This window comes from Giraffa tippelskirchi, chromosome 5 (assembly GCF_054371585.1).
Source record: "Giraffa tippelskirchi isolate mGirTip1 chromosome 5, T2T-mGirTip1v1.2.pri, whole genome shotgun sequence".
NCBI lineage: Eukaryota > Metazoa > Chordata > Mammalia > Artiodactyla > Giraffidae > Giraffa > Giraffa tippelskirchi.
Window position 1 is genome coordinate 93,590,948 of NC_137279.1, and position 535,081 is coordinate 94,126,028.

The window sequence follows — 535,081 nt, forward strand, 5'->3', positions numbered from 1 at the left end:
TTTTCTGCATTTGAATATCAATTGCATTATTGTTATGAATTTCTGAGAACACAAAATGCTATTATTGAAATGTTTTTAAACTTTAAAAGCTGTAATTAAAGACCAAACCTGGTGATGGTTGCACAACGCTGAAAATTTACTGAAAATAATTCAATTGTAGAAGTAAAATGGACAGATTCTGTGATATGCAAACTGAAGCTGCTTAAAAAGACTAATGAAGAGTACCAAAGTTAATCATTGTTGGAAGTTTCAGGTGCTGAGAAGTGCTGAGGTGAAAGAAAGCCCACAGGAGAGAGAGCAAACCAACGGATCTACAGGACAGAAACTAAACTGGAAGCTTCTAGAGACTTCCTTGGAATTTGAAAGAGGGTGATTCTCGGTTAGAGTCACTATTGGTGGTTATCTCCATGATTACAACAAGTTCACCATTTTTGGCTGTGGATACTTTCATCCCGCTTCAATTCTGTTTACAGACAGGATCAGGTCAAGTAAATTATTCAAATGTCTAAGTATTTGTTGGTGGTCCACCTGTAACAAGGGCAAGATGAATGTATTTTTCCAGCTTTGACATTCTGTACTTCTAGAAAAGAGGAAAGAACATGGTTTTAGGAGTTATTCATTCAAAATACATGTATTGAATTTATTGGCCTTCGACTATGTTCCAGACACCTTCCTGGACACCAGATTAATGCATTAGAACCTAGAGTCAGGATACCTGATTCCATCTGATAGTTGTGCATCTTTGTGAAATAATCTACACATCTGAGCCAAAATTTTGTCTTGTTTAAACCAGGAGGCATAATAATAGGCATTGTCCCGTAGAATTTATTGTGCTGATTGAAAAAAATCACCTGCGATAAGTGAAAGCATTTCATAAGCAGAGTATTATACAGATATTAATAATTACTGTGGATTGAATTAAAGATTTATTGTTGTCAGTCAATCAGTTGTGTCCGACTCTTTGCGACCCCATGGACCACAGCATTCTGGCTTCCCTGTCCTTCACTATCTCCCAGAGTTTGCTCAAATTCATATCCATTGAGTCGATGATGCCATCCAACCATATTATCCTCTGTCACCCCCTTTTCCTCATGCTCTCAAATCTTTCCTAGCATCAGGGTCTTTAACAATGAGTCAGCTCTTCCCATCAGGTGGCCAAAGTATTGGAGCTTCAGCTTCATAATCAGTTCTTCCAATGAATATTCAGGATTGATTTCCTTTAGGATTGACTGGTTTGATCTCCTTGTAGTCCAAGGGACTCTCAAGAGTCGTCTCCAACGCCACCATTTGAAAGCATCAGTACTTCAGTGCTCATCCTTCTTTATGGTCCAACTCTCATATCCATACATGACTACTGGAAAAACCATAGCTTTGACTATATGGATCTTTGTCAGCAAAGTAATGTCTCTGCTTTTTAATATGCTGTCTAGGTTTGTCATATCTTTTCTTCCAAGCAGCAAGAGTCTTTTAATTTCATGACTGCAGTCACTGCCCACAGTAAATTTGGAGCCCAAGAAAATAAATTCTGTCACTGTTTCCATTTTTTCCACCTATTTTCCATGAAGTGATGGGACTGGATGCCTTGATTTTAGTTTCTTGAATGTTGACTTTTGAGTCAGCCTTTTCACTTTCCTATTCCACCTTCATCAAGAGGCTCCTTATCCACAGCAGGCCTGCCACGCTTGCCCCAGTAAAGGCAATTCCAACCTCCAAAAAAAAACCTTTTTGGCTCTTCCCTTTCTGCCGTTAGGATAGTGTCATCTGCATTCCTGCTGCTGCTGCTGCTGCTGCTAAGTTGCTTCAGTCGTGTCCGACTCTGTGCGACCCCATAGACAGCAGCCACCAGGCTCCCCCGTCCCTGGGATTCTCCAGGCAAGAACACTGGAGTGGGTTGCCATTTCCTTCTCCAATGCATGAAAGTTAAAGTGAAGTCACTCAGACGCGTCTGACTCTTAGTGACCCCATGGAATGCAGCCTACCAGGCTCCTCTGGCCATGGGATTCTCCAGGCAAGAGTACTGGAGTGGGTTGCCAGTGCCTTCTCCGCTGCATATCTGAGGTTATTGATATTTCACCTGGCAATCTTGATTGCAGCTTGTGCTTCATTCAGCCTGGCATTTAGCATGATGTACTCTGCATATAAGTTAAATAAGCAGGATGACAATATACAGCCTTGATGTACTGCTTTCCCAATTGTGAACCAGTCTGTTGTTCCTTGTTTGGTTCTAACTGTTGCTTCTTGACCTGCATACAGGTTTCTCAGGAGACAGGTAAGGTGGTCTGGTATTCTTTAACAATTTTCCAGTTTGCTGTGATCCAGACAGTCAAAGGCTTTGGTGTAATCAATGAAGCAGAAGTAGATGTTTTTCTGAAATTCTCTTACTTTTTGCTTTATTCAGGAAACTGTACTATTTGTAACCCAGGATTTCTTTCTGAAATTTCATGAATTCTCCATTTTCTTGGGTCCCCTATACCAGGTGTATCGCGGCGAGAAGGACTGTCAACTTAAACCATTGAACCTTAATACCCAGTTTTGTTTTGAGTAGGATTACTCCGTGGACAGAGAGAGACAGGTACTGCCTTTAAACTTTTTTGCCCACAACGGAAGAACCAGCCTTTTGGCTTCATTGTGCCCTAAAATAGAATGGCGTCTGAGATTGGCGCATGCTCTTTGACACACTGACGCGGCGTACCGCGACCTGGGGGCGAGCACGTAAGTCGCTGCCGTTGACTGACTTCCGGTGATACCGAAGCTGAGTTTCCGCGGGATCCGGCTGGCTGGTGAGGGTACTGGGTCGAGTGCGGTGGGGCGGGAACAGGCAGCTTGGAGCTGTACGTCCGGACGAAGGATGTTCAGGCTGAGGCGGTTTGGTCTAGGGCTGGTGCGGGTTGCTTGACAGAGGTAGGGAAGTGAAAGTGTCTGTCCGGGAGTGGAGACTTGGGCCAGCGTTCCGCGTCGAGGTGAAAAGCGCAGTTAGGACTCCTTTGTGAAATCTTTTCTCTGAAGGGGTCCGCTCCACGGTTGCTTCCGGATTTGCCTTCATTCATGCTGTTGGTTTGATTGCAGTTCCCAGAGACTGGGCAGAGCCTCTGTTGTATTTGATGTTCCTGAGCTGATCCCTGCACGCTACTGACTTTGAATAGTAGCTGTATTTCTTTTTTTCATCCCCTCTCCCCACCCCCCTTTTTTTGGTTCTCAGTAATTTATCTGAAATGTAAGACTTGCCTGAACTAATGCCACTACCCTAATTCTCCGTCAGCATTCCCTCATCAGAGGAATCTTTACTTGTTTATTGAAGTTTAATTATCAAGTTACGGACAAAAGTTGGTTTGGCCTGTGCTGGGGAATCTCTCCTAGTGTCCTGGAAAATCTGAATTAAAGTGGTTTAAAACTAACTTTATAGTTCAAACTCTTAGAAAGTACTTTATGTTGCCGTCCTCTAGTGCGGGTTTTCACCTGGTGTCTGGTAGATGGGCGTTCGGGCCTTACTTGAACATTATTAGTGAAGAAGAACTCAATGTTATCAATCACAAGGCAGTGTATTCTATTCTTGGACCTAGCTCAAAAACCTGAGAATAAAGTTTTTTTGGATAGAAAGGTGCAGTTAGTTTCCATATAATGCTCTTGGTCCAGCCTGCATTGAATATGCACAGAATGGGGAGTTCACACACTCATTCATTCTGGGAACAGTTATTGAGTGTCTGCAATAGGGCAGATATTGCTGGGTACTAGTAGAACTCCTTGAAAGAATCTTTTCCCTCAAAAAGCACATTGTGGGGAGGGTAATAGGAGAGAGACAAGAAGTAATCATAAAAGTGGTAAGTACAAAAAAAAGAGGTTTGCAAATAGTTTATATAAGAACAAACGAGAAGATACCTCCACTTTAGGATAGTGTTGCCATTAAAATGTGATAATTTGAATTGAAGCCAAGAGTCCAGAATTTTCAGAGAACAGTTAGTTTTTGATTAAAAAAAAAGTATATTACTGTTTAATTTTGTAGATGCAACTTTTGTTTTCAGTACAGAATTTCTGTTAGTATAGTTTCACTGTTTTACGTATTGACACTTTGTTTTTGGATTATTTCTGTTAATGGAAATACCTGTGTATGTAAGCAACAATTGCAAACATTTACTGATCTAATAAATTACTGTCTAATTTCATAGATGCAACTTTTATTTCATTGTATAGCAAATAAACAGATTCAAATTAAATAATTCATGCAGGGTCACAAGACTAGAGAGAAGCCTACTTGGGAAGTAAATGCTGGTAGTTTGACTCCACAGTTTACTCTCAGCATCATGCTGTTCTCCCGCCCTGATGGTAATAGCAATAACTAACACTTATTAATTGCTTACTATTTAATTCTTAGAACAACTCCATAAGTTTAGAAAAATTATTATTTTTTACAGTTGAGGAAACCAAAGTTTGGAAAGGTCACTCAGGAACTCACTAATCAGTAATAGAATTAGGATTTGAATTCTGCCTTTCTAACCTGTCTCTCACTTTCCACCTAATGGGAGATTGTGCATTTGGTGTAATATATAGTGTTCGTGATTGAACATGAATAAGTGAAAATATATTTGAGGAAATGTTATTACCTTTAATTAATAAGAAGGTGATAAGAACTTGCCTTTATCCTTTCAGGATGGAACAAGTGGGACCTGGAAGATGTTGCCCTGTAAGAAAAGAAGAACTATGTTGACAGAGTCCCCACAACATCAGGGCAACCAGGAGGAAGATGACTTAGACCTTCAGTCAGCTGTTAAACCAGAATCTGACCAAGTTAAAGACCTGGGGTCAGTGTCCCTGTCCTGGAGTCCAAGTCATGGCAGAGCCGCTGACCTTGAAGTGCAGGATGCAGGAATTCAGCTTGGTATGGAGGACCCGTCTTTGAGCTCTAGGATGCTCTCTGAGGACACAAATGTAACAGTTCTGGAAGCTGTGGATGTGGCCATCTCTCAGGAAATCACCCTGGCTTCCTTGGAGTCTTCCCAGCCTGTAAATACACACATTGGTAAAGGAAAACTCCAGGCCACTAGCTCAAGGAGAGGGAAGAAAATTACACTCAGACCTGGGCCAGTTACTCAAGAAGACAGAGGTGATCATCCTATCACACAGGAGCCTTTTTCAGAAGAGCCTAGTGAGGAAGTCAAGGAAGAAGGAGGTAAGACATGGAAGATCTTGGGCTTACATCTACCTTTTTAGTACCAGCTTGTCATTGCCTTTGCACTTGTCATTGCACTCTCTGCAGTGCCTTTACAAAATAGCATTTCCGAAAGGGGATGCCAGTTGGGTTTGGAATTGGAGCTGTGGTGCTTGTAAGTGTCAGGACTGAGTGGTATGATTATGAATGGGTAGAAACTTTCTTTTTCCCTCCCATTGCCTTGATCATCTTCCGTATTCTTTTCTTTCCTTTCTCTTACCTTTTCATTATTTTTGGAGGGATTAACTGTGTATGTCCTTTTGTGATTTGGTGGCTATTTATGGAGTGGACCTTGAGAGACTACTACCTCTGTCATTTGGTTAGGCTCTCCAGAGATGTCATAACCCTTAGGACTTGAAGGATGGCTGTGGTTTGATAGAGTGATGGCATGGAGTATTTTAGGCCATGAAGAGTCGGGCAGAGGCAGAAGCAGAAGAGGTATGAGTGATCACTTGAGTGGTAGATTGTATTTGGATTGTGAAGGGCTTTTTTTTTTTTTTTTTTAATTTTGGCTGCACTGGGTCTTTGTTTCTGCAAGCGGGCTTTCTCTACATGCAGTGAGAGGGGCTACTCTTCGTTGTGGTGCAAGAACTTCTCATTGCTGTGGCTTCTCTTGTTGCTGAACATGGGCTCTAGGTAAACAGGCTTTAGTAGTTGTGCTGCATGGGGCTTAGTTACCCTGTGGCATGTGGGATTTTCCTGGACCAAGGATCAAACCCATGTCCCCTGCATTGGCAGGTGGATTCTTAACCAAAGGACCACCAGGGAAGTCCCAGAAGGCTTTGCTGTTCATGCTTTGAACTTTTCCTGAAGGTTATAGCCAGTTAGTAAAGAAAAGAAGCAGAAGGCATAGTTCTGTTCTCAGAAAGCTCTTTTAGTCTAGATGGGAAGACAAGACACGAGCACATAATTCATTTGGAACAGCTTAAGACAATATGGGATTAAGTGCTAGTGTGGCACAAGTAATTAGGATTTTTAAAATTGGAACTTAGTGGATTGATAAGATTTGATAGGTTGGGGTGAAGGAGTGGAAGTAGAATAGCATTTTCTACAAATACATGGAAGTGTTGTGTTTGTGAGGAAGGAAAGCAGAGTTTCAGATAGAAATGATAGATCCAGATTACTACACACAGCCATGCTGTTATGCCATTGAGACCTTATAAAGTACTGCTGTAGGATGTTGGCAGTAAGGATAGAGAAGAAAAGTATATCTTAGAGATGTTGTTATTTAGTTGCTAAGTTGTGTTCAACTCTTAGCGACCCTATGGACTATAGCCTGCCAGGCTGCTTTGTCCATGGGATTTCCCAGGCAGGAATACTGGAGTGGGTTGCCATTTTCTTCTCCAGGGGATCTTCCTGGCCTAGGGAGCAAACCTGCGTCTTTTGCATCGGCAGGGGATTTCTTTACCAGGGAAGCACGGAGACATTACAAAGGAAGAATTAATATTTCTGGAGACTGACACCATGTAAGATATCTGGGTTGGGGCATGGTGAAGCATGCTTTCCTGGGAAAGGTATTTGAAAGGTTTAATGAGTTTAGCTTTAAATATGTGGAGTGTGAGATGACTTTGGAGCCATCATGGAAGAATGGAAAACTGAGATTAAAGTTTGGTAAGAGGTATGATTAGAAAAGTTTTAATTGTTGTTTTTCTTCATAGAAAGGAACATGGAAGAAGATGATAGAGAAAGGAAATCTGGAGAAGTATGAGTAGTGAAAGTCAAGGAGGGTAGAGAGTTTTAAAAACAGATACTTCATTTAAAATTTAGTGACAAAGGAGGTATAATGATGCATGAGAAAATACTACATTTTAAAAATTTTATGAACCCGAGTCTGCTGCATTGGCAGGCCAATTCTTTACCACTCAGCCACCAGGGAAGTCTAAGAAAATACTTCATTTGAGGGTTGATGATTTTTAAGAGTAGATTTAGGAGTTTTGGGAAAAGGAAATTGAATGATGGCATTAATGAGGGAAGGATGAAAGCCCCAGTGATAATTTGTGCAGTGGAGTGAATTGGAAATAGCTAGAGAGGGCAGCAGAACTGTTGAATTTTTTCCTTGGCTTGGTTGTATTTGTGACCTGAAGACAGGAAGAAATGGAGGAAGATGCGGGATTAAAATGCTAGAGAAGGAATGTAAAATTAAGCAGGAATTTAAAGTCTCTGACCTGTTGAAGAGTGGAGGTTAGAGTTTTTATTTTTTAGTATAACAACGTGGCCAACTGCTGAGTACTCATGACCCAGAATTGACAGTTGTTAAGATTTTGTTGCATTTTCTTTTAATATTTATTTATTTCACTGTGTTGGGTCTTAGTTGTGGCTTGTGGGGTATTTTTTGCATTATGTGGGATATTTCGTTGCGGTGTGTGGACTCTGCAGCTTTGTCATGAGGTCTCAGTAGTTGTGGCACGCAGGCTCAGATGCTCTGTGGCGAGTGGGAGTCTTAGTTCCCCTAAGAGGGATCAAGCTTGCATCTCCTGCATTGCAAGGCAGATTCTTAACCGCTGGACCCACCAGGGAAATCTCTATAGAGCTGTCTTTAATGGTAAGTTTATAAATGTTCAAATGTAGGTAAAATAAATATTTTTTAGAGTTTATCTGTAATACTGTTAATACTACTCCTCATTAAGCTGGGTCGGAATTCCCTGGTAGCTCAAATGGTAAAGAATCTGCCTGCAATGTGGGAGACCTGAGTTCAATCCCTGGATCAGGAACATCCTTGGAGAAGGGCATGTCTACCCACTCCAGTATTCTTGCCTGGAGAATTCTATGGACAGAGGAGCCTGGAGGGCTATAGTCCATGGGGTCCCAAAGAGTCAGACACAACTGAGTGACTTTTACTACCATTACTACTTCATTAAGCTGGGTAAATGAAAGTTGATTCTCCCACCTTATATCAATTAGCTGTATATACAAGTAATACCAATAAAAGAAGTACGTTATGACTCCTTTCTCCCCCCAAGTAACTTTTTTTTTGCCAAATAGACATGTCACATGAAAAGCAGGAAGAAAAAAGGAATATTGTAAATTCACATATGTATGTGCATTTTGGAAAATATTGCAAAATTGAAAGAAGAAAATAATCACCCATAATTTTACTACTCAAAGTAATTACTGTTATAATTTAGTGCATATTCTTTTTGTTGTTTTGCTTTATTTAACATTTTGGTTTTTTGGTTATCAAAATGTGGGGAAAAAAGCAGAAAAACATCTAGGCTATTTGGAAGTATCAGCATTGTGTTACAATTGATATAATTTGAAGTTGTTAGGCTGGCAGTTAGCCATGCTCTGTAATAAGGCTTTTCTTTCTCTGTCTCTTATCCTTCTTGACTTCTCTTTCTAAGGTCTTTGTTGTCTAGCATATAGAGAGAGGAAAGGAAGAGTGGGATCCTGAGGAGTTCTGTGAGAAGGGAGTTAAATAGAGAAGCACTGTGATGGGATCAGGGAGACAAGTATTGCAGGGAAAAGGAACTTTTTCTCTGTGTAGAGTATGGTGCAGCTGATAAACTGTAGGGGCAGTTTTGGAGTCGTTCCAGATGTTTGAGGTGGAAAAAGTATTATTGGAAGCTCTATTTACCAAACTGAACTTTTGCATTTTGGTTAGATGTAAAGGTTATGCTGTGTTTGTTTTAAAAAATCATTTATGTCAGTTCAGTTTTAAAATGTTAGACATTAATTCTTAAAATTATTAAAGACAGTTGATTAATGAGAAAGCTCTGCTGTGTTACTGATTGAAATTCCTCCCTCTTACAAGACATTTGCCTGAGAGAAACTTTTGATTTGTTGGATTTAGGATTCAACTACTTGTTGTACAGTCCCTGTTAAAGCCACAGTTTTTAACCTTTTTGACACTGTGAAGTAATCACGGACTCCAGAAGTAAAGGAAATAAGATTAACAGTAAATAGAATTAAGGATTGAGTCAGTTGAAAGTAAAGGCTTTTTTTGTCTTTGTTGGAGGGAAGTGTCCTCCCATTTAAAATCTTGTTTATATCAGTTGAATGTCCCAATGCTGATGGGATAGCAGTCTAAATAAGTACTATCTATTTTGAATGGAGTTCAGTATTAATAACAAATAACTTGATCTTTTTTTGAAAAAAAATTTTTTTGACTATGTAATACACAAACATGGCAAAAAGTTCTGAAATACAGAAAGTACACAGGGAAAAGTTAGGCACGCTTCCACTTTGTCCTCTTGTTTTTCAAGTTATCTTCTCAGAAGCAATCTCAGTTTGACAATGCCTTGTGTATATTCTACAGATCTGTGCACGCACAATCCTGTATGTAGTCTTTTCCCTATGAAACTGGATTTTAATGTTTGCTTTTGATATTGCATGAATGTTTCTTTGTCTTTTTAATGTCCCTCATGAAAAAAGGGAAGAAAGGTAGCACTTATTAAGAGTTGAATGAGGAGGGAATTCTCTGGCTGTTCAGTGGTTAGAACTCAGTGCTCTCACTGCCAGGTCTCCGAGTTCCATTGCTGATTGGGGAAGTAAGATCCCACAAGCTGTGAGGCTTGACCAAAAAAACCAAAAAGAGCTGAGGTGAGGAAGGGAAAAAGTTGTGTAATGAACTGTGTAACCATGTGTTTACAATGTTATGGTGATTTTTACTCTAATGCTCTGTAAGATTGCTTTACAGAGTCAGAAAGTTTAGGACATTTTATATATGTATATCATTTATAGTTGATATATAATCATTGGTATATATTAGATATATATAAGATATATATAGCTGATACATGTGTCATTTATAGTTGATTAAATGTGGTATTAATGATCATCTATATAAACTGTCCCTTTGTTATCAGAAGGACACTCCCTGTCCTACAATTATGAATAAGATTTTTTCATGGGGAAAAATGCATAGTTCAAAAAATATATTAGAACTAGAAAGACCTTAGCAGTTACTTAGTTTAGTTCCTTGACATTAAGGATGAATAAATAGGATCTGAGCTTTGATTTCAGTATTTTTCTTAGGACACTGTCTTTAAGAGAGGAATGCCTGTGTAGTAAATGCATCATTATTGAAGTAATCTAACTAAAAAGGACTTTATAACAAGATGCTGATTTCTACGACAGAGTATAATTGAGAATGGACAAAATGTTGAGCAGTATTTGTAACTCTTCCAGGAAAATCTCAAATGCATTCTGGAGGGGAGATGCCTTCTTTGCCATCAGACAGCCACTCTGCAAAGCCTGCAGCCCCGCCTAGGAAATCATCTCAGCCAGATGTCTGTGCCTCTCCTCAAGAAAAGCCACTCAGGACTCTAGCTCACCAAGCTGAGGAAGAGACAGAGGATGGTGGACTCTTTATTCCAATGGGTAGGCTTTCTTTTCTTTTCTTCTAATTAAAAAGCCCCCCTCTGTATTGAAGTGTAATAGGCAGAAAACTGCACATATTCCAAGATATCCAAGTTCACCGAATTTTCAGAGGTTGAATACACCCATGTAACCAGCAACCAGATCAAGAAATAGAGTGTTACCAGTACCCAGAAGTCCTTCCTTTCAGTTATCACTGACACCTCACGCATGAGTAACCTTATCTTGACTTCAAGCAGCATAGATTAGTTCCCCTGTTTTGTACATTATATGAATGGAATCTTATGAATGTATCTTTTTTGACTGCCTTTTCCACTCAACATTATGTTTAAATGAAATTGGTCCACATTGTTGCATATGCTTGCATTTTCATTGCTGTATAGTATTCCATTGTTAGAATATTCTACATTTTCTTCATTCATTCAACTCTTCAAAAACTTTTTTTCTTTCTTTCTTTATGGTTGCACTAGGTCTTTGCTGATGTTCAGGCTTTCTCTAGTTTTGGTCAGAGGGGGCTACTCTTTGTTGTGGGCTTCTCATTGTGGTGGCTTTTTCTTGTGGCGGAGCACAGGCTCTCGGTGTGTGGGCTTAGTTGCTCCACCACACATGGAATCTTCCCAGACCAGGGATCCAACCTGTGTACCTGGCATTGGCAGGCAGATTCCTATCCACTGTACCACCAGGAAAGCCCCCTGTTCATTCAACTCTTAATGAGCATTTGAATAATTTCTAGTTGTAGGCTACTCTGATTGGTGCTGCTGTGAACATTGTACTAGAAATCTTTTGGTGAACATTGGTGCCTAATATTTGTTGGGTGGAACTACTAGGTCATAGGATTAGGCCTCCTTCAAGTTTTTTTGAAATACATTTTTATTGTGAAATATACACAGACAAATGAATAAAGACTTCTTTATTTAGCTTAACAAACATTTTTTTTTTTTAACTAGTTTATTTTCTGTTTTTTAACTTTGCAATATTGTATTTGTTTTGCCATACATTGACATGAATCCACCATGGGTATACATGTTTTCCCCTTCCAGAACCCCCCTTCCACCTCCCTCCCAACAAACAGTTTTAAAGTGAACACTTCTGATTTCTTTTTCTTGTTACAAATAATAGACCTCCATTGCTGTGTAAGTTAGAAGTTATAATAGTGGATGTCCATGTCTTGTTTCTGAACTTGGGCGAAGGTGTTCAGTATTCCTATTTATGTGTAATGATAGTGATAAGCTTTTTATGGATATATTATTGTATCAGATTACAGAAAAATTTTCCTGGTTTTCTGAGCATTTTATCCCATATTGAATTGTGTTAAATGCTCCTTAAAAATCTCTATTAAGATGATCATATGGATTTTCTCCTTTATTCTTTTTTTTATTTTTGTTGTTGTTTTTGTAGCTGGTCTACACAGCATGCAGAATCTTATTTCCCTGACCAGGGATCAGACGCGTTCTCCCTGCAATGGGACCGCAGAGTCTTAACCACTGGACTGCTAGGGAATTCCCTCCCTTATTCTGTTAATGTGGAGAGTTACATAGATTCTTTTAAAATGTTTATTGAGGTTTATTGAGATGTAATTTTCTTTTTTTAACTAGAAATTTATTTTTAATTTTTTAAATTTTTGGCTGTGCTGGGTCTTCTTTGCCGCTTTCGGGCTTTCTTTTTGTTGAGGCATGAGGGCTTCTCGTTTTGGTGGCTTCTCTTTTGCTGTGGAGCACAGACTCTAGGCACTTGAGCTTCAGTAGTTGTGGTCGGCAGGCTCTAGAGCATGGGCTCAGTAGTTGTGGTACAAAGGCGTAGTTGCTTCATTGCATGTGGAATCTTCCCAGACCAGGATTGAACCCATATCCCCCACACTGACAAGTGGATTCTTAACCACTGGACCACTAGGGAAGTCTGAAATAAGATTTTAATACAATAAATTTTTTTCAGTGAGTTTTGAGAAATGTATATATTTGTGTAACTACCACTACAGCCAGTATATGGAACATTTCTCTCACTCCAAAAGTTCCTCCATTCCCCTTTGCAGTCCTTCATTCTTCGCGTTTGGGAACCACTGATCTCAATTTTTTTCTTATAATCTTGTGTTTTCTACAATGTTATACATTGGAGAAAGAAATGGCAATCCACTCCAGTATTCATACCTGGAAAATCCCATAGAGAGATGAGCCTGGTGGGCTACAGTCTATGGGGTCACAAAGAGTTGACATGACTGAAGTGACTTAGCACACACAATGTTATGTATAGATGTTATACAGTATGTATGGAACCTTTTGCATCTGGTATCTTTTTGAATTTTTATTGAAGTATAGTTGATTTATAGTATTGAGTGCATCTGGTATCTTTCACTTTGTGTAATGCTTTTGAGGTTAATTCATGTTTGTTTTTCTTCATTGCTGAGTAGTATTCTATTGCATAGATGTACCACAGTTTGTTTATCTGTTCACCAGTTGATGGACATTTTGGTTCTTTCTCGTTTTTTACTTGTTATGATTAAAGCTACTATAAGCCTTCACATACAGTTCTTTGATAGAAATAAGTTTTTGTTTTTTTTGGGGAAATGACTGTGAGTGGCTTTGCTGGGTCTTACAGTAAGTATATGTTCAACTTTATATGAACCTGCTAAATTGTTTTCCAGAGTAGCTGTACCATTTTACATTCCCAAAAGGAATGTGTGGGATTTACAGTTGGTCCACATCCTTGTGAGCAGTTAACAGACTTTTTAATTCTCTCTCTTCTACTGGGTGTATTTCTTTACGGTTTAACTTGCATTTTCCCAATGAATAATGATACAAAGCATATTTTCATGTATTTATTGGCCATTTGTAGATACTTTCTGGTGAAATGGTTGTTCATTATTCTGTTGTTTGCCAGTATTCCATTTGTAATTACTACATATTTTGCACAAGATACTTTGAAACTGCATATATTCTTATTTCTTCTCAAACTTAACCCCCCCTAGTTTTAGCCTCTATTGGTTGATCGCCTGCAACAGTTACTGTGTTGTTCTAAAGGTGATTTTTATTTCTGTCATTCCTTGTACATTTAATAATTGGAATTTTTCTGTAAAGAAGAACAGTCTCTTCTCCCTCATTTATTTATTCAGTTTTTATATGAGTGTGGACTCATGGATATTTGTTTCATTATTTGAATTACAGTGCCATTTATCATTATTTATTTTGCCTGAATTGATAAAGAGTGTTAGCCATGGGGAACTACTTCAGGTTTTACTTTTATGGCTTATGCTTTCATATCATGTCAAGGAACATTTGCCTAATCCAAGGCTACAAAGGCTTCTTTCTTGTTTTCTTCTAGACATTGTAGTTTTACACATTACATTTAGGTATATATGATCCATTTTGAGTTAATTTTTATATAATGTGTGAGGTTTATTTGAGATTATTTTTTTGCCTATGGATGTCCAATTGTTTCAGTGCTATTTGTTGAAAAGATTTCTTTCCCCATTAAATTACTTCTGCATCTATGTGAAAAAGTCATTTGGCAATTTTGTGTGGGTCTTTCCTGGACTCTCTGTTCTATTCTGTTGATCTATGTATTAATATTTAAGCTTTCACCAATATCACACAGTTTTGAAATCAGGTAGTCCTAAGTCTTTTCAACTTTTTTTTTTTTTAAATACATTAGGCTATTCTAGGTATTTTGCATTTCCATATAAATTTTAGAATTGACTTGTCATTTTCTTCAAAAGTATTTTCTAGTCTATTGATTGATAATGAATCTGTGAATCCATTTGGGAAAATTGCCATTTTTTTGGCCATACTGTGGGGCATGCGGGATCTTAGTTCCCCGACCAGGGATTGAACCTATGCCCTCTGCATTGGGAGCAGAGTCTTAATCACTGGACCGCTAGGAAGTGCTAGGAAAGTTGCCATCCTAACAATACTGAGTCGACTAATCCATGAATAAGATATTGCTGTAGTGAGAGTGAGCATCTTTTCCTATGTTCCTGATCTCTTATAGGAAATGCACTCAGTTTTCACCACTAAGCTGTGGGACGCTGGTCTATAGCTATGGTTTATCAGACTGAGGAAGTTCTCTACTATTCCTGGTTGCAGACAGTTTTTATCATGACTTGATTTTGGATTTTGTGAAAAGTTTTTTCTACATCTCTTGAGATTACCTTTTGTTTTAGTCTGTTGATATGAATTATCTTGATTGATTTTCAAATTTCAAAGCATTTTTGCATTGCAGGGAGAAATCAACTCTTGATCATGATATAGGTTTTTTTTTTCAATTGCAGGATTTGATTTGCTAATATTTTGTTAAGGATTTATGTGTCTAGTCTGTAGTTTTTTTGTAATGTCTTTGTTTTTGGTATTAGGGTAATGCTGACCTCATACAATGAGTTAGAAAGTGTTCTTTCCTCTTCTGTGTGTTTTTTTGTTTTTTTCCGAAGAGTTTGTGAATTGGTTTTATTTCTTCTTTAAATGTTTTATTGAATGCACCAATGAAGCCATCTGGGCCAGGAGTTTTCTTTGTAGGATGTTTTAAACTATGAATTCAGTTTCTTTAACAGATAAAGGGCTATTTAATTACATATTTGTTCTTGAATGAGCTTTGACAGTTAGTGTCTTTCAAGGTATTTGTTCCATCTAAGTTGTTGAATTTATTGGTATAAAGTTTTTAATAATATTTCTTTGTCATCTTTATTTTGTTTAAGGTTTATTTATTTCTTTATTTTTTGGCAGTGCTGGGTCTTCGTTGCTGCTTTCGAGTTTTCTGTAGTTGCAGTGAGCAGAGGCTACTCTAGTTGTGGTGCTTGGGCTTCTCACTGCAGTGGCTTCTCTTGTTGCAGAACATGGGCTCTAGGCAGGTGCATGGACTTCAGTAGTTGCAGCATGTGGGCTCAGTTGTTGCAGCTTATAGGCTCCAGAGCATGGGCTCAGTCGCTGTGGCTCATGGGCTTGTTGCTGAGGCATGTGGGATCTTCCTGGACCAGGGATCAAATTTGTGTCCCCTGCATTGGCAGGCACATGCTTAACTACTTTTGTCATCTTTTTAATGTCTGCAGGATCTATAATGATATCTGTTCTTTTATTCCTGATGCTGTTCATTTATATCTTTCTCTTAATCACTCTAGCTAGAAGTTTTTCAAAGAACAAGGCTTTGGTTTCATTAGTTTCTCTACTTTTTTGTTTTCTATTTCACTGGTTTTTGCTATTGTCTACTATTTTATTCTGTTTCCTTGTTTTGGGTTAAATTTGGTCTTTTTCGAGTTTCTTAAAGTGGGAGCTTATTTGAAAGGTCACTGATTTGAAACTTTTCTAATAATACTACAGGATGTATCAGTTTTCCTTTTAAACAACAGAAACTTATTTTCTCACAGTTCTGGAGCCTTGGAAGTCCAGTATTAGGTGCTGGTAAATTCAGTTTTCATGAGAACTGTCTTCTTGTAGACAGCTGCCTTCTCATTATAACTTCACACGACCTTTTCCTTGGTGCATGTGTGTGAGAGAAGGAGTGAGCTTTCTGATATCACTTCTTATAAGGACACTAATCCTGTGGGATCAGAGATTCACCTTGTGGACTCATTTAACTTTAATTACTTCCTTAGAGGACCCATTTCCAAATATAGCCATACTGGGGGTAAGGCTTTCAGAGTATGAATTTTGAGGGGACACACACATTCAAATTTTCTGTACAGGATTGGATTTCTGCACAGGAATGGAGACAGGGAAGCCTCGCGTGCTGCAGTCCATGAGATCACAAAGAGTTGGACACGACCGAGCGACTGAACTGAACTGAACTGGAGTCCTGTTCAGTGTTGTTTTAGAACCTGATTTTTTTAATGTAATTTTTACAGTGATAAGAGTACCATAAGCCTTATAATAGTAAGTCAAAAATCCACTGGAACTTTTTAGAAGTGTGTTCTTTCATTTCCAAATATTTGAAGACTTTCCAGTTATTTTTTTTGTTACTGATTTCAAATTTAATTCCCTTGAGTTCACATCACACTTTGTATGATTTCAGTACTTTTATATTTACTGAGGTTAATTTTGTGGCCCCAATATAATCTTTATAGGTAGCTCTTCCCTGTGTCGGAGAAGGCAATGGCACCCCACTCCAGTACTCTTGCCTGGAAAATCCCATGGATGGCGGAGCCTGGTAGGCTACAGTCCATGGGGTCGCTAAGAGTCGGACACGACTGAGAAACTTCACTTTCACTTTTCCCTTTCATGCACTGAGGAGGGAAATGGCAACCCACTCCAGTATTCTTGCCTGGAGAATCCCAGGGACGATGGAGCCTGGTGGGCTGCCGTCTATGGGGTCGCACAGAGTCGGACACGACTGAAGCGACTTAGCAGCAGCAGCAGCAGCAGCAGACCTTATAAAATGAATTGGGAAATTTTTCATCAGTATGTATTCTCTGGAAGAGTTTGTGGAAGACTGGTGTTTATTTCTTTCTTAAATGTTTTGTAAGAATTAACCAAGAAAGCTAGCTAGGCCTGGAGTTTTGTCAAAAGGCTTTTAAGTTTTGGATTAAATTCTTTAATAATTACAGTGTTATTTAGATTTCCTGTTTCTTTTTGTTTCAGTTTTGCTACGTTGTGTTTTTCAAGGAATTTGTACAGTTTTCTCTGAATTGTCAAATATGTTGATACAAAGTTGTTTGTAATACTCATTTTGGAATGTCTTTAAGATTTTTAATGAGGTCATCTTTTTATTTCTAATTTTAGTGAGGTCCTCTTTTTGTGTCTTATTTTTTTGTTGATAAGTTTGGCTAGTGGTTTATCAGTCTGTTTAAAGAACCAACATTTTTGCTTTCTTTTTAACTTTTTATTTTATATTGGAGTATAGTTGATTAACAGTGTTAATTCAGGTGTACAACAAACTGATTCAGTTATACATGTACAAGTATCTGTTCTTTTTCAAATTCTTTTCCCATTGAGGTTTTTATGTAATATTGAGCAGAGTTCCTTATGCTGTATAGTAGGTCCTTGCTGGTTATCTTTTTTTTTTGGTCACACTGTGTAGCAGGTGGGATCTTTGTACCCTGACCAGGGATTGAACCTTTCCCCCCTGTAGTGGAAGTGTGGAGTCTTAACTGCTGGACCACCAAGGAAGACCCTACCCATTAAAAAAACTTTTTTATTTACTTACTTGACTGCACCAGGTCTTAGTTGTGGCATGTGGAATCTTTTTTTTTTCCAAGTTTTAATTTTATATTGGAACATAGCAAGTTAACAGTGTTGTAGTAGTTTCAGGTGGACAGCAAAGGAACTCAGCCATACATACACATATATCCATTCTCCTGTGCCATCTTTGATCTTTGTTGCAGCATGCAGGATCTTTTAGTGTGGCATGTGGGATCTAGTTCCCTGACCAGGGATCGAACCAGGGCCCCCTGCATGGGGAGTGCAAGGTCTTAGTCACTGAACTACCAGGGAAGTCCCCATCCATTTAAAATATAGCAATGTGCACATGTCAGTCCCTAACTATACCTCCCCTCCACCTTTCCCCACTGGTAACCATAAGTTCATGTTCATTTGTATCATTTTGTTTCGTTTTGTTTTAATTGCACATACAAGCAATGTCAAAAGATACTTGTCCTTCTTTATTTGGTTTGCTTCACTCAGTATGACACTCTCTAGTTCCATCCTTATTGCTGCAAATGGCATTATTTCATTCTTTGTAGTGGGTAATATTCTATTGTATGTATGTTCCACATCTTCCTTATTCATTTGTCTGTTGATGGACATTTAGGTTGCTTCCATGTCTTGCCTTTGGAAACAGTGCTGCAATGGAAACTGGGGTGCATGAATCCTTTTGGACCATGTTTTTCTCTGTATATATGCCCAAGAGTGGGATCGCAGATTCTTAACTACTGAGAGAAGTCCAATTTTGTCTTCTTTCTTTCTTTATTTTTAATAAATTTATTTATTTTAGTTGGGGGCTAATTACTTTACAATATTGTAGTGGTTTTTGCCATACATTGACATGAATCAGCCATGGGTTTACATGTGTTCCCCATCCTGAACCCCCCTCCCACCTCCCTCCCCATCCCATCCCTCTGGGTCATCCCATTGCCCCAGCCCTGAGCATTTGTCTCATGCATTGAACCTGGAATGGTGTTCTGTTTCACATATGATAATATACGTGTTTCAATGCTATTGTCCCAGAACGTCCCACCCTCACCTTCTCCCTCAGAGTCCATAAGACTGTTCTATGCATCTGTGTCTCTTATTCTGTCTCGCATATAGGGTTATCGTTACCATCTTTCAAATTCCATATATATGCATTAGTACTGTATTGGTGTTTTTCTTTCTGGCTTACTTCACTCTGTATAATGGGCTCCAGTTTCATCCATCTCAATAGAACCGATTCAAATGTATTTTTTTTTAATGGCTGAGTAATATTCCGTTGTGTATATGTACCATAGCTTCCTTATCCATTCGTCTGCTGATGGACATCTAGGTTGCTTCTGTGTCCTGGCTATTGTAAACAGTGCTGCGATGAACATTGGGATACATTGGTCTCTTTCAATTCTGGTTTCCTCGGTGTGTATGCCCAGCAGTGGGATTGCTGGGTCATATGGCAGTTCTATTTCCAGTTTTTTGAGGAATCTCCACACTGTTCTCCATAGTGGCTGTACTAGTTTGCATTCCCACCAACAGTGTAAGAGGGTTCCCTTTTCTCCACACCCTCTCCAGCATTTATTGCTTGTAGACTTTTGGATAGCAGCCATTCTGACTGGTGTGAAATGGTACCTCATTGTGGTTTTGATTTGCATTTCTCTAATAATGAGTGATGTTGAGCATCTTTTCATGTGTTTGTTAGCCATCTGTATGTCTTCTTTGGAGAAATGTCTGTTTAGTTCTTTGGCCCATTTTTTGATTGGGTCGTTTATTTTTCTGGAATTCAGCTGCAGGAGTTGCTTGTATATTTTTGAGATTAATTGTTTGTTGCTTTGTTTGCTATTCTTTTATTTTTCTTTCATATTTTGCTCTATAGATTAACAGTATACAGTCTTTGAAGTTACTATAGTCTATCTTAAATTAGAACTTGTACCATGTCAAAAAATGTAAGAATTTTACAACAATTTTATTCCATATATCTGTTTCTGCCTTTTGTGTCGATACTGTATTTTACTTCTTCATTTGTTTTAAACCCCGTGATACTCATTTTTTCTTTTTCACTGAAGATTTATCTCTATATTTATTTTTGGTTGTGCTGGGTCTTCGTTGCTGCGTGGGCTTTTCTCTAGTCCTGGCGAGTGGGGACTACTCTCTAGTTACAGCGTGTACGTTTCTCAGTGTGGTGGCTTGTTGCAGAGCGTGGACTCTAGGGTCCTCAGCCTTCAGTAGTTGCAGCCTGTGGGCTCAGTAGTTGCACTCCCGGGCTCTAGTGCACAGGCTCAATAGTTGTGGCGCATGGGTTTAGTTACTCCGAGACATGTGGGATAGTCCTGGACCAGGGATTGAACTTGTATCTCCTGCATTGGCAGTTGGATTCTCTACCACTGAGTCACCAGGGAAGCTTCTGAACACTAGTGGGTTTTCACTTTTTATCTCTTTAAGATTGTAGAGTTAACTTGAATCTGAGATTTGATCCTAGGGGCGGCAGAGCCTGGTGGGCTGCCGTCTGTGGGGTCGCACAGAGTCGGACACTACTGAAGTGACTTAGCAGCAGCAGCGGTTAAAAAAATCCTTGTCAATATTTTAAAAATATCATTTCTGTCCTCCTTTTCTTCTGGTATTCCAGTTATACATATGTTAGATTTTTTTCACCATGTCCTGTATATATTTGTTTTTCTCTATATTCTTTTCTTTTTTCCTTCATGCATCAGTTTCTGGTGTTCTGTAGTCTAGTTCACTAATTCTTTGTTTTGCTGTGTCTACTTCATTTAATTTTTCATGCCAATTTAACACTATGGATTCTGAGTTTCTGGTGAAATTCTCCATCTTTTCCTTTATTTTCTTGAATGTATTAATCATAATTATTTAAAAATCCCTTTTCCTGTTTCTGACTCACCCATAGTACTTTCTTGTTTTTACTGTCGCCTATCACCCTCCTCCACCCCCTGGTGTTTTGGCCTTTTGGTTCTGTTTTTCCTATGCTGTAACTTTCAGTTGGATAGTGGACAATGTGGTGAAAAATTCTAGAGGCTTTGGTGTTGTTATCTTCCTCCAGAGAGGATTATGTTTTCTTCAAGCAGGCAGATAATTTTGGAGGTGAATAAAATTCAACCTAGTGTTTGTTTTATGCTATATTAAGACTTCTTTGTTTCAACTTTCTACTTATTTCTAGATGGTGGCCTGTATTTCTAGTGGGTGGCTCTTCTGGGGTTTCATCACTTAGTCTAGCAAGAATGCTGGTTTCAGCTTGGATGCTCCTTATGTGCTTCTGTTCTCTGAAGGATGACAACTACTTAAATCATGCCTGTAGGGGTTGTTATCCAGTGCCTTCAGACTGTTGTATATATTTTATTCTGCTTTAATGTGATTTTATAGTTTTATATAATTCCACAGTTGTTTTTGGCAGGAAGGTTTCATCTGATAAAAAATACATTGTTGTGGCCAGAATCAGAGTCCTGGGTGTGTGACAGGATCATATCCCAGAGCAGCTTTGGTGATTCAGATATTACAGAACCCAGCCATATTTTTATTGACATCATCCAATTTACAGTGCAAATTTACTTTCAATTTATTGTTTACCTCATTAAATCTGCTCCTTAGCGAATACCTTGTTTTTTAGCCACATCCCACCTTTTTCATAAAAGGAAAAATTAGATTTTCTTCTTTATTCTAGTCTGATTTTTATAGAGCAGCTTCCTTTAAAAATTTTTTTAATTTCAGTTTTTTAAAATTCCTAGAGTTAGTGGTATCCCAGTATTTTAAAAGTAAAATAAAAGTTAGTTCTAAAACAGAGTAAGAAGTAATTGAATTATCTGTTCTTTCTTGGATTGTCTGTGCAGTGTATTGGAATGTATTAAATTTTCCTTATAGACCCACACTGCTTGTTAAACTCAGCCTTAAAACCAGAAATCAGAGAAGTATGTGTGATGTGATTTTGGAGGATGTAGTTAATTGGGATGGTCTTACCCAACAGTCATCACTTTGATTCTTGTAAGATATCTGTTCTAAATGGGAGTTATGGTTAACTCCAATGCTTTTTCCATTAAAAAAATATTTTCTGTAGTAAATTTTATTATTTCCATTTTAATCCTGTGATAACTTTTCTTCTCAGTTCTTTTAATTTGTTTTTTTACTTGTCTTTATTGTATTTTTATTGGGGTTAATAAATGTTTTTCAGTGTGTATTTTAAAGCAGTAGTTCTCAAAATGTGGTCTGAAAACCAATGCTAGTTGAGAACTGTTTGTTACTGGTTTGAAACAAATAATTCATGGAAACTGAGAGTAAAACTTTAAAAATTTGACATTTGTAACATTGTAAAAATTGTAACATTTGACAGTATGGCTATTTTCTTACTTTATAAAAGTGTGAGTCTACAGTGGATTCGCCACAGAATTTGAGAAGCACTGTTTTAAAGCATAATTTGTTTACTCATCAGCTGTCTAGATATAATTTTGTAAATTTTCAGCTGCTTCCATTGTAAATTTTCTTTTTTTTGTCTTTTATGAATTTTGGTTACATTTTATAGGTTAAATTTTGTAACGAAGATTTTTAGTTATTAGGTTACTTTTTAGCTAATAACATACTTTATTATTTCTAGTATAATAGTAATAGTTTTAACTTGTGTCTTTCAAACTTTTTTCTCCTGAGTTAGTTTTGCAATTGACAGTGTTACTAACAACTTGATAGGTTATAAATATGAAACTGAATCAAATCTTTCTCAGGTGTCAGAAATCCTTTTGGGACTACTGGGTCTTTGTTTAAGTGCTGGTGAAATGAGGAGGGAAAGGTGGGATTACAGAAACCAGGAACTGGCTAGATTGGTCTGCATGAGAAAGGATGCAAGAGGGAAGGGAAGAGCAAAGAGGAGATTTAAGAGTGGTGAGGAGAGAGGAGTTTTGAAGTTTATGAAGAAAAGAGGTAAATGAGGTGAGAAGAAAGACTTTGGGAAAAGATATGAATACAAAGGTTTTAGAAAGTTTTGTTGTGTATTATGCTACGTGATTCCCCTTTTGCTGCTTTCTCAAATGACCATCAGTAAAGAGCTTTATCACTTTATCACTTCTGATGCAGTCTAGAGTTTTATATTTCTTTTGCATCTATTACTGTGTTGGGATGTACCTCAGAATAGTCCATTTTAGTTTGTTACACAAATGTAAGGTGTGTGTGTTTGAATTCTACCTTTTGTTTCTTAAAAGTCATTATCAATTTTTTTCTATATTATTAAAAATTCTTTGTAGTCATTTTTAACTTGTTGTCCACTCCACCCCACCCCCCAGGCTCACATAAAAGGGACTGAACCCAGTGTTTGGGAGATGTTCTAACTGACCTTCATGCCAAGGCAGCAACAAAAGCCTCTTGAAAGATGAGGGGGAGGTGGGTGGCATGCATGCATGAATGAAGTCCATTCTGTCCATTCAACAGATAGTTACTTTTAATGGCTCAGTTACAGTCCAGTATATGGTTGTACCACTTCACTTAACTGTTCTTTTTTCATATTGCTGGTGCACACAAAAGTGTTACCTGCCTTTTCAGTAAAGAATGAATGAAAAAAAAAAAAGAATGAATGTTGGTTACTGTCAACCCACACGCCACTGTAGCTGCAGCACCCTCCTCACCCAAAGGGTGAGGGGGATTCAGGGTAGAGAGAAAAGGATGCTGGCTCTAGATAGTTAAGATGCATAGGTAATAACTCCAGTGAACCCACAACTCTTACATCTTCCCTTACATAGAAAAGCACTAAAATCATTAACTTGAGATGTCATTTTTTGCAGTTAGCAGTAATCTTTTGATGTTCAACTACGTATCTTTTTTTTTTTCAGCAAAAACTTCTATATATCCTGGCTTCTCCTTTACCTCTATGGTGCAGCTCCTCAGCACCATCTGAGAGGCTGTCTTCTAGCCTATAGTCCTCAGTAAGGATAATAAACATAACTTGCAACTTTCAGGTTGTGCATTTTTCTTCAGTTGGTATTTAGGTGTTTTTCATGTTTTTGCATAAGTAATTGATGTTGAAATAAATCACTTGATTAGTCTTTACATGTGTTGTTGTTCAGTTGCTCAGTTGTGTCCGACTCTTTGCGACCCTAGGGACTCCAGCATGCCAGGCTTCCCTGTCCTTCACCATCTCCCAGAGTTTGCTCAATAATTACATATGTAGTTATTTCCTTAAGAATAATTATTGGATTGAAAGTTGTGAGTATATATAAAATTCTTCATATATATTCATAAGTGAAAAAGCAGTTGTTTGAAGTTACCAATTTTCACAGAATACATATTGCCAGAGTGCAGCTTGCAGGTCATAAAACCTTTTTAAACCAAGAAGATTGTCTTGATGTTAATCTTCTCTAATCCCTTGTTTTCATTTGGTAGTAGACCAAAAAGTTTCAGAGAGATGAGGACCTCATTTTGGTGTTGTGTAATAATCTACCTCAAGATTTTCGAGAATTCTCCAAGCCAGTCTTCAACAGTATGTGAACCAAGGACTTCAAGGTGTTCAGGCTGGATTTGGAAAAGGCAGAGGAACCAGAGATCAAATTGCCAACATCCGTTGTATCATAAAAAAGCACGAGAGTTCTAGAAAAACATTTACTTCTGCTTTATTGACTACGCCAAAGCCTTTGACTGTATGGATAACAACAAACTGTGGAAAATTCTTCAAGAGATGGGAATACCAGACTACTTTACCTGCCTCCTGAGAAATTTGTATGCATGTCAAGAAGCAACAGTTCAAACTTGACACAGAATAATGGACTGGTTTCAAATGGGGAAAGGAATACGTCAGGACTAAATATTGTCACCCTGCTTATTTAACTTCTATGCAGAGTACATCATGTGAAATGCTGGGCTGGATGAAGCACAAGCTGGAATCAAGATTGCTGGGAGAAATATCAGTAAGCTCAAATATGCAGATGACACATCCTTATGGCAGAAAGCAAAGAAGAACTAAAGAGCCTCTTGATGAAAGTGAAAGAGGAGAGTGAAAAAGTTGGCTTAAAACTCAACATTCAAAAAATGAAGATCATGGCATCTGGCCCCATTACTTCATCATGGCAAATAGATGGGGAAACATGGAAACAGTGACAGATTTTATTTTCTTGGGCTCCTAAATCACTGCAGATAGTGACTGCAGCCATGAAATTAAAAGTTGCTTTCTCCTTGGAAGAAAAGCTATGACCAACCTAGACAGCATATTAAAAAGCAGAGACATTGCTTTGCCAACAAAGGTCTGTCTAGTCAAAGCTATGGTTTTTCCAGTGGTCATGTATGGATGTGAGAGTTGGACCATAAAGAAAGCTGAGTGCTGAAGAATTGATGCTTTCAAATGGTGGTGTTGGAGAAGACTCTTGAGAGTCCCTTGGACTGCAAAGAGATCAAACCAGTCAACCCTGAAGAAAGTCAGTCCTGAATTGGAAGGGCTGATGCTGAAGCTGAAACTCCAATACTTTGGCCTCCTGATGCAAAGAACTGACTCATTGGAAAAGACCCTGATGCTGGGAAAGATTGAAGGCAGGAGGAGAAGGGGTTGACAGAGGATAAGATGGTTAGAGTCCATCACGACTCGATGGACATGAGTTGGAGCAAGCTCCGGGAGTTGGTGATGGACAGGAAAGCCTGGCGTGCTGCAGTCCATGGGGTCGCAAAGAGTTGTGCACGACTGAGCGACTGAACTAAATAATCAAGAAGCTTTTCCTTTTATCTGGTTATATATGTGCTCCTTTCTTATAGAATAGAGGTACTTCATCCCCTCCCCTCTTATTAATATGATTCAGAGTGGATGTTTTTATTGGTTTACTCCTTGTTTTTCTCTTTTCTAAACTCAGTAATATAATAATAATAATGATAACTTATGTTTATATAATATTTCATGGGTTATAAGGCACTTTGATTGATATTATTTCACTTAATCTGCATGGCATCACTGGTGGGAAGATATCTGTCTTTTACAGAAGAAAAAAATTAAGAGTCTGTTGCCAAGGTAACCCAGTTAAGTTGTAGATCTGAGACATAAGCCCTTGATTTCTGATGTATTATCTGGGCATTATAGAGTAATAATTAAGACAGTTCTAGAGCTAAAGTGCTGGCCTCAGAATGTGGCTTTGTCATTATTAGCTCTTGGGAAAGTTTCTTAATCGTTCTGCCTCAGTTTCTTCCTCTGTACAGTGGGAAAAAGAACGGTCCCTACCTCATATGGTTGTCATGAGGAATAAGTGAAGTAATGTGTATAAGGTGTGTAGAAGAATGCCTGACCTAATAGGAATATTCAGTGAATGCTGGGTGTTACTACTGTGTTATTACCACATCTGCCATTCTCACCACTGTTCCATCATAGCCTTCGCTGATTTCCAGGACCAGACAGCTGGCAGGTGGTTTTTCTTTCACTGTTGACTTTTTGGGTTGTGTTCTGGGAGCAGTTGCTTTGGTATTCTGGTGATGTTCTTGGTTTATTTGCAGAAGAACATGACAGTGAAGAAAATGAGAAGAGGCGAAAAAAGAAAAAGGGTACCAAGAGGAAAAGAGATGGAAGGGATCAAGAAGAAAGGACTTTGTCTTGTGACCTGAAGCTGGATGACGTGCTTGACCGCACCTTAGAGGACGGCGCCAAGCAGCACAACCTGACAGCAGTCAACGTGCGAAACATCCTTCATGTGCGTAAGGCTGGGGCAGTTGTGTAATGGGAATACAGCTCTTTCACAGGAAGCAAATAGAAATAATTAGGAAACTTTGCAGTCTTGGTATATAAATTACTAATATTATGAGTTCCTGGTGGTAAAATATTCTACATTTCAAGGTAGCTTTCTCTTTGCATTTGGCACAAGTTTGAAATGTTAACACACGTGAAAGAACTTAATTGGGAAGATAAACTGTTAGTCAGCTTCCTTCCACTGATTTGATTGTTTCTTGTTTAGCAGATTCGAAGATAATGGGAGATGATCATGTTCAAGGTGTATTTACTCTTGTGGGTGGATATGTCTGAAAAGATGCCCAGTTAACAGTTTTCAGTACTTTGTACATAAGCAAATTCTCTTCTTTGCTATGTAGAAGTACAACTATTTATAAGACTGCTGTTGTTTATTACTGTTTCTCTTAAGCAGATGGTTAACTGGAGAATTTTTTTTTATGTGCACCATTCCTGTTAGTATCAACTAATGAGGTTGAGCCATTTGCTTACTACATTGTTGGCAGCTGTGTGTTTCTCTCCACAACGTGCTTCTTTGCTTTCAGTTGCCTTGCTTTACCCTAATCTGAAGCCATTTGAGTATCTAGCCCTCATTTATCTTCTGCATACATCTAGCAGAATTACATAGAGATGAGTATTATCTGGATAATACATCTTTGTTTCATAAAGTGAAATTTCCTTTCTCCAGGAAGTAATCACAAATGAACATGTGGTAGCTATGATGAAAGCAGCCATCAGTGAGACGGAAGATATGCCAATGTTTGTGAGTTGTTCTTGTTCTTTCAATGTCATGAGACAGAGCTATCTGTAAACTGGCAAAGTATAGGAACGAGGTCATTTGGAAGTTTGTAAATAATGTAAGTTAGGGACAAACTCAGTCACTCTGTGATGTTTATTGACTATTTTCTTCTCATTTTCCTTCTTAGGAGCCCAAAATGACACGCTCTAAACTGAAGGAAGTGGTGGAAAAAGGAGTGGTGGGTGTTCTGTTTTTTCTTTGTTGTATATTTAGTTTTGTTATTATCTAATTCCAGGTTATTTGTAGGGAAAAAAACTGTAGGAAAGATTTATTATGATCTAGGTTTTCCTCCTTAAAGAAATAGTTGTAAAAGGCAAATAGACATGTGGAGATGGAATATATGAAATTATTATCATAGTTTATTTTTATTTTAGTTGCTTTTTTGGAAGTGCTAGGTAGATAACTTTTGGAACGTTTGAAAGCAATGAGCAAGGACAGTTTTTCTATTCATGTCATGAGATATGTGGCAAGGTGATTAAGGTAGTATATTTCAAATTGTGTTTCAGGGAACAGTTTCATCACGATCACCCTAGTATGGCTCCCTCACGAGTACTTACTGAAAAATGCACATTTTGGGGCTTACCTCAGACTGAGGAATTGGGAACCATGGGTAGGGGCTGGGAATATGCATTGTTGAATACTAAGGTATGAGAGCCACTTGAAGACTTTTGAAGCATTCTGGTACAGTAAAGCAAGCTCTTTGATGCTAGGGACTATATTTTCTTCTGCTTAACAAGCACATGTCCAGCTTGTGCTGACCTTTTGTGACAAGGCAGGAGATAGTCCTGAGGGAGTCCATTCTATCTCTGATAGTAAGGAAGATTTGCCTCCTGGACCCAAAATACGTATAGTTTTTGTCTGTTTGTCTGGTTCTGTTCCTTGCAGCCCTGTAGAGGAAATATCTGCTCCTCTTTCATATGACCTTTCCTCTAGTTGAAGAATACTAGTATATCTTCTCGTAATATTCTTTTCTTGCTAAATGTCCTCCAACTTAAAAAAAAAATTTTTTTTTGGTCAAGTTGCACAGCACATAGGATCTTAGTTGCCTAACCAGGGATCGAACCTGAGGCCTCAGCATCGGAAGGTGGATTCTTAACCACTGGACCACAAAGGGAAGTCCCATACACTGGCTTTATTTAACAGTCACATAATATATATCTATATCTATATCTATACCTATATATCTATATATAGATATCTGTCTAATTGACTAACTCGGGTTGCATAAAGTGAAATTTCATCTTCAGGAAGGTAATTACAAATGAACATGTGGTAGCTGTGATGAAAGCAGCCATCAGTGATACAGAAGTTATATGAAGTCTGCCTGACATAGAATATAATTAACATTAATTCCATATTTGACTTGGAAAAAAAAAACAACCCAAGGAGATCCAAATCAGGCTCTAGATTGTATTTACCAACCATGTATATAGTTGCATAGAAGGTGGACATTCCAAGACTGTAATTTATATAGGGAGCAAGGTTTAGAGTCCATTTCTCTTGCCTTTTAATGCTTAATAGACTGACTCCTTCCTGATGGATTTGACAGTAGGGAAATCTTTTGGTTTAAAAACAAACGTGAGACAAACTATGGACCTGAATCACATTACTCCCTTTACTCTATATTGGGCCTGGCTACACAGAGCTAGATGAATAGCTACAGCATAGCAGGGTTGAGAAGATAGAGAGGACCTAAGGATTCTTGTAGAGACAAAACCTAATGACCTATTGGAGTTTGTTCGTGATGATTTTGTTTGGGTCACAATTAGATGGTCAAGAAATTATACCCTTCAATTATATGCTCTAATGGCATTTTGTCAGGAGTATATAAGAGATTTTAAAAGATTCTTTAAAACTCTCCCCCCCCAACTCTATTCTTTAAAAAAGAAAAAGTTAAAAGAATTTTAGAGTGAATCTAGATTCCATCTAGACTTAACAATTGTAAAATTTTGCCATATTTGCTATATGTGTATATATATATCTATTTTTTTCCCTGTACTGTTTTGAAAAGAAGCTATGTACAAATTGATACTTCACCCCTAAATCCTTCCCTAAGAACTTTCCATGGCTGGCTTTTTGGAGGCATACTTACAGTGCTGCTGCTAAGTCGCTTCAGTCGTGTCCGACTCTGTGCGACCCCACAGACGGCAGCCCACTAGGCTCCGCTGTCCCTGGGATTCTCTAGGCAGGAATACTGGAGTGGGTTGCCATTTCCTTCTCCAGTGCATGAAAGGGAAAAGTGAAAGTGAAGTTGCTCAGTCGTGTCTGACTCTTAGCGACCCCATGGGCTGTAGCCTACCAGCCTCCTCCGTCCATGGGATTTTCCAGGCAAGAGTACTGGAGTGGGGTGCCATTGCCTTCTCCCATACTTACAGTAGCTTTATGTAATTGATTAAGAAAAATTACAATTTATGTGATAGATTATTAATTGATGCAAATGGCTGCTATTGCCTATAATATCTTAGATTTGTGTACTGTGGTTGTTTACAAATAGTTTTCACATTTATTGTTCTATGTGAACCCAAGCTGTAATATAAAGTAGGCAAGACAGACACTTTGTCCATTTATGGGTAATACAGATTATTATTAGGTTTATGGCAGAAATGCTAATGGTGGGAAAAGATTTGTCTCTCCTTTTCTTCTGCCAAGCTCTGACAAATATTTGAGAGTGTAGATCAGGACCCCTACATCACTGTAGTTATGTGTTAGTCCCATGGCTCCTTGTGATGGTAGAGAAGTAAAAATGAAAAACAGTCTATTTTAGTTAGGAGAACTTACCTATTTATATTCTTTGTTGGTAGGTAATTCCAACATGGAATATTTCACCAATTAAGAAGGCCAATGAAATTAAGGTAAATTTGGAAGAGGTAATTCTATTCTTCTCAAGAAAGACTTCATCAGTCTCAAAACCCTTTTATTTGTTAACTTTTTTGGGACCTATATATTTAGTTGAATTTTAGCTTTGGTTTTTTCCATTCTATTACTCTTAGGTTTGACTTTCATGCTAGAAATTAAGAATTGTTTTTTTAATTTATTTATTTATTATTTTATTTTTGGCTGTGCTGGTTCTGTGCTGCGAGGGCTTTTCTCTAGTTGCAGAGAGCGAGGGCTAGTCTCCGGTTGTGGTGCACAGGCTTCTCATTGCAGTGGCTTCTCTCGTTCAGGAGCCTAGGTTCTAGAGCTCAGGCTCAATAGTTGTGGCGCACAGGCCTCGTTGCGCTGCAGGGTGTGGGATCTTCCTGGCTCAGAGATCGAATCTGTGTCTCCTGCATTGGCAGGGGGATTCTTTACCCCTGAGCCACAAGGGAAGCTCCTAGAAATTTTTTTTAACTCTTGACCCTTATTGCTTGCTTTAGATACTTATGCTCTTAGGATTTCCTTTTACCTGCTCTGCTTTCTTCCCTTTACTTTCCAAGTACATATGATTCATATTTTCTAATCAATTTATTTGTTTCTATAATTATACTTATGTAGCCTCCTCAGTTTGTGGATATCCACCTTGAAGATGATGATTCCTCAGATGAAGAGTACCAGCCAGATGATGAAGAAGAAGATGAGACTGCTGAAGAGGTCAGTGGTTACCTGTGTGAGTGTTAGTAGGTAATATAGAAAATTTTTGGCTCCACAAGGCAGACTGTACTTTGCTTTCTGAGTAATATCACTTGTTCTATACAGAGGGTTGAAACATAGTACTTTTTTCAACTCCTTTCTTTACATAAATCTAAGACTATGACTCCTTTTCATGTTCCCTTGATTTTTTTCATGTCTTGTATTATGAAATATAATACACATGTAATGTGTAGAACTGTGCATAGGATAAAACAAAACTATACAGCTTGAATAACTATAAGTCATTAAATGTAATGTTGCCAGACACCTCTTACCACAATCACTTCTCTTCCCCTACAGATAACCGCTATCTTGACTTTTTGGTAGTTGCTTCCTTGCTTGACCTGGGTTCGATCCCTGGGTTGGGAAGATCCCCTGGAGAAGAGAAAGACTACCCACTCCAGTATTCTGGCCTGGAGAATTCCATGGACTATACAGTCCATGGGGTCACAGAGTCAGACACGACTGAGCGACTTTCACTTCATTTCCTTGCTTACCTTTATAGTTATATCACCTAAATGTACAGCTCTACACACTAGGTTCAGTTTTTTATTGTTTCTGAAACTTATGTAAATGGAACCATTAGTGTATATATTCTTTTGTGTGGCCTTTTTAAAATTTAGTTCAACACAAGTCATTTGAGATTTTATGTTTGCTTGTGGCTGTAGTTTTTTCATTTTCATTATAGCTATGTAACAAGTCTATTTTTTAATGTGTTTTTTGACTTGTTTGTTAAAGGATTTTAAATCAGTGCCTTACAGTTTTACAGAGGTTATGACACTGGTGACTATAGTGATCTGATTTCTGTTCCTACTTCAGAAAATTAAGCTTCTATTTAAATTTTATTCTTTTACTCTGACTAATTCAGTGATTGATATTTTGTGATTCATTCTATTGAGATACTTCAGACTCAATAGAATGAGGTAGGGGCATAAATGTGAAAGTGAAGTGGATTTGTTTTGTAGAGTTTATTGGAAAGTGATGTGGAAAGCACTGCTTCATCTCCACGTGGGGCAAAGAAATCCCGATTGAGGCAGTCTTCTGAGATGACTGAAACAGATGAGGAGAGTGGCATATTATCAGAGGTAAATCCATACTATGCTAATAAGATAAATCAGAAATACTGTATAAGTAGATTATTTAATTGTATAAATAGATAGTTTATCCAGGTGATTCTGAGCTGTCATCTTTTACCAAACATGATTCGAGATCAGTAACCATGCCATTATCTTCCTTGTATTTGTGACTAGTTATAACTGAATTTCCAAGTGCCTTAAGTCAGTGAAGGGTTAAGAGAAAACTGGAACTCAGTGACAGGGAGAGAGATTTTTGAGTTTTTGTCAAGGGTCCAAATATGAGTGACTGGCAGGGTTTCTTTTCTTCTACCCTTTTCTTTTTTGTATATGTTTTCTAATATTCTAAAGCCATTTTATTTTATTTCCCATTTTCAGTAACCTAAGTAGCATCTGTTGGCTTCATTGGAAATAGGATGAAACCTATTAGATTAATGTACTTGACAATGTCTTTGTTTTTTTTTTACCTCTATCTGGCTGGGAAGAGAAAAATCACTAGCATGTGAAAGATGTGCTTCTCTCTTCCTGCTTCTTTTTTTTCTCCCACTTTTCCTCCCCTCCCACCTTTCATTTTTTAACATAGTTGTCTCTTTTAATTAGGCTGAGAAAGTCACTGCACCTGCCATCAGGCACATCAGTGCTGAGGTAGTGCCCATGGGGCCTCCACCTCCACCAAAGCCCAAACAGACCAGGGATAGTACTTTCATGGAGAAGTTGCACGCAGTAGATGAGGAGCTGGCTTCCAGTCCGGTCTGCATGGATTCTTTCCAGGTGAACGTAACTCTAAATTGCTGAGAAAGCAAATGGAGTAATTAGTTGTTGCTCAAATTGGGAAGGGAGAACGGAAGATATTACATTCTGATATAATAAGTTCGTGTCATGAAATTGTAGGTCTTTGGTAGTATTTGGTTTGTACCATTTTATTGTAAGTGAGAATTAAGTGAGAATGGCAGTTCGTAAGAAAGGAATAAAAGTATGTGACAGAGCATTTTTTAAAAAAACTATCTGTCTGCACTGTATCTTCGTTGTGGCATGTGGAATCTTTAGATGCAGCCTGCGAACTCTTCGTTGAGGCATGTGGGATCTAGTTCCCTGACCAGGGATTAAACCTGGCCTCTGGCATTGGGAGTGTGGAGTCTTAGCCACTAGATAACCAAAGAAGTCCCACAGAGAGAATTTTTGAATGTGGAACATAGAAACAGCCTTCAGCCAGATTCCTCAAAACTAATTACCACAGTTGCTTTAAAACATCTTCTTCTTTCTCTTTGTACACATATTTTTTTTCCTGAGTCACTTTGGAGTGTGCTGCAGTTATGATGCTCCTTTACCCCTAAATACCTTAGTGTATATTTCCTAAAAATGAGGACATTTGATTATGAAAATGAGGACATTTGATTATGAAAATAAGGATGTATAATATTATATATAAAATCTATTAAAATCCTTATTTGGATTTTACCAATTGTCCCAATAGTTTTTTGTATAAAGCCAAAGAAGAACAATTTTTTTGTGATCCAGGATCCAGTTTAGGATTCTATGTTGTATTTAATTGTCTTGTCTCTTAGACACTTTTAATTGGGAACAGTTTCTCAGTCTTTCTTTGTCTTTCATAACCTTGACATTTTTGAACCTTATGAAGCAATTATTTAACAGACTATTCCTCCATTTTGACTTTTCTAATAGTTCCTCATAATTTGATTCAGGTGATGTACTTTTGGCACAAATATCCCAGAAGTGATGTGTCCTTTTCAGTGCATCGTATCAGGAGGCACATGACTTCTGTCATGTTAAATTTGATCATATGGTTAAGGTGGTGTCTGCTTTTTTTCCCCTTGCTGTAAAAATGTTATTTTTCCATTTTAAAATCAATTAATATGTATCTTTTTTTTGAGGTAAAACATCTTTTCACCCACTTATTTTAGCATCCATTGCTTATTCTTTTCACCCACTTATTTTAGCATCCATTGCGTATTCTTGATTGAAATAATCATTACTATGGTTATTGTCAAATGGTGACTTTCTAAATACCATCATTAGCTAGTTCTATTTTTTGATAAATTTAAGCATGAATTTTATTTATTTATAAAACTTTATTTTATATTGGAGTATAGCCAGTTAACAATGTTGTGATAGCTTCAGGTGCCCTAGGTAGTTCTTTTTAATGTTTAGGTTTTCCTCAGTAGTCTTGCCAGTCAATGAAAAATATGTCTGTCTTAAAATTTAAAAACAGAATATTGAATAAAACAGCTCTGAAAGGACCATTTAATTTCTAAAATTTTTAAAAAAATTTTTGGCTGAGTTGAGTGGCATGCAGGATCTTAGTTCCCCAACCAGGGATTAAACCTGTGCACCCTGCCGTGAAAGTGCAGGGTTTTATAACCACTGGACTTCCAGGGAGGTCCCAAGGGTCACCGTGCTTTGGAGTGAATGAGTAATAGTGTTGGGATATAATAGTTTTTATGTAATCATTTATTCATACACATACTGAATGACTGAAGGTGGGGAATAACAGTGTACAAGACAGAAAAGGTCTTTCCTCTTGGACCTTATCGTCTGTTGGAGAGAGATAAACCATAAATGCATAAATTATGTCAGAGATGGGTAAGAAATGAACTAAATAAAAGCAAGGAAATAAGATAGTGCCTATTGTAGTGCTGTACAAGGATGATCAAAAAAGTCCTCCTTGAGGGCACATTTGAGCTGAGATCTGAATAAGCAGGAGGCAAGCATCTAAAAGATCTGGGAACATTTAAAAAAGCTTTTTTGTGATATTTTCCAATTTAATGTTAAAAATGTCCCTTTGGCTAACACGTGGGAAATGAACTATAGGAGAGCAAGAGAGGAAACAGAAATCTGTTGGGATATTATTGCTGTAGTCTAGGGAGAACTTCCTAAATTGATCTACAAATTCAGTACAACCACTTTCCAAATGCGAGCTGCTTATTTTGCAGAAATTGACAAGCTAATCCTAAAATTCACATGGAAATGCAAGGGACCCAGAATAGCCAAAACAGTCTTGAAAAAGAAAATAGTTGGAAGTCTGTACTTGGTGATTTCAAAACTTATTACAAAGTTACTGTAATCAAGACAGTCTTGTACTGGCATAAGAATAGACATATAGACCAGTGGAACAGAATTGAGAGTGCAAAAGTTAACTCTTAGGGCTTCCCTGGTAGTCTAGTGGTTAAGAGTGCACCTGCCATTGCAGGGAACACAGGTTCAGTCCCTGGTCTGGGAAGATTCCACACACTGCAGGGCAGCTAAGCCTGTGCACCATAGCTACTGAAGCCCGCATGCTCTAGAGTCCACTTGCGGCAACTAATGAAACCCTCATGCCTTCGATCCTGTCCTCCACAAAAAGAGAAGCCCACACACCACAACTGGAGAGTAGCCCCCGATTACCACAGCTAGAGAAAGCCCTTGTACAGCAGTTAAGACCCAATGCAGACAAAAATAAAGGAAAAATTTTTAAAAAATTAAAAAAAAAACCCTCTTAATTTGTGGTCAGTTAATCTTTTAGGACTTCCCTGGTGGCTCAAACAGTAAAGAGTCTGCCTGCAGCGCGGAAGACCTGGGTTCGATCCCTGGGTCAGGAAGATCCCCTGGAGAAGGACATGGCAACCCATTCCAGTATTCAAGCTTGGAAAATCCCATGGACAGAGGAGCCTGGGGGGCTACAGTCCATGGGGTTGCAAAGAGGCTGACACGACTGAGCGACTTCACTTTGAACTTTTTAATCTATAACAAGTGTGCCAAGACCAATTAATGGGGAAAGAATAGTCTTTCAACAAATGGTGCTACAATAACTGGAAATAAGTTCATTTCTGTGGGTTTTTTTGGGGGGGGGGGTTTTTTTTTTTTTTTTTAGATTCCACATATGAGTAATATCATATGTTACTTGTCTTTCTCCACCTGACTTGATTTACTTAGTATGTCCATCCATGTTGTTGCAAATGGCATTATTTCATTCTTTTTAAAAATATACTCTGAGTATCTTTTAAAGTATATATATATATATTTGTTTGGCTGCATCGGGTCTCGGTTGCAGGACATAGGATCTTTGTTGCATCATGCGGGATCTTTCGTTGTGGCACGTGGACTCTTTAGTTGTGGCATGTAGGCTCAGCAGTGTGGGGTGTGAGCTAAGTTGCTCCACTGGGATCTTAGTTCCCAGACCAGGGATAGAACTTGATTCTCCTGCGTTGTAAGGCAGATTTTTAACTACTGGACCACCAAGGAAACCCCCATTACTTCATTCTTTTTTTTCTAATGTTTTATTTTTTTAAATTTTTTGGCTGCACCATGCAGCATATGGAATCTTAGTTCCCCAGCCAGGGATTGAACCTGTGTCCCCTGCAGAAGAAGCCTGGAGTCTTAACCACTGGACCACCAGGGAAGTCCCCATTATTATTATTTTTTAATGACTGAGTAACATTCTTTTGCATATATGTACCACATCTTCTTTATCCATTCATTTGTCAGTGGACATTTAGGTTGCTTCCCTGTCTTGGCTGTTGTAAACAGTGCTGCAGTGAACAGGGGGGTGCATATATCCTTTTGAATCTTATTTACAAAACAGAATCAGACTCAGTCTTAATAACAAACTAATGGTTACCAGAGGGAAGAATAGGGGAGAGGGCTAGATTGGAAGTTTGGGATTGACATGTACAGACTGCTATATTTAAAACAGGTGACTAACAGGGACCTACTGTATAGCAACAGGGAACTCTGCTTGGTATTCTGTAATAACCTAAATGAGAAAAGAATTTGGAAAAACAATAGAAAATAAACAAAAAACAATTGGTGCTGCAACAACTGAAAATTCGTATGTGAAAGTATGAAGTTTGATTTTACCTCAAACCATACTCAAAATAGATAACTCACCTAAATTTTAAGAGCTGAAACTATGAAACTATTATAAGAAAACAATAAATTTTTGTGACCTTTGATTAGACCTTTGATTACAATACTGTAATAAGTAATGAACTCTTATAACTCAACAATAAAAAGACAACCCAATTAAACAATGGGGAAAAATATGAATAGACATTTCTCTATTCCTTTTTTCTCAATAAAAAAGAATGAAGTACTGATACATGCTACAGGATGGATTAACTTTGAAAACATGCTAAATGAAAGCAGCCAGAGACAAAAGGCTGCATATTGTATGATTCCTTTTGTATAAAATTTCCATCATAAGCAAATTCATAGTGTCAGAAAGATTAGTGATTATTAGAGACTGGGATCAGGGAAGAATGGGGGGCATTTGCTAGGAAAAATGGAGTTTCTCCTGGGGGTGATGGAAATGTTTTAGAATTAGATAGTGGTGGTGCTCACTCAAGTGTAAAACTTACACAATTATGCACTTTAAAAGAGTGAGTTTTATGGTATGTAAATTTTTTCTTAATGTAAGGACAATGACATCAAGTTTTTTGTTCGTTTTTTTGTTGGTGGTGGTGCTGAAATTTTGGTTTTAAAGCTGATGTCATTATAAGATACAGGGATATATTATACAACATGAGGAATATAGCCAGTATTTTATAATAACTATAAATGGAGTATAACCTTTAAAAAAGAGAGATTGGTACTACCACCACCAACAAAAAACAACAAGAAAAAATAAACAATTGATGTCATTGTCCTTGATGTTTCTCAAAGAATGATAAACCCAAATGATTTAGAGAAGGGACCCTGTGGTTTAAGCTAAGAAGAGATGCACACAGGATATGATGAAGTTGGGAGAAACTGAAAGCATTAGGCATCCAGTGATAGATTTTTGTTTTCTTTTCCATTGTCTAGCCCATGGATGACAGTCTCATTGCTTTCCGAACTCGCTCTAAGATGCCACTGAAAGATGTTCCCTTGGGGCAGCTAGAGGCAGAGCTCCGAGCTCCAGACATCACCCCAGACATGTATGACCCCAATACAGCAGATGATGAGGACTGGAAGATGTGGCTGGGAGGTTTGATGAATGATGATGTGGGGAATGAAGGTAACTGCTTTTGTTTGCATTTACTATCCTCTCTGTCCATGGTCTCTATGGTAAAATTTTTGTTAGTTAAAATCTTAAGGAAAGGGATGTTTTCAGTTGATTTAATTTTGTATTTAACAATATACTCTAAATAGGTAGTTAAATCCCCCCTCCCTTTTTTCTGTTAAAGAGTCTTTTGGGGAATCTTTTGATTGCTAAGATTCTGCTGCTGAAACATAAATGTACATACAATTTTATATACGATTGTATGAGAGGGCATCGTTTTACTCAAAGACTATCGTGTTAGTTAAGGTTCTTCCTGATGCAAGTGAAAGAATCCTAACTCTCAGCTTGCTGAAGGGCAAATGAAACCAGACTTTGGAAAGGGCAGAAAAACCTGCAGTGGAATTGAGGCACTGTTTAGGCCCGCTTTCTCTCTCCACAGCTGTTATCTCTACTTCTTTTTGTCAGCCAACTGTATTCTTAAACCTTTTTTTCTACAAGGCTGGAAATATGATCATAAGCACACCATTCACTTCTTGCTTTGTTCCCACATCAGAGGAAATCTCCCCTACAGGCTCCAGTTCGAAAAGTCCAGAGGAGCAACTCTGATTGGTTTGGTTTGATCACATACCCACTCTCTTGGTGTTGAATGGCTTTGATAGGAAGACTGTTTAAGTATGGAGGCCTGTGATTGGCAGCACCTCATAAACAATGTTGTTGGAATAAGCAGTTACTCAAAAGAAGTGATGGTGTTTCCAGAAGTAGGGAAGGAGAATTGATCAGACAAGCAACGTTGACTACAGTCATACGTGGTGTAAGAATCCTTGCTGCAATCCTTATTGTTTTAGAATATAAGTAAAAGTTCTCTCTTTAAAACAGTGAAATAAAGATTGTTAAAATTGTTTTTGGTGATTTTTTTTTTTAAGTGTACTGTAGTGAAAATCAGGTATCACTCATCATTTTGTGCAGTGTTTTTGTAAATATAGAGGAAATGAGAGATTGCCTTAGTTTGTAGTGCTTTCCAGATGATTCCTTACCCCTTTGAGAATGTGCTGAAAGTTATGCAGCCACTCCCTGGAAAAATGTCCACATCTACATACATTAAGCTTTTTTATGTCACTTTTTTGGGGGAGATTTATAATTTTCTTGAAGTTTATTTATTGACACTTCCTTTTTCTATCAACCCATCTCGAAGTCCAAGGCTCACAAGGCTCAAAAACCTCTGCAGAAAGGAATGAACAGGGACGAAGATAATTCTATCCATTTTATAAAAGTCTCAGAAATTCATTGTGTTACTTTGTGTTTCAGAATCCATGTGTTATACTGCTAGAATTAGAATCCAGTTTAGTTTTCTAGGAACATGTCTCGAAGTCTCAGGGGGCGTGAAAGCATTTTTTAAATGCGTATGATACTTCATAAGCAAGCTCTGCATTTTATCCTTAGACCTAAGCTAAGACAAAATATCGATAGTGATTATGTCTTGTGGGTTTATTAGTTCAGCAGCTTTGGTGCCTTGATTGTTCACACCTTGGTTGAAAGAGCTGAGATACTGGCTATTGAGGAGGAAACGCCAGACTGGGTTGGCTGTCAGGATTTTGGGAACTTGGACAGTGTTTCTCATAGTTAGTGTCTAGAATTTGAATGAGAATCAGAGTGTGTAAGGATGTTTGTGTTGGATGGTGTTAAGATGCAAATTCCATTCCAGTGCCTTGCCTTGTACCTACTGAATCAGAATCTCTAATGGGTATCGTCTAGGGATCTAATTCTTGTGTATCCTAAAGGTTGGAAATTACTGGCATGGAAGGAATAGGAGAGTATGATAAGGGTCAATTGAGGAAATGGAATAATGGTTAGTGGGGAGGGTGGAAATCTTTTCTTTAAAACAGAATTGTTTTGTTTCCTTAGTATGATCCATTTAAAAGAATATGAAGCCAGTGACTAGGGTAGATTTAGAAACCACATCTACCAGCTGAATTTAGTGAGTGCTGGTAAGTAGGAAATAATGCTAGATATAGATCATAGTACCAAACTTCAGCCATATGCTGTTTATTTTTGTAGTATTACGTGGTTATTTTCATATGTTCCTAGTACCATCTGGTCTTCATATTATTAAGAGTCTCATTTGCAAAAAGTAATTTAAGAGGTCTACTAAAGGAGTGGGTACACCAAATTGAGATCATCTGGGTAGATGCTGACATTGGGTGTTAATATCAGTCAACAAAGTAATTAGACCCAGAGGGTAGGTTCCACAATCAAGGTACTAAAAGCCAAGCAAAACTCAGAAGAAACCTTCCCAAATGATTTTTCAGCATGTTTACCCAATAAATTCTCTGAGAATATCTGCTGGCCCACTCATATGATACAGGCAGAAGCCTTCTTTGTAGATCTTGCACCTAAACAGATGGGGTTTCAAACATGTGTACAGTATCCATTTGGTATAGGTTTTCTCCAGAACTTATATTATTCAGCAACATTTGTAAAGAATCTGCTTTAGAGCAGATTACATAGAGGCTTACATAGAAAGTACTGTAGAGATTAGGAAGACAGGATTCCATCCTAAGGATTTAAAACATTTTTATTGGGGAGATTACCTATAGATGGGTGAAAAATACTTCACATTTAAATAACTATATACAAACAATGCAGATTTATATATTGTAAACAGAATAAATGTTGAATAAAGAATACCAAGTTAGCTAATACAACATTGTAAGTTAATTATACTCCAATAAAAATTTTAAAAAAAGATTATCAGGTTAGATTGGGCTTTATCAGTACAGATTTTTCAGTGATGGTGTATCAAAGATGTGTGTGTATATATTTTTATTTTTAATGAAAGATACTCATTTCTTGTGAAAAATCAAAACATGGAAGGGCACAAAGTGAAAAGGAAGAGTTCTGTTCTTCAGTCTTTGTTAAGTCTTTCTAACTATTTTCTGTGTATCTAGTCAAGCACATATTTATCTTATTTTCCATGAAAGGCATCATACTATACATGTTATCCTGCATCTGCAACTTGCTTCTTTCACTTAATATAATTTAGAGATCTTTCTATTGTAATGTATACAGATATCCCTCTTCTGTTTAATGGCTGTACAGTGGTAAGGTGTTTTTGTTTTAATTCAGTTCCTCAGTTGCACTAGCTACATTTCAAGTTCTCAGTTGCCTCACGTGATTACTGTTGTACAATGCATATGTATTAGAACATTTCCAGCCTTGCATAAAGTTCTGTTAGATGATGCTCATCTAAAGTTGTCTTGGGAAAAACTTCACCTTAATATAACAATTCTTTATTTTATTAACTCCTTCACCATTTTTATTTGGCAGTCTGTAGGGAAAGAGCAAATTAGCCAAGATGGTGGTGGTCAGGCTCTCTTGCCCCACACCCTCTTGCTCTTGCCCCACGTTTTGTAAATATATGGTTATGTAACAGCTGAGATCACTTAAAGCACTGCGCGTCATGAGGTACCTTCTTGGCCATGGGCCACTTTTGTTCTGTAAACACATAAAAGCTGCCCCTGAAAAGCCCTTGAGGCTACATTATGGCTGTGTGTCAGCTGAAAAGCCCTTGAGGCTGCATTATGGCTGTGTGTCAGCTGTGTCAACCACGAGAGAATACAGTGTGTCTGCTGCTTCAGCTGCTGTGCCAGCCTGGAGAGAATAAACAGTCTGCAGTTACTATGACTCTTTGAGTTTTCTTCCAGCTTCCCTGCTTGCGCCTTGTCTACCCTGGGTTCAGAGAACAGTGTGCACAGTGAGGAACAGCAAGACAATTGGCATAGTTGACAGGATACCCAGGTAGAGGAGCCTGAGGCTCCAATGGATGGAGGAAGCCAGTGGCCACCACATAGCATGTGTTACCAGGTGGCCGCAGTTTCCTTGATGTGGGCCCTGATGGAAGACTGGGAAGCGGTGGGTCGTTTACCAGATAGCATTGAAAAGGCATTACAAGTGGTGAGTTCCCATTTGCCTGACAAGGTGGCATGGACTGCCGCTGGCACCGTGGGGTGGATTTTCTTAACTGCCTTGAAGGCTAATATAGATAGTGCCCTCTGTGATGCCATGCAAGTGTGCCAGTTGCAGAGACACGAAGAGTTGGAACCTTGCATATGTATGCTGAAACAGAAGATGCATGGCCTTAAGGAGGAACCCAGTGCCTCGGATGATGAGGTAATGAGGGATGATGATGATGAACATCGTGAGACCTTTGGTCCCCACTTGGCAGCGAGGCCCTATTTAGAGCAGAAAGTGAAACATGAGCAGCCTATGGCCTAGGGGGAGCATCCTCAAGGGGCCCCCAGTGTGACTGAGTTCACCACGTATTGCCCATGTACTCAGGTGGAGTTGGTCGACTTAGGTAAGCAGTTTCAGCAAAAGCAAGGAGAACTGTTGGCAGCATAGCTTTTGTGACTCTGGGACACAGGAGTGTTTGGTATCCTTTGTTCCGGGGACAAAATAGAACAGTTGGCATGTATAACCACTCATCCCTCATTGAGACAAAGGTTGCAGAACACTAGGCTACTCATGCAGGGGGTGCCTAACCAAACACATACCCTGATGGAGTGGATTAATGCTGCCATCCACACCATGTGGATGAATGCAGGAGAACTCCCAGACACTAGCTATGGAGGCAACTGCAACTGGAGCAGCTGTTAACCAGGTGTGAGAAGCACCCAGAGCAAGAGATACAGTTACATGAACTCATGATGTGAGCTGTGATCCTGAAGATACAGATTCGTGATTGAGCTGTGAATGCCACAAAAATCCCCTCTTTGGAGGGGTGGGCCTGCCTTCTGTGGGAGGATTTTGTGAGTCCTTACTGAGAGAAGTAGAGGGAGAGCGTGCAAGACACCATTTTGAAAGTGTGAAGAGCCTGAAAGGGGCCCTAGCTGGCAGGGGCCGCTTTTGGGTTACACAGATGCAAATGTGGGCTGATTTGTGTGAAGGTATACTGTAATGGCTGTGTCCTGTCTTTAGATCTAGCTGTGTCCTCTCTTGCAGATTTAGAACAGTGTACTGTGAAGGCTGTGTCCTAGATTTAGAACAGGGTACTGTGAAGGATGTGTGCTATGATGTGTTACTAACTTCTGACTCTCTTGCAGATTTAGAAGTGTGAAAGCATTTGGAAGGAATCATGTGGGTGGGCTGTGAATGCTGCAGAAATCCCTCTTTGAACGGGTGGGCCTGGTGCCTGTGGGTGGTTTTGCGGTCCTTAGTAAAAAGCCCTGCAGGGGTGGAATTGCCCCTGTCGAGGCTTTCCTGCAATCTCACAAGGGCAGACGGTGGGCTGGCCATGGAAGATAAAGGCACTCCACATGCAGTGAGTGGCTCTTCTAGCCCCATGAGGGCAAGGACTGCAACATGAGTTCCAGGTGATACCGGGCATTGGGTTTTGCTCTGCATTGGGGATGTAACTGTTTGTTGTAGCATCTACAGCTGTTGTAGAATGTGGGTTCAAGGGTCTGTGTTAACTCACCAAGGGAGTATCGTGGAAGATGGAGTGCACATGGATTGTGAGGCGAGAGACCCTGAAGGAGTGGAATGTAAGGAAAGAGCAGATTAGTCAAGATGCTGATGGTCAGGCTTTCTTGCCCCACAGCCTCTCACTCTTGTCCCATGTTTTGTAAACACACAATTAGGTAGCAGCTGAGATCATTTATAGCACTGCGTATGTATGTCAGATGTACCCACTTGGCCATGGGCCACTTTTGTTCTGTAAACATATGAAAGCTCCACCTGAAAAGCCTTTGAGGCTGCGTTATGGCCAGCCTGGAGAGAAGACACACGTCTGCAGTTCCTATGACTCCTTGAGTTTTCTTCCAGCTTCCCCACTTGTGCCTTGCCAACAGTGTGTGAACAGTGAGACAATCTAAAAGACATGATCGCATCAACATTAGAGAAAATTATGAAGGAGAAAAATGTCCCTATTTCTGTATTCTTATATAACAAATGTGTAGTATTTTTTGTGTATTTTTAGTTATTTCTGAGTCTTATTGTAGGGATATAATTTTTTCATGCTTATGAGTATTATATGAGTAGTGTACTTTTGTCATGTATATAATGCTTAAATTCTGCATGTATATTCTATCTTATACTAAGCCATCTTAATTATAGTCATTCCTTAATTATTGGGAATTAGGGTTATTTTTTTTCTTTTACTGTCAATGCCTCTGTATAAAGAATTTTGCAAAAATATTATTTTAATGAAATGCACTACTTTAAGTGGGTTTACTGAGATAAATTACATGTTCACTTTTTTGACTTTGGCTGCATTTTGAGAAATTTAAGTCTTGTTTGGAGGAAGGAAGGAACTTAGCTTAGTGGGGAGAATAGGTGAGATGAGTCAACTGTAGGAAATGATCTATACACAGGCATTGAGGAAAAAAAGAATAAGTAGTTTAAAAACTTCAGAATAGGGAGTTCCCTGGGGGTCTGCTGGTTAGGATTCTGCTTTCACTGCCAAGGGCCTGGGTTCAATTCCTGGTCAGGGAACTAAGATCCTGCAAGCCACATGGTATGGCCAAAAAATAAATAAAAAAAAAACTTCAGAATAAATGTGCTTTATTGGAATAGATTTCCTGTGGTGCTGAACATCTTAAATATTCTTTAGAGATATGAGTTTACAGTTGAATAAGTGTCTGAAACTTTTTTTTCCTAGATGAAGCAGATGATGATGATGATCCAGAATATAATTTCCTGGAAGACCTCGATGAACCAGACACAGAGGATTTCCGCACTGACCGGGCAGTAAGAATCACCAGTGAGTCTGTGTGTGTTATGAGTCCTGCTCTTGACTCCTCCACATCTAGCTTTGTTTACTTTGCAGAGTTTTGAGGGTAAAGCAGCCCACTCAAGACATTTAACCTTCCTCTACCTATTTATTTCTATTATTCTTTACATTTACATCTATATTCAGGAATCCTATCAACATCCCACAGTCATGTATTGAGTCCAGTATTTGGCAACGATTGTACCAAAATGAGTAATACATGGCCTCTGCCTGTAGGATGTCAGCTTAGTAGGGGGATACAGACAGAAACAGTTACAGTACAAAGTGATAGGTGCTATAATAATAGCTTGTATGTTGGTGGCCTAAAAGAGGGTATAGTGTCCTATGTATACTATCTATGGCTTAGGGAATGACTCACAAAATGATTCACCTTAGTTTAGAAGGAGCAATAAGAAGGTTTTGGTGAATGGGAGCAGAGAGGGATTTTGTAAATAGAAGAATGTTTGCAGACCATGAAATTATGAAACAGCAATACGTGTGTTTTGAAAATAGTAAGTTGTTTGATTTAGTTATCTGAGTTGTGGTAGAAAGTAAAGCAATGTTCAGTTCATGGAGAAACTTAGATTTGATTTTTAATCTATCAAAAAAGAAAGCTCAAAAAGTTTTAAGCAGGAAATCAATAGGAACTGATTTGGATTTTAGAAATATTATTTTGATTTAATGCCAGTTTAATGTATTGATTTTGGTGGGTAAAGAGAGCAAGATTGGAGGCATAGGAAACAATAACTTGGCTTGAGTCATTTTTTATTTTTATTTTTTATTTTTTTTTTGAGTCATTTTTTAAAAAACATTATTCCATTGCTAGTTTGCCAATAATGGATAACATGTTTCAGGAACTGTTGATTTGTATTGAGTGTGTGCAAGTCCCTGTACTTGGATAATATACACCATGTGGTGAAGGTAAAATGTTGGCTCTTGACAAGGTTATGAAGAAAGATTTATCAGTATCCAAAAGTTTTATTATGTACCTAAATAATGTAGGTACATTTCAAATGCTGACTCATTTGAAAAGACCCTGATGCTGGGAAAGATTGAGGGCAGGAGGAGAAGGGGATGACAGAGGATGAGATGGTTGGATGAGATCACTGACTCAACGGACACGGGTTTGGGTGGACTCAGGGAGTTGGTGATGGACAGGGAGGCCTGGCGTGCTGCGGTTCGTGGGGTCACAAAGAGTCAGACACAACTGAGCGACTGAACTGAACTAAAATGATGTAGGTCTTTGTGCAGAGAATTATGTAAGCACAATCCTTTAGATGTTCTGTTTTGTTGCTTTAGTTCATCTTTCATATTGTTTTTGAGATTAGAGTGCCATTTTCTTTATGAAGGTCTTCCATTTATTTTGGTAAGTTATGACAGTTAAGGTTAGAGGAAGCATTAAAAGGAAAGCACCAAGAATCAAAGAGAAAGTGTAGACAAAAAAGGCTAGAGGATTTAGATTTTGAGAAAACTGTGAAGGATTGTCTAGGAAAGTATGAGAAAAACCAAGAAAGTCTGCATTTCAGAAACCAAGGGAAGAGTCAAGAAGGAGTGACTGGAATACAGTGTCATGTGCTAGTGGTTATGAAACATTATTTGCTTGAAGCAGAAAACTAGGAGATTGCATTTCAGTTTAGTTCTCATCCTGGAATACATTTGCCTTCCCCTTTTGTTTGTCTGTCACTTTCTTCAGTTGACCTTGAAGAACTTGGGGGCTAAGGATGCTAAACCAATGTGCAGTGAAAAATCTGACTGGAAGTTTTGACTGTCCCTAAACTTAACTACTAGTAGCCTACTGTTGAAGGCTTAGCAATAAAGTAAATAGTTGATTAACATGTATTTTGTATGTAATGTGTTTTATGTGCTATATTCTTAAAGTAAGCTAAAGAAAAGAAAATGTTATTAAGAAAATCATAAGGAAGACAAAATACATTTTTATACTACTGTTTTATCCATACTTCCAAATGTAAGTTTGTGTTAATCTGTTTACAAGATGAATCATCTGTCAGTATCTACATTAATATTATCTCATATGACACAGAATACTATAGACATACATGTCACAAGCACTGGATATGAAAAATTAAAAGGTAATGTGAAAAATTCATGTTTATTTACTGGTATAAGGACTCATGTATTGATAATGAAGAAGCAACACTGACGGCTTGATAGCCTAGTGTAACTGATAGAATTGCTTCACAGTACTCTTGCCTAAAAATAAATGAATTGTTACAGAAATTTTATGTCATACAGTATTACAGTCATTAAAAAATTAAGATGATGGCATCAAGTCCCATCACTTTATGGCACACAGAAGGGAGAAAAGTGGAAGCAGTGACAGACTTTATTTTCTTGGGCTCCAAAATCACTGCGGACAGTGTCTGTAGCTATGAAGTTAAAAGATGTTTGCTCCTTGAAAGCTATGACAAACCTAGACAGCATATTAAAATGCAGAGATATCGCTTTGCCGACAAAGATCCATACAGTTAAAGCTAATGAAGAAGCAGCAATATGATGGTTTGATGTCGTGTAATTGATAAAATTGCTTCACAATACCCTGGCTATACACTGATGAAAGAATTGTTACAAAATTTTTATGGCATACAATATTACAGTCATTAAAAAAACTCGAGATCCTGCCATCCACTCCCATCACTTCATGGCAAATAGAAGGAGAAAAAGTGGAAGCAGTAACATTTATTTTTTTGGGCTTCAAAATCACTGCAGATGGTGACTAGCCATGAAACTAAAAGACATTTGCCCCTTAGAAGACAAAGTATTAAAAAGCAGAGACATCACTTGGCTGACAAAGGTCCGTATAGTCAAAGCTCTGGTGTTTCCAGTATTCATGTACAGATGTCAGAGTTGGACCATAAAGAAGGCCAAGTGACGAAGAATTGATAATTTTGAACTGTTGGGACTGAATGGAGATCAAACCAGTCAATTCTAAAGGAAATCAACCCTGAATATTCTTTGGAAGGACTGATGCTGAAACTGAGGCTCCAGTACTTTGGCCACCTGCTGTGAAGAGCTGAGTCATTGGAAAAGACCCTGATACTGGGAAAGATTGAGGGCAGAAGGAGAAAGGAGCAGCAGAGAATGAGATGGTTAGATAACATTACTGACTCGGTGGATGTGAATTTGAGCGATCTCTTGGAGATAGTGGAGGACAGTGGACCCTGAGGTGGTGCAGTCCTTGGGGTCGCAAAGAGTTCGATACGACTTAGCATCTGAACAACAACATTACAGTCATATTCATGAACAGGATTGGAAACACTTAAATTTTTTATAATTGTGATAGACTGATACAGGGTTTCTCTAGTTACAAGAGAGAGGCATACTGTAAGGTAATGTAATTCTTTGAAAAAGTGTAATTATAAATCAGTAATTAACACATAGTTGAAAGTGAAAGTGTTAGTTGCTCAGTCATGTCCGACTCTTTGCAAGTCCATGGACTGTAGCCGGCCAGGCTCCTCTGTCCATGGAATTCTCCAGGCAAGAATACTGGAGTGGTGTTGCCATTTCCTCCTCCAGGGCATCTTCCCAACTCAGGGATTGAACCTGGGTCTCCTGCATTGCAGGCAGATTCTTTGTGAAGTTTGCTCAGCGTTCAGATGTTCTTTCGATAAATTTGTGGGGGAGAGAGTGGTCTCCCCGTCCTATTCCTCCGCCATCTTAGCCCTGCTGCAGGCAGATTCTTTACTGTCTGAGCAACCAGGGAATCCCTAACACATAGTTAATTTTATGTTCTATCACTCAGTCTTGCACAAGATTTTCTAATACTTGGGCAATGATAATGATGAGGACACAAAAACATCTCATACACTTCTTGCCATACAATTATTAAATTTTCACACAAAGGCAAACACATCCACCACAGATAAGTTTATTAACTGTATGCATGATGACTGTTTACTATTCATTAAGTCATAGTGGATCATCATAAAGGCCTTTATCCTCTTTGTCTTCACATTGAATCAGCTGAGGAGGAAGAGGAGAAAGAAAAGGGGTTGGTCTTGCTCTCCCATGGGTGGCAGAAGCAGAAGAGGTGGTGGAGGAGGAAGGGGAGGCCGAGAGTGTAACTTTATGGAAATACATTATAATTTCTGTCTGACTTTTTGCTTTTTCATTTCTCTAAAGATGTTTCTGTATGGTCCAATCCTTCTCCCCACCATATGCTTTGGTTTCAGAGTCTATATATCATGAAGACTTCATGTAAAAGAAATCAAAAAGAGTCTTGAATAATCAGAACTCTTCTGCCAGGTTGTCTAATATCAGTTTGTTTTCTGACATAGCTTCTCCTATGTCTTCTTGCTCATGGTCTGGCACTGGTCTGGAAGCGCTCATCTCCATCAAGTCACCTTCTGTTAATTCCTCTGGTGTGGTGTCTGTTAGCTCTTGAATTTCTCTAGGATCCAAAAGTTGAATCTTTACCCCCATGTTTTTTGGGCTATATTCACAATCTCTTTCATGATTTCCTTGATTGGCTCTGTTGTAAATCCTGTGAATTCATGCGTGACTTCTGAACACAGTTTTCTCCAGTGGGGATTTATTGTTTCAGGTTTGATGGCTTTTTTGGGGTTTTCTTTAACAGCGATGGCATCTTCAATAGTGTAATCCTTTCTCCAGACTTACACTCTCTTCATTGAGGACTCTTCTGTAGTATTGTTAATCCTTTCCATAGAGTATCATGTGTAATGAGGCTTAAAGATCCTGATGACTGCTGATCTGAAGGCTGAATTTAGAGACGTGTTCGGAGGTGAGTTGACCACTTAAGACACCTTCAGTGTTGAATTCATTGGGTTCTGGGTGGCCAGGGGCATTGTACAGTATCAAAAGAAGCTTAAAAAAAGAGGTATTTCCTGACTTTAGGGACAAAGCATCGATGAAACCAGTCTAGAGAAAGGGCCTCCTTTTTTTTATATCCAAAGACTGGTAGCTCCTGTTTATCTTTTTCTTTCAAGGCTCTGGGGGTGAGCAGCTTTATAGAGGACAGTCCTGGTCATAAACCTGACTCATTTTTCACAGAACAGTAGACTTAGCCTCTCCCGTCCTGCCTTAAATCCTGGTGTTTGCTTTTCTTTCTTAGGAGTTAACTTAACGAGTTAACGTCCTTTGTGGCTTTTTTTTTTTTTCCCTCTTCCAGGTTAGGGCATTTTCATCTGCATAAAAACCTGTTCAGGCAGGTATTCCTTCTCAGTGATTTTCTTAATGCCATCTGGGAACTTGCCTGCTGCCTCTGCATGAGCAGAGGCTGCTTCTCCTGTTATCTTGACAGTTTTTAAGCCAAACCTCTTTCTAAAATTACCAATCCATCCTTCGTTGGCATTAAATTCTCTAGCCTCAGATCCTTCACCTTCCTTTTGCTTTGAATTGTTATATAATGACTTTGCTTTTTCTCAAATCATAGTAGATAGGTATGCCTTTCTTATAGCAATCCTGCACTCACATAAAAGCTGCGTTTTCAATATGAGATAAAAAGGTATTTTCCAAAAAGCACAAGGTTTTTGTACCTGCTGGCATAGCTGCAGCTATGGCTTCATGAATTTCCTTTTCTTTTTTACAGTAGTCCTTATACTGGCTTCATTTATCTCGAAATGGTGGGAAATTGCAGCTGTAGACCACAGTCTCTGGTACATATCAGGCACTTGAGCGTTTTCTTGTAATGTCATGACTGTGTTTCTGCACTTCAGCTAGCAGCAGGTGGTAACTATGAAATTATTGCAGAAGTACAGTATGCTGCTGCTGCTAAGTCGCTTCAGTCATGTCCGACTCTGTGCGACCCCATAGACGGCAGCCCATCAGGCTCCACCGTCCCTGGGATTCTCCAGGCAAGAATACTGGAGTGGATTGCCATTTCCTTCTCCAGTGCATGAAAGGGAAAAGTGAAAGTGAAGTCGCTCACTCGTGTCCGGCTCTTCTCGACCCCATGGACTGCAGCCTACCAGGCTCCTCCGTCCATGGGATTTTCCAGGCAAGAGTACTGGAGTGGGGTGCCATTGCCTTCTCCGGAAGTACAGTATATGCCACAGTTAATTTTATGCAGTTATAATTTCATACTGAATCTTTATATTTGTATTTCTCTGAGTGGCACTTTGTGTGGCCTGCATTTGCATAAATTTTGATAAATTTTAACTTTTAGAGTAGATTTGTATATATTTTAATGATAGTTAATGATAAAGTAGACTAGTATCTACATATAGTTTATGCATTCATGACATACCTAACTTTCTCTTAAATGTTTTATATTCTAGACTGTGGTTTGTCTGAGAGTTTTTTCAAATTGTTGCACACCCCCTTTCATTTTTCCAATAAATTTATTGAAAAAACTTTGCATATAAGTGGACCCATGTAGTTCAATTCCATGTCATTTAAGAGTCAACTGTAATTTCTCAGTGAGATCCTCCTCATTGAGGATTGATTTTCTTGCTTTGTATTCCATATGATTTTATATGTCCTTTTTAATGCTTATCTCTCTCATAATTGCTTATTTATATCTTGTCTCCTCCGCCAGACTGTGAGTTTCTCATGATTTTTGTATTATTTATTGCCTTTGAGCAAGTGTTTTGCACAGTGCCGACAGTATTTGCCGAAGAGTAGACTTTTCTGGGATGCCTGAATGGAGGGTCCTCCTTTCTAGTCATAGTGTTCTGTGATCATAAGTAAAAACTGGGATAGAATTTTAATTTGGTTTCTACCCCTTGTTGTCTCACGTTATCACGTTTAATTACAGTCCTTTTAAGAGGACTTATCTTATGTGGATGATAAAAATTTAAAAATAAAGAAACTTAGAATCACAGAATCTGGAATGCTTCTGTGATTATGTATATTTTCCTCCCACTTAAGCATTTGTTCATAGCTTCTCTGATGTGACCTTTCAATCTGTTTGGGAACGTCTGGTGACAGGGAGTTCATCAATTCTGCAGATGGTGTGTCCTGCTCTTGAACACCTCCTCAATTAACATTTTCCGTACTAAACCTGAATCTTTTCTATTTCTCTGTTTTCCCTTTGTTCCTAAAAATTGTAACTTACTGCCAAGTGTGCATAGTGTAGTATGTTTCTTTCCCTACATTGTTTCTTTACTAAACATACCAAGTTTCTTCAGCTCTCCAAATGTCAGACTTCCCACACTTCAACACCCAAGTTACCTTCCTGTGGATATTAGCCTTTATTTTTAAGAAAATTTCTCCCACATTACATGTTTGTATGAAACTTTTCAAACATGTGGACACCCATATACCTGGGCTTCCCCGGTGGCTCAGCAGTAAAGAATCTATCTGCAGTGCAGGAGTTTCAGGAGATGGGGTTCAGTCCCTGGGTTGGGAAGATCCCCAGGAAGAGGACATGGCAACCCAGTATAGTATTCTTGCCTGGAGAATCTGATGGACAGAGGAGCCTGATGGGCTACAGTCCATAGGGTCGCAAAGAGTTGGACACAACTGAAGCGACTTAGCACACACACACGCACCCATGAGTGACTTCACTTTCACTTTTCACTTTTGTGCATTGGAGAAGGAAATGGCAACCCACTCCAGTGTTCTTGCCTGGAGAATCCCAGGGACGGCGGAGCCTGGTGGGCTGCTGTCTATGGGGTTGCACAGAGTCGGGCACAACTGAAGCGACTTAGCAGTAGCAGCAGCAGCTTCTGCAGTTAAGTTTTCGTATATTAACTTAATTATGCAGCTCTCCATCTATTTCTCTTAATCCTTGTTTGTTTTTTTTTAAGCATTTCATAGTGAGTTCTGGATATCTGAACATTTCAGCATGCATATCATTGATTAGAACCCAGTATTGTTTACAGATTTTCTTTTTAGGTAAATGTATACACACTGTAGTATAGAAATCTTTAGTGTACCATTCAGTGAGGTTTACCGTGCCTCTTTGTTAGGGGGATGTACTCAACCCCTAAGAAGATAGAGATTCATCACCCCAAAAAGTACCTACTTGTCCCCTCCAGATCAGCCCGCACATCATCCTCCCTGGTGAAACCACTGTTCTATTTTCTTGTATCATAGATTAGATTTGCCTCTTTTAAAACTTCATGTAAATGGAATCATAGTATGTGTTCTGTTATGTAAAGCATGTTTCACTCTGCATGATGTTTCTGAGATTCGTGAATATTGCTTGTATTACCTAATTTCCTTCCTTTTTATCGCTGAGTAGGATTCTAGTGTATAAATGTACCAATTTGTTTATTTGTCATCAATCCCCAGGTATTGATGGACACCTGGGTTCTTTCTAATTTCTGGCTATCTTGAATAAAGATAGCTCTGACCTTTCTTTAAAAGTTTTGTGGACAAATGTTTTGTATCTTTTGGGTCAGCTGTCTATGGGAGGAATCATTGGTCATAAAGTAGATGTATACTTAGTTTTCTGTGAAATTGCCGGACCTTTTTTCAAAGTGTCTTTCCTTGTACATTGTTTTTAGAGTTCCAGTCGCTGCACATCCTCACCAACATTTGGATTTTATTTTTTTAATGCCCTCTTGAAAAGGGCTTTTATAGTGATGATCACACTCTGCTGTGATTTGGTGATATGCTTGCCTTCTTGGTCACAAGCATTGTTTTGGAGCCATTGTGTCATATTGATCTTTTTGTGCACTTAAGAAACTGATTTTTCAAAATCCTAACTGTAAGACTTTAAATTTATCCCATTATATTTCATCCAATTAATTTGAGAAAATTAGAACTCTGAATCTGTCATCTGTTGGTCTGGTGATCCCTTTTAGCTTTATATTATTTGCAGATTTGATAAGTGTGTTTTCTGGGTGTTTTAGGTTGTGGATAGGATTACTGAATATTTCAGGCCCAACGATAGAGTCCTTTGACACGCTACTGGAGACTTCTCTCTTGATTCCATTCAGTAGGATAGGCCAACAGACTATGAATTTATCTCATTATAAAATCATCTAGCTTACGTTTTTGTTTGTTTTCTCACTAGATTTTAAGCTTCATGAGAGTAAGTTTCTGTCATCTGAGCATCTAGAACAGAGATTAAGACATTTAGTTGTTCAATAAATGTTTTTAAATGAATGAGTGAATGGTGGATATTAATACATATGAAGATTTTGTCAAAAGCCTTGCTGAAAAAATTTTCTTTGTTTTCTTGGAATTCCCTGTATTGCAAAATGAAATAAACATGTGGCAACGACATACTGTTTGGCTTTTTTGCAGAAAAGGAAGTGAATGAACTGATGGAAGAGCTGTTTGAAACTGTGAGTAATGATCTTTGAATGAGAACTCTGGATACTAAAGCTCTGGATTCTATACTAAAGAACTCTGGATTCTTCAGCAAGCACTGTCCTTTGCTCTCAGGGCCCCTCTCTCCAGAACGGTGGTCTGACCAACCCATTCTCCTTTTAGTCCACCCAAGAGAGAATATAATGACAGGAGAATTTGGTAACTAATAAACTTTGATTATCCATATCTTAGTAAAGTTTTCCTTAAGCTTTTAGATAGCCTCTTCAACTATCACATGGTACATCCTTAAAGATTGCAAACTAATTTTAGATTATTCTGAGCACAGATAATTCCCTTTCTCATATATTTCTCTCTTGGAAGATAATCTGATCATTTTGAGTTATCTGTGGTGTGTCTTTACCACTACAAGGTGACAGACTGAGAAACTTTTTCTGACATCAAGACTGTTCCATGTGCAGAACTGTGTGAGCCCAGAAGTGAGAGAGAGTCCAATGCAAGCTCTTTCTGTGTGCCAGCATTATTAAAGTCCTGTAAACTAGTCTTCATTTTCCCTTGTCACTGCTGAAGTGACTTTTACATTCCCATTCCCCAGGAAAATCCTTCTTTTCCTTTACCCTCAGTTTCAAGATGAGATGGGATTCTCCAACATGGAAGATGATGGCCCAGAAGAGGAGGAACGTGTAGCTGAGCCTCGGCCTAACTTTAACACCCCTCAAGCCTTACGGTAGGCTAACCAAAGACCTTGAGACCTAGAGTAGAGGAAAAGTGTATGTCTGAGAGGGAGTTTTGAGAAGTTTTGGTTAACAATTTCCCATCCCTGACTACCTGCTGTTACTGTTATAAGGATGCTGAGCCCCATTGGTGGTGCTGGGTGTGAAGTGAATAATTCTCCTTCTAATGGGGCAGTGCAGCTCTAGACCAAGCTGTATCTGTTTGGGAAGGGAGAAAAAGCAGTAGCTGGCATCCATAGAAGCTTCTCCAGGTGAGTGGTACTGGGGAGGTGTGTAGGACTCTGCATGGCCAGCCACAGAAGCTACCCCAAAGTGTAATATCCACTATGTCCCTTTTGTTCTTCTGTTTGCTGTTAACATCTAGTAAAAGTTAGTGAACCTTTGTTAGTCTCCAGGGCATTAATTGAGCAAACCATGAAGCACGTGCAGTAATGTCCTGGCGTCTCAAATATGTTTACTGTCCTCTTCACATGAATTAACACTTCTGTTGTCCCACCCAGAAAGTAGAGACTTTCATTTTTCCCCCTATATTTGTGATGAGTTTGCAGATTTCATCTGTACTTTATTGTTATCCATTCTGAGTAGCAGCATACTATCATTAGGTCCTGGCTAGATGTCAGGGTATGGTTTGTGCCGTTAATGGAACAAAGCAAAACTCAAGGACTCATAGCCTTTCATTAGTCCTGTGGTTTAACTAGAGAGCTCTGGATCCATCTGAAAGCTAGACCTTCAGGTAACACGCGATTTAGTGAAAAAGACAAGGTATACTAACCAATGCGTAAAAGTCAGAAGTATCAGCCATTATCCATTACATTAAATACCATAATATAACCACAAAAGAATTCTCAAGAGTTCCTTTTCCCCCCTAGGTTCGTTTAGTTATAATTGGCAAATAAGGTTGTAAAGCATTGAAAGTGCACAGTGTGATGATTTGATATACATATCATTTGCAGAAAGATTTCCCCAATGAAGTTAATTAATACTTCTGTCACCTTACATATTTACCTCTTTTTTTTGGAGAACATTTTCAAGATATCTTAGAGTCTATATTTTGACCCACTTCTCCCAACATTTCATAGAAAAAAATTCTAGTGTAGCAGAATAAAACCTGAGCACTTTTTATCACGGGATTTGATCAGTAAACATATTTCATTTCCACTAGTCACCTCTGTGTATGAACTTTTAAAATTTGAGAATTACATAACTACTTAGAAATTCTTATTCCAGTTCAGTTACCTTCTGATATTCAGTTGCTCTGCTTGGGCTGCTGCTGATTTTTTTCAGCTGGGAATGCAAACCTAGCTTAATATTTGACTAAATAAAATATCACATGGAAAGTACATTAACTGTGCTCCCCTTATTAAATGTCCATCCAAGTAATTCTTACTAAAATCAGGTGCAGGCTCTTTTTCATTATCTAGCTTTTTTCCTGCTTCTGTCCTTCTGTTCCTCTGCTAGTTATGCAGATAATCCAGAGTTTTCAGTTCTCAATAAAACTGTACGGAGGACAGTCTCATTCTTTAGATTTTCACCCTGTGCCTGCTCATACTTGCAGTAAATACTGTAAAAGGAAACATAATTTTTATCCTCAGAGGCTATTGAAAAAAAAAATTTATCATTTAGCTATTGCTACAATCTAGAGGATTTATTGAATTACAATAACCTGCTGGCCATAGCTGCTTGAGCAGGTTGTATCGTGGTTTCATAGAATAGAAGCTTGAGTGTTCTTCTGTCTCTCCCTCGGAACTAGCATTTGGATTCTTACTTCAGCCCCCAACAGAGTCTCTCTCTCTCAGGAGGTGGGGGTGAGAGGGTAGCGATAGAAAGCTTGGAGGAGGAATTTATTTAGAGGGCTAATGCTTGGTAGGGTAATGCTTGAACCACCTTCTCACTATTTATCTAAACTGCCAGGTGTTTTAGGGCTTCCCAGGTGGCACTAGGGGTAAAGAAACTGCCAGCCAGTGCAGGAGACGCAAGAAACGTGGGTTCAATCCATGTTTCAGGAAGAGCCCCTGGAGTTAGGAAATGGCAACCCACTCTAGTATTCTTGCCTGAGAAATCCCATGGATAGAGGAGCCTTGTGGGCTACAGTCTATAGGGTCACAAAGAGTCAGACAGGACTGAATTGACTTAGCATGCATGTAGGCACCATATATTTTAATTATGCCTTTTCTACTCCAAGCTAGAAAGTCTTTGAGTTTTTAAGAAAGAAGTCAAGGCAACCTGAATGGATAGGAGCTGGAGAACAGGAGAAACTGAACCTGAGGTGGGAGTAACAACAGCTAGATTAGAGAACAGATGTGCTTTGGGAAGATTCTATATCACTGTTAAGAATAAGGCCCAGATTAATGTAACTGTCAGTGTGATGCGAAAATCATAGGTTCCCATTAGTTCCTTGGCTGCTTTGTTATCCAGATATTACCTTATGTTTAGATTTTAGTTTAATTTCACCTTCATTAGTATATTACTTAGAGTACTGATTGTAGACGAATGGGTAGGGGACGATTCAGAACCATCTTATCTGAATCTACTTTGGGAGAAGATTTGGGTAGGCTAGGAGTTTGCATATTGGCTAAAATGAGACTTGAGGATTAGCAGTATATGGAAGTTGCTCAGACTGGCTTATTAGCCCATGGTAGGAAGGAACTGGATGTGTTTTGGACCCATGGAAATGTTCAAATCCAGTCATCTCCCTGTGGGGGGATAGGTTTGAGGAACCACTGGCCAACTTACTCAATGAGCAACATCGCACTGTGAAGGAGCTACTTGAACAGCTGAAGATGAAGAAATCTTCAGCCAAACAGCAGCAGGACGTAGAGAGGGTTAAGCCCCAGAGGGAGAAAGTTCATCAGACTCTGATTCTAGACCCAGTGCAGAGGAAGAGGCTCCAGCAGCAGATGCAGCAGGTAAGACTCTTCTTGGTAACGTTAATATTGGATCATCTTCATCTTTTGAGATGAAGCCAAAAAGTAGCAGCTTGTGAAAGTCAGAAATAGGTGTCTTGGTAACCATCGAAACCACAGGACCACAGCATCTTCACATCAGTCAGGGCCTTGAAAAGTCATCATGTTTGTGTCTTTATGGCTCAGATAAGAATGCATGTAAGAGGACTTCGCTGGTGGTCTAGTGGTTAAGACTCCAGGCTTCCAATTCAGGGGGCACAAATTCGATCTCTGGTTCGGAACTAAGATCCCGCATGCTGCACAGCATAGCCTAAAAAATAAATGAAAAAGAATGCTGTAAGATTTCCAAGAATCGTTAGTAATCCCTTCTGAATTGAACAGTGTTATGCCAGAGTAGTTTTTGTTCGTTCTAATCTCAGTTGCTCTGGTTTGAGGTTAAACTTCCTTTGATTCTGACATTTTGCTGAAGTAGAGCATATCTGAGAAAAAAATTCCTACTGAGATAACTGTGTTGTTCTCATTGTCTTTCTAGAAAGTGAAATGTGTTTGATGAAGTCTTGTGTTTGACATTGGTCTTCTGGGTTTCTGAGATGATAACATCATCACATGTCACACTGTATTATTTTCTTTCCCTTCCCAGCATGTTCAGCTCTTGACGCAAATTCACCTTCTCGCCAGTTCCAACCCCAGTCTCAGTTCGGAGGCCAGTACCACCAGGATATTTCTTGTAAGGTTTCAGATATCCCTAATCTAAAGAATTGTATATTCAGTTAGTTAGGAAGTCATTTCTCACAGATGTTGACTCATCATAAGCTACATTTATTCTTTTCTCCTGTTTGTATTGGTAGATATTCATACGGCTTCCTGTGTTTGCTGTAAAAACATAAGTTATTGCTTCCCATGAAAGGACAGAGAGTGTATTCAATTGTCTATAACTGTTCCTCTTACCTTTTTATTGGGTGCTCTTCCTTACCTGTAGATCCACCCATCTTAGGCTTTTGTACTTCTCTCCTTTTTATTGAATTCATTATTTATTAAGCTTGATATCAGTGTTTTACATATAAAATTAATTTTGCTTGTGGCATTCTGAAATATTTTGGAGGAAGGGCTCTTAATTTCAAATTTTTGGGAATTCCTTGGTGGTCCAGTGGTGTAGGATTTGTTGCTTTCACTCTTGGGGCTCAGGTTCATTCCCTTATTGGGGAGCTAAATAAGATCCCGTGAGCAGCAGGAAATGGCCAAAGAAAATTCACATCTTAAAACCTGAACTTTGGGGCAATAATAGCAATATTCTTTGCCTCTTGGGTAATTCTCTCTGGAGTCTGAGGTGTCTCATAGTCAGAACTTCCTTGGATAGTTAGCAGATTATGTTTCCCTCTTATTGTGTTCAGAGGATCATGAGTAATACTTTGTTCTAGGTGTTATTCAGAGAAACAAACAAACAATTATTATTATTATTTTTTTTGAGTAATGGCTCTCACTCTTGAGAATTTTAATTCCAGCTGGGGAGCTAGAACATACATCCAAAAGGCTGAGGAAGCCTGAGATAGAGAATAAAACAGGAACAAATTAATGTATCATAGATGCCTAAACATCTGAGGACTCAGCAGAAGAGCAGTCTTAATGAAAAAACATTAATTATGAAAGTCCTTATGATGACTTTTATCTGTTTTTATCCTGTTGTAGGAAAGACTGGTTTTCTCTCAGAGGCTAAGGGCTACTGATATTAATGGTCTGGAACTTAGATGTTCTTTGTGTTCTGTTTTCCCAGAAAGAGCTAGGAACCTTTGCTCAAAGCTCCATCGCCCTCCATCATCAGTTCAACCCCCAGTTTCAGACCTTGTTCCAACCGTGTAACCTGATGGGAGCCATGCAGCTTATTGAAGACTTCAGCACACATGTCAGCGTTGACTGGAGTCCTCGTAAAACTGTCAAGAAGACTGGTAGGGAACAGATGGGTCCACTTTAAGTTTTTACTTGCAGTGCAAGGTGGCTGTCTTACCCCACAGATCATTTCCTAGGTATAATTTCCTAGGGTTGGAGGAGACAGGGTATTTGTAATTTCTTCCTTCTCTGTTTTATCCTTCTTTTGTGTTCATTACCTAAATTCTAGAACTAGGTAATAATACTTGGGTTTAAGTAGAGCATGGAGTCAGTGAACAGGACAGGGATGTGGGAGGTAGAGATGTGGGACTCATTGCTAATAATTGAACTTAAATAGATATGAGGGTAAATATTAGGAGTCAGGTCAAGACAAACTGGTATCAAGATAAACATGGAAGTCAAGTGGTAAAGTCAGGTTGTGTTTATTAGGTTTTTACTCTCTTCTTCATTAAGATCATTTTATTTCCTATGATTATAGTTGTATCTCCAATTATGTTGATTTGGGAGTTAGGAACAAAGTAAAAATGTTGTACATTTGCCTGTTCAATATTTCAAAGAAATTTCCAGGTTTGATTTCTACCATTCATTGGTTTAGTATTTTTTAAGTAAATATTTGCCATTCCCTTAAATCAAATATTTGTTTCTGATTTATTCCTGGTTTAGCAAATTAGTTGTGGTTTGGTCTGGATTCAGATTTGTCTTTAGATTTGATTTTAAATCCCTGACTCTTATAATTCAATAGAATATAGTTGAATTTAAGGGCTTTATATGACAGACACAGACTACTTTTTTAGTTATATGTTGGTAATGAAAACTTAACACCAGACTACAGTTATAACTTGGGCTTTGAAGGTGGGTCTGTGGTAAAGAATCAGCCTGCCAGTGGAGATGCTGGTTCAGTCCCTGGGTCGAGAAGATCTCCTGGAGTGGGAAATGGCAACCCATTCCAGTATTGCATTGGAGAATCCCTTGATTAGAGGACCCTGGCAGGCTACAGTGATAGGATTGCAAAGAGTTGGACGCAACTGAGTGTGCATGCACAGTTATAAGTTACATGTATAGTGTCCTGTGTTTTTCTTCTGGGAATAAAAAATAACATTTCTATAAGCAGAAATATGCCTCTAGAGGTATTTATCTCTGGAAAGACAGAAATGCCTGGAATTGAGAGGCTTAGACAGCAATATAGAAATGAATGAGACTGAATTGTCTCATCCTCTTTATGGTTTTTTTGTTCCCAACCTCAGGAGGAATCTGGGAGAATTTAATGAAAGTTAAGTAAGAATCAAATAAAAATTTGGAATACCAGATTTGTGAGGGAGATTAAAGAAGTTGGAATCTTATCCTGGAAGAAAGCATTGTTGGAGCTCACTTTTCTTTCAAGGATTTAAAGGGGGAAGGAGTTAAAATTTTTTTGAGCATACACTATCTGCCAGGTATTACTTGGTACTTTATAAGTGTTTAGTGTGTTAAGTGTTCCACACAGGAAACAAAAAGACAATCAATTTTTAACTTTATGTTTTAGGTATATGTTAGGCCGAGAATGATTGTGGAGACTTTTGGGAAGGAGGGGGTATGTGTATGGAAGGGTATCATGTTAGGTAGGGTCATCTCTCTCTAAATGCCAAGATACATTCAGAAGCTTTTGTGAAGCCCTCTTTTGTTCTGGAGTTTCATTTATCATGAATTTTTTTCTTATAGCCTGTAAATTGCCCTGTTTGCCAAAGCAAGTGGCTTGGATCCTAGCCACAAGCAAGGTTTTCATGTATCCAGAGTTACTTCCAGTGTGTTCTCTGAAGGCCAAGAATCCCCAGGATAAGATTTTCTTCACCAAGGCGGAAGACAAGTAAGGATTTACTGGGTGGGGAGAAAAGCACAAAATATACCAAGAAGACCTGTATAATGAGGAATGGACACAAATGACACAGGGGAAAGCAGTGTAGAGGGACACAGGTCTGTAGCACGTGCCTGTCCCAGCAGTGCCAAATACAGCTCTTTTTAGGGGATGACAAACACGTTTTGGAAACATTTTAAGTTGTTTTTTGTCTTTTATAGTAAAAACTGCCCTCATAATCCTGCTAGTGGATAATTTTCAAGGAAAACATTTTTATCCATTATCCTGACAACCCTTACACAATTTTTCCTTCTGTATTTCTTATGTAACTATTGGCAATTTAAGTATAATTTTGTTTTGCTTTTTTTAAACTTAATATATTCTTGACCTTTTTTTTCTGCATTCCATGCTGTAGCATTGTCTTTATTTTTTTTGTCTTTGTATATTGTCCTTTCAGGCAGTGTAAATGGCCCTATCATAGTCCTTTTGTTTGCCACTTTTCCCTCCCTCTCTTGTTTAGCTGTTCTAAATGAGGCTTCACCAAGGATCTTTGTGCACAGTGCTTTTGAAACTCCTTGAGTTTTTATCTCTTTGGGTAAATTCTCAAGAGTGAGATTATTCGATAAGTTATAAACACTTTGCTGGCTCTTGATGTGTATTTCCCCACTGCCATCTGCAAATATGTACACAGGTAACTGTAATTGCGTATGTTATGTTGTGCGATAGTGTTGGTGTGGATTTAGTATGTCTAACATGGTTCCAATATTCGTTTTATATTTGTTTTATTAGGGCCATTCTCCTTCCCTCAAACTTTGTTTGTATTATTACTGTAAAGCACATCATGTTGTGACGTTTGTTAGTGATTTATGCTTGGTTTTCCCTCTTCTCACTTGATGGGAACTCCTCATTGAGTCTTTTTCTCATAGTCCTTCTTAGTACTTAGTAATTATCTGAAATTTTCTGTTGAGTTTCTATTAATGTGTACAAGATTTAGATGTAGAAGAAGTAGATTGCAGAATGTGGAGTTTGTCTGGGAGGCTTTTCAGCAGGATGGACTGTCAAGCAAGATTGAGTGTCACTGCCCCCTTCTCAGTTTGTTAGCTTTAGGCCTGAAGCACTTTGAAGGGACGGAGTTTCCCAAGCCTCTGATCAGCAAGTACCTTCTCACTTGCAAGACTGCCCACCAGCTGACAGTGAGAATCAAGAACCTCAACATGAACAGAGCTCCTGACAACATCATTAAAGTAAGTGCTTCCTGCATGCTCCATTGGGCACCTTGGCTGAGTGCAGCCATTCCTTTTCTTTTTCTCAGTCTCAGTGAATAGCCTTTTACCTAATGCTAGTCCCTCATAACTGCACACTAGCCCTCTTTCCTTTCCAAGGACATTTATCTATTATTTTACTATGGAGTACCATCTTCTTCCCCTGTTATGGATATTTCCGCTAAATATAAAATTGTTCAAATGTAAAAATACTTACCAAATTTATTTTCCTCTAGCTGTTCATTTTTTTTTCCCCACTCTAAACCTTCTTCACAGAGTAGGCAACAGTTCACTTATATCCTTCTTAATTCTTCATACTTAGATAAATATCTTTGATATAAATATATCAAAGTTAAAAAGTATACTTTAAAGTAGGGGTCCCCAGGCCACAGACTGATACTGGTCCATAGCCTGTTAGGAACTGGGCTGCACAGCAGGAGGTGAATGGCAGGCTAGAGAGCTAACTTCATCTGTATTTACAGCTGTTCTTCGTTGCTCACATACCACCTGAGCTCCACCTCCTGTCACATCAGCGGTGGTCATAGATTCTCAAAGGAGCACAAACCCCACTGTGAACTGCGGGCACAGGAGGATCTCGGTTGCCAGCTTCTCATGAGAATCATACTAAAACCATCCCACGGGTCCCCCGCCCCCATCCTGTGGAAAAATTGCCTTCCACAGAATTGGTTCCTGGTGCCAGAAAGGTTGGGGACCATTGCTCTAAAGAGTGAAATATCTCTGTGAATCGTGTCATGAAAAACAATCGTTTTTCTCCCTATTTCCTGCTAAGCAAGGTTTCTGCAGGGATGGTACATTTACCTCTATATCTAGGATCTAGGTAGCATGCTTAGAATTGCCACCACTTGATTTTTTGGATTTAGGCCTTCTCTGTTAAACTGAAACCATGAAAGATGAAGACAGTTCTCTCCACACACTCACTGCTTCACCTCAGTTACATTACAGTGTAAGTTGGATTTTTTCCCAGAGTTTATATTATAAGCAGTATGTAAAATACTCACAGCTGATCCATGTAGTGTATCATGATTACTTTGCTTTTCCTGCTGAATATTTTGTTTCTCTTGGAGTTAATGATGCATTTTTGGAGGGTGAATGGGACTTGGTTTTATGTATTTATTACCAGTTTAACATTAAAGTCTATTTAAGTTTTATAAATCTCTTTTCAGCGTGTTCAGGTACTTTAGGTTCTCTGCTGTCACCTTCATCTTCTTGAAGAAGTCCTTCCCAGAGTGCTCTGATCCTGCTCCACTCTACCCATGCTGCTGTCTTGGCTTGCTGCACTAATGTCTTCTCTGGCTTTTTCTTCACGATTTTCCTGGGGTTTCATTTCACCTCTTATTTGTGTTGGATCCTCTTCTTTCTTTGTTTAAAAATATTTTTATTTATTTTTTGGCTGTGCTGGTTCTCTGTTGCTTCACAGGTTTTTCTCTAGTTGTGCAGAGTTGGGGCTACCCTCCAGTTGTGGTGTGTGGGCTTCTCATTTCAGTGGCTTTTCTTGTTTTAGGTCACGAACTGCAGGCCATGCGGGCTTCAGTAGTTTTAGCATGTGGGCTCGGCAGTGTTGCTTGGCACTAGTTGCCCTGCGGCATGTGGAATATTCCAGGAGTAGGGATTGAACCTGTGTCCCCTGCACTGTCAGGTGGATTCTTAACCTCTGGACCACCAGGGAAGTTCAGATCCTCTTATTTCTGAATCCCACAATTTTTGGGCCTTGTTTTAGTGGAGTACATCCTATATTTGAGAAAAAAATTTTTAGATTTATATTGCTTGTGCTCATGGTGTATCATGACATGACATGACCAATGCAATTTCCTAGTTTTGCTATTGTGCTGTATACCTAGTTTTTATATATAACTATTGTTACTTTGTAACAAATGTACGTAAGACTTGTCTATGAAACTATAATTATTCAAAATTAAAAGTGTGAAATATGTCTGTGTTCTTTTCTCCCACTTCAGTTGGTTTAACATTCTAGGTTGAAAATCAATTTGGTCAGAACAATTTAAGGACTCCATTTTTTTCTAGTTTCTAGCACTGGCTCTTTTGAAAGTTGATGTTCTTTTGACTCTTGAACCTTTATATGGGATGTGTTTTTTTCTCTTCCTCTAGAAGTACATAGGATTTTTCATTTTTCTCCAGTGTTTTAAAATTCATGATAATACACCTTACTCTGTGTCTGGTTTTATGAATTATGCCAGGTACTTGATAAACTTTACTTTGGAAACTCATAGGTTGCGGTTTTGGGAAATGTACTTGAGTTTTGCATTGCTGGTTTCCTCCCCTTCTTTTGGTCTGTTGTCTCCTTTTGTGGTGCTCAGTGGTCAGATGTTAGACCTCCCAGGCTAGTCTTCTCATCTTGTCTTTCTTTTCTTCCATCACTCTGTCTTCTTGTTGTATTTTCTGGGATATTAGTTCATCTTTTTTTTTTCTAACCCTTCTGCGGAGGTGAGTTCTTTATTTCTTCTGTCATAATATCTAATAGCTTTTGTTGTTGTTGTTTATTGAATATTCTTTAATAGCCGGCGGCAGAGGCCTGTGGGAAAGCAGTAGAGGAAGGAGGCTAGAGTTTTCTCACGTGTACTTGGCCAACATTGTACACCTGTCCTTGGTATGCCTGACAGCCTCAGTTTAGAGAACGTCCTTTCCACCATGCTTCTGCCAGGGTAGAGTGAGAAGCTGTCTCCTGGGTACATCAAATAAGAGGGAGCATTCAGGGTCTCACTGCCCCTTCAGCAAATTTAAAACTTGTCTTCCTTATCTTGACCTGTTTTTTATTCTTCCACTTCTAGAGGTATCTGTTGCCTTATCCCTTTGCCTGTCTTTGACATCAGTTTAGTTGGCCCTTTCCTTTTCTCCACATGGTATTTGGCTTTCTTCATTGTCCTGTGTCACTTGCCACTCATCTGTCGGCTCTTTAGCTTTGAAGATTTTGTTACGTTTACCTTTTCTTTCATCTCTCCTTTCAGGCTTTTATCTCTAAAAATTTCCTATCTGTTGTTTTCCTGGGGTTTCAAGAGGGAGCAGAGACAAATGGATGTGTTTAATCTGCCTGCTTTTTGTTTGTTTGTTCTCTTTTATAATTGATTTTTCTGTGCTAGGTCTTTGTTGCTGTGTGAGCTTTGCTCTAGGTTGTGGTGAGTGGGGGCTACTCTAGTTGCTATACACAGGCTTCTCATTGCTGTGGCTTCTCTTGTGGAGCACAGGCTCTAGGGCATACAGGCTTCAGGACTTGCTGCTACTGGTCTCTAGAGCACAGGGTCAATAGTTGTGATTATGGGCTTAGTTGCCTTGAGGCATGTAGGATCTTAATTCCCTGAGCAGGGATTGAACCTAGTCCCCTGCACTGGAAGGTAGATCCTTCACCACTTGACCACCAGGGAAGTCCTTCATCATTGATTTGTAGTTGACTGTCTCTTCCACTATCTGTAAGCTCATTGAGAGCAGGGATTGCCTTCTTATTTGTATGCTTGGCTTGTAACACAGTGCCTAGTGCTTATTGTCAGGGTAAGCTCATTCCCCTCTTCGTTCACTCTTAAAACTGAGCTGTCTTAGTCTTTCTGTTCTTCTTTCCTTCCCTCCCAAAGTTCCTTGCAACATTATTTCCTTTAAAGGAAGCTTCCATGTGGTCAGGATACGGATTAATAAGGCACTGCCATTGCGGCTGCTGAGCAGGAGCAAATTTTTGATAAGATGACTCTAACCATCCGCTTCCTTTTCTCTGAGACCTAAACTTTTCGGTGACCAGAATAGAGCTAATCAGAAGATACTAAGTAATGATAAAATATTTATTAATTGGAGATTAGCTTAATTTGAAATACAGAACAGTCAGTGTATGCTATTTGTGTGTGTATTTCTCAGACCACTGCCCACCGCACTCCCCAACTTGACGAGAGCAGTTTCTAGAAGGAATGTGACTCTTGCTTTATTTCTTCACACTCAGTTTTATAAGAAGACCAAACAGCTGCCCATCTTAATGAAGTGCTGTGAAGAGATCCAGCCGCATCAATGGAAGCCGCCTGTAGAGAGGGAAGAACACCGGCTTCCGTTCTGGTTAAAGGTACAGCCCTCCTCCTCAAAGTGTGTCAGAAGCAGAAGGTCACTACAAGCCCGGCAGGAACTTCAAGGCCTGCTTTACACCTCTGCTGCTTTAGCTGTAGAACTAGGACTTAAGAAATCTTCAATCACCTTTCCTCACCTATTTCTCCACCTTCCTCCCTCCCTCCCCCACCAGTGATTCTCTAACCTTTTAAAGATAGTGGTTAACATGATAGTTTCTTAAAGGAAATTCAGGGAGTTTCTAGACTATAACATAGGGATGTAGTCTTCTTAGAAATATCTGCTATTCTGCACAAAAATGCTCCTTAAAAGATGTCTTAAGACTGTCCTGTAAAGGCACCTAATATCTAGAAAGCCCAATTATTTTTCCCTAATTCTAGCATGTGGTATATCTGAGTGTTCTTATTCCCATTAGGCCAGTCTGCCGTCCATCCAGGAGGAAATGCGGCACATAGCTGGTGGTGCCAGAGAGATAGGAAATGTGACTGGAACCACTGAGATCAACTCAGACCCAAGCCTAGGAAAAGGCAGCTCAGAACTGGAGAGTGAAACTCAGTATCCACTGCTACTGCCTAAGGGTGTAGTCCTGAAGCTGAAGCCAGTTGCCAACCGTTTTTCTAGGAAGGCTTGGAGACAGAAGCGGTCCTCAACCCTGAAACCCTTCTTTTTCGGACCCAGCCCCTGTCTCCAGCCTAGCTCCAGCTCTGGGAAGACACCAGCTAGGTCAGCTCACTCAGAAGCCCCTCCAAGCAAAATGGTGGTCCGGATTCCTCCCCTGATCCAGCCAGCCACGGTCTTACAGGCAGTGCCAGGTGGCCCTCCTCTGGGGGTCCCTGGGGGTGATAGTTTTGATTCTCCAGCAGCACTGCCAGCTACAGCTGCTGAGGCCAGGACCAGCTTCCCTCTGCCTGAGCCACAGACCCTGCTCTCCTCCACCCCTGTGCCCAAGCTAATGTTGCCCTCACTTGCTTCTTCTAAGTTTCGAAAGCCATGTGTGAAACGGAGAGCCTCCAAGAGAAAGGGACCCAAGGCCTCTCTCTGTCTGAAGCCTGCCCCTCTCATCCACCCTGCGCCTGTTTTCTTCACTGTTCCTGCCACGACCGTGAAGGTTGTGAGCCTTGGCAGTGGCTGCAACATGATGCAGCCTGTCAGTGCAGCTGTGGCCCAAAGTCCTCAGACCATTCCCATCACCACCCTGTTGGTTAACCCTACTTCCTTCCCCTGTTCGTTGAACCAGCCCCTTGTGGCCTCCTCCATCCCTCCCTTAATTGTCTCTGGCACCTCTGTGAATCTTTCTGTACCATCTACTCCTGAAGATAAAGCCCCAGTGAATGTGGACACTGGTTGTCCTTTGGCTGAGGGGAAAAATGCCTTGCAAGGCCTCGAACCCAAATTAGAACCTCAGGAACCCTCTCCTCTCTGTGCTGCTGTCTTCCCCAAAGAGGAGCACAGCCCAGGGCCTCCAGCTACAGACAGAGTGTGCCAGGAACAGTTGTCGGAGACCAGTGCCTATGGCTGGACTATTGTGAAAACAGAGGAGGGGAGACAGGCCCCTGAACCACTGCCTCAGGGCTTCCGAGAATCTCTAAACACTTGCTCTGAGGATTTAGAGGAAATGGTTAAGATGGAACCTAAAGACCCTGGGGAGGACACCTGTGGTGGATCCCTGGAGCAGGACAGCCATGATGAAATCAAAGAAGAACACTCTGTGGAGTTGGACACTGGCTTCCCAAGTGAGGAGTCAAGCGGGCCTAGAGAGGGGAAGAAACAAACAGGCCTACAACAGGAGGAGGAGAGGAGTCAAGCAGCTCAAACCCTTTCGGCTTCTCAAGAGCCTTCTGGTGAAGGAAACTCAGGAGATGTGAGCAAAGGGTCCCCAAGGGATGCTTCCTTCTCCACTGACCCTGAAATGGTGCTTAGCAGCCCCCTGGGGAAGCCCGAAGACTTATCCAGCGTTGATGGTCAGTCAGTGGGGACCCCAGCAGGACCAGAAACTGCAGGAGAGAAGGATGGGCCAGAGGAGGAGGAAGAAGAGGACTTTGACGACCTTACCCAGGATGAGGAAGACGAGATGTCATCAGCTTCTGAGGAATCTGTGCTCTCTGTCCCGGAACTCCAGGTGAGAGTTGGGCACTCTTCTCCAATATTTTGTGGATTCAGTAATAGATATAATTTATTGATAGGCCACCTGCTTGCTTTTTGCACTAGAGATAGTCGTAAAATCATTTTTGACTTTTGAATGTATTATGGAGCACAGTTAGGGAGTTGAGGTAAGAGGAGAGGGAAAGAGTTAAATGTTACGTATTATATTTGATTTAAACTCATTTAAACATTAAATTGAATCTCCTGAGCACAATTTAAATGACTAAAAAAAGAAAAAGGATTGTAAGTATGGGCGCTAGCAAAGGACAATTACCTTCAGGGGAGACCTTTCAAAACTCGTCTGCTCAGGGGCTCCCTGGTGGTCAAGTGGTTAGGGCTTGGTGCTTTCACTGCTTGGAACTGGGTTCAATTTCTGGTCAGGAAACTGTTGACTAAAAAATTAATCACAGCCTCAAAGTGGAGAGTTATTTTATTTGGTGGGAATGTTAAGGATTCTGAGCTTGGGAGGCAGCATCTCAGTTCTCTGAGAAAACTGCTCTGAGGAAGCAGGGGGAGGAGTCACGCTGTATACAGTTTTGCAACAAAGAGGGTAGGAAGTCTGAACATCAAAGATTATTGTTAAGTAGTAAGGAGAACCAGATATCAAATCAAGTTAAGGAATTTAGTGTTCTTCTATGTGTGGCAAGATGGAGCCTCTGGGCTCACTGAATTCATTCCTTTCATATGCACCTGAGCTATCTGGGGCCAAAGCCTGTTTCCTGTCACTTTAAAGCGTGGCAAGGATGATGGTTGGCTGCTCTTGCATGACACCTGCTCCCCTCTAGTTCCTCACCAGTCACTGGGTGGTGGCATCTTCTGGATCGTAGGCATTGTGTTCCCTTTTGAGAGGCCTCATTTACATTAGGAGGCCATGAATCACTGATAGCTGTGACATTTTTTATCCTCTGATATGGCAGGAAATATTTCATTTCACAGAACTAACGTCCCTCAAGCTGTACAGTGTGGCCAAAAAACAAAACCAAAAAACCCCAATCACCCCCTAAAATCCATCTGCTTCTCACCTTCCCTCACCTGTTGATTAGCCTCAGTTCCTTCTGAAAAACTCTGTGCAGTCAGCCCGTGGTGATCTATTACAGCCCTCATGCATACTCTTTGGGGGGTGGTTTGCAGGAAACAATGGAGAAACTGACTTGGCTTGCATCTGAAAGGCGCATGAGTCAGGAGGGTGAGTCTGAGGAAGAGAACTCCCAGGAAGAGAACTCTGAGCCTGAGGAAGAAGAGGAAGAAGAAGCAGAAGGAATGGAAAACCTGCAGAAGGAGGATGAAATGATGGACGAAGCCATCGGAGACCCTGCTGAGACGCCTCCTGCCACCTTTGCCTCCCCAAAGGCCGCTCCAGAAGTGGAGACCAGCAGGACCCCACCAGGTGAGTAGGACAAGCGTGAGTGGGGGCGGGTCTCAGGAGGCCTCATTGACTCAGGGAAATGTGCAGAGTGGCTAGTTTATAAAAAAGGTGCCAGTTCCCAGAAGAAACCCTCTGGATCCTGCTTGCCAGTCACCCTTCTCCCAAATAGATGTTTAACCTGCTGCCATTGCAGAGAAGAGATGCTCAGAAATTAAAATTTTGACTCTCCATCAGCTGCTAGATTTGTACTCTGTTTATGCAGGTTTTTATACTGGCTCTTAATTCACATGTCATGTATTAGGTCAAGAGCTATGATTATTTTAAAAAGTGCTGCTTGTTCCTCACCAGGACATAATCCCCGAGAGCCCAGCGTCAGACCACACTCACTCTTTAGACTTGTGTGTTCAGTATGCAGTAGCTAAGCAGCTCATTATCATCCCAGTTGATTCGGTCATGTTGTTGACTCTGCATAGAGCTGACTTGACAGGAAGAGACATACCTGTCGTAGCATTTTTCCAGCAGCTTTTCTCCAAAATTACTATGTAATGTTGATTAGGGTGGTTGATAGGGAGGGTGCATGTGATGAGTTGGGAAGAGCAGGGGTTGTAGGGACAGAGAAACAGTGTTTTCATGTGCATGCTAAGGAGAGAGCATCAAAGCTGCTGGGAAGGGCCGGAGTAATCATCGAGCTCGCAGCAAGCGGGGCAGCCGGGCCCGGGCCAGCAAGGACACCTCCAAGCTGCTGTTGCTGTTTGATGAGGACATCCTCGAGCGAGATCCACTCCGGGAGCAGAAGGATTTGGCCTTTGCTCAGGCTTATCTGACCAGGGTAGGCTTATACTGCTTCTTGTTCCTGCCAGCCCCTCTGTTTTTAAAATAAAGTCTGCCTTTCAGGCTGCACAGTAGCCTTCTATGCCTCTACCTTTGTTTTCCTGGAAATACCAAAAGAACTGTGTGAGTGAAACCACAAGGACACTGAGTTCAGTCTTCAGCCGATTTATTATTCCTGCCCAGCATACCACTCCTCTGTTGCCCCGAAACTGGGGAAAGGTGATTTCACCATCATCCCTGAGAGAGTAGACTAATAAGGACCTTACCTGGGCCCTTGGCTTCAGAGGAACAACATGTGGTACATTGACCAGAAAGTGGACCTCAGTGATCTTCAGAGTCATGAACCTGCCTGTTTTTCGCAGTGGTCCCTATCTCATTCTTTTGGTAACCACCTGATTCTTTATACCCCCAGCAAGTGGAGTTCTAGCAATAATAATCATGGGTTTTCTTGTTCCTGATATTTTACTAACATTCCTAATTTACGTATTATTTACTCTCAGATGATACCATGTTGAAATACATGTACCAAGCACTCCTTATCTATTTCAACATGGGGATGAAACCAGGAAGGAGAGGTCCAGGCTGTGAGCTACAGACAAGTTTACCTGATTTTGTGGGTAGCACTGTGGTCCCTGTAAAATAGAAAAATTTCCATTCCTCACTGTCAGAAAAAGAGCTCTGCCTTGCTCATGGCCCTGTGGCTTCCATTAATCATCAGATCTTAGGACCTGTCAGAGGAGTAGCCTCTGAAGGATAATCTGGAGCTCTTTAACAGTAACTCTTCCTCCTTCCTCTGTCCCATTGTTTCTTGGGGCCCAATGAAAGGGGATTGGATGATTGAAAGTCCTCTCATATAGGTCCGAGAAGCCCTGCAGCATATCCCTGGCAAGTATGAAGACTTCCTTCAGGTTATCTATGAGTTTGAGTCAAGCACTCAGAGGCAGACAGCTGTGGATCTCTACAAGAGCCTGCAAATTCTGCTCCAAGACTGGCCTCAGCTCTTGAAGGACTTTGCTGCTTTCCTGTTGCCTGAGCAAGCGCTGGCCTGTGGATTAGTAAGTAGAGAGAGGGGCAAAGACCACACACTAGGATCCCTGGGTCAGAGCAAGACTAGGCTTGGGTAGTGTTGATCAGAACTGTTCCAGACTCCTGGCTGTTTCCGTAGATAGCTTTCCCCTAGACCAGGGTCACAAGAGCCACCTCCTTTTCAAGGGATGGTCTCCCCAACTCCTTTCCATGTAGAGTGAAGGGTTTGACCTTTGTTGCCAGTGGAGACCTTAGGTACATCATAACCCTTTGCTCCTCACTGTTGCAAAACAGGCTTTCATTCAGCAAATATTTTTTGAGTACCTGCTGTTTCAGGCAGAGTTCTAGGTACTGGAAATGTAATAATTATAAAAGACTAAAATCCTTGCCTTCATGGAGCTTATATTCTCATGGGGAAAGTCAGGTGTTAAATAGTATATTGTAAATATATATGTTATAAAAGTGATAAAATATATAAACAGTAAAATATATTTAATGTTTTATAGTGATTATGTTGCAGTTTTATACACAGTGGTCTGGGAAGGCCACGGTGGTTACATAACATTTGAAATGGAGCATAAGTGTCTGAACTTGAGGGATATCCCAGTAATTCTGGGTTTCTTGTCATGATGGATAAACACAGGAATAATGGATATGATATTATTATATTATTCATATTGTTATTATATTAGCCCAATAGTCTTAAAGCAGTTAAATTGGTCATGGGATGATTATAAATAATTTTTTCTTTATCATTATGAGGACCAAATGAATATATATGTGAAAATACTATGTAAACTGGCATGTGTCTGATCTCACAATCTTTGAAAATGGTAAGCAACTTGAGATATATAACTCTTAAATCTTTCATTTACATCTTAGTTTTCTTGAGTTGGTAGACCCCAAGGTAGATAGATGCTAGGGTCTTAAAAAAAAAAAGATCTTACAGGGAATTCCCTGGCAGTCCAGTGTTTAGGGCTTTCACTGCTGGGGCCCAGGTTCAATCCCTGATTGGAGAACTAAGATCCACAAACCTTGTGGTGAGACCAAAAAAAAAAAGATCTCACTGTTGTAAACTAGAGCCTTGTCATCCCCTATGCCTCCAGCACATTTTTTCTTGGTTTTTATGTGTAGAGCTCTCTAGTTCTCAGCCTGCATAGATGACTCCTCTTTTGCCTTCTTTCCACTCTGGTAGTTTGAAGAGCAGCAGGCTTTTGAGAAGAGTCGCAAGTTTCTTCGGCAGCTGGAAATTTGCTTTGCAGAGAACCCCTCACACCACCAGAAGATCATCAAGGTCCTCCAGAGCTGTGCAGACTGCTTGCCCCAGGAGATCACTGAGGTATTCTGTCCTGTCCTGGTTCCCTTCCATTGTCATCTTGGCTTTTGGCCCTTCATTCTCCCTTCCCTAAACAATCATCTTGCTTCTGAGCAATGGACCTCCTGGAGGGGATGAAGATGGTAAGGCATTTTTAGGCTTACCTAAGGCATAAAACACTTGGGTGAGATGGTTAACCATCTGAAACCAGAGCCTGACTGCTTCTCACAGGCTCAAGAATGCTATAAATACCCTGTAAGGGAAGTTCAAGGAAGGAGGCGATGGTCTGGGTGCAGGGTTGGTTTCCCTCCTTGCTCTGCCTTGAGTTAGTGCCTGAGCTGGGGACCAGTAAGGAAGGGCTAGTGAGTAGTGAGTGTCTGGGAATCAGACCTGTTAATGCAGGCACATCTAACCAAGACATGGGAGCTCCCTAAATGGGCATTGATGGAGGAATGGATGAAGACCTATTTGAAGTGAAGTGAAAGTCACGTAGTCATGTCCCACTCTTTGTGGACACCCTGGACTATACAGTCCATGGAATTCAACAGACCAGAATACTGGAGTGGGTAGCCGTTCCCTTCTCCAGTTGATCTTCCTGACCCAGGAATTGAACTGGGGTCTCCTGCATTGCAGGCTGATTCTTTACCAGCTGAGCTACCAGGGAAGCCCAAAGACTTATATATACACAATGAAGTATTACTCAGTCATAAAAAAGAATGAAATATTGCCATTTCCAGTAATATGAATGGATCTAGAGATTATCATACTAAGTGAAGTATGATTTAATTCACTTGATAAGCATACTTATCATACTAAGTATAGAAAACATTTGGTTTATAATATAGAAAACCTATGGTTACCAAAGGGGAAAGGTTGGGTGCGGTGATAAATTAGGAGTTTGCAATTAACGTATTCACACTACTGTGTATAAAATAGGTAACCAACGGGGACCTACTGTATAGCACAGGAAACTATACTCAGTATTTTGTATTAGCCTGTAAGAGAAAAGAATCTGAAAAAGTATGTATATATGTGTGTGTGTTTGTGTACACACACATACTGAATCACTGTGCTGTACACCTGAAACACAATGTTGACAATGTTGTGAATCAACTATATATATCAGTTAAAAAGTAATAATTCAGGCATACCTCAGAGACATCGCAGGTTCAATTCCAGACCATCATAATACAGTAAATATTGCAGTAAAGTGAGTCACATGAATTTTTTGGTTACCCCGTGCATGTAAAAATTATGTGTACACTATGAAGTGAAGTGCGTGTGGGCTCAGTGAAGTATGTGTGTCTGACTCTTTGCGATCCCATGGACTGTAGCCCACCAGGCTCCTCTCTCCATGGAATTTTCCAGGCAAGAATACTGGAATGGGATGCCATTTCCTACTCCAAGGGGTCTTCCCAACCCAGGGATTGAACCCACATCTCTTGTGTCTCCTGCACTGGTAGGCAGATTCTTTACCCACAGTGCCACCAGGGAAGCCCAACCATAGTTTAGTAAGTATGCAGTAGCATTATGCTTTAAAAAATGTACATACGTTAATTTAAAAAATGCTAATCAGCATCCAAGTCTTTAGCAAGTTGTCATCTTTTTGTTGCTGGAGGGTCTTGCCTCAGTGTTGTTGGTGCTGACTGATCAGGTAGTGGTTGCTGAAGATTGGAGTGGATGTGGCAATTTTTTTTTCTTTCTTTCTTTAAAAAATATTTATTTGCCTGCACCAGGTCTTAGTTGTGGCATGCGGGATCTTTTGTTGCAGCATGTGGGATCTAGTTTCCTGACCACCAATCAAACCTGGACCCCTTGCGTTAGGACTATGGAGCCTAAGCCACTGGATGACCAGGGAAGTCCCCACAATTTCCTAAAACAATGAAGTTTGCCCCATTGATGGGCTCTTCCTTTCATGAATGATTTCTCTGTAGCATTTTACTTACAGTAAAACTTTCAGAATTGGAGTCAATCCTCTCAAACCTTGCTGTTGCCTTATCAACTAAGTTTATGTAATATTCTAAATCCTTTGTTGCCATTTCAACAATCTTCATAGCAGCAGCTTCACCAGGAGTAGATTCCATTTCAAGAAACCTCTTTTTGTTCATCTGCAAGAAGTAACTTCTTATCCGTTCAGGTCTTACGTGGGATTGCAGCAATTTAATCCCATCCTCATCCTCCACATGTGTTTTTAGTCCTCTTGCTGTTTCTGTCACATCTGCCGTTACTTCCTTCAAGGAAATCTTGAACCCCCTCAGAGTCATCTGTGAGTGTTGAAATCAACTTCTTCCAAACTCCTGTTAATGTTGATTATTTGGACCTCTTCCTATGAACCACAGATGTTCTTAATGGTATTTAGAATGGTGAATCTTTTCCAGGAGGTTTTCAGTTTTCTCTCCCCAGATCCATTGGAGGAATCACTGTCTGTGTCAGCTGTAACCTTATGAAATGTATTTCTGAAGTACTAAGACTTGAAATTAGAAATTACTCCTTGATCCATGGGCTGCATGATGGATATTTTGCTAGCAGGCACAAAAACAACATTAATCTCCTTGTACATCTCCATCAGAGCTCTTGGGTGACCAGATATATGGTCAGTGAGCAATAATGTTCTCAAAGGATTGTTTCTTGAGTAGTAGGTCTCAACAGTGGGCTTCAGATGTTCAGTAAACCCTGTTGTCCACAGATGTGCTGTCATCCAGGCTTTGTTGTTCCATTTAAATGAGCAGAGGCAGAGTAGATTCGGCATAGTTTGGAAAGACCGTAGGATTTTTGGAATGGTAAATGAGCATTAGTTTCAAGTTAAAGTCACCAGATGTATTAGCCCCTAATGAGAGAGTCAGCCTGTCCTTTGAAGCTTAGAAGTCAGACATGACTTTTCCTGTCTAGTTATGAAAGTCATAGATGGCATCTTCTTCCAATAAAAGTCTTTTTCTACACTGAAAATCTGTTGTTAGTGTAGCCATCTTTATTAATTATCTTAGATCTTCTGGATAACTTGCTGTAGCTTTTACATTAGCACTTGCTATTTCATCTTACACTTTCATGTTGTAGAGATGGCTTCTTTCTTTAAACTCTATGAACCACTTTTTCTAGCTTCAAAATTTGCTTCTGCAGGTTTCTTCACCTGTCTCAGACTTCATAAAACTGAGGAGAATTAGGGTTTGGGGGCTTCCCAGGTACCTCTGTGGTAAAGAATTCACCTGCCACGCATGAGAGTCACAGGCGACTCTGGTTCCACCTTTGTGTCAGGAAGGTCCCTTGGAGAAACAAATGGCAACCCACTCCTGTATTCTTGCCTGGGAAATTCCATGGACAGAGGAGCCTGGCGGGCTACAGTCAGTCCTTGGTGTTGCAAAGAGTCAGACATGGACTGAGCAACTAAACAACAACAAGGCCTTTTTCTGGAATAGGCTTTGACTTAATAGAGTGTTGTCACTGATTTGATCTTAGACCACAAAACTTTCTCCATATCAGCAAGAAAGCTGTTGCTCTCTTACCATTTGTATATTCATTGGAATAGCACTTTTAATTTCCTTCAAGAACTTTTCCTTCGTGTTCACGGCTGTTTGGCACAAGAGGCCTCCGTTTTTAATCTGCCTTCGCTTTAGGTGTGCCTTCCTCACTAAGCTTAATCATTTGTTGCTTTTGACTTAAAGTGAGAGGTGTGCATCTGTACCTTTCTCTTGAACACGTAGAGGCTTTGTAGGCCCTAAGTATTCAAGTGAAATTAGCCTAATTTCAGTATTGGTGTGTCTCAGGGAACAGGGAGGCCCAAGGAGAGGGAGATAGATGGTGGAACTGTCGGTCAGTGGAGTAATGAGAACACGTACAACTTTTAAGTACACTGTCTCTTTGGGTTGAGATGCGTGGTGCCCCCAAGCAATTGCAGTAGTAACATCAAATGTCACTGATCACAGATCGCCATTATAGACATAATAAACAATTTTGTAATATTGTGAGAATTACCAGAATGGGACACAGAGACAAGAAATGAACAGATGATGTTGGAAAATTGGTGCTGATAGACTTGCTTGACCCAGGGTTGCAATGAACCTTCAGTTTGTTAAAAAAAAACACCAAATGCTGTATCTGAGGTGCAATAAAGCAAAGACACTAAATCGGGGTATGCCTGTACTCCTGTGTAGGCAAGCAAGGAGGGAGAGGGAGTTTAGGAGTTCTTAATCAAAGAGCATCTTCTGTGTGTCTCCCAGTTGATAAGGAAAGTAGACCTCAGAAGTATATGGGATTGATTTGGAATGGTGGTCTGGAGAGGCTCTGGAGATTTCATCTTTCCTTCTGCAACTCTCCCCAGCTCAAGACACAGATGTGGCAGCTCCTCAAGGGCCATGACCACCTACAGGATGAGTTCTCCATCTTCTTTGACCATCTGCGCCCAGCAGCTAGCCGGATGGGTGACTTTGAAGAGATCAATTGGACTGAGGAGAAGGAGTATGAGGTATAGCCGTGAGGCTGCAGTGGGGGTGTGAAGGGGGAAGGTCATATGTAGGAGGGACGTCTACCCAGAGTCTTTGTTGAGTGGCACCAACTCCTCCCCAGTTTGATGGCTTTGAAGAAGTGGCACTGCCTGATGTGGAAGAGGAAGAGGAACCTCCCAAGATACCCACAGCCTCAAAGAACAAAAGAAAAAAAGAGATTGGGGTCCAAAATCACGATAAGGTACGCCAGGTTGTTGGGGATTATCCTGAATCAAGCCTTGCATTTTCTGTCTTAAGTGGTTCTCTGGCGTAAGGTGGTGCAAAGCCTCTATGATGTGAGGCAGCCATGGAGCAGGAACCACAGTTCAGGTCAGGCTGCTGTGCAGCATACCCTGAGCCCATGGGAAGAACAGTGCAGTGGCTGAAGAGGTCCTACCCATGATTAACTCATTAGAAGGATCTGTTTCTCTTACTCAGAGATACTTCTCTTGCCCTTGGGTCTTCTTCCTTTCTGTTCTTGTGAAAAAATAGAACCAGGATTCCTCATTTTAGTAATGACAACAACTGATACCTAGCCGTATTCCAAAGCATAATGTATCTCTTGTATTTTACGTGGATTATTCAGTTAATTCTCATAGTTACCCTGTGAAAAGATAGTTTTGTTTGCACTTTACAGAAGAGAAAACTGAAGTGCAAAGAGGGGCCATTCCCAGGGTCTCATATTAATCAGGGGCAGGTTGTTTGGCTCCAGAGCCCGCTTGTACTCATTGCTCTCTGCTCTCTTCAGGAAGTAGTTTTTTTAGTCCCTGTCCCTTTACTACATGTCTTGTACTCTTTCTTGGGGAAAACCACTTCTTAGTACCTGAATGACCTTGGGCAATTTATTTAATCTTTGTTTCAGTTTCTTCATTGTTAATGGGGGGTAATAATGGTACTTAGGTCTTGGGTTTATTGAACAGAGAGTATCATTGAGTGAGCCTTCCATATGTACAGAGCCCTCTCTCAAGGGGATTGGAAGAGAGGGGAGAGCTCCAGGCACAGGGAGACAGAAACAAAGGCAGACGAGTGAGTAGATCCCATCTCATGACGGAGCTCTCCAGTGACTTTGCCTCAGATTGTATTGCACTTAAATATTTCCTGAAACATCTGGGCAGTTGGGATCTGTCAGCCTATGGGTCATTTAAGGATTGTTACAGGGATGCATAGTAGGCTTTAATTGAGTTTGGCCATTCACCTCCCCAGGCAATGTGAAAAAATGGTATTTAATAAAAGAGAAAGGAAGTTGGGGAGAGGGTCAGGGGCGGACTTGTTCAGATGGCTCACAACTTGGCTCCCTCTTGGTACCAAAAATGTTTGACAGCTAACCAAGCCCAGGTGTCTCCTAGGAGGCTGAGTGGCCAGATGGGGCCAAGGACTGTGCCTGTTCCTGCCATGAGGGAGTTCCTGACTCCAAGATGAAGAAGAGCAAAAGGAGGAGTTGTAGCCACTGCAGCAGCAAGGTGAGGAGAGAACTGGTACCCAGGGGTATCAGACCTGCTGGGGCAAGCCCCAGGTTGCTCTGCTGTTTGTGGTATTGTTACCCCAGATCTGTGCATTATTGAATTCCTAAAAAGATTACACGTGAATAAATAATATGCTGTATACATACTCATTAGTGTGTGTATGCAGAATAAATATAATCTTTAAAAATATATGTAACAGATTTTGCTTTTTAAAGGGAATCTTTAAGGTAAAGTTTTGAAACAGGGAAAAATACCAACCAGTTCATATATTTCCCTCTTTTCTTTTTTAAATGAAACAAACGTGTGTGAGGAAAACAGCTGAAAGGTAATGCTGGTTCTCTAGGCTTGGTTGCCAGCAAAAATATAGTCCTTCGTTGGAGGAGGAGTGGTAGAATGCAGCACTCGATTTTGGGCCCTTTAAAATCCTTGGAGCAGGCATGCATGTTGCTTGACTTGCTGAGCATCATGGCAGGGCTTCTTCTGTGGTCAGCCCCCAAGACAAAAGAGGTCAGGAGACCCTTGACCCAGAAGGCCATCCCTGCAGGTCTGTGACAGCAAATCCTACAAGAGCAAGGAGCCCCATGAGTTGGTGGGCAGCAGCCCCCACGGAGAGGCCAGTCTTATGCCTGGTGCTAAGGAAGCCGGGCAGGGCAAGGACGTGATGGAGGAGGAAGCCCCAGAGGAGCGAGAAAGCATTGAGGCAACCCAGAGCAGGACTGGCAGGAGTACCAGGAAGGGAGAGATGCCTGTTGCAGGTGAGTGATCCGACTGCCAGCCCAACCTTTCTCCTTTTATTTCTGTCTCATTCTCACATACTTCACACAGGAACATCTTTGAGCCTGGATAATATTGGTCTTTTCAGGGATAGACTACCTACCACCTGTTTTACTAATAAACCAGTAGGAAACTCTTCTCCTGTCCAGCCTTAATTTTCTCTCCTGTGGCCTCAATCCTCTTGTAGAATTAAGAGTGCTTAACATCTGCATGATCCAGCATTTTCTTCTTGTTCCCATTCCTGAACCCCTTCTTCTTATCTGCAGATCCTCTTTGATCTGTATTCTAAAGACTCAGCCATTCTCAGCTTTGGCAGACGGACTTTGTATCTTTATATGAACAACTCTAGCCCCTACCCTCGCCTCACTCTTGTACATCAGAACTTTATCACAGTAGTTTGCCAGAGTGACCTCATGGTAATTTGTAGTCCTTAGATACAGTGTGACCCTTAGGTCCTTATTTTCCTCCTAAACAGGATTGGCAGTGGGGAGCACTTTGCCATCCCCTCAAGAAGTGACTTTTACAGACCAGCTCCTCCTTGATGGCCCGCCACCACCCTGCTCACCAGAGACTCCTCAGCTTCCCTCCACAGCTGGAACTGTGCTGTGCGCTGTCAGGAGTAACCAGGCTGGGCCTGCGGTTCTCTCCTGCCCCAGGGCATCCCCTAGACCTCAGTATGAGGGGGAGGGCCATAAGCCAGGAGCTGAGTTGGAACCATCCATGCTGGCCTGGGATGCTTCCGAAACTGAGAAATTGCCTGGAACTGTTGAACCCCCCGCTTCCTTCCTGAGTCCTGTTTCCTCAAGGACTGGAGACTTCGGGAGAAGACAGGTGCCTGGGAAACCAGACACACAAGAGAGCTGGCTGCCTCCCAGCAGAGCTGCGGTGACCACAGCAGACAGGGTGTCCCCTCTCCGTGGAGCTTCTTCAGCGGGAATTGACACCTCAAAGACTTCTCCTAAAGCCCCTAGAGGTTTGGCTAAAGACAGTGGAATACAGGGCAAGGGTCCAGCGGGGGAGCTGCAGATGAAGGCCACAGAAGCTACAGTATGTGCCAACAACAGCAAGGTCAGCTCCACTGGGGAAAAGGTGGTCCTGTGGACAAGGTAGGTGCGGACGGAGGATGTGTGTGTGTTTGGAAAGTGCGTGGAACACACCAGGTTACTGATTTAGATTAATCGCCATGTGTGGATTCCAGGGAAGCTGACCGGGTGATCCTGACCATGTGCCAGGAGCAAGGAGCACAGCCACAGACTTTCAGTGTCATCTCCCAGCAGCTGGGAAATAAGACCCCGACTGAGGTAAGCAGGGTGAGCCCTGCTAGAGCTTCAGGTGCTAGAGGAACCAAGGAAAGGGTCTGGCAAGAAGAAGGTGGGTTGGCCAACTAAGATATGACTGGGGATTGTAAAGTTCTGCCCTGAGTAAGACCTGGACTTGTCAGCATCGATAGTAGTGCCTCTAGAAGAGAAAGGGCATTTTTGAGGGAAAAGCCCCAGACTGCATTTTAGTTTTTAGAAGGAACTAAATTTAGAAGGAACTAATGTGACTTTGGGCAGTGTTTAGCCTCTTGACCTGAGTTTCCTTTAATCTGTAAGGAGGACTCAGCCCTCACAGCCTGTGTGCAACAAACCAGGTGGTTCATATTGCTGTATCATATAGCCTGCTTGAGTGAGTGCATGCCACGTCGTTTCAGTCGTATCCGACTCTTCATGACCCCATGGACTGTAGCCTACCAGGCTCCTCTGTCCGTGGGATTCTGCAGGCAATAAGTGGGTTCCCATCCCCTTCTCCAGGGATCTTCCTGACCCAGGGATCAAACCTGTGTCTCCTGCATTGGCAGGTGGGTTGTGGAAAAAAAACCACATTAACAGTGTTACTAACTTAAGGGTGAAGTCAACCCCTCACTCTCCTCCTAGGTTTCCCATCGTTTTCGAGAACTCATGCAGCTCTTCCACACAGCCTGTGAGGCCAGCTCTGAGGACGAGGACGACGCGACCAGTACCAGCAATACAGACCAGCTATCTGACCACGGGGACCTTCTGTCTGAGGAAGAGCTGGATGAGACCTGGAGTGCGAGGGTGTCATCTGAGGATTGAGCCCACCAGGCACCCTGGTGGTCAGGGAGAGGGTGGGGTGCTGCACTTCACTTTTACAACTCTTGAGTTCAGTACGCGGAGCTGGAGGAACGGGCCAGGGACAATGACAAAGGCAGGCTGGGGGTCGGACGGTCCTGCCACCCTGTGCATCTTTTACGAAGACCTTAGAAATAGCTATAAAGAGCACTGAGGGAGAGTGGGGCACAGTTCCTTTTCTGTGTTGTATTTTTTTCTGTCTGATGGTACATATTTATTGTTGTGTGATCTGATCACAGTGTTTCTAAATGTAATAAATGCGTGTGTTGGTGTAGCCAGTCCCAAGACGCTAAGCTCCTGCACCGAGCAGTTTTTATTATAAACTAGTCCTTTCCTTTTCTTGGAGCTTTAGTCCACGAGTCTGTCGCCACTCTCGTAGCACTGGGCCAGGCTGCGCAGCTCCTGCAGCGTCTCTTCTAGGTCATCCTGTTCCACTCCAGCGTCCATGAAGCTGGCCCAGCGCCGCAGGTCAAGTTTGGAGAGATCTTTGGCCAAATCTCCCAGGGCCCGGTTCAAGGAGGAAGAGGAGCAGAGGGCTCCGAGCACTGGGATGCTCTCCACCACTGCGGAGAGAGAGGATGGGAGCTGTTCTACCCTGGGGTCTGTTGCTCACACGGGGAAGTCTGGGCCTCTGGCAGACTTGACTGTATAGTAAACTGTACAGTGTCCTGTCCCCTTTGTATACCAGCAACCAGGGGAAGAACACTTCTCTCAGGAACCACAGAGTGAATAAAGGAGTGTTAACCTGGGAACTTCCCCAGTACCTTCATCCATGAAGGGATAATGTAAAAGTCTCTCATGCTTGAAAACCTCTGGGTTTTCTTCACCTGCTACATACCTGCCCCTGTTGGGGGACCATCCAGAACCAAACCGTGCTGGCTGAGGCTTGAGGAGAAGAGGTAGGGGTAAGGAGGGACCACCTTGCAGGGAGTCAGCAGCAGATGAGAAGAGCTGTGGGGGCGAGAGAACAGCTGCGTGAGAGAAAGTCAAGAGAGGTCTGAGGTCTGGGAGGAGAGGAGCAAGCATTCTACTGACCTCTTGACTCGAGGCTGCTGCTGCTGCAAATACTGGGCCAAGACTTCTTCCCCAGTGGTGCACGCATGAAGCGGGGAGGGCAGAGGTGTCCCAGGGGTGAGCTGACTGCCAGAACAAAGCCAAAACCACCTTTAATCTGTGGCAGCGTGAATTAGAAACTAGGACTTATGTTCTCAGGCCATCAGCTTGATCAGGATGCTCAGAGTCTGTTTTACTAATAAGTGGGGCAGAGGGAAGGTGAGCAGGGCAATGCCATTAGGCTGTCCGGAGGTATCAGGGAGAAAAGGATGTGAAACAGAAGTCTGACAAGGGCTCCTGAGGACCTCCAGTCCTTACCTGGTGTGGCATGCTCTGTCTAGACCCCTCAGCACCACTGACTGGGCAAAGCAGCATGTTCCCGAAGGGTCCCCACATGCAGACAGTGGGGTCCATGGGGTGGCCTCTCCAAGCTGCATCAGGGTATCAGGGAGGGACTGGCTTGGAACTAAGGGGAAGGGGATAGTTGCTCCTGCTGTCACCACCTAAAGGTAAGGAAGAATTCAAGTTATAGAGCCTTTCTCAGCTCTGACCCAGCTCCTCACAAAGCTTCATACCTTTTTCCCAGAGAAGTTCAGCATATCAGCCAGATGAACCATGGAAACTGGTGAGGAGCGTAGGCGATAAGGAACAGTGACTGTGTCCAGGGCTGTAGCCAGGATGGCACCACAGTGGAAGGGCAGAGCGGCCTGTAAAGAGGATATGAAGAAAAGCATTTGGCCTTAGGGTGTAGAAAAGAGGCTGTAATGGCAGAGAGGTCTGTGTGTTTTGGGACAGAGCAGGGGTGTGTTTGGCCCTGGGCTGGACAAGCATAGACAGTGTCATCTAAGAGGCCACATCAGAGCAGAGTTCAAGATGAGGCTTCAAAATAGATCCAGTAGCAGGTAAAGGCTGATTTGGGAGCGTGTGTGTGTGGTGCCCTTTCATTAGCTATAAGTCAGAACAAGAGCATCGAGTCTTACATCATACTGCAGGAGAGGGAAGCTGACGGGCGGCTCAGGTCGCAGCCCCAGGCTCCCACCCAAGGATAAGGGGCAGACCAGAGAGCTGTGAGCAGACAGGTGCACCAGACCGAAAGCTGTGTTTAACAGACGGTAGATGTTTTTCTGCAGCTCCTGGTGAAAGAAATGACAGCAGTTTGTTTTAACCAATGTTCTCGCTGGGCTGTCATTTCTTCATTTCTCCCTGTGGCTCTTCCCCCCACACCCCGGAAGAACTACTCACCCCAAGGCTGTACGGACCAGGGAGCAGGCCCCAGGTGATTATTCCCCGCCCTGAATACTCGTCTTGTAGCAACTCCGCAGCCTTGGTGCCCAGCCCAGAGAAGCCATCGTGCAGGTCACACAGAATCTGGAAGCCCTGGAGAGAGGTGAAAAGTGAAAGTGGGCAGGATGCGGGAGGTTTCTACCCTAGTGCCCGCTGTGCCCCTCAGCTACCTGCAGGTAGTCACACTCTTCCACATAGAAATGTAGCCTGTCCTCCAGCTCTTCCAGGTATTTGGGTTCCTTCAGGATGCTCTCCCCTTGGCCAAAAGCCTCCAGGCGGCCTGCTTCCCTGCCAAGCAAAACCACAGTCTGGGACTTACAGGACTCCCCCACTTCCATCTTTCTGCCTAAGATCTCTTGTTTTGGAAGAGGGCAGGGAAGATGCCCTCAAGAGCCTCATCCAACACTGGTGGGGACCCAAATTCTTGCCTTACAGCCTCTAGCTCCCCACCCCACCACCACGCCTCATACCCATCATGGTTGTACTTGTGAATCATACAGATGCTCCGGGGGTGGAGATGGACTCTGAGGAAGTCTGACCAGACTCTGATACTGCCCTCTGTGGGCATAACTGATTTTGGCATTCTAGCGTTGGTCAATGGTGGGGGACCTGAAGAAAAAGCAGAGGCAATGTGCCTTTCTCTGTGTTCCTGCACTGCCCAATTCCCCATTCTGCAGTCCCTGGAGAAGTCTCACCTTTGCCATTGGGAATCGATTTGACCCTCCAGGTACCATCACTACTCAGCACTCCCTGGGAGGGATGAGAAAATCTGCATTTAGGTCCAGGCAGTCTAGAGGCAAATACTGATTTATCCTCCCTTTTTTTTGCTAGCCACACCCTGTAACCTTCTTCCTGTTCTCGTAGTCACAGTCCTTTAGGAGGAAAAAAGTGCTTTTTCTTAAAATACCATTCTAGGGCACTGAAGGTGACCAAAATTCTCTGCCCCAGTGGAGGCACTCTGGTTGTAGCACTGGGCTTACAACTTCAGGACAGAGGTCCTCACCTCTGCACTCAGAAGGTCCGGGAGATAAGGGTTCTTGGGATAGAGTTCCTCTTTGTGTGTGGTGAGCTTCCCTTGCCTGAAAGAAAGTGGAAATTGATCATAGTGTCAGCTTCCTTGAGTTCTCCAGCTTCCTGTGCTCCTTCCCAACTCCTCTCCAAAATCACAAATACCATGCTATTGCAGCATCTAGCTGTTTGTCCCTGTAGAGTCCACCTTCTTGCTTTAGGGAGCTCAGACTACCTGTACAAAAATAATAGGCAGTGTTAGGTAAATCCCAGCTCCTCCCGTGCTGCAGCTAACCTTCCTCAGATCACCTGACAACCTGCTGTCACCCTCACTCCAGCACTTGGCCTTTCCAAGCTTTCTTGTAATATACATGGGCTAGAAAAAACCCTTGCCTAGGAAAATCTGGATTCCATCCTACATTTCCCAGCTTAGTCATTAGCTGTGGAACCTGGGCCAAGACCACAACCAGCGGTTCTAGGGGAGCGCCACAGCTGAGCATCACACTGTCCAGGGACAAGAAGCCCATTCCAGAGACAGCTCTTGAACGGAATAGTTTTCCTTTCTTGCGTCCCCTCAGGTGTCGGCATACTGTGGTTAGATCTCCCTATGGCTCCTCATCTCTAGTCCCACAGGCTAGTATAGTAGGAGTCAAGGATCTTGACGCGAACCGCTGCTAGAAACTCCACACGCAAAGGGGAACACTGGTAACTGGCTGACCCGGGCCACCACCTAACCCTTCAGATCCATGAGGATGAGTCTCGGCGTGTACGTCTCTTGGCCATGTAACGTCCGGCCGGTCCGGTACAGGACGTCGGGGCACAGTTCTCCCGGCGGCTCTTTGGCATTGGTCGGCCTGCACAACGCAGCATCCTGGGGAGGCACAGAGGAAGGACTGGACTCGGGCGGCGAGAGGAACAGGACAGAAGCAAGGACTTCTGGAGACCCGGAAAACTCAGCTGAGACAGCCCAAAGACCTTACCTGCTGGTTCCACCAGTGCGCTCCCACGAAACCCGCAAAATGTCCCAACTGCAAAGTAAGCACCTCCCGAGCCCCGCCCGCCATGCCGCGCGGCTCCGCTGAGTAGAACAGCTGCTCCCTGCCCACCGTTGCTCCTTGCGGATTGGCTCAGCGGGATATGGGTGGGGCCTCACCCCCGGCGTTCTATTGGTCCATAGACACATCCTTTCCCATAGGATAAAAGATTCGTTGGGCTTTGAGGACCCTGCTTATCATACCCCGCCTCTTCCTAGCGTGGACCAGTCCTGCTTACCAGTTGTCGTCCAGGGGCGGGGCCCCGCGGCGTTTGCCGGAAGTTGTACGCACGCGTGCTCAAGCGCCATGCTGAAGCGTTTTTGGTTCGGAGTTCTTTGCGTCTCATGTGCGGTCTCTGGCGTTGCTCACTGAAGATTCTCATACATACTCCTTGCGGCTCTTGCAGCTGTTGTTTCTTTTTTCATAGGATACTTAATGCTGGCTAATAGCGCCTCTGGCAAAAAATAAAACCTTGCCAGAAAATAGAGGACGGAATGGTAACCCACTGCAGTATTCTTGCCCCTGGGAAACCCCATGAAGAGAGGATCCTGGCGGGTTACAGTGCAAAGGGTCGCAAAGAGTGGGACATGATAGAGCACAGCGCAGGAATAGACGCTTACTTAAAGCCTCACATGCGTTTTCTTCTTGTGTCCAAAAGTCAGCCTTCCTGACTTCTGACCCTGCGGACTGTCTCGCTCTATTATCTGTCTGTCTGTCTATCTGTTATGTAAGTCAATCGGAGTACGTATTCTTTTGCGTCTGCCTTTTGCTCAGTATTGTTAAATTCTTCCCTGTTCTTGCATATACTTAGAGTAGTTCATTTTCATTGCTTCAGAATTCCATCTTATGATTATACCTCAAATGATTCACTGCGGATAATAGAGTTTGAAGTTGTTTGCAATTGGGGACTATTAGGTGCAACGGTTAACATTCTTGTGCATGTGGACATGCACACATTTCCGTTGCGTATATACCTAGGAGTGTAATTGTTGGGTCATGAGGATGGATATGTTTGGATATGGTAAATAATAAACGTCTCTAAATTTACCAGTTTACAGTTTCACCAGCAGTTTAGAGAGTTTTCAGGTGATGTTCCATAACCTTGCCAACATTAAAAAATTTTTGTCACTATCATTACTTTTCTTGATTATCGGTGAGATTGAGAGCATCTTTTTGTATGTTCATCACCTTTAGCATAGTCACTTTTGTGAGGTGTAGAGCATGTTCAAGTCTCTTGCTCATGTATCTTTTGGGTTGGCTCATCTGTTTGTAGGTTAAGTATTTGATTCTGAATACAAGACCTTTGTCAGCTATATGTGTATTTTCAATCTTCTCCCACTGAATTATATTAACTCTCCCACTATGTCAGTTTTTGTTTTCTTAGCCTATATTATTAATACATACTACTTTACATTTCCTGATGGATTGAAACTTCCACCATTACAAACTATCCCTCTTTTTCTCAAATAATGCTGTTTTACCTTAATACCTGTTTTGATAGTAATATAGATGAACCAGCTTTCTTTTGGTTAGTGTTTGCATGGTATAATTTTTTTTTCCACTTGTAACTTTAATTTGTATTTTGAAGACAGTATAGGCCAGAAGCAAACACCAAGATGGGAGTATACATATATGTGCTTTGTCAGGGAAATGCCCATGTGGGAACACCTCAGGGAACCAGAGGAGGCTGGGAGTCTCAGACCTTGACGAAGGTATGAACCTAATGAACAGTAGAGGGAAAGAAGTCTGCAGATTGTTTTTTTTTTTAACCCTATTGAGGGTTAAATGTAACCCTATATACATTAAATGATTTGAGGTGTCATTTATATCCATTTTAAGTGTTTGATTTTGTAAATACAGAGCTGTGCAGTTATTACCATAATTGTTTTAAATCATTTACATCATCCCCAAAAGATTCTTCCTGTGTTATTACAGGTAAACTCTGTTCCTACCCCTAACACCAGGCAACCACTAGTCTACTTTTGCCTTTACAGATTTGCCATTTCTGGATGTTTCATATAATTATACAAAGGTGGTCTTTTGTGTTTGGAGTCTCAGCGTAAGGTTTTTGAGTTCATATGTTGTAGCATGTGTTAGCATTTTGCTCATTTTTGGTAATCCATTTTTAAGTTGATGAATAGTTGGATTATTTTCACTTTTTAGCTATTATGAATAATGTTGCTATGAATAGTCTCATGCTGCTTGAACACAACTCTTGTGTGGACATATTTTCATTTCTTTAGGGTAAATACTTAGAGGTGAAATTGCTGGATCATGGGATAACTTCATGCTTAACACTTTTAGGAACTGCCAAACTGTTTTCCAAAGTTGTATTTCCATTTTATATTGGCACTTGAAATGTTAGAGGGTTTTTCTTTTCTTTTTTTTTCCTCCTGTGTGGTGCGGTTTGTGGGATCTTAGTTCCCCGACCAGGGATTGAACCTGGGCCTGCAGCAGTGAGAGCATGGAGTCCTAACCACTAGACTGTCAGGGAATTCCGATCAAGGGTTCCATTTTCTTCACATCCTTCCCACCACTTATTGTTGTTTCTTTGATTTGTAGCCATTCTAGTGGGTGTGAAGTAGTATTTATTTATTGTGCTTTTGATTTGCTCCTAAATCACTAGTGATGTTCAGCATCTTGTCATTATCTTGTCAGCTACTGATATGTCTTTAGCGAAATATCTATTCAAATTATTTATCTTCTTATTAATGAGGGAATTGTTTTTTATGTATTCTGGATCAAGTCCTTTATCAGACATATGATTTACAGATATTGGCTCCATCTATGGCTTGTCTTTACATTTTCCCAGTGAAAATAAGTTTTAAAAGCTTGATAAAATCCAATTTATCAAATTGGATTTGTATAGCTCACATCTTCATATGGAAGAAATATTTGCCTAACTTTTATATAGATCACAGCTTCATATAAAAGAAATATGTGCTTAATTCAAAGTCAAAGATTTCTTCATGTATTCTTTTAAATGTTTTATATTTTACTTTTTACGTAAGTCTATATTTTGGATGTCTGATGTGAGGTAACAGTCAAAATTCATTTTTTTGCATGTACATATCCAATTATGGCTTGATGTCTTTGTTGAAAATTAGTAGACCATAAATATAAGGGTTTGTTTCTGGACTCTCAATTTTGTTCCATTGTCTATCCTTATGCTAGTGCCTTTGACTGTGTGGATCACAATAAACTGTGGAAAATTCTGAAAGAGATGGGAATACCAGACCACCTGACCTGCCTCTTGAGAAACCAGTATGCAAGTCAGGAAGCAACAGTTAGAACCGGACATGGAACAACAGACTGGTTCCAAATAGGAAAAGGAGTCCGTCAAGGCTGTATATTGTCACCCTGCTTATTTAACTTCTATGCATAGTACATCATGAGAAATGCTGGGCTAGATGAAGCACAAGCTGGAATCAAGATTGCCAGGAGAAATATCAATAACCTCAGATATGCAGATGCCACCACCCTTATGGCAGATAGTGAAGAGGAACTACCGAGCTTCTTGATGAAAGTGAAAGAGGAGAGTGAAAAAGTTGGCTTAAAGCGTAACATTCAGAAAACTAAGATCATGGCATCTGGTCCCATCACTTCATGGCAAATAGATGGGGAAACAGTGGCAGACTCTTTTTCTGGGCTCCAAAATCACTGCAGATGGTGATTGCAGCCATGAAATTAAAAGACACTTGCTCCTTGGAAGGAAAGTTATAACCAACCTAGATAGCATATTAAAAAGCAGAGACATTACTTTGTCAACAAAGGTCTGTCTAGTCAAGGCTATGGTTTTTCCAGTGGTCATGTATGGTTGTGAGAGTTGGACTATAAAGAAAGCTGAGCACCGAAGAATTGATGCTTTTAAACTGTGTTGTTGGGAGAAGAGTCTTGAGAGTCCGTTGGACTGGAAGGAGATCCAACCAGTCCATCCTAAAAGAGATCAGCCCTGGGTGTTCATTGGAAGGACTGATGTTGAAGCTGAAACTCCAATACTTTGGCCACCTGATGCGAAGAGCTGACTCATTGGAAAAGACCCTGATGATGGGAAAGATTGAGGGTTGGAGGAGAAGTGGACGACAGAGGATGAGATGGTTGGATGGCATCACCGACTCAATGGACATGAGTTTGGTTAAACTCCGGGAGTTGGTGATAGACAGGGAGGCCTGGCGTGCTGCGGTTCATGGGGTCGCAAAGAGTCTCTCACGACTGAGTGACTGAACTGAACTGATGCTAGTGCCACTTCATCTAAATTACTATACTTTTTTTAAAATTTATTTGGCTTCATAGTTGTTCGTTGCAGCTTGTGGGCTTCTCTCTAGTTGTGGCGTGTGAGTAGTTGCTGCATGTGAGCTTAGGATGGCATGTGGGATCCTAGTTCCTCAGCCAGGCATCAAACTCGTGTCGTCTGCATTGGAAGGCAGAGTCTTAACTACTGGACCAGCAGGGACGTCCTTTAATTACTGTAGCTTTTTATTTTTAACTGGAGGATAATTGCTTTATGATGTTGTATATTACATTTTGAAAATAGGAAAAGTCCTCCTGCTTTGATTATTTAAAAAATCATTTTGGTTTTATTTCTGTATCAACTTTAGATTGGTTGTCAATTTTTGCAGAAAAGCCTACTGAAATTTTAATATTGATTGTATTGAATTTGTGGTTCAGTTGGGGGAGAATTAATATCTTAACACTACAGAGACTTGCAGTCTATGACCATGGACTGTCTTTTCATTAATTTAGATTTTTAAAAATTTCCTCAGTAATATTTTATAGTTTCTGGTGTATGTCTTACACTTCTTTTGTTAGGTTGCTAAGTACTTTATTTTCCTGTATTTTTAGAACAGAATTACTTTATTAATTTCATTTTTGGATTTTTCATTGCTAGTATAGAGAAATACAATTGGTTTTTGTATAGTAATCCTGTAGTATTGTGACTTTGTTGAACTTGATTTTAGTTCTAGTAGATCGTTAGTTCTAGGAGTATGTTACCTGAAAATAAAGATAGTTTTGCTTCTTACTTTTGATTCTGATTCAATCCACTTGAGTGATGAAGAAAAGCCCCAAGAGACCAGCTGTGCAGCAGGCTTAGCATGGAGACAGTAAAACTTGGGGCATGAGGATCAGGTCTGCAGTAGAAGTATCTTAAGAAGCAAAGGGGACTGGATAGGGTAGATGATGGAGTATTTGGAAAAAGATGAATTCGTATTTAACAAATTGCAAAAGTAATGAGGCAATTCTTCAGTAAGGCTTTTGTACATAAATGATAGTATACCATTCCACATTCGTTAAAGGGAATGAAGTGTATTGATTATGAGCTCAGCCTTCCAAAGATGAAAGCATTTCCCGGCCTCATGTGCAGTGAAGGATCAGGCTTGCAATCAGTCAGGTCCTGACCAGTAACCATCTGGTAAGGGTAAGCGTAGTGACATCTTGCTTTTTTTTGTGAGGGAAGTGACAGCCCTGGAGCTTTTAGGGGCTAGCTGCCATTGTCAGCGTAGGCTGCACTGTTGAGTGTTCTAGTAGCCCTGCTGACTTTATCACCGCAGCCCCTACCCCGGTGTGGTTAGGATGTTGTCAGTGGCTGCTGACCTTGTGATACTGGGGGTTCTGTGTGCTACATATTTCCTTTTCTTTTTCTTTATATATTTATGGCTGTGCTGGGTCTTCATTGCTGTGCACAGTCTTCTCTAGTTGCAGTGTGTGAGCTTCTGTTGCAGAGCAGGGGCTCTAGAGCGTGGGCCCAGTAGTTGTGATGCACAGGCTTAGTTGCCCCTCAGCATGTATAATCTACCTAGACCAGGTATGGAACCTGTGCCCTCTGCATTGGCAGGCAGATTCTTAACAACCACCGGACCACGAGGGAATTCCTTCCTTTTCTTTTTAAATTCCTTAGAGCAGGCATTGGATTTACAAGAAAAATTGACAATTTCCAAGATATGCAGAAACATCAAGGTACATTATTGTGTTAAAAAATTTTTTTTTAGAATTTTTTCTCTAGAATTTGGTTGCTTCTAGGGAGCTGAGAGGAAATGAGCCTGATATTCCATGCCATGAAATGTTTTTGTATGGTTTGAACTTTGTAACCCATTGTTGTTGTTCAGTTGCTATGTCATGCCCGACTTTTTGCGACCCCATGGGCTGCAACATGCCAGACTTCCCTGTCCTTCACTTTACCTCCCGGAGTTTGCTCAAACTCATGTTCACTGAGTCAGTGATGCTGTGTAATCATCTCATCCTCTGCCGCCCCCTTCTCCTCTTGGCCTTAATCTTCCCCAGGATTAGGGTCTTGGGCAAAAATACATAGTGAAGCCACTGAATGACATTAAGGGAACTGCATGGTGTGCTGTTTAGAAAGCTCACTGAGGCAGCCTGGTGAAAGATGGACTGGAGCGAGGAGCCAGGAGTAGTTAGGAGAAGAGAAACAAATCAGCAAATGATAATAGTAACTCAAACAAGAAGTGGTGGGGTTATGTAATAAGGATGGAGAGGAGGAAGTGAGTTTGAGCTATTGAAAGGTAAATCTCAAGGCTTGGGAGGTGTCTCAAGTCAGAGAAGGAGAACCATGTTATTCAGTAAAATGCTAAGTCGCTTCAGTCGTGTCCGACTCTGTGCGACCCCATAGACGGCAGCTCACCAGGCTCCGCCGTCCCTAGGATTCTCCAGGCAAGAACACTGGAGTGGGTTGCCATTTCTTTCTCCAGTGCATGAAAGGGAAAAGTGAAAGTGAAGTCGCTCAGTCGTGTCCGACTCTTAGCGACCCCATGGACTGTAGCCTACCAGGCTCCTCCGTCCATGGGATTTTCCAGGCAAGAGTACTGGAGTGGGGTGCCATTGCCTTCTCCAATTCAGTAAAAAGGATTTGTTAAATGGATTCAAGCTTTCCAGTTGTGGCAGCTGGTTAAGCAGTCTCTGTAAGGGTGCTGTCTGATGCTGTAACATCAGTCTAGCTAAACTGGGGGTTGGTCAGGGATGGCGTTTCATTTTTGATGGGGAATCCTTGAAGAGGTGGTTTAGGGTAGGGACAGGGACAGCTGGCTCTCTAGTGAAAAATGCTGATATACATTCAGACTCTATCAGAGTAATTTTTTAAATAAAGCATTAATTAAATCCAAGTTATAAATGGTAGCTACCTATCATTTAATGCGGACCCACTGTGTGTGAGGCACTTGACATATATGATTTAATTCTCACAAAATCTCTGAAAGTTTAGAATTATTATTACCTTTACATAGGGTGAAACAGAGATAAGGTAAAATTAGAGAAGGAAATAGGGTAAGATAGCTAATAAGTGGCTGTGCTAAGTCACTTCAGTCGTGTTCGACTCTGTGCGACCCCATGGACTGTAGCCTGCCAGGCTCCTGTCCATGGGATTCTCCAGGCAAGAATGCTGGAGGGGGTCGCCATTCTCTTCTCCAGGGGCTCTTCTCGACCCAGGGATCAAACTGGCGTGTCTTACATCTAACCTGTACTGGCAGGTGGCAAGGTTTAGTGGTAAACCTGCATTTACTAGCGCCACCTGGGAAAGCCCAGGAAGTGGGCATCACTCTGATTCTCTAACCAGCCACCTGGGCCTGGTGAGAGAATCAGACTCTTCGGAAATTGACGAGCGTCTCTGTTTTCTCAAATCTCAGAAAGGTGATAACAGATAATGCTCTTCTATTAATATATGGATTAAGATGTTAACTCATTACATACAGTGTATGCTGTATGGCAGTGGTCCCTAACCTTTTTGGCACCAGGGACCAGTTTCACAGAAGACAGTATTTTCCACGGTGGAAGAAGGGGAGGGAGGAAAGATTTGGGATGATTCAAGCACATTATAATTTATTGTGCACTTTATTGATTTTTGGCTGGGCCAGGTCTTTGTTGCTGTGCACGGGCTTTCTCTAGTTGTGGTCAGTGTGGGCTACGCTTCATTGGGGCGCGAGGGCTTCTCATTGCAGTGGCTTCTCCTGTTGCAGAGTACAGGCTCTAGGTGCTTCAGCTTCAGTAGTTGCGGCTCTTGGGCTCTAGAGTGCGGGCTCAGTAGTTGCGACATACGGGCTTAGTCGCCCAGTGGCATGTTGGATCCAGACAAGGGATTGAACCCGTGTCCCGCAAACTACAAGGCAGATTCTTAACCCCTGGACCACCAGGAAAGCCCTGTTGTGCACTTTATTTCTATTAGTATTACATCAGCTTCACCTCAGATCATCAGGCATTAGATCCTTACAGTTGGGGACCCCTGCTCTAGGGGTTTAGAATTTACTTCTTTCAGGAAGCTGTAGAAAGGGGCTGTACCATACAAAGCTGCCAGACTCAGCTGGAGTTTGAGGAAACTTCTCAGGGACCATGATAAGAGTAAACAGGAAGTGAATGGTGTGGGAGAGACAAGTCAAGCTGTGAGTCCCAATCTCATAAACTGAATAAAGACTGGAAAATTTCTGTAGAATTTAGTCTCTTCAGACCCTCAAAAAGCAGAATGCCAAAGAAGTTCAATTTGGCCAATTCCAAATAGGCTCTTTCCATCTTATAATACAACACTTTAAGAAACATACTTAATTTAATTTTTAAGGAAAAGCTACATGATTATTTAAAATGTGAAAACCACATCTAATAAACTGGTGTTAGTTTCAGGACATCTTGTTGCCATCACAGTCCCATTACAAGGAACCCACTACGACAAAGGCTGGGAGCTGACTGCAGTCCTGTTCGTTCCGCATGTGCAGGCGCCGGGCTGCTCTTCTTGTCTACTGTGGGGCTTCCCATCTGACTGGTCCATTAAAGAGACATCCATTGTCTTCCATGCACTTTGTGACCATGGCTTAGAGGTAGGCACAGAGCCGCTCCAGCAGCCCGGGATTCCTATTACTTAGGAACTGCAGCTCCTTCTTCCCTTCTTCTGTATGAGCTAAAATAGAATCAAACATAGATAATTGGCAGATTTCTCCTGCAGCATTGTTACTCAGCAAATTGTATAGTCAGAAGCTACATTATCCAAGTTACATTCTGATGTAATTAATACTCCCAAGACCTCACTTCTAGACCCTTTATTCTGCGCCCCCCACCCAAGTATTATTTTTTCTTTGCATAATTTTCTTTTCTGTCTGTTCCTCCAACCAGCATCTAACCCTCCCTCTGTTCCAAGACTATACTCTGGACTTGAAGGCCTCTTGAGAAAGGCCATTGTGCCTTACCATTGTGCCTCCTAACTCATGCTGCAATGACTTTATACACTCCCCCTTATTCTTCTAATAACCTATCCCAATTTGCAGCGAATTCTCTATTATCTAGTGATAGAACAACCTTTATTTTTCCTCCACCCTCTACCCTACACACCCCCAGAACTAACGGCAAGGGTAAAATGAGTAGCTGGAACACTTTCATACACAAATAATAGGACAGGTATAGCAACGATTTGGTTTGGTGCTGGAGTAACTTCTCACACGGTTTCAGTTATTCCGTGGGTGTCCCAGCATATAAGCCTCTCAATCCAGGTCTGCTGGATGCTGAGTGAGTGCAACAGAGTGTGGCAGCAGCCAAGCCCTGGAAACTCTGCCAGGGGCTGGGCTTGGTCCAGCCTCCTCTATTAGCAGGAGCACCTTATTTTAGAATAATACAAGAATTTAGGGAGTGATATAATGTTTCATATAAATTAAACTTTAACCACCCTCCAACCTCATACTTTATTTACCATCTAATCAGCCAAGAAGAGGTCAAGATAAAAGGGAAAAAAGATGAAAAACAAATTACAGGCTGCTCCTGAGGGAAGAAGAGATGAAGGGTCTTACTCAGTGGGGTTCTTCTGTGAGAGGAAAAAATTAAGCAACTGACCTTTCTCATGTTGAAGCCAATTGTTCTCCAAATAATACTGAATACAACCTTCAAATTCCTTTGGGTTATAGTTGGAAACCAGGATGGGAATAAAGGGATCCAGGGTATCAAATCCTTCCTGGAGAAGAAAAAGGATAAAGAAATAGTATTCGTTAAGTGACAAACTGGTGTTTATTTAAACGCTTTTGAAGGTAAGGGCTTTGCTTGTGTTCTGTTCTACCTGATTTCACATTCTCTGGGGCTGAGCATTATTGTTGTTCTACATGGCCACACACAGTATATTTCAAAAAGAGAGAATGCTTGAGACATGGGGGCGAGGGGGTGCCACTTATCTGAGAGTATACACGCATAAATATATACATCTTCAACTTTTTGCAGTTCTAACTTCAACAGTCAACAACAGTTTTGATGGTTCATATACTCCAAAACGGAGAAGGCAATGGCAATCCACTCCAGTACTCTTGCCTGGAAAATCCCATGGACAGAGGAGCCTGGTAGGCTGCAGTCCATGGGGTTGAGAAGGGTCGGACACGACTGAGCGACTTCACTTTCACTTTTCATTTTCATGCATTGGAGAAGGAAATGGCAACCCACTCCAGTGTTCTTGCCTGGAGAATCCCAGGGACGGGGGTGCCTGGTGGGCTGCCGTCTATGGGGTCGCACAGAGTTGGGCACGACTGAAGTGACTTAGCAGCAGTAGCAGCATACTCCAAAACAAAAACCAAACTGACAAGGATGGGGGAGAAAGATCCTGAATGGCATACAAACCAAAACAAATGAATCAAATTATATTTTAAAGTTCAAACATAACACTGAAGGGAGAAGGGAAGCTAACAGACTTGTGAATAGAGTATTTGAACTAAAGACTCTCGCTCCTGTCTCTTTGCAACCCTGTGGGCTATACAGTCCCTGGAATTCTCCAGGCCAGAATACTGGAGTGGGTAGCTTTTCCCTTCTCCAGGTGATCTTCCTACGATCAAACCTGTGTCTCCCCCATTGCAGGTGGATTCTTTACCAGCTGAGCCACAAGAGAAGCCCAGGAATACTGGAGTGGGTAGCCTATCCCTTCTTTAGCGGATCTTCCCGACCCAGGAATCAAACCGAGGTCTCCTGCATTGCAGGCGGATTCTTTACCAACTGAGCTATCAGGGGAACCCAAAGACCCTTAGGCTAAAGATAAAAACTGCTCTAAAACATAGTGAAACTAAATAAAAGGAAAAAAAAAAAAAATTGTGTTGTAATGTCTGACAAGGAATGTTTCCTTGCCAGTCAGGGCCAAGACCCAGGCTTGCTGAGAGCAGAGGCCCTCCCAGTCCCCAGGCTGATCTTAAGAGGAGGCTGCAGAAAGCTGGGCAGCCACCATCAAGAAGGCCCTGTCAGGGGCCAGAACTCCTTTGCCAGTGTAGATTCAAGTCGGGACTGTATAACTAAACCAGTTACACTTTTTTTTTTTAAAACAGGTTTTTTCCCCAAAAAATGCTTTGTAGTTGTGTGTGTAGCACTTTGCCCTGATATGTGTGCTGTACAATAAGAACCAAACCTAATATATTTTGGGGAAAAAAAAAACAAACCTACTTCTTACTTATAGAGAGGCAAGGGTTAGCAGTTCTGAAATTACTTTTACTGTAATCTAAGATTGAGCTAATATGTAAATACACTGTGAATGAGAGCCGAGTTCTTATTATTGGAGATGAAGTTTTCAAATATAGAAAGTGGGAAGGATATAACGAATGCTGTGATGCTAGCCTGGAATTAGAAGTATCAGACTTCTGGTTTTTTTAATACAGAGAAACAGACACAGATGTGTGTCCTTATGTATATAGAAACACATGTGTATACAGAACATATACACATGTATGAATGTATGTATATATGAATAGTGCATATATCTACCTACTGACTCTGTTAGAGGGCCTAGAAGAAGTGACACCCACATCCTAGTAGTAATAAGTATACCTAGCAATCAGGTCTTGGTTTCTAAATACCATTCTCCTCCAAAATGAACCAAAGTTCCTTGAAGAAATGGCTGATTTTAGCGGTGGGGCATGGAAAATACAAGATGAATCTGGAACATATTCTTGTGCCTAAGGTAAAGAAGTGCTTAGAAAAGATGGGGACAGAGGAGGAAAGGTATGGAGAAAAATGATGGCGACATGTTAAAGGGACATAGACGCCAGCTTCAAGGGTACCTACTGGCCAAGTCTGGGATAACTTAAGCACCAAAATTAATAATGATAGTCAAGGTTTGTGTGTGCATGTTCAGTCGTGTCTGACTCTGAGACTCCATGGACTGTAGCCTGCCAGGCATCTCTGTCCATGGAATTTCACAGGCAAAAATACTGGAGTGAGTTACCATTTTCTCCTCCAGGGGATCTTCCTGACCCAGGAATTGAACATATGTCTCTTGTGTCTCCTGCATTGGCATGCAGATTCTTTACCACTGTGCCACTTTTAGAATCCATTAAATAAGAATCCACATTCTTATGTGTAGCAACAAATATATAAATATATAATGTAGAAAGGAAAATTCTTAAATATAAGAGAGTCAACTGATACATTTAGTAGTAATGATGGAGCTAGAAAATATCCATCTTGTAATTGTCATGCGATTTAGGGCAGAATCACTAATGAAAACTAAAACTGCTAAGGGGAAGCTTGAGAAATAAAGTCTCAAAGTATATCTTCATGAGATATTTATTCATTATGAAAGGAAAAGAGTAACTTTGCTAAGGAGAACTCAAGTGGACAGCACCTTAACCAAGTGTTCAAAGTTTATACTGCCAGTAAGTGGAGAAATAAGCTTTACGTGCTTCCAGATATTATGCACTGAGAAGACACAATATAACTTCTAACATCCCATATACTCAAGAAAAACACAGACAAACCCATAAAATAACCCAACATAAGATAACTAGCATATACTCTTCAAAAACAGAGATATAAATAAGAAGGTTATAAAAGACTGAGGATCTGCAACAGATTAAAGGAGACTAAAGAGACATGACAGTAAGTGCAGTGCATTATCCAGGACTGTCTTTCCCTGTAAAGGATACTAGAAAACTGGCAAAATCGGAATATATTATATAGATAAGAGTCAATGCTAATTTTCTGATTTTGATAATTGGGATATGGTTATACATTAGAGTATTTTTCATTTTAGAAAATATGCATATAACGAGGGCTTCCCTGATAGCTTAGTTGGTAAAGAATCCACCTGCAATTCAGGAAACCCTAGTTCAATTCCTGGGTCAGGAAGATCTCCTGAAGAAAGGCTAGGCTACCCACTCCAGTATTCTGGCCTGGAGAATTCCATGGACTGCATAGTCCACGGGGTTACAAAGAGTTGGACACGACTGAGCGACTTTCACTTTCAAGAGATAAAAGAGGGCATCACATCTCAGGTTACTATCACATAATTCAGGAAAAAAGAAAAGATGGAGAGAGTAAAGCAAACATGGTAAAGTGTTAACATTTTAGAAATCTAGTTAACATGCAGAAGAATATGATTTTTCTCCAAGTCTGAAATTATGTCCAAATATATATATGTGTGTATCTTCAGACAGAATGACTAAGGTAAACAAACTTTCCAGTGATCAGACCTTTCCCAGCAACTCCTGGGGCAGATAGGCTTTCCGGGGCTTAAAGAGAGACCCGGTCTGGCTCACAGTCAACACAATGGCACCTCCTTGCTGAAAGAAAAGAGAAAAAGCTAAATTTCAGCAAGACAGAAAAATGCATTTTAATCATCTGCAGATTTTTTTTTTTTTTGGCCATACAGAACAGTTAAGTGGCAACTAAATTATTAATTTGCGATTTGACTCTGACAATAAATTGCTACATGATCTTAAATTTATCAAAATCTTCTCCAAAGTTGGTAAGATATAAAAACACCTTGAACAAATGCAGTAAAGTGAAATTAGGCCAATATTTAAAAAAAATGGTTTTGAATAAGTGTACTACAGTCAAGTGGAGAGATAAGAAGCCAAATTACAGGCATTTAATAAGATATAAGAACTTTCTGTCCATGTAATTAGAGACTGGTAAGTATTAGCAATGAAGCAATCAAACATCTTTAAAATGAAAATACATTTTTTTCTGAAATGTGTTAGGCATTGTATGTACTCACCCAATCATTTTTCACCATTTTCCTCAGGTTATAAATAAGGGCTAGTTCTTCCGGGGCAATCTGCATATTGGTCAACGTGTGAGAGGGAGGAGATAGGGAGAGAAGAAAACATTACTTGCTTTACCTGGATGCTCTCCTGAGATAGTTCCATTGACAACAACCAGAAAATCCTCAACTGGGATTTCTCTGGTGGTCCAGTGGTTAGGACTCCATGTTCTCACTGCCAAGGGTCCAAGTTCAATCCTTGATTAGGGAACTAAGATCTCACAAGACATGCAGCACGGCCAAAAAACAACAAACTACATAACCATGTACCTGGAGGTACAACTCTGGGATAAGCTACGTGGCCACTGGTCCTCAAACTGCCATGCTTCTGGAGATTAAAAACAGTGGAAAAAATAACCACTGCCCCAAACCACTTATCTCTGCTTAGAATAGGGAACATCATTTTGAAAAGAGAATACAAAAAATTGTGAAAAGGAAACACAGCTTTTGCTGTCATGCTCTTGGTGTTCAGTGGATGATAGAACATGGCATCACCTGTCCTTCTGATACTATTTTCACTATATGTCTTATTTCACATATTCCAAAAGCAAGACAACATACTGCCTGGTTTAAAAGGCTATGTCCCAGCCTACATATATAATGATTCCTGAAATCAGAGAAACCAAAATAGAGAAACGTAGTTTTCCTACCGGGCTTTTATCTTCTCTTTTCAGTGTGGTCCTTCCCCAGAGAGCATTGACTCCATCCACTGCCACCAGGAGGCGAAAAATACCCAGAGAACTTTGCCTCTTTAGCTCTTTAAGCACAATACCAACTGCATCTGTGGCATTCCTCACTCGCATTATGCCCTGTAGGGGAAGAGAGACAGTGGGTTGCAGTTCTACAAGAGGCTGTCTCTGGTTATGATAGAGTACACGTTCAGTCTTTTTTTTAATACCTGTTCAACTACTTCTGCCAGAGGACTGCCTTTCTCAGTGCTTTCTCGCTTATTCCAGACATACTTGTCTTGAACTTTTACCTAAAAATAAAACAAAGACCCAAAAAGTCCACTTATCGTGAGGATGAACCCAGCCCTAGCTAGGAAGGTAGGGTAGGAGGTTAAGGTTATTAGTAGTCAGCTTTAATCTATTTTTCAAGCTGAGTAACAGACCTCAGCAGGAAGTGAATGCTTTCTAGATCATTTCTGCCTGGAGCATAAAGAAACACAAGAAAAAACATAAGGGATTCTGATTAAAAAGGCCCAGGATGAAGCCTTGCTATCTGCATTTTTAACAAGCTCCTAGGTGATTCTGACTTATATCCAGAGTTGAAAACCCCTAGCCTAGAGACTGTGAACAAGAATCACTAGAAAATAACTATGAATCTGTTTCTGGTTCCTAAAAGATCTGGAAAAAATTATGTAGTTGAAATGTACGTTAGAGGATTTTAGGCTGTCACCTTGGAAAAGTCAATGAATCTATCTGGACTTCCTTTTGCTACACACCAGATGCAGACAGCTTACTGTTGCCTCTATTTCCCATGCATAAATGAGTTTCAGGGTATGAACTCACTGTGAATAAATATATGAAAGAAATAAAAAAATGGTATAGTTATCCCAACTACAATATTAGTTCTCCATAGTCTACTGGTACTTAGGGCACAAAGAAGATAAAATCTTAAGGACTGTCCAGCACCAAACTTCTGGGAGTCTAGTCACCTGACTCAAGAAACGCTCATTTGCAGTTTTGAAATTCTTCAGCCAGACTGAAGCCTCCATAGGTTGATCAAAGCGCTGTTTGTTGTAGGTGGACTGCAGAAGATCCCGGCAGTTTTTTACCCAAAGATGAGCTAATCAAAAGGCAAAAGAAAACAAATTAGGTAGGAACTGACTGTATTCAACTCAAAATACTCCATGCCTCTTTCTGTTATGGGAGATGACTTTAGATTCCCATATATATTTCTTAAAGCCTTCCTGCTTCAGAGGTTTACTTTTTGGTCTAATCCATCGTAAATATTATCACTATACACAATACACAAACAAATGGATTAAAGGTCACCTTAGCTTCTTGGCAGTTTTAGTTAGAATATGTCGATGCAAACAACACTGAACAAAACAAGGAGAGACAGGGACTTCCCTGATGGTCCAGTGGTTAAGAATCCACCTGCCAATGCAGAGGACATGGGTTTGACCCCTTGTCTGGCAAGATTCCACATGCCGCAGAGCAACTAAGCTCATCCTCTGTAACTACTGAGTCCACACACCGCAACAAGAGAGGCCACTGTAATGAGAAGCCCATGTACTGTAACGAAAAGTAGCCTCTGCTCACTGCAACTAGAGAAAGCCCACATACAGCAACAAAGACCCAGCGCAATCAAAAATAAATAAAATTATGTACTAAAGGAACAAAACAAGGAGGGATATGTATCAAGTGTGAGAGTTTAATTTTTAAAAGTCATGTTGACAACCCAGAATGCTGACAAGCAGTACCATGGCAGAGGCTCTATGGGTCTCAAAGTTGTTAGCTGATGGCATAAAGCTGTGGTGAACACAAAGGTGGGAGTTCATGCTCTTGGGCATTAGGCAACTACCAGAGGACTGTGTTACCCAGAGGACTGCTGGGCCAAAATACTTCATCCTTACTATCAAAAGGTTCCCGAACTAGCTCACATCAATCTGCCTCTGGAGCAGAGACCCTTCCCTTAGTTATCAGAGCCCCGCCAGAAAACTGAAGTCACAGTGCTACCACAGTAACAGAATAACTAACCCCAACATAGTGAGGGGAGGAAGTTCTTACCATCTGGAATATGCAGTATCAGCCAGTCTTGTTTTGCACAGAAATGAATAATATGGCAAAGACTGAGGGTTTTTCCTGTTCCCTTCTCGCCATCTAAAGCACTTGCTGTTAAAGAAAACACTACCAAAAGGGACACTTCCACTGTCAACAAATAAAGCATTTCTTCTTTTCCCACATTTGAGGGAGGAAAGCATTGGCTCAGACAGCCCAGGCAAGTAGGAAAGGATACAGAGAACGTATCGTACAGCTGGATGAGCCAAATTGGTGTTTTTTAGGTAATGCAGAAGCTCGAGGGCTGGTTTCCTTACCATCAGGCAAGCTTCATTGAATGTCTTCACCTAACAAGATGGGAAAAGAGGGAGGAAAGGGTGGGGCTGGAACTTCTAGCCAGTTCTTGGTAATATACACCGAGCCTAATACAGCAACCATAGAATCAAACTGCCTACTTTTCATTTATTCAGTTAAAGGATGTTGGTATTCAATTTGAAAATTTAACCATGTAATTTAGCTAAAAATTAAAACACATCATCCCACACCAGCATATACAGTCAGCTTTTCATTATTTCTGTAAATGAAGCATTAGTTAATTGAAATTTACAAATAATTCTGACGTCTCATAACATAACTATGCATACTACTTAAGGCTGATACAAATATCACAAGTGTGTAAGATGCTGAACAAGGTATCTGATACATGGTAATCATCAAATAAATGTTAATTCTTTAAAATTTATTTCTATCTAGTTCTTACTGTAACCACCTAGACTTTTCTCTGAACTATATATGTACCAGCTCAGGAGAACGCGTGACCAGTTGCCCCAGCTATGAGGCCATACTTGACAATACCAGCATATGGATATATCAGAGAACTAACACACAAAATTAATTCCTTTTTAAAAAAAATTAATCTCCTTTTTGCCACCAGGAATAGTTTGGTGGAAAAATTTGGGAAGCAGTGATATGTGTAAAAATGGTTTGCAAATAAAGTATTTAATAATGTGTACTGATAAAAATAAATATCTAACAAATACTACTCACAAGTATGTCAGATAAGGGTGAAAATAATGTTGATTTTTTGTTTTTTTTTAAATCCTAACCAAACAACTGGATTGGAAAAGGACTTTGACAGGTAAGTTCAAACTTAACAGAAAATGAAACCTTCAAAAACATGATACAGATATTAAAACAGAAATGCTGTTATTAGGCAATATGACAGTACTAAATACACAGACGATAGTGAGGGGGTTGGCTTTTTACATAAATGGAAGCTATGGAAAGAAAGTATGAGTAATTCCCTCCAAAGCACTGGTGGGTAAGCCATTCTGAAAGCAACCTGGAATAAACTTAGGCCCTCAGAACCATGTTAGAGATTGTACTATGAATGTCTTGGAACAGTTTAAAGTAATGATTTCTTCTAACTGTGTCCTATTTCCAAACAACAAAATTTTTGATGAGAGTCTATGGTTGAGAATTAGCTCCTTTACTGGCGTCTCATCTGATTTCTTGAAATAAAGCACACTGCAGAAATGACATCCTCTGGCTTCTAAACTAAATATCACCTGCATGGTCAAGTTTGATATTTCAATAAGAAGGAATAATTTCTGAGACTGAAAATAATTGAGCAGCAATTAGCCAAAGAACTAGTTTTGCCAATAAACCCTGCTTCCAGTTAACTGAATTCTTTCACTGGCTATTAAGGCAACCCAAGATCACATTCTTTGGTTGTGACGTTATGACTACAAAACTATATTTTCTGAAAACCCATGAGACTGAGAACAATGAGTGATGCATCAAATCCATATATTATTTCTGACTCATGAATACGTTTTTATTTTTCTACACATATTAACTATTTTCAGCATATTTTGCTAAAGCAAATATTAAATTAATTTTTAACAATTTTTGAAGGCTGTAGTTTCTAGAAATCTGTTGGGTAACACAAGAAAGAAGAATGGGGTATTATTTATTTGCTTAAGAATATTTTGCCTGGCTTCGAAAAGGATTTAAATTGGTTAACTTCAGATCTGCTTAAAGTAGTAATAGTAACAGCACTATTCACAAAAGATAATCAATAGCTGATTTATCTTTTTGAAGATTCAAATTAAATCTTTTAGTTTTCTACTCATTTAATTCTACACCTCTGCTATCAACACCTTGTGTTACAAGCTCCCTTCAAAACCCTCCTGTTTTAAGCACCTGCATTACAAAGCGAGGAGGCAGGCCATGGGGGAATACTGTCTTCAGATCTTGGACGGATATGTTGTAGTGCTGACCCACATGTTGCTCCCCATGCTTGGCCTAGGAAATAAAAATGCAAACAAGTATAATGGAGAGTGACAAAGACTTTGAAAAAGCGTCAAGGGCTTTCTAGACTCTACTGAGGAAACAGTTCTCATAGCTGGAAAAGATATTCTTTTATTTCTTATTGTAGACAAAAATGTTCATTGTTGTCCCCAAATCCACAGTGCATATATTGAACATAAAGCTTATATTGGCCTGAATGATGCAGCCAGTTGCTCAGCAACATAAACCCTAGATGTGGAGGGAGCGGAGACAATTCTTGCCATCTGGATTCTTGTGTGCTGTGTATAGAGATGCTCCAATCATGTGACAAGATCATCTGCATGCCACTGTTGCCATAGAAACCCCAGAGGAACTGGCAGATAAAGGGACTACAATTACAGGGAAAAGCTGAAAGGCACTTCAATGACTTCATTCACTTATCCTATTTCATTTTGTGCTTGTGAAAGTAGATGCACGCTAGAGACATAAATACAACACACCCTGCTGAGATGGTGTTTTGGGTAATGAGTTATTTTTTTCCCATTCCACATGTGCAGCATATGTTAAGATGGGGCAACTCAGAGGGCAAGGGTAGGGACAAAAAGGGAGAGAAAAACTATTGGTTCCCTTCACATTTAGGCACAGATCACACAACTAATTTCATTTATAAGAGGCAACAATAATACTGAGGAATGAGAAATAAGTGTTTAGCCTAATGGGACCTGAAGTAGAAAATGCAACCATATTGGTTACTAGGAAGACTGTGTTCTGGACCTGCCCTGCTATGTGATCCTGGGCATGTAAGTTGATTTCTTAGGATTCTCCAAACCAGGGTTGGTAAACTATGACTGGCTGTCCATTTTCATAAATAAAGTTCTACTGGAGCACAGCCATTTGTTTATGGCAGAGCTAAGTAGCTGTAACAGCGATCATTTTGGCTCGTATGTCTAAAATATTTATTATCTGGTCCCTGAAGGAAAAGTTTGCCAACCCATCATACAGTAAGATCAATAATAACTACTAAATGTAACCTCTAAGATATTGAGTATTTAAGTGTTTACTAGGTACCCACTCTATATACAACAAAACTGATAGCATGAAGTGAGTTCAATGGCAGGCATTACATCAGAACAGATACAGACTGACTGCCTGAGTTACGTTACTAGAGTATCAGACAGGAATGGGGAAGATGAAGGTTCCCGAATGCTGTCTCAGGTACATTGTCTGACTGTATGTAATCTTACCTTTCTTTGGTTTCAGTTTTCCTGATATATAGAACAATGGCAAACAAATTATAAGCCCTGAAAAAAATCCATATACACATTAGCAACTCACCGGATCGTTCTCAAGAGTGCGGGAAATAGCTCTGGGACTCTCAGTTGGAACCTGGTTATCCAGGTGAGCAACAAGGCACTGGGGTGCCTGGGTCCCTAAGTGCAAAAAACGTCCAGGGTCCAACTATAAAAGAAACCATTTTAATTTTAAATTATTAGGCTTTTTATGCTTGCTACAACACTGAGGTTTAAAGCCATATCTGCAACAGGGGAAAATATTACTAGAATGTATTTTAGTTTTATGTAAAATAGAACCTTGTTATTATTTATAATTCTCTAAGTCCAATCACATTATTCATACTCTGAATCTGTTCCAGCTGGTGTTGCTATGTCTGGGTGCTGTCCCATATGGAGACAATTCCATTAGAGACTGTTCAGGAGTATAGCTCAGCCATTAACAACTAGACTCAGGAAACTTCTTTAAATGCTCTTGCCCGAAGTGATGAATGGTGGCCAGTATTGTACAATTCCCAGCTGTCTAGTAATCCTAGTCACCTCAGTTATTAGGGGATTAGTGCAATGTTCCTATTTGTCAGGTATAATTACACTTCCTGCAACAATGTGCTGGCTAGCTCTGCCCTGAAATAAAGAATCTTTCATTAAGGACAAGTAATGAGGGAGTGCGTAAAGCATCCAGCTAAGTGAAAATAAACTGCTCTATAGGTAAGCTGGTGAACTGCACGTGGAAACCTCAAAACTGGGGGAAGGCTGGGGAAGAGGATGTGATTTCAGGAGATAAATCTAAAATAAAGCTAACTGGAGAACTCTTAAGCTGAGTTAGGATAACAGGCCTTGTTTATAAGTAAAGAGATACCAGTTACAAGAGAAAGATTAGAGTATGGATCCAGCAGAGTCAGGAGGACAGGGGTGTGAGAGATGGTTGTAGTTAAGGGAGTTGCTTGCTAAGTCAATAGGTAATATGAAAGCTGCCTGTATTTATATTCAGTCTCACTAAGCAGCTACATGAGTGCAAAAAAATGTATATTATTTTTATACTACCTCTTATAACACTTTTATCCATTTATAAGACCTTGAACTCCATAACAGCTTTTTAACTAGTTATCTTTGAATCTTTCACAGTCCAAAAGATTTGTCTTCCCAAACAGGTTTCACCTTCAGCTAATCAAAAAGTTGGGATGATTCTCTATTTATGTTAAAATAAGTCTCAAAGTCCTTAACATGATAATTAAGGCCACTGCTGTAAGTTCAACCTATCTTTCTAGTCCCACCCCTTTATAAAGTCTATACTCTAGCCAGCCAACTATGCTAAAACATGTTATTCACTTTTATGCCTTTATAATTCTCCCCATTCTACTTCAACTTCCCTCTCTCCCTATTTAAATCTTACTCATCCTTTAAGACTCATCTTAAATGTCATATCCTTTGTGAAGATTTGCCAGACACCTCCAGGCAAAAGCAATTATCTTTCCCTATTGATAGCACTTTCTTTGTATTGCATGCATTTTTACTCTGCCTGGAACTACATTCATGGTTTTCATTAACTGAGTACCTAAAAAATGCTAGGCAACACATATACACATTATTTTTGAGCCAAGAATCCTAGAAGATAGGTAGAGTATCACACTGTTTTATTATGAGGGAAATCATGGTTCAGGGAAGTTAGATAATTTTGCCTAAAGTTATTGAGTTGGTAGGTATTGAAACCAGAATCCAAATCCAAGTCTGTCTGACTCCAAAATCTTTATCTTTATCATGCTATCTAACATGTAAGTTTGTCTCCCGTTTTAGGCCACACACACTTGGAAGAGAAGGGATCAGGTATTGTTCATCTTTGTATCTACTTCTCCGAGTACCTAATGCACCACCAATTCTTCATGCTCGTGCCCTGGAATAAAAAATCTTTCTCAGAGACACGTGATAGGGGAGTACATAAAGCATCAAGCTAAGTTAGAGTAAACTGCACTACACTACAACTCGGTGAACTGCACATACAAACCTCTGAACCAGAATTTGCATACATTAATATTGAGTTAACCAAAAGGTTCGTTCAGGTTTTTCCATAACATCTTATGGAAATTTTTTGGCCAACCAAATATAAAGTAATAGGGTAAAGTAATACAGTTGCTGCAACTGTGAGGATGCAGAGACAGCAATGTTTATCACATATCTAGTTTATCACTCTAATCTCCCAGCCTCGTTTGCAGATAGATTGGGGTCACATTATTACTTCTGCTAGTAAGCTCTAAATGGAAATAATTTGGGTCACCTCTAGTAAGGCACCTAAGAATGGGTAAAAATCCCCTTTTTTCTTCTGCTGTGGCAAACTTAAATCGACAATGTGAGATCAGTTCACTTTCAGTTCAGATGCTCAGTCGTGTCCGACTCTTTGCTATCTCATTAATGTAGCCTGCCAGGCTCCTCTGTCCACAGCATTCTCCAGGCAAGCATATTGGAGTGAGTTGCCATTTCCTAATCTAGGGGATCTTCCTGACCCAGGGACTGAACCCAGGTCTCCCACATTGAGAACAGATTCTTTACCATCTGAGCCACCAGGGAAGCCCCCATATCTGCTTATAAACCAATTTTTATTTTTTGGCTGCAGCGCAGAACATGTGGAATCTTAGTTCCTGGACCAGGGATTGATCCTGTGCCTCCTGCAATGGAAGTTTGGAGCCCTAACCACTGGACAGCCAGGGAATTCCCTGCCTGTTAACCATTTAGGAAATACAGCAACAGCAAGAGCAAAACAAAGCACAGACACAAAACACACAAAAAACAATATCGTGTGCTGAGTTAAGCCAATGAGAATTCAAGGACTGTCACCTCAACACAGCATCTGAACAATGCACTTTACTACTGATAAAATTTTTTAAATTCTACTGCAGAGAAAACGGAGAAGGCAATGGCACCCCACTCCAGTACTCTTGCCTGGAAAATCCCATGGACGGAGGAGCCTGGTAGGCTGCAGTCCATGGGGTCGCTGAGAGTCGGACATGACTGAGCAACTTCACTTTCACTTTTCACTTTCATGCATTGGAGAAGGAAATGGCAACCCACTCCAATATTCTTGCCTGGAGAATCCCAGGGACAGGGGAGCCTGGTGGGTTTCCGTCTATGGGGTCGCACAGAGTCGGACACGACTGAAGCAACTTAGCAGCAGCAGCTGAGAAAACATGTCTCCAAATAAAGTTAGCATTCAAATGGAAAATTATATTCAAAGCCCACAAGGTGGTGCTATTTCTACAAGAAACCTATGACATTCTAGTTAAGTGTTTTCTTGCAGCAAATTAAAAGCTAACAAAATGGACTCCTTACTTCTTAGTGTAATACATGGCATCACCAGGCTAGTCTCTTGTTTTCAGGGGAAACAGCCATGTGTACAACTGCCTCTGCACTGTTCCAGAATGAAAATCATGCAGTTCTTGAAAGAACAGCATTCATGAGCCAATAAAGATTACTCTAAACCAATCTAAAAAGAGCATAAAATTTTCTCATTGACATTCTTCTGCAGTTTGGACTCAAGACTTTCTTGTCTGCTATTAAGGAAGAAGAAATTGTAGCCTTTTAATATAATTAGTTGGGGCCAGAGTCCATCCATTTGTTGATATTTCCTTTCATTTTCATTTTGTTTTATAAAAATGGGTTATTTTATGTATATAAGGTTGTCACAAATCTCTGGGAAAAAGATGACTCCCATAAGAGGAAGGATTCCTTTTTAAGGAAATCTAATCTGCAATTACGGAGAAGGCAATGGCACCCCACTCCAGTACTCTTGCCTGGGAAACCCCATGGACGGAGGAGCTTGGTAGGCTACAGCCCATGGGGTCGCGAAGAGTCAGACACGACTGAGCGACTTCACTTTCACTTTTCACTTTCATGCACTGGAGAAGGAAATGGCAACCCACTCCAGTATTCTTGCCTGGAGAATCCCAGGGACGAAGGAGCCTGGTGGGCTGCCGTCTATGGGGTCGCACAGAGTCGGATACGACTAAAGCGTCTTAGCAGTAGCAGCAATCTGCAATTAAATGATCAGATGGGAGTGACTAAGCCCTTCTGCTCAGTGCTCATCCTTCAGGATTCAGCTCTTTAGGATTTCCTCTGGATCCTACTTAATCCAGTTAGGTGCCTTCACCATACTATGACAAAATCATTTAATCATGATTCTGCTACTGGATTTTGAGGTCTGAAAGAAAAACATGGGCCATAAAATGCAATATAGCAGAGTGGTTAAGGTCATAGCCTTTTAAGTCAGACAGACCCACTATCTAGTCTGGGCTGGACAACTTCACACCATGTTACCTCAGGCAAGTTACTTAGCCTTTCTAATCCTCAATTTCTGCATCTGTGAAACAAAGATGTTATCTACCTTATGGGTTGATCATGAAGATTAACAAAATAAAGCACTTAGCACAGTGTCTGGCACATAATGAATGCCCAACAAACAGAAACCATTATTAGTGAAATGAGTCATCTTAGAATCCTGAGCATCTGCCTTATGGAATGTGCTGAAAAATTATTTGCTAATTAAATGAGAGAATGAAGTAAAGTAACAGAATTGTCTTTCTTACATGTGACTGTTATTTAATCAACTATCAGAAATTAGCAACTTATTTCTTTTTCAATACTTCATTAAGGGATGATAACTCAACTAGAGAATAATAAGTTAATAAAGATAACTGTGCTTAAGTTTATTTATCTACTAAAAAATGTTAATTCTCCTATGATAAGGTAAACTTCCAAGGACAACTATTCTACTAAGACCTGTTAATGGATTTTTAGGGTAGTTAGGAGTGAAGTGTATGGCAGAGAAAAGGAATTGTGAATTTTTTTTTTTGAGTGGTCAGTCAGCTCAAGTTCACCAGAGCATTTTATTCTGGATACAATCAATTTAAAAGGAAATCCACCTAAAGACAGGTTGCACAAAGCACTTAGGTCAGTTAGGACTCACCTTATGGACCCTGGAGACAAGCCTTGTCATTCCTTTCAGCATTATCCCTGTGCTTTAAAAAAAAAAAAGTGAAAAGGTAAGCCACAACTGGGAAAATCCTGCACAATGGGTTAGTATCTAGAATAAAGAATGTCTAGACATTGATTAAAAAATGAACAGAGGACACGAACAGACATTTCACAGAAAAGGGAATACAAATGGCTAGTAAATCCATGAAAAAAGTTTCACCCTGATGACAAATCAGGGAAATATAAATTAAAACCACGACAAAGAGATTTCCACAATCATTGTATTGAGAAAAATAAAGAAGACAACAGCAAATACTAAAGAGACTGTGGAGCATTGGGAACTTTCCTATACTGTCAATGGAATTATAAATACAAATATCTTAGAAAACAAATTTGAAATTATCTGTAAAGTTGAAAATGTACATAACAATGGCCCAGGTATTCTACTCTGTATTTTAGAAAAACACATATACAGGTACACTGAAAAATATGTATTACAATGTTTATAGTAGTAGAATATGAATAATCAAAAACTGTAAAAAGCACAAATGTCCACTGATACAAGAGTGTATAAACAGAGATACAGTCATACAATGGAATATCATACAAAAATAAACTGCAGTTACATGTATGGCATAGATGGATCTCAAAACTAATACTGAGGGCAAACTGTAATATATAACATGATATAATTCATATGAAACTCAAAAACATAAATCCTATTTGGGGAATACACATATATGTAGTAAAACTGAAAGAGAAAGAGCATGATAAACACATATTTAGAATAGTATTTACTCTTAGGGAAGAGATAAAGGGACAAGATTGGGGAAGGGCACACAAAGAAATTATAATGATCTACTTCAAATGATGGATAATGAATATACCCATTTGCTTTTTTATTTTTATGCCATAGTGTTATGTTTATTCATTTGTATGCTGGAAGTATTTAACAGAAAAACCTTAACCATGTGAAGTAAAAAACTGTTTAAAATACTTAAATGCAACTCTCAATATTCACTAGTAGATAACAAAGTTGCACGCATTTATTCAACAGCTACAGAGCACCTGTTATATGCCAGGGCCTGTGAATAAGATGGTGAACAAAGCTGTTATGGTCCCTGACCCAAAAGAGCTTATAGTACAGTTAAGAGATGACATAAACTCCTATGAGTTTTATTTCCTTTTAGTTTTCAAGTTTACTTTTCCTCTTTTAGAAATAGTTTATTTTCCATCAACCTCTTTCCATTTTAGCTTGTGGAAGAACAGCTTAAGACTAGTCAGTGGTCGTTCCTACATCTTCAGGGACCTGAGCAGCGGGAGCTGACAGTGGTCTTCAATGGCAGGCCCAGCATTCCAGGCTTCGGCAGGGAACTGCTGAACAGGCACCTGCACGCCTTCAAACCAGTCTGCCACATCAGGTAAAGCAGCCATGAACTTAGGAGCTGAAAGGGTCTATTCACCACAAAATCCCTCCTCGGTCACAGCCTTCTCAGCTGCCGCCTGCTCTTCTTTTTCAATCTCTTCAGGATCTCTGTAAAAGTAGAGATCAGGCATGACTTCCCATAGGTGTTCACAGGAGATGGTGCCATGCATGCGCAGACATTCCCCAGATGAGTATCCACCACATCAGACCCACCAAGTCAGCTTTCTTGTTGTATGGGATGACAATGTCCACTCTCCTTTCCTCTCTGCACAGAGTCTGTGTTACACAGAGCAATGGTGGGCAGGTGAACATAAGAGGTCTCTGTGAGCAGCTGTAACCACCAGAAATTTTGGGTCCTGGAAGGCTGCCCGGATGTGGTTAGTGAGGTTCCAGGAGAAGCGGCCAGCAATAGGAGTGGCTCCAGGAGCAGCAGCAAACTTCAGCACAGCTTCCTGGAGGATATGACACTCACATCGGTTGGACTTTCGATGGCAACAATGGCACGACCTGCCAACAGAAGTTCCTCCCAGGTTTTCAGATTTACGATGTAGACGCCATCGTTTTTCCTTTTGTAGACGTAGTGTTCCATTCGGAAGCCAAGCGTGGGTTCCAGCTGCAAGAAATTTAAGGACATCCTCCCACTTCATCTGCAGGACATAAAGGACTCTAGACATTGTGAAAGCTTTCCTTTAAATTAAAATGGGAATCCAGAACAATGCTGTATGGACCCTTGTCTGGGCAGTGTAGAAAAGTTAACTTTTTAGTAAAGATGCCAAAGCATGCCTTAATTCAGTCATTCCAAAACATGTGACGTGCTTCTACATGCCCACATCATACAGAACATTCACTGGTGAACAAGACTGGCATGGTCTCTACTGGCCTGCCTCCTGTTTACATGTGGGATTCCAGGCTCCCTTGCTGTGTTTCAAACCCAAAAGTTCTAGAGCAGCAGTTCACAAAATGAGTTTGGTGAAACTAGTCATAAAATGCATCAATGTTCTCTGGCCAAAGAAATTTGAGAATGATATATAGTTATTCATTTCTTGAATAATTACAATATATGTATATATTTGCATATTTAAAAGCTTTGGGGAAAATTATAGTAAAGAGGAGGTGCTTCTGTGGTGGTTCAGTGGTAAAGAACCTGCATGCTAATGCAGGAGATGTGGGTTGGATTCCTGGGTCAGAAAGGTCCCATGTAGAAGGAAATGGCAACCCACTCCAGTATTCTTGCCTGGAGAATCCCACAGACAGAGGAACCTGGTGAGCTACAGTCCATAGGGTTGCAAAGAGTTGGATATGACTCAGTGACTAAAACAAAACCAAAAAAAATAGCAAAGAGAATTTTTTTTCCCTAAGGTGCCCTGGGTCTTAATTGTGCTGTGCAGGCTTTCTCTGTTTGCAGCCCAAGGGGGTTCTCTTGATGCGGAGCACAAGAATGTGCGGGCTTGATAGTTGCAGCCTGTGGGCTTAGTTGCTCCAAGATCCTAATTCCTCGACCAAGGATTAAACCTGCATCCCCTGCATTTGAGGGTGGACTCTTAACCATTGGGTCACCAAGAAGTCCCCAAAATCATTTTAATCCAAATTTACTTGGTCTTAGAACCCTTGGAACTCCACAAAATACTATTAATTACATTCTCCTGGATGTGAGTGGAAGGGTTGCTGCTGTGGAATAAAGCATATGCCCAGGCCTGAAGATGAATTCTACTAGGCCACAGGCAGAGTTGAGGTACCCTCTGTTCCCCATTCTCCTTGGCTCTGCCTTCAATGCCACCACTGCTGCCCACCACCAGTGCCCACCACCACCACCACCACATATGCTACCTAATCCACATATGCAGGAAAGAACGAAAAGAGCAAGGCTGACATTGAGATCCTGCTTGCAGGGTTGCTCCTTAGCTGGTGTCTCTGAACTTTGATTTTGGGAGAGTTCCCATCACTCCCAGAATGGGTAAGAGTGACTCACTGTGCCTAAACTATTTACCCAAACAACGTGGTTTATGTTAAACACTTGCTTTCCTTCTGGAATGTGGAGTTTTAGTAACTGCTAGGCAGCAAATGATTACATGACCCGCCCCAATTAAAAACCCTGGGCACTGAGACTGCTGATAGTTTCCCTGGGTGGCAACATTTCATGTGTTGTCAACTTTTTGCTGAAGGAATCAAGTGTGTCTTACACGATTCAACTGGGAAAGGACTCCTGGAAATTTATACCTGGTTCTGCCCAATGTGCCTTTTTCCTGTACTGATTTTGCTCTGTATCTTTTTACTGTAATAAGTCATAGCTGTAAGTACAACTATATGCTGACCTCTGAGTCCTTCTAAGGAATCACAGAACCTGGGGGTACTTCTGGCAACTACCAACACAACAACCCAGTGCCCAAAACCACCCAGCATTGATTTCCACCTGATACAACCATCACCTCGCACCCAACACCACCATCTCTGACCAGCTCAATTTTCTTAACTTCAGTTCTCATTCCTTCCCTATTTCAATTACCTCAACTCCCGGCCTCCATCTATGACAACCAACCTCCATACCAATTCTAACCCTCCATGTCAGCTGATTTCCAACCCTAAGCACTCCACCCAACCTCAACTTTTCCAATTCCCAAACTACTTATGACCCAGTGTCACTCCAACAGTATCTAGCCGACTCAACCTTGCTCCCTGTATCTTCTCAATGCCCTGGTACCACCACTAATGTGAGACATCTGTGGGCTGCAGCTCTGCAGGGAGATCGGGTCCTAGCAAGAGTGGTGACATAATCCTGAGAGTAGTACTTTCTCCACGTATGCCTGTGGTCACTGAGGCCATTACTCTGGCTATGTTTTAGAAATTATGGGAAATGATGGTCAGGAAAATGTGACCAGCTTTCCATCTTGTACCCAGTCATCTTGTATCTTACCAGCCTCCATCCTTGAACTTGTCCAATCCATCCTTTCCACTGAAGTCTTGCTCTTAAAACCCTTCAATATTTTTCTACTGCTTTTAAAGGTAAACGACACACACACACACACACACACACACACACACACACACACACACACACACACACGGCTTATATAAGAATGAGAGAAGATATTTTAAGGAAAAAAGGAGGGTGAATCTCAAAAGTATAATCTCAAAGCAGGCAATCCAGACTAAACCACATTTTCCAAGTCCTATAAAATACTGGTAAGTAAAAACAAACAAACAAACAAAAATCAAATTGACAGGCCAAACGAAAACAGAAAGAAAACGTGTGCTCATTCTACATTCCAGTTCAGTTCAGTCATTCATTTGTGTCTGACTCTTTGCAACTCCATGGACTGCAGCACACCAGGCTTCCCTGTCCATCACCAACTCCCAGAGCTTGCTCAAACTCATGTCTATCGAGTCGGTGATGCCATCCAACCATCTCATCCTTGTCGTCCCCTTCTCCTCCTGCCTTCAATCTTCCCCAGCATCAGGGTCTCTTCCAATGAGTCAGTTCTTCACATCAGGTGGCCAAAGTACTGGAGCTTCAGCTTTAGCATCAGTCCTTTCAATGAATATTAAGGACTGATTTCCCTTAATATTGACTGGCTGGATCTCCTTGCAGTCCAAGGGACTCTCAAAAGTCTTCTCCAACATCACAGTTCAAAAGCATGAATTCTTCGGTGCTCAGCTTTTCTTTCTCACGTCCATACGTGACTACTGAAAAACCATAGCCTTGACTAGATGGAACTTTGTTGGCAAGGTAATGTCTCTGCTTTTTAATATGCTCTCTAGCTTGGTCACACCTTTTCTTCCAAGGAGCAAGTGTCTTTTAATTTCATGGCTGCAGTTACCATCTGCAGTGATTCTGGAGCTCAAGAAAATAAAGTCTCACTGTTTCCACTGTTTCCCCATCTATTTGCCATGAAATGATGGGGCCAGATGCCATGATCTTCGTTTTTTGAATGTTGAGTTTTAAGCCAACGATTTCATTCCCCTCTTTAACTTTTATCAACATGCTCTTTAGTTCCTCTTCGCTTTCTGCCATTAAGGGAGGTGTCATCTGTATATCTGAGGTTATTGATATTTCTCCTGGCAATCTTGATTTCAGCTTGTGCTTCATCCAGCCCAGCCTTTCACATGATGTACTGGCATACAAGTTAAATAAGCAGGGTGACAATATACAGCCTTAACATACTCCTTTCCCAATTTGGAACCAGCCCGTTGTTCCATGTCCTGTTCTAACTGTTGCTTCCTGACCTGAATAGAGGTTTCCCAGGAGGCAGGTCAAGTGGTCTGGTATTCCCATCTCTTTAAGAATATTCCACAGTTTGTTGTGATCCACACAGTCAAAGGCTTTAGTGTACTCAATGAAGAAGAAGTAGATGTTTTTCTGGAATTCTCTTGCTTTTTCTATTTGATCTCTGGTTCCTCTGCCTTTTCTAAATCCAGCTTGAACACCTGGAAATTCTCAGTTCATGTGTTGCTGAAGCCTGGCTTGGAGAATTTTGAGCATTACTTTGCTAGCAAGTGAGATGACCGCAATTGTGCGGTAGTTTGAACATCCTTTGACATTGTCCTTCTGTGAGACTGGAATGAAAAGACCTTTTCTAGTCCTGTGGCTACTGCTGAGTTTTCCAAATTTGCTGGCATATTGAGTGCAGCACTTTAACAGCTTTTAGGATTTGAAACAGCTCAGCTGGAATTCCATTACCTTCACTAGCTTTGTTCATAGTGATGCTTCCTAAGGCCCACTTGACTTCACACTCCAAGATGTCTGGCTCTAGTGATCACACCATCGTGATTATCTGGGTCATGAAGATCTTTTTTGTATAGTTCTTCTGTGTATTCTTGCCACCTCTTCTTAATATCTTCTGCTTCTGTTAGATCCATACCGTATCTGTCCTTTATTGTGCCCATCTTTGCATGAAATGTTCCCTTGGTATCTCTAATTTTCTTGAAGAGATCTCTCGTCTTTCCCATTCTATTGCTTTCCTCTATTTCTTTGCATTGATCACTTATTAAGGCTTTCTTATCTCTCCTTGCTATTCTTTGAAACTCTGCATTCAAATGGGTGTATCTTTCCTTTCCTCCTTTGCCTTTAGCTTCTCTTCTTTTCTCAGCTATTTGTAAGGCCTCCTCAGACAACCATTTTGCCTTTTTGCATTTCTTTTTCTTGGGGATGGTCTTGATCACTGCCTCCTATGCAATGTTACAAACTTCCGTCCATAGTTCTTTAGGCTGTCTATCAGATCTAATCCCTTGAATCTACATTCCAAGATCTATACACATCAGGGCACTTCAAAAAAAAAAGGCTCAAAGCCACTAATACTACTAAAAAATTGAGTAAAGATTTCTCCTTTCAGTTTTTTCATATCCTTTGAGTGCTGATTTGCAGAGCACAAGTTAATCACATTGTTACTGGAAGGCAGATAAAGGACCAGTTTCCTGGTGGTATAAGATGAAAAGAGTTATGGAGATGAATGGTGTGATGGCTGCACAATAATGTGAATGTTAAATAGCATGGAACTGTACACTTAAAAATGGTTATGATGAAAAATAAATGGTTATAATGGTAAATTTTATTTTATACACAATTTACCACAATAAAAAGTAGAAGAAAAAAAACCATAAGAAGACTGAAGGTTAAAATTAAAGATAAATAATTACTGCAAGTTTTCTAGGAAGTAAAGATGAAGGAAAAATTTCTCAATGATATCATTAAGATACGTCTCTAATATTGCCCCATTGCCCTCATTCTGAGACTCTACCCATTGTCTATTTCTACTGTTCTAAGGCAGAAGAGTCCTCCTTCCAATCCCAGTCATTCTTTGTTTTGAGTGTGGATAAAACAAAAAAATCCCAGAGATAAATAATTTCAGAGTCTTTAAACCACTTGGAGCTTTTTCAGGTATACTTGGAAGGAACATTTACTCACTACTGTATTGAAAGTTCTGTCACTCTTTTGATGAAACTTTTTGGATAGTGTTAGGACCCTCTTTAAAAAAAAGTATTCTCACATAGGCCAAATGTATACTGAAAATGAAATCAGAAAAAGCCTGTACCAAACTTACAAAGCTATCCCAAAGATTATGTACTAACACTTCAGTGGTCACAAAAATAATTTTTTAAATTAAGCATTTACCATTGAGACATTCGTAGATTCACATGCAGTTGAAAGAAGTAACACATTTTCCACATATCCTTGTGGCTCAGATGGTAAAGAATCTGCCTGCAATCCGGCAGACCCAGGTTCGATCCCTGGATCAGGAAGATCCCCTGGAGAAAGGAATGGCAACCCACTCCAATATTCTTGCCTGGGAAATACCATGGACAGAGGAGCCCTGCAGGCTACAGTCCAGGAGGTCCCAAAGAGTCAGACTGGACTGAGCATCTAACACAACAACAATGTATCCTTTACCCAGTTTCTTCCAATGGTAACATCTTGCAGAACTATGGTACAATATAGTACCAAGATAATGACATTAACACAGTCAAAACATAAAACATTTCCATCACTTTAAGGATCCCTCACGTAGCCCTTATATAGCCTCCCGCACTTCCCTTTCACAACTTTCCCATTCCTTAACCATGACAACAACTAATCTGTTCTGTTTCTATAATTTTTTCATTTTAAGAATGTTACATAAATGAAATCATACTATATGCAACCTTTGACTATCAGCTTTTTCTAGTCACCATAATTTTCTGGAGATTCATCTGGGCTGTGTGTTACATGTATCAATAGTTTCTTCTTCTTCTTTAAAAACTTTTTTTTGGCCATTCTACGCAGCTTGTGGGATCTTGTGCAGCATTTGGTATCTTAATTCCTTGACCAGGGATCAAACTCATGCCCCAATAGTTTGTTCTTTTAATCCTGAGTACTATTCCATGGTATGAATGCTTATTCATAAACTGTTTATTCATCCACTGAAGGTCCAGGTTTTGGCTATTATGAATAAAGTGCAATTCAACATTTGTTTACAGGTTTCTGCATAAAGAGAATCATAAATTCTTAAGGTTAAGGTGATCTACTTCATACAGAGCTCAATCAGAACTGAATTAATACTACAACAATCTTATCAGTTTTTCTTTTATTCCAGAAACAGGCACTGTATTAAGCAATTTATAGGCACTATCTGACAACACAATCCTATGAAGTAGATACTATTAAGTACACATGAAAACAGGGATGGATAGACTAACTTGCCTGCAGGTATATAGCCTAGAAGTGACAGTTCTAGCATTCAAATCCATGTGTGATTCTGCATTCTTTCCCATTAGCCACTGCATATACTGTATTGCCAATTATCAAGTGCCTGAACATTTCTACTGATGGGAAACTCACTAAGCAGCCCATATGGTTTTCAGCTTTTATGGAAAGTTCTTTCACAATCTGAGGTAAAATGTCTCCTTATAGCTTTCAATCCATTATCCCAGTCTTTCTATTTGGTTTTACAAGCCACCTTTCACACAATAAATTGAAGGTAGTTATGTTCCCTATTTTATCTTTTCCTGGGTAAATGTTTTCAGTTTCTCAAAGCAATCATCATACAAGTCCTTTATATTACTCACCAATACTCTTTGGCTATCACCTACTGTTTCTAGATTTTATATTTTCAAGAGTAACTACTTTTTTATTCTGTAACACCATTGTTTCATTGAGAACCCAGCTCACGAATATCATCAGTTCTTTCTTTTTTAAACAAATATTCCTAAGTCCTAGTGTTAGTCACTCAGTCGTGTCTGACTCTTTCTGACCCTAGGGACTGTAGCCTGCCAGGTTCCTCTATCCATGGGCTTTTCTAGGCAAGCATACTGGTGAGGGTTGCCATTTCCTTCTCCAGGGGATCTTCCTGACCCAGGGATCGAATCTGGGTCTCCTGCACTGCAGGCAGATTCCTTACCATCTGAGCTACCAGTGGTAATAAAACAAATATTATTATCTAGCAAAATCTCAGCAGCCTTTTTAATAGAAATTGTCAAGCTGATCTCAAAATTCATATGAAAATGCAATGAACTCAGAATAGCCTATAAAATCTTGAAAAAAAAAAAGAGTTGGAGGGCTTACATTCTTGATTTCAAAAGTTATGGTATGAGCATACACCTATAGATCTTATGTCTGACCTATATGCCTACAGATAAATGGAACAGAGTTGAGAATTCAGTAATAAACTCTTACACCACAGTCAGCTGATTTTTAACACGAGTGCCAAGAAAATCCAATGGGAGCAAGAACAGTCTTCAAGAAATGGTGGGACAGCAGAATATCCACATGTTAAAGAATGAAATTACGACTCCTACCTCACATCACATACAAAAATTAACTCAAAATAGATTACAGACCTAAATGGAAGTACTAAAACTATAAAACTCTTAGAAGAAAATACAGGAGTAAATCTCTGAGACTTTGGATTATGCAATGGTTTCTTAATGATGCCAAAAGCTCAAATAACAAACATAAAAATAGATACTTGGACTTCATCAAAATTAAAAATTTCTGCTTCAAAGGATACTGTCAAGACAGATAATTCCTCAGCAGTTCAGTGGTTAGGAATCAGTGCTTTCATAGCCAGAGCCAGGTTTGATCTCTGGTGGGGGAATCAGCAAAAAAAATCAGCCAAAAAAAGGAAAAGAAACAAACAAAACACAACAAAACAAAGAAAGTAAAAAACTCACAGAATACCAGAAAAGATTTGCAAATTATGTATCTGATAAATATATATCTGATTATATCCATATACAAACAACTGAGCAATAAAAAGAAAACATAACTCAAAAATGGTCCAAGAACTTAGAGATGTTTCTCCAAAGAAGATATACAATGACCATTAAGCACATGAAAGGACTCGCAACACCACTAGGAAAATGCAAATCAGAAACACAATGTGATACAGGACTTCCCTGGTCCAGTGGTTAAAAATCCACCTTGCAATGCAGGGAGCATGGGTTCTATCCCTGGTCAGGGCACTAAAATCCTACATGGCTCGGAGCACCTAAGCCTGTGCACCACTACTAGAGAGCCCATGTGCTACAACAAAAGATCCCACGTGACTAAGAACCAATGCAGCCACATAAATTTTGTTGTTGTTCAGTCGCTCAGTTGTGTCGGACTCTTTGCAAGCCCATGGACTGTAGCACACCAGGCTACCCTGTCCTTCACTATCTCCTGGAATTTGCTCAAATTCATGTCCCTTGAGGTGACGATGCCATGTAAACATATCATCCTCTGTTGCCCCCTTTCTCCTCCTGCCCTCAATCTTTCCTAGCATCAGAGTCTTTTCCAATAAGTCAGTTCTTCACATCAGGTGGCCAAAATATTGGAGCTTCAGCTTCAGCATCAGTCCTTCCAATGAATATCAGGGCTGATTTCCTTTAGAATTGACTGGTTTGATCTCCTTGCAGTTCAAGGGACTCTCAAGAGTCTTCTCCAGCACCACAGTTCAAAAGCATCAATTCTTCAGTGCTCAGCCTTCTTTATGGTCCAACTCTCATATCTGTACATGACTACTGGAGAAACAGTAGCTTTGACTGTATGGACCTTTGTTGACAAAGTAATGTCTGCTCTTTAATACAATGTCTAGGTTGTCACAGCTTTTCTTCCAAGGAGCAAACATCTTTTAATTTCAAATAAATTAATTAAAAAAACCCACAATGTGATACTACTTCACACTCACAAGGAGAGCTAAAATCAAAAAGAACAGACAATAACAAACATTGAGGAGGATGCAGAAAAACTGGAATCCTCATACATTGCTGCTAAGATTATAAAATGGCTCACTTTGGCAAACTGTTAGTCATTTCCTCAAAAGTTTTAACATGTATTTACCAAATGACCTAGCAGTCCTTCCCCTAGTTACATACCCAAGAGAAATGAAAATATTTGCACACAACCATTTGTGTGGAAATGCTCACAGTTGCATCATTCATAATAGCCAAAATCTAGAAACAATCCAAATGTCCATTAACTGATAAACAGATGTGGTGTAGTCATTCAATGGAACATTATTCAGTAAATAAAAAGAAATGAAGTTCTGATACATGTTACAACATGGATGAATCTTTAAACAAAAGGAATGAGGTCTGTCACAAAAGATCACATGTAGTATACTTCTAATATATGAAATGTTCACAATAGGCAAATCTACTGAGACAGAAAATTAGATTAGTGGTTGCCAGAGCTGGGAGAGGGGAGAATGGAGTCTGACTACTGGCAGGTACTTTTGGGGTAATAAAAATGTTCTAAAATTAGACAGTAGTAGTGTTTATGCAACTTTGTGAATATACTAAAAACCAACTGAACTGTACACTTTAAAGACACTGAGTTTAACTGTATATGAATTATAGTATGTCAACCTCAATAAAGCTGCTATTAAAAAATATTGTTTTAGCCATATTAAAATAAGCAAAAGCAGAAGCTAAGATGCAGTGATTACTATATGCCAGACAATGTACTAATATATATTATATGCTTTATGTTATTTTAGCATCACAGCAGCCTCTGAAGCATTTTATCAGTTGCTGCTGCTGAACAAACTACCCCAAAACCCGGTGGTTTAAAACAATAACTATTATCACTCAGAAGTCTACAGCTACAAGCTGGTTACTTCTCTTGCTCTGGACCAGATCTGGCTACCTTTGAAGTAGTTCCTCATACATCTGAGGTTGGTCTCAACTAGGATGACTGATTCTACTGTACAGTGTCTCTCACCTTCTTTGCAGAGTGGCCTGGACTTGTCACAGCAGTAGCAAAGGTCCAAGAGAACTAAAACACTTAAGATCCCTTCAAACCTGGCTCAGACCAGTAAAGACTATTGCATTCCATTGCAGACCATGATAGGCCAACTTGACCAGGGTTCAATCCCTGGGTTGGGGAGATCCCTCGGAGTAGGAAATGGCACCCACTCCCGTATTCTTGCCTGGAAAATTCCATGGGCAGAGGAGCCTGCCAGGTTACAGCTGATAGGACTGCAAAGAGTTGGACTCGACTGAGTGCACATGGACAGTTACGTAAGTTACAGGTATGGTGTCCTGTGTTTTTACAGTCCATGGGGCCGCAAAGAGTCGGACATGACTGAGCAACCGAGCACACGCATATAGTACAGCTTGGATTCAAATGGTAGGAAGGAGACTTTACCACTTTATGGGAGGATCTGTAAAATTAGACTATGGGGTCACAAAGAGTCTGACACAACTGAGTGACTTTCATTTTCACTTTTGCTGCAAAATTACAATTTTTCTGACAAGTGGAAACTACTGTACTGTTAAAAAATGGAGAAGCTTGGATCTAAACATGGTTATTGGAACTGAGAGTAAATATTTCTCATCACTATACCATTTTTCTTCCTAGGTAGCCTCAACACTTTATTTGTGCAACTATTTGTTGATTTTGACCTTAGTTAAGAATAACTGAATTATTAAAATTCAATTTTGTTTTGAAACTTTTTTGTCAATATTATCTATATTAATAAAACTTTTCCAAACTTCACAATTTTAATCATTTAGTTATAAAAGTTAATCAATGAGAACTAAAAGTTGTTCTGTTGTTGCTTAGTCACTAAGTCGCGTCTGACTGTTTTGTAACCCTGGACAGTAGTCCGCCAGGCTCCTCTGTCCATGGGATTTCCCAGGCAAGAAAACTGGAGTGGGTTGCCCTTTCTGTCTCCAGGGGATCTTCCTGACCCAGGGATCGAACCTGTGTCTCCTGCTTGGCAGGCAGATTCTTTACCTCTAAGCCACCTGGAAAGCCCAAAATTGTTTTGGTAAAATTCCAAACCAGAAATTATTGAATAGAGTTGCAGTTTTCATATCAGTTTCAGCATCAGATGAAATGTGACTTTATTTTGTATGCATAATATTAGAAATCTTGAGTCACACAGGTAGTTGCAAGGGGTAAACATTTGTAATAGTTTTTTAGTTTTTATTTTTAAAAACTTTGGGCCAAAAGAACAGCAAAGATAGTACAAAGAGTTTCCTTACACCCGTCATCCAACTTCTCCTAATGTTAACATCTTACATGCCCATAGCACAATTATTAAAATTAAGAAATTAATAGTTACAATACTATTAACTAAACCATGGACTTTATTTGGATTTTGAAAACTTTTTTGATAATGTACTCTTTCTGTTATAGGTTCCAATTTAGGATCCTACATATGGAGATCTGAATGTTTTTCTGAAATCTATCACCAACATATTACCTATCCTTTAAAAATTGTGTGAAAATTATAAATTTGAAAAATGTATCCTCAGCTATTTCATTCAAGTAACAACTTAATACGATACAATTATCTGAAGAGTTCTGTAGCATAGCCTAGATCACTGGTTCTCAATGTTGGCTGCACATTAGAATCACCTGAGTATAATTAAAACTCTGCTGCCCAGATTGTATCTCAGACCAATTAAACCACAATGTCTACTAGTGAGATTCAGATATAGGTATTTCATAGGTATTAGAGTTACCTCACTGATTCCAATGTGCAGCTAGGAGTGAGAACCACTGCATAGATGTCAATAGTTACGGGAATTTCAACCCACTTAAGAACAGGTAGTCTCTGGGTATGGTTATATAACCAATTAAGCATTAAGTACATATTTCTCCAAAAAGCCACTAGATTATCAAATGTCTTATATTAATGAAGATATTACATATATAAAATGGCATTATTTTGGTTTACCATTCAAGGAATTCTAACAAAAGATACATTAGTCCGTGATAACTTTTTCTCTATTGAAACTAGACTGATTTCCCAATGAATTTTCATTCATTTATTTATTATTTTTTGGCCATTATTTTTAGCATGCAGGATCTTAGTTCCCCGACCAGGGATGGGGATTCAATCCATGACCCCCGCATTAAGAATGTGGAGTCCCAACCTCTGGACCACTGGGGAAGTCCTAGGAACCTTTTTTTCTAAACCAGCAACTTTGCCCCCTATGAAACACCTGGCAATGTCTGGTAGGAGTTTTGTTGTCACAACTTGGGGGAGAGGTGCTACTGGCATCTAGTGAGTAGAGAGGCCAGGGTTTCTGTTAAACATTCTGCAGTGCACAGGAGAGGCTCCCACAACAAAGAATTATCCAGCCCCAAATTTCAGCAGTGCCAAGGTTGAGAGAGAGTGTTCTAAATCTTGAGTCCTATAGGAAAAATTTGGTTCTTGGAGATTATTCATTACAACATTGTTTCTGATATTGCAAGAATGGAAAGAGCCTAATTCAGCATATCCATACAATGGAATACTATGCAGCTGTTTAGAAACAAAACAATCCCAGAACCTCTCCCCATATTAATGAGGAAAAATCTCTAATATATAATAAGTGAAAAAAACAAAAACCAAAATGCAGAACAATGTATACAGTTCAGTTCAGTTGCTCAGTCGTGTCCGACTCTTTGCAACCCCATGAATCGCAGCATGCCAGGCCTCCCTGTCCATCACCAACTCCCGGAGTCTACCCAAACCCATGTCCATCGAGTCAGTGATGCCATCCAACCATCTCATCCTCTGTCGTCCCCTTCTCCTCCTGCCCCCAATCCTACCCAGCATTAGGGTCTTTTCCGATGAGTCAACTCTTTGCATGAGGTGGCCAAAGTATTGGAGTTTCAGCTTCAACATCAGTCCTTCCAATGAACATCTAGGACTGATCTCTTTAGGATGGACTGGCTGGATCTCCTTGCAGTCCAAGGGACTCTCAAGAGTCTTCTCCAACACCACAGTTCAAAAGCATCAATTCTGTGGCGCTCAGCTTTCTTCACCGTCCAACGCTCACATCCATACATGAACACTGGAAAAACCATAGCCTTGACTAGACGGACTTTTGTTGGCAAAGTAATGTCTCTGCTTTTAAATATGCTATCTAGGTTGGCCATAACCTTCCTTCCAAGGAGTAAGCGTCTTTTAATTTCATGGCTGCAATCACCATTAGCAGTGATTTTGGAGCCCCAAAAAATAAAGTCTGTCACTGTTTCCACTGTTTCCCCATCTATTTCCCATGAAGTGATGGGACCAGATGCCATGATCTTACTTTTCTGAACGTTGAGCTTTAAGCCAACTTTTTCACTCTCCTCTTTCACTTTCATCAAGAGGCTCTTTAGTTCTTCTTTACTTTCTGCCATAAGGGTGGTGTCATCTGCATATCTGAGGTTATCGATATTTCTCCCGGCAGTCTTGATTCCAGCTTGTGTTTCTTCCAGCCCAGCGTTTCTCATGATGTACTCTGCATAGAAGTTAAATAAGCAGGGTGACAATATACAGCCTTGACGTACTCCTTTTCCTATTTGGAACCAGTCTGTTGTTCCATGTCCAGTTCTAACTGTTGCTTCCTGACCTGCATACAGGTTTCTCAAGAGACAGGTCAGATGGTCTGGTATTCCCATTTCTTTCAGAATTTTCCACAGTTTATTGTGATCCACAAAGTCAAAGGAGCTACCCTGAGCCGGAGGCCGAGAGGAGCTACCCTGCGCCCGAGGCTGGGGGCAGTGGCCGAGAGGAGTTACCCCAGGTCCAATTAGCGGTGGCTGCGTGGGCACAGGAGGGCCGAGAGGAGTTACTCCACATTCAAGGTCAGGAGGGGCCGTCGTGAGTAGATACTCCTTGTCCAAGGTAAGGAGCAATGGCTGCACTTTGCTGGAGCAGCCGTGAAGAGATACCCCACGTCCAAGGTAAGAGAAACCCAAGTAAGATGGTAGGTGTTGTGAGAGGGCATCAGAGGGCAGACACACTGAAACTATAATCACAGAAAACTAGCTAATCTGATCACACGGACCACAGCCTTGTCTATCTCAATGAAACTAAGCCATGCTGTGTGGGGCCACCCAGGACAGATGGGTCATGGTGGAGAGGTCTGACAGAATGTAGTCCACTGGAGAAGGGCATGGCAAACCACTTCAGTATTCTTGCCTTGAGAACCCCATGAACAGTATGAAAAGGCAAAAAGATAGGACACTGGAAGATGAACTCCCCAGGTCGGTAGGTGCCCAATATGCTACTGGCGATCAGTGGAGAAATAATTCCAGAAAGAATGATGGGATGGAGCCAAAGCAAAAACAATACCCAGCTGTGGATGTGACTGGTGATAGAAGCAAAGTCCGATGCTGTAAAGAGCAATATTGCATAGGAACCTGGACTGTTAGGTCCATGAATCAAGGCAAATTGGAAGTGGTCAAACAGGAGATGGCAAGAGTGAACATCGACATTCTAGGAATCAGTGAACTAAGATGGACTAGAATGGGTGAATTTAACGCAGATGACCATTATATCTACTACTGTGGGCAGGAATCCCTTAGAAGAAATGGAGTAGGCATCATGGTCAACAAAAGAGTCTGAAATGCAGTACTTGGATGCAATCTCAAAAACGACAGAATGATCTCTGTTCGTTTCCAAGGCAAACCATTCAATATCATGGTAATCCAAGTCTATGCCCCGACCAGTAACACTGAAGAAGCTGAACTTGAACAGTTCTATGAAGACCTACAAGACCTTTTAGAACTGACACCCAAAAAAGATGTCCTTTTCATTATAGGGGACTGGAATGCAATGTATACAGCAAGTCATCATTTATGTAAAAAAGGGGATAATCTATCCAATTTGTTTGTAAAAAGGTAAATATTTTGAAGGACATACAAAAATTGATAATCCTGTTTGCCTTCAAGGAAAGGAAATGGGTTCTTGTGGGGGCAGGAAGAGAGAGAGTAGCGTCTTTTATACTTTTTGACCTCTGTACCATGTTGCTATCACCCAGGGAGAAAGCAAATTTTAAAAAATTAAATCAACAAACCCCTAATGAATCCTCTAAAGCTAACAAATAGCTTTTCTGTATGAATTATACTACTCTGTTTAGAAAAATCCTGCTGCATCCAATTGTGTTAGGCTGAGGTTAAAGATAATAAACAGTGGGGCCCCATCCCTAGGACACATCTAAATCTACCCTGGCAAGGTTTGGTAAACCCTCAGCTTTCTCACAAGGGTACTTTTCATGTAACATTCTTCACAGGAAAAATAACATTGTTTCAAGCTTGTAACAACATCTTTTTTTTTTTTCTTTACTCTGTGAGCCCAAGTTTCCTATCTGTAAAACAAGGGCAAGGACTATGGTAGTGTTTTCCACACATTTTTCCTTCCTTTGGTAATATAACATTTACCAAGCTAAGAGCAATTTAAAATACCAACATATAAAAAATATACAAGGGCTGTACTGGGAAAAACAGGAATAAGGAACATCTGCTTTGATGTTCACTTTCTTCCAGCTACTAAAGTACAGAGGAAAACATCAAGGGTTCAAAAAACAGAACAACCTAGAGCAACCACAATAGCAACAGCTAACATTTACTAAACATTTTCTGTAGATCAGGCACTGGTCTGAGTGCTTTATGTAAATTAATTCTGTATATTTTCAAAACAATTCTATGATGAAATATTATTATCTCCAACTTACAAAGATAGAGTGGCAAGTATGGCAGAATAGTTAAAAACATGGACTCAAGAATAACTTCTTAAAAAAAAAGAATCTAACTTCTAGGATTTGAAATGGGGCTCTCCTACTTAATAGTTTTGTGACCTTAAGCAAGTTACGTAAACTTTGTGTTGTCTGTTTCATTTCTAAAATGGAGAAAATGGTAGTATTTACATACAGGATTGTTAAAAGGATTAAACTACTTTAAAAAAATTGATTATTACTATGACTAGTTTCTACCCAAGTTTGCATAGCTACCAAGTAAAAGAGTTAGGCTTTGAACCCAGGCAATGGGGAGTGTACATTTCTACTTTGCTAAATGGCAATTACCTGAAACATGAGTTTAAAATCATGGTACCCAAACAAAAATTGCAGAGTTCTTTCCTTGGTAAATAGAAAATAATTTATGGACTATTATATATATATAGACACATACATATATATATTTTACTAATCATATAAGAGTTTGAAGCTCTATATTTTTATAGTATTTACCATAACTTGTCAAATGTAAAGTTAACCCTGATGATGCTCCAGTAGGTTTTATCTTTAAATGTTTGAAACTTTATTTTAAAAGTATACATCAGGATTTCCCTGGTGGTCCAGTGGTTGAGAATCTGCCTTGGAATGTGGGGAACTTGGATTCAATCCCTGGTTAGGGAACTAAGATCCCACACATCTTGGGGTAGCCTGCGAGCTGAAACTAGAGAGCCGGTGTGCCACAACTAAGACCAGACGAAGCCAAATAAATAAATATTTTTTAAAAAGTGTACACTGAAAAGCTTTTCTTGCTAATCTGCATTTCACTGTTCCCTGCTGCAACATCCCGGCAAGGAAGCATTATGAGATAAATGTTTAATTACTCCTATTCTAGTGGGGAAATCTGAGCGCAGCTAAGACTGCTGCTGTACAGCAATAGCATAGAGCCCAACTGTCTATTTACAGCTTGAGGACTGATGCCAGAAGCAGAGCAGTAGGAAACACTAGAAATCTAGGCGGTTTTGCTGAGTGCCTCTCACTGTGCTTAAAAAAAGTTTCAGTTAAATCTTACCCTCTTTTAAATTAAAGTACAAAACCACCATGCAAGGCAAAGTACTCTGGAGGTAGTCGTGATTTGGCCCCCTTTCTGTGTTTCCTATTGCTGATGTAACAAATTACCACAAACCTGGTAATAATAATAAAACAACATAAATTTGTCATTTAGAGTTGGTTTAGAAGTCCAAAATCAAAGTGTCAGCAGGACTGTGTTCTTTCTGGGTGCTCTAGTAGAGAATCTGTTTTCTTGACTTCTCTAGGTTTTAGAGGCTGCCCTTTCATCTTCAAAGCCTGCCTGCAGCTGCTGGTCCAGTCTATGTCCTACTGCATCACTTTGACACTGACTCTTTGGTCTTCCTCTTCCATCTTTCAAGAACTCTTATAATTGCAGTGGGGTTACCAGATAATTCAGGGTAATCTCCCTATTTTCAGGTTAGCTGATTAGTATCCTTGATTTTATTTTGCCATGTAGCATAACACATTTACTGCTTCCAGGGATTACGACACAGACATCTTTGGGGGAACTATTATTCTGTTTTCCATACTTTTCTTGGTTCAAATAATTCAAGGTTCTTTCATTCAATAAGGTCATTTTATTGAGCACTTAATATATTTTAGTCTCTGGTAGGCACCCGGGGCATACATAAAAGAATTGAATACTATCTTATGTGTCTATACTTAATGGGCAATTCATGAAGTGCAGTTACCAGAAGTTAGTTAAAGGCAGAGACTCTAAGTAACTCTCTTTATATACAATGCACCAGTGGTAGTGGAATTGTATTAGAACTGTTTTTTCTTTGTAGCATACGCAATCATGTTGCTAATTAGAAATTGACTGTGAAGGCAATGTGATATAGTGAAAAAAGTTACATTTTTAAGAGCCAGGCAAACTAAAGTCTAAAGACAGTTATCAGACTTTTTTGAGCCTCAGGCTTCTCATCTGTAAAATGGGAATAATATGATCTATTTCAAAGTGTTGTTTATTTTAAGGATTAAACAGGAATGCAATTTCCCCTGGCATAGTATTTCACAAATGTTAATTTTCTTTCCCTTCTAATATTTTTAGTATCTAAAATTCATTTCAACATTTCCATGACTTGCTTTACACTAAACTACCAAAGAATATAAAAGAAATGTTAGACATAGTCCCTGACAACAAATTTAAAATGCTTTTAGTAGAGTAACACACTTGCGTACATGGCACAATTAAAAAGATCATCGGCTCCTAAACAGCTCCATGAAAAAGCTGGGACTTAAGGTTAGGAAAAGCAAATGTAGAGTGAGGTAATTGAGGCCAATTTCCCTTTAAAAAAAAAAAAAAAAAAGCAAGCAAACAAAACCAGACTCACATATTGAAATATGTAAGGAGGAAATTTAGGAGTGTCTAACTTTAGAGCTTGAATGGCCTTTGAGATTAATCTAGTACAGTGATTTTCAAACTATTCCCAGATCCCTTAGAAGTCCACAGATGTGAAGAAAAAGGGAAACCTAAGTGGATCCCTTGCCTCATTTATTCTGCTTTGCCTACAAGGTGAAACAAAAGATTACTAGAAGAGAGCTTTGGAATTACCTGTGGCTTTTAAGAGTCCATAATTCTTTTGAACTCAATCAAGAAAAAGTTAACGTTCATGCAGAATTTTGAGACACAAGTATCAGTAACTATGGAAATCTGATAGACCTAGATTTGCAGTTTTATTAACGATTTGGAAGAATAGGACACAAACTACCAATTACATCCACAAACTTTATCAACATTACCGTGAACGATAACATAACACTCTGCACTTTCCCTGTACCTAGGAGTTAATTTAACTCTACACATATTATTTCATCGCACATCAACCCTGAAAGCAGATTAGGGGCTCACTAATTTTCCATGTTCAATTTTTCGTTTCTTGTTGATAAAGAACTAAGAAAAATAACTTTCTGAAGGACACACAAGACACGGCAGATGGAGTCCAGGCCTGAACTTGATATATATGGTATCTTTATTCTCTAACCAGGCTGCCTAATGAGGTTGAAAATATATCATCCATTCATCATCCATCCACGAGGAATGCGTAAAAATGCACAAAAAACATCATCGCATATAAACAGTAGTGTGAAATTCGAGAAATTTAAGCTAGGTTTAAAAAAAAAAAAGAAAGAAAAAGTCGACCATTGAGTGGGTTCTTTCCTGGGTCCTAGGTCCGCAACACAGAGCCCAAAGAGAAGCCCCCTAAGGAGGGTCGCCGGCCCTACTGGTCTCACTCCCTACCTCATGGAGGTTCGGAGTCCCGCTCTTTTCCCTCATGGGTACAACCCCCGTGCCGGTCCATTTTCTCACCGAGTCACAAACCAGCTCTCCCCGCCCGGCAAACGGCATACACTGTCAAACGCCGTCTCCACGCCGCGCGTCCCGCAGCGGAGAAGCAAGCTTGGGTCGTAAGGCAGGAAGCTGCTCAATGCGCAGCCGCCGCGGCCTCCAACCACCCGCCAGCGGAGGGGCGCTAGGCCGCCCCTCACCCGCTCGCCGCGGCCAGGGCGAGGCCAGACAAGGAGGCCGCGGCGCCGTGCGAGGTAAATAGCCACAGGCTTCTCTCCGTCACTCGCGGTAATTCGTGTCCTAACGGCAAGCTGTGCCCACTTCGCCTGTCGTTTTCTCCCCCGCTTCTGCAGCCAACGGGAATGGAACAGTCCCGCGGGGGGGATTGTGGGAGGCGCACGCGTGAGGGGTGGAGGGTATGTCGGGGGGGCCGCAGGAGGAGGAGGCCGCGGCGGCCGTGGCGGCGGTTGGTGGCAGTGGGGGCGGGGAAGGGGGGGAGGAGAGGAGAGGAGGTGGAGGAGGAGGCTTGGGCTCGCGCTGCTAAAGGTACGCGTGAGGGCCCGCGCCAGAGCTGGCTTGACAGGGGCCGAGGGGAAGGGGAGGACTGTGCCAGGAGGCGCCCCAGAGGGAGTGCGTACTGGCTGGCGGGCGCGCAAGGCGGCCGAAGGCGGTGGTTGGTGGGAGCAGCGAGCGACGAGCCCAGATACACTCTGGCGCGTGCGGGCGGGCGTGCGCGCTCCGCCGCCCGAGTCGGGTGAGGGGGGAGGACGAAGGGGGAAAACGCGAGGAGGGAGGAGTGGGAGGTGGGGGGGCACGAGGCGCCCTTCGCTCCCTCCCTCCCAAGGAGCTGCCGCCGCCGCCGCTCTGCCGCCGCCGCTCCCGCCGCCATTTTGGGTTCGCTTTGCGGAGGGGGAGAAGATCCCCGTCTCGGTTGCGGGACCCGCCTCCCCTCAGTTTCCCCCGCTTAGCCCCACGCCTTTCCCCTCTCCTCTCTCGCATTTCCGCCAGTCCGCTCACCCGCTGGCCGCCTCTTGACAAGCGGGAGGGATCCGCTGTGGACCAAGGGAAGCGGAGGAGCCTGGTGGCGGCCGCCCCCTCTTCCCCACTTCCCTGCACTCTCATCTCCCTCGGCCTCGGCCTCTGACACGGTGAGTAGAACCGTCTGGGGAGGCCTTTGGGCCTAAGTACTTCCTCAGCGACTCAGTCCTTGGCTTCCTGGGAGCTACTGTCATCTCCCGGACCTGGACCTCCGGGAGAGCGGTGGTAAGGATGGGGGAGGGGAGAGTAGGGAAGGGGATCCTGAGCTTACCGGGAAGTCCCTCCTGGCGGGGGTGAAGGGGTGTCCCTGACAGGCGGGCTCCTGCCTTGGGGGAGGGGGCGGGAAAGTAAGCGAGTGGAGGCGGAGTCGGCGGTGTCCCTGACAGGTTAGTTTGTGTCTTGTGGAGGAAGGATTGGAGCATCCCCCATAGTCCTGTTTGTTTCGTTTAAGGCATAAAAGTGGCAGGAGGGAAGATTTTCCGTGCGGTCAGATCTGTGGTGTCTCTGACATGCTGAACTGTATGTAGGGACGACAGAATGATCTCAGTTTCGCAAGTTTAATAAATGTTACTCGTTGCTTTGGGCATTGAAAGACATGTTTTTGGTCTAGAAGACAGATGGTCTGTTGGTGTATAGCGGCTGTGTTTGTGTGAGTATACAAGGAAGGAAAGTGTTCCGGAAGAGTTTGCTTGTATTTTTACAAGTGTAATGGAGTTCCCCTTATACTAGCTTATTTTTAAAATAAAGCTTGGGATGTTCCTTGCTGGTTGATGTGTTTGTGTATTTTAGGGTTTGGGATTGCCTTAATACTTGCTGGTAAAGAGAAGTCATGGCAGTATTTTGGAAATAGAGCATTGAAGTGGTGGGGTCAGGAATAGGAGAAACTTATCATAGTCAGCTATTCTTAAGAATAGTTTGTTGCTCAGAATAGAGTGAATTGTTCAGATGTGAAGGCCCCGAACATCTTTACTTGAACAATGTACTGTGAGCGTATAAAGAATGGATGGAGTTTTTGTTGACCTGAGCTTGTATTAACACTTCGTAATAGAATAAAGCTTTTATATTGTTCAGAATGCTCTTTCAGTTTGTTTATGATCATAAATAAATCTCTGTGGAAATGGTGGGATGACTGTTTCCTCCCATGTTACAAAATAGGAAATTGAGGCATAGACATCATTTTTTCAAGGTCGTATGTTAAATTAGTGACAGACTTGGGACTATAATAGGTACTTTTGACTCCTAGTCCAGTAGTATATTCATCATACCATGACATCTCAGGAGATATTTTTCAGGCAGATCTGAGTTTATTGGAAAGATAGGGGCATATTGAATGGTATTTGGTAGAGATCAGTTGTGTCAGAACATAGGTTGTCTTTGCCAGGTTGGCCTGTGAGAGATGGGTATTCCATGACGATATTACTTTTTGTTTATGGAGGAAGCAGAGCGTTTCTGACACTTGAGTTTGTGTATTTGAGGGAGGGATATTTAACTGGTAACTGAGAAGCAGGGTGGGGGCTGACAGCTTAACTTTAAGGGAGAAACAATCATCTTTCATTCATTCAACAAATATTTACTGAGTAACTACTCAATAAATGGTCCCTGCCTTGGGGTGAGAATAATCAAGGTGACCCTGTTGAAGCAGCTCGGGTACATTTGTCTTGACAGTGGTAGATACTGAGACAGTGATACATATTGAGTCGAGTGAGGCAGACAGGGCAGTGTGGAGTTGAAACTAGAAAACCTTCTTCAAAAGTATACTCAGTTTGGAGGGAATTTAGATCTTCCAGACATTTTACTGTGGAAGGATACAAGTGTATTTAAGCCTCTAATAGGGTGCCCAGTTTGTGGTAGAGTGTGCTGCCTTTTGCATTTTCTTTTGGCATTTCCCAGTAAACTGTTTTTGGGATCTGGAATTGTCAATATATGTGCCTGTGAATATTGGAACTTTTTGGCTGCGCTAAAGAAATTCTTCGAAAGACTAATTTTGTAGTAAGGATCCCCTCTCTGAACATGAGAGAAGAATACTTGAATTAAGGCAACTTAACTGTATTTCTCTGGCAAGTAGAGTGTTTTTGATTTGCTGGATTAGTGGTTCTTAGAAGTTTTTTGCGGGTCCACTTACGGTTCTGAGAATGTGATGAGAAAACCCTCACTGGAGAAAACGATGGGCATGAGTACAGTCACACAAATTATGCATACAATTTTCAGAAATGTTAATGAAGTAGAGCCAGTTTACATTTAAGTCTCATTTAAAAGTTTTTTTTTTTTTTTTAATAGTTTTGTTTGGAAGTGGAGATGTTGGTATGAGTTTAAGATGAAAGATTTTTTGATGGTGGGCATGCTGACAGTAAGGAGAACTTTAAAATCTTTTTTATTCTATTCATTTTATTTTCTATTCTTTGCAGATTGATTTCTGCAGTGTTAAAACATGATTCTAATTAGGTGATCAGAGAATGTGATATAACACAAATGTTTATAGATTTATTCTTCCTCATAATTATTCTTATTCTCAAACTCATCGCTTTCCAGTTTTGCATTGGGACTGAGGTGTTTTGAAGCTCATTTCTTGGAGTGTATCTTAGTTATAACAAATGTTATTGAGTTGTTTTTATGCAGGGGATACAAAGATGAATAATATATGGCCTTTGTCCTTGAAGCTATTCTAATTCAATTGAAGTTATGAATTGCATGTTAGTGGGAGCCTTTAAAAGGGCAAGGTGGAGGGAAGCATATTCCTAGAAGTTGAGATTTCATGATTTAATTGCCTGAGAGGTTTTGCTGTTAGTTTTAGGAAGTTACAAAGTCTTCACATTCTGTATGCAACTTTGCAGCTTAAAAAACGTGTTTTGGTATCATTTGATGTTTTGAGATGAAGGAACTCTGGCTTGAAAAGGATGCAAATGTTGGTGGCATTTCTTATCTTGTTTTGAATGTATTTCTTTAGTGGGTTTACATAAAAAGGTCTTAATGTCATTTTTGGATATGCATGTATCTAGAAAACACTTTGGGTTGATTTGAAAGACTACCCCTGAATCTAGTACTGAAAATTAAAAATAATTGCTGAATTTTTTAAAGAAAAGAAACTCAGAAAGGTGTTTTAATGGTACAGATTACAGGATTCAGTAAGATAATGGAAAGATCTTAAGAAAAATGGTCTGATTGTCTCTATTGTCATGTCCTCTGGGTAAGAAGTCATGTAAATTTGTGAAAAGTTTATTTTCTCTAATTTTTAACTTCGGTAGTAGGTTCCTACATTTTTAAAAAAATAACATGTCATTTATATGTGTGTGTGTGGTGTGTCTATATCTTTGCATATGGATAACATGTATTTAGTCTCCTCTGTGTATGAGATACTTCACAATTGAAAAAAACAACTATTGCAATAATTACAAAAAATACACAAGATCTTTAAGGATCAAGAACAGAGTGATTTTCATGTTCTGTTCTTGGGTTGTATTCTAAAATATGAAGCATAACTTCCCTATGTCTTGCTCAGTACTGTGTCTTTATAGTATTAGCAGTACCACTTGAGGTTTTATTCTAAGTCTTCCATGCCTTATGAATAAAGAATTTGGACACATTCAGTCCTGCCTAAAATAATCTGCCTGGACATGGTGGGAAAGTTTTACCATGTGTGTAGGTGGTGAATCTCCAATAATTTCATATTGTTTTTTCAGTTATGCATGTTGATTTGAGTCCCTTAAAGATAATATATTCCCTTATATTACCTTATATTGTAACCCACTGTGAGGTCTACTTTGTGCCAGCCTTTCCAGAAGCATGAGCTAGCTTAACCCTGGCTATCATAAGAGAGGGAAATGCAAGTAGTTTTTGTTTTAAGCTATATTGCTCATCTTTTTTTTTTCTTTCTTAATGTCTATCTTTAAACTACTTGTAATTTATTTGGTTTATATTCTTTCATTTGGAAAGGTTAGATTTTCATGCTTATGATTTGTTATGAGTTGATAACGGTCATTTCATACTTTAGAAATCACTTTCTTAGTGATTGTCTGATTGGGGGTGTTGATGGCAGTGTGATGTTGATACAACATAGTAGATTATGGCTTCAAGCAATAATGAAATTTAGCTAATAATCTTATTGCTATTTCAGACTTATATTTCCTTCATTGAACACCTAACTTTTTTTATGTTTGAAGAATATATAAAATTTTATTTTTAGCATTAATGGTTTTTGCTTTCCATAGTTTTTAATCATTTGCTCTCAGGCATTTGCAAGTTGATGACAAGAGTTTATATTTTTTTTCCATTTAATTTTGTTCCTTTTTTGAAGTGTGGAAAATTTCTAACCTAGAGAGCAATGAAATAAATAACATAAAGTTCTCATGTATTCAACATCCAGCTTCAAAAGTTATCCAAATCCAGTTATCACACTATATCCCTATCAACTAGCCTCTCTTCCTCCTCCCTTCCTTTGTTTATTTTGAAACAAATCTTTCAGATATTATATCATTTGATCCATAAATACAGTGTATACATTCTTTTCACTTTTAAATGGGGAATTATTTTCCCTTAGTTAGGTTTATATAATTTTTTAAATAAACTGTCTGATGATAGTTGGAACTAAACTTTTCATACTGAATACTTACAGTCTGTATTACCTGTCAGTAGGGATTCCTCTGCAACATAAGAAATGAACTGAATAGAACTTTACTTAATTGCCTTTAGATGTTTGCATTGTAAAATGCAGTTGGTTCCTGTGTTTCCTAGAAAAGTGTATCAGCTTTTTTTTTCAGACACACAGTGAGAAGTAATGTCTCTTAGTTTTTTCATTGGTTTTTTTAGTCATAGTGACAAGTTGCTAAAAACATTTTCTAGATCCTTTTAGTTCCTCTTATTTTCTAACTGGACCCAGTTATCACAAAGAAATCAGATGATACGGATGATGTTGAACAGGAGCTGAAATTGGTCTAAAATCAACATGCTTTTTAAAGAGAATGAAATACACCTTGTTTTGAGTTTTGAAATTCCTTTTGTGGACATTTGAAAATACATGTCATTGCTTAAACTGCTAAAAATAAACCATGCTACAGAGCATGAAGAGTAGAAATACAATAGAAAAAGAAGGTAAATATTCCTATTGAGTTGTGAAGAAGAAACAGAGAATAGAGATTTGAAGTGATTGCTAGTTAAGTATATAGGTGTATATCCTTTTTTTCCAGAAAAGGCTGACGGATGAATGTGAATTCCATCGTTAATGAAAGTTTGGTTAACTTATCTTCTAATTCTACAGTAAATAAATCATAAATCTTTGACTTAAGCTTCCTGTTTTACATTTTTTTTTCTATCTTTTCCACACTTGATACCAAACCACTCCTCTCATTCAGTTTTATTTGTCCTGAGATCACAAGTGGACACTGTGTCTAACTATAAAGTAGCTATATCATGGCTTCTTGGTGTAAATGACATTGAGAATGTGATGGAGACATTCCTTATGATAAGTTTCTTAAATGCAGCACTGATGAAAATGAAAGCCCTAGAGTTTAAGGACTAACATGTGAAGCCTAACAGGATTTAATGGAGAGAACTTAAAAGATTGTCTTTGAAAGAAAAACTGCCAATTCTGACATTTGAGAAAATGGGGAAGTGAATTAATCATGTATAATCATTGTTGGATGAACAGTGTTTTATATATATGTGTTATATATATATTTGAGGATACAAAGATAGGGAGATAAGAATCTCAAGTAGAGATTCTATGTATAAAATTGATAACTAAATGATAACACAGTTTGGAAAGTTAAAGTTTAGATGCAGAAGCATATAAAGATGTAGACGCAAGAAGAAAGGAGGAATCATTTTGAAACTGAAATTAGAGGTTTAAGTTAATTTTATTTTTCTGTGTGTGTTTAAGGGGAAAAAAACCCTCAAATGTAGAACAAGATCAGAGTTGAATTTTTTCTGAATAGTATTTTTTCTGTTCATTCATTCATTCTTCATTCAGCCAACTAACATTTTTTTCACTACTTCATTCCTATTTCTATGCTTAGGTGTTGGGAAAAAACTAGGAATTTTTTTTTTTTTTTTTGGTTTGGTTTTTCTTTGAAGAGAGTTGTGAATCTAGTAAGAGGAACATCATGTTAACAAACATATTATATGGTATAATGCATTTCTTTCTCCAGGTAGAGAGCGGAGCATGTTTAAGTCTGTGGGGAGAAAGGAAAGGCTAGGGATGGCTTCTGACCAGTGGGAAGAGACAGGTTTTAAAGGATAAATACGAGTTATTCAGCAGGGTACAGTGAGGGCATTCTAGATAAAGAAAGATCATCTGCAAGGATATGAAGTGAATATAACAGCAGAATGAGTTCAGGAGACTGTAATTTGAATCAGTATAGTACTTTCTACCATTCTCCTGTGATTTCCAGTGACTTCAGTACTATAGAAGGTTGGCCTTTGTGCTTAGAGATCATTAAAAAAAATAAAGATGAAACTATGTTCAATATACTCTATTTAGAGAAAATAGTGTACTGTTACAGTTCAAGGTAATCTTAACAAAGATTAAAATCAATAAAATGATTCTGTTTTAGTTAGAATTTTTTTTTATTGGAATATAATTGCTTTACAATGTTGTGTTCGTTTCTGTTAGACAGGAACATGAATCAGCCATATGTATACACATATCCCTTCCCTCTTGAACCTCCCTCCCACCTCCTCATCCCACCCCTCTGGGACATCAGAGAACACGAAGCCGAGTTCCCTGTGTTAAAAGGCAGCTTCCTGCTAGCTATCTGCTTTACACATGGTAGTGGATATGCTAATACTACTGTCTCAATTCGACACCCCTTCTTTCACGCTCTGTGTCCACAGTTCTCTTCTCCATGTCTGTGCCTCTATTCTTGCCCTGTCAATAGGTTCTTCAGTACCTGGTTTTCTAGATTCTGTGTATATATATTAATATACAATATTATATATTGTATATAACAATATATATGTATATTGTATATATATTGTAATATATATGTATATTGGTTTTTCTCTTTTTGACTTTACTCAGAAAATTTTTACTAGAATACACCCCATTCCTCCAGCATTTTAATCAAGCCTTGTCTATAATAGGTATCCCAGCCAAATAAAATAATAAATAATTGCTTTTCATAATAATGAACAAATCTGCCAGTCTCCACACTGGTATATTTCTCCTTCATTTGTTGAAAATCTCAAATAGTGATTAAGATTGTGGACTCTTAAAATCAGATTAAGCGATTTCCCTATGGTGCAGTGGTTCAGACTGTGCTTCTGCTGCAGGTGGCATGGGTTGGATCCCTGGTCAGGGAACTAAGGTGCTGCGGCCGTGTGGTGCTGACAAAAAACATGTTTGTAACTTTTCACAAAATAATTATGGTCTTTGGTTTCCTTGACTGTAAAATGATGATAATTGTTGTTTAGTCACTAAGTAGTGTCTGATTCTTTTTTGACCCCACAAACAGTAGCCCCCCAGGCTCCTCTGTCCAAGGGAGTTCCCAGGCAGAATACTGGAGTGGGTATTTCCTTCTCCGGGAGATCTTCCCATCCAGGGATTGAACCCACCTCTCCTGCAATGCGCTTAGATTCTTGACCCCTGAGCCACCAGGGATCCTCAAACTGGTAATAATACTTACTGCTAAAGGTTGTTGGAGGATTGTATGAGATAATGTGTGTAAATGCTTAGCATAATTTATTTCATGTAGCAGGTACAAAACACACATTTGGTGTTAATGTCTCTTCTTCATTTCCTGAAAAGAGAAATTTTTTGAGGAAAACAAATGACTTTCCTTATACATATTTTCTATAGGAGGTAAGAATATGAAAAATACATTTGTGAAAGTGTATATAAACAACTTACTTATATGTATACATATTTTTTTCCTATTTCTTGGATTATCTTATTTTCCTCACATGTGAACTCTACTTTTGTATTAATTTCAGGCTAGGCTTTTGTGTTTGGCTTTATTTATTTGGCTGCCTTGTATCTTAGTTGTGGCATGCGAAATGTTCGATCTTCATTGTGGCATGCAGGATCTTTAGTTGTGGCATGCGGGATCTGTTTTTTTTAGTTGCGGCATGCAGAATCTTTAGTTGCGGCGTGTGGGATCTATTAATAGTTCCCTGACCAGGGATAGAACCCAGGCCCGCTGCGTTGGGAGCATGGAGTCTTAACCACTGGACCACCAGGAAAGTCTCCTGCTTGGCTTCATCTTACTTTCTTTAAGGATTTGTTTCTGTAGTGAACAAGAATATATGTTATTGTGTGAATATTTTGGGGTGGAGAACATTAAGTCTTTGTACAGTGTTGGCTTTAGTTATGACAGTTCTCTTTTTAAAGCTGATCAGTATTTCCTTTTATTTTTTAGGAGCCCATTGTAGTCTTCTAAAGCAGAACCCATCTGTTTTATTAAACCATCTCATTTGATTGAGAAAAAAGACCAACATGTAGTCATTGAGTGATTATTATGTGCCAGGCACTAGGATTCAGTGACAAACAAATAAGGTTCTTGGGCATTTTTCTTTTCATTTTCCAGGACATAATCTTTCAGTATTGATGTAACATATTGCTACCATCATTTTACATGTGGTTCAAGCAAAACTTGTTCTTAAGGTATAATAGAGATTTCTGAAGAAATGTCTTGGGATGTGATATTTTATGCCAAAGCAAATCAATTCTAGGAAGAAATCTCTTTAACTTTTGAGGAATCTTTATTGTCTCCTATGTTTTATACAGGGAGTCTATTGGGCAGTTAGTTAAGTCCTCTGCTCAGAGTTAAATAAAAAACAGCTTTCTGCTTCCTGTGCCTTCCAACAGAAGGCATTCAACAAGTATTGATTGTATACATTTGGCCCTCTGTATCCGCTAGTTCTGCATCTGCAGTTTTAACCAATCACAGATCAGCAATATTTGGGGAAAAAGAAATTCCAGAAAGTTCCAAAAAGTAAACATGAATTCACCTCATGCCATCAGCTATTTATATAGTGATTATATTGTAGTATTTATAGCTATTTACATACTATTCACATTGTATTATGTATTGTAAGTAATCTAGAGATGGTTTAAAGTGTAGAGGAAGACATGCTTAGGTTATATGCAAATACTGTGCCATTTTATATAAGGGACTTGAATATCCCTTGGGTTTTGGTATCTGTGAGGGGTCTTGCAACCAGCCACCTGCAGTTACCAAGAGAGGACTAAACTTTATGCCAATACTGTATTAAGCCACCCATTCTAGTATCCTTGCCTGAAGAATCTGTGGATAGAGGAGCCTGGCTGTAGGGTTGCACAGAGTTGGACATGACTGAAGCAACTTAGCACATACTTAAGCCCAGGGGTTAAAGCAGTGAATGATAGTCAAAAATCACTGCCCTCATGGTGCTCACTTTCTAGTGAGTAGTAAGATAATTGTATAAGTAGATGTGATGTTATGGCATTTTGTGGTAAGTGTTGTAAGAGAAATGTAAACAAGGTAAGAGGGTGAATGTTAGGTAGTTTAGAAAAGTCCTTTGAGCTAATAGTGTTTGAACAGAAATCTGAATGATACGAAGGACCCCATGAATCTGTCTGAGGCATAAGTGCTGAGGCAGTAGTGTGTTTGGTGTGTTTAAGAAATAGGAACGAGATAGAACAGAGTGAACAATGTGGGGAAGAAGAATAAAAAATAAGGAGAAGAGGTAGCCAGGGCCTAGATAATGTAAGGACTTTTAAGACTTGACTAAGTGTTTAGGTTTTATTCTGGATTTGATTGGAAGCTGTTGAAAGGTTTTGAGTGGGGAGATGATTTGATCTAATATATACACTTTGAAAGGCAAGGGTGATGCAATAGAGTGGCAAGTTACATAGCAGTTACAGTATTTGAGTCAAGAGATGGTTTGGAGTTGAGCCTAAAGTGTGATCAAGAAGATGGGTTTAAGATGTATTTTGAAGATAGTAGTGATGATAACCTGTATTGGATGTGTGGTCTGAGTAAAAGAGTAAGTCAAGAATGACTCCAAAGATGGCCTTAACAGTTGGATGCCATTTACTGAGATGAGGAACACTGGCAGAAGCAAGTTACAGGAGTGCAGATATTAAGAGTTTGGTTTGGATATATTGACTTTGAGTTATCTATTAAATGTTTCCGGTGGAGATACATTGAGTAGGCAGTTGGATATATAAATCTTGAGGTTGGGGTAAGTGTAAATTTGGGAGTTGATCAGTGTAGAAATGCTTATTTATAGCCATGGGACTTCATGAGATTACCTGGATAGTGAGTGCAAATAGAAAAGAGATGTTCTTGGACTGAGTTGTGGCGTATTCTTGAAACTTAGTAAAATTGCCAGTAAAATTTGTAAATTTTGATAAAATTTAGTAAAATTTGATATTATAATTTTAGGAATAATACTTTCCTAACTAAAAACCTAGCAAGTAATAACTAGTCAAGACACAGAGACAAAAATAAAATGGTTGAGAAACAAATTGCCATTCTTTTACCTGTTAAATAGCTTTTTGTGTCGCAGAGCTCAGAATACTCATGTGAAATTAAGAGCAAGAGTGCCTATTTCTATTTGATTACTCTGAAAAGATGGCCAGAATGGTCATTAGATTCCTAGATGTCCGTTGTGAGAGGCACCATAAGGTTAAACAAACAAGTACAAGTTTATAAAGTAATGAAATGAGATATCAAAAGATGTTAAGCTACCTACTCATTAATATGATACCCCTTTCTAGCTTTGAAAATTTATGGAATTAGAGTGAGATCAAGAGGTCTCCTAATTTCTTATTTAACCTGTCATTGGGCATTGTTAGACCTTCCTTTTAAGAAGCTGGTTTTTCATCTGTGGACTTAGTCAACATCCTAGAATACATATATGTAACTATTAGGGGCTTAATACCATTTAGGTTGACTTACTGCATTTTGCAGGATTTTCTGGATGTGAGTAAGGATCTATTTAAATGTATTTGAGGTGTCAGAAATTGGAAGGAATAGAAATAACAGGTGATAAAAGTAATCACAGTCTATAGATTTTGTTGTTGATAATTTGAAAACCTATCAGAAATCCTCTTAGCTAATGCGTGAAACGTATTCTCTTGCTTGAGCATATGACTTCACACTTGCCAATCTACCTCTACCATTAGGAAAATGAAGGGCCCATCTGTTGAATTGGCACTATGCCTAAAAGGCTGCTAGTGTTGGACTTCGTCAGTTCAGGAAAAGGTATTAATTCCAAAACATTGAGGGGAAACTTTTCTAGTAACAACATATTCCCTAGGGTTTATTTGATTGCTTGTTGGCTGCTTTATAGAAAGCACCTGAGAATTAAGGCTCCATATCATGTATGATTTATTTTTCCTAAGTCAGAAACATCATTTGTATGTATTTGAGACCCAATTCTCTTCCATATAAATGGCATCCTTAAGAAACATTACCAAAAATTTCCAGATAGTTAGAAGCATTCTTATTAAGCAGAACTGAGATGTTTAAAAAAGTAGTATGATTTGGGATTCAGGTAAGCCTCAAAAAACATTTCTAGGTGAATCTGTTCCACACAAATCCGGAAACTATATTTACTGAGACTTAGAACTAGGTGATTTAAAGTGGCAACCTCCAAGTTTCATGGGCATCTATTTTGTACCTTACCTGAGAAGCTGGCCTTAAAAACAGAGGATCATAACTCTTGGTGGTGGTGGTGGTGGTGGTAGTGGTCATGGACCCCATTTAGAGCATAATGAAACCTTTCTAACCTTTCCCCAAAAGTGCACATATGCCCATAAGATTTTTGGCATGTAATTTGGGGGGAGGTTCTTGTGCAATTTTGATTGTAGGCCATTATACTTTGTTTCATAAGAATCTTAATTATGAATTGTTATGTAACAATAGTTGCATTCTTTGCCTGTTCTTCAATAGGGATTGCATTTAAAAAGGGAAATAAACACATATGGTATCATGGTTGGATGGTGGTTTAAGTAAATCTTTGCTGGACTGTCTGTTATCTGTCCACCTTCCTTTTCTCTTCACGATTTTAGTAATGCAATAATTTCTGGAGAATAACTAGTTAAAGCAACATACCAGTGTTAGAATGGCAGGCTGGCTTTAAGAAAAGTAAGTCTCCAAAATTGGTAAAATGGCAGCAAAATGATAATCATCTATCTGTGCCCTACCCTGGATGGCTTCCAGCTAGGTTTCCTAGCTATATCCCACACACTCTGAAATGCATGCAGTTTCTGAATCAAACCTGATCATGTGCCTTGGCAGGACATACTCTTTAGCACTGTTAGGATCCTGCCTACTTCTTTAGTTTTGTGTCTTATTGGGCCTCTTACCCTTGTGCTTCAGCTGTTTGGAACTGTCAGTCATTTCCACACACAATTCGTTTATATCTCCATGACTTTCATGTTCCTCCCAGTGCCTGGCTGCTTAGAGAACACCTACCCAACTTCTGAGACAAAGTTCAAGTTGATGCTGTGAAGCTTTACCTGGTCATCTCCCCTCTTTTGGTGAACAGTATGCACTCATTTCTCTTTGGCATATACCTAGGAGTGGAATTGCTGGGCCACAGGGTAAGCATATTTTTATCTTTAGTAAATACAGTCAAACAGTTTTCCAAGTTTTATTGTATGACTTTATAACTTTATTAGGGCGACATCTTCCCCAATTTTTAGTGTTGCCATTCTTTTTAATTTTACCCATTTTAGTGGGTAATAGTATTTCATTGGTATTGATTTGCATTTCACTGGTGAGGTTGAGCATCTTTTCACAGTGTGTTGGACACTGGGCATCCTCTTGTGAAGTCCTACTCTTAATATATATTCTGAATGCAATTCTTTTCTCAAATCTGTGCATTGCAGATATCATCCCATGTGTGGCTTCCCTTTTCACCCTCTTGCTGGTGTCTTTTGATGAACAAAAGTTTTTATTTTTCGTGAAGTCCAATTTGTTTTCTTTTTCTGATCTAGATTGAAGAACATATAGTTGCAGGTAGAAGGAAATGGAGAATTACTTAATAGGCATAAGGTTTAGTCAGTCGAGCAAGATGAATAAGCCCTAGAGATTTATTGTACAGATTGTACATATAGTCAACAATAGTGTACACTTAAAAATTTGGTAGATCTCATATTGTGTTCTTACCACAATAAGACAAAAGATAAAAGAGGTGTGTTCTAGGTGGTAGTCTTGAATGGAAACAAAAGGAGAGGATTGTATTAAGAAAATAGCACTTCAGGAATTGCCCTAAAGGTCCAGTGGTTAAGACTGTGCTTCCAATGCACGAGGTGTGGATTCAATCCCTGGTTGGAAACTAGGATCTCACATGCCTTGTGACGGAGCCAGTAAAGAAAATAGCTAGTCAGTATTAAGATAATAGAGTTAAAAAGTAACATGCAAAAGCTACTGGGTTAGATTTCTCGATTTTATGTATATATGAACAAGACTTGAGAGGTGTGTGCATGTGGTAGTGATGGTGGTGGTTTAGTCGCTAAGTCATGTCTGACTCTTGGCAACCCTTTGGACTGTAGCCTGCCAGGCTTCTCTGTCCATGGGTTTTTCCAGGCAAGAATACTGTATATAGTAGCTATGTATATTTCAGTATATTTCAGATTTTTTAAAGATATGTTTTTGTTGGATTTGTGCTTAATTGTAAAACTCTGTAATAGGTCAAGGAAAAAATATTTATAAGTAATTTTTTTCCCTGTTTACTTCCAAATCTTTTTCCCTAAAGGTAACCAGTGCTATCACTTGGTGTATAATCATCCATTCATATTTATTTCTGTGTGCATACAAATACATATGTTTTTTCTACCCTTTACGAATATGAGATCATGCTTGCCTTTTTACTTAAAAATAGCATATGTGGCTGTATATTTGTGTATATATATACTTAACTGTTTTTGTGTGTGGCACATCAAGGACTGCTATAATAGCCTTTCATTGGTGCTTTTGTTTTTCTATGATAGAAAATACTACTTTCCAAAATGATGGTGGTCACTAGTGTCCCTTTCCCACCTTGCCAGTATTAGTTGATAGTCTTAAATTTCAACCAAAGTAATGAGTGAAAAATATCTTATCTTAGTTCACATCTGCTTGACTACCAATGAGGTAGGTCATCTTTTGATGTCAATTGCCTATGCATATCTCCTGTATATCTTTTCTTTTGTTCTGGTTTATAGAAATAACTTTGTGTGTTAGAGATATTAATCCTTTTTCATATTTATTATATCTTCTCCCAATTTATTGTTTGTCTTTGATTTTATTTACATCTTATATTACAAGTATATAATGCTTTTATATAATCAAATCTGTCCGTATTTTCCTTTGTGGTTTCTAGTTTCCTCATTTGCTTTAAGGTTTCTCAACCATAGGCTACAGAAATAGTCACAGATATTCTTCAAGTGCTTTTATTTTTACATATAGCTCTTAAATGTATGAGGAAATTATTCTTGTGTTTAAAGTGAGGGATGGATCTTTGTTCTCTCCAAATGGATAGCTGATTAAGTCAACATGCAGCAAACGTATATCAAATAAATAAGCTTCTTGCCATATTGAAATGTTAACTCGAAAAGATTTTTTACAGGGACTTCCCTGGTGGTCCAGTGGCTAAGACTCCACACTCCCAATGCAGGGGCTCCAGATTCCATCACTGGTCAAGGAATTAGATCGCACAGGTCACAACTAAAGAGCCTACATGCTGCAGCAAAAATTGAAGCTCCTGTGCACTGCAGCTGAGACCAGTGCGACCAAACAGAAATGTTCTGTATGAGCGTATAAATATTGTTTTTTAAGTTTTTGCAGGATGGCCACTCGTGTATTCTGCTTTCATGCAAAGTAGAAAGGGAATCCCTTCCACAAGACCCTTTATTTTGATCTGCCAGAAAAATGTTAAATAGCTTTATTGAGGTATAATTTGTTGAGGTACTGTACAATTCACTAATTTGAAACATACAAATTGTGGGGTAATTAGCCCCCAACTAAAATAAATAAATTTATTAAAAAAAAAAAAAGAAACACACAATTCTGTGATTTTAGTATATTCACATAGTTCTACACCCATCTCCACTATCTATTTAAGAACATTCATCTTGGTACCCACTAGCAGTCACTTTCCAGTGCAGATATTTCCCTTTTACCCTAGCCCTAATTACTAGGGCTATCAGCCCACTAATCTACTTTCTTTCTGTATAGATTTGCTGTTTTTGGACATTTCATACAAAGGGAACGTTACAGTGTTTTCTGTTGCTGGCTTCCTTCATTTAACAGTGTTTTGAAAGTTCATCTGTGTTATAGCAGGTCTATCAGTACATCTGGCCTTCAGTATCCTTGGGTTTCACATCCTCACATTCAACTAACTGTGGATTGAAAATGGGTGGAAAAAATTCCATAAAGTTCCAAAAAGCAGAATTTGAATTTGCTGCATGCAACTATTTACACAGCATTCACGATATAGTTACAACTATTTATGTAGCATTTACTTTGTGTTAGGAATTAGAAGCAATTTAGAGGTGATTTAAATGCATGTAGGTTATATGAAAATACTTTGCCATTTTATATAAACGGCATCAGTACCTTTGGATTTTGGTATCTGTGGGGGTTTTGAAGCCAATCCCCTGCCTATACTGAGGGGTGACTGTATGCTGTTTTTTAGATGAATAACATTTCATTGTATGGATAATGTTGCTGTGAACATTTATGTACAAGTTTTTGTGTAGATAAATATTTTCATTTCTCTTGGGTACACACACACACACACACACACACACACACACACACACACACACGTACATACATATACACATACACCTAAGAGTGAAATTGCAAGGTTATGTGGTAACTCTGTTTAGCCTTTTGAGTAACTGCCAGACTGTTTTCCAAAGCAACTGCACCATTTTACATTCCGACTCCAATTTTTCCACAGAAAAGTTTTATGAAAAAAAAATGTAAGATATTTACGAAATAAATGGTGCCCTCTTGGAAGTGACTCTTGTTTAGTGTATAACCAAGTGGGTTGGCCCTGAATTGACAGCCTTTAATCCTGGTCAAAGTGTAATAATTCGTTAATGAGCAAATCTTTTTGATGTTAACTTGTACTTCCCTCCTGTTGCCATTCTAGAATTCCCTAGGGATAGAGATCACTGTCCCTGCACATTCCTTGCAATCATGGACCCATCCCTCCTTTCTTAAAAACAGAATAGAAGTTATATATATTTGATCTTTGTTAACTTTATTAGGGAGAACTAAAGTAAGCTTTGATTAGATTATCTTCCTGACAGGCAGTTGATAAGTACAATTTTTTCCTCAGGATTAGCTTTGGGAATTCTGTGCATATTTTACTTTTGTGGCTTACTAATTATAATTTATGTCTGCTATTTCACTTTCCTGTTCTAAGTTTCTGCAATAATTTGTTGGTATAATATAGTATTTCTTTGGTCATGAGAGACATTCTTTCCTCCCCGTTTAATGTTTCTGAAATTAGGAAATAACACAGCTGATAATTACATTTAATGTGGTGGTAGTTTATAAAAAATTTTCCTCTGGAAATGTGGTCATTGATTCGTGAAACCTCTTAGAATCAGTAGTATCTCGGAATTTAAGAAATATGTACAGTACATAAATATAAAAATAGCTAGATTTATTGCTGATTAGTACTGTTAGGAATTGTTGGTGATTGTCCCTAACTTTTAAATGAAGGGTTGTTCTGTAGTTGAGTAAAAAAGCTTAATTTGTCCAGCTTTGTAGTTTATGTTGTGTAAATCATTTAGGAACACAGTTCAAATTTTGTTGGTATCTTCATGAAGATATTTTAGCTCTTTGTGATTTCAGTGACTTATGTAACATTTGTGATTTAGTGGTTTAATGTAAAATATCTTAAACCAATTAGGACACTGCTTATGCCTTTACTGGTAATATATATAGTGCTTAATTTTAGTTGTTAAAACAGTGTGAGAAGATTGAATAATGTCTAAAGACAATTAAAATACCAATTCTTTAGTATTTTGATTTTCATTTTATCTATTCTCGGTATACATGATTAAAATATATAGTAATATGCACGTTTGCTTATTCAGTCACTAGGTATTTATTGAATATCTCTTATGGTCCAGGCACTTTACTAAGGATAAAGCAGTGATAAGGCAGATAGGATTCTTATTATTATGAAGCAAATGGTCTCATGTAGAATGTGGATATTAAGCATGTAGCTTATTAGTATAAGTTGCTACAGGACGTACAGTATGCTATATGACCCTGTAAAAGGAAGATCTCCTGGTCTAGGGGGTTAGGATGTGTCTGCCTGATGAACTGACCTTTAAGCTGAGATGGAAAGGATGAGTGGTAGTTGACCTAGAAGGGAGTGGAAGAGAGTTCTAGGCAGAGAGAACTATGTGTCCTTTTAGAGGGAGGAAGACAAAGACATTTGGAAAACTGAAAAGTTCTTAGAACACTTAGAACTGTTTCTATGTCATACATATATTACTGCTTTTGAGAAGTCTTATTTGCTCCTGCTCTGCTCACAGAAGAATGAGAAATGATGTGGCTAGAGTTAGGTAGAGGAAGGTAATAATAACAAAAAAGTAAACACTTTGTGTGTGCGTGTGAAGTACTTTTGTAAGTACTTCTCATGGACTAGTTCATTGAACCCCCCAAACAGTTTCTGTTCACAGATGAGACAACAAGGCATGGAGTGCCTTGCCCAAAACTAATCTACCAGCACCTGGGATCTGAGCCTGTGCATTCTGGATCCAGTTTGTGTCTTTAAATACTGTACCATACTGAAAATCTAAGTTATAAATTATGTTTAGGGTTAGGGACTTTTATATCCAAAGGTCAACATGAAAACTTCAAAGATTTTAAGCTGAGAAATGACATAATTAGATTATTTTTAGAAATCATCTTTCTGACTGTATCTTGGGGAAAAGACTGATGGAGAGCAAGTGAATATACAAAGAAGTTAGAAAGCCAGTATTATATTTTGGGTCAGAATTTTATTTTTTTGGACAAGTCAGTGGCAGTGGAATTAGAATTATATGTAATCAAAAATTATATGGTTTTCACAAGTTTTAGTTGTTAGATTGAGGAGTCAATGATGATCTCCACATTTCTGGTGGTACTGTGATTACTTAGCTAACATGATATATTCTAAGAAATATTACGGTCATCTATAAGAATTTTAAAGAGCATGAAACCCAAGACAAATTAAAATGCATAATAAACTATAAATTTGTAAAAGCCTCATATAGTTAATTTATATCTGGTTTTGAATGTTGAGATATAAAGTAATGATTACAATCTCTAACTATGTTTAGTAAAGACCACAGAGGAACAGGAAAATTTATTATAGATGAGTCAAGCAAGATTTTACTTATTTTAAGCTAAAAATCTGCAAACATTGTTTAGTATGCAGTGTGGTAATTTTAAATGTGTACATATCTAAAAAGGGAAAAAAATATTGTTTTTACATATTAAGAAAAGTTAATAAGATAAATTACTTTTCTTACCAAGTTAAAACAAAAACTTATAAAATGCCTTTTACTTTATATTCATATATTATCATAGTAGCTTCCCTGATGGCTCACTTCATAGAGTCTGCCTGTAATATAGGAGACTGAGGTTTGATCCCTGGGTCAGGAAGATCCCCTGGAGAAGGAAAGGGCAATCCACTCCAGTATTCTTGCCTGGGAAATCCCATGGACAGAGTAGCCTGGCTGGCTACAGTCCAAAGGGTCACAAGAGTTGGACATGACTTAGTGACTAAACCACTACCACTGTATATATTATCATGTACATATATTTTTATCTGTCTGCTTGATCTTTCTATGTAAAAGTTTCACAGGCATCTAAGATTTAAGATATTTATTACTGAACATTTGATCTCACGTTTCTCATCCTGGCAAACAGTTTATAGAATGTTAGCCCCATGAGGGCAGAATTTTTGTGGGTTTTTTGCAGCTCTATACAAGTTTTTGTTACATAATGAGCACTTAGTAAATATTTGTTGAAGGAGTGTCTAAATGGTATACCACCATAGAATTCTCTAGTTGCTCAAGTCTTCATATTTTCTTTCCCTCTCCTCCTCTTCCTCCTTACTGACAAGTCGTATCAGTTATACCTCTAAAATATCTCTTAATTCATCAATTTTTAAAAAATTTCCAGTGCTACTACCTTAATATGTCAATTTTATGACTGTTATTTCATAATCAACCCTTGCTGTCTTTCTAATTATTCTTCCATAGCAACCAGAGGCGTTTGCTTAAAATGTAAATTGTATCTTGTTACTCCCTACTCAGAGCCTTTCTTTGCATTCCATATCTTTCACACAGACTAAAAAGGCCTTCTGCAAGCTATTTTTACTTATCTTTCCATTTTCGTTTTGTACTGTTCTCCCTTTGGTTTACCTTTACAATATCAGGGAGTTTTTACACACACCATTCCCCTATTTTGGGATTATTTTCACCTCCATACTTTGCCTGGCTAATCCCTGCTCATACTGGGTCTCAGCTTATAGTTACATGTTTTTCTAAGATGTATTTCCCATCCTTCCAGGTTTCCTTGATATACTACCTCGCATAGTAGTACCTTCACATTTATTAGAAGTTAAATACATTTATGTGATTAGTCATTCATCTCTCTTCACCTCTAAAATTTAAGGTTCATGACACCAAGAACCATATTTGTATTACTTATGACTATCTACTGTAGATGTCACAATTCTCAAAACATGTTTAGAGACTCTGAAAATATTTATTGAATGGAGGAAGGATTTATTGAAGTTAAGAATGATGAATCCATAAAGGAAATGATAGAATGGTTAGAGAGGTAGTTGGAGAGCCAGTAGAACCTGTGATCATAACAGCCAGCTGAGAGTTTCAAATAGCAAATGTAGCAGAGAGGAGTGATAAGATCAGGACTAAACGTGATCTTTGAAGAAGGAAATGGCAGCCCACTCCAGTATTCCTGCCTGGAGAATTCTGTGGACAGAGGAGCCTGATGGGGCCACGGTCCATGCGGTTGCCAAGAGTCAGACACGACTAAATGACTTAACATTAAACATGATCTTTGGTAGGCAGTACAGCATAGTGTTTAAGATGAGCCAGACAGACCTAGACTCTACCTTTTAATGGCTATTAACAAAGAGTTGGATACAACTGAAGTGACTAAGCACACAAACAGGCACACCTGATTTTTAATCTCTAAAAAGAAAGTAATAATAGTAACTGCTTCATGGCTGATGGTGAGGCTTAAATGAAATAATCTATATAAAACTTTTAGCATAGCGCTTTGCACATATTAAGAGCTTGGTAAAATTTAGGTATTTTTATTATTTTTAAATTGCTAATGCTAAGCCCACTGTAAGGACTCAGTATTTGTAGTACTTAGAAAATATTTGTAGTACTTAGAAAATATATATAGCTGATCCTTGAACAAAATGGGGATTAGGGGCCTGCCCCTCCAAGTGGTCAAAAATTCCACATAGTCAGCTCTTTGTATATGCAGTTCTCCACATCTGTGGATTCAGCCAACTGTAAATCACATAGTACTGTAATATATACTATTGAAAAAAATTTTTAAGTAGACCTGTGCAGTTCAAACTCTTGTTCAAGGGTCACCTGTAATTAGTAATTTTCTAAAAACTTTGTTCACAGATAAAATGATCTGGGAGAAGGGACTTCATGCATATATTTAATCTTGTTTCCTCTTGAATTTGGGCTAGACTTTTTTGGATTTTTTCAATGGTGTGAAAATATAAACCCCAACGTTGCATATTAGATGAATGTTGAATTTACCTCTTTGAGCATGAATGAAGACATTCTAGCATTCTTAGTTCTGTGTTTCTCCTTGAAACTGTGTTTTAAATTGAATATATTATAGTAAGAACCAAAATAAATTGTGTAACAATATGGAATCCTTGCCCTGAGATGGAAAACCTAGGTTGTATAGATACGTCTTTCCAAAAGCTGAAAGAATATCATTCACAAAGAACATTGCTTTAAAAGTTCAAAAACAACATTCTGGCAGCTGTTGTAGGGACTGCTTTTCAAGCAGTTTACGTTTAGCAGATAAAAAGAATTCTTTGTTGTGAAGTATCTTCAGAACTTGGGTTTGTTTTTACTAGACACACTTAAATTTGGTATGTGGAGTTTGCCAGTCATGATTTTCCAGTCTTCCTAAATGGATTCACAAAATATGCCCTTAGGATTTTCTTTTTTTCCTCCTTGATGAAGTTAAGGAAACATAATATTTCTTTATTCTTGCATACATTTCTAGGGTAGTGGTCAGTATTTTCAAACTAAATTTCCATTTATTGATGTTCTGTAAATAATTTGTGTCACTTGGTTTCAGTTTTTTCTGTTTTTAAAATGAAGATAGTCATGTTCTCCAAACCCTTCTCTGGAATGTTTTGGAAATAAGTGCTGGTAAAAAATGCTTTGAGTTCTTTGGAAGAAATACAGAAATTCTACTTTATATTTGTACATGTACATTAAAACTTCTGGTATTGTTTCATGATGAAAATTTAAAAATGTTGGGAAATTTTAAAATGTGTATACTGTTGAGTAGTGAGCATAAAAGCAGTTGTTTTTGAATAAATTATTATTTGTTTTTAGTCCTAAAAGAATTTCTTTTTATAACTAACCAGTAAGATATTTGGCAGGCCCATCAGTTCACCATTAGTAACACGAAACCCTGGATTGGCATTAGAATTTAAGAAACAAGAAAGAAAAAGGAGGGAAAAGAATAGAAAAGGAACAAGTTGAAGCCAATAAGATGTAACCCACATAAGGCATGGAATTAATTGAAGTATTTATTTTACTACCTATGTGCCAGATATTGTTGTTGATGCTGGAATACTCCATTGAACTAAACTGACAAAAATCCATTTCCATGTGGACTTTACATTCCAATGGAAGGGTGTAGACAATAAATAAATATATTGTACACCAGATGGTGAGAAAAGCACAGGAGAAATAAAACAGGATAGAATGTGAGAAGAGGTGGGCTGGGTGTTTTCAATTTATAGGCAAAGACATAATAGAAATGACAGTGCAAATCATTCAGTGATCTGGGAAAAGGATGTTCTTGTCAGGTAGAATAAATGCAAAGACGCTGAGGTAGGAGTATCTTGTGTTTGAAAAATAGAAGTAGAATACTTGTGTCCCTATCTCCTTGGAATTAAGCAGGAAAACTGGTAGGAGAAAAGGGAGTAGAGGAAGAGAAGTAAAGGAGATTGTAGGACATTTAGACCATTGTGAGGACTTTAGCTTTTACTTAGAGTGAGATGGGAAGTCATTGAAAGGATTTTTGAGTGAAGTGACATGATATAATACAGCCTTTAAAGGGATTACCATGCTGTTGAAAAGGCATTGACTATGCCAAAGCCTTTGACTGTGTAGATCACAATAAACTGTGGAAAATTCTGAAAGAGATGGGAATACCAGACCATCTGACCTGTCTCTTGAGAAACCTGTATGCAGGTCAGGAAGCAACAGTTAGAACTGGACATGGAACAACAGACTGGTTCCAAATAGGAAAAGGAGTATGTCAAGGCTGTATATTGTCACCCTGCTTATTTAACTTCTATGCAGAGTACATCATGAGAAACGCTGGGCTGGAAGAAGCACAAGCTGGAATCAAGATTGCTGGGAGAAATATCAATAACCTCAGATATGCAGATGACACCACCCTCATGGCAGAAAGTGAAGAACTAAAGAGCCTCTTGATGAAAGTGAAAGAGGAGAGTGAAAAAGTTGGCTTAAAGCTCAACGTTCAGAAAACTAAGATCATGGCATCTGGTCCCATCACTCCATGGGAAATAGATGGGGAAACAGTGGAAACAGTGTCAGACTTTATTTTTTGGGGCTCCAAAATCACTGCTGATGGTGACTGCAGCCATGAAATTAAAAGACGCTTACTCCTTGGAAGGAAGGTTATGGCCAACCTAGATAGCATATTTAAAAGCAGAGACATTACTTTGCCAACAAAAGTCCGTCTAGTCAAGGCTATGGTTTTTCCAGTGTTCATGTATGGATGTGAGCGTTGGACAGTGAAGAAAGCTGAGCGCCACAGAATTGATGCTTTTGAACTGTGGTGTTGGAGAAGACTCTTGAGAGTCCCTTGGACTGCAAGGAGATCCAATCACTCCGTCCTAAAGGAGATCAGTCCTGCGTGTTTATTGGAAGGACTGATGTTGAAGCTGAAACTCCAATACTTTGGCCACCTCATGCAAAGAGTTGACTCATTGGAAAACACCCTAATGCTGGGTAGGATTGAGGGCAGGAGGAGAAGGGGACGACAGAGGATGAGATGGTTGGATGGCATCACTGACTCGATGGACATGGATTTGGGTAAACTCCGGGAGTTGGTGATGGACAGGGAGGCCTGGCTTGTTGCGGTTCATGGGGTCGCAAAGAGTCGAACACGACTGAGTGACTGAACTGAACTGAACTGAACTGAAAAGGCTCTAGAGAGATACAAAGGCTGAAGCAAGGAGCCAGTTAGGATGTTATTGAATAGTCCAGGTCAAATATTATCAGTTGGATCTGATAGGTAACTGTCGAATTAGTGAGAAATAGGTTCTGCATGTATTTTGACGGTGGTGGTGGTGGTGGTTTAGTCTCTAAGTCATGTCTGACTCTTGCAACCCCATGGACTGTAGCCTGCCAGGCTCCTCTGTCCATGGGGATTCTCCAGACAAGAATACTGAAGTGGATTGCCATTTCCTTCTCCAGGGATTTTGAAGGTAAAGTAGGCTTTTCTGACCAAGTGGACATATGGGGCATTTAAAAAAGGAAGGAATCACAGATGATTAAAATTTTTTGGTCTTAATATTTCTGGTTGGAATTGCATTTATTGAGATAAGTAAGCCTGTGAGAAGAACAGATTTGAGGGGCTCAGAAAAGGCAAATTGAGTTTGGATGTGTTAAGCTTGAAGTGCCTAATTATTAATTATGTAGTCAGCGTGTCAAGTAGCATTTAGATAATATGCATTTAGAGTTCCTGGAGGAGTCTCAGCTGTTCTCTATCTGGAGATAGAAATTTTTGAATCATCCATGTTATATGGAATTTAAATTCAAAAGACTAGGTTTCCCTGGTGCCTCAATGATAAAGAATCCCTCTACAACACAGGAGAAGCGGATTCAATCCCTGAGTCAGGAAGATCCCCTGGAGAAGGAAATGTCAACCCATTCCAGTATTCTTGCCTGGGAAATCCCATCGACAAGAGGAGCCTGGAGGGCTGCAGTCCATCAGATGGCAAAAGTCAGGCGTGACTTACTGACTAAACCACCGCCACCAAATTCAGTAGACTGAATCTGGTGATTTAGGAAGTGAATGTAAATAGAAAAGGAAAAGGCATACCCTGGGGCACTCCAGTGTTTAGAGTTAGGGGAGAAAAGGAAGAACTGGCAACAAAGACTCCTTAATCACACACTTTGATAATTCTGCATTAATGTATATGCCTGTTCACAGAAATTGTGGTAATTAAGACCAAAATGGATTCAGATCAGGTCAGGTCACATTTTGTCACTTAGAATATTATGAAAATACTTTTAATTTTTTCAGAGTTTTGAATTTCAGGATGTGAAAACACATCATTAACACAGATATTAAGAGGAGGTGGCAAGAATACACAGAAGAACTGTACAAAAAAGATCTTCACAACAGGGGTAATCACGATGGTGTGATCACTCACCTAGAGCCAGACATCCTGGAATGTGAAGTCCAGTGGGCCTTAGGAAGCATCACTACGAACAAAGCTAGTGGAGGTGATGGAATTCCAGTTGAGCTATTTCAAATCCTAAAAGATGATGCTGTGAAAGGCTTCTCTCAGTATGCCAGCAAATCTGGAAAACTTAGCAGTGGCCACAGGACTGGAAAAGGTCAGTTTTCATTCCAATCCCAAAGAAAGGCAATGCCAAAGAATGCTCGAACTACCGCACAATTGCACTCATCTCACATGCTAGTAAAGTAATGCTCACAATTCTCCAAGCCAGGCTTCAGCAGTACGTGAACCGTGAACTTCCAGATGTTCAAGCTGGTTTCAGAAAAGGCAGAGGAACCAGAGATCAATTGCCAACATTCGCTGGATCATCGAAAAAGCAAGAGAGTTCCAGAAAAACATCTATTTCTGCTTTATTGACTATACCAAAGCCTTTGACTGTGTGGATCACAAGAAACTGTGGAAAATTCTGAAAGAGATGGGAATACTAGACCATCTGACCTGTCTCTTGAGAAACCTGTATGCAGGTCAGGAAGCAACTGTTAGAACTGGACATGAACAACAGACTGGTTCCAAATAGGAAAAGGAGTACGTCAAGGCTGTGTATTGTCACCCTGCTTATTTAACTTCTATGCAGAGTACATCATGAGAAACCTGGGCTGGATGAAGCACAAGCTGGAATCAGATTGCTGGGAGAAATACCAATAACCTGAGATGTGCAGATGACACCACTCTTATGGCAGAAAGTGAGGAAGAGCTAAAGAGCCTCTTGATGAAAGTGAAAGAGGAGAGTGAAAAAGTTGGCTTAAAGCGTAACACTCAGAAAACTAAGATCATGGCATCTGGTCCCATCACTTCATGGCAAATAGATGGGGAAACAGTGACTGACTTTATTGTTTTGGGCTCCAAAATCACTGCACATGGGTACTGCTGCCATGGAATTAAAAGACGCTTACTCCTTGGAAGGAAAGTTATGAACAACCTAGACAGCATTTTGCCAAACAAAGGTCTGTCTCGTCAAGGCTATGGTTTTTCCAGTAGTCATGTATGAATGTGAGAGTTGGACTATAAGGAAAGCTGAGCACTGAAGAATTGATGCTTTTGAACTGTGGTGTTGGAGAAGACTCTTGAGAGTCCCTTGGACTGCAAGGAGATCCAACCAGTGCATCCTAAAGGAGATCAGTCCTGGGTGTTCATTGGAAGGACTGATGTTGAAGCTGAAACTCCAATACTTTGGCCACCTGATGTGAAGAGCTGACTCTTGAAAAGACCCTGATGCTGGGAAAGATTGAAGGCAGGAGGAGAAGGGGACGACAGAGGATGAGATGGTTGTATGGCATCACCGACTCAATGGAGATGAGTTTGAGTAGACTCCGGGAGTTGGTAATGGACAGGGAGGCCTGGCATGCTGTTATCCATGGGGTCGCAAAGAGTTGGACATGACTGAGCAACTGAACTGAACTGAACACATCATGGAAAAAATAGCACACAGCACTGAAGAGAAATGAACACAATTTGTTAGGGATAGTAAAGAAAACAAAAACAAAACAGAATTGACTAAATCATAGAGGTTGTGTTTTAGGAAGTAAGGATAGACAAGTTTGAATAGTTAGAGCCAGATTATGAAGAGCCTTGAATGCTATTGTGAAGTGTTAATATATGAAATGGTAGACAGCAAGAATTGTCATATGTAAATGACTTGAAAATTATTCTTTCAACTGTTTGTGTGAATGAATAGAATAGGAGCACACTTCAGTCAGTTGCCAGTATTTGTTGAGTAACTACTTAAAATGCTGCTAGTACTACTAATAAAATTGCTGGCACCTTCTATTGAGCCTTGCTATATTAGGCCAGTCATTGGCTATGCATTCTATTTACATTTCTTGTATGGGTTTTAAAAGTTATATCATATGATATTTGCTTTGAAAGTCCTACAATCTCATTGGAAAGAAAAGTCTTAAGGCACTTAGTTTAAACTATAAAATATTCTACTTCATGTGCTAAATTGCTTCAATCGTGTCCAACTCTTTGCAACCCTGTGGACTGTAGCCCGCCAGGCTCCTCTGTTCGTGGGATTTTCCAGGCAAGAATACTGGAATGGATTGCCATGCCCTCCTCCTGGGCATATTCCGAACCCTGGGATCTAGCCCAGGTCTCTTATGTTTCCTGCATTGGCAGGCAGGTTCTTTACCACTAGCGCCACTTGGGGAGCCCATTCTACCTCATAAATGGAACTTTCTAAGAGGTGTGAAGTGAAAGTCACTCACTCGTGTCTTGACTCCTTGTGACCCCATGAACTGTAGCCTGCTAGGCTCCTCTGTGATGGAATTCTGCAGGACAGAACACTGGAGTGGGTAGCTGTTCCCTTCTCCAGGGGATCTTCCCAACCCAGGGATTGAACCCAGGTCTCCCTCATTGCAGGTTGATTTTTTACTATCTGAGCCACCAGGGAAGCCCCTTCTAAGGGATAGGATGTTCTTTTTTCCCCAGATGCAAGTCTTGGATCATATATTCAGATATATGCTTGAAAGAAAAACTAGTTTGTCAGTCCTCAAGAATAGTGAATTACTTTGGTTTTATATTCAATAGTCATTAGATTATATAGTAATATGGTTTCTTGAGAATCTTTTTTTATGAAAAAGGGTTGCCTTGTGTAAGATTATTCAGATTCTCTGATAAGGTGTACCAGCTATTGTAAAACAGTAAATCTATATTCTGGGATTTTTGTTTTTTTGCATTCTGGTTTTAAAATATTTATGGATTTGGGAGATTGAATTGTGACAACTGACTATTTGCTATTGGGAAAACTTTTGAAAATATACTTCTGGTTTTTAGAATTTTGATAGCAATTGTTCTAAATAATTTATACAGTTACTTAATGTTTGTGTTTCTCACTAGTTATAATGCTTATAAATTTAGGAACTGGATTTGTTTTGTTCAATACTGTGATTTCCAGGGTGTTGCCCAGTGCCTGGCACATGACGGTTGTTTAGAAATATTTTTTAAGGAATGAATTTGTGAGTATATAGATTCAGAGTTGAATCATAAACCAGCATTAGAGATAATTCTAGCCCAAGAGTCTTAACCTGGAAAACCTACCACCTCTTAATAAATAAGATTGGAGTGCTGAAACTAGCCCAAAATATGATTCTTCACCTTGAATGAAACTGATTTTATTTAACTAAAATGTGAGAAATATATTCCTTTGAAACTGAGGAATGTTGAAATATATATTATTTTTATCTTAAACTGTGTTTGCTTGACTGTCAGTTGCAGAAGCTTGTTGGTTGAATTTTAACAGTGGTTCTTAAACATTGATTTGCACCATACCATTGCAGCTTGTTTATAATATCTGGAGAATAATAGATGTATTCTGAAATATAAATTTATTTGTAACTAAGGGAATTTAACCATTTTGAACTGCATTTTGATCCATTTAAACTGCGATTTTGGGTTCTTCATGATGTTCTTATCTCCTCTCTATACCCATTTCTTGTGTTAATCAATAATTGCCTCTGTTCTGATAAATTTTTGTTATGGTCTATCCTGCAGAGAAAGAGATGCTGGTTGCAAGTTTTGGAGAACCCTGTTTTTTATGGAACTCAATTCTATAAAATTTTCAAAAGATTCCTTGGCAATAACATACACTTGTGATGGACCCTAGGAATACTGCTATGTTAGGATTGGGTTCTGATTCCGAAGGATTTTCAAGAAAGAGTCCCTCTGCCATCAATACGGGCACATTGGTCAGCAAGAGAGAAGTAGAGGTAGAGAACAACACAAAAGAAGAAGACGACCTTTGCAAGTGGAATCGGGAAAGAAACATTGAAGCAGGGAAAGATGATGGTTTGACTGATGCACAGCAGCAGTTTTCAGTGAAAGAAACAAACTTTACAGAAGGAAATTTAAAATTGAAAATTGGCCTTCAGGCTAAGAGAACTAAAAAACCTCCGAAGAACTTGGAGAACTATGTATGTCGACCTGCCATAAAAACAACTATCAAGCACCCAAGGAAAGCACTTAGAAGTGGGAAGATGACAGATGAAAAGAGTGAACACTGTCCTTCCAAACGGGTAAGTAGAAGTCCTGACAATATATGATCATTAACGCTATTTGGACTAATACTAATTTTTATCGAACCTATGTACATATTTCAGGAATTTTTATTTTAATCTTTATGTTATTTCTAAATAGTCTATTTGGGGAGCCTCAAACAGATTTTGAGGCTTGTAAGAGATGCGGGTGGTAGTATAACTATGCATGTATTTGAATTTGTAAAATTGTGGCAAATATTTTAAATGGAGTATATCCAGATTGCTGCTCCTACATGGCCAAGTGGAAGGAATATTGAATTTTCAGTTAGAAAACCTAGAGTTGAATCTTGCCCTCATACTTACTAACAATATGATGATAGACAAATTATTAATAATAGAGAAGAAACTGACACTCAAAGATGTTAAATGATTATACCACCTACCTTTCAGGATGATTCTATTCCTGCTGACCTCAAGAATTTTCTAAAGGTGAATTCAAAAAGTTTTTTATCTAGATGTTTTTATTTGAAACAATGTTAGAGCTTGTTTTGCACAGCTGATTTTTAAAGGGCTTCAAGATGATTGTCTTTAATAATCTTTCTATAGTATTTTTTAAAATAGTGCTAATAATGAGGTTTTGTACTGAAAAGATTGCACCCACAATATGTACTTATTTTTAATGTTTAAATAGTTCATATCCTACTTATATTGTTTGTAGCAGAATATAGTTTTTGGTTCCTGAGGAAAGCTATCTGTATACTCACAAAATTGTTGGTAATGAGTAGGTGCTTATTCTTCCAACAGTTACTTTAACATAGGATGTTGACTATATTACTACCCTCTAAATTAGTTCTTCATAAATAATGGGAAAAGCATGAATTACAAAGTCAGAAGCAAATTCACATCCTGGCTTAATAACTGCACACAGGTTATTTGATTTATCTTACTGAGCTGTGTTTTTCTCATTTATAACATGGAACTGTTTACGCCTATATTAAGTGGATATATAAAGAATTAAATTTCGATAAACAAGACTTGGAAACAACCCAAGTGCCCATCAACAAAGAGTTGGCTTAAGAAGATGTGGTGTGTGTGTATATATGCATATATGTATATATATGGAATATTAGCCATAAAAAGAATGAAATATTGCCACTTACAGCAACATGGATAGACCTAGAGAATATTATAGTTAGTAAAGTAAGTCAGAGAAAGACAAATATTTTATGATATTACTTACAGGTAGAATCTAAAAATAATAGAAATGAATCTTTATAGAAAACAGAAACAGACTTACAGACAGAAAACAAATTTATGGTTATCAAAGGGGAGAAAGGGATGGAAAGACAAATTAGGAGTATGATCAACAATTGTACATGAAGTAGATATGCAGTATGGATTTACTGTATAGAGCAGGAAATTATGTTCAGTATGTTATGATAACCTATAATGAAATATAATCTGAAAAAAACGCTGAATCCCTTTGCTGTACACCTCAAATGAACACAATATTGTAAGTCAGCTTTACTTCAATTTTAAAAAATAATTAAATTTGTATATAGTATTTATTTAGTATGAGATAAATTCTTGGAAATGTTCTATTCTCCCTTTTTACAGCCTAAGCTATGGCTTTATAACCTGGGATCTCTGGAAAGGTTTGGTTTTTTATGGTTGCTCTCGTAATATGATAATCTGTGAAGAATTTTGTGTTCGTTTTGATGCATTTTTACATAGCTCTTAGCAGCTTTACTAAGGGTTTCATGACTCCAAAAAGACTGAGCATCAGTGGCTCGGGAGAGAAAGCTGGAGTGTTATGAGGCATGTTGGTAGTCTAAGAAAGCTTGTGGAGCGGAGGTGGGGACAGAGGGAGTTGTTTTATTTATTTTAAAGCAAGGCTTTACCAAAACAACCAGAACATTTCCCCCTGATTCTTCAAAAGTAGTTGGGTTTTTGTTAGTGCTGATTTTAAAGCAAATTTAGGCCTTAGATTTCTAGTAAAAACATAGAAATATAGATCATATATTTTATTTTTTAATATAAGTTTTCTTTCGGCAGTGTTCAGAGGGCAAAATAATTGCCCTGAGAAAAAATATTTTGCTAGAATGATTGCTGTTTATGTAAATGTTTTTATTTTTTCGGCTGTGCTGGCTCTTCGTTGCTGCTCACAGGCTTCTCATTGTGGTGGCTTCTCTTGTTGCACAGCTAGGGCTCCAGGGTGCACGGGCTTCAACAGTTGTGGCACCTGGGCTCAGTAGTTACGGCTCCTGGGCTTCTAGAGCACAGGCTCAGTAGTTGTGGCACATGGCCTTAGTTGCCCCATGGCATCTAGGATCTTCCGGGATCAGGGATCGAACTCTTTATGGCCTGCATTGACAGGTGGATTCTTTACCATTGACCACCAGAAAAGCCTAGTTTTATATAATGGCAAAATATAATGGTTCAGTTCCTTAAGTGAGATTTTCCGTTTCTCAAATTATGTGACATATTGTTAAATTTACAGTAGTTGACTCATGGACCCTATTATTTAGAGCAATCCAAATATGGCATTTATTTTTTAAAAATTTTTAATCCAAAATTTAGAAATTGTCACATTAATAACTAAAGTTTAAAGTTTAGTTCATTCCTTTGAGAAGTGTTAGATACTTTTCGTATCTTTTAGTTAAAGTTGTAGAAGTTATAGATTTTAAAGGGTCCTATTTTTTTAAATGTATTTTCCCCCAGTTTTATTGTGATAAGATTTGACATACAGCACAGTATACAGTTTAATATGTATCTGGTTTATTTTTAATTTTGAGATTTATCTTTCTGTATTACATTTTGGCAAAACTAAAAAATTTGGTAATGTTCAGTGTTGGCAAGAATATAGGGGAAATAAGCACTCTCATGCACTGTTGGTGGAAAGTGTATTGATACTGTACTTTTTAAGAGCAGTTTGCTTGTATCTGTGACAATTTAAAATGGACAATTCCTTGATTCCACAGTGTCACTTCTAAGAAACTATCTTATAGAATGCTTGCAAGTGTATAGCAAGATATATATGTAAAATATTTATTAGAAGTATAGATTCCTGATACCTTCTTATTGGTTTTGACTCAATATGTCTGGGTATTTTAAAAAATGTCTTTATTGAGGTATAATTCATGTATCATACCATCCACCCATTTAAACTGTACAGTTTGTGGTTTTGTTATTGACATATAACATTTTTAATTTTTAAAAGTTGTAAAATATGTTAATATAGAATTTGCCATTTTGGTCATTTTTAAGTGTAAATTCAGTGTCACTAATTCCATTCACAGTGTTGTGCAACCATCCTCACTATTTCTCCAAAACCATCTCATCATACCAAACAGAAACTCTGTAGCCATTAAAGAATAACTCTGTATTGTTACAGAGCCCCCCTCCCCTCAATCTCTGGTGATTTATAATCTGCTTCTGCCTCTATGAAATTGTCTATTCTAGATACCTCATATAAATGGAATCATGCAGTATTTGTCCTTTTGTCTCTGGCTTATTTCACTAGCATAATGTCTTCAAGTTCATCCGTTTGTAGCATGTACTAGAACTTCTTCATTTTTGTGGTTGAATAATATTCCATGTACATTTATGCCACATTTTGTTTAAAATTCATCATCTGTGGATACTTGGTTTGCTTCCACGTTTTGGCTATGGGAAAACATGATACAGTGTACACTGGTGTACAAACATCTGTTTGAATTCCTGTGTTCCATTTCTTTGGGTACTATACTTAGGAGTAGGATTGTTGGATCCTGTGATGTCTTTGAGGAACTGCCAAACTGTTTTCCATAGCAACTATACCATTTCATAGTCCCACCAGCAGTGCATGGGGGTTTCAGTTACTCCAAATCCTCATCAGTACTTGTTATTTTCTCTGTGTGTGTGTGTTCGTGTGTATGTATGTATATTTTAAATAATAGCCACTCTAAAGAGTATGAAGTTGTATCTCACTGTGGTTTTCCTTCCTTTTCCCTGATGACTAGTGATGTTGAGCATCTTTTCTTGAGCTTATTTGATTTGTATATCTTCTTTGGAGAAATGTCTGTTTAAATCTTTTGACTATCTTTGAATTGTGGATTTTTTGTTGTTGTTGCTGAGTTTTCAGGGTTCTAGATATATTCTGTATATGACTTGCTAATATTTTTTTCCTGTGTTGTGAGTTGTCTTTTTCACTATTTTGATAGTGTCCTCTGATGCACAACCGTTTTCAATTTTGATGAACTCTAATTCGGCTGTTTTTTCTTCTGTTGCCTGGGCTTTGGTGTCATAGCCAAGATATCTCTTCCAAATATAGCATCATAAGGATTTTCCCCTATGTTGTCTTCTAAAGGTTTTATAGTCCTGTCTCTTATGTTTTGGTCTTTGAGAGATTTTCAGTTACCCCTCTCACCCTGAACTTGCTCTCAACTGATTACTATAGCAAGGGATACTTTGGACATGGAAAACTGTTACAAATTTAATGTCTTAAGAGTATGGATACTGGACTAGCAGCTTTGATCAGTATTACACTCCTATGATTCAGACTTTAAAAGACAAAAAAGGAAACAAACATTGTTACCATCAATATGCTTCTCTCCCTTCTTTTTAGGCAATCATGTGATAACCCCCATATGACAACTAACTAAGCAGAACAACATTTCTTAATCAAAATGAAGAAAACTGTTCTGTATAATGAAGTTGTCTTACTTGGAAAATAAAAATAAAAAAACAAGTTGTTTGGAACCAAAATTGGTGCAAAGAAATTTCTAGGAGTTTCTATCTCCAACATCAGTGCCTTTGATAGCTCCCACAAATATATATATATGTATACAAGCAAATACATGTAATCCCACCCTCCTCATCTAAAAATATAAATGGTACCATACTGTACACACTTTTCTTCTTCATTCATTTTTCCACATATATAGCATATTAGTATATGGATTTTCCTGTACAAAAACTAAGAGAGCTTCTTTAGCCCTTTGAAATATGGTTAATAAGTGTTTTTTTTCCCAGTTTGTCATTTGTCTTTAGATCTTGCTTATTGTTTATTTTGCCATACAGAAATCTTCAGTTTTTTAAAGAATTTAATTAATACATCTTTCCTTTTATGGCTTTGAGAATTTGACATATCACTAAAAAGGCTTTCACTTCAAGTTGATTAAAGTTCTTATATTTTTTAATGTTTCATTTTTCGTTATTATTATTTTTGGCCGTGCCACAGAGCTTGCAGGACCTTAGTTTTCCAACCAGGGATCAGACCAGGATCCATAGCAGTGAATGCTTAAGTTGTAACCACTGAACCATTGGGGAATTCCCTAATGTTTCATTTTAAATATATAAATATTTGATCCATTTGAAGTTTACTATGATGTATAAGTTGTGGATCGAACTTTTATCTTTTTCCAAATAGCTGCAGGTTGTCCCAATACTTTAAGAATTTTTTTTAGTCCTCAGAATTGAGTCACTACCTTTATCGAACACTGAATTTCAGTGTGTACTTGGGTCTGGTCTGATTTCCCACTTCATGTCATTGTTCTCTATTTGCCAGCATGATAGTTTTAATTATTATGTTTTATATCTGGTAGGGCTAATCCTTCCTCATTATTCATGTTTTAGAGTGTTCCTTGCATTATTGCATATTAGCTTATAAACTTTATGTGATTTTAATAAAAATAGAATTTTTTTCTAGAACTTGTTCCAATTGATTACAAAGTTCATATTTTGTTCATTTTTATCTGTGGTTAAACTTGGAACCTATTTGGTAGATGAGTAGCTCGGCTGGTAAAGAATCAGCCAGCATTGCAGGAGACCCTGGTTCAATTCCTGGGTTGGGAAGATCCCCTGGAGAAGGGAAAAACTGCCCACTCTAGTATTCTGGAATTCTGGAGAATTCCATGGACTATATATATATTGTCCATGGAATCGCAAAGAGTCAGATACGACTGAGCAACTTCCACTTCACGTCAGTTTTTTGAGAAACTCTGAATTTGCTTTGCCAAGATTTAGGGTGTTCAGATGGGCTCCCGAGACCCTCCCCTCAGCAAAAGGCTGCCTGTGTGCAACTCATTCTGCTGGGGGTGGAGAGCTGGAGGGTGTACGCTAGACCTTGAACTGGCAAATAGACACCAGGGGTGGGGGCGGTTTAGTGTGCCAGAGTTTCCTCCCCAGCAACAACTGAATTTTTTGGTGGCTCAGGCAGTAAAGAATCTGCCTGCAATTCAGGAAACATGGGTTCGATACCTGAGTCGGGAAGATCCCCTGGAGAAGGAAATGGCAACCCACTCCAGTACTCTTGCCTGGAGAATCCCTTTGACAGAGGAGCCTGGTGGACTACAATCCATGGGGTCGCAGAGTCGCTGAGCAACACACACACACATACAGACACACACACACACACACAACACACACACTACACTTTTTTTTTTTGTACCTTTGGAGATTTTTCTTATTTCCTAAGAGGCCACAGTGCAACAACCATGGTATCTTATTGCTGGATTGAATTATTTTGTTGTAGTAAACGGATATTTATGGTATTTAGCCTGCCATATGGCTAGAGTGGAAATCACCTGATTGTTTTATAAGAAATATATTGATTATTAAATGCATAATAGATCTTTCTGTCTCCTTTTTGTTTATAGTGGAAAGAAATGTTTTCTTTTGAATTTCATATAAAAATTTGGGTTTGGCTGTCTTGTTACTTTATGTAGTGTCTGTGTCATTTCATAAGTTGTCAGAATAGTATAGTCATTCTTCTGTTGCAGTATTTTAGAAAGTGAAAGTTGAGGTGGAAGTCATAATATTTACTTATATTTATCACACACTAACTTAAAAGGAAAAGAGGCAATGGTACATTCCTTTTTAGTATTTAAACAAAATTCCAGCTTTGGGATTGTGCAGCATAGCTAGTTATATGTCATCTTAGTTTACATAGGATACTAAATTGAAACATACTCTTTTGTAACAAATGAAAAATAACTAAAATACTTATTTCCTGAAGCAAGTGATTAAAACTGAAACTTCTGTGAGAGAAAAGGGATTGGGGGGATATTTCATACCACTGTATACTGATTTTATATGTGTGTGTGCACACGTGCACTCGGTCATATCTGATTCTTTGTGACCTGATGGACTGTAGCCCACCACGCTCCTTTGTCCATGGGATTTTCCTGTTACCAGTACTGGAGTGGGTTGCCATTTCCTCCTCCAGGGGATCTTCCGAGCCAGGGATTGAACCCGAGTCTCCTGCATTGCAGGTGAATTCTTTACTGCTGAGCCACTGAGGAAGCCCGCATTATAAATTAGGTCAAATAAGATTGAGATTTGGTGTTAAGTTTTTGTTTTTGAATAGTTTATTTAATGTCATTATACCATAGTTGAGTGGATTGAGTGAGCAAAATGAATTACAAACAAAATTTGCAGCTGTAATTATAATTTCCCTGCCAAAAGATACTTTTTTGCTTGGAAAAGACACGACTATGCTGACTTACTATATTATTTAAGAAACACTACATTGTAGATGTAATTTTGAATTTCACTGATGTAATTTTTATGGAGATGTATTAAAACCCTCATTGAATCCAGGTATTCTAATTAGGGCCTGTTGGCCTAAGATTTTTATTAAATTATATAACTGATTAATGTAGTTTCTTTAGGAAGAAAATGTGCAGATAATAATGACAGTTATCTCTATTCTTGCTCTGTTCTTGGTTAATTTGCCTAGCAGTCTTTAAATTGTTTCACACAGATTCCAATTGTTTATTTATATATTTGGCTGTGCCGGTCTTAGTTGCAGCACACAGGATCATTAGTTGGGGCATGCAGGATCTGTAGTTGCAGCATGTGAACTCTTAATGGCGCGTATAGGATCTAGTTGCCTGACCAAGGTCCCCTGCATGGGGAACAGGGAGTCCTAGCCATTGGACCTCCAGAGAAATCCAGTAGTTTCTTTAAATTATGCCATATATTAGATTAGCTTGGTTTTGGATAAAATGTATATATTTTTAATCGATATACAATTCTAACACCATAAAACTTCCTCTTTTAAGATGTGTAGTTCAGTGGTTTTTAGTATATTCCCTTATATATTATCTACATGCAAAGGTGTGCAACCATCACCACTAATTTCAGAACATTTTCATTACCTTAAATATGTGTTTTAATTTGGCTGTTACATTTTAGAAAACTGATCACAGGGCTAATGTTTTTACTTTCTACTTCACAAAAGAGGGTCAAATTTTGTATCCCTTAATTTTGAGCGTAATCTCTAATGTAGGCTTATAGCAATGTTTTATTTATTCCTCCATAAAATATTTGATTGCCTGTCCTGTGCAGTAAATGAATAATTATGATATAGTGTGATAACTTACAACAAAGCTAGCGGAGGTGATGAAATTCCAGCTGAGCTATTGAAATCCTAAAAGATGATGCTGTTAAAGTGCTGCACTCAGTATGTCAGCAAATTTGGAAAACTCAGCAGTGGCCACAGGACTGGAAAAGATCAGTTTTCATTCCAATCCCAAAGAAGAGCAACACCAAAGAATGTTCAGACTACTGTACAGTTGCATTCACATCACATGCTAGTTAGGTTATGCTCAAAATCCTTGAAGCTAGGCTTCAGCAGTATGTGATTCAAGAACTTCCAGATGTACAAGCTGGGTTTAAAAAGACATAGGAACCAGAGATCAAATTGCCAACATTCATTGGATCATGAAGAAAGCAGAGGAACTCCAGAAACACATCTACTTCTGTTTTATTGACTATATTAAAGCCTTTGACTGTGTGTATCACAACAACCTGTGGAAAATTCTTAAAGAGATGAGATTATCAGACCACCTTACCTGTCTCCTGAGAAACCTGTATGTGAGGCAAGAAACAAAGTTAGAATCTTACATAGAACAGCTGACTGGTTCGAAATTGGGAAAGGAGTATGACAAGGTTGTGTATTGTACTCTGCTTACTTTTGTACAGAGTACATCATGCAAAATGCGGGGCTGGGTGAATCATAAGCTGGAGTCAAAATTGTCGGGAGAAATATCAGCAGCCTCAGATATGCAGATGATACCACTCTAATGGCAGAAACTGAAAGGAAGAAAGAGCCTCTTGATGAAGGTGAAAGAGGAGAGTGAAAAAACTGGCTTAAAACTCAACATTAAAAAAACTAAGATCATGGAATCCGGTCCCATCACTTCATGGCAAAAAGATGGGGAAAAAGTGGAAACTGTGACAGACTTTATTTTCTTGGGTTCCAGAATCACTGTTGACAGTGACTACAGTCATGAAATTAAAATATGCTTGCTCCTTGGAAGGAAAGCAATGACAAACTTGGACAGTATATTAAAAAGCAAAGACATCACTTTGCCATCAAAGGTCCACATACTGTAGTTTTTCCAGTAGTCATGTATGGATGTGAAAGTTGGACCATAAAGAAGGCTGAGTGCCAGAGAATTGATACTTTTGATCTGTGATGTTGAAAAAAACTCTTGAGAGTCCCTTGGACTGCAAGGAGATCCAATCAGTCAGTCCTGAAGGAAATCAGTCCTGAATATTCATTGGTAGGACTGATACTGAAGCTTCAAAGCTCTGGCCACAAAGTCTGCAAAAAGCCGACTCACTGGAAATGACCCTGATGTTGGGGAAGATTGAGGGCAAGAGAAGGGGGCAGTAGAAGGTGAGATGGTTAGATAGTATCACTGACTTAATGGACATGAAGTTGAGTAAACTCCTGTAGAGAGTGAAGTGTAAGGAAGCCTGGTATACCGCAGTCCATGGAGTCGCAAAGTGTCAGGCATAACTTAGTGACTGATCAACAGCAACAAGTGATAATTTCCATAATAGAAATACATATGAAGTGTTTATAGGACTGTTTGGAGAAGGTAGTGAGCAGGAGAGTATGCATGGAAAGCTTTACAGTGGAACTTATATTTAAAATTAGATGTTGACATTTTTGTTAGCATTTGCTAGACAAATTCTAATTTGAGGACAAAGTAAATAGTAAAGGACAAAGGTGAATTTAGCATGTCTCCTAGATGTTTGTGAATTGTGCTGTCAAAGAATTTGACAGCCCTTTAGTGTAGGTGGGCACTAAGAAAATAATAAAGAATGGAGGACAAGTGGGGAACTTAACAACTTTTTGTGCACTCAAAAGTTAAAATTGCTTTTTTGAAAAGTTTTTCTATTTGAGAAATTTAGGATTACTTGTAGTAAGAACCCTATCATTTGTAACTGTAATGTTAAGTCTTACCAAAGACATAGTACCTGAATTTTATTTTCTAAATCTGTTAATAGCTGACTACCTTGGTCTTCATGCATACTTAATAGCTTCAGTTGTGTCCAACTTTTTGCGACCCTATGGACTGTAGCCCACCAGGTTCCTTTGTCCATGGAATTCTCCAGGCAAGAATACTGGGATGGGTTGCCATGCCCTCCTCCAGGGCATCTTCCCGACCCAGGGATCAAACCTGTGTCTCATGTCTTCTGCATTGGCAGGCGGGTTCTTTACCATTAGCACCACTTGGTCTTCATGCAGGAGTGAAAGTCAAGCAGGAATAATAATATTGTGGCAGGTTTGTAGAATTTCTTGAGAACACAGAACTGCAACAGCAGATGGCATTAGAGATCAGGTTTAAGGATGCGTTGCAAGGATTTAACTGTTAAGGGGGGAAGGGAAATGAGGTGCAAGGATTTAGCTGTTAAGGGGGGAAGGGAAATGAGGTGAATTGGGGATTCAGAGTATAGCTGGCAAAGTTCAATATGACCCTTGGGCGTTGCTGGTCTGTTTAAAGGTATATCTGTAGTTTTTTAAAACCAACTATTTAAATAATCTAGCAATTAAAAATTCTCTTCCAAGAAGAAAAGGAAATTTTTGTTGTATATCTAATAACTCCTTCTCCCCCAACTAAAAAAAAGGTAGAAAAATATAAAGATGTCATACAGGATCTATTTAATAGCCTTGGCTTCTTTATTTTAACTAAGTATCATTTTGTACCAACAAGTGCCTAATATTAGATGTTAAGAGTGGTATATCTGACTGGGTAAAGATTTACCTGGGAAAAGGGGCAGTAGTTTGCGTATTAACTGTGGCTTCCTTGGATATAAATATGAGTCTTTCTTCAAACTGGATTTATGGTGTTCCTAAGGCTTTGGTTTCTCCAAAATCTATTTTCTAAAGAGGGCATACATATTAGTAAAAGAAGATAATGTCTCAAAGATGTCAGAAATAAGTAGTGTTAAAGTGAAATAGTGATGAGAGCCCACTTTTTAAACAGAATAGGTTCTGAACTATTAAATTTTATCTTTTTTTTCTCTTTATTTTTTAACAGTCAAGTTCTGGTCTACTATGTGTATTTTACCTTCATTTTTGGAAAACATTTCAAAGTTGATTTGCAAGTCAAGAACTTGTAATAAAGTTCTGCTCCTCTATTAGGAAGTTGAAATTTAGGAGGTGTGCAAAAGCATTTTGACAAAAATTCACAGATGATAAATATATACATTAGAATATTTTAACTGTTTTTAGCCAAGCTACATAGAATTACTAACATCTGAGTAGGTATGTGAAAGTAAAAAGACTATCCCAGAATTCAGTAGTAACTTTCACAATAAAAACGGGTGAAAGAAGATAGAACCTGAACCCCACCTTTTCATTTTTTGGCTTAATTGCTAAGTATGATTATCCTGTAGTTCCTTGTCTAGTCCTTGATTGCATGGGTAGGGAGCTACAGAAGACTGCTGAAGAAATCACAGATTCTGAAAATTAAAAGCCAAAGGCAGGGGAGCTTGTTAACTTTTCTTTTAAACTGTTTGTTAATTATGACTGTTAGGAAAGAAGTAGAAAATCTCCTAGGCATTCTTGGTGACATGTTTTTCTTCTCTTTCAGCCTTGAAGTAAATTGTCTAAGATAAAGATGAGAAATTAGAAAAGTAAGTTTAAGATTACTAAGTTCCTAAATAAAAAGAAAGAAAGTTTCAGTATACAATAGAGAGAAGAAGTAGGATGATGGAGTGGAAAGACTCAGCTCAGATGTCACCCAATTCTTTGAAATGTTACCTGAACCTTCCCAGGCAGAGTTAGTTACTCTAACTTCTGTGCTTCCATTGCATATATTTCTCTGTTTTTAACATAAATCACATTATATTGTAATTATTAATTTGTCTTTTTCTAGTGAATGCTCCTTAATTGTCAAGGTGACCTTTTTAGTTTTTGCATTTCATGATCAACACAGAACATGCTTTAAAAATAGTTCAATAAAATTATAGACTGTGGATTTACCTATAAGCATAAACCAAATACTGCCACCACCACCAAAAATACTGCCCTTAAAATACAGCTTGTGGATAAGAGAAGTTGTTGGCCTAGCCCTAAGATAGTGCTTATTCATGTAACTTTCATAAGTGAACTACTCATAAATATTTTCTCTTTCATTTACTTAAAGTATGTACATATTAAAACTTATTAAGTTCTGTTGTGATTAATACAGTCAATAGGTCATTAATTTTAGGAAGTTAGTATTATTGGTAGTAATGCTTGCAACTGTGGCTGTTTCATGAATTTCCTGGTAAGGCACAACTTTGGTAACTACTCTTCTAATAGGTCAAACAAAAACTTTCCTTTGTTTTGTCACGACAGAGAGGTGAGCTAAGTTGTCTATGTTATCTCCATTTAAAAACAACCCCCCTAAGAGGCTAAGTTCTTAAACTTAGCCTCTTAGTTTTAAGAAAATATTTTTAGTAGTCAAATACCTTTTGAATGCATCTGACATATCTTAGTGACTCACCCACTAAAAGGTGGTACCACATTGTTATCAACCAAGGGCTCTTGTGCCCAGGCAGCAAGTCAAACTCTGGCAGGGGATGTTAGCATCCGAGGAAGGATTTATTTGCAGGGCGCCAAGCAAGGAGAATGAGCAGCTCATGGAGCTTTCTTCTGATTGTTTGGTGCTAAGGTAACAGGGTGATGTTTCAGGAATGTCAACCATCTGGTTATAATCAGCCTGAGGTCTGTGTGCTTGTGCCCAGCATGTAGTCACCATCTTCCACCTGGGTAGGAGTCTTAGTTTCTACAGAACGCTCAAAGATATACACCAGATTGTTATTTATGTCCCTTGAGGAGAAACCTTGAGATCCCTGTGACACTACAGCCCTAATGGTTAACTGCTTGAGCCTACTGTTTGGAACTCCTTAAAGGCCTAGAAGCTTTTTTTTTTTTTTCCTACAAACAAGTAATGGGAACACAGAGGTGCTTTTGTACCCAGGAACGCTCCACAGGGTCCTGGTTGGTTTCAGTATCCTCTTTTCTTTGATACTTCTCAGTCCTGAGGGGAACAGGGGTAGGACAAGAAAGGAAATAAAGCTTTGGATAGAGAGGTTAGTCATAAACCCTATATGAAGTTGGTTTTAGGGAGAGTTTGTCTCTAGACGACCCCCAGGTGAGACTTTTATTCTTATGCTATCTGGTTTATGTTTACCCAGTGCTTTTTTTTTTTTTTACCAATTTTTTTGTGTGTAGGCTCCTTAGTTCTTATCAGTGAATTCAAGACTTGCTAAGTAGAAGATCATCATATTCTTGTTACTTGTAACTTGTGAGCTGAGTGCCATCTATGAGTGTAGTCTTTCTTACATCAACTTATGGGAAGGTTCAGAACACAAGTCCACACCATCCCAATGTTACTTTTCCATTGCCATGTTCTTGTTGTAAAGGTTATTCAAGCAGGAATACCTGATGGTATATAGGTATCTCCAGGTTCTCCTTTGAATGGAATTCTGTTTTCTTACCTTCATACTGGTTGTTTGCTTTGAAAGCTGCTTGAGCTAGAATTACTTTGTAGTAGAGAAGAGAATGGTTGGCATAGATCCCAGCTTCTCCAGGGCAGAGGCTATTATGCAAATTTCCCCAGATCTTCACATTTCAATAAAGCCTTCTTTTCTCCCTTTAACACACACAAAACAGACTGTTAAGGGGGCAGCCAAGATCTGCCCTAAGCCTTGAAGACAAAATAAGGTTGGTGCCACTCTTTTCCCAAAATACCATCAATTGTAGAAGCTCCCATCAATGCTCCCATAAATGGAAGGGAAAAGCAGATCCTTTCTATTGCACAGTGCAGCCTCTGCTGTAAATGTACCAAGAAGATTAAAACTACCATAATTAGTTTCCTCAGGCTCAGCTTCAGTTCTTGCTTTCATTTTGTAGTTGAAACTTCTCTAATCAGCGTTGCTTTTGGCTGATTGAGCAGTTTACTTTCTTTTAAAGTGTAGCATGTTAGGGATATCTGCTTGTCTGTATTGTGGTTTGTTTTAATAAAGTATATAATAAGATATGCTAAATGTGAAAAATGTTTCTCATTTGTTGATTTTGCTAATGGAAAAAGTCATTATTGAAACAAATTGATAAGAAGGCGTAACTAGCTTAGTCCCAGAGAATTAAGCCTAAATATCATGTTGACTCACTAATTCACATACTGCTTTTTATGGTTGTCTAGTCATATCTTTATTTCATTTTAATGACTGTATATCATGCCAGAGGTGTTTACATACAGACTGCTTCATAAGTACACGTTGCTAGTAAATTCTGAGGTACAGCTGCTTAGAAGTGAAGATTTTTGGATTACATCAGAATTAACAGCCCTATATGATGAGATAACAAACCTGGGGCTTTTATGGAACTTCATGAATAGGGACAAAAGGTTGACTACATGATGAAAAAAGACTTTTTTTTTCTCCTGACCTCACTTAGTGAGTCTAAACCACTGAAGGCATTGTTCAGAATTGTTCCTCTTTCCCAATTAGTTATATAGGGATTTATGGGGAAAAATCTTGAGAGAAAGTATAGATTAATTTATATGTGTGCTGTGGTAGTGATTTTACAATTCAGGAATAAACTGGGTATAAAGAATCTAAAGACTTCTTTTCCTCTGCTGTTAATACCTAGGACAGATTGGTGTGCTTAAGTTATATTCAATAGCAGGAAGAGCCTCTCCATATCATTATTAATATTCTTTTATTATAGTATTCTCTGAAGAAATTAAACTTCCTCTAGTAATATATGTTGGTTGACTCTTTAATGGGGGCGATATAGTGTAATAAAAATGAGCGGGTGCAGCCACCTAATTAATGGTTATATAATTTAAGAAAAACCCATAGTCTGCTTTTGAAAAGAAAAATTTGTGTGATTTTATATTAAAATACTTGATATAATTATCTGTATGTTAAATTTTCTTTAGTTTTCTTTTGAGACTTTTCCCCCAACCCCCATTCTCGGATGTTTTGGTTCTCTCTTTGATTGTATGTTACAAACTGAACCTTTGCACATTTATTGAAGATGTTTTCTGAATATTTTCATAAGTGGACGTAAGATTCTTCCCTTACAATTCTTATTTTTAACATGATTTTGGAGGTAATTTACATTCCATACAGTCACTTGGGAAAAACTGTCCATAAACATTTTTCTTTACCTTTTTTAGCAGTTGTCCTAGAGTTTGCAATATACATTTAGAACTAATTTAATTACCCTTGAAATAACACTGTTTGGCTTTACAAATACCTTGTAATAATAAAATAGCACAAATTCCTCCCTTCCTTTCCTTGTTTCTTGTATCCTTATGGTCATTCCTTTCATTGTAAATAAAGATACACATTCACATCATCATACATTATTGAATACATTGTTGCTATTATTATTTTAAATAAACTTATCTATTAGATAAAAATTAGAAGACTAAGGAATTCCCTGGCGGTCCTATGGTTAGGATTCTGCACTTCCACTGCAGGGAACACAGTCCCTGATGGGGGAACTAAAATTCCCCCACGCCTCTCAGTGCCGCTAAAAAAAAAAGAATAAGAAAAATAAAAGTTTTTATTGTACCTTCACTTCATCTCTAGTGGTCTTTTATTCTTTATATAGATTCAAGTTTCTGACCTATTAGCATTTTCCTTCTCTCTAAAGAACTTCTTTTAATTTGCAAGACATGTCTACTGAAAACAAATTCCCTCAAATTTCTGTCAGAGAAAGTCTTTGTTTCTTCTTCATTTTTAAAGAATAATTTCACAGGGTACAGAATTCTAGGTGTTTTTTTTTTTTTCCTTCTAACACTTTAAATGTTTTACTCCACTCTCTTCTTGCTTGCATGGTGTCTGAGGAGAAGTTGGATATAATTTTTATTTTTGCTCATTTGTAGTTAAGAGGGCAGTTTTTTATATTTTGTTTAGCCTGTACCTCCAGATTGTAAACTGAGACTTCTCTGGTGGTTCAGTGGGACTTCATTGGGACTTCTCTGGTGGGTCAGTGGTTAAGAAACCACCTTGCAGTAGAGGGGACACAGGATCAATCCCTGGTTGGGGAACTAAGATCGCACATGCTGCAGAGCAACTAGAGAGCCCACAAGCTTTGGAACCTGAGTGCCACAACTAGAGAATCTGTGCAAAGCAATGGAAGATCCTGCATGATAGAGTGAAGACCCTACATGCTGTAGCTAAGACCCGATGCAGACAAATATTTAAAACAAAAACCCCAAATACTTCTTTGTGCCCCCTCCCCTCTTATGTAGAACAGGATGGCTAGAATGGACTAGAGTTGGATACTTCCTCCCACCAGATCGATTAGGCTTTGATAAATCCCAGCAGGTTAAGCTCTGGTTAATAGTTTCTCCTGAGGACAGACCTTGTTAGAAACAGAATGGTCTGGCATATTTGAAAATGGTTCCTTTCCCCCTCTGCAGGAATTAAGAGGGAATTTTTCTCATTGTGCCAGCCTAGTGGAGATCCAGAAGATAAAACTCATAAAAGTTTGTGGGAATCACAATAATTGAGTTCTCCTGGAGTTTTCAATTCTCAAACTAGTCTACATTGAGCCTCCAGCAGTTTATCACTTTAGAGTTCAGGTTTCCCTAACCTAGGACTCACTCATTCCACCAGGGTCTCTGCTCTGGTAAATGATTCTCCATCAGTCACTTCAGTTTGGGAGCCTGTAGTTTACTCTGTGACCTCACTTCTATTATGGATATAATTGTTTATTCTTTCCATTTTAACTTTTCACGTGTTGTTGGGATAGAATGTTAACCTCCGTACTTCTCCATAAATCTTTTTTTTAAACCCTGTTCGATTTTTAAAAATATACATATTTATTTATTTAGGCTGCTCCAGGTCTTAGTTGTGGCATGTGGGATCTAGTTCCCTGACCAGGGATCAAACCTGGACCCCCTACATTAAGAGCACAGAGTCTTATCCACTGGACTACCAGGGAAAAGTGAAAGTCGCTCAGTTGTTTCTGATTCTTTGTGACCCCATGGACTATACAATCCACGGAATTCTTGAGGCCAGAATACTGGAGTGGGTAGCCGTTCTCTCCTCCAGGGGCTCTTCCCACCCCAAGGATTGAACCCAGATGCCACACATTGCAGGCAGATTCTTTACCAGCTAAGCCACAAGGGAAGCCCAAGAATACTGGAGTGGGTAGCCTAGCCCTTCTCCAGTGGATCTTCCCGACCCAGGAATCAAACCGGGATCTCCTGCATTGCAGGCAAATTCTTTACCAACTGAGCTATCAGGGAAGTCCCTCCATAACTCTTTGATCAACAAATATTGTAACAGGAGTGTGTATGCATGCATGCTCAGTTGATTGAGTCATGTCCAACGCTTTGTGACCCCATGGACTGTATCCCACCAGGGTCCTCTGTCCATGGGATGCTCCAGGCAAGACTACTGGAGTGGGTTACTGTGCCCTCCTCCAGGGGATCTTCCTGGCCTGGGCATTGAACCTCCAACTCCTGCATTGAAGGCAGATTCTTCACCCACTGAGCCACCTGGAAAGCCCAGAAGTGTGTATAATTGGTTTGTAAGAAGATGAGATTGTGAATTTCCATTTATATCTCAGCTTTCATTGCATGCAGAGTAGTTTCAAAATCTGCCATGTACTAGGATGATAGGAGGATCTTTCTGGCACATATCATGTAAAAACAAATATATTAACTCCTAAGGCACATTACTGTTTTAGTGGATTCCAGTAAACTACTTTGAATAAGTTTTCCTATGTTGATATTGTTATCTATAGAGTGTAACTTTAAAGCTTTCCTTTGTTCAGGTGCTCTTTTTTTTAACATGTAATAAGGCTATCCTTTGCTGTTTCATTAAGTACATGACAAGTTAATTTCAGAATCTCTTAGTATAGCAAGAATGATGAAAATAGCCTACTGTATTTCTGTTTACAGACTAGTTCTGTAACTGAAATTCTGTGCTGTAATTCTCTAAACACACAACTTGAGGATTTGAACAAAACATCCTATTCTTGGTTCCAAAATCTTAAGTTATGAGCACATAATCTTCACTATGTTTGTTTGTTGTAAGTACCAATTAAATAATAAACTATCTTTTCCTTTTTTTTACTTCCCCATGAAGTCCTCTGAACCACCAGAGAAGCCCCAGTTTTCCCCTGAACCACCAGAGAAGCCCCAGTTTATAGTCTATAGAATTCTGCATTCTGTACAAATTTTTTTTAATTGAGATTCTGTTGTTATGGTTTGTGAGTTGCAGATATCTTTCATTCAGTAATCAAAACAGAATTTTAATTTTATCATCCTGTGCTGTCAAGTATTTGTGTCTGATGTGTGAGATATAGAAGTAGCACATTTAATTATGTCATTAACATTTTCTGAGCGGAGTGAGATTTTAGGAACAAGTTTTTCAAGAAAATGTTTTCTCAAAAGGAACTGAGCAAATCTCAGAAATTTTTTGTCATCAACTTAGAGGTTATTGGCAATTTGTAGAAGCACTTCAGAAAGCTTATTCAAATATTGGGACTCATGAATCATCTCCATAAAGACTTTTTTTAAAAGGTTAATAAAAATATTTATTGGCTGCACTGGGTTTTCTTCACTGCAGCATGCAGGATTTTTTTTCTAGCTGAGGCATATGAGATAGTTCTTTGACCATTGATGGAACCCAGGCCCCTGCATTGGGAACACAAAGTCTTAGCCAACTGGACCACTGTTGAAATCCCCATAAAGACATTGTAAGGCTTTTTTTTTCTTTTAATGGAATGAGAATAACCCTTGTTTTAGATATTTAGTTCTCCCCTAACATTCTTTTTTATACTATTTACTATGTCCAGATTAAAGTTGGATTATAATGAATAAAGGTGATTTATTTTGGAGTTTCTCTCATGAAATTTTGAGCTAAATAGAAATTTTTCTTTTAATTAATTTTCACACAATGTAAAGAGTTCCCAAAGAGGAATTTTCTTGAAAGATTCAAGGATTGCTAAGAGTTAAATATTTCACTTAAAGGCTAGTATTAATATGTTTAATGTTGTTTAGCTTAGTGTACTAAAATTTTAGGAAGATTAGAATTATGACATAAATGCAATTCTTATTGTTCTCTTATATGATTATTTAAGTATTAATTCATGATCTTTTATTTACTTATTTATTGACTGCACCATGTGGCATGTGGGATCTTAGCTGCTGGGCCAAAGATCAGTCCCATGCCGCCTACAGTGCTGGAAGAGTGAAGTCTTAACCACTGGAACACCAGGGAAGTCCCCAAAATATCTTTTAAAAGATATTTTAAATTATTTTTATAATTTTTTTATGTCTCCCTGTTGGTAGGTTACCCTTTAATTAGATTCTGTGGATATATTTATAAAGGTCTCATTTATTTTTCTTAATTCTCTTGTACTTCTTGGCAGTCACTCATAATAATGGCAAAATATGAAATCCTTGATTTAAAAAACATATATACTTTGTTTTACTAGTGATTTTGAACATTTTTTTCTTGTTCTACTAATCAGTTCTCTTTGAATTGTCTGCCCACATATTTGCTTGAGTTTTATTTTGGGATATTGGAGGGCTTTTTTGTTTTGTTTTATTTTTTAAACTACATGAGTCTTTTCCTTTATATATATATCTTGTTATTAATACCTTTCTCCCAGAAAGATTCCCTCAAGATAGAGAAGAACTAAAAATTTACCTACAATTTATTCTAAGCCCATTCAAGGTGGGGAGTTGGGACTGGGATTCTTCAACTGGGATTCTGGAGCACCCTCAGTGATCCAGCTCTTAAGAAGGGCGCAGAATTGGAAATGAAAAGAACAAGAAAGTTATTGATCATGAAAAGCAACAGGAGGTAGACACAACTAACAGCAGGATTAAATTCTGCAGAAACTTCAAATAATATATTTGTTGGATAAAGAATATAAAATAAGTTTATTTGAAATTATTAAAGACTTAAGAATAAGCCTTTAAAAAATGACCAGGCAGATTTTCAAAAAGAAGCCAGTGTCATATATTTTCTAGATATGAAAAACTGTATTTTCTTGATAAAAAATGCATTCATTGACATTTAAAAACTCAATGAATAATATAAGCATCTAATTTTGACACAGCTATGGAGAGAATCGTAAACCAGAAAACAGCACTGAGAAAATACCACTGTGGGGTCCCGAGATGGCTCAGTGGTAAAGAATCTGCCTGCCAAACAGGGGACACAGATTCGATCCCTGGGTTGGAAAGATCCCGTAGAGAAGGAAATGGTAACCCAGTATTCTTACCTGGGAGATCCCATGTATAGAGGAGCCTGATGGACTCCAACTATGATTCATGGAGTCGCAAAGAGTCAGACACAACTTAGCAAGTAAACCACCACCACCAGTCACCTCATGAAAAGGATGAAGGGTGAAACAACTGTACACGAGCTTGGGAAACAGAGACGTGTAAAAACACCCAAGGAGACAAATAGAAGAAGAAAAATGTCAGTTGTATAAAAGTGAAATTAGAAGCATCACATGTAAAACAGTGGGAAAGGAAGAACAAAATGGAAATGAACAAGATTCAAAAGGTTGGGAGTGTGATATATATGAAAAAAAGAAGAAATACAATATATGCATAACTGATATCTTTAAAGAAGAAGGCAGACATTTTAAACTTTATCAGTAAAGCAAAGAACCTCTTTAAGCCAGGTGAAAGGATCAAATTACCTCCTGAGGATAAAATTCAAGATGTTCTCAAACATCAAAATCCAGAACCAAAGAACAGTGGGGCAAAAATGTCCTCAAACTGGACAGTTTCATCTATGCCAAAATGATAATGACAGACATTTTTGAACACCTCATTCTTCAGGAAATTTTAGAAAGCAACCTTCAGTCTTTTTTTGTTAGTCACAAAGGAATGTAACATGCTTAGTTGCTCAGTTGTGTCCAACTCTTTGCGACCCCATGGACTGTAGTCTGCCAGGCTCTTCTGTCCATGGGGATTCTCCAGGCAAGAATATTGCGGTGGGTTGCCATGCCCTCCTTCAGGGGATCTTCCCAACCCCGGGATTGAACCCAGGTCTCCCACATTGCAGACAAATTCTTTACCAGCTGAGTCACCAGGGAAGCACAAACAATGTGGAAATGAGAGAAAATGAAAGTCAGTTAAGTATATACTGATTTCTTCATTTAATATAGTAGGAGTCAGACAATGTCACTTGTTAAAACTGATACTGTAAAAAACTAGTGTAGTAAAAAAATTATGTATATATGTCTAATTGGATAGTGAGGCAGCAACAGGAAGAGAATGCTGATTTAATCACTGCTAATAGTGTCAGCAAATATTGAAGGCTAAATATTATAAGTTACTCTTTTATACTTTTCCGGAGCACAGGTATACATGTATCAGACTTTTTAGTGTAACAGAAAAATAAGCACATTATGTGCCATTTAAACAAAATGTCAGTCTATGAAAGGTCAAAGTAAAAAATACGTATAACTGATTCACTTTAGAGAAACCAACACAACATTGTAAATCAGCTGTACTCCTATAAAGAATTTTTTTAAAGTAACAGTATATGTGGTATGCTATTAGTCTATCAAGGTTGTCATAACAAAATATCACAGGCCAAGTAGTTTAAAATCATGAATTTATGTTATCATTTACTGTCTGTTAGTTTCTGATGAAGGCTTTTTTCCTGGCTTAAGGACAACCGATTTTTCACTGTGTCCTCCCATGGCCAAGTGCAGGTGTCTGCAACCTCCAGGCCACAGACCCGTTACCTCCTGTCTTGTTGGCAGCATTAGATTAGAGATAAAGTGCACAAAAAATAGAATGCGTTTGAATCGTCCAGAAACCATCCCCCCCCGCCCCGACTCCTGGTTCGTGGAAAAACTGTCTCCTTGAAATTGGTCCCTGGTGCCAGAACGGTTGGGGACCACTGGCCAAGTGCAACGAAAGAGATATCTGGGCTCTCTTGCTTATAAAAGGATATCATTTTTATTGGATTAGGGCCCCAATTTTATGACCTCATTTAACCTTAAGTAAAGGCCTCCTTAAAGTCCGTATCTCTAAGGTTCAGTCACATGAGCATCAGGACTTTGACATTTGAATTCCGGGTTATACAATTCAGTCTATAACAGATGGACATTCCCCAAAATGGAACGTGTGGTAAACTACCACAGATGTAAAAAATAATATCTTCTAATGACAATGCAGAAACTAGATTAGTAAAACCAGATAGTGAAAAATTTTATGGTGTTGAACCTACTAGATCACAGAATTTCAAGAAAATTAACAAAATAACTTTCTTAAATTTTTTATTTATTTTTATATTTTCATTGTATTTATTTATTTATGTTTTTGGCTGTGCTGAGTTTTCGTTGCTGCACAGGCTTTTCTCTACTTGGGGCAAGTGGGGGCTATTCAGTTGTAGTGTGCAGGCTTCTCATTGCGGTGGCTTCTTGTGTTGCTTTAGGGCGCCTGGGCTTCAGTGGTTTCAGCTCCTCGACTCTAGAGCACAGGCTCAGTAGTTGTGGCACATGGGCTTAGTTGCTTTGTGGCATGTGGAATCTTCCTGGACCAGGGATCAAACCCGTCTCCTGCTTTGTCAGGCAGATTCTTCAACACTGAGCGAACAAAATAACTTTATTTGCATGGAAAGCTGTAGTTAAAGGAGCAATACCTTTAAATATTAATTTAAAAGAAAATAATAAAAATAAATGGAATAAATCATCCCTCTCTATAATAGTTACCAAGTGAACAGAATCATCCTGAGAAAAGAAGACTGAGAAATCTGAAGGCATAACTGAACTAGTAGACTAAAAGGCAGTAACTATCCAAATGGTGGTTCCTTTGTGGGGGAATGAAACATATTTAGTAAGTCTAGCCCAGAAATAAAGAAAAATTAGGGAAAACTATATAAAATATGTAGTGGTAAAAGTCTTAAAAGTTACAGATACAGTAGAAGTTAAAAGAAAACTGTAAAAAATATGTCTGCTTAATTATATATTCAAGTAAATGTGAAAAGGAAAAGTGATCTTTGGAAAAAAAGATGTCTGAGTTCAGAAATCAGAACATTTTAACTGACCAATCACCATAAATATAATAGAGAAGACCCTCAAAAAGCTACTACCCTTGTTAAAAAATGTTGGTCTTAGATGACTTTGGTTTAATTCTATAAAATCTTTAGGAAAAGATAGTTTCAAAATTAAGTTAAACATTTCAGAGCATAAACAAGGGAGGAATGTGAGTATAAAATTAATCCTATAGATTCTCAAGGCTGGGAGCTGACTGTGGCTCAGATCATGAACTCCTTATTACAAAATTCAGACTTAAATTGAAGAAAGTAGGGAAAACCACTAGGCCATTCAGGTATGACCTAAATCATACTGTACGATTATACAGTGGAAGTAACAAATAGATACAAGGGATTAGGTCTGATAGACAAAGTGCCTGAAGAACTATGGATGGAGGTTTGTAACACTGTATAGGAGGCGGTGATCAAAACCAGCCCCAAGAAAAAGAAATGCAAAAAGGCAAAATGGTTGTCTGAGGAGGCCTTACAAATAGCTGAGAAAAGAAAAGAAGGGAAAGACAAAGGAGAAAAGGAATGATATACCCATCTGAATGCAGAGTTCTAAAGAATAACGAGAGATAAAGCCTTCCCGAGTGATCAATGCAAAGAAATAGAGGAAAACAATAGAATGGGGAAGACTGGAGATCTCTTCAAGAAAATTAGAAATACCAAGGGAACGTTTCTCGCAAGGATGCGCACAATAAAGGACAGAAACGGTAAGGACCTGACAGAAGCAGAAGATATTGCAAAGAGGTGGCAAGAATACATAGAAGAACTATACAAAAAAGATCTTAATGACCCAGATAACCATGATGGTGTGATCACTCAACTAGAGCCAGGCATCTTGGAATGCAAAGTCAAGTGGGCCTTAGGAAGCAACTCTGACCAAAGGTAGTGGAAGTGATGAAATTCTAGCTGAGCTATTTCAAAATAATCCTAAAAGCTGATGCTGCTAAATTGCTGCACTCAATATGCCAGCAAATTTGGAAAAACTCAGCAGTGGCCACAGAACTGGAAAAGGTCAGTTTTCATTCCAGGCCCAAAGAAGGGCAATGCCAAAGAACGTTCAAACTACCGCACAATTGAACTCCCTTCACATGCTAGCAAGGTTAATGCTCAAAATCCTTCAAGCTAGGCTTCAACAGTATGTGAACTGAGAACTTCCAGATGTATAAACTGGATTTAGAAAAGGCAGAGGAACCAGAGATCATATTACCAACATCCATTGGATCATAGAAAAAACAAGAGAATTCCAGAAAAGCATCTACTTTTGCTTCATTGACTACGCCAAAGCCTTTAACTGTGTGGATCACAACAAACTATGGAAAATTCTTAAAAGAGATAGGAATACCAGACCACCTTATTCTGTCTCCTGCGAAACCCATATGCAGGTCAAGAAGCAACAGTTCAGACCTTACATGGAACAACTGGTTTAATATCGCAGATCCTTTCCAATCCTAGTCTTTTGTCTTCTTTTATGCTCTGATTTTCTCCATAGCACATTTCACTATCTGATATTCTGGATGTTTTACCTTTTTATTACCTCTTGACATTCTCATGCATTAGAATGAAATTTTTGTATTGAAGGGAAGTTTTTTTTCGTTGCTGTTATTCCTAGCACTTAAACAGTAGGTACTTTAAAACTATTTGTTGAAAAAATGAATTTCTGATGAAGCAAGAGTTCAAGATTATAAAGTAAATAAAATCAGTAGTGTTTTTGAATACCATCAGTTTAGAGTTAAGAAATGTAACAAAAAATTTATTCACAGAAATAACATTGTTTATAAAATATTCAGAAATAAGCTTGACAGCAAGTGTTTCAGAGCAGTATGAATAAAATTATCGATATCTAGTAACACCAATAAGCTTGACTAAATAGTTGAATTTACTTTAATTATTGTGGAGCCAAAGTTAATGTTGAGATATCTTTTTTCCTATTTTAATATATAAAATTAATGCCACTTGGACTTTTTCAATATTTTATATGAACCTCAAGGTCATCTAGAAGTATACATATGCAGAAATAACCAGGAAGACTTATGAAAATGTTCGAAAAAGTAATGGTTTTGGCTGTACAATTCTGTGAATATACCAAAAACTTGAATTTGTGCTCAGAAAGGGTAAGTTTTATGTTATATGATATATCTCAATAATGTTATAAATAACCAAGGAATTCCTATAGGATTACAAAAGGCAAATATTTTTTTAAGTATTAAAACATATTGTAAAGTTGTAGTGTCAACATATTATTGTATTAATGGCTCAGGAATAAACGTGAAAGTGAAGTCACTCAGTTGTGTCCGACTCTTTGCGACCCCATGGCCTGTAGCCTACCAGGTTCCTCTGTCCATGGGTTTTTCCAGGTAAGAGTACTGGAGTGGGTTGCCATTTCCTTCTCCAGAATATAAATGTAAATGAAGCAAAATGGAGAGCTTAGACCCAAATGTAAATAAAAATATGTGATAAATGTATTTTAAGCCAGTGAATATGAAATGAGAAATGGAAAAACTGTTAGAACAATAGACAAAACCTTTTCAGGTAAAAGTTGTTTCCCTACCGTAGATTATGTTCTAAAAATCCAAAATAGATAAGTAATTTAAAAGTAAGAATGAAACCATAAAAACATTCATTGAAAATGTGGTGAAGATTGTCATCAATAGGAGGATGTGTGATCGTTTCAGTTACGCTATGAGAACCAAACTATAAAGCTAAAGAGACTATTTTATCCAGTACAGTGGTTAAGAGCTTTAGCTATGAAATCAGACTATGTTTAAAGCATATTTTAATCACTTAATGATTAAGTGACTTTGGTCAGGTGACCTAGTTTCTAAACTATATTCCCTTGTTTAAAAGTAAATAAATTTAATGAGGATAATTACATTAACCACATCATATAGTTGTTGTTTGGATCAAATGACAGATTATGTGTGGTAGTTAGTACAGTTTTTCATATGTTTTTGAATGCACTGAACTTCTTTTTAAGAAAAACAATAAGAAGTAGAAGGACAGCCAGTAAACTGAGAGAGAAATGTGCAACATCAGAGAAACATCGATTAGTTCAAGAATATTAAAGGCTCTTCTAAATGTGCTGTGCTTAGTTGCTCAGTCATGTCTGAATCTCTGTGACCCCAAGGACTGCAGCCCACCAGGCTCCTCTGTCCATGGGATTCTCCAGACAAGAATACTGGGTTTGGGTTGCCATTTCCTTCTCCAGCTCTTCTAAATAAGAAATGGTAAACTCCCCACTTTAGAAAAATGACATAGGTCAAGACCTTCAACAGCTATTACACTGCTGAAAAAATATACAAGGAGTACAAAATCACATAACAAAAAATGTCTGGTTCAGAATACCAGGCAGTAAGTGAAATGTAAATAGAAATGCCTCAAAAGTGTATCTTAAACAGGTTGTGAAATCTTAAACACTGATAATGGGAGTAAAAAATATTTTCTTTACATTCAGCATGTTGACATTTCACAAAAAAGAAAACTCACATGGCTTAACGTGAAAATATTACAAGCCATATAAGAATACAAACCAACAGTAGAAAAAAAAAGGAAAGAGTCAATAGATGAGTATAGACCTCACAATCAAAAAGCTGAACATAGTGAAACCATCTGAAAGATTTTGAAATGGTTTAAATGAGCAAAAAGATAACCATTTGATAAAAACAAGACAATAAGAAGTGGATTTGAAATGAACCAAATAGTAATTAATGTAATGACATTTGAAATGAAAACTCAGTGAGTTTATTGGAACAGTAAATGAGAGAATATTGTTTTCTGGAGATAGATATAACCAAATCACCCAATTGTCAAGGTTTGGGGAGATTAAGATTGACATGAATACTGTCAGTCTGATGTTTAATTTCAAAATTGTCAGAAGCAAGGTTGTCAGTTGTTACTGCTTCTGCCATAAAGAATATCGTAAGTCGTAAGATATTATCTTGGGTTACAGATGTAGTGTTTATATACTCTGAATTTTTATAATAAACTTTTTTTCCATTAAAAAAGTCTTGATACAGAGCTGTCCTATTTGTATAATTATTAATTGTATATATCTTTTGCTATGACAAACCTAGACAGCATATTAAAAAGCAGAGACATTACTTTGCTGACAAAGGTCCGTCTCGTCAAAGCTGTGGTTTTTCCAGTAGTCATGTATGGATGTGAGAGTTGGACCGTAAAGAAGGCTGAGCACCAAAGAATTGATGCTTTTGAACTGTGGTGTTGGAGAAGACTCTTGAGAGTCCCTGGGACTGCAAGGAGATCAAACCAGTCCATCCTAAAGGAAATCAGTCCTGAATATTCATTGAAGGGACTGATGCTGAAGCTGAAGCTCCCAGTACTTTGGCCACCTGATGTGAAGAGCAGACTCATTAGAATAGAGCCTGATGCTGGGAAAGATTGAAAGCAGGAGGAGAAGGGGACAACACAGGACGAAATGTTTGGATGACATCACCAGCTCAATGGACATGAGTTTGAGCAAGCTCTAGGAGATGGTGAAGGATAGGGAAGCCTGGTGTGCTGCAGTCTGGGGTTGCAAAGAGTCAGAGACGATTGAGCAACTGAACAGCAACAACAGATACACCCTTCAACCAAGCAATTCCACTTTTAGAAGATGATCTGAAGGAAATAATTGAATGAATAGGTAGAGATTTATATAATTAGATGTTCATCATCATACTACTTACAGTAACAAATAGGCAAGGGACTTTCCTCGTTGTCTAGTGGTTGAGAATATACTTGCCAATGCAGCAGACAAAGGTTCTATTCCTCATCTGGGAAGACTCCCCTATGCTGTGGAACAGCTAAGCCCTTGTGCCACAACTATTGAGCCAGTGTATAGCCTGCGAGCCACAACTGCTGAGCCTGAGCTCCTAGAGCCTGTGCTCCACAGCAAGAGAACGTACCTCAGTGAGAAGCCTGTGCACTGCAGTGAAGAGTAGCCCCCACGTACTGCAACTAGAGAGTACCCACATAAAGCAACGAAGACCCAGCGCAGCCATAAATAAATCTTTTTTGGGGGAAAAAAGTGTTAGAAGAATTTAAATTAAAAAATAAATAGCCGAAAATTGTTTTAAAAGTAGCCAGTGTGAGTTTGATTTTATTAATTTGGAACTGTTATGAAACCATTAAATTGATAGGCCAACTCTTATTTGCATAAAAAGGCATCTTCCTTGTATTGTTCCAGTGGAATATGAAACCACAATCATTTTTGGCCCCATTTTTAAGAAAGAATGTGCATGTTTTTATTTCAGTTTATCTATGAATGGTAGTATTTATACCTTCTCTTTTCTAATGAGCGTACTTTTATCTTTGTTTTCAAGTTGAAAAAAATTATATTCTGGAAATGATGTTTTGATACAGTGTCTTTTTCATTGGTAAATAATATACTCTTAATGATACCTCGTACCCTTAATTGTCATTTTAAGAGATTCTTAGAATTGTAAGAGAGGAATACCACCAGTACCAAATGTAGTTTTCAACATATTATTCTCTTTCACTCAGTTTATTCAGTGTCAGTATTTGGAAGAAAAAACTCTTTGAAACCAGATTATCTGTGTTTTCTGTTTTATTTTTATTTTTCCCTTCTTTAGCCATAGACCATTTACTAATAGTTACTGTGGAATACTAACTAGTTGAGGATGATTTTAGTTAATCTGAGACATTTATTTCTGACAAAGGTGAAAAACCAGATTTCAATATAGTCTTTTAGCAGTTTACAGGAACTGGATTTTTTTACTTTTCTTTTAGGCAGATTTTTTAAAATATCCTATTCAAGTGTAACATAAATATGAGTGTAACAACTCAGTGAATTTTCACAGTCAGCCACCCCTTGTAACCAATATTCAGTTTAACAAACAAAACTTTACCAGCACCCACCAAGATATTATGCTTCTTTCTCATTACTGCCCCACAGGAGGGGTAATCATTTACCTGACTTTTATTATCATAATTAGTTGTACCTCTTTGTGAACTTAATATTTAGTTTAAATAGAGTTATAGAGTACATAGTTTTATTCTTATTCTGTATCAGTCTTGTTTGTGAGCATGATCTATGCTATGGTACATAGTCAATAGTTTGTTCATAACAGATTTTTAAAGGTAAGTTATAACATTTTCAGATATAAATATATTTTAAAATACTTAATAAAGCCTTTTTTTAAGCCTTTAATTTTTAAGTTTTGAAAAGTAACTGTAAAAGTACAAAATGGGAATATTGTTTTTTTAATAAGATGGAAAGAAAATGTACTTCTTTAATTACAAGCTTAATATAATTCAGTTGTATATGAGGCTGTCAACAAAGCCAGTTTCCTTTTGGGCAAAGTTATGAGAGTCCAGTCCAAAACAAGAGATTGTTCTCTTAATTCTGAGTCAGTCAAATGTTGGTCATATTGTGTTTCTTCCCTCATAAATTAGTATTTTCATTACGTTTTAGTTTATTCTTCCATTTTTAACCAGATATGTACATATTAATATAGACGTATTCCTTTATCCCTGTTTTATACAGAAGATATTGTTATAACAACTGTTGAAATTGTTGCTTTTCCCTTTAACAATACATATTGTAGACCATTCCATACCAGTGTATTGATATTTCCTTTTTTTCCCCCCAGTTTTTGGACACTCCATTGTATAATATATTTTGAATTATTTAGCCAGTCCCCTGTAGGTGATTATTTAGACTTATTTTCAGATTTTGCTATTAAAATAGTGTTACGTTTTTAGCCTTTTGCAAACGTTAGATTTTTGCCAGTGTGTCTTGGGTGTGCCAGTGTGCCTTCTGACCTAAAAGTGGGCAGAGGAATTACTGCATGTGTGGTGCTTTTCTAGCTATTGCCAATTTCTATTTTTTAGGGATTATGCCATTTTACATACAGCACTTTTCCATATATGCATGGATTTGGTTTTGAGTTTTCTATCCTGGTCCATTGGATCTTTTGTCTTTTTGTGCACTATACTATTTTTGTGATAGAGGCTTTAAAAGTTAACATTTGATACAGTTATCACCTTCTTTTTAGATTTTGCTAGGTATTCTTGCTTATATATTTTTCCTAATGATTATTAATAACTTTTCTTATTCCTGAGAGACTTTTTGGTGTTTTCATTAGGATCATATTAAATCTATAAATTTGCTTAGGGAAAATTGTCATCTTTATGTCTTCCTATCCACACGCACAGTATGTCTTTACCTTTGTTCAAGTCTTTCATTTGTCAGTTATACCTCAATTCTAAAAAATCTTAGCTGAAACATGAAGAAAAAAATCTTTGTTGTCCAAAAGTAAAGCATACTGTTATGTGAAATGATAAATTCATTTGTAAAGTATATAGTGAGGATTCATGACTTTTATAGCAATTTATATTATGACTTAAAAGTTGCTTCCAACTCTAAGATTTTATATAAAAACACATTCTAAAGAAAATATGAATATATTGTCTTTTCTTCTCACATGAAGAGAGAACTCGACTGTTCATTCAAGATTATAATAAAGAATGTGTTAAAGGAGTGAAAGTTAAGTCAGAGATTGACCTGTATTGGTTTGACCTGAAATCATTTAAATCAATTAAAGAGATAGGCAGTGAACCATTGTTTTGAATGAGGACCATGGGATATTGTAGCTAACAGCATTTATCTTTTCAAAAACAGTAATTCATATGGTAATATATATTTAGTCCATCTAAAGTTAGGTGAAAGTAGACTGTTAATTTGCCTTTTTAAAATAATATAAAAAAATATCAGGGATATTTCTGGTAGTATATATGTTCATGTGGTTGAAAGTCAAGAAAGACTGCATCTTGATAGCCTCTGATATAGTAGTAGAGGAACTAACATACTGTGATATTAGTGTAACATTGGTTAGGTAGGGTTTTTTTTTTAAAAGCACTACGGTCTGTCTTATATCTGATATGTGATCATCTAGTTCTATTGTAATGCTAAACTAAATGGTATATAATGTTTACTCTCTCTGAAACCCTTTTCTTATTCAAATTTTAGGATCCTTCAAAGTTGTACAAGAAATCAGGTGATGTTGCAGCCATTGAATGCCAGTCTGAAGAAACCATCCATCTTCATTCACAGGGAGAAAACAATCCTTTGTCTAAGAAGCTTTCTCCAGTACACTCAGAAATGACAGATTACATTAATGCAACATCATCTTCTCTTGTTGGTAGCCGGGATCCTGATTTAAAGGACAGGACATTACTTAATGGAGGAACAAGCGTAACGGAAAAGTTGGCACAGCTGATTGCAACTTGTCCTCCCTCCAAGTCTTCCAAGACAAAACCGAAGAAGTTAGGGACTGGCACTACTGCAGGATTGGTTAGCAAGGATTTGATCAGGAAAGCAGGTGTTGGCTCTGTAGCTGGAATAATACATAAAGACTTAATAAAAAAACCAACTATCAGCTCAGCGGTTGGGTTGGTAACTAAAGATCCTGGGAAAAAGCCAGTGTTTAATGCAACAGTAGGACTGGTCAATAAGGACTCCATGAAAAAACTCGGAACCGGCACTACAGCGGTATTCATTAATAAAGACTTAGGCAAAAAGCCAGGGACTATCACTACAGTAGGACTGCTGAGCAAAGATACGGGAAAGAAGCTAGGAATTGGTATTGTTCCAGGTTTAGTGAATAAGGAACCTGGGAAGAAACTAGGACTTGGCACTGTGGTTGGACTAGTTAATAAAGACTTGGGAAAGAAATTGGGTTCAACTGTTGGCCTAGTGGCCAAGGACTGTGCAAAGAAGATTGTAGCAAATTCAACAATGGGATTAGTTAATAAGGACATTGGAAAGAAACTAGTTAGTTGTCCTATGACAGGATTGGTCAGTAAAGATGCCATAAACCTTAAAGCAGAAGCACTGCTCCCCACTCAGGAACCACTTAAGGCTTCTTGTAGTACAAACATCAATAGTCATGAAAGTCAGGAACTTTCTGAATCCCTGAAAGACAGTGCCACCAGCAAAACTTTTGAGAAGAATGTCACACGGCAGAGTAAAGAAAGCATATTGGAAAAGTTCTCAGTTCGAAAGGAAATCATTAATTTGGAAAAAGAAATGTTTAATGAAGGAACAAGTATTCAGCAAGACAGTTTCTCATCCAGTGAAAGGGGGTCTTATGAAACCTCAAAGCATGAAAAGCAACCTCCTGTATATTGCACTTCTCCAGACTTTCAAATGGGAGTTGCTTCTGATGCATCTACAGCAAAATCCCCTTTTAGTGCAGTAGGAGAAAGCAATCTCCCTTCCCCATCACCTACTGTATCTGTTAACCCTTTAACCAGAAGTCCCCCTGAAACTTCTTCACAGATAACTCCTAATCCGTTACTTTTAAGTCCTACCACAGAACTAATGGAAGAAATTTCTGAATCTGTTGGAAAGAACCAATTTACTTCTGAAAGTACTCATTTGAACATTGGTCATAGGTCTATGGGTCATAGCATGAATATTGAATGTAAAGGGATTGATAAAGAGCTAAATGATTCTAAAACTACACATATAGATATTTCAAGAATAAACTCTTCTCTGGGAAAAAAGCCAAGTTTGACTTCTGAATCCAGTATTCATACAATTACCCCTTCAGTTGTTAACTTCACTAGTTTATTTAGTAACAAGCCCTTTCTAAAACTTGGTGCGGTATCTGCATCTGACAAACACTGCCAAGTTGCTGAAAGCCTAAGCACTACTTTGCAGTCCAAACCCTTAAAAAAAAGGAAAGGAAGAAAACCTCGGTGGACTAAAGTGGTGGCAAGAAGCACATGCCGGTCTCCAAAAGGGCTAGAATTAGAAAGATCAGAGCTTTTTAAAAATGTTACATGTAGTTCACTATCAAATAGTAATTCCGAGCCAGCAAAGTTTATGAAAAACATTGGACCATCTTCATTTGTAGATCATGACTTCCTTAAACGCCGATTGCCAAAGTTGAGCAAATCTACAGCTCCTTCTCTTGCTCTCTTAACTGATAGCGAAAAACCATCTCATAAGTCTTTTGCTACTCACAAACTATCCTCCAGTATGTGTGTCTCTAGTGACCTTTTGTCTGATATTTATAAGCCCAAAAGAGGAAGACCTAAATCTAAGGAGATGCCTCAACTGGAGGGCCCACCTAAAAGGACTTTAAAAATTCCTGCTTCCAAAGTCTTTTCTTTGCAGTCTAAGGAAGAACAAGAACCCCCAATTTTACAGCCAGAAATTGAAATTCCTTCTTTCAAACAAAGTCTGTCTGTGTCTCCTTTTCCAAAAAAGAGAGGCAGACCCAAGAGGCAAATGAGGTCACCAGTCAAGATGAAGCCACCTGTACTATCGGTGGCTCCATTTGTTGCCACTGAAAGTCCAAGCAAGCTTGAATCTGAAAGTGACAACCATAGAAGTAGCAGTGATTTCTTTGAGAGTGAGGATCAACTTCAAGATCCAGATGATCTAGATGACAGTCATAGGCCAACTGTCTGTAGTATGAGTGACCTTGAGATGGAACCAGATAAAAAAATTACCAAGAGAAACAATGGACAATTAATGAAAACAATTATCCGAAAAATAAATAAAATGAAGACTTTAAAGAGAAAGAAACTGTTGAATCAAATTCTTTCAAGCTCTGTAGAATCAAGTAATAAAGGGAAAGTGCAATCCAAACTCCATAATACAGTGTCAAGTCTTGCCGCTACATTTGGCTCTAAATTGGGCCAACAGATAAATGTCAGCAAGAAAGGAACCATTTACATAGGAAAGAGGAGAGGTAGAAAACCAAAAACTGTCTTAAATGGCATTCTTTCTGGTAGCCCTACCAGCCTTGCTGTTCTTGAACAAACAGCTCAGCAGGCAGCTGGATCAGCATTAGGACAGATTCTTCCCCCTTTGCTGCCTTCATCTGCTAGTAGTTCTGAGATTCTTCCATCACCTATTTGCTCTCAGTCTTCTGGGACTAGTGGAGGTCAGAGCCCTGTAAGTAGTGATGCAGGCTTTGTTGAACCCAGTTCAGTGCCATATTTGCATTTACACTCCAGACAGGGCAGTATGATTCAGACTCTTGCAATGAAGAAGGCCTCAAAGGGGAGGAGGCGATTATCTCCTCCTACTTTGTTGCCAAATTCTCCTTCACACTTGAGTGAACTCACATCTCTGAAAGAAGCTACTCCTTCGCCTATTAGTGAGTCTCATAGTGATGAGACCATTCCCAGTGATAGTGGAATTGGAACAGATAATAACAGCACATCAGACCGGGCAGAGAAATTTTGTGGGCAAAAAAAGAGGAGGCATTCTTTTGAGCATGTTTCTCTGATTCCCCCTGAAACCTCTACAGTCCTAAGCAGTCTTAAAGAAAAACATAAACATAAATGTAAGCGCAGGAATCATGATTACCTCAGCTATGACAAGATGAAAAGGCAAAAACGAAAACGGAAAAAGAAATACCCCCAACTCCGAAATAGACAGGATCCAGACTTCATTGCAGATTTGGAGGAATTAATAAGTCGCCTAAGTGAAATTCGAATTACTCATCGAAGCCATCATTTTATTCCCCGAGACCTTCTGCCAACTATTTTTCGGATCAACTTTAATAGTTTCTATACACATCCTTCTTTCCCCTTAGACCCTTTGCACTACATTCGAAAACCTGACTTAAAAAAGAAGAGAGGGAGGCCCCCTAAGATGAGGGAGGCAATGGCTGAAATGCCTTTTATGCACAGCCTTAGTTTTCCTCTCTCTAGTACTGGATTCTATCCTTCTTATGGCATGCCTTACTCTCCCTCACCCCTTACAGCTGCTCCCATAGGATTAGGTTACTATGGAAGGTATCCCCCAACTCTTTATCCACCTCCTCCATCCCCTTCTTTCACCACTCCACTTCCACCTCCTTCCTATATGCATGCTGGTCATTTACTTCTCAATCCCACAAAATACCATAAAAAAAAGCATAAGTTACTTCGACAGGAGGCCTTTCTTACAACCAGCAGGACTCCCCTCCTTTCCATGAGTACTTACCCTAGCGTCCCTCCTGAGATGGCCTATGGTTGGATGGTCGAACACAAACACAGGCACCGTCACAAACACAGAGAACATCGTTCTTCTGAGCAACCGCAGGTTTCCATGGACACTGGCTCTTCCAGATCCGTCCTAGAATCTTTGAAGCGCTATCGATTTGGAAAGGACACTGTTGGAGAGCGATATAAACATAAGGAAAAGCACCGGTGTCATATGTCCTGCCCTCATCTCTCTCCTTCAAAAAGTTTAATAAACAGAGAAGAACAGTGGGCCCACCGAGAGCCTTCAGAATCTAGTCCATTGGCCTTGGGATTGCAGACACCTTTACAGATTGACTGTTCAGAAAGTTCTCCAAGTTTATCCCTTGGAGGATTCACTCCCAACTCTGATCCAGCCAGCAGTGATGAACACACAAACCTTTTCACAAGTGCAATAGGGAGCTGCAGAGTTTCAAACCCTAACTCCAGTGGCCGGAAGAAATTAACTGACAGCCCTGGACTGTTTTCTGCACAGGACACTTCACTAAATCGGCCTCACAGAAAGGAACCACTGCCTTCCAGCGAAAGGGCAGTACAGACCTTAACAGGTAAGAGGTTTGTTTTGTTGCTTGTTGCTTGTGTTAGAGAAATGGTGTATTTTGCCTACCGGTTGCCTGCTACATGTACATGAGCTTTGAATAGCTCTAATGTTTTTTGTTTTTGTTTTTATAAATGTATTTTGAAATGTTATCTTCCACCGTTTTATTTTCAGTAGATGTGAGAAGTAAGATAAGACATGTCTTTGAGTTAATTTTTAATTTTGAGAAGAGAGATCATTATCAAAACAAGATAATACTCAACTTTTGGAAATCAGGAAAAATTACTTTCTTATGCAAAAAGGCCATTACAGTTTCTTTAGGGAGATATGGCTTTACAGTGCTGTGGCTCTCTGTTAACAGCTTTGCAGGATTTTTAATATATACTAATTCAATTTATAAGTTTCTGTGTTATATGAAGAATATGTTAAGTCTGTATGTCTCATAATAAAAATCTAAGCATTCAAAACTATGAGTTTTCGGGAATTCCCTGGGATCCAGTGGTTAGGACTCTATACTTTCACTGCTGTGGACCCAGGTTCAATCCCTGGTTGGGGAACTAACAAGCTATGCGGTATGGCCGAAAACAAAATAATCAAGTTTGTAAAATTTAACTGAATATTTAGCAGGACTTTATTTTTCAGAGTACCTTTAGGTATCTTCATAAAAGCTGCTTTAGTTGAATAAAATGACATGAAGCAAATTTAGATAATGCATTTGTAATGTCTAAAAAGTGTCTTGAGAATTGAAAAGAATATAGAAAACAAGAAAAAGGAAGCACTGCCTGTCATGTATAAGATATCTCTAAGTCAGGAGTTCTTTATCAAAGATCTCAACTTTGCCAATTGATAAATTAACTCTAGAAGGTTCATGAAACCTCTGATGTTGTAAGTAAAATTATGTGTATGTGCTGCTGTGTGTGCTGTGCTTAGTTACTCAGTCATGTCTTACTCTTTGCAACCCCATGGACTGTAGCCCACCAGGCTCCTCTGTCTATGGATTCTCCAGGCAAGAATGCTGAAGTGGATAGCCATTCCCTTCTCCAGGGGATCTTCCCAGGCCAGGGATTGAATTCAGGTCTCCTGCATTGCCAGCTATTCTTTACCATCTGAGCCACCAGGGAAGCCCTATGTATATGTATCCTTGTGTGTATTTTTCTGGAGAAAATCCATACATTTGATCAGATTCTCCAGGTAAACTCTCTAAGCTTCAATATCTCTTCCTATGAAATGGAATTAGTAGGATTATTATTAGAGGCAGTAAGTGTGATTATAGTGTAATGATTTGCTCATAGTAAACACACAGATGTTAATTAATATTATTCCTCCAAAAGATTAAAAGCTTGTGCATTAGAGGAAATGATAAACCCCTCAAAGAGAAGAGTTTTTGTTCCTGATTTTAATTATTTGTGAACTTTTGAAAAATAGAAGCTATCTTGATAGAGAAGCTGAGTGTTCTTTAGTTTTTAATAGTGTAATAACAAGGAAAAGATCCTAAACTCTAGGTTCATTTAACATATTTTTTGATAAAAATTAATCAACAGCAGTTAATGAATATCTGCTGTCTGCCAGAGATTGTACTTTGTGGACCCTTGTAATGTAATAGGGAATAAGGCACACAGGTTCATTGTTCTCATTGAACTTAATATTGGAGGAGATAGGTAATAAACAATAAAAGCTACAAATTAAATGTCATAAAAATTGTGACAAGCAGTTTATAAATACACACACAGAGAGACATATATATATATATATATATATATAATTTTTTTTTTAAGAAAGTCCAGGGCTCTATGTAAGTATGAAATGGGGGCCTAACTCAGGAAGCCTTCCCTGAGAAAGTGACCCTAGACTATTACTTGAATGAAGGATGAACAGTAGTTATCTAGGTGAACAGAATTCCCCTTATTCATCTATTAGTTCATTCATTTATTTATTGAATTGCAAAACATCTAGCATTCTTCCAGTAACTTGTATATAGTCGAGAGTAAAGACTTGATACTTTGCCTCATTAACTTTCAGCTTGGTGAGAGAGGACAAACTGTAGAGTGGTAAGCACACAAATAATGGCATATTTAATTTAAAAAATGCTGTCAATTAATGTAACAGCATTAGAGTAAATAAAGGGAGAGGGGTACCTATTTTAGATGGAGTAATTAGTTATACCCCAGGGATGAAAATTTACTGTTAAGGGATATGAAACCACCAAGCTTCTCAAGCTGAGGATTGAGTGAAGAGCACATTTGAAGATCTTAAAATGTTAAGAAGCTTAGACATTAGAAAAAGTAGGGAAGAGGTCAGAAGGTTCCTTGTGGTAGGAGAGGGAATACAAAACAGAATTGTGAGAGTTGTGAAAGAAAGAAGCCAGAGAGTATGTTAAAGATTTTTATCTTATAAAACCCAAAGCAAAAAAACAAGTTTTGATTTTAAATTTTGCATTTTTAAAGATCATTCTAGCTCATGTGTGAGCATTGAATTGTAAATGTAAAAATAGTTATAGGGAAACCAATCAGAGGACAGTTGCAGTAGCAGACTCCTTCATGAATATTTGAGAGGTTCATGCATTGTCCTGATATAGAGTAGACTGGAAGAGGAGGGATTTTGGGAGAGCACAGGTTTGCTTTTTAATATTTATAAACCTTGAAATGCCTTTATAAAATTCAAATGGTGACGTTGAGTGGGCATTTGGGTATCTAGTTCTGGAGCTCAAGAGATGTTTGGGCTAGAGATAAGGGCATTTCATTATGAGGTTTTGAAAAACTTTGGTGATATTATTCACTAAAGATAAAAGGGTGTCTGGAAAAGATACAGTTAGGCACAGATTCTCAAAACCTATTAAACTTTGTAAGCAGAGCACCAAGAAAAGCAATAAATCTGGAAAATACCAGCAGCAGGTAAAAATATGTGTTAAATTGTTCAGTAAATAATGAAATACTATGGTAAACATAGGACTTTTAAGAAAGATGAAAGTAGCCTGATAGAAGCAGATATAAAGAAGGGTTAAAGCTGCTCAATGTAGTTAACATGTTAGTCACTCAGTCATGTCCAGCTATTTGTGACCACATGGATTGTAGCCCACCAGGCTCCTCTGTCCATGGAATTCTCCAGGCAGGAATACTGGTGTGGGTTGCTATGCCCTCCTCCAGGGGATCTTCCCAACCCAGGGATATAACCCAAGTCTTCCACATTGCAGACAGATTCTTGACGGTCTGAGCCACCAGGGAAGCCCAATGTATATCATAAATATAAATTGATGCCAGATATAGTTGGTTCTGGTTTATTGTCCTTATTTGTTTCTTTTGCATTAAGATTGGGGGAAACACACCATAAGCATTTGTAGGAATATCAATGAGCAGTTGTTCCCAAAAGGATGCATAGGCATTCTGAACAAAACTACATTGCTCAACGGTTTCCGGCATTTAGTTTGTGTTCATGTAGTCTTTGTTTAGCTGCTAATCTTGTGTTTCAAAACATTAATGTACTTTGAAAAATCATGTATGTACTCACACAACTTCTTTGTCATTCTGGAGCTGTTTCACCCTATAGAAACACTGAAACAAAACAGACTATGTATCTATGAATCCTCTTATCTGTTTATCTGCATGTCATCATGAGAGAAAGATTTCCCTACAGAGAATACAGAGTGAGAAAAAAAAGAGAGCCTTGGGTAGCTTTGAACAATTTCATTAAAGTAGTGGTTAAAAACCATCGACCTTTGGTTTGTGTATAACCCATTGTGGTGATTTCTATATATCTATATTTTTTTTTAATGCTGAAATTTTAAAATCTGGAGATTTCACATAACTGTTCAGAGTTCTACTTTTCTTTGAAAAGAAATTATAACATCTGACAACACTTAATCCATATTTCCTGGATGACATCAAGGTTGGGTCTCAATAATGGCAACCCCTCCCCACTTCCCAGGTCTTTAGTCGGGGCATGCAGTCTTCAATTTGCCTCAGTCTTCACAGTTTCCTGATGTGTGTTGTATCTAACCCAGTTCAACTATTTGAGTGGTTTATATGGCTCCAAGGAATATTAAAGCTGTGGCCCCTAATTTAAAAGTTGTGAGAAGAAACTTATAACAAGTGGGGAAATTGAGGTAAAGGTGAAGTGAAATGACAGGTTAGTTTGTTGAATATGTCAAGTATATCACCTTCATGGACAATGAAGTCACCCGAGAGGCCATTTATTGGGGTTAGAGTGGAAAGGATGGATCCACATCTGGCTTCCCACCTTAGGGACTGAGATAGCAGGGAAATCTAACATATGCAAAAATATCTGCTTAATGAATAAGAAGCTGTCTTATTTCCTTCCTTTAAAAAAATAAAAACATATTAAGACCTCTGTGAAGAGTGAAAAAGCTGTCTTAAAACTCAACATTCAGAAAAGTAAGATCATGTCATCTGGTCCCATCACTTCATGGCAAAATGAGGGGGAAACAATGGAAACAGTGAGAAACTATTATATTTTGGGGCTCCAAAATCACTACAGAAGGTGACTACAGCCATGAAACTAAAAAACACTTGCTACTTGGAAGAAAAGCTATGACCAACCTAGATAACATATTAAAAAGTAGAGACATTACTGTGCCAACAAAAGTCCATCTAGTCAAAGCTATGGTTTTTCCAGTGGTCATGTATGGATGTGAGAGTTGGACTATAAAGAAAGCTGAGCACCGAAGAATTGATGCTTTTGAACTGTGGTGTTGGAGAGGACTCTTGAGAGTCCCTTGGACTGCAAGGAGATCAAACCAGTCAATCCTAAAGGAAATCAGTCCTGAATGTTCATTGGAAGGACTGATGCTGAAGCTGAAGCTCCAATACTTTGGCCACCTGATGCAAAGAACTGACTCCTTGGAAAAGACCCTGATGCTGGGAAAGATTGGAGGCAAGAGAAGGGGGCGACAGAGGATGAGATGGTTGAATAGCACCACTGACTCGATGGACATTAGTTTGAGCAAGCTCTGGGAGTTGGTGATGGACAGGGAAGCCTGGCATGCTTCAGTTCATGTGGTCGCAAAGAGTCGGACATGACTGAGCAACTGAACTGAAGTTCCTGTTCTGATCAATTCTCTGTCACCAACTGGGTTTCCTCTAATTTAGATCAGTTCTGATACTCATCACCTTGAGTTAGAGAAGACCCTACAAGTTAAGAGCAAGGATTTTTTTTTTTAAGACTGCCCCCACTTAAGATGCCAGCTGCAAGTTTCAGTGTCGCCAATCCACCCACACTTCTGCCCAACCTGCTACAAGTTTAGGTCTTACCACAACCCTTCATTAAAAAAAAAAAACAAACCCTGAAATGGGTTATTTATTTTATTTTTGGCTACACTGGGTCTTCATTACTGCACGTGGGCTTTCTCTAGTTGCAGTGATTGGGGGCTGCTCTCTAGTCGCAGTATGCAGGCTTCTCATTGCAGGGGCTTCTCTTGTTGCAGCTCCCGGGCTATAGAGTGCTTAGGCTTCAGTGGTTGTGGCGCAGGGGCTTAGCTGCTCCATGGCATGTGGGATATGCCTGGATCTGGAATCAAACCTATGTCTCCTGCATTGGCAGACAGATTCTTAACCACTGGACCACCAGGAAAGTCCTAATCCCTCAGGTTTGATAATTTGGTGGAATGGCTCACAGAACTCACTAAAACCACTGTAATTACAGTTGCAGTTTTATTATAAAGGATACAGATCAGGAATTGAAGAGATGAATAGAGCAATAGCTGGTGTAGAGAAGGGGACACAGAGCTTCCATGCCCTCTTTCTGGAATACGGGTGTGTCATCCTCCCGGTAGATCACTATGTTCGCCAACCAAGAAGCTTCACAAGGCCTCTGGGTTGAGATTTTTAATTGGGGTTTCATTATATAGGCATGATTGATTAAATCACTGGCCATGTGTTTGCATTCAATCTCTAATCCACCTCCATCCTCTGTAGGTTGGGCTCACCCAAAGTTGCAGTTGTCTAATCTTTTGGTTGGTCTCTAATGACCGGCCGCCATTTTGAAGGAATCTTAGGGTTCGCCTTACATCACCTCTTAGACATAGCAAAGACACTACTGTCAGGAAATTCCAAGATTGTTTTGAAGTTGTGTGCCAGGAATCAGAGGCAGGGATCATGTGTATTCTTCATTCTAACATAAGTCTAATTTAAATTGTTTTGTTAATTGACCTGTACCTTGGAATCTCTCTTCTTCACAGTTACTCTTTAGTTAAGTGGGTAGAAATGTGTCTTGATTTACTAACAGGGTTTTTTGGTTTTTTTTCAGGAGGTTAAAAAAAGAATAGGAAATAATAGGGAAATGTGGGCAGTTAAAATTCTTACAGCTTTGACAGACATGAAATTCTTAACAGACATGAAAATTGGCTTACCTATTCACAGAAAACCAGCTGAGAAAAAGAGTTTTAGTTAAGGAAAATAATAAGGAAAAAGTGCTAAATTGTGCTGTATCTTCTAATTTGATCACTGAAAGTCAGAATTTGTTTTATTTAGGCAAAGCTTAAGAACTTGGTTTTTTAATCTTAACTATTATGATAGCTGTCCGTTTAGCAGTTATTTTGTGTCTATTGTTTGCCAGATACAAGGAATACAAACAAAAGGAATAAGATATAATTTCTGCCTTCAGAGAATTTATAGTTCATTGGAGTATAGGAACATGTATACAAATAGTAATTGATAACTCCTAAAATTGAGGTACTCACAGTGTATTTTAGGGAGTAGAGAAGAGAAGGACTTGCTTAAAAGGAGCCGGGAAAATATTTTGAGTTTATTGTGCAAAGAGTAAAGGGTAAAGACTATTTTTCATAGAGAAGTAAGCTTTGGAGGATTTTGGAGACATGATACTGTACTTAGGTAACTGTAAATAGTCTGATAGGGGACCAGGAAATGTGTTTGGAAAGATAGGTGGGGAAGAGATCATAGAGCCTCTTGTTTATGTAGGATGCCAAAGAGTTTGGAGTTTACCTTATGGAGTTTACCCTTATATTAAGGGTTTTAAAGTAGAATGATTTGCTAAGATCATATGGATAGCACTTTGATAGATGGATTAGAGAAAGACCAGGTACACCAGTTTGGATATTGTCTTAGTGAAATATTAGGGGGGCCTGAACCAAGATAGTGATAGAGAAAACAATATTCAGAAGAAATAGATTTTATTTTTATAATTTTGTTTGTTTATTATTGACTTGACTGGATCTTTGTTGCTGCACATGGGCTTTCTCTAGTGGTGAGCGAGAGCTACTATCTGGTTGTGGTATGCTGGCTTCTCATTGCAGTGGCTTCTCGTTGCGGAGCGTGGGCTCTAGAACACAGACTCTGTAGTTGTGCTGCATGAACTTAGTTGCCCTCACATGTGGAATACTCCCCAGCCAGGGATCAAATCCATGTCCCCTGCATTGGCAGGTGAATTTCCAACCACAGGACCACCAGGGAAGTCCAGAAATAGATTTTTAAAAGTCGTAAAGAAAAGAAAGAGGGAAGATTTTAGAATGTCTCTAAGATACCTCTCTCAGGCAGTTGGTTGAATGGTGATGTGATTAAAAGAAAATACTAGTTGTTCATTTATGTCCGACTCTGCAACCCCATGGACTGTAGCTGTCCAGGCTCTTCTGTCCATGGAATTCCCCAGGCAAGAATACTGGAGTGGGTAGCCATTCCCTTTTCCAGGGGATCTTCCAGACCCAGGGATCGAACCTGGGTTTCGTGCATTACAGGAAGATTCTTTACCATCTGAGCCACCAGGGAAGCCTAATTAAATAAAAGGTGGTATGCAAAAGGAGACTGGAGATGGAAAATCAATTTGAGTTTCATGCTGTTTAGTGGGATATATGAATCTGTAGCTCAAAAGAGGAATCAAACCTGAAGGTAAAGTTTTAGATCAGTGGTTGTTTAAGCAAAGAAATTAAGAGCAGGAATGATAACGTTTAGCGTGAACACACTGGGTTTCCTAAGGGAGTTTTGTACTCAGGAGTGTCAGATGCTGATCATTTAGATAAGGACTGAAAGTAGACAGTTTGCTTTAGCAGATTATCTTCTGTAATCTAAGAGCAATTTTCCATAGTGACAATTGTTAGATTTCTGGAGGTTAAGGAACGAATGGGAAATAATAGGGAAATGTGGACAGTTAAAATTCTTAGCTTTAAACATTGTAGCAATCCTGACTGGTTTATTATTTACTCTTTCCTTATAATTTTGTTTTCTGTGAAGGAAATAACTGCATCTTCTTGATCTGTAATTGTCTCTGTCAAATAGTTTTCCTTCTTAAAGAATAAAAATAGCATAACTAAACTGCATGTTATCTTAAATTGATCTTCTCAGTCTTCAGTTGGTAATTTTTCCATACATAACTTGGAGATAGATTCATTATACATAAATTGCTTTCCTGTTAAAATGTCCAAAAACTATTTACTCTACCACGTATTCCGAAATGGTCAGTTAGCTTTGGGACATTATTATCCTGAAACAGCTGTCCAGTGCCCAAAGCTGGAACAGTTTAAGCAACAAAATAATGACATTATGCAATTATAACCTAAGGAATAAGGTAATTGTTCATGAGTCCGTGCTGATATAAATGATTAAGTAAATAAATAGAAAGTGAAGGTGAATTTGCTCAGTTGTGTCGACTCTTTGCGACCCCGGGGACTGTAGCCCAACCAGGCTCCTCTGTCCATGGCAATTTTCCAAGCAAGAATACTGGAGTGGATCATCATTACAGAAGTATTCCAAATAATGTATGTAGACTATTCCCCTCAAGAAGGTGAAAATTAACTCCTGAATATGGACTGAACTTAGTGACTTAATTCCCAAGAACAGATTATGGAAAGGGAAAAGTAGTAACTTTACAGTGAAGATCCCTAGCACACAGCACTTTAAACCGAGTGAAAGTATAATTTCACCAATGATAAATCATGATGGTAACATGTATCCTCTGATATAATGTGATAGAAGGGAACTTCATTCCTGTGTTACTCTGTACAAAAACCCGTAATCCCAGGGTAAACATATGAAAACATCAAAGAATCAGGAGCAAGGCCAGGAGTGGAAGACTTTGTACAAAATACTTGGCCAGTATTCCTCAAGAGTATCAAAGACCTTTGAAAATGAAGGAAAGATTGAGGCAGCCGTCACAGATCAGAGAAAATTAAGGAAACTTGATAACTAAATACAGTGATATCCAGATTAAAATCTGGAACATGAAAATAACATGAGTGGAAAAATTATGCCAATGTCAATTTCATAGTTTTGACAAATATACCATAGTTAAGTAAAACGTTAACATTAAGGAGAGTTGAGTGTAAAAGACGTATGATAACTGACTTTGTAACTTTTCTGAAGCTTAAATTTATTCCAAAACAATCAGTTTAGTTTTTTTTTTTAAAGTACTGATTGTCAAATGAAACCAATCTCTAACTGATTAAGGAAAAAATAAAAAATACTCTTTACTATTTGTGTCGAGTAGATTTATCATAAGGGTTAGTTAAAATAAAACAGGTGTATTTGGTCATTTATGTTGAATAAACCAGGTCAGGGCACAGGCAGAAATGATAGATACACAGTCTGGAACAAGGCATTTAACCTTTCTCTCCTTGTTTTCATAGTAAGGAATCAAACTGATTTAATCACTTCAGCAGTTTTGAACTAAAAAAATCTCAGAAAGCTTTGAAAAGAAAACTAGTTATTTTATAAATGACAGCTTTTTAAAAAATTTTTATACTATTTCTATTAATACACTGTTATATATTAACAGTCTAAAATCAGCTTGATGCAAATTAACTTGTAGTAAAATTATACTCTTAAATGTGGCCAGGTTTCTGGTTTCACCCAGTTCTTGATAACTAATTCTGTTTATTTAAGTATCTTTGTTAAGTAGACATGAAATAGGACTGGTGAGGAAGAATTTCTGACTGGAGTGTCAGACACTATCAATGCGTTTCAGCATTTTCAATTCATAGCTAACTGCACGTGCTAGAACCTGCAACCTATTAAATTAAACCAATTAAAATTTTGTGAGTTCAAAAATGGGGAGAGTACCCGCATGAAGTATTCTACATTTACAGCTTAGAAATTATAGAATGAAAAATAATATTTCTATCTGTATAAACAGTTATCTTGTCCCCCAAGTATAAATTGGGCTAAATCTTCTTTTTGTTTGGAAAAAGATTATTCACTATGCTGCTGCTGCTGCTAAGTCGCTTCAATCGTGTCCGACTCTGTGCGACCCCATAGACGGCAGACCACCAGGCTCCGCCGTCCCTGGGATTCTCCAGGCAAGATCACTGGAGTGGGTTGCCGTTTCCTTCCCCAATGCATGAAAGTAAAAGTGAAAGTGAAGTCGCTCAGTCTTAGCGACCCTCTGGACTGCAGCCTACCAGGCTCCTCTGTCCATGAGATTTTCCAGGCTAGAGTACTGGAGTGGGTTGCCATTGCCTTCTTATTCACTATAGTAGAAGCATAATGGTTGAAGCACACTAATATTGAGTCTTATTTTCTTTTTAACTGAATGTGAGCATTGATCAGACTTTTCTGATTTCTGACAATTTCTCTAGGGTGATGTATAAGATACACTCATAAGTGAAGTGTGAACATGTGGAGATGAAATCAGAAAATTTATTGTGGTGGTTAGTACAGTTCTGGGAATTTCCAGAGGAATTCCATTTCAGTGAATTATCTGATTTGGACACTGAGAAATAACCTAATTGGAAGGAGAAAAACACGGACTTTTTAGCATAAAAATCGCCAGCACAGACTCTGAATCATTCTTACACTGCATTTAATTGGTGAGTCAGATGAAATGTATTGCTTTCAGTAAATAAATTTCCCACAATTGGAAACAGCTGTTTTTATTGTGGACCCAGTTCTTATCAGCATTCAGCTCATTCAGAAGAAGCTTCCGGGATTCTTACGATCTGTGAACCATAGCGAAGGATTCAGAACTTGAATCTGGAAACAAGAAGACTTGATCAGAGATTTCCACATAGTTGGTATTTTATGTTCATATTCTTCTCCTATGGTGTCCATTTTAGTTATAATGAGTTTTGATTCAGTCACCATTTAACGAACATTACCAATAGTCTTGACTTATAAATAATAAAAGTGGAGGAATTTCTTAAAATTTTGGGACATGCTTTAGTTTTGGTGGGAAGGAACAATTTAAATTTTAGAAATTACTTTTAAATGTATTTTAAAATAAATTTATAGTATCTATGAACTGATGACTGCACAGTGTCCGTCCAAGTCTAGTGTGGTTAAGCTATTTTTCCATAGTTTACCCAAAGATATGTATAGCATTAGAAACCTGAAACAGTTTGCTCATTCAAACCATTCCCTAGTTACTTTGGATTTTAGTGTTGAACTCTCAACAGAGTATAACCAAAACTCATACTATGTTGTTGTTAAAGTTTTAATAGTAGATTTAAACTAAAGAAATGCCTGTTTTATCCAACCAGCTGTCAGTTTCATTCACTGTGTTCTTTTGCTAGCTTACATTTGGAAGTTCCTTGTTTTTTAGCCTAGGACACTCAAGGCTTCAGCGAAGTAATTACGTTGAATCTTTATTCCAGTGTTTTGTGATGCCTTCCACCTCTCCTGCACACTGTTATTAGTAGGAATTTTTTCTATTTATGCAGATATCTTTGCCTGTATGACTCTGTCCTCACACCCAGGCATCTGTAAATGTAGTTATTTCTTTTTTATCTTAGATTTGTTTCAGTTTCTTCTCTGTAGACATCAGTCAAGATCTCTTGTGACCAATCAACTTGAGAACAGCTTCTTGGTTTCCACATGTTTTTGTGTATAATATAAAGATTTCCAGATTCTTAACCCCTTTTAAATGTAGGTATGTTCTTTTTTGCTTCATCAAGTTTCAACATTCTTATCCATGGTTTCACCTTATGACTTTGCTATAAAAGTACTATCTCTTCTCCCTTTTTGCCTAATTTGGCACAGATGTTTCCCCTAAACGTGTCTTTGTCTTTAAAAGTTCATCCAATAATGGTCAGATAAAAACCCAGAGATTCCACAGTCAAAACCACTTGCAAGTCTCCCTCACATTTCCAAGTTTTTTTTTTAATTAATTTCCTTATTATTATCCCAATTAATAGTATTGTCTCTCTTCAGTTTCCCTCCTTAGTAGTAGTCCACCTTCTTTTTTACATGAATGTCTCAACTGAAGGAAAAGAATTTACTTGTAGTTTTCACCTTACATTTATGTTAAATTTCAGTTTTATTTACATACTACTTTTGTGATTTATCTTTAATTTCTCTCTCCTTCATTTATATGTATAGAATTCCTAAATGTATTTCTGAAGCTGTTATCTGAGTGATGAGACACTCAGTAGGGTTTCTACCAAATAGTGAATTGAGGAATTCCCGTTAACATTCTCTGCTTACTTCTGAAGTAATGAGAAATGAGAACTCATTTCCAGGAGAATTCTCCGATATTTAGAATTGTATGTGTTCTCCGTGTGTATTCTTTGAGGAAGTATCAGATTTTCGTGAATTGGAATACAAACAGACCTCCTGTCTTGTGAGGAGTGGAGAGTCTTCACTTATCCCTCCAGGCAGATCTAAAATGACCACTGATGCTACGGCCATACCACCTTGAATGTGCCCAATCTCGTCTCATCATAAAATGACCACTGATGACACATGAACAAATATGCATCACAGGATGGAAGCAACAGAGCAATAACTTCTTTAAGAAATCAGCCATGATTTAGAAGAACCAAAGAGCCAAACAATAGAAGCAGAAAACTACTTTCTCCACTGGTACAGAGCTGAACAGAGAACCAAACACTTTCTGGTTCTGACTCATCCTTTGAGCACATCTTATTTTATTGATATAACCCCAAACCTGGAGAAGCTATGATGAAGAGTCAGTGAATTAGGAGATACACTTCAGAGGAGCTTTTTCCAACCTTACGATTACCTACCCACCCTGGAGTTACCTATCTTAATAGTACTTCTTAATTAGAGGTACTTATTTTACGAGTACTTCTCTATGTTTAAGATAGATGCTTGATATTCTCGAATAGTTCTGGTTCCTAATTGGATATAAGGCTCTGTCCCTCTTTAATTTTAATATTGAGTGGTTGTCTATGCATACAGTGACATTATTAAGTATTTAGAGTCTAATAGTTCTATGATAAACCTAAGGAGCCAATTAGTATAACATCTGTCAAAGCCTTCTGAATTTTTTGCATTATCTCATTTTGGAGCTCACAACAACCATGTCAGTTAAGAATGCTTTATTAAATGCACATTCCAGTATGTTTACTTGCCTTGTTTTTCAATTCATAGCAGTGCCAGAAGTCAAACTCAGGATACTGTGCTTCATAGTTCATGTACTTAACACTGCTACAACTCAACTCTGCATTGCATTCTGAAACATAAATATGTTGGTCTCTTGAAATGGGCATATTCATTCTCTGGGCATTGTCTTGTTCTCCCCTATCCACCCAATTGCATAATGGCACTTATAAAACAGTGTGTTTCTGGCAGTATTAGAGTACATGTTTTATGATTTCTGTTATTAGGCCAGTTTTAACATGCTTTTGAAAGTCTTTTAACAGGTTGTTATTTAGCTCTTTCATATAAATTTATATCATTTTCTAGTCTTAAACTTGATTGCTTTACATCATTAGTTAATGTTTTTTTCCCTTGGGTATCCGTACCTTCCTCTTCTTACTCCTCCTATAAGCAATGTTTTTAAGTGAAATAAAGGTCTAGATCAGCTGATTATCAAGCCCTAGAGATCTGTATCTTCAGGGATACAACTTTATTCCGCCTTAAATATGAAAAATTGTGAAGAACAGCTTTGCTCTGTATGAACAGGGAATTCAGACAGACTTTTTAAAATGAAAAATGAGGATCTTCCTGAATGAAGTTTTATTCCAGTTTCCTATTACATCCTAAGAATAGGCTGCTGGCCTCCATTACTTTCAGGAAATGAAAAATGGCTCCGAAGCTAAGTGAGCTAAGCCATCTCTCTCTCAATTGTTTCAGTTTCTCAGGAATTGCTGTACAAAGCTGCCAATAACGGTCTCCGGGGATCTGACCCCCATTCCACCTCCCACTGCCTCCTCTGCAGCTCCAGATGCCACCAAAAGAAGGAGCTTTGAAGAAAGTGCCTGTACCCTCTTTTACCCTGAGGTGGGTGAGGCCAGGCAGGGTGATTCTCAGGATATCCTGATGATCAAAGGTATAGTTGAAGCCTTCATCAAGACTTTCTTGAAGATGACCAAGAAATTTGGGAAACGTTGCCAAATAGCCTAGAAACTGAAGACGGAGCTCAAGAATGGATGGCTCAAATGCCACCTGAAGTGTAATACATGATAACATACAAGATCCTAAATAAGCTCCTTGAGGGCAGAAACTATTACACTGTTTTTACTCTCTCTCCCTCGCCCACCTCCACAATGTCTAGCATAGTGCCAAACATATAAACTATACTCAATAAATATAAGTTTATAACTGAGAGAGAAGACTTTATAAAAAATGCTCTCCAAGCCCTTCTTTCCCTAGTGCTTAATCTAAGATTGTTTGCCCATTCATCAGGAGAATGATGATAAAGAGAGTTCAGTGATGTCTCAAGCTTCTTGGCCACTGTTGTCTTCTGTCTTGGCTGTGTGTCTGAGTAGGAAATATTTATCTGTCCTGTCCAGTATAGGACTTTTTCAGTATTAATGCTTAAACTTATGTCTTCTCTGATGCCTGGGCTTTTACTTCTTAGATATTTTTTGTGATAGTTTAGCTCTTTAATGTAAATCTTATCTGAACCACACTCTAGGGGGATTTATTGTATTGTTGGTTTTTAAAAATCCCTTTGTATCTGTTTTTAAGATTCAACAATAAACAGTCTTGCTTCTTAATTATAGCCTACAGTAGTCATCACTGTGTTTCCAAAGTGGGATATTCTATCATAACATCAATTTCCCCCAGATGTAACTTGTTATTCTTGAATGGCAACACATAATCTTATATCTCACCAGAGCAATGCTAAAAAAGCCTGCTTGAAAGAATATTTATACTGATGTGATTTAAGACACTGAGTGATTAAAACAAAGTTCATGGTTTACTATTTTTCTTCCAGAAACAGAAATATTGGAAACTTAGCTCCATTGAGTTCTTCTGTCCCCAAGTTGTCTTGTTTGTCAGTCATTTAGTCATTTCAATAAAGAGCTAACTCTGATTTAGAAACAGATCTTTAAAAAATCTCATCTTCAGATATTTAATTTCTTGTACATTTTGAGCCTCCAGTTATGTGTAAGACTTTGTTTTTTCAAGTTAAAAGTGAACATTTCAGACTGCTACTAGTTTCTTGACAAACAGTTGGTCATTATGTATTCTCAACAGGTGGCTTTTTTACGGTATAAGAAGTCCAGTATCAAAACCAAGTATATTTTATTCAGGGAAATAATCCTTCCTGAATGACATACTTTCTCTTGAGTAAGAGTTTTGTAAATTATGCTGCATTTATTTGAAGTTTTGATAAGAGTATGAGACTTTTTTTTTTTTTAAGGAAATGGAGTTTCTTTATCTTCACAAACTTGTATGTGTATAACCAAGTAACCTTAAGTGTAAGCGATAAGGAGATTTAGTCTGTTGCATAGATAAATTAATCACAAATTCCTTCTGAATGATCTCTGTGGATTATATGGCATGTGTGGATTTGAGGTTCAGCTCTTTTAATTTTCATCTCTGATTCTATTAAGTAAAATGCTCAGGTTGGACCTGCTTTTCTCACATCAGTTGTTCCTAATTAATTGCATTGTAGTTTTGTCAGCTTATATGATGAATTTGAGTCAATAATCAGGAACAGAGTTGATCAGATTATTGATAGTGACTTTTATCAATAAATATCTTAATAATATGTTTGATAGTGGTAATACATAAAAACTAAATCATATATTTTTTCATCCTTCCACTATAACTAGTTTTTCCTCTGTTAATGTAACTTATGTATATGAGACCTGTGAAATTCTGTGTGCAACAGCCAGTGTGATTTCTCCTTCGAGTAATGTACTCTTACTGTAAGCTTGAAAGTCATATTATTACAGAGAATTGCAGTGGCAACAGCTAAAATATTACAGTTCTAACACAGAATGGTTTCACATTATTTCTGGACTTGGATTTTCCTATGATTTCTATCTTTTCCTGTCTCTCCAGGTTCCCAGCCAACCTCAGATAAGTCTTCCCAGCGACCATCAGAGAGCACAAACTGTAGCCCTACACGAAAGAGGTCTTCATCTGAGAGTACTTCTTCAACAGGTAAGTGCTATTGTTTTAACAGACTCTTAAGATAATTTCCCATCTGTTACTTGTGAACAGACTTGCAAAATATACATATACATATATGTATATATATATATATACACACATATATATATATATATTTCTTTTTTTTGGCCTCGCCTTGCTATGTAGCTTGAGAGATCTGTTTCCTGACCAGGCATTGAACCTCTAGCCAAATCCTAACTGCTAGACCACCAGGGAACTCCCTTACAATAGAGTTACACTATAGACTACAATTTAAATTGGCTTGCAGTATAATACTATAGAAAAAACAAGTAAATGGTCCTGCAATATGAGAATAATAATGTATATTGAAAAAATAGGGCTTCTCTGGTGGCTCAGATGGTAAAGAATCCGCCTGCAATGCAGGAGACCCAGGTTCAAACCCTTGGTCGGGAAGATCCCATTGAGAAGGGAATGGCTACCCAGTCCAGTATTCTTGCCTGAAGAGTCCCGTGAGAGGGAGCCTGTCTGGCTAGTCCATGGGACCACAAAGAGTCACATACAGCTGAGCGACTAAGCACCCACACATTGAAACAGTACAACAGTAGTCCCCTTTTATGACCAATTAAGCATACTCCATGAGGTATAGTGGTTTTATTTTTTTCTTCTAGTTTTATTGAGATATAATATACACTGTATAAGGTGTACAACCTAAGGATTTTACTTACTTACATCATGAAAATGTCACCACAATAAGTTTAGTGAACATCTATCATCTCATACAGATACAAAATAAGAGACACATTTTTTTCCTTGTGATGATAACTCTTAGGATTTACTCTCTTAACAACTTTAATATATAACATACAGCAGTGCTGATTTTACTTATGTTGTATATTGCATCCTTATTTAATTTGTCTTATAACTGAAAGTTTGTAGAGGTATAGTGATTTTGATGTAGTTTAGAAGGAATAATTCAGAATGAATAGTTAAAAAGATAGGCAGACACAAAAATACAGATTTTGAAAGTTGAATTGAGATAATGGGGTATGTAATATAATGGGGACTGTAGATTGGAGCTATCTAATAAAGACTTAGGTATATATAAAGTTGTTTAGTAAAGTGATAGTTTCCAGTATCATTTACACATCTTTGAGATTTGTAAAACAATTTGAGGTTGTAAGAAGAACCTCTGTTAATGTTTATTTCAAATCAACTGTTAAAAGTTGTCATTTATGTATTTTAATATATGTAACCTCTTCTTGGGGCTTCACTAGTGGCTCAGATGGTGAAGAATCTGCCTGTAATATGGGAGACCCGAGTTCCATCCCTGGGTTAGGAAGATCCCCTGGAGAAGGGCATAGCAACGCATTCCAGTATTCTTGACTGGAGAATTTCACAGAGGAGCCTGGCAGGCTATAGTCTGTGGGATCTCAAAGAGTTGGACATGACTGAGCAACTAACACTACACTAACCTCTTTGTACAGTATAACATATCTGTATACTTTATACAGTATACAGATTGTGCTCTCAGTTTTCTTCTTACTGATAGTATGTGTGTTTACCAAAAAAAAAAAAAATAGAGAATGATATATGTCTTCTACCTTTTTAGAGGATTGGAGAGTAGGAAATTGTGGAGTTTTTTTATTTTTTAAATTAATTCTTAAGTCAGAGCATTATTGCCTTACTATGTTGTGTTAGTTTCTGCTGTACAATGACATGAATCAACTATAAGTATACATATATCCCCTCTCTGTTGAGCTTCCCTCCTACACATCCCCCATCCCACCCCTTTAGGTCATCTTGAGCACCATGCTGAGCTCCCTGTGCTATACAGCAGCTTCCCACTATTTTACACATGATAGTATATATACTTTAATGCTACTGTCTCAGTTTGTCCCACTTTCTCTGTCATCTGCTCTGTCCATAAGTCCATTCTCTACATTTTGCATCTCTATTAGTAGGAAATCATTTTTAATTTATCAGTATTATCAGGCAAAATGGGGAGTGATAGTTTCATTCCCAGCAATGGGAGTAATATATGTAAAGGGGAGAGCAGTAAGTTTAAAAAATTAAGAAGCCAATGTGGTTGGAGTAAAGACAACAACTGAATATGAAGCTGGAAAGGTATGTGAGGACCAGTCATGTAGAGTCTTATTGATAACACTTAGAAGCCTTGAAAGTTTTAGCAAGGAAGTGACATATTATTTTTTAGCTTTCTGTCCATGTGGTTTTGCTTAGCAGGTCATTTGATGACGTGTGGTTGTGGTGCATGGTAGTGTCTGACTCTTTACGACCCTATGGACTGTAGCCTGCCGGGCTTTTCTGTCCATGGGACTCTCCAGGCAGGAATACTGGAGTGGGTTGCCATTTCCTTCTCCAGGGATCTTCCCAACCCAGGGACTGAACCTGTATCTCTTATGTCTCCTGCACTGGCAGACGGGCTCTTTACCATTAGCGCCAACATCAGTTCATCAGCATAAGGCCTCACTGTCAAATTGTATCAATATGGTATTTGTTTAATTTTTATTTGATGATTATCTTCACCATATTTGAAGTTTTTATTAGTACCATAGTGCCAAAGATACAGTGGAGTTGAAATAACAGTGATAGTTTTGTCTCTCATAGTACTTTGTGGTTTATACTACTTTGGGGAGACTTTTAAACTCTTTAACAATGAGTGACTACTTTTGATGGTATCAGCCTAGACCAGGGTTCAGCAAACCACAGCCTATGGACTAAATGTTGTCCAAGGCCTCTTTATTGTGCAGTCTTCAAGCTAAGAATTGATTTTACATTTTTAAGGGGTTTTTTTTTTTTTTTTTCTTAAAGGGAAAGAAAAAAGTATAGTAAATTGTGTGTGTCCTCAAAAGTCTAAAATATTTACTATCTTTTTAAAGAAGAGATTTGCCAACTCCCAAAGAAAAAAAATGAATTAGATTTCAATAAGAGCCACACCTATGAAGAAAATCACCAAAATGTTTTATTTTAGTAAATAATACTTATTTAGGGTTACTATATGTACAGAGCACTGGGGATACAAGCATGAATAAAATAGGGTTCCTGCTCTCAAGGATTCAGACATATTCACCAATTAAAAAGTGTTAAATTTTATAACAGGCCAGTATACAAAATGTTATGACTCACAGAGGTACTCAACTACTAACCACTGATGTACTGAAAATGTGACCTATATGCTCCTATAATTTGAATAGACGAGCTGGACAAGGACATGAAGTTGTGAAAGTAATAATGGATTTTATTAGATACGGTGTATTTTCTTATTTGACAGAATTGAGATTTTATTATAGATGCAATTGGGAGCTATCAAAGGATTTTGAACAAGGAAGATGAAAAGTATTTCATGTATTTTATCAACCAGGATAAGCTAGCTTTTGCAGTGCTAAAAAAAAAAAAAAAAAATCCCCAAATTTCAGTGACTTAAAACAACAATGACATTTTTTGTTCATGCTATATGACCATGATGGTTCTGCTCCATGTTATCTTCTCTCTAGCATCGAGTCTAATGGAGCAGCTTCTGTCTGTCTGGAATGTTACTTGTCTTATGAAAGAGAATGAAGGACCATAGTGATGCACTAACTAGCTCTTAAAAGTTCTGTCTAGAGGTAATATACATTACTTCTCACATTTCTGTGCCAAAGCAAGTCACATGGTTAAGTCTTATGTCAAAGAAGTATGGGAAGTATAATCCTACCAAGGGAGGAGCAAGCAGATATTTATGAATAATAATGTAGTGTGCCACATGTGCATTTTAGAAAAATGCATAACATTACAGTATGGAGAATGGACTGTTGCATGAGAAATGTGTAGAGACAGTAGATAATGGCTTTGCTGCTGCTGCTAAGTCGCTTCAGTCGTGTCTGACTCTGTGCAACCCCATAGACAGCAGCCCACCAGGCTCCCCCATCCCTGGGATTCTCCAGGCAAGAATACTGGAGTGGGTTGCCATTTCCTTCTCCAGTGCGTGAAAGGGAAAAGTGAAAGTGAAGTTGCTCAGTCGTGTCCAACTTCTAGCGACCCCATGGACTGTAGCCTACCAGGTTCCTCTGTCCTTGGGATTTTCCAGACAAGAGTACTGGAGTGGGGGTGCCATTGCCTTCTCCGGATAATGGCTTTAGGTTTGGATATATTAAATTTAACTGTCTTTGGGTTATTGAGATAGAGATGTTAGCCATTTGGAAGGTGTGGTTTATAGTTTATGATGCCTGTGGTAGAGATACGGATCTAGCAGTGTGTATATAAACTTGAATCTGGCAGTGAATGAGGTTGCCTAGAGAGAAAGTGTAATTTGAAAAGATGACAGAGTTGGAGATTTAAGATACGTTAGATTTGAGAAGAAAGTGAATGAAAAGATGTCAGTGAATGCCATAAAATTTTAAATAGTTTTTTTAATATAAAAAGTAAAGAGTACATGTTATAGAATCCTCTTAATGTCAGATGTCATACGAAAATCAAGAAAGATGTAGACAGAAAGTGTGAAGTGATTGGGGAAAAGATTTTTTGAAAAACAGGTGTAAAGTTAGAGCAGTTTGGAGGCTTTAGGTGAGGAAAGGAGACTATTAGAATTCAGGTTTCATTGAAATAAATTAGAGCTCTTTATTTCCACCAGTGTGGTAGATTAGATGTGCAGAGTAAACAATCTTCTTGATGCCTGAAACTAAGTAAAATGTGGAAAACATTTCTGAATACCTTGCTGAACTTTGAAATAAGTAAATAGAAAACCAGAAATGTCCAGAAAGCTTGATTCAACAAAAACAAATAGCATTTGAGGTCTTTGACACCTACGTGAGTCCTGGTGATACTGAGCCTGCTTGTTGGAACACATTCAGTTAATAATAGACAAAGGACGAAGCCTAGGACTCCAGCAGACAGAGATTTCCATCAGGTTTCCCTTCATGAATGTGTAACACCCTAATGGTGACTCCAGTGTAAGAGCAGATAGAAACAAATCTATCACAGAAGCTGGATCCTTATTTCAGTTTTAGCTTTGGGTGAAGCAGAAAAAAAGAGTTCCTGAACACAAGCTCACACTCACCTTCTGTGTCTCATGCAGATGAATATTGCCTGTGAGACAAAGAAAAAGATGAATAAAATTTTGTTGTAGATTGGTAGCGCCTCTAGTTGCCTTGCAGAGCCAAAAGCGAGTTTAATTTCTCTTCAGTGTAAAGCTGAGTTTCTTTTTTGATCAGGGTATCCTTGATCTTGGTTTACCTGGCATTCGCATTTACTCCAGCAACACAAGAATGCCAGCCTTTATCTTGCAATTGGAAGGCAGATGAATCAACCAGAACTATGTATATTCAGTTTCTCCAACTTAACATTTTAAAAAGGAAGACAGCAAAATGAAACACTTAACAGTGTATCATTACAGCATTTGGCATCAATCAGAAATTAATAGATATACCAAGAAGCAATAAAATATGACTAAATGGAATATGGAATAATAGTCAGTGGAACTGGCACAGAAATAGTTTGTGATGGAATTAACAGACAAGTACATTAAAATAGCTATCTTTGAGGATTTAAAGGAAAACATGAATATAGTGAATAGTGAAAATGGAAGCTATTTTTAAAATCCAAGGTTAACTTCTTTAGATGATAAATATCTGGGATGAAAATTTCACTGAATGGGAAAACAGCAGATTAGACACTCCAGAAGAAAAATTCTTTGAACTTGCAGCAATACTGTTAAAATCTATCTAAAATGAAGTGTAGGGACTTCCCTGGTTGTCCATTAGTTAAGAATACACCCTCCCAGTGCAGGGGACGGAGGTTGGATCCCTGGTCGAGGAACTAAGATTTCACATGCCTTGTGGCAACTAAGCCCACGCATTGCAATTAGAGAAAGCCCACATGCCATGACAAAGACCCAGCACAGCCAAAATTTTTTTAAAAATAATAGAAATGAAATGTAAATGTGGGGTAAGAAGACTGATAGAAAAGGAACACAGTTTTATTAACATGGTACAGTATCAGGAAGACCAACATACATAGGATCTGAGTCTTACAAGGAGGGAGTTGGGAATAAAAAACAGTTGAAAAATAATCTTCCATAATTAATTAATAGCTTAATGGACGTTGTAAACCCATAGGTCCATGAAGTTCCACAAATCCTAATCAGGAAGACAATGAAATGATATCTTTAAAATGCTGATTGGGGAAAAAAAAGCTATCACTTTAAAATTCTTGAACCAGAAAAATACCCTTCACAATGAAGACAAAATAAACATCAGAAAAACAAACTTAAAAGGATTTGTTGTCAGCAGGTTTACAGTACTAGAAGTGTTCTTCACACAGAAAAATCATGCTAGTTGGAAACATGGCTTTACCGAAGAATTGAAGCATTCCAGGAATTTTCAATAAGTAAATAGACAACATCCTTTTCTCATATTCTTTTGAAGTTCATGTGGAATTATACCAAGATATCATCATATTCTGGGCCATAAAACTTCTTAATAAACTTTAAAAGATTGAAATCATATAGAATATATTTTAAGAACACAGTGAAATTGAATTAGAATTCAGTAACACAAGATATCTTGGCATTCCCCCCAAAAAGTGAAAATTTAGCAACACACCTCTTTTTTAAAAAAATTATTTATTTATTTATGACTGTGCTGTATCTTTGTTGCTTCATGAGCTTTTTCTGTAGTTGCCCTAGCTGGGGCTACTCTCTCGTTGCAGTGCGCAGGTTTCTCATCGCTTCTCTTGTTGTGGAGAACGGGTTCTAGGAGCACAGGCTTCAGTAGTTGAGGTTCATGAGCTCAGTATTTGTGGTACATGGCTTAGTTACTCTGCATCTTGTGGGATCTTCCTGGACTGGGGATCAAACCCATGTCTCTTGCATTGTCAGGTGGATTATTTACCACTGAGCCACCAGGGAAGCCCAAAAACACACTTCTAAATACCCCATAAGTCAAAGAGGAAATCACAGATAAAGTTTTTTTTAATTTATTTAAATACTTCATTTGTTTGTTTGACTGTGATGGGTCTTTGTTGCTGCACAAAGGCTTTCTCTAGTTTTAGTGAGCAGGGACTACTCTTTATTGTGCTGCATGGGCTTCTCCTTGCGGGGACTTCTCCTGTTGTAGAGCACAGGCTGTAGGTGGGTAAGTTTCAGTAATTCGGCTCACAGGCTTAGTTACCCCTCGCCATGTGGAATCTTTCCAGATCAAGGATCAAACCTGTGTCTGCTGCATTCAGAGGCAGAATCTTATCCACTGTACCACCAGGGAAGTCCAGAAATACCTTTTAAATTGAATAAAAATGATAATACATAAAAATTTATGGGATATAGCTAAGTCTGTGTTCTTAGCTTTATAGAGTTACATTATAAAATAATAAAGGTCTATATCAGTAGCCCAAACTCTCACCTGTAGGAAGCTAAAGACAGTAGAGCAAGTTAAGCCCAAATTAGGTGGAAGAAAATTTGACAAATACAAGAGTAAAAATAAACAGCATAGAAAAATTACTGAAAGCTTATACTGGTTTACTGAAATAATTCTTTTTTAATTTATTTTTTTATTGAAGGATAATTGCTTTACAGAATTTTCTTGTTTTCTGTCAAACCTCAACATGAATCAGCCATAGGTATACATATATCCACTCCCTTTTGAACCTCCCTCCCATCTCCACATGCTGGCCTGTGAGAGAGGCTGTGGTGATGGCTTCACCACCCCCTACTCATGACTCAGCAGTATCGCCTTGCTTCCATGGCTGCTGGGCTTTCCTCCATAGGCATTTCTCACCATGATCTCCTCCCTCACATCCCCTCAACCTGTCTCTCCAGAGTCAACAGCAGCCCTCACCCTGGGATTGCTCCACAATCCCTAAACTCCAGCTCCCAGCCGCTGCGCTTTCCAGGGGACCTGCTTCCCTGTCCTGGGTATATATGGCTGCAGCAAGGACTGTCTGATTCTCATTCCACAGGTGTGAATGAGAACAGCCACAGATCAGCTGTTTCACTCCCAGCCTTAAATGTTTCTCCTCTGACTCAGACAATTGCCCTGATGTGGGGATCGGACCCCTGCTTCAGTTCCCCCACACGCCAAGGGCAGCTCCAGTCCTACTAACACTCCTGTTTTTCCCCCTAGTTCCTTCCTCCTACTGAGTTTTGCGTGGTTCTATATATTCTTTTCCTTTGGCCAGGTGCTCTTATAGCTGGTGTTTTGCATGCACTTCTGTGTCTGAAGGTGTATTCCTTATCTGAAAATTTTTTTAAAAAATGTGAACTCTAGCCAAAAGGATTAAGAAAAAAGAAACTGAATTAACAGTATCAAGAATGAAAGAAAGGATATCACTGCAATTGCTACATACCACAGGAGGATAATAAGGGACCATAATGAACAGTTTTTTGCCAATAAATTTGATAAAAAGAGAAAAACCATCTACAAACTCAAGAACAAATAGCCTAAATAGCCTCATATCTGTTTAATAAATTCAACCTATAGTTTAAAACCTTTCTACAATGAAAACTCAAAACCCAAATTGTTTTAATAATGAACATTCAAGGCAAAGAAGAATACTAATTATACAAAAACTATTCCAGAAAGTAGAAACATTTTCCCAACTCATTTTATGAGGCCATCGTTACCCTGATTCTGAAACCAAGCAACATACACATTACCAGAAAACTACAAACCAATATTGTTCCTATGCATGAATGCAAATTATACAAAATATAATCAAATTGAATCCAGTATGTTGAATGTTTAGCATACCATGTCCACGTGAGTTTATTCCAGAAATGCAAGATTGGATTAACATTAGAAAATCAATTATGAAATAAACAGTAAGTGAGAAAATCACAGTTGTCTAAGTACCTAAAGAGAAAACATTTGACAAAATCTGACATCCACTTAAAAAGAAGAGCACCAATTCTTTCACATATTAATCAAACTAACAAAAATTAAACACAAAGAAAAGCTATTAAAAGCAGCAAGGGAAAAGCAACAAGTAATATACAGGGGAAACCCCGTACAGTTAATAGCTGGTCTTTAACAGAAACTCTACAGGCCAGATGGGCATGGCAGGATATATTTAAAGTAATGAAAAGGAAAAATCTACAAGCAAGATTACTCTGTTCCAGCAAGGATCTCATTCAGAATTGATGGAGAAATCAAAAGCTTTACAGACAAACAAAAGTAAGGAGAATTTAGCACCACCAAACCAGCTGTACAACAAATGTTTCTCTAGGCAGGAAACACAAGAGAAGGAAAAGGCCTACAACAATTAAGAAAATGCCAATAGGGACATATATAGCAATAATTACTTTAAGAAGAAATCATAAACAGGTGAAAAGACAGCCGTAAGAATGGGAGAAAATAATTGTAAATTAAGCAACTCACATAGGATTAATCTCCAGAATACACAAGCAGCTCATGCAGCTCAACATCATGAAAACAACCCAATCAAAAAATGGACAGAAGACCTAAACAAACATTTCTCCAAAGAAGACATTCAGAAAACTAATAAACACATGAAAAAACACTCAACATCTTGCATTAGAGAAATGCAAATCAAAACTACAATGAGGTATCCCTTCATACCAGTCAGAATGGCTGGCCATCATCAAAAAATCTACAAATGATAAATGCTAGAGAGGATGTAGAGAAAAGGGAATCCTCTTGCACTGTTGGTGGAAATGTAAATTGATACAGACAATATGGAGAACACTGTGGAGATTTCTTACAAACTAGGAACAAAACTACCATATGACCCACTACTGGACATATACCCTGAGACAGTCATAATTGAAAAAGACACATATGCCCACAATGTCCATTTCAGCACTGTTTACAATAACCAGGATATGGAAGCAACCTAGATGCGCATCAAAAGATGAATGGATAAACAAGATGTGGTACATATATACAATGGAATATTACTCAGACATAAAAAGCAATGAATTTGAGTCAGTTCTAGTGAGGGGGATGAACCTAGAGCCTCTTATACACAATGAAGTCAGAGAAAAATAAATATCGTTTAATAATGCATATATTTATAGAATCTAGAAAAATGGTACTGATGAGCCTACTTGCAAGACAGGAGTAGAGACTTAGACGTTAAAGAACATACTTACGGACACAGGGGGAAGGAGAGAGTGGGAAAAATTGAAAAAGTATCACTGAAATGTATACAATACCATATGTAAAATAGATAGCTAATGGGAAGTTGCTGTATAGCATAGAGAGCTCATCCTGGTGCTCTGTGACAATCTAGTAAGGTGGGATGTGGCGGAAAGTAGGAGAGAGTTTTAAGAGGGAGGGGACATGTGTATACCTATGGCTGATTCATGTTGAAATGTGGCAGAAACCAACACAACATTGTATAGCAATTATTCTCCAATTAAAAATAAATTTTTAAAAATGCCCCCCAAAAAACCCCAATTCTTAGAAATAAACGGCATACAGGTAAGACAGGAAGAAGAAAAAAATTCTGTTTACAGATGATTTGATCCATAGGAAAATTTCTAAGAAGTCTGTCAGAAAAAAGCTACTGCACCTAGTAAATGAGTTTAAGAAAGATATATATGCTAAATATAAAATGTATTTCTGTATACCAGCAATGAATAATTAGTAATTGAAATGTAAGCAAAATACCATTTATAATTGTATTAAAAGTTATAAATATACAAGATCTATATGATAAAAAGTATGAAGCATTATTGACAATGGTTAAAAGGTTAAATAGATATTCTAGATTGATCATTTGTTTGGAGGAATCAGTATTGTTAAAATGTCACTTCTGTCAAAATTAATTGATAGATTTAATGGAATCTCAATCAGAATTCCAGCTGGCTTTTTAAAATATAAAGTTCCAAACTCTATAATTTAGATAGGTACATAAAATATCTTAAAGAGTAAAACATGTATGCTCTTTTTGAGAACAAAATTAGAAGACTTCTACTAACTGATACAAAGATGTACTATAAATTATTCAAGACTGTTTTTGGTGAAAGGATATATAGATCTTTCAATGCAACAGAATAGACACTAGAAAAATAGACATTCCCATAGATTTTTAAAATTGATTTTCTGTACATATACTGTATTTTTGTGGAGCAGGGATAATCTTGTACAAAATGGTGTTGGAAGTGCTAGATATACTTACGGAATAAAAAGATCATTGACCTTATACCATATGTAGAATTTAACTTGAAATAGAATATGTACCTGTATGTAGTTTCTCCAACTATAGAACTTTCAGAAGTACACTTAGTAGGAAATCTTTATGACCTTGGGATATTCAAAGATTTCTTAAGCAGGATAAAAAGCACAAACTGTTAAGGCAAAAAAAAAAAAAATTAGATAAATTGAGCTTCATCAACTTTTTAAACTTTTGCTCTTCTAAAGACATTAAGAAAATGAAAAAACACACAGAAGTAAAAAGAATTTCTAACTATGCATGATAATGGTGATCATTTTGCAGTATATACAAATACCAAATCATTATTACTGTTGTACATATGAAACTAATATATGTCCTATGCCAATTATATCTCAGTAAAATTTTTTAAATTAATTTATTTATTTCAGTTGGGGGCTAATTACTTTACAATATTGTAGTGGTTTTTGCCATACATTGACATGAATCAGCCTTGGGTTTACATGTGTTCCCCATCCTGAACCCCCCTCCCACCCTCCTCCCCATCCCATCCCTCTGGGTCATCCCATTGCCCCAGCCCTGAGCATTTGTCTCATGCATCGAACCTGGAATGGCATTCTGTTTCACATATGATAAATATACATGTTTTGATGCTATTCTCTCAGAACGTCTCACCCTCACCTTCTCCCTCAGAGTCCATAAGACTGTTCTATGCATCTGTGTCTCTTTTTCTGTCTCGCATATAGGGTTATCGTTACCATGTTTCAAATTCCATATATATGCATTAGTATACTGTATTGGTGTTTTTCTTTCTGGCTTACTTCACTCTGTATAATGGGCTCCAGTTTCATCCATCTCAATAGAACTGATTCAAATGTATTCTTTTTAATGGCCGAGTAATAGTCCCTTGTGTATATGTACCACAGCTTCCTTATCCATTTGTCTGATGATGGACATCTAGGTTGCTTCCATGTCCTGGCTATTATAAACAGTGCTGAGATGAACATTGGGGTACATGTATCTCTTTCAATTCTGGTTTCCTTGGTGTGTATGCCCAGCAGTGGGATTGCTGGGTTGTATGGCAGTTCTATTCCCAGTTTTTTAAGGAATCTCCACACTGTTCTCCATAGTGGCTGTCCTAGTTTGCATTCCTACCAACAGTTTAAGAGGGTTCCCTTTTCTCCACACCTTCTCCAGCATTTATTGCTTGTAGACTGTTGGAAAGCAGCCATTCTGGCTGGCATGAAATGGTACCTCATTGTGGTTTTGATTTGCATTTCTCTGATAATGAGTGATGTTGAGCATCTTTTCATGTGTTTGTTAGCCATCTGTATGCCTTCTTTGGAGAAATGTCTGTTTAGTTCTTTGGCCCATTTTTTGATTGGGTCATTTATTTTTCTGGAATTGAGCTGCAGGAGTTGCTTGTATATTTTTGAGATTAATTCTTTGTCCATTGCTTCATTTGCTATTATTTTCTCCCATTCTGAAGGCTGTCTTTTCACCTTGCTTATAGTTTCCTTTGTTGTGCAAAAGCTTTTAATTTTAATTAGGTCCCATTTGTTTATTTTTGCTTTTATTTCCAATATTCTGGGAGGTGGGTCATAGACGATCCTGCTATGGTTTATGTCAGAGAGTGTTTTGCCTATGTTTTCCTCTAGGAGTTTTATAGTTTCTGGTCTTACGTTTAGATCTTTAATGCATTTTGAGTTTATTTTTGTATATGGTATTAGAAAGTGTTCTGCTGCTGCTGCTGCTATGTCGCTTCAGTCGTGTCCAACTCTGTGAGACCCCACAGACGGCAGCCCACCACGCTCCGCCGTCCCTGGGATTCTCCAGGCAAGAATACTGGAGTGGGTTGCCATTTCCTTCTCCAGTGCATGAAAGGGAAAAGTGAAAGTGAAGTCGCTCAGTCGTGTCCAACTCTTAGCGACCCCATGGACTGTAGCCTACCAGGCTCCTCCGTCCATGGGATTTTCCAGGCAAGAGTACTGGAGTGGGGTGCCATTGCCTTCTCCAAGTAAGTGTTCTAGTTTCATTCTTTTACAAGTGGTTGACCAGTTTTCCCAGCACCACTTGTTAAAGAGATTGTCTTTTCCCCATTGTATATTCTTGCCTCCTTTGTCAAAGATAAGGTGTCCATAGGTGCGTGGATTTATCCCTGGGCTTTCTATTTTGTTCCATTGATCTATATTTCTGTCTTTGTGCCAGTACCATACTGTCTTGATGACTGTGGCTTTGTAGTAGAGCGTGAAGTCAGACAGGTTGATTCCTCCAGTTCCATTCTTCTTCCTCAAGATTGCTTTGGCTATTCAAGATTTTTTATATTTCCATACAAATTGTGAAATTATTTGTTCTAGTTCTGTGAAAAATACCGTTGGTATAGATCGCTTTGGGTAGTATACTCATTTTCACTATATTAATTCTTCCAATCCTTGAACACGGTATATTTCTCCATCTATTTGTGTCCTCTTTGATTTCTTTCATCAGTGTTTTATGGTTTTCTATATATATAAGTCCTTTGTTTCTTTAAGTAGATATATTCCTAAGTATTTTATTCTTCTTGTTACAATGGTGAATGGTATTGTTTCCTTAATTTCTCTTTCTGTTTTCTCAGTCTATAGGAATGCAAGGGATTTCTGTGTGTTAATTTTATATCCTGCAACTTTACTATAGTCATTGATTAGCTCTAGTAATTTTCTGGTAGAATCTTTAGGGTTTTTTATGTAGAGGATCATGTCATCTGCAAACAGGGAGAGTTTTACTTCTTTTCCTATCTGGATTCCTTTTATTTCTTTTTCTTCTCTGATTTATGTGGCTAAAACTTCCAAAACTATGTTGAATAGTAGTGGTGAGAGTGGGCACCCTTGCCTTGTTTCTGACATTAGGGGAAATGCTTTCAATTTTTCACCATTGAGGATAATGTTTGCTGTGGGTTTGTCGTATGTAGCTTTTATTATGTTAAGGTATGTTCCTTCTATTCCTGCTTTCTGGAGGGTTTTTATCATAAATGGATGTTGAATTTTGTCAAAGGCTTTTTCTACATCTATTGAGAGAATCATATGGTTTTCATCTTTCAATTTGTTAATGTGGTGTATTACATTGATTAATTTGCGGCTATTAAAGAAACTTTGCATTCCTGGGATAAAGCCCACTTGGTCATGATGTATGATCTTTTTAATATAATGTTGGATTCTGTTTGCTAGAATTTTATTAAGGATTTTTGCATCTATGTTCATCAGTGATATTGGCCTGTAGTTTTCTTTTTTTGTGGCATCTTTGTCTGGTTTTCGAATTAGGGTGATGGTGGCCTCATAGAATGAGTTTGGGAGTTTACCTTCTTCTGCAATTTTCTGGAAGAGTTTGAGTAGGATAGGTGTTAGCTCTTCTCTAAATTTTTGGTAGAATTCAGCTGTGAAGCCATCTGGTCCTGGGCTTTTGTTTGCTAGAAGATTTCTGATTACAGTTTCGATTTCTGTGCTTGTGATGGGTCTGTTAAGATCTTCTGTTTCTTCCTGGTTCAGTTTTGGAAAGTTATACTTTTCTAAGAATTTGTCCATTTCTTTCAAGTTGTCCATTTTATTGGCATATAGCTGCTGGTAGTAGTCTCTTATGATCATTTGTATTTCTGTGTAGTCTGTTGTGATCTCTCCATTTTCTTTTCTAATTTTGTTGATTTGATTCTTCTCCCTTTGTTTCTTGATGAATCTGGCTAATGGTTTGTCAATTTTTCTAGCATAACCTTAGAAGTCACCACATTCATGTTTCCATCAAATTCTTTTTGCTAGAAGCAACTCACTAAGGACAACCCATATTCATGGGAAGGGAATTAGATACTCTCACTTGGTATGAGAAGCATCAGAGGAGTTGTATACATGTTTTAACAGCCATGCAAGCAGTTTAGGGCAGGGAGATAAGAGTAGCTTGATCTTGAGATATTGTAGTAGTATGAAGAAAAGTAGATAGGGTCAAGAAATCAAACTAACAAAAGACAAAAGTTTATGGCTTGTGGGGAGAATAAATTAGATGATTTTGTCTGAACTTAGATCAGATGATTCTAGCCACATCACATGATTGATTCTCGGTATATATAATCTTGAATAGTTGTCTTTATGGTATCATTCACTGAGAAAAGTAATCAGGGGGATTACTTTGAAACTATGAGAATGAACATTTTCCCAGTGGGAAAGTAGGTCTAAAAGGTAAATGACAAATATTAAGGATTGAAGATCTCTATAGAGTTAATTCAATCACAAGTAATTGGAAGATAATCAAAGTATATTATCATAAAAACAGTGGAGGCAAGATTTTAAAGAATGGTAATATAAAATATAGCTGAAAGCAGGAAGCTTGCCCAAGCCTCTTAGATAGTCTCATCCACCAGAGAGAGGGCAGTCAGACGAAGCAAGAAGAACTGAATCTGGCAACCTCCAAAACAAAAACCACAGTTATAGAAAGTTAAAATGAAAAGGCAGAGAATTTTGTCCTAGATGAAGGACCATGATAAAACCCTAGAAAAACAACTAAATGAAGTGGAGATAGGCAACCTTCCAGAAAAGGAGTCAGAATAATGATAGTGGAGATGATCCAGGACCTCGGAGGGGAAAAAAGGAGAAGACATAAGAAATGTTTAACAAAGACCTAGAAGAACTATAGAACAAACAAACAGAGATGCACAATACACAGGAAGGAATCAGTAACAGAATAATTGAAGCCAAAGAACAAATAAGTGACCTGGAAGACAGAATGGTAGAAATCAGTGCCACAAAAAAGAATATAAGGAAAGGAATAAAGACAAATGAAGATAGCCCAAGAGACCTCTGGGACAAAATTAAGTTCATCAACATTTGTACTGTAGGGGTCCTTGAAGGAGAAGAGAGAGAGAAAGGACCCAAGAAAATATTTAAAGAGACCTAAATAGACATTTTTCCAAAGAAGACATACCCATGGCCAAGAGGCACATGGAAAGGTGCTCAACATTCCTAAATATTAGAGAAATGGAAATCAAAACTACACCAGTCAGAATGACCATCATCAAAAAATCTATAAACAAAAAATGCTGGAGAGAGTCTGGAGAGAAGGGAACCCACCTGTAATGTTGCCTGGAATGAAAATTGGTACAGCCACTGTGGAGAACGGTATGGAGGTTCCTTAAGAAACTAAAAATAGAGCTACATTGTGACCCTGGAATCCCACTTCTGGTCATATACCCAGAGAAAAACATTGTCCGAAAGGATACACACACTCCGCTGTTCATTGCAGCACTGTTTATAGTAGCCAAGACATGGAAGCAATCTAAATGTCCACCAACAGAGAAATGGATTAGGAAGATGTATATATATACAATGGAATATTATTAAACTATTACAGAGGATGAAATAATGTTGTTGCAGCAACATGGATGGACGTAGAGATTGTCATACAAAGTGAAGTTAAGTCAGAAGGAGAATTATCATATGACATTCCTTATATATGAAATCTTAAAAGAAATGATTGTAAGAAATGAACTTAACAGAACTCACAGACATAGAGAAGGAACTTACGGTTGATGGGCTTACAACTGGGGAAAGAGATAGTTTGGGAGTTTGGAATGGACACACACTGCTATATTTTAAATGGATGACCAGCAAGGACCTACTGTATAGCAAACAAGTGAGTGAGTGAGTGTTAGTTGCCTAGTCATGTCTAGCTCTTTGCAACCCCATGGACTTGCTTGCCAGGCTTCTCTGTCCATGGCATTCTCCAGGCAAGAATACTGGAGTGAGTTGCTATGTCTTTCTCCAGGGAATCTTCCCAACCCCAGGGATCAAACTTGGGTCTCCTGCATTACAAGCAGGTTCTTTACCATCTGAGCCACGAAGGAGGCCCATATAGCACATGAGACTCTGCTTAAAGTTATGTGGCTGTGTGGATAGGTGGGGAGTTTGGGGGGAAATGGATACATGTATATGTATGACTGAGTCTGTTTACCGTTTAGCTGAAACTGTCACAACATTGTTAATCAGCTGTACCCCAATAGAAAATAAAGTTTTTTAAAAAAGGAAAAATACAGCTAAAAGTTTGAAATTTTAAAAATACTGAATTTAAACGAGGGAAGATGTTGGTAATTTGAGAAAAATTTCCTTGTAGTCTGATGAGATTGTAATCTAGAGTGGCTAGAATTTATAAAGGAATAACTAAAATAGTATCACATTTTAAAGTCATATAGATTAGAAATACATTGATTGACTTTGAAGAAGTGTAACTGGTGATCACTTATAGTAAACTAGGCATCTTGGGAAGTGACCTATTATTTTTATAACATTGTGAAACTAATATAGCTTGCCAGAGGAAGTTGAAAATGTCCCACATTATTTATAGTCTTAAAAAGTTGCTATAGACACCAAACAAATACCACCAAATTGTTGGGTTCACTAAGGTAAGGTTTATCTAAGACTATTTGGTTTTTGTTTTTGCTTTTTATTGAAGTATATTTGATTTACAATATTGTATTAGTTTCAGACGTACAACAAAGTGATTCAGTTAATTTGGTAATCCCAAACTCCTAATTTATTCCTCCTCCCCACTTTGGTAACCATGAGCTTATTTTATAGGTAAGACGACTTGTTTTCAAATCTTACCATCAACATGTATTCTTTCTAAAATAGTTTATAGAGGTGTTTTTTTCATAATTTTAAACCTTTTCCCAAGAAGAGAATTTCTTTTATTCCTTTGCACTTTTAAAACATTGTCAGAAAAAGCACTGAACTACCTAGGTGGCGCTAATGGTAAATTTCGATGCATGAGACAAGGGCTCAGGGCCGGGGCAATGGGATGACCCAGAGGGATGTGATGGGGAGGGAGGTGGGTGGGGGGTCCAGGAAGGGGAACACATGTAGACCCATGGCTGATTCATGTCAATGTATGGCAAAAACTATTACAATATTGTAAAGTAATTAGCCCCCAACTAAAATAAATAAATTTATAAAATAAAAAAAAATAAAAAAAAAAAAAAAAAAAAAAAAGAATCCAGCTGCCAGTGCAAGAGGCGCAAGAGTCTCGGGTTCGATCCCTGGATCGAGAAGATCCTTTCGATGAGTTAATTGGCAACCCACTCCAGTATTCTTGCCTGGGAAATCCCATGGACAGAGGAGCCTGATGGGCTATAGTCCATGGGGTCGCAAAGAGTGTGGACACGACTGAGCACACACTGTTGTATTCTAGAAACATCATGTGTATTTAAAGTTTAGTTCTTTATTCAATAGTTAGCTGTCAGATCTCTTAACTGAACTTTTATTTTTAAAGAAATAAATTCTAGGGACTTCCTGGTGGTCCAGTGGTTAGGAATCCACCTTCCAATGCAGGGGACCAGGGTTCAATCCCTGGTCGGGGAACTAAGATCCCACATGCCATGGGATCTAACTAAACCTATGTACCACAACTAGCGAAATGCCTGAGCACCGCAGCAAAGACTCAGTGCAGGCAAAATAGTAGTAATAAAGAAAGAAACTCTTCTTTCTACTCCTTATCTCAGAGTAAGAATTGTTTTTTTACCTATGTATTATTAGGGAACCATGGGCCAACTCTGAGTTTACTGTGGTTATTGTAATGTACCTTATTCAGGAAACAACTTGCCCGTGAAAGACAAATGCATATGATATTATGATACTTAATCTTGCTGTGAATAATACGGTGGTATTCCTTATCTTTTATCTTCTATAAAGTTATTTGAGTAACTAGTTGTGTTCAGTTTTTATCACATGTGATTTGTTGTCTTATTTAGTGAATGGAGTTCCCTCTCGAAGTCCAAGATTGGTTTCTTCTGGGGATGACTCTGTGGATAGTCTGCTGCAACGAATGGTACAACATGAGGACCAAGAGCCCCTGGAGAAAAATATTGATGCTGTGATTGCATCTGCTTCTGTGCCACCTGCCTCCAGTCCAGTCCACAGCCTCAGCAAGGAGCGAACCCTAGGAAAACCAGACAGCCTTCTAGTGCCTGCAGTCCCCAGTGACTCTGGCAGTAGTAGCATCTCACTCCTTTCTGAAAAGTTGCCAAGCAGCCATTCCCCCCATCATATTAAGAGAAGTGTAGTGGAAGCTATGCAGCGCCAAGCTCGGAAAATGTGCAATTATGACAAAATCTTGGCCACCAAGAAAAACCTGGACCATGTCAATAAAATTTTAAAAGCCAAAAAACTTCAAAGACAGGCCAGGACAGGGAATAACTTTGTTAAACGCAGACCAGGTCGACCTCGGAAATGTCCTCTCCAGGCTGTGGTATCAATGCAAGCATTCCAAGCTGCCCAATTTGTTGGTTCAGAATTAAATGAAGGCGAAGAAGGAACAGCACTGCACCTCGGTCCTGATACAGTTACAGATGTTATTGAAGCTGTTGTTCAGAGTGTAAACCTGAATCCAGACCATAAAAAGGGATTGAAGAGGAAAAATTGGCTATTGGAAGAACAGACCAAGAAAAAGCAGAAGCCATTCCCAGAGGAAGAAGAAGAGGAGAATGCTAAAAGGTAATTCCTCATTTACCATTTCATTTGTGTAGAGGAAACTAGCTTATGTACAAATGTAACATATCTTTGCAGCTGAACTGTTCAGTTAATCTAATAACCTTTCACTACATAAGACCTGTTCTGTTCTAAGTGTTCTTACTTCTGGCTGTCAAAATTATGAATAATTAACAAAAAGGGGGAATGTAACAATCTAGCTAAGGCCCTCACTATACAGATGAGGAAATCAAGATCCAGAAAGATTGTGTTGTATAACTATGTGAGCAGAATTATTTTTACTCTCAGACTATCTTATCTCCTCTGTGCTCTAAACTTGTCATCCCTGTCATCAAATACATTTTTTAAGTCTTCGTGCATGTTAGATTGTTTTTTAATGGCTTCTTTTTTATATTTTTAGTTTTTCCCAAAAGATGTAGGGCAGAAAGTAAAAAATCACCCCTGGAAAGATCATTTAATCCTTTTGTTATATATCCAGATTCTTTCCCTGAAGATTATTTGATTTGTTTTTCGGTCTTGCCACGCAGTGTATGTTATCAAACCTGTGCCCCCTGCAGTGAAAGTGCAGAGTTTTAACCACCAGACCACTGTTTACAGAGGTTTTTTTGTAGCTCTCTATGCATACATCTATAAAAAATACTTTCTTATAGAGATTTAAATTTTTTTCCTGAGAGAATATGTAGTTATAAATAAATCTGTGAAACTAGAAGTGTACTGATTCAAGAGTTTAAATTATCTTCACATAATCTCATTTCTTCTCAAATCCTATTCTTTTCATGGATAAGACTATTAACAGTATATTTCGTATTTTTTGACTCTTGGTGTATTTACAAATATGTACATATACAAGGCTGTTGTTCTATGTAAATGGTAACTTTTTATATATCTTGAAGATCTTGTAATTTAGTATATATAGTATCATGTTACTGCATGCTAAGAATATATAATAGTTTAATTATTCTCCTTCAAAGGATTATATATTACTTTTTTACATACAGGTCTTAAATCAGTTGAAATTTACTCTTGTATAAGGTATGAGTTAGTGCTGTGTTTATTACCAGTTATTTCTCAAGATTGCATATAATAGGTATTATCTATAAGTTATATTCCCAATGGATTTTTGTAGTTTTTTTAATTAAATATTAAAAATATTTAGAACTGAATGAATACTGTGCTACATATTGAAACTTTGAGATGCATCAGAAGAGGTACCTAGAGGGATATTTATAGCCAGTAATGCTTATGTTATTTTCAAGAATGCTGAAGATTTATGAATGAAGCTATTACTGAACAAAACTGGTGTCTGATTGCCTTTACACAGTAAAGCCAAACTACTGACAGCAGATTGTGGTAAAGGAAAGTGCAGCATTTATTATAGGGTGCCAAGCAAGAAGTTCAGGACAACTAGTGCTTAAAAAGCCTGAACTCCCTGGTGGGATTTAGGAGAACATTTTTAAAGACAAGGAGAGGGAAGAGCATCCCAGGTATATGATCAGCTCATGCACACATCTCTGAATGGTTGATGGTGAGGTAACAGGGTGGTGTCACAGAGGTTACATTATCAGTCCTTAGATGCCAGGAGGTCTGTGGTGTTCAGGATCATCAAGTAGTTAATTTCTTTCATTTGATGATCATTTTACCATCTGTAAAACAACTTCAGGAAATGTGCATCAGATGTTATTTTCTATGTAAGTTTAGAGAAAACTAAAGCAGAGGATATAAGGGAGGAATCTGTCCTGGGAAAGCCCCACAAGCTCCTGCTTGGTTACAAAGAGTCCAATTAAGAAATCAGAAAAATGAGAATAATTCCCAAAATGTGATGGACAGAGATAAAACATATAGGTACAGTAGAGAGAATCATTGAAGACCAACATTAGTAATACTAATGGTAATAAAATATATAAACTTCTGGTAAGGTTGATCAATAAGGAAAGAAAAAGGGAATAATAAAGTTAGTAACTAAAAAGGAGTTAAACTATATATGAAAGACTAAAATATGACTACTGTAAGGACTTTATGCCTAGAAAATTATAAAACTCAGTTTTAGATATAGAATGGGTGAATGTATAGAAAGAACATTGGTAATAGTCCATGTTCTTTCCCAGTCATACACCACTTCCTTGCTAGTAGCTATAATCAGTCTCCTGATTTAAACCTTTTTTTATACCATTTAAGTATTCAGTGCTAGACAATACATTGATAGTTAGTTTATCCTTCCTGAACTTCACTGAAATGGAATTACATAGAATATATGCTTTTTTGCCACACATTTTTTGCTCAACATATAAATATAAAACCATCTCTGTCTTTGTATGTAGCTGTAGTTACCTCTTTGTTGTTGTTATGTGTTATCCATTGTTTGTGTATAATACAGGTTTTCTTTAAACTGTTAAAGTATAGATGATCCATCAATTTCTGCTGCACAGCAAAGTGACTCAGTTATACGTATATGTGTGTGTGTGTATATTCTTTCTCATTTTCTTTTCCATATTGTTTTATCAGAGGATATTGAATATAGTTCCCTGTGGTATCCAGTAGGACATTGTTATTTATCCATCCTACATATACTAGTTTGCATTTGCTAATCCCAGACTCCCAATCCTGCCCTTCTCCACCCCTCCTCCCTCTTGGCAACAGCAAATCTGTTCTCTATGTCTGTGGATCTTTCTATTCCATAGATAGGTTCATTTGTGTCATATTTTAGATTCCATGTATAAGTGATATCATATGGTATTTGTCTTTCTCTTTAATGACTTACTTCATTGAGTATGATAATCTCTAAATCCATCCATGTTGCTGCAAAATGTAGAGTTTTCTGTTTTACTGTTGGGTTATTTTCAGTTGACACTATTATCCAAAAATATTGCTCTTAACATTCCTCTAATTTTCACTGCTGGATAGGATACTAATTTCTCTAGGGTATATACCTAGGAGTGAAATAAAACACTTGATTTGCCCTAAGACTTAATTTTAAGCTATGGTTTATTGAGCCTGGGGCTTCTCTGGTTGCTCAGTGGTAAAGAATCTGCCTGCAAAGCAGGAGATGCAGGTAGCTCAGGTTCAGTCTTTGAGCTGAGAAGATCCACTGGAGAAGGAAATGGCAACCCGCTCCAAAATTCTTGACCGGGAAATCCCATGGACAGAGGCGCCTGGTGGGATACATCCGTGGGGTCACAAAGAGTCGGACACAGCTTAGTGACTAAACAACAGTGTTGAGCTAGCATGAAACTGAGTACAGAACTAGGTAAGAGAAACAAGATCCATGCATGCAAGCTTGCTCATATGACAGAGGTAACCGTACATATCAATAAAGAAAGAAAACAATATTCAATAAATGGTGCCCCAAAAGTTTTTATTTTTATTATTTATACTTTTTTATTGGAGTATAGTTGTTTGACAATGTTGTGTGCCCCCAAATTTTATATTGCATAAGAATGGGAATGAAATTGGATTCTGCCTCTTTTTTTTTAGTTAATTGTTTAATTTTGGCTGTGAGGGGTCTTTGTTGCTGCACGTGGGTTTTCTCTAGTTGCGATGAGCGGCAGCTACTCTCTAGTTGCAGTGTGCAGGCTTCTCATTCCATTGGCTTCTCTTGTTGCAGAGCACAGGCTCTAGGCCGTGCAAGCTTCAGTAGTTGCATTGTATGGACTCAGTAGTTGTAGCATGTGGGCTCTAGAGCTCGTGCTCAGTAGTTGTGCTGCATGGACTTAAGTTTTCCTGGGGCATGTGGAATCTTCCTGGGTCAGGGACTGAACCCATGTCCCCTGCATTGGCAGTCGGATTCAACCTTCTAATTTTAAAAGTTAATACAGAATGAGGAAAACTTCATGACCTTCTTTGTTTGAAAGGATTTCATAAACAAGATATCAAAAGCAGTAAGCATATAGGTAAACACTTATAATACTGTATTATATTAAAATTAAGAATTTGTTTATCGGACATCATCCACGTTAACATATAAATACTTTCTACAGACTTGGAGAGGAAATTTATAGCATATAATTTATAAGTTTTGGTATCCACAATATGTAACCAAAAGAGTGTTTCAAATCAACCCAGTATAATCTATCAATTACCTTTTATATAACTTAGAAAAACTCTTGCCCAGCTATTACCAGAAAGCATTTTTTGTAAAGGTGTAGCAAGATTTATTGTAATATGTAGAAACTGGAAATATCCCAGGTTAACAGGAAAAAGAATAAGTATATAGTAGTTTTTCATGCAATGGCCTATGATATGGTAATAAAAATTAATGAATTATAACTGAAATGTGATGATAATAAATGAGTCTTAGAAACAAGATTTTAAGTGAAACAAGACCCTAAAAATTATATACTAATTGATACTGTTTTTAAAAAGCAAAAAAACCCAGAAAAAATAAACAACATATTGTGTTACTGTAGATAAATATATCATAAAATCATATTTTATTTTATTTTTATTTTTTGGCCATGACATGCAGCTTGTATGATCTTAGTTTCTCCATCAAGGATTAAACCGAGACCAAGGAAGCCTCAGGGCCAAGTCATAACCACTGGACTGCCAGGGAATTCCCATAAAGCCATATTTTCAAATACCTTACCTGTCTTCTTTCTCTTTTCTTTCCTGATGAATTCAATCTTAAAGCCATTAAGTAAGTATCCATATGGGATGTGGAAACCGTGGTGATCCTGAGCTGAATGTTGGAGCCTTGATGATGTGAAGACTTGGGTTATGGGATGAGGGAAAGAGAATATCAACCCAACCTAAGTTGTCAAAGCCCTCATGGGATAAGAAGAACACTCTTGTAATGAGAGTGCCCAGTATGGGGGGTATTAGGGACCAGTAAGGTTAGGAGGTGTCCATCCTAGAACTCCTTAATAAGAATTTTAAAAATTCTATTAGTATGTATTTTCATTTCCATTATAAGCCCCCAAGGTGATTCTGATATATCTGGACTATAGATAGAACTTGAAGAAACATGGCGCTTGAAGAATTTAATATGTAGAATATATATAGACACATGTAAGCAGGAAAGCAGATAACATTTTTGAATGAAGGAAGAAGAAGCATAAGGTAAGATGAAAGAAGTAAAAATGAATCTGTCTGATAAGAAGAATAGGAAAACATAAATAATAAAATATGAAATTTGTCCATCTGTCTCATGACCAAGTAAGATTTCTCCCAGGTATACAAAACTTGTTCAACATTCAAAAATCAATTAATGTGATTCATTACATTAATGAGTAAAGAAGAAACATCACATGGTCATATCAATAAATGCAGAAAATTTTTTTACAAAAATCTAACGTGTTCTTGATTATAAACCTAGACATCTAGGAATAAAAAGAAACTACCTCAACCTAATAAAAGTTGTATGTAAAAAACCCAAAGCTGACAACTTCAGTGGTAAAAGACAGAGCTTTTCCACTGTTAGCAATAACTTGGAAAGGAAGTGAGGTGAAAGTCGCTCAGTCATGTCCAACTCTTTGCGACCGCATGGATTGTACAGTCCATGGAATTCTCCAGGCAAGAATAGTGGAGTGGGTAGCCTTTCCCTTCTCCAGGGGATCTTCGCAACCCAGGGGTCAAACCCAGGTCTCCTGCATTGCAGGAGGCTTCTTTACCAGCTGAGCAACAAGGGAAGCCCAAGAATACTAGAGTGGGTAGCCTATCCCTTCTCCAGCAGATCTTCTCAACCCAGGAATGGAACTGGGGTCTCCTGCATTGCAGGTGGATTCTTTACCAACTGAACTATGTGGGAAGCCCCCAAAGAAAGGAGGCCCACTTCAATTCAACATTGTGTTGAAATTCCTAACCAGAGCAGTTAGGCAAGAAAAGAAAAGTCAGCCTGTGCTTGGGGGTTAAAAGACTTAAGATATCAGTGCTACCCAAAGTGATCTACAGATTCAGTGCAGTCTCTGTCAAAATCCCGGTGATGTTTTGTGTGAAATGGAAAAATCCATCCTAAAATTCATGAGGAATCTCAAGGGAGTCCAAACAGCCATAACAATCTTAAAGAAAAGAACAATATTGGAGGACTCATACTTCTAGATATTTTTCTTTTTATTGTCCATTTTCATCATCTAGGACCTTTAACTCTGATGTTATATTTAAGTGATGAGAGCAGACATTTGTCTTACCCTTTATATTATGGAAACTGTGTTCAGCCTTGCACTATTAAGTGAGAAGCAAAAAGGAAATCTAGAAAATTCCCTGATGTGTCATTGCTTTGGTCCCAAGGGGCCCAGCCAGTCTATATGCTTATGTTTATTTTACAAATATAATTTCCAAGGATTTTAGTTTTGCTTAATGGGAGGATAGGTAGAAGTGTCTATTTCATCCTTGCCTCGAACTAACTGTATTCACCTTAATTTTTAAAGGTGTATTTGATTGATTTGAAATTCTCTTTTGACAGGCTCCACCCTTCCCCTCCTTTTAGCAATTATAGATGTTTTTTCATTGCCTTCTAGCTTGCATTATTTGAGACATGAAATCTGCATTCATTCTTATTTTTGTACTCCTGTATATAGATTGTGTATTTTTTCTCTTACTCCTTTATTTTCTTTGTCAATACTTTCAAACAAGTTTATTATGATATGCCATACTTGTTTTAGCTTATATTACTTACGGTTTGTTTAACTTCTTGGAACTTTGGGCTTTTTTAATCAAATTTAGAAAATTTTGGTCATCGCTCTTTTTTTTTTGAATTTTTTAATATTATAAATGTTACATTATTGTGTGTTTTTGTTCTTTTTTATAGGTTTGATTTTATTTTCGTAGTCAGTTAAATTACTTGTGGATAGGTTTGGATTCTTTTGAAGATAATTTTTAGGCTTTATTAGGACTGGCTTTTACTCCAGAGATATTTGTCATACAAAGATGGATAATGTTACCTTCTGGGATCTCTATTGATTGCCCACAGTGTTGGGCAGTGTCTTTCACTCTCACTAGTGGATTCTGAATATCTGTCATCATTTGTGAGCTCTGGAAATTGTTTGGATTGTAATATTCTGGTGGTTCTTTGTCCAGTCTTATGGAATTTCACCTTGCACATATACAAACCTAGTACTGATAGATAGTGAACTAAAGAAGACCCTTACACAGATTTCTAAAGTTGTTTTTCTCCTTTACTCTCTCCACTCCAGTACTCTGCCTCATGAATTCTGACTATGTCAACCCCTCCATAGTCTGATCTCTCTTTTCAGCTCATTAAGTTGGCCATTCTCTGCTTTGGGTCTATTCCCTCCACCTCAGTTGTTCTTATAAAGGCAGATTATCTCTTTCTATTTTTTTTTTTTTCCAATTTTCTCAGGAATCACAGTGCTGCAGTACAATGTCTGATAGTTGTTTCATAAACTTTCTCCAGGTTTATAGTAGTTTGCTGTGTTTCTATTAGTTTCTACCAGGAGGACAAATCTGGTATCTGTTACTCCTCCATGACCAGATGAGGAAGTCCCCACATCTCTTTTTTTTTAATTGCTGTGATGTTTTTTTAAATAGATAATCATTTGTAGGAAAAAAAAAAATTCACCATAAAATTATCTTTAAACTTCTCTTTCTAGCTTTACTGAAGCAGCAGTTGAGATTCCCAGTCCTCCTGAAACCCCAGCCAAACCTCCCGAACCTGAAAGTACCTTGCAGCCTGTGCTTTCTCTCATCCCAAGAGAAAAGAAGGCCCCACGTCCCCCAAAGAAGAAGTATCAGAAAGCAGGGCTGTATTCTGATGTTTACAAAACTACAGAGTAAGTAGTGGTACCTGTCAGCTGACATCCTTTGAAGATCTGTTATTCTTCCATGTTTTAAATAATACTTTGACTATCAAGGAAAATAAACCCAATACAAATGTAATATACACAAATACAAATCTCATCACCAGTACCTCAGTGTTCACTGTACTCATGATATGTTTTGGGGGGCTAATTATTTTCCCTGATCTTTTATCGTCTCTCTGCCTTTCTAGATTATATTTCTGTAGTTTGGATTCTAATGGTACCTTTTTTGTTAATTGAAAATAAGAAAGGGAGCACTGTACATGTATCTAAAAATAATCTTGATGATTTTCTACACTCATTCCTCATTTGATTCCTCACTTGTTAAATGCTTTCTATGTTCCAAACTATTTGCCAGAGGAGTAAAGTACTCCTTACTTTTAAGAATTTCATATTCCCTTGGGAAAGTACAGCTTAATAAGTCCTCTGATTGAGAATTTTTAAAAACCCAAAGAGCTATCAACTAACTATATCATTGAGTAAGAAGTGGTTCACAGGGGTATAGCAGGGTTTGGTTTTGGAGGTTCAACAGTAGTCTACAAGATGGAATAGGGCATTCCAGTTAGATAGAGTATCATGTACCAAGGCACATACTAGGATTCAGAAATTTTTCATATATTAGAACAATTCAGAAGTTCACTTTTTCTGAAATGTAGTGGTGTGGAAAGTAAGCATTGTGTGATAGGGACCACAAAACCATGGACTTTACTGACTCAAGATACTTATCCCACTAAGCTAAATGAAATTTAAAATGCTATATTTTAAAAAAGGAAGTGAAAAGTCCAGCTTTGTGTTTAAGATGATAACTCTGGCTACAGAGTGGAAAAATGAATTGAGGGAGTTACTAATGGTAGAAATTGACAATAATCATCAAAGGTCACGAGGTCTGAATTTAGTTAAGAAAGGAATGAAATTGAAAGAGGAACGCTTATGTTTTAGAGATACATCTGACTTGATGTGGTTAAAGTGATCAACATGTAAACCACAGCACTTCATTTTGCATTGAAATGACCTTTCATTAGTTTGTCATCGAGATAGATATCACATAAACTCTTTGAGTCCATTTCTATTGCTTGTGTTGTGAAAATGTTTTATTAGTTAAGCTTAGTTTCAGCAGCCAATGATAGGAAATCCTCATAAATAATCAAGACTTTTTAAAGATAAACATTTATTTTCCCTTAATTTATAAGAAGTTGTGAAGTACACAGTTCAGCGTTAACATGCTATCTTCACAGTATCTCGGGGACCTAGACTCCTTTTATTCTGTTCTTCCATTTTAGCATGAAGCTTGCGTTCCTATGGTTACATTTTGTTCCAGGATAACTATCATAAAGTCTTCATTGCAGAAAGTATAAAAGAGGGAAGGGGGTAAAAAACATGTGCCTTCTTTGTAAGGAAGCATTATGAACTGAATGTGTCTGCCTCAAATTTCATATATTGAAGCCCTAATCCCTAGTGTGGTGATATTTGGAGATGGGGGCTTTGGGAAGTAATCAGATCATGTGATCATCAGATCATCAGATCCTGAATGATATTAACACCCTTAGAAAGAGAGACACTGAGAGAGATGATTTCTTTCTCTACCATGTGAGAGTACAAGAAGAAAGCAGTTATCCGCAAGCCAGGGAGAAGGCTCTCACTTAGAACTGAACCCTGATCTTGGATTTCACATCCTCCAGAACAACGGAAATAACATTGTTATTTAGACCAGCAAGTCTGTTGGTAATTCGATATAGCAGCTAATCTAAGAAAGAAAACTTCAAAACCTCATAGCTTCTGACCAAAATATAGACATGTAACCACACTTCAGCCACAGGGAAGGCCGAGAAGTAATGGCCATTGTTTCAGATGACAGTGCAGAAAAAAAATTAGCATTCTGTCATTACAAATAAGAAAATGAAAATATATTTTGGGAAGATCTTACATAGTTATGATTTTAAAGCAGTGTTTTTGCTGAATAGAAAAGCAGATATGTGTGAAATTTTTTGCTAAAATTTAAGTGGTACTTTTTTACTAATGTGCTTTTCCTGGATTAAATTCTGAAAAATGGGAGATTAATAATAAAATCAGTCTGTGCCTCAAAAGACCAATATCATCAACTACATCAGTGTTTTAAAATGTCTTTAGTCGGGCAAAAGTCTTTCACTCTGGAAAGGACCTCGTTTATGTTAGAACTCGTTCTTCATCTCATAAAAATAAATAGTAAGAAAATGGTTTATTTTGTATTTTTTTAAAAAAACACTGATCGGATAATACATGTGTGCATTCTTAAAAGCTACAAAGTCAATATATTCTCATGGGATGGCTGTTTTTTGGTAGCAGTTGGCATCCGGTCCCATCGCTTCATGGCAGATAGATGGGGAAACAGTGGAAACATGGCTGACTTTCTTTTTCTGGGCTCCAAAATCACTGCAGATGGTGACTGCAGCCATGAAATTAAAAGACGCTTACTCCTTGGAAGGAAAGTTATGACCAACCTAGACAGCATATTAAAAAGCAGAGACATTACTTTTCCAGCAAAGGTCTGTCTAGTCAAGGCTATGGTTTTTCCAGTGATCATGTATGGATGTGAGAGTTGGACTATAAGGAAAGCTGAGCACCTAAGAATTGATGCTTTTGAACTGTGGTGTTGGAGAAGACTCTTGAGAGTCCCTTGGACTACAGGGAGATCCAACCAGTCCATCCTAAAGGAGATCAGTCTTGGGTGTTCATTGGAATGACTGATGTTGAAGCTGAAACTCCAATACTTTGGCCACCTGATGCGAAGAGCTGGCTTATTGGAAAAGACCCTGTTGCTGGAAAAGATTGAGGGCAGAAGGAGAAGGGGACGACGGAGGATGAGATGGCTGGATGGCATTATTGACTCGATGGCCATGGGTTTGGGTGGACTCAGGGAGTTGGTGATGGACAGGGAGGCCTGGCCTGCTGCAGTTCATGGGGTCGCAAAGAGTCAGACACGACTGAGCGACTGAACTGAACTGAACTGAGGGTGTATGTTGTTTGTTTAAAAAAAATAAACAATTATTTAGAACAGTTTTAGGGTCACAATAGAATTGTTGGAAAGTACAGAGATATTGCGTATACCCCCTATCCTTAGGCATGCACAGCATCCCCACAATGGACATCCTACACCACAGTGGTACCTTTATGACAGTCAGTGAACCTGTATTGACACAGTACCACTCAAAGTTTGTAATAGACATTTGGGTTCACTTGTGGTGTTGTACATTCTACAGGTTTTGGTAAATGTATAATGACAGGTATCTACCATTGTAGTAGCACAGAATAGTTTTGCTGCCCTAAAAGTCCTCCATGCTTGAAGAATTTGGTTTTTCTCGTCACAGAATGGTACAAGACAATTCCAAGTTTATTCTTTTTTGTATAAATCATTATAGGTTTTAAAAAGTTGTGAGGGGAGAGTGTGAGTCAAATAAAATTGAATCAAGATAAGACCACACTATCAGTATGGAAGATGAATTAGGTGAGGAAATATTAGAAGCAAGAAGACTATTAGGATGTAAGACGACTATTAGGATGTAAGAAGACTATTAGGATGTAAGAAGACTATTAGGAAGCAGATTATACTCTGTGGTTTTCCAGGATAGATCTAACGTGATAACAGTGGCTAGATGTTGGAAAAGGTGGAATCCTGAAATTTTTTGACATTAAAATTGAAATGAATTAAACGCTGATTGGTTGGTAGGGAGTAAAGGACTGGGGTAGAGTCAATGATGATCCCAGTGTTTCATTTTGTATTCCTGGGTGTGTGATGGTGTCATTAACTAATACACTGGATGAAAGTGGTACGGCCAGTATTCCTTGGATTAAGTGAGCCTCTATTACCATGAACATGACTATGTACATGTTCGCATATAGGCACCAAAAATGACTTTGCTTAAAGCAAGTCAAATTTATTTTATAGTCCCTGAGGTCAGAAGTCTGTATTGAATCTCTCTAGGCTAAAGTCAAGGTGTTAGCACAACTGTGTTCCTTTTAGGGGCTCTAGGGTAGAATTCTTTCTCTTCCCTTTCCAGAATCAAGAGGCTACTTGAATTCCTTGGCTTGAGGCCACTTCTGTCTTCAGAACCAGCAACAATGACAATTGAGGTTGAGTCCTCACATTGAATCGCTTCAACCTTGGTTCTGTTTTCACTTTTTTTTTTCCCCACTGACTCTGCCTCATTTATATTCCTCTTCCATTTATAAGGACCCTTGTGATTAAGTTGGGCTATCCAGATAATCCAGAATAATCTCCCTATCTCAACAGATTAGAAACCTTAATATATCTACATATTCCCAGCTTCTGGGAATTTTAATTTGAGGAAGAGGTTGTATATTTTTGTGCCTGCTATACACTTCTAGCTTATAGGATTTGGAATGGGATATGGGGTTTTCACTTCTTATTTTTTATATGTCTTTTATATATCTTGTAGTTGTGAAAGTGCTGTATTACTTTTGGAATTTAAGTTTTATCTAATAGAGATTTTAAAGAATACCAGATATACTTCAGGTGAATTGGAGCGTGAACTTTAGAGTGTACATTATGGTAAAATAGCATAATATTGAATATTAACACTACTTTGAAAGGGAGCTTTTGGTTCTTTTGTTGGGAGAGGTTTCTGCCTTTAGTTCAGTCACTGCCACGTAATGTTTTGGGCAGACTGCTTAGTTTCCCTGGGAATGGTAAAAATGAAGCTTGATATATAAAGTGAAGCTGTTGAACTACATAGTTCATATCTTAAGACTATCCTGACTCAAAAATTGTGACTTCTATGTTTTATAAAAATAAGAAACTCTCCTCATATGCTTTCTTTGATTTATAGGCTCCTTTTGAGTACTAAATCTGCTATAGGAAATAGGATAACTATAACTTTCAGGCTTACAGAACATTGCTTGTTTGCATGGGAATTAATATATGTGTAAAACATAGATGTATTTATTATATATTAATACTATAATATTATTTGTATTATGTGTATAATGCATAATGTTTACACTTAGCTGTCATTTCCTCAAAATAATATGTATCTTTGGAAATCAAATGAAAGCATGGTACCATTTTATATTTGATATATTATTTAAATTTTTAGAATGCTTTCATATTAAATCTGTGGGAAACAGCAAAGTAGATGGTTGCTATCTACTGTTTAAGAAACTGACACAGAAAAGTTAAAGAACTTAAGTTTATAAAATTTATCATCAAAATAATTATTGGGGTTTTTAATGCCTATAGGTTCCACCACTCTTATTTCACCAGTAAATCATGCTGCTTTTCAGAAACTGAGGTTCAAGGGGTACTGGATTAAAATTTCTTTGTTATAGATAATCTCATGGTTACAGTTGGATTAAATACCAGAATATGGTTCATTTCCCCCTGAAATTCTTTAGGAACATTCTAGGTCTAAATTCAGCTTAAATAGGCGTGCAGACTGGAGGAATGCAAACCTTATGCCATTCCTATTTAGTATCAATAGAAAGGTGTGCCTGCGTGCTTAGTTGTGTCTGACTTTTTTGCTACCTCATGGATTGTGGCCCACCAGGCTCCTCTGTCCATGAAATTTTCCAAGCAGCAGTACTGGAGTGGGTTGCCATTTCCTCCTCCAGGGGATCTTCCCGACCCAGGGATCAAACCTGTGTCTCCTGTATTGGCAGGCAAATACCCACTGAGACACCTGGGAAGCCGTGGAGTAGCAATAGGTTTGAATTTTTATTGTTAATTAATAAACTTTTTTAGAGCAGTTTTAGGCAAAATAGAGCGGAGAGTACAGAGATTCCCATATATCCCTAGCCCACATCCACACTCAACTTCCCTCACTTCAGCTAGACCTAATCCTTCATTTGACAGATGAGAAAACCGAAGCTAATAAAAGGTTAAATGACTTGCTGGAATCCCACAGATCATTTTTAACAAAACAAGGTAAAAATTTCAGTTTATCTGATTTTATCTTAATCACTAAGAAAGCAAAAATAATGGGTGTTTATTTATTGAGGTATAATTGAACCACAAAATTATATTGGCTTCAGCTGTACAACATGATTAGGTATTTGTGAATCTGCAAAATAATCACATAAGTCTAGTTAAACATCTGTCACCATTGTTGTTGTTCAGTCGCTCAGTCGTGTCCGACTCTTTTCAACCCCATGGACTGTAGCACACCAGGCGTCCCCATCCATCACCAACTCCCAGAGCTTGCTCAAACTCATGTCCATCAAGTTGGTGATGCCATCCAACCTCTCATCCTCTGTTGTTCCCTTCTCCTCTTGCCTTCAGTCTTTCCCAGCAACAGAGTCTTTTCTAATGAGTCAGTTCTTCACATCAGGTAGCCGAAGTATTGAATCTTCAGCTTCAGCAACTGTCCTTCCAATGAATATTTAGGACTGATTTATTTTGAGATTGACTGGTTTAATATCCTTGCAGACTGAGTAATAGTCCATTATTTATTTGTGTGTGTGTGTGTGTATATATATATATATATATCACATTCATCTCTCCAGAGACACTTATTATCTTCGCTATTGTAAATAACACCGTAGTGAACATGAAGGTACAGGTGATCTTTTCAAGATAGTTGTTTTTGCTTGCTCCGGATTAATACCCAGAAGTAGAATTGTTAGGTCATTCATTGGTAGTTCTAGTCTTAATTTTTTGAAGAACATCCGTACTGCTTTCCATAGTGGCTGTGCCAGTTTACATTCTTACCAGCAGTGCACAAGGATTCCCTTTTCTTCACATCCTCACCAACAATTGTTATTTCTTGTCTTTTGATAATAACCATCCTGAGAGTTTGAACGTGATAGCTCATTGTTGTTTCGATTCGCATTTCCCAGCTAGTGAACATACTTGAATGTACCTGTTGGCCTTCTGTATGTCTTCTTTGGAAAAATGTCTATTCAGATCATCTGCCCATTTTTAAATAAGATTGTTTGTTTATTTGTTTTTGCTCTTGAGTTGTATGCGTCCTTTACAAATTTTGTGTATTAACCCCTTATCAGATATAATTTGCAAATATTTTCTACCATAAAATAGTTTGCCTTTTAATCTTGCTTATGGTTTCCTGTGCTGTGCAGAAGCTTTTTAGTTTATCTTTGCATTTGAAGAAGCCTCTGCTTTGGGTATCAAATCCAAAAAAAAAAATCATAATCAGGAAATGTCCCAAGTAAAAGTTTTTAAAACAAAAGTGGCTTCATGTTGTAAAATTTTTAATTAACTATATTGTGGTTAAATATACATATCATAAAATTTACTATTTTAATCATTTTAAGTGCACCATTCACTACCATTAAGTACATTACCTTGTTATGCAAACATCACCACTATCCACCTGCAGAACTTTTTCATCATCTCAAACTGAATTGTTTTACTTCTAAAATATGAATACTAGTATGGTTTTCCAGATGGCTCAGTGGTAAAGAATCCGCCTGCCAGTGCAGGAGCCACAAGAGATGCAGGTTCAAGCACTCAGTCCAAAAGATTCTGTGGAGTACCTAAGTGTGATGATATATGCAAAATGACTGGCATACAGTAGAGACTCAAGAGTAAGTCTTAGCTGTTTCTTCTGCATCTCACTCTTCTGAACAGTTGTTTCATATCTCCTAGAGGATGTTTTCTATCCTCTTTTTTTTTAAGTAAACAGTTTTATTGAGATGTAATTCACATACACAGTTAACCTATTTCAATGGTACAAGTCATCAGTTTTTGGTATATTACATTATTAATGTTTTAAATTCAGAAATACTTACAAATTTGGCGTTTTAGCCATTCTTAAAGTTATATTTCAATGGCATTAATTCACAATGTTGTGTAACATAACCACTATTTCCAAAATTTTTTCATTACCCTAAATAGAAACTCTCTAATAGTTAAGCAAAAACTTGCACTCCTACTAAAACTCTCCTCAGCACATCATGTCTCTTGTACTTTCAGTCTCTATAATTTGCCTCATCTGGGTCCCCCATGTTAGTGGAAACATACATACACAATATTTGTGGTTTTGGGTCTGGATTATTTTGTTTAACATAATGTCTCTAACTTTCATTTATGTCATAGCATATATCAGAACTTCATTCCTTTTTATGACTGAGTAATACTCCATTGTACATACATACCACATTTTGTTTATTCGTATGTTGATGAGCACTTTGGTGTTTCTATCTTTTGGCTATCGTGAACAATGCTGCAGTGAATATTGGCATACGTTTATCTGTTCAGGTTCCTGTTTTCGGTCCTTCATGTATAAACTTAGGGGTAAAACTGCTAGATCATATGTGATTTTATATTTAGCTTTTTAAAGGACAACCAAACTTTTCCACAGTGGCTGCATTGCACCACTGAGTGTTCATCATACAGTTAATTTACTGATTTGCATTCTTTCTACTCTGTTAAATTGTTTTCACATATAAATTTTCCTCTTAGCACTGCTTTTACTGCACCACATAAGTTTTGTTTTGTCCTGTTTTTGTTTTCATCCATTTCAAAGTATTTTCCAATTTCCCTTTTGATTTCTTATTTGATCCAGTTGCTTACAAGTATGTTGTTTAGTTTCTCATGTAAGTGAATTTTTCAGTTTTATTTCATTTCTAGTTTCATTCCTTTGTGATCAGAAAAGATATTCTGTATGGTTTTAATAATTTTTGATTTATTGAGTTCTTTTGTAGCCTAACATGGTCTTCCGAAAGAATCTTCAGTGTGCACTTGAGAAAACTATGTAATCTTTTGTTGTTAGGTGGAATGTTGTTTCTGTTTCCGTTAGATCCTGTTGGTTTATAATGTTGTTCTAATATTTATTGGTCTTATATGTGGTTGTTCTAACATTTGTTGGAATTGGTAAGTTCTAAAATTTATTGAAATTTGCCAACTGTTATTGTACAAGTGTCCATTTCTCTCAAATTCTGACCATGTTTCCTTCATATATTTTGGATCCTTCGATGTTTGGTGGATTTTTTTATATATGTAATTGTTATAGCTTCATGGTTAATGGGCTCTCTTGTCAATATTTAATGTTCTTCATTGTCCTTTGTAACATTTTTTTAGCTTAAAGTCTCTCTTTTAGTTTTTGTTCCTATCTTTGGATCTAAAGTGAATCTCTTATATATAGCATGTATGTAGTTGGATCATGCTTTCTATTCATTTTGTTCCTCTGTACCTTTGATTGGAAAGTCTCATCTATTTACATTTAAAGTAGTTACTAATAAGGAAAGATTTATGCTTGTGATTTTATTTGTTTTCCATATGTCTTATAGCTTTTTGTCCCTCATTTCCTCCATTACTACCTTTTTTTGTACTTAGCTGATCTTGTAGTTACCTGTTTGATTCCCTTCTCAATCTGTTTTGTGTATATTCTATAGCTGTTTTGGGCTTCTCTGGTGGCTCAGATGATAAAGAATATGCCAACAATGCAGGTGACCCAGGTTCAGTCCCTGGGTTGAGAAGACTCCCTGGAGAAGGGAATGGCAACCCACGCCAGTATTCTTGCCTGGAGAATTCCATGGACAGAGGAGCCTGGTGAGTCCATGAGGTCCCAAAGAGTTGTACACAACTGAGCGACTAACACTTCACTTACCAGTATTTTGTCTTTGGTTACCATGGAGATTACATATGACTTCCTAAAGATATAAATCTGTAATTTGAAAATTGATACCAATTTAACTTCAGTCACATGCAAAAGTACTATTCGTATAAAGCTCTATGCCTCATTTTATATTATTGACATTACAGATTACATCTTTATTCATTTTGTGCCCTAAAACACATTTATAATTATTTTTTATGCATTTATCTTTTAAATCCTGTTTTTGATACTCTCTTTCTCTGCAGTCACCCATCATGATTAAACTATAAGAAGAGCCTCTAGCCTCTTTTGTCCTAGAAAAAAATCTTTTTTTTTTTTTTTTTTCCCCACCACAGCATGTAGTATCTTAGTTCCCCCACCAGGGATTGAACTTGTGCCCCCTGCATTGGAAGTGCAGAGTCTTAACCACTGCACCATCAGGGAAGTCCTCAGAGTCTGTTTTTTTTCTCTTTGGCTGCACTGGGTCTTCGTTGCTACGTGCGGACTTAGTCTAATTGCAGACTTTCTCTAGTCAGGGGCTGCTCTTTGTTGCAGTGCTCAGGCTTTGTTGCAGAGCATGGCTCTGGAGCACACAGGCTGTTGTGGTACACACAGTATAGTCTAGAGCACACAATAGTTGTGGCACACAGGCTGCGTTGTTTCCTGGGATATGGGATCTTTCCAGAGCAGAGATTGAACTTATGTCTCCTGCATTGGCAGGCAGTTTCTTAACCACTGTACCACCAGCGAAGTCCCCCAAAAGTCATTTTATGATAATAATAATAATAAATAAAGATTGTATTAACAGAGCTGATAAAGAACTCTCCACATGTGATTTAACAGAGCTGATAAAGAACTCTCCACATGTGATTTAGCTCCTAATGTAGTGTAAAACATATCAGATCATCACTGTTTAGTCTCAGGAATTATCATGATTTATGCAAGTTCAGTCTGCCACTTAGAAATGCAGAAGCATTGGAAAGGAGTCCGTAACCACATTTACACTCTGTTCTCTTTCTTACGGAAGCTTGTATGTGTTTATGTGCTCAGTCGTGTCCCAACTCTTTGCAATCCCATGGACTGAAGCCATCAGGCTCCTCTGTCCGTGGAATTTCCTAGGCAAGAATACTGGAGTGGGTTGCCATTTCCTCCTCTAGGGGTTCTTCCCACCCCAGGAGTCAACCTCGTATCTCCTGTATATCTTGTATTGGCAGATGGATTCTTTACCACTTGAGCCACCTGGTTATGTACAGATACGTTTGTGTTTGGTATTGAATAGGCAACAGCTGTTGTTCTAGCTCCCTCTAGTGATAATATATTCCTGATGGACTTTTAATAATGATTTACTATGCTCTAATAAACAATAAGATTTAAGATACTTCAAAAATTATATCCCATTCATACAATGGAATATTATGTAGCCTTAAAAAAAGAAGGAATTTTGACACCTCCTACAATATGGATGAATTTTAAAAGTATTATTTCAGGTGAAGAGCCAGTCACATTTGACTAATCTAGGTACCTGTCATTCCACTTACGACACGTACCTAGAGTAGTCAAATGCATGGAAACAGAATGGAGAATGTTGGTTACCAGGGGCTGGTGGCAGTTATTGTTCAATGGGTACATAGATTCAGTCTTACAAGATGGAGTGTTCTCTAGATAGATAACAATGATGGTTGTATAAAGTATAACTGTGAATGTACTTAATACCACTGAGCTACACACTTAAGATTTGTTAAAATGGGAAATTTTACATTATATATATTTTACCAGGAAAACTTTGCAGGAAATCCATTACCTCAACTTGTGAGATATTCCTCCAATCTGTTCTTTAGACTGGAAAATTATATAGCCTTCCCTTAGGAAATGTGTGTCTCAAGCTCTAAATGCCATCAGAATTCGTGGAAGAGAGAGGAAAACACAATTTTGTGATGGAAATTGGAAATTAACATGTCTTAAAGTGTAGAAATTACAAATTACATCATCATTGCTATAGCAGTGATAGTATTGTAAACTAGAAATTTGGAAAGTGAAATAATACTTTTTAAAAATACTTTTTAATACACATGTACTTATTTTCATCTCTGTAAAAACACAATATTAGTATTTTCCAACCTGAGCATATCTTAGCTGCTGCTGCATATCTTAGAAATTACCTAATTTACCTCCCTTAAGACCTAGATCAGTAAATCTGGCATGCAGTGATACTATCTTCCCAGGTTAATCTGTTGGGTTTTTTTTTCCCCCTACAATGGTTTTTGTTTATTTTGAAAATACTCAAATCTCTGGCAAAATTAACACCTGTGTGTCATGTATGGATGTGAGAGTTGGACTATAAAGAAAGCTGAGCACAGAAGAATTGATGCTTTTGAACTGTGGTGCTGGAGAAGACTCTTGAGAGTCCCTTGGACTGCAAGGAGATCCAACCAGTGCATCCTAAAGGAGATCAGTCCTGGGTGTTCATTGGAAGGACTGATGTTGAAGCTGAAACTTCAATATTTTGGCCACCTGATGCGAAGAGCTGGCTCATTGGAAAAGACCCTGATGCTGGGAAAGATTGAGGGCAGGAGGAGAAAGGGACGATAGAGGATGAGATGGCTGGATGACATCACCAACTCGATGGACATGGGTTTGGGTGGACTTGGAGTTGGTGATGGACAGGGAGGCCTGGCGTGCTGCGGTTCATGGGGTCGCAAAGAGTCAGACACAACTGAGTGACTGAACTGAACTGAACGCTACCCAAATTTATCAACATTTTGCCACATTTACTTTATGTCTCTCTATACACACATACACATTTTTGCAGGGAAAAAATTTTTGTCCTTTGAAAATTTTGGAAGTAAGTTGCAGACATTCAGCCCTAGGCATTTTAGCAATTAACCACTTCAACTAGGATACTTTCCTAACTGATCACAATACCATTATCATATCGTAGAAAATAAGCAATATATCAGTAATATCATTAATATACAAACCATATTTATATTTTCCCAGTTGTCCTAAAAGTCTTTTATTTCAGTTTATTTTGTTTTCTTTTAATCTAGAATACAGTTAACATTTGTTATATGAGATTGCTATGTCTATTATCTTATTCTAGAATGTTCCCCATCTTTTGTTTTTTATGTAGTTGATCCTTTTTGAGGAACTTAAACTTTTTATAGAATGTGGTACATTCCACAATTTTTAAATTATTTCTTCATAATTAGATTTAGGTTAAATCTTGGTGTGAATACTACATATGTGACATTCTTCTTTTTTTTTTTTTATGTAGATGATAATGTCTTTTTTTTTTTATATAAATTTATTTATTTTAGTTGGGGGCTAATTACTTTACAATATTGTAATAGTTTTTGCCATACATTGACATGAATCAGCCATGGGTTTACATGTGTTCCCCTTCCTGGACCCCCCACCCACCTCCCTCCCCATCCCATCCTTCTGGATCATCCCATTGCCCCGGCCCTGAGCCCTTGTCACATGCATCGAACATGGAATGGTGTTCTGTTTCACATATGATAATATACATGTTTCAATGCTATTCTCCCAGAACATCCCACCCTCACCTTCTCCCTCAGAGTCCATAAAATTGTTCCATGCATCTGTGTCTCTTATTCTGTCTCGCATATAGGGTTATCGTTACCATCTTTCAAATTCCATATATATGCATTAGTATACTGTATTGTTGTTTTTCTTTCTGGCTTACTTCACTCTGTATAATGGGCTCCAGTTTCATCCATCTCAGTAGAACCGATTCAAATGTATTTTTTTTAATGGCTGAGTAATATTCCATTGTGTATATGTACCACAGCTTCCTTATCCATTCGTCTGCTGATGGACATCTAGGTTGCTTCCATGTCCTGGCTATTGTAAACAGTGCTGCGATGAACATTGGGGTACACGTGTCTCTTTCAATTCTGGTTTCCTCGGTGTATATGCCCAGCAGTGGGATTGCTGGGTCATATGGCAGTTCTATTCCCAGTTTTTTAAGGAATCTCCACACTGTTCTCCATAGTGGCTGTACTAGTTTGCATTCCCACCAACAGTGTAAGAGGGTTCCCTTTTCTGCACACCCTCTCCAGCATTTATTGCTTGTAGACTTTTGGATAGCAGCCATTCTGACTGGTGTGAAATGATACCTCATTGTGGTTTTGATTTGCATTTCTCTAATAATGAGTGATGTTGAGCATCTTTTCATGTGTTTGTTAGCCATCTGTATGTCTTCTTTGGAGAAATGTCTGTTTAGTTCTTTGGCCCATTTTTTGATTGGGTCGTTTATTTTTCGGGAATTCAGCTGCAGAAGTTGCTTGTATATTTTTGATATTAATTGTTTGTCTCTTGCTTCATTTGCTATTATTTTCTCCCATTCTGAAGGCTGTCTTTTCACCTTGTTTATAGTTTCCTTTGTTGTGCAAAAGCTTTTAATTTTAATTAGGTCCCATTTGTTTATTTTTGCTTTTATTTCCAATATTCTGGGAGGTGGGTCATGGAGGATCCTGCTGTGATTTATGTCGGAGAGTGTTTTGCCTATGTTTTCCTCTAGGAGTTTTATTGTTTCTGGTCTTACGTTTAGATCTTTAATCCATTTTGAGTTTATTTTTGTGTACGGTGTTAGGAAGTGTTCTAGTTTCATTCTTTTACAAGTGGTTGACCAGTTTTCCCAGCACCACTTGTTAAAGAGATTGTCTTTTCTCCATTGTATATTCTTGCCTCCTTTGTCGAAGATAAGGTGTCCATATGTGCGTGGGTTTATCTCTGGGCTTTCTATTTTGTTCCATTGATCTATATTTCTGTCTTTGTGCCAGTACCATACTGTCTTGATGACTGTGGCTTTGTAGTAGAGCCTGAAGTCAGGCAGGTTGATTCCTCCAGTTCCATTCTTCTTCCTCAAGATTGCTTTGGCTATTCGAGGTTTCTTATATTTCCATACAAATTGTGAGATGATTTGTTCTAGTTCTGTGAAAAATACCATTGGTAGCTTGATAGGGATTGCATTGAATCTATAGATTGCTTTGGGTAGTATACTCATTTTCACTATATTAATTCTTCCAATCCATGAACACGGTATATTTCTCCATCTGTTTGTGTCCTCTTTGATTTCTTTCATCAGTGTTTTATAGTTTTCTATATATAAGTCTTTTGTTTCTTTAGGTAGATATATTCCTAAGTATTTTATTCTTTTTGATGCAATGGTGAATGGTATTGTTTCCTTAATTTCTCTTTCTGTTTTCTCAATATTGGAGTATAGGAATGCAAGGGATTTCTGTGTGTTAATTTTATATCCTGCAACTTTACTATATTCATTGATCAACTCTAGTAATTTTCTAGTAGAGTCTTTAGGGTTTTCTATGTAGAGGATCATGTCATCTGCAAACAGTGAGAGTTTTACTTCTTCTTTTCCTATCTGTATTCCTTTTATTTCTTTTTCAGCTCTGATTGCTATGGACAAAACTTCCAAAACTATGTTGAATAGTAGTGGTGAAAGTGGGCATCCTTGCCTTGTTCCTGACTTTAGGGGAAATGCTTTCAATTTTTCACCATTGAGGATAATGTTTGCTGTGGGTTTGTCATATATAGCTTTTATTATGTTGAGATATGTTCCTTCTATTCCTGCTTTCTGGAGAGTTTTAATCATAAATGGATGCTGAATTTTGTCAAAGGCTTTTTCTGCATCTATTGAGATAACTATATGGTTTTTTTCTTTCAATTTGTTAATGTGGTGTATTACATTGATTGATTTGCGGATGTTAAAGAAACCTTGCATTCCTGGGATAAAGCCCACTTGGTCATGATGTATGATCTTTTTAATATGATGTTGGATTCTGTTTGCTAGAGTTTTATTAAGGATTTTTGCATCTATGTTCATCAGTGATATTGGCCTGTAGTTTTCCTTTTTTGTGACATCTTTGTCTGGTTTTGGAATTAGGGTGATGGTGGCCTCATAGAATGAGTTTGGAAGTTTACCATCTTCTGCAATTTTCTGGAAGAGTTTGAGTAGGATAGGTGTTAGCTCTTCTCTAAATTTTTGGTAGAATTCCGCTGTGAAGCCGTCTGGTCCTGGGCTTTTGTTTGCTGGAAGATTTCTGATTACAGTTTCGATTTCCGTGCTTGTGATGGGTCTGTTAAGATCTTCTATTTCTTCATGGTTCAGTTTTGGAAAGTTATACTTTTCTAAGAATTTGTCCATTTCTTCCAAGTTGTCCATTTTATTGGCATATAGCTGTTGGTAGTAGTCTCTTATGATCCTTTGTATTTCTGTGGAGTCTGTTGTGATCTCTCCATTTTCATTTCTAATTTTGTTGATCTGATTCTTCTCCCTTTGTTTCTTGATGAGTCTGGCTAATGGCTTATCAACTTTGTTTATCTTCTCGAAAAACCAGCTTTTAGTTTTGTTGATTTTTGCTATGGTCTCTTTTGTTTCTTTTGCATTTATTTCTGCCCTAATTTTTAAGATTTCTTTCCTTCTACTGACCCTGGGGTTTTTCATTTCTTCCTTCTCTAGTTGCTTTAGGTGTAGAGTTAGTTGATTTATTTGATTTTTTTCTTGTTTCTTGAGGTACGCCTGTATTGCTATGAACCTTCCCCTTAGTATTGCTTTTACAGTGTCCCATAGGTTTTGGGTTGTTGTGTTTTCATTTTCATTCATTTCTATGCATAATTTTATTTCTTTTTTGATTTCTTCTGTGATTTGTTGGTTATTCAGAAGCGTGTTGTTTAGCCTCCATATGTTGGAACTTTTAATAGTTTTTTTCCTGTAATTGAGGTCTAATCTTACTGCATTGTGGTCAGAGAAGATGGCTGGGATGATTTCAAGTTTTTTGAATTTATCAAGGCTAGATTTATGGCCCAGGATGTGATCTATCCTGGAGAAAGTTCCATGTGCACTTGAGAAAAAGGTAAAATTGATTGTTTTGGGGTGGAAACTCCTGTAAATATCAATTAAATCTAATTTGTCTATTGTATCATTTAAAGTTTGTGTTTCCTTGTTAATTTTCTGTTTAGTTGATCTATCCATATGCGTGAGTGGAGTATTAAAGTCCCCCACTATTATTGTGTTATTGTTAATTTCCCCTTTCATACTTGTTAGTATTTGCCTTATATATTGTGGTGCTCCTATGTTGGGTGCGTATATATTTATGATTGTTACGTCGTCTTCTTGAATTGATCCTTTGATCTTTATGTAGTGTCCTTCTTTGTCCCTTTTCACATCCTTTATTTTAAAGTCTATTTTATCTGAAATGAGTATTGCGACTCCTGCTTTCTTTTGGTCTCCGTTTGCATGGAATATGTTTTTCCATACTTTCACTTTCAGCCTGTGTGTGTCTCTAGTTTTGAGGTGGGTCTCTTGTAGACAGCATATATAGGGGTCTTGTTTTTGTATCCATTCAGCAACCCTTTGTCTTTTGGTTGGGGCATTCAACCCATTTACATTTAAGGTAATTATTGATAAGTATGATCCCGTTGCCATTTACTTTGTTGTTTTGAGTTCGTGTTGAAACATCCTTTCTGTGTTTCCTGTTTAGAGAAGATCCTTTAGCATTTGCTGGAGAGCTGGTTTGGTGGTGCTGAATTCCCTCAGCTCTTGCTTGTCTGTAAAGCTTTTGAATTCTCCTTCATATCTGAATGAGATCCTTGCTGGGTACAGTAATCTGGGTTGTAGATTATTCTCTTTCATTACTTTAAGTATGTCCTTACTTGTTATTGCATCCACTTATTGTCCCACTGTTGGTGATGCCATATTGGATCATTTGGTTAAGGTGGTATCCACCAGATCTCTCCAACATAAAGATATATTTTTATTATTGTAAATTAGTAAGTAAACTGTGGGTGATATTTAAGGCTGTGGCTTGTTCTCTAGCAGTCTTTTTTTTTTTTTAATCTAATATTTTAGCATCCATTATGATCATTGTCTAAACTGATGAGTACATTTTTAGTTGCTAACTGGTAATTTTCTAACTGTCATTTCTTTAGCACTTATTAGCTGATACTTTTCTCTGAACATGAGCTTTGACTTTTTCTCCCCTTGTACTCTCTCTGTTTTTCTTCTCTTTTGAATATCATATGGACTCATAAAAATTTTAATATATTAATATCATAATCTGTTGCCATCGTTTTGTGGAGAAATGCTCAAATTTCCCATATTTTTTCAGGAAACACTGGCTGGATCTTGTTTCTTTTAAACATAACCTCATTTATCTTTGAGCATTTCCCTACTTTCTGTAACAGAAAGGTATTCACCCAGGTCCTTTTGTTTGTTTTGGTATTTGTTTTTTACTTCTTTGCTGTGTTTTTTTTTTTTTTTTTTTTCCAGATTTACCTTGTACTTTCCTTGCCTCAGATTCTGCATCAATTATTTGACTCAAGAAGTTCTGGTTTCTTTTAATGAGAATTATTATTTAGAAATCAAAATCTGGGTACTTGACATGCTGTTTGCTGCTAGGTTGTCATTGTTACTGAAGTGCAGCAATGCTTTTAGGCTTGTTCAGAACCATGAAATAAATAAATATGTATTATGTACACACATACATGTATTAATTTTTTATTACTGTGTAATAAATTGCTACAATCTTAGCAGCTCAGAACATTACCCATTTATTATCTCATAGATTCCCTGGAATTTCAGGAGTCTAGACATTTCTGCTCTGTCTCACAAAGGGAATCAAGATAGCAACCAAATCTTTGATCTCATCTGACACTTAAGATTCTTATCCAGGCTCTCTTTTATTTTATTGGAGTTGTGGGATTCAGTGGTGGTTTGCTTCTTTTAAGCTACTCATAAAGAGAGACAGAGTCTGCTTCTTCAAGTCTCTGAGTTCAAGGAAAGACTAAGCATTTATTGAGATATACTTCATTAACCATACAGTTCACCCATTTACAGCATCTGTTCAGTAACTTTTAGTATATCCACAGAGTTGTACATCCATCACCACAATCATTTTCAGGACAATTTTGTTATCCCAGAAAGAAACCCCACATTCCTTGTTGATTAACCCCTAATTTCCTCATTCCTCCTAGGTTTAGGCAACAACTATTCTTCGTGTCCCTATTATTGTTGTTCGGTCACTAAGTCATGTCCTACTCTTTGCAACCCCATCAGCTCAGCACGCCAGGCTTTTCTGACCTTCACTATCTCCCTGAGTTTGCTCAAACTCATGTCCATTGAGCTAGTGATGCCATCCAACTATCTCATCCTCTGCCATCCCCTTCTCCTCTTGCCCTCAATCTTTCCCAGCATCAGGGTCTTTTTCAGTGAGTCAGTTCTTCGCATCAGGTGGCCAAAGTATTGGAGCTTCAGCTTCAGCATCAGTCCTTCCAATGACTATTCAGGACTGATTTCCTTTAGGACTGACTGGTTTGATCTCCTTGTAGCCCACAGGACTCTCAAAAGTCTTCTCTAGTACCATAGTTGAAAAGCATCAGTTCTCTGGCGCTCAGCTTTCTTCATGGTCCAATTTGCACATCCATACATGATACTGGAAAAACCATAGCTTTGACTATACAGACCTTTGTTGGCAAAGTGATGTCTCTGCTTTTTTAATATTTGTCATAGCTATTCTTCCAGGGAGCAAGTGTCTTTTAATTTCGTGGCTACAGTCACAATCCACATTGATTTTGGAGCCCAAGAAATGAAATCTGACAGTTTCCAGTTTTCCCCATCTGTTTGCCATGAAGTGATAGGACCAGATGCCATGATCTTAGTTTTTTGAAGACTGAGTTTTAAGCCAACTTTTCACTCTCCTCATTTACCTTCATCGAGAAGCTCTTTAGTTCCTTTTCACTTTCTGTCATTATAGTGGTATCATCTACATATCTGAGAATATTGATATTTCTCTCGGAAATCTTGATTCCAGCTTGTGATTCATCCAGCCTGGCATTTTGCATGATGTACTCTGCATATAAGTTAAATAAGCAGTGTGACAATAGACAACCTTGATGTACTCCTTTCCCAATTTTGAACCAGTCCGTTGTTCCGTGTCCAGTTCTAACTTTTGTTTCTTGTCCTGCATATAGGTTTCTCAGGAGGCATGTAATGTGATCTGGTATTCCCATCTCATTAAGAATATTCCACAATTTGTTGTGAGCCACACAGTGAAAGGCTTTAGCATAGATTTTTTTGTCCCTATAGATTTGCCTGTTCTGGACATTTCATATATTGAGTCATGCTATGTGTGTTCCTTTGGGACAGTTTCACTTACCATATCATTTCCAAGGTTTACATATGCCTACCATATATCATTCCTTTTTTTCTTTTTTTTTTTTGTCTTTTTCTTTCCCCTTTTTTATATTTTGCCAAGTAATACTCAGTTGTGGATATACCATATACCACATTTTATTTATCCATTCATCATTGATAGACATTCGGGTTATCTCCACTTTCTGCCTATCATGATTAATCCTTCTGTGAACATTTTGTGTACATCCATATTGTCTTTCTTAATTTTATAGTATTTAAATATATAGATACATCATGATTTATCCAACAAGCCTCCTTTGGGAAGGGCATTGCAGTTGTTTCTAAGCTTTGTACCATAGATAATGCCTTATCCATAACCTTGGGCATACGTTAATAGATACGCTTGTGAGGGTAAATTCATAGAATTACTTAGTAAAATAGTAAGTAAATATATAATTTTGTAAACATTGCTAAATTATCCTTCTGTTATGGTTATTCCTTTTGCAGTCCTTTTAGAAATGTCAGAGAGTTCCAGTTTTCCCACAGACCTGATTATATTGTCAAATGTGTAAATTTTTACCAGTTTGATAGGTGTAAAACTCAACCAGGGAGTTTTAATTTCCATTTTCATCATAAGTGAAATTGTTGAGCATCTTTTCACATGTATACATACCATTTAATTTTCTTTTTTCTGTTAAGTGTCCATACTTTACCCCCATTTTTCTATCAGATTGTTAGTCTCCCCCCCCTTGTTTTTAAGTGTTCCTTATATATTAAGGAGATTTTCCATTTATAAATTGCGAATATTTTTTGTCAGTTTGTTAGTTTGTTATTTCTCTTTTGTACCTATTGACTTTATGTCTGTTTTTATCCCAGTAGCATACTGTGTTGAACACTGAAATACGATGCCTCTAAGTTTGGCTATTCTGGCTTCTTCCAACTGTTTGGCTAATTCTCAGTTCCTTGCTTTTTCCATGTGAATTTTAAGATTACCTTGTTGACTTTTGCAAAAAAGACAGCTGGAATTTTGACCAAAAAAAAATGTATAGATTAACTAGGGGAGGGTTATATCTTAGCAATATTAAGATTCTGATCCATGAACACAGGATGTCTTTCTAGTTATTCAATTCTTTTAAAATTTCTGTTAACAATGGTTTTCAGTATGTAAGTCTTGTACTTCTTTTGTTAAACATAGTCCTAAGCATTTTTATTCTTCAGTGTTACTGTAAATGGAATTTTAAAATCCATTTATGTATGTTTATTGCTCATATATAGAAATACACTTGATTTTTGTTTATTGATATTATATGGTGCAAGCCTCACTGAACTCAGTTAACAGTCCTAATAGCCTTTTTTTTTTAATCACAGTATTATCTTTATTACAATGATTTGAACTGAACTAGCAATATCTTCAAGATATGCCTGTATATTTTTTGTGAGATGCCTACTCATATCATTGCACATTTTTTAAAATTTATTTATTTTTTAATTGAAGGATAATTGCTTTACAGAATTTTGTCATTTTCTGTCAAACCTCAATGTGAATCAGCCATAGGTATACATACATCCCTTCCCTTTTGAAACTCCCTCCCATCTCCCTCCCCATCCTACCCCTCTAAGATGATACAGAGCCCCTGTTTGAGTTCCCTGAGCCATACAGCAAATTCCTGTTGGCTATCTATTTTACATATGGTAATGTAAGTTTCCATGTTACTCTTTCCATATATCTCACCCTCTTCTCCCCTCTCCCCATGTCCGTTAGTCTGTTCTCTATGTCTGTTTCTCCATTGCTGCCCTGTAAATAAATTCTTCAGTACCATTTTTCTAGATTCCATATATATGCATTAGAATATGATGTTTAACAGCCCTAATAGTCTTTTTATGGATTCTATAGTTTGACTCTGGACTTTGCATATGAAGATGACTTTTATTACGCGCTGTGCTCAGTCGCTCAGTTGTGCCCGACTTTGCAACCCCATGGACTGTAGCCCGCCAGGCTCTTCTGTCCATGGAATTCTCCAGGCAAGAGTGCTGGAATGAGTTGCCATGCCCTCCTCCAGGGGATCTTCCCAACCCGGGGATCAAACCCAGGTCTCCTGCATTGCAGGTGGATTCTTTACCAGCCAAGATACCGGGGAGGCCCAACTTTCTTCATACAAAGGTCCATTTTTTCATGTAGTCAAATTTTTGTTTTGTTTTTGTTTGTATTGTGCTTCTGGTTTTGGATCATTATTAGAAAGGCTTTCCCACATCAAGGTTTTAAACACAGTAAGAGATTCAGCCTTGTTTCTTTCTGCTGCTGCTGCTAAGTCACTTCAGTCGTGTCCGACTCTGTGCGACCCCATAGACGGCAGCCCATCAGGCTCCCCCGTCCCTGGGATTCTCCAGGCAAGAACACTGGAGTGGGTTGCCATTTCCTTCTCCAGTGCATGAAAGGGAAAAGTGAAAGTGAAGTCGCTCAGTTTCCTTCTAGTAATTGTTGAATTTCAATTTTCACATCTAATTCCCTGATTTATTCAGAATTTTTCTGGTATGCAGTATTAGGCTAGGCTATAATCATTGGCTATTCTGAAGAAAGTTAATCCTTACCAAGTAGTGTCCACTTTATACAAATCTCTGTACTAAGCACTTTACCTATATTAATCACTTTACCTCTTTTAATCTGTTCAACTACCTTGTGAAAGACCATATACAGTTATTGAAGAAGCTAAGCACCAAAGAGATTAAATAATTTTTCCAGTGTTACACAGCTAGTAAGTGGCATGTTGTTTCATTGCTCGGTCATGTCTGACTCTTTGCAATCTCATGGACTATAGCTCGCCTGTCTCCTCTGTCCATGGAATTTCCGAGGCAAGAATAGTGGAGTGGGTTGCCGTTTCCTTCTCCAGCAGATCCTCCCAACCCAGGGATTGAACCTGGGTCTCACTCACTATGACTTCCCTGGTGGCTCAGACGGTACAGTGTCTGCCTAGAATGCAGGAGACCCGGGTTCAATGCCTGGGTTGGGAAGATTTCCTGGAGAAGGAAATGGCAACCCACTCCAGTACTCCTGACTGGAAAATCCCATGGACAGAGGAGCCTGTAGGCTACAGTCCATGGGGTCACAAGGAGTCGGACACGACTGAGCGTCACTCGCTGCAGGCGGTCTCCTGCATTGCAGGCAGATTCTTTACCAGCGGAGCCACCAGTGAAGCCCCTGATGATGACCATTGTCACCATTTGGGTGTATATTCTCCTAGACCATTTTCTACCCAGGATGAGCCACCAGGGAAGCCCAGTAAGTGGCACAGGTAATATTTGTATGTGCACAGTAATTGGCTGCAACACTTAACACTTCTTGACACCTTACTCTGCCTCTAATATAAATAACTGTTTGGGTTTTTTTGTTTTTTTTTTTTTTTTTAGAAAATAGACTTGTTGAAACATTTCATTAATTTCTACTTTGGGTGGAATGTTTGCTATAAAGAAACATGTATATTTTACATTACATACTTTATAAGATAAAACATTAGGGCTGATAAAGTTTATGTAGTAATCTGAAAATATGTAATCTTAACTTAGTAAAGGACAAGGAAGCCTGGCATGCTGCAGTTCATGGAGTCACAGAGAGGTAGTACATGACTGAGCAAATGAACAATATTTAAGTGCATCTAAGTCATAGTCCTAAACTCTTACAGATTAAAATCAGAACAGTCTTTGCAAATATGTTCTACTATGTTTACCACTAGAACAGTAAAGACCTCCAGTACAAGTTTTTTTTACCTTTCAGTGTGATTTTTGCCCTATTTTTCCTGTGGTTATTTGGCACTAAAGAAAATTATTCCTTTTTTTTTTAATTGGAGGATAATTGCTTTGTCACAGCAGCATGGTAAGTATACATATATTCCCTCCTTCTTGAGCCTCCCACTCACCCATCCCCTCCCACCCCTCTAGGTCATCACAGAGCACCAAGCTGAGCTCCATGTGTTTACAGCAGGTTCCCACTAGTTATCTGTTTTATACATGATAGTGTGTATATGCCAGTGCTACTCTCTCGGTTCATCCCACTCTCTCCTTCCCCTGCTGTGTCCACAAGTCCTTTGTCTACATCTGTGTTTCTCTTCCTGCCCTACAAATAGAATAGGTTCATCAGTACCATTTTTCTAGATTCCACATATATGCATTAATATTCAATACTTATTTTTCTGACTTCACTCTGTATGACAGATTCTAGCTTCATTCATATCACTATTATTGACCAGTTTTGTTCTTTTTATGGCTGAGTCACATTCCATTGTATATATGTACCACAGCTTCTTTTATCTGTTCACCTGTCACTGGACATGTAGGTTCCTTCCATGTCCTAACTATTGCAAATATTGCTTCAGTGAACATTGGGGCACATGTGTGTTTTTGAATTACGATTTTCTCAGGGTATATGGGATTGCCAGGTCATATGATAGTTTTAGTCCTAGTTTCATGAAATTTATTCTTATTAAACATTAAGTTTTTGCTACCAAAGTAGATTAATTTATTGTAAAAATTGTTAATATTTCCCAAAGCATAACATATTTATTATTTATCTTATGCCTGGTGGGTGATAACCTAAAGAAGATTGCAAGATTTTACAAAAGCATTAATATGGTTCACCCATGTTCATCAGATGTTGATTTCTGACACATTTCTTTCTCTACCTCTCTCCCTGCCTCCTGTCTTTCCCTTTTATATACACAGAGACATATTTTTTCTCAATTTTTTGATAAAAAGTTACATTTTAACCAATGACTCAGAAATATTTCAGAATGTATAGCTCCTATGAACCAGGAAATTTTCTTCAAGATCTTAACATCACTATAATACTTTTATCTAATATATAGTTCATAATCAAATTTCACTAATTGTATCAATTACGTCCTTTATAACAGTTGTTTTCTGTTGTGATTCAGGCTCCAGTATATAATTATGAATAGCATTTACTTGCCATGTCTCTTTATTCTCCTTTAATTTGTAGTACTTCTCCAGCCTTTGTCTTTTATCATACTGACATTTTTTTTAAGAGTGCAGAGGAGTTGCTTCATAGTGGGTTCTTAAATTTGATGTTTCTTCTTGAATAGATTTAAGTTGTGTAATTTCGTCAGCAGTAGCACAAAAGCAGTGTTTCCTTCTCAGTGAATCAAATCAGGAATCACATGATATCATTGTGTAATTGATGATATTAAATAACTGATAGTTCACTGAGATATCAAGCAGATTATTTTATGATAACTTAGGGCAGAGTTTTCCCTACATAATGATAAGTAATATTTGAGGAGATGCTTTGAAAAAATTTAAATGTCTTATTCCTCATCAAACTTTCACCCAATAGTTTTAGCATCTATTATTGATTCTTCCCAGAATAAGTAATCACTTTGATATTACTGTAAAATGGTTATATTCTAAATCTATCATTTTGTACATCTATTAATTGGAATTCTTCTATAAGGAAGAGCATTCTCTTTAGTCTTATTTATTATCAATATGAACTCACAAATTCTTATTTAATGGATTATAATCCAGTACTGTTGTTACTCATTTTCTTGCTCAAATTGTCCCAGATTTGACCAGTGACACCCCATTCCAAGTTTGGTCCCATCGTTTTTACTAACACTTCCTTACTCTCTGGCACTCTTTCAAGAAACCAGATAAACAATGATGAGTGGGTAAGAGAAGAGAATATTTTGAATGGAGACATGAGAAAGCAAAGTTCTAATTTTAGATTCTAGGTGATGGACATAAGGATTTTTTTTTTTTTGGTACAATTATTTTCAACTCCATCTGTGTGTGGAAAGGCTTACCAAAAAAAAGTTGGCAGGGAATCAGAACTGGGAGGAACTATATCATGTGTCTTGTGTATTTGAGCAAATGAGTAATTACGCTGTTGATGCTATTGGAAACAGTGCTCTTTGAAGAAAGACGAGAACTATATAGAATGAGGAAAGATGAAGAATAGCCATGTGGCATTGGATTAGAATTATAATATAAATTTATATATTTCTAATTTCTAAATTTTACATACCAGTACTTGTTTATTGAGATATAGTTGACATAACATTATATTAGTTTCAGGTGTACACCATAATGATTTGTGTGTACAGTGTGAAATAATCAAAATAAGTCTAGTTATCATCTATAGTTATACCACACATAGTTACAGATTTTTTTTTCTTGTGATGAGAACATTTAAGATCCACTCTTAGCACAATTCAGATATGCAATACAGTATCATTAACTTTAGTCACCATACTACATCACATCCACAGGAATTATTTATTTTATATTTAGGAGTTTGTACCTTTTGCCCAACTTCACCATTTCATCCTTCCCCATCCTGCACTTCTGACAACCATCAGTCTGTTCTCTGTGTTTTTCTGTTGTTTATATTGGTCTTTTTTTTTTTTGATAGATTCCACGTGTAAGTGAGATCATGTGGTGTTTATCTTTGTCTTTCTGACGTATTTCATATAGTGTATTGCCCTCAGGGTGCATCTGTGTTGTCTCAATGACAGAATTTCCTTCTTTTTAATGACTAAGTAATACTCTGTTCATCTGTGTGTCTGTTTTTTGTGCCAGAACCATATGTTCTGGTTAATTTAGCTTTGTAATATAGTTTGAAATCAGGAAGTGTGATGCCTTCAGCTTTGTTCTTCTTTCTCAGAATTATTTTAGCTGTTCAGGGTCTTTTGTGGTTCCATACAAATCCTACAAATAGGATTGTTCTATGAAAAATGCCATTGGAATTTTTATTTTTATTGCATTGAATCTGTAGTATTTGGGTAGTTATGGATATTTTAACAATATTAGTTCTTCCAGTCCGTGAGCATGAATAGCTTCTCATTTATTTGTACTTTTTTTCTATTTCTTTCATCAGCATCTTATAGTTTTCAGCATACAGGTCTTTCACCTCCTTGGTTAAATTTATTCCTAGGTATTTTATTATTTTCAGTGCTACTACAAATACAATGCTTTTTTTAGTTTCTCTTTCTGATAGTTATTAATATATAGATGCACAGCTGATTGTTGAATTTTGATTTTACTAAATTTATCATTTCTGACTTTTTTTGATGGAGTCTTTGGGGTTTTCTACATATCATCTGCAAATAGAGACAGTTTTATTTCTTCCTTTTTATATTTAGATGGCTTTTATTTCTTTTTCTTGCCTAACTACTCTGACTATAACCTCAAGTGGTATGTTGAATGAAAATGGTGAGTGTGGGCATTTTTGTCTTGTTCCTGATCTTAGAGGAAAAGCTGTTTCATTCTTTCATAATTGAATATGATGCTAGTTGTGGACTTGTCGTCAGTGTTCTTTATTATGTTGAGGTACTTTCCTTTACACACTGTATTGAGTGTTTTTATCCTAAGTGGATGTTGAGCTTTTTCAAATGGTTTTTCTTCATCTGAAGAGATGATCATAGGCTTTTATCCTTTATCTAGTTGTTCTGGTATATCACATTAATTTTACAAATGTTAGACCATTGTTGCATCCCTGGAATAAATTCTACTTGATCATAAAATACAGTCCTTTTAATGTATTATTGGATTTAGTTTGTTAATGTTTCATTAAGGATAGTTGCATCACTTTTCATCAGAGTTATTAGCTTGTAATATTCTTTTCTTGTAGTGTTTTGGTATCAGGGTAATACTGACTTCATAAAATGTGTCGAGTAGTTCTTTCCTTCTCTTCTGTTTTTTGGAAGTGTTTCAGAAAGATTTGTATTAATTCTTCTATGTTGTTTGGTAGAATTCACCAGTGAAGCCAACTGTTTCTGTGTTTTTTGTTGCTGTTGTTAGGAGGATTTAACTGATTCAATCTCCTTACTAGTAATCAGGCTGTTCAGATTTTCTGTTTTTTCATGATTCAGTCTTGGTAGTAGATATGTGTTTCCAGGAATTCATCTGTTTCTTTTAAGTTGTCCTATTTATTGGCATATAATTGTTTGCAGTGATATCATGTGATCTTTTGTGTTTCTGAGGTATCTTTGTAATGGCTCCTTTTTTATTTTATTTTATTTGAGTTTTCTCTTTTTTGGTTGAGTCTAGCTAAAGCTTTGTTCTGTTTATATTTTTAAAAAATCCATTCTTAGTTTCATTGACCTTTTCTTTTGTCATTTTAGTGTGTATTTCATTTATTTCCAATCTGATCTTTGTTACTTTTTTCCTTCTTTGGCCTTAGTATTTATTTAATTCCTTCAGTTGTAAAGTTAGGGTGTTTACTTGAGATTTTTCTTGGTTTGTTAATGTAGGCATTTAATTGCTGTGAACATCCCTCTTAGAACTGCTTTTGTGGCATCCCATAAGTTTTGGTACGTTGCTTTTTTATTTGTTTCAAGATTGTGTTTTTCTTTAATATTTATTATTTATTTATTTGGCTGCACTAGGTCTTAGTTGTGGTGTACAGAACCTTAGTTGTGGCCTGTGGGGTCTACTTTCCCAACCTGGGATTGAACATGGGCCCCCTGCTTTGGCAGTGCATAGTCTTAGCCACTAGACTACCAGAGAAATCCCTCAAGATTTGTTTTACATATCTTTGATTTCTTCATTGACCCTTTGGTTGTTCGGTAGCACTGTTGTTTAATCTTCACATATTTGTAAATTTTCTAGTTTTCTTCTTCTAATTAACTTGTACTTCAGTACTGTTATGGTGGAAAAGATCCTTGATATTACTTCAGTCTTCTTAAATTTTTTAAGATTTTTGTGGCCTAACATATGATCTCTCCTGGAGAATATTCCATGTACACTTGAGAATAATATGTATCTTGTTGCTTTGGGGTGGAATATTTTGTATATATGTTAAGTCTGCCTTGTGCTGTGCTTAGTCACTCAGTCTTGTCTGACTCTTTGCGACCCCTTGGACTCTACCCACCAGAATCCTCTGTCAACGGATTCTCCAGGCAAAAATACTGAAGTGGGTTGCCATGCCCTCCTCCCAGGAATCTTCCAAACCCAGGGATCAAACCCTGGTCTCCCATATTACAGGTGGATTCCTTTACCATCTGAGCCATGAGGAAAGCCCTAGGTCCACCTTAGGTGTTTAATTAGAAGTCCACCCCTTGCCTGCAGAAGGAAATGGCAACCCACTCCAGTATTCTTGTATGGAAAATCCCATAGACAGAGGAGCCTGATGGGCTACAGTCCGTGTCACAGAGTTGGACACAACTGAGCAACTTCACTTCTTCATGTGTGTAATCTTTAGGGTTTTCTAGATATAAGACCATGTTGTCTGTGAATAGGGATAATTTTACTTCTTCCTTTCTAATTTGAATGTCTATTTCTTTTTCTTGCCTACTTGATCTGCCTAGAACCTCTAATATAATATTTACTATAAGTGGCAAAAGTGGACATTATTTGTAATTCTAGGGGAAAAACTGTTAGTCTTTCACCACGGAATATGTTGTTAGTCGTGGGTTCCAAATAGGGAAAGGAGTACGTCAAGGCTGTATATTGTCACCGTGCTTATTTAACTTCTATGCAGAGTACATCATGAGAAACGCTGGGCTGGATGAAGCACAAGCTGGAATCAAGATTGCTGGGAGAAATACCAATAACCTCAGATATGCAGATGATACCACCTTTATGGCAGAAATTGAAGAAGAACTAAAGAGCCTCTTGATGAAAGTGAAAGTGGAGAGTGAAAAAGTTGGCTTAAAGCTCAACATTCAGAAAACTAAGATCATGGCATCTGGTCCCATCACTTCATGGCAAATAGTTGGGGAAACAGTGGAAACAGTGACAGACTTTATTTTGGGGGGCTCCAAAATCACTGCAGATGATGACTGCAGCCATGAAATTAAAAGGCACTTGCTCCTTGGAAGAAAAGTTATGACTAACCTAGACAGCATGTTAAAAAGCAGAGACATTACTTTGCCAATAAAGGTCCGTCTAGTCAAGGCTATTACAGAAGGCAGTGGCAGCCCACTCCAGTACTCTTGCCTGGAGAATCCCATGGTCGGAGGAGCCTGGTAGGCTGCAGTCCAAGGGGTCACAAAGAGTCAGACACGACTGAGCATCTTCACTTTCACTTTTCACTTTCATGCATTGGAGAAGGAAATGGCAACCCACTCCAGTGTTCTTGCCTGGAGAATCTCACGGACGGTGGAGCCTGGTGGGCTGCCATCTATGGGGTCGCACAGAGTCGGACACGACTGAAGTGACTTAGCAGCAGTCAAGGCTATGGTTTTTCCAGTAGTCATGTATGGATGTGAGAGCTGGACTATAAAGGAAGCTTAGCACCGAAAATTGATGCTTTTAAACTGTGGTGTTGGAGAAGACTCTTGAGAGTCCCTTGGACTGCAAGGAGATCCAGCCAGTCCATCCTAAAGGAAATCAGTCCTGAATATTCACTAGAAGGACTGATGCTGAAGCTGAAACTCCAATACTTTAGTTTTAGTTTGGCTAACTGATGCAAAGAACTGACTCATTTGAGAAGAACCTGATGCTGGAAAAGATTGAAGGTGGAAGGAGAATGGGATGAAAGAGGATGAGATGGTTGGATGGCATCACCAACTCAATAGACATGAGTCTGAGTAAACTCTGGGAGTTGGTGATGGACAGGGAGGCCTCGCATGCTGCAGTCGATGGGGTTGCAGAGTCAGACACAACTGAGCAACTGAACTGAACTGAACTGAACTACACAGAAGAACTTGAGTGTGCCCTGGGAGACTAGCCACAGTGAATCCATGCAAACTCTTTAAGAAATGTTTCTCAATTTGTGTCTCATGAACAGAAGCCCCATTGGCTTTCAGAACTAGATGTTTTGGGGGCCCAAGTCTCACTCAGGTCCAGGTCTTAATAGTTGGGAGCCAGGTATGGGTTTCAAATCCTCTTCTCCTTAGGGAGAAGCTTATATTTGTGAGTGCCCTCCTAATTGTGGGTGGTTGTTCCATGAGTGAGATTTGCTGTAAGATGTGCAACCTCTCCTCATTTTGATGTGATTTTTTTCTTGTTAGCCCAGTGTGTATGAGTTGTTGAGCTACTTTTAGGGTTCTTGCAGAGGGAATTTTTCTTCATGTAGCTCTATGTTCCATGTTTATCTGGAAGGAGGTGAGTTCAGGATCTTCTTCATCTGCATCATGAACCAATATCCCTACATACATTATTTGTTTTCTTGTCTGTTTATTATTGAATCATATGAAATTTCCATTTTTTTCCAGCTCGGTTAGCTGAAAGAACCTAGAAAGTGATATCCCACCAGTCATGAGCATACTTAATGTATACAGTTTGGTTTCTAAATACCATTTCCCACTAAGAGAAACTAAGCTATGGAGAAATGGCTGATTGAGGGATGGGTCAGGGAAAGTACAAGATGAGCCTGAAACATTGTGTTTATACCAGTTTTGCTGCAAGTTAGTATGGAAATAATGTTTGACTGAAATGATAAATAGCCAAATTAACCTGTATTCTAGGAAAGGGCATCCCACTCCAGTATTCTTACCTAGAAAATTCCATGGACAGAGGAGCCTAGCGGGCTACTGTCCATGGGGTCACAAAGAGTCAGACATGAGCATGCATGTGCACCCACATGCAAAAATGTAAACTTCAAATTGCACTGCTACCACATATAAAAATTAACCCAAAATGAATTAGACCTAATTGTGAAACTTAAAACTATAAAAGTTTTAAATAAGACAAAGGAGAAAATATTTGTGACCTTGGGTTAGGCAAAGATTTCTTACAACAGAAAAAGCACAGTCCATAGAAGAAAAAGATTGATAAATGGAACATTTTAAAAATTAAGAATTTTGGCTCTTTAAAAAACAGTTACAGGAATTAAAAGATAAGCCACAGACTGGGAAGAAGTACTTGCAGATCTCCTGTATGATAAAGGACTTGTATACAAAAATATTATAAGGTCTCAAAACTTAATTATAAGCAGAAAAAAACTTTTAATCAGTCAATTAAAAATGAGCAAGATTTAGATAGCACCTCACCAAAGAAGATTTATGGGTAACAATAAGCACATTAAAAGAAGTTCAACATCATTAATCATTAGGAAAGTGAAAATTAAAGTCACAGTAAGATACCACTACATACCTGTCAGAATAACTAAAAAAATTTTAATCGCTAATGTCAAATACTAATAAGGATTCAGAACAACTTCAGCTTTTATACCTTGCTGATGGGAGTACAAAATGGTACAACCACTTTGGAAAACAAGTAGTGTCTTATACTCTTAAATATATCTTACCGTAGGACACAGCAACGCACTCCGTTTTATTTATCCATGTTAAATAAAAATACATGTTCACACAAAAACCTGTACTTGAATGGTTATAGCAGCTTTATTTGGAGAAAGCACTGGCAACCCACTCCAGTACTCTTGCCTGGAGAATACCATGGACGGAGGAGCCTGGTGGGCTGCCGTCTGTGGGGTCACACGGAGTCAGACACGACTGACGTGACTTAGCAGCAGCAGCAGCAGCCACCGCAACAGCTTTATTCATAATCTCTACAAACTGGAAATTCAATTTCGAAATGGATAGACAAACTGGTATATCATATAATGGGCTTCCCTGCTGGCTCAGATGGTAAAGAATCTGCCTGTGATGCAAGAGACCTGGGTTCGATCCCTGGATTAGGATGATCCTCTTACCTGGAGTATTCCATGGACAAAGGAGCCTGGCGGGCTACAGTCATCGGAATTGCAAAGAGTCAGACACAACTGAGCAACTAACACTTTGATGATGGAATATTACACAGCATTATAAAGGGAAGAACTACTGATAGACTGCAGCATGAGTGACTCTCAAATGCAGTATGCTAAATGAAAGGAGGCTACCTACTGTATAATTCCATTTATGCGATACTCTTGAAAAGGAAAGACCATGGGACTAAAGAACAGGGCCTAGAGTTGGGAAATGGGTTTGGCTATAAAGAAGCATAAGGAAATTTTGCGGGATGATGAAACTGTTTTATATCTTGATTGTAGCATGACTTATGGATTAGTCAAAACTCATAGAACTCACTAAAAAGAGTGATTTTTTTTTTTTTTTTTTTACTATTTGTAAATAATACATTAATTTAAGAAGTGTGCTGGGGAGGGGGCAAAAAACATGTATTCTGATTTTGCCGTATATTCCATGCTAAGTTACTTTTCTACCTTGAATCCAAGTGAAAGAATTTACAATGACAGTATTTTATTTCTTAAAGATTATCTATAAATCCAGATAATTTTTTGCCTCACAACTCTTTCATTGCCTTTTCGTTCATAGTTCTCTTACATAAATGATAAGTTCATAATTTTCATATATAAATGACTATTCACATGGGTAGCTACATTTGTAAATAGTCTTATGACAAGTGGGGCTTCCCAGGTGGCACAGTGATAAAGAATCCACCTACCAGTGCAGAAGATGTAAGAGACGCTGATTCAATTCCTGGGCCAGGAAGATCTCCTGAAGTAGGAAATGGCAACACACTCCAGTATTCTTGCCTGGAAAATCCCATGGACAGAGGAGCCTGATGGTTTACAGTCCACAGAGTCTCAAAGAGTGGGACACAACTGAGCACACCCACACATTATGACAGATTTCTTAGCTTTTCAGTGTTTATATTTAGGAATATATAGTTGATTTCCCATTTTTAATCTTCTTCCATTTTGTCTTTGATGGGTAGTCTACTCTGCTTGACTTTGTTTTGTGTTTTAACGTCTTAGTAATATTATCTTTACCTAATGTAACAAAGATTATAGAATCCCATTCAGAATTTTAGTGGCTGTCTATTCACTGGAAATATAGTGCAAGTTGCTAGGTGAGGCTTTCATTTGCTTTTTGAATTCCAGCTACACTGTGGAAGCTACCTTTGTGACCAAATGACTTAAAACTAGTGCATGTTCTACTCGATGAATTCCCAAGTTGTTTCTCCACCATTTACTATGAACGATGTCTGATAATCCATTAGCATTTAAAACTTAATTCTGAGTCATGTCTATAATCAACCAGTAACAACAACAAAAAAAACAAGATTAATGAAGCTTATCTTTGTTACAGGAAGACTAGAGACAAAAAATACACATATATATATGTATATACACACACATATATATAATTCTATTGAAAGTTTTGCAAGTGGGATCCAGGTATTAAAATAAATATTCTTGTGCCAGTACCATACTGTTATGATGACTGTGGCTTTGTAGTATAGTCTGAAGCCTGATTTCTCCACTTCTATATTTCTTTCTCAGTAATGCTTTGGCTATTAGTGGTCTTGTTTCCATTCAAATTGTAAAATTTTTTGTTCTAATTCTGTGAAACATGCCATTGGTAATTTGATAGGGATTGCATTTAATCTGTAGATTACTCTGGGTAGTCACTTTCACGATATTGATTCTTCCAGTCCAAGAACATGGTATATCTGTGTGTCATCTTTTATTTCTTCTTTGGAGAAATGTTTGTTTAGATCTTCTGCTCATTTTTTGATTAGGTTGTTTGGTTTTTTGTTATTGGGTTGTATGAGCTCTTTGCATATTTTGGAGTTTTGTATCAGTTCAGTTCAGTTCAGTTGCTCAGTCGTGTCCGACTCTTTGCGACCCCATGAATTGCAGCACGCCAGGCCTCTCTGTCCATCACCAACTCCCGGAGTCTACCCAAACCCATGTCCATCGAGTCAGCGATGCCATCCAGCCATCTCATCCTCTCTCGTCCCCTTCTCCTCCTGCCCCCAATCCTACCCAGCATTAGGGTCTTTCCAGTGAGTCAACTCTTCGCATGAGGTGGCCAAAGTACTGGAGTTTCAGCTTCAACATCAGTCCTTCCAATGAACACCCAGGATTGATCTCCTTTAGGATGGATTGATTGGATCTCCTTGCAGTCCAAGGGACTCTCAAGAGTCTTCTCCAACACCACAGTTCCAAAGCATCAATTCTGCGGCGCTCAGCTTTCTTCACCGTCCAACGCTCACATCCATACATGACCACTGGAAAAACCATAGCCTTGACTAGACGGACTTTTGTTGGCAAAGTAATGTCTCTGCTTTTAAATATGCTATCTAGGTTGGCCATAACCTTCCTTCCAAGGAGTAAGCGTCTTTTAATTTCATGGCTGCAATCACCATCAGCAGTGATTTTGGAGCCCCAAAAAATAAAGTCTGACACTGTTTCCACTGTTTCCCCATCTATTTGCCAGAAGTGATGGGACCAGATGCCATGATCTTAGTTTTCTGAATGTTGAGCTTTAAGCCAACTTTTTCACTCTCCTCTTTCACTTTCATCAAGAGGCTCTTTAGTTCTTCTTCACTTTCTGCCATAAGGGTGGTGTCATCTGCATATCTGAGGTTATTGATATTTCTCCCAGCAATCTTGATTCCAGCTTGTGTTTCTTCCAGCCCAGCGTTTCTCATGATGTACTCTGCATAGAAGTTAAATAAGCAGGGTGACAATATACAGCCTTGACGGACTCCTTTTCCTATTTGGAACCAGTCTGTTGTTCCATGTCCAGTTCTAACTGTTGCTTCCTGACCTGCATACAGGTTTCTCAAGAGACAGGTCAGATGGTCTGGTATTCCCATCTCTTTCAGAATTTTCCACAGTTTCTTGTGATCCACACAGTCAAAGGCTTTGGCATAGTCAATAAAGCAGAAATAGATGTTTTTCTGGAATTCATGTACCAGTTCTAGTAGTCTTTGTGTGGAGTCTTTATATATATATAGATATATCATGTCATCTGCATCTGATGACAATTTTACTTCTTCCCTACCAATTTGAAGACCTTTTCTTTCTCTTATCTGAGTGCTGTTGCTAAGATTTTCAATACTATGTTGAAGAAAAGTGGCAAGAGTGGGCATCTTTGTCTTGTTACAAATTTTAGTGGCGAGGCTTTCAGGTTTTCACTGTCAAGTATTATATTGAATGTAGACTTGTCATAAATAACTTTTATTGTGTTGATATGTTCCCTCTGTACCCACTTTGGTAAGAGTTTTTGTCATGAATGGATGTTGAATTTTATTGAATGCTTTTTCTGCATCTTATCAATGATCATGTAGATTTTGTCTTTTCTTTTAGAGATGATGTGATGTATCACATTGATTATGTTGTACCATCCTTGTGACTTTGGAATGAATCCAGGTTGATGTTGTATAATCTTTTTTATGTGTTACTAGATTTAGTATCATTATTTTGATGTAATGGCCTTTAAGGCAAATTTTCTTTACATGTATTGATTAATATACAATTCAAAAATCTTCTTGTAGTATGATTACAGCAACTTGAGCGACATACTTCTAAGGCTTCAGAACCTGCTGTTTGGAAACCTTTATAAAAGTTTTAATTTACTTTCGTGTCAAGTGTTTTATTGTCCTTATGAACTTACCTACCAAGATGAGGAATCAAAAGCCTTCCAACTCTCCTCTATCAAATTTCACATGAAGGACCTCCAACTGTTGGAAAAACCTCTTACTCTAAAACCCTCGTATTTCTCAATGTTCCTGACCTGCCAAGAGAGACATTACTTAGCTCCCTTTAAATTATAGGATTCCTCTTTAGTTCCTCTTCACTTTCTGCCATTAGGATGGTATCATCTGCATATCTGAGGTTATTGATATTTCTCCCAGCAATCTTGATTACAGGTTGTGATTCCTCCAACCCACCATTTCGCATGATGTACTCCGGGTATAAGTTAAACAAGCAGGGTGACAATATACAGCTTTGACGTACTCCTTTCCCAATTTTGAACCAGTCTGTTGTTCCATGTCCAGTTCTAACTGTTGCTTCTTGACCTGCATGCAGGTTTCTTAGGAGGTAGGTAAGGTAGCCTGGTATTCCCATCTCTTGAAGAATTTTCCATGGATTGTTGTGATCTACACAGTCAAACGCTTTAGTATAGTCAGTGAAGCAGAAGTAGATGTTTTTCTGGAATTCTGTTACTTTTTCTGTGATCCAACGGATGTTGGAAATTTGATCTCTGATTCGTCTGCTTTTTACATCTGGAGGTAAAAGCTTGTACATTGGGAAGTTCTTGATTCACGTACTGTTGAAAACTTGTTTGAAGGATTTTGAGCATTACCTTGCTAGCATGTGAAAAGAGTGTAATTATACAGTAAGTTGAACATCCTTTGGCATTGCCCTTCTTTGAGATTGTAATGAAAACTGACCTTTTCCAGTTCTGTGGCCATTGCTGAGTTTTCCAAATTTGCTGGCATATTGAGTGCAGCACTTTAACAGTATCATCTTTTAGGATTTGAAATAGCTCAGCTAGAATGCCATCACCTCCACTAGCTTTGTTCATAGAAATTCCTAAGGCCTACTTGACTTTACACTCCAGGATATCTGGCTCTAGGTGAGTGACCACACTATCATGGTTATCTAGGTCGTTCAGACCTTTTTTGTACAGTTCTTCTGTGTATTTTTGCAACCTCTTCTTAATATCTTTTGCTTTTGTAAAGTAGTTATCTTCCAATAAAAATAGGAAGAAAGGGGAAAAAAATAAAGAAAGCCTCCATAAAATCCTAATAGTATAGAGTTCAGAGAGCTTCCAGGTTGCTGAGCAATTGAAAGTACAAGGAGAGTGGTACACCCAGAGAGGTTAGGGCTGTCGCAGGTATATCAGACCTGAGAGAAGCGGTAATGGGGACCTCCAGTTTGTAGGACATAACTTGTGGGTAACCTGGAAACTTACTGTTTTCAGCTGACATCTGAAATAGAGTGAAGGCAGTCTTTTGGGACTGAGCCCTTAACCTGTGGGATTTAACAGTGTCTCCAGGTGGATAGTGTTAGAATTGAGTTAATTTTAGGACACCCAGCTGGTGTAAAGAGAATTTGTTGGTGTGGTGAAATACTTCCACACACATGATGACCAGAGGTGTCAGCAGTCGTGTTCTGTGTAAAAGGAGGTACACAGGAAAGAAACAGTAGGGAAGCACTGGGTTTTTCCTGCATAGAAAGGAAAACAGATTCTTTTTCTGAAGAGAGCATAAAAAGCACTTTACATTATACATACAGGCATATCACAGAGATACTGCAGGTTTGGTTCCAAACCACTGCAGTAAAGTGAATATTGCAGTAAAGGGAGTCACATGGAGGCTTTGGTTTCCCAGTGCATGTAAAAGTTATGTTTACGCTACAATGTAGTCTATTAAGTATGCAATAGCATTATGTCTTTTTTAAATGTACACACCTGAATTAAAAGTATTATATTGTCCAAAAAAACCCAACCATCATCTGAGTCTTCAACAGGTTAATCTTTTTGCTGCCAGAGAGTTTTGCCTTTATGTTGACAGCTGCTGACTGATCAGGGTGGTGGCTGCTGAAGTTTGGAGCAGTTGAGGCAATTTCTGAACACAAAGCAGCAGTGCAGTTTGCTACATCTTTGTTCCTTTTATGAATGATTTCTCTGCAGCATGCAGTACTCTTTTTTTTTTCCATGCAATGACATTTTACCCACAAAACTTCTTTCGAAATTGGAGTCAATCCTCTCAAATCCTGCCTCTGCCTTAGTAACTAAGTTTATGTAATATTCTAATTTCAGCAAAATCTTCACAGCGTATTCGCCAGGAGTAGATTCCATCTCAAGAAGCTACTTTTCTTTTCTCATCTGTAAGAAGCAACTCGTCTGTGAAAATTGTGTAAGATTGCAGTTCAGTCACACCTTCAGGTCCCCCTTCTAATTCTAGTTCTCTTGCTGTCTCCACCACATCTGCAGTACACCACCTACAATGAAGTCTTGAACCCCTCAAAGTCATCCATGAGGGTTGGATATGTCTTCCAAACTTCTATTAATGTTGACATTTTGACCTCCTCCTGTGAACCATGAATATTCTTAATGGGATCTAGAATCTTTTCCAGAAGGTTTTCAGTTTCTTTTGCTCAGTTCCATCAGTGGATCACTGTCTGTGCAGTTGTAGCCTTATGAAATGTATTTCTTAAATGATAACACTTGAATGTGGAAATCTCTCCTTGATGAGTGGGAAATCTCTCATTTATCCCAATATCCATGGGATATTGCACTAGCAGGCATGAAAATAACAATCTCATTGTGTATCTCTGTCAGAGCTGTTGGGTTCAGTTCAGTTGCTCAGTCGTGTCTGACTCTTTGCAACCCCATGGACTGTAGCATGCCAGGCCTCCCTGTCCATCACCAACTCCCAGAGTTTACTCAAACTCATGTGCATTGAGTCGGTGATGCCATCCAACCGTCTCATTCTCTGTCGTCCCCTTCTCCCGCCTTCAATCTTTCCCAGCATCAGGGTCTTTTCAGATAAGTCAATTCTTTGCATCAGTTGGCCAAAGTACTGGAGTTTCAGCTTCAGCGTCAGTCCTTCTAATGAATATTCCGGACTGATTTCCTTTAGGATGGACTGGTTGGATCTCCTTGCAGTCCAAGGGACTCTCAAGAGTCTTCTCCAACACCACAGTTCAAAAGCATCAATTCTTCAGTGCTCAGCTTTCTTTATAGTCCAAATCTCACATCCATACATAACTACTGGGAAAAACAGCTTTGACAAGACAGACCTTTGCTGGCAAAGTAATGTCTCTGCTTTTTAATATGCTGTCTAGGTTGGTCATAGCTTTTCTTCCAAGGAGCAAGCGTCTTTTAATTTCATGGCTGCAGTCACCATCTGCAGTGATTTTGGAGCCCAAAAAAATAAAGTCTGTCACTGTTTCCACTGTTTCCCCATCTATCTGCCATGAAGCGATGGGACTAGATGCCATGATCTTAGTTTTCTGAATGTTTAGCTTTAAGCCAACTTTTTCACTCTCATCTTTCACTTTCATCAAGAGGCTCTTTAGTTCTTCTTCGCATTCTGCCATAAGGTTGGTGTCATCTGCATACCTGAGGTTATTGATATTTCTCCGGCAATCTTGATTCCAGCTTGTGCTTCATCCAGCCCAGCATTTCTCATGATGTACTCTGCATATAAATTAAGTAAGCACGGTGACAGAATACAGGCTTGACGTACTCCTTTCCCTGTTTGGAACCAGTCTGTTGTTCCATGTCCAGTTCTAACTGTTGCTTCTTGACTTGAATACAGATTTTTCAGGAGACAGGTTAGGTGGTCTGGTATTCCCGTCTCTTGAAGAATTTTCCACAGTTTGTTGTGATCCACACAGTCAAAGGCTTTGGCATAGTCAATAAAGCAGAAATAGATGTTTTTCTGGAACTCTCTTGCTTTTTCGATAATCCAGTGCATGTTGGCAGTTTGATCTCTGGTTCCTCTGCCTTTTGTGAAACCAGCTTGAACATCTGGAAGTTCACTGTTCATGTACTATTGAAGCCTGGCTTGGAGAATTTTGAGCATTACTTTAAACTGATAGTGGCACACAAATGAATACCACAGAAAATGCCAGGAATGTTCAGAATCTCCAAAACAAATGGACAGAAACGACTAAATTCTCTCTGTTAATATCATGGAGCAGAATATTTAAAACAGAGTGCCTTCTGTGTTGTAATCAACAGGGAAATAAATGATTATGTCTAAATTAGAACCAAAATCAGACTTGACTAAGAACTAGGAAAACAGTTTCTCACGTGATTATCTTATCCATGATGATGTCATTCGTCTTAGATATCAGCATTGCAAAATCAGGGAGTAAATTTGATTCTTTTAGGGAATCTATAATTGATGGGATGTATTCAAGATTTTAGTTGGGATCTTCCTAGTGGCTCAGATGGTAAAGAATCCGCCTGCAGTACAGGAGACCCAGATTCTGTCCCTGGGTTGGGAAGGTTCCCTGGAGAAGGGAGTGGCTACCCACTCAAGTGTTCTTGCCTCGGCAGGAGCCTAGCTGGCTACGGTCCATGGGATCACAAAGAGTCGTACATAACTGATCCACTAACAGTATCACTTTTTTTTTTTTCATTCATGGTTTCATTTATTTGAAGGAGTAGAACATTGAAGGTGATCCTGAGGTTTTGTGTGTGTGTGTGTGTGGTTTTGTTTGTTAACTTCAGGGTGCCAGGTATTCTCTTTCACAACTACTGCCCCTTGTATGCTTGCTTACCCTTTTGGCACCAGAGTAAAATACTAGTTTTGCTTCCATTCCTGTGTTAGCTAAATGAAAGCTTTTCTGTTATCTGTTTAATTAGTTTGGATAAATCTTAAATCTAATAAAGGGTAAACCAAATTTTCTTTCATACAGAGTGCTTGGTTCTAGACACAGTTGTTTTCCTGATCTTTTTTACTTTGACAAATAAAGAAATACAGGTTTTGGTTCGTTAAAAAATTCATATTTCTGGTCACCATCACTTTTTGGGTCATTTTTTAAAATGAGAAAAGTGGTCTTTAGATGTAAGTAGAACAGTCTAGTATCTTTCCTTTCCTTCTTTGTAACTGTTCCCCAAACTTTTTGCCACTGCCTTTAAACTTCATATGACCTAGTTTCTAACCTCACCTGGACTGCTTCAGTCTCCTTTTATTTCTTCTAATTCTCCACTCTCATTTAAACTTTCATCTTATACCAGCTATTTCCTCTGCCTGATTTTCCTCTATTTTCCAGATCCTCTCCTGAGTGTCAGTAACATTTACATTTTAGCTTAATGTCACTTCCTCAGATAAGCCTTCTCAAATAACTTGGTGTTCATCACATTTTAATTATTTGGCTAGGTTATTATTTTCTGGGTTGTTGTGGGTTTTTTTCCCAGTTTTATTAGTTTTTCTTGTTTCCTTTTGTATGCCTACCCAGGTAAACTGTCTTATTCCCCGCTGTTCTCAGCACTTGGAATAAAGCCTGGACTTAATGAATGTTCAGTAATTGTTGAATAAATAAATGAAGGATTCACTAGAAAGAACCAGTCTTCTAATAAGAACTTTGGGTTCTTCAAATAACTTAATTTTTGGACCTCAGTTTTCTCATCTGCAAAATGTGTATATTCACATACCTAGTTGTTACAAGGTACAATAGACTAGACTTGTTTGGAGAAAAGTAGTATGTCATAATTCATGAAAGAAATATATTCACCTTGCCTAATTTACAGGAACTTTAAGCCAAAATAAAATCAGAGTCGACTGAATGAGGCCCTCTTCTTTATCTCATTTTCTTTTTCGCCCTTCTTTTCTTCCTTTCCTTTATGTATCTGCTTGAGATTTTTGTCTCACAACAAACATTAGGAACACCGACCCAATAAGATGAGTGGAAGAAGTAAAAGATGATGAAACATGATAGAATAAAATAATAAGAATAGTAATTGAACAGGAGTTTAACAAGAAACTGAGGTTTTCGTCTTGAATCTCTTTACCAGCTAGTCGGCAAATCAGCTTTGTAGAGCATCAGTTTTCAAATGTGTCAAACATTTCTTGCCTACTTCACAGGATTGACATAAATGATACTATCTGAAAGTGCTTTATAAACTGTAAACCATTAAGCAAATATACAGCAGTCATTATGATCATATCTGAAATTTAGGTTCCTTCTGCAGAACTGTTGGGAGAATGCTAATGAGGCTCTTTCTTATGTATAATTACTATAAGGCAATTCCAAAAATTTAGATTTTAAACATATATGAAAGTACTTAGTAACTCTCGTGACAAAAAGTATACATTAAGATTTAAGTCACTGTTAAATACTCCTCCCCCACACACACACACTTTTATTTACAAACCAGGTATGTATATAAATCATCTATTTTTGACATGTAGAACAAGTCAGACAGAATAGTTTCTTGCACATAAACCATTTGTTACTGCTTATTTTCTTTGTCCCTAATTAGGAGAGTCACATGAAATGACTAGTTTGGGTTCAAAATTATAGATAAAATACATTTGTTTTGTAGATAGACTTTTAAAAATCATCACTCTAAATTGTGAATTTGGAATTTTTGCTGCTTTATGAAATTCAATGGACATGATCTTAGGCAAACTCCAGGAGATGATGAGAGACAGGGAGAACTGGCATGCTGCAGTTCATGGGGTCTCAGAGTCAGACATGACTTAGTGACTGAAAGTGACAACAACAACATTTTGTTAGCTAAATATTTTTGCATAAATTACTGTGAAGCCAAGTGCATTCTTTATTATATTTATAAAGGTGATTTTTAACTCAAAATAGCATTGCATTCTCTTTTTTTTTCTCTCGTTTAAATTTTATTCATTTGTTTATTTTTGGCTGTGCTGGGTTTTTGTTGCTGTGAGGGCTTTTCTCTAGTTGCAGTGAGTAGGGGCTACTCTTGTTGCAGTGCACAGGCTTCTCCTTGCAGTGGCTGCTCTTTCAGGGAGCACAGAGTGTAGGACATGCGGGCTTCAGTAGTTTTGGTGTGTGGGCCCTGTAGTTTAGGTCCCTAGGCTTTAGAGTGCAGGCTCAACAGTTGTAGCAAATGGGCTTAGTTGCTTCACGGCATGTGGGATCTTCCTGGATCAGGGATCAAACCGTGTTTCCTGCATTGGCAGGTGGATTTTTTACCACTGAGCCACCAGGGAAGCCCAGTATTGCATTTTCTTAAATTGAGTACGGTTGACCTGCAACCCTCTGTTAGTTGCAGCTGTGCAACATAGTGATTCAATGTTTCTACAAATGATTACCACTAAAACAAATGCTTGATAGAGTGATTTTTTTTTTTCTGTATTTCACAAGGGGAAATTCTCTTGCCTTTGACTATTTTCCATTCTTTTCAAATCACAGCCCAAAGAGCCGACTGATCCAACTAAAGAAAGAGAAGCTGGAATACACTCCAGGAGAGCATGAATATGGATTGTTCCCAGCCCCAATTCATGTTGGTGAGTACTCAGTATACACAATATATATTGAGGAAAAGAAATGGTATTTCTTGAGTTGAGGTGAAACGTAATTAATGTCTTTGTGTTCTTATTATTTCTATATCTCCAGGAGGTCAAGTCTATACCATTTAATTTGTAGTCACTCTGAAGAATTTTGCAAACTCTTTGGCTTTCTAGGGGTCAAAACGTAAATCTTATTCACTGAAGTGTCAATAAACAACACTCTTATCTGTAACATTTGGTTCTCTAAGTCCTCTAGGAAAACCCAACTATTTCATTACTTCAGTTTCTAATGTTTTCTGTGTTCAAAGGGAGATGATTTGTGGATATGTAATAATCAAAGGGGAAAGACTCACTGCGCATTCCAATAATAATACCTTCCAGAATCTTATCAGATAAGTAAAATATACCTGGAAGTCATCCTGGATTTCTTTCATTCTTTCAGCTCCTCATCCATTCCATCTCCAAGTTCTGTTATTTTCATCCTTGAATATATCCTGCTTCTCTTCAAATCCCATTGCTGTTATTCAGGTCCATGCCACTATTATTTTTTACTTGGGCCATTGCAGTAGCCTTCTAACAGATCTGTCTACTTTCATTCTTACTCTTTTCCAATCCACTCTCTACACAGTAAAAAGAAAAGTCATTTTATCGTTTAAATCATATTTAAAACCTGTCAGTGGCTCACCATTAAACTATAAACTCCTTATCCCAACACTTGGGAATGATCTGGTTCCTGACTACCTCATTATTCTGCCTCTGCTGTTTCCCAGATTTCCTTTATTCATTGTATTATGTCATGCTGGCCTTCTTTCAGATTCTAGACCATTCCAAGCTCATTATAGCCAAAAGATCATTTTGCTTATTATTACCTTTACCCAAAAAGATCTTCCCACAGTGGATTTCTTCTCATCCTTTGAGTACAGGCTAAGTGTCAGTACCAGCTTAAATATTATTTTCTTTAAAATTATTTTCCTGATTGTCCTACTGAATAGGATTCTTCCCTCTATATCAGTTCTGTATCACAGCACCCTGTTTATTTTTCTATCATCTTTAATTGCTGTATTTATTTACTCATTTACTAATCTGTCTCCTCCACTAGATTATAAACTTCAGGAGCACAGGATCATTTGTCTTTCTTTTTTTCCTTTGATTTTTCCAGTGCTTGGTGCCTAATAGGTTAGTAAATATTGGATATACAAATGAAAGAAAAGAAGGAGAAATCAGAATAAGTTACTGAGTGTAAGAAGAGAACTTTTTTTTCCCAAGAACAGCTTACTTGTGTAGTAGATGTTGATCCTGTACTTTTAGTATCCTCTTCACCAGTGACTCTCTTGACTGTGGTGCTCTTCTCTGTATTATGATTATTTAGTTCCTTTTTTCTCCCCAGAAGGCCCAGCGCCAGCAATGTATTTAAAGTAGTAGGGATAGACAAGTTATGCAATAAAGATTAGTTTGCTTCAATTACTCTGTATTGGGTGGCTAGAGAATAGTTTAACTACAACACAGTGTTACAAGCATACCTTTCCACCTTTCGGGAGCCTGGATCAGGAAAATTCTCTGGAGTAGGAAATGGCTACCCCCTCCAGCATTCTTGCCTGGAAAATTCCATAGACAGAGGAGTCCATGGGATCACAAAGAATCGGACGTGACTGAGTGACTGAGCACGGCACACACAGCATTACAAGATTTAATTCTCAGCTAGATAACTGTACTGTTGCTTACTTAAGAAAGGTAAGAGTGAGTTCCATATTCTTTGGGCTTAGTACCGAAAGTTCTTTTGAAAGAGCCTTTTGCTTTTAGTAGTGAAATAATGACAGTGGAAGAAGATTCTCAGCAGATTTAGCAATTTCCTAGACTCTGCTAGTGATAAACAGGATTTAAAAATAAGAGGTAATTTTAAAAGTTCCATGTAAAGGAAGACATGACCATTTTGGTCTCACTGATTTTCCTCTGGATGGGAAGTTGGCTAACTGATAACTCACATTTAGGAAAGAAGTTCTAATTTTTCAGGGGGGGTGATAGAGTCAGTTAACTCCAAGGGAGATGAGATGAATGATGGATAGGCCAATATTTATGTCAGATATTTGGCATGAATAGTGTTTAAGAGGTTCAGAATGGAAATCCCTTAATTTAAATAAAGATTTTCACTCTAAATCCCCACTTAGTCTCTCACTAAGACTAATCTGCACTCAGTGGTCTATAAATTAAGTAAATAATGGAAAAACCTAACTAAGTAGTGGGCTTTTTTCCTGTGAAACAAGATTTAACATCAGGCTGTTACATGACTGAATATTTTTTGTGTGTGGACAGTGTTATTTTGTTGTTCAGATAATTTATGATTAGGATACAGAATGAGGCCTGTCAGCTGTTTAAAACAGGTCACTTCCAGTATCATGTAAACAAAGAGCATGACTTTGAGTCAGCCAGTCCTATGTTCATCTCTGTCTTTGCCATATTAGTTATGTGAATAGAATAGTTAAACAAATAAAATAATAATGCATCCTGTCATCAATGGAGTAAGTAGAAAATAATATTTTTAAAAAACTTTTAATGAAATCAGGTTTCCTTATCTCTTCAGAGAATTGAATTTCAAAGAAATTTTACTTTTTATGATAAGTACTCATTTATCAAAATGTATATTTTACCTTCACATATTTAGTCAATTCATTTTTTACAACAGTTCTACAGTAAGTTCAATGAGGCAAGCATGATCTTTTCAGCACATGGTTTCTATGATAGCTGGATATACCCATACAAAAGGATAAAATAACTCAAAATGGATCATCAACCTAAATACAAGAGCTAAAATTATAAAACATAGGAGTAAATTTTTGTGACCTTGCATTAGGTAATAATTTTCTTAAATGTCTGACACCAAAATCATGTACAGTAAAAGGGAAAAAAGACAAATTAGACTACATTAATATTTAAAATTTTGTACTTCAAAAAACACCACCAAGAAACTAAAACAGCCCACAAAAAGGGAGAAACATTTTCAAATAAGATGCTTGTATCCAAAATCCCATATATATAAAGAACTGTTATAACTCAATAATAAAAAGACAAACAATATAATTTTTAAGTGAATAAATTATTTGAATTGATATTTTCCCCCCAAAAAAGATAGAAATGGTCAATAAGCATATGAAAAGATGTTCAACATCATTAGTCATTAGGAAAATGGAATTGAAAATCATAACAAGATATCACTTCACACTCACTGAAATGGCTTTAATTAAAAGATTTATGAGAATGTGAAGAAATTGGAACCCTCATACATTGCTGTGAGAACATGAAATGGTATAACCTCTTTGGAAAACATTTTAATAATTAATCAAGTTAATGACAGATTTAATATAAGACCTAGCAATTCTGTTGCTTAGGTATGTACCCAAGAAATTGAAGATATATATCCAGAGACCTCCCTGGCAGTTCAGTGGTTGGGACTTTGTGCTTCCACTACAGGGGACCCAGGTTCCATCCCTGGTCTGCGAACTGGGGTCCTGCATGCCACGCACATAAGCTAAATATGGTGTAGCCACACTATGTAATACTGTTGGGCAGTAACAAATTTAGTTCTGAGACATGTGCCATATAAAATCCCATGTCTAGGTCTGAATTGAAAATCATGTCATTCCAAGAATCAGGGAGATTGCAAACTGAATTTTAAAAGGCATCAATGTACGCCAATACCAAGATAATAGAATAATCTGACAAAAATTTTACAGTAGTTATAATTTGCAAAAAACACTTCAACAAACAATTATAAACATACTTTAAACATAAAAAGATAGAGCCTTGACAAAGAAATGAAAGATTGGAAAAACAAGTAGAAATTTTAGAATAAAAATATGTAGTAGCTGAGATAAAAGGCTCAGTGATAGATTCAGCAACAGAATGAAAGATACACAGGGAACAATCCATTAACTAGATGATGTAGTATTACCCAGTCTGAACAAAAGAAAAAATAGACATTAGGAGAGATAGGCTGTGGGACCATGACAAAAGAGCTCATATCTATATTCTTGGTGTCCTGGGAGGAGATAAGAAAGAAGATAGAGATGAAAAAGTGCTTGAGTAAATAAATGGCTTGAAAGCTTCCCAAATTTGGCAGAAGACATAAACCTTCTGATTCAAGAAGATGAGCATACCCCAAACAGAATATAGGCAAAAGAAATCCAGGCTAAGACACGTTTATCAAACTTCAGCATGCTAAAAACAGAACAGTTTTAAAACAATTAGAGAAATGACTCTGTATGCATAGTTCAGTTGAGTCACTCAGTTGTGTCCGACTCTTTGCAACCCCATGAATCGCAGCACGCCAGGCCTCCCTGTCCATCACCAACTCCTGGAGTTTACCCAAACCCATGTCCATCGAGTCGGTGATGCCATCCAACCATCTCATCCTCTGTCGTCCCCTTCTCCTCCTGCCCCCAGTCCTTCCCAGCATTAGGGTCTTTTGCAATGAGTCCACTTTTCGCATGAGGTGGCCAAAGTATTGGAGTTTCAGCTTCAACATCAGTCCTTCCAATGAACACCCAGGACTGATCTCCTTTAAGATGGACTAGTTGGATATTCTTGCAGTCCAAGGGACTCTCAAGAGTCTTCTCCAACACCACAGTTCAAAAGCATCAATTCTTTGGCGCTCAGCTGTCTTCACTGTCCAACTCTCACATCCATACATGACCACTGGAAAAACCATAGCCTTGACTAGACGGACCTTTGTTGGCATAGGTGTGAATCAAATCAAATGACAGTGGATTTCTCATCTGAATTCATGTAAATGGCACATTTTTCAAGTACCGAAAGAAAAACTGTCAAACCAGAATCCTATACCCATTGAAAATATCCCTCCAAGAATGGAGAGAAGCAAAGGCTTCTTGCTGCTGCTGCTGCTAAGTCACTTCAGTCGTGTCCGACTCTGTTCGACCCCATAGACGGCGGCCCACCAGGCTCCCCCGTCCCTGGGATTCTCCAGGCAAGAACACGAGTGGGTTGCCATTTCCTTCTCCAATGCATGAAAGTGAAAAGTGAAAGTGAAGTCGCTCAGTCGTGTCCTATTCTTAATGACCTCATGGACTGAAGCCTGCCAGGCTCCTCTGTCCATGGAATTTTCCAGGCAAAAGAGTACTAGAGTGGGGTGCCATTTTAGGTGAAGGTTAACTAAGACAGTTTGTTGCCAGCATACTTACCCTGTGAGTAAAGGAGGTTCTCTAAATGGAAAGAAAGAAACAACCTTGGAACATCAGTAAGGCAGAAAGAATCCAGTCAGTAAAAATACAGGCATTTACAATAGGCTTTATTTCCTTCTTCTTTTGAATTGAAAGACTTTCCTGACAATCCATTGGTTAAGAATCCATGCTTCCACTGCCGGGGACACAGGTTCCATCCCTGGTCATGGAACTAAGATCCTGCCTCCCAGGCAGTGCAGCAAGCAAATAAATAAATAAAAACAGAACTGCCATGTAATCCAGCAATTTCACTTCTGGGAATATATCCAAAGAAAATGAAAACAGTGACTCAGAAAGATGCATGCACACACATATTCCTAGCAGCATTATTTACAACAGCCAAGATACGGAAACAATCTAAATGTCCATCAAAACAGGCATGGATAAAGAGTTGTTGTATGTATATCATACTATAATACACCCATGTGCAGACATAAACACAATGGAATATTATTCAGCCATAAAAATGAGGAAATCTTGCAGTTTGCAACAACGTGGGTGGACCTTGAGGGCATTGTGCTAAGTGAAATAAGTCAGACAAATACTGTATGATCTCACTTATATGTGGAATCTAAAAGTATTTGTGTGTGTGTGTGTAATAGAAAAGGGAATCAGATTATGTGTGGTTACCAGAGTTGAAGGGTTGTGGAAAGAGGAGGGGGAGTAAATGGTCAAAAGATACAAACTCCTAGTTACAAGGTAAATAAGAACTAGGGATATAATCAACAACATGATAACAATAGTTAACACTGCTGAATATATGAAATTGTTAAGAGAAAATCCTGAGTTCTCATTACAAGGAAAAAATGTTTTCCTTTTTTTTTCTTTCTCTGTTTATTGTCTTTGTAAGAGATGATGATGCTAACTAAATATATAGCTGTAGTCATTTCACAACATACGTAACTCAAACCATTATGTTGTACACCTTAAACGTATACAGTGATATATCTCAATTATATCTCAAATGAAACTGGAGGTATATCTCAAGTGAAACTGGAGGAATATTAATTAATGAACCAAGCCAAAAAAAAAAAAAGTTGTGCTTAGGAAGAAGGGAATTCAAAGAAACTGAAGAAAGATGATAATATTGCTTAGTAGAGTTAAAAGGAAACAATTAGTGGAGTACCTCAAAACTTAAGCCATGGAATATATCTTTTCATTTTATTCAAAAATTTAAGACCTGCTCTTTGATCAGGCAGTTTTCTAGATGCTTAGGATACATCAATAAACAAAATAGTAAAGATCCTAGCCTCTGTGGAGCTGACATTCTTCCAAAGGGGAGATAGAAACCACAATATTCCTATCTTTCTGAAACTCACCTGTTTTCCTCAGGCTGATAAAACCAAAAACTTGAATCCTTATCATATTTTGTTTAGTGAAATTTAAACAGTTTCATCTTGTATCTTTTATCATTGTTTATAACCCCTTTGATGGCACACATTTCACTCAAACACCACCACTGCAACTTTTCTCTGGATGGTATTGGGACCATTTTCATAGAATAACAAAGGAAAAATGAATAATTCTAATCTATTTATAGAGCGATATTATAACTCAGATTATATATAAATGAGCTGAACGTTTTCTGAAGGTCAGTCACCTTATTTAGGGGACAAAAAAGGCCAAGTTTTTGTCAGATTTTAAGGTATCTTGAAAAGAGGTAGAGCCATTATTACCTCTTTCCTTTTTATTGAATAGCTCCCTCTCCTTTGGTTTCCTTGTTTGCCTCGCTACTTGATTAACAGTAGAATGCTTTTGTGAAATATTCTTTCTCCTCTTGTTCATATCTTCTTCATATTAGAGTTGGTTTTATAAAAGAAATCATCATGGACCTTTCCCTTTTAGATTTCAAGGTCAACACAATCTCCTGTCGTCTCTTCCTTGAAATGACTTTTTTGGCCCACAAAATGAGTTTTATTTCAAAGGGAAAAAGTAAAGGATTTCTTTGTTCCTTTGCTGATAGTCACTGGCAGGATTTGCGATCTCAAGGTTCCAGTGTACAATAAGAAAAATCCACAAAAGATATGATTTCATCTAATTTTCAGGTGAAAGTGATTTTTTTTTCCATTTTAAAAATGAGGATTAGCTAAAACAGTATTTTTTCCAAATGAGGAATTCCTGAATATGTTATTCTAAGGTATCATCTCCAGCAGAATTTGACAAGGATCTTTTTAGGTGAGTCTCACATATTAAAAATGAATTACCTGGCTCTGGTTTCAGACATATTAGAGGAAAGGAAAGACTGTCTCATCATTTTTTTCCCCAACTCTTAGTATATGGATTAGAGAAAAGTGAAGGTGAAAGTCACTCAGTCGTGTTCGACTCCTTGCAACCCCATGGACTATACAGTCCCTGGAATTCTCTAGGCCAGAATACTGGAGTGGATAGCCTTTCCCTTCTCTAAGGGATCTTTCCAACCCAGGGATCGAAGAGGAATACAAATAATACCAAGAAAGGCAACATATAACATCTGTGGAGCTGTTTCTAGGAAAACTCAAAATGTTGGGCAGTGGGAAAAATTGTGTTTTTAACATTAGTTGAGGTATGGGACTTCCCTGGCTGTTAAGACCCTATGCTTCAACTATAGAGGGCGTGGGTTTGATCCCTTGTTGGGGAACTAAGACCCCCCACATGCTGTGTGGCCAAAAAACAAAGCTGAAGTGAATAATGGATGCTTTCTTTCTGGAAAGAGAAAAGTATTCTTTTTAAATGTTCAGAACTTAACTCTCTACTCCTTCATACTTTTACAACGTCTTCTCTACAGAAAACACACTAACAAAAGAGTTAACCATTTACATCAAGGGGTTTGTCCTGTCTTCTGAGAGCCAATTTTTACTTGCTAAAAAATTATATTTATTTGATTGTTGTTAGAAACAGTCATACTCATAAAAATTCCTAATGTAGAAAGATGTGAATTGAAAGATAAAGTTCCCCTTCCCAGAAACACTGGTTTAGCATATACCCTTTCAAACTCTTTCATATATATATATATAGCTATTTTTTCTTGATACTTTGTTACCAAATTTTTCAGTGTACAGAAATTTGAAGAAACTGAACACAAAATATCCCATCACACACACACACACACAAAATCCCATCACCTAGGTTTTGTCATTAATATTTGCCTGATTTATCATGTATTTATCCATCTGTTGTTCCATCTTGTTTTTGGATGCACTGCAAAGTAAACTGCAGGCATTGATATACTTCCAGCTAAATATTTCATCATAATGTCAGAATCAAGATCTCAGTATTTGTTTATAGAGTTTTTCTTTTGATTTGAATTTACCCTCGATAAAATCCACAAATCTTAAATGTACTTTTGCTCAATTTTTAAATTTATTCATACTCCTCTATAATCCAGACCTTTCTCAAGAACATTATCATCATTCCAGAAAGCTCCTTTGTGCCTTTTCCTAGTCAGTCCCCACCATATATAGCCATTTAATGGATATTTTTTTTAAAAGTCAGCCCTTGCTCTAATATTATTCTGCAACTTGGAAAATAAGTTTTCACGTGAGTAAATATATACCTGACTTGATTTAACAGCTGCACATTCGTTATTTAAATATACCAAAGTTTACTTCTTTCTTGTACTTCTTCATTACAGACTTTGTAGTTACACATTCAGCTTTGGTTCCCTGTCAAGAGATGGACTCCAATCTTCTACCAACTGTAACCTCAGACAGCAGCTTGTTATATTAACCTACATAAGTTATTTCTGCTTAGATATAACTATAATCCATATTGTTCTGTCATCAGATTTATCAAATAAATAAACTCACTGCATGTTATTACATGTTAACAAATAACATTTTTATGGAAGATAACTCTCCCCTGTTTTTTTGAGGGCAAATTTATTATGTTTTTGTCTTAATCTGGATGTGGTAATAACTTTCCCAAAAAATTTTTAATGAGAAAAGTAACTTTATTTTATGTTTTTGCAAATCTCCTTGATGTCTGGCTAATATAGGACAGTTGGATTTTCTAATCTGTTTTTGCATTCTATTTGTTGTGATGTTATTCTGGTTTAAATATATGAAGAAATCTGACCTCACACGGGTAAAAAGTTGTCAAAGAGAGGAAGATTTAATAATTTCACATAATTGTAGATATTCTTTGATATTATAGCAAAAATTATAAATGTTCCTTAACATTCTAATGCTGGAGTGTGAAATCAATGGATTTTTTGTATTGTTGCCTTAAAATCCACTGGTCTCTCTTCTAAGCTAAATAGATTTTTACCCATGTATGATTTTATCACTTCTTGCATTCAGTTCAGTTCAGTTCAGTCGCTCAGTCGTGTCCGACTCTTTGCGACCCCATGAATTGCAACACGCCAGGCCTCTCTGTCCATCACCAACTCCCGGAGTCTACCCAAACCCATGTCCATCGAGTTGGTTATGCCATCCAACCATCTCATCCTCTGTCGTCCCCTTCTCCTCCTGCCCCCAATCCTACCCAGCATTAGGGTCTTTTCCAATGAGTCAACCCTTCGCATGAGGTGGGCAAAGAATTGGAGTTTCAGCTTCAACATCAGACCTTCCAATGAACACCCAGGATTGATCTCTTTTAGGATGGATTGATTGGATCTCCTTGCAGTCCAAGGGACTCTCAAGAGTGTTCTCCAACACCACAGTTCAAAAGCATCAATTCTTTGGCACTCAGCTTTCTTTATAGTCAACTCTCACATCCATACATGACCACTGGAAAAACCATAGCCTTGACTAGACGTACTTTTGTTGGCAAAGTAATGTCTCTGCTTTTAAATATGCTATCTAGGTTGGCCATAACCTTCCTTCGAAGGAGTAAGCGTCTTTTAATTTCATGGCTGCAATCACCATCAGCAGTGATTTTGGAGCCCCAAAAAATAAAGTCTGACACTGTTTCCACTGTTTCCCCATCTATTTCCCATGAAGTGATGGGACCAGATGCCATGATCTTAGTTTTCTGAACGTTGAGCTTTAAGCCAACTTTTTCACTCTCCTCTTTCACCTTCATCAAGAGGCTCTTTAGTTCTTCTTCACTTTCTGCCATAAGGGTGGTGTCATCTGCATATCTGAGGTTATCGATATTTCTCCCAGCAATCTTGATTCCAGCTTGTGTTTCTTCCAGCCCAGCGTTTCTCATGATGTACTCTGCATAGAAGTTAAATAAGCAGGGTGACAATATACAGCCTTGACGGACTCCTTTTCCTATTTGGAACCAGTCTGTTGTTCCATGTCCAGTTCTAACTGTTGCTTCCTGACCTGCATACAGGTTTCTCAAGAGACAGGTCAGATGGTCTGGTATTCCCATCTCTTTCAGAATTTTCCACAGTTTCTTGTGATCCACATAGTCAAAGGCTTTGGTATAGTCAATAAAGCAGAAATAGATGTTTTTCTGGAACTCTCTTGCTTTTTCGATGATCCAGCGGATATTGGCAATTTGATCTGTGGTTCCTCTGCCTTTTCTAAAACCAGCTTGAACATCTGGAAGTTTACAGTTCACGTATTGCTGAAGCCTGGCTTGGAGAATTTTGAGCATTACTTTACTAGCATGTGAGATGAGTGCAATTGTGCGGTAGTTCGAGCATTCTTTGGCATTGCCTTTCTTTGGGATTGGAACGAAGACTGACCTCTTCCAGTCCTGTGGCCACTGCTGAGTTTTCCAAATTTGCTGGCATATCGAGTGCAGCACTTTCACAGCATCACGTTTGAGGATTTGAAATAGCTCAACTGGAATTCCATCACCTCCACTAGCTTTGTTCGTAGTGATGCTTTCTAAGGCCCACTTGGCTTCACATTCCAGGATGTCTAGACATTGGAAAATATTAATTCATTGAATTATATTACTCTTCCATTTCCTGTATGTATCCATAACAATTCATATTTGTGAATTGCCACTTACTTCATGAGAAAAACTTAAATATTAGAAAACAGAATCTCATGATAATTAGTAGACACAAGTTTTGCAAAATTCCAGAGTTCACTTCAAACTTAAATTTTATCATTGGAAACATTTTTAGTTGGAGTTCTTGAAGTAACAAGTTCACTGGATTTATTTTCAGTTTCTAGGTTAGAATAACCATTGTCAGTTCTTTTAAGTAAAAATGTCGTTTTATGAAAAAAGCCAACTAGTTCAGCCCACCATTCAAATATTTGCACAAGTGCATTTCCTTAGGATAACCATCATTCCTTAGTATATAGCAGATGTGCTTTATGCATACTTGCATTGTGTCATACAGAATAAAGATTTTGGTTAGTGGGTCACGATTTAATATTTTTACCACTTTATCAACAGCATTCTTAAATAATGCAGTAATAGTTCATTTATACTGGTTTCATTCTAATAGAGATTTGTGCCACATGCCTTGATTCATACTAAAACTATACAGTTTTATCCACTATTCCTTCTGCCCCATTAGTACAAATGTCAGCTTAATGAAAATGCATATAATATCTTAGTTGTGTTACCAAAATAGTTTTGACCTCTCGGATCCCTTGGGGTAAGCAGAGCACACTTAGAATTGCTGGTCTGGAGACCATGATAAAACACATCCAGATAACAAGGAAAAGTATAAATCCTGCAAGAAGTGAGTCAAGCATCATAGTGCTTCATGAACAAAAAGATCATATAGAGTAAAGAAATTAGGGGGCAGGGTGCCTCTTTATGGGAGAAAGGGGCTTTGAAACTGGCTATAAAAAGTAGTAGTATTTCAATAGGTAGGAAGAAAAATGTTAACAGATCATAAATTTACATGTAAATATTCTTGAGTTATTTAAATTCAGAGTTTCCTATTTTGGAAAAATTTTATACTTCTTTTGTAGTTAGCCTTAGATTATGTACAATAATGGAGGAAAGATAATAGATGCTCTGGTTAGTGATTTTAATGATTGACCAATTCTTAGTATTTAGTTTGCTTCATAATGGTGACTTATTTTGCAGTAAGTGTGCTATGCTAGTTGTTTTATATAAGCTAAAATTAAAACATATCTTTAGCGTATACCACATGGAGCACAGTGGAAAAGAATAGCAAAAATTAAAAATTGGTGATGGAAAATTCATAAAATTTAACATGAAATGTTTATTTTTTTTACTTAGTGCCTATTAAAGCTTGTGGCTGTTTGACCCTTTGTATAAAATAAATATTGAAATGGATAGTATTGTTTTGTTTCAGGAAAATATCTAAGGCAAAAGAGAATTGATTTTCAGCTTCCCTATGACATTCTTTGGCAGTGGAAACATAATCAGGTATGAGCCTATCTTACCATATTTCATTCTTAAGTGCTAAATGGGGGAGAGGGAGATGCAAGTCTTTTTCTCTGCCTCCTTGTTATGCTCTCATCTTAGGAAATACAGAGAAGTGTTCCTGTGAAGGTCAGAGACTAAGAAAAATGAATTTGCATCCATATTTAATATGACCTATTTGCCTTTACTCATAACTTCAAAATAGCAGTAAGTTCCTGCTTCCTTAGGAAACCTTCAGTTATTATTCTGGACTTTTATTTTGGTAACAAAGATTCTATTCTGTAAGAATCCTGTTTGATGCAGGTCTCAAGAGAATTTAGATGTACTGCCAGCAGCATTAAGAAATTTCAGGCTTTATTTTTGTTGGCTCCTTCCCATCGGTTTGGAATTTATTTTTCACATACAAAAGAGAGTCTTCTACCAAAGGAAACAGGGAAGAGATTTAATACTCTTGTACTTTTAAATATATTGGGAACTAAAACAGGGAAGGTGCTGTTTTTCTCTCTTACTTACCTAATTGAAAAGTTTCCCCCAGTAATTTTTATATTTAGCAAAACCCCCCGGAATCCATATTGGAAACTAGAATTGGGAAATAGAAGTAGTCATGAAAATGAGGTAAATAGGCTCCTGAGTTTTGCCAAAATTCCACCAAAGTTTAATTTTGGAAAGCTAAAAGCAATGAACATTCCCATCTACATTCTCTTCTCTGATGGTCTCTCCTGAATTTTAAGAGGGCCAATACATTAGATATTTGTCTCAGAGAGTTCATAACAATAAAGGAGATAGTGTTTTGACTCACTGTACGGACTGGAAAATGATGGTGGGATTATTCTTATAGATTAGTACACTCTAGCTTAAACAGCTTAAACCAAGCTCCTGTTTGTTTGTTTCTTTGTTTGTTTTTTTGGTACTGTCTTCTATAGTGAAACACTGGCAGAGTGACTAATGCATTTATTTTCTAATGCATTCTTTATTGCAGTATGAGAACACCATTATCCTGCCTGCCATCTCCCCTTTGTTCACTGAATTAATTGCCTTAATTAAAATGTAAAATGTGTTTTCCTACAACACTCACCCTGAAAAAGCCAGGATACTTATCTTTTTCATATCATATACCTACCCTAACCATCTGAACAGCCCTGTGCAAGTTTTCCTTTCTTTTCATAGAGGGAAATAAAATCTTAATTTATCCAAATGAATAGCTTTAATCTGCAGTGTGATAATCATTTAAATCTGTCCAATAACTTGCTGAAGAAACATCTAACAAAAAATACATTTTCTTTAATCTGCTTGTGATTGCTTCTGTTGGATATAGTTCTCTTACCCTGATCTGGTAAGTCACCTTTTATTCCAGGGTAAAAAGTGATCACACCTCAAATGTATCCAACCTAGAAAGTAAGTGTTTCCATATGGGCAGAGTACATGGATAATTTCTTTATTTTTAGTGATTTATACTGTTTTCTGGCATTTGAAGTTGAATGCTATATTCGGATTTTTCTGTTTTTTCTTCTAGCTGTACAAGAAACCAGATGTCCCACTATATAAAAAAATTCGTTCAAGTGAGTAAAAGTGGGAGCTATTTTTTCTGCCTCCATACCATCAATGTTCTCAGCCTGGCACTTAAAAAATTACTCTATATGTTCACAAACTATTCTTTGCTGTCTTCTCTCAAGATGTCTACGTTGATGTCAAACCCCTTTCTGGTTATGAGGCTACCACTTGTAACTGTAAGAAGCCAGATGATGACACCAAAAAGGGCTGTTTGGATGACTGCCTCAATAGGTACTGTACTAAACTAATTCTGTAAACACAGGCTTTAAGATCTGTAAGACACTTCATTTAGGGGAATTCCCTGGTGGTCCAGTGTTTAAAACTCTGTGTTTTCACTGTCAAGGGCCTGGGTTCAAACCCTAGTTGGGGAACTAAGATTCCACAAGCCACGTGGTGTGGCCAGAAAAAAAAAAAAAAGACTCCATTTAAAGGAAAAGGTTAAGTAGACTCTTTGATTTCCTCTCAAGAAATCAAAAATGATACATGACACCTAACTGATGGACTGTCTCCGTCTGCTTGGGCTGCTATAACAAACTATCATAGACTTAAACAATAGAAATATATTTCTCACAATTCTGGAGGCTGGGAAGTCCATGGTGAAATTGTCAGCAGATTCAGGGTCTGGTGAGGATCCACTTCCTAGCTTATAGACAGCCGCCTTCTCCCTGTATGCTCACATGGCCTCTCCTCAGTGCATGCTCGTGGTGAAAAATACTTCTCTCTCTTCCTCTTCTTATAAGGCCACTAATCCAATTATGAGATCTTCTCTGGTGGCCCAGTGGTAAAGAATCCGCCTGTCAGTTCAGGAGCTGCAGAAGAGGCAAGTTTGATCCCTTAGTCAGGTAGATCCCCTGGAAAAGGAAATGGCAACCCACACCAGTATTCTTGCCTGGGAAATCCCATGGACAGAGGAGCCTGATGGGCTATGGGGTTGCAAAAGAGTCAGACAGGACTGAGAGATAAAACAACAACAATCCCATTACGAGGTTCCTGCCTTCATCACATAATAAAACCTATTCACCTCCCAAAGCCCCTACTTCCGATTAGCATCACACGGAAGGCTAGAGCTTCAACTGAATTTTGAGGGGACATATTCAGCCCAAAACATGGGCTAAATAGAGTAATTGGAAACAACGTCATCTAGAGTCTTATGTACTCAGGTTTAAATCCTCTTACTGCTATGAGACCTAAGGAAAGTTCTTTAATGTCTCTAATAAAAATAATACTAGTAGAAGGTCATGATACATTTGAGGGGAAACTAAGTTGATAGACATTAGGGTATAGCAGATATATTAATACACATGATGATTGAGTCAGTGATGCTAATGAGAGATAGTAAGGCTGTTGTCAGAGATAGGAAGTGTGAGTTCTCAATGAGATTGAGATTTCAAAATGAAAATGTCTAATTGAGACAAAGGATTCTATCTCTATTAACCTAAGCAGATATGTAGCAAAGGAGAATTAATGAACTTCTCATCAGTGTTCCTTGTTCTAGATAGCTTTCCTAGACAAAGATAGCTGCTTCTCCAATCTTGATCTCTAGTCACCTGTCCTGTGGGCTGAGGGAATCAGTGTTTTTGCTTTAATGTGCCAGTTGGGAAATCCTACCTTACCTACATCACTGTAAATTTTCATCTTGTCATTGCACATACATACAGTTGTACATAGTAGTAGCTTGGTGATTTAGGTAGTCAATGTTTCATGCAGATTTTTTTCACTCTCAAGTATTTTATATATGTGCTTTTATGTATCATTATAATCCATAAACTCATCCTTTTTTGATGTCACAGCTTGCCATTCTTCTGTTGTTCATTATTCAAGTTACTTTTAATATTTTGCTATTAAAAATGATACTACTACTATGAAACTGTGTAACTTCCTTTTTTTAACCCTTAGAGTGTATTCTCAAAAGGAGAAATACCTGTACAAGTTATAAGAACATACATATATATGTATACATATATATATGTAATTTTACTATATACTTTCTAATAGCTCTCATAAAATACTGAGTTAATTTTTGGTATCACCACCAATATATATTTATTTCCCCTTAGTTCCACCTCCTTTAGTTACTGACATCTAACTTTATTCCTAGTGCTTTAGTATTTCATTGGTTTACTATTTGAGAGTATCATATATCCTTAAAGTTGTTTAAATGTGCATCTCTTTAGATGCTAACATTTCTGTGCTTTTTTGTATGATATTTTATTTATTGTCTATGATATTAATATAGCTTCCTCGTTGCTTATTTCCTTTCTTTCTTTCAATAGTTCAGGAAGTTGTTGTTGTTTAATTGCTTAGTCGTGTCTGACTCCTTTGTAATCCCATGGACTGTAGGCCACCAGGCTCCTCTGTCCATGGGATTTCCTGGATAAGAGTACTGAAGTGGGTTTCCCTTTCCTTCTCCAGGGGTTGGGTCCTTCCCAACCCAGGGATGGAACCAGAGTCTCCTGCATTGGCAGGAGGATTCTTTACCACCGAGCCACCATGGAAGCCCTAATATATTCTTAGTATAGAAATAAATAGGTTAGTGTTTGCCCAGGATGCTGAGTGGACAGTTAACTTATTAATTTACAATGAGCGTCAGTGTTTGCAACTTGACTTGGATATTTTCAGTATTATTAACTTTTGATTTTAGACATTATTACCTTGTTAATAACTTTGTTAACCAATCTAACCTTATTAAAATAAAAATTAATTTTATGTATTTTTTTTGGCTGCACTGGGTCTTATTTGTAGCATAGGGGATCTTTTAGTTGCAGCACATAGGATCTTAGTTGCAGGATGTGGAATCTTTAGTTGTACCATGAGAAAACTCATTTGCAGCATGTGAGATCTAGTTCCCTGACCAGGGATCAATCCTGGGCTCCCTGCATTGGGAGTGCAGAGTGTTAGTCTCTAGACCGGTAGAGAAGTCCCTTTGAATTCATTTTTTAAATTCCTATTTAAAAAAATGGGTTCATATAGATGATATGTACTGTTAATTGACATATAATTATTCCTTTTCTTTCTAGAATGATCTTTGCTGAGTGTTCCCCCAACACTTGCCCCTGTGGTGAGCAGTGCTGTAACCAGAGGATACAGCGGCATGAGTGGGTGCAATGTCTAGAACGATTTCGAGCTGAAGAAAAAGGTTGGGGAATCAGGACCAAAGAACCCCTAAAAGCTGGGCAGTTCATCATTGAATACCTAGGAGAGGTTGTCAGCGAGCAGGAGTTCAGGTACAGTGGTAAATCATACTGCAGTAAAATGGCAGAGGTACCAGATTAAAATGGAAAATGAAATATTTGAAATTTACTTTCAACTTAATCATTAACTGGGTTTAATCATTTCTCTCCTCTTTAGGAACAGGATGATTGAGCAGTATCATAATCACAGTGACCACTATTGTCTGAACTTGGATAGTGGGATGGTGATTGACAGTTACCGTATGGGAAATGAGGCCCGATTCATCAATCACAGCTGTGACCCAAATTGTGAAATGCAGAAATGGTAAGAAAACAGGGGAAGGTGAACCCAGCAGAGCAGAAAGCATTGAGGACATCCAGAGATTGATCTTAATAATCAGCTTATACAAAGCAGCTCAGGCAATTCTGTTATTACAGATCCTCCCAGGTAGAGAGTAAGCTCGTACTATTTCTTCACACTTCAACCTAACTACTCCCAGAAGAATGTAATATTTGTTTATGTGTGTATATGTGTGTGTGTACATATATGATAATACCTACTATTTATTGACTGCTTACTATGTACCAAGCACTGCTACATGGTTCTCATATCCATGCATTTAGCATGTTTATCACATCCTCAGTGGATTTGTCACAATAAGTAAAAATAAATGAGATAGATTAGAATCTAATTGAGAATGAAAAAAATAAATTAAAAAATAATCTCACCTTTTGAAATGGCCCAAACTCTTGTCTGTAGAGTGTGTTGTTGTTGTTGTTTAGTTGCTAAGTTGTGTCCAACTCCTTTGTAACCCAATGGACTGTAGCCCGCCAGGCTCCTCTGTCCATGGAATTTAAAAAATAAAGTTTACAAAAAAGAATAATTCAGAAAAGATAACATGATAGGGGAGGATTCTAAGAAAATGAGAAAGTAGGAAGCAACAGGAATCTATCTCCCTTTAGACAGTTGCACTAGCAGAATCTGTCTGATAAACTGTTTGGTACTCTGGAGTCCATTGAAGGCTTGTAACGTCCAGGAGATGTTTTAGATGGTCACTTGTGGTTCATTTCAGTCAATTTGAGCTCTTAACACGGTAGCAACTACTCATCCCTACCCCCAGCCACATGGCAGGCAGCTGTGCAAGTACTCTTGGAATAGCTTGCATACACCTTGCAGATGCTAGGGCGCATAAAAGGGGCCCCTTTCTCCAAATACTGAATATCTGTACTCTGTTTGCTGATTCTGATCACAGAGGTGCCCACAAAGAAACAGGCAGCCACTGTTGTACCTCCCATTGTTGCAAGTCCCTCTCCCTCCAGCTGTAGTGACTTTCAGGAGATTTTAAGGTGCCCTCTTGCTCACCTTCATTTTTCACTTTTCGTCTTCTAGGACAGAAATTAAAGACTAAGCCATGCCAAAACAACTGCATATATTGGGAAATATAGTCAGTGACTACACATATCCAAGGGAAGGATCAGAAAAGACATTAGACACTAGGTTTACACTTGAAGCTGATCCTTGAAACAGAAAAATAATAATAACAAAAAACAGCAAATAGGAAAGGGGAGAATCTAATTCCCAAGTTACCACATTACTCGATTCAGATGTCCAGTGTTCAGAAAAATCACAAGGAGTATAAAGACATTAGAAAATATGGCCCATTCAGAGAAAAAAAAAAAAAATCAAAAAAAAAAATAATAGTAATTCAGTAGAATCTGTCCCTAAAATGGGCTAATAGCAGACACATAAGATAAAGACTTTTAAACAATTGCCCTGATGACACTCAAAGAACTAAAGGAAATTGTTACGAAAGTCTTTCGTGAGAAAGTCATGAAACTGATGTGAAAAAAATGGAAATATCAATAAAGAGATAAAAAACCTAAAAAGAAACCAGAAAGGAATTCTGGAACTGAAGAAGTACAATAATTGAAATGAAAAATTTACTAGATGGATTCAGAGGCAGGTTTGGACAGGCAAGAGAAAGAATCAGTGAACTCAAAGATGAGGTGAAGTGAAAATCACTCAGTCATATCCAAGTCTTTGCAAACCCATGGACTATGCAGTCCATGAAATTCTCCAGGCCAGAATACTGGAGAGGGTAGCTGTTGCCTTCTCCAGGGATCAAACCCAGGTCTCCCACCACGCTGCAGGCAAATTCTTTACCCACTGAGCCACCAGGGAAGCCCAAGAATACTGGAATGGGTAGCCTACCCCTTCTCCAGCGGATCTTCCCGACCCAGGAATTGAACTGGGGTCTCATGCATTGCAGGCGGATTCTTTACCAGCTGAGCTACCAGAGCAGCCCATAGGACAATATAAATTGTCAAGCCTGAAGAAAAAGATAAAGATTGAAGAAGAGAGAGCTCTAAGCGACCTTTGGGATACTTTCGAGCAGAACAACCATATGTATTGTAGATGTCCCAGAGGGAGAAAACAGAAAGAAGCAAGAGAAAATATTTGAAGAAATAATGGTTGAAAACTTACCAACTTTCATGAAAGATGTGAATGTAAATACCCAGGGTACTTAACAAACTCCAAGTAAGATGAACTGAAAATGAGACACATACCAAGACATGTTAAAATCAAACTTTCAAGATATAAAGAGCAAGTCTTGGAATCAGCCCAAGACAAGGAAATCATTACATACAGTGACATTTTGGAGGCCAGAAGACAGTGGGCCAGTATATGTAGTGTGCTAAAAGAACGTGTCAACCAGGATTCCTATATGTAGCAAAGCTATCCTTCAGAAGTGAGGAGGAAATAAAATCATTCCCAAATAAACAAAAGATGAGGGACTTTTTGAGTGCTAGAACTACCCTGCAGAAATACTCAACAGTCTCCTGCAAGGTTACCAGGAGAACTTACAGGACACCAGACAGTACTTCCATGCCATATGGAGAAATAAAGATCTTAATAAAGGTAAATACATGGGCAATTATAAAAGCTAGAATTAATTTGACAGTGTTTTGTAGCTGTTCTTTTTTTTTCTACACAGTTTAGAAAACTAATGCACTTAGTGGAATTGTTAGTTTATTTTTTGTGTGTGCACATAATATAAAAAGATGTAATTTTGTGACATCTGGAAGGAGTAGAAATGGCTGTAAAGGAGTAGTGTTTTTTTATGTTTTTGAAGTTAAGCTACTATAAATAAAATTATAGTTTTATAACTTAAGGATATTCAGTGTAATCCTCATGATAACCACAAATGCAATAGCTACAGACATGTACAAAAAGAAATTCAGGAAGAATGTAAACATTTCACTCCAAAAATTTAACTAAACACAATAGAAAGCAGGAATTCAGGCGAGAAGGGACAGAAACCTCTAGGGCATATAGAAAATAAATTGTTCAATGACAAGTAATTCCTTATCAGTAATTAATTTAAAGGTAAATGGATTAAACTCTCAAAAAGAGAATGGGATTCAGCATCATTTATGATAAAAAAAACTCTCTACAAAGTGGGTAAAAGAATGTATCACAGCATAATAAAGGGTGAATGTGACAACCAACAAGTGAAAAATTGAAAGCTTTTCCTCTGGAATCAGGAACAAAACCAAAACAAGAATGTCCGCTCCTACCACTTCTATTCAACATAATACTGCAAGTTTTACCCAGATAAGGTAGGTAAGAAAAAAATTAAGTAAAAGGCATCCAGTTGAAAAGGAACAAGTAAAACTGTCTCTATTTGCAAATGACTATTTGCAAATAGTATTACATATAGAAAAAATACTATATATATTACATGTATAATGTAGAAATATAAAAAATTAGATATAGAAAAAATACTGTTTACAAATAGTATTACATATAGAAAACCCTAAAGACTCCCATCAGAAAACTTTTTAGAACTGAAAATTTAGTGAAGTTTCAGGAGACAAAATCAAAATATAAAAATCAGTTGCATTTTCATACACGAATAACTATCAGAAATTAAAAAACAATCCTTTTGCAATAGCATCTTTCTTTTTCTGGGCTCCCAAATCACTGCAGATGGTGATTGCAGCCATGAAATTAAAAGACGCTTACTCCTTGGAAGGAAAGTTATGACCAACCTAGACAGCATATTAAAAAGCAGAGACATTACTTTGTCAACAAAGGTCTGTGTAGTCAAGGCTATGGTTTTTCCAGTGGTCATGTATGGATGTGAGAGTTGACTATAAAGAAAGCTGAGTGCCGAAGAATTGATGCTTTGGAACTGTGATGTTGGAGAAGACTCCTGAGAGTCCCTCGGACAGCAAGGAGATCCAACCAGTCCATCCTAAAGGAGATCAGTCCTGGGTATTCATTGGAAGGACTGATGTTGAAGCTGAAACTCCAATACTTTGGCCACTTGATGTGAAGAGCTGACTCATTTGAAAAGACCCTGATGCTGGGAAAGATTGAGGGCAGGAGGAGAAGGGGACGACAGAGGATGAGATGGTCGGATGGCATCACCGACTCAATGGACATGGGTTTGGGTAGACTCCGGGAGTTGGTGATGGACAGGGAGGCCTGGCGTGCTGCAGTTCATGGGGTCGCAAAGAGTCGGACGTGACTGAGCAACTGAACTGAACTGAACTGAACTGTGCTATATAATTAGGACCTTGTTTATCCATTCTATATATATCTCTTATATATAACTATATATATAAGTTTGTATCTCCTAATCCCAAATTCTCAACCCAGTCCTCTTTCATTCCCCTCCCCCTTGGCAACCACCAGTCTATTCTCTATGTCCCTGATTCTGTTTCTGTTGCATAGATAGATTCATTTGTATTGTATTTTAGATTCTACTACATCTTCTTTATCCATTTATCTATCCGGGCACATTTAAGTTGTTTACATGTTTTGGTTATTGTGGATAGTGGTGCTATGAACATAGGAGTATATGTATCTTTTTGAATTATAGTTTTGTCTGGATATATGCCCAGGAGTGGGATTGCTTAATCATATGGTAATTCTATTTTTAGTTTTCAGAGGAACCTCCATACTGTTTTCCACAGTGGCTTCACCAACTTACATTCCCACCAACAGTGTAGGAGGGTTCCCTTTTCACTTGAGAGAATATTTTCATATACTTGGGATAGATAAAATTATCTTAAACAGGATATAAATAGCACTAACTATAAAAGAACTGATCGAATTAATGATTTCTATTCATCCAAAGGAAACTTTTGAGTGTAAAAAGCACGCCATACATTGCGAAAGGGGTATTTACAATGTGTTTATCTGACAAAGAACTTACTTCTGGATGAAATTTAGAATCTGTGGATCAGTAAGAAAAAGGCAACCCAATTTTTAAAAAAGGTAATAGACATGTCAGAAGAATACAAAAGTGGTCAGTAATCAAAAGGTGCTTAATATCTTTAGTCATCAGAGAGAAATACTAATTAAGCCATGTTAAAATTCAAAGTGTTAACAAGGGTATAACACAACGTGAATGATCTGTTGTGTTACTGCTGGTGGAACTGTAAATTGGTATGACAACTTACAAAAGATGTTTGTACCTACCAAAGCTAATAAACACATTAAGTAATCTAGCAACCCTACTCATAAGTATATCCCCAACATAAGTGAGTGTTTATATTCAAAAGGCAGGTGCAAAAAAATAAAAAAGACATGTGCAAGAATGTCCACAGAAATTTTTTTTTAAGGCTGTGCCACGCAGCTTGTGGGATCTCAGTTCCCTGACCAGAGATTAAACCCAGGCCATAACAGTGAAAGCCCAGAATCCTAAGTGCTAGGCAACCAGGGAATTCCCCAGAAATTTTTTTTTAATAATAGCTAAAAACTGAAAATAGTCCATTGTTTATCAGTATTAAAATAGATCAGTAAATTTTGCTAAATTCATATAATGGAATACGACATAGCAGTATAAAGGTGTACTATAATAGAGTGCAACATTGAGTCAAAGAAGGTAGGCATATATTTGTACATAACATTGTATATTCTGTATGACTCCATTTAATTGACGTTTAAAACAGATGAAACTATAATCTCTATGGGGATAGAGATTATAATGGTGGCAGTTCTTTGAGGGAGGGTACTGACTGGGAAAGAGGTTACACAAGTGTAGAGATATATAACATTCAACAAACTATACATTTAAAATTTTGTATTCTGTGTAAGTTATGCCTCTCCCCATGTTTTTAATACAATATATTTTAGTATAGGGTCAAATTTTAAATGTTACGGTATGGAACAAGGGTTAGCAATCTTGGAATGTGGCTGTGTGCCAATAAAAATTTAGAAAGACCTGGGGGGAGTTTGTCTGCCTCCATAGTTTCCCAACCACTAGTATAGACTAAAAATAAATAAATGGGACCTAATCAAACTTACAAGCTCTAGCACAGCAAAGGAAACCATAAACAAAACGAAAAGACAACCTATGAACTGAGAGAAAATATTTGCAAATGATGCAACCAACAAGGGCTTCATTTCCAAAATATACACACAACTCATATAACTCAATTACAAACCAAAAAAAAATCAGTTGGGCAGAAGAACTAAATAGACATTACTCCAAAGAAGATGTACAGATGACCAATAAGCATTTGAAAAGATGCTCAACATTGCTAATTATTGAAGAAATGCAAATCAAAACTACAACAAGGTATCACCTCACACTGGTCAGAATGGCCATCATTAAAAGGTCTACCAGTATCAAATGCTGGAGAGGGTGAGGTGAAAAGGAAACCCTCTTATACTGTTGGTAGAAACGTAAATTGATGCAGCCACTATGGAAAGCAGTATGGAGGTTCCTTAATAAACTAAAAGTAGAGTAGCCATATGATCCAGCAGTCCCACTCCTGGGCATATACCTAGAGAAAACACTTAATTCAAAAATTTATGTACCTTAATGTTCATAACAGCATTATTTACAGTAACTAAAACATGGAAGCCATCTAAGTGTCCATCAAGAGATCAGTGGAATTTGCAGGGCAGCAGTGGAGACACAGGTACAGACAACAGGTTTGTGGACCCAGCAGGGGAAGGAGAGGGTAGGATGAATGGAGAAAGTGGCATGGAAATATATACACCACCATATGTAAGATAGATAGCTAGTGGGAATATGCTGTACGACTCATGGAGCTCAAACCAGTGCTGTAACAACCTAGAGGTGTGGGATGGGGTGGGAGGGAGGTTGAAGAGGGAGGGGACATATGTATACCTACGGCTGATTCATGTTGATGTATGGCAGAATCCAACACAATATTATAAAGCAATTATCCTTCAAAATAATAATAATATAATAATACATTTTTTAAAAGATGAATGAATAAAGATGTGTGTATATATATGCTGTGTGTGTGTGTACGTGTGTACACGCTACTCAGACATAAAAAAGAATGAAATAATACCATTTGCAGCAACATGGATGAACTTAGAGATTATAATACTAAGTGAAGTAAGTCAGAGGAAGATGAATACCACATGATATCACTTATATGTGGGATCTGGGCTTCCCTGATGGCTTAGATGGTAAAGAATCTGCCTGCAATGCAGGAGACCCGAGTTTGATCCCTGGGTCAGGAAGATCCCCTGGTGAAGGGAATGGCAACCCACTCTAGTATTCTTGTCTGGAGAATACCGTGGACAGAGGAGCCTGGTGGGTTACACTCCATGGAGTCGCAGAGTTGAACACTACTGAGCGACTTACACCTTCACTTTCGTATGTGACATCTAAAATGTACAAATGAGCTTATTTATAAAACAGAAACAGACCCGCAGGCATAGAGAATCTTACAATTTTCAAAGGGGATAGGAATGGGGAAGGATAAATTAGGATTTAAGGATTTGCAGATATAAACTGCTATATACAAAATAGATAAACAGGGCTTCCCTGGTGGCTCACTGGTAAAGAATCTGCCTGCCAATGTAGGAGGTACGGCTTTCATCTCTGATTCAGGAAGATCCCACTTGCCATGGAGCAGCTAAGCCTGAGAGACACAACTGCTAAAGCCCACACACTCTAGAGCCCGTGCTCCACAATAAGATACACCACTGCAATGAGAATCCCTCGCGCCACAACCCCTGCTTACCACAACTAGAAAAAAGCCTGTGCAGCAACAAAAACCCAGCAGAGCCAGAAATAATTAAATAAACAGCAAAATCCTACTGTATAGTACAAGAAACTATATTCCGTATCCATATTCTCAAAAGAATTTGAGAAAAAGCACTCAGTAAATGTTAGCTAAAATTATATGTTACTCTATAAAGCATCTAGAACAGTACATGATAGCCTATTAATAAAGGAAGTAAAATAGAACAAAAGAGACACTTGCATACAGGTTAGAAAGGTGGAGATCAGTAGAAACTAGAAGATTTTTATGGGTAATCCATAGGAAATAATTGTAATTTGTTTAGTAAATAAACTAATGCTCTATGTTAAAAGGACTTTGAATACTAAGCAAGAAATGTTTGACCTTTGACAGCAGTAAACATGTTTTCCAAAAAACTGGTTTAGGACTATTAATCTGTCAGTATCATACAGACTGGATAGAAGAAAAGAGAGATTAAAGATGGAGTGACTGGCCAGGAAACTTGAGTGATTGGATATAGAAACAGGCAAATCTGAAATCAGTATACCAACCTTTCTGGTTCTCAGGCATGGTATTATGAATCTCTGCCTTTAACTCTTGTCCCTTTCTCTATAGGTCTGTTAATGGAGTGTACCGGATTGGACTATACGCTCTTAAAGATATGCCAGCTGGTACTGAACTCACTTATGATTACAACTTTCATTCTTTCAATGTTGAAAAACAGGTAAGAATGATAAATTCAAGAGGGAGTTTGAACTTTATAATAGTACTCTATATAACATGAGCCTTCAGTGAACATTACTGATTTGTAGCCACTAAGAAATACATTGGAAAAGATTCACTCTTTGTTCCACTTATCTAGGATACATATGTCACAGTTATTCTTTCAGAACTCGGTAGAAGAGACTGCTCAATTTTTGCCTCCAGTCAGTTCTTAATTTTTCTTGTGAAGTTTTTCCAAAATTTAATCTTTCCTTTCTACTACAGTGGAAACCATTTATATTTATTCTACTCAAAATGAGTTATGTTCCTCTGTATGAAAATTTGATTCAAACTTATTACTGGGTGTCCAGATACTCAGGCATTCTGTTTAAACTTTTAGATTAGACTACAGACTGAAAGCGTTATTCTTTTTCCCTTCAAAGCAACTGTGTAAGTGCGGCTTTGAGAAATGTCGAGGAATCATTGGAGGCAAGAGTCAACGCATGAATGGACTCACCAGCAACAAAAGTAGCCAACCAGTGACCACACATAAAAAGTCTGGGCGGTCAAAAGAGAAAAGGAAGTCTAAGCACAAGCTGAAGAAAAGGGTAAATAATAATCTCATGGTTTTCTCCAAATATCTGCCTATAGGTAATTAATGAAATAAGGGAGGTACCAGAGGGTGGCATCTTTAGAGTGGTTTTCATATTCTTTGAGGTGATTTATGATTTATCTTGTTTTTCCTGCAATCTAATCCATCTGTTTTTTAGAGAGGCCACCTCTCTGAGGAACCCAGTGAAAGCATCAACACTCCAACAAGGTTGACCCCTCAATTACAAATGAAGCCAATGTCCAATCGGGAGAGGTAAAAAGAAAATTTTCTTATCTCCGCTCTTTAAATTATGTGACTTGCTTGACAGTTTAAAAATTATTAAACATGTATATAGTTGAGACATTTGTTTTTTGCAGGAAGACTTTAAACAAGCATTCAGGGGTGAACTTAGGTGGAGGAAGGAACTAATTTCTAACTGAAATTTAACTTTCTATTCAAATGTGATTGTAGGCCAAAGAAAAAGATATATGTGTGTGTGTATAGTAGTTGCAGTTTCTATGAGTTTGTCACCAATGTTTACACTTTCATATCATGTTATAGGCGTTACAGATATCTGAAAATATCATTCACACTCATTCTACCTTAAAATTACTGTGGTTATTAAACCCACCACTAGATCTTGTGTTAAAAATTAATGTTCATTTCTATATCACAACTTCAGGGTGTTTGTTTAATATTCTGCAAACTGTATCTCAGTTTATTCAGTTCCCTTTTAATCCTGTATACTAAAAAGTACTTAAAATTTTAAAGACTTTTAGTTAACATTGTTGAGAGGAAGATTACTTGTGCTTCACCAGACTGCCGAAGGAGTGTACAGCACAGAAGAGATTAAGAATCCCTGTTTTGTTGATAAATTAACAGAGCAATAAAAAGGATCTTTAGTAGTCATCTTTACTTTTCCCTATATTAAGATATTTGTCCATGTCTGAAATAAGAGAAATAAATATGTATGTCCTATTTTTCAAATTATCTTGGGACATTTCCTGCATCTTCCTTGACTATGTATTCCAATATCTTAGCAAGTTCATCCTTATCTATAACTTTACTATAATTTTAGCCCCTTTCAGCATATTTCACTTTGAATCATAGAAATTTTACATTTCAGTAAAAGAGAGAAGTCCAGTGGTCTCTTCTTTGGCTGCATAGCAGCTTAGGGAGCTTTTTAAAACTCCTTATGCCCAGGCCACACTTCAAACCACTTACATCAGAATTTTCAGAAGTGGAACCCAGGTATCAATAGTTTGTAAAACTCCCCAAGTGATCTCAATGTGCAGCTAAAGTCAGGAACTATAAAATTAGTCTAACCTCCCTTTACTGAGGCCCATAGTTTGAGACTTAAGGTCCCATCTGTTTACATGTATGTTAGAGTGAAAATCAAATTATGGAATCATCAAAATTGTGTAGGTTAATCAAGATGCATATAACTCATTTAAGTTTAGAGATCTATGCAGTAGCACTGTACCTAACATGGTTTGCCCAGTGCATATCCATCTTAAATATCTTTACCTACATCTGACAGTCCAGTTCTCCTTGTTACAGATGACCCTAAGCCTGTACTTCATCTTGGCAGATTCCTTTAGAATTCTACAAATACTGCATAAAGCTGTACCTTCAAGTCAACATGCTTCAGTTGCCAAAATTGTTGCAACTTTTAGGTAGTATTTGTCAGATATTTGTAAATATTATAGAGAAATGTTTTGTGCTGTGTGAAAAAAATCAAGATGCAAAACTGAATAATGTTTCTCCATATGTAGTTCTCTTTAAAATAGCTGATTTCACTGATAAGTATTCATTTATATCATCATACCAGTGGCTTACATAGAGTAAACATGTAGTTAATGTTCCTTGGATGGATGAATAAAGGAGCTCCTTTCTTCCTTCCTTATAGAAACTTTGTGTTAAAGCATCATGTGTTCCTGGTCCGAAACTGGGAGAAGATTCGGCAGAAACAGGAGGAAGTAAAGCACACCAGTGATAACATTCATTCAGCATCATTATATACCCGTTGGAATGGCATCTGCCGAGATGATGGGAACATCAAGTCTGGTAAGGACCAGGAGACATTCTTGTTAGTTTACACATACCAGTCCACCATAACTTATCCATCCCAGCACTTAACTTCTTCGTCTCTACTCTAAAGAATAGGAAGAAACCCCCTTCCACCAGCCTTCCAGACATCACCTATAGTCTTATAACTACTAGATATAGAGGATCCTTTGTGTTTAGGATCCTTTCCTACCTAGAAAATAACTTGCAGACAGGATAAACAGTGATGCCAAATGCAGGAGAAAATGACATTAGTGTTGATTTCAATACTTTGTTTTCCTCCACATTCAGATCAGCATTATACAGAGATGTTCAGATTTTCTTTCTCTGACTTTCACAAGGGAATAATGTACCAGTACTCCAGAGTTCAGATCTGGTATCCAGAACAGACCTTAAGCAGAAAATTTTACATATGCAAGCATCCTTTCTAACTGAAAATTAAATATTAAAAGCTCGTGCTCTTTTTTTTTTCCCACACCATCCTTCGGCTTGAGGGATCTTAGTTCCCCAACTGAACAGGGATCAAACCTCATGCCTTCCTCAGTGAAAGCACAGAGTCCCAACTCCTGGACCACAAGGAAATTCCTCTCATACTGTTCATTTACTCTTTCTTTCCCTCAAAAAGAAGCAAGGAATTCCTTGGTGGTCCAGTGGTTAGGACTTGGTGCTTTCACTCCCAGGGCCCAGGTTTAATCCAGTTTCAGAGAACTGAGATCCTGCAAGCAGCACAAGATACCAGGGAAAAAAAAGTAGGAGCAGTCTGCATGGTGTATGAGGCAACATGTTGAGTGGGGACTAGATCGATTTAGAAATTTGCCCAAAATCTTACATCTTCTCGGTGATTTGATTGGCATAAATTCTGTGAACTTACTTTCCAATTAGTTCAAGTCTTCTGAAAATAACAGCTTTCCTGAGTATTTATTATAGGTCAGGCACTGAGCTAAAACATATTAAAGGGTTATTCCATTTAATCTACACAGATTACCTCTCGAGGGAAGTACAGACATTGTGCTTACTTTACTGCACTTTGCAGATACGATTTTCTACAAATTAAAAGTTTTGTGGCAACCCTGTTTGGAGCAGTCTACAGTGCCATTTTTCTAAGAGTATTCTCTCCCTTTGTATCCGCACAATATTTCAAACTTTTCCAATATTTGTTACAGTGATTTGTGATTAGTGATCATTGATGTTACTATTGTAATGGTTTGGTGGCATCTCAAACCATGAACTTAATAAATGTTGTGTGTATTCTGACTACTCCAGCTGCCTAGCCATTCTCTGCTACCCTCCACCCAATCACACCCCATCTCCTGGCTCTCTCCCTATCTTTGGGCTTCCCTAACACCTAAGATACAATAGTATTGAAATTAGGCCAACTAATAACCCTGCAGTGGGCCCTAAGTGTTCAAGTGAAAGGAAGAGTTGCATGTCTCTCGCTTTAAATCAAAAGCTGTAAATTTAAAAAAAAAAGCTGGAAATGATTAAGCTTAGTGAAGAAGGCATGCCTAAGCCAAGACATGCTAAAAGCTAGGTTGCTTGCACCAAACAGTTAGCCAAGTTGTAAATATGAAGGAAAAGTTCTTGAAGGAAATTAAAAGTGACACTCCAGTGAACACACAAATGATAACAAAGTTAAACTGCCCTATTGTGGGGTTTTTTTGTTTGGTTTTTTTTTTGGATTTTCTTTTTATTTTTTTATTGAAGGATAATTGCTTTACAGAATTTTATGCTCTATTGTTGATATTTCTGCTTTATTGACTATGCCAAAGCCTTTGACTATGTGGATCACAATAAACTGTGGAAAATTCTCAAAGAGGTGGGAATATCAGACCACCTAACCTGCCTCTTTGAGAAACCTGTATGCAGGTCAGGAAGCAACAGTTAGAACTGGACATGGAACAACAGACTGGTTCCAAATAGGAAAAGGAGTATATCAAGGCTGTTTATTGTCACCTTGCTTATTTAACTTATGTGCATGAGAAACACTGGGCTGGAGGAAGCACAAGCTGGAATCAAGATTGCAGGGAGAAATATCAGTAACCTCAGCTATGCACATGACACCTCCCTTATGGCAGAAAGTGAAGAAGAACTAAAGAGCCTCTTGATGAAAGTGAAAGAGGAGAGTGAAAACGTTGGCTTAAAGCTCATCATTCAGAAAACTAAGATCATGGCATCCGGTCCCATCATTTCATGGCAAATTGATGGGGAAACAGTGGAGACAGTGGCTGACTTTCTTTTTCTGGGCTCCCAAATCACTGCAGATGGTGATTGCAGCCATGAAATTAAAAGACGCTTACTCCTTGGAAGGAAAGTTATGACCAACCTAGACAGCATATTAAAAGCAGAGACATTACTTTGTCAACAAAGGTCTGTGTAGTCAAGGCTATGGTTTTTCCAGTGGTTGTGTATGGATGTGAGAGTTGACTATAAAGAAAGCTGAGTGCCGAAGAATTGATGCTTTGGAACTGTGGTGTTGGAGAACACTCTTGAGAGTCCCTCGGACAGCAAGGAGATCCAACCAGTCCATCCTAAAGGAGATCAGTCCTGGGTATTCATTGGAAGGACTGATGTTGAAGCTGAAACTCCAATACTTTGGCCACTTGATGCGAAAAGCTGACTCATTTGAAAAGACCCTGATGCTGGGAAAGATTGAGGGCAGGAGGAGAAGGGGACGACAGAGGATGAGATGGTCGGATGGCATCACCGACTCAATGGACATGGGTTTGGGTAGACTCCGGGAGTTGGTGATGGACAGGGAGGCCTGGCGTGCTGCGGTTCATGGGGTCACAAAGAGTCGGACACGACTGAGCGACTGAACTGAACTGAACTAATTGTTGATATGGAGAAAGTGTGAGTGGTCTGGGTAGAAGGTCAAACCAGCCACTACATCCTCTTAAGCCAAAGCCTAATCCAGAACTGTCGTCAGTTCTATGAAGGCCTAGAGATGTGATGAAGCTGCAGAAGAAAAGACTGAAGCTAGCAGAGGTTAGTTCATGAGGTTTAAGGAAAAACTGTCTGTAACATCTAAGTACAAGGTGAAGCAGCCAGTTCTGATGTAGAAGCTACAGAAAGTTATCCAGAGGATATGGCTAAGATCGTTAATGAAGGTGGCTACACTAAACAACAGATTTTCTGTGTAGGTGAAATAGCCTAATACTGAAAGATGCTACCTGCTTTGCCTCTGCTGTTTTAAAGAAATGATGTGAAAGTCGCTTGCTGCTACTGCTGCTAGGTCGCTTCGGTCGTGTCCAACTCTGTGCGACCCCATAGACGGCAGCCCACCAGGCTCCCCCGTCCCTGGGATTCTCCAGGCAAGAACACTGGAGTGGGTTGCCATTTCCTTCTCCAATGCATGAAAGGGAAAAGTGAAAGTGAAGTCACTCAGTCGTATCCGACTCTTAGCGACCCCATGGACTGCAGCCTACCAGGCTCCTCCATCCATGGGATTTTCCAGGCACGAGTACTGGAGTGGGGTGCCATTGCCTTCTCTGGAAAGTCGCTTAGTCGTATCCAACTCTTTGCAACCCCACAGACTATAGTCCATGGAATTCTCCAGGCCAGAATACTGGAGTGGCTAGCCTTTCCTTTCTCCAGGGGATCTTCCCAACCCAGGGATCAAACCCAGGTCTCCCACATTGCAGGTGGATTCTTTACCAGCTGAGCCACAACAGAATCTAGACAATAGCACATCTGTTACAGAGTGGTTTACTGAATACTTTAAGCCCTCAGTTGAGACCTACTACTCAAGAAAAATTATTTCCTTTCAAAATACCACTGCTCATTGACAGTGTACCTGGTCACCCAAGAGCTCTGATGGAGGTGTGCAGTGAGATTAATACTGTTTTCACGCCTGCTAGTGCAACATCCACTCTACAACCTGTGGATTGAGGAGTAATTTCCATATTCAAGTTTTATCATCTAAGAAGTACATTTCATAAGGCTACAGCTGCACGGATATTGAACCTCTGATGGATCTGGGCAAAGAAAATTGAAAACCTGGAAAAGATTCCAGAGCCCATTAAGAATATTCATGGTTCACAGGAGGAGGTCAAAATATCAACATTAATAGGAGTTTGAAAGCATGTCCAAACCTCATGGATGATTTTGAGGGGATCAAGACTTCAGTGTAAGAAGTAAACTGCAGCTGTGGTAGAAACAGCAAGAGAACTAGAATTAGAAGAGGGACCTGAAAGTGTGACTGAACTGCTGCAATATTGTGGTAAAATTTTCATGGATGAGGAGTTCCTTCTTATGGATGAGAAAAGAAAGTAACTTCTTGAGATGGAATCTACTCCTGGTGAAGATGCTGTGAAGATTTTTCTGAAATGGCACAAAGGATTTAGAATATTACATAAACTTAGTTACTGAGGCAGGGTCAGCAACAGGGTTTGAAAAGGTTGACTCCAATTTTGAAGTAAGTTCTATGGATAAATTGTTCTCCAAGAGCATTGCATGAAGAAAAAAGTGTATTGCATGCTGCAGAGAAATCATTTATAAAAGAAAGAGTCAAAGATGTGGCAAACTGCATTGCTGTCTTGTCTTCAGAAATTGCCTCAGCCACCCCATCCTTCAGTAGCTACCACCCTGATCAGTCAGCAGCTATCAATATCAAGTCAAGAACCTCCACCATTAAAAAGATTATAACTTGCTGAAGACTCAGATAATGTTTAGCATTTTTTGGCAATAAAGTATTTTTTAGTTAAGGTATATATGTTGGTTTTTTAGACATAATGCTATTGTACACTTAATAGATTACAGTATATATTACCATAATATACTTATGGTAAAGATTTTTTTCACATGCATTGGGAAACCAAAATCTCTGTGTGACTCTCTTTATTGCAGTATTCACATTATTGTAGTGTTCTGTAACCAAATCTGCAATATCTCTGAAATGCCTGTACTACCACTATTCACATTTTATAGTTGAGAAGCTAAGACACAGAGTTTAAGTATCTTTCCCCAAATCAGACAGTTAGTAAGTAGTGAGACCAGAATTCAAAAACAGACACACATATCTGAAACTCAGACTTGGAACTACTATACTCTGTTGCATCTGGCCATTAGTAAGGTCCCTCTAAATTGTAGGATTTGTCTCTCTAGTAAACCCCAGTGTTTTCTTACTTTTCTTTGAGGAGGAGAGAAAGAACTCCATATCCACTAATCTGCTTAGTCACTTCAAGAAGAATAGAGAAAATAGCAGAAATCCATTACAGAAGAGAAAGCCACATAGAACTCCTCTTTTCCTGAAACTAATTTTTACTCTATCCTTCCAGATGTCTTCATGACCCAGTTCTCTGCCCTGCAGACTGCTCGATCTGTTCGAACAAGACGGTTGGCAGCAGCAGAGGAAAACATTGAAGTAGCTCGGGCAGCTCGCCTAGCCCAGATCTTCAAAGAGATCTGTGATGGCATAATCTCTTATAAAGGTACCCCAAATTCTTTCTCCTTAGCTTTTTAAAAAAATTATATCACTTTGTTCACCTGAGATATCCAAGACCAGGAACGCATGACAATTTAGGACTGTGGTTTTATATGGTTTACTTAGTTCTTCCTTTGTCAGAGTATAGAATTATAGGACTAATTATACAGTCTTCAGGGATTGTTGTCTCTGGATCATTGGCTGTTTAGATTAATTTTTTGTATTTATTGGAATATTATCATGGACTGAGGAGCCTGGTAGGCTACAGTCCATGGGGTCGCAAAGAGTCAGACACGACTGAGCGACTTCACTTCACTATCATAGTTAAGCACTATATTTAAAAATCACACATTTTAGCTGTAGGATAGAAGTAGGTCTTTGTCTTGCATATAATTTTCCTGAATGAGGCAGTGAATTAGCAATTTAAGAAAAAGGTATTAAAAATGTATGACATCGGTGGTTCTTATCTGTCAATCAAATGATTTACAGATATCTTTGAGAATAAAGTTGTGGACTCGTATCCCAGAAAAATATTATATACCTAATTTTGCATATATTTTGGAGGGTTCACAGGCCCTTTCTACATTAAGGAAAAGGATATAAAGTTACAAGTAAATTACTTTTGAAGCATTTTCATGCAAACATTTACCCTACTCTTTTCCTTTTCTAAGATACATCTCTTGGATTTGTGTTAGGGGTGAGGGTGGAGAAGGGGAGAGTTTTTCAATTTAGGTCCATAGTTTGGTAATGCACATGACTTTTTCTAACTATGAAATTTGTAGATATTTAAAATGAGAAATTTTAACAAATAATTGCTGCTTTTGCCTTCAGCTTTTTTCTGTTTTTTTTAATAATTGAAGTATAATTGATGTACAATATTATGTAAGTTATAGGTGTACAGTATAGAGATTTATAATTTTTAAAGGTTATACTTCATTTATAGTTATAGAATATTGGCTATATTCTTGTGTTATACAATATATCCTTGTTGCTTACTTTATACATAATATTTTGTATGTCTTAATCTGCTACCCCTATATTACCCCTCCCCCATTCCCTCTCCCTACTGGTAATCACTAATTTGTTCTCTATATCTCTGAGTCTTTTGTTGTTGTTGTCATTGTTAAAATCAGCCATCAACTTTTGCTTCCTTCCTTTCTCTAAATTCTGAGGAATTTGGTTTTCTTTCTCTGTCTGCTATTTATCTTCATATTTTAGTGGTTTTTTGCCATTTGTTAACCTCAGCATAGAGGAAAGGGCAGATCAACCTATCCTAATATGTAAAGTTTTGTGACACCTGTTCCCTTTACACTCCCTAAAGAACACACTCTGTGTTCTCAACCAGCCCTATCTGATCTAATATGAAATTACAGTAGATGTATCTGTATGCCATTATATTCTAGGCATGAAACAATAGGCTTTTTCTCTCTGTGTAGTGAGTTATTAGAAAGTAAGAAAGCAAGTGAGAAGCAGCCCCACAACGTGAACTTTATTTTTGTAATACAGACCAACTGTTGCAGGAAGATGGATTCCAGAAAATATTTACAGTACTGAATTATTCATTATCTGGAATCTAGTTGAATCCAAACCAACAGAGTACTGTTAACTCTGGGCAAATAGTAAGAACTGGAAAACATTTTTTGAATGTAGTTAAGTAGGAATTTGCCTTAAGTATCCTAGCTGCCGAGTTAAGTTCCCATATCTCATTTTTCTTGGAAAATTTTCATTACCCAGATAACGCTGTTTTACATTTCAAGTATATATATATATACACACACACACATACAGATACACACACACACACACTGTATCGTTCATATTTCAGGTAATCCTGAATGTGTCTTCTGAACTCTGCCTTTAACTACCCACATTTCTGAAAAGTCTTCTCATTTTTCACTGATCTCAAAAAAGAAAAAACCTTAGATTTTTTTTTTCCCCCTAACTTTAAATTTTGGGGATTCTACTTTTTCAGTTAGGAGTTAATACTTGCCTCCCTGTAGAGTCAGTCCATCTACTAAACCTTGCATTTTTTTGCAGATTCTTCCCGACAATCACTGGCAGCACCACTTTTGAACCTACCCCCAAAGAAAAAGTAAGTTCACATATGTGGGAATCATCTGAGTTTTAGAAAAGTCCTAAGTGTACCAGATTGACACCCTGGCTTTATGTTCCAGGAATGCTGATTATTATGAGAAGATCTCTGATCCCCTAGATCTTTCCACCATAGAGAAGCAGATCCTCATTGGTTATTATAAGACAGTGGAGGCTTTTGATGCTGACATGCTCAAGGTCTTTCGGAATGCAGAGGTATTTTTCACTGACTTCAAACACAGATTTAAGAAGTTTGTTCTGAAGAGATCTATTCTAGAAGTTTAAGATTTTTACCCTCTTCTCCTAGCATCCTTCATATTTCTGATTAAGAATTGGCAACAATTTTTATCGCATACCCTTAGGGTAAATTCTGCTTACTTGAAGTGCCTTGCTGTGTGCCTGCTAAGTCACTTCAGTCTTGTCTGACTCTTTGTAACCCCATGAACTGTAGCCCACCAGACTCCTCTGTTCATGGGATTCTCTAGGCAAGAATACTGGAGTGGGTTGCCATAGGGTTATAGTTTTCTAAATATTGGAGATATAATAAATGGAGACAATAATATTAGAATGAAAGGTTAAATCATACTCCCAAAACAATTTTTGTAAAAACTTAGTTTCATATTGAACCTTTACATTTATGTAATAGACATTTTGCTACATTTAAGTCGTATCTGTAGACTCTACTCAATAAGTATATGTGAAATACACAGAAACATGTATAGGCAAATAAATAGATATCTTAAGGATGAATCTGTATATAGTATGTTAGTATATTGTAGAATAGGTGAAGCTCATTGGAGGAGGGGTGGGCTTGAATTGATATAAAGAAGAAGATGTAGAATATTCTATGATACATAGAGGATATTATTCAGTGATTTTGAAATACCTTGGAGAGAGGTGTTTGAAGGTCAAAAGAGACTACTAGATGACAGAGGAATTGAGACTGAAGACAAGAAATGAGAGAAAACAGACAGATGGAAGAAGAATTGGAGCAGTCTTGAACTGTGACATGCTTTCTCCTTAACCCAGCTTCCAAATATATTTAGACTTGTAGCTTCATGTCCCTAGTATCTATAAGACAAAGGTAAATGGAGAGATTCTCCACGTTATTCTTGTGGTACTTAATCATGTCCCATGGTCTCTGTGTTTTTGATCCTTGTGGACAGTAAGGTCTGTGACAGGAGTTGAATGACAGAGCAATAGAGCAAATGGGAAAATTATCATGCAGATTCTAATTTTAATTCATTTTAGTTGAATTTAAGTTGTTTTCAGTTGTCTGGCACCTATATTTGATGGTATTAAAAATGTATTAACCAAATGGGAAGATAAAGAAAATCCTGCCACCTCTTCAGGTTTATTTTTAAGCCAAACATGATTTCTTTCTCCTGCTTTCTTCAGAAGTACTACGGGCGTAAATCCCCAGTTGGAAGAGATGTTTGCCGCCTACGAAAGGCCTATTACAATGCCCGGCATGAGGCATCAGCCCAAATTGATGAGATTGTGGGAGAGACAGCAAGTGAGGCAGACAGCAGTGAGACCTCAGTCTCTGAGAAGGAGAATGGGCATGAGAAGGACGATGATGTTATCCGCTGTATCTGTGGCCTCTACAAGGATGAAGGCCTCATGATCCAGTGTGACAAGTGCATGGTGAGGGTCAAGAGGTGAAGCAGAGGCCTAGTCCTGATGAGTGTGGTGACTATATTCAAAGCATTAGCCCCTGCCTCTTTTGACTTTGCTTGACAGACTGTGAACTTTAACTTTGCCTCAGTTTCTGTTATCCCTTACTGTTCACCATATTGTCCTTCTCCTTTTTTATCTCTCTCTTTCATTTTTTCCTCCCCTTCTTTTTTCTACCTCCTGTTCTTTGTGCCTACTTTCTACTGCACACTTCTGATGTAATCTGAATCAAGAAGAATGATAATATTTAAGGTAGTCCTTTACCTGAAAAACACTAGGGGTACTACACTCAATATAGCATTAATGTAGATGGAATTCAATATATAGAGCTCCTGATGAAGGAGTCAAGGCCTGGATTTGAGCCCTTGTATCCCCATTTGATACATCTGAACTCATTACCTTATGTAAAATGGAACTATGAGTAACACATAGGATTGTCTGGAGAATATAATTAGATAAGGATAAGTAAAAACATTTTGTAACTGTAAAGCCTTCCACAGTGGCCGTATTGTTGATGCATATTACTTTGTAAGTAATAGCTTGGCACTGTATTCATTCATCCTTCTGTTCTCTATCCATCTCCTTATTTTGTTTGCCCAGATCCATGTATTATAAACAGTCTATATACTTATGTTCAGATAAGTCCTCATTCTTCTTTCCTCCTACTTTACCATTTATCTCTAATTTCTTACTTACCTCCTTAACCCTTAGTTCCTGTTTTACTTTACCCTGTCATGTTGCTTTTCTTTGTTTTTTGTTTTGCTTCAGCTTGCAAGATCTTAGTTCCCCAACCAGGGATTGAACCCAGGCCATGACAGTGAAAGTGCCGACTCCTAACCACTGGACTGCCAGGGAACTCCCACAGATTTTTTTTATTCTTAGTCCGTAAGACTTCTCTCAGTGTGTCTAACTCCCTACATATACACAGACTTCTTTCTTTTTCTGCAGGTGTGGCAGCACTGTGACTGTATGGGCGTGAACTCAGATGTGGAGCACTACCTTTGTGAGCAGTGTGACCCAAGGCCTGTGGACAGAGTAAGTTGCCTTCTGATAATACTCTAATCTAAAAGTAGGAGATGTGGCACATGGTATTTTATCTGCCCTGCTCCTAATGCACTGAATTTCCTTTGATAAGTTATTCAGCCTCTCTAGGCCTGTTTCTTACAATTTCTTACACTACATTGAGGGTAATAATTCTGCCCTTCCTTTTCTGAGGAGTGGGACAAAAGGAAGAATACTTAGAAATCTATGGAAGAAAATCTATATAAAAACCATGGTTTTTATAAACACTGTCTACTATCCGTAAAAGAAGTAGCTTACAAAGTTTAGAACTTGTGTACTCTAAATATCACTTATATTAAGCAGTGTTTAAGGAAAAGAGCTCTGGACTCGGAGTCAGCAAAAAGTTAGTCTTAGCCCCAGGTTTTGTTTTGTTTTGTTTTGGCCATGCTGGGTCATTGTTGCTACATACGGGCTTTCTCTAGTTGCAGCAAGCGGGGGATCCTCTTTCATTGAGGTGTACAGACTTCTCATTGCAGTAGCTTCTTTTGTTGAAGAGCACTGGCTCTAGGGCATATGGGCTTCAGTGGTTGCAGCTTTCTGGCTCTAGAGTGCAGGCTAAACAGTTGTAGAGCTCAGGCTTAGTTCCACAGCATGTGGAATCTTCCCGGAGCAGGGAACAAACCCATGTCCCCTGCATTGGCAGGAGGATTCTTAACCACTGGACCACCAGGGAAGTCCTTAAGCCCATTTTTTAAGAGAGTTGGTAGGTTGGGTAACTTGCCCAGTTATTAAATGGGTTTTTTTCTTTGCTCTGCCATATTTATATGTGTGATCTTCTATAAAAGGACATATTTAGGCTATATTTCTTAACAGTGGTACTGTTGTCATTTTGAGTGGACCACTCTTCAATGTTGTGAGGTTTACATTGCAGAATGTTAGGCTTTCTTGGCCCTTGGGCACTAAGTCCTAGTATAGCTTCCTCCAGTCATTGTGACAAAGTCCCCTTTCACACATTTTCAGATGCCCTTTAGACGGCACAGAGCAACTGCAGAATTAATGCTCCATAGGGTATAGTTTGGGATATTTAATCTGTCAAGTTTGTCTTCTATGTTCACTTTTTCAAGTTTAAAAACTCTTGATTGCAACCACCTTTTTTAATACCTGTGCTGTATTGAAATGACTAAGCACTAAGTCTTAATTGGTTGGAGATTCTAGGTTTTAGTTCTTTTTCTCTTGAATAGAGAGGCTGGAAATAGTAGTCACAGCCCTTATCTCTTGGCTTTCTGCTCTTACCAGGAGGTACCCATGATCCCTCGGCCCCACTACACGCAACCTGGTTGTGTCTACTTCATCTGTTTGCTCCGAGATGACCTGCTGCTTCGTCAAGGTGCATACACAGAAGCTGACTCTACTTGCCAAAGCTGACCTTTCTGAACAGTAGGGAGTATCTGCTGTCTGCATAATAGTCCTTGTCTCCTTATGACCTTTAACAGCAATAGAATATAGGTTTTTTTATATCCTCAAGTTACTTAGGCTTACATACATTTATCTCCACCAAATAATATTTAAGGTTGTGTTTTACAAACTGAAAAACATTATGCTAAAAATAAATTGGAGAGACCAGAGTGTTACAAAGCTAGTTTTAGGACTGGGAAAGACATATAGCATTCCAAGAGGTAGAAGACCTCCCGCGCGTCCTTCTCATGGTCTCGAATTGATTATCATCACCATTAGACTGCTGGTTGTAGTTACGTATTTGTTGTTTTAGATTTTAAGTTATTTGTATGTAGACCTTGGGTCACACTAGTGAATACCTAATGTAATTTATACAGGAATCATTTTAACCTTCTCCTGTGTTCTGTGCCTTCCTAGGTGACTGTGTATATCTGATGCGGGATAGTCGGCGCACCCCTGATGGCCACCCTGTCCGTCAGTCCTATCGACTGTTATCTCACATTAATCGGGATAAACTTGACATATTCCGCATTGAGAAGCTTTGGAAAAATGAGAAGTATGTGTTGCGGTCCTATGTCTTTTCTTCAAGCTGTACCCTACTCGAGCAGTGCTGGATATTCACTACAATCTTGATAATTAAACTTCTCCCTTTTTTTTTTTTTAAAGAGAGGAACGGTTTGCCTTTGGTCACCATTATTTTCGTCCCCACGAAACCCACCACTCTCCATCCCGTCGGTTTTACCACAATGAACTATTTCGCGTGCCACTTTATGAGATCATTCCCTTGGAGGCTGTAGTGGGGACCTGCTGTGTACTGGATCTTTATACATACTGTAAAGGTAAGTGATTTGCACTACCTAAAAAATGACCTCTTGGCTGCCATTCATTGATCTACTGCTGCCCACTCCATCCATATAGTCTCTCTCTGATAAAAGATTGTCCATGCTGGCTTTGAAGCTTCAGAGAGCTATATAAAATTTTTTCTCTCTTTTACCTAGTGCTTGGTACTCAATAAATGTTAATTCTCCTTTTAATTTAATTCATTTTTTTCATAGTGTGTATTTAGCACTCTATTAATACTTGTGGGAAGATAAGTTATTAGGGTGGTGCAAACATAATTGTGGTTTCAGACTGTGACTTTTAAATCATTATAACTAGGTTCACAAAATAGGAACCATAACAAACAACACATTTTTGCCAATAAGAAGTAAGTTTGTTTATTCCTATAGCATAAAAACCCATGCTTCAGGATTCAGCAAACTCTTAGAAAGCATTTTCCGCCTCTTGCTGGTTGTAGAAGCATTTTCCCTGCAAAAAATTGTTGAGATGCTCAAAGAAGTATAGTTGATCAGCAAGAGGTCAGGTGAATATGGTGGATGAGGCAAAGCTTCATAGCCCAGTTTGTTCAACTTTTGAAGCCTTGGCTGTGCAATGTGCAGTCCCGACACTGTGGAGAATTAGGCCCTTTCTGTTGACCAATGGTAGCTTCAGGCATTGCAGTTTTCAGTGCATCTTATCAATTTGCTGAGCATACTTCTCAGATGTAATGGTTTCACCAGGGTTCAGAAGGCTGTAGTGGATCAGACCAGCAGCAGACCACCAGACAAGTGACTGTGACCTTATTTTGGTGCAAGTTTGGCTTTGGGAAGTGCTTTGGAGCTTTTTCTTGATCCAGCCACTTAGCTGTTCCTCTCCAGTTGTCATATAAAATCCACTTTTCATCACAGCATCATAATCTGATAGAGAAATGTTTTGTTGTTGCACAGAATAAGAAAAGACAACACTCCAAAACAACAATTGTTTTGATTTCCAGTGAGCTTATGAGGCACCCACTCATCCAGCTTTTTAACCTTTCCAATTTGCTTCAAATGCCCAACAACCATAGAATGGTCGACGTTGAGTTCTTTGACAGCTTCTCATGTAGTTCTAAGAGGATCAGCTTCGATGATTCCTCTCACTTGGTTGTTGTCAATTTCCAATGGCTTGCCACCGTGTTCCTCATCTTCAAAGCTCTCATTTCCTTTGCAAAACTTCTGAACCACCACTGCACTGTACATTTGTTAGCAATTCCTGGGCCAAATGTGTTGTTGATGTTGTAAGTTGTCTCCACTGTTTTATGACCCATTTTGAATTTGAATAAGAAAATCACTTAAATTTCCTTTTTTGTCTAACATCATTTCACTAGTGTAAAATAAATATAAACAACAAGTAATGTGATTAGCCAAAAAAACACATAAAGCAAGAAATGTGAATTAAAATGATGTATAACATAACCACATTTCAGAATGTATTTCAGTATCAAACAGCAAAGTTCAACAATGCAAAAACTGCAGTTACTTTTGCACCCACCCTAATACTCTTTCCCCCCAGTTCCAAAATCCTTATGGCCATCATCAACTCTCTACATTAAACGAACAAAAAAAGCACAACAGTTTCATAAGGTTTGTGGCTAACAGTAGAATCAATCTAATTTCAGATTCCAGTTCCAACAGTTTTTACCTGTGTGCCCTTGGGCAAGTTATTTAACCTACTGAAAATAGGGATTAGTATCTATTTTAGAGAGTTTTGTAAGGATTAAATGAAATAATCTACAAAATTACTAAGCCCAGTTTATGGCTCACAGTAAAACCCACTATATGTTAGTTATTATTAGAAGCAGAGTTTAATTTCCTAGGTCTTTCTCTTAGCATCACAGCAAAATAGTCCAGAAGAATTCCTTGCAAAAACTAAGTGCTTAAAGCTCCATGCTACTGATGACTCCTCCGTCCCCTACTTTATATAAAGTGTTCATTACAAACTTCCCCATAATGTGCTCTGTTTTTCCCCTGAAGCGTTCTCTCAAAAATCCCTGCAGCACTCAGTCTATGTTTCTGGTTTCTTTCTTTTTTTTTTTTATTTTTTATTTTATTTTTTAATTTTTTACAGGGGCGGAGACCAGGGACGCTCCCGCCACCGCCGCGCCCCCGCCTTCCCCACCCCCCGATATGTTTCTGGTTTCTTTCTATCCTGTAGAATGCCCTTTCAATCTTTGATTCCCTTTCCCCTTTCTTTGACACTAGTGTCTCCTTTCTTCTGCAATCATCAAAATGCTTACTTGTTCCCCCTCTCAAAACAGCTACCATGTTTCCCTGTTAGGAAGTATTACTTTTCTCCCACTGGTATGTGATGGGCAGCTCAGGGTGAGGGAAGGGAAAATAGGGGGAGTGTTCTTTAACAGTGTTTGGCCTCATAGGGAGACCCAAAGGAGTGAAGGAGCAAGATGTGTACATCTGTGATTATCGGCTTGACAAATCAGCACACCTGTTTTACAAGATCCACCGGAACCGCTATCCTGTCTGCACCAAACCCTATGCCTTTGATCACTTCCCCAAGAAGCTCACTCCCAAAAGAGATTTCTCAGTAAGTCTCCTTCCTCTCTTCACTGTATGTGTCAGGACAATCTAGTTCATGCATGGAATTCACAAGAGTGAGAATTTTCAAGTGGCTTTCTGCTTCTTCACCCCGTTTCCATCCCAAACTGGAAAACTCCCTCTCTGTGGATGTTTGAACAGCAAAAATACATTTATTCTGCATTTCCTGGCATGGGCTATGCCTCAGGGAATTATTATATTTTAGATAGGTTTTCCTCTTTTTTTCTCTCTTGCACCTCTTTACCATCTTTGTCCTTGAGCCCCATTTTGTAGTTTTTTGGTTTCTCACACCCATAATTTTGAGAAACAAAAAGAAAATCAATAACATTGAGAAACCTTTGTGAAAATAATTTAGTACTTTTTATCCTTGGATTTAAAATATAAGACATTATTATCATTATATAAAATTTGAGAAGTACAGAACCATTAAGAAAAAATTATCATCCTACTACACAGAAAGTAACTGCTGTTTTCATTTTCAGCCCTTTTCCTGTGTGTTTGTTTTGTTTTGTTTTGTTTTCAAATTGTTGTGAACATATTCCTCCGTTTATTTTGTGCCATTTGTTATCATTTCATAAAGGTTCTGGTTATCCATCTATTTGCTACAATGAAACCCTAGACTAAACTCCTCATCCATGAGTCTTTTTTTCAGTGGGCCTGTCGGAATTCAGAGTTGTCATTCTAGAATGTTTAGAAATAGTCTAACCAGAACGCAAGCCTTTATGTCCCTATTTTTCCTAGTATTATTTTGGGATTTCTGTGAATCATATTTCTTTTATATTCTCTCTGCCCACCACCAGGCCCTGCCTCTCATTCTTTGGTCTTGCTTGCTCAATCAGCAGCTCACTGTCAGCTTTGAAATTCCAACCTCAACTTCTCAGAAGTTGGGATGGGACGAAAGGAATTGTGACCCTTTCCCTTCTATGTCATTCTAGGCTTATAAAGTGCTAAAGAAAAAAAAACCATTGTGGCCTACAGATTACTAGAAGGAATGAACTTCTGAGCTTAAAACACAGTCCTCCAACTTGTAAAGGTTTTAGCCCAGTAGCACCTTTTTTTTTTTCTTGACTTCCTTGCCTCCCCACTATCTTTATCCTGAGTTAGCCCCAGATCATCTGATTCAGCTTTGCCAGCATTTGCAATACACTTACCAACTTACCACTTCAATGTCTTCTCTGCAGCCTCATTATGTCCCAGACAACTACAAGAGGAACGGAGGGCGGTGAGTCCCACTGGGGGGATGTGATTAACCAGTAGCTTGAATGGAGCAAGAGAATAGCCACTTACCCATTCAGCCCCACCCCTAGGATTGAGAAGTCTCTGACAGAGTAGCCCAGTATAGTGCCAAGAATAATACAGAAGAACTGCACTTCAGTAGTTGTGGACTCATTATGGAGCCTTATTTGGGGCAGGGAGGGAAATTTGTAAGATCAGAGAAAGAAAATGATTTGGAACAGAACTCTTGACATATTTGGAAAAATCTCTCTTAGGTTTCTGAAAGCTTTCCCTATTACCTCAAGGTGTATCAACTCTGATGTCTTCAAGGAACAGAAGTAGCTAGAAGTGCATGGTTTTAGCTGAGCAGTTTGGACTCATAGTTTTTATATTTGTGCTTGTTTTGTACACAAGAGGGGTATTCTGGTGGAGGGAGGCATGCCCTGTGGCATGTGGGATCTTAGTTCCCCAACCAGGGATCGAACCCATACCCCCTTTAGTTGGAAGCACAGAGTCTTAACCACTGGATCACCAGGGAAGTCCAGAGAGGGGTATTGTTAGAGAAAGTACTGAAGGCTTTTTTCAGTTTCCTTTTCTATTGAATGGTAGAGTAACAGTTACTTGACCTATATCAATAGCTTCTTTTTTTTTTTAGAAAATCAAATATATTTCTTAAAAAAAAAAAACAGATAATAGATGAGAGAAGAAATTTAAGAAAAGTAAAAACTATTTAAATGCTTATTGTAGTTGGACTATTGCTATCACAAGGTTGTGCCATACTTCTATGTACTCATGAAGCAATCAGAACTAGCTCAGTGTTTCACCAGCTCTGGTCTATCTTATGGTTTCCTGAAAGAAAGAAGAAAAATTGAATTTTATAAATAGAAATTAAATTTCAGAGAAGGGTGGTGATTTTTTCAAAAAATAATAAAGACCATAGGGACTTCTCTGCTGGCCCAGTGGCTAAGACTCTGAGCTCACAATACATGTAGCCCAGATTCAATCCCTGGTCAGAGAACTAGATCCCACATGCCGTAATGAAGATCCTGTGTGCCACAATTAAGACCCAGTGCAGCCAAATAAATAAATTAAAATAAACATTTAAAAAATGATAAAATGAAGACCATAGCCAAGTTTCTTACATTTTGAGCCAGGGCTCTAACAGCTAGACTACAGGATCCAGAGGTCTTTCCCTTCATTCCCCTTCCATCCCCAAGTGCCCTGCTTAGCCTTCCTCTGTAAATTCATATATCCTTCTGGCAGATCATCCTGGAAGTCTGAGCGCTCAAAGCCACCCCTGAAAGACCTGGGCCAGGAAGATGATGCTCTGCCCTTGATTGAAGAGGTTCTGGCCAGTCAGGAGCAAGCAGCCAATGAGATGCCCAGCCTAGAGGAGCCAGAACGGGAGGGAGCCACTGCGGAAAACAGCGAGAGTGAAAAAAAAACAGACGAAAGTAGTCAAGAACCCCAAGTAGCCTGTACCCCTGAGGAGCGACGGCATAATCAACGGGAACGACTCAACCAGATCTTGCTCAATCTCCTTGAAAAAATCCCTGGGAAAAATGGTATGGAAAATCAGGCTCCTACCTAGGGTTTAAGATAAATGTGATATTAGCAGAGAGAGAATGAAAAAGAGCAACTTCTGATTATTTGCCTAGAATGGAAAATATTCTTTAAATGGCATAGTTTTTTCATGGACCTGTTCTTACATTCCTCTTGGGAATGAAACTGGGAGGTGAGAGGATCTCCTCACTGGAGGGCAGCTTATTTCAGTTTGGCCTGGAGGAAGGCCTAAATTGCTGGTGGGTTGGCAAAGGACCCATTGAGCTCCTGTGATTTCCTGAGAGCTCAAATCTGGAATAAGGAGTGGGAGGGTAGAGTTTGATGAGCCTCCTTTGTTCTGTTTTCAGCCATCGATGTGACCTACTTGCTGGAAGAAGGATCAGGCAGAAAACTTCGAAGGCGTACTTTGTTTATCCCAGAAAACAGCTTTCGGAAGTGAACCTCAAAGAATGAGAACATCAAGCATCTGGGATCCAGTGGAGCCTACAGTCCTGCCTCCTGTTCTCTGAGTGCAGACAGGGGTGGGAAGGGTCCGTCCAGTAAGGGGAATGGGGCCACGTCGTTGACATTAGGTACTTAGTAAACCTTGGAGCTAGTGGAGAGGAAGAGGAAGGGGATCTGTCCAGACAGTTCAGCTTAACTTGTTTTCCTCTCCATTGCTTCACCCTGAGGGTTAATAATGTAGGGTGGAGGGCAGAGCACATTGGGGATGACCAGAATCTTTTGGTACTTTATAGCATTTGCCCCTCCCTTCAGCTTGGGTTTCTCTGTGTCATCCTCTGATCTTGCGGGCACTGCTAAGAAGCTGCTTCCTATACCCAGGTATAACTCAGACTCCAAAGGGACAGGGCCAGGATCCCCACCCCTACCCTGTCTGTTCTCTATAGGCTCCAAGAGCTACCCCTAGAGACCTAAAACACAAACAGTAGCTGGGCCTTGTTCCAGATCCCTGACTAGGAAAAGTTTCTCTCGCCTCTTTTCCCCAACCAGGTCAAAGTAAAATGTGAGCTGACAACTCAAAGCACTTGTAACTGCTGCCCCTCTCCCTACCTCTACTATCCCAAATGGAATCATGGAATAGGGAAGGCCCCCATGGGGTCAGAAGGGCACAGTCCTTATTGTAATTATTTTTGTTTTCACCTTCATAACTGCCGACCATATTTTTTTTTCTAACGAGAAGGCCAGGCCCCCGCCAGCACACATGCTGTTTATGCGCTGTGGTTCTTGTGTGTCTGCTGTGCTGTGCGAATGGAGATTCATTTCAAAGAAAAATCATTTTAAAATCTGCGTAAAAATGAACTCTAACCACCCCCCCAACAAAAGTCACTACATAAACTGTTGAGCAGTATTCACCTATCAGAGTATTTGTTGTGAGTGTAGATTATCAATTGAAAACACTACTTCTTGTTTTACTTGTACAGTTTTCAATATCCATCTCTTAAAGAGACAGTGTGTTCTCCCTGCCCCTAGTCCCATCTTTCCTTCACCTTCCTGATGACTTCATCTTCAGGAGGGATATCCAGGGTGTCACCTTCCTACCTATTCACTTGACCAGGAGTTACCAGATAAATTGTCTCTTTAAAAATAAAACTTAAAAAGCTTTGCTTTTGTTGTCTTCTCAGACATACATATGCATATATGTTTTAGATGTTCTTATAAGAGAAAAGATGGTTTTTAAATGTGCCAAGTTGTGTGTTGTATATATATATATGTATGTATATATATATATATCTGCTGCGTGATTAGTAAGCAATACAATAGTTAAACATTTCCCCATTACTTTTTTCTAATATTGGACCAATGCTGTCCTAATTGTACATTTCCTCTTAGGATGACGACGCTCTGACTTGTTTAGGTAGAAACATTGACCACCTTCCATTCCATTGAATCTTTCTTTTTCTCCTTTCTGTGTCAATCTTGAGGGAAAAAAAAAGTAAAAGAGACAGGGGATGCCAAAGATCCCCTTGAACAGAGAAAAAGCAGAATAAATATTTTATTAAAGAAAAAAGAGAATTAAGAAAATAGTTTGGAGTATTTTCTTACTGTAGAGAAGCACTGTACATTACTAAGAGACCTGGGTATAAGATACTCACGTGTGGAGCTGGGAAAATCGCATGTCCAAGCCCGATTGAGTGGTTTCTTTTGGTTTTCTTTGCAGGGAGCTGGGTGGGAGGGAGGTGGGAATAGGGGCACTTTGGGGGTCTCCTTTTAGTCAAAGCAGGAAAATGACAAGAAAGAGATTAAAATTCAATATTTCCTTTAATAGTGTTAAACACTAAAATTTTAAAAAAGTCTCAAAAAAAGAAAAAAGAAAAAAAAAAACTTTGTAAAATGCGAGAACAGAAGCAAAAGACACTACGCTCTGTCATTTTATCTTTCTTTTGTTGAAAGACTAAAAACTGAAATGTTTTTTAGACAATCAAATGTTAGGTAAGTGCAAAAACTTGTTTTTTCTTACTGGTGTAGAAATTAATGCCTTTTTTTATTTTTTGGTTATTTTATAATAACAAAAGAACCCCCTAGCTGCCAGGTGGGTTTTGGTGTTTGAAATGCGGGGCAAAGCACTACATCACTGCAAATAGATACAGAGTTAGTCTGCATGTCTGTAGGCTGTGTGATTGCGGAAAATATAAATGCTGCTAATATATTTCCTTTTTACAAAAGCATATCTAAATAGATGATTGTTTTGATGTTAATCTTTGTAAATTATGTATTACCAATTTTAACATTGGATGTAATTGCATAAAAAGCTTGCATCTCAATCCTTGAAAGTCTAGTATTAAATGGAAAAAAACTTTTCCTAACTACAGAGTGGTGAGCTTGCTATTTTTTTCCTCTTTCCTATCCTCCATTTATATTCCCAGGATCTTCTCCATCCTGTTTCCAAAGAGATCTGCTTAAAAAACACATCAGCATCCTAGGCCCCACATGGGCATGCTAACCACTGTTGACTATTGGATAAAGCCTTTTCCTCAGCACTACAGCCTTTTTGGTCTGGGCCAAGCCTAGCCAATCAACATAATAATCATCTACACCTGTACCCCTTGTAACATACAGACATCTAATACTCATTAACAACCTCTAAGGTCGGCAGTAAGTTTAGGCTACATTTTCTAGGCCACTATGTTAGACTGTTTCCATTGTAAGCAATGTACATGTATTCATTTATTTCATCTTCATAACAGCCCTTTTGGTAGGTACCAAAACCAAATTTTACAGATGAGGAAACTGAAGCAACAGAGAGGTTAAGTAACTCACCCAAGATCTTGTAGCTAGTTATCCTCATAATAGTCCCCTGTAGTTATTGTTCCCATTTTCATAGAAGTAAAAACTGAACCTCGGGAAGGTTAAGTAAACTTGCCAGATCATCTAGTAACTAGTGTTGGAGCCATAACTCCAAAATCTTTTTCGTTCATCTGCAAATAGGAAAGTGTCAGAAATAGCCAAAGCCTGACCCTACTAAGGAAAATAAATCCATTCCTGCCAACTGAAAGACCTGACAAACTCTTGTCCTAGACAGGTGTCAGACATTTAATCTTTGAGTTCAGCTAGAATACAGTTGCTCAGAAGCCTCAAGACAATTGACTCCAAGAGCTCAATCTCTACTCCTGCAAGAACTTAGGGTTTATACCACTATTACATAACAGTCGTATCCATGGCTGCAAAAACAATACCTTAGTAGTTAATTTAAGGTTTCTTTAATCTTTCTTTAACCTGTAATATCCCTTTAACATCTACTTAAAGCTATTCTGTTTGGATAATATACAATGATAACAGCACAGAACTAATTTTATATCAATCTTTGTCCTATCTCAAGATGTTCTGTTACCTGATAACCATTAGGCTCCAGCTGCCAATATCACCAGGTCTCATTGATGATCTGACAATATTGTTCTAGGACTCCTCCCACTTTTGAGCATTACCCACTATAAAGCCAAGCACATAGGGATAAGAGTCAGAAAAAAGGAGAGGGCAGGTTGAATCATAGGAAATGAAAGCCGTGTACAAGTAAAGGATTTCTGAAACTTTAGAATCATGCCCACCCCCCACATACACCAAAGATCTCACTTTAAGAAATATTGGTCCCAAAGTCATAGTCTTTCAAATCTACTGTTTTATAACTGAAAACATTATAAAAATAAAACTTCTTTTGCAGTTGTAGTTTGCAATTGAAGAAGCTTCATAAACTTGAGTACTCCCACTCTTAAGAATATATTGATCGACTAGGAATTCTCAGAGGCAGTCAGAATCCAGTTTGAAAAACATCATCCTAGAGAACACCTGAAATGCAAACTGAGATCTAAAGCTGAGAGGACCGCCAAACACAAAAAGCAAAATTAAAGCAAGGAGCAGATGAATATCGTAAATTGGCCAGGAATAGGAAACATTAAATGTTAGAAAATGGCAAAAGTATGAGACAGCTGAGTCTAACCAACCCTACCCCTGTGTATTTCCAAAGCGTCAGCTCTTACTTTCTCAAATCCTTTCTCCTAACAGCAGCCCATTGTGCTCTTAACCAAGTTTCCAAAGATGAAGGAAAATTTAAAATGTTTTTCTTGTTTCACCTCACAGTTCTCAGCTGCCCCCTAACTTTCCTATTGACTGATTATAGCTCTCTGTTCTTCTAACCTTTTAGTAATTCCCCTGTAGGCAATCATTTGTAGTGATTTCTACCCCCATCCTCCAGGCTCTAGAGCATTTAGCTGTTCTCATTTCGAAAGACTGAAAGGAAACTCATTAACTCCTAACAAAGTAATAGACGTCAAGTTATTATGCTTCCTAAAATTATATCACCACATTGGTGATATTAAATAGAAAAAAAAATTGTCCCTTTTTAACACCTTTTAATCTTTCCCATCACCTCAGCCATGAAGCTCGTAAGTACAATTTCGTGGACTAAGTCTTCCCAGCTCTCCCATATCTACTCAGGCTCCTACTATATCAGTCTAAGCAAAGCAATCAAGTCTCAGACTAGAGATACACTTCAGTGAGTCAGGCACCAATCGGGGGCTACCTTTCAGGGAACAGAACTAGACCCGGCTAGGAAGGAAGCATCTCCCTTGGGTTCCCCATGACACAGCCTCCTTCCCTCCCCGATAGCCTATGTCCTGAAACCCACAGTGACAGACACATTCAACTCCCACTCTTTATTGGGACAAAGGAGGAAGGAGACAGACCAACACCACAGGCCCACCCACCAGGGGTGTCTAGACTTCAGCACCTAGTCCAGCATGAGTACATCATAAATACAGGCAATGTGGGAAGGGTGAGGTGGGGGAAGGTTCCATACACAGGAAGAAGACTATAGAGGCCCTTCAAGTCTTGGAAACTGAGGCATATATAGAGGTGCAGTCCACTTACGGAGGAAGAAGATAGAAGGGGGGATAGATTTCCATTTTGCAGAATACAGATTGGAAAGAGGAAAGAGATGGCATGGAGGGAAATTCCTTTTTATATATTTTGGAAAAGCAGATTTCACCTTATAGATGGGTATGGGAGGGAAGGAAGAAAGTTTATTTTAGATATTAGAAATGGCTATGGGAGGAAAGTGTCATTTTGCAGACAGGGAAAGTACTTTGGGGACATTCAGTATACATGGGTGAGTATTCACAGGCCATTCCATTCCCAGGTGACAGAAGGGAGAGGTGCAGGAAAGGAAAAGGTGCTAGGCCTAGAGAACAAGGGAGGTATACCCCACGGGTACCAGCCCCTCCGCTCCATCCCTCCCACAGCGGAGCCAGTCCTCATCCACAGTGGCGATGACACGCAGCACTTCCCCTCGCTGGAAGCTCAGCTGGTCAGGTCCTGCAGCAGTGTGGTCACAGAGAGCCCGGACTGCCCTGTGAGAAGCCAGAGGGAGATGCTGGGATGAAGTGAGGTGGGGGTGCCTGCGGCCAGCCTCACCTCCCCCACTCCGCGGTATGTATGTCCCTGTTGGTTCAGCTCAGTAAACATTAGTTGGGCTCTGGAAGAGACATGGGGACCACATCTCTTCAACATGTTGATTTGTCTGGGGTCCCAGCCCTCTCCTAAGCTCCAGACCCACTCTTTAGCTCCTTATTTAACTCTGGTGCTTCATATTCAATATATGCAAACTAAATGACTCATCTTAACCCTCCAAACTAGTCCCTCCTCTTAGGTCCCCTATAGTGGTAAATGGCATCACCTAAACAGTTATTCCTGGTGAAAAACAAGGGATCTCAGTCTCTACATCCAATCAATCAGCAAAACCTGTTTGATGTTGGTTTCTCCCACCACTCCATTTATCTTCAACTTCACTGCCATTGTCTTAGTTTAGACCTCTATACTCTCTGGACCACTGGCATATAATCTAACTGGTCTGCCTAAATCCTGACCACCCTCTCCATTCTCCACACAGCAGTAGAGATCCTTCTAAAACTTATCATCCCTGGGCTTAAGACCCTTTAATGGTTCCCACTGCCTCGGAGTGATACCCAGCTTCCTTCAGTGGTCCACTGACACCTCTGACCTCCCCATCACCACTGCCAGGATCCTCCACTCCAGCCACAGCCAGTCTTGTACTCATAGTTCCTCACTTACCACACTTTGACCTCTCTACCTTTGCATCCTGCTCCTTCTGCAAGATGCATAGCCCACACCATCACTAGGCTTCTCTGAGTCCCCATACCTGGGGAAGAAGCCCTGTCTCTATGGCTCCAAAGGACTATCTTCCTTTCCCAGAGTCTAGCACACAGAATTGTAAGTGCTCATTTATTAACTGGTATCCCCACTGGACTACAAGCTCCTTGAGGGCAGAGATTCCAACAGGTTTCCCTTTGCATTCCCTCCTCCAGTATAATGCTAAGCACATAGTATGTACTTGAAAAGTACTTGAATGGAAAATCAAGAAACCTGATTCAGAGGTTTCCCGGATGACTCAGTGGTAAAGAATCCACCTGCCAATGCATCCCTGATGCATTCCATCGCTGACCTGGGAAGATCCCTCATGCCACGGAGCAGCTAAGCCCATGCGCCACAACTATTGAGCCTGTGCTCTAGAGCCCAGGAGTCACAACTACTGAAGCTGTTGCATCCTAGAGCCCGTGCTCCACAACAAGAGAAGCCAGAGCATTGAGAAGCCTGTGAACCACAACTAGAGAGGAGCCCCAGCTCGCCACAACTAGAGAAAAGCCCGAGCAGCAACAAAGACCCACAACAGCCCCCCCGCAAAAAGAAGCCAAATTCAATGGATTGAGAACCTAAAAGAAGCCAGACCCTAAAGTGACACAGCCCCTCGTACCAAATTAAAATGAATGAATGTGAATGTGAAGTCACTCAGTCATGTCCGACTCTTTGCGACCCCATGGACTGTAGCCTACCAGGCTCCTCCATCCATGGAATTTTCCAAGCAAGAGTACTGGAGTGGGTTGCCTTCACCAAATTAGAAGACCCCACTAAAGGGAAGCCCAGTCCCCCAGTGGACACACACTCATTCATTCGTACACACATACAGTAATAAAATTGACCAGTAACTGGACATCTTCTATGTGCCTAATACTTTTATAAAATCATGTTTGGTCTTCACAACAACCATAAGAAAAATATAAAGTATCCTCTTTTTACAGAAGAAGAAACTAAAGGTTCAGAGAAACTAGTATCACTAATAATAAACAGCAAAGATGCAATGCAAACCAAGCACTGTCTGACTTTACATCACCTCCCATCCACATCATGAAGTCAGAAAAACCCACACATATAACATAACATGCGCACACCAGTGCTTTCTCCCTGACCCTGCTTACCTGTGGGTCTGCACCGTGCTGGGTTCTAAGACCTCAAGATCCTTAGGAGATGAGGGAGCCTCAGGAGGTGCCGCCCGCTTCACCAGAGCCAACACACTCACTGTCGGGGGCAACCAGCTGGATGGTCTCCTGGAGGAAAGGATGCAGGGTCACAAAGGTCACCCCACCTCCATAAAAAGAATCAAGTATCTGGGACTTTGGAGGCAGGGAGAGGCTGAGGGACCCAACTGTGGTTCAAGAGGTCAGGAGTTGGTCACTGCTGAGGGCAGAGTGGCAGTCATGGGACACAGTTACCTTTAAGGTGATTAGGGAGGTGACAATGAAGGTCTACCACACCAAAAGCCACAAAGGGACCTAGGGAACCAGCAGGCTTAGCTCCAGAGGGTCACTAAAGAGTACCTGAAGCCATCAAGGAACCACCAGTGGTCAAACCCTGGAGCAGGAGTCCTCAAATATTCCCTTTTTTTCTAAAGAGCCAGAAAGTACTTTTGGCTTTGAGAGCCAAGAGGAAAAATGGACAATATCATGCAGGTATTTAATAACTGTTAAAAGTTCATGACTTTAGAATATAATAACCATTATGGCTGTAGAAAAGCCAGGCTGTCAATCTCTGACCTAAAGGATCCCTACCGAGTTTCAAATTAAGAGTGACTGAGGGAGTTCCCTGGTGGTCCCAAAGTTAGGACTCTCTGCTTTCACTGCCGGGGCCTGAGTGCAATCCCCAGTCAGGATCCTGCCAGCACCCACTGCACCAAAAACAAACAAATTGGGCTGACTGAGGGCTCTGAGAGGGGGTCAGAGGTCATGGAGGGGGCCAGGGACCCCATTACCTGGACTTTGGGGCTCCGCTCTCAGTTTCTGCGAGGCCCCCAGGCATTCCAAACAGTCTCCCCAGCCATACGCCTCTGCCTGGTGCTGCTTCCTCTGTGTGTGGGGACCTCTCCGAGGCGGCCTCAGCTGCAGTCCGGGTACGCCTGGATCCCCACCGGGGAAGAGGCAAGCCCTCGGTGCCGCCAGATGCATAGACCCGGGAGGCCTGGGTCAGCTGTTCCCACCAGCTGCAGGGGCTGGGAGAGCTTGAGGGGGCTGAAGCGCCCGGAGGGGCCTCCCCAGAAGCCCCCCGGAGGCTCTGGGCCAGCCGACCCCCCCAGTGCAGCACGGCTTGCACAGTCTGCTGCAGGGCTGGAGGCGAGCCTGGGGGAGGCGGGGCCTGAGGCGGTCCCAGGGGCAGGTGGTGGTGGTGTTCAAAGAGCAGGTCCAGGTGGAAGGTGAGCACCGACAATGGCTGCAGCAGAAGCAGCAGCTCCGTGGACAAGGAGGGGCAGCCAGCCCGGGCCAGGGAGAAGAAGCCAGTGGGCAGGTACAGAAGGGACAGCAGGCCTGAGAAAGAGCAGGCTAACATCAGCCCTGCTCTGGGCCTCGTCCAAGGGCTTCAGCTGGCCAGTCCACAAACACCCTCCTGGGCCTCACTCTACACTGGGCACTGGGGCAGAGAGAGGGGGACTCAGCAGGATACAGGGCTGCCACATCCCTGCTGTGGAACCACCCCCTAGAGAGGGGTATGGCAACAAGTATGCATGCATGCTGCATCGATTCAGTCGTGCCCCTTTGGAACTCCATGGACCACAGCCAGCCAGGCTCCTCTGTCCATGATTCTCCAGGCAAGAATACTGGAGTGGATTGCTGTCCCCTCCTCCAGGGGATCTTCCCAACCCAGGGATCAAACCTTCATCTCCTGGGTCTCCTGCATTGGCAGGCAGATTCTTTACCACTAGTGCCACTTGGGATGCCCAGTGGCAAGTATATAAGTAACAAAAAGGAGGACTTGAGGGCCATGGGAGCAAAATGGGTGGGTGGGGTAGGGAATAGGGGTGGAGCCTCACTGAAGAAGGACCCAAAGGATGAATGAAAATTAATGAGCAGGCAGGAGGAGCAGGAAGCCCTACTGGAGGAGGAGGTACACCAAAAGTAGGGCCCTGGGGCAGGAAGAACTGGAAAGGAGACTGTCGATCAGGGAAAGCCCCAGACCTGAAGGCGAAGGCCAGATAACCAAGTCTTTGGACGTTATAGGGAGGATTAGGGTCATTCCTCCTATTAATAATACTCCTTAAAAGAGTTCTAAGCAGGACATTCCTGGTGGTGCAGTGGATAAGAATCCACCTGCCAATGCAGGGGACACAGGTTCAATCCCTGGTCTGGGAAGATTCCACATTCCGTGGAGTAGATCAACCCATGTGCTGCAACTACTAAAGCCCAAGCACCCTAGAGCCTGTGCTCTGCAACAAGAGAAGCCACCACAATGAGAAGCCCACTCACAGCAATGAAGCATAGCCCGCACTTGCTGTAACTAGAGAAAGCTGTGCAAAGCAATGAACACCCAATGCAACCAAATAAATAATAAATTAATTTTTCAAAAAGAGTTCCAAACAGAAGAGTAGTAAGATTGGAGATCTGGATCAAGAGCATTCTGGCATCAGGGGGAACCATCAGAAGAGATCCCTTCTCCCACTTTCCCCTAGTCTAGCAAGCCCATCCTCTCCCATTTGAGCCTCTGACCTGCATCTTCCTGGAGACTGGAAAACCACAGCTCCAACTGTTTAGTGCTGGGGGAGAGAGGAGGGAATAGAAGTCAGGGACACCAGCCCCCTGTAGGTGGAGGATGGGAAATAAGACTAGGAGGGGGAAGGCCTTCTCTGGGGACATGGGGCACCCACCATATGTCCCACCCAGGACACCCCTGCAGTCCCCAGGCTGTGGGAGCGACACCAGAAAGAAGGCCACTCACTTGAGGAGGCCCAGGATGAAGGCATGGAAGCGGCTACGGCTGCTTCTCAACGGGGCCAGACGGCTGACCTGGCTATACAGGGTGCCGAGGGAACGAGTGCTGGAGCCTGAGGACACAGGGTGCTGTCAGCCAGACCCCAGCCCTGCCCTCCGCCCAGTCCCACACTCGCCCCCTTCACCTGGCTTCACAGACGCCTCCACCACACTCCAGGGGCTGCTCCGCCGCTGCCCAGTGATGAGGTCTTTCCGGAAAGGCTTCAGCCCGTCGGCCACCAGGGCATGGAGGGCCGGACAGAGGGTGGTCAGCACCAGGTGCCCCACGTCTGGGCTCAGACGGCTATCCCCCAACTGGGCCTGGAGGCGGCGCAATGGGCATGGGTCCAGGGATACCTCCAGCCTTCCCCTGCGCCCTCAGAGCTACATGCCCCTCCTCGCCCCCCAACATCCTCCCTACAGGCACCTTCACCTTCTGAACCAAGTTCCGGGCGGCCCCAAAGTGTGAGATGATTTTATCCACTGAAGCACTAACAGCTATCAGGAGACCTGGGAGAGGGGCCGGGAAAGAGAAGAAGTGTCAAAGCCCCTTGTCTCTCCCCAGGCAAACCCCGAGGGACTCGGAGAGGCCAGTTCACACAATTTGACCCGGAGAGAGGAGGGCTTAAGTGAGGGGAAGTTGATTTCCGAACCAAGGGTCAAAAGTCAGGATGTCCTACCTTTCTTCTGCTCCTGTAGCTGGCCAGTCCCACTCTGGGCTTCTGCCATCCACAGTCGTTGGGCCCCGGGGACGCCGGCGAACGACCAGGAACTACGGACTGGGATAAGGGAAGAACGCACTGATACTTACCAGGGGTTACCCCCAAGGACTCCAGGCTTTCGCAAGGGTCATCTCCTATGGGTCTAGACACCCCAGCCCCTGAAGTCTTGGGAAAAGGAGCCTAGGGCTGCGGGGAGCACAGGGCAGCTCCCGGAGTGAAAGCCCGCCCTGCTCCCCACTTCTCGGGTTACCATTTCCCTTCCTCACGGCCCAGCTCCCACTCCTCGATCCCGGAAGTCCCAGTGTGGGACAGCCGTGCTCACCTCCCTCCCGCCTGCCAGGCTGGGCCCTGAAAGGCGGGAGATGACAGGGCAGGGAAGGGAGGGGCAGCCTTGTGCCCGACACTCTCCCCCACGCCCGGGCGGGCGGTGGCACACGGGGGGCGGGGGGGGGGGAACCTCAGGTCCGCGGGGACCCAGGGAGCACGTGGCGAGCCTGGACCAATGGAAAGACAGACAGACGGGAATGGGAGGAGAGACGGAGGGAGAGCAGACCCAAGGATTGGAAGGCTGGAAGGCGCCGGAAAGGGGAAACCTGGGTCCTACGCCAACTAGGCGGAGGGCCCCTCGCTGCAGCCCACTGGGGCTGGCCCCAAGGGGAAGGAGTGACCAAAACCCCCTTCGGCCAATGAGCTGAGCGAACTTCACCCTTCGCCCTTCCCGTACAAGGTGGGGGTCAGGCTCGAACTGCACTGGCCAGGGAATTCCACAGAGGATGTGACCCAAGGTCCTTAACAATGGACTTGCTAGGTCCCCTTAAACTGTGTGTGGAAGCCGGCTAAGCCTGTATCCACTATGTCCCGGCCACGCTGCTTTCCCAGCAAACTTCACCCAGCACGGGGAGTTAGCAAGGCCAGACTCCCCAGGACCAATGATCTTGGAATCGCCCAGGTCGAAGGGCTGGACCCAGCCGGGTAACCCGCGAAAAAACTAAAGCAAAGGTCTGGCCGAGGATGGGTGGGGCTTTGGAGTGGGTGGGGCGGCCCTGCCTGAGGCGTGGCCAGCGGGGCTGGCCCCCATCCATCTTACGTAGCCTGGGCGGAGGCGGTGGGCTCCTGGTCCAGCGAGGGGCCTTCGGCGGACGAGGTGGCCGTGGCAGCGGGGGGGCGGGTACCTGGCAGGGTGGGGAAGCCACGGGGGGGAAGGTGCTACTTCTGGGAAAGAGCGGGGACAGCAGCAGTGCCAGCTCAGGGCTGGCCAGGCAGGGAAGGTCCCCCCTAGCCGGAGGCGAATAGGCCCCCACCGGGGACAGGCGGACGGGCAGCAGCTGCTCCTCCGGGGTACTCGGTGCCCCCAGGAGCCGCAGCCCAGTGCCTGGCCAGCTGGCCAGAGGCGCCAGGAGCAGAGACCCAGCTGCGGCCGCGCTCCCACCCTGCAACAGGGGGCGCTCGTCAGCCGAGAACCGAAAAACCAGGGGCCGAGGGAGCAGGAGGGGACCGGCTGCAGGCGGGATTGGCGGGGCAGCTGCGGAGGGGAAGGAGGCCAGCGGGATGAGCAGCCAGGCAAGGAGGGGCGGGAGAAAGAGGGAGCAAAGAGTTAGTCCCCGTAACCCAAGGACCCACCCAGTTTCCCTTTCCCGGAGCGCTCCCGGTATCAGGGGACGGGAAGGATGGATGGGATGGGTCACACAGAATGGAGGGGAGACAAGGGGTCGGGTCGGAAGCTTTGGAGGTGTAGGGAGGCCGACGGCCAGCCCTCCTCTCGCCACCTCCTATGGCCACTTACCTTCAGTGCCAGCCTGAGGACCTGGCTGCTCTGGCTCCTTTGAAGCTGGGGCCTCCTCACCAGCAGCTGGGCTGCTTGCCCTGCCCTCCCCGGGCTGCCCCTCTGCTATGGGCTGCAGCCCAGGTCGGTTCTTCTTCCTCCGGGGAGGGACGGGTGGCGGTGGGGGCCGAGGTGGGACCAAGGCCCAGCCAGCTGGGGGGTCTCGGGGCGGGACTGGCGGGGGCGGAGCCCTGCTTCGGGAGCGGAGTTCCTTGAAGGTGGTGACTTCCCGGGGAGGCGCCTGGGAGCTGCCGAGCGACCCTGTGGGGGGTAGCTCGGTGTCCGGAGAGAAGACGATGAGCCAGTCACTGCGGTCTTTCTTGGCCTGCGGCACGAGGGGCAGCCCTGGGCCCCGCTTGCGCTTCTGGGCCAGCTCGTGGAAGGACGTGATTGTCCGGTGGGGCACCGGCTCCTCGCTGACGTCACTTCTCCATCCCCCATCAATTTTCCCTGCATCAGTTTTCGAATCAGAATCAGTTATTCCTGTATTGGTTTTCCAACTGGAGTCGAATTTTCCAGGTTCAGTTTTCCAGCATTCAATAGTATTCCCATTGACTTTCCAACCAGAGTTATTGTTCTCAGTGATTTTCCAGCTAGCATCAGTTGTCTCTTTGTCAATTTTCCAAATGGGGTTGATTTTCCAACTGGGTTCGGATTTCCCAGCGTCGATTTTCTCATCATCAGCCTCTGGGAGGTCAGAGGTAGGGAGGTCCTGCTCCTCAGCCTCGTCCTCTTCTTCTAGCCCTGGGGAAGAGAGGTCCTGGCCAGTGGTCAGGGCATTACAATTGGAGTCCAGGCCTGGACCGGATGGAGAAGAAGCTTCAGAGCAGGAATCCGGAGAGCAACAAAAGCTGTCTGGGGAGCAGGTGCCTGGGCCTGCAGAAGCCAGGGGGGAGCCTTGCTCCAGGGGAACGATGCTGGGTTGAGGGTGGACATCCTTGTTGCCAGGGAGGTCCCTGGAGTAGACTGAGATGGGGGACTCATCGGGGCTAAGATCTGAGCAGGAGCTGAGAGAGGAGGAACAGCCCGGGTCTGAGGGAGAGGCAGCCCCCTCCTCCTCCTGTGGTAGGTCCTGCCGGTTTTCTAGGCCTGGCCCATGCTCTTGGCAACATCGGCAGGGCACGGCTGGGCTGTTGGAATTGGCGTCCACCAAGGTCCCACTGCAGGGGCCCCGGCTCTCCTTGCCCCCAGTGTCCCCTGGGGGAGGGGATGTGCTCAAGGGCCCCTCCCGGAGCTCCGGACGGCGGGACAAATGCAGGCCTAGAGAGACATGCTGGAGGTGGATGTGGTTGAGGTTGCAGAGTAAAGCCCTCTGAGGGGACAGCATGGTGCCAGCGGCGATGGGATGGCCTCTAGAGAATGAGGAGGATCAGGCCTCTCACATCCACTTGCCTGGCAACCGCAGATGCAGCCCTAGAAGAGAGGGATAGTGAAAGTCAGCCAGCAAGGGTGCGGGCCGCGGGAAGGACACCAAGGTGACTTAGATGCTGGGGTTAGGCGTGGAAGGGCGCCTTGGACAATATTTAAATGAGATGCAAATAGACATCAACTGGCAATTAGTTTCCGCTGCAGTGTTTGCAGGTGAAGTCGAGAATGTAACCCCCCGAGAATGGGGCGGGGAGGGTCAGAGAATGCGGCTGCGCCCTCGATCTCCTTGGAGGTGCGGAGACTTGTAAAAGGATGGGGCCCAGAAGGGACCCTGGGTCCTCTCTGCTGCAGTCTGGCCCTGCCCCTCACTCCCAGGGGAAGGGGTCGAGAGGCCCCGCCCAGATTATCTCAAATGGGGTGGGGGGAGGTGCGTCCGGCTGGTTGATCCAGGAAAGGGGCAGGCGTGGGGGAAAGGACCCAACTGCAGGAGCAACCGTCAGCCTGTCAACTCCACCAGGCAGGCCGGCTGGCACAGACCTCGGCTCCGGGCTCTGGGCTCAGGGCTCCAGCCTACAGCCGCGGCGCACCTTCACCCTGCTGCGAACACCAGCATGTCTGTCCCATTCTCTCTGCACTTGTCTCTATGGTACAGCTCCACCCCACCCCTTCTCTATTCATTTTTTACTGCTCCCCTCTCCTGCCCCACCCCGCGAGCCCCGATCCACCCATCCACACCCGCAGGCCAAGCCATCCTCACCAGGGTCCTCCTGCAGCCGCTCCGGCGTCTGGAGCCGCGTCCGGCTCCGCGGCTGCGGTCCCCGCCCAGCCCGCAAAGACTGGAGGGGAGGGGCGCTGGGACGACCCGCCAGCGCTGCGCAGCCGCGCCCCTTCACGCATGGGCGTGGCGAACCTCAGACCCAGCCCCCAGCGCTTGACGCTTTTGCCTGTGTCACCCCCCCAGGCCCAGCTCAATGGCTTTTGATGCATCCTAAGGTCCCACTGCAGGGACCTTTTAGTCCCAAGGGGGTCCTGAAACCAAAGCCTGAGGTTCCAGCTTCCATGTAACTGGCCCCCACCCTTCCCATTCTGGACAAAGCTGCGCCCCTGGCTGGCACAAGCAGAAACGGAAGAACCACAGGTTAGACAATAATTTATTGAAAAGCCTCCCTTCCCCACCTTCACAGACTCTAGGTCACTTTTTCCGCTTGTAGATCTTTTGTGCTAACCCCAGGAAGATGGCTGGGGGCAGGGGCGCAGCATACTGCTCGATGAGACCCATAATGTGGCTGTAACTGTCTTCCTCGTATTGCATGTACACAGCCGACAGATTCATCTCCTCATAGAGCGCCTTCACCCGGGCCACCTTCTCAGCCTCCTTCTGCCCATAGTTCTCCTGAAGGATCGGGGGTAGGAAAACAGGCTTATTAGCCTTCCCCCAGCACCTCTAGGACCCTTCCACTCCCCCATCCAGATATTCCAGAACCTCTCCAATGCCATTCATTCATTCATTCCATTCCTGCCTCCAGTTTCAAGGGTCTCCGAGTAGCTAAGATCTCGAACTACCCCCCCTCCCCATCCCAAATGCTCAGTCAGTGGGGTTCAGGCCTCAGCTTCATCTACCCCAGGGTTTCTCAACTCTTGGCCCATTTGAAATTTCTGGCAGATAGTTCTTTGTGGGAAGCTACTGTATGTGTTGTATTTGGCAGCATCTCTGGCTTCTACCCACTAGGGATCCCAGTGGCACAGGCACACACACACATCAAGTTACGATGACCAAAAAAAAAATGTCTCTTGACACTGTCAAATGCCGGGGCGGGGTGTGGGGGGGGGGGCAGAGAGAGAGAGAGAGAGAGAGAGAGAGAGAGAGAGAGTGTGTGTGTCAAATCACCCCCACTGAAAAACCATTGCTCTTTCCCCTACTCCACAGCTTGAGGGTCCACAGCACACCCTAGGGCACCTGCAGGATTTGGCGCTGTTCTGGAGAGGCCCGCTGCAGACACTGAACCACCAGCCAGCTGCACTTGTTGTCCTGGATGTCTGTGCCGATCTTACCCGTCATGCTGGGGTCCCCAAAGAGATCAAGGTAATCATCCTGGGCAGAGGGGGTGCAGAAAAGGAGGAATGAAGAGGCTGTAAGGCAGGGAAGGAGCAAAGCTGGAGCCTGTTTTCTGCCAGTCCTCCATGCCTTCCTACCTGAATCTGAAAGAACTCTCCCATCTCCAGCAGGATCTTCTTGGCATTGGCGTGCTCCTTCTCCCCATTAATGCCCGCCTACAGTGAAAAGGGGGTTAACAAGTCATATACCAGAGGTGCCTGCATCTTTCTGGCTGTTTCCTCCCACGAAGAGGGTCTTGCCCCAGTACACCACCCCCAAGTCTTCTCTCCTTTCAGACATCCTTGGCTTCCCTGATTAAGGAAGTCCTGGCTGACGGTCCACCCTCTAACCCACTGATTTTAGCTATGGGTCTTCTTGCAAGTTACAGCAGAGGTGAGTCCATTCTGAAGGCCCTCAGACTCTCTTCTCTCACAAGGCTCAGTCCCTGAGTCGCTCTGGTCCTGCTTCCTAATCTTTTTCCCATTTCCAAATTCTTTCACTGTGGAAAGGAAACTTGGAGAAGGTCAGCATAGATGGTTAATCCCATTGATTGCCTTTGAATCTAATCTCCTCCCTCAGGCCTGAATTATCTCCTCCCCACTCCTCCTACTGTACACAGATGGAGAATTCATTGTTCCCCCTTGATGGGTTGTCCACTTTCATGTAAACCACTCAGTTCTTTTTTATAATTAGTCCCACAGGTGGGGATTTTATCCTCATCTTACAGCTGAGGAAACAGACTCAGCAAGATTAAGTAACTTACTCAAGATCACTCAGCCATTCATAGTGGGGACATGTCTGCTCTGTGGCCTCTTTATTGAAAGGTCCACATGAGCATGGCAGCAAGGGATGGAGAGGCTCACTCACCATATACATGGCAGCAGCTACAGGAAGGTAAAAGGAGTAGAAAGCTGTCTTGTACTTGACAATAGACTTATACCTGAGTGCAGGGAGAAGATAAACTCCTTAGAAGGGTTATGCACCCCCTCCCAGCCTCCCTCTCACTGTCCAGATATGGTTCCCATGGTCCCTCACCTCTTTTCTGTGAATCTGCCAAGATCCACGTTGCCCTGGGGGGCTGTGATGAGGTCCAAGGTCTGTCCGATCTCAGTTTGATAAGAACTCTAAGGAGCAGGAAGATGGCCTGTGAACTGGGCTTTCTCCAGGGCTGGAGAACTCTAAAATCTTGGGGCCTACATCCCACAGCAGTTGATAAGTGGGTGGTCAGAAAGACAGGAGGAGGAACAGAGGGCTTCCAAACTCAAGGCCCATACAGTCACACACATGCCCTTTATCACTCCTTTCAATCACAGAGACACAGGGAAGCCACCACCACCACCCACCCCTACTCCCTCCCTCAATTACTTCCCCTTCCAGGCAAACCTGGGTATCACCCTAAAACAAGAATGTCCCATAAAGGACAGTGAGCATGGCATATCTGGACGAGAATGTCCCATAGAGCCCAAGGCCACTGTGGGAGCCCTAGTCTGTAGCACACCTGCAGGAAGAGCTCGATCAGGTCCAGGTAATAGGGCTGCTCCCGACAGTACAGCTTCAACAGGCGGTAGATGGATGATTCCAGAAGGAAAGCATCATTGATGGCATCCAAACCTATGCCTGGCTGTCAGGGACACAGAAAAACAAGCAATCAAATTCTGGCCTAGACTCATACCAAGAACCTGTAACACCTCCTCCATAGGCTCCATGTGACCCTTTCCCAGCGGTCTGTTGCCATCCCCACCGCTACCTTCCCACCCACTTACCTTCTGATACCAGCAGGTCTGCCCCCGTCGGGTAAGGGATGAGTCCATAATGTCATCTGACACCAGGAAGAAGGCTTGGAGCTAGGAAGATGGAATAAGAGTCCCAGGGGTCCTTATGATTGTTCCTTCTACCAGCAACAGAGATGCTGCTTTTAAGAATCACTGAACAGGGAATGTAGGTCAGGATGGGGCCGAGGACTGGTTTTTTTTTTTTTTGGCCACACTGTGTGGCATGTGGGATCTTAGTTCTCCGACCAGGGATCAAACCCGTGCCCCCTGCATTGAGAGCATGGAATCCCAACCACTGCACTGCCAAGGAAGTTCACTGAGGACTTTTAATCTGGGCTGTGGGACTTTGGAAAATTGTATGACTTCTTTGGCTCAGGCTTCCCAACTATAAAAAGGGACAAAAACTCCCTTGTTTTCAGAGTAAGAGACGTAACAGATCTCCAGACAATCCCTGTTATCAGGGAGATGATGAAATATCTTCACATACTGTACTCCTCCCTGGCCAAAAACTTTGGGGAGGGTTTCAAGCAAGATTTCTTCATGGGACTTCCCAGGTGGTCCAGTGGCTAAGACCGTAGGCTGCCAATGCAGGGAGCCCAGGTTCAACCCCGGGTCGGGGAACTAGATCCCACAAGGCACAACCAAGAGGTCCCATGTCACAGCTGAAGATCCTGCATGCTGTGACTAAGACCTAAGACAGCCAAATAAATAAGTAAAAATTAAAAAAAAAAAAAGATTTCTTCATGCAGTGTGACTTTACATGACTTCAGGAACAAGAAAGGCCGGTTTCTGCATTCTCTCCGGGCACTGCTTATCCACTCCAGCAAACAGCAACAAAACCCCACCTCAGGAAGCTCATTTAGGAGCCCAGGTCTAATAAGGTAGAACTGAAGTCAGACTCCTGGTAACTTTCACCCATGGCTCTTAAACATCCTCCAAGGGCTTCCTCTTCTGAGTGCCAGCCTACTGGAAAGTACCAGACTATGCTGGCTCCCTGCAGGACTGTGAACTACCTTGAGGCAAGGACGAGGTTGTTTGACTGCATGGCATTCCCAAAGCCCAGCACAGTGCTGGTCCCAGAGTGGGTATGTCCATAAATGTTTGTCTAAGAAATATATGAGAATGAAGCACTGTAACTTCTCCCGGGGATACTTCTAGCAGCCAGGCTACACATCCCGGCTCCCTCAAACAGCTTGTGAAGACATGGTTTGTTGTTTTTTTTCTTTCTGGCCGCACCGCATGGCTTGTGGGATCTTGGTTCCTTGACCAGGGATTGAATCTGGGCCCTACTTCAGTAGTGAAAGTGCTGAGCCCTAACCACTGGACCACTAATAGGAATTCATTGAAGACATGGTTTTTAAACCTCACCCCACCCTGACCCCTGTGTGTGTTCCAGTGGGTCTGCATGGCTCAGAGAAGTGCCCACCACTACCCACCAGCTCAGGTGTGCACAGTGCAGAAAGGGCTGTTGTCGTTCCAGGCCAAGTCCTCAGGGAAGGAGGTCTCCATCTGCACCTTTCCCTCTGACCTTGCCCTGGCATGGGGCTTGGGCTTTCTACACTGGGGGCACACATTTTATTTACAATGTGTCTATGTGGAGTGGCATTGTTCCCTGAAGCCACGGCTCCACTGCCTCCCGTGTGGCTACAAGGGCCAGCTGGTTTCAACCAGCACCTCTCAACCAAGATCGTCTCTGAAGGGCATTCATTCCGTGGCCTCCCTCAATCTCCTCCGCCCCCCAACTGCACTTTCTCTTTATTAGGAGAACATTAAATCTACAAGGATTTTACCACAGTATTGGGTTGGGTTTTTTTAGTAAGCTCCCCAGTGTTACAGTGGGAAGTAACGAGAAACACACCACATTACCCACACTGCATCCTTACCAAAATGTCTACCCTGCCTATTTCCTCTAGATACTAATCAGACTGGGCTGTGAGCCACTCTATCAAATAATTGGTCTATACTTTTAAAAAGTCCATTATGATGGAGGAAGTATTCTAAAGACTGAAGAAAAACTAACAAATGCAATGCATCACTTCTCCTTGGATCCTAGATGTTTTTTTTTTTTTAAAAAAAAAACCTTATAGTAGACAATTGGGGAAGAATTATAAATATTTAAATATGGAATGTATATTAGATAATATTATGGTATCAATGTTAACTATCATGACTGTTGCTCTGATTTAAATGCTTCCCCCCAAAATTCCTATGTTGAATTCCTAACCTTCAAAGATAATGGTATTAGAAGGTGGACCCTTTGGGAGGTGCTCAGATCATGAGGGTGGAAGCCTCATGCAAGGGATTAGTGCCCTTATGAAGGAGACCTCCAAGAGCTCCCTTGCCCCTTCCACTTGAGGACACAGCAAGAAGATGCTGGCTATGAATCAGGAAGAGAAGTCTGACTCCTGGTAAGACTCAGTCATATGGGTGCCTTAATCTCAGACATCCCAACCTTCAGAGCTGTAAGAGATAAATTTCTGTTGTTTATAAGTTACCCAGTCACTGGTATTTTGTTGTTCAGTCACTAGGTCGTGTCCGACTCTTTGCAGCCCCATGGATTGCAGCATGCCAGGCCTCCTTGTCCCTCACTACCTGTCATGTTACTACAAGTTCATGTCCATTGAATCGCTGATGTTATCCAACCACCTTATTTTGTTATAGCAGCCCAAACAGACTAAGACAGATGTGAAAATGGTATTGTGGTTATATAGGCAAATGTCCTTGTTTTTAGGAGGTAAATGCTGAAATAGAAAAGTAAGAAGTTGAAGGAGATATGGTAGAAGTGAAAGGAAGATAAAAGCAGAGATTATAACAAAAATCATCCAAAAAAATGGTGGACTGCTCAAATGGGATCCTAGGGGAAGTGGTCACAGTACAGCTGTGTTTAAGAAAACATGGGAATTCCCTGGTTAGGAGTCAGCATTTTCACTGCCAGGACCAAGGGTCATCCCTCGTCAGGAAACTAAGATCCCACAAGCAGCATGGTTTGGTCAAAACAAACCAACCCAACCCCAGGTGAACCTACAGTGCAGCTAAGGTTAGTAACAACTGATTTTACCAGGTGAATTGCTGGGCCCCCCACAGCTCTGCCCTTATCCTCCTGCCCTTCACTCCTTGCCTGCTGTCTGTGGTTATGGGCTCCTCAGCACCACCAGTCCTTAGAAGACCACCTCTGTCAGCAGGGGCCCCATCCTAAGTGAGGCCATCATCCTTTTACCCCTTTGGAGGCAAATCCCTACTGTAGAGCCCCATCTCCCTTACAAGCTCTAGATTGGAAATTCTACCACCTGCAGGACAGACAGCTCCACCTGATCTGCTCACACCAAGAACGCAGCATGGCCAGTGCTGAGCTCATCACACCCTCCCCTCAGGCCAGCTGCTCCTCTCCAGAGGCCAGGATCACCCGTCATTCACCAAGCCCGGAGCGTCTTCCCTCTTGGGCTCATCTCTCCACTCCTCAGGGTCTAGCACCCCCCAATTCCAGAACCTAGTCCCCCCGGGAAGCCTAAAATGGAGACTTTAGGCCAGGTCAGCAAACCATACACCTTCAAGAGCCAGCTGAGCTTGAAGACAGCAAGACTGGAGCAAAACAGAGACAGACCCACACAAGAGAGTCCATCTCCAGTCTTGGGGAAGTGGCTTCAATTCAACTTCAGCCACCTGTTGCTATATGGGACTCTGGACCCATATCTAGCAATCTTCCATGTGATAAAAGACATCTGGGGTTTCATGTGAAATCTCTTCTTGTGTTAGATTTAGGGAACTTAATTTTAAAATATTTTCAAAAACTACCAATAGGCTTCCAGTTTTCAGTCTCTGCCATAGAATAATCTTCTAGAAGAACTATCTCACTTTTGTGGCTGTCCTCTGCTCAGAAGAAAGAGCTGACAACTTCATGGCCAGTTCCAAGGCCCGGGCCCACCACTAGAGTACAGGTGAAACATGTATCTACTGGTAAAAGAGCCTCCCCACATTTGTTAACCCTTATTCACTAGGTTTGGCCACAGCACACTAGAGGCACAGAAACACAACCGAGAAGCCGAGTTTCAGGCCCATCCCTCCTGTCCCACCCCATCCTACCCAGGGCACCCCTACTCTAGTAAACCTCGTCTTCGCCTGCTGTTCCCCATCCTTCTCACCAGTTCCACACACCAGCCCACAGTCAGGGCCCGCTGGAGACTGTCAGCATCTTGTTTCCTGGGCTCCACAAGCTCCTGGAACGTTACCACCACCGTCAAACCCCGATTGTACTTGCCTCCGATGGCATTGTACTCCAGGACCTGGGGAAAGAACAGAGGGACAAGGCATCAGGGTCTGCGGAGCAGCTATTCTGAGATTTCTCCTTGTTTTCTCCCACTGGTGACCAGCGAACCTCTTTATCCTCCTCAATCCCAACCACTCCTCCAGGCGGCCTCTGAACTACTACTCTCTTGGCTTCTTCCAAGTCACGGAGCACAGCTGGAAGTTCCCCAGTCCCCAGGCTCACTGCGTTGTCTTCTTCAGTACACTGAAAGGCTCCATATTGGAGATTAAAATCTGCTCCCAAACCCAGACAGGGCTTGAACCTGGGGGAAACTCTTGTGCATGCCAAGGGAATGGCTAGCCCAGGTCTCTCCCATCCCCAGTTCTCCTAACTTCCTCTTCACAGCTCATTCCTCCTTTCTCAGCCACCTCCTTTGCACCCCTCTCCACAGTTCAACCTATCTGCAAATAAAAAGCCTCTCACTTAACTAAGACAAGCCCCCTCCTCCCCAAGTTAGCCAGAGGACAGCTTGGAGGGGACTCAGGTTAAGGGAACCATCCACTATTCCTTCAATGGCATCGCCTCCTGCTGGGGCTTCTCATTTTGCCTTCTGCTGTCCTGTGGTCAACCAGATGTAATTCATTAGGAAGACTTCCCTTTTTAATCTCCATCCCAAAACAGACTTCCTTTTCCTTAGTTTCCCTCAGACAAATGAGGCAGCATTTACAAAAAGAATTACTAGATACTCCAAAAGAATAAGGCAACTTAGGTATCTCAACAAACAGTTCCTGCCCTACAGGAGGGGTTTCTGATGGAACATTAGCTTCACTCAGCCCCACCTCAGACTGCTTCCTCCCTTCCTCCCAGGTCCCTGCCAAGGTAGCCCCTTATGATTTCTGGACACCTGATTCCCTGTCTCAACAAAATCAAAGACCCAGTTCAAGCCCTTCACCCCCAGGGCCCTCCACCCCTATGCAAAGCAGTATGTCTGGCCTACCAGAACCACAAAGCTGGATTGATTGGACCTGCCCGGACTCCGCCCCCTCCAGAATGGACCCAGAGTCTCTCAGATAAAAGTCTGTTCCCACACCTGTCAAAAGTCACCCCAGAGCCAGAGAGAGACCCCACACATGTGCAGAGATTGCAAAGTTTCACCCTCTCAAGTTGTAAATCCCTCACCTCCTTGAGTCGGGTAATGGCATCTCCTGTCTCTGGGTGCCCAATGTCCTCCTCAGTCAGCACCTTGACAATCTGGGAGAAGTGCTGGATGAAATTCTGCCTTTCTTGGGCGTAAGCATCCAATTTCTGGTCTCCATTCATTCTGAGGGAGGAGTAAAATGCTCTGACAAGAGGGAGGACAAGTCAGAAACCTAATCAGCTGCTCCCCTCCCCAAGGCCCCTCAGCCCTGCCAAACTCACCGAGGCTCCTCTGTCCACGCTTGCCGCCAGCAGCGGGCACTGTGCCAGGCCCCCAGGACTGGGCACCTATGCCCCAGGGTGGGTTGCCGTAGGGGACCCAGCAACCTGTCCTGGGGCACCCAGCAGGGGGCTGGCAGCAAGAAGACCCCCACAGATCTCAGCCAGCGGGACAGGGGCAGCATGGAGGGTGGCATAGGGAGGGGGCATTGAGCACTCCCTGCAGGGGCAAGCACCAGAGGCAGATGCACGCTGTCAGCTGCCCAAGTCACCCTCCAACCTTTCACCTCTGTACCCAGAACGCCCCATTCTCTTCTGGGCTAAGCTGGAGGGCACTTACAGAAAGAAACGCAGGGAACAAAAAGTATGGCTAGGTAACCGAGACTCAGCTGATCACACTTAAAATAAGAAGGCTAGGACTCAAAGCCACCTAACTTTACCCGGTTGAGGAACCGTCAACGCCTCCACCAGGGAGCCTCTGGAATTGCTATACTCTTGCTTTCTTCCTCCAAATTCTGGAGCACCAACTTAAGAATCCAGAGTAAAGGACCTCAGGACCAGGGGCTGGGAGGATCTTTAAATCACCCTCTTTTATAGAGGCCAAACTGAGGCTCTAGGAGGTAGGAGGATACCCGGGGAGTGGCAGCGCCAAATCTAGAACCCAGGTCTCCCTCGGTAGGCAGGGAGAGGGGAGCGCAGGCTCTGAGACATGAAAGCAGAACCCCTGGGTACTATGGACATGTAGTCTGGGGCTCTGCGACTGGACCCTCACAGAGCCAGGACTGTGCTGACAGCCTCGGAGCAACACTGGGTGGGTGGGTAGGGTTCGCAGCGGAAGAGCAAAGCAGAGTGCAGTCATACTGGAATTCCAGGAAAGCACATGGCAGAGTTCTGGAGTTTCTGCACATCCACGGTGTCAGCCAGTCGGTCCCACCAACTCCCAAAACGGGGGAACATCGACACGACAGACTGGACCTCCTGTGCCTTAAAGTTGCGCTACAGAGGTAAGACCGAGTTTCTAGCCCCTGCCTCCGGTCCCAGCCCTCGACCTCTCTCACCTGTTCCGGGATGCGGGTTGCAGATTCAGATTGTTGGAGGGGTACTCCTAAAAGCTGGACCGCTCGGCGCTCGGGTCGCTGGATCTAGTAGTTCTCGACTTCCTTTCACTATAGGCAGCAATGCGTCACTAGACTACAATTCCCTACATGCCACAGGAGGGGCAACGATTACGCAATCTAGCGCGGGCTGGCTGGGCGGAGACGAGCCACAATGATTGGCTACTTCCCCTCGTATGAGTATGAGGCCCTGTAACCAACAGCCAATGGAAGGGCTGGCCCCCGGGACCTAAAGCTAAGAGGGCTGTAGTGGGCGGAAGATGGGGTGAGCTTGCACGGAGTCGTAGTGAAAGAGGAAACAGGTTTGGAATTCCTTGAACTCGGCGTTGTTTACTACTCAAATTGTCATTATTTTCCTGTACAGTTGAGTGGCACGTTACTAAAACCCCAGGGGGACCAACAAGGCTACTTAACTGGTTGTCTAACTTGGGCAAATCATTTAACTTCTGAGCCTCAACTGACTTCTTTGAAACTATCTTCCCTTATTTGTTAAATTAGGATAATACCGTGATATAAAGTATATAAAGTGCTATAAGTGCTCAACAAAGCGAAGACTCGAGCAGAAACCAGAACTATTATCCCTACACACACATACACACACACTCCTTACCCACCCACCATGGGTAACACACAACACCCCATATACATACACCCTGTACACACACACTCCTTACATACACATACCCTTTACACACTCACACACCTTTTACCAGCCACCATGGGTATCACACACATACACAGTTTACCCACACATCATGGGTAACATAGACACACAGTTTACCCACCCACCATGGGTAACACACACACATACCCTGTATACACACACCCCTTAAACACACACACTTTACACACACACACACACACACACACACACCCCTTACCCACCCACCATGGGTAACTATATAAAAACTGAAACCATAAAATAGAAGATAACATAAGGGTAAGCCTTCATATTTTGGATTTGGCAATAGATTCCTAAATGTGACACCAAAAGCATAGGCAATGACAACAACAACAAAAAGGCAAATCGGACTTCATCAAAGTTAAGAACATTCATACATCAAACAGCACTATCATGACTGGAAAAAAAAACACTACAAAATGGAAGAAAATATTTGCAAATCATATACCTCATAAGGATTCAATATCCAGGATACATAAAGAACTTCTAAGATTCCACAACAAAAACACAGCCAACCCAATTAGAAAATGGGCGAAGGACTTAAGTAGACATTTCTCCAAAGAAAATACACAAATGGCCAGTAAGCACTTTAAAAGAGTCTCAATTCCGTTAGTCATTAGGTAAATGCAAATCAAAACCATAATGTGATACTGCTTTACACATTAAACTAGCTATAGCAAAAACAAACAAAAAACTGAAAATAACAAACATCAGTGAGGACAGAGAAATTTGAATCCCCATAAATTGCTACTGGGAATGTAAGGTGGTACAGTTGCTAGCAAAAGCAGTTTGATGGTTCCTCAAAATATTAAACATAGAATTACCATATGATCCAGAAATGCCCCTCCTAGGTATATACCCGAAAGAAAATAGAGATACAAACAAACTTGTACACTAGTGTTCATTGCAGCATTATTCACAACAGCCAAAAGGTGGAAGCAACCCAAGGGTCCATCAACAGATGAGTGGATAAACAAAATGTTGTATACATTGATACATAAATGGAATATTATTGAGCCTTAAAAGGGAGGACATTTTGACACATGATACCACATGGATGAATCTTGAAGGCATTGTGCTAAGTGAAACAAGCCAGACACAAAGGAAAATATACTGTATGATTCCCCTTACTTATACTTATGATTCCACTAGAGTAATCTAATTCATAGAGACAGGAAGTAGAATAATGGCTACCAGAAACCAGGGAGAGGGAAGAATAGGAAATTATTATTTACTGGGTACAGCATTTCATTCTGTTGAGATTTTACAAGTTCTTGAAATAGGTAGTGATGATTGTTGCACAACAATGTGAATATACTTAATGCCACTTAACTGTACACTTAAAAATGGTTAAAAATGGTAAACTTTATGTTAAATATATTTTATGACAATAAAACTTATTGTACCTACCTGGAGTAGAACTAGGGAGAAGTCTAGGAAAACATCATTACATAGTAAACTACAACCCAAGTAAGGAGGGTGTGACATTGCTAACTTTTGCCAGTCTGCCTTCACCTTGAGACAGGAGTCTTTAAGGAAAAAAGCGGAACCTCAAAAGAAATTAGAGATCAGGTCAACAGAACCTCAGGTGCTAGGAAATTCCTCAGAGAAAGGCACAAAGCTTTGGCCTTTGGCCAAAGGAAAGTCTCATTTCACTTTCCTCATCCTATACTATGATGTTCCCCACACCCAAATTATCCCACCCTTCCCCTCAGCCCCACGCAGCTGGCCAGGCATACCTATATCATTGTAGGTCCACATGAAATAAGGCCATTGAGGAGAAATTCCCTAGAGTGCACTTTGTAGCAGGTGGAGCTCCTAGAAGGCCAGGAGGAAGATGGCTAGAAAGTTGAGATCAATGCCAAGGCGGAGGGGATTGGGAAAGCATGGAGTGAGGGGTTAGCAGGTGTAAGCTATTATATATAGAATAGATAAACAACAAGGCCCTACATATGGCACAGAGAACTATATTCAGTATTCTATGATGAACCATAATGGAAAAGAATATTTTTAAAAGGTGTATTTTATATATATTATATATATCATGTATAAATGTATAAGTGAATCATTTTGTTGTACAGCAGAAATTATCACATTGTAAATCAACTATAATCCAAAAAAAGAAAGGGAAAAAAAGATAATGGGAGACCGAAAACAAAACAATACAAAATATGGACTTCCTAGGCAGTCCAGTGGTTAAGACTCCATGCTTCCACTGCAGTGGGCAGGTGACCGACCCCTGGTCTGATCTGGGAGGATTCCACATGCTGAAAGGCAACTAAGCCCATGTGCCACAACTACTGAGCCCGCACTCTAGAACCCATGCCTCGGAACAAGGGAAGCCATTGCATTGAGTAGCCCCCACTCGCTGCAACTAGAGAAAGCCCATGTGCAGCAACAAAGATTCAGTGCAGCCAAAGATAAAAAAATTAAAATTAAATTTTAAAAAACTTAAAAAAAAAAAAAGCCAGAAAGTGGAGACAAGGGCCCAGGGTGAGACAGTCCCTGATAGGCAGCCTGGCTATTTGAGATGTGCAAACCCTTCTTTCCTTTTTTATTCTCTACACAAACACTTTATTTATGGAATAGCTATTAAGTCACTGCGGAGAAGGCAATGGCACCCCACTCCAGTACTCTTGCCTGGAGAATCCCAGGGACGGCGGAGCCTGGTGGCTGCCGTCTATGGGGTCGCACAGAGTCGGACACGACTGAAGCGACTTTGCAGCAGCAGCAGCAGCATTAAGTCACTGACATTTGAAATCTGCACTTTCACGTATATTTTATCTCACTGAACTCTCACCTGTAAGATTTGCCCCTTGATGTGAGGACCTCAGTCAAAGATTTCCAGCCCAAGAGTGACAGAGCCACATCCAGAATGTGTTTCATCTACCTTTAAATCTGCACACCTCAACACAGACACCTTTGAGGATCCTGTGGATCCTTCCCAGAGCCATGTCTTCCTTCTGTCACCACCTACCTGTCAAGGCCCTGAGTCACCGCTCTCCTGTTCTGCTCCTTGCCTGGTGGGGTGAGGAGGGGGAAGCATTAATAAAGGATACAGATAAGAGATAGGCAGAGGAGCAGCAGGAAGTCCAGAGCAGTCCAGGAAGCAAGGGATAACTTCAGGAAGAAGGAGGAGGCTCACTGGGGCCTGTGGAGGCTGGGTCAAAGACCGTTCAAGAAGGGGCACAGCCTGCTAGATGATGTGCTGAAGGAGGAGTGAGAACTTCTGGAGAAAGTCCCATTTAATTCCCACCTGGCTTGTCTTCTGTGGTCTGATGGGAGTCAGGTATCAGGGGCCAGCTAACTCACCCCGAGAGAGAAGAGCAATTGAAACAGGCCAGGGGACTTCCCTGGTAGTCCAGTGGTTAAGAATCCACCTGCCAAAAAAAAAAAAAAAGAATCCACCTGCCAATGCAGGGGATACAAGTTCAATCCCTGGTCCAGGAAGATCCCACATGCCTTGGGGTTGCCCATGCTCCACCACAAGGGAAGCCATAGCAATGAGAAGCCTGCACACCACAAGGAACACTAGCCCCCACTCATCACAACTAGAGAAAATCCACGTGCAGCAACAAAGACCCAGTGGAGCCAAAAATAAATAAATAAATATTATTTTTTAAAAAGAAAGAAACAGGCCAGGTAGGGAAGCCAATTCCAGGCTCCAGTCTTCCCTGTTCTTGCCAGCTAAAGCGGAACTCCCGGGGTCTAAGTGCCACCTGGGTGCAAGTCATGATTCCACCCGAACTAGCTGAGTGAACTTCAACAAGCCCTGTGACATCTCTGAGTGGGCTCCAAACTGCTAATTGAGGATATCAGTGTGATTCATGTCATCTGTTTGTTATTAATGACTCAGAGGATAAATGTGTGCCTTATCTAATTAGCTCATAGAGCAGAGTTGAGAATCAAGAGTGGAAAGTAAGGAAAAGGTCTTTATAAGTATTCAAGTCCATTTAAGTCCAAGGAACAGTCAACTACAAGGTGGCACTTGCCAAGAGCATTTGCCAGTGACTGAACAACAATAAAGGCATTTGCCATCTGCCTTTGAAGAGACTGAATCCTGTGCTGCTGCAGCTGCCAACCTTCAACACCCCCTGAGGGGAATTCAGTGTGGAGGCTGAGGTATCTATACTCCAGGAAAACATGTGAAACAGGTCTTTAGATGATCCCAATCCTTGCATCTCCTTATATGTAGAAAAGCACTAAATCTCTTCATGGTGGCATCAGCTCTTCGTGCCTAGCTGAAAGACTTTTATAAAAAAAGAGTGCTTGATTGCACTGAACTTCCGCTTCACCAAAATCTTATGTATTGACCTTCTCCCACTGCCTCTTTGGAGCAGTCTCTCAGAGCTATCAGAGGTGCTGTCTCCTGGGCTGCAGTCCCCCCAAATAAAACTTAACTCGCAACTCTCACGTTGTTCATTTTTTAGTTTACAGAATTATTAATTCGCTGTCATTGCAAACCCCAGATTCAGGAAAGGGGGGATGTGACCTGGGATTGATGGAAACAATATTGATAGGAGAGGCCATGTCTCCCAGAACTAAAGCCTCTCATTTCCCTATTTCCAGTCTGGGACCTCCCAGAAGTGACCTTCCTAACAGAACCCTGGGGAAATCAGGAACAAGAGCCCCTAGCCTCTCCTTTGTTGTTCACTCGCTCAGTCATGTCCAACTCTTTGTGACCCCATGGACTGCAGCATGCCAGGCTTCCCTGTCCTTCATCATCTCCCAGAGTTTGCTCAAACTCATGTCCATTGAGTCAGTGATGCTATCCAATCATCTCATCCTCTGTTGTCCCCTTCTCCTCCTGCCTTCAATCGTTCCCAGCAGTAAGGTCTCTTCCAATGAATCAGCTCTTCACAGCAGGTGACCAAAGTATTGGAGCTTCAGCATCAGTCCTTGCAATGAATATTCATGATTAATTTCCTTTAGAATTGACTGGTTTGATCTCCTTACTGTCCAAGGGACTCTCAAGAGTCTTCTCTAGCACCACAGTTTAAAGGCATCAATTCTTTGGCACTTAGCCTTTTTTATTGTCCATCTGTACATGACTACTGGAAAAATCATAGCTTTGATTATATGGACCTTTGTAGGCAAAGTAATGTTTCTACAAGAACTTCTAGAACTAACATCAAAAAAAGATGTCCTTTTCATCATAGGAGACTGGAATGCAGAAATAGGAAGTCAAGAGATACTTGGAGTAACAGGCAAGTTTGGCTGTGGAGTACAAAATGAAGCAGGACAAAGGCTAACAGAGTTTTGCCAAGAGAATGTACTGGTCATAGCAAACACTGTCTTCCAACAACACAAGAGAAGACTACAGATGGACATCACCAGATGGACAATACCGAAATCAGATTGATTATATTCTTTGTACCTGAAGATGGAGAAGCTCTATACAGTCAACAAAAACAAGCCCGGGAGCTGACTGTGGCTCAGATCATGAACTCCTTATTGCAAAATTCAGACTTAAATTGAAGAACGTAGGGAAAACCACTAGGCCATTCAGGTATGACCTAAATCAAATCCCTTATGATTATACAGTGGAAGTGACAAGTAGGTTCAAGGAATTAGATCTGACAGACAGAGTGCCTGAAGAACTATGGACAGAAGTTCCTAACATTGTACAGGAGGCAGTGATCAAAACCATCTCTAAGAAAAACAAATGCAAAAATACAAAATGGTTGTCTGAAGAGGCCTCACAAATAGCTGAGAAAAGAAGAGAAGCAAAAGGCAGCTGGGGCTGGCTGGACCCTTCTGAGTCACACTGACAGCTGGGCCCCCTCATTCATCAAAGTTATTTATTGAGCACCTACCAGGCACTAGCAGTATAGCAGAGGACAAAACAGACAGAATTCCTGTCTTCCTGGAACTCTCTAGGTGGGGTGAAGTGAAAGTCGCACGGTCGTATCCGACTCTGAGATCCCATGGACTGTAGCCTGCCTGGATCCTCTGTCCATGGAATTCTCCAGGCAAGAATAGTGGAGTGGGTTGCCATGCCCTCCAGTGGATCTTCCCAATGAAGGGATCGAACCTGGGTCTCCTGCATTGCAGGCAGATTCTTTACCAACTGAGCCACTAGGGAAGCCCCTTGGTGGGGTGGGAACACAGTTAACAAGTGACATGTATAAAAATTGAAGAGGGAAAGAGAGCAAAGCAGGAAAGGGAAGATTGCAGTGTTAAATGAGTGATCAGAGGCCTCACTGGTAAGGCGATACAGGAAAGAAATCAGAAAGAAGTAATAAGCAAGGTGGGCTTCCCAGGTGGTTAGTGGTAAAGAATCCACCTGCCAATGCTGGAGAAATAAGAGCTGCGGGTTCGATCCCTGGGTCGGGAAGATTTCCTCGAGGACGGCATGGCAACCCACTCCATTATTCTTGCCTGGAGAATCCCATGGACAGAGGAGCTTGGAGGGCTACAGTCCATGGGGTCACAAAGAGTCAGACACGACTAAGTGACTTAGCACTCACGCAATAAGCAAGGTATTACTTCCTTATCTAGAGGAAGGGCATTCTCCATGGATAGAGGCGGAAACAGCAAATGCAGCAGCCCTCTCTGAGGCAGGAACTGACTTTCCATGTTTGAGAAACAGCAAGGACATCAACGTGCCGGGATTAAAGGGATAGTAAGAGGAGGACTGGGGGGCTACCCAGGTGGTGCTAGTGGTAAAGAACCTGCCTGCCTGTGCAGGAGACATAAGAGACAGGGATTCGATCCCTGAGTCAGGAAGATCCCCTAGAGGAAGGCATGGCAACCCACTCCAGTATTATTGCCTGCCAAATACCATGGACAGAGGAGCCTGGCGGGCTACAGTCTGTGGGGTCGCAAGGAGTCGAACACAACTGAGCGACTGAGCACAAGAGGAGGACTGAGAGGAAGCAAGGCCTTGTAAGGACTTTGGCTTTTCCTCCAAGCGTGATGGGGCTCATTAGCGGTAAGCAGAGTGTTCTTTTTCCAGCCTCCACCTCCTCCCCAAACCTCAATGTATGGCTCTTCCACTCACCCATCCTCCCACCAGAGTGCACCCTCTGCCCCGCCCCAAATGCAACATGAGACCTAGGCCAAATAGGACAGGCCTTCACAAAAGGCCCCAGGAGGAGGAGGCAAAGACCTGGGCCCATACACCCATGTTCATAGCAGCATTATTCCCAATAGTCAAAAGACAGCAACAACCCGAGGGTCCATCAACAGAGGAATGGATAAACACAGGGTGGTATATACATATGATGGAATATCATTCGGCCTTAAAAAGGAAGGGAATTCTGACGCATGAAACCACGTGGATGAATCTTGAAGGCATTGTACTAAGTGAAATAAGCCAGGCACAAAAGAAAAAATAATGTGTGAGTCCACTTATAGGAGGTACCTAGAATAGTCAGTTCATACAGCCAGAAAGTAGAATAGTTGTCACCAGGAATTGGGAAGAGGGAAGAGCTGGGAGTTACTGTTTAATTGGTATCGTTTTTCTGTTTGTACCTGCATCATCTATTTCTTGGAGAACACACAGAAAGCTCAGAAATCTGGTAACCTGCTGGGGGAAACTCAGTGGCTGGGCAAGGAGGTGAAGGAAGAAACTCTTGACCTATACTCTGTACCTTTGAATTTTAACATTGTGTAAATATCTATACAAATAAACCTAAATAGGGCTTCCCTGGTAGCTCAGTGGTAAAGAATCCGCCTGCCAGTGCAGGAGACACAGGTTCGATCCCTGATCCGGGAAGATCCCATATGCTGCCCAGCAACTTAAGCCAGTGGGCCACAACTATTGAGCCTGTGCTCTGGAACTAGGCAGCGACGGACTGGTGAGTCCACATGCTGCAACTACTGAAGTCTGGGCGCCATAGAGCCGGTGCTCCGCAACAAGAGAAAGCCACTGCAACCAGAAGCCTGCTCACCGCAAGGAGAGAAAACCCCGCGGGGAGCAACCAATACCCAGAACAGCCGAAAATAAATAAAATAAAAATTCACCTAAATACATTCTGGACGAATTCGATGGCACTTCTGGAAACAGCGCAGGGAAATAGATAATAGAGGCAGGGCCCCACCCCCGAGATTCTGCTGACTACAGAGGCAGGGAAGTCGTCACGTTTGCCGGAGAACAAGAGCAGTATTTCCGCGCTCTCTGTTCCGGCAGTGCTCACAGCAAGTCCCCGTACGTTATCGCGTGGAGAGCCCCGGAAGGTTTAGTATCTCTATTTGCAGATGACGAAACCGTGGCTGAGAGAGTCTCCGCCTCACCTTGGCTCCGGGTCGGGACAGGGGCGCGGGCCAGGGACCTCCTTCTCCCAGGGGCCCCGGCCTCACCCTTGGGCCCGGCGGGCGGCTCGCGCGCGCCCCTCGCAGGCCTGCCGGGAGCCTTTTATCGGATGAGGTGGGCGGTGTTCTCCGGTTGGCAGAATAAAGGCACCTTGGGCTGGGGAGAAAGCCTAGACACTGTGTGTGTGAGTGTGTGTGTGTATAAGAAAAAGAGTGTGAGGTTCCAGTGTGTCAGAATCTTTGTGAGTCTGCTGTATGCGTGTGCGCCGGCGGTGTGTTGACTCTGTGTTAGAGTTGAGGGGACGTCTGCATGGGTGAAATGGGGGTGTTTGTGTACATGTGTGCGCATGTGTCCCAACGCAGGGCACTCTCTGTCCTTGACTATACAGCTCTGGTATCACCTCCATGAAACCACCCTGACCTCCCTCGCCAGCATCACTCAGTCTCTCTCCTGGTGCCCTCTGTCCTGGACACAGCTCCATCACCCTGCCTGACACACACACTTTATTAAACCTTACTGCTAACATCCCTGGCCCTCTCCTGTCTGGGCAGGGAGCCAAACTCTGCACGGGACAGGGCACATGATGGCCCATCTATGCTTGTGTGCGTGTTTGATGTCACATCAGAGGCCTGTGTATGTTGGAAGGTGTCAGGGGGTAGGGAAGGGTCCCATCGGACAAAGTTAAGTACACCCATTCTGTTTGGATCGCGGGGGGCCTATAGTCCTCCCAGATTTCTCACCCACAGGCCTCCTACTCAGAGCTGCCCAACCCCATGACAAGGGGCAGGCCATCTCTCACGTGGTTACTTATGGACCCAGCGTCAGCCAGACTGCTTTTCCTCTGTGGCCTGATTTTAGGGCAAGGTGTCTGTCCGTCGGCTGGACAGGACAGGGGCTATCTTGGGTCACCAGGCCCCACCTCCTGTTGGCCGCTTGGGACTTGACTCTCTGGGATTCTTGTCCTCCCAACTGGTCCTGGAGTCAGTTTGAAATCGCCAGGTCAAATAATGTCTCTCTCCAACCCCCAAGCACAAGACCTGAATTCCTAGCCCCTGAGGTTTATTATGTTATGTTCACTCTAGTAACAGCTGTTGTGCACTTTTATTTGTTCTGTCTTCTGTAGATAGAGCCTAGGACTCCAGGATCATTCCCCCTGGGGAAGTCCTTCCTCCTGTCTGTCTTCTTTCTTTTCCAATCAAGGTCTGAAGCTTCTCCCCTTCTCTTCCAGGAACAGTGCTGAAAGGGAAGGAATAGAGCTTAAATGGTTACACTACTCAGACTCTAGAACTACATTCTCTGGAGTGGTTGGCCCAGCTCTACCAGTGGCAAGATTTTTAGCTCCAGGCCAGTATGTCAGACAAAAGTCTTTCTCAAATTGGATAATTCAAGGACTGTTTCATAAGAGGATTATGTGCAAAGTTATGGGCAGAGTATTGGTGAACCACAAGGAATAGTGAGTGCATTACCCCCAAGCTAGTAACAGTGGCTTAGTTACCCCCCTCAGGGGCCCAGGAGATGGAGGGAGCACAGTTCCTAGAATCTGGAGAGAGAAGGCCCCCCAGAAACAGACAGCAGTTGCTGTGATCTACAGCAACCTCACAGAGGGAGAGCAGACTTACTCTCCTCTACCTCATCTCCTGTTAGTGCCATTCTCTAGCCAACCCCTACAGAGGTCACGGGACAAGGCCTTCAGCCTCCTGGCTACAGAGCAGAGTGGAAAGGCTAAAGAAAGAATGTGGAGTGGCAACAGAAGAAGTCCAACACATCCTGCTAGCCTGAGTTCCCTCATCAGGCTGTTAGAGGAATTCCCTGGCAGTCCAGTGGTTAGGTCTCTGTGCTTTCACTGCCAGGGCCTGGGTTCAATCCCTGGTCACAGAAATAAGATCTCACAAGCCATACATGCAGCCACACTAACTTAAAATAAAAACAAACCAGGCTATTAGTCCCACCTTGCTTCTAGATTGTCATGATGATAAAAGGTGAGGATGTGTATGAGGCCTTGCATGTTGTACCAGCACATGCTGTGTGCTCAGTGAACAGATTCAATGGTCTGCCTGTCAATTTTACTGATGAACCAACATGGCAAACTTGTGTGGCTCCTAAGTCGATTCAGTCGTGTCCGACTCTGCGACCCTATGGACTGTAGTGGCCAGGCTCTTCTGTCCATGAGATTCTCCAGGCAAGAAGACTGGAGTGCATTGCCACGCCCTCTTCCAGGGGATCTTCCCGACCCAGGGATCAAACCCACGTCACTTATGTTTCCTTCACTGGCAGGCGGGTTCCTATCTAAAACAGAGACCTTGAATGTTTTCCCCTGCAAATCTCTCTTCCCTTCCTTACCTAACTGCTCAAGCCAGAGTCCTTAGTGCCATCCTTTTGGGTCTGGGAGCCTCGCTGTGCCTCTCCCCACATAGCACCATCATTCCATCCTGTCTGCTCTTCTCCAACATACATCTCAGATCTGGTTCCCACTCTCCATCTCCACTGCCACTATGCTAGTCCTCCCACCTCGATTTCCCCTAAAACTCCTCACTGGTCCCCCTTCACCTACTGTCTGGTCTCTAAAGCGTCAGTTGACTGCTACCCTCCTGGATGAGCCCACTGCCCTCCAAGGCCCTGCTTCTGCCTCCAGTTTCACAGGGTCCATGCGCCTCTGCTCTCACTGCAGCTTGCCCTCTCTTTAGCACCAGGCCTTTCCTTCCTCAGAGTCTTGGGATATATTATTTCCAACCCCATAGAAAACTCCTTGTGCCAAATTTTCCCCACTGGTTCTTTCTCCTCCAAATCTCAGCTTAAATATGATCACTTCAGGGACTTCCCTGATGGTCCAGTGGTTAAGATTCCATGCTCCCAGTGCAGGGGGCCCAGGTTCGATCTCTGGTCAGAGAACTAGATCCTGTGTGCTGCAACTAAGACCTGGCATAGCCAAATAAATAAATATTGTTAAAAATATATGATCACTTCAAAGTGGTTTTCCCCAACCACCTCATCTAAAACAAATCCCCTTCTTCTCACAGGCTTCTCTGTTCCAGCACCATGATCCATTCTTCATAGAATTTACAAAGTATGTAGTTATATATTTATTTGCTTAACACTTGTTTATAGTCTGTCTCATCACCATACTAAAAATTCCACAGAAGGGCATGGGCTCTGTTTTGCTTACCACTGCATCCTCAGGACCTGGCACAGAGTAGGTGCTCAATAAAGATTGCAAATGGTCATCGAGCAGACAGGAGCCAATGTGATAATGACAATGATGCTATCAGAGCCCTTCTAGAGAATCTCACTGCATGATCAAAATGTGCCCCATCCCCTTTCTTCAACCTCCAGTCCCTACCCTAAATCCCCTGCTTCCTAGATTCATCTAGGGCTAACTTCAGTAAAGTACAAAGGGACCATAGTGAAAGTGAAAGTCGCTCAGTTGTGTCTGACTCTCTGCGATCCCATGGACTATATGGTCCATGCAATTCTCCAGGCCAGAATACTGGAGTGAGTAGCCATTTCCTTTTCCAGGGGATCTTCCCAACCCAGGGATCAAACCCAGGTCTCCCACATTGCAGGTGGATTCTTTACCAGCTGAGCTACCAGGGAAGCCCCTCAAAGGGACCATATTACTAGCAAAAAAAAAAAAAAATCTCTATTCAGGTTGATGACCAGACAGAATGGATGGATTAAAAATTTATCAGGTGGAGAAGGAAATGGCAACCCACTCCAGTATTTTTGCCTGGAGAATCCCAGGTATGGGGGAGCCTAGTGGGCTGCTGTCTATGGGGTCACACAGAGTCGGACACGACTGAGCGACTTAGCAGCAGCAGCAGCAGTCTTTAATAAATAATTACTGAAAAAAAAATTTATCAGGAAAAATGGATGAGAGAAGGGCGGAATGCCAGAAGACAGGGGCAGAGAGCCAGCAGGTCCAGGGAAGAGACTCTGCATGCGGGTAGGGGTGGCCCACTGGGTGTGCCCTTTTTCTTTTTTCTGGATCCTTTTGATAAGACCAGCAGTTTTGTTATCCTCACCCCCTTCTCTCTTCACAGTCCAGAAGGCTCCAGCTCCGAATTTTGAAGCATGTCAGTGCAGAAGAACATAACCCCCAAATGGCTCTGGTCATGGATTTCTAAGTCCCGACGGGATTTAGTGAAGTCCATCCTGATTGGGGCTCCAGGAGGTAAGAAGGGGCACCAGATGCCATTGAAGAAAAGGGAAGAAAAGAGGGTAGAAATCAGGTGTGGGTGGGAGGACAGATGGTCCATATCTGCTGCTGGCTAGGAGGTATTTGGGGAGGATCTCTGTTCAGAGTCTCCTCCATGTTAATTTATAGACCCCAGTCTGGGCCTCTTCTCCCAACCCCAATAGGCAGGGCAGAAGGGAGCTTGCCGCCTGGGAGCCAAGGGGCATTCCCATGACTACTGGACTCTGGCCCCTGGTGCACAAGGCTTCCAGTGACAGAGGAGGCACTGGTGACACTTTAACCAAGATACAGAGCCAATCCCCCGCCCAGCTGGCCTCCTGCCTCCGACAGTTAACAGTATGGAGCAGATCCCCGGAGACAGACAGGTGTGCAGTGGCATGGAAGGTGTGGCTGGCACTGGGGCTCCTCTTCCTCTGAGCTGGGCTGGGGCAAGCTACAGAGACTTCAGGACCTGGAGTAGCACTGAAGGGGCTGAGGAAACTCAAAGGAGGGAGTGGGATGCCAGTCAATTGTCAGGGGCTGGAGGGAAGAAGACAGGAACCTTAGGAAAGGGAACTGGGTGATTCTCGGCCTGGAAATGAAGGGCCACTGTGGACTAGATATCAAGGGGGGCTGAGGCTGAGAGAAGTCAGCAGCTAAAGGGCAAGAAGTTTGAGGTTGTGAGGGACTGGATAGCTAGGTGATCAAGAATTTGAGCCTGGAGTTAGTCAGACCTAAATGGGAATCTTGTCTCTGTTAATTAGAAGCTATACAACTTTGGGCAACTGATTTAACCTTTCTCAGCCTCTGTTTCCTTACCTAGAAAATGGGGATAATTACAGAGCATATAACAGTACCTGCTTACTAGCATCCTAGTGACTAAATAAGATAATGTATGCACAATGCCCAGCTCATAAGACTCAACAAAAACTGGAGAACTGAGGGAAGGAATAGAAAGCATGCTGAGATGAAAGGATGGGGACCAGAGACAGGTGCCCATGCAGCCCCTTTCTACTGCAGGACCAGCAGGGTACCTGCGGCTGGCTAGTGTAGCCCAGATGACCCAGGAGCTGGGCATTTCCTTCTTCCAGCGGCAGCAGCTGCCAGCCGCTATGGCAGACACCTTCCTGGAACATCTGTGTCTGCTGGACATCGACTCTGAGCCTGTGACTGCTCGCAGTACCAGCATCATTGCCACCATCGGTAAGCACCCCCATTCCCGCCTGCAGCATCACAGGGCCTCGTGTGTGCTTCTCAAGGTGCTGCCTCATCTTCTGTGTTCTTTGAGACTTCTCCTTGTTTGACTGAGGGATAAATAAATAAATATATATTTTAAAAATTTATTTATTTATGGCTGAACGAGGTCATTGCTGCAAGAGGGCTTTCTCTAATTGCTGAGGGCAGGGGCTACTCTTTAGTTGTGGTGTGCAGGCTCCTCATTGCGGTGGCTTCTCTTGTAGAGCATGGGCTCTAGGACAAGTGGACTCAGTATCTGCGGCTTGGAGTCTCTAGAACAAGGCTCCGTAGTTGTGCTGCACAGGCTTAGTTACCGTGAAACATGTGGGATCCTCCTGGATCAGGAATCAAGCTGGTGTCCCCTGCATTGCAAGGGAGATTCTTAACCACTGGACAACTTCAGAAGCCCAACAAATATTTGTTAAGTGCTTGGTAGATAAGCTTCTGCATCCTGGGAGTAGGTCAGTGAAATGAAATAAACAGACAGGGACTTCCCTGGTTAGGATTCCATGCTTCTACTGCAGAGGGCCCAGGTTCTATCCTTAGCTGGGGAAGTAGATCCCATCTGCACAGCATAGCCAAATAAGTAAAAATAATTATTTTTTAAAAAGAGACTTCCCTGGTTGTCCAGTGGCTAAGACTCCATGCTCCCAATGCAGGAAGCCCAGGTTCAATCCCTGGTCAGGAAACTAGAACCCACATGCCACAACTAAGACCCAGCACAATCAAATAAATAAATATTGAAAAGAAAAAAACAGACAAAGATCCCTACTCTTGAGGAGCTGACAATCTAGCTGGGTGGGACAATTATAAATGTAATAAGTTATTTAAAAAATAAGGAAAGTATTTAGTATATTAGAAACTGATAAGTACTATGAAAAAAAAGGAAAAATCAAGCATGGAAAGGGGCATTAAAATGCAAGGGCAGGAGAGAGGTTGTAGTCCTAATAGGGAGTCAGGGTAGCCATTGTTGAGAAAATTAGATCTGAGCAAAGACTTGAGGGGGATGAGAAAATGAGCCATGCAGATGTCTGAGGGAAGAGAGTTCTAGGCAAAGGGAATAGTCAGTGCCAAGGCCCTAAGTCAAGGAGGCTGGAAACCATCAAGGGGAAGAGCAGCAAAAATGAAGAGGTTGGAGGAAGAGGAAGATCATGGAGGGTTAGTAGGCCATTTTTAGAATTTGAGTTGAGTTTCACTCCAAGTGTAGTGTGAAACTGAAACCACTGTATGAGCAGGAGTTACATGCTGTTACTTAGGTCTTAACAGAACTGCCCTGGTTGCTATATTGAAAGTAGATTGGGGTTGGGGGTGGGGGTGAACACCCAAGCTGCTCCTGCAGTATTTCTGGTTTACACCAGGTGGTGGCAGTGGGGCTGCTGAGAAGGGACAATATTCTGAATGTATTTTGAAGGTAGAGCCAACGGGATATGATGGATTGGATATGGGGTGGGGGTGGAGGTGAAAAAGGAGTCAAGGACTAGTCCCAGTTTTTTGGTGTGAGGAGCTGGAAGAATCCATTATCAACTGAGCAGGAGAGACTGTGGTGGAAATGTTTAGAGGAGAGATCAGTTCAGTTTGGGGCTTGTTGAGTTTGATTACACATATTAGTCATGCAAGTGTGGTACAGAATAGGCAATCAGATACACAACTCTGGTTTTGGGAGAGGGGTCTACACTGGAGATGTAAATTTGCAAGTTGTTGACATACTGATGGTATGTAAAGCCATGAGACTAGTTGAGACTACCAAGAGGGTGAAAGTAAAATGGGAGAAGAGGAATGGTCATCTAATGGGAGCTAAGGCTGCAACAGAGCAGCCAGTGAGGTAGAAGTAAACCAGGAGAGAGTGATGTCCTGGAGGCCAAGCCAAGAATGTATGTCAAGGATGTGTGTCAAATACTGCTGACAGACCAGCTAAAATGAGGACTAACCACTAGATTTAGCAACAACACAGAGGTTGTTGGTGACCTTGACAAGAACAGATGTAATGGAGAGTGGGTGCAAGGAGAATAGGGGGAGAGGATACAGAGATAACTCTCGTCATGAATTTTGCTGAGACGGTGAGCAAAGGAATAGGGCTGTGTAGCTAGAAGGGGAACTGAAATTAGGAGAATTTGTTGTTGTTGGATGAAATAACACCAGGCTTACATGCTGATGGGATTGATCTAACAGAAAAGGAAAACAGTGATGACTTAGAGAACTGGGGTAACTGCTGAATCTGTTTTTGATCTGGTGAGAAGGAGACCCAGTACACAAGTGGAAGAACTGGCTTAGGGAGGGACTGGAGAGGCTGGTCAGCTGGGTCTCAGTTACTCAGCTGTCCTACCAGCAGGGAAGGAATGGAACTCAACTCTCCTCAGTCCAACAGGAAGGAGGCTCTAAAGCTTGGCACCCATCCCCTTCTCATTTACTGGGGTTCCCCCACACTGCAGCACATAACATCAAGGCCAACACTGTCGTCTCAGTCCTGGCTGAGCCCACCCTTCTAGGCCCTTGCAGTGCAAGGAGGCGGGTCTTAGCTGGAGAGGGGAACGTAGTTTCTGATCTGTGTGCAGGGGTGGGGGTCAGGGAACAAAGGTCGGGTGACAGGACTTCTGCGGCCTGGGGCGGCCCCAAGGGTGATGATGGGTTCGGTTGTCACTCAGGTTCGGTGAGAAAGTTGTCTGAATCGGGTCTCTGGTTCCAGGGCCGGCATCTCGCTCCGTGGAGCGCCTCAAGGAGATGATCAGGGCTGGGATGAACATCGCGAGACTCAACTTCTCCCATGGCTCCCACGAGGTTCAGGGCGGGGCCACGGGGAGACGGGTGGGGCTAGAGGATGCCCCGGGGTCCCGGCCAGCTTCCCCTGAAATCCTGGCTTTTTTCTGGTCCCCAGTACCATGCTGAGTCCATCGCTAACATCCGGGAGGCGGTGGAGAGCTTTGCAAATTCTCCGCTCAGCTACCGACCCGTGGCCATCGCTCTGGACACCAAGGGACCAGAGATACGCACTGGGATCCTGCAAGGGGTGAGAGAGGACCCGCGACCCGCCCTGTTCCTGCGACGGCGAAGCGGGCGGTGCGGCGTGAAGGAAGTTGTCCCTAGGGCGGAGCATCGGGAGGGGCTGGCCCTGACCGCCGCAGGCCGAACTCAGCGGTCCTCTGGCCCCGCCCCTAGGACCCGGCGTCAGAAGTGGAGATAGTGAAGGGCTCCCAGGTGCTGGTGACCGTGGACCCAGAGTTCCGGACGCGCGGGGACGCGCACACCGTGTGGGTGGACTACCCCAATATCGTCCGAGTCGTGCCGGTCGGGGGCCGCATCTACATTGACGACGGGCTCATCTCCCTAGTGGTCAAGAAAATCGGTGCGGACCCGCCTCCCGCCCTGGTTCTGCGCAGTCGGCCCTCTTCCTTTCGGTCCCGCCTTCGCCCTTCATGCCCACCACACCTTCCCGAGCCCCTGGCATCCAGACTCCTGGGCTACCCTGGGCTGGGGTTGGATTGGCGGATTAGACGTTTCTTCCACGGACGCCCACCCTGTGCTATTCGGTGCAGAGCCCAGGCTGAGCATGAAGAAACAAATAAGACATCATTCCGTTTTCTTGCGGGTCCAAGCCCGGTGTTCCCACTGCTGTGACTATGCCCCCAGCCTCACCCCTAACCTAGGCGGACTCTTTCCATACCCGCAGGTTCAGAAGGGCTAGAGACCGAAGTGGAGAACGGCGGTGTCCTGGGCAGTCGGAAGGGCGTGAACTTGCCAGGCACCCAGGTGGACCTGCCCGGGCTGTCCGAGCAAGATGTCCAGGACCTGCGCTTCGGGGTGGAGCATGGCGTGGACATCGTCTTTGCCTCTTTCGTGCGGAAAGCCAGCGACGTGGCTGCCGTCCGGGCTGCTCTGGGGCCGGAAGGACAGGGCATCAAGATCGTTAGCAAAATCGAGAACCACGAGGGCGTAAAGAAGTGAGACTTGGTCTTTGTTCCGATCAGGCCCTACGCATCCCCATCTCCCTCCTCTTTCCCTGCCTGCCTCTCTCTGGCTTCTCTTGGGTCTTTCCCAGCCCTGACTTCCCCAACTGCCCAGGTTCGATGAAATCCTGGAGGTGAGCGACGGCATTATGGTGGCACGGGGTGACCTGGGCATTGAGATCCCGGCCGAGAAGGTTTTCCTGGCTCAGAAGATGATGATCGGCCGTTGCAACTTGGCGGGAAAGCCCGTTGTCTGTGCTACACAGGTCTGCCATGAGCCCTGGGGGCAGGGCCCTCTATGAGTCTGGGGACAGCGAGGGTGAATACGCACACCTTAGGTCTCTAGCACGTTTTGCTGTCCAATGTTTGACCCTCAAACAACAAAGCTAGGAAGACCTACTGTGACCCCTATTTTCAGATGAGGAAACAGAGCAGCCAGGATCACAGAGTTTGTGAGTGTGACTCTGGTGTTCACGGCCCTCAGAGTGTGGATGTCAGAGACGTAGTCAGGGCAGGGTCCCCAGTCAGATATGACTCCTACAGCTCTGACCTCAAGATATCCCTCAGATGCTGGAGAGCATGATCACTAAGCCCCGACCAACTCGGGCAGAGACGAGTGATGTGGCCAATGCCGTGCTGGATGGGGCAGACTGCATCATGCTGTCAGGGGAGACTGCTAAAGGCAACTTTCCTGTGGAGGCTGTAAAGATGCAGCATGCGGTAGGAGCTCAGAATGCCAGGCAAATGGGCTGGAAAACCACCCCCTTTCCAGATCCCAATACCCTTGCCCAGCCTGACTTCCTGGTGCCCACAGATTGCCCGGGAGGCAGAGGCTGCCGTGTACCACCGACAGCTCTTTGAGGAGCTACGCCGGGCGGCACCACTGAGCCGAGATCCCACAGAGGTCACTGCTATTGGTGCTGTGGAGGCTGCCTTCAAGTGCTGTGCTGCTGCCATCATTGTGCTGACCACAACTGGCCGGTGAGGAGAACACTGGGAACACACCAGGACAGAGCTTTGGGTCCAGGGCAGGCTGGGATGGGTCCCAACCGTGGCTTTTGTCTCATCATCAGAGATCTTTCTGGGGTAAGAAGAGAGGCAGCTATGGGAGTTGGAAGCCTAGAGAGACAGATCTTGGAGCACACCAGGAATTGTGCCTATCTCCTCAAGGGGTTGGGAGGGCAAGGTGCCATCACTGGGTGCACTGACTTCCAGGCCATCTGGGCTCCCAGGGTTCAGAAACAGGTCCTCTACATTTAGCCCACAAAGCTTTGCAATGCTGGGGTATTACAGAAGGCTCCAGAAGTCGGAATTCAAATCTTTGCTCTGAAACTTAGCTATGACATCTTGGGTAGGTCACCCAGGTTCTATAATCCTCCTCCATTTGCTTATGGGGTTATGAGGATTAACAAGAAACTTTTTAAGTTAAATACTATATAAAGATGCATTCCCAGAAGGGTTTTCTGTTTTTCAAAGAGGTTTCTCCTTATCTCATTTGATAGATCTTTTTTTATAGTCATCTCATAGTTTCCCCATGTGGTCAGAAAGGCAGGTATTCTTACACCCACTTTATGGGTGAGAAAACTAAGGCCAAGAAAAAATATGATGACTTACCTGGGGTCACACAGCTTATTGGTAGCACCTGGAACCCGAACCCAACACTCTTCCAATATTCTGGGCTGACCTTGTCTGCCTCTTTCAGCTCAGCCCAGCTTCTGTCTCGGTACCGACCTCGGGCAGCAGTCATTGCTGTCACCCGCTCTGCTCAGGCTGCCCGCCAGGCCCACCTGTGCCGAGGAGTCTTCCCTGTGCTCTACCGTGAACCTCCAGAGGACATCTGGGCCGACGATGTGGACCGCCGGGTCCAATTTGGCATCGAAAGTGGTGAGCCCCCTAGCTCCCCCTGGATTTGTATCCTGAGTCCTCCAACCCCACTTCCTACACTCACCCAAAGGGTCTTGCCTCTCTCCTCTGGTCCCAGGTTTTCTCTGTGAGATTTACTAAGACTGCGATACTTGAGTCTCCAGGGGTGGGGGGAACATGCTGAGAGAGGGCAGAGGGAGCGAGGGCAGGCAGGGACCAGGGCCATCCCTAAACGGTTGGCACAGCTGCTGCCTCCACCAGATGGCTAGAGCTGGGCATGACACAAGGAGCAAGAGATGAGAGGAGAAAGAGGGACCCAGGGCCCTGTAGCTGCAACTGAAATCAAATTGACAATTGCTATGCTCATATCCCGGGCTTCCCTGGTAGCTCAGCTGGTAAAGAATCTGCCTGCAATGCAGGAGACCCTGGTTTGATTCCTGGGTAGGGAAGATCCCCTGAAGAAGGGATAGGCTACCCACCCCAGTATTCTTGGGCTTCCCTGGTGGCTCAGACAGTAAAGAATCTGCCTGCAATGTGGGAGACCTGGGTTCGATCTCTGGGTTGGGAAAATCCCCTGGAGGAGGAAATGGCAACCCACTCCAGTATTCTTGCCCGGAGAATCCCCATGGACAGAGGAGCCTGGCAGGCTACAGTCCCTAGGAGTCTCAAAGAGTCGGACACGACTGAGTGACTAAGCACAGCACATGCTCATACTCCACCTCTTTCCGTCTGCACAGCCACACAGGTGGATAGACTTGCTACTTAGCAACACGCCCCATGCCACCCCATGGGCACAGCTGCAGCTCTCACATCCTACAGTGGCCACATTCCCTGCAGTGCAACCTGTGGGACACACTCTACAGTTTGCCTCAGGCCCCTCCTTCCTTACTGGGTGGCCTTGAGGAAGGCGGTGAAGGGTGGTGACTGGTTCTCATTACAGTAGGACTGGCCTGCGTCCCTCAGTGGCTGATTATCATCTTCCCTCCTTCCTCCCCTCCAGGAAAGCTCCGTGGCTTCCTCCATTTTGGGGACCTGGTGATTGTGGTGACAGGCTGGCGACCAGGCTCCGGCTATACCAACATCATGCGGGTGCTGAGCGTAACCTGAGGTGCCCCTCCTCCTCTGATCAAGCCAGTCCTGGACCCATCCCTCTCCACTCCCTCCTGCAGCCCCACATCTAAGTCTTCTCTACTCCCAATCCTCCCTACCCCAGGCCACATCTGCCATCCAGCTCCCTTCCAGGGCACACCCTCCCTTTCTCTATTTCACGCAGGCCTGGATAGTCTGTATCCAGTTAAGCACTGGCCATCCAACAGCACCAATGGTACATTCCCTGCATCTAATGCTCTCAACTGGTCCCTAAGATGCTCTGAGCCTTTAATCCCAGCTCAACTGGTTAATTCTATTCCCCCAGGATTCCCATAGCTGAGGGTGGAGGGGAGGGGAGCAGGGTAATCATAGCCACAGTCTCCACAAAATCTCATCTTAAAAATCATCTCCCAAGGAGAGTGCCACCTCTTCCTTCATTGTGACTGGAAGCTAGGGGAGATGGAAGCCGGGGAGCACCGAGAGCCAGGCGGGTACATCTCATTAGTGTCTCACCACCTCGAGGCTTGCAGGCCACTCCCCATTTGCTCTCACACCCATCTCATGCTTTACTGGGTCAGGTGTTCTGGCCTCTTCCTATGCCCTGAAATGCCCACTTTGTTCCCACACACAAACCAGGAGCCAAAACAAGTGTCTCTATTTTCTTTTTAAACCCAGATGTTTGGAAGCCATATAAAACTTCTCCCATACACGCAGAACCGCAGAACTCCCCACCTAGGAGAAAAGGAGCATTAGGGTCCTGGCCTCACATTCTTTGATGCTGGAGAGTAGCTGTGGGGACAGAGGGGTGGGCTACAGGACTCTCTTGTCCCTGAGAAGGCAGAGGTGCTGGCTAGCCTGCCATTCCCTTGGCTTGGATACCTTGGGCCCTCCCCTTGCTCCTGCACCAACAGCAAACTCAACAGAAAAGAAAAAGAACTAAAAATAATAACAGTCTTTCTCCCTGTCTCAGGTGGCCCTTCCTGGTCCTACCTAGATAGGGAGGGTTCAAGTATTACTGCTGATGGGAGTTGCACAAAGACCACAAGAGCTGGAATGGAGGGCCCCGCCCATTCCTGTTTCCCTTCTAGGAGGGGAGGGCAGGGATGGATAAAGGAATGGGTAAATAAAGTGAGTTGATAATAAATAAAATTAGCAAATGAATGAATAAATTATTAAATGAATAAATAAGGGAGGGAGGAAAGAAAAAAATTCCATCTAGGGATTCAGCCACTTGCCCCCTACCTGGAGGGCACACTAAATCAGGGGGTGTCAGCAATCCCATAGCTTTAAGGGGGCCATCACCCGGACAAGGGCACAGGAAGGAGCTGGCTCCCAGTTTACAAAAGGGTAGTTCTACCACAGAGACAGAAAGCACAAGGAACACAGCAGGAGATGTGTTCCCACTCGGGATACAGACAGGGAGGGTCCACGCATGGCAGTAAAGCTGGGTGCCGACACCAGGGGCCTGAGACATTTGTTGACAGCAATGAGGGCACGGGTAGTTGGCAGTGCCCAGCTATGCTAGCCGGACAGGAAGATTAACCATGCCAGGCAGAACCTGAAAGGTCATGGACAGGAAAACAAAGACATCTAGTTACTTGGCAGTGATGGTGATGGCAAGTACTTGTGCTTAGTAAGATGGGCTCATGGACTTGGGCCTGCACCTGGCAGGACCATGGCTAGGGGAATACCCTCATCAGAGGACTTGGAGTCACTTCTACTTGGCAGTGGAGACATACAGCGCCTGGCACAGTGCCTTGAACATGGTAGGCTAAGAACCTTTGATGAATGAGTGAATGGATTAGGAGGGTGTCAGGCTACAGGGTGCCTGAGCTGAGGACAGAGACCATCTTCTTGGTACTAAGGGGAGATAGTCCCATAGGGCAGTGTTTCAGGTCCCGGTGGTGTCCCCAAGAGGTATCTGCCCTCAGGCGTATGCTACTGCACCCAAGAGCTTATCTAAAGGTTTCACATGTTGGCAGACAGCTGGGGGCCCCGGGGAGTAGCTGGCTCAGGCACTGGCGGCCTGGGGGGCTGGGCTGTCCCTGGAGGCTTGGTCAGGAGCCCTGAAGGGGGCAGGCGTTCACTTCCTGAGCTCTTACGCCCAGGAGAGCCATCACCTGCTGCCCTCTGAGGCAGAGAAGGTTGGGAGGCTGAGAGCGGGCGGCCCCGAGGTCCTAGTCGCCGTCCACCCCCTCCTGGGGGAGGCCCCAGCAGTGACACCTGTGAGCGCCCAGCCCGGGATAGGCTGGCATGGAGGGTTCGGGCAGGTGGGGCCGGCAGGCGGGAGGTGGATGCCCAAGGCCCCCGGGCTAGAGGGCCAGCTCGGATAGGCACCAGGGGGGATGCTGGGGAGCCTGCTCCTGCTGATCTTCGAGCAGAGCGAGCAAGGAGGGTGACTGGAGAGTCAGGCGAGAGGGGAAGAGGGCCCCGCTGGTGCGTCAAGGCAATGGCCACATTGGAGGTCACAGCGGCTGCTTGCAGGGGTGCGTGCACTAGTGGCTCCCACAGAACCGGCTTTCCACTGAGCCGAGCTCCTGTGCTGGGCGCCAGGCCCCGAACACCCCGAGCCATATCTCTGTCGTGTTGTACCAAGTGCTGCTCCATGATGCCCCCACTGCTGCCCGGACTTGGCTCAGAGCGCTTCCGCTGCAGTATGGAATTCTTCTTGCCTAGAAATTATCCCAGGAGGAAGGAGTTAAGGATAGGATAGGAATTCAAGATGAAGGTTGGATATCAAAAGTATGAGGGTAACAAGATGGAGTCAAGGGACACCGGTGGGGTGAAGGTAGGGGATAGGGATCAAGTGTATGGAGATGGAGTTGGGAGATGGAGATTGGGAGATGAGGGTTGGAGGAAGAGGGTTAGGGAATGAGAGTATGTATTAGAGATGGTAAGGATCAGGGACTAGTACTCAAGGAAGGAGGATTCAATGCATGGGAACTTGGGGCGATATCTCCAGGGTTCAGAGATGCCGAGTTTTAGGGACAGTGAGCCAGTGTGTTGAAAGCCCTACTGGGGGGCATCTGCTGGGACTCGGGTCCCCTGGGGTGTGCTAAGGCACTGGAGCCTGGGCCCTGGGATCCTGGGGACTCCTTGCTATGGACAAGGGTGAGGGCACAGCCTAGACCTCACCAATACGGCGCAGCCGATCCATGGCCACTGTCTCGAAGGCCCGGCGCATCATAGGGAACTCCTCGAGCACGGCGTTGAAATGGTCCACGCTGAGTGAGTACAGGCGGCAGTAGGTGTCAGCACGCACGCTGGCTGTGCGTCGGCCCCGAGTCAGCAGGCAGATCTCTGATGAAGTTGGAAAGAGGCCTTCAGAATCACTGTCTGCAGAACTCCCTCTCACTGGGCCTGCAGCAGCTGACCCAGATTCCTCAGGCTCCTCCCCAGATGGGAGCAACTTATGACTACCCACCCACCCAGAGGCCCTGAGCGCTCCAAGCACCCTCACTCTCTCGCATAATTACTGTCCTTCTGCCTCTATCCAAATTAAAGCTGATAAACAGGCAGGTCTTGCTGTACTTCTAGTTATTCCACTTCACTTTAATTCCCACTCCACCTCCATGGCTTTAGCCCAAGGGGTAGGCCTAGGGCAGTGCCCTCTCTTCCCTCCCCTTTGAAAGAACACTAAGGCAACCCAGAAGGAGAAAAGTAGTGCCAAAGGGCAAAGGGCAACACAATGGGGATGTTAGAAGGTGGTGGGTGATTTGGGGACTGAGAGATTATAAGTCTAAAACTCTTTTGGGCAGCAGCCAGGAGAACTGTGGGGCTGCCACAGCCTGGGTCCCTGATTCTCCCATGAAGACATTCCCCCAGGGAACCAGAAAGCTCCAGCCCCTGGGATAGCACTGCTTTATTCCTATCTTTCCCTCATCTTGTGGGATCCCTGGGTCTCACTGCCCCAGGGATTTTCAACCTGGCCATGCACTGGAATATCTTAAGAAGCCTTTAAAATTACAGAACTCTAAACCCCAGACCCAGAGATTCTAATTGAATAGGCCTGGGGAGGGGCTGGAACTCTGTGGCCCTGGAGCACAGCCAGGTGAAGACCCAGACCCAGGGGAACAGCTGTCCTCTTTTCTCTGCTCCAGACCCCCACCCACCCACCCTGAGGCCTGCTGACCCCCAAAGTAGGATCCATCAGTGAGGCGGGTGTCCCGGGCGCCACGTGCCAGCACACTGAGCAGCCCGTGCTGGATGAAGTACATCTTCCTGCCCACGGAGCCCTCACGCACCACGAGGTCCCCCGGCTGGAAGACCTCAAAGCGTAGCTTGGTGAGCACGGCTGTGACGAAGCTGGGGTCAGCATGGGCAAACAGCGGCATGTGGGCCACGAGGCCCCGGCAGGTGAAGTTAATGATCTCCTGGGCAGGGGAGGGGCCTGTCAGGCAGGCAGTGCCCCCTGCCCCGAGGTGCCCCCATCGAGCTCATCTGTCTCCAGAAGCCCCACCCCTGGGGTCATGATCTGCCAAAGGATGGGGATGCTTCAGTGGGCCTGGGACCATCTCTAAGCTCCTGCCCTCAGGACTTTCCTATGAGCCCTTGCAGGACCATACCCCACCCCACCCCAAGAGAGATTCCTGTAGCCCCTCCTCATGTATACTTCACCCCTGAAAGATCATCAAGGAAGACCTTAACTCCTAAAAGTGCTCCAAAGGCCTGAACTCCCATGGGGCCCTCTGCAGGCCCCACTTGCTGTAGGGGCCCCGGCTGACTAATAGTCCCCACCCTAGAGGTCGTCCCAGAAGCCCAGGTCCTTGAAGAACCTCCCTCCAGGGCCCCGCCCCGTCCCACCTCCCGAAGTGGTTCGCTCAGCTCGCCTAGGATGCTTTCCTCATCGAACATCTTGCCCTGGTAGCGGTGCTCATAGTACTCATGGATGCGCTGCCGTGTGTCAGCCGGCAACTTGTGGAAGGACATGTACTGCTCCACCTGCTTGTACTGGAGAGCCAGCCGATGGCCAGCAGGCAAGAAAACACAGAGACAGATGCGGAGCCAGAACAGTGTGTGTGGGGGGGTTGTGGAGGAAGGTCACAGATGTGGGCCACACCCAGAGGGTAGGAACACGGAGACAAAAGGATATATGGATAAGAGTGGATACAGGAAGGACACAGAGCACAGTCACAGGAAAACCCAGACATGGAGAAGTCCAAGGACAGGTGAGTTGGTACAAACAAAGAAAAGGTTCACACACGGGACAAATGGATATGGGGCAAGGCAGAACACAGAGAGCCAACAAGGACATGCATCAGAATGGGCTCCAAGTGGAGCTCCCCAGCCTCCAGCACCCCTCCCCTTCCTTTTCCTGCCCCTGCTGACCTTCTCCTGGTACTGACGCCGGGAGGAGTCCAGGGACTGGATGAGGGCGGTGGCATGACCGATGAACATGGCGTAGCACGTGGCACCCACGATCATGCTGAGCATGGTGAGCCAGACGTCGGGCATGCCTACAGGTGCCTGCTGCCCGTAGCCAATGCAGAGCATGTGGCTCATGGCCTTGAACAGGGCGTGGGAATACTGGCGGCCCCATGAGTGGTTCTGGGGGGCAGAGTGTATTGCAGAGCTGGGCACAGACCCCTCAGAACCTCATTCTCCTCCCACTCCCCCCTTTCTCTTCCAGTCCTTCTGTCTGACCCCTTCTACTTCAACCTGCCTGCCAAGGGAGGCACTTAGGTTTGGTTCTGGGGGGCCCTGAGGCAGAAGGGGCCTCTTTTATAGCATGGGAGCTGCAGTTTCTCCCTAGGTTTCCTTCCCCACATGCTCCCTCCAATACAAGTACTTCCTCTGGGCCTCTTTCCTCTCACCTCCCCACCTCCTCACTTCTGTCCTCTCATGGTCATCTCTCCACCATCTCCCACTTGCCCCCTGTGTTTATCCCTCGTACTCAGGGAGAAGAGCCCTTGGAAGGCCAAGAAAAGGCTGAGCTGTGGGGAGTTCTCACCACCATGTGGTTGATGGAGACCCAGCAGTCAGGAGGGAAGTCTTGCAGCATGGGGACCAGGAACTGCAGACAGCCATCCCAGTGACACAGCAGCAGCATCATTCCGATGAGGTTGAAGATGCGAACCACAGCACTGGCCAGGTCATAGGTCATGTGAAAGATCTGAGGAGTCCGAGGAGGGGCTGTTGTGGACAGGAACCTCTCCCTGCCAGGACTTTTCCATGCCTGGCCTTGCAGATTCTCTCTTCTAATTTCTCTCTGGCCCTAGCCCCCGTGGATGTTATGACTGTGGCTATAAAACAGCATATATAGCTAATACAAAGGAGGTTGTATTACCACTCTCATCTCATAGATAGGAAAACTAATGTAAATCATGTGCCCCAAATCACAGCAAGTGCCACAGCAGAAACTCAAAAATGTCTACTGCACAAGCTGCCCAAGTATAGCATGGGAAAGGGGAGAGAGGGCAATACACAGTGTAACAGCCCCAGGATTAGTGCCAGAAGCTCTCTTTCATTCCAATAATAATAATAATAGGTAATCTACTGAGAACTTACTGTGCCAGGCACTGTACTAGGTGCTTTACAGGTATTAACTCCTTTAACCCTTACAACCTTATCATATGTAAGTACATTTAACATTTTCATTTTATAGACAAGGAAACCAGGTCTCATATAGTAAACAGTAAAATTGGGATCCGACCACAAGCAATGACTGTAGAGTTCACACTCTGAACCACTAAACTCTACTGTTGTCCTGAAGCTGAAACTCCAGCCTTCCCCATGCTCTACAATTATTAGCTCCTCTTCTATACCTTCCTCCTGGAGTCTAACTAACCCTCCAGTGTTTGTCCAGCAACTATGCTCCATTCTCCTGCACCACCATCCTCACATCCTAGGAACCCCAAACCCTGAACACTCATTCTGTCTCTGTTTCTCCCCCACCAACACTAGAGACACTCTCGGAAGCCTCACTCATCTGCCCCACCCCAGAAAGTTTCCAGGAGCCCCACTCATATCGCTGTCTGGAGGAGTCTGCAAGCCACCCCCTGCCCACCTCCCCACCCCACCTCCTCCCACTGGTGTATGTAGCGGATGAGGCGGGAGAGGCGGAGCAGCCGCAGCAGGCTGAGGATCTTGGTGAAACGCACGATGCGCAGGGCCCGCGCTGTTTTGTAGACCTCAGCATCCAGTCGTGGCTCCAGCTCCACCACCAGAAAGATGTAATCCACAGGAATAGAGGAGATGAGGTCAACCAGGAACCAGGTGCGCAGGTAGCGTGTGCGGATGGCCCGCGGTGCCAGCAGTATCTCAGCACCCTCCTCTACCACAATGCCTGTGCGGAAGTTGAGCACCAGATCCATCAGGAAGAAAGTGTCAGAGAGGACGTTGAAGACAATCCAAGGTGGAGAGTTCTCTTCCTTGAAGAAGGTGATGCCCACGGGTAGCACAATGAGGTTCCCCACCATCAGCAGGAGCATGATCAGGTCCCAGTAAAACCTAAGGTGGGGTGGGATGGCAAGTAAGACCATGATGAGAGTCAGCCACTAAACTAAGGGCAGATAGTCTCAGCCAAAAGTGGACAAGGATACAGAACAATGGAATGACCATTTACAGCTAATGGGAGTGTAAACTGGGACCACCATTTGGAAAAATAGTTTGGAATTATCTAGTAAAGTCAAACATTTGCATTCTCTGCAACTTGGCAATTCTATTTCTAGGTATATACACATTCAAGGGAAAGATTCCAGGTGATATATACAGGTATAACAGCATTAAATCTGGAAATAATCCAAATATCCATCAGTAGAAAATGTAGATTAAATAAGATAAACACAGTAGATAAATACATGGATACCTTGGAATATTATACAACTGTGAAGTCACCCAACTGCAGCCTACATTCCACAGTACAAATGAATCTCACAGATTTAATGTCAAGAAACCAAAGGATACACACTGTAGGGTTCCACACATACAAAGTTCAAAAATAGATCAAACTAAAGTGCATTATTTAGGGATTCACAGAAAAGTAGTAAAACTGTAAAGAAAAGTAAGGAAATAAGTACCACAAAAGTTAGAATAGTGGGTTTGGGAAAGGAATGTGAGGGCAGCATGGAGCCTTCTGGGGTATCCCCAATGTAGTCTCTCTTGACCTAGACAGTTGTTACATATGAGCTTGTTTTACAGTTACTCCTTCAAATATCACACACACACACACACACAACACATATATATATATACATCCTGGTATATACTATACTATTTATATATATCTGCCTTATAGATACATTTACTGTATCTCTACTCTCTCTATATATATTAACATACATACCTACTAAATATACCCCTAATGTGCACATATATATTCTTTATATAGTATATATATATAATGTCCTCATTATATGTATATAATCTATGTCACTATTATTAAATATTTGTTAAGTTAAAAAAAAAGATAAATATCCTTTGCTGACCTCACAGGGCTGTTAAAAATATGCACTGATATGGATGTGGATGGATGTGACAGTGTTGTACAAGACTAGTTGGTGTTATGACTCACCCACCCTTTATCCCCAGATTTCTGAAGAGGCTGCTGCTTTACCCATCTCCAGCTCTCTGCCCATTCCTAGTCTAGGACTGAAAACTTTCCCTAGCTTTCCCAACCCCAACCCTCCTTCCCAACACAGTTGGACTCATTGTGTCTGTTTTTCTGCTGGGATTTGTTTCCCAGAATGGGGATGGTCTGTCCTGCCTCCTGTTTGAACTAGCTTTTCAGATGTACGCCTCCCCTCTTCACAGCACTTCGGCAGGGCTGCACATACAGAGAAGCTCCACAGCAGATCCTGAGACAGCAAAGCTTGAAGCTCTGCACTCCTTTCCTCCCCTAACCTCCCTGTGCCCATTGAGACTTTGGTTGAGCCCAGGCAAGGGCATGGTCAGGGGAGAGCCATACTGCTGTGTGGAAGCTGTGAAAAGAAGAGGTCATTCAAAGAAGATCATTGGACAATCTGAAGGTCCCAATTAGATATGGAGGTTTCAATTTTAGGACACACCTAGTTGCAGCATCAACCGAGGACCCAGCCCCTTCTGACTCTGACTGAAAAAAATCAATCCTTTCAGCCCCTGAATGAAGGTTGGTGGTCCCCAAGTCTAGGCCTCCAGGAAGCCTTGTGTGGTTTCAATCAACAGTAAACCCTGGATCTCCTCTTCTTCTCTTTCCTGGCCACTGCAGAAATCCTGTACTGTAAGCTGGGAGAGGAGAGGGAAAGAGGGTTTGCCTTGCCATAGAGCATCTTCACAGCCTGACTCACAGGCAGTCACAAGCTTGGCGGGTGATACAGGAGAGAGGATGGAGAAGAAACACAATAAAAACGGGGATACATGGTTTATGGGGATACATTTGAGGGTGAAATGGCGGGGAGGAGGGAGATGCACAGCAGACTAGAAAAGGTGCACTAGTAGGGTGATACTGAGACAGTAAAAACGAGGGGAGTGAAAGGAACAATGAGAGAAAGAAGAACATTAAGGGAGTGTGTATGTCTGTGGATTAAAATGACGTCTAGGTTTCCAATGGTGTTTCCAGGCTCCTGATTCACACCTCTTCCTCTCTGCTCATTTAGCTCCCCACGGTAGGTGCTTTGCACATATCCTTGCCTCATCCAAAAGGTGTCCTTCATTTCCTCCAAGGACAGGGTTGCTCTCCTCCCCTAGCGACCTTGATGTAGAGGTACAGCCTGATGGGGACTATGGAATGGCCCCACCCCCACTCTTCATCCCTTCTCTCTGGTAGTCACCTGGGCGGTGGTAACATGGGTAGTGGACTTGCCCCTCTGTTGCTGCCTCAAATCACTCTGAGTCCAGGCCCTAGCCCGCCGAATCCCGTCTTCAGCACCAGGGACAGCGATCAGAGCTGCTGTCTGGACACTCCCTTTGTCCCCTTCCCTGGCATCCCTATTTTTTTTTGGTAGCCTGCCCTGCTGAACCAGGCAGGTACTGGGGGTGAAAATGGGGAGAGTGGGGACAGCTCGGTTTCTCCTTTAGGCTGACCCTGAGTTTCGGAACATGACAAAATTTCCCAGATTCCCAGCAAGCAGAACTGGAGGAGACAGCAGTCCCTAATTCCAGTATTCTCCTTGGTCCAGGTGGGGTGTCGGGTTTTTGAAATGGGAAACCCAGGTCTCTGGTGTTCGCTTGTCCCTTCCAGCGCCCCTAGCCTGAAAAGTCACTGAGAACCTCCGGCTGGGGATCCTTCACCCAGGAATTAGGTTGGGGGAAGTGACTCTGTCGGCCCACCAGGGGACCCCTGGGCCGGAAATGAAGTGTCCGTGGCGGGTGGGGCGGGCCCGGCTCCCGTGTCGCGGCCTTGGGGGTGGGAGCTGTGTCCCCTGCCCTCCCTGCCGGACCCCCAGTACCGGAAGTCGCTGTACGGGTGGATGATCCAGGCCCCCGCTGACTTGACCCGTTCCTGCTCGATTTCCACTGCTTTGTGGCTGCCGAACACGCGAAGGGAGAACTTGTTGACCGTGGGCTGGAGCAGCGTCCCGAGCTGCCTCCTCTTGGGCTCGGGCCCAGGCCTGGACCCAGGGATCGGACCCGAGGCTGTGGTTGTAGACGCCAGGGCAGCAGGAGGCGCCGCCTCCAGCCCAGGGGTCGCCCCGTCGTTGGCCCCAGTCGTTGGCCGCTGCTCCGCCTCCATGACGCCCGTCAGCTTACACGTTTGGCCTCCAAGACCCTGCTGCGGCCATTCGGGACCCCCGACCTTTCCCGGAGTCGGAGCGGGAGCAGCCGGGCGGGCTCGGAGCGGAGGCGTAGTCGGCTGGGAACTGCCAGAGCGCCGGGCGGAGGGGGTGTGTGCGACAGACTCTCCCGAGGGCGGCGGGCGGGTCGCGCTGCGCCCCCTGGCGACAGCCGAGCGGAGGCTGGGCAGGGCGGGCGGAGGCGGGGTCGACCGAGAGCCATCTCGGAAGGAGGCGGGACCAATGTAGTCCGTAACCCGAGGGACACTGAGGTAGGCGTGGCTTAGCCAATGTAGGCCGTCCTCCAAGTGTAGGAAGAGAAGGAGGGGAAACGCCGCCAGAGCCAACAGAGAGGGCGTGGTCTAGGGCTGGAGGGCTTTTATCCACTGAGCGCCAGGGAGGCGGAGCCGCCCGCAAGTGGCGGGAAAACCGGACGCTGGTTGTAGCTCGTGAGGCTTGGGAGGGCGAGGAATTGGGAACCAGTGGAAGAGATGGGGAATGGCTTTTGAGCTTCCTCTTATCCACTCTGCCTTAAGGACTTCCTGCATTTCACTTTTTTTTCCTCTCAACACTCTCCTGCTGCTGCTGCTGCTGCTGCTAAGTCGCTTCAGTCGTGTCCGACTCTGTGCGACCCCATAGACGGCAGCCCACCAGGCTCCGCCGTCCCTGGGATTCTCCAGGCAAGAATACTGGAGTGGGTTGCCATTTCCTTCTCCAGTGCATGAAAGGGAAAAGTGAAAGTGAAGTCGCTCAGTCTCCTAGGCATGCTCATTTCCTCTGACTTCTTCATATTCCTCCCTCTAGTACTTCATTTCCAAACTCATCTGCCAGCCCTCACCAAGAGCAACTCTGCCAGTCACTGAGTGGACGCTGAGGATACAAGGATGAACACAAAGTCCTGTCCATAAAGCCAGCGCTCATCTATGCTTGCAGACAGGACAGGTAAATTACAGTGCTATGTGATGGAAAGGGCTGTAAATTCTCTTTTGGGGGGCGGGGCACTGTGCTGGGCAGCTTGCAGGATCTTGGTTCCCTGACCAGGGATTGTGACAAGAACTGTTACACTACCTTTGGCAGTGAAGGTGCAGAGTCCTAACCACTGGATTGGCAGGGAATTCCCTAAAAGTTCTTAAATATCTCAAATTCTTCCCCTTATCTCCACTTCTTATTGTCACTGCCTTATTTCAAGCGCTCAGAATTTGTTCACCTAGATTATTTCAGATGCCTCTTAAGGGGTCTCTAAACTCTCTCAGGGCAATTAGTTTTCCACTGTCTGCCAGGGTTACCTTCCTAAATCCAAATGTAGCTTTATCACTTGCTTAATGTCCTTCAAACTTCCCCATCTTCTATGGGATTACAGTTAAACTCCTTAGAATGACATACAAGGCCCTGTAAAATCTGCACCTAGTCTTAACAACCTCTCTTCTGATAGTTCCTCTCTTGAAAGCCAGGACTCCAATTCCGTTTAAATGCTTTGTTCTTCTTTGTCTCTAGACCTTTGTAAGTATTTTCTCTGCCTGGTCTTCTCCAATTCACTTTTCAACAGTTGGTTCAGATGTCATCTCCTCTAGGAAACCCAGATATGCATTTATAACTTTTTTTCTCAAGCTAGGGTCTAGTCTACAGCTTTCCTACAGTGACCAGGGCACCACTGTTCATAACAGTTCTTGTCACAAGGCTGCCATTATTTTATGGAAGAGAAGGTCTTTCTCTTCCATTAGACTATGGAGCTCTGAAGAACAGGAGCCTTATGCCTGACACAATGCTGAACACAAAGTGGACACTTAGTAAAATGGTTGTTGAATGAATAAGGGAAAGTGTTCATGGAAGAGGAAGTGAACTACACACTTCCTCCTCACCTCTTCATTATCCTTCTTCATCTATTTTAGGAACTTTTTCTAAACTATTTCTGGCCAACTGATGTAAGCTCCATCTGATTATCCTCCATCCTGGCTCCCCTCTGATATTTCTTTACTTGAATATAGTTATCCTCAGGCTATTTTTTTCATTTCCCTTATTATTACTCAATTCCTTCTATAGCGTCTTTAACTCACCTAGTTTTTCTCAACGCCTCGTTCTTTTTCCTTATTTTTTAATTCAGTAAATTTACACTCCTCATATATTATGTGTAAGTACGTAACATAAAGTTCTCAAATTTTCCCTTCTTTGGCACTTGATTCTCCATCACTCCATTTTTCAAACCTTACCTCCAAGGCAATGTCCTGCCCCTCTCCCAAAGTGCATAGCTTTTGTTCAAGAGAAAAGGTGGGAGCCTTCTTTGCTGTGGTTAGGTTGCCGAACTGTTTTTTAAGAACTGAATATTTAGAGGCTATGCTGGAGAATCACACTGCATCACAAGCCTCAAAAGGTTAGCAGAGCGGCGACATCCCGTAAACGACAAGCCCTTCTTTTCAACCTTCAAACCTAACAAAACAAGACACAGAAGTCGCATGAAATAGGTAAGATTGAGGAAAGCTACGGAAGGACACTAGGCCGGTCAGCTCTGCCGGGTAATCCCCGGCGACTCTCTCCCCACCCCATGAACTTCCGCCCCCAGCAGCTCTACAGTTCCAACGGGCCGACGGCAGCGAGCTACGCGAGGACGCGCAAGCGTGCGCGGTCCTAGGGGGGCGGAGCCCAGGGGTAGCTGGGAAGAGACGCAGGACGTGCGTCCGTGCGTACGTGCTCGCTCGCGGTGGCGGCGGCGGATCGGAGAGGCCAGAGCCGGAGACCGAGCTGGGATCGGGCCCCGGGCGGGGGCGGTGCGAGCGGCGCCAAGCGAATCCTGGGGGCGGGGACGGAGCCGGGGCGGGAGGGACTGGAGCGGAGCCCGGGAACTAGGCGGGAGGTCCCAGGGTCTCGGGTTGGGGGGGTGGAGCCGCACTTCGTCGCCGCGGGGGTGCCGGGACTCCGGCCGCAGTGCCGCCGCCATCACGGACTTCCTGTGGGACAAGCGCACGGGCCTCGCCGCCAGAACGGTGAGCGCGCGGGCTGGCGGGCCGCGGGGCCGCGCGGAAAGATGGCGGCGACCGTGGGGCGGGCGGAGAGAAGATTGGATTGGGGGCAAGGGGCCCGGGCGAGAGGCCCGGGCGAGATTAGGAGAGGGGTTCTCCTAATCTGCCCCCATTTCTAGGGGCTGAAACCTGGAAAGTGGCAGAGGTGCAGAGTAGGAAGATGAGGTGGAAGGTCGACCTGCATTAGATGTATTTTGGGAAGGCCAGTAGGGAAGTTGGGAGAGATCAAAGTAGGAGAAGGGGTGATGGAGTGCGAATAGGAGTGGTTTCAGAGATGAGAAAGAGCAGTATATCAAAGTTGGATCAGAGCTGGAGAGGGGGGAAGAAACCGTCGTGTCACTTGGAGGATATGGAGAGAGTTTGACTTCAGGAGTGAGTTCTGGATTTTATAAGTGAGAAAGGGAAAAAAATAGATAAAGCTTTAAGTTGAGAAAGGTTGTAGGCTGGAGATACTTGGGATGGGGAGAAGGAAAGCCTGTGAGGGACTTTGGTGGCAGTGTGTATGCGGTAAGATGACATTTGTGTGGCTGTGCTAAGCACAGTTGGATTACCTGGGGGAATAGTGTGCTTGCATCTTCTTGGTTGTCTTAAGCACTGTTGGGCCAGGAATGAATCGAATGCCACCCTCCTCCTCAATTTGAGAAGTAGCTCAAAATGGGAGCCAGATGTTGGAGTCTCTTAAGCCTTTTCCGCACCTAATGCTGCCACCCCCACCCACCCAACAAGACTTCTATCCTTGCTATCCTTGGGTCTATCTCATTCTGTCCTCCTAGTCTCATCTTCCCTGATTGTGACAGTGATTTCTCTCTGATTCTTTCCTTGAAGGAAAAAAGAGTTTGTGCATCATGCCATTTCAATCCAATCACTGAAAGGTGGCCAACTTTTAGTTTACTGGTGCTGATATTAATTAAAAATCAGTTATTCTGTACTTAGTAAACACAAAAGAGGGGAGGCTGGATGTGAAGCTGACTGCAGCCTGTAGCCTCATGTATTGTATTAAAACTATGGGAGATTTGGCCAGTGATGTGAGAAATGATTAAGATAGTTCACAGGGCCAGACCCAGATTCCTGAAATTTACTTATATTTGGTTTACACAACTATACGTGGAAACCTGGGAAACTGGATTCCTGCCCTCAGGGCATGGATGGCCTGTTTGGGGAGATAATCTACACTTTGAGTAATTGTAAAACATTTGTGATAATATTGTGTAGTAAATCATTATTCTCTTTGAGTTGTGAGGAACTCAGAATGCCACAGATCTACCCTAGATACCAGCCAAGGATGAATTGTTGCGGTCTCCATGAGTTAGTTGCACAGTCTCCCCTATAATGAGCTGTGGCCCAGACCTGAGTGTCTTCATGAGGCCTTGTTTGAGGAAAATCAGAATAGAGCAATGAGCTGAGTAGCGGGAAGATTCCTAAAGTTTTCAGCCAGAGTTAGTATACTACTCTATTAAGGAGAAATTGTAAGCCCAGAGAAAGACTGAGGAGTTGTGAGTGGTTTTTTTAAAAAAAAGTAGACATTGAAGAGCAGAAAACAGCATTTCTAGGGTAGCCAGTCCTTGGAGGGGATTTCTGAAAACTCAGATCTTGCCCCTACTATTTCTCCTTTCCCTTTCCTTACAGATGCCTCATCCTCGAAGGTACCACTCTTCAGAGAGAGGCAGCCGGGGGAGTTACCATGAGCATTATCGGAGCCGAAAGCATAAGAGACGAAGAAGCCGCTCCTGGTCAAGCAGCAGTGATCGTACGCGGCGGCGCCGCCGGGAAGACAGTTACCATGTCCGTTCCCGGAGGTGAGGCTTCAGGAAGAAAACCTCAAATTAGACCCATTCACTTACTTGTCTATTCAACAAAGGTTTATCAGTTTCAACCTAAGTAGCTAATATTACATGATCCTCAAAATGAGTAACAAGTTAACCTATTTATACTGTGGTGTTAAGAGTGTTATCATAGAGGAAGTATGTTTGTAAGGGGGTAAGGAAGCCTCCAACAGGTTTGATTGCAGTGGGGCAAGATATATAGATCAGGGAAAACTTGCCAGAGAACATGGCATCTGAGCTTGTCTGAATGACAAGAGAAGTGTTGTAGGCAAAGGCAAAGCAAATGCAAAGGACTAGGAACTCGAGGTGGCTTATCAGTTAATAGACAAAACAGAGTTAGGTCTCCATGGTTTTAATAAGTCAGCCGCATCTTCAGTGGGAGGGATGGGTTAAGGATAGTTTGGAGCAAAGCTGCCTGTCAGTCAGAAGTGGCTTGAGAAAGAAACAGCTCTTCATGCCATTACATCCCTGGAGGGGAGGAGGCAGCTCTCAGGGGGAGTTGTCCTGCAGATGTCTTTTTAGAGGTTATGGTGATGTGCAGATGTGGGGATCCTCCTCTGTGCTTAGTTACTTCACTGCCCTGGCTCTTGTTCCTCTCAGAGTGGCTTGAGTGTGTGAGAACTGCTTTTCTCATGTTACTCCTTTTCCTCAGTGAGGGGGACCTTGTTAAATGGTATGGCGAGGACTGTGACCTGAACAGATGCACCTAATTAGGGTGTTTGTTGTCCAACAGCAGCTATGATGATCGTTCATCCGATCGGAGGGCGTATGACCGGCGATACTGTGGCAGCTACAGGCGCAACGACTACAGCCGAGATCGGGGAGAAGCCTACTATGACACAGACTACCGGCATTCCTACGAGTACCATCGGGAGAACAGCAGTTACCGCAGCCAGCGCAGCAGCCGTAGGAAGCACCGACGGCGGAGGCGGCGCAGCCGGACATTCAGCCGTTCATCTTCGGTGAGTGCTAGCCCAGGCCCTTCCTCTCCCTACTCTTCTTCAGCCCTCTGGGACCCCGGTAAGTGAGAAACATTGGGGCATGAACGCTGAGGTGGGCACTGAGTCTGTCTACTCGCTTGGAAGCTCTCCAACTCTTGGAGGGCCTGAATCTGCTTTGGAGGTGAATGGGCACAGAGCATTTGTGAACCCCCGTGCCCTCCCTGGCATGCTGGGCTTGTTCTGTTGGGAGCAGCTCTTCCATCCCCCAGAGGCCTCCATTTTCTAATGAGGACCTTGCTTGTGAACAGCCTTTCTCCCCGAAGCCCTGGACTCGGGCCCCCTCAGCAGGTGGGCTTGGGTGGGAGCAAGGGGAGACCTGTGCCTGCCTGGAAGGGCACCGTGTAGAGCATGGGGTTGTGGGTGACATTGGCAACGACACCACTTCTCCGCTCTGCCCGTGCCTCCCCCCGTTCCCATTTTGGGTTTGGGGACTTGGGATTATGCGCCGCTCTCTCTTCTCACCCCAATCCGCCTTACTGCATCTGACGTGTTCCCTTCCACTGTCCCCCATCATCGTCTGTCCCCCCTGGCTGGGCGCCTGTGACCGGTGACCCCTCCACCACCCACCCCGCCTCCCTCCGGCCCCCGCTCCGACACCTGGCTTGCTCCGACCCCCCCCGCCCCCCGACAGCAGCACAGCAGCCGGAGAGCCAAGAGTGTAGAGGACGACGCTGAGGGCCACCTCATCTACCACGTCGGGGACTGGCTACAAGAGCGATGTACAAGCCAAATCGTAACAATCCTATAGCCTGTAATGGTCCCATAGCCATCCTAACGTCCTGAGCCAACCCAAGCCACAGCCTCTTTTGCCTTTTCTCAGTGGTGTTGTTTATCTGGGTGGTTTGAGTTGCTGTTGAGAATTGACCTCTGCTGTCCACTCCCAGCTCTCATGGCCCCTGGGTTAAAGGTGGTGGGAATCACGCAGGGGTTTTCTTCCCCTGTGACCATCTGTATCTGTTCCCCCTTCCTTCATCTCCTCACCCCAAATTGCTGTACCCTTTTTTCTTCAGACTGAACTCATTCCCCACCTTTTCTCCCCCCCTCTCCCCCACCCTGCTTTTTTTCATTTCAGATGAAATTGTAAGCACCTTGGGAGAGGGGACCTTCGGCCGAGTTGTACAATGTGTTGACCATCGCAGGTAAATGTCAGCCCACTCCAGACTCCACATCCGCTAGCCATAAAGAGGAAGTGAGGGTTATCTGGGGGGTTTTTTGTTGATGAGCCAAAGATAGGATTTCTTAATCCCCATGCAACCCTGTTCATTCTGAGATAGTCTTGAGATTCCAGCAAAAGTCTCTCCTGCTATCCTGTAGGGGTGGGGCTCGGGTTGCCCTGAAGATCATTAAAAATGTGGAAAAGTACAAGGAAGCAGCTCGACTCGAAATCAATGTGCTGGAGAAAATCAATGAGAAGGACCCTGACAACAAGAAGTAAGCAGTGCTGGAGTATGTGGGGGCGTCTGAGAGGCTACACCTCAAGACCGGAAAACCTTCCCAACATGGACTAGACAGGCTGAGGAGTTGTAGACTGTCTCATCTTTTGTTCATCATCATAGCGTAGTGGAACATTACTACTAATGAAAGGAAGGAAGGAGGGGCAGGAAGGGAGGGTCTGTGACATTCTGTAATCCATTCCCCTTGTTTTGGGGGCAGTTAAATTGTTCTGCAGTTGAGCTCCAACTCAGGATGACCTTTGTAGGAATGTGCCCTGGAAATGGCCCTGAGACTGAGAATCAACATTTTTCATCAACAAAGTACTTGAGCTTTTAATAGAACTAGAACTACGCTAATGAAGTTGCAGACGTTTATGTATAGTTTTTCTGTTTACACACAGTGCATAATCCAAATGTAAAATTTAAGAGTATTACTCAAAGACAAGTAGGTGTAAACATGGGCCCTGTGATGGCTGATGGTGAGTGAATTTCAAGAGCGGGAGCTGGGGTCATGTAGGAGTGGTAGTTTGACAATTCAGGGTCCACACTGGAGCCTGGCACTCAGCTCCTATTAACTATTTGAAATGTTGCAGGAAAATGGTTAGAAGTTTGGCAAGTAGTACTTCTCTTTCTGGGTCTGCCAGAAAGGCTATTCTGTAGTTGAACTGAATTTTCTTGGTGATAATAGCTGGCATGTTTTTATCCAAGTGTATGCAATCAGCAGCAGTAGAGTCCTTCTTTGTTGGAGGGGTGGTGGACAGATGGGGCTCATCAGACATCCCCCTTCCCATCTCTTTTCCCAGCCTCTGTGTCCAGATGTTTGACTGGTTTGACTACCATGGCCACATGTGTATCTCCTTTGAGCTTCTGGGCCTTAGCACCTTCGATTTCCTCAAAGACAACAACTACCTGCCCTACCCCATCCACCAAGTGCGCCACATGGCCTTCCAGCTGTGCCAGGCCGTCAAGTGTGAGTGGGGTGGGCCGAGGCGGACTCTGGGGCAGCCCCTTCCTCCACTGGACCTCTTCTGGCTCAGTTGTGCACTGGTGAAGCCCCTAAACAGTCGACTCGATAATCTGCAGTTCTTCTATTCACTGTCATGTTGGCATCTCTTCCTCTTCTGACTTAACTCCTTCACTGATGTCCTCACCATCACTGATTGCTTCTCCTCCACATTCAACCTAGCAGGAGCTAGAAGAGAAAGCATTTGAAGTCAGAGCTCTTAATTACCTCTTTTTTCCTTCATTCCCTTTCCTTGGGAAAGTGTAAGTCAGGCAGTAAGCACAAGGAGACAAAAAGATTCCTCAAGCTAGAGGTTTACATTTGTCTGAGCTGAGATGCTTTCTGCTCTCAGCATGCCAGGTGGGAGCTGGGAGTAGTGTAGCTAAGGTGCCAGGTTGAGAATTCAGACTAGTACATACTTCCTCCTCAGTCATCAGAGTATAGTTTCACAGAATTAAATTCACAGGAGTCAGATAAACACATGTCAAAGCAAAAAAGTACAACTCATAGGGACTTCTATGATAGTCCACTGGTTAATATCTCATGCTCTGTTGCAGGGTTCAACCCTTGGTTAGGGAAGTAAGATCCCTGCATATCATGAGGTGTGACCAGGGGAAGGAAAAAAACCATAGCAAGCCATCTTTATACATTGGTTGAGACATATATATATAACTTATGTTAATAAGCGTAGGGCTTGTTAGACTAGGCATTTCATTTGGAAGTAGAGCAGAAAGCAGCCAAGTGCTTCTGGACCTGCTGCCTCACCATCTTTGAGCTAGGTGACCAAGCTTGGGGTCAGCTGGTAGTAGTTAGTTCTGGCCACCTGGACCAACCCTGACCTGGCCTTCTCCTCTGCAGTCCTCCATGATAACAAGCTGACACATACGGACCTCAAGCCTGAAAATATTCTGTTTGTGAATTCGGACTACGAGCTCACCTACAACCTAGAAAAGGTAAGGTGGATAGGGTCTGTCCCTTGGCCAGTGAGCACAGGTGGCCATTGCCACTTTGCCTTTCTCTTAGCCCTTTTTGTCCTCCCTTTTACTTTCTCCCACATTTTCTGCTCTGGCTCTGAATAAAATGGAATACCAAAATAGATGGAAAGGAAGAGAGTTAAGATTTAGAATCAAAGAGAATTTGGAGCAGAACTTCAGTTAACTTTCCTGTACAGTGAAATGCTTACAAGGTTCTTGGTTTGATTTCTTCTCTTCTGTAAGGAAGACTCAGCTCTGTTGACTAACTGGAGATCATGGGGATCTCAGCTAAGGAAGCTATTCCTCACTTTGCTATCTGCTATATATTATCAAAAAACTGTATAGCAGTCACTTAGGTATACTCTTCAGATGCATGCTATCCTATAGTTACTCCTAAATCCTCTTTCTCTCCCATTCCTCAAGCACTCTGCTGGATATAGGGGAGGCTGTAAAAGCAGAAGACGTGTGGGAGCAGGCAGGAGGTCAGAGTTGGATTTTTAAGGCTCAGAAGCACTTTAGAGAATAGCAGTAGAATCTTGGTCTGTTTTTTCTCTCAGTTTCGGTGCAGAGGTTCATGTTTTTCCTACTTTGCCTCCTAGAAGCGAGATGAGCGCAGTGTGAAGAGCACAGCTGTGCGGGTAGTAGACTTTGGCAGTGCCACCTTTGACCATGAGCACCATAGTACCATTGTCTCCACCCGCCATTATCGAGCACCAGAGGTCATTCTTGGTAAGAGGGGGAAGGATGAGATTGTTCAAGTATGTGAAGTGGTATGGTGGTGAGGGGGGCCCCTGAGCCTCATAATACCTTTCCTTCCCATCCCTACCTAGAGTTGGGCTGGTCTCAGCCTTGTGATGTGTGGAGTATAGGCTGTATCATCTTCGAATACTATGTTGGCTTCACCCTCTTCCAAGTAAGTGGTTGGGTGTCTTATAAGACCACTAGGCATTCTTCTACCTGATTTCCTTCTCTGCTGAGAAACTGCCTGCTCACTCCTCCACATTGCTTAGCTTCCTAGCAGCTAGACCCCAGCATCCCTTCTCAGTCCCTTGCTCAGTTCTGTCTTTGTTTCCCAGACCCATGACAACAGAGAGCATCTAGCCATGATGGAAAGGATCTTGGGTCCTATCCCTTCCCGGATGATCCGAAAGACAAGGTGAACCTGGAGTGGGAGGGATGTAACCCTTCTCCTTTTCTCTCCACAAAATTGGTCTCTATCACATTTTCTTTTTTCTTCAACACCTGCCTTCCCCTCAGCTACTCTCAGATGGGAGAATAAGGGAAATTAATCCCACAACAAGAGGAACCTCCTGATTTCTCAACTTCCCCCTTCCCCTCTAGGAAGCAGAAATATTTTTATCGGGGTCGCCTGGATTGGGATGAGAACACGTCAGCTGGGCGCTACGTTCGAGAAAACTGCAAACCACTTCGGGTGAGCCGGACTAGGAGTGAATAGTGCCCACCACCCAGAGGTCCCTTCCTTCTTAAGGTGTTTTGCCCCTGGAATGCCTTTCACAAGCAAAGAGTTAGGAAACAAGGGGAGGAAAACTGAAAGAAGACATCTTTTGTTGACAGGAGAGAAAGAGGGAGTGGTTTTATGGAAGGAATGAGGTTAGACAGCCATTTATTTCTTGAGCCAACCAGAGAAAATAAACTACCTTTGAAGAGCTTACATTTTATTGAGCTAAAGAAGATTCATGAAGTTGTCAAGGATAAATAAGTAGAACTTGCAGAGAATATGAAGGAATAATTGTGCTAGTGGGAAGGCAGGTTGAGCTGTAACATCAGAAATGGCCCTGGTGTGGTCCTAGTCAAGTAGCATATGGTCACAAGCAGAGCCTTGGTCCTTCAGGATTGAAAGCTAGGGCCTTGAAGAAGGCAGGGCTTATAAGGCATCGTGCCTCACCTTTTTCCTGCCCTCCATCACCAGCGGTATTTGACCTCAGAGGCAGAGGAACACCACCAGCTCTTCGATCTGATTGAAAGCATGCTAGAGTATGAACCTGCCAAGCGGCTGACCTTGGGTGAAGCCCTTCAACACCCTTTCTTCGCCCGCCTTCGGGCTGAGCCACCTAACGCCAAGTTGTGGGACTCCAGTCGAGATATCAGTCGGTGACGATCTGTCCCTGGGCACCCCTGTGTCTCTAACAGCAGTGGGTGTCCAGTCCAGGACACTGGTGCTTTTTTATACAAGAGAACAGAGCCGGAGCTCACTCCTTCCTCCTGGCTCCCTATGTACCTGTGAATATGTGAAATAGTGTAAATATGAAAGAACTTGTACCACCGCTTCAACCCCTGCCTTGTACATAATGCTATTCCATCTCACACTCTTCCCACCCTCACCTGCCCCTTCAACAGCTGAGTTGGATCTGGGCAGAATGAGGTAACCAGAAGGCATCTACACCATGTTTTATAAGGAATTTTGTACAGTCTTTGTGAAATAAAATGATGTGCTTCACCCGACCCCCATCCCTGGAATTTGAGGTTTGGAGATGCTGGGGTGGTGGGATGATTAGATTGGCGATGAAGGGAGTCCCATCTTACCCTTCAAAATTAACCTCAGGCTACTAGTTTATCTGAGCGATGGGTGGGTAACATTTTACCTTAAGAAAGGGTTATAAAGTTAGCACTTATTTGATCTGGAATAATGAGGTTTGGGAAAGAGGTTCGATTAGTATAGCTGTTAGGCTGGGCCCCAGGGTAGGGTCAGAAATCCAGATAAAAAACTTCCTGAACTGGGCTCCTGGGATACCGCCACCACCAGTCGGAGGACTCCCATCATACTTTTCTTTCGAAGGCTAGGCCGGATCGGGATTCTGACGCGAGGCCTACTGGGAGGTGTAGTTCGTTAATTGAGGGAAGTCACGTGGGGAAGGGGCGGTACTTGGCTACTGAGACCGAGTTAGAGCCGTCACGTGGGGCACTTCCTTCTTTTTCCTTTATCCGAGACGCAGGCGCAACTCGCTGCTGCTGCGGGGATCCTTGTGACCCTTCCGGTCGGTACAGCCAATCCGTGCACAGGGAAGCGGGGCGGACCGAGAAGAGCGCAGCGGAGGGAGCTCTGAGCCGCTGCCGCTGCCGCCGCCACTGCCGCGGCAGGGGCGTGGAGGGCCGGGGGCGGCCCAAGCCGAAGTTGCAAACATGGCTCAAAGCAGAGAAGGTGGAAACCCCTTCGCCGAGCCCGGCGAGCTTGACAACCCCTTTCAGGTGACTTGCGCCGGCCTCTTTTAGGCGGCTGGGGTGGTTTCTCAGTTCTAGAGGGGTCGGGCTAACTTGTATTCCTGTTCGTGACATTTGATCCGAGGAAGGGCCTCCACGTGGGTGTGACGACGACTCCAAACCAGTGAGCATCCTTGGGGGGCGGGCCCTGCCCCTTAAGGAGCTGGTACTGGTAGTGTGGGGTGAAAGGTTGGGGACAGATACATTGTGACAACAGGGTGGCCCCAAGCTGCAGTTCTTGGAGCCACAACAATTGAGAAGAGGCCCCTGTGAGTTTCCGCAGAGGCAGCAGGTGCCAACTGAGCCGCAGATCTCTAACCCACAGGACCCAGCTGTGATCCAGCATCGACCCAGCACACACTATGCTACGCTTGACGTCTACAACCCTTTTGAGACTCGGGAGGTGAGATGCTGGAGAGCACAGGAAGGCCAGGAAGGGTAGGGTATGCCAACAAGCCCACCGTGTTGAGGTACAGGGGACTTTTTTGCACGCAAAAGAAGGAAGAAGCACCGTGATCTTGGCTTCCTGGAAGAAGCCAGTCTGCCATGGGATGCCTAACCCATCTAAAGACATCAAGGCCAGAGATCCGTCAGTTTGAACTGTAAATGTCAGTCTTGGGAGTACCTGGATTCTGTCAGGGCCTGATGAAGACCCTGTCTGGGGCGGCATTTGTACAGATGAAAAGGGATGGGCTTGGTTGGAGTTGAGAAAACAAAGTATGCTTAGGTACATAATTAGAAAGCAAGGGATGAAGAAGACTAGACCTGTTTGTCTCACTGGAATAGAAAAATGTAAGAGTTTTTAAAAAGTTTAAGGAGGTTGATTTGCTAGATGAGTGCTTTGAATCTTGGCTAAGGAACTTGATGTGAGGGTAGCTGCAAGTTGTTAAAGAGTTCTATGATATAAACACAATAACTAGCTTTCTAATAACTGGGGGAAGGGCTGCCACTTTAGGTAATGAGTTTTAGGTCTAAAGTTATTCAAGTAGACTGTACCTCCTGTGTTATGGGGGAATAGATGATGCTTAAGGTCTTTTCCAAACTCAACAGCCACCACCAAGCTATGAGCCTCCTGCCCCTGTTCCGATAGCTCCACCCTCAGCTCCACCCTCAGCTCCACCCTTGCAGTCCTCAAGAAAACTCAGCCCCACAGAACCCAAGAACTATGGCTCCTACAGCACCCAGGTAAGGGGGTGTATAGGTAGGGGTATGGGAAGGGGACATCCCTGGGGTTCAGGACTCACATCTCCGTCGGCTCTTACTGGGCAGGCTTCAACTGCAGCAGCCACAGCTGAGCTGCTAAAGAAACAGGAGGAGCTCAACCGAAAGGCAGAGGAGTTGGACCGAAGGGAGCGAGAACTCCAGCATGCTGCCCTGGGCGGCACAGGTAGTAAGTGGATCCTTGATAGGGTTGCGGAGGGCATCTGACAGCTTTGAAGTCTCAAAAAAGGAGCTCAGAGCATGGGCACTGGAGTCGGATTGCAGAGTTTGAATTTGGGTGCAGTGGCTTATTAAGGATGAGCTCTTAGGCAAGTTATTTAATCTTGAGTGCCTCAGTTTCCTTGTAAAATGAGAATAATGTTTGTACCTGTTTAACAGGATTGTTGTGAGGTTAAAGTTATCTATACAGATCCTGGGCATAGTGGTTAGAAGTTGTAAGCCATAGTAAACAAAAGTCATAATAAATACTAATATAATTTTTGCTATTTGCCCTTGTCTTCTTGAACTCTTGAATTGGAAATATAGAATCCGGGGGTGAAAGGAAGGGGGAGTGATTTGTAGGTCTCTGTCTCACTTGTGGGATCCTCCTGCTCTTTTTGTGCCTTACAGCTCGACAGAACAATTGGCCCCCTCTACCTTCTTTTTGCCCAGTTCAGCCCTGCTTTTTCCAGGACATCTCCATGGAGATCCCCCAAGAATTTCAGAAGACAGTATCCACCATGTACTACCTCTGGATGTGTGAGTAGTCAGAAACCTTTTTGAAGGAAAAGTATAGGTAGTAAGTTGTACATCATTCCTCTTCCTGGAGCTCACTCGCCCGGAACTAGATACTTTGAAAGAGGTATCAGTGAAGGCTCATTTCTCTGGCAGTTTCCCTGGATTACTCCTTTTACAGTACTCAGAGTTTATTCTCCAGTCCAATGTATGTTCTTGCTCTCTCCCCCTTCCCCTTGTCCATATGCATAAATGTATTCTGCAAATGGGATGACACATGGTTGAGATTTGCTGGTTCTGTCTCCCCTGTTGAGGATCCTGTGAAGGTGGAAGCTGCCTTCCTTTCCTTACTCTGCCGCATTCGGTGAGGGTTGTGGGGTGGGTTTCTTGGAGAAGGAACTCTCACTGACCCATCATCCTGTCTCTCTGACCCTTAGGCAGCACTCTGGCTCTTCTCTTGAATTTTCTTGCCTGCCTGGCCAGCTTCTGTGTGGAGACCAGCAATGGCTCAGGCTTTGGGCTCTCTATCCTCTGGATCCTCCTCTTCACTCCCTGCTCCTTCGTCTGCTGGTATCGCCCCATGTATAAGGCTTTCCGGTAAGAAGGGGCAGTGGGGATGATGGCAGGGAGGGGACTTGGAGGGGCCCCTTTCTGCTCCTACAACCCTGATTCTTTGCCTACACTTCCCACTTTTTTCTCTTTGCAGGAGTGACAGTTCATTCAACTTCTTCGTTTTCTTCTTCATTTTCTTCGTCCAGGATGTTCTGTTTGTCCTCCAGGCCATTGGCATCCCAGGTTGGGGGTTCAGGTCTGTGAGACTGCCCTCTACTCTCACCCCTTCCCCCCACTCCTTTTGGTCAAATCAGCACTGGGTACTGGCCTAGGAGTTGTTCAGAAAGAGGAACTGTGGTTTTAATCCTTGGGAGATGCTAGTTTAATAGGGGTAGAGGACACTCTCCATGATAGAGAGCTCAGACAGCACTGTCAACAGACATAGATTAAGGGAAAGATGGCTGGACATGCTCAGTCTGAGGAGGCTTCCTGGAGGAGGCATGTGCAATGCTGAAGAGGAAGCATCCTCAACAGAAAGGTCTGTTTGGAGTGAGGATGTCTGGAAGAGCTTGAAGAGCTAGGATGGTTCCGAAGCTGAGATTAAACTAGTTTGGGACTGTAGTGCATGGCAAGTTGCCAGACCCACAGGGAAACGGCCCCTGGTTGGAAGACGTGACCAGTGGAGAAGCTGGAAGGGCTGCGACTCAGCTGGGAACCGTTCTCCCTCACTTCCATATATTTTCTCCTCCTTACAGTGGCTGGATCTCTGCCCTGGTGGTGCTGAAGGTCAACACAGCTGTAGCTGTACTCATGCTGCTGGTTGCCCTGTTCTTCACTGGCATCGCAGTGCTGGGAATTGTTATGCTGAAGCGGGTAAGGGGCTGTAGGTGGGGCCTGGAGAGTGATATCACGTGTCCCTGGGGACATGGCTGGAACATTCAGGAGCAACTAGCCAGGCAGATGGAAGGATTCTCAGCTAATGGACGGGGGGGGGGGGGGGGGGGGGTTGTAGGGGTAGGTGTGCGTGTATGTTGGTAGGGAGCCAAGAAGGAAAAGCTAGAGCTACAGGCTGGTGAGTGGTCGTGATGGTATTAGATTGGAGTGGGATTAACAGTGGCTGGAACATGCTGTATAAAGTCTGTGCTTTCTACTTGCAGATCCACTCTTTGTATCGCCGCACAGGTGCCAGCTTTCAGAAGGCCCAGCAAGAGTTTGCAGCTGGTGTCTTCTCCAACCCTGCGGTGCGAACTGCAGCTGCCAATGCAGCCGCTGGGGCTGCGGAAAATGCCTTCCGGGCCCCGTGACCCCCAACTGGGATGCCCTGGCCCTGCCACTTGAGGGAGGCGACTAGCCCCCATCCCTGAGGTCTCTGGGACTTTGAGACATCACTGTTTGATGTCTCCACTATAGTACCCCCAATCCTACAGCCATGACTGCTGAACCTGACTTAAGGGTGTGCGGAGTCCAGTGTGACCCAGTCACTGCTTCCCTCCCACCCCTTGATCAGGCCACACTGCTGCCACAACTACACACCCCGACCCAGCTTCCCTCTGCTGTGCCAAGGCTGTTGCTTCGGTTATTTAAATAAAAAGAAAGTGGAACTGGAACACAAATCCCCGTTTCTGGAATTTTAATGGGAACTAGGCCTTATAGCCGGAGAAGGCAATGGCACCCCACTCCAGTACTCTTGCCTGGGAAACCCCATGGACGGAGGAGCCTGGTTGGCTGCAGCCCATGAGGTCTCGAAGAGTCGGACACGACTGAGCGACTTCACTTTCACTTTTCCCTTTCCTGCACTGGAGGAGGAAATGGCAACCCACTCCAGTATTCTTGCCTGGAGAATCCCAGGGACGGAGGAGCCTGGTGGGCTGCCGTCTATGGGGTCGCACAGAGTCGGACACGGCTGACGCGACATAGCAGCAGCAGCAGGTCTTATAGAAGATAAAGTGGAGGCGACTGGAATGGCAGCTGAATTGTGGACTCTGGAGGGAAGGTCGGACCTGGCCTTAGTGTAAACGGAGAGCTGTGGCGGCGGGACAACAGAGCCCGCTGGCTGGCACAGGAAGTGGGAGGGAAGTCCACGGTTGGGCGTGGAATCGTGGAGCTGCCAGGGAACTCAGCTCCCCACCCTGCTCCTTTTAATGACTTTCTCCTGTAAGAAAGAGCCGCTACCTCTGCTGGGAACACAGCAGCTGAGGGGCAAGAAAGGCTGGGCGGGGCCCAAGTAGGCGCCGAAAGCTTTAGCTCGGGCCCTGCGGGGCCGGAACTCGCCAGACCAGCGGCTGCAGCCAGCTCGCCCGGTCGCCCTGCTGTCCGCTCCCTCCTCCTCCCGCTCCCCTTTCCCCTCCCCCTCCTCTCCCAGAGTCTCCGACTGGGACTACAACTCCCGGGGTGCACCGCGCTGGCCCTCGTACCACGCCCCTCCTCCCGCACCATCTCATCCCCATCCCCAGTCTCCAGTCCCGGACTTGCTGCAGCCTGAGCTAGAGGAGCAGGAGAGTGGTGGGGAGAGGAGCAGGAGCGTGGTGGGGAGGGGAGTGGGGCTGACGACCCAGAAGACGGCGGCGCCGCAGCCTCTTCCCACCAGGCAGCCTTGGATCCAACTGGACACTCTGAAGGCACACCGACCGCGCCTCTAGAGTCACCCCACGCCGACCCTCCCCTCTTCTCTAGACTTCTTTCCCATCCTTCTCGCCTTTTACCCTTCCCACCCTTCCCGGTTCCGGAACGCCGCCCTCTCTTCACTCCCGGACTGGCCCTTTTCGGCGCCCCTCTTCCCTAGGGAGATGCGATGAGCCGGTGCCCCCGCGTCCTCATCGCCGTCGCGGGCACGGTGCCCGTCCAGTGCCCGTGGTGGGGAGGGAGCACTCCGCTGCCCCTCCGTGAGGCCCCCTCCTTGGACTCCCTCCCAGCTGGAGTCCCTGGGCCATGCCCCAGGGGACCCAGCCAGGGGGTGGGCTCTAGAGAGAGGGGGGTGGAGAGGAGGAAGGACGGGGCCTTGGGCGCCTCTGAGATGCTCCCAAGCGCCAGGGCGGGCCGAGCAAGGCTCAGGCAACCGGGCGGCAGGCATGATGCCCTCGCCTAGCGATTCCAGCCGCTCGCTGACTAGCCGGCCCAGCACCCGGGGCCTTACACACCTCCGCCTCCACCGACCCTGGCTACAGGCCCTGCTCACGCTGGGGCTGGCTCAGGTGCTCCTGGGCATCCTGGTGGTCACCTTCAGCATGGTGGCCTCCTCCATCACCACCACTGAGAGCGTCAAGAGATCCTGCCCGTCTTGGGCTGGGTTCTCGGTGAGTTGGGTGCACAGTTGTTGGGTGGGGGAGGCTCCTTGGGCCCCACCCCTCAACACCAGCTGCCAGTCCAAATCCTGCCCTCTCCTCCCTCTCCTGGTCCTCTTCCTCCTTACAGAGATGGGTACACCCTGTGGTGCCGGGCTCACCCAGGTGCCTCCCCTTCATGCTGAGCCTGTGCCCGCTTTATCCCCAGCTGGCGTTTTCCGGGGTTGTTGGCATCGTGTCTTGGAAGAGGCCGTTCACTCTAGTGGTAGGTGCCAGGGTCTGATGCCCACTGGGAGGCAGGTGCCTAGCACCTGAGGAGATGCCCATTTATGCCCCCAAGAAGGGAACTGACTCTTCCATTCATGTTGACCAGGCATGAATGCCTGTGAACGAGGGTGGCTCCATTTGCGGTAGAGGGTATTTGCGGGGGGGGGGGGGTGTCCCAGCCCTGAGCCTATGCCCTCTTTTCCCCAGATCTCCTTCTTCTCCTTGCTTTCGGTGCTCTGTGTCATGCTCAGCATGGCTGGCTCTGTTCTCTCCTGTAAAAACGCTCAGCTGGCCCGAGACTTCCAAGAATGCAACTTGGTGAGGTTTGAGGAAGGAGAGCCTGAGTGTGCTAGTTGGGGGAGGTGTGTGGAACACCTCGGCTTGTCCAGATTCAGGCTGCCTCACTCTCTCCACTCCCACTCAGGATGGAAAGGTCTGCGTGTGCTGCCCCTCTGTTCGTCTTCTCAGGCCCTGTCCAGAGTCGGGGCAGGAACTGAAAATTGCTCCTAACTCCACCTGTGATGAAGCCCGAGGGGCCCTCAAGGTGAGCATGCACCCCCATCTCCACCATTCCTTTCTCTCTCACCATCTTCCTGGCTCACACTCTTGTGTCTCCTCCTGAGTCCTCACAGGCCCTGAATATGTGGGACTTACTCCACCCTAGGCTCCTCTCACATTCCTCTCTCTTGCCTTCCCCAGAACTTACTCTTCAGCGTCTGTGGGCTCACCATCTGTGCCGCCATAATCTGTACCCTCTCTGCTATTGTCTGCTGCATCCAGATCTTCTCCCTGGACCTTGTGCACACGGTGAGTGGGAAGCTGGGGTCAAGGCCAAGAAGGTAGGCTGGGGGCAGGAGTGTGTGTGCTGGGACTGGTCTTGGGCGGGGGATGGCTGCAGCGCTGACTTTTGAGCACCAGGGGCTGTGGCTCACCTAATAGGCATATTGATTGTAGGAATATTTAAGAGGTCCATGGGAGGATGAGGAGGGGAATCACTGGGAGTAACAGAAGTGTGTGATGTCAGCCCCAGGGCATTGGAGAATGGGACTAAAAGTTGGGCGGAGTCCAGAAGGTCTTAGATGGGGGCAGGGATAACGGGTTGATGTTCTGGTGGGGACAGAGAACAGAGAGTGATTCTGGGTGCAGAAGAGTCCATAAAGAGGAGGAATTTCTAGATGGGCAGGGTAAGAGGTGAAGGTCCTCAGCTGGGGCAGAGTTAGAAGAGGAACCTGTTCTGGCAAAGGAAGGGGCCAGAACTGAGCTTCTTGAAGGGGGCGGGGTCAGAAAATGTAGAGGAGAGAGGAATTTGGGAGTCAAGGAGCTGTATTCCCAGAATCCAAGCTTGCTGACTGACCTGCTTGCTCCCCAGCAGTTGGCCCCTGAGCAGTCAGTCTCAGGCCCTCTGGGGCCTCTGGGCTGTACTTCCTCACCCCCAGACCCTCTCCTGCACACTATGCTGGATCTGGAGGAATTTGTACCGCCTGTGCCCCCGCCACCCTACTACCCCCCAGAATACACCTGCAGCTCGGAAACAGATGCGCAGAGGTGAGGCCAGGCAGAGTCCTATTGGGGAAACTAAGGAAGAAGACTGGGGCTGGGACCAGATTGGTGGGGAGGGATCTTTTCAGAATAATTCTTTTCCAGGCTTTGACCCTTTCCCTCCTTCTGCCAGCATCACCTACAATGGCTCCATGGACAGCCCAGTGCCCTTGTACCCTACTGATTGCCCCCCTTCTTATGAGGCCGTCATGGGGCTACGAGGAGACAGTCAGGTGAGAGCAGGGCTTGGTGCAGGCTGGGGAGTCCAAGATAGAGCCTGAAAATCTGAGTGAGCTGCTGGTACTGGATAAAGATAATACTAGTTCTCGTGACCTAAAGCATTAGCACATCCACTGTCATCTTTGATCTGCCTGAGAGGGTAGTGAGGTGGGTGGGGTAAGAACTATTATTTCCATTTTACAGATGTGGAAACTGAGGCCCACATAAGTGACTTGGACAAAGTGACAAAGCTGGACTGGAATCTAGGTCTCCAGAGCTCTGTCAAGCCTATGGGGTGGCCATATCGGTGTGCAGGGCTGGATGCTTGACCCTTGTGTCTTCTGCAGGCCACTCTGTTTGATCCTCAGCTGCATGATGGCTCCTGCATCTGCGAGCAAGTGGCCTCCATTGTAGATGGTGAGCAGAAAGTGGGGAGGGTGGACAAGGACTGGGATGCCTGGGATAGTGGAGCTGGTAGGGGGGTGGGCAGAAAGGGAGAGATTAGACTGAGTTGGTGGTTGAGTGACAAGCGAGGGCTGGGTTTTCCTGGAATCCTGGACTTAGCGGTCTTCTCTGAGATAACACTGGAGGCAGGCTGGCCCCCAAGAGGCTTGCCCTGAGGAAAGAGGCACTGCCTAGATCCAGCCAGGCTGATGCTACCGAGCCGCCCCTACTGCCCACAGTGTCCATGGATAGCGGGTCTCTGGTGCTGTCAGCCATCGGTGACCTCCCAGGGGGCTCCAGCCCATCAGAGGACTCATGCCTGCTGGAGTTGCAGGGCTCCGTGCGCTCCGTTGACTACGTGCTCTTCCGCTCTATTCAGCGCAGCCGCGCAGGCTACTGCCTCAGCCTGGACTGCGGCCTTCGGGGCCCCTTCGAGGACAGCCCCCTTCCCCGGCGGCCCCCAAGGGCAGCCCGCTCCTATTCCTGCTCTGCCCCTGAAGCCCCACCCCCACTGGGTGCTCCCACAGCGGCCCGCAGCTGCCACCGGCTGGAGGGGTGGCCGCCTTGGGTGGGACCCTGCTTCCCCGAGCTGAGGCGGCGAGTCCCCCGGGGAGGCAGCCGGCCAGCTGCGGCCCCTTCCCCCCGAGCCCCGGCTCGCCGCTTCAGCGATAGCTCAGGTTCCCTCACCCCACCGGGGCACCGGCCTCCTCACCCGGCTCCCCCGCCACCGCTGCTGCTGCCACGGTCCCACAGTGACCCGGGCATCACCACCTCCAGCAACACCGGTGAGCCCCCACAAGGTTCAGGAGAGGGTACGCACTGGGAGTGAGAGGGCCAATGATGCCCGCCAGGATTTGGGACACTAGTGGGGTCTCTGAGGAGGCAGAAATTCTGATTCACACCCGCATCAGACACTTATGTCACCTGTGAAAAACACACCAGTCAGTAGCTTAGTGGTTAAAAAAGAGGATTTGGTTGTTGGAACCTAGTCTCACAGGCCCCAGCTTGGGTTAGTTACCTACTCTTTCCAAGCCTCGATTTCTCACCTGTAAAATGGGTATAATAACAATACCTCACCGTACATACTGTGGCATTACTGAGAAGAGATGCAGGTCAAATGCTTCTGCCCTGGCACAGAATGTGCTTGTCATTACCATTATGTGCCAGGGACTGGGGAGGATGCAGCAGAGAGTGATGGCGACTTAGTCCCTGATTTGTTGGATCGTTCCATCTAGTTGCTGGCAGACATGGGCAGCGACAGTGCCCCCTTGGTTGAGAGCAGGGTGTAGGAGCTGGGCTGGGGTTCTCAGGAGGGCGGTGAGATGGGTGGGAGTGTCTACTGCGCACTCCCACTCAGTCCGTGTTTCTCTCCCCTCCTCTTCAGCTGAATTCAGGGACCTTTATACCAAAGTGCTTGAGGAAGAAGCTGCTTCCGTTTCCTCTGCAGACACAGGTTGGGCATATTGTTGGTGCCCAGGGGGTGGGGGATAGGACAGTGCTGCCTGGCCTTCTCTGCACCTCCCATTCCACCCACTCTCCCTCTCTCTCTCTCTAGGGCTCTGCTCTGAAGCCTGCCTCTTCCGTCTAGCCCATTGCCCTTCCCCCAAGTTGCTCCGTGCCCGCTCAGCAGAGAAGCGGCGCCCTGTGCCCACCTTCCAGAAGGTCCCCCTGCCCTCGGGCCCTGCACCTGCCCAATCCCTGGGGGACCTGAAGGGCAGCTGGCCAGGCCGGGGCCTGGTCACCCGTTTCCTCCAGATGTCCAAGAAGGCCCCAGATCCCAATGGGAATGGAGCCCATGGGCATAAGCAGGTAGAGTCAGGGGAGCCAAGGAAGACACCCAGGAAAGCCTGGAACTTCGAGTTGGGGGCCACACTGATGCTCTCTCCTGTGGCCCTATCTAGGTGCCCCGGGGCCCCTGGGGCCGGCCAGGCCGAGAGAGCCTCCACCTTCGCAGCTGCGGCGACCTGAGCTCCGGTTCCTCCCTGAGGCGTCTCCTGTCCAGCCGCAGGCTGGAGCGTGCTACCCGTCCCCACAGCCTCAGCCTCAATGGGGGCAGCCGGGAGACTGGGCTCTGACCTGGGCGTCCGCCAACACTGAACAGATCAGATGAATGCTGGGGTCACAGGCACCAGCTGGTTGGGACCAGCAGCCCCCAGCACCCTCTTGCACTGGCTGACACACAGAGAAACCTACTGAACAGTCTCAGAAGTATCCGTTTCCCTCCTACCTCTAGGGGCTCCTGCTGCTTGCCTCTGCCCTCTGGCCTGGGAGAGCTCCTGTCCTGTGCTGCATGGGTGTTCAGGCTCTGGGGGGACATGCCTGTGCTTCCGGTGCTGGAGGAGGAAAATGAAGTCCAGTTCCTCCGGCGTGACAGTAACTCTGATTCACCAGGGATTGTGGCCAGGGCACAGACATGTCCCGGGTATTTAAGCATAGGGGGCTGTATGCCTGTGCAATGGGGTGGTAAGGCATGAAGGGTCAGAAAAATCAGGCTGGCCTCTCAGCTCTACCACCTCTAACTGCATGACCTTGGGCAAGTTATTTAACCTCAACTGCCTGATCCATAGAACATTACGGACAAAAGTTTGTAAAGCTCTTAACACACTAAGTAAGCCTTCAATAAATTTCAGTTTTTCCCTTCTCTTCTGGATCATTCTTTATCACCATTGAGATTTGTGCTAGCATCTCTCTTAGTTATGAAAACTCTCACGACACCAATTCTTATTTCCAGCTACCACACAGTATCTCTGCCCCTTTTCATTGCCAAACATTTTTTCTCTTCCTTCTACTCAAACATCCGTTCTCTCCTCACCCATTTCCCTCAGGCTCCTTCCCCTCCCTCTCCCCAGGCACTGCTGTTGAAACAAATTTTTCAGTAACCAAAAGAAGTATCAGACCCAGTGGCTGTTTCTCTGCTTGCATGTATTTCACTTGACTTCTAAGAAGCATTTAACCCACGTAATCAGCATCTTTTCTCTTGAATTTTCCTCTTTCTTGTCTTTAAAGACTTCATGTTGTTGTTGTTTAGTTGCTAAGCTGTGTTTGACTCTTGAGACTCCCATGGACTGTAGCCCACCAGGCTCCTCTGTCCATGGGACTTTGCAGGCAAGAATCCTGGAGTGGGTTGCCATTTCCTTCTCCAGGGGATCTTCCCAAACCAAGGATAGAACCCGAGTCTCCTGCGTTGGCAGGCAGATTCTTTACCACTGAACCACCAGGGAAGCCCAGAGACATCATACTCTTCTATATTTCCTCCTACTTTACTGTCATGGTATCATCTGTCAGCATTCACACCTCTGCCTAACCGATTAACACTGGAGAGCCCCAGGCCTCTCCCCTTGGCCCTCTTCTTTTCTCTACCTCCACTTTGTCTGTAGGTGGCCTTACGAGATCCATGGCTTTCACTGCCATCTGTGTGTTCATGGATAATTCTCTCCTTAACCTCTCCATGAGCTCCAACCTCCAATGTGACATCTCTCCTTGGATATTTAATGGGTGTCTCAGACTCAACATGGCCACAATGGGACTCTTGATTCCCATCCCTTGTGCCTGTTCCTCTACGAACATTCTTCTCTTAATACATGGCACCACCACTCACCCTGCTGCACTTTCCATAAGCATAGGAATTACCCTCATTTCTTTTTTCTCATCTGGCATGTCCAGTCTTACCCTGAATTCTTCCATGCCTCACTCGCTACCTAGCCCTAGTCACCATCCTCTCTGTTGCCTCTTAATTGATCTATTTCCATTCTTCCCACAATCCATTATCCAGTCAGCAAAGTGACAAAACATCATGTCATATTAAAGTTCTGCCTAAACGTAATGGCTTCCCATTGTATTTAAAATAATCTCCAAATTCCTTATGAAACTATGGTCAAGAACAACCTGGTCCACTCTGCTTCACTCAAACTGCCATTGCACAAGAGACTTTGCACCAGCTAGCTCTTCACCAACACAAAACTCTGCCCTATAGTTGTTGCTTTCACCTAATTCGAGTCAGTTCAATATTCATCTTCTCGTTGAGCACTTCGCATTCTATCATACCGCCCTGTTGTTTTGAATACTTAATTGCTATCTAAAATTATCTTGTTTGTATTGTCCCATAGAATGCAAACTCCTGTGAGCAGGGGGGTTGCTCATTGCACTTGGTCTAACACTTAGTAGGTCCTCAACAAACTCATTAAGTTACTAAAAGCGTGAGGTCTTGTAAACAGCTTCGGGACCCTATGACTTTGGGGATAGTCGTGGGGCCCTACAGGAGAGAGGGGGTAGGGAGGGAGCACTGCCCATAGATGGCGTCAGGCTGCAAGGCTTCTTGAATAATTCACCATCATAACAACCCAGCTTCAGGGAAAGAGTGTTAGGGCGCGGCCAGAACGACAAAATGAGATAGGAGGGAGTGGAGATTGGGATTCCCAACGGGGCAATTTCTGGGCACTAAATGTTCCCTATCCAGAGACTCCCAAAGGAGGCAACTCAAGAGTACAGCTCAGCTTCCAGTGACCCGGACTCACTGACGGAAAGCAACCTCCCCCATCCACTAGGGTGTGCTGGCGAGGATATACGGAGGCGCATGCGCGCTTCTTGCTTCCCGCACCCTCTTTCCAAATACATCCCGAATACGCTTGCGCCGTATTTGGGCTACGGCTGCTCAGCGGAAGCGGTCCGTCCCCAGCACTACCAATAAGACGTGCGGAAAGTGCCTGCGTCCCGCCTCCTGACGATTAAGGGTCTCCCTTCCCGAGCGAGGCCCTGGATCCGCCCAACCGGCCCTGCGCGCCTTGCGGCTGTGCGTAGTGAGGTGCACCCTGTCTCCGCTGAGCCCTGTTCTCCAGCCCCGCCTACCAGCTTTACAGGCTGCTCTGGGATTTCCTTTCGCCTCCGGTTGGGGCTGCTGTTTCGCTTCGCCGACGGTAGGCGTAGTGGATTTTGCACTGCTTAGATCTTAACTCTCCTTTCCCTGCATCTGCAGCTCACCTTTTTATCAGCACTGTTATCATTAATTGTAGGGATGGTCGTGTTTTACTAATGAGGAAGAGGGGGTAAATCTTCAAATCCTCTTCTACCCGCTTGCATTTTTGAGGGCTGGAATGGGAAAAAGGTCTGTATAATTTATCCATTCTTCAATCATCCGACAAATGTTCAGTGAGCACAGCACTAGCGCGGGCTGCTGTGCTACCTACTGGCGATACACATTGACCCCTGCTCTATTAGGCTTTTGCATGGACGGATCAACAGACAAAGGAGTTAGGCCACTGGGTGCTATAATTGACATTAAGTCATGTTTACAATTAACTGCAACTAACAAGAGCTACAAAGAGATGTGAGATTTGTGAGCTTGTGTTACAGGAGGGGTGTGTGTGAGAAAGAGAATTTCTCAGACATAATGACAGGAGCTGAGATCTGAAAGAAAGATGAATAGGCATTAACTAGGCCTGGAAGTCAAGAGTGGTGCAAACTGAAGAAGAGCCTTTGTGAGGATTCTGAGGAGAAAGGATAGAGAACAAGGGGGCCAGTCCATGGCAGGCTATAATTAGAGATTGGTCTCCGTTCCTTGGCACTTACCCCTTACAGTCTGATTTCTACACAGCAGCCAAAGTGATCTTTTAAAAATATAGACCTGATGGTGGCACTTCCCTGCACCAAACTGTCCAGTGAATTTCCATCTTGGAATAAAATGCAGACTCCTCACAGTGGCCATGAAAGCCTTACAGAATCTGACCCCCAACCTTCTTCTCTAAATTCACTTCCTACCACTCTCTCCCTCACTCCCTTTGTCCAGCACTCCCTACCCCTTTATTTTGTTTCATAGTGCTGGTGGCCATCTGAAGTTCTGTGTTTGTTGTCTGCCATCCCCGCTAGAACATAAGCTCCACCGGGTCAGGGACTTTATCATCTTATTCACTACTGTATCTAGAACAGTGCCTGGCCCATAGTAGATGCCCAGTTATTATTTGTCAAATATGTGCATTGGGGAGCACATAGCAGGAGTGCCCTGCATATTTAGGGGTGTCAGGAAAATGGTACTGATGGTAGAGACATTAAGGCTGAGAACTTACTGATGAAAAAAAGTATTTATTCTTTTTTTTTTTTTTTAAGAGAGAAGATCCTAGCTCAGAGCAGAGACAAGATGGAATGTGGCTTGTTAGGCAAAATGTGATTGGAGCATATAGTCCATGTGGAGAGATGAGATATGAAGCTGGAACAAAGATGCCAGTTCCCATAAGCCCTCTTAAAAAGCAGTATTGAGCCATTGAAGGGTTTTAGGAGGGAGAGTGGTAGCTTCAGTGTTTATATTTGAGTTACACCATTGAATGCTTCTTGAAGAATGGGTTGGAGGAGAAAAGTAGAGTGTAGGAGGCCAAGTGAGAGGTGTTTCAGTAGTTAACAAGAGAAATGATAGGAAGAAGGGTTCGGGGAAAGGACAGAGTCAGGCACAAGCCCCAGGTTCTTCGAGGAAGAGGTTCTGTTCATGGGGAAAGAGAACACAGGAGGAAGAGTGGGTTTGGCTGGAGGAGATGATGCCTTCGTGATGGTGCTGCCGAAGTGTCTGTGAGACTCCCACCAGGGAAGGTGTGGAGGGTAGAGTCATCACAGAGTCCATCTCAAGAGGAGGATTGGGATTGGAGGTGCAGATTTTGGAACCAAAAGCAACTAGAAGATAATCAAAGCCATGGGTTATCTCTGGAGAGAGCATGACCTATGAGAAGAGAAGGTCTAGGACAAAACCCTAAGGAACAGACAGAGGAGGCGAAGCCTTCAAAGGAGAAGGAACAGCCAAAGAAGGGAGAGGACCTCCAGAGCAGCCGAGTACGAAGTCATAAGAACAAAAAAGAATGCTTCTACAACAGAGGGGCCTTGTGTCAACTGAGGCAAAAAGTACAGTCAGATAAGTGCTTGTATACTTAGTTGTTCAGTTGTGTCTGACTCTGTACTGACCCCGCCAGGCTCCTCTGTCCATCGGGATTCTCCAGGCAAGAATACTGGAGTGGGTTGCCATGCCCTCCTCCAGGAGATCTTCCCGACCCATGGATTGAAACCAGGCCTCCTGCATTGCAGGCAGATTCTTTACCTTCTGAACCACCAGGGAATCCCTGGGCTGGGCATTATTCACTGGACTTAGCAACAGAAGGATCATCAGTGACGTTGGCAAGAGCAGTTTTGGGGAGCCAAGAGGAACCAGCTTCAGCCTGTGCAATGTAGTAAATGGAGAGAAGACTCACCAAGTGTAGCAACCCATCCCAGAGGTTTGGCGGTAATATTACATGCATTGTTGCATGAGGTCCTCATAACACCCCGTGAGGCAAGAGGTTTGGAGATGAGGAAACTGAAGCTCTAAGAAGTCAAGTAACTTCCCAGTATCTCAGTTCTAGTAAGGCATGAAGCAAGGGTTTTAATCCTATATAATCACTAGGGTGTCTGTCTGTGTCGAAACACCCTTCCCCTTCCTTATTGCCTCCTCTTAAGGGAGAGAATTGATGGCAGCCAGAGGGAGCAGGGGTGGGGGTAAAGGCCTGGGACTGAAGACTCCTTCCGCTGTACCTGGAGGAAAGAAACAAAGACTAGATAACAATAACAATAATAATTCCAGCCATCCATATGGAGTTTTACAGTTCACAAGGACCATCTTCTCATACCTTTTTATCTGCAATGAGACTCATGACAGCCTTGCATGGAAGGCTCAGGACAGTAAGGAATGTGCGAGCAGGCTCACAGTTGTTGAGCATTTGAATCATACTTCCTGTGCCTCAACCAAATCCCCTCAATTAAGTCTTACTCGAGCTCTAATAGTCCTCTTCAGAGTTAGCTTCATTCTTCTGGAAGTTCACCACTCTTTTGCTTCAGATCACACCAAAGACATTCTCTGAAACACTGACAAGCAGGACCTTGAACAGCGAATGCGGTTAGTAACTTAACCCATTTATTCATTCAGTAAACCTGAGCCCCAATTCTGTGCTTGTCTCTTGAGGAAGAGTTTTAGGTTTCAGAGAAATAGGAACTGTGAAATATGCCCTGTGGCCATTTAGAAACTTACAGAAGGGACTTCCCTGGTGGTACAGTGGATAAGAGTCTGCCTGCTAATACAGGGGACACAGGTTTGATCCCTGGTCTGGGAAGATGCCACATGCCATGGAGCAGCTGAAGTCCATGCGCTGCAACTATTGAAGCCTGCAAGCTCTAGGGTCTGCGAGCTGCAAGTACTGAGCCCATGTGCTGCAACTACTGAAGCCCACACACCTAGAGCCTGTGCTGTGCAGCAAGAGAAGCCATCACAATAAGAAGCCTGTGCAACCGCAACAGAGTAGCCCCCACTCACCACAACTATAGGAAGCCCATATGCAGCAACAAAGACCCAGTGCAACCATAAATAAATCAATAGATAAACAATTGTTTAAAAAAGAAAGAAAAAGAAACTTACTGAAGAGTAAAAGTATACTACTGAAAAGTCAGGGAGACTGTATGACATGATGACTAAGAGCTTCTTGGGCTTCAGAGTAGGAGAGAACTGAATTTAGGCTTGACTCTGCCACTTACTTAACGTCTCTGAGTCAGTTTTCCCCATAACATGGGGTTGTCAGGCTAATGCATGTAGTAAGCACTCATGCAAGATTAGCTATTGGTATCTTGAGAAAAATTATAGGAAAGCATATGAGGTACAAACACTTTCCATTTGCACTGGACTTTACAGGTATGCTGTGGTTATTGTTTAAGAGTTGGTTAACTAAACCAACTATTGCCATAATCATTCAGCAACATGTCAAATTATGTATCAGATCATCAGTTGTACACATTAAACTTACACAATGTTACATCTCAGTGGCAGTTGCAATTTAGTTGCTAAGTTGTTTCCGACTCTTCCTACCCCATAGACTGTAGCCCACCAGGCTCCTCTGTGCATGGGGTTCTCCAGGCAAGAATATTGGAGTGGGTTGCCATTTCCTTCTCCAGGGGATCTTCTTGACCCAGGAATCGAACCTAGGTCTCCTACATTGCAGGCACATTCTTTAATGCCTGAGCTAGAGATGTAAAAAATTTTATCTCGATAGAGCTGAAAAGAAAGTTTGTTGATCAGATGAATCGGAGATGAAGCTACAACCTAGTAATTAAGGGGCAGAAGGGTCTCACTGGAGGAAGAAATCATTTGGTGTCAGTAATCAGTAAGAGTAGTATTTCTTCAGATCAGAAACCAGAGCTGAAAGAACAGATTAAAGGTTGACTGGTAAGGTTTATCCATTCACTTATCTCTTAAGTATTTTTTTAGTCCTCCTCTGCCATACATGACATGAGAGTGTCTCTCTTTGACCATGGAGGTGACAGTGGGACCAGAAGGAGGCACCCTTCTTGGGGAGTTGACTTGAGACCTACAGAGTAAGGAGCCTGTGACATGGTGCTTGCTAGGCTCCAAGGCTGGAGTTTGCTATCTGAGCCAACGGTTGGCTGAAGTGAGATCAGAACTTCTGTACTGGGTCAGCCAAACTATTTTTGTGCTTCAGCTTCTCACTTATATTTATTTCCCAGTTGCTCTCCCTTGATGTTTAGCTAAGTCTTTTAAAAGTGCTGTGCAAAGGGAAACAAGGAATGCATTGTGGCCACCTAGTACGTCCATAGTGACTACTGCAGCCTGGGCATTTGAGGTGACTCCCCTAGGGCAGTGGGTCTCAGTTGTCCCCTAGATGGCATTTTGGAAACATGTCTTTAGTGGAGACCATGATTAGGAGCAATTGGCTTTTCTAGTAGTCATGTATGAATGTTGAGAGTTGGACCAAAACGGAGGCTGAACGCTGAAGAATTGATGCTTTCAAATTGTGGTGCTAGAGAAGACTCTTGAGAGTCCCTTGGACTGCAAAGAGATCAAACCAGTCAATCCTGAAGGAAATCAGTCCTGAATATTCATTGGAAGGACTGATGCTGAAGCTGAAGCTCCAATACTTTGGCCACCTGATACGAAGAACTGGCCCATTGGAAAAGACCCTGGTGCTGGGAAAGATTGAAGGCAGGAGGAAAAGGGGACGACAGAGGATGAGATCGTTGGATGGCATCACCAACTCGATGGACATGAGTTTGAGCAAGCTCCAGGAGTTGGTGATGGACAGGGAAGCCTGGCATGCTGCAGTCCATGGAATCACAAAGAGTCAGACACAACTAAGTGGCTGAACAACAACAACGATTAGGAGCACTTTGAGAATTGAGTGGAAGGAGGACAGGAAAGGTAGACTATAACATGCGGGACAGTCCTGCACAAAGAAGTATCTCTCATTCTACTTACTTTGGAATGTTCTGTTCAACAATATATGCAAATATAAGATCAAATATAAATCAACAAGACTTTATTATATAATAATGCAGAAAAGTTTTAGAAGTTTTGTTGTTGTTGTTGAAAAGCCCAATAACTTAGGAGATCATTATGTTGGAAGGAGTTAAATACATTGTCTTGAGATTATTGCATCTGTCTACTCAGCATATTAGAGCATTCCCAACTATGTAATATATTTAATTGTAAAGAGTTTCAATGTGGTAGTATTCCTACCAAAACAATGAACCAACTGCAAATATGTAATGAAAATTTTTTTACTGGCTTTATTGAGGTTTAATTTATATACTATAAAAGTTTCTCCTTTTAAGTGTACAGTTCAATGATTTTGAGTAAATTTATAGAATTTTGCAATTTCGATTTCCACTCCAGCCACAGGCAAGCACTAATCTGTTTTCTGTCTCTCTAGATTTGGCTGTTCTAGAATTTCATATAAATGGAATCATGCAATGTGTGGTCTTTTTGTCTGGCTTCTTTGACTTACCATGATGTTTTTGAGGTACATTCATGTCATAGCGTGTATCGGTATTTTGTTCCTTTTTATTGTTGAATACTATTCCATTTAATGAAATACCACAGTTTGTGTATTTATTCACCAGCTGATAGACATTTGGTTTGTTTCCGTAAATAACACTGCTATAAATATTCATGTGCAAGTCTTTGTGTGGATAAATGTTTTCTTTTCAGTAGCTGCCTAGAAGTGGAATTGCTGGGTCCAATGGTAACTCTGTTTAACATTTTGAGAAACTGCCAAACTGTTTTCCAAAGTGGCTGCACCATTTTACATTCCCACAATAACATATGAGCATTCTAATTTCTCCACATCCTTGCCAACACTTGTCATTGTCTGTCATCTTGATCATAGCCATCCTAATGTATGTGACGTGGTATCTCATAATGGTTTTGATTTGCATTTCCTTAATGATAAATGTTGTCAAGCATCTGTTTGTGTTCTTGTTGGACATTTGTACATTATCTTTGGATAAGTGTCTCTTCAAGTCCTTTGCCTGTTTTTTAATTGGGTTATCTTCTTATTATTGAGTTGTAAGAGTTCTCTGTATATTTTGGATACTAGGCCCTTATCAGAGATGTGATTTGAAAATATTTTATCCCGTTCTGTGGGTTTTCTTTTCACTTTCTTGATGGCATCCTTTGAAACACAAACATTTTTCATTTTGATGAAGTCCGATTTATCTTTTTCTTCTATCATTTGTATTTGGGAATGATAAATAAGAAACCATTGTCTAATGAGACTTTGAACTTAAGCTATAATGATTTGAGAATTTTGGGGACCTTGAGAGGAAGTAAGAGTATTTACCTGTGGGGAGACATGCCTTACTGGGGAACAAAGGGCGGACTGTGGTAGATTTCCTCCTAGATGGCCCCCAAATGATCCCCACCACCTGGCGTTCATGCTTTTATTTAGCTTCTCTGTCCCACACACATCTCTATGGAAGACCTGTGTAGGGACTTTGCTGGTAGTCCAGTGGTTAAGACTGTGTGCTCCTAATGCAGGGGCCTCAGTGTTGTTCCCTGGTCAGGGAACTAAGATCCCACATGCCACACAGGTGTGACAAAAAAATAAATAAACCAATTATCCTTCAATTGGGCTTCCCTTGTGGCTCAGCTGGTAAAGAATCCACCTGCAATGCAGGAGACCTGGGTTCGATCCCTGGGTTGGGAAGATCCCCTGGAGAAGGGAAAGGCTACCCAGTCCAGTATTCTGGCCTCGAGAATTCCATGGACTGTATAGTCCATGGGGTCACAAACAGCTGGACACGACTGAGTGACTTTCACTTTATCCTTCAATTTAAAAAATAAATAAAAATTTAATATGTATATATATATATAAATAAAAAGAAGATGACTGTTATCCAATAGGATATTGTAAAACTGATGTGTGGCTCCTGAGGCTAAGACATTGTGGCTTCTCCCTTACTCTCTCTTAGACCACTCACTGGGGGGGAATCTAGCTGCCATGATGGGAGGACACTCAAGCAGCCCTATGAATTATTCCACGTGGTGGGAAACTGAGGCCTTCTGCCAACAGCCAGCTCCAGTTTATCACTTATGTTAGGTGATGAACCTATGTTAGGCTTCCCTAGTGATGCAGACAGTTTACTGCCTGCAATGTGGGGGACCTGGGTTCAATCCCTGGGTTAGGAAGATCCCCTGGAGAAGGGAATGGCAACTCACTCTAATTGTCTTGCCTGGAGAATCCCATGGACAGAGGAGCCTGGTGGGCTACAGTCCATGGGGTTGCAAAGACTCCACAGGACTGAGTGACTAACACTTTCAGTTTCGCTTAACTTGGAGGCAGAGCCTTAGCCCAGCCAAGCCTACTGCAGGTGACAGCAGCCCTGACCAGTGTCTCGGCAATAATCTTTTGAGAAACTGCAAGTGTGAACCATCCAGATAAGCCACTCCTGCATTCCTTTCCCACAGAAACTATGAGATAACAAATGTTTATTGTTGCCTAAAACAAAGAAAAAGAAACCACTGGCTAATCTTCCTTATTCCAGAAGTGTTATAGTTTTAGCTCTTATATTTAAGTCTGTGATTCATTTTGCTTTGATTTTTGATTATGGAGTGAGGTAAGGGTCTAAGTTTATCTTTTTTGCACATGATATCCAGTCATCTCAGCACCATTTGTTGAAAAGAAATTCCTTACTGAATTACTAAGGCTTAGAATCAAATAGTAAATTTGTTAAGACTCGTGGAATGCACTGAATCTTATTCATAAAGACTGACTTTTAAGCATTTTTGTTTATCATGTATTTTATATTTTTACAGCATAATAATAATTACATTTTGTAAAAATTACATGAAAATTACACACTGAAATTATTAATTCGTGGGCTGTTTTTCCTTCTGTTAAATCCTAATTTATTCCATTTAGTTTAGTACATATCTGACTATTCTATAATGTCTTGTAGATAATCCTTCCTAAGCCTTTATTTATTGAAAACATACTTTCCCATAAAAAAAAGTCCCATTATCTTTCCTTTATATTCCAATTAAGGCAACAATATTTAGTCTCTTAAATTATGTGTGTAGGTAAGTCATAGTATCTATACCTTTATTTCAGGATAGTAGAGAGTATGTGAGGAAATACTTGTTATGAAAAGGGGGTGCTCAGGAGGTTGGGCTGAGATTTCTCGTGATAGGGAGAGAGAAGCTCAGGAACAGAGGCAGACCTGCCCCTCCCCAGCTGAAAACCAGTCCATCTTGCTCAACCCTGGAGTCCTGGATTCTGTTTCATTATCGACCAGTTATCCCCTGACCAATGCCTTTGAAGAACACAGATTCAGAAATGGTGCCATGTAGCCAGCACTTTGGAAGCCAACTTGGGCTTCATTTTTAGCAGATAAAACACACCGTGGAAAACACGGGACAATTTTGAAACAATACAAAGCAACATTGCAGACCAGCACAGCAGCTGTTGAAAATAACCAGCAGCTAAGCTAGTATTTGGCACACCAGGAGGCACTCACCTCCAGGTGTGATGTGTGTCACAGGACTCTGGATATGAATCTGTTATCAAACGCAAGTCTGTATGCTCAGTGCATAGTGAGGCAAGACAAGACCAAAACGTCAGAGTTTGGAGCAAAGAGCGGTTTACTGCAGGGCCATGCAAAGTTGCTCATGCCTTAAAAACCCCCAACTCCTGGAAAGCTTTCAGCCAAGCCCTTTTATGGGGGGTGGGGTGGGGCGTGGTTAGTTGTTGCAAACTTCTTGGTGTCAGATTATTTTTACTTAAGGTCAGGTCATGGTCAGGTCACCATGTTGCTGTAAACCTCCACCAGAGCAAACGCTATTCTCTGTTCTGACAAAGAAGGGCAAAGTGCTAAGGCTCAACTTTCGCTCTCCGAGGCCCAGGCTAAGAGGAGGAGACCCTGCGCAGGCATGTTACTCTGCCCTAGAGCATTGGTCCAGCATCTAGTCTCTGTCCTTCCACCAGTGCCCAGGCCCTGCTGAAGAGGCAGATCTCAGCTGGTGGCACACTCAGGGGCAGGTCCCCAGAGCCTGCCCAGCCCCAATCACTGAGGGAGCCAGGCGCCCAGCATCCAGCCAGCCCTCAGGCTTTTCATTTAAACCGCAGCGAATCATTTGTGTAGGATCAGTGGGAATACATATTGTAGCAAATGCCCATCAGGTTCGTTTCCAGCTCACAGCAGTTGCCCTTCTTTGAGAAAAGCTCCAACCATAGAGGTGGAGCTGAAGTCATGATGGGCAGTATCATTGCAGCTTAACCCTGACCTCTGCCACCTCCTAGGGGGTAGACAGCTGATCTCAGCTATATCAGTTTTTGAAATGTGAACGGAGAGACTGGTTGAAGCTGTGCATGGCACTTAATAGCAGTGTCCATGTACTCCAGTTGCTGAGGCCTCTGTGGATGGTGACCCATGGAGACCGGCATCGCCATTAGACCACAGAGGGGGAGTGGAGGAGAGGGCGCAGCTGCTTTGAGGCCTGGGCCTGGCCAGGGGACGGTGTGGCAAGGGCTCTGGAGCTCTGTGGGACACAGCCCTCAGCCTGTCCCCAGGCCCCCCAGCTCACTTGCCGGCCCTGAAGAGACAGTCTCTTACCTTCTCTCACCCACTCTCTGCCTTGAGGACCACTGCCCGGTTGAGAGTTGGCAGCCATAGGGTCCCATGTGTACCTGCCCTGCCCCTTATTACAAATCCAGGTCCCACCACTGAGTAGTCAAAGGACTTTGGGCAATTTCATGACCATTTGGAGTCTCAAATTCCTCATCTCTAAAGTAGGGAAAAAATTAGTATCTGCCTTGTGAGAATGAAATGAGACAATGAACATAAAGCAGTGTAGAATAAGTACTCAACAAATATTAGCCCTTATAATAACCAACTTCATTAAGAAGATAAAATACAAAAGCCACAAGGGCAAATCACCTTGATAGCAACTAAACAAAAGACTCAACAAAGTCTCTGCCTGCAAAGGGAAACTGGCGAGGGAGAGGGACTTTAGAGCCAGCAGAGCAGGTAAGGGCAAACATAATATGTGCTTAATAAATATTGGTGGAACAAGTGAACTCAAGGGAAGTAAGATATTGGATGTCACCTGCTTTGCTCCCCAGAACAAGTCATGTGCAGCATTTCCTTGAGAAACAGGAAGTCTGAATAGGGCAGATTTGACATAGTGATGGTGATTCAATTAAACGGAACAATTTGGCACATACCCATCCTGGGCCAGGCCTTCTGCTTGAATGAGTAAGAACTCATTTGTGGAATTCCAAGCTCCTTATGTAAACTCAGCCCTACGTTGTTGTAGTATTCAGTGCCAGTCTTCATTAGCATAATGGTGAGCCCCAGCCTGTCACATGGGAGACCAGATTCAATTCCCCAAGGGGAGGCAACACGCCCTTTTTGGGCTTCCCAGATGGCACTAGTCATAAAGAACCTGCCTGCCAATGCAGGAGACATAAGAGACAAGGGTTCGATCCCTGGGTCAGGAATATCCTCTGGAGGAGGAAATGGCAACCCACTCTGGTATCTTTGCCTGGAAAATCCCATGGACAGAGGAGCCTGGCATGTTACAAACCATGGGGTCGCAAAGACTGAAGTGACTTAGCAGTGTACTAGGCATTATCATACTGACACCTTATGACAATTCTGTGTGATGGGAGTTATCACTTCCCTTTTATAGATGAGAAACAGAGGCTTAGAGTGATTAAGTAGTTTGTTGTTGTTCAGTCACTAAGTCATGTCTGACTCTTTGCCACCCCATGGACTGCAGCAGGCCAGGCCTCTCTGTCCCTCACCATCTCCCAGAGTTCGCTCAAGTTCATGTCCATTGAATCGGTGATGCCATCCAACCATCTCATCCTCTGCTGTCCTCTCCTTTTGCCTTCAGCCTTTACCGGCATGAGGGTCTTTTTCAGTGAGTTGGCTGTTCACATCAGGTAGCCAAAGTATTGGAGCTTCAGCTTCAGCATCAGTCCTTCCAGTTTATTGAAGGTCAAACCCCAGTAAATAGTGGAGCCAAGATTCAAACCAAGCTCCTCTCACCAAGACTATAGCTTCTGACAGGCTGTACTGTCCATGGAGTCGTGAAGATTTGGACACAACTGAGTGACTAAGCACACATACACACATAGCTCCTCTAGGGTCATGGGAACCCTGAGGAAGAAACAGTCAATTTTCCCTGGAGTTTATTTGGAAACACTTCACTGAGATAATTAAAAAAAAAAGACAAAACAAACAAGTGGTTCCTGAGGGTCTACTTTGTACCAGGCACTGTGCTTATCTTACTGATTGCAGTAATGACCTTGTGAGGTGGTGGCATTTAACAGATGAGGAAACTTAACTAATGAGGAAATAGGCTCAGGAAGCTAGAGTCAGTCAGGTCTTAATTTTGTATGTCACTCCCACTAAATCTGTGATGTGGCCCATGAGGCAACACAAGCTCCTTTTCACATCCACTGAGGATACAGCTTTGTACCACACTTTCCAGTTTCTGAACTGCTTTACACAACCTCTCTGTCCTGTGAGAAAGGAAGAACAGTTCCTTCTCATCTGTATCTGCTGATGAAACAAGACAGGCCTAGGCAGGCACCGGGCCCCTGCCCAGGGCCCATCCTCCCTGCACTTCTCTGGTTAATACTCCTTATCCCTCACCCCTCCTCCATGAGGCCCTGTATGAAGGGTCTCTGTGCGCAGCTGTTACCAATTTTGTCCTTATCTATAAGCATCTGTGTGACTCCCCTTCTTATGAGCCTCTGTAGGGCAAAGATTGCTTAATCATCGCTCAGGATTTTGGCCTCAGTATTTTTGTACCATGATCCTCTTTTATTAGTATTAACCATTATCAGCATAGCTTTAAAATATTTTTCTTAAGAAGGCAGTGTGCCTGCTGTGGTTCCCATCCTTTGGGATTCGGGAACCTCTACCCAATCCTTCATTCAGATCCTTCATCTAGAGTCTTCCTAAAGCTGTCATCCATACATGCCTTCTAGAATTTCATAGGATGTATAAGCCCTCAGGACGCGAGTCAGTCGCCCTTTACAAATATGGTTGCAGTTGCCTCACTTCCTGGGTCATGTGACACTCCCATGGTTTCACGTGACTCGTTCCATTATGCCGGAATTAACCCGCAGAGCTAATCTGGTGTGTATAGCTATCACAGGCCCCTGCATCCCTGTTTTTATTTAGTTGGTCCTCTATCCCTCCGAAGTTTGGGAACCCCAAAGTCTTCTTGCCTGGTGATGGAGCTTTCAAGTCCTTCCAGAGAGGTGAGTGGGGACAAGGCTTCTAATTGGTCTTGTCATGCACTTTCTGGAATTCTGGCTAACCCGGCTCTGGAATTCAATGAATGACAGACTCTCCTTGAAGCAGGTCATCATGCCTTTTTGATGGAGGGAAGGTGGGATCGAAGGAGAAATGGTTGGGAAGAGGGGTGCAGGAGGGTCCTGCTTGGGGTGGGCAGAGAGCTTGGAGAGAGGGCTGGACTCAGGTGTCTGTGGGCGTTGTTCCATTCTGTTAAAGGTGGGAGACTATAGGCAGTCGAGCCCTGCCTAGGAGAGTAGATGAGAGGTGGAGAGGGGCTTGCCTTCTAGCCACTCCTCATTGTGTTCTCAGGAGTATCCTATGCCTCGGGACAGAGTAGGAATCATGGCTGCCAGCCTCATGGGATTATTTCTACTTCATACAGTGTCCTGGGTATCAGGTAAGTGAGTCAGAGAGAAGGGAAAGAGCCCCAGGGCCCCCCTTCTGCCATATGGTCTTTGGCAGTCTCTGGCATACTGATGGTGGACTTAAGTAGATGCTCAATAAATCCTTTTGTGTGACTGAGAGCAACAGTGGGGTGGGGGTACAGCAAGATAATTTTTTAAAATATTTATTTATTATTTATTTGTCTTGAGTTGGGTCTTTGTTGGGGCATGTGGGATTTAGTTTCCTGACCAGGGGTCAAACCCCTTCCCCTTGCATTGGGAGCTCAGACTCTTAGCCATTGGACCGCCAGGGAAGCCCAAGAATTTTTGAAACCAGTAGTTAGTCTTTCTTTCCAACTAGTGTGTCCCTTCTCCCCATCTTCACCCTTCAGCCCTTGCCTCTCTTGTGCTCCCTCCCTGCCAGGTGCCCGCCCCTGCATCCCTAAAAGCTTTGGCTACAGCTCGGTGGTATGTGTCTGCAATGCTACATACTGTGATTCTCTTGACCCCTTGACCCTGCCTGACCCTGGCACCTTCAGCCGCTTTGAGAGCACACGCAGCGGGCGCCGAATGGAGCTGAGTCTGGGGACCATCCAGGCTAATCGCACAGGCACAGGTAACCACCCCTCACCCAGGCTATGGTCCTTCTGGAGCCCAGTCATGCCAGCGATCAGCATGGAGTTTCTTCCCTGTGCATTGACACCTTTTATTCCCTGTGGATGTCCCCAGGGTTGCTGTTGACCCTGCAGCCAGATCAGAAGTTCCAGAAAGTGAAGGGATTTGGAGGGGCCATGACGGATGCTGCTGCCCTCAACATCCTTGCCCTGTCACCTGCTGCACGGAATTTGCTACTCAAATCGTACTTCTCTGAAGAAGGTGAGAAGGAAAGGGACAGGATGACATAGTGCAGTTGACACTTTGACCTTTCCTTTGACCCTGACATCCACCCATCCCTGACATTTGGGTCTCTGTTAATGCCCAGTGGGGAAAAAAATTGTCCTATCCTTCTGCTGAGTGCCAGGGGCCTCCAGCTCAGATAGTCTGTCCTTCACCCTGCACCCAAGTTCCCTTTGGCCCTGACTCAGGAATTTCTGCAGGAATTGAATACAACATCATCCGGGTCCCCATGGCCAGCTGTGACTTCTCCATCCGCACCTATACCTATGATGACAGCCCTGATGACTTCCAGTTGCTCAACTTCAGCCTTCCAGAAGAAGATGTCAAGCTCAAGGTGGGCACTCTGGCTGCCTCAGGCCCCAGCAGCATTGACGCGTGGTGGTTGAGGGGTCTCAGGCTAGAGCAGTTTGCCGAGAGACATAGAACTTGCCCCTGCCCTCTGTTGGGATGGGAGGGTAGAGGCTGATAGCTAGGCCAGATACACTGGTTGGGCCAGTCTGTTTATGTTCTAACTCTGGGTGTCTCTCCTCACTACTTTTGTTTCCAGATACCACTGATTCACCAGGCTCTGGAGTTGGCCAACCGCTCTATCTCACTCTTTGCCAGTCCCTGGACATCACCCATTTGGCTCAAGACCAATGGGGCCGTGAATGGGAAGGGGACACTCAAGGGTCAGCCAGGGAATCTCTACCACAAGACCTGGGCCAGATACTTTGTCAAGTAAGGAAACAGCAGGGCCATCGGGTCTGGACCAGCCTCCCCTCTCACACACCCTGGTCTGTTTCCCAACCCTTGACCTGTTCGGCTGCCAGATCTCAGCTCACCTTTCTACCTTCTGGGCCTTTCAGGCTTAGGCCCCTCAGTTTTCCCCATTCAGTCAGACCTCCTAGTCCCCAGGGTCCTGGTCCCCTTTCTTGCCCATGATCCCTCACACCCTTTCTCTCGCCAGGTTCCTGGATGCCTACGCTGAGCACAAGTTACGGTTCTGGGCAGTGACAGCCGAGAACGAGCCTACTGCAGGGCTCCTTAGCGGGTACCCCTTCCAGTGCTTGGGTTTCACTCCTGAGCACCAGCGAGACTTCATTGCCCGTGACTTGGGTCCCATCCTCGCCAACAGTACACACCGCGACGTCCGACTGTTCATGCTGGATGACCAGCGTTTGCTATTGCCTCACTGGGCCCAGGTGGTAAGGACCAGGACTCCTGTGGGTACCTTGTTGTTTAGATGCTCAGTTGTGTCTCTTTTTCGACTCCGTGGACTATAGTGCTCCAGGCTCCTCTGTCCATGGGATTTCCCAGGCAAGAATACCAGAGTGAGTTGCCATTTCCTTCCCCAAGGGATCTTCCTGACCCACAGATTGAACCTATATCTCCTTCTTGGCAGGCAGATTCTTTACCATGAGCCACCTGGGAAGCCCTTAGTACCCTAGTGACCCCAAATCCAGCATCCAGATGACTAGCTCCCAAACAGAGTGCCTTCCCTGCCCCAACTTTTGATTCCTAGAGTACCCTGGCTGGGGCCAGGTGCCCAGGTGGCACTCCTGGGATGCTGGGGGTAGTGGTGACCCCCCTCTGGATCTCCAGAGCCCCAAGAATCTCCCAGGTTGTCACTTTAACCCCCTCTAAGTTGTGTTCATCCTGCACCCACTTCTCAGGTTCTAGTGTCTCTTCCAGATCCCTTGTGTAGGACCCAGGCTCCATGGCTCTGTCTCCCCAGTAGCCCTTCCCTTTCTCTGTACAGGTGCTGACAGACCCAGAAGCAGCTAAGTATGTTCATGGCATCGCTGTACATTGGTACCTGGACTTCCTGGCTCCAGCAAAAGCCACCCTGGGGGAGACCCACCGCCTGTTCCCCAACACTGTGCTCTTTGCCTCAGAGGCCTGTGTGGGCTCCAAGTTCTGGGAGCAGAGCGTGCGGCTGGGCTCCTGGGATCGAGGGATGCAGTACAGTCACAGTATCGTCACAGTAAGCCACCTCAAGTCTCTGCTTCCACACAGCAGACCACCTTGGACCCCTCGCTAATATCACCAGGGGCTGACAGGGGCCTTCCTCTCCAGCTTTTCTCCAGCTCGCATACTCTTTGGGGCAAAATTTAGGGATATCATGATGCCCTCTATTGCCTTCCCTCCAGAGATCTGTGCACCCCATCACCTTGTTCTGAATGCTTGAGTGGTTGTATCTTCCTCAGATTTCTCAGTTTCTCTGGTGATGCCTCTGTTCTCAAAACCCCTCCCTCCTTAGATTTTTAGTTTTTGGCTGTGCTGGGTCCTCGTTGCCGCTCGGGCTTTCTCTCATTGCGGCAAGTGAAGGCTACTTTCTGGCCTTTGTGCACAGGCTTCTCATTGCAGTGGTTTTTCTTGTTGTGGAGCACAGGCTCTAGGCATGCCAGCATCAGTAGTTGTGGTGCATGGGCTTAGTTGCCCCACAGCATGTGGAATCTTCCTGGATCAGGGATCAAACCTGTGTCCCCCTACATCGGCAGGATACTTAACCACTGGACTACCAGGGAAGTCCCCTCCTTCGATATTAAGGACATAAAACACTCCCCTCCCAGGGCCAAGGCCCCACAGCCCATCTCCCTCATGTGACACTTAACAGTATTCACTGGGGGCCGAATGTGGAACCTTTGTCTCTGCCCTGTTCCTACCCTAGAACCTCCTCTACCATGTGGTCGGCTGGACTGACTGGAACCTTGCCCTAAATCCTGAAGGGGGACCCAACTGGGTGCGCAACTTTGTTGATAGCCCCATCATTGTGGATATCGCCAAGGACACATTTTACAAACAGCCTATGTTTTACCACCTTGGCCACTTCAGGTGAGTGGAAGGTGGGCATTCCCACTCCATGCCAGGACTGCATCTCCTGCACTGGGCTTGTATCACCCACTATGAGGGAGCAGGAAGGTGTGGAGAGTGGGAACCTTGGGAGGCTCGCATCTGTCCCTTTTGCACCTATAGGTAGGAAGTGACTAGATGGCATTTGAGACAGACAATTCCTGAATGCCTGATGCTGAGGCTATGAGGCAGGAGGGCAGGGCATTCCTTACTGCATGGCTGGAGGCCTGGGGAGTTAGGGCAGATCTTAGGAATGGTTCTGGGGGCCAGTGTGGGGGTGGGCAGGGTGGTGTAGATGGTAAGGAAGGTGACTTCTCAAGTGAGAGACTGATGGAAGCTACCCTCGGGGCTGGGGTCCCTGACAATGCCTGTTCCCACTTCAGCAAGTTCATTCCTGAGGGCTCGCAGAGAGTGGGGCTGGTTGCCAGTGAGAAGAGTGACTTGGACACGGTGGCACTGTTCCGTCCTGATGGCTCTGCGGTAGTGGTTGTGCTGAACCGGTGAGAGCAGCGGGGCCTGGGAACTGGGATGAAGACGAGACAGTGGGCTTGGCGGGATCACACACTATGCTTCTCCTCCCTACTTCCTCCAGCTCCTCTAAGGATGTGCCTCTCACCATCAAGGATCCCGCCGTGGGCTTCATGGAAACCGTCTCACCTGGCTACTCCATTCACACCTACCTGTGGCGTCGCCAGTGATGGAGCTGATACCCACACTTGCGCCTGGGCTCAGCATGGACATTAAAGGGACATGGTCAGCCCACGTGCTGTCTATGGCTACAGAGGGTACGGAGGACCAGGGGGAGCTTAAGTGACGTAAGCCCAGAGGCAGTGGTTTGGGTGACTCATTCTCCCCTCTAGTTGGTGCCAGGGGCTGGAGGCCCCTAGGGAAAGGATCGGGAAGCCCCAGTGGTCCTCCACCCCCATGCTTGTGTGAGCGTGTGCTATGCGCTGGTTGCCTGTGGAAACTGGGCCCCGGCCCAGGGTGAGCTCACTGTCTGTACAAACACAGGGGTGGGGGGTGGGGTGGATGAAGAGAGAGGTTAAGGAAAGGAAGAGAAGAGGAAAGCCGGACCCAAAACTGGGAACTGTTTGTCTTTCTTGGAGATGCAGAACCAGGCCTATGCAGATGTCAGCACCAACGCACAGGCAGTGAAAGAAGCCAAGCACCAGAGGGTAGACTCCAGCACCAGATGGCCCCTCTGGTACCACCTAGGAAAAATGGCAGCTTCTTAAAAGACAGAATGTCTGATCTCAGTCCATGTGAGCAGTTTTATTTCAGGGGGGTGGCACCCCATTTCCACCATACCAACAATGGGGAAACACAGGAGCCTCTGGAATGCATGACAGTAGAAAAATCAGTCCCGAGAGCATGAGGATAAATCATTCCTCTTCATCCTCCTCAGCCATGCCCAGGGCCTGGGTGCCTGGGGCCCGGGCGGGTGCTGCCCGCTGGATGGAGACAATGCCGCTGAGCAAGGCGTAGCCTGCCATGGCTGCCAGCCCCGCCAGCACAGTTAGGATCTGGTTCCGGCGCCGGTAGGGCTCCTCCTCAGTCTCTGGGTTCGCTGGTGTCTGGCGTGGAGGTGGTGCCTCAGCTGAGGGGAAGGGAAGGAAGGTGGGTGGGAGGCTGGTGCCTGGATCCCTGCCCACTCTCCCCCACCTTCCCACCCATCTGTCCCTTACCTCCTTCCCAGGGGAAGTACAGGCTGAGGATGTGGGTGCAATAGGCACAGAGGTTGTGCAGCCCCCGCAGGTGGGCCTGCAACTTCCCACTGGGCAGCTTTGCCTGTTGCAGCAGGGCCAAGTAGCTGAAGACGAAGGCATCCAGGGAGGCGGGGCTGCAGCAGAGAGAAAAGAGTGGGATGGAGAAGGGGAGAAATGGGGTCAGAAGAAGAGTCGGCCCTGGGAAGATAGGCTCTGGGCAGCGGGGGACCACCGGGGGAGCGGAGGACACACAGCTCTGGTCCTGGGGTGGGGAAAGTGCCCCAGGTGGCGCCAGCCTGGCCTTGAATGGGACTCTATCCCAGGGCTGCATAAAGGGCACATTGAGTGCCCCACAGCTCAGCAGGCCCGTCCTGGGCCTGGCGGCCCTCCCACCCTCCTGTACCACTGAGGCGGCTCCGGCCCCACACGCAGCCCTACCTTCACCAGACCCAGTGTCTGTGCTGAGCACCTCCTGTCCAGAGCTTGAGCCCCCACCCTAGCCCCTGTGGCTACATTTGAACCTGTATCTTCTTCCAAGCCACCTATGACTCCCCTGGAGTAAGACTCACGCATCTCCAAAGAAGAATTTCTGAGAGCCCAGGCGCTGAGAGAGAAGAGTCAGGCATTCTTGGGCCTCCTGGTATAGCTATGGGGAGGACACAAGGTCGGCTCGCGGCTGCGGGTGGGGTACCGCCTCCCTTCCCACACACTTGCCCCCTCCGCCATCATCCTGGGGGCTCCTGTCATACAACACCCTCCTGTCCCAGAGGTACCTCCTTCTCCAGCTCCTCCTCATCCTCAGACCTGTGCTCCCCACACAGCAGCTGCAGCCGTTCCATGTACTGCCGCTGCATGCGGCCAGGCAGGAAGAAGTTGAGGGGAAAGGGCATAGCCTCTGCATACCACTTCCGGGTCACTTCCACATAGTTCTTGGCGTCTACCCAAAAAGTATGTATCTGCATTGGGTATGTAGGAAGGAAGAGGCTGGTCTGAGCCACTGCACCTGCCAGAGCCAGGGTGGGATTCTGGTTCCCATGCTGGGTATGTGTGTGTGTCTGTGTGTTTCTGTGTTGGCCTGGGGACTCACCAGCACTGGGAGCAGCTTCTCCTCCAGCAAAGACATGAAGGCCAAGGTGTCTGCTCCTTGCCGGGCTGACAGGTCGTAATCAGCATTGTACTTCTGTGGAGGTAACGTCCATGGTGAGGTGGATGCTGGGGGTCTGCAGGGACACTTCCTCAAGGAGGGAGGCCTCCTGTCTGGCACCACCTAGCCTGACCTCTGAGTGCAGCAGAGGTAGAGCAAGGAGCGTTTATTGCGGAGGCCCCCTCGCTTGGGCCTAGTCAGTAGCCTGTTGCTGTTGGCGGAAAGCCTGGACCTTGGAGCCTGCTGGCCGTCAAGGTCCCGCGCCTACTGGGGGGAGGAAGGAAGGCCCAGCCACAAGCCAGGAGCAGCTCCCAGAGTTTCCACGGAAAGCTGGCGGGATGCCTGCTGACGGCAACTTTCTAACAGTAACTTCCCCAATCCAGACACCACAAAACTAGCAGAGCAGAATTCAGATGCAAGCTGGGCCTCAATCAATGCCTCAGGAACTAGGGGATGCCATCCTCACGCTCCCAGGACCCAGTGAACCCATGTCTAGGGCTCCCTGGCTTGTTCTCTCAATGCTTAGCTCTTGGCCGTTTCTTGTTTCATTCCATGGTCCAGGCGCCGCCACCACCACACACACATTCCAACCATACCCCCAGGTCTCAGCCTGCCACACCTTCCTAGGCTCCAGTGTCTGTTCCTCAGCACCCTCCTCCACATCCTGAGTAAACTTTGTCCCCAAGTAACCTCTTGAGTGTGATCGTTAAACCTCTCTGAGCCTTATTCTCCTCCATGGAATAGGGGTAATAATCTTTCTCTCAATGTGGCTGTGGTAGGAGAAAACTCTTTAGAAAGAGGGAAAGCTGCGCTCATACATAAGGAAACAGTGGCCCAGTCCCACCAGGAGTTTTGGCTTTTACCTGGATCCCTTCTCTCCATTCCTCTCAAGCCTCCATTAATTCCCCAGTTCCTCCACCTTTGGGAAAGTAGAAATGAATAAGAGGGGTCTACTTCTGACAGTATGTTCCCTTTTGGAACCAGACCATGAAAGCTGGAAGAGCCCTGAGAAAGTATCCTGGCTAAGCCCCTGGTCTTACAAATAAGCTTACAGCTCTGAGAGATTAAGCAATTTGCCCAAGGTGGTCACATAGCCAATGACAGAGTGAAAAGGAGAGCCTGGGCCTCTCTAGTCCTCTCATAATGCTCTTTCAACTTTCCCATCATAGCACTTGGCCTTGTCCATCCTGAGCCCCATATTATAAACCCTGACCTGGTCCCTGAAAAAAGAGCAATGGCCCTTAGAAATCTCTCTCTGATCCCATCTTCCACTCCCCCCAGCCCAACTGGTCTCATCTTTGAGGGCTTCATCTGTTATCTCCTACTCTCCTTTCCCTTCCATGTGTCAACAGCCTGTTCATTTCTCCCTCCCTGCCCAGCAGGCAGAAGGCACTGTGCCTCCAGATGTCTCGACAGTGGCCTAGTTGAATCTCTAGCCTACTGCATCACAGCAACATGTCTGTGTCTCCTCCACCAGACTACATGTTCCTTGAAGCCCTGGGTCACCTGCATCTGGTTTGGCATACACTTGGTACTCAATAAATGTGTGTGGCACTGAATTGACTGAACTTTTCTAGCTGGCAGCCACCCTACCCAAACCACCTACCTCTTTTCGAAGGTGGGTGATGATCTTGTGTGGTACTGAGATGACCTCTCCATGACTGGTCCGAAGGGCAGGCAGAGTTCCTGACATTGAGAAAGAAGTATGTCCACCAGACCCTTAGCCACCTATCCACACGTAGCCACAACACATCCTTGTCTGTCTTGTATACTTCCCCTTGTACACTCCCTTCCTCACCCCCCAGGAACGGTGGGTACCTGAAGGACTCCGCCAGGGGTTGGTGATCTTGTGCACCTTGAGTGGGGCACCAGTAAATCTAGCATAGGTCTGCAGGGAAGGAAGCAGAAGGCAGAGAGGCCAAGGACATGGCCCACACAGGGGAATCAAGACAAGAAATAACATTTATTGAATACCTTCTGTGCTATGCTCTACACTGAGGGATTGTTTCACACAAAAAAGGTAGACATTATTGTTCCCATTTTACAACGGGCAAACACAGGGCTTAGAGAAGTTATGGACATGTCCCTGGTTACAAATCAGTCAGGAAAACCCTTCCCTCTTATATCCCCTCCTGCCATCTACCTGGTGAACACCTAGCCTCACTTGGAAGCATTGGCCATTCCTTCTTGGGCAGTCTGTTTGGTCTGTTCCTACTTATACTTTAGCATCTGAACATTTTATTACACTTGTTTGCTGATGTGTCTAACTTTATGTAAACAATTCTAGGCGAGGGACCAAATGCTATTCATCTTTGCATGCCAATGTTTGGTATCTGAAAGAAGCCTAATACAATGAAATTAGTAGAATGAAAATGAAAGAGTGAATGAGTTAACTAGTTTGACTCCAAAGCTCTTTCTACAGAGCCTTAGCTGTGAGCCTTTTGGTTCAATAAACAATAACTTCGGTAAATGCCGTTGAGTGAGGAGGAAGGGGAGACTGAGAAGGCATTAATGCCAAGCGAGAGAACCTTGAGATCATCCAGGCTTTGTAAACCTCCGGATGAAGAAACGGCGCCCAGAGAAAAGGGACCGTCCCAAGGTCACATAGCCAGTAAATGGATGTTTAAGAACTAAAATTCATCTTCTGAACCCCCAACCGGCCTCTTTCCATTGCTAAACAAAACCTAGGCTACCAAGGCACCGAACAGAGTTCATACCGGCCAGGCACACTCTTTGATTGCCTCAGTTTACCGCTCTGTGCCCGTACTGAGGCGCCCGGGCAAAATTTGGATGATCGGCTAGTCCGGCCCCCTCCCCAGTCCTCCAGGGCTCAGCAGAGAGCGCCGGCGCCACCCCTCACCAGCACGGCCAGGCTGTCCAGGTCCACTGACGGCAGCCCCCAGCCCCCTGACCAGCAGAACAGCTCCATGGGCGCCGCCATCTTGCCTGCCCTCTGTCCCGGAAGCACCTCCCCCTGCGCTTCAGCCCTCCACTGTGTGGATCCGCCCCCCTCCCTTTCGGCAGATCGCGGTCGGGACCCAGGGGAGGCCGTCAGGAGGGCGCGGCTTATCCAGGCCCGAGAGGCGGTCTGAAAACGGCGTGGGGCGGAGCCGAGGGCTTCTAGGGAGGGCGGCTGCCGCCTGATCCGAAGGGGGGAAGGGTCCTCAGCCTTGCGCGCCTTGGAGAATAAGGGTGCCCCGATGGAGGGGACCCCTGAACTCCCGAGGACGCGGTGGGAGCCGGAGAAGGGGATTTTGTGCTCCATGACGGGTTCTGGGGGTCCTCGCAAATCTGCAAGACGTCTGGGCTGCTCTGGGGCCCCTTAGGGCTCGGCCCCGAGCGGGGGCTGCGGGGGGGTCCCCCGGGCCGCATGTTTTCCACAGCGCGTTATGTTTGGAACCAGCCCCGCGCCTCTTGTTGCCATGGAAACAAAACAGGGGCGGTGGCGGCGGCCGTAGCGAGGCCGGGCTGGGGCCTGTGTGTGTGGGGGGAGGGGAGGTGGGGCTCGCGGGCTGTTGCCTTGGTAACGGGAACTGAGGCGCCCCTCTGCCTCATCCGGGTCACGGCCTGTCCGCCAGTACCCCCTAGTGTTCCCAGTCTAGCCCCCGGTCCCTGGCCGGTCCTCTGATCTACTTCTGTCCTTGGTGTCCCTTTCCTCTTTCCTGATTTCTTCACTCCAGCCTCACTGACCACTGTTTTAGGCTCTCCCTCCAGTTCCCACCGGACGCTTCCAGATTCCAAGTTTTCCTAGGAGTGAGGGGAAAATGGAGGCACAAGCACAAGTCATGGGACCCCCCCAACCCCCCATCCTGATGAAGAGCACTTGCTCTATCCGAGCAGCAAACTTCATTCCATACGGACATCCCCTGGGCACTATAGCAAGCTAGTTTCGGCCACTCCCTTGGAATTCTCTCATGCCAGCTGTGGAATAATGCCCACTGTCTGGCACTACCCCTGCCAAGGGTTCCTGCTTTCCCCAACTGTGGCTTCCAGAAAACAGTAGCATTCGGTAGCAGCCCCCAACAGCGAGATGCCTGGAGATGCGGAGAAAGGGAGGCACCTGGGGGAGAGCACCATCAGGGAGAGGCGGGAGGTTAGGAGGCCTCCAGGACTCTTCCCCAGTGCCCCCGGTTCCCAGGGCTGGGGATGTCTCCAGGGTGATTGGCAGCTCTTTGTTTCAGCCCCCCCTCACCGCCTGCCGGCCCCCCCCCCTTCAACTCCCCCTTCCAGTCCCTCCGCCCCCCGCTCCTGCTCTCCGCCTAGCCTTTTCCCCTCCCAGCCGCCTGCCTGCCAGGGGTAGTGAGCCGGCGAGCGGCATGGAGACACAGGAACTTCGGGGGGCCCTGGCTCTTCTCCTCCTTTGCACTTTCGCATCTGCCAGTCAGGACCTGCAGGGTAAGCCTGTACCAATCCTCTTAGCCCCTTCTCTGCCTCCTCCCCATTTGCCCCCAGCCTACTAGCAAGGAACATGTGGGCCAAAGGAGAGGGGAGAGTCCTGAAATTGAATCAGAGGGAAGAGTTGATGAAATTATGGCCCTGTGGGGGAGGAGTGGGAGCTGGCCAGGGTCAGCATGAGGCCAGGGCAGAGGACTCAGGGACTGGATGCTAGCTAGGGCTGCCTGGCTGGGTTGGTTGTCTGAGCATCCTCAGGCACCCCATGGTCTGGGAGAGCAGCTCAAAGGTGGGCTTCTTCCACCCCTGGGTTCCTGGCTGCCTAAGAACAGGATGGGGGTGGGGAGCAAGAGGTCTGGGCTCTCCTGGAGGTCTGGTGGTGGGATGGGCCTGTGGGTGTGGGAGAGGTAGTTGGAGCAGATGACACAGGCACAGATTCTTTACTGGCTGGAAGGGAAACCACAGATTGGCCAGGACACAGGAGGCAGAGGAGCTGGGTCCTACGTTCCTGTGGGAGAGAGCCAGACAGTAGGAGGGTCACAGCCTTCAGTGGGCAGCTGTTCTCATCTAGACCGAGTGCGCTGAACCCCCAGGATGGGAGGAGGGGCACTGGAGTGTGGGATGAGCCAAACCCAGCGGTGTAAAGAGAAACTGCCTTCCCATTTCTGTGCTGTGGGCACCAGGTGCTTCTCCTGCCGGAAATCAGCATAGTGACTCCTTTGCGCCACCTAGTGGGAGCATCTCAAGTTTGTGGGGTTCTGTTTCTTGTATTTTCACGTGAGCCTCAGGCCTGCTGGTTCTCGGAGTGGCAATAAGGGAGGCCCAATGCCTTGTCCTCTGATAGCAACAAGGGTTGGATTTCAAGGGGTAGTGAACACTATGGGGTGGTGATAACGGATTCCCCACCCGTGAAGGCTCAGAGGAGGGGCAGGCCTTAGCATTTGACGGGGGTCTGACCTTGATCATCCCTGCCTGGCCAGTGATCGACCTGCTGACGGTGGGTGAGTCCCGGCAGATGATAGCTGTGGTGGAGAAGATCCGGACGGCCCTGCTCACCGCTGGGGACATCTATCTCTTGTCCACCTTCCGCCTGCCCCCCAAGCAGGGAGGTGTCCTCTTTGGCCTCTACTCTCGCCAGGACAACACACGATGGCTGGAGGCCTCTGTCGTCGGCAAGATCAACAAAGGTGACTAGTGGGCATCTCCTTTCCTGCAGTGGTGACCCCTTTGAGCACTCTTCCTCATCCCCATTCTCAGAGCCCTCTTAATTCTCCTTGGGCTCCACTGGGGACTGAGGACCCATCAGGCTATGTCCAGGCACCAGGGCACCTGGTACTTAGGAGGTGCCTCAGGAGGCCAGGCGCCCAAGAAATGGGGTGAGGCATCTGTGGGTGTGGGGAGTTGGATGTGGGATGTCTGGGGGGGGAGGGGAGGCTTGTCTTTGTGCCCCAGCAGTGGTATAGAGGTCCCTGGGACAGTTCAGGGGGTGTGGAACCAGTTGCCATCCTAGCAGGGGATAGAGTGGCTTCATGTGATCAGATGGCGTGATAGAGTGGTAATGGATAGATAGGTCAATCTGATAACACTGAAGGATAGAGGACAGAGTGATCCGATGACACTGAAGACTAAGAAAGTCCTAGTCTTTGAATCAATTTGAAAAACATTTTTCATATACCTATTATGTACAAGGTATTGAGAGATACATAGCTGAGTAAGCACTGACAGCCCTAGAGATGTGGTATCCAGAACTGATCCAAGGCTCAGCTGGGAGACAGAGGCTGGGGGACAGTGCGCATACTGACCTCCCCTTCTGGGCAGTGCTGGTGCGGTACCAGCGGGAGGATGGCAAAGTGCATGCAGTGAACCTCCAGCAAGCAGGCCTGGCTGACGGGCGCACACACACGGCTCTCCTGCGACTCCGAGGTCCGTCCAAACCCAGCCCTGCCCTGCAGCTCTATGTGGACTGCAAACTGGGCGACCAGCATGCTGGACTTCCGGCACTAGCCCCCATTCCTCCAGCAGAGGTCAATGGGCTGGAGATTAGGACTGGACAGAAGGCTTATTTGAGGATGCAGGTGAGCAGAAAAGGAAGACCCTCTGAGTGTCGATGAATAGTTTGCACCGGTGGGAGGAGGAGTTGGTAGGTCCTCCCCCATGACAGTGTTTCTCTCCCCACCCAGGGCTTCGTGGAATCCATGAAAATGATTCTGGGCGGGTCCATGGCCCGGGTTGGAGCCCTGAGTGAGTGTCCATTCCAGGGAGACGAGTCCATCCACAGTGCAGGTAACACATGCTTCTGTGAGCTGGCATCCTGGGCCCCAGCCCGGCCATCTTTGATACTTTCCATCCTCTTGACGTCTCTTCCCCTTAACACCAGTTCTTTTGGGTCACCTATTCCTCATCTATTCCTGGGGCTTCTTGACTCTGTTACCCCAAATCTCCTTCACCTCTGACTCTGTGATCTCCAAATAATACATTCCCAGGAGGCACGGGTCAACAAAATCTCCGTTAAGGTCATCCTGCCTATCAGGGTGGCCAGAAAAATAGATCCCCTCCCCAAAAAAGAGTATAACTCTGAAGACCTTTGAGTGGGGGTAAGGAAGGTAGTGGCTTGGTCTTTCTGGGTTGACTGAGCTAAGGGTCCTTTTTAGTTCCCACTGGCATCTGTCACCTACCAGCAGTTTCCCTAAGCATTCCTCATCTGCCTGGTCTCTCTGACAAGGATACTCAGAGGTTCTTAAGTAAATAAAATGCCCACTTCTCCCAGATATTTCAAAGAGCCCTTGCAGTGGAAGCTCGAGAGGAAGGAAATGGAATGTATTGGGGCCCTGGCCCTGCCTCAGGTCACCTCTCACTTGGATCCCTTCTGCCACACCATGCCTGGGAACAGGAGGATCTGGGTCTTGACTGTGAGGCAGCTCCCTTAGAGGGATGGACCCTCATCCAGTGGAAGGAGCTGGTGGGGCTGGCCCATCACCACTGCCCTCCTGCCATTCATACTACATCTTTATTTCAAGGCACCAGCCCTTTTCTCCTTCCTCTTCCTCAACCAGCCAGGCCCCTCCTCACATCTCCACCCTCTGTTTTCTTGTTCTCTCTAGTGACCAACGCACTCCACTCCATCCTAGGTGAGTAGGCCATGCCAAGATGAAGGGGCATGAGGGTGGGGAGGAGATACAGCAGCCTGAAATGAAGTCCTCTTCAGCCAGGAATAGGGTGGGGTTTAAAGGTCGGGGGTGGGCAACAGCGGCAGCACCCGGCTTATTACCCAGAGGGATCAGGGCTGGTGCCCCAGTTCTGAGCCTCTCTGCACCCTGGACCCTGACAGGGGAGCAGACCAAGGCCTTGGTCACCCAGCTCACCCTCTTCAACCAGATCCTGGTGGAACTGCGGGATGACATCCGAGACCAGGTTTACTGGGCCGGTGAAGGGTGGCACTGATTCTGGGTGGGGTGGCAGGTGCCAAGAGCTGACTCCTCCCCATCCTTCTGTCTACCAGGTGAAAGAAATGTCCCTGATCCGAAACACCATCATGGAGTGTCAGGTGTGCGGTGAGTGGGAGAGTAGGGGAGGGCTCCACATAGCATCAGTGTGCTCTCCACCTCCCAGGGCTTTAGCCTCCACTTCTGGTGAACTAACTGGTGACCTCTGGGTGGCTTTGACTGTGTCCAAACCCACCCCCCAGGCTTCCACGAACAGCGTTCCCACTGCAGCCCCAACCCCTGCTTCCGAGGCGTGGACTGCATGGAAGTGTACGAGTACCCCGGCTACCGCTGTGGGCCCTGCCCTCCTGGCCTGCAGGGCAATGGCACTCACTGCACAGACATCAATGAGGTGAAGAGGGCCCTTTCTGGAAGGACATAGAAAGCTGGGGTGAGGGAGTTATCAGAGGCCCAAGAAGGTGGGGTGAATGTTGGTCAGAAGCAGAGGAACCTGGCTGGAAACCAAAAAAAGAGGTGAGAAGGGAAGGAGACAGGTCTGGGACAAAGACTACAAGGTCATGGAGGGAAGGAGCTGGGAGCTCAGCAGGAAACCCACAGGAGGCCAGAGTGGGATCAGAGCACGATGAAGTTGGGAGAGGGAAGGCCTGCAAACAGGGAGACTAGAAACAGTGGTCCTGGGATCACAGGCGGGGACCTGACCCCTTCTTCCTTGTCTGATCTCCAGTGTGCTCACGCGGACCCTTGTTTCCCGGGCTCCAGCTGCATCAACACCATGCCTGGCTTCCACTGTGAGGCCTGTCCCCGAGGCTACAAAGGCACACGGGTGTCTGGTGTGGGCATTGACTACGCCCGGGCCAGCAAACAGGTCAGGGTGGGCAGAGTACATGGACAAGAGATCTGGGCCTTGCAGGGATGGGCGCTTCCGGGTTGGTTGTCAAGCCCTTGGGATAAATGGGATGAGGCTCCTGGCTTACCTGCTAGCTTTGTATTGGTTTTGGGTCTGGGCTTCATGTCCGTGTTCACAGATAAGGCCATACGAGTGATCCCTTCTATACCTGAGGAGACCCAGAGTAAGTCTGGTTCTACCCCAAGTCTGCTCCTTCAGGTCTGCAACGATGTTGACGAATGCAATGATGGTAACAATGGTGGCTGTGACCCAAACTCCATCTGCACCAATACTGTGGTGAGCTGAACACTCTGCATGCATGGGTGGTGGGACAGTGCAACCCCGTCCTCAGATTTCCTGCTCCCCTCCTCCTTTTCTACCCAGGACGTTATGCGTGGTAGGTGTTCCACATGGACTGGTTTGGAATTCTGATTCTGCCTCTTACTAGCCTTTAGCAAGTTATTTACCTTTACTGGGTTTCAGCATCCCCCCTTGAAAAATGGGGCTCTTATTCCCCTTGAAAGGTTGTCAGGAGAACTAAAAGAGATAAGTGATAGACCTGGCCTGTCATCTGTGAGGGTCCCTCCTACACGCCTCAAGGGATGGGGATAATGTTGGTCATGGTGGGCTGACCCTCCTTCCTGAGACACTGCCTCCCTCCCTCCTCCTAGGGCTCTTTCAAGTGTGGTCCATGTCGCTTGGGCTTTGTGGGTAACCAGAGCCAGGGCTGCGTCCCAGCCCGGACCTGCCACAGCCCAGCCCACAGCCCTTGCCACGTCCACGCTCACTGTCTCTTCGAACGCAATGGTGCAGTGTCCTGCTCGGTGAGCTAGGCCTAGGGTTCACAAGAAACAGGGGATTTGGGGAAAGGGGTAGGGCTAAGGACCATGTCTAGGGACTGGTATGGGGGCTTGTATGGGAAAGGGAGGTGGGCCTGGGCCCAGAAACTGGTTAGTAAGAATAGAGCCTGAAGAAGGTGGGGTGGGGAGCCAACCCAGACCACTAACTCCCACCCTTTGTGTTGCCTCAGTGTAACGTGGGCTGGGCCGGAAATGGGAATGTGTGTGGACCCGACACGGACATCGATGGCTACCCAGACCAGGCACTGCCCTGCATGGACAACAACAAACACTGCAAGCAGGTGCAAGGGGCAGGCAGGCGAGCGAGCAGGGCAGGGCGCCCCAGGCTGGGACAGAACAGAACTCATCCATCCATTTCCTCTCCCTGACCTTTAGGACAACTGCCTTCTGACACCCAACTCTGGGCAGGAAGATGCTGATAATGATGGCGTGGGGGACCAGTGTGATGATGATGCTGATGGGGATGGCATCAAGAATGTTGAGGTGGCTCCTAGATGTCCTGCCCCTTCCAGCTCCTCGGCAACTCTGTTGCCTTATCCCATAACCCCGTCCCCCTCGGCCACTGGCAGCTCCCAAGGAGGGGCCCTAGAGCTCCACATTAGGGAGGCATAAGCCTGGTACCCAGAATGAGGTGGACTACATGGAAGTTGGGTGGGTGGGATTGCACCACACAAGTGGACCATTGCAGGGGTGGTGACTGTAGACAAGGGTACAGGGACAAGGATGGTGCAAGGTGGCCAGTGGTTCAAGGGAGGCTTGACTCTTTGCCTCCCACCCCAGGACAACTGCCGGCTGTTCCCCAACAAGGACCAGCAAAACTCAGATACAGATTCATTTGGTGATGCCTGTGACAACTGCCCCAACGTTCCCAACAATGACCAGAAAGACACAGATGGCAATGGGGAAGGGGATGCCTGTGACAACGACGTCGATGGCGACGGTGCAGGCCTGGGGCTGCGGGGAGGCTGGGAGCCCTGTGAAGAATCTGGATAGGGTGGCAATGAAGCGGGGAGGCTGAGAATTCCGGAAGGGTGACACTTGGGGGAAGTCAGACTGGGTGAGAGATTACCTATGGCAGATGTCAGTGGGCATGTGAAGGAGGGTGTGGGGTTAGGCAAGGAGAGGGCAAAAGGATGAGACAAGCTCCAGGCAGATTTCCTGACCCACTGTCCTCTGGATGGGAGACAAAGCCCAGGACTTGCACCAACCTAGAAGACAAGAGTGTGACTATGTTCTAGTGGTAACCCTGTGTGACCCCCATTATATTCCAGGCATCCCCAATGGACTGGACAACTGCCCTAAAGTCCCCAACCCCCTGCAGACAGACAGGGATGAGGATGGGGTGGGAGATGCTTGCGACAGCTGCCCTGAAATGAGCAATCCCACCCAGGTACAGGGGAATGGAGAGGGCAGGGAAGGGGTGGGTGACTGGTGGATGAAGCCCAGCCCTTTGGATGGGAAGTGGTCAGGTCACCCTCTTTAGAATTCTCAAAAGGATATGGTGAGAGCAGGTCCCTCTCTCTCAGACAGATGCAGACAGTGACCTGGTGGGAGATGTCTGTGACACCAATGAAGACAGGTAGGGTTTGGGCCAAGAGATGGAAATTTAGGGGATACTTTACCTTCCTCTAGTATGTTCTCAATCCCCTCTAGGGTCCAACTTTAACTCTCCACTACTGTTGAGCAGGAGGCGATGCCCATAGTCTACCTCTCATTCCTACTGCTGAACCTCCGCCTCATCTGGCTGACTGCAAGGGGTCTGGCTGAATGGAGGGTATACCCCAGAGAGATTCCTAAGCAGAAGAGTGGGGAAGGATGCAGTACCTTTAAAAGCCTTTATTTGGTGCCTGTTCTTCTGGACAGTGATGGGGATGGACATCAGGACACCAAGGACAACTGCCCACAGCTGCCCAACAGCTCCCAGCTGGACTCAGACAATGACGGACTTGGAGATGAGTGTGATGGGGACGATGACAATGACGGTGTTCCGGATTACGTGCCTCCTGGTCCTGATAACTGTCGCCTGGTACCCAATCCCAATCAGAAGGACTCAGATGGTAAGGCTGGGGTCGCCAGAGGATTGGACTGGTGTGGGGTTTGTTCAGGGAGAGGTGGCAAGCCTTGCTGGGGAGAGAGGTCGACACCTCAAGGCCTGAGGTGGGAGTGTTGGCTAGTGGCAGTGGCCAGGGCCTCCCTGAGTACCTGGCTTCATCCTGCCCAGGCAATGGCGTCGGTGATGTGTGTGAGGATGACTTTGACAATGATGCAGTGGTCGACCCCCTGGATGTGTGTCCTGAAAGTGCAGAGGTAACCCTCACGGATTTTCGTGCCTATCAGACCGTGGTCCTGGATCCTGAGGGTGATGCTCAGATTGACCCCAACTGGGTCGTGCTCAACCAGGTACTAGGGCAGTAAGCTGGGTGGGTGCTGTCAGACCTGACTAGTAGGCAGAGCCTAGGGAGGGCAGCGCACTGGAACCAGGGCTTTTGTCTTTACTGCACACCACCAGGGCATGGAAATTGTTCAGACCATGAACAGTGACCCCGGCCTGGCAGTTGGTATGTAAGGGGCACCCAATTCAGCAATTTCAATAATTTCCAAATGGAGGGGTCCTACAAGCAGAGGATGGGCCACTGCCTTCCCACTGGGCATCCCATCCCACCCCAACCCCACAATGGGAGTTAGCAGTTTTGCTACCCCTGCCCCTGATCCCACCTCGCCTCCCACCCACCCCCAGGATACACAGCCTTCAATGGTGTGGACTTTGAAGGCACATTCCATGTGAACACTGTGACCGATGATGACTACGCAGGCTTTCTCTTCAGTTATCAGGACAGCGGTCGATTCTACGTGGTCATGTGGAAGCAAACGGAGCAGACCTACTGGCAGGCTACGCCCTTCCGGGCTGTTGCCCAGCCAGGGCTACAGCTCAAGGTCCCACAATTGCCCAGATTCCCTAGTCCAGGGCCCTTTCCCAAGCCCTCCCCCACCAACCCTGGGGCCTCCCCCACCACCTGAGCAGGGGGAAGCCTCTTACCCAGACATCTGGCCTGGAGGTGGGCTCCTTGGGGCTCCAGAATATTCTCCTGACTCCCTTTTCCACCTGCACTTACCAACCTGTTGTCTTCCCTTACTCTGGTACTATGGTTGACCCACTGTCTTTGCTGATGCCCCGTAGGCAGTGACATCAGTGTCTGGCCCAGGTGAGCACCTCAGGAACGCCTTGTGGCATACAGGCAATACTCCTGATCAGGTACGACTGCTGTGGACTGATCCACGAAATGTGGGCTGGCGTGACAAGACCTCCTACCGCTGGCAGCTGCTGCACCGGCCTCAAGTTGGCTATATTCGGTGAGGGGAAGGGCTGAGCCCTCCCAAGAGACCCCAGGCCCAGCCTTTCCTTCCTTTCCAGCTGGGATTCACCAGTGACTTCCCCTCTACTCACTGGCGTGGTGCCATGGGCCTGGACTGGAACCACTTCTCTCTACCTCCCCTCTCACCACAGACTAGCCCTGGCCCTGCTTGCTTCTTAACATCAGGCACTCTGGGCTCTGGTGCTGCTAAGGACCTAACAATGTTAGGCAAGCCCTTCTTTTGCCGTGTTCCATTTCCCTCTCTGTAAAATGAGGGTGTATCTGGGAGCCTCCAAAGCCCAGGCCAGTCTGTGAAGAGGCACATCAATCCACCTCATCAGTGGTCCAGCCCAGAACCTGCCTCATCAGAGTCTGACTGGAAGGGATCATCATTTACAGAAGAGCCAACGGAAGCCCAGACTCTGCACAGCACCTCTCAGTAGCCAGGCTGAGGCCTCTCAGCTCAGCTCTCGGTCCACAACTTAGCATTTCCTAGTTGGTGGGGATGACAGGGAAGGGAGGGGAAATGGCCCAGAGCCCGGAGTGCAGGGACTTGGGTTGGTTCCCCTTTAAGGTGCCTGGGGCTGCGGGGTGCCAGGGAAGGGGATGGTGGGGGTGGACTAGAGCCTGGGAAGCGGGTGACTTCACCCCCCAGCCCATTGTACTAATCGTCATGGCAACTCAATCCTTGCTCGGAATGCGGCTGGTGCTTTGAGATGCAAAGGGGGCTGGACAAAGAGCCAGGGGCCCCAGGCCTGAGAAAAGCACCCCTCCTTCCCCCCTTTCCTTCCTCCATTTTCCCCACCTCCCTTCTCTCTCAGGCCCGGTGAGCCCTAGGAGGGTTGGGGATGAACAGGGCTGGGTCATGGTGGCGCAGTGCCCACTGGCACCTAGCACCAATGGACACTCCTATCCCGGACAGGGTGAAGCTTTATGAGGGTCCCCAGCTAGTTGCCGACTCTGGGGTGATCATTGACACATCCATGCGAGGGGGGCGTCTTGGTGTATTCTGCTTCTCCCAAGAAAACATCATTTGGTCCAATCTCCAGTATCGATGCAATGGTGAGGCTCTAGATGGAGATCAGCCTGACCTCTTGTCCCCTCATGGGAGAGTCACATCTTCTGACCTTAATCATATCTCCTTTCTCAGACACAGTTCCCGAGGACTTTGAGCCATTCCGGAGGCAGCTGCTTCAGGGAAGAGTGTGAAGAGGTGGCCACTGGATTCAGAATCCTGATTTTAGACCCTCGGGTCTTGGGGTCCATCCTGGAGTCTAATTTACAGCCCCTCAGCTAAACACCGACCCTCCTCTGGCACCCACCACGAGTTCAGCCCCAGAGGGGTGGTGATCCCACTGTTCAGGAGATGGGAAGTTTTCAAGGGGGTATTTTCTCAGGCACTAACCCCAGGAAAGATAACAGCACATTGCCATAAAGTTTCAGTTCTTTTCTAAGCCAGTGCAGTTACTTATTTTAGGGATTTTCCGGGGCAGGGAGAGGACTAGCAGAATGTAAGTTAGAGATCTAGAGGGAGTTTGGTGAGGAAGGTGTGGACGGGGACTAGATGGAGGACGGGGGTTAGGTGAAGGATGGGGTGCTGGTCGGAGGATGGCTAAAGTCCTGCCAGCCCCACTTACTCACGGTGGCAGCGGCGACACTCCAGTCTATCTTAGAGCAGCTGGGATCGACAGCCAGGAGGGCTGGGGCTGCCCCGTTCGGGGTGAGGGGGAGGCCGGGGGGCCGAGGGGGCCGGAGGCCGGGACGAGTGCAATATTGGCGGGGGAAAGAACAACACTGCACCGCGTCCCGTCCCTCCCGCCCGCCCGGGGCCCGGAATCCCGCTCTCCACCGCTGGAAGCCGGACCAGCCCGAGAACCCGGGACGCGCTGGGGAGTTGGGTTCATCTTGGAGGCCAGAGAGTCTTGGCGCCCGGAAGAGGGTGAAGGGGGTGGTAAGAGGAGGGAGAAAGGGAGAAGGGGAGACCGCGATATCCCGGAAGGCCGCTTTCCGACGCCCGGGCGTTGCGCGCGCTTGCTCTTTAAATACTCAGACTGCTAGGCGCGGAGCCGTCGCCATGGTGACGCGTGTCCCAGCAACCGAACTGAATGGCTATTGCCTGGCAACGCCCGGAGTTGAAGTTTTGGGGCCGCCCACCTAGATACTCGCGCTTTCTCTAGCCTGCGGGGACGAGGAGGGGGCTTCCCCGCCTCTTCGGCTAGCTCCTCTGCGCAATGACGTAACGCCCCCAGCCCCGAGCCCGCCCCCGGGTCCCGCCGCTGCACAAAGCCGCGCCAAGTCGGCGGAGCCGCGCGGGCCTGCGAGCTGTGGTCCTGCTCCTTCGGCTTCCCTCCAATCCCGCCGCACCTAAGTGTTCTTAAAGTTCATTTCGCAATCTGTGTTCTTTGGGGCTAACAATTGTTTCCTAATGCGGACGTAATTGCTTCAGTCGGTCCAGACTGCAATCCAGGACCCCCGGATGGGGCCCGATAAGCTCCACGTGCGCCGCTGTGGCCCCAAACACTCCTCGGTCCCACATGTTTCTGCCCTTCAAAGTATAACTTGGTCTTCCCAAATCACGCACCATATACTGTTTTGCACCACCCCCACCACCTTGTGTGTACCTGCCCCAAACGCCACTCCGCTCTCCAAAGGATAGTTTCGTGCCCCTAAATACCATCTGTCGCCCCACCTATTCTCTGCTTCCTAAATGCGTAACTAATCTGCCCCATTCCACCTCCCACATTCCGATGTCCTCGCCCAAATACCTGGGTGCCCCTTCCACATAACTCAGGACCCCACCCACTTAGCGCCATTTCCTCCAGACAGCGCCGCGACAGGTCTGAGTCCCCTCCTAAAACCCCCAACCCCTCCATCGATGATACAGTGTGTTCCTCCCCTTCTCTGTCCAAGCCACTGCCTCTCCTGGCCAGGGCCTTCTCTCTCCAGTCTCTCTCTGCCCCCAGTTAGGCAGTGCCACCAACCTCCTCTCCCCTGACCCGGGTAGCCCCTCAGCCCTCTTGGGCAGGCCGGGTGAAGCTCCCGGTGACCGCTAGAGGGCGGGAGAGCCCGGCCAGCGAGCCGCCGCTACCTGGTGGATTCGGGGAAAGGAGAGACCCTAGGGTTTCGTGGAATTTCGTATTTCTCTAAGTGGAAATTTCTTCCCCCGCCCCCTTCTCGAGAGAAAGTCAAGGAAGGAACTTGGGCTGCTGGAAAGTCTGGCAGGGGCGGGGACTCTGGGTTTCGGGGTAGAACCGTGTACGGAACTGGACAGGGAGAGGTTAGAAGGGTGGGGCTCCTCCGGGAAGTAGCTGGGGGAAGGGGCCCAAAACTAGCACCGAGTTTACTCATTGTTGAGCCTTCCCTTCCTTTCTCAGCCCCCAGAGTGGGACTCCAAGCGACCCAGTGAGAATGGGACAATGGTGTGGAGGACCCACAGGGCCGGCCTTGGGCTAGGACTTTGACCTAGTCCAATTTCTCTGTCACTTTTCTCACCAAGGCTGTTGTCCTAGGGCTAAAATAGGACCATGGGGACCCAGGTCAGGTTCCAGATTTCCTCCACCACCTCTGGAGCCAGGGAGTGGTTGGTGAAAAGGGGGAGGCCAGTTAGAAAACAAACAGGTTGTCAGAGAGTTGAGTGATTGAAGCCCACATACCTTGTTTGAGGGTCCAGAAATGGTTGGGGAGGAGGAGGAAGAGGTTGGAGGCAGGGAAAGGGGGAGGGGGTGGAGCTTTGTCACCTGTCACCTGCTCTGGCTGAGCCTAGGGCGGGCGGGGGACCGGTATAAAGCAGCAGGCGCCTGTGTCCGCTCCACCTCGTGGGCAGCTCCGGCCTGAGTTTGTTCTGTCCCCTCCCCACCACTTCGCCACCACCATGACACGGGACATCCAGGCCCCTTTCCTCTTCCTGCTGCTGCTGTTCCAAGTGCTTACAGGTGAGGGGCACAAGGTGGGGAGGGGGCTGCCCTGCTCCTGTGGTCTTCCCAACTTTCTGTGGGTTTTGCTTCCTGGGAGATGGCATCCAAGAGGCAGAAGTTGCATACAGGGGTGGCCTAGTCTCTGCCAGAAGAAAGAATAAAGCAGTGAGGCTAAGGAAAACCTGAGAAGAGACCCCACACACATACCTGGAAGAGAGTGGGTGCCAGGAGCAGGCATATGTCCTGAAGAGAAGTCTGGAGGGGTTGGGGGTGGAATCAAGAGAGGCAAATCTTAGGAGTGGAAAAGCCCACAGTCCAGGAGCAGACAGATATGGGAAGAGAGAGAGAGGTTGCCAGCCGGGAAGGAGAAAGCGAGCTGACTCAGGGGCCCACTCCCCAAATCCTCCTGGCATTACTTCCCCAGATGCCGGAAAATGTATTTTCTCCTTATGCTGATTTGTCCCCCAACCATACTCTGTAACCTCGATTTCTTACAGCTACCACTGTCACTACCCTGACAACCTCTGACCCCATAAGCCCCAAAAGAACTCTACAGGTTTTCAGTACACAAAGCAGCCCAATGTCCAGTCCCACTAAAGAAACTTCTTAGAGCACAAGCACCCACTTACTCACAGCCAGCAGCCCTAACCCCAGCCCATCTGCCTCTCCAGGCCATGAAGGCGCCTCGACTTCAACCAGCAGCCCTGCCCCAGGCACGGCTTCCTCTCCAGGCCATGACGGCACCTCAACTCCAACCAGCAGCCCTGCCCCAAGCCCGGCTGCCTCTGCAGGCCAGGACAGCCCCTCGACTCCAACCAGCAGCCCTGCCCCAAGCATAGCTGCCTCTCCAGGCCACAACAGCGCCTTGACTCCAACCAGCAGCCCTGCTCCAAGCCCGGCTGCCTCTCCAGGCCACGACGGCGCCTCGAATTCGACCAGCAGCCCTGCCCCAAGCCCGGCTGCCTCTCCAGGCCACGACGGCACCTCGACTCCAACCAGCAGCCCTACCCCAAGCCCGGCTGCCTCTCCAGGCCAGGATGGCGCCTCGACTCCAACCAGCAGCCCTGCCCCAAGCACGGCTGCCTCTGCAGGTCAGGTGGGCCCCTCAACTCCGACTAGCAGCCCTGCCCCAAGCCCGGCTGCCTCTCCAGGCCACGACGGCACCTCGACTCCAACCAGCAGCCCTGCCCCAAGCCCGGCTGCCTCTGCAGAGCAGGACAGCCCCTCAACTCCAACCAGCAGCCCTGCCCCAAGCCTTGCTGCCTCTCCAGGCCACGACGACACCTCGACTCCAACCAGCAGCCCTACCCCAAGCCCAGCTGCCTCTCTAGGCCACGATGGCGCCTCGACTCCAACCAGCAGCCCTGCCCCAAGCCCTGCTGCCTCTGCAGGCCAGGACGGCCCCTCAACTCCAACCAGCAGCCCTGCCCCAAGCCCGGCTGCCTCTGCAGGCCACGACGGCACCTCGACTCCAACCAGCAGCCCTACCCCAAGCCCGGCTGCCTCTCTAGGCCACGATGGAGCCTCGACTCCAACCAGCAGCCCTGCCCCAAGCCCTGCTGCCTCTGCAGGCCAGGACGGCCCCTCAACTCCAACCAGCAGCCCTGCCCCAAGCACGGCTTCCTCTCCAGGCCATGACGGCACCTTGACTCCAGCCAGCAGCCCTGCCCCAAGCCCGGCTGCCTCTCCAGGCCACGACGGCACCTCGACTCCAACCAGCAGCCCTGCCCCAAGCCCGGCTGCCTCTCCAGGCCACGACGGAACCTCGACTCCAACCAGCAGCCCTGCCCCAAGCCCGGCTGCCTCTGCAGGCCACGACGGCGCCTCGACTCCAACCAGCAGCCCTGCTCCAAGCACGGCTGCCTCTCCAGGCCACGACGGCGCCTCGACTTCGACCAGCAGCCCTGCCCCAAGCCCGGCTGCCTCTCCAGGCCACGACGGCACCTCGACTCCAACCAGCAGCCCTGCCCCAAGCCCGGCTGCCTCTGCAGAGCAGGACAGCCCCTCAACTCCAACCAGCAGCCCTGCCCCAAGCCTTGCTGCCTCTCCAGGCCACGACGGCACCTCGACTCCAACCAGCAGCCCTACCCCAAGCCCAGCTGCCTCTCTAGGCCACGATGGCGCCTCGACTCCAACCAGCAGCCCTGCCCCAAGCCCTGCTGCCTCTGCAGGCCAGGACGGCCCCTCAACTCCAACCAGCAGCCCTGCCCCAAGCCCGGCTGCCTCTCCAGGCCATGACGGCACCTCGACTCCAACCAGCAGCCCTGCCCCAAGCCCGGCTGCCTCTGCAGGCCAGGACAGCCCCTCAACTCCAACCAGCAGCCCTGCCCCAAGCCTTGCTGCCTCTCCAGGCCACGACGACACCTCGACTCCAACCAGCAGCCCTACCCCAAGCCCAGCTGCCTCTCTAGGCCACGATGGCGCCTCGACTCCAACCAGCAGCCCTGCGCCAAGCCCTGCTGCCTCTGCAGGCCAGGACGGCCCCTCAACTCCAACCAGCAGCCCTGCCCCAAGCCCGGCTGCCTCTTCAGGCCACGACGGCACCTCGACTCCAACCAGCAGCCCTACCCCAAGCCCGGCTGCCTCTCTAGGCCACGATGGCGCCTCGACTCCAACCAGCAGCCCTGCCCCAAGCCCTGCTGCCTCTGCAGGCCAGGACGGCCCCTCAACTCCAACCAGCAGCCCTGCCCCAAGCACGGCTTCCTCTCCAGGCCATGACGGCACCTTGACTCCAGCCAGCAGCCCTGCCACAAGCCCGGCTGCCTCTGCAGGCCAGGACGGCCCCTCGACTCCAACCAGCAGCCCTGCCCCAAGCATAGCTGCCTCTCCAGGCCACGACGGCGCCTCGACTTCGACCAGCAGCCCTGCCCCAAGCCCGGCTGCCTCTCCAGGCCACGACGGCACCTCGACTCCAACCAGCAGTCCTGCCCCAAGCATAGCTGCCTCTCCAGGCCACGACAGCGCCTTGACTCCAACCAGCAGCCCTGCTCCAAGCACGGCTGCCTCTCCAGGCCAGGATGGCGCCTCGACTTCGACCAGCAGCCCTGCCCCAAGCCCGGCTGCCTCTCCAGGCCACGACGGCACCTCGACTCCAACCAGCAGCCCTGCCCCAAGCCCGGCTGCCTCTGCAGGCCACGACAGCGCCTTGACTCCAACCAGCAGCCCTGCTCCAAGCACGGCTGCCTCTCCAGGCCACGACGGCGCCTCGACTTCGACCAGCAGCCCTGCCCCAAGCCCGGCTGCCTCTCCAGGCCACGACGGCACCTCGACTCCAACCAGCAGCCCTGCCCCAAGCCCGGCTGCCTCTGCAGGCCAGGACGGCCCCTCAACTCCAACCAGCAGCCCTGCCCCAAGCACGGCTTCCTCTCCAGGCCATGACGGCACCTCGACTCCAACCAGCAGCCCTGCCCCAAGCCCGGCTGCCTCTCCAGGCCACGACGGCACCTCGACTCCAACCAGCAGCCCTGCCCCAAGCCCGGCTGCCTCTGCAGGCCACGACAGCGCCTTGACTCCAACCAGCAGCCCTGCTCCAAGCACGGCTGCCTCTCCAGGCCACGACGGCGCCTCAACTTCGACCAGCAGCCCTGCCCCAAGCCCGGCTGCCTCTCCAGGCCACGACGGCACCTCGACTCCAACCAGCAGCCCTGCCCCAAGCCCGGCTGCCTCTGCAGGCCAGGACAGCCCCTCAACTCCAACCAGCAGCCCTGCCCCAAGCCTTGCTGCCTCTCCAGGCCACGACGGCACCTCGACTCCAACCAGCAGCCCTACCCCAAGCCCAGCTGCCTCTCTAGGCCACGATGGCGCCTCGACTCCAACCAGCAGCCCTGCCCCAAGCCCTGCTGCCTCTGCAGGCCAGGACGGCCCCTCAACTCCAACCAGCAGCCCTGCCCCAAGCACGGCTTCCTCTCCAGGCCATGACGGCACCTCGACTCCAACCAGCAGCCCTGCCCCAAGCCCGGCTGCCTCTGCAGGCCAGGACAGCCCCTCGACTCCAACCAGCAGCCCTGCCCCAAGCACGGCTGCCTCTGCAGGTCAGGTGGGCCCCTCAACTCCGACTAGCAGCCCTGCCCCAAGCCCGGCTGCCTCTCCAGGCCACGACGGCACCTCGACTCCAACCAGCAGCCCTGCCCCAAGCCCGGCTGCCTCTGCAGGCCAGGACAGCCCCTCAACTCCGACTAGCAGCCCTGCTCCAAGCCCGGCTGCCTCTGCAGGCCAGGTGGGCCCCTCAACTCCGACCAGCAGCCCTGCCCCAAGCCCGGCTGCCTCTCCAGGCCACGACGGCACCTCGACTCCAACCAGCAGCCCTGCCCCAAGCACGGCTTCCTCTCCAGGCCATGACGGCACCTCGACTCCAACCAGCAGTGACACCTCGTCCGTGACCACCAGCTCTATGTCAGGCTCCATGGTCACTTCAGCACACAAGGGCACCTCATCCAGGGCTACCATGACTCCAGTCAGCAAGGGCACTCCGTCCTCAGTTCCCAGCTCTGAAACTGCTACCACTGCTGCCAGCCACATTACCAGGACAACTGCCAGCAGCACTAGCCCTAGCACAGTACTTTCCACCTCCTCCAATCCTAAGACTTCTCAGCAGATGCCTGATAGGGTCTTCCTGCTCTTCCTGTCTTTTCACATTACAAATCTCCAGTTTAACTCTTCCCTGGAAAATCCCCAAACCAGCTACTATCAGGAGCTGCAGAGAAGCATTTCGGAATTGGTGAGTAGTTGCCTTTCCTCTAACATGCACCCTCCACCCCCGAAGCAGCCTTCACAACTCTTTGAGGCCCTTGCATCAAATCTTAGTTCTTTCCCTCTTGCCCCAGGTTTTGCAGATTTATAAACAGGAGAATTTTCTGGGCCTCGTAGAGATCAAGTTCAGGTACAGTTCTGGGTGTGGACTCTGTGGGACTGGTGGATGTTGTCATGACTGTGGGGAGGATGTACTGGCCCAGAAACTGGGACCCATGGCTGAGTTCCCCATTTCTTTGTAACCAGGCCAGGATCTGTGGTGGCAGAATTAACTCTGGCCTTCCGAGAGGGTACCAGTGCTGAACAGGTGAAGGCACAGCTCCGTGAGCTTCAAGAAAATGCAGCCAAATATAACCTGACCATCAGTGGAGTTAGTGGTGAGGCCAGTTCCCCAGCTGCGAGCCAGCACCACCTTGCCCGGGACCCTCTCTCTCCAGCATCTGGGTCCCTGCTTTTTCTCTTGGAGCTGGCAGGGGGAGAATCACCTCCTTTAGGAGATGGCTCTGACCACTGCTTTTCCTTTCAGTGCGTGATACTCCATTTCCTTCCTCTGCCCAGCCTGGGTCTGGGGTGCCCGGTTGGGGCATTGCCCTGCTGGTGCTGGTCTGTGTTCTGGTTGCACTGGCCATCATCTATCTCATTGCCCTGGTAAGTGTTCAGTCCCTAGCCCTGAGCAGAGTCCCCCTGCTGGAAGGAACCACACATTCCCCATAACCTCCTGTCTCCCCAGGTTGTATGTCAGTGCAGACGAAAGAAATGTGAGCAGCTGGACATCTTTCCAACTCTAGATGCCTACCATCCTATGACCGAGTACTCCGCCTACCACACCCATGGGCGCTATGTGCCCCCTGGCAGTACCAACCGGAGCCCCTATGAGGAGGTGAGGGAGGCAGGGGTGGCAGGGGGCGAGGCTTTGTCTGGGCAGTGGTTCTGAAAGGTACTGGGCAAACCTAAAGAACTTAGAAGAACTGACATGAAATAAGCAGTGAGGGACTGACAAGGCTGGGGTCGAGGTCAGAGGGGTTCTGTGGGAAAGGCTTAGGGAAGAAGGGGGACCTCAGGAGGGTGTGCCCCCCACAACCAGCATTCCCAGAAGAGCATTCACTGCTTGACTGAACTGGGATGCCCAGAGGTGACATGAATGGGGCACTGCACCCAGGGGAACCCTACATGGAAGGAGCACCTTGCCCCAGCTTGTCTCCTAAGAATGGAGGGTAGATTGGGAAAGGCTGGTGCGGAGGAGGGGCTCTCTGAATTGGGAAAGAAGTCTCACCAAGCCAGGTGAGCCTGGGTGCAAGGTGGGGAGGCACAGACCCTGTCTTCCTTCTTTCTGCCTTTCCCTCCGTGACTTAGTAAATAATTACTTTGCCATCTGGGGCTGAAAGGCCACTCCAAGTGGGGGAAGGGAGAGTTTCCTTTTCCTGACTTTTCCTCTGCCTGGGGACTTCCTTCTTCCAGTTTTGCAGAAACACATACACCTCCTTGGGCTGGAGGAGCAGAGAATGGAGGGAGAAAGGGTCAGGAGGGGAAAGCACAGGGTGCTGAGAGCCAAGGGGAGGGAGTGAACCGGAGCAGGAGGAGGAGGGGGAGTGGCCCTGTTTACAGTCATCTGGCCTGGTGGTGGTGACCAGCAGGTGCTCTCTCCGGATTAACCCTTTGAAAGCTAGTCAGGCTCCTGGACCATTCACACCATCTTGGGGTGCCATCCAGGGACTCTGGGGAGGAAGGTTGTCCCAGGAAAGCCTCTGCCGCTCATCCCGGGTCTCTTCTGCCCCTACCTAGGTTTCTGCAGGCAACGGTGGCAGCAACCTCTCTTATACGAACCTGGCAGCCACTTCCGCCAACTTGTAGGGACACGTTGTCTGCTGAGAGTCCAGCCAGTACTGGCTGCCTCCCTGGAATTCTTCACTTCTGGGGACCCTCGCCCCCAACTCTGTTCTGGGCTAGTGAGCTGGGCATTCAGGTGGGCTGCTCACATCCTCCCTCACAGGACCCACCAAGTCCCCTAACACATCTTTGCCCTGGTGAAGCCCACCTGAGCCCCTGGGGACATGCCAGAGGCACGGGCTCCCAGGAGGACTGGTTGGAATGGTTGAAAATGGGAGTGGGAACGTGAACATGGCTGAATAAAACGCGGGCCTCCTCCGCGCCCACTACCAGCTTCTGATCTGTTGTCTGTGACCTGTGGATGGGTGAGGGGCAGTCAAAATGTGTGTGTGTGTGGTGGGGAGGTCTGGAAGAGACCTCTGGGAGAGGAGGGGAAGGGAGAAGGCCAGAGGAGTGGGGTTCATTTGAGAAGCAGGAGGCTAGAGAGGAGATGACATTGGAGTGCAGGCGGAAGGACCCCTGTCACCTCTCCTGCATGGCTGGCAGGGCACGAGGAAGGAGGAAACAAAAGCCTGAGGCTCCAGCAGCCAGCATGACCCAGCTCTGCCCGCCTGAGAGCCGGGCTCGCTCCTGCCCCCGGGCCTGGATTTCACTCCCGTGCCCTCCTCTCCCCTTGGCATGGTGCCCTCAGGCGGCTCTATTCTTAGCTGTCCGGGTGTGAAGTAAGTCCTAAGGTGGCAGAGTCAACAGGGCCACGATAAGGTCCGTGTCAGATCCAGGGCCTGGCGCCAGACTGCCCCACCTGCCTACTGGCTCTGGGGTCTACTACCTAGTGCCCCAGGGATGGGGAAATAGTTCTGGTTCTGATGTCAAAGGCTTCCCAGATGGCTCAGTGGTAAAGAACCGGCCTGCCAACGTAGTAGATACAAGACTCAGGTTCGATCTCTAGGTTGGGAAGATCCCCTGGAGAAGGGAAATGGCAACCCACTCCAGTCTTCTTGCCTGGGAAATTCCATGGACGGAGGAGCCTGGCGGGCTACAGTCCTCGGGGTCACAGGGAGTCAAACATGACTGAGCACGCACACACTTCCTGACTGACACACTGATGCCAAAAGCTCAGCTTCTCTATCCACCGGGACTGAATCGAATCTCTGAGACAGAGTTTTAGGTGAAGTAGAAAAGAATAGCTTTATTGTGTTGCCAGGTGAAGGCGGCCACAGTGGGCTAATGCCCTCAAAACCATATGTCCCAAGTTGGAGAAGATTTACAGTAATTGCTCAAAGAGCACATGATCAGCTCATGGACATTTTTCTGATGGGTTAGTGGTGAGGTAGCTGGAATTCAGCATTATCAACCTTCAGAACCAGCTGCTCTGTGGTCTACATACCATCTTTAACTTTTCCCACCTGCAAGGGATATCAGTTTCTACAAAACAGCTCAAAGATATTGTGAACATCCATTGATGGAGAAACAGGGTGTTGCTCAAGGCTGTTTTTGACTGTTTCTCTCTGGTCTCCCATTGCTCCTTTCCCTAATTAACAACTGCTTGAATCTGCCCCTTGGAACTCAGGGAAGGTCATGGAGGCTGAATGAAGGCTGTTTCCTATAATCCAAGAAATGGGGGAACATAGAAAGGCCTTGTGCCAGGAGCCCCTGATCTCTCTGGGCCCAGACAAGGGGATGGCACCCTAAGTCACATTCCTGCAGGGCTCCGCCCAGACACCCCATGGGGGTGGTGGTGGTGGGAGGGTGGGCATCTGATGCAAGCAGCCACCAGAGCGATGTGCCCCCTGGTGGCCATAGTCGGTTTGGACCTGGGCTGGGCACAGGTGTGGCAGAAGACTGGGGAGCACAGGGCTTGGGGACCTCCTTCCCTCAGGCACCAGCTCTACCGCGCACCCCTGCTCTGAGAAATAGCAGGGAACCCTCCATCCCCTTGGCCTGCCACATCCAGCACAGAAGCTAAGAGGAAAGGGCTCCGGGAAGGCAGACATCACAGGAAGGCCTGGCATCACAGTTTATTGTTTATAAACCATGAAAATAACAGCTGTTGCTTGGCACAGGCCTAGCAGTGCTCACCGCAAAGGGGCAGCAGCAGGCACCAGAGGCCTTGCCAGGCCCAACCCAGTGGGGACACTCAACCTCAGCTGGGACCCCAAGGGAGACTTGGCACGTTGGCATGGGTGCGGGACAGGTTAAAGCATGCAAGGGGGAGAAGAGGTGGGTAAAAGGCATGCGGCTGGGGGTACAGGGACCCAAATAAATAAAGCAGGATGAGAGGGTCCCTTTCCCTCACCAAAAAGTGCCTGGGCACTGTCCAGCCAAAAAGCCTCTCTGCCCCAAGGCTGCAGTTCAGCATGGATGGGGCAGGGAGCTTGGCAGGGCGGAGGGCAGAGCTGGGGAGCATGCCCAGTGTTCCGGGTGCCTTCCCTCCCAATCAGCCTGGGGAGGAGCACAGGACAGGGGTGGGGTAGGGGCTCTCTCCATGATCTGGGCAAGATGCCAAGGGCAGGGGCAGAGACCTGGTGGGGGTAGGAACCTGGATTAACAGGCAATAGGGAGAATGGGGGACATCCAGAGAGGTGAGCAGAGGAGAGTCCCTTGGTCAAGAAAGGCTCTGGGAAGACACAGATAGGGGAAGGGACAGGATCACGTGGGAGGAAGAGCTTGAGGGAGAAGCTGCCAGAGAAATAACCCGGCTGCAGGAGGCGTGGAGGGCCAGGGCCCAGTAGAGGCCCCGGAGGGTCAGTCCAGCTTGGCGAAGCCCCCAATGGTGACCTTCCTCTCAGGCTTAGTGCCCACGGGCTCCTGTAGCTGTACTGCGCCACCCCCGATGAAGCAAAAGGCAGGGCACACAGGTCCCGAGCAGTCCAGGGGGCACTCCAGGAGCCCTCGGAAGGACACGGCATCCAGGAAGGAAACGCGACCCCGCTCGTAGTCCAGGCAGATGCCCAGGCGGGGCGGCAGGGGCACTGTGCAGCTGGCCGCCGGGCCGTCCCTCCCTGTCAGCCCCGCATTCGAGCTGGCCCCGGCCCCCAGCAGGATCTTGCCCATGCCGATGGTCAGGAAAGCGAAGGGTGGCGACGCCTCCACGGTGGCGTCCTCGGCACCACTGTCGTGTCCACTGTCCGGGTCGTACCTGCAGGAATGGGTGTTGGGTAGAAGAATGTTGGGGGGAGGGTAGATGGTACCCAAGGGCTGAGATGTTGGGAGGATGGAATGTTGGGGAGCAAGCAGTTCCAAGGATTGATTTGAGGGCATTGAGAAGAAAACACATTGAAGAGACAGGGCTGGGGGTTTGGTTTGGTGAGAATGGGGAAAGGCAAGTACATTGGCCAGAGAGGTGGGGGAAGGGGAGAAAAGACAGGGTATGGCTCACGCACACCGAAGAAAGGCAGTGCTTCCAATGCAGGCAAGTGGTGAAGAAAATGGTGCTGGGATATCGTGTTGGGAGAGGGTTTTGAGGGTTAGAGAATCTTGGAAGGATGAAGGGTTAGCAGTGGGGAGGGGGGGAGCAGAGAAAACATGCTGGGAAGGGGGATGTTGGGAGAGAGATGAGGGCGGGTCAGTGTCTTAGACGAAGGATGTTGCGGGGATGCAGGTTGGGGATCACAAGTTTAGGAGGGAACTGATGTTGAAGAGAAGGCACTTCTGAAGAAATGGGGTATTGAGGGATAGCATGCTGAGGAGGAAGAAGAGCATGTGTGGGTGAGTGAAAAACAGGATGCTGGGGATGAGAGGGTAAGGAGATGGAAAGTTTAAGGGAAGAATTTGAGGAGGCTGAGAAAAGGTGTGGGTGAAGGAAGTACTGGAGAGAAAAAGCTTTGTGGTGGAAAGATGTTGGAAAAGGGGTGTGCGGGAGAAAGGACAAGGAGACTCGGCGAGATGGTGTGTTAGCTTGAGTGACGGATGGAGGGAAGTGGAGATGGCTTCCTTTTCTATTGTCCCATTCCCCAGTCACTCCAAAGATCAATCTCCAAAACGTTTTCACTGAGCCCACATTTCTCCTGACCACAGTTCCTCCAGCCTGGCTCACATTACTTCCTCCCGATCTCCTGCCAGCTCCATCCCAGCAAGTGTGTGCTCCCCTCGTCACTCCACCGTGTTCTCAGCTCCCCCACCCAGATCCCCAGAACCCCATACCTCCCAGAGGGGCCTGACCTGGGGCTGATCACATCGGGGGCACCCTGGAAGCTTTCCTGAAGCTTGCTCTCCAGCCCGACGCCCACCTTGACCAAGTAGGAGGCTGGGTCTACGGCGCAGGCCCAGTAGCTGCGGCCCTGGGTCACAGCCACATCGCCCAGGACCACGTCCACGCTCAGGTGGCAGCCTGTCAGCAGGCGCTCAGCAGCCAGCAGCAGGGGCAGCCCTGGGACACTCCTCACCGCTCGCTGGTCCTTGCTGATGGCCAGCCGCTCTCGGCTCGTGCCCCAGCGGCCATCCAGGAAGAAGTGCAGGACTGGAGTAGGGGAGGGTTGAGACAGAAGGAAGGACTTCAGGGACAAACTCTGGCACTGGGGACCTCGAGGGCTCAGCACGAGACACTGGGAGATTTCAGAACACGGAACCAGTTGCCAAGGGATGGACAGGGGGCTCTTGGGAACAGGGCCTGGAAAGCTGGACTGGGAAGCATAAGGGAAGGAGAAGGGGCATCCCAAGTGGTTGTGAGACCCCAGGAAGAGTTTTAGTGATGACTAGTGGGCATGGAAACCAGTCTCCCAGACTCAGCTGACTCACTCTGGCTGTCTCTTCTATTATGCCTATACTCCAGAGCCTCTGCTATTTTCTGGAGAGTCACTTGACCAACATTTATTGAGCCCTTGTGCTGTGCTGTGCTTAGTCACTCAGTTGTGTCCGACTCTTTGTGACCCCATCGACTATAGCCCGCCAGGCTCCTCAGACCATGGGATTCTCCAGGCAAGAATACTGGAGTGGGTTGCCATGCCCTCCTCCAGGAAATCTTCCCAACCCAGGTTTCGAAGCCAGGTCTCTCTCATTGCAGGCAGATTCTTTACGGTCTGAGCCACCAGGGAAGCCCTATTGAGCCCTTACCATAAGCCAAAACTCGGCTAAGACGTTACACATTAGCAAGTCACTTAATTCGCACAACAAGGCTATGGGGTAGGTGGTGTTACTATCCCTCCAGCGGAGGAACTGCAGGTTCAGAGAGGGTGAATAACTCACCCAAAGCCACGCAACTGGCAAGAGGCAGAGCTGGGATTTGAACCCAGGCAGTCTGGCTCCAGAGCTAGTGAGGATGACCCACTGTGTTATGCCATCTCTATGGGGCCCACCCAGCAGCAGCTGTCCGTGCCTGGCTCCCAGGTACCCAGGGCCCACTCACCGGGCGCGGGTGGCGTATGCAGGTGCACATCCTCACTGTACTCGCCGTAGCCGGCCTTGTTGCAGCCCCGGACACGCAGCACGTACACAGAGCCCGTGTCGGGGTTCTCCAGCAGGGCGCTGGTACCCCTCACCTCCTCCCGCCGCTGCCAGCGGGTGGGGCCTGGCTGGGCTGGCACGTCGGTGCGCCGGAACTCAATGGTGTAGTGCCAGGCAGGTGGTGAGTGGGGAGGCAGCCTCCAGCAGAGGAAGATCTGGTCGTAGGCAAAGGTGCGCTGGGTGTCGATGACCGGAGCCTCGGGCACTGTTGGAAGAGACAGCGGGGGTCAGTCATGGCCTGGCCACGGGCCTGGTGTGGAGGGTGGGCGGGAAAAGGGAAAGCAGCGGGAGCCGGGGGGGTGAGTGCGAGTGAGAGGGATCTGGGAAGACACCTGTCTGGGCCCTGGACGCGGGAAAAGGAGAGGCAGGTGGCCTGATGCCAGTCCTGGGCTGCCACTCCCTCAATCTGGGCCTCAGTTTCCTCCTCTGTCAAATGAAAGTATGAGATCACTTGTTGTCCTTTCTTTCTAGGATGCTTTTTAGTCTATGAATACAGAGGAGCCCCAGGGAAAGGCAGGTAACGGCCACTGGAGCCCACCCAGGCAAGAGGGCGCTGAACAGGAAAAAGAAACTGGTGCAAGAGAGATAGATGGGAGGAGAGGCAGCAGGCCAGGAAATGGGGACAGAGGGCAAGCCCAAGCTTGATGGCACGGGACAAGGTCAGGGGAAGAGAAGGACAGCCTAGAGGGCAAAGGTCATAAGGACAAAAGGTCAGAAAGGCAAGGATTAAGGCATCAGAGAGACAGAGGGCACTGGTCAGAGAAGAGGATGGTGGAGGAGGTCTGGTTAGGGCAGGAAAGAGAAGGAAGCCATGGGTGGGTAGCATGGGAGTGGCAGGGCAGGGCAGGGGACCTGGCAGAGGGGGCAGGACCCCCAGGGCAGGGCCGCTGACTTGCCTGGGGTGCTCCGGAGCAGAGTCCGCGGTGGCCACAGCCTACAAACAAAGAGAGGGAGAAGCAGCGCTGAGCGCGGTGGGACGGTGTGGCCGGGTGGGCTAGGTGGGCAGGACGGCTGGCCAGGCCGGGTGGGAGGCTTGGGAGTTAGTTCCCTGGTGGGCACTGCCCCCCGGGCCCGCTGCTGGGGAGGAAGGGAGGAAGGCTCTAATTGGACATGGGGCCTGGCCGTCTCCTCACCTCGCAGGAAATTAAGCTCTGTCAGCAGCTTCATCTCACGCCCCACATCCAGCTGGCAATGGCGGAAGGAGGAGCTGGCAGCTGGCCGGAATGTCTGGAGGGCCTCTGTGGCTCGGGCAATCCTGGGATGGGGGCAGGCAAGGGTCAGACTTCCCTGTAGCTCAGACGGTAAAGAATCTGCCCGCAATGCAGAAGACCTGGGTTCCATCCCTGGGTCGGGAAGATCCTCTGGAGAAGGGAATGGCAATCCACTCCAGTATTCTTGCCTGGAGAATCCCAAGGGCAGAGGAGCCTGGCGGGCTACAGTCTGTGGTGTCACAAAGAGTCGGACATGACTGAGCAACCAACACTACCAAGGGTCAGGCCCTGCTGTCTGGACCGCCGCCCTTTCCCTTGATTCTGCCGTGTCTGGCCCTAGAGCCTTGGTATCAGCTATGGGTCTCTTCCCTGTCCCTTTGGGCAAGAGCTGGTATCCATTTGGCCTGGTGAAAAGTCCTCAGGGCCCACTCTCCATTGGGCAGGACTCTCGACACTGCCTGATATGTGGGCTGCACCCATGATGCCCCTACCCTGCAGGAGCCTGTGACCCTGTGCCATGCCCCCTGAGTACCTGTTGTGCAGTTGTTTGGCTGCTTGCACAAAGCAAGGCTGGTCTGTTTCCTTAAGAACCTCCTGAGCGTAGCCCACCAGACCTGAGCCGTCCAGCAGGCTCCGGTGCTCCTGGATCTGGGTGCTGAGACGGGCCAGCCGTTCCTGCTGGCACTCCTCAATGGCCTGAAGCAGTGACGCCCGCTTCTCCTCCAGCACAGCCCCCAGCCCCCGCACCAGCTGGGACACCTCCTCCTTGGCCTGCTGACCACTCACCTGTCCAGAGAGCGACATTGACTGCCTTCTCCTTGAAGGCTGCATCTGCTCCAGCCTCCTGGGGCACCACACCATGGCTAGGATCACAAAGGATCTGGGGAAATCCTACCTACCCATTCGAATGGGACCAGGCTCATAGCTCCATGGTCTCCTATACACCCACAGAGGCTCAACTCCTGACCATTTGTGCTAATCTTCCTGGAGGCCCACACCATGATCCTGACTCCTTGAGGACTCCCCCAAATAAAAGAGGCCATGACTACACTATATCCACCTGGACCACACTAACGTCTACCAGCATCTGTGCCATCCTTATTGCCCTCCCCCACGTCAGCTGATTGAAGCAATCTGGCAAAAGGTATCAGAGCCATCGTCTCACCCTCCTTGGTTCAGGGATGTATGCCATCCCCAGCAGGCAGCTGAGCCTGAGGGCATCTGAGCTCCATCCCTAGGGCTTTTCAAGCTCTCCCTCTCCAGGGTGATAGACACCCTGTTTCCACTGTAGCCTTGGGTACCGCCTGGCCTGGGGCACTGCCATTTTTGACAACCTGGTTTAAGCAGAGCCTTGACACATCCACGGACCCCACATGGGTTTCCTGAGTTTGTGACCAGGTGACTGGGCTGTGCCCATCTCCACCCCCTTCCTGCTCCCACTCCCAGGCAGGGCCCAGGGCCCACCTCCATGCCCTCCCTCACCTCCGTGTGCCTCACGGTCTCCTCCAGCTCACAGATCTGGGTCTGTACTGTGTCCTGGTTTCCCAGGATGTATGTCAGGCTCTTTGTCAACTTGTCCTGAGGGGGAAAGAAAGGTGGGCATCACACCTGGCCCTGAAGAAGCCAGCAGTTCAGAGGCGATATGAGAGGGTGTGAGTGTGGGTTCGTCCTGGTGTTGAATGAGGCGGTCCTCACCTTGAGGGCCTGGTAGGCACCGAGCACTGGTGTGATTTTGTGGCCACTGTGGGTGCGCCGCACACGGCAGAGCTGGCATACCAGTCGTTGGCATGTCTTGCAGTAATGGGTCACCTCTTCCTTGTGATCTGGACACATTAGTCCCTAGGGACAGAAACAGCAAGGAAACAGTCAGCCAATGGCGTGTGTAAGGATGCTGACCTACCACAGGGCAGTTCCCTGCCCTTCCTCCCCTGGGCTGGCCCCAAGCTGGTGGAGGGGAGTTCAGATGTGGTGCTCCATGGTGCCACCTGGTGGTATACCCAGGCAATCAAGGAGAGCCTTTCCAGCAATCACCAGGTATTAGCCTTGCTCCTCCCTTCCTTTACATATGGCAATAACAATAATGGTGATAATCTCAGCTTTGTGGTTAATAATTAGCCATGTCTATCTTGTTTATTGCTGTAGCCCCAACACCTAGAATAGCACCAGGCACACAGGTACTTGATAAATATTGGTTCAATGAATGAATACGTAACAGACCTTTTCAGTGTATACAAATAACTTTCACAAACGTTATCTCAGGGATCCTCCCATCAACCCTGCAGGTATGGAGATTGCAGGGCAGATATATTACAAGCCTCATTCAGCAGATGAGATGGAGGCTCAAAGATGTTCAAAGATTTGTCCAGTGCCTTAATTGTTATAGAAAAAGGAGCTTGGCAATGGCAACCCTGTGGCCACCTCCTTTTGGAAGCCCACAGTGCCGGGCATGCCCTCCCACCCAGCACCACCATGCCCTCCCCCCCTTCCCAGGCCCTGCAAAGGCTGGCTCACCTTGGGGCGAAAGGAGAGGGTGGGCAGGGTGGGTTCATGCTGGGCCTTCTGGGTGCCCCAGGGATGGAAGAGCTTGAAGCACTCGTTGCAAAAGGTGGCACGGCACTCGGTACAGCCCTTGGTGGCCTCTAGTGGCGGGGGCTTGCACAGCTGGCACAGGATGGCGCCACCCACACTCACACTCTGGCGGTACCGCTCCACCACACGCTCCAGGGTCAGGTTCCGGAAAAGCCCCGCCAAGCCCCGCTCCCCCAGCTCCACATCACCCTGGCAGGCTGGGCACGGGAACATGATCACCTGGGGGTGCAGAGCACCTCGCTTCCGCCCGGGGTATGTCCCAAAGCCTGTGGATGGGCCAGGAAGTATGGAGGTGAAAATTACAGCTGGCTCAGGGTGGGGGAAGTCTGTTCAGTTAAAGAATTAATTTTTACTGTTCCAGAGCTCAGCTCTTAGCAGAGCCTGGATGGGAAGGACCCCTTGAAAAACAGACAGGAGCCCCTGGCCAGGGATGGATCCCTTCCATCTTTCTGATGGACATCCCAGCATCCCCATCCCAACCCCATGGGTGCCAGCCCCACCTGACTTAAGCAGCCGGTCCAAGCGGTCTGGTTTGGGGAGAGTTCTGCGGGAGAGGCGAGGGCTTCGGGTGGATGGGGTGGAGGCAGGAGAAGTGGGCTCAGAGCTGGGGTCCCCACCATAGCCTATGTAGCCCTGCTGGCCCAGCACTTCCCGGGCACAGGCCTGGCACACGTTGTGGGTACAGGGCAGCACCAGTGGCTGCTTATACATTTCTTGACACACTGGGCACAGCAGTTCCTTCTCCATGTTCTTCATGCTCGTCTGTGGAGGGACCAGGAGGTTGGATCAGAGCTTGGCCACCTGGGTATATCTCAACCGGCACCTCAACTGCATTTAAAGACCCAAGGGGTCTTGGAAATGAGGAAGAAAAACTACAAGGGACCCGACAAGCTATGGATTTTTCCCCAGCATCAGCCTTGGCCTGGTTCACAGGCCTTCCAATTCCCTGTCTCCAGCATGCTTCCCTCCTGCAGAGCTACAGATCTAAGGAGGAGAGATGGCTGGAGCTCAGGTCTCCCCAGTCTCAAGCCCCACCCCCTTGACTGTCCCAGTCTCAGCCAGACCTACAGCCGCTCTCACCTGGCCTTTGCCCCCATCCCCCCATCTCCCGGCAGCCTGCCCCAAGCACATCTCTCAAGGACACCGCCCATTCTGCAGCTCGGTGCAGAGCCTCCCCCTAACCACCCCCACCCCCCGCTTCTCTGGCATCCCCCTTCCCCTCCTCCCCCGCGTGACTTCTTATAACCAGGCTCTCTCCAGCCTCCTGCTCACCCTGTCTGTCCTCCTGCGGTGGCTCCGGCCTGCAGCCACCTTCGCCTCCATTGCCCATCACTAACCCATCTAGCTCCTCCTAACCCAAACAATTTTGCCCCCCACCATCCGGCTCTCCTGCTGCCAACCCAGGCATAACCCGGCCTGTCGCAACCCCTCCCGAGGTAGGGTAGAAACGAGCGCCCCGCCTATTTGCCCCCTCCCCACCGGAAGTACCCCTCCCTTTTTCGGTGGCGGGGGTCCTCAGGCTATGCCCCACCCCCCACACCTCACCTTGGTCCCTCTCTTCGCAGCCATCCCGGTCAGGGGCGCAGCTGACACAAAGGAGGGAGGGACAGGGAGGGAGGGGGAAGGAAGTGGTGGGGGGGAGCAGGGTTGGCACCGCCCCTGGGAGAGCCGGGCACGGGTTGCCATGACAACCGCAGGCTCGGAGGCAGCCCTGAGTGGGGGTGCGGTGGGGTGGGGTCTCGCGAAGGGGTCCAATTTGGAAACTGCACCCTGGGGCGGCTCCTTCCTCGCCCCCGACCTGTTCTCAGTTTTCTTGGAAAATACCCAATCTCACTCACGCCCCCTCATAGCATAGCCCCGTTGCCCTGCAACCCCAACCTCGGTGCATGGCTGGAGGCTACCCCAAGCCACCCGCTGTATCCAGGCAGCTCCATGTTCCTTACACCCCAGCGGATGGACGCCTTCACAGCATTCACCTCCGGGCTGCCCCCGGGATTACCCTCATACTTGCATCCCGATCCTCCCAGTCCTTTCTGCCATCGACAACCCCCTGTCTACATCCCAGCATCTTGCGGGACCCCCACCTGTTCGAGGTCCCGGCCTGCCCCGGACCCCTATGCTCCCCCCCTTCCCCTCGACCCCACCTTAACTCACACTGATGCGGACCAGTGCATCCATGATAGAAGTGAAGGTTTGCATATCCTCACCCTCAGCCATGGCCCTAGCATGCCCGCCCGCCCCCGGGTGCCCGATCCCGGCTGCGGCTGCGAACCCCGGGCTTAATGCAGGAGCCCGGTGGGGATGTGGGGAGGGGTGAGGGTGAGATGTCACTGCGCATGCTCCAGGGACCAGCATCTAACAGCGCCCGTCGAGGTAGGAGGTGGGAAATACTTTTCCCCACGTGGTTCTCAGAAGGCGGTCGGGTAGGGGGGCAGTAGTTAGGTAACGTGGAATGGTATTTGAGGGGGAGCCATTTCTTATGTTCGAATTCTTCATTGGCTTCTAATCTTACTCATAGAAAGCGTAAGGATAGTTTTAGAGAAAGATAGACCCTAGGATGGAAAGACTAGATTTTGGTTTGGGCAAGAGTCCACTGGCGATATCAAGGCAGTGTTCATGGGGGGGGGGTAGTTTTGTCGAACAGGCTGACATAATTGACAAAGAAGACAGAAGCAGTCCATGGGCCCGGTGATTTTAAGAGTTAAGTGCAGCTTGCACTGAGAGGCAGCAGATGCTCTGGGTGCGGGGAAGAGCCGGGGACCAGGGTGGTGGCCAAGGATGCTCCTGGACGCAATATTTCCTCCCTTCAGGAAGAGGGCGCTGCATTCAGGCGCTGAGGGGGAGAAAGAGGAAGGCGTAAGGGAGAAACAAGGCCACGTTAGGGCCTGACGCATGCGCACAGCCAACCGTCCCCGGTTCGGCTCTCCTGGACAGAAGCGTGGATTGGACCCAAGGGCATGATGGGTAACGGGACCAAAGGGATCCCCTCTACCCCCCTAACCCGGGCGGACTAGTAGGGGTCGGAATTGGGGCGGGCCAGCTTTCCTGGTCCTCTCCCCACAGAGCTGACGTGTCCTCGGTTCCAGGCGATGGGCATTTCCACGGGGCGGGAGGGTTCGGGGCTTCCGGAAGTGAGGAATTCCTGGGGGGTCGCCGCGAGGTGCGGGGAGTTGGGGAGGGTGGCTGCAGTCCCCAGAGTGCTTGGAATTGATCGGGCTCTCGAACTCCCGGACCTGATGAATATGCCTGCGGCTCCTACAGGGAGGGCTGGGCCTGACTCTCCGTCTCTTCTCTCCCCTGCTCCAGTGGTGGGTACAGGCACGTCGCTGGCGCTTTCCTCCCTCCTGTCCCTGCTGCTCTTCGCTGGGATGCAGATGTATAGTCGCCAGCTGGCCTCCACCGAGTGGCTCACCATCCAGGGCGGCCTGCTTGGTTCCGGCCTTTTCGTCTTCTCTCTCACAGTATCCTCTCTGCGGGGGAGTGGGCAGAGTTGTTTGAGGGTAGGAAGGGTGGAGGGTCACGCAGGCTTGTACCCTTCCCGTTAACCCGCACATCTCAGCCCCTATGGCACCACCGACTCCTTAACTCCCTCAACCCAGGCCTTCAATAATCTGGAGAATCTTGTCTTTGGCAAAGGATTCCAAGCAAAGATCTTCCCTGAGAGTAAGTGAAAATTGGAGGTTGAGTATTTGAACCCTTTCTTGTAACCCTCACCTCTAATCTCCTCCAACACTGTGCTGAACTTCCAGGTGCTTAGACAGTAAAGGTTGTTGAGAAGGAGGAACTATGTGTACTAAGACTGTCTGAAAACAGATGACACTTTTGGATACAGTACTTTTTACTCCTGGAATTGGAGCTAGGAGAAAGGGCTTCTGGAAGCAAGAAACTTATTTGCTTTCTGGCCAGTTTCTGGGGAGGGTTTGAGGGAACAGGCAGGTCTGGGCCTCTAATGAATATATCCAAGGAGGGTGTTCTTTGTTTCCACCAGAAAAAGAAGGGCTAAATTCATTGAAGGGTTCCAAGGTGACATGGACCCAATACTAGTGAATTGTATTTGTTTGAGATGATTGTGAAGAGCCTAAAGTATTAGATAACACCAGCTTTCTGTGTCAGCAGGAATCCTCACCAAAGTAGAGTAACTGTTAGATTGTTTTTTCCATTTGAAAAGATCCTTGTTATTGCTCATGTAATCAAGAATTGATTTAGTTAAGTGTGGAGAATTAAGTTCATAAAGCAAATTAGGCGTCGGCCAGATCACCTAAGGATGCCACATGCCCCAAATTGATAGCAGATGCCATCTCCTGTGAAGCCTTCACCTGTCACTGTGGCCCTCATTTCTTCACCCTCCCTACCTCTTGCCCCCTTCACCTGGCCCCTATGCAGGCTTCAGAGCTCCTTCCATACAGCAGCTTCAGAACGTCTCTCTGTTAGGTTTTGTTTTTGTGTGTGTTATCTTCATTTGCTTCTGAAAGAAGCCTCTGTCGTGAGGCAAGCTGCTTGACCCTCTTCACCTGCCCTCCTCAGCTGGGCAGGTGGGATTGCCCTTGCTATCTGCCCTCCCACCTTCTCTCTAGTCCTACTATAGCTGTCTGGAGATCCTTTTCTGCCCCCATGGGTGTGTGTGTCCAGACACTCTGCTCTCCACTTTATGTCCAGGGAGTGAGACCCTCACTTCCAGCACTGGCCAGCCAGTTTAGTAAATTGATCCCCTTTGGCTGGCTTCTGTTGAAAAGGCCGTGACCCTCCTCGTCAAATGCAAGCATGCCTTACCCTTCAGACTCTGCTGTCATCTTTCCTTTTTACTGGAGGCAAGCCAGGATAGGGAAGTTATGTGATATCTGGGGCAGAGCTGGAAATGAGAATGCATCTCATACTTCCATGTCCTGGGTATCAATAAGGCCATCTGATGTCCTCCTGCTGTCATGCCTTACCTCTCCAAGCAGGTCCCCCAAGATTCAGAGAGCCCCAGATTTCTCCTAGACCCTACATATGAATGCCTGGTGTTTCCATTCTGACCACCACCCTCCTTGTCACCTCTTGCCTCCCCAGTTCTCCTCTGTCTCCTGTTGGCTCTCTTTGCATCAGGCCTCATCCACAGAGTCTGTGTCACCACTTGGTAAGTGCCTAACAGCTGGATAAGGGGTGTAACATCCTGTCCTTTGGCACTTGACCCTCTTGTGATGGTTCCAGACTTTCCCATACCTCCCTCCCCCTCTGTTCTCCCTCCTATCCCCTTCCCCGTTTTCCTAAACCTGAGCCTAGATTCTTTCCCTCATGCTGGTGTCTGCTCTAGGAGGCACCAGGCTGGCAGCGTGCCCACTAATGCCATGACTTTTTTTCTTCACCCTGTAGCTTCATCTTCTCCATGGTTGGTCTGTACTACATCAACAAGATCTCTTCCACTCTGTACCAGGCAACAGCTCCAGTCCTCACACCAGCCAAGGTTACTGGCAAAGGCAAAAAGAGAAATTGACCCTGCATGTCTAATAAAGTTGATTCTTTGTAGCTCAGAGCTGTGATACGCTGTGGGCCTCTCCTGCCCATGCGTGTACATGGGTGTGTGCAGAATGCTGGGGCAGATGGGTACCTGCTGCTTTCAGTCCTTGGGGATGGAAGGGCTTTCCTTCCTCCAAGGTTCATTTTTACCAACTGTTTATTGAGTGCCATCAGTGCCAGGCACTTTGCCAGGCACTGGAGTGGCATATGCTTGTGTAAGAGTCTCATGGAAGAAAAGTGTGAGAATGATCTGCAGTCTTGCCCTTTGGGAAAAGAGGTGAAGACTGCAATGCAGGAGGGCCTGCTCATCGGAGCTGGAATAGATCTTGAAACAGAGGAGTAAGGGAGGGAAAGGCCCCTCACCCCTGCATCTCTTCATGGGGTTCCATTTGCACCTCTGGGGGCTTTGTTATTCCAGCTCTCCACGCTGAGCAAACGAGCCCTCTGGCCCTTCTGCTCCAAGTCTGCAAGTGGGAATTCCCTACTGAGGTTACCCTCCTATACCTATGTGTTCTCCAGCATGGACGTATGCCTGTGTTTAGAAAGACTCCCAGGTTGATCACTGTCTCTATCCTCTTTGGTCTGAGTGCCTTCATTTTCTTCCTGTCTTGTAACCAAAGGACTAGGAAACATCTTAAGTTTTAATAATAGCAAAGTATATAAAATGATGGGACAAGGCCACCAACCTTGGAGCCAGCCTGAATGGAAGTGAGGGAATGTGACTTCTCAGGTCTTATTTTGTCCATGCTGTGCCATGAGGAGTGTCTCTCTAACCAGAGTGTCTGTCCTTTGGAGCACCTAGGCACCCTCCCTCTTGGGTGGTGTGGGCTTTAGGGTGCTTACTGTGCCTTGGTCAGCTTGATATTCTCCACAGAGCCTGATGATGGGCAGTGAGGACTAGAGGGTTGGTTGAATGAAAGAACCTGCCCTCCTGATGATGGGCAGTGAGGACTAGAGGGTTGGTTGAATGAAAGAACCTGCCCTCCTGGAATAGAAAATTCAATATATGGGATGTGCCTGAGTTAGGGAATGAGACCCAGTGAAGGTGAAGAAGTGAGTCAAAGGAACTCTGGTCCAGGATTAGACATCCCCACCCTCCCCATTTGTAGCCAGAATCCAGACCCTTTCACCTCTGTCTCTGCTGCTGCTGCCGCCAAGTCGCTTCAGTCGTGTCTGACTCTGTGCGACCCCATAGACGGCAGCCCACCAGGCTCCGCTGTCCCTGGGATACTCCAGGCAAGAATACTGGAGTGGGTTGCCATTTCCTTCTCCAGTGCATGAAAAGGAAAAGTGAAAGTGAGGTCGCTCAGTCGTGTCCGACTTAGCGACCCCATGGGCTGTAGCCTACCAGGCTCCTCTGTCCATGGGATTTTCCAGGCAAGAGAACTGGAGTGGGGTGCCATTGCCTCTGTCTCTAGGCTGAGGGAATACTATGCAGTTTGCCCAGGTTACCTGCAGAGGGCGCCACAAGCTCATGTCTTCCTCCTGGAGACTGTCAACACTCACCTACAAGTTGGCATTGAGGGCTTAGAGAGTTCCTGCTGGGTCTTAGGGTTCTTGTTGAGTCTCTCCAGTGGAAGCCAACTTTTGGAGGAACATGAAAGACTGGCTAAAATCTGAATCAAGTCTCCTTGCTCCTGGCTGTGAGTGGAGGCAAAGACAGTTCATTGGAAACCAGAGGCTTCCTGAGGAGGAATGGTAGCCCTAGGCTTTGACTTACCTAGGGATGGGGGGGGGGGGTTACCATATGTGGGGCCCTTGGGGAGAAGAAATGGTGCCCCAAAAGGGTCCTGGACCTGCAGGAAGCTGGGTTGGTTCTAGGTCTCAGTCTGTCAAACCTTGGCTTTCTCCTGTCCTGGAGTGGGCAGAAGGCCAGGTGCCAGCCCAGGTGAGCACCAACAAGGTAGGGAGTCCGGCCACCTGGGGGCATCATACCTTCCAAGATGAGAGCTGGGGCCAGGTTACTGGAGGTTGGGGAGGAGCCCAAGCAGGTGCCAGGACAATGCCAAGGGATCTGGGCACCTGCTGCCACCCACTGCATAGGCCTCAGGGACAGTATGTGGCCAGGAATAATGATCCGTTCCTCAGGGAATGGGTGCATTTATCAGGCAGGCTGGCGCCGACATCAGCTCTCCACCCAGCCTGTCCCTGGGGTGCCTCGCCGGCTGCCTGCACCTGACCTACCAATTAACCCTAGTAGGGGTATCCCAGCCATCTAACACTATCATTAAATAAGGGGGTGTGAGGCCATCAGAGCTTCTGGAGACCTGAAGGTGAGAAGGGCAAAGGTGCTAACCTCTTGGCCCCAGGACGCCTGGGGCTCTGCTCCACCCTGGAGGCTGGAGGCCTAGGGGAGAGAGGGGCGGTCTACCCCGGAGGACCGGGGAAAGCCAGATGTTTCCTCCTGCTCCCTCACACGTGGCCCTGACACCCGCTGCCTGCTCCGGAAACAGGAGTAAATAACAGGGGTGGGCTCCTGTCCCAGAGATGGACTCCTTGGGACAGGAGGTAATGCCACCTAAGAAGAGGGTGGTGGGAAGGTGAGATGAGGGGGCTCCCCAGCCCAGGCAGAGGCTGGAACCCCCTAGAACTGATACTGGCAGGAGGGGACGCCTGGCATTTAGGGCATGTCGAGGGTCAGCAGGGAAGAGGGCGCCCAGGGCAGGCAGGGAGGGGGAGTCTGCGCCAGGCCTTGGCTCCAGCCCTTTCCGGACCTTATTGTCCTTGGTGAGAACAGGACACGGTCCTGTTCCCACTGCCCAGCCCCCCCAGCTCTGCTCCCCAGGGGAAGGATGTTGGGAAACAAGAGAGAACCAGAGACTGTAGAGACAGAGCTGCTGAGAGACACAGAGACAGATACAAAGGGAAAAGTTTCAGTCAAAAGCGAGTATTGAAACTCATTGTAGCTTGAAGGAGCCCTGGGCACTGTGGGAACCAGGAAAGAATGGGAAGCCAAGCCGGAGGCCCTGCCCTCAGGGACCTCCGGACTGGCCTGCCCGGTGCACACTGCTCCTTGACTTAGCATCACTCACAGAGCCTAAGAGCACTCCTAAGCAAATAGCCAGAACCTTGTGCAGGCACAGTTAGTGGCACTTAATTGCTTCACCTCAGGTACATTTCTTTGCCTCCCTGCCAGCAGACTGGAAGTTTCTCAGGGGGCAAGGCCAAGATCCTGCTCCCAAATCCCACCTCCCTACTCCCACCTCCCTGCTCCCTGGGGGCTGAGAGCAAACTGGTCACCATAGGTTGTACTGTAAGTGCTGTTTGGTTGAGTTCCTGCCCTGGGAGAGAGAGAAGCTGCCTAATTGGCTCTAGAATTGGGCACCATATCACCTGGGGTAGAGGGCAAAGTGCAAAACGCCTGCCCTGGAGCAGGAAGCAGCCTTTAGAGCTGCACGCGCCCCCACCCCCTCTCCCTTTCCCTGAGCCACTAAGAGCTGGCCATTACCCCCCGCAGCCTCTGCATCCCTGGGTACTTGGGGTGAGCCTCCTTCCTTCCAGCTCTCCTACCTGGGCCCACATTTCTCAGCAACCACTCCCCCAGGAGATGGGTCCTCTGCAAGACAGAGAAGTCCAGGTCCCTTCTGTCTACTGAGGTTCCAGATACACTTCAAATTGAAGAAAAACCAAGCATGTTTGAAATATGTACACTTAACAAATGAACACTTAAGACAAAATTATGATACAATATACTCATGCTAGTCACAAGGTCATTACAGGATTTTTAGAAATGTTTCCTTCACAGGGAACTGCAGACCTGACTTTATAATGTAACATTCTACGATAATGGACATATCAGAGTTATTAGGATTCTTCCTACTTTTGTATGTACTTTAAAATTCCATAATAAAAGTTACATCTTGTGTATTGTATCCTTCTTTCTGTTCTGTGGGAGAGTGACAGGGAGATTGTCTGAAACCACACCTAGAAATAACATCTGAAGCCTAAATTTGTGGCCCTGTGTGACAATGAGACCTGAGCCAAATGGCCCTTATGGTCTGTGAGGAGCCCTTCTCTGAGAATTCCCCTCACCTCAAATAAGCTGGAAGTTTCCCCCACTTTTAGGCTGAAGCCACACCATCAGGGGGGACTGAAAAGTGAGATTCTCCTCCACAAGTCAAGACCCCACAGAAAAATCTTCCCCACACCCCTGTTCGGGGCCAAGAGTTTCCACGAGGGCTTACAGCCTACTTTGGAGCAATTTCTGGATTGAGGTGCCTGTACTCTTGTGTGAGGGTCTAGGCTCACCCTCCAAGGAGACCCCTCCCCTTCCTGCTCTCAGCCTCCAGCCCCCATCTCCAGCCCTTGTGTGTGGATGCTCAGTTGTGTCTGACCCTTTGTGACCCTACAGACTATAGCCTACCAGACTCTTCTCCTGGCAAGAATACTGGAGTGGGTTGCCATTTCCTTCGCCAGGGGATCTTCCCAACCCAGGGGTTAAACCTGAGTCTCCTGCACCTCCTGCATTGCAGGCAGATTCTTGACCATGCAGCCTCGGGCGAAGCCCCTGTGATGGAGGCCTTTTTTCTGATGCAGACAGCTACAGGTTCTGGGCATCTGTGGTACAGTAGGAAAGAGCCCAGGTCTTGAAATCAGACAGACCTGAGTTCTAGTTCCGCTCTGACACTAGGTGAGGGTCCTTGTACAAGCTGAGTTTTCTTCATACACATTAAATTCCTCACCTGTAAAATGAGGATAATACCTGCTCCAGATTGTGCTAAAGAGGATTTGGAATTAAATAACAACGTGGAAGAGCCTAGCATAGCACTCAACCCACTAGGCATTTGACAAATGTCATTTTTGTCCCTTACATGATAGCAACCACGACCTTTTCAACCAACTTAGTGCTTTGCAGATATTCTCAATTTTATAACTTACCTCAGTCTTATGAGATTGATATTCTCACTGTGTAGTTAACTTTATATGTCAACCCGGTTGGGCCACATTGCCTGGATATTGGGTCAAACATTACTCTGGATGTTCCTTTTTTGGGGGGCCATACCATGTGGCATGTGAGATCTTAATTCCCTGACCAGGGATTGAACCTGTGCCCCCTGCCATGGAAAGGCGGAGTTCTAACCACTGCACTGCCAGGGAATTCCCACTCTGGATGTTTCTTGAGGGTGTTTTTGAATGAGATTTACACTTAAAATAGGAGTAAAGCAGATTGCCCTCCATAATGTGGTTGGCCCTCATCCAATGCACTGAAGGACCACATCGAACAAAAGACTGACCTCCCCAGAGAAGGAGGGAATTCAGTAGCAGATAACCCTGGGACCTGAGCTGCTCTGGTCTGTGATGAGCTGGATGCTCTTGCTGGGCTATGCTCACGTGGCCTGGGACCTGGCCCTTTCCCCACTGTTCCCAGCTCTGGTCAGGATGAAGTCAAGACAGAGGAAGATCTTGCAGATTTTGGGTTTGCCAGCCTCTACAACCCCATGAACCAAGACCTTAAAATAAATTTCACACACGTATCTTCTATGGGTTCTGGTTCTCTGGAGAATTCTAATACACCTATTTTAGTGAAATGAAATGGGGTAAAATGAAAGAGAGGCTAAAATAATCTGCTCAGAATTCTAAGGGAAGGCAGAGCTGGAGTTGAAGTTCAGGTCCAGAGATATTTGCCATGATGCTTAACCAGTGTAGTTACAACACAGCACATGACCCCCACTGCCTCTGACCTCATCGCCTCACACTCCCCTCCATGCCCTCGTGTGGCTCCTGTCACACCTCATGGCCTTTGCACATGCTGTTCCCACTGCCTAGAACAGCCGTCTGACAGTTATCTACACTTCTCTCTCCATCCTTGGTCTCATTCAGGTCTCCATGCAAACGTTTCCCTTCCAGAGACGCCCTTCTGACCCTGCTATATAATATGGTACACTGTCACCCTTTAGCCTCTCACTTAGCTATATTTTTCTTTACAGAATTTCTCACTATTTGATATATTCAATAAGTGTTTCCTGTCCATCTCCCATCATTTTGTTGAAGCAGTTTGTTTTCACTGCAGGCTTCATTGAAAGTAGAGATTTTGTCCGTTTTTAGTCACTAGAATACTGCTTGATGTATAGTATAGGAGGCATTCAATACATGTTTGTTAAAAGAATCAAGAACCCAGGACTTCCCTGGTGGTCCAGTGGTAAGACACCAAGCTCCCAATGCAGGGGACCTGGATTTGACTCCTGATCAGGGAACTAGATTCCACATGCTGCAAAGAAGACCTGGTGGAACCAAATAAGTAAAAAAATTAAAACAAAAAAGAAAGCATCAAGAACCCTACTAGCCACACACCATTGTCACACTGTGAGCTCTTGGCTGAAATTCAGCTTCCAGATTACATTGCGTCCAAGCTGCTGGACCCTCAGAATGCCTCTCAGCTGCCAGACCTGCTCCCGGGCCCCTCCTCCCTCAGGCTACCGTTTTTTCCCATCTCGGTCTCCTCTGATTCGCCTGACTCATTCCGTTCCCTTCTCCAATCAGCGGCACAATCTCTGACCCATCATTTCCCCTGAAAGCCTGGCTGTAATTTCGTCTGTATGTTTTTTTGTTTTTTTGCTGATTGCATGTGTGTCTGTCCTGTCACTCTGACGGCACTGCGGGTGCCCTGGGGACGCTGATGGAATCAACACAACCTAATCACCTGGAAACTTCCTCAAGGACCCAGGAATCACCATGGCACCTGTGGGCATCCAGAAAGCTCGGCTGCCTGACGGGACACACAGCACGACCTCCCACTCCTCTACTGGGGGAAGCTGCTGACCTGAGGGACAACCCCAACACAAACACTTTCAAGGGGTCTTTCTTAGATAGCCTGACCCTGGCCAGCCTTTCCAGCCTCACCTCCTGCCGCTCTTCCATGAAGCAATCTTTGTGCCAGAGATGGACACAAAGGATTACTCACTATGAACTCAAGCCTCCCAGCCTTTGTTCAGGCTTTCCCTTTGCTTTGTTCACTCCACCCCCATCCCCTACTTGGAGCCTCTTACTCATCTTTCCCGTATCACCTCGGGCTTCAGGGCCTCTTTTATAGAGGCTCATGCCTTCCCCTGAACAGTCAATCCCTTCCTCCGTGTTGCATGTAATTTTGCTTATTCTCCCATCGTTAGTGTACTTTAGCATGAAGGTTTCAGATTTACATCTCTGGAATTTATGTCTCTCTGAAACTAAAGCTTGTCAAAGGAGAAAACTCCAAAAAACATGAGAAAACTGAAGCTCAGAGAGGGTAAGCTACTTGCCCAAGGTCACATAGCTAAGTAAAGGAAAGAGCCAGGACCCAATCTCAGGACTTCTGCACTCTAAAAGCTCAAAATTTTAACCCCCAAGCTTCACTACTTTTCCTATTGTCAACTTAAAAAACAGTCACAACCTAAAAGTTGAGAGTTGTGTTTTATTCGGTGAGAATTTTTAGGACTTCAAGCCCAGGAGACAGAATCTCAAGTAACCCTGAGAGAACTGCTCTGAGGAAGCAGGGGAGGAGTCAGGTTACATAGATATTTGCAACAAAGGGCAGGTATTCTGAACATCAAAATTATTTCTTGCGAATTAAAGAAAACCAGATACCTCAACTGAAGGCATTTAGTGCTTTTCTATGTATGAGAGGATGCAAGAGTCTGGGGTCACTGAAATCATTCCTTTTATATGCATCTCAGCTATCTGGGGCCAGCATCCTGTGTTTTTCACATCCTGAGTTCCTCAGTGCTTGCTGCACGGAGTGGCTGCAGCCTTCTGTCTGCTGAATCACAGGTATTCTCCTTCTTCGGTGCTCTAGGGGCTCAGAAATTAACATTTGGAGGGCTTGCATTGCTGATGACTGTGACATCCTTGTTTACTGATATGGCAGGAAATATTCCATTTCTCAATACCCTGCTATAATCACTTGTATTTGTGGCCTACTGTGACTGCAGAAGAGTGATGATCTGTGAAAAGATTGAAGAGAGAGGAGCTGGACCATAAGAATCTGCTGGCTTTTGTCCAGTGCTATGCAAAGCCAAAGACCCCGTGTCTAGCAGATGGGAGTCTCCACAGTAGTTATATTTCCTGGTATCAGGAGAGCTGGGTCAGTTTTCTTGGAGACTATCAAATGCTAACCTGTCCTTCCTTCTGCCGCCCATCCTACATTTATAGAAGCCCTCTGGGTTTCCCACACTGTGCTTGGTCCTGGAGTTACAATGTTCCTAGGTGGGCCAAGCAAAGAAACAAAACACCTACAGCTCAACATGGTAAGTGCCATCTATAAAAGAGAGTCTGTGGAAGCTCAGAAGAGGAAGATGGTGTCTAATCAGCAAAACAGGGTCAAAGTGCAGGAAGGCTGCTTGGAGTGAAGGAGGAAACAGACAGAACAGGCTCCATCTTGAAAGCAGGACTCCATCTTGGGCCGGACTGTAGACTTTGAGCTATATGCCCAGTATCTATGGAAAAGACACACCAACTGGAAAATCAGAACCCCCCGCACCGCACCCCCCCATCATGGAAGAGCCCCAGGGCTCTGTCCCCTAAAAGAATACCCTTACTATCCGTGTAACCTAATAGAATCATAAATTCTATTTGACCACAGGCCTATTGATAATTGTCCTCTGTTAATTACCTAGGCTTAAGGCATATGAATCACGGGTTAACTTTGATTGCATCTTTCTTTTCCTTTGTTCAGACTAGTTTCAGGGAATTTGGGGAGGTGGGTTTGGGCACGTACACTTAGGGTTTATAAGGTTTTCGCAAAAACTGGTCGGGGTCCTTGGCTAAGAGGAGACTCTTCCTTGGGCCCGCCAGTGTAATAAACTGCACTCCACTGCCGGAGTCCAGCTCCGGCAGCCGGGGAAACGTCCTGAAGGGATGAACGGGGTCGGCGAACGAAAATGATGCAGTCTCTCACTCAAAGCACTGGGCTGCATGTTTATTTTAAGCATCAGGTTTTCTTTTATACTTTTACAAAAGCATTGGGTCAGAGGTATGACATCTTCAGTTTACCCTCACCCATATTTACGTCTCCATAAATCATTGTTGTCCTTCAGAGTTCCCTCTTAAGTGTCCTTGTGATAACATTGTAACTCAAGTTTGTCTCTGGGCTGTATATTACATTCCTCAGTTTATTTCTTATCTCTTTAAATCCTGCTATCCCCTAGTAACTTAAGCTCATCATCATCTCCTAAAAAGGCTTTTAGCTGTTAGTATCTCTAAAATTCCTAGTTTCCATAAGCTATAGTAAAATATGCCAACGCTACAACATACCTTAAACCTTTAGCTTCTAACTATTCTTAATTATTCCTAACCCCTAAACTCAGCAAACTTCTTTTGCCATAAACATTCCCCTTACAGGCAGGTTTCAGATAACAATATTTCCCATGATCTCAGGCTGCAGCCTATGTGCTCATCCTGGAGCATTCTTTGTAAAGATTCTTGAACAAATGTCAATAGTTAACATTATGGATTATAACATTCTTTCCAGCCAGCTCAACCAGAGGAAGGAAAGGACAAGTCAGAATCACAAGACCTAACTCCTTCATCCCGGGACCATGCCTGTGGGATGAGAAGAGGGGGTTGGGGTTGTGCCTCCATTTTGTCAGTAATACCTATCGCGGCTCCCGACACTCCACTATCTGCATTGTCCTTGTGAGTCAGTTTGTTTCCCGGAAACCGTGGCTACAACAGGAGGACATGCTGCTAGAGCTGGACATCCGAGAAATATGTAGCCACGAAATATGTATGCCAACCGTGGCATATTTAGCGTTTCACTTTTCACATTGTTTTGTTTAATGCACTAGGAATTTATTTGAGTGTAAGATGTTAGGTTGAAATCTAACTTACTTTTTCAAATGCTAAAGTGTTAGTCGCTCAGTCATGTCTGACTCTTTGCAACACCATGGACTGTAGCCCGCCAGGGTCCTCTGTCTGTGGGATTTCCTAGGCAATAATACTGGAGTGGGTTCCCATTTCCTTCTCCAGGGGATTTTCCTGACCCAGGGATAGAACCCGAGGCTCCCACACTGCAGTCAGATTCTTTACCATCTAAGTCACCAGAGAGGCCCTTCAAATGCTAAACTTGTGGCAAGTGTTTTCCAAATAATTCATCTTTCCTCACTTGAGATGCCATTTCTATCATATGCTGAAATGGTATATGTTTGATCTGTTAATTTTTTCACCTTAAAAAAGATATTTAGTTTATTTTTGGCTGTTCTGGATCTTCACTGTTGCACGTGGGCTTTCTCTAGTTGCGATGAGTGGGGGATACTCTTTACTGAGATGCTTGGGCTTCTCATTGTGGTGGCTTCCCTTGTTGTGGAGCACAGGCTATAGGTGCGCAGGCTCAGTAGTTGTGGCACAGGGCTTAGTTGACCTGCGGCATGTGGGATCTTCCCAGATCAGGGATCAAATTGGGTGTCCCTTGCATTGCAAGGTGGATTCTTAACCACTGGACTACAAGGGAAGCCCATTTCTTCACTTTTTATTTTGTTCCATTGATCTAGGTTGCTGTTATTTAGTTGCGTCTGACTCTTTTGTGACCCCATGGACTGTAGCCCTCCAGGGTCCTCTGTCCATGGGATTTCCCAGGCAAGAATACTGGAAAGGATTGCCATTTCCTTCTCCAGAGGATCTTCTGGCCCAGGGATCGGACCTGTGTCTCCTGCATTGGCAGGTGGATCTTTACCCCTGAGCCACCAGAGAAGCCCCTTGATCTAGGTAAGAAGATGTGCTACTATAGTGGCAAAGTTAGTAGGCTCTATGGTCTGATTATCTGGGGCGTGCCTCAGTTTCTTCATTTGTGAAATGGAGATAAATAATAGTACCTACTTCATAGGGTAGCTGTGAAGATTGAGTGAGATTATGCATATAAAGTACTTATTAGAGTGCCTGGCACAGAGTAATCAATCAGTGAATGTCAGCTGCTATGACGATACTATCTGCCCATTCCTATACCAGTAACTGAGGAAGACGAAATTACTAAGCACAAAGTTTTGAGTCAGTTGGAACAGTCTGCTACTTACTACCTGCATGACCTCAGGCAAGTTACTTACCTTTTACCTTCTCTGCTTTGATTTCCTCATTCATACCTGGGGATATATTAATCAAAGTACCTATTGCAGCCTGTTGTGAAAATCAAACATGCAATGTCACATAGGACATGATACATAATAGCCCCTCAATGAATGTTTAATCTTCTGCTGATTATTATTATGACATTATAATTTATTATCTGTTTTCATGTGTTGTACGGCAAGCTCCTTCCCATTATCTTTCCCCCCCAAATTTTCTGGGGAGTGGCAATCTTTCAGGGCCAGGTCTACTATGGGTGAACAAGATAGAATTTCTGGATCTGCAAGGCTTATGCCTGCCTCTTGCACTGTGTTGATAGTCAGTGTGACTAGTGAGGTCATGAGTGGGCAACCAGTAGGATTTTGGAAAGAATGGAGAAGGGAGTTGGGGTGGGCCTTTGAAGCTCATATGGCAGGTTTCTGAAAATATTTTAATTTTGCCTTAATTTTTACTTTAACAAAGGAATCTGCATAGTTTAAAAGGCCATCTAGTTCTATAAAATATTCAGTGAAAAATAAAAGGGGCTTCTCTGGTGGGCCAGAGGCTAAGACTACAATCTCATAATGCAGGGGGACTGGGTTCAGTTCCTGGTCAGTGAACTAGATCCCATATGCCACAATTAAGACTCGGCACAGCTCTTTCCCAGCTGGAACCATGGAGGGTGCAGAAGAGAAGAAAAAGAAGGTTCCTGCTATGCCAGAAACCCTTAAGAAAAAGCGAAAGAATTTTGCAGAGCTAAAGATCAAGCGCCTGAGAAAGAAGTTTGCCCAAAAGATGCTTCGAAAGGCAAGGAAGAAGCTTGTCTATGAAAAAGCTAAGCATTACCACAAGGAATACAGGCAGATGTACAGAAATGAAATTCGAATGGCTAGGATGGCACGAAAAGCCGGCAACTTCTATGTACCCGTGGAACCCAAATTGACATTTGTCATCAGAATCGGAGGTATTAACAGTGTGAGCCCAAAGGTTCGAAAGGTCCTGCAGCTCCTTCGCCTCTGGCAGATCTTCAATGGCACCTTTGTGAAACTCAACAAGGCATCAATTAACATGCTGAGAATTGTGGAGCCATACATTGCATGGGGGTACCCAAATCTGAAGTCTGTAAATGAATTGATCTGTAAGCATGGTTATGGCAAAATCAACAAGAAGCGAATTGCCCTGACAGACAACGCATTGATTGCTCGATCTCTTGGGAAATACGGAATCATCTGCATGGAGGATCTGATTCATGAGATCTACACCATTGGAAAATGTTTCAAAGAAGCAAACAACTTCCTGTGGCCCTTTAAATTGTCTTCTCCACGAGGTGGAATGAAGAAAAAGACCACCCATTTTGTAGAAGGTGGAGATGCTGGCAACAGGGAAGACCAGAACAACAGGCTTATTAGAAGGATGAACTAAAGTATCTACCAGGATTATTTTTGTAATCTGGTCAGTTAATAAACAATTGAAACAAATTGAAAAAAAAAAGACTCAGCACAGCCAAATAAATCAATAAATATCTTTAAAAAAATAAAGGAAAGAAAAATAACAGTCCCCTGCTCCATTTTCCTACCTCTATACATATACTCCTCCATAAACCACTCTCAAGTTTCTAAGACGCTTTTCTTTTGTACTTCCCTCTATATTTCTAAATAACATGCTCATGCTATTATTTCTTTTTTCTATTTTAGATATAATCAATCAATTTCCTGCCATGGAAAATGAGGATATAGTTCTCTCTAATCCTGATTCCTCATAAACTCCCCTCTCCCACCCTCTCAAGTTAAATATATTCCAAATTTTAGTTAAATCAATGCTTGTGTTTACATTATTATGGCTGTGAAAATATTCTACACACTGAGTTATGTAGTGTTTGTACTAAGACTCTGTGAATCTGTAAAAACTGATTTTATTAATTAACCTTGGGGACATGGGGCTGAGACACTACATTCTCTAAAACCATACAGTCACAACTTTTCTATTTGAAATCAAAAAGTGAGAATGGGACATATTCTACTCTTGCTGGAGGTTTAACCCATGTTGATTACTTTGATACAGAGAAGCAGCCTCAATTTCCAACCTAGGTGCAAAGCTTCAGATATTGGGGTTTTGGACATATCATTCCACGTTTATCTTAATTATGTAGTTATCTATTACATAATTATCTAAAATTATTTAACTTAACTTTGTAGTTTCCAAGTGGACCCTCAGTTTACCTCTCAGTCCAGGCTGTTGTAAACTCCTTCACTTACATCTGTGCTTACCTTGAACCTATCAAAATACTACTTCATTTAAATATCATCTGAACTCAACTGTTTCCCGTATTCTGTAACGATCTGGCTTTTTCCTTTGTTTGATGAGCGGCTCCACAGTCACTCTGGTTTGTGCTCTCTCTTGTAGCAGCAAGTGAATAAACCCACTGTCCAATTACAGTTATGTTCTTAGTGGTCTTTATCAGACAGGCTTTTATAATTCTCTTTCTTTCCTTTTGTAACTCTTTGTTTTCCCTGAAGTTGATAATTGCCTGACCTTTTCTTTTCTTTTTCTTAATATTTATTCATTTATTTGGCCTCACTGGGTCTCAGTTGCAGCAAATGGGCTCTAGTTTCCTGACGAGGGATCTAACCTGAGGCCCCCTGCTGTGGGAGCACAGAGACTTAGCCACTGGACTACCAGGGAACTCCCTGCTTGACCTTTTCTTTTACTTGGTTTTCTACATACCTGCCATGAATTCATCCCCCAAATTCTAAAAGCTGTATACACACCTTCTCTTAATACCTTAAACACATCAGGTGATTGCTCTGCCCCAAGTGTTTTCCCTTAAAGACACCTTCCTGGAGCACTTTGTCCTCTGGCTCCAAGTCCTACTGGTTGCTCCTTGGAATTTCTCTTTTAAAGTAATGACAACTTCTGTTCTAACACCTATCTCAGAGCACCACGTTTAGTTGTCAATGCATCTGTTTTCTTGATTTCTGCTTTCTTCCCTCCACCAGAGAAGGGCCGTGTCTTGACATCTCTATTTCTCCAAAGTCTAACATGATGCTCAAGAAGCGTTCCACTGAATGAATGAATAAAAAGCGTAAATAAGTTCGATGCATGATACAGTGTGTTCGGGGCTGTTGCAACGGGATGACCCAGAGGGATGGGATGGGGAGGGAGGTGGGAGGGGGTTCTGGAAGGGGAAAACATGTACACTCATGGTGGATTCATGTCAATGTCAGTTCAGTTCAGTCGCTCGGTCGTGTCCGACTCTCTGTGACCCTATCAACCGCAGCACGCCAGGCCTCTCTGTCCATCACCAACTCCCGGAGTCTACCCAAACCCATGTCCATCGAGTCGGTGATGCCATCCAACCATCTCATCCTCTGTCGTCCCCTTCTCCTCCTGCCCTCAATCCTACCCAGCATTAGGGTCTTTTCCAATGAGTCAACCCTTCGCATGAGGTGGCTGAAGTATTGGAGTTTCAGCTTCAACATCAGACCTTCCAATGAACACCCAGGATTGATCTCTTTTAGAATGGATTGATTGGATCTCCTTGCAGTCCAAGGGACTCTCAAGAGTCTTCTCCAACACCACAGTTCAAAAGCATCAATTCTTCGGCGCTCAGCTTTCTTCACCGTCCAACACTCACATCCATACATGACCACTGGAAAAACCATAGCCTTGACTAGACGGACTTTTGTTGGCAAAGTAATGTCTCTGCTTTTAAATATGCTATCTAGGTTGGCCATAACCTTCCTTCCAAGGAGTAAGCGTCTTTTAATTTCATGGCTGCAATCACCATCAGCATTGATTTTGGAGCCCAAAAAAATAAAGTCTGACACTGTTTCCACTGTTTCCCTATCTATTTCCCATGAAGTGATGGGACCAGATGCCATGATCTTAGTTTTCTGAACGTTGAGCTTTAAGCCAACTTTTTCACTCTCCTCTTTCACTTTCATCAAGAGGCTCTTTAGTTCTTCTTCACTTTCTGCCATAAGGGTGGTGTCATCTGCGTATCTGAGGTTATTGATATTTCTCCCTGCAATCTTGATTCCAGCTTGTGTTTCTTCCAGCCCAGCGTTTCTCATGATGTACTCTGCATAGAAGTTAAATAAGCAGGGTGACAATATACAGCCTTGACGGACTCCTTTTCCTATTTGGAACCAGTCTGTTGTTCCATGTCCAGTTTTAACTGTTGCTTCCTGACCTGCATACAGGTTTCTCAAGAGACAGGTCAGATGTGTATGGCAAAACAAATACAATATTGTAAAGTTAAAAAATAGATAAATAAACTAATTGAAAAAAAGCGTAAATAAGTGAATGAATGAATGAATGAATGAGTGGAATTTTTGTGCAAGAGAAGTGAGTTTAAGTGGAAAGATATTACATTCCCACTTTATTGCAAGGCTTAAGGGTGTCTTTAGGCTGTCTACAAGCCCCATGCCAGCTTTGAGCGGGGTCTCAAGGGAGAGAAGCAGCACTGAGAGGTCTTCTGGCCCAGGCTGCAGCTGCAGGAGCAGAGCCTGCTGAGTGTAGCCTAGGTCAAGACCGCGGGCGGGCATCCCTCGAGGACTACAACTCCCAGAAGACAGCGCGGCGGCGGAGTGCGAGCCGCGGAGGATTCCGGAAGCTGACGTCGGATCTGTGTGGAGCTGGGGAGACGCCGGGCGGGGAGGTAAGTGTAGGTGGAGGGTCAAGTGGGGAGGGCGGGAGCGATGGGGCAGTGGATCTGAGGTTAGGTGGTGTGGAGGGTGGGTGAGGGAGAAGGACAGGGAGTGGTCTTGGATGAAGAGCAAGTCGCGGGGTGTCAGGGACCTCGAGCTCTGCTTTCTCTTCCCGCAGTGTCCATGACGAAATTAGCGCAGTGGCTGTGGGGGCTGGCGCTCCTGGGCTCCACCTGGGCGGCCCTGACCATGGGAGCCCTGGGCCTGGAGCTGCCCTCGTCTTGCCAGGAGGTCCTGTGGCCACTGCCCGCCTACTTGCTGGTATCTGCCGGCTGCTATGCCCTGGGCACCGTGGGCTACCGCGTCGCTACTTTTCACGACTGCGAGGACGCCGCCCGCGAGCTGCAGAGCCAGATCCAAGAGGCCAGAGCCGACTTGACCCGCAGGGGACTGCGCTTCTGACACCCTAACTCCGATTCCCTCCCGGACAGCCTGCTCTCCCATTCCCCATTAAAGGGCCAGTTTATTTTCTAAACTTGTTTGGTTTGAGTATGGATGCTGGGAACAGATGTGTACTAACTGTTGAGAGGCTCCTTGAGGCTCTCCTCAGCCTTTATCTTTTGCATTTTGCTGGTGCTTCTTCCTTTTTGCTCTGAAGGAGGCACAGACCCCCCCTTTCTCAAGATCTCTCAGAATGGAAAAGTCTTTTCACTTTCTTGGTCTTTTTAGCCCTGTTAGGAGAGATTTCTTGAAGTCTGTTCTTCATAACACCCAAGCTCTGTTCTTTTTAAAAGACTTCTTAGATCTTTCCAATCTCTTGGTTCTTGCAGATACCTTTTCTGAGCTAACCCTTACCAGTCCAAGAGCAACTGTGAATCAGACAGTGCTCCTCTACCCTTTACCAAACCAGGTGGATTGATTATCCCTGAATAGAGAAGGAGCCTTGATGGGCAGGGGTAGGGAACAGTTTATTTTAAGGCACACTCTAAAGATTCCCCCCCCACCTCCAAAATTAAAAAATAAAATCTTGAAAAAAAAAGTGAATTCATCTCCCAGGTTCCATCCAATCTTCTAACTAAAGCTCTTTCTTTAGTCCCCGGATTCTCAAAGCATTCTCTTTTCCTTTACCACAAACCACTGCCCCTGTGGAGCTAACCAGCAAGAGCGGCTGAAACAAGGAAGTTTCTTTGGTAATAGGTTGGCATTATAGGTGCCCAGTGGTCAGGTGAACTCCCTCAGATTTGCAGAAGCCGATAGTTCCTGTCTCGCTCCTGGGGAGTACTTCCAAAAAAGCCAGAAGCGAATGAAGCTGGTGAGAATTCCTGGAAGGTTGGGCACCTGAAATCACAAGGACTGCTATGAGGAGAGGAGCTGATTTTCCACCTCATACACACCTGTCACCCTGCCCTTGTTCTGCTTACCACAATGTAGGGATCTTTTAGTTGAAACCCATAGAGTGTCCAGGAAGCAGAGGTGAGGAGGGTGGCAATGGTGAGTGAAAAGGAGAGACGTTGGGTTGATTTACTACGAATGACCTTGGCCTATGGGAAAGGATGAAAGACACTCCTAACCAGGCACATGGTAAATCTCCCACTTTGCCTAGAATTTCCTCAAAGAAAAAAGGGTCAAACAGCCCCCATGATCTTTTGTTACCCAACCTTTTCCTCCTGCCTCCCACTCACCCAGCTCTACTGCCCTGTCTCCTTCCAGGATTTGGGTCTTCCCTTCCTCTGGACTGAAAGCTACAGTCTCTGTCTGTGGGAGATTTATCTCCCTTACCTCCCCAGACACCCCCACTCACCAAGTCAGCTAGTGGTGAGAGGTACATACTGATGGTGAAGACACTGCAGAAGAGGCCCAGGTGCTGAAGCCGCATCTCAGGGTCGGGCACCAGGAGCCAAAAGTAGGCAAAACCCAGGACAAGGACCCCCAGCAGGGTTGTAGTCTGAAGGAGCACAGCACGCTACAGAAGAGAGAGTAGCCATACTTCTGGATGTGCCAGGAGCCCTCTGACTCTGCTGCTGGAATTAATTCATCCCGCCTTCACCCATGCTCCAGTGGGGGAGCCAGCCTTTGCCTAAGCCTCCAGTATGGCACTTGCCACAGCCTCTTTCCCACCAGTGACTTCAGCACGGGTCTGATCTACCCAAATCCTGGAGGTTTCTAGGAGAGGGAAAGGTATCTTTTTGGGGGTGAATTTGCTACAGAGTAGGAGCTTAATGTTTGTGTGAATGGGGAAGCAGAGCTAATCATCTCACTGGCAGCCACTGGCACTGACTTTGAAGGAACTGTGGAGACAAAAATCTCTTTTCAGTCTGTTGGGCAGCAAGGCACTTTCAGGCTTGGCAGAGCTATCAGCTTTGCCAGAATGGGGACAATATGTGAATCTCAGCAGGCTGACTTCATGGCAGAAGGAGGACTGCAAGGCTGAAGGGGTCTTCCAGGAAAAGGTGGCAGTGCCAGCCTGTTATAGTCTTCTAGGAAAAACAGTGTTTGCTTTGCCAGCAAGGCAGGGCAGGGCGTGCAGCAGAGGAAGGGCCTCTACCTTCCGATGGCAGTAGTGCAGATACACCAAGATATACAGAGTCTGAAGCACAGCACCCACGGCGTTGACCACGATTAGCGTCCAGTTTCCCTTCAAGGCCCCATAACTCAGCCAGCTCAGGTTGCTGCAGGGTGCAGGGGAGGGACATTGTCCCCGAGGGGTTGAGTGTGAACAGGGGGGACTGAAGGGGCCTCGTCCACATTCCTCCTCACCCCTCCCCAGCCTCCCTCAGACAGCCTTTCCCCCCAGCAGGCATCGCCCCTCTCACTTGACATCCGTGGTGAGAAAGGGCAGGAACTGGACACTGTCCACGCTCCGAGTCATCCGCATGTGCTTGAGGTCCGAGCTGTAACGGGGCCCCGAAGGCAGGGGGGAGAGGTGGAAAGAGAGAACCAGGCTGCTGAGGAGTCGAAATCCCCGATGCCTGTCATCCTTTCCGGACAACCGCAGACCCCCAGCCCTACCCTCAACTCCCTGGCCTTCTCTCTCAGGTCAAATGACCAGCCTCACCCTTGTACCCCGGCCCCCTCGACCCGATTCCACTTTGACCCTAGGTTCCAGATGTAGCCTGACAGAGCGGCCACGTCTCTGTACCCTCTCTCTCCCTTCCTGACTTCCTGGTCCTGCCCCAGCCCAGCCCGTCCGCTCTCTCACAGGCCGGTGGAGAACATGCCGAGGGTGAAGAGCACGCAAGCTCCAGAAAGAAGCGAGTCGGCCAATCCGCCCGCCTCCATCCCTCCCCGAGTCGCAGATCCCGCTTTCAGAGGCACCCGGGGCCAGCTAGCAGGATCCGGCGCCCCCGACGCCGGAGCCCCGCCTCTTCGAGCCCCAGGCTCCGCCCCTGCGCGTTCGGCGGTCCCCCCGGAAACTGAACCGGAACCTGGCCCACCCCTAGAATGTCAAGCCCGAGCTCAGGCCCCGCCTCTCCGACGGCCTGTCCAGACCCTGCGCAGCGTCTAGGGTCTTCACGTTGCTTTTTATTTTCCGTAAGAAAATATTTCCCTTCCTAAGCCTCCGCGGGTTTGTCCCGGCATCAGCCGCTCCACACTCTCTGCTTACTCCTTGGATTACCTAGACCCCCAGCCTCAACTCTTTCCCCCTGGCCCGCGAGCCTACGTGGTAGAACCCGAAACAAAAGCTTGCTAGGCAGACTTCAACATGCTTCCGATGCAGGACCAGCTCACAGCTTCAAGTTGGCCAGAGTTTGGGAGATTTTTCCCTGTTTGCTGAAGTCTCTTTCCGGTTTCTTCCAAATAACTGCAACTGCCAGGAATCACCGAGTCTTTGTGAAATGCCCTCCCCCTGCAGCCAACACTGCCAACTTTCTGTGACTTGGCGAATCCACTGGCCAAGTGTATCACCGACCGCCCCTAGTCCAACCAGCTTGCTGCTGGGAACTTTCCCTGCCAGCCTCCCACAGGTCTTTGCTGGTGGGGCTGTGTGGCGGGCCGCGTGCCTCAGCTGGCGTTCCAAGCGGCTGCCTTGACTCACCCAACAGCGTGAGTACCTGAAGAGTAAGTATGCCGAAGCCCAGCGCTGAGAGGGTGGGAGTAGGGCAGCAGTTGGACAGAAGGAACTTCCAGAGTGGGATGCAGCCTGGAACTGCTGTAGGGAGCACTCCTGTCCTGGACAAACCTCAGAGGAGGAAACACCCACCCTTATGGGCTGGTGAAAGGCATTATTTCTAGAGAGAGGAAAAAAAATTCAAACCCCCTTGCTACTGATATAGTGCAGAGCCTGGTTAAGTAGAAGGACTCAATGGTCATAAATTAGGAAGGAGGGGCAGAAAATCATGTCCAAAAAAACACACACATTCCTTTATTTTGAGACAAAGAACACTGTATAAAAAAAACCTCCAGTTGTAGAAATCAGCACAGACACACATCAAGTTCATATACATTCCGTACTTGTGGGCCCTGCCCTTCAGGCTACAGACTAGGCATAGTCTCTGCACGTGGGCACTGCCCTTATAGTTACTCTATTAAGAATAGGTTGGCACAGCCCCCCTGCTGGTGCAGCTCTGCGGAGTGATGTCCCAGGATGAGAGAGGGTGCAGTGTCTGACTACAGACCTCCCTATGGCAGCTCCACAGAGGCAAGTCCTGGGGGAGATGCTGGGTCAACCCAAGCAAGCATGCTGCTTCTCCTGTCCCTGGTTCCCAAGCAGGAAACTGTCTCTTGCTCTTCCTTCAGAGCCATCTTGGCTCTCCATGGGAGGGGCATCTTTGCCAAGCTCAGTGTCCATCTTGTGACCCCAAGCCCCTTCCAGTTCGGCTCCCACGGTGCCCTTCTTAGGAGGCCATGTCCGTCTAGCTTGTTTCTTTGGCTTAAGGGCAGGAATGGAGGGGAAAGGACTGTCTCCACTTCTTTGTCCATCCCTCTGACGTGGAGGTGGGAATGGCACTGTCAGGCTTTCTGACCTCCTTAGGGTTGAAACCCTTAATATCGGCCTGTTTTGAGGCTGCAGGGTGGCAGCTTGAGCATGTGGTAGGAGTGGCTCCCAGGACTGGGGCCTTGGGAGGGGCCCCAGGTAGGTGAGGGAGGCCCGCCTGCCTCTTCAGCCTGGTTCCAATCCTTACAATAGATGTGGTGCACACCCTCATGCGATTTGCAGCAGCAGCAATGGCAGGAGCAGCACAGCCCAGGCTAGTGGGAAGAGGCGAGGGGCGGCGCTGTGACCGATGCTATGCAGGACCTGCACCTCCGGGTCATCTGCAAGATGAGAGGGCAAAGGCCTCCAAGGTGAGTGGCCCTACTGCTGGCACTGGCCCTCAGTCCAGTGAGGTTTCCCCTGCCCCCGCCTGGCAAAGGTGTCACTTTTTATACCCAGCCTCTTCAAGCAGACCCCATTTTGTGCCCCAGGCCCAATTTGCTCCAGCCACCTACCTGCTGGAAGTCTCTTCTCTTGTGCATTGGCATGGGCCTGAGGGCTGTGAGCTGAAAGATAAGGGTGGTCGTAGGTCAGGTAACTTGGTACAGGCAGGAGGCAAAGGAGTGGGAGTGCTGGCTGGACTGGGCAATGGGACTTCCCAACCATCCCAGATCTCTCGACCTGGCCCAGGCGAGGGAGGGAGGAAGAAGGCCCCCAGGACCCTGACACTCACTGATTTTGCCATCGATGATCACCTTCAACCTCAAGCAACGGTCTTCCTGGTGGTGGATAGGTTTGGCTACAAAATAAATCCACAGAGTTTTAAGGAAGGGAAACTTTGTTGGAAGAAAATATAATTACAAATGCCTCTGGTTCTGCTTTCTTGGTTCCTACTCATTTTAATCCCTCTCTTCCCTCTAATCTTTGATTCTTACCTTCTCCACTTGCCCAGAAAGTTTTTGCCCACTTTCTGCCCCAAGTGCAGTCCAAACTCCCATTCTTGGAATAACCCTTGACTTTGGAAGTGATGATAAAAAGAACATAGACACTGTCCCTTCCCCACAGTCCGTTCTCCACTCCTCCCAGCCTGAAGATGGGGTGACCTGCACAATATGCTCCTCTTCCCCAGCCACTATGTCCTTGCTCTCCCTAAGCCCCCTGATAGGGTGAGGCCGGGATCCATTCTACACAAAGTTGATCTTATAATTCCTAAAACCTGCCCTCAGGATAAAGTCCAAACTCCTTAGCACTTCTTGGGTCCCCATGCCCTAACCTGTATACTTCTCCAGGCTCCTATCTCCCCACTTCCAAGTGTTCCTCCTGCTCCAGTCAGTCTGAACCAAATGGAGTTCCCTGAGGATGTCATGCTGTCTTTGTACATGACCTCTTGTCTGGCCAGCTCTTCTACTTGCCCTAAGCTCTTGGGTCATCTTCCCCAGGAAGCCTTCTATGAGGTGCACCCCCCCTCCCCCAGACTGGCAGGTGTTCAAGTCATTTTCTCAGGGCCCCTGAGCTCATAGCTACCATATCCCCTTGTTCTAATGGTATTAATAGATGTATGTCCCTTTCTAGATTCTGGAGGACAGAGACCCTGCAGTGTTTTATTTATCTCTGTGACTATAGTGCCAAGCAGAGTGCCCAAGACACAGTAGAAGCTCACTCTGCATTTGTAATGGGAATGAATAAAAATACAATTCAGGATTGGAAGGGGCTGTCTGCTGCTTGCCTCCCCACTAAGCATGTACTGAAGCGTGTTCATCATGTCAGGTGTGTCCCCGAGTATGTAGACCTGTGTGCATGCCTCCCGGGCACTCACAGATGTAGTAGTAGCTGTGTCCCTCTTTGAAATCCTTGCTCAGGGTAAAACCTGTGAAGCGGTGGAACTTCTCAGACAGCTTCTCCGGGCCATGCTTGGCATTGGGATTGTTGCAGAACCAGCGGACGTGGTCCTTGGGTTGGGGTTGGCACAGCTGGTACTGCTCGTGCTCCACCAGGTACAGTGTGTACTGCTCCATGGCTGCATCTGCCACAGAGTTATCCTCGTAATGAGGACAGATGATGTCCAGGTAGTCATCTAGCCGCACATGTACTGTGTAGTCCTCATTCCAAAACCTGGGCATGCGCAAAGGTGAGAAAGTGGGTGGTCACTCAGAAGCCAGGCCAGGGCCTTTGAGCTTCCGAATATTTACATGACCCCTCACATTTCATACTGGACCCTACCCCAAGGATTTTTAAAACAGTCGTAACTCCTAGGATTTGCTGATCTTGATCTCTTAAATATCTTTCCACTATCTCCAAACATTCCCCCCACCATCATTGTCTGCCACTAATCCTCTAAATAGCATCCACTTAGTATCTTTCAGGTACCAAAGCACTTCCCATAACCTCCCTGATATTTACCCAAGGATGGGCTTCTAAATATTTCCTCAGTTCACTCTTCTACCTATCAATATTTCTCCAACTCTGTTCTACCACTTGTTCCTTTAAATGCTGTTAGACCTCAATCTGAGACCCTACTGGCCCACTCAGTAATCAAAATCCATGTAACCTTTTCTCTTTCCCATGCTAGTGCTTGGCACCCAACAATCTGTTTTCACTTTTCTTACTCCTCTCATTTTCTCCTTGACCCACTGAGTATATCTCATATTGTTCAACTTAACTTTTCTCCCAACACTCAGGACATCCAGGCCCACAGATAATGCCCAGTCCTTTTAAGTTAAATTGCTTTCATCAATTCTTCCAGCCCCCTCAAATCCCCCCCTTCTCAAATCAGTGCTCAGCTCTCCTGGCCCACTTCTCCCACAGCACCCTAAAACGTCTCTTGTCCTTTTATCTCCAAAAGCCATACATTCACCTCCTGTGAAATGAGCTCTAGAGAAGGCTCTCCTTCTTCCCAAGGTGGAGCCAGCTCCCCTCCCCCAGCCCATTCCCCCCAGGCTCCACAGGCTCCAGCCTGACTGCCCACCGGCCCCTCCCCCACCCAGCTCTAGACACCTGGCTCCAGTCTGGGTGGGGTCCTAGTAGGGGGAAAAGTGCCTCCCCACCTCCCTCTCCCAAGCCGGTCAGCTTCTCCGAAAGTCCCCAAGCACTGCCAGCTAGAGACTCAGCAGAGTTGGCTGCCAACTTGCTTCAAACCAAAGCCAGGGGCATGGGTGGGGGGCGGCATGGAGGTTAGGCCAAGAGGCCTCTGAGGTGGGCACCCACTGCCAGTCAGCATGACCCCTAAGAGGCCTGGCCCTACAGGAGCATGCTAGCGCACTGGCTAGGCTTACCAAGGCCCTTCCCCCACCCTGGGGAAAAGAGAGAGAGAGGAGCAGAGAGAGGCTTTTAAAATTCCTCTCTGCAGAGATAAACATAGAAGCCATTTCAGAACAGGTATTTCAGCTCTGGGCCTGGCGTCTTTCCTCCATTCCCGTGACGGGCACTGACTCATTCCTCATCTACCTCTGCCACCCACCCCAGTATTCATGAGAACCTGTGAAAATTTCTCTCATCAAATGGGGTCAGCCCCCAGGACCCCAGGATGGCCCAGTGCCCACTTCAGGCAAAGGGAGCTGACAGGTCTGAGTGAGAGAGGGTGTTTCTGTCCCTGGAGTACTAAGGAGGCCAGCGCACAGTTCAGGCGGCACTGCCGTTCTTCCCACGCTGCCCCCTGCCTGGGGCCTGGAGATCCCAGGGCTGATGCCCACTGCCCTGAGTCACCCATGCCAGCCTCATACCCGCCCAGCTCACTGCCACCTCATCTTTGCCCTCAGGCTGGGCCTGGCTTGGCTGCTTGTGGACTCCACTCTGGGCTGGCTTCCCTTTAGTCCTGGGCATAGTAGTGTGTGTGTGTCCAGATGGACAGGGCAGAAGCTGTGTTGGGTGGGTGCACCCATCACCCTCCTCCTGAGGATACAATCTGCTCCACTTAGCACTCCTTTGACTCTTGCTCTCTATCTGGGAAAGGGGGGCAGCGGCGTCAGGGAAGGCGGGGAGGGGGGGCAAGGAAGAGGCTCCTTCCTGAAAGAGAGGAAACCTGGGAGCTTGGGAACGGAAAAGGCCAGGGTCCTCCCCCCTACTCACGGCTTCCTGTCCCCTCCTCCTCCTTCACCCAACACCTGGCATGGGCATAAACAGGGACTTTGCTCTCTCCCTCTAGGACAAGATTGGGTCAAAGAAGCAAAGAACAGACAGCAAGGAGTGAGGTGGGAGAGGGCTGACTACAGTCCTATCAGACGGCGGCCGATGGGCAAGAGGGCATTGCCCCCTTGGCTTGGCAGGTAGCTGTCTGTTCCCTCCCTCCCCAACAGACCCCCCACCAGGCAATGCTGCCACAAGGTCAGAGGAAACTGGCACAGTCTACTTCTCAAGGGGAGTGGGGGGTAGGCCTGCTAGGGCTGGGGGTGGCCCAGCCGAGTGGAGTGTTTTCCCCTGACTTCAAGTTGCCCAGCTCTCCTCTCCTTACTCCACCCTACCCACCTCTCCTGTTTTCCCACAAATATTGTTCCCCTAACTTCAGAAAACTCAAGAACAAAGAATCCGATGGAGCTGCTTCCTCCCAGTACCATTTGCCTCACAGCCCTAAATCTGCCCAGAAGAAATTAACTCCTTCCCGCCCAGAGCCCTTTGTAACCCTTTTAACCCCTTCCTGTCCTCCGGAACCATCCCTATGACCTCTGTCTCTCCCTTCTTTTCAGTTTTACTACCTGAACCTCAGATACAGGTGACTCCTTCAAGCCTACCCACACACAGCATGTGCCTCACTCCTGCCACCTCAGAAGACCCTTGGGGGGGGTGCATTCCAGGGACACCTTAAAATCAGAATAAACACTGAATTCAGGCAAGCCCAGGTCCCTTCTGAAGGGTCTTTCCAGGATTACTGTAAGAATTCTTCTTACTTTGGATGTCAAGACCTGTCAGTGTCGGTAAATGCCAAAATACACAGAGGCCTCTGTGGTGGAAGGGCTTAGAACAAGAGCCCTGAAGGTCAGAGAGTGCCCCTGCCAGAGGCAGGAGGTGTTCAGCATCAAAAGGACCAACAGTCTAAAGGGTGTAGAGTAACAGACAAGTTACAGCTCAGTGTAGCTCAAGCAGACAGATCTTTTACTACAGACACTCCTAAGACATGGGAGCAGAGTGATCCTCAATGGTCAAATGAGCCTCAAAAGAGCCTTCCTTACCCTTCCAGTTGATCCGCTTGGCTTCCCCCTTTCATACGTCGAGTCTCCTCCTTTCGGTTATGGTGGGTGCAAAGCAGAGCTTGTACCCACCACCAATGAATGAAAGGGAATACAAACGGGCATACACTCAAGGCCTATTGACAACTGTAAGTCATATAACAGCAGGCTGTGTTGTTTATGTCTTCCCATAATTTGGTCTGTTACACTTAGATGTAGAATATTCATGAGCTCTTAACTGGGCTCCTAACTGCCTAAGGTTACTTGGAGAAGCCCCTGTGGTTACTTTGTATCCACTGTGTGCCTAGGGCGCATGTGCAGGCGTTGAAAGGTCTCTGTGGTTTTTTTGTAGCACATCAGTGAGCTCTCCTGGGTGTGTCTGGGATGGATTTTAGAGATCAGCTTGCATCCCTTTCAGAGAGGCCTCCCGTTGTTGCTCATGTCTAACTTCCCACCTAACAGAAGTAACAGCTGTAGCAGAGGGAAGGAAAAGAGGGGCAGAGACCGTACGGTGCAAGCAGATGCGGGCAGGGCCCTGCCCTGGGGTGGAACTCCCGGTTATGGACGAGAAGAAAATCTCTGAGAGCCCTCCCGCCGCTGGTCACCTCCCCAAGACTCAGGTTAGGGGCCGAGCGGGACAGTTAACCTGGACGGGGGAGCGGTGCCAACCGGGCGTCCAGGCTGTCGGCCGGTGACTCGGGCTTACTTGGGGTTTGAACTGTTCCAGAAGACGGTGTGGCGGTCAGCAGCGGCCAGACTGCAGCACAGACCCAAGAGAGAGGCCCAGAGGAACTCCATAGCGCGGGGCCTGGCCAGGCCGGGCGGGGACGAGGTGCTCCTCCGAGTCTGCCTTCCCGCAGGGTTTCTCGGCAGCGCAGTCAGCACTGCGCTCGCAGCTCTGGCCTCTTCGCTTCGCGACTCCGCCTTTTGGGCCGGCACCGCCCGACACCCCGCCCCGCCCCCGCCCCGCCCAGCGCGCGGCTGCCGGGGGCCTGGGGGCTGGGCAGGCGGAGGAGGGGTAAGGGGGAGGGGAGCGGAGCGCGCACCTCCGCCCAGTAAATCTGCTCGGCGCTGTGTTTGCTCACTCGTGGGTCTGCGTGCAGCTTTGTGGATCTGTGTCCCGGGCGCAGTCGCGTGCGGGAGAAGGGAACGCCTTCCACATGCGGGTCTGCGAACTCGCGGGTGCCGGGCCTGGCTGGCGGCGCCGCGCGCCGATCTTGGCCGGTGCGAGTTTCTGGACAGGTCCCGCGCCTTTCCCGAGCCTTGTACGCCCCGGCTTGGGCGCCCGCGTTCCCACACTTTCCTCCTACCCACCCCCTTCCTGGACTCTGTGCTCGGCTGCCCCTCCCCACACACGAGGCTGTTTGTTTTTGTTGGGTTTGTCAATGTTGTCTTTGTTCGGGGGATTGTGTCATCGCCTAGATGCCGGGAATAAAGTGCGACCCTGTGCGTGATCAAGTGTGTAACGTGTGCGGCTAGGGCTAAGGGCGCCTCTGACCGTCAGTGCCTGTGAGAGGGAGAAACATGGGATCGTGGGCCCCCGAGGGGGTTCGCTCTTGTTTCTAGGGCTCCAAAGGGCACTATGACCTGTGTGTGTGTGTGTGCCAACACGTGTGTACCGTGCGAACAGACTTTGAATATGAACTGTGAGAATCTCGGCCTGAAGGGTGACAAACTGAAACCACACATGTGCATCTGGCATGTGTAAATACGTGTGATGGCGCGCAAGCGTCAAAGCATTTGTGAGTAGTATCACAGCCGCGTGTGGGGAAGCGTGTGAAACTTTGACGAACGTATGCTAATGTCTGTGAACAGTGTGTGAAGAGGAGGGGGAAACGCGCACTGGCGCGCCGGGGCTGCGGGCTGAAGGCCCGGAAGGGGTGTCTGTGAGCGGCGTCCCGGGCTGGGCGGCGGCTGTGTCTGGCCCAGTTTGGGCTGGGTCTTCCAGTACGTCGGGGCCCAGTATCCAACTCGGCCCCCTCCCCCAGAGCCGTGTAAACAAACCCGCTGGAATTCGCCTCTCGGGGCTCCTCTCTCCGCTGGGGTCTGCTGCCGTCTGGAGCGGGGGGTTGGGGGGTGGGTGTCTGCCTCCCAGCTCTCGGGGCGGAGAAGGCGGGCAGGTGTTTGATTAGGTGTGTGTGTGAGAGAGAGAGAGAGAATCTGGAGCTGGAGGTCCCAATGCTGTGTGCCTGCGTGCCTTTGGTGGTTCCTGTGTGCGATTGTGTGACTCTTTGTATGCCCGCCCAGAGTTGATTTTTCGAGTCTGTGTGCACCCCGGGCCAGCCCTTCCACGCGGCTGCGCAAAGCGGGAAGCTGCAGACCCGGTGCCCCCCCCTCCCTCCCGCCCGGAGAAGCTCGGGCCCAGCTTCCCCAGTTCCCAAGCTGTTTCATCCTCTTCTTTTACGGCCAGGCCTGGCCACAACGTCTGTAATTACGGGGCGGGGGGCGGGGTGCTGGGACGCCGCGGCTAGTCCGGCGCTGACCCCTGCCGGGGAGGAGCCTGGGTTTGAGGGAGGGCCCGGGCGGGTCCCACCCCGCGTGGGGCTCAGGCTGCTAGAGGCCCGACTCGTTTCGATTCGCCGCGCGTAGGATAAATATTTACCCCCGCGCGGATTAGGTATTTGGCCGGGTAACCCTACGGCCAGGTCCGGGCCAGGCTTTGCGCAAGGCCCCCACCCTTTCGCACGCACCTGCCCCAGGCGACGTGCCCCGCCACGCGTTTATCCTAGGTGCAGCCACCCCTCCCGCCGGGGCCGAAGTCTACCCGCCGACCAGCCCCAGGGCAGCACCTCACGCGCCTTTTGCTCACTTGGGAGGACACCTGGGTGTCGTCCACCCACGTGTCCCCGGCGAGATACCCCACCCCCCTGCTCTTGTCCCGTAGGCTCGAAGTCCCACGAAGGCAGGGGTTTTTGCTTGTTCACTGCTGTATTGCCAGCGCCTGGCACAGCACCTAGCACACGTAGTAGGCGGTCAAGAAATATTTGTTGAGTAAGTGAAATCACTATTCGGTGTTACTTCTGCAAGATGTACTGCTTTGAAAAGAAACCAGAAGGGTTAGAGAAGGAAGGGGTGATGGTACTTCTTCAGAGAGGGTGGTCCACAACTGCCCCCTGGAGGAGACGGTTTGGGGCACATCCCCCCTCCCGTCTTTTTGACCGCCGGGATTTCTGGGCAGGAACGTGTGGGGTCCCTGGGCTGCGCCGCTCAGACCCGGCAGGTTCGGGCTCGCTCGGCCCAGCCCGGCTGGGCCACGTCCGTTCCCGCCCTGCCTGCGTCTAGGACTGGAGCAACCCGGGTGGAGAAGAGGTGGAGGGAAATTCTGGGCACACGAACGGAACGCGGAGCCCTCTTTCCCCAGCTTGGCACTGCCCCCAACATTCTGTCTTAAGGCTTGGAGCCCATCACTCTTCTATCCCTGGGTTTGTGCGTACGGGGGTCTTTCGTGCGAACTAATGGGGCGCCTCTAGATCCTGGCTGTTGTAATGAGCACCAAGAATAAGGGTGCGTTTAGGATAAAACCCCTGCCCTTGGTTAGTCCTTAGGCCAGTAGGGCAAACAGACAAGCCACCATTTATCAACAAACTTGCTAAGTGGAAAAGCCGAGATTGCAGAGCCACAATGCGCGCTCGCGCTGCCTGGACACTTCGAGAGCCGCCGCGTCCCCTGGTGGACTGGGAGGAGAGTTGCAGGCACTGAGCGATCCAGACCCAGACAGCAGAAAGGACTTTGGCTGGGAGACCGACCTGCAGCCCGAGTTAGCCCGGTGCCCTCCCTCATCGCAGCCCCCAGCCTGCCCAGGCGGGTCTAGTCTTGGTTCTTGCTTTGGGTTACCTCTCACCACAAAGTCGTGCGCCTCTGTTGGCTCTCAGCACCGCCACCCTCAGGCAAACATGGACTCAGTGGCGGGAGCTGTCTGAGGTGTCTGTCTGTCTGCCTGCCTGTCTGGGAAATTCCCCTTATGAGTCCTTTCTGGGAATTCCTCAGGGACAAGATTAACTCTCTGAGTGCCCTGGGGGAGGCCTGGCCTCTGGAGGGAGGTGCTGTCCACCTGTGGGGGCACTGTTGGCCTGGAGGTACCATTTCCAGTGTGGAACAGGCAGAGCTACTTGATTGCTACTCCCTTGCTGAGCGCCCTGTGGTTTGGGGTGGGGAAGGACAAAACCACAAGGCCCGGGGGCACAACTAACCTGGCCCAACCTCTAAGAGCATCATTGGGCAGTGGGGTGCTGGGGAGGGTGCCGGGAAGGTGATCCTGAGCTTGGAGCAGCCTCTGCTCCACTCCCCACACCATTAAAAAAAAAAAAAAGTGTATGTTTCCCATTTTTATTAGTGATATGTGTGTGTGTTTCAGAAGTTGAAAAAGAGAACAGGAGAATAAGGGGAGCTACCAGCTACTGTGAATATCTTTAACCCTTCCCTGCCAGCCTTTAGTCTGTGAGGTTTTGTTTCTTTGTCTTTAGGTATTGTGTTAAATATGACTCACTTCTATTGTGTAATTCTTTTTCTGCCCTTTAACTTTATGACAGAAAATATTTTCATGTATAACCTCTTTGTAAACAGTATTTTTAACCACAGCATAGTGTTTCTTTGAGTGGTTCAGAGATTGCTGTTGTAATGGGGCAGAGTAGAAATAAATAAACACATTCCCACATTCAAGTACTCCTTAGCCACCCAGCAATTGAGTTGATTGTTTCCTAGAACTTGCAAATAGCTCTGAGGTTGACTTTGATTCAACAAGTTCTTATGGCACATCCGCTCTGGACCAGGCTCAGAATTAGGGCTGAATCCTTAGTGGAGGACAGTAGGCAAGGGCCCTGCTCTACTGGAGCTTACAGTTTCAGATGATACCTGGGCATATGATTATCTAGATTTTGGAGAATTTCATGGATATGTGTGTGTGCTATGTTGCTTCAGTTGTGTCTGACTGTATACAACCCTATGGACTGCAGCCTTCCAGGCTCCTCTCCATGGAATTCTCCAGGCAAGAGTATTGGAGTGGGTTGTCGTGCCCTCCTCCAGAGCATCTTCCCAACCCAGGGATCAAACTCTTGGGAAATAATTTTGATATTGCCAAACCCAAACCAGATTCTTTTGGCTACAAGTCTAGTTCTCTTAACTGCGGGCTAGAACCTAATGGATCTATCTCTCTTCCACATCCAACTCAAAAGGGGGCCAAACTCTGTGGGAGAAGGTGGAATTCTCCCCTTGGGAGTCCCCTGCAGGGAAAAAGAGGTTGGGCAGAATGGGGAGTGGGAAGGAGATGGGAGGAGTAATATTAAGGAAGATAGGACCGTAATTCCTGCCTTGAAAGCAACAGGAAGGTTTTTTTTAATGCTGCCTCTTCCACCAAAAATTAATTAGTCATTTACATCAACTTCTGTACTGGGAAGTCCTGGGGGCTCTGAAACATATCTTTGTCCTGAAGGAATCTAATCTACTTGCAGATATATACTGAGAGTGTAAAATAAGGATTATAGTAGAGGTATAAATGGAACAACAGGCCGTGGGTTCACAGAGGAAGGATGTTTCTTTGGGGTCAGGAGTGCTTCACAAGGAAGGGGATATGTATGTTTTTTTCTCTGTCTGCCTTTGAGTCTTTGCCAACCTGGCTGACTCTGGAGGAGATATTTGAAATGGGTTTTGAAAGATAAGTAGGCATTCACATTCAGGGATAAGGGAACAAGAAGCACCAGTAGGGAGGTGAGAGTTGTGGAGTGAATACTCTGGTATAGCGAAAGTTACAGAACGGGTCTGGGGCAGTGTGGCAGGAGATGAAGGCAGAATGTGGTTTGGGGCCATGTTGCCAAGGGCCTTAAATGCCATGCCCAGGATCTTGAACATTATTCTGTAGTCCATAGATGCTTAAGTAGGAAACAATCAGATTTGTATTTTAGGAAAATCACTGCAGGTAATAGAATGTGGGTAGAAGAGGAAGCTCAGAGGCAGGGGTGCTGGTTAGGCCTGAGCTGCAGGAGTTCCTGTGGGAGTGAGGAGGGGCAGAGAGGGGAGAGCAGAGGACAGACTAGACAGAGTTGGATGAGCCATGGGCAGGAGACAGGGAGGAGTCTGGGATGGCCTGGTGGGTAGAAGTACCACTGACATAGAGGACCTGGAGGCCAGGGGCAGACCCAGGAGGGATAAATGAAGATGGAAGTTTTGGCCATTGTATCTTTAGGAGTGATTTCAGCTGCATAACAGAGCGCCCAACTTCTAGTGGTTTAAACAAGAGGTTTGGGGACTTCTCTGCAGGTCCAGTGGTTAGGATTTGGCGCTTTCACTGCCACAGCCCAGATTTGATCTCTGATCTGGAAACTAAGATTCCACAAGCTGCATGGCGTGGCCAAAAATAATAATAAAAAGTTTATGTTTCCCCCACACCAAAGTCTTCTGATGTGGGTCAGCAGCTCAACAGTGTCATCAAAGACCCAATGGTCTCTGCCTCTCTGCTCTGCTGTCCTCATGACTCTGGTTACAAGATGACTATATTAGATGACTATATTGTAGCTACATTTGAGCTACAGGAGCCACAGGATGAAGGGCTGGGAGCAAGAGAATTTCTCCTGCTAAGGAGCTCTTTTTATCTGATAAGAAAATCTGTCCTAGCAGCTTTCTAGACAACTTACTCTCAGGGGACAGAGCTGTGTCCATGGCTACACGAGCATCTGTGAAGGAGAAGCGACTGTTCTGAAGGGCTGGGGCTGAACCGGGGCCCCCTTCCCCAAATGGAATCTGCTCTGTTCCCCGAAGAAACAGGAGTCTTGTTAGCCTGGGAGCAGGGATGAGCACTGAACAGTGCCTGTGCAGACATGTGGCATTTGAGGGGTCAGTGGAATTTCCAGGTGGAGGGGTCTAAGGGCAGCAGTGGGGGATGGGAGCCAAGAATCCTTGCCCTGTGATTCTAACTGGAAAGAAATTCTTCCTTCCCAGCTACTCAGCCTGGGTTCTCTGGGGTAGAAAAGCCAGGTGCGGGTGGGCAGGAAGACATTTACCCTCAATGCCGCTGATGATAAACCTAATTTCTACTCCTCTGCCTGCCTATACCTCCCTTCTCCCCAATCTTTCACTATAACAGTGTAAAAGCAGGAGTTTAGACACTTTTATTTCAGAGGTATTACTTTTTTTTTCCCTCCAGAGGTATTATTTTTATGTAACTTTTTTTTTCTAATTATGGAAAAATACATGATCAATGCAGAAAACTTGGAGAAACACAAATGAAAAACAAAATCGCTCATAGAAGTTAAATCTTAGGAGCAAGCACACTTCACAGTTCTTTCCCCCATGGCTCTGGAAATTTTTATGGTAAATATCTTGGAGAGGTTATAGTTTAATGCCCATGTGACGGCCAGCTCGGAACCCCTTACATTTGTGTAACATTTTACGATCTTCCAGTGTTTTCAGCTGTGTATTTTATCACATACTATTTCACCTTTATAGACTCCTACACATTTTGAGGTGGGCAAAGGCCATCACCGACTAGTTGAGGAAACGGATGCTCGGAAAGATGATGGTATTCAGCATCCAGAGGATAGGGGTAGCCTCAGTAGGGCTGGGGTTCACACCACCTTATTCCTTCCCCACACCTCACTGCCCAACTGTCCTGGGTATAAAGGAAAGGCCCTGGGCCCAAAGTGCTGAATTTGCTGTGGGCAAATGGAGGGGAGTGTGTATGGAGAACGGAAAGGAAGAGAGTGGAGAGGGGCAGCTCCTCCCCTCCCCAGAGCCCTTGGGAGAGACAGGGGAGGGGGAGGGGCCTGAGGGAGTTGTGGGTCAGGCTGATGAGATCAGTCTTCCAGGGCTGCAGCCCGCCCTGGCCTGTCCCTGCAGGCAGTAGATGTCCAGATAATGGCTCACTTTCCACTTCACCAAACATTTTTTGAGGTCAGGGCATTTGTTTATTAGGTACTCTGTTAGGCACCACAGGGGCTTCCGAGGTAGCTCAGTGGTAAAGAACTCGCCTGCCAGGGCAGGAGACACAGAAGATGTGGGTTTGATCTCTCAGTCGGGAAGATCCCCTGGAGAAGGGAATGGCTAACCCCTCCAGTATTCTTGCCTGGAGAATCCCATGGACAGAGGAGCCTGGCAGGCTACAGTCCATGGGGTGGCAAAGAGTCAGACACGACTGAGTGACTAAGCACCGAGGCACTGCAGGGAAAGCTGGATAAGGCAACCTGTGAGCAGGAGAGAGAGCAGTGCCCTCGAGAGCTGGGTCTGAGTCCTAGCTGTGAAAACTTGGCAAAGATGTTTGATGACACAGAGCCTCCATTGTTTTCATCTGTAAGATGGGGGCAAGACTACTTTTTTCCCCTGGAATTATTATCTGGATCAAAGGAAATAACAGCTGTGAGGGGCCTGGTGCTAAGCCTAGGGGACCAGACTATCAGTAAGGACTGGTGTGTGTTTTCCTTTACCTGAGCTGACTGGGGAGAAATGTGCTGTGAAGAAATGGGGGTGAAGAGGGGGCGGCTTCAGGATCCAGGAAAGGCAAGGGAGGAGGAGTCTTAGGAACACAAATGTTTGTTATGCTAGGCAGTACTTGATAAATGCCCAAGGGACACGGCAGCCAAGAGCTCTGAGGTGCAGGGGGGCAGAGGTGAATGGGAGAAAAAAATCCTTTTGAGGGTTCCCCAGGTAGAGATGGTGGGCAAGGGCATTCCAGGCCCAGGGAGACAGTACAGGCCTCTCTCCCCTGACCTGCAGGGGCAAGGGGAAGGAGACAGGGAGAGAATCTGTCCCCTTCCACGTTCTTTATTGCTCCCCCGGCTCCATCTTGTCCCCTCCCTCACCCTCTCCATCCGCTGACTGTGGGTCAGTCACTGCTGGGTCCTAGGGATCCTGAACTGGGTCTTAAAGAGGTGTAGGGATTGGTGAATGATGGGGGAAAGGCACACAGCATGGAAGGGGGACACAGCTTGGGGTTGGGCACAGGGAGGGGGACTGGAACCACGCAGAGAGGAGGGGCAGGGATGGGCAAATCGCAGGAATACAGACGGAAAGTGGTAAATACGTCAGGATGTGCTTCCGGTGCCCTCTGACCCAGTGCTGTGTGACTGAAGAAAGAGCTCCTCATGTGGGCGTGAGTCCCCGTGTGAGGAGGTGTCCAGACAGACATCCTGGAGGAGGCCCTTTGGGGGTGTGGCTCACAGGGAAACTGCTTTTAACTGGACTGAGGACAGTCCAGACTGGGCTGGAGCAGGTGAACCCAGTATTGCCTCAGAGACAACGGAGGGGGTTGTTTTTCCTTGGGGAATCCACCCTAGCCTGAGGGAAGGCAGAGAGAGAGGGGAGGTTTGGAGACCTCAGAGTGGATAGTGGGCAGGTTGCCCTGGGATTAATAACATCAGCTCGCGTTTATGAACATGTTTTCCATCCCAGGCTCATTGGAAGCACTTTGCGTACATTAAACCCCTACACCTCACAATCATCATAAGAGATCGGGAGTATTATCATCCCTTCATTTTGCAAAGGAGAGAAGTGAAAGCACAGAGAAGTTCATAACTTCCCCAAGGTCACACAGCTAGTAAGAGGTGAAGCCGGCATCTGAAACAAGGCAATCAGGCCGGTGGGTCCTGATTTAACCACTGCACCATTCTATCCCACTGTTTCTAGAAAGAGGCCCCTAGTGCAGCCCACTGGGGGCACAGAGAGAGGCAACACCATTCTGGAAATTATGTCTACACAACATAGCAGCTGTTTGGAGGCGGCAGAAAGACGGAGTTATTAGTTCAGCATGTGGAGCCCAGGTGGGAGGCAGGGCCATGAAAGCCTCCAGATAAAATCCTTGCTCTCCCAGTCTTTTCTGTTAGAGCTTGGTCAATCAGGTGCTTCAACCCAGGGCTCTTACTGTGTATAAAGGAAGGACCCAGAGATTGAGGAGTTAGAATTCATTTCTTCTTAGACCCTTCCTGTGATCCTGGCTGTAGTTCTCTATGTTGGGCTGCCCCATATACTTTGATCCCTGCCCATCTCCCAAGGTAGGTTCTCAGCCTTTCTGTCCATTGTGTGAACTACTGGAATTCCTTCCAATAAATCATTTTTTCTGCTTTAAGTACAGTCAGTTTCTGTCACTGGCAAGCCAGAACCTGGATGGGTACAGAGCGAGTTGCTGATGATAACAAGGTCTAAAGCCTTGGAGACTAGAAGGGTCATTTGCAGATGTGTGTTTTGGGGGAAGTTCTGTTTCAGGAGGTTAAGTTTAAAGTGCTTGGAAAAGCCTGGAGAAGAAGTTTCTTACTAGGGACTGAACCTGAGGACAGTGCTTTGAGCTAGAAGTGTGGTGATGAAGCAGAGAATTAGGGTTTGAAGCTGTGGAATTGATGTGAGAGAGAGTGGAGAGCTGACTTGAACAGTGCCTGCAGGGAGCCAGGCAGGAATCATCGAAGAGTGAAGGAGCCCAGGTGTATTTGTCAGGAAGGCCAAATGCAGGCTTCAGGCGAGCATCCCATCACTGTAGTCATCCCCAAAGAAGGAGAAAGTCTGTAATGTTTCAGTAAGAGCCCAAGGAGAACTCTCATTGTCTTCCTTGGGTCACACTCCCATCCCCAGACCAATCCCTGTGCCTGGGGGCTACTGTGCTGGGACAGGCTGGGACAGGCTCGGGACACTGGCTGGCTAACAGACCTGGGAGGTGGACTGAGGATGAAGTGGGGGTTCCCACAGGAAAACTGGACTTCTGTTCCCAGAAGGGGAAATGGAAGCTGGGCAAGCACACAAGCAGATGTCCTCAAGAGGAGCTTGGTAGCTTGAGAGGTTTTCAGAATGGAGGGAAGGACCTTTTTTGGATGGAGAAATCTGGGCCCAGTTATAGATAAAGAGAAGAAAACTATTGGAGAGGGCCTGGAAATACATTGTGGAAACTGAAGAAGCAGGCCTCAGGAAGGAAGTGTGGGGATGGGGTTCAGGAGGGAGGGTAGGAGTTAATCTTGGCCAAGGGAGGAACAGCTATTTATGAGTGGAGGCAGGTAGGGAGATGACAGTGGGAAGAGGCTGAGAGGTACTGGAAGGAAGTCATGAGATCCTGTTCCCAGGCCTCACCCAGGCTAAGAGCTTGGGCTTTGAAGGCTGATTATAGAGATTCAAATTCTAACTCTGTCACTTAGTAGGATGTGACCCTGGTGCCTCAGTTTCCTCTTTTAATTCAATCAGGATGATAATAACAGGGCCCACCCAAAGGATCACAGAGAGGATTAAATGAGATAATGTATGCAAAATACTTAGAAAAGCTGGTGTGTCTGGCATATGGAAAAACCTCAGGATTAGCTATTATGATGGTAATTATTATGATTTTTATTACAGAGGGCTCACAGTGACAGTAATGAATTCCAACACAACTGGCTCTGGCTCCTACCTGCTGACATAGGACCTCCAGCCCCCTGCCATGTCCCCCTCAAATATTGCTAATGGTCCCCACAGGGCATTGCACGTGGGCTCATCATCGTGTCTGTGTGCACTGCGCTGCAGATGTTCTGCTGGGTGCAGGGTGTTTCTGCTGGTAGGGTGTGGGGCGGCAGGCATCTCCGTCTCCTCTCCAATGTCACCTCCCTCAGGGGATGGGGAAGGTCCCTGAGAAAGGCCGCTGGCGTTTCCTTATGATGTCATTTAGTGAGTCAGTTCTTCAGTTTTCATTCCGAAACTGCTTCTGTCTATGAGGCCCGACAGGCTTCCCTGGGGCTGGGCTGAGGATGGCTGGCATATTCGCCACCTTGCCATAAACCTCTCTGAGGACAACAGCTTTGCCACGGAGCCTTTGGGGAGCTTGTTCAGCCCCTCCAGCAAGGGCCCTCCTGTGAGGTGTTCTGTCCCAGCTGCTTGGTGATTGCCAACCCCAGTACACACACAAGGCTCTTGGTGAGTGACCTGCTGCAGCCCCTCCTGCCACAGCAGCCCAGCCCAGCCCCTCAGCAGAAAGCTCAGGCAAAGAGATCTGCCCCAGGCCAGGGCAGCCAAGGATAAGGTGAGGGGGCCGAGGACGAGGACGCAGCTGTCAATCCCCAGCACCAGGCAGAGCTGGGCCCCTGGCAAGGCAGGTGGGGGGTGGGCCCTCTCTCCAATTCTGTGCTCAGCTTAGTCACCAAAGGCCTGGAATCAGCCCCGAGGCAACAAAGGCCCTTTGTTGTTGTTGTTCAGTTACTAAATGTCTGTGTCAGAAGCACACCAGGCTTCCCTGTCCATCACTATCTTACTTATCAAAGGCCCTTATCAAACTTAGTTATCTGCCTTCTGCCCCCACCCTTCTACTAGGCAAGGACAGACCTCCTCCTCCCTCCACCTAGTCTCTATCTCTTCCCACACTCCTGTTTTAAACAGAACTCTCTCCTCTTTGTCCTTCCAAAAGAGAAAAAGAAAAAAAAAAAAAAAAAATCCCCACGTGTCATTAGATGCACCTGGATCCTCTGTAGGATTGGAGAAGGGGAGGGTGCTGGGAGGGAGGCTGTGCCTGACACCACCCAGCCAGTGACAATGCCCCTCCAGAAAAGGTTAATTAACTTTCAGCTCAGTTTAGTCGCTCAGTCTTGTCTGACTCTTTGCAACCTCATGGACTGCAGCACCCCAGGCCTCCCTGTCCATCACCAACTCCCAGAGCTTGCTCAAACTCAGGTCCATCGAGTCAGTGATGCCATCCAACTATCTCATGCCCTGTCGTCCCCTTCTCCTCCTGCCTTCAATCTTTCCCAGAATCAGGGTCTTTTCCAGTGAATCAAGGTCTTTTCTAATTGGCTTTAGAACCGGTAAGTAATCTACAGGGACAGAAAGCAGCTCAGTGGTTTCCTGGGATAGGGGATGGGGCTGGGGATACTGACTGGAAGAGAGTCTGACATGAAGGAATTCTCTTGGGAGATAGAAATGTTCTTTATCTTGACTGGGTGGTGATTACAGGGGTGAATACATTTATTGAGAAAGTCAGTCATATGACTATTATTGTGTGCAAATTATACTTCTCTAAAGGTGAAAGGGCTTCTCTGCTGACTCAGTGGTAAAGAATCCACTTGCCAATGCAGGGGATGTTGGTTTGATCCCTGGGTCGGGAAGATCCCCTGGAGAAGGAAATGGCAACCCACTCCCGTATTCTTGCTGGGGTAATCCCATGGACAGAGGAACCTGGCAGGCTACAGTCCAGGGGGGTCGCAAAGAGTCAGATATGATTGAGTGACTGAATAAAGACAACAACAAGGGTGATTAAAAAATAAAACAACAGACAAGTTAACTGGAGACTGGTTTGTGAACCAGTGAGAGGGACAGTGAATGAAGCGGCCAGGGGGGCTTCCTGAGGGTCTTCTGCAGATAAAGACTCTGGGCCAGAAGCTGAGAGGGGTCCGTCTCAGCCAGCATCCTCCAGGTGCCCCAGTCCCTGCTATGAGGTCCTTTCCTTTGCCCGCAGCCACCCTCATTCTAGGAGCTGTCCAACTCATGGTAGGAAACTATATCCTTGAGAAGTTTTCTCATAAGTCTACCAGGAGCCTGATAAATAGTTTTGTCCTGGGATGGTTGTGTGGCTCATGGCCTGAACAAGGAACGCTGCTTCTGTCCCATCGGCTACTGGGAGTGCCTATAAAATAAATACGACTGAAAAAGCCAGTATTCACAGAAGATACAGATGAAATGAAAAAAAGAAAAATCAAAATAAACAAAACCCCCTACACCCACCCTGAGCCTCACATAGAACAAGCAAGATCCCCGAGCTGGGTGGGATGTAGAGCAGGCCTGTTTGGGGTGATATTTATACAAGGGGCTTGGTTCCTCCCTCGGGCGAGTAAAGCAAGTTGTAAAATTTGAAGGCACATTTTAAAATTGTTTAAAATCCTCCAAATGTGTTTCCTGTCTGGCACTGCGTATGGGGACTTGGTAATATGTGTGCCTGTGTGGCCTGGAGTATGTGTTAACGAGGGAGTTTAGAGGTAGTGATGCCGAGGAGCCGGCGAGAATCAGGGGCAAGAAAGGAGTCTGTTGTTGGCCAGGGTATGCGTTCCTCGCGATGGAATGTGTGTAAAGGGCCCAGGGACCCGGGAGGATGGTTTAGCCTGGGAAATTAGCATCTTTTTAAAAAACCACCCTGGTTGTACACCGTTAGTTAAAGGCCTATAGGGGTAATCATGCAGGTATGTGATTTTTTACTTCTGAAGCGAGTAGGTGTGATGATATTTGACAACATAGAATTAGAATGTCGCCATACACATTTTGATCAATTAGATGATGATCAGTCCTCCCGCACACCATGGCCTTCTACCTTTGCTTAAGCTGTTCCCTCTGCCTGGATGCCTTCACCAGCTGTCAGAGTCCTAGTCATCGTTCCCAGCTGGCTCGGTACCACCTCCCCACAGTGTGAATTAATCACTCCCTCTTCTAGGCCCCCATGACATTTTGTCTTTTACAATGTTTACTTCGTTCCTTCCTTTCTGAAATTTAGCTGAATATGTGTCCGTTCCCTGTCACATATCCTTGGAGGGCCAGAACTGACTTGGCTCTCAGAGTCTTCCTTGCAGTCTGTGCCCAGAGTGGGCTCTCGTATAGTGTTTGCGGAATTAAGCTGCATGTTTTTTGGTTTTTTTTTAAGGAAGATTACTTTGCAGCAAATAAAGACCCTGCATTGACACAGAACTAATTTGGTAAAAGCCATCACACTTTGAGATATCTTGATATCTTTATTTCATACTCTTTGAACTTTGCCTCATTTAGAGTGTTGCTGTAATTATGCTGCATATAGAACCAGTGGAATTCAAAATCTGCTTTGAAGAAAATGTGGTATTAGGTTATTGTAGTTCTGATATATAACGTTTATCTTCTTAGGGAATCAATCCTTTGTTTTGGGATAGCTTTTGTGGGAAGGCAAGATGACCTGTGGTAAATTCGTCTTTATAATGAAATTTCCTGGCATCTGATTGATGAAGGATGGTGACACTCTGGCAACTGGGCACCATTCCCTGCTGTGGTTTCTGGGATGGATAACATGGAACTCAAAACTGAGAATGGAAAAAACACTTGATTCGTATGAATAATTGAAAGGCACCCCAAATGTATCCTGGTTAAATAGAAATGTTAAAGGGAGGGGCAGTCTATAAGTCTAGCTGCTGTATTAAGCTCTCAAAAAAAAAAAAAATTACAAAAAACAAAAATTGAAGGCTCCTGAGTGTTCAGAAGTGAGGCTGTGTTGGAACAGAGCTGGAACAGATGCGTGGGGTGGGCTCTCTCATGAAGGTGGGTATTCACGCTTTTTTCCTTTGCTTCCTGGCTGCCCCCTGGGAGGATGTGATGCTTGCAAAGAGACAGGTGCTTAGGAGCCAGGCAGACGGGGTGGGGGTGGGGTGGGGATTTAAGTGGTCTCAAGTCTCAGTTCTTGAGTCTTGAGTCTCAGTTCCCTTATCTGTAGCGTAATAGAATCTGCCTGCAATGCAGGAGACCTGGGTTCGATCCCTGGGTCAGGAACATCCCCTGGAGGAGGGAACGGCTTCCCACTCCAGTATTCTTCCCTGGAGAATTCCATGGACAGAGGTGGGCTACAGTCTATGGGGTCACAAAGAGTCAGACATGAGTGACTAACACTTTCACTTTCTTTACAAAAGTTTGGCAGACTTCTGTAAATTGCTCAGCATAGCACCTGATAGATGTAAATACATGTGTGGTAGTTCTTCCACTTAACTTGTGGGGGGATCCTCCATCCTCTTCTTCCAGCCCATCTATGCTACCTTTTCTTCCAGATTAGGCTACCAGATTTAGCAAATAAAAACGGGGCATGCCCAATTAAATTGGAATTTCAGATAAATGATGAAGAATATTTTAGTATAAGTATGTCCTGTGTAATATTTGGGACATACATACACTAAGAAAGTATTCATTGCTTATCTGAAATTCCAGTTCAACTGGGGGTTCTGTAGTTTATCTGACAACTCTATGTCAAGTTGCAATTTCCTTCGCAAAGTCTCTTGGGTCAACTTAGTAAGCCCCACCCTTTGAACTCCTGTAAACTTTCACGACTTTGATATTTGTTTGACATGTAGGAAACAGTACCACTTTTACTTATTACCAGTAATAACAGTGACCTCTTGCTGAGCATCTGTAATATGTCAGGCATATAGGATTACACAACCTGCCAGATTAGCCCTCACACTAACTTTGCATGGCTGGAATTAGCATCATCAGAGAGGCCTAAGGAGCATGAGTACCACCCAGCTGGTACACGGTGGCATCACGTGGTCCACGTGGGCAGGAATGAAGCCATGCCCATGCTGCTGCTCCCTAGGTTTCTGCCAGCGCCTGGCCCACAGCAGCAGCTGCCCACATTTATTGTTATGGATGGTGATGCTCCAAAGGAGCACCAACCATTATCAGAATTGATTTGGGGCTGGACTTCCCTGCAAGTCCAGTGGTTAAGACTCCATGTTTCCTTCCACTGGAGGGGGTGTGTGTTCAATCCCTGCTTGGGGAACTAAGATTCCCAAGAGCTACGCCAAAAAACAAGTCCTAAACAACATCAAGATAGAGACATGGGTTTTCAGACAAGATCAAGAAAGTTTCTAGACTTCTAGAAACTTCTAAAGTGCCGTTTGCTTTAGTGTGTGGATAACTTAGCATTGTTCGTTCCAATACTGTGAAACTCATCACTAAGCAAAATCCTCTCTGACACCACTTGCCGTAGAGCGTAGTGTAGGATGCTTAGTGTCTACATAGCATGTGGCAGAGGCCTGGGGCTGGCCAGGACCGAGGATACCCATACACCTCTGGGGTTTTTGTTTTTGGTTTAAGCTCAGGAAGCAACTATAGGAAGCTATGGTCCTTTTTGGAAAGATGTTAGGCATAACTAAGCAGCCATTTCCGGTATCCAATCTCCACGGGTGTTCTTCACCCGGACACGGAGGATCTGGGAGTGGGGGGTGAGGGTAGATAGATTTATGATCACCAAATGGAAATGCAGCTCCTTTGTGGTTTGGACCTCAATTATCATATTAATGTTGCTTCCTTGCTTGTGCTCCAAAGTTAGACAAATGCATCATAGTCAAGCATATTTTGTTCCCAGGGTAGAAAGAAGTGACTGATGAGCGTGAATGGTTATAGCTGTGAATACATCTGAGCAAGGGGGTGGACTTTCACCTTCATAGGCTGGCTGCTTCTTTCTTCTCATTCCCCTTTTGTCTATTTTTATTCCCATTCTAACATATGTATTCTGGGGAGGTGCTTTTTTTCTTTTTAATATAATTTTTTTAACACCAAAAATATTTTGTATTGGGGTATAGCTGATTAACAATGTTGTGACAGTTTCAGGTGAATAGTGAAGGGACTTAGCCATGCACATACATGTATCCATTCTCCCTCAAACTCCCCTCCCATCCAGGCTGGCACATAACATTGAACAGAGTTCCATGTTGGGGAACTGTTTTATAAGGGGATGGGAGGGTGAAGGTACCAACCTTTCCTCATGATTACCAAAGAGTAGGTATCATCTCCATACTAGAGTGGGAAGAAAGTGAAAGTGTTCTCTCAATTGAATCTTTGCCACCCCATGGACTGTAGCCCACCAGGCTCCTCTGTCCATGGAATTCTCCATGCAAGAATACTAGAGTGGGTTGCTATTCCCTTCTCCAAGGGATCTTCCTGACCAGGGATCGAACCTGAGTCTCCTATAATGGAGTCAGATTCTTTACCATCTGAGCCACCAGAGTGGGAATGGAGGGGGTTAAAAGCCGTTCCAGTCTGGCAAATCTGTTGATGGTGAAGCTGGGACTCGAACTCAGTCTGACTGTCTGACCTTGAATCCTCAGCTTTTTCTGTAGTGACACACAAATCTTGTCCTTCAAAAAGACTTTGGGAAACATGAGGGGTTAATCACACATGTCTATTTCTTAAAACCATACTAGAATGAATGTGAATCATTATATAATAATAATAATAACATAGCTCCTCCAAGTCTGAGAGGTTTAGCACATTTTGGAAGATGAGCAGCAGGTGAAGGAGTGGGAACTGATTTTTTGAGAAATGAAAAAGCTCTAAGGTGGGTGCCTGTAGAATGAACTCTTGCCAAAGGGTTTTGGAAGAGTATGGCATCCCTCAAGGCACAGTCTGGCCCAGGGCTGGTAATGGAGATGGGTTTAGGGAAGGGGGCCCTAGGGCAGTTAGGCACCCAGATCTTTCCTGCATCCTCAGAAGTGAAACAACTATACCTCTGCAAGCCCTACCAATAGACTGCCAGGGAATCCCTACTCACACATTTATATCTAACCCATATCTCATCTTAATCATCACACTTGCAGATCTACTGCTTATGTGACATCTCCACCAGGAAATCTGATTGGCATCCCATACTCTTGGGATGGCCAAAACACACTCTTGATTTCAACCCCCAAACCCATTCCTCACCTAGCAACTCCTTCCTCAGCAAATGGCACCACCTAATTGCCAAAACCAAAACAAAGTGAAACAGAAGTTGTCTTTGACTGTCCTCTCTCTCATCCAGTCCTCATCAAATCTTGTTAGGTCTGCCTTCCAGAATCTGACCTCAACCACTTGGGCAGGGCTACCATCACCTCTCACCTGAATCTAGGTAATAGCCTCCCCTCGGGGCTCCCAGCTTCCACTCTCACTCCTATAATCCTATTCTGTACAGGACCACCAAGAGATCCTTTTCAATGTAAATTTTATCCTGGGCTCCCCTGGCCAAACCCTTCTGTGGCTCCCAGTCACACAGTAGAATTCAGGTTCTCACTGTGGTCTATCAACCTCTTCATTATCTGGCCCCTGGCTCCCTCCTCCATCTTATCTCAAACTGTTTTCCTCCTTACTCACCATTGTCCAGCCACGCTGGCTTTCTTGATGCTCTTTGACCTCCTTAACTAGACTGTTGCCTCAGAGAATTTGTACTTTGAATGTCAGGCTGGAAAACTTTTCCCCAAGATATACGCTTAGTCAGTCATTATGTTGCCTCCATTGAGATGTCTTTTATGATAACAAGCCTGCATGAGCTAGAAAGGTCACATACGTGCACTCCTACTCATCTTCATCCTCTTATTTTGCTTTGTTTTTCCTCATAGCACCTGTCATTACTTGACATTTATATATACACATATATGTGTTCATATTTAAAACAGGCTTAATATATTTACTGCATATATATATATATACATATATATATATATATAGCCATATATATATATGGATCTTCCCTGGATTGGGAAGATCCTCTGGAGAAGGAAATAGCAACTCAACTCCAGTATTCATGCCTGGGAAATCCCATGGACAGAGGAGCCTGGCAGACTACAGTTCATGGGGTCACAAAGAGTCAGACATGACTTAGTGACTAAGCAAGCATGTATATATTAATATATATATTCTTTTCTGTTTACGTTTTTTCTCAGTAGATTTTAAGTTTCATGAGTCAAGGACTCTTTCCCCTACTGTAGGGAATAAAAACAAATAAATAAAAATAATCTGTGTGCTGAATGATGCAACCCCTTGCCTACCTGCTTCCTGAAAGCTAAGGTTGCACTCCCAGGAACAAAATTAGAGCACTCTTTTCTGGAAAAAGTCCCAGAGAATGGTCCCAAAGAAAAGGCTAACCTTTCAGAAAAGATAAGAAAGCCTCTACTTAGGGCTGTTAGTCACTCAGTTGTGTCTGACTCTTTGGCACCCCATGAACTGTAGCCCTCCAGGCTCCTCTGTTCATTGGATTTCCCAGGCAAGAATACTTGAGTGGCTTGCCGTTCTCTTCTTCAGAGGATTTTCCTGACCCAGAGATCAAATCCAGGTCTCCTGCATTGCAGGCAGATTCTTTACCATCTGAGCCACCAGGGAAGCTCTAGATGTCCTTCTTTCCCTCCCTCTTTGCTTCTGTCCTTCACTCCTTCTATTTTCCCCTCCCTTTCTTCCATCTACAAATATTTGTTGAGCATCTACTAGGTGCCAGACAGTCTTCTAGGTGCTCTATCTGTAAACAAAGCTGACGTAGACTGTCAACTACAAATTGGCACTTGTCATGGGCACTTGCCATCTCCCTCTACAAGGATTAAATCATGCACTGCTGCAGCTGCTGACCTTCAACACCCGCTGAAAGGAGTTCAGGGTGGAGAGCAGAAATGAGGCACTGTGCTGGTGTGGGTGGTGGTGGGGGACGGGGGACTGGCAAGACAGGTCTTCAGATAGTTAGATATTTTCAGGAGCCAGTTTTATGAGCCCAATTCTGGTATCTCCCTATATCTAGAAAAGCACTAAAATCCTTCATGGTGATGACTGTTCCTCGTGACTAGAAAAAGCTTCACAAGACTAGTAGAAACCTTCTGGAAAAATATGTGCTTGATTCCATGTACTCCTCCTTCACCAAAATCACATATATACTGACCTTTCCCCTCCGCTGCCTCTTTGGAGTAGTTTCTCAGGGCTAATCTGAGGTGCTGTCTCCAGGCTGCAGTCCTCATTTTGCCCCAAATAAAATTTATCTCACAATACTCACATTGTGTTTTTTTTGTTTTTTTGTTTTTAGGTCAACAAGATCTTTGGCTTGAAGAGCTAGTATTCTGTTGGGGTACAATCAGGATCCAGCTAGTACATACAGTTACCCAACAGATTTTTTTGTGCCTCATGCTGAAGTATGAATGGATATCCAAGGATCAGCAGGCATTTGAGGAGGGACACAATGGGAAATAGACAGAGATAAAGCACATGTTGTTGTTCAGTTGCTCAGCCGTGTCCTACTCTTTGTAACCCCATGGAATACAGCATGCCAGGCTTCCTTGTCCATCACCATCTCCCAGAGCTTGTTCAAACTCATGTCCATTGAGTCAGTGATGCCATCTAACCATCTCATTCTCTGTCATCCCCTTCTTCTCCTGCCTTCAATCTTTCCCAGCATCAGGGTCTTTTCCAACGAGTCAGCTCTTCGCATCAGGTGGTCAAAGTATTGGAGCTTCAGCTTCAGCATCAGTCCTTCCAATGAATATTCAGGACTGATTTCCTTTACGATTGACTGGTTTGATCTCCTTGCTGTCCAAGAGACTCTCAAGAGTCTTCTCCAACACCACAGTCCAAAAGCATCAATTGTTTGGCGCTCAGCCTTCTTTATGGTTCAACTCTCACATCTATACATGACTACTGGAAAAACCATAGCTTTGACTGGATGGATAGTATGAATGGATAGCCAAGGATCAGCAGGCACTTGAAGAGGGATCTAGTGGGAAAAAGAAAGAGATAAATCACATAGAGAAAAAGAAATCACAAAATAAGAAATCTTTCAAAAATGGTAACTAATAATTTTTGAGAAGAGAACATTAGTAAAATAACAAGATTATATTAAAAATCAATTAGAAATTTAATCAGAAATTAGATATAAATTAGTGAAAACAATTAACCAAAGGACTGGAAAGTCTAGCTGAGGAAATCTCTAAGAAAGCAGAAGTAAAGGAGGCATTGGGCAGTAGGGGAGGAAATATAAAAATTAGAGTGACAACCCAGGAGACTAATATATCCAACTAATAAGAGAAAGGAGATGGGAGGAAGCTATCAAAGAAAAATGGGGGTTTCCCAGGTGGAGCTAGTGATAAAGAATCTGCCTGCCAATGCAGGAGACCCAAGAGACGCAGGTTTTATCCCTGGGTCAGGAAGATCCTCTAGATTAGAAAATGGCAACTTGCTTCAGTATTCTTGCCTGGAAAATTCCATGGACAGAGGAGCCTGGTGGGATAGAGTCCATGGGGCCGTGGACAGTCAGATGCGACTGAGCACATTCTATCAAAGAAATAATACTAGAAATTTTCTAAGAACCAAAATTTTAGAAAACTGGAAGCATTAATCTCTCAATCGTGTATGACTCTTTGCGACCACATGGACTATAGCCCGTCAGGCTCCTCTGTCCATGGGATTCTCCAGGCAAGAATACTGGAATGGGTTGCCATGCCCTCCTCCAGAGGATCTTCCTGGCCCAGGGATCAAACTGCATTGTAGGCAGATTCTTTACCATCTGAGCCACCAGGGAAGCCCCAAAATTTTAGAGGGAGAGTGATAAAAGATTTGCATTCACACAGAGGATCAAGAATTAGTCTTAGATTTCTCAGTAGCAATGCTAGAAACTAGGAGACCTTGATATCCTAAGGGGAAATATTTCCCAACCTAAGATTCTACTCCAGGCAAACTAGCAATTAAGGATGGGATTAGGATAACGAGCACTTTAAGACACTTAAACACATAAAGCCAAACAAATGTTTCTCAGGAAGTTCTTGGAAATATGTCCACAAAGAAGAAGTAAACAGAGACATGGGATCCAGGGTACAGGGCTGTGACACAGGAAAAAGGGGAAGGGAATTCCCAGACTGTCGGTGAAGGTAAGCTCCAAGGTATAGCTGTGCAGCAGAACCAAGGGCCAACCAACCCAGATTAGAGTAGGAGAGTGAAGGACTCCAGAAGGCTGTCTCCAAGAAAAAGGGGCTGCCAAGCTACTGGGTGAGCTTGACCACATTGAGAGGAAGGATCGATCAGAGGGTTTGGGGATAAGTGAGTAATCAGAAAAAGAAAATAAAAATAAATAAGTAAGTCCAGACAATATTTTAAATTTACATTCATTTTTTAACAAGTCGCACATTCACATGGAGAAAAAATCAAAATGATATAAAAAGCAAAATAAATGGGCTTCCCTGGTGGCACAGGCAGATAAAAATCTGCCTGCCAATGCAGGAGACCTGGGTTTGATCCCTGATCCGGGAAGATCCCACATGACACAGAGACGTTAAGTCCGTTTGCCACAACTACTGAGCCTATGCTCTAGAGCCCAGGAGCCACAAGTATTGAGCCCATGTGCCACAACTAGTGAAGCCTGTGTGCCTGAGAGCCCATCCTGTGCAACAAGAGAAGCCACTGCAGTGAGAAGCCCTTGCACTGCAACTAGAGAAAAGCCCTCCCAGCAATGAAGTCCCAGCACAGCCCAAAAAAAAAAAAAGCAGAATAAGTGACTTTATGCACATGGTTTCCTCCCAAATAAGCAACTATATTATGTTAACTTCTCACAGACGCTTCCGATTTTTTTTTTTTAATTGTGGTAAAAAAAACACATGAAGAATCTGCCTGCAGTGCAAGAGACACAGAAGATGTGGGTTTGATCCCTGGGTCAGGAAGATTCCCTGGAGGAGGAAATGGTAACGCACTCCAGCATTCTTGCCTGGAAAATTCCATGGGCAGAGGAGCCTGGCAGGCTATAGCCCATGGGGCAGCAAAGAGTCAGACACAACTGAGTGACTGAGCATGCACAAAAAAACACATAAAATTATTACCATAATCATTTTCAAGTGTACAGTTCAGTATGTTAATTATATTCATATTAAGTTCCAGTATTTTTTAAATAAGGTGTGCATCAATATGAATAGACTGTCTTATTTTATTTAATTTTTTTGGGTGCTCCGCAGCATTTTGGATCTTAATTCCATGAACCTGCCTCCCCTGCACTGGAAGGTGGAGTTTTAACTGCTGGACCCTAGGGAAGTCCTGATACTATCTTATTTTTAAAAATACTCTGTATACATTGTTCTACACCTTGCTATTTTCATTTTCCATTATATCCTGGAGATCTTTCCGTGGAAAGCTTCCTCATTCTTTTGTCAAGTGGCTTAGTGTTCCATTGTGTGGGTGTACAGTAGTTTATTTGACTAGCTCTCTGTAGAAAGACACTTGGTTTTTTTCCAGTACTTTACTGTTGTAAATGAATGCCACAATGAATAACTATATACATACATCGTTTCAAGTGTGTGCTGCTATAGCTGCAGGACAAATTCCCTGAAGTGGTATTGTTGGGTGAAAGGGTAAATACATTTGTAATTTTGCTTGATATCTCCAAATCCCGCTCCATGTGAGTTATGCTGTTTTGCCTTCCCACTGGCAATATATGAAAATGCCTATTCCCTGAAGCCTCATTCACAGACTGTGTTGTAAACTCTTGGATTTTTGCCAAGCTGATAAATGAGAAATGCTATCTCAATGTAGTTTTAATTTTCATTTATCTTATGTGTGAGATTGAGCATCTTTTTAATAATTTAAGAGACATTTGCATTTCTTTTCTGTGAAATATTTATGTTCTTTGGCCATTTCTCTACTGGGTTGTTGGTCTTTCCAGATAATTATTAACTACAAAGAAAATAAAAAGTTTTTGAAGAAATAGAATGGACCATAGTATATTACTTGGCTCAATTGTGAATAATTACTACAGTTTCATAACTATCTAAATATTTACCATCTATCTAAATGCTAAATATTGAATTAACTTTAAGTTTGGATTTAACGATATTGGGAAAGTAGCGGCAACGTGCATGTGTTTGTGCACTGAGAGGTAAGACATAGAAAACTAAATCCTCACCTTCCAGAAGAGAAAGTCATAGAGAAAGATAAAAAAAAAAAGAAAGAGCAAACAGCAGTACTAGCTAAATCAGATTGTTTAGAAATATGAAGGTAAATATCAGAGAAAGCAACTAGAAATTTTGAGGGTGGTTGCCTCTGGGCATAGGGACTGGGAATTGGGAAGGAGTGTGACAGAGGCTATTGTTTTTCATCAAAGTTATTTAGTCCTATTTGACTTTCTAAACTACGTAACGCATATCTGTGATAAGACAAAATTAATTAATTATACACAATTAAAAGATGTGGTGTGTACGTTACAATATAAAGCCTCCCCCTTTTCAGTAGAAAGATACAATGGAGTGTGATACACAGGAGTGTTTATGCTGGTTATTGCAGCCAGAAGGGTTAAAGGAGACTGAAGAAGACCCAAGAAGCAAACAACGTCATGTTTACAGCAAAGTCTCAACTGATGCTGAAGCTGAAGCTCCAATATTTTGGCCACCTGATGTGAAGAACTGACTCATTGGAAAAGACTGATTCTGGGAAAGATTGAGGGCAGGAGGAGAAGGGGACGACAGAGGATGAGATGGTTGAATGGCATCACCAACTCGATGGACATGAGTTTGAGCAAGCTCCGGGAGTTGGTGATGGACAGGGAAGCCTGGCGTGATGCAGTCCATGGGATTGCAAAGAGTCGGACGCGACTGAGCGACTGAACTGACTGACTGACTCCTCCAAAGTCAGAGCATGTGTGCTCAGTCGCCAAATTGTGTCTGACTTTTTTTGACCCCATGGACTATAGCCCACCAGGCTCCTCTGTCCATGGGATTTTCCAGGCAAGAATACTGGAGTGGGTTGCCATTTCCTTCTCAGGGGATCTTCCCAACCCAGAGATCAAATTCACATGTCCCCGATTTCTGCATTGGCAGGAATTTACCACTGAGCCACCAGGGAAGCCCTCCAAAGTCATAGGCCAACTTCTGTTTCCATCCACAGTGGGATAATAGGGACTATCCTCTACTTTCCTGCATTAAACAACTAAAAAATGGACAAACCATATGAAACAATGATATTCAGACAATGGACAACAGGCAGAACAGGATAGTGATCCCTGAGAGACAGAAAACAAACGGGATGAACTCGAAGATTTCCCAAGATTACTACCTAAAGAGAATTTCCAGGCGGTGACACGTGTGTGTGGTGGGTGGTGCCCAGGCTGAGCCTGGTGATCTCCCAGAATTGAGGAGAGGGAGCTGGGAATGTGGGGAGGCCGCGGTGAGCAGGTCACAGGGCAGGACACTGGAGAGGAGAGAGCTGCATGGAGACCGAGTTCTGGAGATCTGCAGAGCATTCGCTCCAGGCCTTCAGTTGTGTGCTGAGCAGTGTACGCATGCAGGGGTAGAACCATAGGAAAGGTGGCCATCCCTTGAGCTCAGACAATGCCAGGCATACCTTGTGTTCCTGTTAACAGAACCAAACTTAGGTCTGCTTGCCTGCGCAATGTAAAGCCAGTTGATTGACACCAAGTTGTGGTAAAAGAGGGGGCAGAGTTTATTGTAGGGTGCCAAGCAAGGAGTCTAGGCATCTAGTTCTTAAAAGACCTGCACTCCTGGGTGCTTTTCAGAGACAAGTTTTTCAAGACAGAGTGAGGGAGGGGGGTTGTAGGGTACGTAATCAACTCATGGACATTCTTCTGCTTGGTGGGTGGTGAGGTAATCTGGAGTCAACATCATGAACCTTCTGGTTCCAACTGGTCTGGGATAGCATATAGTTAACATCTTCCACCTGTGGGGATTTCAGTATCTGCAAAACAGTTCAAAGGATATGGCTCAAAATATTGTCTCTAGCCCTAGAGGAGGAACTAAAAGTCCTGAACTTCATTTAATGGCTAAACTATTATTATTTTGTCTTGCTTGACTGTTTCCTTTGTTTCTCACTTCTCTGGTTAAATTTATTCTTTGGAACTCGGGGAAGGCCTAGGAGGCTAATGTTTTTCTACAAATAAGAAGGCAAGTGGAGCACGTGAGGCAGGGTTTGTCCAGGGCAAGCTCCAAAGTGTCCTGCTTGGTGATAGTCCCACCAGCCAAAGTGAACAGAATGCCTAACAGTTACCATTCTGTGCCAGGTATTCATTTATTGCCTCTCAGCTCTAAATTGATTCTTCATTTCCTGCTCTGGGTCAGTAGAGATGAACTCTTTAAATATATTTTGTTATTTCAAAATTATTTTTTCTTCCAGTTTTGAGATATAATTGATATACAGCACTGTATAAGTTTAAGGTGTATAGCATAATGATTTGACTTACATACATTATGAAACGATTGCCACAATGAGTTTAGTGAACTTCCATCATTTCATACAGGTACAAACTAAAAGAAAAAAAAAGAAAGAAAAATATTTTTTCCTTATGATAAGAACTCTTAGGATTTACTGTCTTAACAACTTTCATATATAATATATAGCAGTATTAATTAGATTAATCATCTTGTACATTATATCCCTAATACTTACTTGTCTCATAACTGGAAGTTTGTAACTTTTGGCTGCCTTCAGCCAATTCTCCCTCTCCTCACCCCACCTCTGGTAACCACAAATATGATTTCTTTCTCCACTAGTTAGTTTCTTTTTAAAGTATATTGACCTACAACACTAAGTCAGTTCCTGGTGCTATTAGGGAAATTAAAATGGAGGTAGTCTTGTTCAGGGAGAAAGCAATGGCAACCCACTCCAGTACTCTTGCCTGGAAAATCCCATGGACGGAGGAGCCTGGTAGGCTGCAGTCCATGGGGTCACAAAGAGTCAGACGTGACTGAGCGACTTCACTTTCACTTTTCACTTTCATGCACTGGAGAAGGAAATGGCAACCCACTCCAGTGTTCTTGCCTGGAGAATCCTAGGGACGGCAGAGCCTGGTGGGCTGCCGTCTATGGGGTCGCACAGTCGGACACGACTGAAGCGACTTAGCAGTAGCAGCAGCAGTCTTGTTCAGGCTTCAGAAGTAGGGAAGCAGGCCTCTGGCTGACTTCTGACCTTGCCTGGAATACATACCTGCCTGCAAGCACACCAATTACTACCAGCAAGTCAAGCAGCCCTTTAGATAAGAAAGGGTGTGGGTCTTAGAATTTCTTAAGCTCCTGGAGACCTGTGATCAGTCCCCCAGGGCCTAAGGAATCTTCTGACTCACAAGGTGAAACAAACAGCACTGTAAAAGTTAAAAAAAGGACTTCCCTGGTGGTACAGTGGATAAGAATCTGCCTGCCAATGCAGGGGACAAGGGTTCAATCCCTGGTTTGGGAAGATCCCACATACCATGGAGCAATTACATTTGTGTGCCACAACTACTAAGCCTGTGCTCTGGAGCCTTTGTACTGCAACGACTGAAGCCTTGGCACCTGAAGCCCGTACTCTGCAACAAGAGAAGCCCCTGCAGTGAGAAGCCTGTGCACTGCAATGAAGAGTAGCCCACACTCACCACACTAGAGAAAAGTCCTAATGCAGCAACGAAGACCTAGCACAATCCAAAATAAAAAATACTAAAAATGTTTAAAAAAAAGAAAACATGTTGCCTAAAAAAAAAGTTAAAGAATAATCAGAGCTGCATTTTTATGATGCAGGGAACGCAGGTTTGATCCTACATACTGTGGATCAACTAAGCCTGTGCGCTGCAACTACTGAGCCCATGCGCTGCAACTAGAGAGTCCATATACTGCAGTGAAGGATCCACATGATGCAGTGAAGATCCTGCATGCTGCAACTAAGACATGCTGTGACCAAATTAATTAATTTTAAAAAGTGTGACTTTTGGCAAAACAGGTACATAATACAGTGATTTGATATTTCTTTTTTGGTTAAGATTTACTTATTTTTGGCTGTGCTGGGTCTTCGTTCCTGCCCATAGGCTTTCTCTCTAGTTGCATTGATGGGGGGCTACTCTCTAATTGCAGTGCATGGGATTCTCACTGTGGTGGCTTCTTTTGTTGCAGAGGACCAGCTCTAGTTGTGTGGGCTTCAGTGGTTGCTCCTCAAGTGTTCTAGAGCACAGGTTCAGTACTTGTGGTGCATGGGCTTAGTTGCCTCATGGCATATGGAGTCTTCCTGGACCAGGGATTGAACCTGTGTCCCCTGTGTTGGCAGGTGGATTCTTAACTATTAGACCACCAGGGGAGCCCTGATATTTCTACACAGTTCACAATGATCACCTTTGCTTTGGGCATGATGTTGTGTGTGTGTGCCTGTGCTCAGTCGTGTCCAGCTCTTTGCCACCTTGTGGACTGTAGCCTGACGGGCTCCTCTGCCCATGGAATTTTCCAGGCAAAAATACTGGAGTGGGTTGCCATTGCCTCCTCCAGAGGATCTTCCTGATCCAGGGATCGAACCCACATCTTCTGTGTCTCCTGTATTGGCAGGTGGATTCTTTACCACTGCGCCACCTGGGAAGCTTAGGCATGATGTTAAGCTTTGTCAATGGAGGAGCTGGAGAGACAATGCAGGAGGAAGAATTTTTCCTTCTGGATTCTGGTGTTCTGTCTCCAGCAGGTGTGCTGCTTCTCAGACGCAGCTGGGGGAGGGCTCATCCTTGAAAACTTTCTCTCAGCCCTAGAAGTAGTGGTTGTTCCTGATATCTTCTATTCTCATATGCCTTTAGAGTTCCGTTTATTTCTTACCAGCAAATGTCTTGTTACAGTTATGTTGCTAGCTGATACATGGGCATCAGGGAGACTTCTCAGAAGAGTATTGCCTCAGTGACCAGGCCAAATTAGCCCTAAATGAAATGCTGTTTTGGTCTTGCCAAATGGCACTTAAAAGCAAGTTTTAAAAGATCAATCTGTTTTCAAGTAACTTAGCTGTGTCTCTGAATGAGGCTCAAAAATATTCAAAGCAATTAAAAAAAAAGTCCAGTACCAAACACCATAACATTCAGTGTCTGACATCCAACTGATAATTACCACACATGCAAAGAAGAGGGGAAATAAGACCCAAAATGAGAAAAATCAACCAACCAAAATAGATCCAGAAATGACACAGATAATAGAATTAGTAGTCAAAGGATTTTAAGTAACTATTATTAAATATATTCCATGTGTTTGGGAAGATGAAGAAACACAGAAACATGATAAGGATAGATATGAAAGAGATAAAATTAGACATCAATTGAACTTCTGGAAATGAAAATTACAATGACAATTACAATGACTGGGATGAAAAATATACTGGATGGAATATATATCTATATCTATATATATATATTAGCTAAGAAGTGGATTTATTCAGATTCAGAGAGAAGCACTCTCCACAGACAGAGTGTGGGCCATTGCAAAGGGTGAGTGTGGCCTGGATGGAATTTAAAGCAGATTAGACACCACAGAGAAAAGCTGGGTGAACTTGAAGACTTAGCAGTAGAAAGTAGCTACAGTGAAACACAGAGAGGAAAAAGAAGAAGAAAAATGAGAGGAGGAAGCAGTAGTTGTAGAAGCAGTAATCAGAGAGCCCTGGAATAATATCAAGTAGCATATATGCTACTGTTTGGAGAGCCAGAAAAGTGGGGAGAGGGGTGACAGAAAAATATTTGAAGAAATAATGACCAAGAGATTGTGCACTTTTGACAAAAACTATAAATGCATGTATCTAAGAATCTCAACAAACCCATAAGAAATATGAAAGCACATCATAATCTGCCTAATCACTGCTGAACACCACTGATGAAGAGAAAATCTTAAGAGCAGCTAGAGCAAAAAACATACTAAGAGGAAAGAGAGAAGCAGACTTCTCGTCAGAAACAACACAAACCTGAGACAATGGGGCAACGTCTTTAAAATTCTAAAAGATAAAGCTGTCAACGGAGAATTCAGGGGAGATGTCTTTCTAAACTGAAGAGGAAAAAAGATGCATTCAGACATTCAAAAGCTGAAAGAATTCATCACCAGCAGACCTGCACTATAAGAAAAATTTTAAAGTCCTTCAAGCAGAAGAAAAATGATACCAGATGGAAATCTCTGTCTACACAAAGGAATGAAGAGCTCTAGAAATGATAAATATATGGATAAATATAAAAGACTATTTTCTTGCTTTAAATTTCTCTTCAAATGATGGTGGAGGGATTAAAACAAAAATATTAATATGAGTAGGATTTATGGGATATGTAGAAGAAATAAAATGCAGGACAACAACAGCACAGGCTGGGAGGTGGGATACAGGCAAAAGTGAGGTGCTTATATGATAAATAAAGTGCACTATAAATAAAGTGGTCTAATATTACTTAACCAAGATAGTCTATGATATATAAAGATGTATTCTGTAATCCTAGAGGAACCATGCAAAAAACAAAACAAAACAAAACAAAAACCCCAACGTTTTAAAGTATAACTTAACAAGATAATAAGATAAAATGGAGTCACGGTCACAGGCATCGCTGGCTGCCCGTTCTGCAGACTGAGCTCTTGAGTTGGATTCCTCATGCCGGAGGGGCGGGAGGGGAGGCGGGGGGGGGGGGTGTCCCACTGAACCTCCAGGTGTTTAGGACAGAATAAGTACTGTCAAAAAAGAGCTTCCTCTTCTGCCACCTTCTGGCAGTAAATCCAGCTTATTTTTAACTCAGGCCTCTGCTTAAGTGCTTTTGGCTAAAAGAGAACCTGCCACTTCTGGCTCCCCCGCTGTCCCCAGCCCCCGGAGGCTCACGGGCTGCTGAGATACGCCAGCTGCCCCGGCACTGGTCCTCACTCGCTGCGGGTGTCGCTGCCAACACCCACGGCAGGCGGCCTGGGAGCAGATGTGCGAGAAAAACCTCTAGGGGGCGCCATGCACACGAAGACGATGGGAACAGAGCACACAGGGTAGTCCTGGGAGGGAATGGGACCACAAACTCGTGCGGAGAGGGGCGCGCGCGCGCGCGCGCCCGCGCATAAAGACGCTCTGTGTGAAAAGGATGTGCTCCGCTGCGAATGTGACTGTTTTTGTGACTGCTTATGCTATGAAACGTAAACAACAGCCTCTGCCCTTTGGGTAGCCGCCCCCTCTGCCTGGCCTGTCTTCCCTCCTAGTCCGCCAGCCAACTCCCACACGCTAGCTGGCAATCTGCCACCCATCCCTCAAGCCTCTTGTCTCCCCAGAAACCTTCTCTGACAGGCCCTGCCTACAGGCCCAGCCAAATGGCCCTTTCACTCTGGATTGTATACCAGAGTGAAGGGTTGTATACCTTGTATAAGGTATAAGAGTATACCTTAGCACAGGGCCAGAGTGTGCTTAGCCCTCAAGGAGTGGGGAATGCTCCCAAGGCCGGTTGTGAGCCCTTCCTAGGGGTCAGACCAGGTCCTGCCAGGCCTCAGTATACAGAGAGGTGACAGGATCACCCTCCAGACTTGGTCTGGGGCATCTGTGCCCAGAGTGGAAATTGCTGGTGCCCAGAGAGGTGGATGTGGGGACATGGCCCCACACAGAGTGGGACAGGCTCTGTTGGTCCATCCCCATGTTGGTCCCCCAGGCTCAGCGTCTGGTAAGTGTGTGTGTGTGTGTGTGTGTGTGTGTGCAAGGATGTCTGTGGTGTGCTGAGGGGGGTCCGTTTCATTGTTGTCTCCTTGTTGAGCAGCCTATGGCAGGAATGGGGGTGTTGCTCAGGGCCCCCTGGGAGGAGCTGTGGTGGGCATCTGTGTCTAATGCCCATGTGGATGCGTGTCTCTGTACATATGGAAGTGGGTGAGAAGCCCCTCACTCTGTGTCTGCAAGTGTGTCTGGGCATATCCTTGGGGTCCTGGGGTTTGTTTTTGTGTCCCGTGTGGCTGTTGACACTACCTGTGGGTTCCAGAGGGTGTGAATGTGGCACTGCTCCCTCCCCTAGAGTTTCCCGGACTCCAGACTTGGTCCTGTCTGTTTGGCTGCTTCCCTTCCCGGCAGGAAACGCTGTTTGTTTAGTTGGGACTGTCAGAGTGGTCTGTGTTGGCAGCCGTCATCTGTCGGACCCCAGTCCTCAAGTGTGTCACCCTGTGTGACACTGGATGCACGTGTGGTTTGAGTGCCTGGGAGCCCCTCCACCTGTGTGTGGGCTTGAGTTCGCTGAGTGTGTTAGACCATGTGACCTTCTTGTGTGTGCTGGGTGCCTGTGAAGGGTGGGAGTGTGACTTGGAAGTGTGTTGAGCACACACGCCTGAATGTGTGTGGACGTGGCGAAGGAGTGTGTGTCAGGGTTCTGCCCATGGGGCGGGGGCAGAGGTGGGGTGCCGCTGGGCCTGCAGTGCCTGGGCTGTTCCCTCGGCCCAGGGAGGCCCCTTCCACTTCAGCTGTGTAAACAAAGGCCCTGCCTTCCTTTCTGAGGCCCCTTCAGGCTTGTCATCCCCCTACCGCCGCCCTCTCCTGGAGCAAGGAATTTCATTGACTGTGTGGGGTCGCCAGGTTGTGAAATTATATGACTGGGTGTGAATTGAAGTGTGCAAAATTGTGTGTGAGCCTGAACGCAAGGCCAGAGCGTCCCCCCTGGCCAACAGCAGCCTCTCAGGGGCGGGGCGGGGGACTCTAGGGCCACTTGAACTGAGCTCTCTCAGGTCCCCAGGCCGGTTCATCCACGGTTTTATAGCCAAGTATGGTAACAGCCCCATAATTACCCATGGCCAGACGCTGTGGTGAAAGCCAAGAGTGTGATGCTGACCTTCTGGAGGAGGGGCCGTATCTGCCCCTCCTCTCTTCAACCTCTGTGGAAACTGGAGCCCAGCCCTCCCCAGCTCACATCTCAGGTGGGATCACTGGCTTCTGCCTGCAGCTGCTCTTCCTGCTCTGGACCCATGGTGTCCTGGCTGGCTCGGCCCTAGCACATCTGGGCTGTTCTCTGTGTCAGCATCACACTTGCCAGTCGGACATCCGGGGTGAGCTACCCAGCCTGTGGGTCCCCAGCACTTCCCACCTCTGTCCCTCCTGCTAGCCCTCGCCCCTACCTAGCTCATGTCCTTTATCCACCCCTGTGATCCCCATCCAAGTCCATATCTCCTGGTCCTAGCTCATGTCCCTCCATTTCAACCTCTGTCCCAGCCCAGCCCATGTCACCACCACATCTACCCCATGACCCGTGTCCCCCCGCTCAGCCCATGCTCCTGGGTTTGCCAACTGGGCAGAACAAGGAGGGTAAGGGAGACCACAGAAGGTTTCAGAGCTGAGTAGCTCTAAGCTGGACAGGTGTGGATGGGGCCCAAGTCCTCTTTCAACCCCAAAGCTTCTAGAACTGAAGGGAGGGAGAGAAGGGGGTCAGGGGTCAGAGAAATTCTGAGACGGAGGACAGGTGGGGAGGTCTCCACCCTGCCCCAGGCTCCAAAACATGCTGAGCCCAACGCATCCCCCATTGCAGCCCTCAGACCCCCCTCAAGAGCCAACACCCACCCTTGCAGGCCCCCAACCCCGGGGACAAGGCTTTGAGCCCAGCCTGGATTGCCAATGGCCGTGCTGACCTCGCATCCAAAAGGGGAGGATGTGGCTGGCTCTCTAACCTCGCTCCTCCAGCCAAAATCTGTGTAGAGTTGTTAGTTGTGGCTGCTGTTTCTCACCCTGGGGAGGGTAGGAAGGAAAGGATGTGTGAGTGTCTCTGTCAGTCCATGTCCTGGGATATCCCTTTGAGGACCCTCTGGGAATCCCGGTGTGTGTTGATACGACCCGTCTTGAGGCCCATGTGGAGGCGACCAGAACTAGACATCAAGGGGAGAGGACCCTGCCGGGGCGGGGGGCGGGGTGGTGGTGGTGCCCTGCCATCTGGAGCTGGCTTTGCCAGTCTAAAGCCAGCACAGCTCACTAAATTGAACTTCCCTGGCCTTAGGGCCCTGTTCTTTGGGGGTGTGGACAGGACACCAGCGGTATGTCAGGTCCCGGGGGCACCATCTGGTAGCCATCAGTAGAATTTAGGGGCATCCTAGGTGCTGGGGTGTGGCAGCAGGAAGGAAGTATCTTAGCCTGGCTTCCCCTCGCCCTGCAGTTGTCCTTCCCCTTCCCCCATATCCTGCTCAGTCCTATAGCCCAACTGTCCATGTGGTTCTGCACACTCCTTTCCTGCTTTATCTTCTCCATCAGCAGGTATTGAGTCTGGATCGTAGGCCCCTTTCCTGCCTGCCTGCCACCCCTGCCCTCATTCGCACCTCCAGCCCTTGCTTTCAGGCTGGCCCACCACGGGCTTCATCCCACCTCGGCCTGGGCCAGTACGTGCTGGGCTATGCAGATCTTTGGGCCCCAAGGCAGAGGCCCTGTGCCCGGCAGGCTCAGGGTCATGGTATCTGTGCCTCTAAGTGCTGAGTCCTCACGCCACTCCCTCTTACATGCTCTGGGAACTAAAGCCTTGCCTGAAGGGTATCCCAGCAGCATCCCAGAGCTTCCTGAAGCCCCAGCCTGGAGGGAAATGAAAAGAGATATTGATGTGTGTGGTGCTTCCTCCTTAATCCCTGCCTATGGGGATTTAAGAGGTTTCAAAGACCAGGCTCCAATTCCTGGGAAGATGCAGATCTTCTCTTCTGGGGCATAACAGTCTGGTAGGAAAAACGGGGGCTCAGGACGCCTGAGTTCCAGTCCTGGATCTGCTGTAGATATCGAAGTGACTGTGGGCAAGTCACTTGCTCTTTGAGCGCCTCGGTTTTTACGTATGTAAAATGTGGGCTTCAGATTGGCTTCTCCAGTCCGGGTCTGAGGTCCTTTGATGTCTTTCCCCAAGAACTTTGAGTGACTTTGGTGGATGAGGTGGCAGGAGGCAATCAGGATTTGTGGGGAAGGGCTCCAGGTGGTGGTTCAGGGTCCAATGTTCAGAGCACAGTGACAGGCAGATCCACTTTGACTGCCAACCTTGAGGGACATGGCCTCTTAGACCCTCAAGTTTTCTCATCCATGCTATTGGGTGAGCAAGACTTCCAAGGGCGCGGTGCACGCAATGCATGTAAAGCAATGGGCAGGGTGCCGGGCCCATAGTAGGCACTGAGTGAATGAAAGCTGGCTTGGTCTAGCTCCTGCTCCACTGACTGGCCTTTCTACAGGCTTCCCATTCTTAGACTTTTTAATTTTTTTTAATTTATTTGACTGCTCCAGGTCTTAGTTGCAGCATGTGGGATCTTGAGTTGTGGAATGCAGGATTTAGTACTTCAACCAGGGATCGAACCTGGACACCTGCATTGGGAACACAGAGTCTTAGCCACTGGACCACCAGGCAAGTCCCCCAATCTTAGATTTTTTTAAACCCACTAGGCCCTCCCCATCCCAGCTGGCCAGCTCCTACCCCATGTGGCCCTGGGGTTGGAGGGAGTCTGCAGCCTGGGGCCCACAGCTGCGGCTCCTTTATGGGACAAACCCATACTCCTCAGCCTTCAAGGTCTTCTAGACTGCCCAGTAGAGCTCCAGCGCTGTGTATCTCCTCCTCCTGTGTCCCCAGGGTGGGGTGTGGTTTTTCATCCGTGTTCCTATAGCCTCCTAGCATTTACCAGTGTAACACCTGATTGTATGTTCATATGTGTGTGTGTTACTGATTCCTCTTCACCTATCATCACACACATATAACCCATGCTGAATTATGAAAGGAAAGGGGAAGGGAAGTCGCTCAGTCGTGTCCGACTCTTTGCGACCCGGTGGACTGTAGCCTACCAGGCTCCTCCGTCCATGGGATTCTCCAGGCAAGAATACTGGAGTGGTTTGCCATTTCCTTCTCCAGGGGATCTTCCCGACCCAGGGATCGAACCCAGGTCTCCCGCATTGGAGGCAGACGCTTTAACCTCTGAGCCACCAGGGAAGTCCTGAATTATGAATTATGAGCCTGAGGCTAAAAACTGTGTTTTCTTCGTATCCTTAGTCCCCAGGATAGGGCCTAACACTCAGCAGGCGCCAATAAATGTCTATTGAATCCATGAACAACTGGATCAATGAGCCTAACTTTTCAAGTCTTGTCTTCATAGCGGGAGCCTCAGACTACTGTGCTGACCCTCCCTGGTCCTTTCCCCATCTGCCCTCCCACCCCCATTCCTCCGGCTCTGCTGGTGGAAAATCTACCCACTCTCCAGGGTCCAGTTGAAATTCCATTTCCTGTGTTGTATGAGTACAGAGAGGGAGAAGACAGTCCCTGCTGCCCAGAGACTCACAATGCAGCTCGTAAGAGCCACAGGACACACAGGAGGGGTGCTCACCCAGGACCAGCTACCCACATAGTGCCCTAGTTGGGATGGAGTCACAGCTAGGCAATGAAGAAAAAGGCACCCGCTCTCAGGCCAGGGAGCTTGGCTGGGCAAGGGATGCCTGGATAGATTTTGGCCCCTATCAGCAACCCCTCACTGCCCTCCCAAAGTGCCCACCTAAACAACCCTGACCTCACCTGGCTTGGGAGGGGCTATGACCTTTGACTGCTTCCACCGTGGTCCCATCTTTTTTTTATTATTTGGCCACACCATACAGCATGTGGGATCCTATTTCCCTGAACAGGGATTGAACTCATGCTTCCTGCATTGGAATGCAGATTCTTATGCAATGGAATGCATTCCCTGGACCGCAAGGCCCTGTCCCATCTTTCACCTTCTGTCCCCTCACTCTCCTGATGGACACAGGAGGCTGTAGTTATGTACGGACCCAGCACCAGCAAACTCTCAGCCTTTTGGCCATAATGTGTTCTGTTTGTTTTTGTTGTTTAATATTTATTTCTTTGTTTTTGGCTGCGCTGGGACTTCATTGCTGCGTGAGGGCTTTCTCTAGTTGCAACAAGCAGGGGCTACTCTCTAGTTGTGCGTGGGCTTTTCATTGCAGTGGCTTCTCTTGTTTGCAGAGCATGGACTCTATAGAGTGCAGGTTCAGTAGTTGTGGCACACGGGCTCAGTTGCCCCACAGCACATGGAATCTTCCCGGACCATAGATCGAACCTATATCCCCT

General features: G+C 43.3%; 20 protein-coding genes, 6 long non-coding RNA genes and 2 pseudogenes across 165 annotated transcripts; 15 read left to right on the plus strand and 13 right to left on the minus strand.

The window, feature by feature from the left end:
* The first annotated feature begins 2,742 nt into the window (after positions 1-2,742).
* GON4L (gon-4 like) lies at positions 2,743-82,223 on the plus strand. Of its 10 annotated transcripts, none has more exons than XM_081494193.1 (32): positions 2,743-4,320; positions 4,645-5,164; positions 10,331-10,522; positions 26,068-26,261; positions 26,982-27,056; positions 27,220-27,270; positions 29,894-29,944; positions 30,567-30,662; positions 31,667-31,786; positions 32,375-32,545; positions 37,574-37,766; positions 44,407-44,508; positions 53,692-53,732; positions 54,339-54,442; positions 57,157-57,355; positions 57,993-58,079; positions 59,124-59,295; positions 60,935-61,079; positions 62,161-62,311; positions 66,288-66,404; positions 66,819-68,522; positions 69,677-69,932; positions 70,556-70,740; positions 71,600-71,797; positions 72,964-73,107; positions 77,399-77,542; positions 77,644-77,763; positions 78,908-79,021; positions 79,569-79,779; positions 80,274-80,904; positions 80,997-81,099; positions 81,715-82,223. In XM_081494193.1, exons 1-32 carry the CDS (start codon positions 4,318-4,320, stop codon positions 81,892-81,894), a joined length of 6,774 nt encoding a protein of 2,257 aa, XP_081350319.1. In that variant the 5' UTR covers positions 2,743-4,317; the 3' UTR covers positions 81,895-82,223. The 10 variants fall into 10 exon arrangements, 9 of the variants coding, with proteins under 9 accessions (XP_081350319.1, XP_081350322.1, XP_081350321.1 ...); XM_081494196.1 differs by having other exon boundaries at positions 2,743-3,818; XM_081494195.1 differs by having other exon boundaries at positions 2,743-2,901.
* Positions 82,120-86,364, minus strand: MSTO1 (misato mitochondrial distribution and morphology regulator 1). Of its 10 annotated transcripts, none has more exons than XM_081494313.1 (14): positions 86,256-86,364; positions 86,011-86,146; positions 85,441-85,510; positions 85,271-85,346; positions 84,963-85,017; positions 84,738-84,876; positions 84,438-84,555; positions 84,226-84,360; positions 83,964-84,116; positions 83,559-83,690; positions 83,303-83,486; positions 82,966-83,108; positions 82,769-82,881; positions 82,120-82,493 (listed from the first exon to the last, which is right to left on the minus strand). In XM_081494313.1, exons 1-14 carry the CDS (start codon positions 86,337-86,339, stop codon positions 82,400-82,402), a joined length of 1,632 nt encoding a protein of 543 aa, XP_081350439.1. In that variant the 5' UTR covers positions 86,340-86,364; the 3' UTR covers positions 82,120-82,399. The 10 variants fall into 10 exon arrangements, with proteins under 10 accessions (XP_081350439.1, XP_081350438.1, XP_081350437.1 ...); XM_081494312.1 differs by having other exon boundaries at positions 82,802-82,881; positions 82,966-83,070; positions 83,302-83,486; XM_081494311.1 differs by having other exon boundaries at positions 82,966-83,070; positions 83,302-83,486.
* Positions 86,365-86,598: 234 nt separating this feature from the next.
* On the plus strand, positions 86,599-91,329 carry LOC145507609 (uncharacterized). The gene is made up of 3 exons (XR_014054971.1): positions 86,599-86,806; positions 87,898-88,021; positions 89,484-91,329. It is a non-coding gene; the product is annotated as an uncharacterized LOC145507609 (long non-coding RNA).
* Positions 91,330-94,452: 3,123 nt separating this feature from the next.
* On the minus strand, positions 94,453-134,108 carry DAP3 (death associated protein 3). 10 transcript variants are annotated; one of them, XM_081494383.1, is made up of 13 exons: positions 134,051-134,108; positions 111,558-111,609; positions 106,650-106,772; positions 105,228-105,329; positions 103,261-103,369; positions 103,032-103,124; positions 101,954-102,084; positions 101,195-101,275; positions 100,947-101,105; positions 100,252-100,311; positions 99,725-99,814; positions 96,126-96,243; positions 94,453-95,202 (listed from the first exon to the last, which is right to left on the minus strand). In XM_081494383.1, the coding sequence occupies exons 2-13, from the start codon at positions 111,597-111,599 to the stop codon at positions 95,117-95,119; spliced, it is 1,194 nt and encodes a 397-aa protein (XP_081350509.1). In that variant the 5' UTR covers positions 111,600-111,609; positions 134,051-134,108; the 3' UTR covers positions 94,453-95,116. The 10 variants fall into 10 exon arrangements, with proteins under 10 accessions (XP_081350509.1, XP_081350510.1, XP_081350507.1 ...); XM_081494384.1 differs by having other exon boundaries at positions 133,759-134,108; XM_081494381.1 differs by lacking the exon at positions 134,051-134,108 and adding an exon at positions 132,763-132,838.
* LOC145507586 (small ribosomal subunit protein uS2 pseudogene) lies at positions 112,842-113,665 on the minus strand (annotated as a pseudogene).
* On the plus strand, positions 133,226-334,516 carry ASH1L (ASH1 like histone lysine methyltransferase). 3 transcript variants are annotated; one of them, XM_081494190.1, is made up of 28 exons: positions 133,226-133,287; positions 133,750-133,889; positions 161,995-162,515; positions 214,488-214,589; positions 233,443-234,184; positions 241,723-241,902; positions 285,212-285,306; positions 297,700-297,773; positions 299,284-299,329; positions 299,444-299,552; positions 302,339-302,545; positions 302,670-302,816; positions 311,129-311,237; positions 311,659-311,823; positions 311,986-312,080; positions 313,717-313,874; positions 319,151-319,303; positions 321,334-321,388; positions 321,471-321,603; positions 322,786-323,034; positions 324,013-324,099; positions 325,363-325,453; positions 325,939-326,077; positions 326,188-326,360; positions 328,754-328,920; positions 330,113-330,153; positions 331,410-331,711; positions 332,057-334,516. In XM_081494190.1, exons 5-28 carry the CDS (start codon positions 233,517-233,519, stop codon positions 332,146-332,148), a joined length of 3,735 nt encoding a protein of 1,244 aa, XP_081350316.1. In that variant the 5' UTR covers positions 133,226-133,287; positions 133,750-133,889; positions 161,995-162,515; positions 214,488-214,589; positions 233,443-233,516; the 3' UTR covers positions 332,149-334,516. The 3 variants fall into 3 exon arrangements, with proteins under 3 accessions (XP_081350316.1, XP_081350318.1, XP_081350315.1); XM_081494189.1 differs by lacking the exon at positions 133,226-133,287 and adding an exon at positions 193,780-198,343 and having other exon boundaries at positions 133,623-133,889; XM_081494192.1 differs by lacking the exons at positions 133,750-133,889; positions 241,723-241,902 and adding an exon at positions 146,149-146,302.
* Positions 180,154-183,328, plus strand: LOC145507612 (uncharacterized). Its single transcript, XR_014054974.1, has 2 exons — positions 180,154-180,280; positions 181,919-183,328. It is a non-coding gene; the product is annotated as an uncharacterized LOC145507612 (long non-coding RNA).
* Positions 334,517-336,844: 2,328 nt separating the features above from the next.
* Positions 336,845-347,032, minus strand: RUSC1 (RUN and SH3 domain containing 1). 7 transcript variants are annotated; one of them, XM_081494229.1, is made up of 11 exons: positions 346,959-347,026; positions 344,795-346,246; positions 344,099-344,533; positions 342,970-343,068; positions 342,723-342,799; positions 342,436-342,610; positions 342,258-342,363; positions 342,029-342,075; positions 340,303-340,852; positions 339,473-339,601; positions 336,845-337,549 (listed from the first exon to the last, which is right to left on the minus strand). In XM_081494229.1, the coding sequence occupies exons 2-11, from the start codon at positions 346,158-346,160 to the stop codon at positions 337,381-337,383; spliced, it is 3,153 nt and encodes a 1,050-aa protein (XP_081350355.1). In that variant the 5' UTR covers positions 346,161-346,246; positions 346,959-347,026; the 3' UTR covers positions 336,845-337,380. The 7 variants fall into 7 exon arrangements, with proteins under 7 accessions (XP_081350355.1, XP_081350354.1, XP_081350358.1 ...); XM_081494228.1 differs by having other exon boundaries at positions 342,717-342,799; positions 346,959-347,025; XM_081494232.1 differs by lacking the exon at positions 344,099-344,533 and having other exon boundaries at positions 346,959-347,032.
* A 302-nt stretch (positions 347,033-347,334) lies between these two features.
* On the minus strand, positions 347,335-365,859 carry FDPS (farnesyl diphosphate synthase). 10 transcript variants are annotated; one of them, XM_081494399.1, is made up of 12 exons: positions 365,493-365,630; positions 356,786-356,893; positions 355,731-355,947; positions 355,491-355,653; positions 354,208-354,348; positions 350,060-350,140; positions 349,795-349,917; positions 349,332-349,420; positions 349,164-349,236; positions 348,395-348,472; positions 348,159-348,293; positions 347,335-347,594 (listed from the first exon to the last, which is right to left on the minus strand). In XM_081494399.1, exons 3-12 carry the CDS (start codon positions 355,922-355,924, stop codon positions 347,394-347,396), a joined length of 1,278 nt encoding a protein of 425 aa, XP_081350525.1. In that variant the 5' UTR covers positions 355,925-355,947; positions 356,786-356,893; positions 365,493-365,630; the 3' UTR covers positions 347,335-347,393. The 10 variants fall into 10 exon arrangements, with proteins under 10 accessions (XP_081350525.1, XP_081350526.1, XP_081350532.1 ...); XM_081494400.1 differs by having other exon boundaries at positions 356,786-356,928; XM_081494406.1 differs by lacking the exon at positions 355,731-355,947 and having other exon boundaries at positions 355,491-355,632.
* PKLR (pyruvate kinase L/R) lies at positions 357,074-379,230 on the plus strand. 21 transcript variants are annotated; one of them, XM_081494298.1, is made up of 15 exons: positions 357,074-357,144; positions 367,010-367,125; positions 368,799-368,845; positions 369,819-369,949; positions 370,138-370,338; positions 370,973-371,155; positions 373,872-373,963; positions 374,061-374,192; positions 374,342-374,528; positions 374,853-375,123; positions 375,245-375,395; positions 375,697-375,849; positions 375,944-376,110; positions 376,832-377,013; positions 377,993-379,230. In XM_081494298.1, exons 6-15 carry the CDS (start codon positions 371,011-371,013, stop codon positions 378,097-378,099), a joined length of 1,587 nt encoding a protein of 528 aa, XP_081350424.1. In that variant the 5' UTR covers positions 357,074-357,144; positions 367,010-367,125; positions 368,799-368,845; positions 369,819-369,949; positions 370,138-370,338; positions 370,973-371,010; the 3' UTR covers positions 378,100-379,230. The 21 variants fall into 21 exon arrangements, with proteins under 21 accessions (XP_081350424.1, XP_081350422.1, XP_081350433.1 ...); XM_081494296.1 differs by lacking the exon at positions 370,138-370,338 and having other exon boundaries at positions 377,993-378,100; positions 379,052-379,230; XM_081494307.1 differs by lacking the exon at positions 370,138-370,338 and having other exon boundaries at positions 371,044-371,155; positions 377,993-378,100; positions 379,052-379,230.
* Positions 378,728-391,408, minus strand: HCN3 (hyperpolarization activated cyclic nucleotide gated potassium channel 3). 3 transcript variants are annotated; one of them, XM_081494255.1, is made up of 10 exons: positions 388,446-391,193; positions 387,632-387,740; positions 387,087-387,282; positions 385,101-385,530; positions 384,032-384,193; positions 383,410-383,628; positions 382,885-383,031; positions 382,214-382,454; positions 381,217-381,381; positions 378,728-380,753 (listed from the first exon to the last, which is right to left on the minus strand). In XM_081494255.1, exons 4-10 carry the CDS (start codon positions 385,509-385,511, stop codon positions 380,050-380,052), a joined length of 2,049 nt encoding a protein of 682 aa, XP_081350381.1. In that variant the 5' UTR covers positions 385,512-385,530; positions 387,087-387,282; positions 387,632-387,740; positions 388,446-391,193; the 3' UTR covers positions 378,728-380,049. The 3 variants fall into 3 exon arrangements, with proteins under 3 accessions (XP_081350381.1, XP_081350380.1, XP_081350379.1); XM_081494254.1 differs by lacking the exons at positions 387,087-387,282; positions 387,632-387,740 and having other exon boundaries at positions 390,977-391,408; XM_081494253.1 differs by lacking the exons at positions 387,087-387,282; positions 387,632-387,740 and having other exon boundaries at positions 388,446-391,341.
* Positions 388,513-400,480, plus strand: CLK2 (CDC like kinase 2). Of its 28 annotated transcripts, none has more exons than XM_081494349.1 (14): positions 388,513-388,880; positions 389,574-389,711; positions 393,410-393,579; positions 394,340-394,568; positions 395,239-395,326; positions 395,680-395,746; positions 395,922-396,038; positions 396,844-397,010; positions 397,902-397,996; positions 398,617-398,746; positions 398,848-398,930; positions 399,094-399,173; positions 399,359-399,449; positions 399,948-400,480. In XM_081494349.1, the coding sequence occupies exons 3-14, from the start codon at positions 393,410-393,412 to the stop codon at positions 400,131-400,133; spliced, it is 1,503 nt and encodes a 500-aa protein (XP_081350475.1). In that variant the 5' UTR covers positions 388,513-388,880; positions 389,574-389,711; the 3' UTR covers positions 400,134-400,480. The 28 variants fall into 28 exon arrangements, with proteins under 28 accessions (XP_081350475.1, XP_081350488.1, XP_081350482.1 ...); XM_081494362.1 differs by having other exon boundaries at positions 395,242-395,326; XM_081494356.1 differs by having other exon boundaries at positions 394,343-394,568.
* LOC145507603 (uncharacterized) lies at positions 399,673-400,817 on the minus strand. Its single transcript, XR_014054964.1, has 2 exons — positions 400,754-400,817; positions 399,673-400,256 (listed from the first exon to the last, which is right to left on the minus strand). It is a non-coding gene; the product is annotated as an uncharacterized LOC145507603 (long non-coding RNA).
* Positions 400,818-401,034: 217 nt separating this feature from the next.
* On the plus strand, positions 401,035-405,336 carry SCAMP3 (secretory carrier membrane protein 3). 20 transcript variants are annotated; one of them, XR_014054949.1, is made up of 9 exons: positions 401,035-401,224; positions 401,562-401,639; positions 402,287-402,421; positions 402,506-402,626; positions 403,067-403,195; positions 403,609-403,768; positions 403,878-403,966; positions 404,479-404,596; positions 404,881-405,336. XR_014054949.1 is itself a non-coding variant. In XM_081494420.1 (9 exons), the coding sequence occupies exons 1-9, from the start codon at positions 401,159-401,161 to the stop codon at positions 405,072-405,074; spliced, it is 1,122 nt and encodes a 373-aa protein (XP_081350546.1). In that variant the 5' UTR covers positions 401,035-401,158; the 3' UTR covers positions 405,075-405,336. The 20 variants fall into 20 exon arrangements, 17 of the variants coding, with proteins under 17 accessions (XP_081350546.1, XP_081350550.1, XP_081350547.1 ...); XR_014054950.1 differs by having other exon boundaries at positions 403,930-403,979; XR_014054948.1 differs by having other exon boundaries at positions 402,506-402,623; positions 403,878-404,027; positions 404,432-404,596.
* Positions 405,337-405,377: 41 nt separating this feature from the next.
* ENTREP3 (endosomal transmembrane epsin interactor 3) lies at positions 405,378-412,114 on the plus strand. Of its 5 annotated transcripts, none has more exons than XM_081494278.1 (12): positions 405,378-407,016; positions 407,213-407,269; positions 407,479-407,589; positions 407,696-407,815; positions 407,971-408,078; positions 408,644-408,816; positions 408,944-409,043; positions 409,377-409,446; positions 409,713-410,258; positions 410,858-410,926; positions 411,029-411,282; positions 411,375-412,114. In XM_081494278.1, the coding sequence occupies exons 1-12, from the start codon at positions 406,792-406,794 to the stop codon at positions 411,546-411,548; spliced, it is 2,007 nt and encodes a 668-aa protein (XP_081350404.1). In that variant the 5' UTR covers positions 405,378-406,791; the 3' UTR covers positions 411,549-412,114. The 5 variants fall into 5 exon arrangements, with proteins under 5 accessions (XP_081350404.1, XP_081350403.1, XP_081350402.1 ...); XM_081494277.1 differs by having other exon boundaries at positions 405,379-407,016; positions 408,641-408,816; XM_081494276.1 differs by having other exon boundaries at positions 406,188-407,016; positions 407,135-407,269.
* Positions 412,115-414,185: 2,071 nt separating this feature from the next.
* GBA1 (glucosylceramidase beta 1) lies at positions 414,186-432,445 on the plus strand. 3 transcript variants are annotated; one of them, XR_014054933.1, is made up of 13 exons: positions 414,186-414,386; positions 426,958-427,037; positions 427,384-427,471; positions 427,882-428,073; positions 428,187-428,333; positions 428,555-428,688; positions 428,902-429,074; positions 429,304-429,541; positions 430,096-430,320; positions 431,008-431,171; positions 431,573-431,689; positions 431,782-431,974; positions 432,302-432,445. XR_014054933.1 is itself a non-coding variant. In XM_081494326.1 (12 exons), the coding sequence occupies exons 2-12, from the start codon at positions 427,011-427,013 to the stop codon at positions 431,885-431,887; spliced, it is 1,611 nt and encodes a 536-aa protein (XP_081350452.1). In that variant the 5' UTR covers positions 414,186-414,386; positions 426,958-427,010; the 3' UTR covers positions 431,888-432,445. The 3 variants fall into 3 exon arrangements, 2 of the variants coding, with proteins under 2 accessions (XP_081350452.1, XP_081350453.1); XM_081494326.1 differs by having other exon boundaries at positions 431,782-432,445; XM_081494327.1 differs by lacking the exons at positions 414,186-414,386; positions 428,187-428,333 and having other exon boundaries at positions 426,860-427,037; positions 431,782-432,445.
* Positions 432,436-437,440, minus strand: MTX1 (metaxin 1). Its single transcript, XM_081494398.1, has 8 exons — positions 436,900-437,440; positions 435,858-435,927; positions 435,646-435,725; positions 433,983-434,075; positions 433,669-433,851; positions 433,465-433,541; positions 432,875-433,029; positions 432,436-432,786 (listed from the first exon to the last, which is right to left on the minus strand). The coding sequence occupies exons 1-8, from the start codon at positions 437,302-437,304 to the stop codon at positions 432,572-432,574; spliced, it is 1,278 nt and encodes a 425-aa protein (XP_081350524.1). The 5' UTR covers positions 437,305-437,440; the 3' UTR covers positions 432,436-432,571.
* Positions 437,034-448,427, plus strand: THBS3 (thrombospondin 3). Of its 11 annotated transcripts, none has more exons than XR_014054923.1 (23): positions 437,034-438,434; positions 439,412-439,618; positions 440,250-440,506; positions 440,612-440,714; positions 441,533-441,559; positions 441,760-441,842; positions 441,931-441,982; positions 442,117-442,265; positions 442,599-442,739; positions 442,980-443,057; positions 443,432-443,584; positions 443,791-443,901; positions 443,996-444,103; positions 444,401-444,560; positions 444,892-445,010; positions 445,147-445,199; positions 445,484-445,677; positions 445,842-446,020; positions 446,130-446,178; positions 446,358-446,554; positions 446,799-446,823; positions 447,896-448,035; positions 448,124-448,427. XR_014054923.1 is itself a non-coding variant. In XM_081494219.1 (23 exons), exons 1-23 carry the CDS (start codon positions 438,080-438,082, stop codon positions 448,180-448,182), a joined length of 3,162 nt encoding a protein of 1,053 aa, XP_081350345.1. In that variant the 5' UTR covers positions 437,034-438,079; the 3' UTR covers positions 448,183-448,427. The 11 variants fall into 11 exon arrangements, 10 of the variants coding, with proteins under 10 accessions (XP_081350345.1, XP_081350350.1, XP_081350346.1 ...); XM_081494219.1 differs by having other exon boundaries at positions 444,892-445,029; positions 445,151-445,199; positions 446,799-446,971; XM_081494224.1 differs by having other exon boundaries at positions 446,799-446,971.
* On the minus strand, positions 445,433-447,613 carry LOC145507607 (uncharacterized). Its single transcript, XR_014054969.1, has 3 exons — positions 446,658-447,613; positions 445,823-446,466; positions 445,433-445,643 (listed from the first exon to the last, which is right to left on the minus strand). It is a non-coding gene; the product is annotated as an uncharacterized LOC145507607 (long non-coding RNA).
* LOC145507611 (uncharacterized) lies at positions 447,958-449,313 on the minus strand. 2 transcript variants are annotated; one of them, XR_014054972.1, is made up of 2 exons: positions 448,615-449,313; positions 447,958-448,161 (listed from the first exon to the last, which is right to left on the minus strand). It is a non-coding gene; the product is annotated as an uncharacterized LOC145507611 (long non-coding RNA). The 2 variants fall into 2 exon arrangements; XR_014054973.1 differs by having other exon boundaries at positions 448,611-448,985.
* On the plus strand, positions 449,140-457,795 carry MUC1 (mucin 1, cell surface associated). Of its 3 annotated transcripts, XM_081494203.1 has the most exons (8): positions 449,252-450,905; positions 451,559-454,858; positions 454,979-455,604; positions 455,711-455,766; positions 455,883-456,013; positions 456,163-456,284; positions 456,367-456,516; positions 457,419-457,795. In XM_081494203.1, the coding sequence occupies exons 1-8, from the start codon at positions 450,845-450,847 to the stop codon at positions 457,485-457,487; spliced, it is 4,515 nt and encodes a 1,504-aa protein (XP_081350329.1). In that variant the 5' UTR covers positions 449,252-450,844; the 3' UTR covers positions 457,488-457,795. The 3 variants fall into 3 exon arrangements, with proteins under 3 accessions (XP_081350328.1, XP_081350329.1, XP_081350330.1); XM_081494202.1 differs by having other exon boundaries at positions 449,140-450,905; positions 451,559-455,604; XM_081494204.1 differs by lacking the exons at positions 455,711-455,766; positions 455,883-456,013; positions 456,163-456,284 and having other exon boundaries at positions 451,559-455,604.
* A 1,671-nt stretch (positions 457,796-459,466) lies between these two features.
* TRIM46 (tripartite motif containing 46) lies at positions 459,467-468,985 on the minus strand. 6 transcript variants are annotated; one of them, XM_081494263.1, is made up of 11 exons: positions 468,860-468,922; positions 467,598-467,681; positions 467,206-467,467; positions 466,628-466,971; positions 465,812-465,955; positions 465,599-465,694; positions 464,649-464,902; positions 464,039-464,160; positions 462,808-463,110; positions 461,625-461,922; positions 459,467-460,602 (listed from the first exon to the last, which is right to left on the minus strand). In XM_081494263.1, the coding sequence occupies exons 1-11, from the start codon at positions 468,920-468,922 to the stop codon at positions 460,209-460,211; spliced, it is 2,364 nt and encodes a 787-aa protein (XP_081350389.1). In that variant the 3' UTR covers positions 459,467-460,208. The 6 variants fall into 6 exon arrangements, with proteins under 6 accessions (XP_081350389.1, XP_081350390.1, XP_081350393.1 ...); XM_081494264.1 differs by lacking the exon at positions 467,598-467,681 and having other exon boundaries at positions 468,860-468,985; XM_081494267.1 differs by lacking the exon at positions 467,598-467,681 and having other exon boundaries at positions 461,693-461,922; positions 468,860-468,974.
* A 49-nt stretch (positions 468,986-469,034) lies between these two features.
* Positions 469,035-472,215, plus strand: KRTCAP2 (keratinocyte associated protein 2). Of its 3 annotated transcripts, XM_081494476.1 has the most exons (6): positions 469,035-469,078; positions 469,516-469,669; positions 470,012-470,166; positions 470,305-470,368; positions 471,755-471,821; positions 472,058-472,215. In XM_081494476.1, the coding sequence occupies exons 2-6, from the start codon at positions 469,663-469,665 to the stop codon at positions 472,176-472,178; spliced, it is 414 nt and encodes a 137-aa protein (XP_081350602.1). In that variant the 5' UTR covers positions 469,035-469,078; positions 469,516-469,662; the 3' UTR covers positions 472,179-472,215. The 3 variants fall into 3 exon arrangements, with proteins under 3 accessions (XP_081350602.1, XP_081350603.1, XP_081350604.1); XM_081494477.1 differs by lacking the exon at positions 469,035-469,078 and having other exon boundaries at positions 469,657-469,865; XM_081494478.1 differs by lacking the exon at positions 469,035-469,078 and having other exon boundaries at positions 469,657-469,784.
* An 11,668-nt stretch (positions 472,216-483,883) lies between these two features.
* On the plus strand, positions 483,884-484,630 carry LOC145507389 (large ribosomal subunit protein uL30 pseudogene; annotated as a pseudogene).
* A 3,201-nt stretch (positions 484,631-487,831) lies between these two features.
* DPM3 (dolichyl-phosphate mannosyltransferase subunit 3, regulatory) lies at positions 487,832-488,392 on the plus strand. The gene is made up of 2 exons (XM_081494486.1): positions 487,832-487,868; positions 488,036-488,392. The coding sequence occupies exon 2, from the start codon at positions 488,041-488,043 to the stop codon at positions 488,317-488,319; it is 279 nt and encodes a 92-aa protein (XP_081350612.1). The 5' UTR covers positions 487,832-487,868; positions 488,036-488,040; the 3' UTR covers positions 488,320-488,392.
* Positions 488,393-489,003: 611 nt separating this feature from the next.
* Positions 489,004-491,225, minus strand: SLC50A1 (solute carrier family 50 member 1). The gene is given in 7 exon segments (XM_081494447.1): positions 489,004-489,134; positions 489,136-489,195; positions 489,279-489,398; positions 489,659-489,820; positions 490,403-490,526; positions 490,671-490,748; positions 491,057-491,225. Coding segments are annotated over 7 exon segments (666 nt in total). The 5' UTR covers positions 491,137-491,225; the 3' UTR covers positions 489,004-489,092.
* A 64-nt stretch (positions 491,226-491,289) lies between these two features.
* LOC145507608 (uncharacterized) lies at positions 491,290-518,582 on the plus strand. The gene is made up of 4 exons (XR_014054970.1): positions 491,290-491,916; positions 493,016-493,143; positions 496,914-497,034; positions 518,393-518,582. It is a non-coding gene; the product is annotated as an uncharacterized LOC145507608 (long non-coding RNA).
* On the minus strand, positions 492,198-498,831 carry EFNA1 (ephrin A1). 2 transcript variants are annotated; one of them, XM_081494460.1, is made up of 5 exons: positions 498,638-498,831; positions 494,589-494,884; positions 493,506-493,571; positions 493,288-493,338; positions 492,198-493,113 (listed from the first exon to the last, which is right to left on the minus strand). In XM_081494460.1, exons 1-5 carry the CDS (start codon positions 498,727-498,729, stop codon positions 493,001-493,003), a joined length of 618 nt encoding a protein of 205 aa, XP_081350586.1. In that variant the 5' UTR covers positions 498,730-498,831; the 3' UTR covers positions 492,198-493,000. The 2 variants fall into 2 exon arrangements, with proteins under 2 accessions (XP_081350586.1, XP_081350587.1); XM_081494461.1 differs by lacking the exon at positions 493,506-493,571.
* Positions 518,583-535,081: the final 16,499 nt, after the last annotated feature.

What these genes read in the sequence shown, in the direction of transcription:
- GON4L (XM_081494193.1), top strand. An exon ending in TGGACTCTTTATTCCAATGG is followed by an intron (nt 10,523 to 26,067) that starts GTAGGCTTTCTT and finishes GTTTATTTGCAG; the next exon opens with AAGAACATGACAGTGAAGAA. An exon ending in CTGAGGAGAAGGAGTATGAG is followed by an intron (nt 77,543 to 77,643) that starts GTATAGCCGTGA and finishes ACTCCTCCCCAG; the next exon opens with TTTGATGGCTTTGAAGAAGT.
- MSTO1 (XM_081494311.1), bottom strand. Translation starts at nt 86,339, where the DNA reads ATGGCGGGCGGGGCTCGGGAGGTGCTTACTTTGCAGTTGGGACATTTT. An exon ending in CTGGTCCGTACAGCCTTGGG is followed by an intron (nt 84,117 to 84,225) that starts GTGAGTAGTTCT and finishes TTCTTTCACCAG; the next exon opens with GAGCTGCAGAAAAACATCTA. An exon ending in CAGCAGCCTCGAGTCAAGAG is followed by an intron (nt 82,882 to 82,965) that starts GTCAGTAGAATG and finishes TCGCCCCCACAG; the next exon opens with CTCTTCTCATCTGCTGCTGA.
- DAP3 (XM_081494382.1), bottom strand. An exon ending in GATACTGCATATTCCAGATG is followed by an intron (nt 102,085 to 103,031) that starts GTAAGAACTTCC and finishes CCTTTTGATTAG; the next exon opens with CTCATCTTTGGGTAAAAAAC. An exon ending in TTGGCTTCAACATGAGAAAG is followed by an intron (nt 95,203 to 96,125) that starts GTCAGTTGCTTA and finishes ATTCTATTTTAG; the next exon opens with CTCATACAGAAGAAGGGAAG.
- ASH1L (XM_081494189.1), top strand. Translation starts at nt 162,096, where the DNA reads ATGGACCCTAGGAATACTGCTATGTTAGGATTGGGTTCTGATTCCGAA. An exon ending in GGCAGTACAGACCTTAACAG is followed by an intron (nt 198,344 to 214,487) that starts GTAAGAGGTTTG and finishes CTGTCTCTCCAG; the next exon opens with GTTCCCAGCCAACCTCAGAT. An exon ending in TTGGATGACTGCCTCAATAG is followed by an intron (nt 299,553 to 302,338) that starts GTACTGTACTAA and finishes TTTTCTTTCTAG; the next exon opens with AATGATCTTTGCTGAGTGTT.
- RUSC1 (XM_081494228.1), bottom strand. Translation starts at nt 346,160, where the DNA reads ATGCTGTCCCCTCAGAGGGCTTTACTCTGCAACCTCAACCACATCCAC. An exon ending in ACTTGGTTCAGAAGGTGAAG is followed by an intron (nt 342,611 to 342,716) that starts GTGCCTGTAGGG and finishes CGCCGCCTCCAG; the next exon opens with GCCCAGTTGGGGGATAGCCG. An exon ending in GGAGGCGTCTGTGAAGCCAG is followed by an intron (nt 342,364 to 342,435) that starts GTGAAGGGGGCG and finishes CTGTGTCCTCAG; the next exon opens with GCTCCAGCACTCGTTCCCTC.
- FDPS (XM_081494399.1), bottom strand. Translation starts at nt 355,924, where the DNA reads ATGCCACCCTCCATGCTGCCCCTGTCCCGCTGGCTGAGATCTGTGGGG. An exon ending in CCATTACCCGACTCAAGGAG is followed by an intron (nt 354,349 to 355,490) that starts GTGAGGGATTTA and finishes TTCTTTCCCCAG; the next exon opens with GTCCTGGAGTACAATGCCAT. An exon ending in TGATCGAGCTCTTCCTGCAG is followed by an intron (nt 349,421 to 349,794) that starts GTGTGCTACAGA and finishes CCTGCTCCTTAG; the next exon opens with AGTTCTTATCAAACTGAGAT.
- PKLR (XM_081494292.1), top strand. Translation starts at nt 369,850, where the DNA reads ATGTCAGTGCAGAAGAACATAACCCCCAAATGGCTCTGGTCATGGATT. An exon ending in CCGTTGTCTGTGCTACACAG is followed by an intron (nt 375,396 to 375,696) that starts GTCTGCCATGAG and finishes GATATCCCTCAG; the next exon opens with ATGCTGGAGAGCATGATCAC. An exon ending in CTGTAAAGATGCAGCATGCG is followed by an intron (nt 375,850 to 375,943) that starts GTAGGAGCTCAG and finishes TGGTGCCCACAG; the next exon opens with ATTGCCCGGGAGGCAGAGGC.
- HCN3 (XM_081494253.1), bottom strand. Translation starts at nt 388,729, where the DNA reads ATGGAGGCGGAGCAGCGGCCAACGACTGGGGCCAACGACGGGGCGACC. An exon ending in ACATACACCAGTGGGAGGAG is followed by an intron (nt 384,194 to 385,100) that starts GTGGGGTGGGGA and finishes CGGACTCCTCAG; the next exon opens with ATCTTTCACATGACCTATGA. An exon ending in TGAGCGAACCACTTCGGGAG is followed by an intron (nt 382,455 to 382,884) that starts GTGGGACGGGGC and finishes TCCCCTGCCCAG; the next exon opens with GAGATCATTAACTTCACCTG.
- CLK2 (XM_081494349.1), top strand. Translation starts at nt 393,410, where the DNA reads ATGCCTCATCCTCGAAGGTACCACTCTTCAGAGAGAGGCAGCCGGGGG. An exon ending in CAATGTGTTGACCATCGCAG is followed by an intron (nt 395,747 to 395,921) that starts GTAAATGTCAGC and finishes GCTATCCTGTAG; the next exon opens with GGGTGGGGCTCGGGTTGCCC. An exon ending in TTGGCTTCACCCTCTTCCAA is followed by an intron (nt 398,931 to 399,093) that starts GTAAGTGGTTGG and finishes TTTGTTTCCCAG; the next exon opens with ACCCATGACAACAGAGAGCA.
- SCAMP3 (XM_081494420.1), top strand. Translation starts at nt 401,159, where the DNA reads ATGGCTCAAAGCAGAGAAGGTGGAAACCCCTTCGCCGAGCCCGGCGAG. An exon ending in AGCTTGACAACCCCTTTCAG is followed by an intron (nt 401,225 to 401,546) that starts GTGACTTGCGCC and finishes ACTGAGCCGCAG; the next exon opens with ATCTCTAACCCACAGGACCC. An exon ending in ACCCTTTTGAGACTCGGGAG is followed by an intron (nt 401,640 to 402,286) that starts GTGAGATGCTGG and finishes CAAACTCAACAG; the next exon opens with CCACCACCAAGCTATGAGCC.
- ENTREP3 (XM_081494276.1), top strand. Translation starts at nt 406,792, where the DNA reads ATGATGCCCTCGCCTAGCGATTCCAGCCGCTCGCTGACTAGCCGGCCC. An exon ending in AGTGGCCTCCATTGTAGATG is followed by an intron (nt 409,447 to 409,712) that starts GTGAGCAGAAAG and finishes TACTGCCCACAG; the next exon opens with TGTCCATGGATAGCGGGTCT. An exon ending in CACCACCTCCAGCAACACCG is followed by an intron (nt 410,259 to 410,857) that starts GTGAGCCCCCAC and finishes CCTCCTCTTCAG; the next exon opens with CTGAATTCAGGGACCTTTAT.
- GBA1 (XM_081494326.1), top strand. Translation starts at nt 427,011, where the DNA reads ATGGAGCTTTCAAGTCCTTCCAGAGAG. An exon ending in TGGGCCAGATACTTTGTCAA is followed by an intron (nt 429,075 to 429,303) that starts GTAAGGAAACAG and finishes TTCTCTCGCCAG; the next exon opens with GTTCCTGGATGCCTACGCTG. An exon ending in TGCCTCACTGGGCCCAGGTG is followed by an intron (nt 429,542 to 430,095) that starts GTAAGGACCAGG and finishes TTCTCTGTACAG; the next exon opens with GTGCTGACAGACCCAGAAGC.
- MTX1 (XM_081494398.1), bottom strand. Translation starts at nt 437,304, where the DNA reads ATGGAGCACAAAATCCCCTTCTCCGGCTCCCACCGCGTCCTCGGGAGT. An exon ending in AGAAGCTGCTCCCAGTGCTG is followed by an intron (nt 433,852 to 433,982) that starts GTGAGTCCCCAG and finishes TACCCAATGCAG; the next exon opens with ATACATACTTTTTGGGTAGA. An exon ending in AGGAGGAGCTGGAGAAGGAG is followed by an intron (nt 433,542 to 433,668) that starts GTACCTCTGGGA and finishes TCCTCCCCATAG; the next exon opens with CTATACCAGGAGGCCCAAGA.
- THBS3 (XM_081494219.1), top strand. Translation starts at nt 438,080, where the DNA reads ATGCGGAGAAAGGGAGGCACCTGGGGGAGAGCACCATCAGGGAGAGGC. An exon ending in TGCCAGTCAGGACCTGCAGG is followed by an intron (nt 438,435 to 439,411) that starts GTAAGCCTGTAC and finishes CTGCCTGGCCAG; the next exon opens with TGATCGACCTGCTGACGGTG. An exon ending in CCATCTGCACCAATACTGTG is followed by an intron (nt 443,058 to 443,431) that starts GTGAGCTGAACA and finishes CCCTCCTCCTAG; the next exon opens with GGCTCTTTCAAGTGTGGTCC.
- MUC1 (XM_081494202.1), top strand. Translation starts at nt 450,845, where the DNA reads ATGACACGGGACATCCAGGCCCCTTTCCTCTTCCTGCTGCTGCTGTTC. An exon ending in AGAGAAGCATTTCGGAATTG is followed by an intron (nt 455,605 to 455,710) that starts GTGAGTAGTTGC and finishes CTCTTGCCCCAG; the next exon opens with GTTTTGCAGATTTATAAACA. An exon ending in CTCGTAGAGATCAAGTTCAG is followed by an intron (nt 455,767 to 455,882) that starts GTACAGTTCTGG and finishes CTTTGTAACCAG; the next exon opens with GCCAGGATCTGTGGTGGCAG.
- TRIM46 (XM_081494263.1), bottom strand. Translation starts at nt 468,922, where the DNA reads ATGGCTGAGGGTGAGGATATGCAAACCTTCACTTCTATCATGGATGCA. An exon ending in CCCTCTCCTTTCGCCCCAAG is followed by an intron (nt 465,956 to 466,627) that starts GTGAGCCAGCCT and finishes TTCTGTCCCTAG; the next exon opens with GGACTAATGTGTCCAGATCA. An exon ending in GTGCCTACCAGGCCCTCAAG is followed by an intron (nt 465,695 to 465,811) that starts GTGAGGACCGCC and finishes TTTCCCCCTCAG; the next exon opens with GACAAGTTGACAAAGAGCCT.
- KRTCAP2 (XM_081494476.1), top strand. An exon ending in AGCAAAGATCTTCCCTGAGA is followed by an intron (nt 470,369 to 471,754) that starts GTAAGTGAAAAT and finishes TTGCCTCCCCAG; the next exon opens with TTCTCCTCTGTCTCCTGTTG. An exon ending in AGAGTCTGTGTCACCACTTG is followed by an intron (nt 471,822 to 472,057) that starts GTAAGTGCCTAA and finishes TTCACCCTGTAG; the next exon opens with CTTCATCTTCTCCATGGTTG.
- DPM3 (XM_081494486.1), top strand. Translation starts at nt 488,041, where the DNA reads ATGACGAAATTAGCGCAGTGGCTGTGGGGGCTGGCGCTCCTGGGCTCC.
- EFNA1 (XM_081494460.1), bottom strand. Translation starts at nt 498,729, where the DNA reads ATGGAGTTCCTCTGGGCCTCTCTCTTGGGTCTGTGCTGCAGTCTGGCC. An exon ending in ACACAGCTACTACTACATCT is followed by an intron (nt 493,572 to 494,588) that starts GTGAGTGCCCGG and finishes TTTATTTTGTAG; the next exon opens with CCAAACCTATCCACCACCAG. An exon ending in AGAGAAGAGACTTCCAGCAG is followed by an intron (nt 493,114 to 493,287) that starts GTAGGTGGCTGG and finishes CTCATCTTGCAG; the next exon opens with ATGACCCGGAGGTGCAGGTC.